Genomic DNA, 477,316 nt, shown 5'->3' with positions numbered 1-477,316 from the left:
CCGAGTTCAATATGCAGTCTCCACCACGATCGGCGGGGATGCGGAGGCGATATACCCCAGGCAGATTTGAGTTTCAGAATGCGATGATGGAATCCGTTTCTTCTCAGTGGCTCTGGGGTGCCTCTATATTGGGCCACGGTCCACCACGTTTGGTCTATAATCTTAGCAGGCGGCTTTTTATTGAAGTCGCCAAAGTGAGGGGGTATTTGGTGCGAATCGAATGCCTAAGCTTCCTGTGTAACACGCCTCAAATTCATAGAGTACACATAGAGAGAATCAGAGAAATAGAACGCAGAACCATGATTAGCTATGTCCTGATCAAAAATTGTCTGGAAAGCCGACCGGTATGATTTGTGGAACGAAAACATTGAGGGCTGATAGGTGAAGTTTAATTAAGCAAGCTTGCTTACATGAGTAAATCATGGGTAATTTAAAGCCTTGCCTTACCTGGACTTGCAGAACGATGCGAGAGGATAGTAAATCAATTCATCCGTTTGCACGATTACTTTTTAAGCCAATTCATGACCATACCGAAGTTCTTCTACACCATGGAAAGACAAACTTTGATCTCGAATAAGTGACTCTACATCACCATATCGTTCCCTATTTCCCCATAATATTTGTATTATAATTTGGAATAACTAGGAAGTACGGTATTATAATACATCAGATGATTACCTCTGAGAATCCCTTAACGGATCCTTATATTAACAATTATATAGTTTTAATTATGTGAAGGGCTACAGCCGAATTGATTCAATTAAGCGGTGCCTGCATGCTGTTTACAATAATCTTAAGGAGGAGAGTTATCTAAGGGGTTCAGAATATTGATGTGTCCCCTGTCACACGTGACGCCGCACGGGCTGAGGCTCGGGCCTCAAAGTGGGTGCAGCCCGTTACAGCTACCACCCGTTAATAGAGATGGTTCTAAGTAAGAAGTGATATAGGACTTAAAATATATAAATAATAGGGAAAATAATCCATACAGATAAGGTAATATATCACGGACCCCGCCTAGATCTCATGGTATAAACTCTGTCACAGATCAGGTGTTACGGAGCAAGCCTCAGCGACCTGCGGGGACAATGACAACCAACCGAACCCGCAGGAAGGGCAACACTTACATAAGTCACGTGCAACCAATGAGAAGTATTACACAGGTGCTTCCCAGGAGCAAGAAACGAACGAAAACGTGTTCCCAGGAACGGAAGAGGAACCGTGCAAAAATATCTTGTATAAGATCATGCTTAGTGAGTATGAGGGTGATTGAGGACACGGTGTTCTCATGACATACATTATCCGGTGTATATGTCCACTTAATGCGGCGGCGTGGAGAGCAGTTCGACCTTGTCTGTACTGGGTGTTTATATCCGCGCCTTTGTCGATAAAGAGTCGTACAGTTTCCGCATGTCCTCTCGATGCGGCTTCAAAGAAATCCATTACCCACTTTGGTTTCTGTATGTTTTCCTTTTTTTCTTCGAGTGAGATCCGTACGAGAGAAATTCCCAGATGGATAAGTGGCAAATAATATTGTATTAAGAAAAGGTCGTAGGATTTGGTTCCGCTGCGATCTGTGCAAAAAGAGAAAATTAAGTAACCTTCACTGCTCGGAGGAAGATATACTATAAATACTACGTGATAACCCCTCATGCGGAATATTATTGACCAGCCATGTTTCCTAGTCAGATTCTGTTGACAACTTGATACTTTGACCGTCGGGGTAAGTTCTATTTTTAGTCCAAGTATAAACACGCAGCATAAGCCGCGAATCAAACATCCAATAATGTCAGCGATCGTGCAACTCGCGGGTTACTTCTCCCACCCCTCTTTTAGAAGACTTGGCGCTTGCAACACCTGGGCGGCACGCATTTGCCGCTCATAATGCAGGTGACAGCAAGCTATCATTTAGACAAGTGACTACCAGAGAAAATCTGGCGTCACAACTTAGTTAATGCCCTTTTCTGGTACATACTGAAGAGCGATAACTAGTTTTTGGGTCCTTTGAATTCTTGTCTCTTAGAAAAAGGCTCGCTGTGTGTGCTAGATCTGCATTCACCTTACTATATCCATCAACACTAGGCTATGTGCAGATGCCAAGAGACCGAGCGTTTCAGGGGGGAGGCTTTGGCCCAATGATACTTAAAGCCAGCTCAGCTGAAAGGGGTCAGTGCAGTGGTCGCCCTAGATAGCATGTTTCTCACCCTGCTCACCCCATTCTCACCCTGTCTATTGCGCACTCACCCTAATCACCCGAGTCGCGCGACGCTAAAGCGGCGCTCACCCCATTCTCACCCGGGCGGCACCCACCGCACTACTTGCTGTAGTTTAGCCACACGCCGGTGAGTTAGTAGTTGGGTGGGTGACCACCAGCGAATCCTCACTGTTGTATGTTTTTGTTTTTGTTTTGTTTGCTTCGGAGTTAGATCAGATCAATCACTCGCACTCTGCGAAAGGTCAAATGTCTGATTTTGTAGGGTTGGTAATATGCCTGAATTGTAAATTGAAGAGTGAGTGGACAACAATAGACAGGGTAATAATTAGGGTGAGAATCCTTCAAATCGAGGTGATAACCGCACAGACCGCTCGGGTTAGATACCGCTTTTCTTTGACTGGCAACTTATGGTAGGGGTCCAGCAGGATACCATAATATATGCCGCCATTTGTCGAAGGAGGGAGGAATCTGCATGTTGTCAATCTGCATGTTGACTTGAGGATTTATTCATGGTGATGTGTTGCTGAGTCCTGACAGAAAGAAGCGTAGACTGGCTAACTATTACAGGATGGATAGAGCAATTATTGGCGCGCACAAACAATTGCACTCACTTAATATCAAGTAAGGTCTTTTCAGCCGAAAAAAGGTCCTATCTGTCAGGTTGTACTCGTTCGATGAAGATAAGCTTGAACTCTAACATAGCCTTGAAATAAATGTGATGCACGAAATGGATATCAAAATTCAAAACACCAAACATGTAAGCCCATACCAAACGGCACATATGACGAGATTCAAAAAAGGGGATATTGGCTTGTCAAAAAATCAGCCCAGAGTTCGGCATTTATTCAGCGATTCAGATAGTACTATAGAGATAGCCTCAGCCATCGCTGACTTCATACCCAGGAATCGGAGAGCCGTAACACAGTTCTCGAGGCGTGCGACACTCGTCTGCAGGGCCTTGCTCTCATGATCAAAGACGAAACGCTGGTACTTCTGCAGCTTTTCTATTTCCTTCAGGTGGAATATTGAAGCTTTGGAAAATGCCCGAACGAGAAGCACCGTCCAGGGCTCAGTCAAAAGTGGACTCTCATTGACGGCAAAGTGAAAGCCCGGCAGTTGGTTTAGACCTATTCCCCCCAATGGTCCAGGGGTCAGGACAGCTGCAAGGTCTGCCATGTCGATTGAGCTTTCTTTCCGGATTTTGGTTACCAGACAGACATCTTCACGCTCTGCCATGTAGTCATCGCAGCCGAGACTGTTCATATCCACGAACTCGATCAGGTCGGCCAGCATGAGGGAGCCTAGATGCCAGGGGATGCTAATACACGGGAACCAGCTCTTGATCCGCGGAGGGACTGAGTCGTAGTGTCTGGTCAGGTCGCGGAATAAAGCCCCGTGCGTCTTCATCCAGTAGCGGTACACGCATATCGTGCGTTGGATAATGTCTTCCACGACTTTGTTGCACTCGGCATTTTTCAAGGCGTTCTGAAGGTATGAGATGTAGCGGAAGAGCAGCACTTTGACAGCTGCTGATCTGGGGAGGGCCCTGATCACGAACTCGTACGGGCAAGGCCAACGCATGGCTAGTGCCTTCTCGGGATCCTCCTGGGCGTAGAGGTCGAGTTCCCACCGGCGGCTAGAGGTCGGGGGTTGAGTGGGATTTCGTACTGTTTCCTGTGCAGCTTCGTGTTGGCATTCGTCATCGGGAACAACGACTGGCCGCTCATTCATGGATGAAGAGACCGTGTCAAACATGATTGCGAGCCAGTACAAGAGGCCAACCGTCTGGGTCTCTTCCGTACTGAACTCTACAGGGACTTGCTCGTCTAGTTTGGTGCCGAGATTGTAAAAGCCTGCCTGGCGCGCTTTGAATCGGTATTTGAGCACGTGGATTTTGCGAGCCCCTCGCTCAATGAATATCGGCGGTTCCCCCTGATCAATGATGCTCATGACCTGTGCCAGCGTTGAAGGCTTCAGGCTTTTGTTCTGATCAGTGTTATGCCTATCCTTTGCGCGCGCATCGAAATAGTTTGACGACGGCTTCTGTATAAGACCGAAAACCAACTCAGCGAAGACCACCCTAAAACACTCCACGTGGGTGACATCTTGGAGCGCCTGGTTTGCACATTCCCAAACAGATCGATGCAGTGTCTGCCCAAATTCGTCGCGCATTCCTTCATCCTCGCACCTATTTACCAGCCAGTGACCATCCCAGCGCCGTCCTCCCTGGGCCCACTGTGTGGCAAATGCCATGATAGAGAGCTCGAGGGCTTTGGAAGCCGCCCGATTTTCCGATGCAGAGAGATGAATCAGCTTTGCCGACCGGGCGGATCGATCGAGCTGTTTAATACGACAGTACATGCGATTTGTCCATGATACGCCCCATTCGGACGGTATTTGTCCTGAACTCGGGCTCTGGTTGATGGAGAGTGGCTCGTGCCGCCTCTGCCGCATCTTGTATGGGCATGTATCTTCTGCCAACCAGCACCCGAGGTTGTTCTCTAGAACATCATGATAAATTCGCAGAAGGCTCTCGGATATGAGTACTCGATTCGAATTTTCCATAGCGAGATGGCCCGCACCAAATAGAGACAGTGTCATGGCAAAGTAGTCTTGTGAGTCGCAGATGTCTTTCCGTTTTTTGTGGCCCCTCCACACTTCGTTTTGGCCTCTCTCCTCCAACACTGAAGATATGGAGAAAGCGGGATTGGGGTTGTAGAAAATCGTTTGGGGGGTATCAGGGATGAAGCTTTGTGAAGTAAAGTCCGAATAGTGAGAATCGTGGGAGGTGGAATTGGCCAGTGCTGAATCCATGAGGCTATCCAAACCATTATATTCGACCTGGTCCGCGTGCTTGTTGTCGGGTACAGCTATGGAGCTCACTTGTCCCGGGTCCCCTGGGTGCGAACAATTATCGTATCCCGCAAGAGCCCCCACGAGGGCTGACTGACTAATGGAATGTGGAGCAACAGGCGCAGACAGCGCGTCCCAATCGACCACGTTATTTTCTGGGAGAGGCGCATGTAAAGGTTCTGTGGGTGAAGTTTGGCAAGGCACCGTACAGCTTGGTATTACTGACACCTCGATCTCATTCTCTGGTGGCTGAATTCGCTGCCTTTTGTCCCGGCGTTGTTCATCATCTAGTCCGATATTTTCTGAGCGCGACAAGCCCTCTTCTGTTTGCCGATCATCTTGGCCCCAGTGAGGGTTCAGACTGCAGGTTTTGCTTGTCCTAATGCAGTACGAGCATGGAGAGGGTATGCCAGAATCTTTGCGGTGGATTCATTTTAGCTAGCTGTTCATATTTGTGGGAACACCGAAGGGATGGATGGGTGGGGAAGAGGGGGTTGTCGAGGGGCTTGAACGCACTCTCAGCTTCGATGAATACGGCCTTGCCGCTATTTAAAATATAGCCATCACAGGCTTTCTTTGCTTTCCTGCACTGTTCGCAGGAGTGATTTTGACGTCTCTTCGCCATGGGTGGACAGGTAGGGTGGGGGTCAAGGAATTAGTTGCAGTAACAGGGCGATTATTTGCGATTAGTTAGGGCGACAAGTGAGATATACCGAGCCGAGTTGGAGGGAGCAGTATGTCAAAGGCAAGGGCCTGTCTCTCAGGAAAACTCCCTCTCAGAACACGGGGCCTAGTCCGTGCACTCCCCCGTTGTGCGGGGGTGGCGCTGTCCCATGGGGTCTCCGAACTCCACCCCGGGAATATGCGATGATCTTATTTGCCGACGGCCGACTGATATCTCTGCCATTTGACGCTTTCATTTACGTTCAATGTGAATGGGCACATGATTCGACAAGAGCCAACATCATCACCTTTCCAAGGTTGTCATTATTTTTAGCTTTTGTCGACTCATAATTAAGATCCGCCTCTTCCGCCGGTTCATTGCCGATGATCTAACGCTCTTTCACCGATTCCGAATTTGGCTTTTCCCCCTATCCCACTATTCACATGACATACATGGTTGCATTGGTAAATCTCGTGGGTAAAGTTAGTGTCGAACACCATGGTGGAATATATGGTTGAACACCGGATACTTTATCCAATACCATTTGAATTCATTCCATACTACTCCGTACATAACTCATTATCCCGACTTAGGCTGAGTTGGCATCCCACTTATAGACGGATACTAACGAGCCGCCATACGGAGTACGGAGTACACGGCCCCCGACCGGCCCCCGGATAGGACCCGAACATTAGTCATCTAACTCCGAGCTCCGAGGGCCGAGCCCCGACAAGTACATACTATGTTGTACAACATACATAACTAACACACTCGACTACTTCCCAGTCTCTTTTTTACTGCCATCCCCTAATCAACCAGGTGTCTTATAATGGCGACTCCCCGCCGTAATGGTCAATTATCATCATGTGAGCCATGTCGCACCTCAAAGTTGCGATGCGATCATACAAGTCCCATCTGTGGACGCTGTGAGCGCCGCGGTCTTCACTGTACCTATCACCCAGCACCATTAACGCAGTCACTCACTGGAACACGCCCTTCCAAAAAACGCCGCGTTGTGTGCGAATCAGATACCCCTAGTAATATCAGTCGACTGCACAATGAGACCGATTTCTGGACTCGGAAAAAAGCATCAGTCTCGGCCCCGGGATTTCTAGGGCAAACTAGTTACTGCGATGCGTTCACGGATACGAGAAATGGACCTCATGACGGATTTCCGTACCTCACAGGCCATGATAACTTTCCAGTTGACCCAAAGCGGATCAATCTCGGTGCCCGGGTCTTAGCGCTTCTAGAGAATCTTCCATTCTATAGGGATGTGGTCTCCGCTCGATTCAAGATATGGAGTGGATGGAGTCTCGGTTGGCCAGTCACGAACATGGTTTTTACTCTCGTTGAGAAGATGTGGAACTCTCCAGAAACCGAGGGTATGAACACCAACCAGCGAGCTTTCTTTTTGTCTAAGAAACTGTTCGAAACGCATAGCCGGGCACTTGATGTGTACCCTTCGATGACCTGGGAAGATTTTCAGTCTGCTGCGGCCGGGAGATGGGAGTTGATTGGGCTGCTCTTTACTCTAACAGGCCTAGCCACGGACTGGGTCCCTCATAGTGACCGCGTCTTCTTACGTCCAAATATGATGGATCCGAAGAGTCTCGCTATAACTGCCACTGCTGTGGGAGACATATGTCTTCAGTTCTGCGATAGCACTGGAATTGTGAATGACATTGTAGCCTGGCTGCTATTGCATCAGGTCACGCTTTTGGCAATAGTCTATGGTGAAAGTGGTTCGTTATCCCATTCTTTTGCCTGCTCGCATTGTCTAACGGGATTTAGACTTTCGACCGTGGAGAAAATTAGGAGAGTTATCGACAACGCTGTTTGCGCTCGGGCTGCATCAGGATTCTAGCAAAAATGCCCCATTCTTTCTTTCTGAGATGCGAAAAAGAACTATGGTTGCGGCGTATTTTATGGACAAAGGACTCGCCACTTTTCTAGGTCGCCCGCCGCTCATCAGCTGGCGCTACTGTGATATTCAAATGCCACTTGACTTGAGCGTCGAAGAAATATTTGCCGATTCAGCTGTTCGTAATGCGGCTATCGCTCGACTGGATGAGGAGACTGGATGGAATTTGGAGTCAAGCTTGATGAAGGGAACGTGGCCTCGAATTTCCTTGATCACTAGCGTTTTCCGTGAGAAGGTCTTGGAACTTTCACTGAGTCGGCAACTCGACAATCTCAGCCAGAGGGTCCAGTACGCCGACAGTTTAATTCCACAGCCAGGGCATTGCTGACATTCTCAGGGAGCTTTCACGCGAATCTCGCCAATTACGACAGGGACTACCGGAATTTCTTCATTGGAAACCTAATATTGACGGGGCACTCATTTCCAAAGTAGAATATGATCTCCTTTTCGAGGTTCACATAGAGTTTCTCTACAACGATTTCCTGCTCTACCGGACCCTCGGCAAACGCACCCAGACACAGCCCGAGGAAGTTCTTGGCATCGCTCGAGAGATACTCAAAACATTGGTCATTATGATTTCCCAGAAGACTCGCTCTAGACAACCCATCAAAGATATTGGACTAAATGTAAGTTGACTCCACCTTCGATTGTGGAAAAAAGCTGGAACGCTGAAACCTCACCAGGTATGCTTACCGGGTCTTCCTTCTGCTGGTGTTCTCTGTGCAGAATTACTGCGCCGAGCCCGATCGCCTGTGACAAACTCTTTTCCGGAGTTTCCTCGTTCAGAAGTCATTCAAAATTTGACCCTTTTCGCGGCATATCTAGACACCATCATTCAGCCCAATGATTCTAACTATATGTACCGTGTCGCCCAGCAGGGCCAAAAGGCAATCCGCCACGTTTTGGACCAAGTTCTCTCCGGCGAAGGTCTCTCCTCTGTCGTAGAAGACACTGAAACTAGTGACAAGTTGGTTGATGATGCCAGCTTGCTTGACAGTATGAATATCGATGATCCTGACTTATTTCTTGGTTGGCTTGATGGGAATATGCAACACATGTCCGACTCTTGGCTAGGATGGGTCAATTTTACATGAACATGTCTAGCCTGTACAATGGAAAGATTCTATGAAACTAATTGCATTGGCATTTCAGCAACTAATGATGTTCATGGGATAACTATACGATTTCATCGAAAATGCGACGACCGTACATCTCATAGTTAAATGAAAATATCCCCTTTAACGACGATCTCGGGTGAGCAATGACCGAGCAATTTCTCCGTCAAATCCCCGCATCCCCAGACTTCCCCATAATCTCCCCCGGTGGGGTTGATGTGGAGTGCGTTTTCTCCAGACTAAGCTGCGAGCCCCCTAGTATGATTCATGGATTCCAAATCTATTCGCGGATCTCAAAATCCGTGTTCAAAGAGGAATGGAACCGCAAGCAGTCCTTGATTCGGGGCATTGATTTCCCGACATATTAGGATCATGTATAAATACAATATTATGGCGATGACTTCGGCAAAAAAATATCAACGACCCCAACGCCCCACATGCGGGCTTCCTTGTTGACAGCCTTCACGGCAGGGGCTACTGCTGCCACGGCGCTACACATCGCAGAAAACCAGACTCACATCACGCTCGCCAATGCTCGCCTCACGGCTGTCCTCCAGAAGAGTGTCGGCCAGATAGTCGATCTCACTCTAGATGGCCAGGACTTGTTGGGCGCTCAGTCGGGATCCACTGGAATAGGGCCCTATCTGGACTGTTACTGTATTCCTTCTGGCTTCTACACAGCCGGTGCCACATCCCCGAGCATGGAGGTAGTCCAGGGCACGGATTCAACTGGAACCAAATATGGAGGCATGATTCTGAGTGACACGTATACTCCGACTGGTCAGCAATTCCAACAGTACTGGTTCCTGCGCGATGGCGAGACTGGTTTGCATATGTTCAGCCGATTGGCCTACCACAATGAGACCACGCCATTTCTTCGCAACTTGCAGGAGTTCCGGACCTTGTTTCGTCCAAATACCGATCTTTGGACGCATTTGACGTCTAGCGAGGTCCAGACCGCACCCCTGCCAGGCAAGGAGGCCATTTCGAAGGAGATTGTTGTTCAAGATGCAACCTGGACATTCAATAACACGCCGAGTGATGCGTACTACACCCAGTTCTCTGAATATTTTACTAAATATACATTCTCAAACCGTATGGTCAATCCCCTATCTTCTACGGTTACTGGTTGACTAAATGGTGTTGTTTTCTTAGAATGGAGAAACAATACTGTTCACGGTCTCTATGCTGACGGCAGCACTTCAAATGGGGCAACATATGGAGCGTGGCTAGTGATGAATACTAAGGTTGGTCATATTGCTCCAATATTCACCAGGTCGAATCCGATCTAACAAATTTATTCTAGGATACATATTATGGTGTAAGCGATATCGAGCACGGTGGAATGCAGCAGCTGATGTCTATTAGGGTCCACTCCATTCCGACTTGACAGTGGACGGTATAGTTTATAACTATATCGTCTCAAACCACCATGGAGAGGGCACGCCGAACATCACAAACGGATTTGATCGAACGTTCGGTCCCCAATTTTATCTTTTCAATGGCGGGAAGGGTTCGGCATCCCTCGAGGAACTGAGATCCGAGGCAGAAGAATTAGCAAATCCTCATTGGAACGCTATGTTCTATGATTCGATTGCGAAGCATGTTATCGGATATGCTCCCTCGAGCCAGCGAGGGAGTGTCAGAGGAACCGTGAAGCTTCCCAAGGGAGCCGTTCGCCCAATTGCCATTCTCACTGTGGACGGCCAATACTTCCAAGATAATAGCGCCGTCCCAAGCTCCTATCAGTACTGGACCGATATCAATCAAGATGGAAGCTTTAGCATTGATCGTGTTAAAGAAGGGAAATACCGACTCACTATTTACGCAGAGGGCATTTTTGGTGATTTTGTACGCGACGGAATCATCATTCGTGCAGGAAGGCAGACTGCACTGCGTGATACTTGGACCCAAGAGTCAGCAGGAACCGAGCTCTGGCGAATTGGGATTCCCGACAAGTCGTCAGGGGAGTTCCGACGCGGCAATGCCAGAGATCCAACCCATCCGCTTCATCCCCCCGAGTATCTTATATATTGGGGAGCCTATGACTGGCGTTCCGATTTCTCCGATGGTGTCAACTACACCATCGGAACTAGCGACCCTGCGACTGATCTCAACTCTGCCCATTGGTCGGTCTTCGGACCAACGGCAAAGGATTCCCACGTCGAGTATGACACGACGTACGACTGGAACATACATTTCAAGCTCGACTCGAAGCAATTGAACAAGCGCAAAACAGCCACATTGACCTTGCAATTAGCGGCCGCAAAGACCGCAGCCGGTAACACGGATGTGTGGAATCCCCTCGAGTCATACAACAATCTGTCACTGGAAAGTTATATCAACAATCAGGCAGATCCTCTGACTCTTGTTGTTGGGTTCAATCAATCCAGCAGCTGTATTGTGCGGTCTGCTGTCAGCTGCTACCAGGTTGGGTCGAAATTGGAGTTCCCGGCGGACTGGTTACATGTCGGTGACAATGTGTTGCGATTGCATTTACCTTTCAATGCAACGGATATAGAGACTGCCGTGCTCCCCGCCACTGTTTATGTGCAATACGATGCTATCCGGCTAGAGATAAAGTAGTATAGCTCTGTCATGAAATGTGTTGCGCTTTCGAAATCAAGTCCTCCCCTTCGAGAATCATTCAGAAGGAAGACACTCCACCCGAAATATATCAAATTAAAGACATTCTATTCTCAATAAAAATAAATATATATAGTTAAAAGCCCCGAGACTGGTGACAAAAGAAAGAGAAATGAATGGCAGGATCCGCGCCCACGAACAGCGGTCCCACAAATTTGAGAACGCTGGCCTGACAAGATCGGATAAAAGAGGCCCTTGATAGGTATTGCAAGTGTACACATATATACTCCGTACTAGTATCCACTAGCCCTTCCCGCAGAGACCGTCACAATTAACAAGTTTGATGGTTCTCGTTGATATGTCCATGGCGAAAAAGGCTGCATGCACTCGATGAAATGCAATTTACAGAAGGCTGCCGAAGCTGACACAAGGGGCGGCGATACCGACGAGGTTGTTGTTCTATTGAAATTAGTGACTCTGTTCCGCTTCTTCGTCTTTGGGGAGTACATACAGCCTCGGAGCTGGAGTTCTGGCAGCAGGCAACGTTCTGCTGGCAGTTCTTCTTGAGGAAGTCGGTCAGGCCAGCAGCGCCAAGGACTACAATAGGGTCAGTCTCATGCTTGAGTTCACTGGCGTAGATGTATCACTTACCAGAGACGGGGATGTTAAGCTGAGAGCAGCCCTGGCCTAGGCCGAGACCCTCGCTGCCAACGGCGCCGAGGACATTGGAGAGGACACCAACGTTATGCTGGGTGATATTCTTATTCTTGTGGATGGTGTTGCAGCAAGACATCTGGGCACCGTTACCACACTGGTTCACTGCGTTCTCGACCTCGTTGTCGGAATGGGAAGCGGCATGGCCCGAGCCAGGCAGGGCCATGGCGGTAGCAGCGAAAAGGAAGGCAGGGACGAAGAACTTCATTTTGACGGTTTTTGGAGAATGTGGAAAATGGTTGAAGAAGGTGGGTAGATTGGGAGAGCTTGAAAGGCTTTGAAGATGAGATAGTTGAATGATGGATAAAAAAACCATCACTGGAAATATCTTTGCTTTTATAGCTTTGCTAGTTCTTCATCTGCTCTCTCGTCTTTTCCCTCAAGCTGATGGGGCAAGAAAGACCCGATGGTCTCCGAGCATCGAAGCTGCAGCGGAGTGGATGCCCCCGTGAATTATTGAGCGAAAAAAGGCTTGGCCAACATGAATTATTGGCTTTCAAGCGATCCATAACCGTGTCCAAGGTTTCCCCTGTCGATCGACGGACCCTGTCGGTATGTTCCTCCGACGGGAAGAGATGCATAGGTGCATATGAAAGTCACCAGAACCCCAAAGTCAGAATTACTCGTTGTGATCTTCGACAATGGGGTAGCGCTATTTGTTCTGTTGCGTGTGACGTCTCGGTTCCTCCGTAGTGGATAGTTGATAAATCCGATCTATCATTTCTCACCACATCGATCTTCTTTCTCTTGTTTCGTGAATTATTGCATTGATGCCCCATTTCTCATGTCTCTATGCTCAACAGTTGAACAGGTCAATTTAGAATCGGTGATTCTCGACTTGAAATCGATAGTCGTATGCGTGGCGTAGGAAGCTCCTGCGTCGTGCATCACGCCCCGCTGTCAGCCACAACAACCACATCTCCATCCCCGGGTCGGTACGGAGTACTCCGTGTGTCGAATTCAGTGATCCTCTCTAGTCTGAAAATTTCCACTGCGGGAAACCGAAAGCCGTGAAGCCCGGAACTCGCCACATACAGCGTAGGGCAAGATATTCTATCTATGTCTATCTAACAAAGAAAAGGTCAAGTTCTAGCCTCGAAAACATCTACGCAGTTCATCAGTATATATGCATGGCGTCGTATACTCATCACAAAAGTTCTCATGTAGCCCCTTTGCTACCACGTAAAAGACTCCTCCACAAATTTGATCGAGCGGTGGCCTTGTCGCATCGCAAGATGTGTCGCGGCGCGCGCTTCATCCGCCATTCTGGGTGGGCCACATACGAGGATCGCAAGGCTATTTCCAGCCGAGGATGCATCGCTGGCCCTGCTCATGATCAGGGATTGAAGGTGGGGTCGACCTGACTGGATATCGAATCCAAAATCGGTAGGATCTTCGGAGGATGCGGTGGAATCACGCGTAGCGTAGAAAGAGGCGCTGAAGTCCTCTCGTTTGAGGGCAGGTTTCAGTTCCCGGCGAGAGACATCTCGTATGAAAGCCGCTTGTTTGGTGGTCCAAACAAGCTCCATGTCTCGCACTCGTGTTTTCTCATTTTCGGGGCTTTCGTCCCAGTCTTGAACAGACCGGCGGAGATGATCTTGAATATAAGGCACAGCCGACGCTATTCCTGTCCCACCGACGATAATCAAGACTGATTCATACCTCCACAAGGGAAAGGTTTCTCCATAGGGGCCTTCAAGAAGAATGGTCGTTTTGCTAGTCTTGGCTGGTGAGCTCAGACATCGCTGGCGCAAGTGTCTGGTCCAACCGTCATACGGGCGGACCCAGAAAGTCAATTTCAACTTCGATAATTTCTCTTGCTTCGACGAGCCATTTTCTGAGCTTTCTGGATAATCTTGATCAGAGGGACCGCCTGCAAGAAGTGGCACATGCGAAACATCAAGCGATCTAGTCGATTTTCCCTCGGATTTTGGCGCCAATGACGTCTGGTCCCCTATTTCGTAAGACCATGCCCCAACGGTGAAAGGATGGCTCTCCCAGCCGGTAAGCCTAAATGGCTGGTATAAGAAGTAGTACTGTCCTGGTGAAGGCTGTAGCGAAGGCGTTCCTAGTGTGACCTCCAATCGCACCACGTCGGCCGTTTCGTCGTAAACCATATGGCTCTCAGAAACTTTCACGAGTCTTTTGTTTGAAAGACTCACGTGAAGGTTACAGTAACACAACCTCACAATTCGAAGGAATCGATCAACGACCCATATAGCTACCGTGGGCCACAGGTACTTCCAGTATTCGTTTCCTTCAAATATAATGGTGTGGCTGCCAATTGTTAGAAATAGATCAGAAATTTCCTCGCGCTGGTGTACTTACTAAAAGCACGCGACAAGGGTGAGAATCGAAAGCACGACATGAGCAATCAAGAAGAGCTCATATGTCGCAATTCGGATCCGATCCAATGAGGTGATCAACAGCAGAATCATCACGAATGTGCCCTAATACAACATGAATTAGAAATCGACCAACTTGAGATCAATCAAATTGGCAGCCTACCAAAATACCCCACAAAACATAGGTCTTCGACATACCCCTCACAGCTTTGCCCGCTGTCGGAATAACTATAAGTATCCTAGCGCGCATTGAAAGCCAAATGGGCAATACTTACTTTGATGGAACATGACAATGTAAAGGACAGAGTGCACTACTGCCTGTATAGTAGCCACCCGGGCCACATGGCGATGGAATATATTGAACGATGCAAAGCTCCACCCGGTGGCCCAAAGAAAAATATTATTTCGTCCGGCAAAGAGCCATAGAAGGGGCAAATTCGCAAATGACATGATCCCAGTGCGGTCTGCAGAATAACGAAGAACCTGGCTTGTGACATCGGGCCAGCTAGACTATCTGTCAACATTGCACATCCCACTTCCACGGGCTAGTACCTACTAGATATTTCCGGGAAAAGTGTGATAGCCCACGACACTCAATACGATGCTAAGCGTCCAGAATCCCACGACTATAAGCGCCTCGACTCTGGTGGAGAATGTGAAGCCTAGCAGGTGTCGACCATGTGATGCTGCTAAAGGCGGTGGGATCATCAGATGAGTCTGGATCCAGTGAAGACCGGTGCCCACCAATGGCATATTGTCCAAGGTCTTCATGAGAGGATACACATTGGATTCGAGTACACGCTCTACACGGCGTTGTCGGCGGTGGAATAACCAATCACTCAAGCGATAGGCCATCCCCAAAGATAGTATACCACCCCAATACGCGTAGCCGATATAACTGATTAGTCAATATATGGATGTCTTGCTTGCCAGCTTGAACAGACTTACCCAAATGCATGATGTGACCAAGTCACAAGTTCCCAAGATTCCTAGGACATCAATAAGCTTTAGGACTAGCATATTTCAAGGTCCAAAGGTCTCACAATCGTTTTGAACATTAGGTTGAAGTAAGACGCAGAAAGAAGGACAGGCGCATTCACTGGTTCGCCTCGGGACAGCTCTTGATAGTCGACAATTCTCATATTCCTTATAGCATCGTCTGTCAGATTTTCGGCGACCGCTTCCCTCGACAGCAGCTCTAGGTTCCCATATTCTTGGCACTGGTTAGCCAGCTGGGCCATGCCTATCGCCAGCTCCTGCTCATTGCAATATATATCGGATGCGGCGTATATCGATGCGACCTTAAGCGGATTCCGGCATTGCGACTCCCAGCTGTGCTTGCCTTGTGAGAGAATGCCAGCAAATGATATGTAGTTGTATGCCGTGTAGACAGCTGTCACACACCGCTCATCCTCTGGATTAGCCCAGCCACCTTGGGCGAGTGCGATTACCAGCCAACAGAGCAACATAATGAGTCCTCAGATAGTCGGCCGGTCTGAGGGTGAGTGAAGGAACGGCTCAAGACGAAAGGCGGAGCACCGGCAGTAAGCCGATAATCGCACTAATCAGGTGGACCCATGTGGATCGGCGAAGTCTCTGAGTCGTTGGACCGTTGGATTTCGTAGGTAGGACCAAACTTCGGAAGAGGTCTGAATAAGAATTGGCTCGGATTCTGACACGGGTTTTCTCAAGAACACTCGAAAGGGAAAAAAAAGGAATCGGGTTGAGTTGTGGACTCGGAATCCCCCTAGTTAGGACAGACCCCTTATCTGATCTGATTGATTAGACAACGCCACGTGACATCATGATTGGATCAGCCCATTTCAGGGTCGAAAATTGAAGTGAACGAGCCAGGTAGATATTTACTACGCTATTGATATCTAAATTTTGTTTTCGGTTATTTGAATAATTCGAATACATTTTTCTCTACTTGTGGCTTGCGGTCATTGTATGAATTTGTACGGAGTACGGAATAAATCTTATGATAATGCTCGTGATATATATGAGGGGTACATGGGTACCTCCAGGGCTACATATGTGTAGTACATACAGAGTCAGAATTTGCAACACCAGCGGAATTTTTTCCGCTAAAGCTTTTGTAGTGGAACTACCTACTCAGTGATTTACATACAAGATTCCGTGCAAAATTCCAGTCAGTTAACTAATGAAAGCTTTTATTGACAAATATGTGAAATCTGGTCATGTGATCTACAACCTTACCTAATCCTAAGGCAAAGTGATGCCTTGCCAGTTGCCGAGAAGAACGCTACGATGCACTCGATATATCCGACCACAATGAACTTAAATGACCACAGACTCGTTAAGAGTCGGAATTCTTTATGCCTTTCAAATATATAACATTAACATTCTTCTTGAACAAACAAAATGTACTTGGGAGCTACAGCAAATCTACAATTATCCGGCAGAACAGCGGGCGGTCGAAAATGATGATGTCACGCAGTTTTTCCCCAGAGGTCCTCTGCAGCTGAATTTCGAGATCCAACGCACAAAGTATACCTGAGCAATTTCAACTGATCGCCTAAATGGGAGGAGGAAGCCAAATTCCAGTATTGAATGGCCAAAAGCCGCCCGCGGATCCAGGGCAGAATGCATACCTTCATGCGGTGGTAGATTTGGGCAGGTAGGCAGATCGAATTCCCCTCTTCGTTCCCTTTTAATGTGCGTGAGGACTGTTCACTGACTCAAAATAATGCAGTAATGGCATCCGTTGTTCCATCTCAGATCTTTCGCCCCCAACAACCCGTGTCATCCCTACTGTACATTTTCATCGGGTCAATGTCTCGCTCTACGAGGCGCAACTGGATCCCGCTTTTGATACCCTCAACGTCCCTGAGCAGCTTGTTCACAAGGCCCGAAAGCAAGGGGGCTTTCCTCTCTACCTGTCCGGGGGAGGATTTCGGGGATGGGGCTATCTTTTGTTATATCTGCACCAGACAAAGGGCCAAAGTTACCCCATCTCGATTATTAATGGGTATTCCGCACCCAAGAAAGACTTTGAGAATACCAAAGCTCTCAAAGAGGTGGCCCGGACAGCACACGAAATCTTCCGGGTCTCGGACCGGCGACGCAGGCAAGTCCCCTCGGTGGCATTCTTAGTCAATACCCTGGCGCAGTCATTGCCGTATGGAATCAAAGAGGCCCATTTTTGCCAAGGTGGAGTTCGGGAAGGAGTGCTGTTCCGTGAGATGCTCCCGGTTGTCCGCCGGCAGGACCCCTTGGAGGTCGCCACGGCCCGTCACGCGCCTTCGTCGGCCCAGGCACTGGCCGCTTTATTGTTGGCGGCCCTTCCTCGACCGTCTGCCAGCCGATCATTCCCACGTTCCATCAGTCTTCACCTTATCCAGGCCTTTGCCAATTCCCTCTATTATCATGCCACAATGGCCAAAGAACTTTCTTCAAGTGCTGCACTGTACAGCACTAGCACTGGGATCCTAGCCTCCACGCATGGTATTCCACATGACCACCGTGCCCTATTGGCACTGATGCTCCAGGAACGTTATGGCGGAGAACTGCCACCCAGAGATATGGATTTGAAGACCCAGCTGCAAGGAATCTTGACACCGGAGGAAGTTTGGTGGACACGTTACCTTGGGAAACTCGGCCTCGTCCTAGCCCAGCTGTACCCAACCGGGCGTGTCGACACCTCTAAGCCTCGAATTGTTCCCTCGGCACGATGGAAGAAGGGACTAGGAAAGAAGGGCAAGAAAGAAGGCCTGGACTTGACAATTGCCATTCAGAAAGTTGCAGATGACCCGTCTCACCTGAGAGAAGAGCTCGAAAATGACGTGCAGAAAATCCAGAAGGTCGGAAAGCGGAAGAATTGGATTGGTGGGCGAGATGGCTGGGGCATCAAAGTGCGTGTCTCAGTGGTAGAAGAGGATTTATTGGTGACTGGAGAAACATAGGCCGTGGAGTTGGCCCATTACGTTCTATATACCGGTATGATGTTGATTTGCATCCCTGCGATTATTGAATTATGCGAGTCCATATGGTGGCCCTATGACACCTCTATGGCTTGAGCGTCATACATCCATTCTTTACGAGTACATCCGTACGGTTCCCAGAAGAGCCACGCCTGGAGGCTGCTATTTTAGTACTCCGTATTAGTGTCTTGTTTGACTTTGTCAACAAGAGGGGTCCTATCACTCCTAACCCGAACTTGTCCACTGAGAAAGGATCCAAATGCTTACACCGTGGAGACCGTAAACCTTGGTTTTATGGGCCAGGGGAACGTGCCTCGGCCGATAAAACCATGCCTGTAAAATGGCACGAGAAGGTTTATAAAAAGTTTGAGTGGGCACTTAAGGTTCCCACAGTGGAAGCTTTTTGTTCTTTCTCAGTCTGGGTGAGTTTGAAAATATGATGTATACCATTGGCTCAATTAACTACTGTATGTAGTACTCTCTATGAATTACATGACGGTCTACAAGTAAGTAAAGCCCAAAGTCTCCGTTAGAGGCGAGAAAATCATGCCCTAATCGGAAAATAACCAAAATGATCTGACCTATAAGATCTAGACACTGACCAAAGCTAAACCAGGTGTCGTTGAGTGTGGGTATTTCCTAACTAGGCAACAACATACTCTGGCTTAGTATTACAGCCCCGCCTGAACTGGAACCTGTCCAATAACACGCTGGACCAGACAGATAATGAAGCTTGTCTCCCTATAGGGCTGAGAACCGTGGGAATACGTACTTTGTGTATTTCTACGGAGTCCGAGGTCGCATCCGAATTACACGTTCTTTCTGCATCTTATCTGATGTTGTCTATTTATCTGATCCTTTTATCTGATCCTTCTTTCTATTCCTTTTTCCTTCATGCCCATCATGGAAGCCAACAAGGACACAGACATTAACCTGCTGGAGAGAGATATCCGGGAAAAGGAAGAAGTCCAGGATGAAAATAATACCGATTCCGGTAAGTCCGCTGTTGCCTGTTGCTGTGTCTTGAGTTTTTCTTTTCATTTTTTTCATTTTCTTTGCGAGATTCTCACACCACTGCAGATATAGATTCACAGACCGAAATCTTGCGGGCTGCTGGTATAGGTATAGCTAAAGATGATCCTACTGAGCCCGTCCTCACCCTACGTATGTGGGTGATAGGAATTGCCTTTTGTGTCATCGTTAGCGGGCTGAACACGCTCTACACGCTCCGTGCACCTTCCTTGACAATCTCGGGCTCGGTGGTCCTCTTGTTAGCTTATCCCCTGGGAAAGCTTTGGGAGAAAATCGTCCCGAACTGGACCGTTCCTCTAGGACGGCTGGCATTTGAGCTCAATCCGGGTCCTTTTAATACAAAGGTAAGTTCTCTGGCAACATCACAGTAATCAGTCTAACAAAGGTTAATCCAGGAACATGTTTTGATCTTCATGATGTCCAACCTCAGTATCTACGTTCGTCTTGGCGCCGATGTTCTGACAGAGCAGCAAATGTTCTACGGCTACAAGGCAGGATGGGGATTCCAAATTCTCATTACTTTCTCCACATTCCTCATCGGGTTCTGTCTGGCTGGTCTATTCCGGGCGATTGTGGTCGTTCCCCATGAGTTGATCTGGCCTGGAGTGCTGGGTGTTACTGCGTTGACCACAACGCTGCATCAAGTCAACCAGCAAAAAGTGCAAGTGACGTAAGTTCCCTGTATTGATTTGTTGTCTCGGTGAATGGAACTGATGGATGGTAGTTACAATACTTGGAAAATGTCTCGCTATGCCTTCTTCGGTATGGCATTTTCTATCTCGTTCTGCTGGTATTGGTTCCCGGACTTTATCTTCCCGGCGCTTAGCTATTTCAGCTTCCCGTGTTGGATCAAGCCTGAGAGCAAAGTAGTCAACCAGATCTTCGGAATGAATTCTGGAATGGGACTGTTGCCGCTTACCTTTGATTGTGAGTATCACAGCTTTTCAGGTCAAATACATGCTGACGGGGCTTAATAGGGAGCCAAATATCTTATGTTGGATCACCCTTGCTCATTCCATCGTGGGCAGTTTTCAACGTTTTCGTTTCCCTGGTGTTCTGGATTTGGATTGTGGCTGTTGCTCTATACTATTCCAATGTGTGGAACACAGGCTATCTGCCTTTCCAAAGCTCTCAAGGTACAACCCATCCTTTCAAGCTCCCGACCAAATCTAACTTGTGCGGACAGTATTCGACAATACCGGGCACATTTATCAAGTCAAAAAGATTGTCAATGCAGCCTCAGGCTACAAGCTCGATGTTAAGAAGTACCTTGCTTATTCCCGGGTATGTTTGCACGTTCTATAAAATCAAAAAACTTGACATCCTGCTAACCTGTGGAACGATTAGGTCTATATGCCAGTTACCTACGCGTTGAACATGTTTGGGCTCTCATTTGCGACCCTGAGCGCTCTTCTTGTCTGGGTTGTCCTTGAGAAGCGTCATGTCATGGCCGATGCTGCTAAAAGGGTGCCTCGGCTAGTCCTGGAGTCTTTTCCCGGTCGCTCTAGAGAGTACAGCGAGGACGAGCGGGGAGACCCAGATGTGCCTTTGTGGTGGTATCTGGTTGCATGCATCTTAGCCTTATTCATGTCGATGTTCGCCGTTGAGTGGTGGAACGTTGAACTGAGATGGTACGGTGTTCTGCTGGCGTGTACTGTGGCACTGATGTTTTATCCTGCGGTGAGTCTACCTGAAGTACCGATTTACACATTGGACACTACTCTGATCAATCTTAGTTGGCTCTGGTCTATGCCACTTCTAACCTCAAGATCAACATCGACATCTTCTGCCGTATCGTGGCCGGTTTCGTCTTTGAGGGCAAAGTCCTGGCCAATATCTGGTTCTTTGACATCGGATACATCACCACCATCAAGGGTCTTTACTTTGCCCAGGATATGAAACTGGCCTACTATTGCCATGCAAGCCCTTTCCTTCCTACTGTAGTTGAATCATGCTAATACCCCGAAGATCCCTCAACGAAAATTGTTCTTGGTTCAATGCGTGGGAATGGTTATCGGCACGCTCTCCTCGCTCGGTGTCCTCAATTGGGCCCTGAATCACATCACTGGCGTCTGCACTAGCGCTGCTGTCAACGGTTTCACTTGTCCTTACAGCAGAACTCACTTCAATACTTCGTTGATCTGGGGTGCAGTGGGTCCTCGTCGTTACTTCTCAAACCAAATTGGCTATTCCGCTTTGCTTTATTTCTTCATCGTCGGTGCCATTTTACCCATTCCCGTCTATTATATGACCCGCCGATACCCCAAGTCACTGTGGAGAAGGGTTCATATTCCCCTGTTCCTTGGTGGGCTCAATTACCTGCCCCCTGCGACCGGAATGAATTATGGCAGCTGGGCCGTTGTCGGACTCACCTTTGGCTGGCTTATTCGGAAGCGTCTGCATAGCTGGTGGAGTAAGTATAATTTTGTGCTGAGCTCTGCCCTGGACTCGTCCGTGGGAATTGCTGGTGTCTTGATTTTCTTGACAATTTTCTTTACCGGAGCCAGTAAACATTTCGAATGGTGGGGAACAGAGGTTTACAAGGTGTGTTTAGCCCCTCTGACGTTCAATTACTTATACTAACTATTAGCAGAACACCTGCGACTGGAAAGGTTGTCCAGATCTTTCTCTACCAAAGGGCCATAAGTTCGGCGTGTAGAATCCTATGTACTAATTTGCCGTCTACCTGAGATGTATCCATGTGTGTTTGCTACTTGCATTCAGAGTATGCCAATGATAGGCTTTTTGTACCTGCTTTTCTTAATCTGATTAATTTTGATCGTGGGAAATCTTTCTTCTTTGGTTGACAAGCAATGATAGAGTAGTCCACTCTTAACAGCTGAACAGACAGCCCAACGAGAAATGAAGTTACAATAAATTAATAAAGCAACCATGACGTAACTAACTAACTAACTAGTGAGGGACAGTCCAATGTAATACAAGAAGGCCTCTTAAGCCCTCCATCAATTATATTAACATCAAGTCTAGAACAAAGATAGAAGCCCAATTAGGACGCCGGCATTCAGCCCTAGTGGATTGGATCTTGACATACTCCGTGCATATTACGCAATAACTAGCTTTTTCATCCAATGCATATATGTACCTGGTACGGAGTACATACAAAGTACTTAGTATACAACAAGACTACTATTTTTGCCTTCCAATTCCCTACTGATTCTCCGTAACATTCATTGAATCTTTCAAGCGGTATTTATGGTATTTTTAGGTGGGTCCCACACGAAGTCGCCGATGTCGGGAATGATTGATTAGATCAGCCCGATTGATTAGATTCCCAAGCCCTAGGTAAAGGTCAGGGTTGCACAACTCGTACAATGGTAAATGATAGATGCTATGCTATGTATTTATGTGAGGTAAATTTTAACGAAGCTGAGCATTAAATAATATTATGTACTGGGTCTTCTAAGCCTACAATATCCGACAGAGATGGTCTAGGCTGTGACCCACTGACTGTTCCTTGTCTTACAAGTTCCAACAGACGAAAAGCGAAAACTAGTTGCAGAATGCCAGGATGTGCCAAGAGTCAGTGCCTCCAATTATGTATTCCCACCAACTCACACGTGTGTCCCGGGCTCGTCGACAACGGGCTCCACTTAGACATCTTCACACTGATTGATAACCCGGGATGGAATTCTGCAGACAAGTTATCTGATCCTGAGTGGGGTCCAGTGCCACGAGGGAGTTTTTTTTTTCTTATTCAACGCCGGTTAGATCCTGACAACCAAGCCTGGGCCATACTACCGTGACGGGAAATTTACCAGACGATCCCCGGGGAGATGACCGAGGAGAGGATTCTACTTGCACCGATGTAGATGTCTTACGAAAAGATTCAGATATCTTATATTTTGCAGACATTCAAATTTCCGGTGTCAGTCCACCCTAAGCAGCAAAATTCTTGTCATGAACTAGATTCTCACAAGGGTAGGCTAGAGGTTGCAGCCTTTTCGAACGATCAATATCGGATTATGTACATGGGAAACATTCCCAGTACCTTGCAGATGCCCTATAGAATGCAAACACATACGCAGTATGTACTTTCGTTATATGCAGGGACCAACTTCGATGTATACATCGACCTACAAGGACCCTCGGAGCTTGCGTATCCTGCCAAGGTTCCAAGGTTCGCTTGAAGACCGAGTGGAGTCTTGTCAGACGCCAAGATGTCGAGCCAACCAAGCATAAAAGCCAAACCCGTGAAATTACCAATACAACAGCTCCGATGTGGAGCCCGGGCTATCTGATGGAATGGAATTAATCGAATTAATGAAATTTATCTTGTGCGAAATTTGTCGCGGTATTGTCGGCTACATCTATAAACCCGCTATGTCCAAGGTTTTTTTTCCTGATTTCCTTTTTCCTCACCTTTCAATCTACCTATCATGGCGGCCCCGAGAAGTGTACAGCGCTTGCAGCAGACGCTGTCGCATGTGCAGCCTCCGACTACTCCGCAGCTGTCTCTGGTCGCAGGCCCGACGGAGCCAGCGCTGCTGGACATTACCTTGGGTGAGCTGCTGACGCTGCAAGCACTGCAGTATGGGCGAATTGAGTGCTTGGTCTTCCCCTGGACCGGTGCCCGATGGACGTACGGCCAGTTGAAAGACGAGACCGATCGTCTGGCTCGGGGAATGTTGGCTTCCGGTATTCAAAAAGGTGACCGCATCGGAATTATGGCGGGCAATTGTGAGCAGTACATCTCGGTGTTCTTTGCGGCCGCGCGAGTTGGGGCTATCTTGGTCGTTTTGAACAACACATACACCCCCTCCGAGCTGTATTACGCTTTGAATCACAGTGGTGGGTGATATCCACTTCCGTATTATTGACTCCATACTAATCTCGGCTGTTTGTTCTGCTTTTATTCAGAATGCCGAATGCTTTTCATGACACCACGCATTGGCCGTCATAATCTCGAGGAAGTCCTTCTCAAACTGGGCCCTAATCCTAAAAAGTCTGCGACCTCGGAATCATTGGAGGAAATCGTTATTATCCGCGAAAGTTACAACAATTTCACCACCTATCACGATGTCATGGAACGTGGTCTATCGCAGGCTGCACATGTGCTCCAGGACCGAGAGGCCGAATTGCGGCCGGACGATGTCTGCAATCTGCAATTCACAAGCGGTTCGACGGGCAGTCCTAAAGCTGCAATGTTGACTCATCAGTACGTGGACCACGTACGACAATTCGTTGTTAAATATAGCTAATCCCCGCGCAGCAACTTGGTTAATAACTCGCGTTTCATCGGTGATCGCATGGACTTCACCTCTTTTGATGTTCTGTGCTGCCCCCCGCCCTTGTTCCACTGCTTCGGGCTGGTCCTGGGCATGCTCGCGGTGGTCACCCATGGCGCAAAAATTGTCTTCCCCAGCGAAACCTTCGACCCCAAGGCGGTTCTGCATGCCATCTCCGACGAGAAATGCACTGCTCTGCATGGTGTCCCCACCATGTTTGAGGCGATCCTTGCCGTTCCCAAGCCCCCGAACTTTGACAGCTCAAACCTCCGCACAGGCATCATTGCTGGGGCCCCAGTCCCGCGGCCACTCATGAAGCGGCTCTTCGCGGAATTGAATATGACTGAATACACTAGTAGCTATGGTACTATCCCTCCCGTTGGCCTGATGATCAAGTGCTAACCAAGTCTAGGTCTCACCGAGGCCTCGCCTACCTGCTTCAATGCTTTCACCACCGACAGCATCCACACAAGATTAACCACCGTCGGAAAGGTTTTGCCCCACGCTCGCGCGAAGATCATCGATGCACAGGGAAACATCGTTCCCGTTGGTCAGCGTGGTGAGCTCTGCATGGCCGGCTACCAGCTCACCAAGGGATACTGGCACAACCCGGAGAAGACGGCAGAGACATTTATAACCGATGCGGAGGGTGTCAAATGGCTCAAGACTGGCGACGAAGCCTCCTTCAATGCCGAAGGGTACTGCACTATTACTGGTCGCTTCAAGGACATCATCATTCGCGGTAAGCTTGCACCCCACCATGGACATTGATCGCGATTTCTAATTATCTAATAGGCGGCGAAAACATATATCCCCTCGAGATCGAAGAACGATTGGCCGCACACCCTTCAATTGAATTGGCCTCTGTGGTTGGCATTGCTGATCCCAAATATGGCGAAGTCGTCGGAGCATTTATCGCAATTGCTTCGGGCGCCGGTCGTCCGACCGACGACGAACTGCGCGCATGGACACGTGAAACTTTGGGTCGACACAAAGCCCCGCAGCATGTGTTTGTATTTGGAGAAGAGGGGGCTTCCAGCACGGTTCCTGTGACAGGGAGCGGCAAAGTTCGCAAGGTGGAGCTACGGGATATGGCGATGGCAGTGCTGGCCCAGCGTCAGAAGACGAATTAAAAAAAAAAGGAAGGAGCACAGATTGTACAGCCCTCGTGTTCGCCCAGTATAGAGACTAGATTTTTTGCAGTAATACCCCGATCCCATTGACAAACGAAACTCGTGCACCTTAAAAAATTGCAACTCCGAAAATCTGTGTTTGAAACAAAAAAATGTAATCAAATGAGGGGCGTATGTTATCAGATTCTATTCTGATTCGCCCCAGCTCAACGCTTGTAACGCCAAGTACATAAACAATGACGAAAAGCGGATCTTGCAGGAAATGCGCTATTTTCTTACGGATTTTCTTCGTTTGTTACGTCGGGTCGAGCACTTCCAGAATCAGATTAGATGCTCATCTTGTCTGATCGACGATCATTGCCATTTTGGGCTGGGTGGCTGTATTGAACCATGGAATTAGGTGTATTTTACTTTACAAGCATTACAGCCACCGGGTCCAACCGTAAACAAACTTCTGGTTCATACAATATTCAACGTTGTGCATGTAATTATGCCGTGATAGAGCTCTCTTCTATCCTAATATTACACGCGAAGATCAATTGATGGAAGGAAACTTAAAATATGCTTTTGCGTGTATCAGCCACCATGTCGGTTCTGCCAAAAAAACTTGGCTTACTAGGGTCTGTGCTGTCGGAGGAATTCAATACAACCGAGGGATGTTTCACCTTCCACGGCTGCCCTCGGATCTGATAATCCGAGCCAAGAGAAAGCCAAGGGAACAACCATGGATGTGCTGTATCCGATGTCGCTTTCAATCTGATAAGATCCGGACCCGCATAATCCGACGATATGACGGTATGTTTTCTTTATTTTTGTTCGAGTACATAGCTCAGTTCCTTGGCTTTTTTTTCTCGATTTCTCTCCTTTACTTTCCTTCTCCTTTTCCGCTGTCTTCTCGGCCTCTTTCTTCGGTTATTGCTCGTCACACCTCTCCTCAGCTCACCATGCCATCCAATGACTTTGTCCGAACTGTATCACGCAACTTCCGAGTGCTTGTGATCGGTGGCTCTTATGGCGGTCTATCTGCTGCATTAACCCTCATTGACCTCTCGCAAGGTCGTCTCCCGCGTTTCAACTGTAATCCCGATGCCAAACCTCCTACACATCGCATCCCAATACAGATAACTGTAGTTGATAAGCGAGATGGCTACTGTAAGCTCCCCAGGATCGACAATTCCCCCGCAATTACACCCCCACTCACATATATGTAGTCCACCTGATCGGATCCCCAAAGGCCCTAGCCTGTGAAAAGTTCGCGCCCGAGGCATGGACTCGTTTCCAAGATATTCCCGGGCTCAAGTGCCCAGAACTCAAATTTATCCAGGGAAGCGTCAGCTCGGTGGATTTCAATGCCAAGGTCGCCCATATTGTCGATGCGGAGACCAACAGTAACCGCACGGAGCCCTATGACTACTTGATTGCAGGCTCCGGGCTGCGTCGGTCTTTCCCCACTGTTCCCCAGTCCTTGCGACGAGATGAGTTCCTCAAAGAAGCCAGGCAGCATATGACGGATGTGAAGGAAGCCCGTGAGGGTGTCGTTATTGTCGGTGGAGGTACGTGTTCTCCCGCGCTCTTTGCTACTTCCACCCGCTAACATGTCTTTCTGGATAGGCGCTGTGGGCGTGGAGATGGCTGCCGAATTGAAAATCCTTAACCCAGACCAGAAGATCACTCTGGTCCACTCTCGGAAGCGCTTGTTATCTTCGGAGGCGTTGCCCGATGAATTTGCCGAGCGCGTAAGTGCTATATTGCGCGATACAGGAGTCGAGGTTATCCTAGGACAACGCGTTATGGAAACGACCGCTGTGGACGGTAAAAATGGGACACGGGCCTGGGATCTCACACTCAGCGATGGCCAGAAACTCAGAACGGGTCATGTTCTAAATGCCGTCTCTCGAAGCGTTCCAACATCGACATATCTGCCGAAAGAGGCATTGAATGAGGAGGGATACATCAAAGTGCACCGATCGTAAGGCTATTCCTCCACCAAGTTGCGCACAAAAATTTCTAATACCTCCGCAGACTACAGTTCTCCGGTGCCGTCCCTAACGCAGAGCATCATTGGGCAGTAGGAGACCTCACTGAGTGGGAAGGCATTAAGCGCTGTGGTGGTGCAATGCATATGGGCCATTACGCGGCGATGAATATCCACCAGCATATGCTGGCAGAGTGCACCGGTGGAAAGCCAGAGTATCAGACCTTGGAGCCGTTCCCGTCTGTGATGGGCCTCGCTCTCGGCAAAACGGCCGTCAGTTATATCCCGAGCGAGGGCACACGCGATGGCGAAGATCTGATGAAGAGCTTGTTTGGCAAGGATATGGGACATACGAGTGCGTCTTTATTACCCCGAAATTTTGAAGTGAAAAGCTGACCCAACTTGCAGTTTGTTGGAACTATATGCGCCTCGGTGAGGCATGCAAGGCGTGACCTAGTAGATCTGGGATGTGCTGCGATTCCTTGTATTTTGATTTTGACCCCAATTTCTTGTATATTTAACTGTTTCAGTCCGGAGAGACAAAAAGCTGAGGGAGACTTGTCGACATTAAGTTCTGACTGCGCTCACGAAGGTGGGCCACTTGAGTCGGATTTTGCGCGAGTTAAGCTCCATAACACTCAATTGATAAGCAGTTGCTAATATTTCACATCGATCTCCTGGGTTTATATAAATTGACAAAGATATATTAGTCAAACCGCGCGATTCCTGTTTTGTGCTTGAAATCAGCTCATCAGCTTAGAAATCCGGTTCCACCTGATTCCGCCCCGCTCTTTAGCTTCATATAAAATGTACCCCTCAATTCTACAATGTACCTCTATCTCACCTCATCACGATCAAAATGGCACCATTCGGCACTATCTACTCTTATCAGCCCAGTCCCCGGGTCATGAAGGTACCAATCTCGACCCCTATCAGCATGTAATCACGCGCTAACAACCCCTGCTAGGCTCTGGCCGCGGCCAACCTGAACGGCCTAGAAGTGGCGGTTCCGGAATTCGCCATGGGCAAGACCAACCGGACCCCGGATTTCCTGTCCAAATTCCCTTTGGGTAAAGTGCCCGCCTTCGAGGGTGCCGACGGAACAACCATATTCGAGTCAGACGCCATCACCCAATACATTGCCGAGAGCGGCCCCGCTGCCGCTCAGCTTACTGGTGCCACCTCCGCCGAGCGCGCTACTATCCGCCAGTGGATCTGCTTTGCGCAGGGTGAGATTTTGGACCCTGTGACGCAGTTGGCGCTGCCGCGTCTCGGTGTCCGGCCCTTCGATGAGAAAGTCGAGGAGACCAACCTCGCGCGTCTAGAACGCTCGCTGGAATGTCTGGAGACTCACCTCAAGGGCCGCACTTGGTTCGCGAGCAAGGAAAAGCTCAGCTTGGCTGATATCACCGTTGCCGCTGCCCTGGTCTGGGGTTTCTCCATGGCTATCGATGCTGAGATGCGCGCAAAGTACCCCTCCGTGGTCGCTTGGTATGAGCGCACTCTCGAGGCTGAGGGCGTCAAGGAAGCCTTTGGTGAAAAGCAATTCATTGAGAAGCGCCAGGGTCCCAAGGCTTAGACTCAACATGATAAATGAGAAATAGCATTAGCGCCCGATCAGGGAAAGAATTAGACATCATATTCGGCTTCACGAAGCACCTCAATCTTATAACGAGTCTTATAATGAAACTACAGAATCATACTAGGCATATCATAAAATCTAGAACGAGTCAAGCGGTCAATCTACCATGACATCACAGACGAGCCATCACGTTGCCCTCGCCTCGTACCGTTCCCATCGCCCGCGCGAGGTTTCGGCTGGCCCAATCGGCGATCCCCATATTAGTGACCATCGGGTTCACACCGCTAGCGCTAGGGAACACGGACGCATCCACGACATACAACCCGTCAGTGCCCCAGACTTGACAATCTGGGTCCACCACACCTAATTTAGGTGACTTACTCATGCGGCAGGTACCCATCTGGTGCGCACTGGCAAACAAACCACGCTCCGGGTTCAAAGGGGACTTCGCACGAAGCTCGGCAATCCAACTCTGCAGAGCCGCATTGTTAATGCCTTCAGGGGCCTCGGGGTCTGAAGTCTCTGGCCGGATGAACGGGGGAAGATCGCGGTAAACAGTATGGAACTCTTTGGCTCCTGAGATATACGCAATCTTGGCGATGCCAATCAGGGTCTCCACCATGTGTTTCCGGTCAAAGGCAGATACCGTGTAATCAATCCGGCAGCGTCCATCGACCGGATCCGGGAAAACACGACCAGTATCGCGTTCTTTGGTTAAGACGATGAAGCTCGTGCTGCGACGCATCTTGGCCGCCCACATCTTGTATTCCAATGAGTCTCGCCAGGGGAAGATGGGAATGACCACGGAAGGCAACATTGCGGCAGTCTCAATCTTCGCACCATGTCCATTTCCATCAAGGTCCTCAAACTCGGTGACAACCGTTGTCAACGCAGAGCCTTCCCAGGGGTGAGTATCCTCATCAAAGACAGCACTAGCCGCAATAACTGTAGAAAAATAAGTGCCTGTAACATGTGCTGTGGAAGAAAGTTCTTACCAGGGTGAAGATGAAGGTTTCGGCCAATCTGAGGGTTCTTCAAACCACTACGCAACAGCAGAAGAGGACTTTGCAATGTGCCAGCTGATACAACTACTTTCTTAGCCTTGATAATCAGCCGACGTTCCACAGCCCCAATACCAGCGAGGCCCAAGTATGAATCCCGTGACTTCCAAGTTCCTTGCACGCCAGAAGCGACCTTTTTGCCTTTGACATTGGTGAATAGCACTTTTTCGGCACGGAATCCCTCGATGAATTTCGCGCCGGCCTGAGCAGCATCCACAAGGAACGACTCCGTTGGGCCTTTCTTCCCACCCGACGCGCATCCTAACGTGCAATACCCACAGTAGTGTTCGCCGTGACCTGTATTTTGGGGAACTGTTTTCACGGCATATCCCAGTTTCCTTGCGCCTTCAATAACCACCTTATTCTGGTAATTATGCTCAACGTGCTCCTCGTTAACACCCATGCGATCACAGACGCGGTCCAAGCTTTTCTGAAAGTCGAGGGAGGTGAAGAAAGGCAGACCAGTATCCGCCCATTGCTTTCGGACATACCCCTGGGTCTGTAAAGCGGCCGACCAATTCACGGTACCACCACCACCCCACGTTGAGCCCGCTAGGACCGCCATCGAGCCATCGTCACTGGAGACAGCGCCCCCGTTCTCGAACATGTTGGTAAATCCCTCATTCGCGCCCATGGGGAACGTGTTGGTCGGATATGAATACGACTTTTCCACCACCAGCACTCGATGGCCCGCTTCGGCGAGGTTCTTTGCAGCCACGCTACCGCCGCAGCCACTTCCCACGATAACGACGTCGGTTTCAATCGTTTCTGGCTGATCCCCAGAAGGAAACTGCAAAAACTCAAACTGGAAACCGTCGACCTGCTCGCCATGAATAGGGATGCTTGGGAACCCCAGAACCGGGCATATGGTTGGGCTGCTGATAACCCAACATTTCTTAACGATGGCGGTGAGTCCTCGGTAGATGGCGCGGAGAGGAGCCAATCGAGAGGTGTCCCATCCACGTAAGACCTTTTCTCGAAATTCAATCGGTTGGTCCTGGATCGGAGTGGTGGAACCCGTCATGACCAGAGAACCAGCACGGGTGTTGAGCGCTGACATGATGAAACCAAACCCATTCCTTCCCACGTCATTCACGTAGTCGCCCAGGAGTCGCTCCACTGCGGCCCGGAATTGCGGATTCGAAGACACATTTTCTTGCAGGTACTGGGTGGCAATGTTTATGGCGTCAGGTCCAGAGATAGCCGTTGACAAGCTCGACACGGCGGAATTCCACTCTGCATTTGAAATCACCCGGTCGTTCGATGACTTGGTAGTTGCTGCAGTGTGGATGGAGGGCACAACTGCGTCGGCCAGCGCATAGAGGGTTTTCCACTGCAACTCCGAGAAGTAAGTGGCCGACGGCGCTGGCGGAAGAGGGACATCCCTCGGGGTGTATGTGGAAACAGCGAGGGTTGGCATGTTGCAAGGACTAGAGCAGACAAAGCTGTCGTAGATCAAGCCCCAGTAGTATAGGATGAATGGTGGGATGAGAATAAGAAAGAGATTTGGGAGCAAGGAGACAGAAGCACCTGGGCACGGTACAGATGTTTATAATACCTAATATACTAGCTCGACGAGGTCCCACTATGACAACAGGTACGTATGCAGAGTCCAACCTGGTTCATCTTTAGCGTGGATAGTCATGGACAAAGTACTCTGTGTGGACTGCTCTTCAGGTAACTTCAGGCGACGGTCAGCCAGCCTCGCGACCACAAAGATAGCAGCATCGGTCGAGTGGAGAAGGACTCCGTAGTGAAGCTTTTGACTCTTGCGGTGGTGGAGTAATTGATTATCTCGACCAGTCAAGACCGTGCATGTCTCCATTTTACCTGACCGTTTCACGGCCTAAGTTTCCTGGAGAGGCAGATCCGCCCCTCTTTCTCGGAAGTCAGGGGCTGATTGGCACGTCTGTGGGGAGAATTGCCGAGTTTCAGCGCCATGTGAGACTCAAGGTGAGCTGAGACTGGAGCCAGCGTGGATAGAAAATTCATGTCCAATTAAATTAGTTTCAATTTCAGCTAAGTTCAAGTTGGCCCAGTGGTATAATTGTAGTGTGTAGTATGTGTGTAGTATGTGTGTAGTGTATGTGTAGTGTGTGTGTAGTGTGTGTGTACCTATGTTGTAGGTAGCTGCTAGTCGTCAGGCAAAATGTAATTTCTCCGCTCCGACCTCGACCCTCTCTCATCAAAAGATGGACAAGCGCACTCCCACTCGCTCTAAATGTAGTCTGCCGAGAGAGAAAGTATTCTCTATCCAAATTGGTTCCGAGACCTTTCGTCTCTCGGGCGCTTCAATTGCTTCTGATGGTAAATGCGCTTGTTCTCCCGTCTAACTGTCTAACTCAAACTGACCCTTCCAACAGCTCCGTCCTACTTTTCACGCTTCTTCGAGCTTCAATTGCTTCAGAATCCAGATGTAGCCAACATCAGGACCCTTTATATCGATCGCGATCCCACGACATTCCACGAGATCGCTAGGCATCTGCAGGGTAGGGTCCATGGACAAATACAACGTGACGGAGGCTGATGGGTGCATCCAGGCTACCATGTCCGGCCGCAAGATGGCGCGCAGTTCGTGAAGCTATTCGCAGATGCGCAATTCTACACATGTGAGCATCTTCTGTCCAGGTACCCTAGAAGTATGCTGACCAACAGTGCCCCGATTGATGTCCCAGCTGTTCGAGTCCGAATGCTTTATTCAAATCGGCGACCGACACTTCCAGATCCCCCGCGATATATTCTCAGGTCCAGGCGATACCCCGAATTTCTTCACTCTCGGATTCGCCGCTTTCTTTGCCTCCCCGTCTGAAGTGTTCCCGGGCCTGGACCGCCAGGGTCTATTGCGACCTCCGGCCATTGTCCCCCCAAGCGTGCCGAATCGATCCGCGGATGTCTTCGACGAGCTCCTGCATCTGCTGCGCGGGTATCCGCTACATATCAGAAACGAGGATCATCGGGCTGCGCTCCTGCGCGACTGTCGTTATTTCCATCTGCGCGGCCTGGAACAGAAGTTGATACCGCATCAGATAACGACGAATCCGTTCAGCCATCGTTTGGAAATCGTCATCCGGCTCGAGGATGTACGGCCGTCTGGGGTTCAGTGTGTCTTGAATACAGTTTCTGGGTCGGGTGGAATGGTCACATACACGCGTCCGTTTATAGACGACAACGCCGCCGATCTGGTGGTTGAGATCGGCGACGAGTCTAGTCTGATTCATCGTGGGACCATGCATGTTGACTTCCTAGGCCTTTCAAAACAAAGAATTGTCAGTTTGTTACAGACAGTGGGCAAGAAATTAAACCTGCCCGATTCACATCCTCCATTGGGCCAAGTTCCACTCAAGGTCCGTGTCGACAGTGAAACTGATCTCACCGTGGATGGAGAACAAGACCCTCATCATTTGATGATATCGAGAGCTAAGCCTGAAGCCGGCGCTGATGGTGTGCCTCCAGCTAAACGCCCACGGGTCGATAATACGGACGATGGGCCCTGGGTTGTTCGGACTGGACAATGGCGCTTGCAAGTGCAGACCGGGCCTACCGGGATATACGAGGTTGTCTTGGTTGCTGTCAAATTGGACATCTATACCAGTTCGCAGGTCCGAAACCGGTCACGGAAATTCCTTTAGTCGTCTGTACGTCTGTTCAAGTCTTAAACTGCATAATACGCCGAGGACTTGGGATGTATGGTAACAGATGCCTTGGGAATGTTTCAGGCTGGGCAAACTTGCATTTATATACTTTTGTCTAATCGGAGAATCCTCCCCATTCTTCGTCGTCGTCCTCCTTTTCATCTTTTTCATCTTCTTCATCTTCGCTCTCGTCCTGTCTATTTTCCTTCGCTGGAACGGCCGCGACAGCACGAGCAGGGTCCCGAATGAACCCAGCGACGAAAAATCCTCCAAGACCTTCTGCGTCACCTTGCCAGGATCGAATGCACGCTTCCAGTGCCTCGTCGGAGAGATCTACCGAGCCCGATGGCCCCGTCTCTCCCTCCGCCGGCCGCTCCTCTCGCACGCCTCGTTTCTTCCATCGACGCAAGCCCTCGGGCTGCTCATCACGTCGCAGGAGACGCCAGCCGCGCTCTTTGGTAACCTGGGAATTCAGAATGCGAGCCACAACACCCTCATTCTCAATCAGGTGAATAGAACAAGTGCTGTACGTCACATGGGTAGCATTCGGGAAACGCAAAGCGTGTTCGACGATCCGCGCTTGGATGCTTGATAGTTTGGTCAGTCGCTCTGGGTCGACCGTGCCATCTGGGATATCATTTTCATCGGTGGGCGCTACCTGCGGTGTTCCAATGGTAACTTTCGACTGGCCATCTGCTTCTTCCTCGTTGTCCACACGCTTCCTTTTCTTTCCATGTGACTTGGGCGCCTTGTAAGGTGCCGCAGCAGGGAGTGTAAACTGAGGGACCTCGTCACGCCCGATGATTCCGCTACCAGAACAACTAGGATCCAACAACAACCCAGTAACCTGCTCAAACTGTTCATCTTCCGGGTCCAGGGCGAGGAAATCCTGACCTTGCAGCACAGTGACCGAGTCAGCCCCAGCCAAGCCAACCATTTTCTGCAGCGTCCTAGAACGGGTGATAGATGCATCCATAGAAAAGATTCTCTGTCTGCTGTTCTTATTCCCCTTTTGCTGCTTCGCCAGAAGCGAAGCCAAGTGCGTAGTCTTGTTCCCCGGCGCAGCACAGCCATCCACCAAGTCGCCCTCCCACGGGTCACTAGGCCCACGGTCACCCAACAATAAATACGCCGGGAAGCAAGAAGCCTTATCCTGAAGAATAATCTCCCCATTCTTGTAAGCCGACGAAGCCGTAAAGTCCGCACCGAACGGCACAGCCACCAAATCCGGAATATTAGGATCAACGAACAACCTCGGCTCCGGCTTCCTACTTTCCAGCTCATCTTCCGGCGCCAATTCCGCAAGACTCTCTACGCGACGATAAGCCTTGAACGTAGTATCCAGCTGCTCTTCAAGCGTCGTGCGGATATTATTAACGCGCACCCAGCGCGGGTAGACGAAATGGCTCGTCCCATCAGCGAGCCGTTTCTCGCGCACGACAACAGCTTTGAATTGCTCGACAGAAGCGCATCCACGACGCACACGCGCCTTCGTAAACTCGGCCTTCAGTCTGGCCTTGTGCCGCTCCACCGTCTGGCGCAGTGTGTGCGTTGCCGGCGCGGCAATGCCCTTCTTCGCGAGGAGGTGGTCATGGACGAGGAGGAGAGCGAGGAGGGGAGTGAGCTGGGGAAATCACTTGGTCAGTCAGTAGGTAGGTATATCTGGTGGTTTTCTTGGTGTCATCTCACCTTGCGCTCTAGTGCGAGAATACCGGATTTGTCGATCACATCTGCTAGCACAGTGTCCCATTTTGCGGCCTCGGTGATCAGTGCGTAGATCTGGGCTGGAGAGGCGCGTAGGTTGCGGGCGCTGTAGACTCGCGACTTGAAGGAGCCGCCTGAGGAGGGTGCGGTCAGGATAGCGACTGCATCGAAGTAGAGGGACATTTGGAATGTGGAATGTTGGTCGGGGAATTAAGGATTTTTGCGATCGTTTTGATATTTGATGTTGTTTGTTCTGTTTGCATTGGATGTATACAGCCCATGGGACTAGATAAGTATACGGCTGTCATGGCTTATTATATTTGCTCTAAGATGTGATAGCTTCGCTACGATAAGAGTATAGTTTCTTCATCTTCAATTATATTCCGATCAAGGAAAGGTAGCGTTCAATGTTCAGTAATCTCGACTAGATCTATATCAGGATCGGCCCTCTACCACGACCTAACACCTCCACACCCCAACTCTCCACCATCATTACCATTGAAGAGTCAAGACCCAATATCCATACCAACACAATGGCACAAACCCCAAAATTCAGCACATCAATACAGCCACCCCCAGGCCCAAACACCAAACTAGTCCTCGACACCAGCACCACCACCACCACAAACCCAAAAGTGTTCAACGACGCAATAACAATCCGCAAAACCGTCTTCATCGACGAGCAACACTGCACCGCATCCACCGAAATAGACAGCGACGACCCCCGCAGCTGGCACTGGGTCCTATACACCGACACGACCAGCACGCCGGTGGGAACAATCCGACTAGTGCCCCCGCCGCAGGTATCGCACGCGCACACCACGGACCCAGAATATTCAGCGGGAGGGGAATACGACTGGACGCACGAGCCCTGTGTTAAGCTGACGCGGGTGGCGGTCGTGCCGGGGTTTCGGGGTCTAGGACTTGGGCGGAGGTTGGTGGAGGTTGCGTTGGTGTGGGCGGCTGGGCATGCGGGGGAGATTGATGAGGCTGTGGCGGGGATTGCGAGGAGGGGGGATTCGGGTTCGGATGCGATAGGTCCGTGGCGGGGGTTGGTACTTGTGCATGCGCAGGTTGATGTCGAGGGGATGTATGCTGGGCTTGGGTTTGTGACGGATGAGTCGATGGGGAGGTGGATGGAGGAGGGGATTGAGCATGTTGGGATGTTTAGGCGGGTGGTTTTGGATAAATAGATCTACGCGATAATATAGTATAGAGAGTAGGCATTGTCTACGAGTTGAGAGAGGTCAAGGTTCAATATCAATATCAATGGATTGGATTGGATTCAACTAGATCGAACTAAATCGAACTAGATATCAACTGGGGAATTGCAAGCGCATTCCCTCAGGCGTCGGATCAGGGTCTAGGAAAGAAGAAACATCAAATGAGATCGCGCCGCAATAAAAAACCGACGGGGTATCCTGATCAACGAGAAGCAAAAAACAGAATCAGAAGTCAAGATCAACCGGCCGCTAAGGACCGATGAGTGTCTGATCAACGCAAGGCAGAAAAAGAAGAAAGCAGAAACATAAACGAAACGGGTCGCTAAGGACCGATGAGAACCTCTAGGCATGATGCATAGTCATAAAATGACTGCAGAAAACAGAAACAAAGCCCAGGGTCCAGGGCTTGTCAGAAACGCCGAGCCATGGTCGCCAATAAGAAAAACAGGTCACGCTGAGCATGACTCGATAAAGTGAAAAGATGATGAAAAGATCAAGGGAAACGCCGAGTTGCAGGTCTAGCCACAGTGACCAAAGACCAAAGGAAACAGGCAATGCGCTTAGAAAGTGCTCCAGTTCCAGTCACGAGGAACGGAGGCGGCGGCGTCGGCCACGTTGGGCTCGCGATTCATGCCCATAGAATCGGGGACGGAGATGCCAGTCTGCTGAGCATCCATGGTGTTCTGGATCTTGTTCAAACGGTCGGAGCGGTTCTCTTCCCAGCGCTGGTGGGCGCTCCAGCACAGGTCGCAGGCGCGCGAGGGGACGCCATCGGGGTGGAAACGGGCATCCTGGTCAAGAGGAACGAGGTGAGGTGTGTGGGAAGCACAGAAGACATGACCGCAGTGACGACAGTGGTGGCGACGTAGGAAGATGCCGAAGGAAGAGCGGCAAGTAGGAGAATCACAGTTGGAAGAGGCAGAGTCAGCCTGGATAAAGTTAGTAAGTTGACCTGTAAGAAAGTGACCAATGACCAATGACCAATGCGATCAAAGGATATATGTGGAATGCGACAAGGGATGAGGCGGTGGACTAAGCACGCCATTTCCGAGAAATGACGATCGCACACGACATTTGCTCAAGAACTGCGCAATCCACACCGAACCCAATCCCTATAAAGGCGCCCAAGGAAGGAAAGATGGAAATATTTTTCTCAGATACTCACTTTCCAGTGTGTACGGGTCGGAAGACCGGTCACCTCACCCAGGTGCTCATTCTTCATCCACTCGTGCTGGGCGCTCTCGCTAATTTCGCTGGACTGGCTCTCCATGGTGGAACGGCGAGTGATCGGCTCCGAGTCCTCGTTCAAGCTGTCGAGAGAGCCATGCACGCTGCGAGGTGGGGTGATAGGAGACGATTTCTGGGGTCGCTCAGTGGGTCGCAGAGCTGCTGGGACATAGAGGGGACCCTTGAGAGGACGCAGCTGGCGCGACTGCAGAGGCAGTTGGTGCAGAGACGCAGTGGACATGCGAGGGGAGGTGGGAGAATTGTTGGAGGGACTGTTGGTGGCGGAGTTGGTTGGCGAGGGCTGACCATAGACCGAGATTTGGTTGATAGCCGGGTTGGTGGTCATAACACGAGTCGCCATAATGAAAAGATGTAAGTGGAGGTTGAGTTGAGTTGTTGAGTTGAGGATGAAGTTGAAGTTGAGATATGGGAAGAGGATGAATGTTAGGTGACGAATTGAAAGGTGGGAGGCGGAATGTTTAAAGTAGAGTTAAAGGGTAATCTCCAGCGCAGCGGCAAAAAGTGCAGATACCGAGGGGCAAAAAGGAGTTGGAATTAATCGAAGGACAATAGACAGAGCCGTTCAGCCGGGGAGGCAAGAAGAAAAGGTTGACTGTAAGTGGCCGAGGCTACTCCGTATTTCTTACGCACAGAGTGGATTCAGTGGAGAAGATGGAGGAACGGGTGAACAGTGACAGTGGCAGGAGAGAGGCCAATAAATAGGGCGAAAGGAGGTGAGGGAGGAGGTGAAGTCGAGTGAGAAGCATCCTCCTCTGCGACATGCTCCTCCATGGAGTACACGAGGACAATGATACTGTTACTTGAGGTACGACATACATGAAAGGTACTTAGCACTCTATACTAGGTACTTTGTGGTACTTCGGGGCGGGTACTACTCACGCGCAGGGGCCAGGTAGCGGCAAGTACTCGTAGCCCGTGTGTCTTTTCCGCGTACTGGGACTCTATTCCTTCTTGTCACGAACTATGTATGTTGTACTTTGTTCTTCCTTGGAATCAGCATCCTCACTACAACCTACACATCCGATCTCCTTTTGACCGCTATTTGTGATTAATCGAATTCAGACCGCTGGATGAAGCCCCAGTGACGGGTTTCCTTTTGCGGTCTCTCCACTTAAGTCCGATGGGTTCATTTCCGATCTACCTGAGGTTCCAAGGTTCGCATAATCATATTGTGTGTAAGACTGTGTTGGTCTCTACTCACTGTTTTCCCTACAGACTGGGAATGATCAATAAACAGATTCAATATCCAATATACATGTAACAACATGTAACTTCACTGCCCTCATCTATCCAAAACTGAAAATTAGGAAAAGAAGAAAACAGGAAAAGGGAAAACGTCGGGATTCCTTAGGTTCGCTAGCGTCGGGCTAACGACACAGCCAATCAGAATTGCCGGGGCGTCTCTTCTTATCATCGACTGCTGATTGGCTGCCATCGCCTCCATCTTCCTATTGGTCTTGTCCGCCAGCGGCTACCGGAGCCGCGGAAGTCATGAGACCGACGGATCCAATCAACTCGTGCGCAATGGAAATTAGGAATTGCCTGCATGTCTGAAAAAAGTAATCGTCCAGAAGACCTCGGGAAGTGTGGACATTGGTAGCTTGCCGAGGTGTTATTACATACTTCAATTAGAGAAGTTGTGAACTGCTTTCAGTAACTACTCTGTACAGAGTAGAGGGATCGCAGCACGCGCTCGTCTAGGGTGTCGTTGACGAAGACGCACACTGCGTCGCAGCCTTGGGCTAGGGGCACGGTCTCCTCGGACAGTGCGAAGGCATGGTATTGGATGGTGCACAGGTCGGGGAAGTGCTGCTCGCGCACCTGGTCGAGATAGGTGCGGTCGTAAGATTTGGCGCTAAAGACGGCGAGCTTCATGATAGCGTATGTGTTGTGATCTTGCCCCGCGGGGTTTGGATGTTGGACTACCATTGCCAAGTCATGACGACATATCGTATGACACCTGCAAGCGGCCGTTTTGGTCAGTCGTAGGTTGTATATCTAGGTTCTTCCCCAGATTTTCCGATTGCAACCCGCATTTGCAGATCTATATTCTGTGTTCAACTGGAGATCGAGATCGGGATTTGATCTGAAGACTACCTATCCACGTGGTAGTGTTCCGGTATGCATCAGCCATAGGGCGGAATAGTCATGCACTACGCCTACGGGATTCGGGCGATCCTGCTCCGCTGCGCGGGATTCAACCACGTCCACCTCGAAACCGCCGAAGAGCTCGGCCTCTTCGTGGCGAATGTCCCGGCCTATTCGCCCGAAGCCGTGGCCGAGTTCGCCGTCGCCCTGATCCAAACCTTAAATCGCAAGACGCACCGCGCCTACAACCGCGTGCGCGAGGGCAATTTCAATATTGAAGGCCTGCTCGGGAATACCCTGCATGGCAAGACCGTGGGGATCGTCGGCGTGGGGCGCATTGGGCTTGCAGCCGCCCGCATCTTTCACGGCTTCGGGTGCCGACTGCTTGCGCACGACCCGTTTGCCGGTGAAGAGTTCCGTCCGTATGGGACGCTAGTCGACCTAGACACCCTGCTGCAGGAGAGCCATATCGTTAGTCTGCACTGCCCGCTCACGGAGGAGACGAAGCATCTTATCAATGAGGAGACGTTGGAGCGCATTAGACCCGGGTCTTTGCTGGTTAATACCTCGCGCGGTGGGCTCATCGATTCCACGGCTGTCATCCAGGCGCTGAAGACGAGGCAGCTGGGCGGGTTGGCGTTGGATGTGTACGAAGCGGAAGGCGAGCTTTTCTATAATGATCACTCTGGGGAGATCATCGACGACGATGTGTTGATGCGTCTGATGACATTCCCTAATGTCTTGATCTGTGGTCATCAGGGGTTCTTCACGCGTGAGGCCCTTGAGGAGATCGCTGAGGTTACACTCGGCAATCTATCGGACCTGGCTGCAGCCCGCTCGTGCAAGAACTCCTTGGTTACGGAGGGACATGTGTTGGTTCCGCTTGACGCGGAGCCGGTGAGACTCTAAAGCCGGAGTATATATAGACATAAGCATGCGTTTATATTTGAAATTTACCAACCAACATATCATTCATCATCGGTATGAAGCTCGTAAACAGGTGTTCGAGAATAGTCGGGTATTAATATATATTCAACCGCGGAGAACACCCACATGTGATCCGTCATATGAAAATACGAGATGCTCAGCCTCGATCAGGTCCTTCTCACATCAATGCTCCTTTATCTGCAGAGCTGAATAATCTATATAATCTATGTATAGCTGGTGAGGCCTGATAATGCGGGGAAGATCAACACGAACAGGTCGATAAGCCACGCAGCAATAAGTTATCGACGGATAGTCGCCGCACTAACTAGATTTCTTCGCATGATAAAATAATCATTGCACAACATAGTAAGATCTGAATCCGATTGATATAATAATCCATATTGCAACGAGATCGAAATACGAACACAAGTTCAGCTAGTCTCGGCCGTTTATCCCTTCTGGGAGATAAACCTGCCTCGGTCCCATCTTGACATCATCCACGTGTGGGCACTTAAACTTGAAAGTCCTGTTTTTTTCTTTCATGACTCGACATTTTTTACTATTTCAACTATACAATATTCATAATATTAACAAATCATGGCCAACAATCAAGGCTGCAAGATCACACTCTATTGGTACGCCCCATCACAAATTCCTCAGAATCATACTAACTAACATAAATCCAGGCTCGAGCAATCCCGAAGCCACCGCATCCTCTGGCTCTTAGAAGAACTGAAACTGGAATATGAACTCAAGACCTTCAAGCGCCGCGCCGACAAGCTCGCTCCGGCCGACCTGAAGGAGGTCCACCCGCTGGGCAAGTCACCTATAGTGACCATCCAAGCACCGGGCGCCGCAAAACCGCTAGTGCTGGCGGAGTCGGGGGCGATCATGGAATACCTCTGTGACCACTTTGGTAGCGCGCGCCCGACGCTAGTACCACAACGCTACACGGCGGGCAGCGAGGGCCAAGTGGGTGGAGAGACCGAGGAGTGGATGCGCTACCGCTACTTCATGCACTACGTGGAGGGCAGCCTGATGCCGTTCTTGGTCATGAGTCTGGTGAACGACAGTAAGTGTTCTTTTTTTTTCTGTTTTTTTTTAGAGCGGTGAACGTGTACAATGTACATTTTCGTTCGTTCTCGCATATGCATGCATGCATGCATGGCGTTGATGGATCATGGCCCCCGATATGTATGTTGTGACTATTATTCGAAGCAGCTGACATTTATTTTCAACAGCTATTCGGAACGCCCCTCCATTCTTTATTCGACCTATCACCGGCATGGTTGCCGCCCAAGTGGATAATCACTTCCTCAACCGCAACATTGATGGTAATCTCGCTTTCCTTGAGGACCAGCTCCGCACGTCTCCTGAGGGTGGCGAGTATATTTGCGGTAAGGAGTTGACGGCTGCTGATATCCTGCTGAGCTTCCCGGTCATTGCTGTCACCGGGAGAGCGCTAAAGGAGCAGAAGAACAAGGATAAATACCCTCTTATTATCCAGTATGCCAAGCGCCTTGAGAACAATGAGGGGTACCAGCGTGCTGTGAAGAAGATCGAGAAGATCGAGGGGAAATTCTCGGCTTCTATGTAATTTGGGTTATGGAAGGGCGCAATGGGTTTTGGAAACTATTAATGTCTCGAGTCTTACATACTTAACTAGTTAATTGTTTATACGCTGTGTCAGTGCATATGGAGGACATTTGGTTGGCGGATCATCTCGGATATCCTCCAAACTTCTGCACGACAGAAATCGATAATGAGAATATTCAACAAGGATGAGAAGAACATTTAGGTGTAGAGACACAATAATATGCATCTTTTCATCTTGAAATGTACAACATCCTAGCTATGAACGAGCTGGGAGAACGAAAGCTGATTACATCATTCAGCTGATTCATCATCATGTGACCTTCAACTTCAATCCTAGAGACGCTTGCAATTGACGATTCCGTGTCTACGCTGCAACGCTATCCGCAACAATGGCTGGCCATAACAAGTGTGAGCTTTACGAATCTCACGAGTCCTGTGACCTGATTTGCTAACAAATGTCCCAGCCGTGATCCTTGACCCGGCCCTCCAGAGATACTATGGTACATACCCCCAACCCAACCCCATCTCCTACGGTCCAGAACCCCGGACGAGCCTCGCGAATTACACTAGCTTAACCATATCCGAGCTACTGGAGCATCTCTCACAACCCCAGCACACCGCGACACGATAAATCTACAATTGAAGATTAACTAACAGCCCCACAGAACTCAATATCAACCGCTACAAGTACTGGCGCTGGACCCCGCGTCAGGCCTGGATCTCATTCGTCTACGCCGGCCTTATCCCCGGCATCCTAGGATACTTCGCCTACAAGACCGATGTATGGAATCCCACATTGTTGGATTGGATTGGATTGGATTACACATTGTGGTCTGATCCCCCCGGAGAGAGAAACACGCGCTAACGATATCGCAGGGCAAGTTCGAGTTCCGTGGCAAGCGCAGAGGAGATTCCATCGCCGAGTGGTAGACATCTAGCAATAATTCAATTCCTGTTTTGTTATCGAAGCCGTACCGAGCTGCGAATGTGACATGGCGCCATATGGAGAACTGAGCTACACACTGAGAGAGAGAAAGGTTGCGGATACTCCGAGTGTGTGGAGAGGGGGTTTTGTTTTGCCCGATGAATTCAACTCTTTTTGTGCCGGTGTCTGTCGTGGGGGCCGTGTACTTTATTACAAGCATATACCGCATGGATTTCTTTTTTGTTGACTTGGTACGGAGTACATGTGCGTGATATTGGGGTTTACTTCCGAGGCACATACGACTCCGGGGTATTCCATGTAGAAGACGGTTATCATTCGTTCAAGTGGCTTTTGTTGCTATCCGGACTTCTAATAGGCGTCTAGACACTAATCTGGAGGTCATATGATGACTGCCTGTCACCCTTAGCTACTCACGGCGATTGAAGAGGCTAAACTCTTCAAAGGATTAATCTCCTGGAGCTATGTTGTTGAAATACTGCAGTATAAAGCTATAATCGCCTTTTTAGCCAGTAGTAGGCACATGTAGTAGATGGTTTTGATTCCATTGGTCTCAAACTAAATAATCATACACAACATGGGTATTTATCGCCCTTTTCACAAGGTTGCCTTTGAGCCAGCTTTCTTTCGCCTCTCAATATGGCGCCCATCCACGACGGCCTCCACGTCCACCTTCAGGCAATCGCTCACCACGATGCCAATCACCTCGAGGCAAATTCGGAGGTCCACCACCACCACCTCCTCCTCCACGAGGACCACCACGACCAGGCCCTCTCGTAAAGCCATTATCCCGGAACGCGCGCATGCCACCTCCACCACCCCCTCTAGGCCCCAGAATCGGACCAGATGCACCATTAAGCGCCGGCGCAACAGACCCATCCTCAAGCGGCGCCAGAATCGCGCATTCAATGTAGTCTCCAACGATGAAACGAGCCTCCTGCAGGGGCCTGTCGGCCTCGGAGCCCTGGAACCGGAGCGGGCCAGGGCGAGGTCGTGCATCCTGCTTATCTTCGTCGTCGTCTGCGCGCAATGGACTATCCCTCGGCCCAACAATCGCACTGCCTAAATCCCGGCTCAGGTATCGGCCTCGCGCATCGGGGCCGCCCATTGCGGCGCCGCGCGCGTCGGGGTAGATCAATCGGAAGCAGAGACGGGTGCCGACAGGCGGGTCGGGGAGTAATGATGGGAGGGCGGAAGTGAGGAGCTGGGAGAGCTCGCGGAGTGTGCATGATTGCCATGTGTAGATCTCCAGGTGTGGTGGGAGCGGCGCTGGAGATGCGACGGGTGATGTTGGGCGGATGGAGTTTGGGCCGCTGACTGGTCCTCCGCGACGAGATGGTGCGGGGATGCTGTAGTCGGATAGGGGGTTGTAGTTGTTCACTCGGTAGAAGAGCTTCAAATGGAAAGGTGCGGTGGTCTGGCGGTTGATTGAGGGTTTTGAGCCCTCTCGCGACGGAGCAGCCATGATGATGGTAGGGCAGTCCGGAGGACGGCGAGAAACAGAAGAGAACGAGATATCCAACCAGTTGAATGTAGATTAAAGCTTGGATAAATGGCCTTGAAGGTAAATGTTCGGTGTATTTTGGTTGAGAGGAGTTGACTGGAAGAAACAAATGCGGCGTCGAAAGCTGCGGGTGACGTGCAAAGCCGAACATTCTTTTCCTGCCTCCACACTCCATCTTCGTCTCTTGACGCAACTCTACTTTATTGTCTCCATTCTTTTAACTGAGCTACAGTCGAATTATTCAGCAGCTCGCTGCATCACCCAACATGGATTTCGCCGCGTTGATGTCCAAGGAGATCTCTAAGGCTAAGGGTAGTGATTCCTCCAAATCATCCGCCAAAGACACTGCAAAAAGCTCCCCAGTACCAGCAAAGAAATACATGCGACGAGGCGATGTCGAAGCTGCCCGCATTCAAGCCTACAAAGAAGAGCAAGAGAGACTTGCACGCGAACGTGAAGAGCGCATGGCGAACAAGCGCAAGCTCGAAGACGAAGAAGCGGATCGAAACCGAGAACGCGAGGAGAAGAAGCGAAGACTAGCCGAGGAGTCCAAGACGAGAAGAGAACAAGAAGAAACAGCCAAAGAACGTGAACGGCGGCGGAGGCTCGGTCTGCCCGAGCTGCCTGAGAACACCCCAGCCGACGGCGACGAAGAGGAAGATATCGAGGAGGAGGAGCTTATTGCAAAATTACGAGAGTTGAATGCGCCAATAAAATTGTTCGGAGAGGACTACCGAGCCCGTCTTCGACGATACCGTCGTCTGGTTCAACGTGCCGCTATTCCCAAGAAGAAGATGACCGATGGACCTATCCCTACCACCCTGGAGCCTGTGCCTGGTGGACAGATGATCATCCCGGCCAAGATCCCGAAAGACCAAGAAGGCCGTCTGTTCCTTTTCCGGCAGTTGGGATCTTACTTCAACATGGTTTTGTCAGAATGGGAATTGGCACTAGCGAAGCGTGACGTTTCTGTGCGGGAAAGTTTCCAGGGAAAGCAAGCATTCAATGCAATGACCCAATCACGCGAGAATATGACACCGTTGTTTCGCCTCTTCGAGAAGGCTGAGCTGGAGGACGGGCTGTTGGAGCCGATCGTTGAGATCGTGCACAAGGCGCAGCAGCGGCGATATGTCGATGCAAATGATGCTTACCTACGAGTGAGCATTGGTAAAGCGTATGTTGATCCCACACTCTGGTAAATTAAGAACTGACACTAACACGTGTATAGAGCATGGCCTATCGGTGTGACCATGGTTGGTATTCACGAGCGATCTGCACGAGAGAAGCTGCATCAAAGTGACCAGCAGGCACACATTCTGAGTGACGAGATTACTCGCAAGTATCTACAGAGTATCAAGCGCTGCTTGAGCTTTGCGCAAGTCCGCTGGCCCCCGGAGGATCAATTGCAGATGATGGGCTAGCCTGTTGAGAATAGTGTCCGAATATACCCATAGCGTTTCGAGATGAAAAAATGTAAATTGCTAGTCCGCAATATTCACTCGCCATCAACTTGAACATCAGATTGCGTCGATCTCTTTCAATAACCCGGAGACCGTGACAACCCGGTACCCTCTGCGATCCAGCTCCGGCAACACCTTCTGTAACATAGGCACCGTCCACTCCCTGCGATCGTGGCAGACAATAATACTGCCTGGCTTGACCATACTTAAAATATGACTTGCGTTCAGTTTCCAAAATGGCACCTGCGGGTCATGCGGATACACATCGCCAAGCACCAGCCGATATCCCAGCTCCTTTACAAGCGTCCTCATCCGGGAGCTGAAAAACCCCGAGCCAGGCCGAAATAGCCACTTCTCAGGTTCTGTATTTCCAGCTGTGACATACGCTTCCCGGATTCCGGCATGGACTGTCCGGATCTGATCTGCCAAGACGTCGTCGCTGAGTGCACGCGATGGCTCATCATACATGGCATGGTTGGCGAGCTCGTTGCCAGCCCGGACGAGATCAGCCAAGACAAATTCGTGTCCTGGGATCTGGGATCCTATCACGAAGAAAGTCGCAGCTGCATTGTGCGATTCCAATAGACGGAGGATTGCAGGTGTGTGTATGGAGGGCGCATCGTCAATCGTTAACGCAACCACTTTTTTGTCTGTGTCTACGCGGAAAAGTACATCCGGCCAGCGCCGTTGACAGTAACGAATGAGTAGACTTGGAGGTTTGTATATGTAATAAAATGGCACGAGGAGGAAGAACGTGGCGAGGATGGCTCGAAGCATCTTTGGCTTCTGTGGAGGATTCATGAAGGTGTGTTGTCCGAGTTCGGGGAGGTCTATCTCTACACCAACTGGACAATTTCGCTATTTTGGGATTGAAGTAGAGTAATCTGCTCATTTTATTGTGCTTTTCGGTTCCTAGAGATAAATGCAAGCGGGCAGATCAATTCATCTCCCTTGACTACGCCTCGTTTACTATTATTATTATGGGACAGGAGACGAAGAAGGAATGGTAAGAGGAAATTGTGAGTAGCAGTAGGCAGGGGTGAGGCCCCTACACCTGGTAGGAGAGCTTTCGTAACCTCTCCATCTGAGCTTTTGTTGGGTTGGTATCTGACGGACCGAAGTCTGACCCACGCCACCAGTGGGATCAGCAGTATCCAAGGTATCCCCCGCTTATCGATCCAGCTGGTACAGATTTTGACAATTTCAGCACGATCCTTTATCTTCCTGGAAGATCTTGTAGGGTAAGACTGCTTCTCCAATGTCTAGCATGTATCGTGCGATAGAGTAAAATCCATCTCAGCGTTCCTCTTTGCGCGAAGAAAACAGTCCAGGAATGGAATTTTCAATGACCCCGAGATCTGATGGCCGCTCGAATTGGGACCTCGAACTGGGGTGATACATATGGCTTGGATGGGCTTGACAGAATCCTTGTCAGCTGTCCACTTTTCAATGGTGATAGTCTTCCTCCCCCTCCGAGCGACTCTTAGTCAATGCGACTTTGGCCTCCTGGTTTGACTCGTTCAGCCAGAATAAAACATCTTGTTTCAATTTAGTCAATGGTTCAGACCATGCTGCTTTCAGGACCACTGTTGGCCATTTTAGGCCTCTTCCAGGTGGGCGACTTGCAGGCTTCCAGCAACAATCTGGGCTCTTCTCCGTTGTGGACCCCTGGACGCCTGCACCCTCCATTCCTATGAGACGACTCCATAGTTGATCGTGGTGAGATTGAAAGCGAGTGTCGCTTATTTAGAGTCAGCTGAGGAGGTGAGTCGGGGTGAGCAGAAGTGGGAGTGAAGTGGGAATGAACTGGGAGTGAGAGGAGTAAATGAGACCATTCAGTGACCAGCTTACGGCAGATTTTTGGGTCCATCGCACTAACCTATGTATAAGCCCCTGGGATCTCGGTGGCCTTAAGCCTCCAGATAGTCATTGCGGAGCGAAGTGACTGATTCCAATTTCCAAGGCCACGTAGGGATCCGGGGACGATGTAATAGGAGCCAACGCCTGCTCGGTAGCCGCACGTCGTCTAGAACGCTCTTTCTTTTTGGCATCTCGGCAGATTAATACTGATAGGTCTCTCGATTGCTAGTGTGCGAGCGAAATAGCTCCAAAGGACGCTAGTGACCGCATCTAGTGCATGTTTTGAAAGCCATAATGATAGAATAAATGAATTTTGATTGGTGCACAAAGAACGCGCTAGCCATATTGGAACTAGTTCATTTATCTGGTCACATGATGAGATATTCAGACGTATCTTGGTCACATGACATACACCTAAGACCTTGTGATTTATTATTGCTCCGCTTCGCTCCGCAATAATACGATTCCTGATGTATGGATTTAAGATATACTTATCTTTCTTGAAGCCTAATATATGTTTGTGAAAATATAGGTCATCGGAAGAATGCAAGCTCGGTTGTCAACTTTTATTGTCAGCGTCTAGGAGCTATATGAGCTCCATGCCAGATATTCTTTGGAAATCCTCGAGATTCCATCATTCATATGGTGCCATCAGAGTATTTCCTAGCACCTTACTGGGGAATTCGTCTTCGCCAAGTGTAGTTGTGTGTGCCCAGGGCTTAAGCCGATTCTCTTCATGAATGGTACTAGCGAAGCACCCACTCCATTTCAGACGAGGGAAATGATTAGAGACATCTCGGATAGTCGAGGGATGAATGAGATTGGCATAAGAGCCAGTGTTGTCTGTTTTCCAACAAGTTAGAGCCAACACTTGTACACTTGTTGGGGCCAGTAAATAGTGCTACGCCATTTTGGTCGCTGTTCAAGGAATAATATGTTATGCCAAAACAATCAACTCTGATAGAGGGTCAACATACCGAAGATTGTTGCCAGCTGAAGCAGTTGACCGAGAGCTGTGATTTTACCCTTCTCGCACAAGTCTTGATGCCGGATGATTGCTTCCACCACGCTCTCTGCCTGATCTTTCGGGGCGACTGCGACCGGGCCTCCTACAAAGGAAGGCTGTAGGTTCTGCAGAACTTCCAGTGCTTTCAGGCCTCCGAAGGTCTCAAAGCTCAATTTAGTGGCCTCCAAGTTAGGTCCGGTTGTTCCGATATCGTGAAGCAGGCAGGCAAGGAAGTATGTTTCATCGGTAAAGGTCCATTTGGGGAATCTGTACCGCTTAATCGCAAGCCCAAAGTGATAAACGCGAAGGGAATGGTTGTATGTCGGCTCAGGAAGATGAGATTTTGCATATTCATTGATTCGCTGGGCGAGGGACGTTGCTGGAGTCGGGACATCGGTCACTGCAATCGATGGGGCTGGTGTTGCTGGAGGATCTGTTGCGAGAAGAGTAGTAGCTGATGATAAAACGGCTGTAAAGCCATAGGCTGAGATTGGGTCATCGGATGGCCACATTTTTGATAGTTGAAGAGAAAGTCGAGTTGGGAAGGATAGCTCTGGTCAATGCCACCTTGGGATTTTTATATTTCGCCTCTCTACGTTCTTAATATTAGGCTAAAAAAGAATCTAAATCACTATAATAATAAGTTGATAAGCAAATCACCCCAGACTATATAGACCTCTTAGGGCTGGTGATGTAACCATGACTCACTTGCCACCAAATTGCTGCCCGGAATCAACTTTGGAGCTCAAGAAGAACATCCATCAATTATTCAGCTATCTTTTTTTTAGATAGTGTGGGATATATGATTTTCATGGGCATCTTCATATATTTTACGGGATAGTTCCTCGACATTCACCTATATACCAAATATTCTTATGTTAATTCGATCATCCAAGTAAATTCATCACTGATATCTAATGCTATTCACTCATATCAAAACATTGAATCGCAACACATTGTAAACTCATACAAAAACTCAAACAACCTCCCCAGCAGCCCGACGAATCGCCGCAGTGACTTCATCAGGCTTGCTGAGGAATGGGCTGTGAGATGCGTCCACAGTCTCTGTCTTAATGTCATATCCACCTGCTGTTCCTTCGACCATTCCCTTTTGAATCTCAATGGGGATAGCAGCATCCTGAAGACAGTACATATAGGTACTTGGCACATCTCTCCACGCGGCATAGGTGCACGGACTGTGCATGGTCTGATAACTGTGAGGCTTGATGTCGGCAAGACAAGTCTCAATCTGGGCGGGAGTAAGGTCGTTGTAGAATGTTCCCACGGGATCGGCAGGATTGACTTGCAACTTGTCGTCGCTGACAACAAACCACGGGAGGTCACTTCCACCGAAGGCACCAATCAGGGAATCTCCTTCCTTGATGATGAAAGAGGAACAGTAGAAAAGATGCGTGACACCTCCGGGAAGACCATTCTTCTCGCGTGTCTTGATGTCTAGGCCTTTGATTGCCTCGCTTCCGGGCAAGCCACCGTAAGAGTGAACAATCAAGACGACCTTTTGGCCGGCATCCACTGCTCGTTCGATCTGGGAGCGAATTTGCGCAACGTCCGCATCGAAGTTCAAGAGATACTCGGATGGGCCAACGGAGGGCAAGTGAACTTTGTCGGTTTTGTAGTTGACTGCTTCAAGGCGTTCCACAACGGGATCATAGTAGTCAGGGCCGTGCCACGCGCCGGGAACGAAGATAAGAGTGGTGGATTCAGCCATGTTTCAAGGAATAGAATGAAGCGAGGGATTTTTGTTAGAAATGAGATGTAGAGAAGTATGGATCAGGGATTAGTAGGGAGTGGAGAGATGTTATATAAGGAAGAAACGGTCTTCTACCCGATTATCGGGAGTAATTCTGTCGGAAGACATTCGGAATAGAGATCTACACTGGGAAATGAGTACAAAATGGCGTCTAAGGCATTTCGACCGGCAACTGAAGGGGGAATACCGTTGGGACCAACCGGTTTCCGTTAGTATGTATGGGGCCATATTTCACATTAAACGAGTGGGCTAATAACAGTGGGGAAAAGGGGGGAAATGAGAAAACCGTTTCATTTTTAATTTGAGTATAACTAGGATAAAGTAAGCCATGGGACAGTACTTCGTAGATCATAGTTAATTTGAAGTATATAGTAGTTGGCTTAGCATATAGAGACAGGGATTGTATATGCAGCCCTAATAGGAAATAGGGTTAGCTGCTGATCGCATCGGATAAGGGGTAACTAGTCCTCATATTCGAGCCTTTACCTTTCTCCAAGGCTTAAACGGTTGGCGTATTATTGTGGTTTCTATTGGAGGATAATAATAAGCCCTGACGGCCTGGATCCTGACGAGGTGCTCAACATTGGGTTTTCTGTTTCATCTCAATCTCAACGCGTGAACGTATCGACTTCTTCTTTTAGCACCTACGCAACTAAGATCACCACTAGTTATCTAGATGGTTTATTGTGGAAAGCCAACTATCCCGCTGTCGCAACGTCGCTTGAAAGAATGAATGCCCACGCCAGAAAAGAAGCCATTCACTAAATTGCCCCACCAGTGCGATGAAGGATCACCATCGTATCCAATGTATGCGAGCTCAAGTGGATTGTCCAGGATATCGAGATCCATAATGCCATTGTACTAATTTTTGCAGGATCAAACAAGTTTCAGCAGCCACGCAAAACGCGCATAGTCGCCACTAGCACCACTAGCACCCCCCACTAACAACGCTCAAAACGTCACCCCACCAATAAACGGTCTCGTTTACCCAGTCCAGAAAGTAGCAAAGGGTCATATCCTCGTGAACTCCATGTCCGGTGATCCCTACGGGAGCCCCATGTTCTATCCGCTGCCTTTGATGAACACTCGGAATTCCCCCTTGATCACCGCGCTGGCCGCAGTGGGATTAGCGGCCGTGTTGAACATACGTTTTTCTCCACAAATGGAGCTCCGAGCTAGGAAAAAGTATACGAACGCACTATCTCAGACCAATTATGCGCTCAGAAATCCTATTCTCCCCAGGAGAGATGATACGAGTATGTTTGAGGGTGCCGAGATGATCCCGCTTGACTAATAGGGGTTCTCTTTTACAGACCGGTGGGCCAAGCAAATGGACGGTGCCAAAATATGATTGAACATCGATGCTCGGAACAATTGACTTGACCAGAGGGGTTGGATTTGTTCACAAACCTGCATAAATTGTATGCTTACCGACCACCCGCGCCAAAGACGCATCGACCACAACAGCCTCGCGCTTGACCACGTCACACGAGGCATGACGCACTGCGCACATGGACACCATCGATAATCTGCTTATTCTTATATAGGAGCCCGCCGAACTTCACCTCGACAATAAGACCATCGGCAATAATTCGCTGTTGATGGAGGCCGGTGCCCCACAATAAGGAATTTTCAAGTGGTTTCATTTCGAGAAGCACTTCATGCATTAGGAGTCGCACCGAGCGAGCATTGTTCCAAACGCCACTTACAGAAAGACTGCGATACACATCATAACTATCGCCACAACGGTGCGGGTGATAGGCTCTCGAAACTTGACTGTTTTATACCCCCACGAGGGAGGTGCAGTAAGTAGTATTGACATGAGGTCCACGTCAAGGATTAGGGCACGGGGATAATCTCCCCGGGCTGCCATCATCAAGGGCTGCGCAAGATTTAGTCCATTGTACCTCGGTAACTCCCAGGAAGCCGGAGTCATAGAAGTGTTCTGTGCTTCGATCTCCTTATTTCCTGAGAATATATAAAAAACCAAGGATATAGCAGCATGCCAAATTTGCTCAGTGAAACAAATGTCCATACTAATAGGTCTACGGAAAGAAAAGTCGGACATGCAGGGAAGTGGAGTCCTTTTTTTATCTGATGGTCTTAGAACAAGTCAAACTCAAACCCCGTTAGATCCCCACTCTTTTACAAATCCCGATCATTAGTTAACTAACTTTCGTTTTCGTATTTTTGATGACAACCACGTGCTTGTACGGTGATTGGCTAAGCTTTCTTAGTCGGGACTCTGCAGGACTCTACAGGTACGGAGTACAAGTTTCAAAAAATACACTAACTGTAAGACCCTGTAAGGCTGTGTATGTTACCGGACCATCATCGTGGTTGAAACCCTAAGCTCCACTTCTGACAGCTCGGATACTAATCCCGCATTCAGGCGTCCACGGAGTATAAGAGGCATGTACGTCGTACGGAGAAGGGGTTTATAATCTGACAGTTCTGGTCTTGTAGGTATGACGACACGATTCTTACTTAGTATCAGCATAAATAGCCTGCCATTTCCACTGCGAATCTCATTGTGTATATACTTTCAACGGCAACATACATTCTGCTCATCATGAAGGCTGATTACTCTTTTCCCACTTGTAGCGAGTTCTTAGCCACGGAATTCGACTATCTCATTGTTGATGGTGGTACTTCTGGACTTGTCCTTGCCAATCGGTTGAGCGAGAATCCGAATGTCGTTGTCGGGGTAATTGAGGCTGGAAAAGCCAAGCTGGACGACGGCAATGTACTCTCCCCGACTGGCATATCGGCCATGTTGCATAACTCGGAGTATGATTGGAAGTTCAAAACAATACCGCAAGTATGTTGGCGTTGTTACGATAACCCTCCCTTTCCCGGGAAGCCTAATCAATTTGAAGTAAGTACATGAGCTGACATATCCCTTGAACCAAACTAGGCGGGGAACAGGGACGAAGTTCATCATCTCCCCCGTGGAAAGTTGCTCGGAAGCTCAAGTGCCGTCAACTTCATGGCCTACGTTCGTCCGTCGGCCTCTGATATCGATTCGTGGGGTGAAGAGAATGCCGGATGGTCATGGAACGACTTAGAGCCCTACTACCTGAAGCACGAAGACCTCCAACACCTACTCAATAGTACAAAAAACTTAGTACACCTGTCTTCAGCTTCTCATGGGCAAGGGGGACCTCTTCGACTCTCTATGCCACCCTCGCCGGTTCCATTCGAGCAATCTCTTTTCACAGGCCTCGAGCACACTTCAGGGATTCCAAGACCTGACGATCCTTACGGTGGCCAGAATCTAGGTGCCTTTGAAAGCCTATCAAACATTGACCGCACCGGCGGGCAAGTGCGCCGCAGCTATTCTGCTTCTGCATATCTGATCCCTGCCCTCGAACGTCCAAACTTAAAAGTCCTGACCGAAGCATCTGTCAGTCGGATTCTTTTCGACGACATTGGCGAGAAAAAAGGGCAAGCGCAGTGGAATTTTGGCACGGTGGCGAGCAGTACAAGGTCAAAGCAAGCCAAGAGATCATCCTATCAGCGAGCACTATCCAAACTCCCCGGATTCTCGAGCTCTCTGGAATTGGAAACCGAGCCATTCTTCTATCCGCCGGCATCGATCCAATCGTCGACCTACCCGCCGTGGGGGAAAACCTACAAGAACACCCCATGACAGCCGCCGTATACGAACTCGTGCCGGATATTGTGACCATGGATTCCTTGTTTCTGGACCAGAATCTTCTTCAGCAACAAACCAAGCTGTTGACAGACACCCAAAACGGACTCCTTGCAGGCTGCATGGGCCTAACAGGGTTCATTCCCTACGCCCCAAGTCCCAAAGACGGCACTCGAGGCCACAGTCGCCGCCGTGGAAGCGCCAGAGAAGGGAGACAAATTCCGAGAAAGCTATCGCAAGCAGATCGTATCCAGCCTACGAGATGCCGACTTCGCAACGATCCAATACTACGGCATTCCCGGCCATTTCAATCTCTCCAACGGCCACTCTAACCAAGGCCTCTTGCTGCCGGGAGCACCGGCAGGTCGCAATGCATGCTACACCATGCTGATCAGCGCCATGTATCCCGCTTCGCGCGGCAGTACGCATATATCACCAAGGGGATCCCTCCACGGGCCACCTGACATCGATCTAGGCATACTCACGCACCAGGCCGACGTTGATGTCTTGGCAGCTGGCTTGGCTTTCGTGGACAAGGTGTTCTCGTCCAAGGATGTGGCTGGCAGTGTGCGGGGACGTGTTGATCCGCCGCCGGCTGTGAACTTGCAGGTCCCTGCTGAGGCTCAGCAGTTTGCCCGTGAGCGGATTATGCCCTTCAATCATATTTTGGGGACGTGCGCAATGGGTCCTGTGGTTGATAATAGACTGCGGGTGAAATCGGTGGAAGGACTGCGGGTGGTCGATGCGAGCGTGTTTCCGTCGCAGATCAGTGGGAACATTATTTCTACTGTGTATGCTATTGCGGAGAAAGCGGCTGATATGATCAAGGAGGATGGACCGAAATTTAGGTGATCGCTAGTACTGTTTACCTTTATTGTCTAACTAAGAATGTCAATATCACTTCAGTAGTTTCATTTGATGTTCTACTGCATCTTTGATTTGGGATTTTGTAGGTTTTATTGTAGTTCGGAAGAGCAAGCAGGGAACAAAATCCTTTAAAAATAAGATAGATAAACAATATATATGCCTTTCTTGGCGTGTCTAGAATTTTACATTTGGGGATCGTGGTGTACATGCAACATATTTCGAAATCCTCATCGTGTGAGATGACTCCACATGCGGGATAATGTCTTCCACCAACCACGTACAACAGACTGGTTCGTGACTGTTGACATTTTGCTGAAGGTATCTTCGCGAGCCAGGTCCAATGTGTTGTCATTCGGGTAGACATGGTGCCCGTCCATGCCGTTCATCACGGAAAGCGAAGATCCATGTAGTTTAGCTGATAACGTGAGACTACTACAGACACTGCGGCTGTCTCGCTCGCCGTCTATCAAATGCCCAGCAGTGTACACGCACCCGCCGTATGAGAATCTGACCAGAGAATCTCCAGTCAGGCTGCCGATGATGTAAACTCCCGATGCGACCTCGAGGTCCTCGATTGCTTTCGCACGGAGGGTCTGGCCGGTGACTACTGGATTCTCTTGATTGCCCTGCCCTAACACTTCACAGCGGAGCTCGGGGTCAAGGTAATCTAGCGTGCCTCGCCGGCCGGCAGCATACACGAGGCCGGCCACGGTCCGAGAGAAGACAGTTCCATCTTGCTGGCGGAATGTGACCGTCGCCAGGTCGCCGTGAACTTTCACGTCCGTCACTTCAACATTAGGGAGACCTTCATAGAGGTCATCCCAATTCCGGCTTTCAAGGAATGGCGTTGAAGTCGCGCGTCGGTACTTTGGCCGCTGGCCTTTACCAGCAGCTTCGGCTGTGAGGGCAGCTCGTTTCATAAGACGGTAGACACCAGCATATTCTGGATATGCTTGCTGATGGCAGGCCCGGAGAGGGGATGGGCGGTCATTGGGCGACCATTTGTATATGTGCAAAATCTTTTGGTCAGGGGAGGCGGAGATGATAGAATCCGCAGCGGAGAAGCCAGATCCAACAACGACTAGCGGGACATTAGGCGAGGACTTGGTCTCAAGTAATGGACGTAAGACCGGCTCTGGTGAGAGGATTTCGGAAAAGATTCCACTTGCCAGGACCAGACGCTTGCAGTGGAGGTTATGAGAACGAACATAAAATCCAGTAGCGGTGCGGGAAATGCCTTTCAATTCTTCGCCACACCGAAAAGCATCATCGATATGCGCAGCCTCCGGATAAGCGGCAAAATAATCCGCAATCTCGCGGCGCGTGGGCCTTGTATATGATGGTAAATCTTTGCCTGTGGTCTTTTTGTGATGGGCGGCAAAGGAGTACCCGGGCAAGGACAGCATTGCCGCATAACTCAATGTCTGGATATCCCAACTCGCGCCCCATGGATCTTCGGTCCATTGGCCTCCAGGCTTCAAGGACTTTCCAAAAACAAGATGTGAGACAGCCTTCTCAGGCTGTGAGTGCCAATCAATATTTGAGATGCAGCCGGGCTCATCTACATCAACACTTGGCCGTACAAGTGTGTCTAGTAAAACGTTCACGGGAAGCGCCTGGGTCGAGTACGATAGGCGCGAGGCGCCAAAATGTGCTGTAAGAGCATTCACATCGGCATTCAAAATATCTGGCGCAGCTTTCAACTTGGCGTCCAATAAATGATCGGGATGTGGAGGATCGGATGAGTAGAAAGGGATATGTCCATGGAGGATGTATGAAAGGATCATGGCCGACGGCCCATTGCCTGGTAAAATCGGTTCAATCAGTTACCATTTCGCAAGGACTCTAACAGCGCGGGGTGGGATGTGGGGCTCAAGCAGAGCAGAAGTCTCGAATGGCCTCAAAATGATTCATCAACTATGATAGACATACCGACGATGATAGTGTCAATCTCCATTGACAGCGATGTATATTGAAAAGTTATGGAGCGTGTGGCATACTGGTATAGACATGCGATAGGGTAAAAAAAAAGGGTAGATCATCCAATCAAAGCAGGGTGAGATCCTCGTCACACTGCCTTCTCACCAGGGATCGACAGCAAGGCCATAGAGGAATGTGACATTTGTATCCCAGGGAATTCAGGAGGGAAAGGTGAACGTCCCTGACAAATTGGCTTCCTATCGTCAGGTCCGCCGATCAATTAAAAGCTGACAAACCCTGGAAAGCGGAGTGTTTGCAAGTGGGGAGAAGAGGAGACTCGGGAAAGTCGACGGTTTTCCATTTGCCACCTTGGAAGACAGACTGAGTTGGGAACCTGGACCCGAGGAGTATGCCGGGGAAGTGTGGCGTCCATCATTATAGCATCATATTTCTTGAAGTTATGGAATTGAACATATTTGAACGTTGGAAACGTTGAAAGTGTTGAATGCACGCTGTTTTACCGCTGTGAGGTACATTGAAATGTCCGATGTAGTTCGGACTGGAACATCCCCAGATCACATTCAGCCCTAAGCCCTAATTCCCCGAAATGGATGAGGCTGCAACGCGGGCCCCTCCGGGGGAACAGAGCGCTTCAACGTCAGAAAACTGACTGCGATGTCATGATTTCTGTTTCTGGTCCCGTTTTTCTATAATTGCAATTGCGCTTGGCCTTGAGCTCCCCATAGGGAACGCGATCATGTATCACCTGGCCAAGTCGCTGTACTTAGCCGCCACGAGCAAAGAAGGTAACTGCTCTCTCCTATCGCATGACCTTTTACGCTGATTATCCTGACCTACTTAGAGTATTCTGTCATCCTGCTTGGACTAGATAACGCCGGCAAAACAACACTCCTCTCCCAGATCAAGGCGCTGTACCAACCCCGCTCCGATGGCGCCCCAGTACCCAACCCCGGAAAAACCGTCCCGACTGTCGGGCAGAATGTCGCAACGATAGCGTTACCGGACATGAATTTAAAGATTTGGGATGTTGGAGGTCAGATCTCGATGCGCGGTCTGTGGCAGAGCTACTATACTAGCTGCCACGCGATCATCTTCGTGGTCGATAGTTCCGACGTTGGTCAAGATCCCGATATCGCGCGACTTGCTCGGCGCGCAAGCTCCGTGGCAGGTCCTGCACGCAATGGCACACGAGGGAACGCAAGCGCCGAGGCCTTCTCAGAGCAAAATGTCGGAATCAACGCGGCCAGCAGTGAATTCGGGCGATTAGACGAGTGTCGACAAGTCCTCGAGTCGGTCTTACAAAGTGCCGATGTGGCTGGTGTTCCTATCTTGGTGTTGGCAAACAAGCAGGACCGTGAGGACTGCGTGGAGGTGGTTCGCATTAAGGAAGGGCTTGTCCGGAAGGTGTTTGAGGGAGAAACAGGAAGCGGCGTCCGTGACAGTCGTGTGCTGCCGGTCAGCGCGCTACTTGGATCTGGTGTCCAGGCGGCTGTAGAGTGGGTACAAAGCCGTGTCAAGTGGAATAAAGAGGGCAGGCCTCCAGTGATGCGTTGATTCAAAGTTGGGGCTGCCGATCATTCTCGTACATGATGTCAAACGCAGGTGCATAATGGCGTTGGTTCTTGATTATTACATTTCTTGCTAATATACCAATGGAGTCTATTCGATGTCAAGTTTGGTTAACTATCAGCCACCAGCCATATCATCTAGGCAGGCGAAACCACCGTAGGAAGGATTTCAGGCATTTTATTTTGCCAAGTAGACATTATGTATGTGGTATTATGGATGAGAATGTGTAAAATGGGTCGTGCAACACGAGAGGACATGAAGAGGGGTGATTAAATGAGGTTATGAGCTGTCCGAGACAAACAGGACAGGCGCAGAACTGAGAGTCGACCAAAAAGATATTGACAGGTCGGTCTTTTCTGCGCTAAGGATTGGGTGGGGGCGAATTCTCAGCGACCACTTCTGGTGCTCTCAGTTTTGCTCGCCGGTTGCTTCTTTGGCCAGCTTCGTGCGATATCAATGTTGGCTCGGGGAAACCACATCTCAAGGAAGACATATATCAAGAAGTCAATCACGACACACAGGCAGAAGAGCTTGCCTGCCCAAACACCACAGCCGTAGTAGCGTTTCAGCCGGTCAATTAACGCAAAGCTGCGAACGCGATCTCCACTCGCCTCCCAGCCCTGGCCTGGATAGTAACCATAAAATTCTTCTGGGCTAATATCGCCAGTAATGCCTTCGTACACGCGCTCAGTCCGGGCGGCTACGTCCCGCCATGAATACATCATCTTCACTTGATCATGAAATCGGTCCGTTCGCACTTTGTTCGAACGCAAAGCAGCAATTGCCTTGCTAGTTGCAAGCACAATATCATCCTCCTCCGGTTTGGCGAAGGTTGTCATATGCTGGGGTAAAACTTCTGGAATGCCTCCAACACGGGTACAGACCACGTAAAGACCACAACTAGCAGCTTCAACAATGACTGTCCCGAATGCTTCTGTCAGACTAGGATGGAGATAAATATCACCTCGTACCATCACGTCTCGGACCTCCTCGTGTCGGACTGAACCTAAAAGTTCGACTTTATCCTGAAGCACATTGCGTTCCAGCATCTGCTCTAGGTCGATCGCTTTAGGTCCTGATCCTGCGATAATGAAGCGAGTGTTGGGATTGGAGGCAAGAATCCGCGGAATAGACGCGATGAGAAGATCAGTGCCCTTATTGTAAAAAAGTCGGGAGATGACCACGATTGTAATCGGATCATCGGGCCCGATTTGTCTCGGGGACATTGGAGCGTCGGCGGGGGAGCTCAGACCCTGATCAGGTGCACGAGTAGTATGAGATAGAGGACAGAAATTCTCCGCCACAACCGCGTTTGGAATGACCGACACCATTAATGGATCCAACGAAGCCCGAAGGACTGTGTTTTCCTTGCTGAAACTTGTCAGTTGAATCATCCAGTGCGTTGGCGAGAGGCTTACCAAGTATGGCTAACACAAATCGCATGATCAACATCACTCAAAGTAAACTTGAGCAATTTGTTGGTGAGGATGGATGCTGCGTCAGCAAATCCGAAGAGAGAATGGTCTGTGAAGACAGTCCGCAGTCCCATAGTACGCGCATGGAGAATAGCTTCTCCACAAAAGCTACTCAAACTGGCATGGCCGTGAACTATGTCAATCTCCTCTCGGATGACGATATTGCGGAATATGGGGAAGAAGGAGAAGACGGTAGGGAATGTCGTTTCACGATAGATGACGAAGAATGGGACGTGGTAAATCTTCAGTCCATTGGTGAGGTAGCGGACTCCGGTGCGTCCTTTGTATGCATGGGTAATAACGATGACTTTGTGTCCTCGATCAATGAGTTTCTGAGAAGCAATTAGAGAGCGCAGGTGGAGCGGCAAGGTAGAGTGCTTACGGATGACAATTGGTATATGTGACTCTCAATTCCACCTAGGAAAGTCAACAATTGTATAAACTACAGGTAAAAGAATGAGGCTTACCTGACTGGGGAAAAAAGAAGTCACTGACCATTCTATCAACATATCAATGTTAGCAAGTAATTGCGACCAGTAGATAGAACAAATACTGACGCGATATTATACGGCATCGTGGCTGTGGTTCTCAGGGTGAGAACAAGAACTCCGAGATATCGAATTTGCTCTTCTTTTCAAATTCCTTTCCATGGCTAAGAGATCTGCTGCTCAAAACACCAGTCCATCCAAGCCAATAAATACAGGAGACCTGGAGACATCTGGAGACATCTGGAAGCTGTCCCGATAAGAAGGGCGGTAGTTGGGGCGGTGATATTATTATGTCTTCTGCCGGCATAAAAGATTCAGAAAAGGAATTTGATCCCCACGAGGTATCCAGCGCAACCCCGACATTGGCAGAATTACAAGAGAATGGCCGGCAAAAATTCGGGACTCGAGTCCTCTAATAAGGTTGATGCGACTCCTAAATCTACTCAGTCTCACAAGCGCAAGAGAGATGCCCATGGCTCTCAGCCTGCAACCACTCCCACGCCAACGAAGAAACACAAGAAACGCGAAGGCTTGCCGATCGCAGAGGTCACAGATGATGGCAGTATCAAGAAGCGCAAACATCTCAAGGATGCGCTTCAAGGATCGAACTCCCCGGAAACGCCCCGGAAAGATACTGCTCTCTCAGACCGCACAAAAGCGACTGTTGCAAACTCGCGCAACGGCGCCAGCGAAACGGCAGAGAAATCGAAAAAGAGCAAGCGGAAAAGCTCTGGAACGGACGACACATTGATGGATGCAGCTGCGTCTGTGGTTACAGGAAATGGCGATGAAGGAGTTGAAGCACCGGAAGCCGAACAACCTAAATCGAAGAACAAGCATTCGGGGATTATGTCAAAGTTCGAGCGCACCAAAAGTGTTTCCAGCGCTAAAGCCAAAAAGGTTGAACCCGAAGCCGTTGTAGATGAGACACCTGCTGTCGAAGCTGTTTACGCACAGGGTCTTGAACAACTACCTCAACCTGAAAACCCGCCCGAGCCCGAGCAGATTCCAACATATTCATCTCTACCCGCTTGGCTGGCTAATCCGTTGCGCAAATCAGCTCAAGAAACAAAGAAATTTTCCGAGCTCGGAATAAAGCCAGACCTTCTCAAAATTCTCGAACAACAGGACTACAAACAAGCCTTTGCTGTGCAGTCTACCGTCATTCCCCTTCTTCTGCAAGGAGAGCAAAACCACCCGGGAGATCTTTGCATCTCTGCGGCGACTGGATCTGGAAAAACACTCTCCTATGTTCTCCCCCTTGTTACCGCTCTGTCACCGAGACCTGCCTCCAGACTTCGAGGATTGATTGTAGTCCCTACACGAGAGTTGGTGAAGCAAGCTCGAGAATCCTGCGAACTATGTGCTTCTGGATCCAGACTTCATATCGGAAGCGCAGTCGGTAACGTAGCTATCAAAGAGGAACAGAAACTCTTGATGCGCGTGGACCAGGTTTACAACCCAGCTATCCAACAGCAACAGCGTGACGGATTGAAAGGAAACGACTGGATGAACTTGAGCCTGGAAGATTGTGTCAGTGAGGCGATTGACTCTGATGCGTCTCTTCCGGGTTACATCCAGCAGTCCGAGCCGAATGTCGACATTCTTATCTGTACTCCGGGTCGTCTGGTTGACCACATTCGCTACACCAAAGGATTCACCCTCAAGCATCTCGAATGGCTGGTGATTGATGAAGCCGATCGTCTCCTGAATGAGAGCTTCCAAGAGTGGGTTGATGTTGTCATGAACTCGCTGAATAGTCGAGAGGCCCCCGAGACCTTTGGGCCTGGTGGGAAGCTTTTGTCTGAACTTGGGCTTTCAATTGACGCCAAGCCTCCTCGAAAGGTGATTCTAAGTGCAACAATGACCCGAGACATTTCCAAACTCAACTCGTTGCGTCTCGCTAACCCCAAGATGATTATAATCGGGTCCGAGGATGCTGCAGACGAACATGACCCGTCTGCTACTCATTCAGATTCTCACTTCGCCCTACCCCCAACTTTGTCTGAATACATTGTTCAAGTTGGCGATGGATCTCTTAAACCTCTTTATCTGTTACGTCTTCTTCTTTCTCACATCGAGATTGGTGGGGGCCGAGCTCCAAGCGTGTCTGATTCATCCGACTCTGACAGCTCTAGTTCAGATGATGATACCAGTTCTGATGATGATACCAGCTCCGATGATGATTCTAGCTCTGATGGACCATCTGATGACGATACTTCATCTTCTGGGTCAGACTCGGACTCGGAGTCTGATTCTTCTGATTCTTCGGACTCATCTGACTCATCTGACTCGGAATCCGATGCTATGGAACTCGTTCCCTCGCCCGCACGTAAGACTGTTCTGATTTTCACCAAGTCATCTGAGTCTGCCTCTCGACTTGCACGTCTCATTTCGCTTCTGCATCCCGCATTGGCCAAGCGTGTGGGAACTATCATTAAGTCTAATAAATCCTCTGCATCTCGCAAGACATTGACGGCTTACCGACAAGGCCGCATCTCAGTGATTGTGGCTACTGATCGTGCCTCTCGTGGTCTTGACCTGGAATCTTTGACTCATGTTATCAATTACGATATCCCGACTAGCATCACTACATACGTCCACCGAGTTGGACGTACTGCCCGCGCTGGCCGGCCAGGATCTGCGTGGACCCTGGTTGCTCACCGCGAGGGCCGCTGGTTTGCCAACGAGATCGCAGCCAGTGTGGACGGCCGGATCACGCGTACCTCGAACATCGATCGTGTCCAGATCAAGGCCGACGCACTGGACTCACTCAAGCCCAAATACGCCAAGGCTTTGGACAAGCTCGAGCAAGAGGTCAAGCGCGGCTAGTCTGGTGTGATGTGTGCTTTCGATTTATTGTATTTTATGAGTGATTACGTGCTGGTCATAGCGGTCATATTCTTGTATCATATCCTGTTCACAAGTTTTGCAGTCTCATGGTTTATCCACCTCCCTCGTCTTACATGTAAATTAAGGTGCTATAGGATGTGCCTTTGCTTTTTTTCTACTTCTATCTACCTCGAACGATGGTGAGAAGGGCAAATTGCTCACTTGGACATCTTTAATTGACGACTAGGAATAAATTAGCAAGCAAGGCAATCATTGACTATCATTCTTCTTCCCCTTCTCGATCAGCGCTTTCTCCTTGGCTGATTCTAGAGTTAAGTAGGTTTTTTCAAGAGCAAGAATACTCTTCAACACTCGTTCACGACTTGCTAGACCACTACTGGACCTGAACTCAGTTCGACCCACAACAAGACACATCAAATTCAGCCGCAATTGCCAACCGACTGGAGACGTCACCTTCTTGAGTTTATCCAGTTCAATGAACAATCCTTCGTCCAATCGTCTTTGCCAAAACCAATCAGGCAAATTCCACCCAAACACCAAAAGCATATTCCCCGTGTTTTTTATATCCTTCAAGGTATGCTTAACAGGACAGACCCACTCGGCGATCAGAATGGCAACTTCCAATGGAATGTTGCTGGACCGGGAAGATATTCGACCTTTTGATTGCCGTAGGCTTTCGACATCTGCGCAATCCAAGGCTTGTTGAACTTTGGGCACTAGTGGATTTTGATAGATATCGCAGCCGTACTCATACTGCAATAGGTCCTGGCGCGGTTGTACAAAATGCACGTTGTTGTCATATAATCTCCACATTGTGTTCTTGCGCCAATGTTTCCGACAGACTTGGACGAGTTTCGCGAGTTTAGCCTCCTTCAGTTTCAGCCCTTCGACTCGGTTGAAGAGCACCCAGCAACTGGCATGGATGATATATCCAACCACTTTCCCTTTGTATTGACTGGGCTGCCTTCCGATGCTTGCACCATAGAATTCAGTAAAATCTCCATTGTCGTATCGGTTAATTCTTTTCCCACCGACTTTATCCGGGTCTGCACCTTTCCTTCCACCGATTCTTGCCATTTCTGGATCATTTGGGGTATAGTAAGGGCTTTCTGCAGAATGTTTGAGTATATTAATGCCCGTCAGACGGTACTTGGTATCGGACTCCTTAATTACTGTCCTAGTTAGAGAATCTGGGAAGATTTGATTGGAAGTCCCTTGAGAACTTACTGACTCGACACAAGCATGACCATATCCGTAGGAAATTGCCGAAGTCTGACTCCTCTACCTCGCGAGATGGTACCATCACATGGTATACTCCCCAACTCTTTTTCCATTGTTGTTTGAGTATTTGATTAGGTTCGTGTGTATCCGCAATCCCAGAACTACCCGTGTATGGGAGTTCCATTCCACATAGAAGACATATTAGCGGTGGATTGACACCCGTAGTACTGGCTATGTGGCGCCGAGGTGCCATGTTGACACTTGAAAGAAGGACGTGAAATAAACAATGAGTGACTAACTTATATTGGAGGTTTTGCTTATAGAATGATGTCATAGTGAATGCTTGACTTACCCTTGTTTCATAACCCAGAGACGGGATCGTGATCTTTTCATTACCTCGACTTATACCATAGAGTTAGCGGTCAGATCATACTAGTGCTCCATTTATAGTGGGTAAAATGGGGGTTGCTATATCAGAGACAATCTCCTCTCAGGAGATCGCAGAATGTAAAGTCCAGTCAGCCCTTAACTCTCTACACACTTTGCTTTGCCATCAGAAGAGGAGAATCACAACTATGGAAATTACCGAACAAGAAACAAGAGAAAAATGACACAATGTACCATGAATTCTGCTATATCTGATACCAACACATAATGTATTCCACGCAAACGCATTTCAGACCCTCAGCTGCTGCCCCTGTCTTTTGAGAAGCGCGGCAACCTCCTGATGACCTCCGATCAAGGCTGCTCGCAGGGGCGTTTTGTAAACACCAGCACGAATGGTGCTGTCAGCACCTCTGTCGAGGAGCATTTGCACTATCTGGCTATCTCCGCGGGAAGCAGCTGCATGTAATGCGCATCCCTGGACTTTGCCACGGCCGTGAATCTCAGCACCGTTTTCGAGTAACACCTTGACTATGTGGCCATTCCCCGTTTTTGCAGCAGCAACTAGTGCTGGACCGAGATAACTTTCCGCGTTGATGTTGGCACCGTTCTCGAGGAGCATGTGCACTATTTGCTGATTTCCGTTCATCGAAGCTGCTACCAGTGCGCTGCTGTGTCCTCCGTTTCCCGCATTCGGGTCGGCACCATTAGCCAGGAGTATTCGTACCACTTGCTCATGCCCGCTGCGACAAGCCGCTATGAGGGCAGTTCCTTCTCGTTGGTTGACATCCGCGTGATGATCGAGCAAGATTTGTACGATATCTTCCTGGCCCTGTAATGCTGCTGATGCCAAAGCGGTTTCACCTTCGTTCCCTTGAGAACTGGGTGTAGCCCCCTTCTCAAGTAAGAAGGTCACAATTTTCCAGTGACCCGCCTCTGACGCAGCAGCGAGGGGTGTACCATGTATCTCACTCTCGGCATTGATATTTGCATTGTTGTTAAGGAGAGTTTCAACGATATTTAGATAGCCCTTGTCACACGCTGCGATGAGTGCGGTTTGGTACCATCCAGTCTGGCCATCAATGTCAACTCCGCGCTCAAGAAGAAGTCTGACAATGTCCTCTTGCCCATACTGGGCAGCAAGTGAAAGTGGGCTGGTGAAATTATCCTGACCTGTTCCGTTTGCATCAGCTCCACAGGAAAGAAGTAACTTGACGACATTCAGGTGGTCTCTTGAAATGGCATATTGCAATGCTGTCCAGCCACCGTTATGACGTACGTCCACGGAGTGCCGGTGTTGAAGAAAGTAGGATACTGCTTCCTCAATTCCACGGTCTGCAGCGAGATGCAGTCCCGTCTTTTCCCTTGGAAAATTCTGGCTCCAATCTTTTGGGATTGAGTGCCTCCTGACATGGAGTGCTTGTTCTGAAGCTTCAACTTTTGACTGATTTTTCAGAAACTTTATCACGTCAGGATGCAGATCTTTGGTTGCTCTTACATGGTCGCCCCAATGGCGTACCGCATAAAAGTAGAATGGATGTGATTGCAAACGCTTCTCAAACGCCGCATCGCTTTCACAAACTCCAGATCCAAATGTGTCGAATGAGATGTAAGTAACGCACAACGTGCTGATATCATTTTCGGCGCTGGGAAATAGTAAATCTTTCTTCCGTTCAAGGTATTCTTGCGTCGTATAATGAACCAGTCGAATTATCCCGCTTTCATTTTCAACAGTAACAAGACCAGCGCACACAGCAAGGATGTCTTCGACTTCCGGCATGTTCTCCTCGTCGACCATAGATTCCCCTTCCTCTATTGCAAGCGCATGCTGGAGCTCCAGTGAAGTAAGTGGTCTTCTTGCACATACAAGCCAGGACAGGGTTTGCATCGCCAAGTCAGTCTGCTCTCCTAACTGCCTCTGAATTCGGCTCATAGCGTTGTCATAGGCCTTGTCGTATGCATATTCATTGAACCCCTTCGACAGCTCTTTCAGAGCGGTTCGGGTAGATTTGGCTGACCTTCTACCGATCAATGACTCGAAATAAAGCTGTGCAAGAAGGAACCTGAAGGTAAATGAGCGATCTGTCTTGAGTAGAGAATCAATTTCATAAAGAACACTCACATTCCCTGTACATGGCATGAGATGACAGTCATGATCTCCTCTTGCAATGCAGTATTTCGGCTCACAAACCCTGGGAGTCGGAACATGTTCCCATCAAGGTACCGTCTAACGTCGTCTTCATGAGCCTGGATCTCCAAAAAGGAACCCCCTTCAAACAAATCATTAATTTCCGTAGGTCTTGACGTGGCGAAGACATGTGCTCCAGGCCCGGCACGAATTTTGTTGAGTTCGTCCAAAACCCTGGTACGGCAAGTGGATTCGCACTCATCGAGGGCATCGATGACAATAAACACATCGGAATACGTGGAAACGACTGAATGCAGAGCTTTCGATATTTCATCGAATCGCGGACGCGTCGATGCGGTTTTGTAGCGCTTGTATAGGTCCTTGACTGTATCCGGAACAGATGTCTTCTTCTGACTTAATTGCTTCAACAGACTTGAAAGCAACTCTTGAGCTGTCTGTTCATCTTGTCGATTGAAGTTGCAATAAATGTAAGCTATTCCGACATCTGGAGTATCCTCAAAGCGCGTAGTCAAATCATCGACAAGGATAGCAGAACAGATGGTCTTTCCCGCACCCGGCATTCCTGGACAAAACAAGGTGCCTCGGCGTGTTCGAAGCCAATGTTTATATTCTTTCGAATCGAGAAGCCATTTCCCAGTTCCCGCTTGTCGTCGACCGAGAAGATCACTCTGCTGTAACGTGTAATCGACGGCAGACAGCCAGTCGAGAATGCAAGACTTTTCATTGCCTTCTTGTCGGTAGTTGAGCTGTTCCAGTGTTTGCTTTGCCGCAGCCATCGTTTGACTATGGATTTCAGATGTTGGTCATACTTAGGTGCGGCAGGTGGGGCAGAAGGGGAGAAGTATATATGATACCTTGATATAGCACTCAAAAATAACTGGAGCAATATCACATTAGACATTAGGCGACCTCGGAGCTCGCTTATGTCCTCCGGCTCCCAGACAATCCTCTTCCAAATACCTCTAGCTTTTTTGTGAATTGATGTGCCACAGTATTCAACGAGTTTATATTTCTCCAGAGCATGTTGAAGCTCGTTCAGCAGGATCACACAGCTGTGACTGATTTCCCGTAGTTGCTCTTGTTGGTGATCATTGGTATCATGGCCCAGTAGTTGAACATCGACATCCTGGAGAATAATTGCCAGCCCCCTGACCCTGTAAGACCGAAATTATCAGTTATTGGCCAACAACCTAGGTGTACAATATCGACGCACTCTCTGGAGATACTGTTGAACTGGCTCGGAGCGCCAACAAAGTCTCTTCGGAGCTTATTAGCCAAAGTAAGAACCGAAATAAAGTCCCCGATGCTCACTCCAAAACTCATTGTGAATATTATTTAGCTTTTGATGTAATATTGTCTAGGAAAATACGTGGGAAATCGTCAGGATTTAAATGTTAGGCTTGTTATTCTTTTACAGCGAACCCCAAGTTCTAGGCCACTTGGTGCTTTTTTCTTTTGGGAGTGGGGGGAGGGGGGAATGTACAGCTGTCTAGCGTTCAGGTTTTTGGATTGGTTGGCTACGAGACATCATCTGAGGCGCTCTTGCATTAGCGTGTGTGGTGAGAAACAGGGAGCCCAATACTGCAGTATACCGTCGGGTTTCAGGTAGAACTACGAGAGAACATTGCAGACAGCCCGAAATCAATTGGCGCTATGCAGATCTCTATAGAACGTCTGCTTTTGAATCATTCATGTCTTGTAAGATTCCTTTCAATCTATAGATCATCACAGATTGCACACGAGAATCCCTGTCTGACTTCTGACAGTGGCTTAGACATACAGTTTTAGTTCCTGTCAAAGTATTTCCTAGGTAAAACTGGACGTGTAATACGATTTTATTGAATATTTCGATTTTATTGAATATTTGTCTCTTCTTCTGGTCTGAGCTTTCTTGACAAACCCACACACAGCATTGAACAGCGCAGGAAAGGCATCGAAAATATCTTACCCCGATATCTTGCCATAAACGTGTTAGTAGTCTAAAGGCTTCTCCTGCGCACAGATGGAAGAATATACATCAAAAACTAGACAAATTTGGTGGCATATTTGGCCAAAAAAAAAGCCCTAGTACTAGTGACAGCAAGGCAACAAATCATATTCTTGACCGCAAATTCAGGCCAATTCAGGCATCAATGCTGACCTCGGCATGGAGTGATATCATTGGGCTTCGGTCTCCGATAACGTCAGGGAACCCCCGCAGTCGGCGAAGCGCCGTTTTTTCTTTTTTTCGCGCTATCGTTTTCATGCTAACAATTTGATCTATTTTCATGTCTTGCCAGGGACTATGAACCAGAGCCCACCCAATGCTCAGCCCGTGTCGGGTCCTTCCATCCCTGGCAACTCGTCTGCTCCGTCATCATTGAGGGGACCTTTGGCTGGAGGCCGCCAGATCACCCGAAATCGCGCGAGCTACAGCTGTCACACGTGTCGGCGTCGGAAGGTCAAATGCGACAAGGTAGATTGATCTGATTGCCATCAATACTGAAGCCCTTGTTCTAAGCTAACATATCTCTTCTAGATACACCCGATATGTGGAAACTGTGTGAAGAACAACACCGAGTGTATATATGATGTGTCATCCCAAAAAGATGACGATGGGCGCGATGGCTCTCCCCAAAACATGCACGGCATTAAACGAAGGAGAGAGATGCCCCGCACATTAGAGGAAGATGTCGACGAGCTCCAATCACTTTACGGACACTTGAAACGGGCAGAGTCGACAGGCGAAAAGCCCGACCCGAGCGCCATTGAATCACGGCTCGATAAGCTCATGTCAATGATTGAGCGCCTCGGAAGGAGCGGTCAAAGACTCGAGGACGTGGAGATACAGGCAACGGCCGTGGAACCCACACAGTTGGATGACTCACGGCCGAGCAATAGTCTGGACGGAAATAAAACATCGCCAAGATCTACCAGTCCACGTCGCATTGCTGCAGAATCGAGCAGCGATGAATTTCCAATCCCATCCGGTCAGGCCACCGATCTGGTAGACCCGGTTGGCAGTTTGAACTTAGGCCATTTGAGCCTAGAGGACGGTGGAAGGTCAAGGTTGGTCAAAATTGCTTCATTTGAGAATACAAATCTTTTTTCTAACCCTAAATAACTAGATATGTTGGCACCACGTATTGGGCTTATATCTCTGGCGAAGTATGCTGCTCACTCGACTCTCCAACTGACAGACAGTTTGACTAACTCGCATCTAGATCAATGAGCTCAATCAATTACTGAGAGACCAAAATAGCTCACATGATCAGTCTACTCCTGAAAAAAAGAATGAAGACATAACAGATTCGCATGCCGATGGTCAACAGCCATGGAGAGAATCAATAGGCAGCTCGACACCTTCGATGGCGCCTAGGTCTCGTTCCTTCCAACAATCTATAATCTTCCCTTCGGGTGACTCCCCCTCGATCAATGAAAAGGTGGTGGAGCCAGAAATGCTTGATCACATGCCAACGAGACGGCAAAGCCATATTCTTTACAAAGGATTTATTTCCGGTGTACACGCTATCAGTCCTATCATTCACCCCCCAACTATCCTCAAGCTCTACAATTCCTTCTGGGACTGGTACGACTACAGCAGCTATTCGGGAGAGTCGTGCCCAAATCCGTCATTCATTCCACTGTTATACGCGATATGGTATGGCGGCTCAGTGACTATTTCGATCCGAGCAATCGAAGCTGAATTTAATGTGTCCTCGCGGTCGGCCCTTTCGACAATCTATACTGAAGAAGTTACTAAATGGCTTACGAAGATCAAATTCCCGCGCAGCCCTTCACTTCAAGGCCTCGCTGCTTATCTTCTTGTACAGACAATTGTCACGAAGGAGGAGGAGCCTTTGACGACTAGTCTCTTTGTTAGTCTTGCGATGAGGGTTGCGCAAACCATGGGCTTGCATCGGGATCCCGCTAAGTTTGGCATAGAGCCATGCGAAGCTGAGTACCGGCGCCGTTTATGGTGGCACATCATCCACATGGACTGTGTCGTTGCGATGTCAAGTGGTCTGCCTCCACTTGTCAATGACGAGAATTATTGGGATGTGTGCGAGACTAGTGAGATGAAAGATACGATGCTAGGTAGCCCCGCTGCAGAGTCCTATATGAAACAGGTTGCTTCGCGAGAGCGGCTGCCTGATAATCCAGATGATCCCACTATTTGCGGCGGACCATCAATGGTCAACGTCTACTATCTGACCGCCAGAGGGAAATATACCATGGCTCGTGTGTACGTTTCAAACCCCTAAAAACCCACCCACTAATCTTTACCAGGCGCTATCCGCCGAATATTGAAAATCCAGCTTGGAATAAAGCCCCTCACCAGGCAGGACATGGAGGAGCTCCGGTCAATACTCCTTGACTTGCAGCTGAGACTGAATTCCATCATCAACAGGATTCCAGAGGGGAAAGATGTTGATAACCTGTCAACGCCAGGTCGAGCGTTCTCTATATCCAAATCCCCCGATGGCCGCTCTTCCGACACAGAGCTTCCAGGCGAAGGTCCCACCGGATGCTCAGAACAATATCACTCACCGGTTCTTATTTGCTTCCATAAATGGGCGAAGATCATTCTTTCTTTATATATTGACAAGGTGCACTTTCTCACTCTTTGTTAGTTTCATATTCAACTAACCTTCCTCTAGGCATTCTGCGTAGCCTATCAGCCTTTCCTGAAGAACGCTCGCAGCCGGATTTGGCCAGCGGCACGCCAAAGGTTTGCACACACCATCGGGAAATGAGTCTATGTGCTAATATTGATAGTGCACTTCGTCATTGCCATGGTTTCATGGAAAAATTCATCCAACTCGCAACGGATCCTGATTTCCAGCCCTTTCATTGGAGCTGGCCTGGGTAAGTTTTTCCGCTAGTATGGTGGCCAGGAATCATGGGCAACTGATATTCATTTTTAGTAATCATCAACCAATGCATGCTACTATGTATGACTCCATTATTAGGTGTTGGTGATGACGCTAATAAGATACAGGATCATGCTTATTGACCTATATGAGCGACCTTACAGCCCTGAAGCACCTAAGTCCCGCGCGTTCATCGACAGCATACTCGCACTTTCTGGCCCGGATGGAGGCGTCGTAGGTGGTGAAGACGGTGTTTCAACACAACGGCCACTAAAGGACGGTGGCCGTGAAGCCTGGGATATGATCCGCCGCCTTCGTCAGAAGGCTTGGCAAAAGGCAGGCCTCAATCCGCGAATGCTCTGGACCGAACAAGACCAGATCCAGGCTGGGGTCGCTTCGCCAGTTGACACTCGCGGGGATTGTCACTCTCCTAGCCCAGATCACTCTCAGGCCGAGTCTCCGGGTTCAGCATCGGCCGGCCATCCCTCAACACACAAATCCAAACCTAGCGATTTCGTCAAAACATTCTACAACCTCACCCGCTCTCACACCTCGGATCCTGTTAACCCGGATGCTACTAAAACCCTTCTACGATACCAATACCAACCACAGGTTAAAGCCTTATCCCCAGTTTCACATTCCCAATTCAACCCTCCCCCCGCCGATAATCCCATACCTCCCCGCATTGGCGCCTCCTCGCCCAATACGGACTCCTTGTTTGGTGCGCCTCCACCGACACAATGTTCTGCATCCACCCCTCCCGCCCCACACATTCAGCATTCAGATGCTGACATTACTGCTGGTGGTGGCATGTCCTTCGTGGATCCTGCGTGTCCTAATGAAATACCTAGAATTCCTACGCCTCCATCGATGGTTGACCCAAACCTCAACTTCGATTGGGACCAGTGGGATGCTGTGTTCGGACAACATCTTCCTGTCGCAGATGACCTGATGGAGCTGGATCCCGTTTCGGGTCTTGATTTAACTACCTCAACATTTCATGGTACTAGCCCCATCAACATGCCTGATTTAGATGCCAATGGTCTTCCACTTCCAGGCTGCCCTCCAGAAGAGGGTTTTCCGCCCTGGAATGGGAAAAATGAGGGTGGTTGGCCGGGATATCCTTAGTATCCATTATTATGAGTGATGAATAATCAAAATATCTGCAAATATATATATCCCTGTAATTATTGGTGTTGCTTTGCATTTTTTCATAAGAGAAGGTTTTTACGGGGGTCTAGCCAACTACATAGTACAAGCAAAAAAATAAGACATGACAGATGATTTCATGAAGCGTAACTCTTGAGGACCCAATGGATCACTAACTCGGGGATACAAAAATGCGAGGGGGTTATTAGAACGGACAGGCCCAGAAAAGGGGAATAAGTAGCCGCTGCGTCTGAACTGTAACTCGCAATTCTTCCAACAAGACGTATTTGTTCGTGTAGGGTGCGTATGTTTTAACTATCGCCTTCTTTGGAATGACAAGAGTGGCTTAGACCTTGACGGCCTTGAGACCGTCAGCCCAGACAGTAGCGTATGGGGTAACACCATCCTCGCGGAAGTCAATCAGGACGTGCCTGGGAACGGTCAGCTTAAGATTTCAAGAAAAAGGTCATAATATGGGGACATACATGGCATCGCCGTCCATAGACTGGCCCATGAGAACATCGTAGTTGTCCCAGTTGGCAAGGATCTTCTTCATAGCGCCGGCGGCCTTGGTCTTCCAGGCCTTCTCAGCGGCTTCAGCGGCTTCAGGAGTGCCAGCCTCAGCGAACTTGGGCGCGGCATTCTTGTGGAGCTTCTTGAGGTAAGCTGAATTAAAGAACGAAAGTCAGTGATTTGCGTGGACCAAGTCAAGACCAAATGGTGAGCATACACTTGATGTGGGTCTTGTAGCTTTCCTTGGAGGGCTTCGCGCCGTCCTCGACCTTGAGCCAGACCAGACGGAACTGGTCCTCGATATCGTGGACCATAGTGGCCTCACCCTCGCCACCTTCCTCATCAGCGTCCTCAGCGGAGGGGTTGGCACCCTCGAGCTGGAAGTCTTCGTTGGCACGCTTCAGGTACTTGCGGCAGTCACACTCCCAAAGGATATCGAATTCCTTGTTGGGGACAAGGTCAAAGGTATCGGCGACGATCTCGTCACCGGAAACGATGTCCTAGTGGATATTGTCAGATGAGATTCACCTGCGAACGAAGAGATCCAAGGATCTGATATTGACAAACATACAGTGTAGATAATCATTTTGGCGGAATTATATGTTAAGAAGACGGAAGAGGTAAGAAAGTAAGGGTAGTACGGGAAGGAAGAAAAACAATTTCAAGGTGGGGGGACGAGGTTTTTCTTTAAAAAAAAAAAAATAGAGCGGGGGACTTTGTGTTTGTTCGGTTTGTACCAAATCGGTATCGGAGAGTCTGGGCCACCGCCACTGGCTCCGTGTTAGCGCAGTATTGGGTACTTCAAGGTACTTCCCAGGCACAATGTCATTCTTGGGGCAACAATGGCTTATATAAATACCGGCAAATTTAGGGATATGGCCAATTCAACGAGAAAAGCCGTCTGAAACAATTAATTTAAATCAATTGAGATTCTTTTTCACTGTAGCAACCAATTTACTTTCTTTCAGGGCTGTCCAGGTCGAAGTATAAAGCTGAGTCAGCATAAGTCTATGCCATACCATACCATACTGTATTTTGCCTCTTTCTATCAGCCATTCTATACAAATACCAATAATATGTGTATCATCCTGGTTTGTCTTGGCTCCGGCTCGCGCCACCCGAATCCGGGCGTCTCCTGATCTGAACGTTTATCTTTTATCTTCTTCGGCCGTTCCTATTCTTTCCTTCATTATCATTATCTGATTCTCTTCGTCTTTTTACATACTTTCTTTTGTATGTAAACGCCAGCTCCGAGAGGTCTCTGACTGATCGGAAATCATTCTTGCGTCGCGCCTACCCGTCAGCATCCGGACTTCGACGTGGTGGGCAGTTGCAGACGTTCACTCTCTTCGTTTGATTTCTGACCTTGGGCCATTTCAATATCCAAGATATTGATTCCGAGATCCTTTTGATCGGCATTCTTGGATATTTGTGCTACAACTCAACACATCGCCATTCTTTCGTCATGGCTATGAACGCATCCGTCGCGTTCGACCTTCCTCCCCTACCAACCTACACTTTGACACCACAAGGACATCTGCTTGCTTTTCTTCCTGACAACATCCTTTCGCTTGTATTGCCCGTCATCGCATACTGGGTCCTGTCTATGATCTATCATTACCTCGATGTTAATGATTACTTCGTCGAATACCGCCTCCACACCCCCGCAGAAGTTCTGAAACGAAACAAAGTGACTCGCTGGGAAGTTGTGCGGGATGTTGTCTTGCAACAGGTGATTCAGACCGTGGCCGGTCTTGCGTTCCTATACTTTGATGCCGAGGAAACTGTTGGCAGAGAGGAATATGATGTCGCCGTGTGGGCGCAGCGATTGCGGATCGCACAAAAGGCTTTCCCGTCATTGTTAGCTCTTGTTGGAGTTGACGCTATCAGTCTTGGAAAATCCGTGTCCCAAAGCGGTTATACTATGTTGGCCGGAGCTCTGGCTGGTGGATCATACCCCGGTGTGACCCAGTCCATAATCCTCGACAACGGAGCCGAGGCTGTGGCGCCCGCGTTCACGAGCTGGGAACTTGCAGTTGCCAGTTTCATATATTGGTACTTTATACCGACCCTCCAGTTCATGCTAGCGATTTCCATTGTGGATACCTGGCAGTATTTCCTCCACCGCGCTATGCATCTGAACCGGTGGCTCTATGGTATGTCTGACGTTTCAAAAGTTGAATGATGATCCCATACTAACCAGCTGTTAGTGACTTTCCACTCCCGCCATCACCGTCTTTACGTTCCTTATGCTTTCGGCGCCCTCTACAACCACCCATTTGAGGGATTCCTCCTGGACACAGCTGGCACTGGTATTGGATTCTTGGTCTCTGGCATGACCACCCGCCAGGCCATGTGGTTCTTTACAATGTCGACTATCAAGACTGTCGACGATCACTGTGGCTACGCCTTCCCGTGGGATCCACTGCAGCATTTTACCTCCAACAACGCCGCCTATCACGACATTCATCACCAAAGCTGGGGTATCAAGACCAACTTCTCCCAGCCGTTCTTCATCTTCTGGGACCGCCTTCTTGGCACTCAGTGGACTGGTGAGGTCAAGCTGCGCTACGAGCGAGCTCGGGAGAACGCCCAGAAGCAGGTGGATCTGGATGCTGCTCAGGCGCTTAATAACACCCCAGCTGTGACTTTGACTGGAGAACGTGAACATGAGCGGGTTGTGGTATCAACTGAGGGACCTGCGGCCCGCACTCGGCTGCGCCGAAAGACTGTTGATAGTCTCAAGGGCCCGAGTCACGGGGTTCCTGGAAGTGTTCTCCACAACTGAAGCCATGATGAAATGAAGCCCGAGAACGTGTTGATTTTTCTACGCACCCCCTAACCCCGTCCCTGGAGCTGCTGGCGGACTCCGCCAGACTGTGGGGCTTTCCGTTATTTTTTGTATATGGGATCAATGGCCCAATGTATTAATACTTCAGAATGCGCCAGTCAATGCTTTGTACATGGTTTGCTCTATGACCTACTGTCAATAATGTTTATTATTTGCCATTTACTTTTTCCTTTGAGTATTCGTTAACTCGGATACATTTGCAAATATTATATTCTCAGAACACCCGACTTGGACCAGATTTGGCATACAATCAAAAAGAAAAACCAGAATGGCATCAAAAGGAAATGACAGGACACAAGAGCACGAGGAACAAAGCACCTATGCGAGATGCGATACAAAGAAAGAAGAGATCAAATCATAGTCGACTGTTCACACAACAGATTCCAAGTGGTCCTCGCTGCTGGGCCACTTTCTGGCATCCTCCAGTCTTCGTCTTCGTCACTCCATTCACTGCCAGTGGAATAGATCGATGGGGAACGACACTGTGATGAGGCACCGCTACCCCCATGCAGTGGACAGTATTGCGTGCTTCGCGAGTAGGGGTTTGCTCCCATACCCTTGTACATCTCAAGAAGTTTGTCGATTTCCTCCATTGTTCCCAAGAATGTGCTTGCGGTGCTCGGTGACGGGGGATTTCCAGGAGGTCCATAAACAGTGCTCCCACTTTGCCTTTCCGTGCTTATTCCTAAGCCTTGGTAACCTTGGTAATTGTCATCGGCGAAATCCAAAAATCTAGTGATGCGTTCCGGGTTCGGGTCTGAGCGTCGATCTAGCTTCGTGTGGTACGATGATCTTACGGCCTTCTGGAATGGCACGACGTCGGGCGATATATTCTGCGCCCTTCAGTGTCAGTGTCAGTACATTAAGATGGCTGGAATGATTCGGTGACATACCTTTCCGTAGGGTGTGATAATGTGATTAGTGGTGGTGGCTGGGGATACTTCTTCCGCGGATCATACTCACTAGCCGGTTGATGGCTATGTGCATCCTTTCCGATATTTTCATTTCTGTCACCCTTGTCGATCTTGTCATGGTCGGTGTGCCTTCGCTGTGGGGGTCTCGAATCCGCATGTGCTGGGTCTTTGGCCCAGGCCTTGCTGCAGGCCTTGCGGGTATCCTTCAAGATGAATGCAAACTGGCTAGATGTGCCATATAGCTCATCAACATCATCAGGGAATAGGTCAATGCAGGTGTCGACGAACTTCATAAGTTTTCGTGGGGCATGGTTCAAACGGGTCTGCGTGCGAGAGAGCAAAGCGATTCGAAGATTGCGTAGCGCATGCTTGTCACTCGCAATCCGAGCCACCATACACCCCTGACAGCAGCTGATCTCATAGTGCCATGCTTGTGAGACAGCCTTGTTTTTCGGGTCAGGTTTCTCCCACATGCCCCGTATAGCCTGCAGCTTCTGCAGGATCAATACATCGAGGGGCTTCAGCAAGTCCGGGTACGCGTCAAACTTGCGGAGGTGGTGACCGACCTCCCTCTGAACAAGATTGAACACATCGGCCATAAGATCTGCATTCAGACCCTGGTGGGCATCGCACAGATGCTTGTTCGTTCTTGACCAGCGATCACGGCGCATGTCCTTCGGCAACTCGCGGATCATACGCTTGACGATCTCACCAGTGTGTCTCGCTCTTGTGTTGTCTATGTGCAGGATCTCTGTTAGCTTTTTAATTTCGTCCCTTCTCAGGTCAGTGACAAACCGGGTATCTCTTTGTCCTGAGAAAGGGGCTCTACGTCTACCGCTTGTGTCTCGTCTGTTTTCGAACCACCCTCCATCTTTTCCCATTGCTTTTGGTTATCACGGTGTTGAAGAAGGGTTGGGTCGTGGTAGCCCTGTGTTAGACTTCAGACGATATATGTCCTAAATAATAAACAATATGAGGAGGTCAGTTTCCAAGTTATATTTGTTTGGAATGGGATATAGTCACTAGACTGTCTTCGTTCACTCCTATCGCAGGTTGTGTACACAGCGCCCTGCTGGGTTGGATAAGGGGCTTGGGGTTGGTTATGATATTCCGTTGGGGGAGGAGAATTTTGTCTTGCGGACGTTTATATACTCCTAATGAAGTAGCTTGTTGTCGATGTGCTTTCATCATAATGTGAGCTCAACTAAACAATGTGTTTTCAGTCCTCAAAGGACAAAGCCTTATTGTAGTGCACTATTGGGGTTAACTTCCGCGATCATCAAAGGCTCCTATTAATCGCTCTACAGCTCAATCACAATGAATTGTACTATTAAAAACCATCAATGGCCTTTGTTCTTTTCGTTCCATTCAATATAGTATATAGATATTAAACTCACCCTGTCTCATTCTCGACTCATTTCTTTCTTCCTTTTCTATCTTATCAATATCTTCTTCTCTATCTCAGACATTTCCACCATGGAAACACCAATCTCGTCTGTTGACTCCTCTCCAGTCACAAAGAAAGCAAAGAAGCGCACCAAGCTCCAAGGAATGTTCAACTATCCAGACGGACGAAACATTCGAGAAAAACACTATCCCGCTGGAAGAAACCAGTGGGTGACTGTCTTCTTCAACTGGGCTGATCACCAACTTGACGACGAAGATTTGATGGACCTTGTGGTGGCTCGCATCGTCGCCCGAGACGGTATCATTTCATCCGAGCCCGTCCATCACGACGTCAAATGGTGCTTGTCCCTGCGTGCCCCAGGATACTGGAATCCGAGCGACATTGAAATTGCTAGTACCGCCAAAGACATTGCACAATGGTATCGAAGTGAGATTCGCCATGCCGGTATGCAGATCAACCGAAGATATCTGTTTCGCCGCAACAATCGTCGAAAAATGCGTCATGGTGTTCGTTAATATCCTCCCTTTCTCATTCTATCATTATCTGATCTATAGCTAACTATCCCTTGACTATAACAGAACATCGACCACGCTGATTGCAAGCGCCTCTCTCAGGTTTGCTTCGCGAAATGACGGAGATCAAGTTTCATCGAAAGAAAGAAATCAAATAATGGTAGCAATAATATCACTGTAATTACTTAATATGAAAGAAACCAAGAAGCCACATTCTAAAAGAGTCCCGTAGGTCAATCAGCCGATGTAAGTCACAAGCTTGTATAGATCTCACGAACACGAGGTTATAGGCAGGCGCTATATCACATGACAAGACAACAAAGCGCCTTTTTCATGTCCACTTTCGTCTCAACGTTACACTTCTTCTCTTGTCAACGTTCCACAATGACATGTCCGGGCAAGGAGGATACCCCGTTGCCCTACACTGCCTCGCCCACCAAGTTACTCCGGAGCGACTTGTCCCTGTTTATTTCGAAGCTATGGGCGCTTCCAGGTATTCTACGACCCCTCAATCTAGGTCACACCCGTGAGCTGGACGAGCTCTATCCGTCGTTACGCAATGCATCTACGGTGTTGACCCATGTGTTTCTCTTGGTTTATCAAGTTGCTTTCCTGCTCTCGCTGCCGATCATGGTTATCTGCATGGTTCCGGGTCTGTGGATCATTGTTTATTCGGCTATTGCTTTCACTGTCAATTATTCCATTGTCATGTTGATGTTGAACAGTTTCCAGCGGGTCCTGGTATCTCAGGTGTCTGTGGTCGAGCGACCAAGTCACGAGCGGGAGCGTTGGGTGTATATAAATGGAATTGCAGCGGGGTAGGAGATATATCTCCATAGTCCTCTATCTTCAGTTGCTAACTCAAATTACCCGTAGGCATCACTGGGTACAGATGAACATTGACCAACTATCATACATCTTTGGTCGGAAAGTGACGGCCGTGCACAATCGCACGTAAGTGACATCTTGGATCTCGAATTTGCAAACACTAATGAAATCTAGCGCTGGCATTATATTTGATCTCATTGAATGTCTGATTCAGCGAGATTTTGCCTACGCTACTGGCGATATACGACGAGCGTATTCCTTGGTCAAGGAAGCTATCTTAGACCCAGAATGTGACAAAGTGGTTCTGCTTCTTCACAGCCAAGGCGGTATTGAAGGGGGCCTTGTCATGGACTGGCTTCTGGATGAACTACCACACAATCTCCTTCATCACTTGGAGGTATACACCTTCGGAAACGCAGCGAATCACTTCAACAACCCGCGATGGACAAAGCTCGCAAGGCCACAAGGGAACACAGCACCTGATCTAACGCCTGAATTTGGTCAATCCATCGGCCACATCGAGCACTACGCTAATGAAGGTGATATCGTGGCTCAGGGAGGAGTGCTCCACTTCGTGGAAATCCCGAATCGATACATGGGCCGGCTGTTCGTGCGCCCGCATTCAGGCCACCTGTTCAACATGCATTACCTCGGCAACATGTTTACACTAGGCCCTGATATGAACGTCCTCGACTCCAATTCATTCATGGATATGGAAGTCGAGCCATGGGCAACCGCTGGTATCAATGGATATGATGGTCCTCCGCGTCGAGTTGGGTCCACGATAGCCCGAGACGAGGCGTTTCTCCCTGTCGCATTGACCGTGCGACGGTCACCGCCGAATGAGTTGGATCGAGTACTGCGCGTCAAGGACTTTAGTCGGCTCTGGCAATATAGAAATGGAGGATGCCCGGACGACAGAGAGACACACACCGCATGATAATGATACCCATGAACATGTCCGTTTTAGCTAGTACATAGATTCGCCGCCCCTTGCATGAGAATATGATATATCGTTCACTGTTACTTCTCGAATGAATGCTGCTAGATCAACCCGCGAGCTGAACTTAGCACTACCAAAGTCCGTACATAGCATAGTTATGTGCAGGTTTAGAACTGATACTCCACCTTCTTTCTTAGTAGCTCTCTTAATAGTTTATCGGCACTTGCTAGTCCATAAAATGTAAGATTCATACAAGAAATATAACTATCAGGTAGATGTTGGACATGATTTGAGGTGGATGTACAATGAGATCAATTCAGATGCAGATCCGTGGTATCAAGGAAGTATCCCTCTCTCGAGTGCATCAAAAATTAGGGGGAAAAAGCAACGCCCATCGCCATACAATGCAATTGGAACACGGAATAAAGGACATGCTAAATCATGCCCTGATCACCTTCCTCTTTTCCTTCTTTTTCTTTTCCGCGCCTGCCCCTGAGGGCTCGCCGCCCATTCCACCCATTCCGCCTAGCCCGCCTAGTCCACCCAACATACTGCTCAGTCCGCCCATTCCGCCCATTTGACTCATCATTTCAGACATGTTGGGCATTCCCTCCATGCCCTGCATCTCGGCCATTGCGTCCTTGAGGGGGTTGTCACTCACACCACCACCGCTGTAGGCAGGCGAATGGATAGGTAGGATCGTCCCGATCTTCCAACCCCGCGGGGCAGCAGGAGCTGCTGGAAGCTTCTCGGGCATGGGCAGGCCACGGATTCGTAGCCGGTAGGGTGATTTTTCGGTAGTAGGGTTAGCCTTCAAGTACTGTGCGACGAGAATATAGAGGTGGTGCTCTAAGCAACAATGTCAGTTCATGTCAACAGAAAGAAGCATTCACTCCATCAAAGGCATCAGCCACGTACTGTTCTTGATCTTCGGGTTGGCTAATTGACCATCCTGGGTCCTAACCTGCGCACGCACACGACCGGGATTCGCCCAATCCTTAGGATGCAGCTTCTCTGGCTCCAAGCCGGCATTCAAGCCAAGCATCTGGACGGCATCGACGATATCTCGCGCAAGAGGGTTTTCCACTGCGAGCTCCGCACCGACTTTGCGGCCCTCGGCGCGCGATCGGGTTTTATCGAAGTACACGGGGTACAAGCACGAGAAGTGTCGGGGAATCTCGCGCTGAGGCTCAGGCGCCGGCATCGATGGCATGGGCATGGGCATCTGTTGTTGTTGTTGGGGTTGAGGTGCAGCCCTCGGGATATTTACGGGTGCGATGATGGCATTTCTGGGAAGGTCCTCGTCAGAGTCGTAAGAAGGGGCGATCTCTTCTGGGTCGGAGTCGGAAACTTCCTCGATTTGGGCGCGACGCGACATTTTGGAAGGTTGGATGTGTTGAATGGGGAAATGTCTGGGGAAGGCCGCGGGAATTGTGGCCAAGTAAGAGGGGCAGAATGCAGTGTGCGGGCGGTGGGACGTGGGGATGTCTGTTCAACGTTCAACTAATTGCACGTCAATATGATTGATAATAGTTAATAATGACCCTAGTTATGTCTTTTGGGATAGTATTTTGGATAGTATTTTGGATCTGTTGGTAAATTCTATTTTATCAATATTTTGCTATGAAATATATGAGCCCCATGCTCTATGCAGTGTCCTATTTATCCAAACCGAACCACGAAGTATAACCCAACGTCAGATATATCTTTCCCAGGTATACCTGGGCATTCCTAATAATGAGTCATTTCCAGACGCCAATCTACAACTAAAGTTTCTCTTCAAACACGATAGACCAGATACACCAGATAGGAAACAGTGAAGTCCGTCCCCGGTCCAATTGAGGGCTCGGCTTTTTCCCTTCGGCATGCCGAACCCACTTAGCCCCGCAGAACAGGGGCATTGCCTCGGGTGAGACCATCGGAGAGAGATCCACAGGTATATATAAGGCTTTTGATCTCCTCGAGCATTCTTCCTTTAAATTACATTTCTCTAAACTTCAATCATGACCGACGGTATGTCAAACGCATGCAATATCTTGGCATATTTCTGACATTATTTCCCAGAAACCAAGGCTAGTGCTATTCTCCACCGGGACACGCGCTTCGTCCCAAAGAAAGCCATTGGTGGCAAGGGGTGCTATGTCTTTCTGGAAGATGGGACCAAATTCCTCGATGCTACAGGTGGCGCGGCTGTATCTTGTCTAGGACACGGTAACGAGCAGGTCACCCAGATGATCAAGGACCAGATGGACCAGATATCTTACTGCCATTCTGCCTTCTTCGGTACCCAAGTGGCCGAGGATCTTGCCAAACTCCTAGTTGACTCTACTGGAGGAAAACTATCCAAGGTCTTTATAACCAGCTCGGGTGAGTCGAGGCAGCCCTTCCAAGAACCCGAAATTCAGTTCACACATACAGTGCTGAGGATATCTAGGGTCTGAGGCTGTCGAGGCTGCACTTAAACTGGCACGCCAATATTTCTTAGAGCTTCCAACTCCCCAACCCGAGCGTACCAAGTTCATTGCGCGTCTTCCATCCTACCACGGCACCACGCTCGGGGCCCTTTCAGTTGGTGGCCATGTTCAGCGTCGGCAGCCGTTTGAACCACTTCTTTCCAAGAATGTATCCCATGTTTCACCGTGCTATGCATACCGTGGGAAGCTGGACGGTGAGTCTGATGCAGACTACGTGGCACGTCTAGCAGCCGAGCTAGAGGCCGAATTCCAACGCGTCGGACCCGAAACTGTGTGCGCATTCATTGCAGAGCCGGTTGTCGGCGCGGTATGACTTCCTATCTTGCACTCTACACCATTTGATCATCCAACTTATACTGATTAGGCTCTCGGATGTGTCCCCGCGGTACCAGGGTACTTTCGTGCCATGAAAGCCGTTTGCGAGAAGCATGGCGCTCTCTTGATCCTTGACGAGATTATGAGCGGCATGGGTCGTTGCGGCACCTTGCATGTCTGGGAGCAAGAAGATGTTGTCCCCGATATCCAGACCATTGCAAAGGGTCTGGGTGGTGGCTATGCGCCGGTGTCGGCCGTCTTGATTGGTGACTCTATTGTGCAGACGATGGACAAAGGCACCGGGCAGTTCCGCCACGGACAGACATATCAAGGCCATCCGGTCTCATGTGCTGCTGCGCTTGCTGTGCAAAAGACTATTCAGGAACAGTCTCTGGTGGATAATGTCCGGGCCATGGGTACTTACCTTGAGACACAGTTGAAGCAGCGATTCGAGAGTCACCCTCATGTGGGAGATATTCGTGGGAAGGGATTGTTCTGGGGTGTAAGTTGCAAGTTCCTGTAGTCGATATTGCACGACCAACAAAGGATACTAACTCTTTTTAGATTGAATTTGTCAAAGACAAGGTCACGAAAGAGCCATTTGACCCCAAGGATCGTCTGTCCTATCGGATCCAGGAGAAGGGTCTACAGCCGGAGTACAGTGTCTCGCTATATGGCTGCTCTGGTACCGTGGATGGAATTAAGGGAGATCATCTTATACTCGCGCCACCTTATATTGTGTCGAAAGAGGAGATTGGTATTATTGTTGACACCTTGGAGAAAGTTCTGCAGGAGGTTTTTGCCTCGCTATGAAGCACTTATATCTACTCTAAGAGTCTACTTTTATATCCTTGGAACGTGCAATGATTTAATCAATCTCATTCTGTTTAAAAAAAACCAACTACCGAAAGAAACACTAAATGACGAAGCAGATGTAGAAAAGTCAAGTCAAATCATGGATGATGGGATATTTCATTATTATACAAGTATGAGAGAGATCAAGCATGAGCCTCAATGGCAGCCGCTTTCTTCCTATCAGCCAGTTCAATCCCCTTTGTCCCGTTGACAGAACCATTAAGCACCGCGTCCTGGTGAATCGAGCTCTCTGCCCACAGACCAGCGACAGTCTCAATGGCCCGCTCGACGACTACACGAATGCGGTCTCGCAAGACAGCATTCGCACATTCAACTTCCAGGTCCTCAAGCCACACACGGGCAATATGCTTGTCCACCCTGATTTCAATACCAGGGACGGGAACACCCATTGTGATAAGACGATCCAGCTCGGCAGCCTCAATATCGGCAATTCGTTCTTCGTTCATCTCGCCATCTTCTTGTGGACCGAGTGCGAGATCTGCCGGGATTCGTGGGCGTTCAATGGGGCCAATGTTATCGCCGCCGAATTGGGCCTCGAGCATCATCAGCATACGAGCAAGCCGCTCTTGAGGTCCAGACTGAGAATGAGGGTTGGGAAGTGAGGGGATTTCCATATCGTCATCGTCGTGGTGATGATGGTGGTGCTTGTCTTTAGCCGATTCTATAACCGTAGTTAGCACAAGTAAAAGAGGTGGAAAAGGACAGAGATTCATACGCTTTACGGAGGCCGGGCTGCTTTCGACTGTGAGCAAAACAGCCATAACTGCATCTGCGACTCCGTCGTTCATCATATTACCCTCCCATTCTAACTCAACTTCGCGGGTGCGGGAGTGATGGCGAAGATACACACATCCCATGACAAGGAATGTCTGTGTCTCATCCGATGGGATCTCCTCGTCGGCATCTTCTTGCTTTGGAGTGCCGTCGCTAGCCATGTCGTTCTTGCCGTTAGCCTCGGTCTTCTTGCTGTTTCCAATTTCCTCAATGGCCCCAAAAGTTCCCTCGAGGGCCCATCGGATCAAATCCATGCTCGCAGAGCTGAGAGTGATATGCTGTTTGCAAGTAATAGTTGTGGTTGTCAAGCCCGCGTACTCCTGTAGGTCGTCAGGGGCCATCAACGACAGGTTGAACCCATTTTGAACTAGGACTCCAGCCATTAGCTGGGGATCATCATTCTCCGATGGAGGCGCAAGCTCTGCGAGCCTGCCGACGACTTTGGCAATCTTGTCTTTTTTGAAAGGGATGCGAACTTCATCGCAATTTGCTGGGGTGTAGACTTTGACTTTGACGATTTTATCTGCGTTAAGGCTGAGCAGTTTCGACTTCAGCCTCATCATCTGATGTTTTTCGCCGTGAACGAGGATCTTGAGTGGGTCAGTAAATTTTCAAATAGACTGGGTGGATGTCACACTTACCACAACTGGTGCTCCTACTTCCTCAATGAAAGTACGATTTTCGACGCCATCAACGTGGGCTGCAAAGCTGACCTCGTCAACAGTGCAACGGCGAGGGATCATGACTTTTTGATCCTCATCATTCACTCCGGGAACACGACCACGACCATGCCCAGTGGAAACCTTGGACATGACAGCCGGGATTTGATCGGGTTCATTGAGCAATCCCTTAGCCATGGTTCCTTCAACACTGTAACCGGTCATGACAACGCCGTTACGATCACTGGGTGCCCATCTTTCCAGCAGCTCACGACTTGTTCCGGTCTGCAACATACCGGGGGAGGCAAGCATGACACATCCTCCAACATCATCGAAACGCTCCAAACTGCGAAGACTTCGAACGAATCGGAAATCCCATGGTCCGACACTGACGCTCTTATTGCCACTCGCCTCAGCCTCGGCCATGCGCTGCCGGAAGAGTCGTTTTATATTATCGTTCATAGCACCAATATATGTTTGGTACACGACCATGCATCGTCTTGCCATGTTTCCGATGTAGTAGATAGGAAATTTCTGGAGTTCTGGGTGGGTTTCCCAATATTCATCAAGGATAAGAAGCAGCTCTTGGGCACGCCCGAGAGCGAAAACTGGCATCAGAACTCGACCTCCGCGGTTGAGAACACTCGTAATTGACTTCATCAAGGCGGCCTCGCGTTCTAATCGAGGTGGATTAGAGGAAATACCGAATGTAGATTCTGTGATGAGAACATCGATCTTCGTGCCACTAGGAACCGCGGCGGGAATCAAGTGTCTGTCTTCCTCGCGAGAGTAGTCTACCGGTCGATTAGCAATTGACATATAATGCTGTAGATGACCAAGGTGTAATAAAGCAAACTCACCTCCTGTAAACAAAGTCACAAGCCCTGCAATATCAATTTTAAACATGGCAGCCCCGAGAACATGCCCAGCGGGATACGGGGTAATACGGATGCCATTGATCGTATGTGTTGTGTAGAAGTCGATGGTTTCAATCATAGGAAGTGTTGACAAGTGATCACGCTCGGTATATAACGTAGTGCGTTGATCGGAGGAAGAGGATGTGTTGCTGACTCGGACATTGTCTTGAATGAGCCATTTGTAGATTGCTCGGGTTGCTGGAGTCATGAAGACTCTCCCTTTGAAGTTTGTCTTGCTGAGAACATATGGGAGGGCGGAAGAATGGTCGACGTGGAAACTATACAGATCAGACCGTTAGTCAACTGCGATAGCCATGAACAAACGCGCCGGGAGAGCACTCGAATTCGAGACTCAAGAGGGTACAGTGATACAAGAAATATATGCATGACAATGTATTGTATTGGGCTTCTCATATATATGCAGGGGAATGTGTCCTTCCGTTGCAGCAGGTGCCAGGTGCCTCATGGTAAGTGCAGAATGATGCCCGGTCGTGCTTGCCATGATTCCATATATGTAAAACAAAAAAGAGATGCACGTACTGGCTGATTAGAAGAACATCCACTGTGCTCAGATCGAATTCATCAAAGAAAGGGAGTGCAGAGAAGCCTTCTTTCGCCGGGTGCATACCGGCATCAAGCTACAGAAGCAAAGGAGATCAGTATCTGCGAGTTCATTCTCCTTGTCCCAGCTGAGGCTTACCATCACTGTCTTGCCCTTATATTGCACAATGTGGCAACTCCGTCCAACTTCATTGCCGCCGCCGAGACAGTAGAATGCCAGTTCGTCTGATGGGTCAACGGGCTCATCGTCACCAGCCATTCCCATTGCTGCAGCTTTGCGTTTGGACGTCATGGTGTTAGAGGTGTTAGAGATTAATTGGGCAAGGTGTCAGTAGGTTGAACGATTTCTTAATATGAGTTTAAGAAGTCTAGTTGAATGGGACTAGCACCCGCGCGTCGCACGATCAAGCCTAGGATCTCAATAAGAGCTCAGCGCAACACCCATAACTTGCGTAAAAGGCTATGATGAATGGAGCAGCTCCGGGTATTGAAGCAGGTGTCAATATACTTATGAGGACTATGTGTGATTCAATAGAAGATTGATCTTTTGCGACCTAGACACCCGCAGATTCAGAGAGCTTAGTCAAACTTAGTCACGTGTGTCGCAATCCGCGATCCGCGGAGCAGAGTTCGACCACCTAGAAAGCTCCTTACCACGTCACGCATCACTGTCTCCCCGATTACTGCTAGATTCGCGCGCGAGCCAACAATTCTAACATTCACGTGTCGTACATATGGTTTGAATTCAGTATTGAGATGGTCAAAGGTGGTGGCTGGTGGTGCGAGCAATCCGCTCAGTTTAACGGCCACGCGTGGACCTCCATTCATTCGCAAGGCTACAACGGCTCGGCGCAATAGCCTCTGTTCATTTCAAATCCCATCAATCGACAATCGACAATCGCCATGGCCCAAGCTCGGCATCCACAGCAGCAGGCACCCCCGCCGCCACAGTTTTCTTCTCAACCTTTCTCCCCGCCTGTCTCGTCCCCATCTCCCAACTCGGCAGCATCTCCCCTGAATGGTGCTGTACCCCCTCCATCCAAGCGACCTCGCCTCTCTCCTCTGCCGCCTTCTCAAAATCAGTCTCCCTATGGTTCTCCGAGCTTCAACGCGGTGCAGCTACCACCCAATCCATCTCCCATGAACGGAACGCCGATGAATATGAGCATGAATATGAACATGTCTGCAACATCTGCTCCCGCTCCTCCCGGGACCATGGGTCCTCCGTCTCGCCCGGTGGACAAAACAACAGATGCTGCTGAACTGACAGATGTCCTAGCATCATCTGGAATTGATGTGAGGGAAGAGGAAGCATTTCTCACACAGAGCTTTTCAGGGCAGAATGCGCAGGCGCAGGCTCCCCATCGTGGATCACAGTCTCAATACCCGCCATCTATCAATACCTCCTTCACTTCTCAAGGCTCTACCCCGGGAACCCCTTCGACTAGCTTCGGTGATTTGCCTCATATCAAACCGGCGACCACACACGACTCTTTCACGGGCTCATCTCAGGCACATGTCCCCTTCAAAGATCCCAACGAACCGACTCGCGAGGACACTATCGCAGCAAGGCGAACACAGTATCATATCCAAGAACCGTTCTTGATCACAAAACTCCTCGAACAGAAGCTCCAGAAACGAGGCTTTGACCTTGGTGTTCGAATCCCCTCGGAGGGCCTTTTTCACCCTGTACCTGGCCGACCACAGCCGATTGAAGTTACTGGTCCGGATGGCTCTTCTGTGGTGCGCACTGGTCAGACAATTCTCAACCAGGAAGGTGCTCCTCTTGTGGACATACTGAATCTTCTATCTATTTCTACCGAAGAAAGATTCAGGGGTGTCATCGACTACGCCTCGACTCTTGCTCGAAGTCGCCGAGCACATTCTCATGGCCTAGTTCCCATTGAGTGGAAAGATGTCGCGAAACCCCCTGGGCAGGCTACGGGGAGCACTCAAACCCCCGTGAAACGTATGGTTTCGCTTATCATATCCACTAAACTGACTTGGTACTAATTACTTGACAGGTCCTCATGCTAGCGTTGAATCGCCCAGTGCAAAGCCAAATGCGGCAAGATACAGAGCATTCATACACCGGGAGAGTTCGCAAGAGGAAAAACGCGCAGCCAAGCGTGCTAAACGCAACAGCAATGCCATTCTTGATGAGGCTGGTCGAGCCGAGTCTGTCGATCCAGGATCTGCGCCCTCGACGCCCCTCAGCGAAAGGGCGCCTAGTTTCGATAAAAAGTCAATTAGCAAAAAAGAAGCGAAGAAAATGCAGGATTCCAAAGCAACCGAGGCCCAACAGCATGCACAGTCTGTGGCGACGGCACGCATGGCTTTGTCCGGGGGTGGCCGCAGTATGTTCGGCGCCAAAAAGTCATACTCATGGTTGAAGCCCGGTGGTAAATCCGGTGGGTTCTCGTCTCCCTCGCGTCCAACTCCTTCCACGCCCACCGCCGGTCCTGAAAAGTCCGGTGGCGGTGAATCCACACCCAGCCAGGCTCAGCGTCGCCTCGGAATATGGCGTGAAGATCAAGAGAAGGGGATGGGTATTCAGGTCAGAGACCTTCTGTTTATGTTGGAGGCGGATGGACGGGCGACCAGGCATGTGCAGAGAGGCTACCTGAAGGATCCCAGAGAGGATCGCGATCGAAACTGACTGGGTCATAAATGTTTGTAATCTTATTTTCTTATGCCCCTAATTTTTGTTGGCCCATGGGAGCCCTGTGGCTCCGGGCATCAGGAGTTCTTGCATTCTCTGCGTGTGTATGATGGCGTTGGTTTATGGGGGTTTTCAGGTTGTCAGGCCATGATCTTTAATTCCACTCAACTACAGGTTGAGCATACATCTTGAGAGGATAGAGGAACCAGGGCCTTTTTCATACCTCAGTAAATTACTCTCGTCGCTCTTGGATAGTTTCCTCTAGCGCAAGGCAATAAATGAGACTTGCTTTGGATCATATTAATTCTCTACTATCATATTCTATGTGTCTGGTTCTCCCGATTATAAACATCCAAGTGAAGATCGCTATTTAAATCTTGTAGTTCTCACAGCCACACGCTAGTCAGTCAATATAGCTAGTTAACTAGGTGCATATCAAATTACTAAATTTGGTTGGCGTTAAAGATGTCCAGTTTAGGCAATTTAGAGCCGAGGCAGTCAAAGGTACGGAGAGTACCCTGCCAATCATTGGATATCAATTCATAGATATGTTGTCTGTTATTAGCATTGGTGTCTACCTAGGCTGTTTGGATTGCCTCACTTTTGAGATATCTCTTACTTGGGAACTTAAACCAGTAACTGTAACCTAGGTAAATGACAAGGCAACCTGTACATAGATATATAAGGTCTCATTTCCTATAGTCTCTATACAACCCCTTCTTCCCGATCGATTTTTTCCACTCTTATATGAAACCATTAGCCCATCGAAGACTAACTCATTAGCGTCTAGTTCTAATATGCCTGTACGCAATTGGCTTGCGTATTTCCCGATTTAGATGCTGACTCAGTGGGAATGTCAGGTGGTAACTATACGGGCGATTTCCTGGATCTCCTAGGGGCTGTAATGTTTGATATACTCTTCGATACTGGTATTCTTGACCGCAGGTGTTCACCGCGCCTTGTGGATTGGATTCGGCTAAGCCAGGGCTTGGACGCGATGCTCCATTTCCGGTGGCGGGCCCTGGGGGGGCCCCTCAAGGCCCATCTAGGACTTTAGATCCTTTTAATTACATTCATGGCTGTATTGGAATGAGAAGGTAATATCCGCCTTTCTCCTTAGAGGCGCATGGGCCTCTGGGTTGAGGTTTTTCCATGTATACTATAGGGAATAGGCCGAATATCGTATAACACAGGTATTTAACGATCGAGAAACTTAATCAAGAAGTAAAAAGAACAAGATCATCATAAATTAGCCCGAATTAACTGTATTCCAGGCGGCGAGTGTAATTCTATAGAAGATAATACGAATTAAGAGGAGCAAAATCCCAAATCTCAAATCTCAAATCCCAAGTTGATCGGCAACGGGTCCCAACTCTCCGACTCTTCCATCATCACTGACCTTTGCCTCCAGGCCCTTCCCTCCCCACCTCGTTTACCACAGATGTCGCCAAGTTCCCCAATGCTCTTTGCTTCACCTCCTTGTCTTGAAATTGTCGAGGAAATGCAACGAATTTGAAACTGTCTTTCCCATCCTCCCACCGCCTCAGCCCGTCATCTTCACGTCTCCAGAGATCTCCCTCCGGACACGCTTGTCAACTCCAATCTCTGTTGGTTTGGTTCTTCTCTGGCTGGCTAGTCCTGCCTTGAGATCCTCGTATCCACCCAGGAAGCCTGACGCGCGACATCAACTAGCGGTCACAAATTAGACCAGTCTTCTCTCCACAACCTTCATACCGTTCGTGTGACGGGATACCTTCGTGCACAATGTCCACTCCGTCTACTGCCACTGCAACGCATCCTTCTCATCATCAGGCTTACGGATATCCTCACCATCCTTCGTACCAACCGAATACCTCGTACCCGACTTCGACCACGGCCGCAGGGACTCGCCTTGCGAACCCTTACGCTATTTCCGTCCCCTCCCCGACAACGACCACCCTTCCCTACACCCAACCGCCGAGAATTCTCCCCGCGACAACAACTCCGTCTGCTATGACCAATCAGAGTGGTTCCAGTGTGGCTCCCTCTGTTGGAGGTCGGAGAAAGAAACCAGATTGGACCGAGTTCTACAAGAATGGACTTCCTAAGGAAGTCATTGTGATCGATGACAGTCCTGGTCCAGAGCCATCCAATGGTGCCGCCGCGCCTCCTGCAAATACTTCTGCCAGACCACCTCCTGCGGCTGCTCAGCCCGCTGGGAAGAGGCGGCGAACGGGGATTGAAACCGCCTATGACCTGGGCCACTATGACCGCCCGTCATTCTCAATCAATCCCCAACATTACGGCGAGGAATCCTCTGCCACGTCCTTATCGACCGATCGAACCGCATCTTTACACACAACAGCTCCAACTTCGCTTGGTTCGCAGGGCAGTTCGGGGGCGAGCAATGGTGTATACTATGAGGATGGCTCTGTCGGTCAAAAGCGGAAACGCGCTACTCGGAAATCGACTCGCGACGAGCAGAAGCGACGAGAGTTGGAGACCGCAGGCGATGCTTTCCTGAGTTATGTCCCACCTCCGAAGCCGCCAATCAAGGCAAAGGATGTTCCTGTGCCAGTCGTTCGCGATGTGAGTGTTTTATCTACCGTGTCTTTCGTGCAGGTCCACTGACAGAATTTGCTCGATCAGTACACCAGTTCCCAGATCAAGAAGTTTGACGATGACGATGGCCATTACATTGTCACACCCGACACGCCATTGACAGATCGATGTAAGTAAAAGTATCTCTGGCATCTTGTCGACCATGCTAACCTTTCTCGAGATTCTGTGATCAAACTTCTAGGTCAAGGTACATTCGGCAAAGTAGTCGAAGCCTATGACAAGCAGCGCAAGGCTCGCTGTGCAGTCAAAATCATACGCTCGATCCAAAAGTATCGTGACGCATCTCGAATCGAGCTGCGAGTCCTGTCAACTCTGGCTTCGAACGACAAAAGCAACCGCAACAAATGCATCCACCTTCGGGACTGCTTCGACTTCCGGAATCACATTTGCATTGTCACCGATCTACTAGGACAAAGCGTGTTTGATTTCCTCAAGGGGAATGGCTTTGTGCCATTCCCGAGCAGTCAGATCCAGCAGTTTGCCCGGCAGCTGTTCACAAGTGTTGCCTGTATGTTCTCCAACACTTCTATATCTGCATTTCAGACCACTGACCTATTAGTCCTTCATGACCTAAACCTTATCCATACCGACCTCAAACCCGAAAACATCCTCCTCGTCAGCAACGCCTACCAAACCTTCACTTACAACCGCACTATCCCATCATCTTCCCACGCCACAGCCCGCAACGCCCGACAGCGCCGCGTTCTCCTCGATGGTGAAATCCGACTTATCGACTTCGGTTCGGCCACCTTCGATGACGAATACCACTCATCTGTCGTCTCTACCCGTCACTATCGGGCTCCTGAAATCATATTGAACCTGGGTTGGAGCTTCCCATGTGATATCTGGAGTATTGGGTGTATCCTGGTGGAATTCTTCACCGGAGATGCCCTGTTCCAGACACATGACAACCTTGAACACCTGGCGATGATGGAATCCGTCATTGGCAATCGAATCGACACTGCTTTGGTGAAGAAAGTCATGGCGGGCCGAGGTGGTAGTATCAACTCTGCTGCTAAGTAAATAGCCCCGCCCCTTCAATATTTTTGTGATAGGGACTAACTTTGCCAGGTATTTCAATCGAAACAAGATCGACTATCCCAACGCTGAAACGACCCGAGCCTCGCGGAAGTATGTCCGCGCGATGAAGTCTTTGACAGTAAGTGTCCCCCATATCTACCTGTGGGGCTTTCTTTTGACTGATTTCGTCTATAGGAGTTCATCCCTACCAACACGCCATTCAACCGTTCATTCTTGGATTTGCTGCAACAAATCTTTGTATACGATCCCAAGAGCCGGATCACTGCAAAGGAGGCATTGAAGCACCCGTGGTTCAAGGAGACACTCGTCGACGATGGCACAGAGGCTTACCGGATCGGCCAAGGATTGCATCGCCAAGCACGCACTTAGGCCTCAATCCACGCAGCTACAGTAGCCAATATTCGGCTTATTCAACGGCATCAGAAGGGAATGCACCGGCGTGAACAGGATCCAGCTACGAATGGAAGGCTCATATCTTGAGGGTAATCTTTTTCTCTATCGCGAATGGGACGGAATGGTGTTTGCACTTCGGAAAATCATGATCACGATGCTTTCTTTCTTCTCTTTATTATTTTATTTTCGGTCCCTGGGGGGGTTCCCTTCAATACCTGCAGGTGTCACCTCATGCAGGCGTCGGCTGCCTTCGTGACACCACATGGCAGGGGTATTGAACCCTTGGCCCTTGAGCAACCGGAATCGCTGCATTTATCCTTGAGGGACCTATCCTCTGCTACGATCCGGGTTTACTTTATTTGCTTTATCTATCTTTCTATCCATTCTTAAAGGCGCCGGTTACATGTTATTCTGCTTTTCCCGTCCTGTTTATGGAATCCGGCTTCGGGAGCCCTGGGAGGGTCTAGGCTGAGTCCGGATGATTATACCATTTGATTGTTTGTGGCGTCTATTTGTTAACCGTATGGTGTGTGTATATATGTGTTTCTTTCGTTTCAATTTTCTAATTCTTCTCAGATCTGTATATGACTGCCTTTCGTCTCGGTTTCTTATACATCGGAGGATAACCCGAGCCATGTGCGCCAGGGGTTCTACATGATGACAAGCTCACTTGTCAATTGACATTGCCAGTTTAGGGCAAATATGAATTACGAATACTTGACTCCATCAATGAAACTGCAGATCCATATATGGCGTGCGTGAATTGGCCGATCACTAGATCAACATCCGGGGAACTCCACCAATTCCCCTCTATCCAACAACTCACCACCATGGACTCCCAATGGCAAGCAGAAAAGCTGACAATCCCCAAATTCCACGAACAACTCCGTAAAGACCCCTCCAATGGCCCAAAGCTAGTAAAAAAATACCTCTCAGCAATCACCCAGCACAACGGGACCCTCAAAGCCCTCATCAGCATAAACAGCACAGCCCTAGAAACCGCCCTCCAAAAAACCACCACAACACTCACCCTCAACCAAACCAACAAACCCTTCCCAGCACTCCACAGCATCCCCCTAATCCTAAAAGACAACTACAGCACAACCGACCAACCAACAAGCGCCGGCGTACTCGCCCTGCAAACCCTGCAAACAACCACCGACAGCGCCGTCGTCGCGCACCTCCGCGCCGCAGGCGCAATAATCCTCGCCAAAGCCAACCTCCACGAATTCGCCCTCCAAGGAATAACCCGCTCCTCGCTCGGCGGGCAAACCCTGAACCCGCACGACACGACCCGCACCCCGGGCGGATCCTCTGGCGGGACCGCCGCGGCGCTAGCGGCGGGCTTCGGGCTCGTCGGGTGCGGGACCGACACGATGAACTCGCTGCGCTCGCCGGCGTCCGCGTGTGGGGTTGTGGGGTTTAGGCCTTCGACGGGGAGGGTCTCGTGTGTGGGGATTGTGCCTGTTTCGCGGACGCAGGATGCGGCGGGGCCGATGGGGGGGTGTGTTGGGGATGTGAGGATTCTGTATGGGGTTATGAAGGGGCCGGATGGGGATAGTATATCCTCTTTGGGGGTAGGTGAAGGGTTACCTCGGAGGGGGGTCGACAGGTTCGGATTGGAGTCTTGGAGGCTTATTTCCAGCCTGAAATCTGTACAGATGAATCGGAATCGGAAGCGGAGTATATCGTCGAGAACGAGATCGTGCAGGATGTTATCCGGTCGAGTTTGGATTCGATACAGGAACAAGATGCGGATATCACCTTCGTGCCTATCGCCCCGTCCAGTCATCCGGATTGGAGTCCTGAAACACTGCTCGCGAAGGGCGATACACAGGCTTTCGAGTTCAAGCACTACCTCGACGAGCTCCTGCAGTCGCCGCTGGTTTCGTCGACACCGCACCGATCACTGGAATCCATTGCGCAGAGCGGCGAGTTCGATCCTCATGCCGTGACGCATGTTTTCTCTGCGGCATTGGAGGATCCCGAGACGTTTTCACTGACGAGCGAGGCGTACCGAAGTCGACTGGAGTATATTGCTGCTCTCAAAGAGTCTGTGGCGGAATGTTTTGATAGATATGATATCGACGCGCTGGTGTATCCGCACCAGAGACGGCTTCCTGTGAAGATTGGTGCGAAGAAGCAGTCTGGGCGGAATGGGGTTTTGGCTGCGTTGACGGGGAGGCCTGCTATTTGTATTCCCGGTAGGTGATTCTACGTATTCGGTGTTTGGTATTGGACTAATATAGGAAATACAGCTGGGCGGAGCCCTAAGACTGCGTCTGCTGTGCTTGGCGTTCCTGTTGGGTTGGAGCTGATGGGCCGGCGTTGGGGAGATGATGAATTGCTTGATATTGCGGAGCGAATTGAAGGGATTATTAAGGGTAGAGTGGTGCCTGTTATTCATTGAATGTCTATATGGACAACAGTAATGACATTTATAAACGGGAAACAGGTATATATATTTTCTGACCTATGCAAGGATATGTGATATGCACGCTGCGAAACACCAAAGATCAAAACTTACATTCCGCGATTGAACTCCACCATGCCTAGGTCACCACCACGACCGTGGAACTCCTCCTCAAGGCTGTTAACATTGATAGCCTGGCGAGCCGGGAACGCAGCGAGCGCAAGCGGCAGCGCGAAGAGCGAAGTACCCAGAATCAGCGCCAAGTTAATAGGCAGAACCATGCGGGGACGGGCACGCAGCCAGTCCGTCTTCTCGAGACGAACGAGGATAAGCGGCGGTAGGACCATGATAGGCGTAGCGTTCAGGACACGGGAGATGGCCGTCTCGCCGACGGCAAGGGTAGCCGCCTTCTTGCTCTTGCCGATGCTCTGAACTGGCTCTGCGTGCTCACCGAGCTCGCGCTTGGCACGTTCAGCCTCTGAAAGGACAGGGTAGATGTCAATGCCGTGGCGGATCTCATTGCCGCGCATGAGGAAGACGTTCAGGGCGGAGGCGGAGGCGACAGCGGCGAAGGGGACGAGGCGGGAGAGAATGAGGCGGGTATTTGGGGAGATGCTCTTGAGACGGGGGACGAGGGCGTTCAGACCGACTGCGACGGAGCAGGAGGCTGAGACGGCCAGGAGGTATGACTTGCCAATTTGCGACATGGAGAGGGGGGTAGATTTGTTGGCGTTTGCGTTGTTGACGGCGACATTGAGGGATTGGTTACCGATTTGCCAGAGAACGGTTCCGGTTGTCTATATTGTCAGTACATTGTTCATATGTTGCATATGCAGAGGTGCTCACCTTCAATCCTGGGGTCAGCATGCCTGCTGTGACGACCAAGTTCGAGAGCACGTAGCACGACATGCGGAAAGGCAAGAAGACGGGCATTCCAGTATCTGATCGGTCGCGAGTTAGCCAATGGCTATTACTTGACATTGAACGAGCCCATACCAGGGTGCAATGTCGCATCAACGATCTTCTTCGCCGACCACAACTCCGGTGTCATGACCGGGATGCGGTTCTGCTTGTAAGAAGCAATGAGGTTCTTGGCGTTTTCAAGCCCGGCGGACGAAACAAACATGGTGCTAACATAATTGACATGATCAGTATACGCTGGGGATCTCTCAATGCCACTAATCTCTTCTCTTTGAACTTACCGAGGATCAGAAAGGTCGGCGGCATGGCGCACGCGACCCCAATAGGTCTTCAGATCATATGGCGACGCAGGCAGGTCCCGACTGCCAGGGAGAGAGGCAGACATTGGAGCGAGTGAGCGGCGAAGCACGAATGACTGGAATGAGACCAAAGAGTGTGAATGGCGCGCAAAAAAAGAAAGAGCGCAATATGACTCCGCGCGGAGAAAAGTGCTTTTTGATAAAAAGGCGGTGAGCCGATAAGTGAGAATTGACCAATCAGACTGTAGCCCGATCTATACAATTCACCGGCCCGGGGTACCTGATAGGGCTTTTTGTAAAGGGTCTACTGTAAACACGGTGAGGTTCAGTCAACTAGGAGGCCAAGAGGAGTAAAATTGAGAAACTGACTGAGAAAGAGGGATCGATGGGCTTTTATGAAATTAAATAAGTCGGGCCTTCTTGGGGTTAGACCCCGGGCCGGCTCCTCTCCCGAGACCGGTTAGCTACTCCGATATGCGGGGGGTGGTTATGCAGGCTACAAATAATACAAAATGTGCGGAGAAGTATAGAAATGATTCTATTCTGATTTCGTCCAGGGTTGTGAGGGAATAGTACATAGGTATCATGAGGGTAATGGGGTTCGGGCGATTATGAAATGGGGCAGGGTGGCCCGGCTAATGCAGAGTTTAAGAGAGCCCGATTGGGGAAAGAACACAGAAGAAATCAAAAGGCACCGGTCTTTCCAAGACATATATGCAATCCAAGATGGCAGTCAACGCACCGGGTTTACCGGAAGCGGAATGACTTGTGGGCCAAGGGAGAGGGAGGGGCTTGGACCGTGGGAACATAAGTTGTTCGGGCACGGTGTTGTCGGGATGGTGTTTGAGCACAAAAGACGCAGACATAGACGGAGGGCAGGTTTGCACGCTCCAATCCAACGCATCTGGTATGCAGCCAATGTGTACACGATTCACTGGGAAAGTTAGTACAATCGACTTTGAAATCAAGGCCGATAGAGGAACTCACCATTGAATCATGAGATGGCCACCATTATCCATCGAGCGGCAGACACATCGTGTACCGTTACTGGGGTTGCTGTGACGCTCTGTGCCTGGGGTTGCAAGATCAGGGTCGGTCAAAGTCGTGGGAGAAGCATTGTGGCGGGGATGTATGTCAAAATCACTGCCAAGGCGGGGTGGTGATGAGCGGAGATGAGTAAAGGTGTGTGATGACCGCGAAAGTCGGTTACCAAACGCGTTCGTGGATCTTGGTCCCCGGCCGCGTTCTTTGAGGACCTGTCGGAGCGCAGATTGAGCATCACCACTTTCATCATCCTCTCCGGGTAACAAGTCTGATGCCACGCTACCCCGAGTATATGTCGAGTCCGAGTGCAGCAGAGACGAATGCCGTTTGGGTGTCCGCTTAATATCAGGAGATCCACGATACGTTGCTCGCCCGCCTCCCATAGAAGAGCCAGCCCAGGGTGACATCCGACCCGAGTGTGATGAGCCGACGGTGGAAGCATAGGAGCCCTTTGAAAGAGGCCGGGAGCCCGAATCACTCCGGGATAGTGGACGCCTTGAGATATCATAAAGTGAAAATGACGACTGAGCGCGATGCAACACGGGATATTCCGAGAACTCAGCTGAATCAGATTCACTCTCGGTTGCAGAGCCATCCAGATCAATCCCAGTCAGGGGATCGGTCAGCCCTGTGGGGGCCTCACTGAGGGGCTCCATTTCAGCCTTTGCACGGCCATCTCGACCGATGCGAAGCACTACAGACGACGAGCGCGGTAAGGAGCCGGTGGCTGTCGTACTAGATCGTGTCAAGGGGGCTGGACGCGTGGACTTTACTGGAGACGAACGCCCTTTACTTGGGCTCTTTCGGATTCCGTTGGTGGATGCCATGAAACCCCCGGCCTGACTGTGCGGCCGGGATGAACTAGACAGGCCATGGTGGGTCGCACTGCGGGTTAGAGCTGGTCGTATTCCCCTCGGTGTGTAGTCGTCATCCTCCTCCTCGCTCTCGCCCGGGAAAACCGTGAAAGGATCGGATCGGTGGCCATTGGGTGCCTGTGCTCGGATAAGCTCCTCCCGCCTGGACTCTTCTGCCTGGTGGTGATAGGGCTGTCGAAGGCCACGAAGAGACCGTGTCTCTGGTGTAAGTTGAGGACCTCCGAATCTCCGAGCTGGGGAACTCAGAAACAGAGCTGGATCCTCAGCCTTGGTGACCGGGAGCCGGGGAGAGGTAGAGAATGGCTCAGGAAATAGGGCAGCATCAGTGGGTGGTGCTGACATTCCAAAACCGTTGCCAAAGTCGGGAGCATCAACTGAACCAATGGTTGGTAATTGGGGGATGTGTTGTGGGTAAACGGAAGTCTGACGAGCATTGAGATTATTCCCGTTGCTGGGCAAAGGAACCTCATTCGTATTGTCTAGATCATGATCCCAGAACAGTCGTTGCTGTGGGAAGAAAGGCGAGCCAGTGGGATCCAATGAAGCCAGCTGAAACAAATCGGGCGAGGATTGGAGGTTGCCAAACATCCGAGGAGATGCTCCAAGAAGACGACTGGGTGTTTCCAAATGACCTCCCATGCCCGGCGTTTCTCCTTGTGTCTGTCCATCGGGGTGATCCAACTCGGGGACTTTTCGTCTAGATGCACTTGTCGGCGGCGGGGTTTGCATCGAGGCTGCTGACTTGGCCGATCCCGTTGTCCGAGGGTAATCCTCGCCCATACTCGGCAGAGGCTTCACCGGGCGAATCCGTCTGGCCGTATCGGTCTGGTCCGAGGACCTCCCCCTGTAACCAGTAGTCTCCCCATTGTGACCTTTCAGTGAATTCGAGCCTAGACCAAACTTCTGCGGCGTGCGGAGGAGCTCCGGGCTGGAAGCATAAGGATCGGAGGTATCCCAAGTCACCCGGGGGTCAAAAAAGCTGGATTCGAGTTTCGGGGTGTGAAACGAGTCGAAGGTATTCGGAGTCCTCGTCGGAGTTTGAGGTTCACCGTTGGCATAGCTGAAGCTAAACATAAATGAATCCATGAGCGGTTTTGTCACATAGGCATACAGTACAGAATTGTAAAAATAAAAAGAATAGAGGACTACAATGTGATACCCCCACAAGGGGGTGTCATCAAGGGAGAATGCATACCTGTGGACAGGGTGATCCCAACTCATGTCAGCAACACAGACCCAGTAACCATTGAAGATCAAGCTGCCAGGCAACCTTAATTGATTGAGAATGACAGGAATTGGGGACAGCAAATAGGATCATTGGAGTTAATTCATATTGTGTGTTGGGTAGGTCGGCAAAGAGTAAGGGAAATGATATCGGAAGGAGAGTCGGAGGGGAGCGAAGGTGTTTTTTGGGATTTGCTCTGTTTGTCGGATTCCTTTTTTTTTTTTTCAGGGAAGAAATTTCGTTTTTCCTTTTATTCCTTTTTCTTCTTTTCTTTTTCTTTCTTTACGTGGAGACTCGAATTTATTAAATTTTTTCATTAGAATCCACTGATCCACAGCTTCGATGTTCCATTCGAAGTCCAGGGAGTATGGAATACAATGTATGTTGTGCTTCATGCAGGAACAAAAGAATGTGAATCATCTCATATATCATGTTCATACATCCAGCGCCTTGGAAGGTCAAAGTCAGACTCTCCCCTTGCCGATCTCGACCTATAATAGCAAGCCTGGGCGAGATTGAGCCGTCGGGGATGCCGGTCCAGCTCTGTTTAGGATCAAAGACCAATCTCACCAATGACGACATGTAAGATGTGGAGACTCCGGATATGATACATATCTTTGTACTTTCTATGGGGTCGATATTGGAGCTTAGAGCTTCATAGCTTTAGAATATCAGAATACCAGAATGTAATATTGGGATATCCCACTTTGAGAACCACCTCATGGATGAAAGGGGGAGGTCCGACGTGTTCAAGGGTGAATTAGGGTTTGGAGAGCTAAACCCCCTAGCAAACCTTCCTGGTATCTCTTTGTGCCCGAAGATTATATCAGCTACTCCATGTTCTTCCCTATACTCAGACTGGCTTTGACTCTTGTTGTCTATATTGTATACTCCGTACTCCGTACACTCGGACGGTGAATTGCCCAAAAGAGCTTAGCGTGCCTGTTCTGGTTTAGCGCGTCCCTGCGTATTACTATCACAGTGCGTGGTTCCAAAGTACAACATATGTTATTGTCTTTTCAGATATCTTTTCAGATGGCTTTTCAGCTGTCTTTTTTCCCTCCTCATTTTTATAGCTAGAGGATTTAAATGTATATCACTTTTGACTATACTTTTATTGAGCGGGCTCATTATATTCGGAGCTACAACTTCCTAATTAGGCTTAGTAGCTAACTCTCTTTCATCAGTCTTTCATCATTCAAGTCTTTGTGTCTCTACAATATCACCCTTTCTTTCTTATCATTCACTATGGCTTCATCTATTGACCCGCAGGATCGGGCTCGTCCAAGAGACAAGTACAAGGAAGCAGTGGTATCCCTTATCCATGAGCTCAAGTCTCGGTCCAAGCCTACCTACACGTATACTGAGCTCGCTCAGTTCCAAGTGTCCGTCCAATCCATCGACCCGGAAGATCATGAATTCATAGATTCGGAAGCTTGTCTCTTCCAGCCACTTATACAGAAAGAGCTTAAAACATTCAAACTCGATAAAAAAGCACTTTCTGAGGTCGGTTCTCGCTGTATCGACGAATTCGATGATACGTTTTATGACGTGACAGATAGGATTCCTGAGGATTCCCAGATATGGACGAGAGCTGGTCAAATTGTATTCTATCTTGAGGTCTTTGAGTCACAGTCTGACAGGAAGAGGGGGAGATCGACCTCCTCCATACAGGACCTTTCGCATTGGGATAATATCAAGTGAGTCTCTGTAAAGGATATTCCCGGGCGCACGTCTCCTCCGCTCGGCCAAAAGACCATTAAGTCAGAGCGAGAGCTCAGACATGCCCAGGACCAATATATATAGTAGCGCACAAAGTTATCCGTGGCAGTCTCGTTCTATGCTTAATTACCAAGTCGCTAATATAGGTTAACTATTAGGGCCGAAAACTCTTTCACCGATACTCCAACAGGAATGTTATCTGGTATTACAGTTGGACATTCAAAGCCTCAGGATATTCTGAGATGGAATGCCCATTCTATCTGCCAATGGCTTGACGATTTCAAGGATCCGGATCCGAAGACCACTCGCCCTCACGTCAAACTTGTGATTCTTACTGGTACAGAGGCTAAAGAAAATGAACTACTCCATGGCGAGTTAGCATCTATTATAAATACCCTCTACTACCGTCTCGAACAGCCAGAATTCGAGGATACCTCATTCTTCCCAGTCCTTGTCATCTCGCTCTTTGGGCCAAGGCACGGTCGTCTCCTACAGGCTCAATTCGATAATTCCGGCTTACTTGTCCGATCCTCGCCGATCTATAATTTTGTGGACAGTGATGAAAAGATGCAGCTTTTCGTTCGCTACAACAATTGCAAACCCCGAGGCCCAGAAATAGAGCCTGTTCTAGTTGAAGAGCAGTCGTCATCTCCTCGCTTGTCAAGCCTCGCTCTTCGGATCAAGCAAAGAAAATCTTGATCCCCAGAAATGATTTCTGGCTAACCAAGGCGCTTCGATACCACTGTCTCGAGGACTTTAGCCTGGGTGTTGATGAGCGCTACCGGGCGGTAGGATTTAGCTACTTGGTAGTCTTGATCGCCCGCTTTGCGTGATACAACTGTGGTGGACTGTTGGAAGTGGGTGTACGAAGTGTGTGGGATTATGGCCGATGCGAATGTATGCATCGAATAGTGGGGTTTGCAGGGCCGATGGGATCCTGATCAGGTTATGCCACGAGCTTTTGGGCAGCGCATCCTCGCCTGGTGCTTCGCTGGCAGATGCCAAAAGAACGGCTTCCTCAACCTCATGCTCGATAACTCGGTGGAAGAAGATTTGATCCGGTGGGTAATCGTAGTGAGCAATATCTGAGAGATGTGCTGGCGGTGGTGTAGGAATGAAGGCCTAGCGGAAGGCCCGGGCCATCTAAGTCTATACTCATCCTAATTAATTAAACCTCTTGAGGTAAATCTTATTGAGAATTATCCTATCGTCCGCCCTGTAGCCACAATCAGCGTTTTAAAGCGGATACAATTAGATGAGGAGACCACCTGATAGTGTCAACGACATCGGAAAAATTAGGTTATCTTGTCAGGCACCACTTGAATCACTCTAACAATGTCATGGAACCTGGCGGAGAAGCTCACAGTCCCCAATTAATGCATTTCAACTAATATAGGAAGTATAGAGAGACAGAGGAGCGAAGAAAAAAAGGGATTTTGGCTAATAGCACTAAAGTCAATCGCGAGAGATCAAATCGTCCTTGTCAGTCCGGTCTCTAATAGGCCGCCCGCCAAGCGCCAGCGATGAGAAGTACCAAAAACATTGCTTTACTGAAACTCCAGTGCCCTCGTTGTCGATGATGGGTGAGTATTCCATCCGCCACATTCCGTTAACACAGATATATCGTAGGAATACAGTTTCTGTATAGGTGGAATGAAACCCATATGGAACCCTTTTGTCAATCATATATTCGGCTACTTGCCCAATGGTAGCACGCCACAGGCTATCATCCGAACGCCGCGCCGCCAGTCCGTGGTCATCAATCCAGGGGACTTTGAGCTCGCCTACAGCCTTGAGTGTAAAGGGGCGATTGTATCGTACCAGAGCAATATCCGGTGTCTTCCTGTAGGGAATACCAGCCGACTTGAAGTCAGCAAAGCGAATGTTCACGTTCTCCGCTCTGAAGACCGTCCCAAGAACTTGACCCACAGACTGTTGAAACCGTCCACGAAGGCCCATTTCATCGGCGATATATACATCTTCTCGCTTGATATCGCGGGCTTGAATTTCAAGATCAACGACAACCGAGGACCAAGGTTCGCTCGCTTTAGCGCTAACCTCTGACGTGAAGTTCGGCCATTGAGCTAGGTTGCCAATGTAGGCGATATCATGCATTGCGGAGGTTGTGGTCCTATGTGAAGCAATGAAAAGTTCAGGGAGAGGACTCTGGACTGCCTGGCCCGATGTAATCGGTGTTGGGTTCAAAGCCATTATGATGAGTTGATACTGAAAGGGGCTTTTTGTTAGTATACCAATTAAGCTTCACGTGAAATATCCCTGGTAAGACTCACATATGAAGATTAGACAGTTGAGGAAAAATGCGAGTAGAAATAGTATAGGATGGTAGTCTAGAGTGTAAAATAGCTATCAAAACACTTTGTTGGGATGTGGAAGCAATGGAAGGAAAAGGAGGTTCAAAGGCTGATACTAATAGACACTCCTAAACTTGATCAATTCCTTCTAAGTGCTGCCTGATGTATCCTAAACGGGATGCTTCTCATATTGGTTATGGTTACTTACGTCTCTAGAATTCGACAAACGAAAATTGGTACTACCACCTAAAAGAGACACTACAACTATTGTACGGCCCGGATAACTATTTCATTTTCTTCATAGGTAGTTGAAAACTAAACGGCTTATACTTTCTGCAGTCTATCTTGAACGAAATAAAAACTAGCTGCAGAGTGCTGTCGCGATCATATCGTTATAGGTACCACATAATAGCTGCACGTATATGTACCTATACGTGGCAAATGACCACTACAACAATAGAGATCATCCTAATATAGATGCCAAATGCAATTTACGTAATGAGTTCACGTATAACTAACTACTCAATAAGGCGGGGCTAAAGACATTCGGCCTGGTATATTGATAGATTACGAGGATAGTAACGAAATATAGCGATGTGTCTATTACCTGAAGATGGTTTAAAAGATTGATTAGAATAAATCTTCGCGTAGTCATTTGAATCTTCTAGTTCTGACTGAAAGCTAAAAGGAAATTGACATATGGTCGGAATAGGCAAGGACAATGCTAGAAGCCGAGTTAGACGGTTAATAGCAGATGGTTAAATGCCAATAGCAATCAATAGTAATCATCTCGCCGGTGAAGATTGACAGCGAGGCTCGAACTGCACTTAGCCTCCTTCTTGTTGGTCTATGTTCTTTCGAAGCTTATCCATATCCATGTCCACGGGCAGGTACCCTTGGTATCACACAAGACCCCCCTCAACTGGAACCGTACAGCCGCACCCGTACTATCGGCCATTATGCGCGTATGTTGACATCACATGATATGTTCTCCAGGACTGCCAGCTTGTTCCTCTCCCTCTTCTTTTTCCCATGCAATTGCTCTCTCTTCTCCTTGCCTCTCGATACCCTCCCCTACCCCCTCCTTTTCACGCTCACTATGTCCGAAATGGAAGCTCATCCAGTTCTTCCTAAGATGATTGATGAAAAGATCACTATACACTGCCCGGACTCTTTGAATAAACAATACGCTACTCTCTATCCCACTCGCACATGGCTCATAGTGGAAAAGCTGAGTGAGAAACCAACCCCGATTGACCCAGAGGATTTCGACGTTGGTATGGGCCCGGCATATACCGTTGGAAAATATCGTTGTCGCGATATTAAGAATGATGTCTATGCCTTTATGCGTATCTACAAACAGATTCCTCTGGCTGGTACTGAGCTTGACAACTTGGCGGTTCGGAGGAAACAGGCCTGTAAGCCACGCAGACATACGGAGCTAAGTGCCCTGAAGAGTTTTACAGAGAATGGCTGTACTGCTACCCCTAAACTCTTTGGGTATCAAATCGGTAAGCAAGATGAGAACGACCTTGTCCCCGGCGGGTATATCATATACCTTGTATGGGAAAAAGTCCGAGGAGATTCCCTTAGCTCTCAGGAGTTCTGGAGCCTTCCCTATCACCGACGACAAACCATCCGGAAGAACTTCAAAAATGCCTACATGTTTGTTATTCTGCGGCTTCATTATTGTATACACACAGCTAACTAGAATTAGGGAACTTCTGAAGGCTAAGTACAAGCCGCTCCGCTCAACTGCGAGCAACATCATCCTCGACAAAACCACAGGTGATATGTATGTTATATTCCATCTCTTATAATCTCTAATAACATGTTGAGTTCTATCTCTATAATCTCAGGCTAATAATACGCAGCAAAATCTCCGGTTTCAAACGGGCTGTCTACGTCCCCTCGGACACGAAATGGAAAGACTTCAACTTCGTGATGTTTTTCTTGGCCCTGAACTCCTCGCGTGACTATGAGCATATGGCGAAGGATGTCGAATTTGGAAAACATGGCTGGAGGTGGTGAGAAGGAAGGGCAATCCCCATCGCTTCGTCTCGTGCAGTTAACCAACTAGCTCAAAGAAGAATCCATCAAATCTCATGAACGCACACTGTTGGCACGTAATATTTGGAAAGAATGACATCTTTATATTCTCCTGCAATAAGATTATTTTCTTGATTGTCTACAAAGGGTGATTAATCCACACTCATCAATGAAGTTCTTAATGACATCCGGCAAGAAATTGGACAACTCTTCTGCGTTAGTCACTCGGACATCAAGGCACACGATGGCCAGGATAATTATGTGGTCATCGACGAAGTAGGCAATCACATAATTTGTTACCGTCTGCATGATTGTTTATTCTATGACTCTACGGATCGGCGACTATCTGCTGTTGCTTCATTGAATTGTTTGCTAGATAGATTTTGTTTGCAATGTTTGCAAAGGGACAGCTATATCAATAGGCTGCTTCCCACTTTGCAACTTGCTTCTTCTTTCTCTCCATCTTAGTTATTCTGTATTGAATGCATTCTTCTCTCTTAAAAGATCTAACACGTGAAATCCTTTCCCTCTCTAAAACTTAAAGTTTTAGGGCATCAATTGTGATGCAATCAGTTCTCCTCTTTCGTACTCATTGCCCCCAAAATCATCTTTCTGTCTCTACGTTGCAACATTATTACCCTTTCTTCCTTATTGTCCACCATGGCTTCTTCCTTGATTGATCCGCAGGAACGTGCTCACCTAAGAGACAAGTACAAGAAAGCAGTGCGGTCCATCGTCTATGAGCTCCAGTCTCGGTCTAAGCCTACCTATACGCATGCTGAGCTAGCTCAATTCCGAGTCTCTGTCCAGTCCATCGATCCAGAGGATCACACATTCACCGATTCGGAAGCTTGTCTCTTCCAGCCACTTACCCATGAAGAGCTTGAAACATTCAAAATGGATAGAGAAGCACTTCCTGGGGACGAGTATCACTACATCAACGAATTCAAGGACACTTTTCATGATGTTACAGGCGATGTTCCTGAAGATTGCCTCATATGGGAGAGAGCTGGTCAAATTGCCTTCTATATTGAAGTCTTTGAGTCACGGGCTGAGAGGGAGGACGAGAGGGAGGAGGAGGGGGGAGGAAGAGGAAGAGGAAGAGGAAGAGGAAGAGGAAGAGGAAGAGGAAGAGGAAGAGGAAGAGGAAGAGGAAGAGGAAGAGGAAGAGGGGAAGATCCACCTCCTTGATACAGGACCTCTCGCATTGGGATAATATCAAGTGAGTCTCGTTCTATGCTTAATGACTACGTCGCTAACATAGGCTATTAGGGCTGAAAATTCTTTTAACGATACTCCAACAGGAATGTTATGCGGTGTTAAAACTGGACATTCAAAGCCTCGGGATGTTCCGAGATGGACCGCCCATTCTATCCGCCAATGGCTTGACGATTTCAAGGATCCGAAGACCACTCGCCCTCACATCAAACTTGTGACTCTCACTGGTACAAAGGCTAAAGAAAATGAACTACTCCATAGCGAGTTAGCGTCTATTGCAAACACCCTCTACTGCCGTCTCGAACAGCCAGAATTTGAGCATACCTCATTCTTCCCAGTCCTCGTCATCTCACTCTTTGGGCCAAGGCACGGTCGTCTCCTATAGGCGAAGTTCGACAATTCTGGTACCTTACTTGTCCAATCCTCGCCGATCTACAATTTTGTAGATAGCGATGGAAAGATGGAGCTTTTCATTCGCTACAACAATTGCAACCCCCGAGATGGTCTAGAAATAGAGCCTGTTCTGGTTGAAGAGCAGTCGCCATCTCCTCGTGTTCAGCATCAAGCCTCTCCCTCCGGCTTGGACAAAGAAAACCTTGACCCTGAAAAATGATTTCTGGCTGTTAGATTAGAAATGGTTCCCTGGTAATACAAAGATAACGTTAATCCTATTGCGTAATATTGCGAACTTAAAGCGCCCTCCTAATAAGTACTCAATTACGCTAGATCCCTACATGAGCGAGCCTCAATGTTCTAAAGTCCAAGCGTACGATTTCCGTGAAGGTTAGCTGTGAGGAGATCAATCGTAGGCGATCTTCATGTCACTTAGAATGAAAAGCCGGCTCTATAAGGGAGCATATCATTCTTCAAGCAACACTCATAACACCGACCAATCAACGTATCTAGCTAGATCTACCTAGTGTTCCTATACCCAGACACGGACCTCTTTCTGGAGCTGAGCTGTATTGCGCAGCAAGCAATGATCATACTTGGCAAGGCTCTACGGCGGGTATGCTCTCAAGCAATCGACCATTGTAGTGTACCTCCACTCCAACATATCGTTCGCAGTTCGTTCGTTCGGACATTAGGTCGAGAGGATCGAGTCCGTTAGCGAGCATCGTGGGAGAGGGAGGTATTAGTACTGGTGGAGAGAATCTTCACGGTCCTTCCCAAAAGGGAAGGTGAAGGTAATGTCGTGCAAGACGTCAGATAAACTGAAGTTCGTAGATAAGGAAGACGTGTAGTGCTCCTGCCTATGCTGGCTCCTTCCCCCTGTGGCTCTTTCCCTTTCCCTTTCCTTTTTTTCCCTCTTCTCCTATTCTCCTATCATCCTATCATCTTATCATCTTCCTTCTACTCGCCATCGCCATGTCTCAGAAAAGAAAGACTCCCGTAAGTCTCATCTTTATTGATGATCATGTCGTGTGGTCATCCCATGTCCTCACTCAATATGTGAATGAACACTGACAGCCGTGCCAGGCCACTGCTCCCAGTGCTCCCAGCGTCTCCAATGCCCCCAATGCCCCCACCACTGTAAGCACTCAATCTTTGAGATGATTTAATGATGAGGAGATACATTGATGCGTACAGTTCAAAAAAGGGGGAAAGCGTCAGCGCCCCCGAGGAGGGAAAAAGATCAGAGGTTAGTCTCACATTATCATGGCTGAGACCACTCGAGTTGGACAGAAAGCTAACCCATAAATACAGCAATACTTTCGAGGGAGAAAGGTAATAGCTCTGTCTACCATGGCCAATATCAAGAGAATGAGAGGTACTAATAGTACATCTAGCCGCCAAAGAGCTTAAGGACGCCCTCGCTTCTGCTGCTATCACCTGTTCTGCTGCCGGCGCTGGTGAGTATCCCACGACATATTAATGTTGTCTATTCCTATAACTATACCAGAAGCAATACTAATACATTCTAAGGAGAATCCTCCACTGCTCCTCCTGTCGCCTCCCCTTCGACCGACTCCCCTACTGTTGCCTCGCAGGCACCTCCCCCGGCCATCACTACTCCAGTAGTAGATCCTCCTGCCGTGTCCCCCTCCATGCCCAGTAAGCTGTATACCCTCGCACTCTAAATTATGGCCCCTTCCTCCGCTGTTCGCTTAGGAGGAAGCATCTCATCTCCAGTAGAAGATCGACTGCAGGTCTTGCTGAGGAGCAATGCTAATATTCGAATAAAATAGGCACCACTAGTGCAGTAGTCCCCACGGTGGGAGCTGCCTACCGTATCACTCTTGCTTCATTGGTCCCCGGGATGGAATTAACGGACGAGGAAGTAGAAGACCTGTCTGGGTATTTACCCAGTGTTATTACTACCTTCATCCAGGATCGTAGGGTTACCTTGGAGGTACCCTGGGATTTGTGGGCCTAGGCAAAGAAATCAATATTCATTCGTGTGTCCACAATTCACTATTAATACTTATTATAATACGAAGGAACGTCTCCTTCCAGCGAGTGGTAGCATCCGCAGTGGTCCTCAAGCCAGGGAGCATCCTTGATAAACTGCCTAAACCCTAGTAAGTGACCTTGGATCACACTGTGGAATTGTGTGATAGGGAAGGCTCCAGAACTCCAGAACTCCTAAGAGCTAAGAGAATCTCCTCGCACTTTTTCCCATACAAGGTATATGATATACCCGCCGGGGACAAGGTCGTTTTTGTCTTGCTTACCGATTTGATACCCAAAGAGTTTAGGGGTAGCAGTTCAGCCATAATGACAAGGCGATTGACTTTAGTGCTATAGCCAAAGTCCCTTGTTTTTCTCTGCTCCTCTGTCTCTCTATACTTCGTATTTTAGTTGAAATGCACTTATTGGGGACTGTGAGCTTCTCATAGGGATAGACAACATTAATATGTCGTGGGATACTCACCAGTGCCGGCAGCAGAACCAGCGCTCGCAGCAGAGGCGAGGGCGTCCTTGAACTCCTAGGTCCTTGCATCCTCCTCTTCGCTTGCACGGAGAGCGACGGCCAGAGCTAGCCTGGCAAAGTACAAGACGTATGTCTTTTCAGTGATAAGATATGGACCATATAGGCGAAACGAGACTCTCAAGGAGCGCTTTCCCGGATCACCCTGCATGTATTGTCTATACCCGTCCTTGTAAGAGGCGTTGAGCAGGTTCAGCTCAGATCCAGTCTGAGAAAAGAGCGTCACTCTAATTGTTATATCAGTATAGAAACTCAAATACAGCGATATTACTGCATAGGCCTACCTGTCCTTGGGAAGGGATGCGCATTTAACAGGGCTGTAACCATTTCCATGGTATCTTGCCAATAGACATTCGGTTCATGGCTTAACCGCCTTAGAGCTTTCGCTTCGAGGATTGATTGTGCTCGAAAGGTTGACTTCGACTCCAGGAAGCCGTCTACCTGGCATGACAAGCTGAAGGCGTCTGATCTCAGCTCTCCGTTTTCCTTGTCATTCTTGACCTTCTTGAAATCGAATTTTGGAGTGGTAACTTGAGGCCTTACTAAGGCAAGCAAATTCACACTGCTTCATTGGAAGCGCGCGGGAAATAATGTCAGGCCTTCACCTCTCAACGTAAGGGTTTGGCGGGCTTGGGTGATGTAGGAGTGGGGGAACATTCTCCAATGTCGACTGCCCATTTTTCAATAGTGACAGTCTTCCTCCCCCTCCGAGCGACTCTTATGGTCAATGCGACTTTGACCTCCTGGTCTGACTAGTTCAGCCAGAATAAAACATCTTGCTTCAACTTAGTCAATGATCCAGATCACGCTGATTCCAGTCACTATCTACATCAGAGTGCTTCGCGCAGACTGCTTGTAAGAAAATGACAAGTGAAGCATTCACAAGCTCCTCATTCTTGTCATAGGCCCTCTCCTCACTCGTAGGTACCAAGTACGGTAATTGGTTCACCCGTTGCTGTTGGTTGTAATCTCAGAAGCAGAAATTACTCTTCGAATATCTTAGAGCCTGATTTGAACGGGTCTCTGGTGTGGATGCTCGTCCTCAATGTGGCCTCTGCTCTCTTGGCTGCTTTTTTCCATTGCGTGATATCAGAGGGGATCGGGGTCGACTGATTTGGGGGCATTCCCGAAAAATTGGATGCAATGTTGATGCTGTGGGATTGACAGTTGCCACTTGCGAGAACGAGGAGAGAGGATGTTCAGGGGAGAAGCGACGGGGGAATGAGTGGGTTAATATAGAGAGACATAAATGTTTGCTAGGCGGTTCCAGGATTGTTCCCATTCACTGCCATTATTAAAGTACTTATCTCAAAGCAAACACTACCCCAGAGCTGGTACCTAGTAGATCTGAGGTATCACTCACTTATTCCTCACTTGTTCTTCACTTGTTCTTCGCTCTTCCAGCCCACCTTTATAAGGGCAGGTTAGAAGTTAACCTCGATATATCAACTTGCAATAAAGGAATCAAGTTTGTTTTAACTTGAATAGTATTCCAATTAAGAACACAGTCTATGGGATATCAATATTAGAAACAAAGACATTGGTAGCATTAATCAGGAAGATACCATAAAACGCCATGACCTGTACACCCCGGAACACCAGATGTAAACATTAAAATCATATCCTCTCAGCCAAAGAGATACTTCCGCCAGCTCTGTTTCCAAGGCTTCCAAGTCCCCCCAAACCGATGGTTAATACAAGCTTGTTGACTACTGAAGCCCTCGGATCCAGAATGCCGCTGTCCATTACCCCAAGCGTTAACAGGTAGAACACACAGCCCTCCCATTAGCTTGCCAGGCTTAGTCTCCGAACTCTCAACACAGAGCGGCTCTTGAATCCCGTGGAAAGGCGCCCACGTCACACGCTGCACAGACGAAGCCGAGGACGAGAACCCAGCGTCCGCATCCACAGACTGTTGTACTAACCGATGTGTAGATGGCAATGTATCCGACAGCACATCGAGAATAGCATCTGTAAACACGCCGGGGCCGGTGATCTCCATCGTATCCATTTCGTTGAATCTCCTATTCCAGAAATGACCCTCGTCGACTCGCTGCTTCGTATGGGACAACACACGGACGATGATCTCTCTTAGTAGCGGACTAAACCGTTGTGGCGCATAAATTGAGTATTGGATGAAGCCGTAGCGTCGGGCCCAGTGCCAGTCGCGCATCTTCTGCGGCGAAGCGAATGGCTCGTCGATTTCAATTCCGACAACTAGCGACACATTCGCGTTAACCGTGTTGGCTTTGAAGATGGAGTCGCGCAGTGACGGGCATGATTTGATGCTTCGTGCGGGATATATGTCGAGGTCTGCGTAGTAGCCGCCGTAGTACCATAGAATCAAATAGCGGAGGAGATCGCCGCGGTGGACGGAGTGTGGGTATGATTTGTAGAGTCGAGCGATGTCTGGGATGGATTCCAGAGTGTCGAAAATGAATTTGTCAGCCCAGTCGGCTTCTATCAGCTGTAAATTGTAAAGTTAGTCGGTTGACCTGGTATAATCAAGATATGAATTGTCCGTTGTCGGTCTTACTTTGTATTTCCATTCTGAATTCTTTTCCTCGAATTGAATTGAATCGTCGCTTCGCTGGCTGACTCCTGGCAGCATAATCTGCCACAGTGTATGTGTTGCATCCTCATCGTGTCGCATTTCCCTTTCTATCTCTATGGCGCGGAGCGCATTAGAGAGCTTGAGCTCGTATTCATGGTCTGGGTTCGTGCGAAATGTAGACTGGTGAAGATACCGCGGTCGGTCTTCCCCGTACAGCTTCTTGGTGTGGGGATCGAGCTTGGATGTGGGCACAGACTTGAAAAGAATAAATAGAGTTAGAATCGCAGCCACCAGGACATATTTATGCCGGTTTGGAAACCCCAGAAACACGCGATTTCTCATGGTGAGTGGTGAGAGGACTAGCCATGACAAATAAGAGACCGTTGAGGGGTGAATTTTCTTTGGGCTATCAGTCTAAGCCCCCAAATAGACCCCGGGAAGGTCTCATTTCATTGGTTTCGCCTGATTGGTGTAACTGTGATGGACCCGGGAAACTGAGTTTGGAGGGGTTCACTGGTGTTAATTGCGATATTTGGAGAGATTGAGGTAGAGAGGACTTTGTGAAGATATTTGAATGCTTGTCTGTTGTCTGTGATTCCAGATCCATGTCCAATTCTAAGAAAGAGAGAACATTTGCACCGTCGACCTTGTTCCCTGATTGTTTGCATGTGGGGCTGACCGCCCGTGTATGTCTTGGCACTCCCAATCAGGAACTATAAACCGATAAGGCACGAGAGTCCAGAAAAGCTTGGCTACAACATAGTCGTGCTTCTATACATCTAAGCGTCAACGAATTTAATTATTTGGATCATACATTTAGAAAACGCGTGAAGCCAATAACTATTACTATTCTGTTTATTCTTTCATTCTTTCAATTCTTTTAATAGCAAACGGTACTGGTTGAATTGAGAATCCTCGATTCTCCCATCTTCAACTCCCAAAACATGTAAACTCTTCGAGCTTCGAAATCACGTGCCACAAGAGCTTAGAAACAGTACTGTTGAGCTCGCTTAGATGGTCTCTGATCTCTTTGTGACTGTGGTTCGCCTTTATCATCATTTGTACCAACCCATATGCCTTCTCTTCCACAGAGATACCAAGACCTACAATCGTATGTCTGACCTCCAATCAGCAAAATATGAGACAAGCATAAGCTGACAGTATCATTTAGCACTATGGCAAACAACAACGACCAAAGCAGCGCCACGGGTGCGCCCTCAAGACAAGTCGCCAGACAAATCAGGCAAGCCCGAGGGCATTCCACAGGACGACCGGACGCAACAAACGCGAACCACCAAGGTGCCTTATTTCGCAGCCCTATCCGACCTGGCATGGCCAGCAGCCGCTTTGCCACTTTTACAAGTGAAGACCCCTCTGAGCCCGCGCCCGATCCAATGGACATTGATCCAATGGAGATCGACAGCCCTCCTCCCCAACAGGCTCAGCCTGCACCAACCACCACCCTGACTCGCATGAACGAGCAGGCTCAGAACAGTGGCATGCACCGCCACAAGTTCTACCTCTCCATTGGGCCTCGTCCCATGCCAACTCTGGACCTCGACGTGCTGACCGTCGCTCGCGCTGAAGTGACTCGTCTTCGGAGAGCAGGACTGCCAGTTCTGGAGTCCCTGCCTGAGCGATCTGGTCCGCATCTCTACATCCGTATTGATACGGACCAGGCGAGCCGTGATCAGGCACTCGCTCGTGCCGATCTTCGAATGGGTATCATGCAGGACATGATACGGGACGGCTTCGGCTGGTTCTCGGGTCTGCCTTACCGCCACCCGCATTTCGATGTGAAGTTCCTCCGTAGTCCACGCCTCTAGATTGAGGCTGTGTTACTGGGTCTCTGAGACCCATGAGCTGTTCGGGGTGAGAAGTGGGATGGGGGATAGCCAGTTGTGTTGTTCCTTTTTCTTTGTCCCTTCTCCTCTGCGTTCTTACATACAGATAGCCGCAAATAGTATTCTTAGTGATTTTGCTTTCATCCGTAGATCATATAGGCCTCAGATATCTATCTACCGTACCTAGGCCACCGGTCAGGATAGAGTAATCAGTGAATTTCGAGTGATCCCAAACACCATAGTCTCATAGTTTCATAGCCTCTAGAACTCCGCAACAAACTCCAGCAATGCAATTCCCATCCAATCCCACCAAAACAAAATGCAACCCTTATTTATCAACCGGACGCAAAGCCAATGTAGTCTTACTCTGCTCACACCCCTGCCAAGTCCGTTCAACAGCCTGGATAGTAGGCCAGACCTGCTCACGAGCATCCTTCCGACTAACGCCCTCCTCGAGCAACTTCTCATACGGCGTATGGACATGTCGAATATGCGCCTCAACAGCCAATAGCGTCTTTCGATTGTCACTGATCATCCCTGTCCGCCCTACACGCCCCGACCCCTTGAGGAAGGCATGCTCCAGGACGATTTTGAGGGTTTCCTTCGGCATAAGCGGGAATTCGCTCTTCAAGAGTTCCCGTGATTTGGAGAGATCCTTAGCATCACGCACTTGCACGGCGTTGGCGCGTGATTCTTTTGTCGCGGCGGCTGATTCGAGAACTTCTGTGTAGATTTCTTCGGGCACTCGGATTCCCAGAGTTCTTTTGCCCGTGCGGTTCTGGGGCTGTTAGAGGTCCTTTTCTGGGCTTGAAGCTGATCGTTCGAATGAGCACAGCACTTACGTAGACGACGTATACTATTCGCTCGGACTCTTTGGTCTTACTGCGGCAGTGTCGAGTGACGTATACATCACCTTTGGGGACTAGAACGTAGCCATCTGGCAAGGGTACTTGCTCAACAATATTCTGATTCAATGTTTAGCGTGATATCTTTCTATATCAATACGGCTCAAAATTACCTTTTCGAGTGGATCATCGGAGACGGGAATGAGTGCGGCCCATATTTTCTTGGGTTTGCGACGCTTCTTCGTCTCGTTGAGTACTTCGGCAAGCGGTTGGGCCGGCGAGCCTGCGTCTATCGGACGTGCGTGGCCTTCGCGAGTGCGGATACCACGATTCCTCTTTCTCGCCCGTGGTTTGCGTTTGCGAACTTTGGGTTTAGTGGTTGGTGCCATATTGAGTGTTCATGGAGCCAAGGAGGTGGATGAGTTAATGGTTGACACGGTGTTAAGATGCGACCACATCGACTCCATTGAGCGATAGGTTCTGGCAGTACTCAGATCTGATTGTCATTCAATGTTATTTTTGGACCTGAAACACTTGCGGGTCTTTGATACTTCCACGGTTTACGGTCAAAGCAGATCAGAAACGGTGGCTGTGGCACTCTGGGCCGTGGCACTGTGGCTGTGCGAAGCTGAGGTCACTTTGATGCCTGTATAATCAGGCCCTGAATCCCTGACTTCCACCTCAGATTCCGACTGCTTTAGACTCGACACATCTATCGGCCATTATGTGTACAGACAAATGTCACCGTATGTTCACATCACATGATATGCTTTCCAGGGCTGCCTACGGCGATATGGACTCTGCAACTCAGGATCATAGCTTTCTCAAACGCCTATGCCAACAAGTCAAACCCTTTGAACCCAGCTACTCTTCCTATGATGACCTTCAAATGCTTGGAATTCAAGTGTCCCAAGTCGCAATAGTGAATGACTAAATCATCCTATTTGGCCCATGCTTCTTTAGCCCTAAGAAAACGAGAAACCGCCCAGGCTAAGACTAGTTCCAACAGTTCGATGAGATTGTAGAAGATTGCAGACCTCCATTCAAACTACTTTAGGTTTAGCGCTTCTTGGCCAGCCTTTTTTACCGATTATGCTAATCTCATATGTGATATATCATATCATACGCTTGACCAGTCCATTTGCATCTGGTATAGGGCCAATAAATCGGGAACCTACGTGTACTACTTCGTATTAGAAAGCAGTAGGGGTAGGTGCGGCTGTACGGTTCCAGTTGACCGGATCTTATGTGATACCAAGGGTATCTGCCCGTGGACATGGATATGGATAAGCTTAGAAGGGACCTAGAGTAACAAGAAGGAGGCTAAGTACAGTTCTAACATCGCTATCAATCTTCACCAGCGTGATGATCACCATTGAACCATCTGCTGTTAACCGCCTAATTCGGCTTCTAGCATTGTCCTTGCATATTCCAGCCATATCTCAATTATTTTTAGCTTTCAGTCAGAACTAGAAGATTCAAGTGACGACGCATACTTCGTCACTATCCTCACAATCTATCAATATACCAGGCCGAATGTCTTCAGCCCTGCCCCATTGAGTGCAAGTAAACTTATTTCGAAAATTGCATTTGGCATTTGTATTAATATGATCTTCATTGCTGTAGTGGTCATTTATCACATCAGTATAAAGTACATATACGTGCAGCTATTCTGTGGTACCTATAATCGCGACGGAATTCTGCAGCTAGTTCTCGTTTGGGCTCTCTTTAGTTTAAGATAGACTGCGGATAGTATAAGCAAATGAAAAGTGTCCTTAAGTAGTTGGTTCAGTTTTCAACTGCCTATAAAGATGAAACAGTTCTCCGGGTCGTACAATAGTTATAGTATCTCGTTTAGGTGACACAGCCGAGATACTAATGTTCGTTTGTAAACTTCTAGAGACGCAAGTAACCATACCTAATGGCCAATGATATGAAAAGCACCTCATTTAGGATACATCAGGTAACGTTCAGAAGGAATTGACCAGGTTTAGAAGGTCTATAAGTATCAGCTTTTGAACCTCCTTTTCCTTCCATTGCTTCCATATCCCAACAAAGTATTTTGATAGCTCTTTTACACTCTCGACTACCATCCTCTCCTATTTCTACTTGCATTTTTCTTCAACTATCCAATCTATATGTGAGTCTCCCAAGAGTGCTCCACGGAGAGCTTAATTGGTATACTAACAAAAAGCCATTTTTAGTATCAACTCACCATGATGGCTCTGAACCCAACACCGATTACATCACGCCAGGCAGTCCGTGGGAACTTTAAGCTCGCCCACAGCTTTGAGTGTAAAAGGGCGATTGTATCGTACCATCGCCATGTCTGGTGTCTTCCTGTAGGGAATACCAACCGACTTGAAGTCAGTAAAGCGAAGGTTCCCGTCCTCGGCTCTGAATATGCGCCCAGAACCTGGCCCACAGACTATCCCTATTTCAACAGTTTGTGGGTCAAGTTCTTAGGAGCATATGCGGAGCGGAGAACGTGAACCTTCAATTTACGGTATTCCCTACATAAAGACACTGGATATTGCTAAGGTACGCTAAAATTCCCCTTTTACACTCAAGCTGTGGGCGAGCTTAAATTTCCCACAGACTGACAGCGCGCTTTCAGATAATGACCTGTGGCGTAATGTTTTTGTTACTTCGCATCGCCGGCACTTGACGGGTGGCTTATTAGAGACCGGACTGACAAGAACGATTTGATCTCTCGCGATTGACGTTAGTGCTATTAGCCAAAATCTGTTTTTTTTTCTTTGCTTCTCTGTCTCTCTATACTTCGTATTTTAGTTGAAATGCATTCTTTGGGGACTGTGAGCTTCTACGCCAGGTCTCAGGATATTGTTAAAGTAATTCAATTTGATTTCAATTTGGTGCCTGACAAGATCATCACCAAGTATTCTCGCCAAGCCTGCATATGGGACCTATTCCGAATCTTCCACGGACCATATTCTTGCATCCTTATGAAGGAGAAATATTCCTGGGAACCAGGGTTTTGCGCAGGACGGGGACTTGTGGCATAGGGGCTGGGAGTTCGTCTTTCAGGTATCACATATTCATTGTTGTATTTCGCAATCGTCAACCAGATTTCATGGTTGTCTTGCGAGACAAGGAGACATCTATAGAGGTCAGGAAGGACATAAACATTCGAGAGAGTGATTCGGGGTCTCTTACTGGTTAATGGCAGTTTTTCGGACTTGCTCCTCATCGTGCAGTATCCAGGAAACCATCTCAGTGCTCTCCTGCCATAGAAGTTCAGGTCATTCCACGGCAGCTTCTAATGCTGGCTTGACCTCGGTAATGGCAAAAATATCAGGGGTCTCAGTTCCCACTAGACATCCGTCGATGCGCGCAGTCATTTTGTTATCCTTAAACGATGTATGAACTGAGAGTGAATGGAGGACCATTCACACTTCATGTCAGGCAAATGCACCGTCAGAGCCCGCAGGAATAGCAAAAGAGCGTCGTTAACAATTTGCTCGTCTTTTGTATGTCTGATTGGAAGATCAGAATCCCCTGCCGCGGTAATAACGCTCATTGGCACGGCGGTCGATGGGGCGTCGCTTGTTACGCTCGCCCTTGAGGGAGTGACAGTTCTTGCTGCGGAGGGAGTGAGGCTGATCCTGTACGCGAGCAGATCTCCGAACGATAACAGAATCAGACTCGAGGCCTGAGATATTGAGTGCTGATGAAATATGAAATTTTGCACTGCGACTGCAATACCAACTGAAAGACACCTATTCTCGGTCACTGAACACCCCCGAGCCTTGGTTAATACGTTGAGCTCGGGGAGGGTATTCATCATCTCGGAGACCCGGGCCTCTATCCCTGCATCAGCTTTCGGGAAGTGACTGACGTCCTTTAGCAAAACCGAAGAATGGTTATGTGAGCAGGGGAAAAAAGAGAGTTGAAAGATCGAAAAACGTACCTTTTCAGTGACACTGGAGGTGCCAGGGTTATTGATGGATGAAGAAGCAAACCATGGGTTTATATGGTTGTTGGCCCGGGGAGAGGGGAGAGTTGTATTGTTTAAGATCTTTAAGAGGTTAGTTATCCTGGGTTGTGGCTTGATTTGTCAGGCAACTCTTTTTTCAATGGCCCGCTAATTCTGCCAGAGAATTAATAACTCAGAACTCCTCTCCAAGGCTCTTAAGTTTGACTACCTAGCTATATAGTGAAATCTCATAAAATATTTGGAATGCTGTAGTATTAGCATCCTCTTTGGGACTAGCGGACCCAGATGAGAGCCTCACAGATGATGTAATCATCTCCACCAATCATAACCCACAGGTCCCGGATGCATCTGGCCAATCAAATACGGAGTATTGACTTCCCTTTTGAGAACTATCATTCAGTCGCGATGGCAATGGCTTAGGCGGGGTCTGACTCAGTCGACTGGTGAGTAATTGCAGGGCCATGAGCTTGGAACTAGAAGCATGGAAGTGAGTGTTTTGCTAACTGTGCTATTCTGCAAATTAAATATCGGCTCTCCGTATGTGGGAATATATAACTAGCTCCAATTCTGTATCTTAGTTGTAAATACTTGAATGAAGCAAAATACATACAATTACCTTGGAATGGAAGTGAAACCCTATGCATAACCCATGGACCACGAGATAATATACTTTATGTACTCCGTGAGCAAAATCGGCAAACAAAAGTCTAGTACATATACGGATGTACATTCATAGTATTGGTACTTCTCTTCTCTCTTCTCACACTTACACAAATCTAAAACACCCATACATTCAAACCATGGCCTCCAGTGATACTTGGATAAATCCTCTCGTTCGATATCAAATAAATCAGCACTCGGCCAAGCAAGAGATGGAAGAATATCCCGATATTGAGTCAGGGCAGTTTGACGACATTGATGCTAATTTTGGCGCTACCTTGAAGGATACCATCACCGTTCTCGAAACTGACAACTATCGTACTCGCAGAAAGAAAACCGTTTCGATGCTATCAGATATTCATCCTCCACCTCGAATTCCGAGATTTTTGAAGATGCGAGTATACTGGGCAAGATTGCGACATTGGTGACTTGGAATAATGGGATTACAACTCGGGATGTATGGATATTTGGTGGCCGTTACTTTTATACAAAATGCTCATTGTCTGTTTCTTTATTTTTGTGTATTATTAAATTTAGTCTTAATCTGAGTGCGAGTCCATACCGTCGGTGATGTCTGATATCAATTACACTGATTAGTTCTCAGGTGCTCCCTAGACCATAGAGTTGATTACAAGCGTAACAGTATAAACTAATATTCGTAATAAGTCACATTCACTGCTCTGCAGATGGAAAAAGATAAAGGTACAAGACAATATGGTACAACATAGAACAACAGTGGGTATAATACAAGTCTGGTAAAAGAAACCAAGCCGATTCCAGACCCAACAAGGACAAACAAGAAGATAGTAGGCCATGCCATGGAATGGCTCGTAGGGGAAGTGAAATGAGAAGCAAAAACTAACAGTTCAAGCGCCGTACATCCGCACATCCTCCGCGTCAACTTCCTCGCGGCGGCGGAGGAAGGTAGCCTCCTCGAAATCATCCATGTCCATAGTGGGCTGTTCAATCTTGCTGTGTCGCACAGCAAGGATACGGCGACTTTGGCCCAGATTCGGGGACAGGATGGTTCGTCCGCATGAGTTCTCGTTCCAGGATCCGAAGTTGTTGAATGATTCATCAACATCCTTATCGACCAGAATGTCACCATCTAATTCCAAAGCCCGCTTTTGTCCGCCCAAGGCAAATGACACAGCCGAGTCTTGGCTGCTTGATGGGATCGAGTATGCGTCGCCATCGTCGGTAACGAGGAAGTCATCGTGGCTGGACGATTTACCAGTGCCGGAAAAAGGTGACAGCTCAGAGTATCTGCTGCCACGGTAGGGTTGAGCGCGCGGGGTTTGACCGACAGCTGTCGAGAGTGGGGCCTTTCCTTCTGTCTTGGACATATTGGTTCTATAACCGTCTGCGACGGATTTCCGAACCCGCATTCCGACAGACAGAAGAGATGACTGAACTTTGGCAGGCACAACCGGATGGGCAGAGAAGGTTGCTGCGGCGTAATGGTGGTGGTGTGACACCGCAGGTGTATCTGAAGACACTGGTTCCGAGGCGGATGTGAAGAACGTTGTGATAGGAGGTTGGAAGCGTCGGCGCTTTGACAAGTCGCTATTGCTGGGTGGCATTTTGGAAAAGGAATATGAGGTTTTCGATTTCAATATGGGAGTATTCTCAAAATGCCCACGAGTGAGTGACGTAGTGTAGTGGGAAAAGGGAAGAAAAAGAAGAAAGGACGAGGCTGCTCAGGCAACGGGGACGCCACTTAACGCGGTACGCGTTGATCAACGCATAGTACCCCCACTAATATCGCGTCGTGGAACCAATCGAGCACCTTTAATTAATCTTTACTTTATACGATGTACAGTTATGGCTGTCATAAGATAGTATATGCTCTTTATAGTCTATCCTGTGAGCCTCGTGCAATGACAAAAGTAATGTACTGTATATAACAAATCATTATTTTTAAGAAAAACGGACATAAAAGGCCTATCACTGGCCAACGTTTCCTCTCCGTCCGCCTCTCTTGCCACGATCGACATGAGCCCGAAGCACAGCACGGGTCTCCACCAAACTTCTCTTGTTCTTGCTGCGCGCCTTGCCCAGCGTCATGAGGAAGTTCTTCTTGCGAGCCTTTTCCTTGTTGGTAGAACTCTTTCCTTGCTCCACCTTGCGTTCCTTGCGACGAGCCTCCTTACTCATATGCTCAGTCTTGCCCTCCTTGGCGTGGGCAATACGTTCCTCACGAGTGGCCCTGGCGGCAGATAGAGCAGCAAGACCCTCAATCTCACCAGCGGTCAATGGGTCATCGGTATGGCGGGAGGTCCATGGGGCAGCGACGCGGCCCTTGTTGCCCGGAAGAGTGGCTTCGGCTGCGGCCTGAGCACGAAGCTCCGTAAGTTTGGCGAGATCAGCCGGGGTGAGGATGCGGGTGGTGGCCAGTTTCATGAAATCAATGGGGTTTTCGGCTTCTTTTTCGGTGTCCTTCTTGGTCTCTTCGTCCTGTTTGGCCTTCTTTGATGCCGGCTTGCCTTCATCCTCGGAATCACTCAGTACAATGTCAACATCTTCCTCCACATTGATCCATTCTCCGTCGACATCGCTGTCCTCGTCCTCTTCGACGTTCCAGGCTGCCCAGTCGGCCTCGTCGTTCTCCTCTTCGTTATCTTCGGCATCAGATGGAAGACCATTCTCGATGTTCTTCTTGCGACGCTCCTCATCTTTCCACTTAGCCAAGAGTTCCAGACCCTCAATTTCGCCGGCCTCCTGCTGACCGTAACGTCTCTCTGGTCTCTCGCCAGCGCGCAAACTCATCGAGGCCTCCTTGCCACGGTCACGCTTCTTCAGCATCTGCGCACCAACATCACGGTACAGACTGAGGAGACCCTTGGAGGCCATCATGACACCCTTATCCTTACTCTTCTTGTACATGACGAGATCCTGCAACAGGGTCTCATCAATAGCCAAAGGCTGTCTAGCACAAATTTCACGGATGGCATTCAGACCAGCCGTGGCGACTTCACCGGCAGATGCTTCGGACACGAACTCATTTGCAATCTTCTGAATCAGAGGCTCGAGAACATCAGGAGGCACCAGGTCGTGCGAGGCTTGGGCTAGAGATGCCAGGAACGAAGTCACAGAAGGTTGGCGGGGCGTAAGGTACTTTTGGAAGTAAGAGTAGAGCGGCATGATGTGCAACTTGTGCAAGCCGACCAGGCGAGAGACCAGCTGTAGCACCTGAAGCTTTTGCTCCAGATTCAACTTAGACTTGCTGTTCTGGAGATGCTTGAAGAACATGTTATCCGCGAATCCCTGGGGATCGTGAAGCAAATGAAGCGCGGAGAAGTTGAGAGGATTGGGATTTCCCTTCTTGCGCTCCTTGTTCCTGACCGCTTTGATGGCCTTTTCGGCGACACGGGCCTTCTTTCGGGTCTTCTTATTGATGGTAAGTTGATGCTTAACCTGGCCAACACTGACTTCTTCTTCACTGTCTTCGTCCTCTAATTCCTCGCGCTCCTTATCGCCACCGAGGAAGAAACGGACTCCACCGATGATGACCTTCTCATTTTGTGACAAAGCTGCCTCCTTCATGATCTCAACGGCCTTAGCCTCCGTCCAGATTTGACGCTTCCATAGCTCTCTGGTGATCTTGATCGCCCACAGGCCTTTAGCCGATGTGCGGTCTGATGTGACCAAGTTGAATAGAACTGTTTGCATAGTCCGGTTCAACTTGTGGTTAGTGGTCTTTGCATTTGCGGTTCGTAGCTCAGAGAGGATCTTTTGGAAGAGCAGAGCCCGCAGGGTCTTGCTAGGTGTAGAGATGAGGATGGGGAAGAGAGTGTGAAGTAGCCTAGAGTAGTGGTTAGGATCGAAAGTAGGGAAGTAATGAAAGGGTCTTCGCACTTTGCTGAATCTATAAGATCCTTCTTCTTCAAAAGCGCTAAACTTCCAACCAGCTTCTCCCGCAACTCTGTCTCCAACACCAGGTGGTGCTGCATGAGCATATCAATGAGCTGTTGCGGGAAATCCTTACAGATGCCCGGGTAACAGTCGGCCACATGAGAGATGAAGTCAATGAGATCCCGAAGAGAAATCAGACCGGTGTCCGTAGCAGATGTAGGCGCCGCCATGAAAATCTCACGATGGGATTCATATTGGTAATGTTGGGCGCGGAAATCCTCGATATAAGACCTGAAAAGCAAAGCGATAATTAATCCCCGACCGTGTACAAAATAGCATAGGGAACTCTGCATATAACTTACTTAGGATCTCTGCGAATCTTGTGCTGCAAATTGGGCCTGCGAACCGCAAAAAAAAGATGTTAGCATCACGGACTGAAGCCTCTGATCAATTGATCAGGGCGCATCGGGTCAGACATTTACGTACAGGTCAGCCTCGACCTTTTCCAAGGCTCCCAGCTTTCTTTTCACCATTTTGAAGTTGAAAATAAGAATGTGGTGGTTGGGAAGGGTATGTTGGAGGTCCGAAACTTTTTTTCTCCGTATCGATAAGCGATGAAAAATCTCAACCTTGGCAATATCTGATTTGGCTAGAACTATCAAATCATAAACACTAAGACATTGGATCATGTTGATCGTATATTCTTCTACAATCTCTATGCTAGACTTGCTAGATCCATTCAAAAACGAGAATAAAAGAAATTTTTTCTTTTTAGGAAATAGGTCTTTACGACCCAAGGTCTTCATGATCGCATCACAACTACAAAGAAAGCCGTCCGAATGCGTTCCCTTTTAAGATCGTGCTTCCTCCTTGACTGTATCACATTATGTACAGCCTTGCAGATGCATGCGAATCCACTGAATCCCGGTTAAAACCCCGTCCACTCCAGTATACGCAGACAGAGGACCAAACGGAGAACAAATCCAACACAACCCCTTTACCGGTTGCTCTTGGCAACACGCTCGAGCTCATCCTTCTTCTTGATAGCGTAGGAGTTGGAAGAACCCTTGGCGGCGTTGATCAGCTCCTCAGCAAGGCACTCAGCAATGCTCTTGATGTTGCGGAAAGAGGCCTCGCGAGCACCGATGGTGAGCAGAGAGATAGACTGGTTCACGCGACGGAGGGGAGACACATCGACGGCTGGAAGGGAGTTAGTATTTGATACCAGACATGACGAGACAAGACTTTTTCACATACCCTGGCGACGGACGGTACCCTGGCTACCGATACGGGTGGAGTCCTCACGGGGACCGCAGTTGACAATGGCGTCAACGGCAACCTGGAGAGGGTTCTGGTCGGTCATGATGTGAACCTGTAGAATTGAAAATTAGTGTCTGAATTGGATAGTTGAATGGTTGAATTGGTCGGAGTGGCACATACAATCTCGAAAGCGTGGGCGACGATGCGAACGGCCAGAAGCTTCTTTCCGTTGTTGCGGCCGTTCATCATGAGAGAGTTGGTGAGACGCTCGATGATAGGGCACTGAGCCTTGCGGAAACGCTTGGCGGCATAGCGACCGGCAGAGTGGGAGAGGTAGACGGGGGAGCGGATCTGGATGTAGTCGCTGTCATGGCGGGTCAGCACCTCTGTAAACCTGATAGTCGCGCGATTGCCGGTCCTTGTGCGCGCTGTTGATTTCCTGCTGTGTGCGAAAAGAAAACTAGTTCCAAGCCGTGTTGTGTCCCCTCCGATAAAGATTTTCGATATCCCCCTTCCAGTTGCCGAAGTCTTGCCATTCCACCAATTCGACTCGTTCTTTTCTCGCACACAACAGGAATTCACTCGGCGCATAGAGGACCTGATAGAAAGACTCACGTCAGGGAAATATCCCGGATCTCGACATCATCGTAGCTCCACTTGTTGAACAGCTTGATGCTGCCCTGCTCGGCCAGAACCTCCTTGGGCAGGACAGGGAAGGCGGCGACCTCGACGTCCCCGTTGTCGGACATGTTGACTGTGCGGGAGGGGTTCGTGGGAAATTGACCGGGTTGTCGTTTGGTGGTTGAACGTCGATGAGGTTCCGGGTATCCAAGAAAGAAATTGGTGTGCCTCGCTTAGGTTGTGCGGGGGTCATGTGATTAGGGTAGGCTGATAGTGGATATCACCTGATTCATGCCTTGGTGCCTCAGTGCCTGAGGAAGGAAACTTTATGACGGATCCACACCCAAATAATCCCAGCCTTATATTGATCGCACTGACTGTCTACTGATTCTACTGAATACTTTTGGGCTTTGACTCCATATCAAATTTACATCTATTCAATTTAAGCCAAAATCCTCCACTGAATACACAAACCTAGCCCCAAATTGGTGTAACTTGGTGTCTCATTCCCAGTAGTTCCGAGCCTAGACTGGGACACGCGATACACTAAGTCAGAGAGTACCTGAACAGCCACAACTTTCATTGGACCTCTATGCAGTAGGCTTGATGGTATAGATGTAGAATTTTCTCGTCACCTTCTATATATATCTGAGACAACCATGTCTGGGGGTATATATAGTCTCTCCGTCGCATGTCTCAGGCTCTCAGCTCGTCTGACCGCCTTGGCGGGTGACGTTGCGCGGGTGTCTTGCGCGAAGATCAGAGACAGGACGGATTGACTCGCTGATCGACTCACACCCCGGTAAATACAACCTGCGGCTATCAGGGCTGCACTTGGCAAATCCGCCACCCCTCACCTGCGCCCTCGAGACGCTCATTGCGATGAGGTGTTCTTGACTCCGTGCCCCCCATCCCTCCCCCGCGCTTTTGATACGTTTCCCCGAATTGAGGCTTTCCGACCCTCCATCTAAATGGCGGAAGAGTCTCCCGAGATACAGGCCGCTTTGCGGGACCTAGATCGGGAATTGGAGGTATGTACATTTCGTGCACTTGTTGTATGCTTTTTCTTATGTATGATCCATGACAGGAGGGCGATATCACTCAGAAAGGGTAAGCTATCCCTGGCTACAACCAGTATTACAAGCCAATTCTGCCTTGTCATAGATTCGGTTCTTGCGACAGGAGATTTCTGGACCGGCAGATGCATAGGACTGACAACGACAAGATACCAGAAGCGACGTACGATCCTGCTTTCGCAATATTTCGGTCCCAACAAGCCCCTTGATATCAATTCACAGGCCGGTCTTGGCTACGATGCATCCCCAGCCAGCCCTGGAAGGGTCCCGCCGGCCATTCTGAGCGTTCGCCCACCAACTGCCGATTCTTCCCTGCCACACGTCACTTCCCCCATTTACGCAGGCAGTCATGGCTCACAGGGCAGCGGAGCCGTCGGATATGATCAAGGTGCCGGTATACATACACAGGATCAGTCGCATGCATCGCTAGGGTCTCATCGTAGAGAAAGCATGCTCCAAGCTCATGACCGCGCGCCTTCAGGGAGCTCTTACGACTCCCTATTCCTTCCTAAACCCCCAGCCCTAGGGTTACAAGGCCAGGATGGTTCCAGAACCGCAACTTTAATGAGTCAGAACTACGCGTTCAATCCAAATTCTCAGCCCGAATATATGTCTCAGCCCGAGTACCCTCAGGAGTACCCTCAGGAGTACCCTCAGGAGTACGCTCAGGAATATCCTCAGGAGTATACCCCCGCCGAACCTGAGTACGCGGACGAGGGCATGGCATATTACGATCCAGCATCTGGAGCGCCCACGCGACAGTCCACGATGCTTGATTCCCAGCAGGGCTACTTTTCCGACTTTGCGGGGCAACAGCATGATGATTATAGGGATAGCTATGGAGGTGGCTTCCACCGCTATTCTCAGTCCGGGGAAGCCTTTTCGCCAACAGCAAACATGGCCCCGCCATTGATGCCTGCTGGGGCGGAACTTCAGCACGGACCGGCTATTGAGCATCTACTTCCCCTCGAACCTCGAGAGATTCCTTTCTCATTGAACGATCCGCACGACAAAAATGTCCCCATGTCGAACTTTGACAACCTGCCCGCGGTGTTACGGCATCGTGCTCGGGCTCACCCCAAGCAAGCAGCATATTGGGTGCTGGATGCAAAGGGCAAGGAGGTTGCATCGATAACGTGGGAAAAACTGTCTAGTCGCGCCGAGAAAGTTGCTCAGGTTATTCGCGATAAGAGTAATCTATACCGCGGAGATCGTGTCGCTCTCATCTACCGCGAAGCTGAAATTATCGAGTTCGCTGTCGCGCTCTTGGGCTGCTTTATTGCAGGAGTTGTCGCCGTGCCTATCAACAGTCTGGATGATTACACAAGTCTAAATATTGTGCTCACCTCAACGCAGGCACATCTGGCATTGACAACTGAGAATAACCTGAAGAACTTCCAACGCGATATCACAGCGCAGAAACTCAGTTGGCCACGAGGAGTCGAGTGGTGGAAGACGAATGAGTTCGGCAGTTTCCATCCAAAGAAGAAGGACGATACACCTGCGCTGCAGGTCCCCGATCTGGCCTATATTGAGTTTGCGAGGGCCCCGACGGGTGATATGCGTGGTGTTGTGATGAGCCACCGGACTATCATGCATCAAATGGCATGTCTGAGTGCGATCATTTCTACAGTTCCTGTGGAGTCAAGCGCTAGGCAATATAGCACTAAGGGAGAGACCATCATCAGTTACCTCGATCCGAGACAAGGAATTGGTATGATCATGGCCATTCTCTTCACCGTTTACGGTGGCCATACAACCGTTTGGCACGAGGACCGGGCTGTGGAAACACCCGGTTTATATGCCCATCTCATCACCAAATACAAGGCATCAGTCATGGCGACCGATTACTCTGGCTTGAAGATCGCCACCTACAACTACCAGCAAGATCCGATGGCCACAAGACATTTTAAGAAAAACTCGGAGCCTAATTTCAGCAGCGTCAAACTCTGTCTCATCGATACACTTACTCTCGACCCTGAGTTCCATGAAATCCTGGCAGACAGATGGCTTCGGCCAATGAGGAACCCACGGGCTAGAGAAATTGTGGCTCCGATGCTCTGCTTACCAGAGCATGGAGGTATGGTCATTAGTATGCGTGACTGGCTCGGTGGTGAAGAGCGAATGGGATGTTCCTTGACCCATGAAATGGACCCAGCCGGCCGCGATGATTATAAGAAAGAGGACGAGAGCCTTACCAAGTCTGAGACTAAAACGGGCTTCGGAAGCAGTCTTCTGGGTGGTGGATCACGAGTTTCTACGATCAAGCAGAGCCCTAAAAACGAGCTTAGCGAGGTGCTTCTAGACAAAGAGGCATTGAAGAGCAATGAAGTGGTTGTGCTGGCCATGGGCGAGGATGCACGAAAGTATGCCAGCAGTATGCCGCATGCTGTACGCGTTGGCGCTTTCGGCTACCCAATTCCTGACGCAACTCTCGCTGTCGTTGATCCGGAGACCAATCTCCTTTGTACGCCAAATGTTATTGGGGAGATTTGGGTTGATTCACCCTCTCTTTCTGGTGGCTTCTGGGCATTGCCGAAACACACAGAGGCCATATTCCACGCTCGCCCCTACAAATTCGAGGAGCCTAACCCGACCCCGATACTCGTGGAACCTGAATTCCTGCGCACTGGTCTACTTGGATGTGTGATTGAGGGCCGACTTTTCGTGCTTGGTCTCTACGAGGATCGTCTCCGCCAAAAAGTCGAATGGGTTGAGCACGGCCAAGAGATTGTGGAACATCGATACTTCTTCGTTCAACATCTAACAGTTAGCATTCTTAAGAAGGTGCCGAAAATTCATGATTGTACTGCGTTCGATGTGTTTGTTAACGAAGAACATCTTCCTGTGATTATTTTGGAGTCTTACTCGGCCTCAACGGCGCCAACAACTTCCGGCGGTCCGCCAAGGCAGCTCGACTCGGTTCTCCTTGATTCGCTCGCCGACAGGTGTATGGAGGTACTATACCAAGAGCATCATCTACGGGTATACTGTGTTCTACTTACAGCCCCGAACAGTCTGCCGCGCGTTACCAAGAATGGCAGACAAGAAATTGGCAACATGCTCTGTCGCAAAGATTTCGAGTGCGGTATGCTGCAAGCAGTGCATGTCAAGTTTGGAGTTGAACGATCAGTGATGAACTTGCCCGTCGGTGTTGACCCTGAGGGTGGAATCTGGTCCCCTACTGCTCTAGCATCACGACAAGACTTGCTTGCCTACCAGGAAAAGCAATACTCGGGTGTGGATTATCGCGATGTGGTGATGGATGACCGAACTTCCACCCCATTGAACAACTTTAACACAATTGTCGACCTTCTTCAATGGCGAGTCGCTCGCCAAGCTGAAGAATTGGCTTACTGCTCTATCGATGGCCGTGGAAAGGAAGGAAAGGGCGTCACTTGGAAGAAGTTTGACCTCAAAGTTTCTGCGGTGGCGACCTACCTCAAGAACAAGGTGAAGGTACGACCAGGAGATCATCTCGTGCTGATGTACACCCACTCGGAAGAGTACGTCTATGCCGTCCATGCTTGTCTGTGCTTGGGTGCCGTTGTCATCCCGATGGCTCCTATTGATCAAAACCGTCTTTCGGAGGATGCCCCTGCATTCTTGCACGTCATCGGCGACTTCAACATCAAGGCCATCATCGTCAATAACGATGTTGACCATGTCATGAGGCAGAAGCTTGTGTCGCAGCATATCAAGCAGTCCGCCCAGGTTCTTCGCATTGGTGTTCCTGCTATATACAATACCACAAAGCCCTCGAAGCAGTCCCACGGATGTCGCGAGCTCGGCTACACTGTGAAGGATACTTGGCTCCAGGGCAACCAGCCTGCTATGGTCTGGACTTATTGGACCCCAGACCAGCGAAGAATCTCGGTCCAAATTTCCCATGAAACCATAATGGGCATGTGCAAGGTTCAAAAAGAGACCTGCCAAATGACAAGCTCAAGGCCGGTGCTTGGAAGTGTCCGAAGTACCCTGGGTCTCGGATTCCTCCACACCTGTTTGATGGGCATTTACGTCGGTAAGTTTGCTGCTAATCTATGAACATCTCCACCCTAACATATTATTCAGGTGCGCCTACATATCTAGTTTCGCCAGTCGACTTCGCGCAAAACCCATTGACTCTCTTCGTAACACTTGCTCGGTACAAGATCAAGGACACTTACGCCACCAGTCAAATGTTGGATTACGCAATGAGTGCTATGGCTGGAAAAGGCTTCCAGCTTCAAGAACTGAAGAACCTCATGATTTCTGCAGAGGGGCGGCCTAGAACGGATCTCTGTATGTGTCATCACCATCAGAGCCACGAAGAGAAGCTAATCCGATCATACAGATGGAAAGGTACGCCTACATTTCGCCAATGCCAGCTTGGACCGTACCTCGATCAACGTCATTTACTCGCACGTTCTCAACCCGATGGTTACCACACGATCATACATGTGCATTGAGCCGATCGAACTATGGCTCGACTTGCGAAGCCTCCGTCAAGGTCTTATTTACCCAGTAGACCCCGATGTCCACCCTACCGCGCTTTTGCTACAGGATTCGGGCATGGTACCAGTCAACACACAGATTGCGATCGTGAACCCGGAGACCTGCACTCTCTCGCACGTTGGAGAGTACGGTGAGATCTGGGTCCAGTCCGACGCTTGCGCTGAGGGGTTCTACAAATCAAAGCAAGAATTTGATTCCGAGCGGTTGAACGGCAGAGTTGCAGACGGTGACCCCAGCGTGCCTTATGTCCGTACTGGTGATCTTGGTTTCCTTCACACCGTTACTCGGCCGATTGGTCCTGGCGGCCAGCCAGTTGATATGCAAGTCCTCTTCCTCCTCGGCAGCATCGGCGAAACTTTCGAAGTCAACGGACTCAATCACTTCCCTATGGACATTGAAAACTCCGTAGAGAGTTGCCACCGCAATATCGTGAATGGAGGATGGTAAGTAGATGGTAATCTTCTGAGATCTGACCTGGAGGCTAACATTCTCAGTGCTATTTTCCAAGCCGGTGGCTTGGTCGTTGTTGTCGTTGAAGTTACCCGAAAAGCCTATCTAGCCGCCCTGGTCCCCGTCATTGTTGATGTTATCCTCATGGAGCACCAGGTCGTTGCGGATATTGTCGCATTCGTCTCCCACGGCGACTTCCCCCGCTCTCGTCTAGGCGAGAAGCAGCGCGGCAAGGTTCTCGCCTCATGGGTAACCCGGAAGCTGCGAACCATTGCTCAGTTCAGCATTCGCGACCTGGAGGGCGATAGCCCATTTGCGGACATACCTCAGCACCGGATGAGCAGAGTTTCCAAGGCTGGAAGCACAATGGGCACCAGCATCCGACAGTCCACAATGAATCCAGATATCGACGCAAATGTCCCTCGCTCTCTACGTGGGGTGACATTGGAAGAGACCAGTCATCCCGCGGCTACTTATCAGACCGGCCAAGCCGGGTCTGTGCCGTATGAACTGGGGAGTGTTACTGACAATAGTCCGCTTGCCACTCCTATCCCCGGGCCTAGCTCTGCTGTGCCTCACATCAAGGAGCCACAGTCTGCCACGGTCGGAACCGAGTTTGATGATCAACACTACAACACGTTGGATCCCGCCGCGGGTACGTCCGCCGCGGACCGTGATTTCCGGTTCAGTTTTGATATGGCCGACAACCCTGACCAGTCTCAATCGTATGGACACCCTGGCGACGAACGGCCCTCGACGGGACGAGAGCCGCTTCCTAGCCAACAGGAATGGAACCCCAACAGCCCCCAGGCTGCTGGCACACTCCCTGCTGAGACGGCACGTCCAAGCACACAGGACAGTGGGGTCAATGATTGGCCCCAAGAAGCTCTCATGTACCAGTCGGCACTAGGTGCAGAAGACGGGCATGACGTTGGCCGCACAGACAGCGACAATGCTGCACCGCCAAATCGGCAACTACGAGGCTTGAACTTGGATTGAGCCCGTACATTGTACAGATTTGAAATGATATCTTTTTAAAAGGCGGCCGGCGTGTTTGCTTGACAGTTCTGATCTTCTTTTCCCCCTAGCATTGCGTGTTCTTTATCCGGCTTATCCTCAATACCTTAGCTCTATGTTTGTAATTTATACATACCCAGTATATCTTTCTGACGCTTGTAGATCAGTTTTCTGATTTGGTTGATCGTTATCATATGTACTAGACTAAAGGATACGACCCACCCTAACACCATTGATGTGCACAAGCTCGCAATCGCCGATCTTTTTATACTCCGACTGATGGACTTCCCTGTTACTTCCAACCTATCACTGACATGCCGATCATGTACGGAGTACGTTGTACAGCATTACGATTTCTACTCGGATGATCGACAATATGCAATTATATGGAGAAATCACACAACAGCTCCTCGGTCTCTTTACATCTCTTCCATGACGCAGGGCTTGCAGAAGCTAAAGAACTAGGCCGAGGTATATAGTTCCTCCCAGCTCTCAAGCTCAACAATAACGCCAAATTCGCAGCCATGAACGTACTAAGATTGCTGCTCCTGACAACTCTAGCTGTCGCCAAGCAACCTAATATCCTCTTCATTCTAACAGATGATCAGGGTAAATATGTGGGCGGTTTAGAGCATATGCCCAAGTTGCAGGTGGGTCTATTCCTTCCATACAAGCCCTACTTTCTCCCTCCCCAGACTAACACTCTGACAAGGAAACCCTCGTTCAACAAGGAACAAGCTACTCCAAACATTTCTGCTCAATCGCACTATGCTGTCCATCCCGAGCCAACCTCTGGACCGGCCGCATGCCACACAACACGAACGTAACCGACGTCGGACTTCCCTACGGCGGCTATCCAAAAGTAGTCTCAGCAGGCTGGAACGACAACTACCTCCCACTATGGATGCAAGAAGCAGGCTACAACACCTACTACGTAGGCAAGATGTGGAACGCACATACAGAGGAAAACTACAACAATCCGTACGTGCGAGGGTTCAACGGCTCGGACTTCCTCCTAGATCCGTATACATACCGATACTGGTACGCACGAATGACGCGCAACGGCGCAGCACCAGTCAAGTACGACGGGCAGTACTCGACAGACATGATCGCCGAAAAAGCAGAGGGTTTCATCGACGAGGCGGTTAAGCACGAACAGCCGTGGATGCTGACAGTAGCGCCCAACGCGCCGCACTCGAATGGGTCTCATGATTCCACGAGGAACGCGAACTGGTTCGGTGAGCCGGAGTTTGCGCCGCGACATGCGGGTTTGTTTAAGGATGTGCGGGCGCCGCGTGATGAGAGTTTTAATACACTGATTGAGAATGCGGTCAGCTGGGTGCAGAATGTGCCTGAGTTGAATCAGACGAATGTTGATTATATTGATGAGTTCCAGCGGTGTCGGCTGCGGGCTTTGCAGGCTGTTGATGAGATGGTTGGGAGGCTTGTTGAGAGGTTGGAGAAGGTTGGGGAGCTGGATAATACTTATATCTTCTTTTCTACGGATAATGGGTATCATCTGGGTCAGCATCGGATGCAGCCTGGTAAGAACTGTGGTTATGGTGAGTTGGCCTTGATTGTCTGGTGTCTGGGGTGTATAGATATGCTAACTCGTATAGAAACTGATATCAACGTCCCTCTCATCGTCCGAGGCCCTGGTATCGGAAAGAATCAGACTCTGGATGCTATCACTTCTCATACGGATCTAGCTCCTACTTTCTTGAATATAGCTGGTGTTACTCGAAACGGATTGGACGGCAAGACTATCCCTACTACCATTGCTGCCAGCACGGCGGACAATAGGACGGAGCATGTTGCTATTGAGTACTGGGGATTAGTGAGTGACTCACATAGCAAGAGCATATTAACCAACCAGCTAACATCAAGATAGGCTGTACCAGAAGGGATCTACGGGTATGCCAGCGACAAGCTCGACCAGCCACATAACAGCTACCAAAGAAACACATACAAGGGTATCCGACTGGTTGCCGATGACTATAGTCTATACTATGCAGTATGGTGCACAAACGAGAAAGAATTCTTCGATCTGAAGGTAAGCCATCCATCCCCTTCTATCCTACAGGATATTCAACAAGCCCTAACACCCTAAAAAAGAGCGATCCCCATCAGACCGTAAACCTAGGCACATACCCAGCCAAACACCCCAACTATAAGATTGCAAATCGCGAGCTGCCACAAATAATAGCGCGGTTGGACGCACTCATGCTAGTGCTAAAGTCCTGCGAAGGAGACGCATGTCGATACCCCTGGCGCCAGCTACACCCAGCTGGTAAAGTAAACAGTCTTGCTGATGCGCTGGACTCGGGCTTCGATACCTTCTACGCGAATCAGCCGAAGGTCTCGTTCTCGTCTTGTGAGAATGGGTATATTATTTCGGCTGAGGGGCCGCAGACGTTCAATGCTTATGGGGCCAGTGCGAAGAGAGGATGGAGGTTGGATGAGTTGATTGGGTGGTGAGCTCGAATGTCTCTGGTCTTTTATAGCTTGACATGTGTGAAAATGTCGGTTGATATGCATAACTAGCCAATGACCACGAATTTCAACTCTACTATATTCAGCTAAGTCAATGTTACATCTGAAGAGCAATCCTTGAAGAAAATATTGATTCAAATCGTTCATGGTATTCACATTATCGCTATCACTTTTAGTCGGTTGCTTTTCTTAAACTTTTTTTTACATATTTTCAGCCTTTTTTGTCAGCTGCTCGATGTTGACCTTGGCGCTCAGACCGCCGTTAGATGTAACAGCCTCTGGAGTGCTGGTCAACTGCTCGAGGGCTTCGATGTCCTCGTTGGTGAGGGTGTTGGAGCGGATGGGACGGAAAGGAGCAGGAGAGCCAGCCCGGGAGGTGAGGAACTAAACGCATGTTAGTGGTGAGACGTAGACAGATCAAGGAACAAATCTTACCGAGCTGGCAGCGCTAAGCAGCGCAATCAGAGAGGCCTGGACCACATCCTGGTGGATACCAACACCCCACACTTGTTGATTGCTGCCGGCTGCTGTGCACTGAATGTAGGTAGCAGCCTTGGTGTCGCGACCGCGACCAATGGAGTGTTCCTTGTAGTCGCGGACATCGAGATCAATACCGAGGGTAGAAAGAGCGGTAGCTAGGGAGGAGATAGCACCTGGGCCGACACCGGTGATGGCATGCTGAACGTTGTCGATCTCGATAATACCGGTGAAGCGACGCTTAAGGTTCTTGGTGTTAAGGGCCTTGCCGGGCTCAGGAGGAGCAGGGGACTGCGAGCGGTCGGTGGTGATGCTGTAGTCGACAAGGGTGAAGCGAGGGTTTGACTTGAGGTGGTAGGCCTCCTCGAAGAGGTTGACGATCTCGGTAGGCTTCAGCTCCCGGCTGACAGCCTCGGTCTTCTCCTGCACGATCTTGCTGAACTCGACCTGCAGAGCGCGAGGGAGATCCAGCTCCAGGCTGCGCAGGATAATCCAGGCGGCGCCACCCTTGCCACTTTGGGAGTTGACACGGATGACTGCCTCGTAGGTACGGCCGATATCTTGGGGATCCAGGGGGAGGTACGGGACTTCCCACTCGGTTTCCTCGTCGGCGCCCTCGCCATCTTGGCGCAGTTTGAAGCCCTTCTTGATTGCATCTTGGTGACTGGATTCGAAATAGGTTAGCAAAGCGAATAACGTAGGAAAAAGAAAGGACAACGAACCTTCCAGAGAATGCGCACACCACGAGCTGACCACCATATGGTGCACGCTCGTTGACGGGGATCTTGTTGCTCTCCTCTACCACCTTGATGACAGAGTTGATGTCCGAGAAGTCGACATTTGGCGAGACACCTTGTGTGTACAGGTTCAGGGCGAGAGTAACCAGGTCCACGTTTCCGGTACGCTCACCGTTGCCGAACAGAGTACCCTCTACACGATCGGCACCAGCCATCTGTGCCAGTTCAGCCGCGGCAACAGCGCAGCCACGGTCGTTATGCGGGTGGACTGAAACAACAAACTTCTCGCGCTCAGTCATGTTTGTGCAGAAGTACTCGACCTGATCAGCAAAGACGTTGGGGGTGGCCATCTCTACCGTGGCGGGCAGGTTAAAGATGATGGGCTTCTCCTCCGTGGGTCCCCAGGCAGCCTTCACAGCCTGGCAGACCTCCACGGCGTACTCGGGCTCGGTATCGGAGAAAGTCTCGGGGGAGAACTCGAATTGCCAGTCGGTGCCGGCCTGGGAGGGGTCGTCCTTGGTGATGGAGCGGGCGTACTTTGTGCATTTGACAGCCATCTCCAGACTCTGCTTGTGGTCCATGTTGAAGATGATGCGACGGAAACAAGGGCTCGTTGCGAGGTAGATGTGGAGGATAGCCTTTTTGGCGCCCTTCAGGGAATCGACTGTGCGACGGATGAGATCCTCACGGCAGGGAGCCAGGACCTGCAGGGCGACATCGTCGGGTGTGAGACCGGGCTCTTCTACCAGACGGCGGGTAAAGTCGAAGTCCGTTTGGGATGCGGAGGGGAAGGACACTTCGATTTCCTTGTAACCGATATCCACGAGCATCTTGAAGAAACGGTATTTTTGCTCGCCGTCCTATAGATCCAATCCAATCAATATGGGAAACAGCATTGAACAGCACATCATATCATACCATTGGGTCCGGCAGAGACTGGTTGCCATCACGCAGATCAGTTGCCAGCCAGCGAGGAGGCTTGTCGATAATTTTGTTGGGCCATTGGCGATTTGGCAGATTCACCGGCTTGAAAGGCTTGTACTTTTTTGAGGGATCCTTGAGCCTTCAAGAGATTAGTATGTAGAAACACCGAATTGGAGTCATCGCAACATACATCGGCATAGTGTTGGCGGGGCACCGCGGGGGCACAAGTGGATAAGAGACGATAAAAGGTAGGGTGTCGTTATAGCTGAGCCAAGCAGACTCGATATTGATGTGATTAAAAGCAGAAAATGGCTTCCAAAATATGGACACGGGGATTCTTTTATAGCAAAAGAGAAAAGAAGGCCAATTAAGAATGGGGAATATGCTGTGACTCAAATGGGCCCGTCAATGACGCCGAGTTTTTCGGCGCCGACAGCGGAGTCACGTGATGGGTATATTGTCAACCACAGGGCGTGAAGATCTGCAATTGACTTGATGATGAAATTGAAATACCGCTGGTAGATTGCCAATGTCAATTAATGTCATTTATATTCCCGTTACTTTTATTTGACAGTCATATGCAACGAATATCTACATACTGTGCCCGTCTCCATAGAGGCCCGAACATCGGAGTGGTGTCTCCTGAGGCATCCACCCCGCGGATAGCCGCAGGCATTGTTTGGAATTATTGTGTGCTTCAGATGGAATGATGACTTGATTCGGAAAAGATCGGTCTAATATACAATGATAGGGCAAAGATCCAGTCAGACACGCTCAAAATGACAACACATATAGTTATACAACATACAAAGTTACACAAAGTTCTTCTCGAGTTCCACCAATAGCGGATGAACTTCGTCCACACTAAGCTTGACAGCTCGAGGATTCTGCAGCGCATCATCACCGAGTCTGGCTTTGATCAGCGCCTGCAATGTCTGAGCATCTTTATCCGTCTTGCTCTTCATCTGCCCAGTAACATCAACGGAGATGCCACCATCGGCCAGGTCCCGTGGTCCGAGAATGAAGATGAGGTTATACTTCATCTGTTTGGCGCGCTGAATCTTCTTGCCCAGAGTCTGTGCGCTGGTATCGATGTCCACCAAGAATGTAGAGTCGACAGAGGACAGTGGACGGGGCGATTCAGAGCTACCATCATTCAGCAATGCGCGGAAACCAGCGAACTTGGCTGCCGCTTCTTGAGCCCGGCGCACAACAGCATCGTCTTGGTTAACCGTCAAGATAATGGCCTGGCGCGGAGAAAGCCAGAATGGCCAGTGACCACCGTGCTGTTCAATCAGCAACGCCAAAAACCGCTCCAATGAGCCGAAGATGGCGCGGTGGACCATAACTGGTCTTGCAACTCCGGGCGTGGCTGGGTTGTAGTCCGGCTCCTCCTCTGCAACTTGATATTCCAGCTCAAATCGCTGTGGCAGGTTCATGTCCAATTGGATAGTTGACAGCTGGTGGTACTTTCCAGCTTGATCCTGGAGTTGGATGTCGATCTTGGGGCCGTAAAACGCACCATCGCCTTCATTCAGCGCCCATTCGCGTCCGGTGCTATCCAGAGCTTCGCGCAATTGCGTCTCGGCATTATCCCACATCTCCAAAGTCCCAATATAATCCGTTTCGGGTCTGGTTGACAGCACCAATCGATACGGACCGAGTCCAAATGTCTTCATAGCCATATCCACAAATCCCAGCGCCGATGCAATCTCCGATTTGATCTGCTGCGGTCTACAGAACAGATGTCCATCATCCTGATGGAAACGCCTCAGGCGCGTCAAGCCAGTCAGCGACCCGGACACTTCGTTGCGGTGCAGCGGGCTGAAGTCTGCATAGCGCACTGGCATGTCGCGGTAGGAGTGATTCTGCGACTTGAAGAGTAGGCAGTGGCCGGGACAGTTCATTGGCTTCAGTCCGTAGGATTCGTCTTCACCCACTTCGCCCTCTGCCTCACTACTGGCTCCTCGGCCGGTCACCTCATACATATCATCCTTGTAGTTCTGCCAGTGGCCCGATATCTCCCAGAGCGACTTTTTGTAGATGATCGGGGTTAGGACTTCACGGAAGCCATATTGTAGGTACTGGGTGCGGAGGAAGGAGATGAGTTTGTTGACAACATGTGTGCCATTCGGGAGGAATAAGGGAGATCCAGGACTGTAGACTGAAGATGTGAAGAGCTCCTGGGCGGTTCCGATAGCTCGATGGTCGGTGGGAGGTATCGTGGGAGCTTCCGGTTTGTCAGAACACGAGCAATGGCGAATCGCTGTGTATGACAACGGTCGCGATCGTACAAATTGCCATGACAGAGATCGAACGCCAGGCAAGGACGGTCTCAGGCGAAGTAATGAGCGCATGGTTGCTAAAGGTTCAATTCCTCGGCCGCGTTTCTCCGATCTTTCTTCCCCACCGCTTTACGCGTGCGGTCTGATTGAGCCAGTCGCAATCAAAACATTTGTTGAAACACTCCGAGTCATGAGATATTAACTACAGAACTATTAACTATTACACAAAGTGCATGTTTCTTGCTGAAATGTTTACGCCATGTCTACAGAACAGCCTCGTACCCCAGATCGCTCAGCTCTTGGCGAATCCTGGGTGATAGCATCAACTGCTTCTCTGAAGGAAAAAGACCCCACCAAAACTCCAAATCGCCGACGTGACAGCAGCAAAGCGACCAGAAAGACGGCCAACCTGTCAGCAGAGTCGCCCACATCCTCATCCTCATCATGGACTATATCAGGCCCGGAGCTCATCATGCCCTCTATCTGCGAAGCACCTAACTTAGACGGGTCTTGGGTAGAATATGTACGGACTCCGACGCAACAAGGCCCAGAAAGCATGAAAAAACGACGCAAAGTGTCCACGCCGAATGATGTAAAGCAGAAAGAGCAGGATCAGACCACTAAAGCTGGATATGCAGATGCTGGGTTGTCTGCAGAGACGACCCCCACCAAACAAGCAAGCCTAGTCGTGAAATCCAAATCCATCTTTCGTGGCCATAGTGCCCTCGCTCGCAAAGCAATCAACGCAGTCTTGATCGCCTTCATCTTGCATCTGCTAGTTCTCCCCGAGGTAGTCTACCAAGCCAAAGACCTCTGCCGTATCCCAAGCATCAAGACTCTCTACCCCAACAGCTGCATCACCCTCCCTGCATACCAACCACGCAGCGCCTATCCTCCATCCACAACACCTCGAGAGGAGACTCTCGCAACCGCCCAGCGCCAGCTAGAATCCATATTCGACACGGCCCTCGAAACCCTCACACCTCTATCCGCAATCCTCAAACAAAGCGAAAGCATGCTCGCTGACCTAGAATCACAACTGAAAACAACCTTCCCAGACGCCCGCAACGCACTGGATCTCGAATTCACCGGCAGCAACCAAGCCGTCCAAACTGCAGTCTGGGAATTCGACTCTCTCCGCGCCGACCTACGCTCCGCAATCGACAGCCTGCTCGCCTCCCGACCAGCAACCGAAATAAGCGGCACCGCAGCTCTAGACACACGACTCGCGATACAGCTGCGACGACGCGAAGAGTACCTAGACCGACTACGCGCGCAGATCCGCAGCAAAGCAGACTCCCTCAGCACGCGATTCATAACAATAGACGACCATCTCGAAGCGGTGGACGGGATCGTATCACGCGAGGAACGGCGGAGTCCAACATTGCACAATTCCCGATCTGCATCTGACGACAGCAGCAGCGATAGGCTATACTCCGTACTCGATTCGCTCCCGCTGGGACCCTTCGGGGCATATTTGTTCCGGGGGCGATCGTCAGGAGATGCAGATGCCATTGCCAATGCAGATGCATTGACGGAGTCGTCATCGTCTGCCGTGTCCTCCACTGCATCCACCGAACCCACATCTACACCCCGGCCCGCCGCAACTCTTGCCCTGCTCAGGGTCGCGGCCACGCACCATCGTCCCGTTGCTGACTCGGTGTTGCGGTTATCACGCCAGTTAAAGGATGTGCGACGTGCGACTGGGGCTGGGTCCACTTGGTGAATTGAGGTCTCCACGGGGGTTGGGGACCCTGAGGAGAATCTCGGATTTTTGTCAGGGTCCGAAAGTTGATCGAGTTTTCAGTTGAAGGGTTTTCTTCCAGCTGTTGACTACCTTTTTTTTTTTTTCTTCGCACTTTGGGCGTTTTCTATCCGCGAACATGAGATGAGATGAGTTAGACGCAATAACGAGCCACGACGGTATTTTACCATTTACGATTTGTTTTTATTTTTTACGAAGGATGTTGTACCTACCTACTACGATATACGAAGTAAAACATACAATTCACATCCAAACAAATACAATACATCGTACATACATACATACAACATAGTAAATCCGGTAAACCAAACCCAAACCCCTGGAAACGAATGTATCCGATATTGCGCCAACCACGGTTCGGCTATACATCAATACTCAACCAACCAATCCGACTACAGACATCTCGCCTAGGCACAATTCATCACCAGCCAATCCACAATCAGGCCCATTACAATTCAAGTTCAATCAACAGCCTGATCCACGGTTCATGGTGTGCAAATTTTCCCAGGGTCCGGGATTCTGTAGGTGTTCGTCCGCAGTGCCGGATGGCGGATGGCGGTTGGACCATAGTGGAACTCTAAGCCGAGGGAAGCGAGGACTGGTATGCATATGATTGATGCGAATGTGATGCCGGTGTTGGAACGTATATATATAACTTAGCCGAGCACGATGGGATGACAAGTCAAGGGATATATAACAACCAGAAACAAGCGGTGAAAGGTCTAGATTAGATTGTATACAATGGAAAAGATTAAAGTGCTTGAGAAAGTCAATTGACTTGATATTATTGCAGGTTTGCTCGATGGCAAAGTATGTATGACGCTGATAGATACATGATGTCCGCCCAAAGAAAATCGCCAGTTACCGGAAGATGCCAATCAACACATCCGGGCCACCTAACAAATAGGACAGGTTGCAGGCATTTGGGCGCCAAGGACAACGAAAAGGGAAAAAAAAAGGTACAGCCAGAAAAAATTACAATCGCATCCCATCAACCATTACCATACCCGGTCCAGCCAAGTATTCCTCTTTCGAGGCGCGTGTCATTAATGATGCGTCAAAAAATCATAGCGCTCAAAAGGGACATTTACAGCTGGAGCAGGGCGGTCACCAGACCCAGGAGGGACACGGGTCCCAAGTAGGTAGCAGCGACAGAGGCAGCTGCGTTGAAGGTGGGGCTAGCGCTAGCGCTGGCACTGGAGGACGAGCCAGAACCCGAGTGGGAGCTGGAGCTGGGGCTGGAGCTAGAGCTAGAGCCGGAGCCGGAGCCAGAGCCGCTAGAGCCGCTAGGGGAAGCACCAGAGCTGGAGCTGGAGCTGGAACCAGAGCTGCTAGAGCCACTGGGGGAAGCACCGGCAGCACCGGAGCTGGAAGCGGCAGTGGATTCAGCACCGGAGCTGGAAGCAGCAGTCGACTCAGCACCGGAGCTGGAAGCAGCAGTCGACTCAGCAGTCGACTCGGCAGATGAAGAGCTAGAAGCCGCAGTGGACTCAGCAGAGGAGATGGAGGTCCTGGTAGCCAGAGTAGTGGGAGCGCTGGAAGTGCTCTCGGTAGTAGTAGAAGGAGCCTCGGTGGTAGAAGGAGTCTCGGAGGTGGAAGGAGACTCAGTAGTGGAAGCAGCCTCGGAAGAGGAGACGGTGGCAGCATCAGTAGTAGTAGGGCTGCGAGAGCTCACGGCGTTGGACCCGGTGAACTTGATGCTGTCGGAGGAGCCAGATTTGTCGGACCAAGTGTAGGACTCGGCGGGGTTGGCGTTGTTGACAGTGATGCTCTTGATGTACATAGTGTAGGGGCCCTTGGAGTAGTCGGTCAAACCACCAGCCCAGTCAATGGTACCCTGTCCGTTGGTAGGAGCACCACCGGCCCAGATACCAAGGTGAATGTTCATAGGGGTCTGAGGGAAGCGAGCACCACCCTGGGCATCTGCGTAGTTGACAGTGCGGAGACTGGCGCCATCAATCAACCAGGTGATACTCTCCTTGGACCATTGGATGGTGTAGGTGTGGAAAGAGTCCTGAGGAGTGCTGACGGGGACCCAGGTCTCACGATCATAAGTCGAGGTGTCTCCCTTGCCGAAGTAGTTGGTCTCAACGGTGTCAGTCTTTCCGCCCAATGCTTCCTGTATTTCGGTTAGCAATTATTCTGTATGTTGGAAGTAATGATCCGATTTCGATATCACGTACCCAGTCAATCTCATCCTTGTCATCGGATTGCAAAAACGCGGAGCTGACAATGCCTTGGCCAGGAGAAGTCTTCATCTCAATGGACAATTCGCCGTAGAAGAAGTAGAAATCGCTGACGATGGTAGGAGCATCTCCTTCCTTGTTGATAGTGAACTGGGCACCGTTGGCGGTAGTTGGAACTTGTCCGCCACTGATCTTCCACTGGTCAAGGGAGCTAGCCTGGGTGAAGTCGAAGTGAGCGCTGGACGAAGCCAAACCCTTGTTGGCAGGGCATGTTGTCTCCATCGGATTGCAGTCAGAGTAAGTCTGAGCAGAAACGAAAGGTGTAGCCACGGCGAAAGCCGCAGCCGCGAACTTCATGAACGACGGCATTGTATGATATGATACGCGTCAAGAAGTGAGTGTGAGTGAACACGAAAAGAAAGGAAGTCCAGGAAGCGACCCTATTAAATATAAATATCTCGAGCGTGGAAAGTAAGAACCTTGGGAAGGAACGACTGGGACCGCTTTATATATCTATCTCCATATAAAAGTACGGAATATTCCGTATATCAGTAGAAATATATTACACTGCCACACGCTACTAAAAAAAAGGGAGGCGGGAGTGACTGGCAGGACATGATTGGATGAACGGACAAGGCCAGAGAACCACTGAGACAAATAGAAAAGGTCGGACGAGTCTAGTGGACCCCTTTGGGATCTTCCATGAGGGGGAAGTGGAGTACAAAAGACTCATGTCCTTGGGTTTGCGGGTCGTGAGACACGGATGAGGCTGGAAACAACCACGGGTGGCATTGTATTGATACGATACATCCATACATCCATACATGAATAATCCGTACATTTACCGTTCCAGCCGATCACAGCGATCAGATGTTACAGATTGAGCTCGCGTAGTTATGAGCACAAAACAAGTACGGTTGCATCAAGGGTCCATAAAAGAAAATTCAATAGGATAATATACATCATACTATGTACTCCGTATTATGAGACCTTTTCAAAAATAGCTCCACTGACAAAGCCTATTATGGCCTTATCAGGAGGGGCTTCTTTTTTTCATTCATCCCCAGCTTGGATTTTATATTAAAATCCCAACCACGGCATTTATCACATTTATTACTCCGTACATCTATTACATCTATTACCTCCTAACAATCCTATGCTTTAGTATTGGATAGTCTTCTTATATGGATCACCCTAAAACCCCCCAATCCCCCAAATTAACGCCTATCATTACTTATCGCATCCATATGCAATCGTGAAACACGGGCCACCCAACCACTAAGACCACCGTAGTCTACAGTATGAGACCTTTGTCCAAGACATTTCCATTCCGTTTCCGCTTTCGTTGCCTTTTACAATATATAACAATATACTAGTATGTTCTACTAAGTACTGCTCGCGTAAAATTGCCCCAATCCGATACTAATAATAACTATCAAGGCCACGGGTTCACCGTTTTCTATCAGATGACTCAGGAACTAGCGGCCTGTGCCTGAACTAGTACCTGACGGGATTTAGCCATATTGCCTCATTGGTAGAATAGCGATGAATTTATTCTTGTCTCTCAAAAGTTCAAGGGTTCCAGAGTTGAAAGAGTTGAAAGAGTAATTTCATTGTATCCATGCAGTGTCTTTCTCCCTCCTAACCTCCACCTCCTCTCATGCAAGGTCATGCAAGGGGTCATTGGTTTGAGGTTGCCTTTCAGACCCTTAATTATTAGTCATATTTACACAATTGCTAACAAACTCGTCTGCTTGGCTGTGGATTCGCCTTGGCTATGGAGCTAGCATGCAGGAACGTTGGTCAATCTGTCCAATCACCGTCTCAACTCATCTTGCCGAGTAAAATACTCGCTTACAACACACATTATTGATCCATGGCTGGAGACCCCTAAATTAAGATCAAACTTGAGTAAAACGTGGCATTGGAACTCTAGGTAGTAGGTACCTAAACCTTGGAAGAATGTGGTGTCCCCGGAAAAATAACCTCCAGGCGACCATGGATCCCACTTTCTAAAAAAAGAGCCCAACTACCTCAGAACCTTCCATAATTCAACCTCCTCCTAATATCACCGATGCACTGTAGGAAACTCACAGAGTCACCTCAGCAGGTCCAGTCAACTTGATGTCGACCTTCTTTGTAATGCTCTGTCTCTGAGCATCATATTCAACATCGCGACGCTTATTCTTCTGCCCGAGCAGAGTAACAGCCTCAATGACCACATTAGGGTGATACCCGAACCGGCCTAGAATCTTGAGCTTGCCATCCTGGTACTGGAACTGGATCTCCGCGGCACTAGCCGGCTCAATCGACTCGCCATCGTCGAGGTACAGCTCACCCGCCGCGGATCCATCCGCACCAGGCGCAATGAGAATCTCAAAGCCGCGCTTGCGCAGTTCCGTCGTCGTCTTGGCACTCTCCGTACGGAGGGGGATGATGCTCCCGCCACGGATGTGGATCGGGATATCGGTAACCGCGAGATCGGTAATCGTCTTGACGGATCCACCGCCCTGCACCGCAAGACCGGTAAACCAGTCGTAGAACAGGTCCTTGGGGAAATAGGCATCGACCGAGCTGGCGCCTTCGTCCAAGACAGGCGAGACGAGAATCGAATCACCGAAGAAGAACTGCAACTCGTTGCCAAAGGTCTTGCTGTCCTCTGGGTAGACGTAGAAGAGCGGCTGGAGGAACGGGCTACCCGTCAAGGTCTGCTGGTGGAACGAAGTGTAGAGGTAATCGAGCAGACGGTATCTGATATCGATGATCTTCTTCGCGGCCTCGGTGACAACGGGCCAGCGATAGAATTCCTGCGCCAGGTTGCCGAGCGAGTTGTGGTTCCGGTAGAACGGAGAGAAGGCGCCAAGCATGGCCCAGCGCGCGCACAGCTCTTCCGTCGTGTCTCCGCCGAAGCCGCAGACGTCGCTGCCGACCATTGGGACTTGGTAAATCGAGGCGAAGGCTAGCATCTGCGGGATGGACACGCGCAATTTATCCCATTGGCTCAAATTGTCGCCGAGCCTGGGGGAATGGGTTAGCATATGTCTCTGGTACTGGTTTGGGGTTTGGGGTTTGTCTGGTCTTACCAATGGCCGACATGAGAGCCTGCTCCGGCGAAAGTGCTACGTGTGATGATCAAGGGTCGCACCTGGGGTCGACGCTTCAACATTGCCTCGCGGGAAGCCGAGCTCATCACTAGGTTGTTGTTAGAAAGATTATTGATAGTAAACACAGGGGACTCACTAGTTCCATAGAGATTGTGTGTGTCGTACTCGGCGTAACCCTCGCCAGCATGAATGAGATCAGTATCAATGGTCTTGCTGCTAATCGAGCCAGCCTCGTTTGCGATCTGATAAAGCGGGTTAATGAGGTCGCGACCAGACAAGCCGGTCTTTTGTCCCTTTCCACCCTGGCTCCGTTTCTCGTTAACGCTGCGTTTCTCGATGACAACGTCACCTCTCTTCACACGCTGCGACAGAGAAGCCCCAGAGGAGGAAGACCCGGGCTGGAAATCAGCCGGGAAACCGGGGAGATGGCGGGGAGGCGATCGGACTGCCGGAGGCGCAGGGGGTAGGTCGTTATCCTTGGTATACTGTTCTGGGCTCGTGCAGGGGTACGGGCAGAAATTGGAAGCTTCGTTCATGTCGATCCAGAGACCGTCGATGTCGACACCGTCTTTGGGGTTGAAGAATCGCTTGAATTCCGAGTTCCAGTATTTCTGGGTGTCTTCGTTGAACCAGTCTGGGTAGACGGTTGGGCCAGGCCAGACAGCGCCTAGAGATGTTATGTTAGAAGGTGGGAATTGTGTTTCTGTGGGTAAATTTACCTTCGTAGAGTTCGCTACGTTCATCGTCGCGGTACAGGAAGACGCCCTCGTCGTGACCTCGTTTGTAAGCACCATTATCTGGTAACACACACGGTTAGAGTGGAAGTGAGGAGGGAAGTAATTATAACTTACCAGAGGCACTGACGGCCGGATCGACCATGAGAATGTAGTGCTGGTCATTCTTGTGAAGGTACGAAACCAACTCGCGCATCTTCTCGAGAGGGAACCGCTCATCGTCTAGTGTGAACACCTTTCGACCACTCATGTAGTCGATGTCGGTCCACATAGTCTCGAGTGGGATTCCAGCACGGCTGTAGTTGTAAACTGCCTCGGCGACGTCAAAGACATCCTGGTAACCATACCGACAGTTGTGGAACTAGAGAATGTTGATTAGAATACCACTTCAAAACATTCAAAAAAAAAAACCATTATAGGTGGAAATGACATACTCCAAACGTCCAGTAGCTTTGCATAGCAGGAAGGCCAACGACCTCCGAGTACTGCTCGCTCACTTCCTTGGGAGTAGGACCGGCCATGAAGTAGAAGTCAAGGACTCCGCCGATGGTGTTGTACTCGAGGTATTGTTTGCCATCAGCAGTCCTGTCAATCTTGATATCCATTCCATCCGAATTCAAGAAGAACACCCCATGAGTACCATTCTCTCCACGGTGATCAACGTAGACAGGATGAGTACCGTAAAGGTTCGTGTTGGAGGGGATGCCATATGCGTCACGGTTCCAGATCGTGCGAGTATAGTTTGAGGTAGGTAGACGCAGCGAATCACTGTGCTCACCCAGACCATACAGATTTGGATCGGTGGGGAGCCAAGTGCGCAAGTTTAAGTACTGGGACTGGAAGATGATCTTTGTATCAGTAGTGTCGAAGAGAACTTCGTCCCCGCGCAGAACGCGGAATGAGAAAGGGTTCTCTTCGAAGTCGAAGCGAAGAGCGGGCTCCTTTTGGTGACCTTTTGCGCTCGAGGGTCTGGGGAGAACAGATTCTGGAACTTGGTAGACCTCCTCATCGGCATCGTAGATGATGACATGGAGACGGGTTTCTTATAGAATTATGAGTATACATTCACTTGGGAATGATGGAGATGATGGAGAAGCATACCAGTTTGAGCCTCCACGAGGAGCTTTAAGTTTGGAAGATCAGTGCCATAGGTATTGCAGGCATCTCCAGCAAGACCAAGGTCAGCAGTCAATGTCTGGCCCAACTGCTTCACATTGGAAGCCTTGTAGCCAGGACAATGGTCAAGGTTAGATGTCGATCCCAGAACGGCGGCTCCCACGAGGGGAGCCAGGAAAAGCAGTGCGCCTTTCATGTTTAAAATTGGGCGAGCACTGAAGAAGCACAAGATGAGCACAGCAGGATACACTCAAGATGTAGGAGGGACAGTGCACCTTTTAAAGGATGCAGTGGCCGGGATCTGAAGTGAGGGGTGGTGGGGAGTAATGCAACATGAATCAAGGGGATACACGAGAAAACTGTTTGTTTCCCACATGATTAGCTTGAATTGACATATTGCTCTGTTGCATCGTCAAACGTTTGCGCGGGGAGACGGGCAATTATCGGACGGTCCCTCTTGGCTGTGCGCCATCCCCGGGTTTCGGGCCTATACAAGGTACCCTAGCTCCAGTAGCTCCGGATTCACGCTGCAGGGTCCATTTTTATCCCATCTTTGATTGTTGCTGTTATTTCCCCAGTATTAGCCCGGCTTATTGCCGAGAATGACGTCGGGGGACGGTTTGACTTGGTTGACTTGCAAGGTCCCCATCTGTTACATTGACAATTGTGCCTCTACAGTTTCTACCTTCTACATCGACCAACAATTGTGTCAAATAACCATTTCATGGGCTTTCTATTCTACCCAATGGCATCCTCTAGACATCATTCGTGAATATAAAAAGAAAATCGCCAACGCCAACGGCCGCTCTTGACCCCAACCAGAAACCCACTAATGCTCTCAGATACCGCTCATCTTTTTACTCTCTTCGTTCAAAACTTCTCGCCAGCAGTGGCGGCCTTGACATCTTCCTCAGAGCTCATAATCTGCACCTTGATGGCGCCAGTCTTAGGATTAGCAGCGGTCTCAAAGGCCTTGAGAGCGTTCTCAAGAGAGTAGCGGTGAGTAATCAATTTGTGCAAATCGATCACGCCGTTCTGAACCAGTCGGATGGCTCGAGGCCAGGTGTTGCAGTAGCGGTACTGGTACTGCAAGTCAATCTCCTGGGTGCTGAGACGCATGAAGGGAATGGTCATCTCGTTCTTGCCGACACCGATGACAAACACCTTGCCACCGAACTTGACACTCCAGATGGCGGAGCTGACACTGATCTCGACACCAGTGCACTCCAGGGCCAGCGTGGGGCGCAGAGCGTCAGGGCCAGAACCCTGACCATCATTCAAGGCATTGATGATACCGTCAGCACACTCTTCAGCGGACTTGCCAATCTCCACCTTATAAGTGCGCACTTCAGGAGCTAGAGATTTAGCAAAAGCCAAACGGCCCTCGTCAATGTCAGTGATGACAATAGGACAGGCACCAGCAGCGCGTGCACTGAGCAAACTGATCAGGCCGATGGGACCGGCACCAGTGATGAGCAGTGGGTCACCGAGACGCAGGCCGCTGCGCTCGATAGCCGCCAAGGACACACTGAGGGGCTCCAACATAGCACCGTCCTCATATCTCATATCGCCGATCTTGTGACACCAGATGGCAGGGTGGTTGACGTACCGCCGGAGCAGGCCATGGATAGGCGGTGTGGAGAGGAAAGCAACATTCACGCAACCGTTATAGCGGCCGGTCAGACAGGGCTCGCAGGCGTTACAGATAATATTGGGCTCAACGGCAACGCGGTCGCCGACCTTGAGGTGGGTGACATCAGGGGCGACGGCAATGATCTGGCCGGCTGATTCGTGGCCGAGGACATGGTCGCCCTTGACGATCATTGGGCCGATACAACCAGCATGCCAGAAGTGCACATCGGATCCACAAATACCAGTGCTGCGCACCTCAATTGTGACCTCGCCCGCCTTCAGGCCCTTGCCAGAATTGATGTCCGCTACTGTCGGGTTGGATTCGGCGATCCAGAGGTCATGGTTTGGGTTGGTGTAGACACCGATGTTGGTCTTAGTGACGGTTGTTGCGGAAGTCATTGTATAGTGTGGAGAGGGAGAGGGGAGAGGAAGAAAATGGAGAACAAATGCCTAAATGCGAGGAAACAGCCACTTTAATACTCCAACCCGCATCAATGTCCGGTGATCTCATATTGTTCAACCCCACGGTGATACATATGGAGTAGCGAAAAGTGGAGTGGAGGGGCTTTCGATTTAACCGCGCGGGGGTCCAACTGCTTTTTCCGTCTGAATGAGGCAATCCTTGCCCGCTCTCAATCTCGGGCCGAATGTTAATCGGCTATCGGTTAATATTGTGCTGAAGGCTCCCGGTTCTGATTTCCTCCAGGGCTATTTTCTCATGTTATCTTGGTTCGGTTCAGAAATCAACCTGGAGTCCCTCTGGGTCAAGTAAATAATGTGGTCAAGGTGAGAACCCATTGCATCAACAAGAGAGGCAATTCTCCGGCGGAGATGAATTCATTTTTCCGAGACAAACAGTGCAAACCTTTATACAGCCACAGGCAATATCTATTATTTACATCCATGAATGTCTCTCTACTATATATGATGTCTACATGTACAACATGCATAGGCAGATACAATTTGTCTTACCATACTCGATTCTCTGCATGCTTCGTGTTACGCGCCTACCAGGATCTAGCAATCAATTTCTCGGATATATCATAGGCAGTGAGGAGCTGCGTAACAACTCTTCCTATTTCACTACCTACTGGAGGTAGTATTGTGTGAGACAAATTCAACCATAGGCTCATCCTGTGCTATTTTTCATTAGACCGACTACTACGGTTGTCTAGTGGTGTCACAATTGTAAGGTGACGATGAAGAATACAGGAGGCAGCTATGCATGTAGATATCTAACAGATTTATGGATTATGTGCTGTAGCATTATGCATAATCCCCTAGTATATTTGCTCTTTATACTGACACTTCCCTGGGTAGCTTCTATGTTGGTTGGACCGTTCTCTCTGGCTTATAGGTCGCTAGTCGCTTTTTCTTATGGTAAATTCCACTCTAATCTCGCTTTTTTTCTCGATATATCATTTATCTGTTGTCCTTGATGCATTGCTTGCATCGGATTTTGGAAATCTGGACTCAATCTTACTGACTGGTGGAACAATTAGTGCATCTATACTCCATACTAAATATTGCGTTTATATATTTTGGCTCACAATAGCTTCGATGTGCATATGTTTTTGAAAATTAAATCCGCGGAGCATTTATCACACCGTAGAAGCCCATATATTCATCAATCCGTCTAGAAGGAAAAAAATTATCAACTTATTTCTACCATCCGGAGTGTAGTGCCGGTTGTGATTCGACTGGCAAGGCCGGATGTAGGTATGAATGTACAATGCTATAACAAGGTGCTCAGGTTACCATCCACTTTCAGGTTGACACCTTCTAGCAAGATGAGCTTCAATATTTAAAAGTAAATCCATAAATCCTTACATCTCCTCCAAATTTATATTCCAGAAAAGTAGATTGTTTACTTGGGATAAACGGCGACTCACGTGACCCGTAATTCCTGAAGTTCCCGAGCGTCAAATCTTCATCTGGTTCTCCGTTGCGCGATTCTCCAGATCATTAGATCATACTGCCCTCCTATTAGCAACTGCTTCGGGTGTCCTTTGCTTCCCTCCTCTTTTCCACTCATTTCCTCCACAACATTCAAAATGCCCGCCGTCACCCGTGCCGTCCTGCGGCAATCGCAGTTGCTGACCCGGAGAACCGCCGTCAGACACGCCTCTTCCACCTCGGAGGCTGCCACTAAGGCTGGTGAGGCTGCTTCCTCAGCTGCCTCCAAGGCCTCTGCGGGTCTGTCCAAGGTCTCTGCCTCCGCTGGCCCTGCCCTCGCGAATGCCGCTGGTGCCCTGCGCAAGATCGGTGGACCCGCCGGCAAGGTCATCTCTTTCGTCGATTGTAAGGGACACTCCTCTTCTCCCGTCCGGATGGCTACAAAGGAGCGTTGGACATTGGGTACTTATTAAAAGAAAAAAGGCAACGATTGACCGATTGATCCGGTTGGAATCGTGGCGCCCAGTCCCAACCTCCTTGTTGACCTCAATCCGCGGGTTACGTTCGCGAAGGTGCACAACTAACCGTCAATCAATAGCCATGATCCCTCCTACCATCTACTACTCCAAGGTCGGAATTGAGCTCGGCAGACTGGTGTTCCGTGGCCAGAACATGGCTCCTCCGTAAGTCGGACCCCGTACTCGATTCTTTACTCCCGACCTAACAATTCCTCCTAGCAACCTGGCCACCTTCCAGTCCTACTTCCAGCCTTTCATCACCAACCCTGCCGCCCTCAAGACCCTCCCCTCCCCATCGTCTATCATCGCCTCTATCCGCAACGCCAGCCCCAAGCAGCTCGCCCTCGTCGGTGTCACTGCCGCTGAGGTCATTGGCTTCTTCACTGTTGGCGAGATGATCGGTCGGATGAACATTATTGGTTACCGTGGCGAGCCTGCGCACGCGCACTAAATGGATGTTGATAGATGAGAATCGTCCTTTCCTTTCTTTCATATGTTAATCGTCCCGCGCTGTGTATGATAGACGATGGAATTTAAACTGTTGTCTGAGATAGACCTTGTTATTGCAATTCATTCCTGTGCTATTTGTGCTCTAAAAGCTACTGTAATCTAAAGGTTCATTGACTTCGGCTATCCTTATTCTTCCCACATCTCTCTGTAATCATGATCCGGATCCCCTAGGTATGAATATAGTCCTGATATCATATATCTCTTACGTTCAGACACTTCATCTGTGGTTTATCCTCTCGTTATTTTCCTCGGCGGCGGCGATATATAACGCGCAACGCTGATTGGTCCGGGAGGAAAGTCGGCGGACCACTTTTTTTTCTTTTCAGAATATCATCGACATTTTCGACTCAACCACAAAAGATATGGATGCGTTCAGATTGTTGACCAGGTCAACAAAATTAAAGCCCACCTCCTCGGCTGCGGACTCTCGTCTGCCGTCCACCGGGAAAGCAGCTAACCCGCAGCTCTTCCGGACGGCGGAGACCGACAAGCTCGAGTCTGCCAAGAATGGCAAAAAAAGAAAGAGAGGCGCTGCTGTCCAACAGGATGAGGAAGATGTCCCTGAACTCGACTTTTTCAGTTCAAACAAGCGCCCTGCAGCTAGTGTGACGGAAACCGCTGCTGCGACCGAGGACGATGAGAAAGTGTCTGCTCAGGATGCCGCATCCGATGACGACGATTCCATGGATGAAGTGGAGCGTCGCACTATCTTGAACTCACACAAGATCAAGGTTACAGACATGCGCGACTTGCAAGAGATCCAAGTCCAGCCTACGTCTACCAAAGAGTCCAAGAAAAAGAAGAAGAAGTCAAAGAAAGAAGAGGCGCCGACTCTCAGTAAGAAGGAGCAGAAGCGTGCCAGACGCTTGTTCCCGGAGCCCCTGCTTAACTTCAAGGAACTTCGGTCCAAATACAAGATCTCCTCGCGGCTTGCAGAGAATGTTGCCGAGCAAGGGTTTACCGTACCTACAGAGGTACAGCTTGGAAGCCTTCCGTTGCTTCTTGGAGAGTCTTCTGAGCCAGATCTTCTGGTCGTTGCTCCCACCGGCAGCGGCAAGACGTTGTCATTCTTGATCCCTGTGATCAACAAAATTGTTCGACACCACCACTCAAACCCGGACGAGCATGGTATTTTGTCTGTAGTTGTGGCGCCCACCAGGGAGCTTGCAAGTCAGATCGTCAACGAGGGCCGCAAGCTAGTGGCTGGAACTGGCGTGAAGATCACGCTTATGAGAAAGGGTATGCGTGTTGGAGATAATGGTGATGGGAATGTTCTTGACGAAAACAGCGAAGAATCATCCGGGTCGGAAGATGAAGGTGCCGAAAGCAAGCCAGCAAAGGAGCGAGCCAACATCCCGGTCACCAAGAGTGATATTCTCGTCACTACACCTCTAATGTTGGTCAATGCTCTATCTGCGAATCGGACGACCACCGTGGCAACATTGCCTCTAGTGCGGAGTCTGGTTATGGACGAAGCCGATGTTCTTTTAGACCCATTGTTCCGGGAACAGACACTCGATATCTGGAAAGCATGCTCACATCCCGACCTGCGTGTCGGCCTTTGGTCAGCTACCATGGGATCCAACATCGAGGATCTCACCAAGTCGACCATCAAAGAGCGACTGGAAGATATGGGACAGAAGCCAAGCGAGCCACATCCACTACTTCGTCTGGTTGTAGGATTGAAAGACTCTGCAATCCCCAACATCGACCACAAACTTGTGTACGCAGCAACAGAACAGGGTAAACTGATGGGACTTCGCCAACTTCTTCGCCCGGCTGCAGCCTCAGCCTCAGATATCCGCCTCCGCCCTCCCTTCCTCATTTTCACACAGACCATTCCTCGTGCGGTGGCTCTGCACTCCGAACTCAAATACGATATCCCCGCGGAAGCAGGTGGATCCTCACGTATTGCGGTTCTTCATTCCGATCTTTCAGATGGCCAACGGTCCGATATCATGCGCGACTTCCGCAAAGGCGAGATCTGGATTTTGGTTACAACGGATCTGCTGGCCCGCGGCGTCGACTTCCGCGGTATCAATGGCGTGGTCAACTACGATATCCCCAACTCAGCCGCTGTCTACGTTCACCGCGTGGGGCGAACCGGCCGCGCTGGTCGCGAGGGCGGTATCGCTGTCACCTACTACACCAAGGAAGACATTCCCTACGTGAAGAGCATTGCCAACATCATCGACGTCAGCGAGAAACTACGCGGCGGCGAAGAGGGCGAGAAGTCCATCCAGAAATGGCTGCTTGACGCTCTGCCGAATCTGAGCAAGAACAGCAAGAAGGATATGAAGAGGCATGGTGTCAAGGCGCGCCAGGCCCCAAGATTGACCGATAAGGAGGACGATGGAAAGGGCGCCCGTGGTATGAGAATTAGTACCAAGAGTGGCTTTGAACGTCGCATGGAGAATAACAAAAGGGGTGCTATCGCGGCCAGTCGCAACAGGAAAGCTGCCGCAGCGGCTAGTGGCAACGTCAGCGACACTGGTAGCTGGGCTGGACTGGATGATTAAATGTTCAATTTTTCTCTGTACACTAAAATATTCCAAGGTTACTACCGTGGTATTCCCATAATCATGATCGAATCATAAATGCATTAAGTCATCTCATCAAGTATATACACAAAAAAGTCCGTCTCAATCATAACGTTTGTCCTGCTCCCAATCCATCTACTTCTGGCTCTGACCATTCCCCTGACCCTGGGGGGCTGCAGCCTGAGCAGCAGCAGCAGCAGGAGGTGGCGGCGGCGGCGGCTTCTCCTCAACAACCTTCCTCACCAATTTGACAGGCACAAAAGCACAATCCAACAGTCCCTGCTCCTCCAGAACGCGCGCAAGCTCATCGCCATCCCGATCATAATGAAGCGCCCATTCTCCCTCCTCCTCTTCAACCGCAATGAAAGCATTCTGCTTCTTTTCGAGCAAAATGTACTTCTCATTCTTACACCAGTCCCACGGCTCGACCAGCTGCTCCACGCTCTGCGACCGATTCCCGTACCGCAACTCGTACGTTTCCTTATCTGCGTAGATCCAGTTAAGAAGGGGCGGGTTGTCCTGGACGTAAGTTGGCAGGCCGAGGCCACGCTCGCGCTTGAGATATTTCAATTCTTCCGGTTCTGGGTACTCGATATAGAAGGCCAGGGCTGTGAAAGCTGGCGGGGATCGTTTGGAGGGATCTGGGTCGGCGAGATAGACCTGCGGGGGTAAAAGTGTTAGTTTATATAGTCTTCAATTTGACTTTACTTACCTTCTCGTCTCTTACAACAACAGTCATGCCGTTTAATTCGCGGTCATCATCTGTGTCGCCATCGCATTCTGCTAGAATGTTGAACTTCACCATGCGACGGGCATCTTCTTTGCGCTGGTTTGCTTTGCGCTGCTCGCTAGAAGCGAGGGAGACACCTGTCACCGTTGGGATGGAGGTAAGGGCTAGAAGTCCAATCATTGCGCAGATGTTTGGTGGTATATGCGATTATATCGCAATTTACGTCGTTAGATCTGGCCGGCTATCAATAGCAGCTTGATATATCAGATTTCAGGAATTCGCAGCTGTTGTAGCGGTTTGGTCTGGAGCCTGGACTATGCTCTGTTGTCGCATTAGCATGACTTGCTTGATTTGAATGACGCTAGGCTATTGACTGACCATACGGGGGTAGAGAATAGCTGTTCTCTGTGAATGGATATAGAAATAAGCCATTCTTCTTGTTAGTCTTATGAAATCTTAGAAACACAGATCAAGGTAGAAATCCACTGGACATGAGATGGTGCCCCCGACGTCATCGCCACGTGATGACCAGCTCCTCTTTGACCAACGACCAACGATGTTCCTGGTTCATCAAGTTGATTCTACTGAAAAAAATGAAACGAGAATTCGTTTTCAAGGTTTGCATTGCTCAATAACCAATGTCTATGTATATAGGAATCCCTATTTCTAATATATCGTGTATCGTCTATTATCGTCATTTCGTTTGGTCACCATTCCCAATATGACCTGGTAGTACCACTATACCTTTTCACTCCATCCCCAAATCGACCACCAGCATTTAACGGCCAGTGCACCTCCATCCGCACTCTCCCAGTCATCGTAACCGACCTCCTCACCCTCCTCAACCACAGCCAGGCCCAACTCGCCCATCCGCTGCCGGAACTCATTCACCTGCGGCAGATATGCATCTCGTAGCGGCATCTCCACCACGACTCGCGCATCAAGCGCACGGCTAAGCCAGGGCTTGATGGTGTCCACCAACCATTTAGGATGGTTGGGCGAGTACAATGGATCCGCCGCGAGAATCACATCAAACTGCTCTTCCGCAGTTGGAAGGGGCGACGGTGTGACAGACCAGTCAAGCAAGCCGGTGGTTACAGTCGCCCCGGTTCTGTTGAGGAGTTCTACGTTCAAGGCAGCGTTGTGGGCGAGGTTTGGGACAATTTCGGGCAAGTCGGTGAGGTGAACGGTGGCAGACTCGCCTTGCAGAGCAGCGAAGGAAAGCCCGACCAAGCCCGTTCCGGCACCGAGTTCGAGTGCCCGCAGAGGTTTCTGGGGTTTCAATGTGGAGGGGGTAGCCGACGAGGTGACAAGTGCTGGCGGCGATCCAAGATTGTGAAGCCGGCGTGAGAGAAGATACGAAGATACCCAAGTCTTCATACCGAGGTTATCCGCAGTTAGTGACGGTTCGTGGAGGGTCAGTGTGTATTCTTCGCCGGAGGAGGTGGGCACGGTGAATATTCGAGACATTGCCGGCATAGCTGGGGATGAATGAGTCACGGTCAGCGGGATAACATGATACAGATGGATAGATCGCCTGGTTACCGGTTCGGCCAGACCGTTCACTTAGTCGTGCAGCGGCCGCATCCCAGATTGCTCCCCGGAGTTCATCGTTGTCGAGCCATGCTAGTGGACTGGCGATGATGGATGTGAGATACCGAGTCACCCCGGCAGGCTGGACTACAGGGCCTTTGACGACATCGGCGGTCGTGCCAAATGTGCGTGGCTGCAAGCTCAACAGAGCCAAAGCTTTCACGAGATCAGTTCCCGAGGGCTTCTCGTAGACTTGCGGGAGGTCAAGCACTGCGCTTATCAGTTCCATTATCTTTTGTGGACCAGATGAACGAGAGGGGCTGATTGTGAACTAACCATGTAGAGGCTCATCTGTAGCACTGATCATGGTGATAACTGTATGTTCTCTAGGTGTTGCTGTCGAGGAATGAAAATCAACAAATTGACCTCACAGCCAGGAGAACCCTACGAAATTGTGGCGGAGAAAAAAGAAAATATTCCCAAAGAGGAAAGGCTGGCGCTGCCGTTCCGCGGGTTGACTGCCGCCCGAATTATAAGGCATCAAGGTATCAACAGAAGAACAGGAATGACATGAAGATTGCTGTGAGTGAGAAACAGTTGATATCGGATGAGAAAGAGAGTGGATTAGTCCAAACACCGCATACCTTGAAGCTAGATGCTCTTCGAGACATAGTAGATGCCCGTAATCGCTGTACTTATACAAGGACACTCAATCAAAAACAAGCCAGAGTGGGTATATTAAGCTAGCAAAACCAATGATCATGTCAATACTTCAAAACGCAATGGTATCTCTACCGTCCATATGAACACCTTGCCGGAGCACCAAGTAAATGATCACCCAAATCAGTTCAACGTAGCCTTGAAGCCCTGATAAGCCTGTTCAATATCAAATGCAAGTTCACGCGCTTGGTCCTCGCTCAATTCCTCAGTAGCTCGCATTTGATTCAACGCGATCAACCACTGAATGATCTTGCCACGGTCTTCGAAATCGGTATCTGTTACCTTGTTCACAGACTGAATCACCTCCGATAAAAGCGGATGTAGTGCATCCTTCGATACCATGTTAAGTTTCAATGCATCGAGGAAGGTGATGAAGTTTTCGGTTGCTGCCAGAATAAGACTACCCGAGGCACCGCCAGCCTGTCCTGTGGCTGTTGCACCCATACTGGGGGTCGGTCCACCGTGAGAAGCTTGTTCAACTGTGGCTGGAAGACCAATGCGCAATCGCTCTGTGGCTCGTGGGCATTCTAGCTATATTGTCGACCTGTGTCAGAGATGCTTGGGGTTTGCGGGGTAAAATGAAGAGCACTCACCCCCCAGGTCCGTTTGAAGGTTTCCAGATCCACGAACTCCCGCGATACTGTCTCATCTCCAATACTGGACTTGTATTGCTTCAGTAGCCGTGTGCACGTCTCGGTATATTCTGCCTCGGTGACCACATCCTTGATGTATGCTTTCTCGAGTCCATCGAGGGTGACAATGATGCTGTATATTTCGGCTAGTGATTCGTATAAGTCACGCTCGACTGCACTGGATGCTAGTTTGACTTCCTAAGAAAGTGGCATTAGTCAATATAACTACCAATGCGGAGACAAGGACCCATACTTCATCGAGGTTGATTGTGGCCGACCGGGCGGGATTGGGTGTGTAGCTGTAGGGGGTCGGCGCATAAGAAAGTGGGCGCTGTGAGTACATTTTTGATAAATTCTCTCTATGTACAATAACCGTAAGTCGTCAGTCGTCAATCGTAATTGAAGGAAGGTTGTTGTCTTGTAGATTGTCTGGATGTTATCGCCCGATGCCAAAGGCGGTCTGAAAGGTGGACCCGCCGATTTTCTCCCCAATTTTTTTTTGACCAGCCATTTTCCGACCAAGCTACACTTGCAGACTCTTTCTGCATTAATCTCTCAAAATGGTTGGAGGCAAAAAATCGACCAAGAAGTTCGTGCAGAACCGTCTGCCGGATGTCCTTGAGCGACGCAAAGCGCATGCCAAGATCAAGCAGAGACACCAACTGAACGACAAGCGCAAGGAAAAAAGTGCTGCTCGCCGCGCCGAAGCCGAAGCCGCTGCAGAGAAGAACCCGGAGGAATTGAAGAAGGAAAATGCCTTCTCCGAAATGAACGTCGACGATTTCTTCGCTGGTGGCTTCGATATTCCCGAAGAGAAGGGAAAGAAGGCGAGCAAGAAGGATACCACCCCCAAGATTGGCAAGCGCAAGCGCTCAGAAGACAAAGCACAGGCAGACGCTGAGGCGTCCGAGGGCGAGAGTGACAATGACGACGCAGACAGTGTCGATGCTTACGACGAGCACAAAGACCAGCTGGAGTCATTGAAGGACAAGGACCCCGAGTTCTATAAATATCTTAAGGAAAACGATTCTGAACTGCTCGATTTCGGTGACCAAGGCGATCTTTCAGAGGTTGACGCTCTGAGCGAAAGCGAAGAACCTGAAGACGAGGAACCGGCCAAGAAGAAGAAGAAGAAGTCGAAGAAGGAAGAAGAGGAGCCCGAGGATGAGACCTTGACTATTGAGATGGTCAAGAAGTGGCAGAAGTTGATGGAGGAGCAAAACTCGATCCGAGCTATGCGCCAGGCTGTGCTCGCATTCCGTGCGGCCGCCTATGTCAATGACCCCGATGCCCCCGAGCAAAAATACACCATCTCCGACAAGAACGTGTACCACCAGGTTCTTATCACGGCCCTCAACACCATCCCCAAGGTCCTGGCCCATCATCTCCCCGTCAAGGAGAGTGCTTCTGGCAAGATCAGGGTCTCATTGGATTCCAAGAAATTTAAGACCCTCACACCTCTGATCAAATCGCACACTGCTTCAGTTCACCAGCTTCTGATTAACTTGTCGGATGCATCGACACTCAAGTTGACCCTCGCGTCAATTGAGCCTATGCTGCCTTACCTTCTTCAGTTCCGCAAGGTGCTGAAGACACTCGTCAAGATTGTCGTCGGGATTTGGTCTGATGTGTCCACGGCCGACGCCACCCGTATCACAGGTTTCCTGATTCTCCGCCGCCTTATGGTTCTAGGAGATGCTGGTATCAGGGAGAGTGTGCTCAAGGCCACCTACGAGGGTGTTGTCAAGGGCAGCCGCAACACTACGGTGCACACTCTGGCAGGCGTGAACTTGATGAAGAACTCCGCAGCCGAAATCTGGGGCATTGACCAGAACGTCTCATACACAGCAGGATTCTCCTTCATCCGCCAGCTTGCTATGCACTTGCGCAAGAGCATTACCCACACCTCCAAGGAGTCCTACAAGACCATCTACAACTGGCAATACGTGCACTCACTGGACTTCTGGTCTCGTGTGCTTTCACAGCACTGCGATGGCCTTGTCGAGGCCCAAATCGGCAAGCAGTCCGCTCTGCGCCCCCTTATCTACCCCGTCGTGCAAATCACCCTGGGCGCCATGCGCCTCATCCCCACCGCCACGTACTTCCCCCTGCGCTTCCAATTGACGCGCTCCCTGCTCCGCATCTCCCGTGCCACAGGCACCTATATCCCGCTCTCAGCTTCCCTTCTCGAGGTTCTGACCTCAGCGGAGATGCGCAAGCCCGCCAAGTCCAGCACGCTCAAGCCCCTGGACTTCAACACAGCGATCCGCGCGCCTAAATCCTACCTGCGCTCGCGCATTTACCAGGACGGCATCGGTGAGCAGGTCACGGAACTCCTTTCCGAGTTCTTCGTCCTGTGGTCCAAGCACATTGCGTTCCCGGAACTGTCCGTGCCCGTCATTGTCTCACTCAAGCGCTGGCTGAAGCAGGTCTCTGCCCGCAGCGGTGGAAACAAGAACGCCAAGGTCAACCAGATGATCTTGCTGCTCGTGCAGAAGGTCGAGGCCAATGCCCGCTGGATCGAGGAGCGCCGTCTGAACGTCTCGTATGCTCCCCGCAACCGCTCTAGCGTCGAGTCTTTCCTCAAGGATGTTGACTGGGAGACTACTCCTGTCGGTGCGTTCGTTAAGACGCAGCGTAGGCTGCGTGATGAGCGTGCTGCTGTCCTCGAAGAAGGTCGTATTGAGGAAGAGAAGCGGAGACAGGAGGCGAAGAAGAACGATGCAGATGATGAGGATATGGGCGGTGTTGCTGGCAGTGATGATGGCAGCGAGGATGAGGGTGAGGAGGAATTGGAGAGCGAGGAGGAAGCCGAGATCGAGAGTGAAGATGAAGATGAAGACGAGATGGAGATGGAGGACGAGTAGATCGTCTAATTTTTTGTTAATTTGTATATCTCCTTGTCCATGTCCCCGATGTCCATCTACTTCACACGGTTATTGCATATGTCTACTTTGTTTACCAGGATACACCATGGGTAGCTACTCAGTCCTATAAAAGAATTATTTATCTTCAAAATGTCATATCATCATGGGTCTCATAAATCCACGCACCGTGGAAACAGTCTAAACAATAAAATGGCCAAACAAAAGGGGGTATATTGAAAATCACCATCTAAACAGACCCAACAGGTCCATTCTCCTGGGCCCAGACCCTAGACCTATCCCTCCGCATAGCAGCATCTTCCTCCTCCGCCCAAGCCAAAGACTCACTAGGCAACATAATAGCCTTATCAATAGCCACGGGCAAACCCCGATGCCGACCACGCAAAGCCACAGCAGCAAGAATCAACTTGCTAATCGTATGCCAGGCACCACAGAACGAGTAATTCTTCCCGGGGAACCCAAGGCTCACACCGACACAGCCGTACGCAGAGACAACCTCGAAGATGATATTGAAGGTGGAGAACGCCACGGGCTGGTTGTTGTAGTGGTCTGATTCGGCGATGGCGATGAAGAACACCGCCAGCGCGATCCACCACAGGTCATGGCTGAGCTGGGAACGCAGCTGTTGGTGCAGGAAGTAGCCGCGCGATGTCTCGGACGGGCCCGGGCGGCCGAGGTGCTGTCGGATTAGGTCCATTACTACGTTGCTGCGGCTTGTGTTCGCCGGTGAGTCGGGGGATTCGTCGTGTGCGTAGATTCCTAGCGAGCGTTCTTCGTAGACGTTTGTGTTGCTGAGTGGGTGTTAGATTGTGGTTTCTATGTGGGTTGGGTTCGGGGGTACTTGCCGTATTGTGAGTGTTACTGGGTACGCGGAGACGTACTGAGTGAGATGTTAGTTTGGGATTGGTGTATGGGTGTGATACTAGTAGGTCTTACCATCATGAGTACTAGAGGTTGTTAGCATGATATTACAGACGGACGAGATTGAAAGCACTTACCATATAGAACCAAGAGACCCTGGCGAAGATCGGCAATGGTTACGACGTAGAATCCACCAGCGCGCACCGCTTTACTCGAGATAATTTGTTAGCTGGTTCAGATATGACGCTGTTGCTGATATTGATTGACAAACCTAGGGCTTGGAATAGTCCATCCAACACACGGTACTCGGTAGGAAGAGTCTCAATGTCCTTGTTTCCAATGGACAGTAGCTCAAATGCTGCCCAGTCGACACCGTTCAGAATGATAATCGTACCGAGCAGATACCACGTATGGCGAGCAGGGAAGAGATTCGTATAGACCTGCTTCATGATAAGTCTATATTCTGCAAGCTATTAGAGTAATTCAATGACTGACCCTTCGAGGATGCTCTAGGATGAAATCAAGGGTTATGCGCCACGACTGCCACATCGGCCGATCCGGAAGCATGACCCTCATGGTCCAGATAATGAACCGCAGGAAACATGGGAAGAGGGTATTTCCAGCTAGGATCAGAAATCCCATTGTGAGAAGTGGGTAAGCCCTGGAGAAGATCAGCAACTTTGAATATTGACACGAGCGGTCTAGAGCACCTACCTCAACTGCAAAGCAGTCATATTCGCGTCCAGGAGCGACATGCCACTGTTCACGAAAGCGGAAACAGCAAAGAAAGCACCCGTCCAGAAAGGTGAGAGGCCGTTCGTGCGCGTCACGGTGGGATCATTAGCTTCCAGCCAGCCACCGACACCGACCATGCCGAATATAATAAACAAGATGAAGTAAAGGAACACGACCACAGACAGAAACGAGACGGCCTTGTACTCGACACCGCCTAGTTCCTCACGCTCGGCAGGAGTGAGATCGTGGAACTGGGAGTTGCGGGACACAAGTCCCTTGGAGGCTATGTACTTCTGTGTACCGCGGAGGATTCCCTTGAGGCCAGACACCGAGTCCTTCATGACCAAGGGTACATTAGGCGCTGCGTCGCGCGGGTGGTTATTCAGATCCGGTCTCGCCCCGATGCCAGCCATAGGGAAGACTCGGTGGTGATGATGACGGGGTGTGCCGCCGACGGTTATCTGGTCGTCGTCCACCCATATCTGCTCATTACGGGATGATGACTCTCCCGGAATCGTTTGGACCAGCACGGTTGTCTTTGGGCGTGGTTTACAGCCGTGTCCTTCGATGCTCTCGTCGAGGAGATCAACTCCGGTGCTTGCATGGGCGGGATCTCGGTCCCTGACCTGTAGTTCAACTACTGAGGGGTTACGAGTAGATCGCTCTCTTTCCCGCTCATCGGAGACACCCTTGAACTTCGCCTCGAAGGCCCTCTTACGTACTAGAAGTACAGTGAGGGAGATGAGAATGGCATGGCCCAGGATAAGCAAAGTGAACAAAACTGCTTGTTGGAAGCTGTTCAGAGTCGACAGATCCACCTGGTCAGGTTATTAGCCTCGGCGAAATATAGCCATGAGATTCAGTCCATACCGTATTCAGTCCGGCACCCGTCATAGCACTAACGCACATGAAAATCGAATCCACATAGGCAACGCTGCGCCATGGCGTCGATGTCAGGTAGAAAATGATACTGGCTATGATGCATGTCGCAATGAAATATGAATAGTGTAGCGTCAAGAAATTCAAGGGCGGGAGCACTGCCATTATGGCGCTCCCGGTTTTCCTCCGCCACTTGCGAACTGTATAAAGTGGTTAGTTGAATTTGATGCAAGTGACCCAGGCGCACATACGGATCAACAATGCATGCATTCTAGTTCGGCGACAAAATTCGACAGGCTCGTCGATAAAGCACAGCCTGTGTTTTTGTGCTGAACTCGTTGCCGCTGAGGCGTTGTCGATGTAATGATGAAACGAAGGGGGTTTTATTTTTTTGCAGGGTTTTCAAATACACCCACACAACCCCAGCGGTCTCGGATTGGGACGAAAAGCCTCCAACAGACGAATTTCTAAGAATTCTCATATGTTTGAAGGGAAAAAAGGAAAATTGCAAAACCTCGACTGCAAGGCTAAGCCGATTTGAGTGATGTGGGCTCGAAAATGTCTTGGGCCATGAGCCATGGCCACGTAGAGGAATGCAGAAAGGAGAAACGATTGCTACAGTTGTATATCGCCAATCATATACAGACCATTGGCTGTGAAAGAAAAAATAGAAATGAAAATACGGTGAAGCCCAGGAGAATTTAAACGGCCCATAGGGCTGATCCGCGGGTATAGATAGGCTCAAGGGGTATTAGGGCTATTGCAATATGGAGAAGAGATAGAACATCCACTTTAATTAAAGAGAGAGTCTATACTACAAAGCAATCAAGTACCTACCAAATACTCTACACCAACTATACAAGTCTATTCCCGTACCCAATGCCCACTCTTCCCACCCTGTTTCTCCAACAATCGGACAGAATCAATAACCATCCCCTTATCCACAGCCTTGAGCATATCATAAACCGTCAAAGCCGCACCCATAGTAGCCGTCATAGCCTCCATTTCCACGCCTGTGCGACCGAAGCAGCTGACCGACGCCACGACATGCATGGCGCCGTGATCCCTGTCTCCCGCAGGCCCAACGAGTTCCACGCTGACCTCGACTCCGGTGATACCAATGCCAGGATGGCAAAGGGGCACAATATCGGGCGTTCTTTTGGCGGCCATGATACCCGCGATCCGGGCGACGCTGAAGACGTCGCCTTTGTGCGTGGTTTGGCCTTCGCGGAGGATTTCCCAGGGTCGGGCGTTTGAGAAGGAGACGGTGCAGGCGGCTGTGGCGACGCGCTTTGTTTCGGGCTTTTCGGTGATCTGTGTCATGTGTACGGTCTTGGATGGTGTAAGGTGAGGGAGGTCGGTGTCTGAGGTGGTGGGTAGAGAGGGAGATGGGCGAGAAGTACAGTCTGTGGTCTCTGGCTTAGAGCGCCTGGAGTGGTAGAGACGACTTTGGGAAGATGTAGGGAGATGCGAAAGTACATGTACTGGTATGGAAGACCAAGAGTGACACCCTGACCTCCATAGCGGTTTATTATCTAGTTCATCTATCAGCTTAATGATTCAAACAATGTCCAAACACATCAATTGCATGTATACATGGTATCAAAATATCGCCAATTCCATGAGATCCAAAAGAAATGTTCATATGGATGATCTACAAGTCGTAAAGCGTTTCCAATCATCAAGAAAAAAAAACAAAAGGCTACCCACCAATCAAGATCATAGGACGGTTCTTCATATCCTTAAGTTGTGCCATGCCGGCGTGTTTCGCCTTCTTTCGTTTCACTGCCATGCCGATGATGTCGAGAATCTCACGTTCTCGTTCATTCACCAAGCCGCCTTCGTCGCTAAGGCGTGCTGCGTTTTGTACTGTTTCCAACAGCTGCAGGTTGTTCATTGCATCCACGTCAATCGGGCTCCCACCATTCTCCTTACGAATGATATCCCGCAAGGAGACTTCAGAGTTACCGAACAGACAGACTTTGAGATTCCCGTCGCTAGTAATGCGTAACCTATTGCAGGTACCACAGAAATTGTGTGTCATGCTCGTGATAAATCCCACGCGGCCCTCGAAGCCAGGAACACGGTATGTCTTACTCGTGTCATTCTTGTGGTCGGCCACTTTTTCGAACGTTGAATACTTCTCCCGGATAACAGCCAGCATCTCCTGATATGAGAACATCTTTTCCTGGTTCCATTTGTTTCCGCCGAAAGGCATGTACTCGATGAAGCGCACTTCAACCGGCTTCTCGCGGCCCAGTTCCACGAACGGAAGGATCTCTCGGTCGTTCATTCCCCTCATAACAACACAATTGATCTTCAGCTTGATCCCCGCACCGACCTTATTCATTTCCAGAATGCGGTCGATGCTCTTCATCACAGCATCGAATCCCTTGCGTCTCGTCATGATCTGGAACTGGAATGGATCCAGCGTGTCAAGGCTGAGGTTGACTCCCGTCAGCCCAGCCTCCACCATTGAGTCCAATTTTCGATGTAATGAGATCCCGTTGGTTGTTAGACACAGTTCCCGAAGCCCATTTTGTCGCAGCTTGCCAATGTCCTGCATCAATGGCACGATGTCTTTGCGGACCGTCGGTTCCCCGCCGGTTAATCGGATCTTGGTCACGCCTTGTGAGACGAATAGCGAGGACAAGTATAGGATCTCCGGGGATGTGAGTAGTTTTGTAGAGGGCGAGAGGTCTATGCCTTCCTCGGGCATGCAATACAGACACCGAAGATTGCACCGTTCCGTGACGCTAATGCGGAGATAGTCATGTTGCCGATTGAAGGTATCGGTGAGGAATTCGGAGAAGGGCTTCGTGGATTTGAATTTTGACGGTTTGGAGGGTTCAGTTGCGGGATGCGGAGGAGGCAATTCAGGGACGACGGTGGCGTTAGGTCTTGATGCGGCGCGAGTGCTCTGAAGTCGAGTCTGTATGCCCCACTGACGGGCAACCCTAGGGCAAGACAAGATCCGCTTGCACAAGCCAGCCATGAGGAAGTTCTTTCAAGGGGTAAAATGGTGCATGTTGGGGCAAATATATATGCAATGAGATACTCCGCGGAGGAATGAGGGGAATGTCTCTTATCGCACATGCCTCTCGGCGGGCTCCGTGCTGAGTCATGATATCATATCTTCACCCGCGGAAGAATAATTGGTCATGGAGGCACGACATCAGCCATTTAGTTAGTTAACTAACTAAACTATAGTCGCTAACAACTTCTGTACCCTCTTCACCAGGCTCTTTTCGAACTGCTCCACCCCATTCTTCTGTTCGTTCATCTTGCCTTGTTTAATCACATAGATCGACCGGCGCCTCGGCGTTTCTTCGGTCTCTTCCTCCTCCAGCCCTTCGAAATCTTCATCAAGCTTGTGCTCGGTATCTCGCTTGCCCTCAATTACAGATCGAACGAGGAAACGATCGTGTGAAATTAGTAGCACGGCGCCATTGAAGGAGGAGAGAGCCGTAGCTAATGCAGTGACAGTGTGGAAATCCAGATGTGTGGTGATTTCATCAAGAATCAGAAGTTGTGGTGCACTCCAGACGATTCGAGCTAATGCAAGGCGGACCTAAATTGACGATATTATTAGCTTGCTTCAATGTTCCACATTGATCTTTCATGTTTCACATACCAGTTGTCCACCTGACAGCTTGGCCACAGGGACATCAGATGCAATACGACCTGCTAACCCCATTGAAGACAGTAGACCTCTGATAGCGCCCTCGTTCAGCGATCCTTCAGTCTCAATCGTCAACAAACCCAGCGCAGTTAAGCTAGGCTCCCCTCGGCCGCGTTCTTGCAGCTCTTCAACGGAGTGTTGGCTATAGTAGCCAACTTTCAACCGGGAGTGAGTCGACACCTTGCCCTTGGAAGGAGACACCTGTCCCGTCAAAACACGGAGCAGCGTTGTTTTCCCCGATCCATTGAGACCCAGAATTCCGACACGATCACCCAGGTGAACAACCAAGTTCACGTCATCTAGGATGACGCGGTCGGTTTTCTTGTACTGGAAGACAATACCCTCAAGCGATACCAGCGGCCCAGGGAACCGCAACTCCGTCGCATCGGGCAAGCTCATAGTCGCGCCCTTTTCATCTGTCGGAACGTCGATCTCAGCCCGATTGTGGAGATGCCATCCGACTAGATCTCGGTTCAGCTTGAAACGTCCCCCGTTTGCGCTGACTTGAAGACCCATCCGATCATCGACCTTTTTCTGCCGCGACTTGGCTTGTCGCAGCTTATTTTCGTCATTGGTCTTCTTTCCAATTTTCATATTCTCCCGGATACTAGCTTCCATATGCGCAACCTGCCGTTCTTGAGCCTCCTTCATGCGCCCCAGGTAGAGCTTCTGTTCCTCGAAATCTTGCTCGTATGCAGACAGGTTCCCTCGGAAATATGTCAATTTCTGATCTCGCAGAATGACAATCTCCTCGCAGACAGCATTGATGAAATCTCTGTCGTGTGAAACCAAGACGATGGTTGTTTCTGATGTGTCGCGGAGTTGTTTCAGGTAATTCTCCAGCCACACTACTCCTAGCAGATCGAGGAAGTTGGTCGGCTCATCTAGGATCATGATGTCGGGGTCTTGGACCAGAACGCTGGCTAGCATACATCGCATACGCCAACCACCCGAGAGCGTAGAGACTTTTTCTTCTCGAATCCGTCTTCTTTGAAGCCGAGACCAAGGAGAACGCGACGGGCTTGTTGCTTCATATCGGCAAGTTTCATCTTGTTTCATGTTAGCGGAGCAGGTGAATGGTCATCCTACGAAGACTTACGTCTTCGATTTGAGACTGTAAATTTTGTAGTGTCTCGACGGCAGCTTGGGTATCCGACTGGACTATTTCCGCATCGATAGCGGCTACATCCTGGGCCAACCTGGAAGAAGTTAGATATAGTCTCTAGCGCGACTGAATGCAACTTACATCTCCGATGCAGTCTCGAGCTTCCCCTCGGCAGCCTTCAGGTCTTTTCTTGCTTGTAGACCCCGAGCACCGCTTTTCAGGCTTGCGTTCTTGTGTGCCAGAAAGAGATGCTTTTCTGCTTTCTGGTGCCGGATCTTGCGGATCGCCCGGACGGGTTGCATTGGATCTTCAGTCTCAAAACTCTTCGATAGAACTTTCAAAAGTCAGTCAAGTACAACCCCAATTGAATAGGCATACTGACATTCTGCCATCCGAACAGCCTCGTTCCTACTTTCATCGCTGCTGAGAACGGCTTCCAAAACAGTTTTGTCCTGATTATGGTCTTCGCCGAATGTGACGTCATCCTGCTGGTCTGTTTGCTGCAAAATAGCCATGCGAGTCGCATGCGGGATGCCAGGAATGAGTTTCTCGGCCATTGCCCGGAGCAGCGCTGGTACCATCAGTATACTGAGATTTGTAGAGAGTACTTGCGGAGGTCTGTCTCACTTGACTTCCCAGTTCCGTTGCGACCTAGTAACCCATAGTGAACGCCTGCCTTGAGTCGTAGGTGCGCGTCTGATATGAGCTCTCTCCCTGCAGCCTTGACCTTTGATTTTCCTTTGGGCTTTGGCTTTGAGGCATCTTCGGTGGATTCAGGTGCAGATGATGTGACTATGATGTTAAGTCCATCCACATCGATCTGTCAATAGAACATATTTGAACGTTAATAGTCATCTGGGTCATTGTTGTGGCTACCCATACCTCCTGCGAAGGATTATCATCTAGCAGATGAAATCGTGTCTGCTTGCACGTGGCCAGAATTGTGGGAGCCGATGTCATGGCTTCAGCAGACGGGTTAGGGTTCTTGGTATTCGAGTGGTTTTCGCCAGGTCCAAGTGTTGGATATCTGAAGTAGTTGCCGAAGTTCGGGCGGGGGTTCATATAAGACAACTACATGTATGTAGTAGCAATGGCGGCCACGCTCAAGCCCCTATGCAGAATCAAAATGCGCCACTATGATCACATTGAACTTCTCATTGATCGAGTCATCGAATCGAATACGAACGACTCTGATGCTACTTGACGGCCATTATGGGGTCGGGGACCGAAAGAGGAATGGTTCGGTGCCTAAGGCAATTTATATTCCTTGGCGTCGCTCTTTGCATCATTGTGCTGTATTTTGCTATATGAGTTATTCAGTAAATCATGGGAGGTCGTACATATATGTACTTACGTATATATGGTCTCAATGGGGGTGATAGTTCTTAAATTTTGTGTGTTGTTATGGTTAAGTCAACCAAACTAGAAATATATATTGGGGAACAACGGTACAACAACATAAGAAATCTAAACAAGTTGAGTGAAAGTCGCTGGGGAAGTTTTTCTTTTTCTTCAATCTGTAGGTATCTGACAAGACATAGTCTTTAATTTTCTAGATAGAAATTCTAAATAGAAGTTCTAGAGAGGATGCAGTACGTCTGATAGACGCCGGGAACTAAATTGTCGAGGGCTAACCCTACTCTCTCGTCCAAATGCCAGTAACACGAAAAGTAAAAGTCCATAACGACACGTAAATGTGCTCAATTCCGCTTCATATTTTCTGCTCCATATCACAGAGGACCGGGTAGGACCAGGTCAAGTTCTCAATACCCAAACAAACAAAGTCTAGACTGATCGATCAAGATCTCCAGTCGAGCATCGGAGTGACAGAACCAAATTCTACTCATTGTCCACAATAAGCTTCACCAGATCTAGACCTAATTTCTGCATCTCCACCAAATCGTTCAACAGTCTCGAACAAACCCAGACTCATTTCAAATCTGAGCGGGTCTGGAATGGAATGAGTCGTCAGACAACCAGAAAAGGGACCCGTTGGCAGGGTACATAGTGTAGGGTCTTGAGGGTTGAAGGGCCGGGAGATCAGGGTGCAGGAGGCGTCAGACAACCTGACAATGGGTAGAAGGAAGAGAAATAGTCTAGACCGTGATTGCATTAGCGGAGGTAGCATACGTGTGTACCCGAACCATGCCACGAGAATCAATCATATGAACGGTCAGGCAAATATCATGTTGGTAAGGGAGTAATTGCCGGATGTGGAGGCAGATCGAGCCAATGGCCTAGATCCACTGCCCGAGACTCAAAACAGTTTGATGAAGGATCCGCACAAAGAGGCGTTCTTGCAGAGACTTCAAAAATTGTAAATACTTACTAGTTCGACTCAAAAATCAGTGATCACCGTTTATGTATCGGCATGATCGACCCTAGTGAAATGCCGTGCCTGAGAAAATTTCCAATATCTATTTTTAATAAGGAACAAGCTACTGCTAGTGGCTGTTCAGGCACGGAGGCGCATAACTAGCTCAGCCTCTTTGCACGCGGTCACTCTAAGCGGCTGGATCAATGGTAATCTGAAACAGCCCTACCTATGTTGTGTGTAGTACGGAGTGCCATAGATCGAGATGATCTCTGTTCACCACCAGAGCGGGCTGCCGAAGAGTCGAGGCTCAGGGGAAAGTTGATTCTTCGGTAGGATAAAACAAAAAGGGGCAATAACGAGCTATTCCACGGTGTGTTGTTTCGCCTGGTTAAGGTTCAGGGGCAATCCAAAGAGGCAACTTGATAGAAACCTTGGAAATGGAGGAATATTCTACGGAGTCAACCTCGGAATTCGTGGATAATAATTTATGAGCAGGGCCTCGGGCATCCTTCGGGGATCGACAGGCAGAGATTTAGTGTTTAATAGGGTCGGACAAGCTAGCCGCATTAGGAACAGCTCATCTCCTCACGTGCACGGATCACCGAGCTTGAATGGCCGTTCGATCTCCTTTAGGACCTTCTCGCCGACCCGCTCCGACTCTAGAAAGCTTATTGTGATTCTCAAACGGGGCAGGAGAGGGCCGGACTCCCACTTTACGTCTTTGACTGGTTCACACCGGTCTAGCCGGCACTTAGGGCTCGGCTCAATTGGCCGTGTATGTTCCGGCGAGACGCCAGCATACGTACATCCTGGGTTTGAAACAAGGGATTCTTGTCAATACATGGGAATATGGAAGGCGCACCCTGGATCATAATCTGCGCATATGGGTACATCTCCGTACACAATGTACATTGTCAGTATTATTATGGGTCAGGGGTCATGTACTCTGGATATTGTGTGTTATACAAAGTGTACAAAGTATTCTTTCTGTACATATTTTCCAGAGTGAGCCCACCGCTTGGCGCACCCGGTGCCACTCGAAATAATCGGCTCAGCCCCGAACGCCGCTAGCTGTGATAGTCACCGTTAGTCTGAACAAGCCTAGTAGGTTTTTGTCTTTGAAGATCGAAGTTTCAGGACCTAAAAATACTAGTATATGCTCGCGCATCTCTAGCTGATCCAAGCCAACATGAAGTCAACAGGAATGTACAGTTTACTAAAGCGGACAATCTTCGATAAACAGCCCATGGCATAGCCACCTGCGTCATGACAGGGACAAAAAGGTACAGTTACAATACCATACGCTGTAGTAACTCCGAGCTTGGCAAGTTTCTCCCGACGGCCAATGGGATCGGATGGTTCCTGCCCTGAGATTGGCCCACTTGGAAGGTTTGACCGGCAAAAGAATTAACAGGGGGTTACTGTGACTATTGAATGTCTAGTAGGCTATCAAATAAGGCTCAAAATACAGTCTTTCAAGCAATTGATTGCTCATTAGTAGATAGTAGCTGGAGTATACATCTGTATGTTACATATAGATCTGAAAATAGTGAAAACATTCCCGGGATACGGTACGGTAAACAAACCCCGTCAAGTGGCAATTGGGCCAATCACGGGGCTGCATTCCTGAGGCCCCCGCTTACTAAGAAAGGACGCGCAAGCCCCTGTTGCTATTCCGGAACACTTTTGTCCTTTTCCCCATTTCACTCCCAGGTTCACTATCCATCTAGATCCAAATCCATATTTCTTTAGACCTTCGTTTTTCGGATCCTCTTTATCTTTATATTCTCCCTCTTTTTTATCTCTCGTTCAACCTATCTCAGTTATACCCCCCTATACCCCATATCTCACCCCATATCTTACGCCTTATTTACGCCTACCCCCCCCCCTACACAGACGAGGGACACTTATCTAGATCACCATGGCGACTCTCGCAGACCATCCTATGCAACCAGTGGCCAACTACGACCAGGATCTCGACTCATTCATCAACTTTGATCAACTCACCTACACATCTGATCCCTCTCGCTCAAAGGTTATGGTCAGCCAACCATCGGTCGCAAGTACAGAGTTCAGCGCCAGTGACGCCCGCAGTGCCAGCTTCGCCTCAAGTGGCCAGTCTCCCCTAGCATTCCAGGCCCCAAGCCACCAATACGACGAACACAGACAACAGACTGGTCTCCCACCAGGTGCTTTGTCCATGTCTTACAGCCAGGTCCCGATGGGCTTCAACAACGGTCAAGTATTTCCCGTGAACGCTGAAGTGTATGCTGGTCATCACATGAAGCGCGAGGACGCCCAATTCGACTTCAACACCGCACCGGGCCGGAACCCATCGGAGATGGAGATTGATCCCGAAACTATGAACCCTTCGCCATACTTCTACCCCGCAAACCCTGGGAACAAGAGCCAATATGTCGATCCCAACGCTCTCGGAGGCCATGAGCTGGCTCAGGCTGGTCCGTCCACACAAGTCGGTCGTATGTACCCTGGCATGCATCAGCAGCAGGCTGCGATGGCCAAGGCACAGCAACAAAAGCAAATTGAGATGGTCCGTCCTCAGATACAGCAGCGTCCAGATCAAGTGGGCCATGCTATGCCTCAGGTCCGCGGTCCCCGTAACCCCGACCCCGTCGTCGAGGAGCGTATCTCTCGTCTACTTCAACAGATGCGACAGAATGCCATGGCCAATGGCGAGGGCTCCCCCAGCCCTTCCAATGGTATGCCGCAGATGGCCAAGGCCCGGAAGGACGAGGCCGATATGGATGAAGACGAGCGTCTTCTCGCTAGCGAAGAGGGCAAAAAGCTCAGCAGCAAGGAGCGCCGCCAGTTGCGGAACAAGGTTTCCGCTCGCGCTTTCCGATCTCGCCGCAAGGGTATCACTTCCTGAACACTTGAATACGTATATAAGGTTCTTTTTGCTAACATCTCGCCCAGAATACATTGGTCAACTCGAAAGCGAGGTGGCCGCTAGAACCAACGAGGCACACGAAATCCGCCTCCAGAACCGCGCTCTTTACGAAGAAAATGCCCGCCTGAACGACTTGGCCCGCATGCTCCTGGGATCTCCCCACTTCTCCAACTTCCTGAACGACATGGGTGACACCTTGCCCGCTCAACCTCAACAGCAATCTCAACAACCCCAGCAACAGCAACAAGTTCAGCAGGCTGCACCCAACATGCAGGCTATGCCTAAGGACTCGAACGCCAACCGCGGCCAAGAGTTCCAGATGCAGCAGAACCCCCAGCCCAACATGGTCATGGTTTCAAACCAGGGTATGGACCACTCCAGCATGGGCATGAACAACGCCGGCTGGAACTCAGGAATCGACATGAACTACGGTAACACTCCCGTATTTGCTGTCATGGAGGTTCCCGAGGGCCCGGCCCTCGATGTCGAAGCTCTGTCCGGAAAATCTTCTTCTTCCTTCAGCCTCCCCGAGAGCTCTAAGAATGAGGCTCCTGTTGTCGAGCGTTCTGCTAGCGACTCATTCAGCCAGTCTGACATTGGTGTTGTCAACCCTGATGTTGAGATTGATGAGTCCGATCCTGCCTTTGCTCTCTTTGTTGATTCTCCTGCACCCGCTGCCGACATCACATTCGAAGGTGTTTCGACCGAGAAGAATGCTCAGTTCCAACTCGTCATTGACAGCTCTGAAGTCAGCGATTCGGCCAAGAGAACCTTCAACGCCCTTTGCAACAGCATTGACGCTGCCTTTGAGCGTGTCTCAGCTGTTACGTCCCACCTTCAGTGATTCCCCATTAGCGTCCTGCCTTTTCGGCCTTCTTTTCTTTGTATATGTGAGCCCTATTCTCTTTCTCGCCATTGTCATTGCCTTGTGACTATACACCTACGGTGAAACCTCCTGCCATATTTTGCGAATCATGGGAGGGAGTTTTTATTTCCTTTGTTTGTCCTGGGGGAGTTTCAAGGCGCCTGTCTCTTACTATATCGTGTATCTCCCACGAGGGACCTTCTTGATGGAATTTTGGAGCTTACTTTACTGGCGTACCTAAAGAATTTGTGGAGTAAAAGCCCAACTCTTGATATTTACGGCCATATGATTGTCTTATTTATTGCATAGCCTGTATACTTGTAGTAGTTTAGCCAAATAGAATGCGTGTCACTTTGTCAAAAAGGTATGCGTTGGAAGTTCCAACCCGGTACATAACCAGAACATGTAAATTGAATATCAGGTACTTTTTAATAGTACAAGTATTTCTTAAATGCACATTTCCACTTTCAACATAGCTTAGCTATTTATTGTGCTATTTATTTGAAAAAATACTCCATGGCGGTCCAGATGGATTTTCTGCCCGGCCATGCGAAAAATCGACCGTCACTTTTTTCTCTTAACGTTGGGATCCACCAATTCCCTACTCCTTGACATTACTACACATGCGCGCCTTTTATCATAAATTTCTATTTCGATACCCCTCATTCTAGCCAAGTTGGCTTCCTCTTGCGTGCGCGGTGTCCTGTCAACCGCGACCACTCGCGCAGTCGCCTGGCGCGCATTCTCTCGAACCTCAATTTCGCCATTCACCCTACGATCGTATCGCAGCGCTAGAAGCCGTGACTCACCAAACCCCGGTGACTCGAAGCCGAGCTCCAGTAGCCCTATCCCTTTTCCTAAATCATTGGAGCAATTAGCGGAAAAAAAGAAATTGCAAGAGCAAGCCTCGCCGCTTCGGATCAGACAACCTGCAATCAAAACGAACGCATACTTTCTTCAAGCCCCGGCCTTGAACAGACGACGGCCCGATAACGACGACTACTTGATTTGTGAACCATCCAAACTCGAACTCGTTCCGTTGCCTCCACCTGTAGGAGGAATTGCCCCGATGAAATTCTTCTACCAGGTCATCACGACCCCAACGGCCGATACCCCCGGCACGGCCGTTTGCCTCAACTTCCCAGACAAGCGATACTTCTTCGGCCAGGTATCAGAAGGCACACAGCGTGCATGCACAGAGCGCGGGATCAAGCTCTCTCTTCTCACCGATGTCTTTGTCACTGGACGGACGGAATGGGCCAACACAGGCGGTTTGATTGGGATTGTTCTGACCCTTGCTGATACGGTGGCATCTTCCATGGCGGCCATTGAGGACGAACAAAGAAAGAAGGCTGCCCGCAGGGCGGAACGGGAGGCCGAAGAAAATATAAAATCTAAGCCCCGTGCACCCCAAAATGGTAGGACCCCTGCCCCTCAAAATGGTAGGACCCCTGCCCCTGCCCTTGTGGAGCGGGACGGCGAGACGGTCTCGCAGCGAGGTAACCTGACCATTCATGGTGCTGCGAATCTTACACATACACTGGCTACGTCTCGACGGTTTGTTTTCCGAAAGGGCATGCCGGTGTATTTGAAAGAATATGACTCGGAGACCCTCGCTAAGCAAATGCCTATTGGCGCCGAGGATCCCTTTGAGAAGCCCTCATGGTCCGACAGTAACATCAAAGTCTGGGCCCTGCCTATTAAACCTCACCCATCGGCGCGTTCTCCAGTTACGCAGCCGCTGTCACAGAGTCCACGAAAGCGGAGCTTGGACGAGTTCCAGGAATCTGAACAGACCGAAGATCATATGGACCAGCGTACTAAGAACTTGATGGTGACACAGTCTATCGTGCAGGATATGTTTAACTCAACGTGGAAGATGGACGCCCTCCATGAAACTCCATTGGCTGAGGTCAAGATGCCGGCCGCTATATTCATTCGCAACCCGGAAACTAAGGACCTTGAACAATACAAAGGTCCGGTGCCGGGTGGCTCAGATGAGCTTCCGGACATTAAGGTGCTCGTTCGAAAGCCCTGGCCCGGTGCTACTATCGAGAGTCTCCCAAACACTTCTCCCTCGAAAGAGGCTGTCTGCTATATCGTGCGAAACCACGATATCCGCGGAAAGTTCGATCCGAAGAAGGCCCGAGAATTGAACGTCGAGAAGGGTTCTAAGTACGCGGCTTTGACGAAGGGCGAGAGCGTTCAATCCCTGGATGGCAAGACTATCACCCCAGATATGGTCTTGGGACAGACGCGAGCAGGAAAAGGCGTTGCCATCATGGAATTGCCATCGTCTGATTACGTCGAGGACCTTGTCAACCGGCCCGAATGGAAGTCACCAGCCGTGACGACCGAGTTGCAGGCCTTCATCTGGATTCTTGGGCCAGGTGTGGCTGAGAATCCTAAATTCCAGGAATTCGTTGCCAGCATGTCCCACTGCAAGCACACCGTGTCGAGCACAGACCACTGCCCGAACTACCTGGCATTGACCTGCTCCGCCAGCTCAACTGTTCGCCTCGCCCGTCTGAAAAGCGATAGCTATGCGGTTCCTGTTCACGACAATGTGACCCTTCCCCAACCCGGCTCTCCTAATGCCAATTCACAATCTGCAATTGCTGCTCGCCAGAATTCTCCACTGCAGCCTCTTGAACCCGGTTTCATCATCAACATGGAGCCCAATTTCGGGTTCAACAGTGAGGATGTGATGACCCGCTTCAACCCAGCGAATGTATTGAATAGCATCCCGCGTTCTGTCACACAAAGAATGGAGGTTATTAGCAGCCGCGTGGCTAAACCTGCTTTCCAGAAAAAGTTGCACGAGCAACGGACACAATGGCCTGGAGCGAATGCAGAAATTATCGCGCTGGGTACTGGTTCTTCTGTTCCATCTAAATACCGAAATGTCTCTGCCACACTGCTAAAGGTGCCTGGATATGGCTACTATCTGCTTGACTGTGGTGAAAATACTCTTGGTCAACTGAAGCGAGTTTTCGAGCCCGAAGAACTTCGTGAAGTGCTTCAGAACCTGCGAATGATCTGGATCAGCCACTTGCACGCTGATCACCACCTAGGAACGGTATCTGTGATCAAGGCCTGGCACGCAGAGAACTTTAAGAATGGATTTGGCTCTGCTGCTAGACGTGAAAACGACATTGCTAAGATCCTCCAGGAGAAACGGCTGGCTGTTGTGTCTGATGATGCAATGATATCCTGGTTGGAAGAATATTCACAGGTCGAGGACTTCGGGTTCGACAAGTTGCTTACTCTTTCCGCGCATCCTGAAGTACAAGGTTCTAAAATCACCACCGAGTTCTCACACCAACTACCTAATCGTCATCGTCTTCATGTTGATTTCACGGACGAATCCTCCCCCATCACTCCTCTTCTCAAGTCTGCCACCGGCCTTACAGACATACTCACTTGCCGTGTCAAACACTGCAAGGGTGCGCTCGCCGTCTCCCTTGTCTTCTCAAATGGATTCAAGGTTTCCTACTCCGGTGACTGCAGGCCATCGGATAAATTTGCCGCCATTGGACAGGGTTCAACCGTGCTCATCCACGAGGCCACCTTCCAACCCGACATGGTCGGATCGGCTAGGGCCAAGCGGCACTCGACCTCCTCCGAGGCAATCGAAATTGGCCGCCGCATGCAAGCACGCGCTGTCCTGCTCACTCATTTCAGCCAACGCTACCAGAAGATAGCCTTTGTAGAGAAGCAAAATTCAGGCAATTTCCCAAACAACCGGGATGCAGCTGCAAAGGAGCCCGCAGATGCGGATATCCCATTCGACGACCCTCAGGATGAACCAGCGGGCAACGACGCCTCAATGTCCGACGACATCAACATGGCGACATCAAGCCAAAGGCTCGGCGTCTATACCGGCCCCGTCGCGGGAGCGATGGACTTCATGCGTATCAAGGTCGGGGACTTCGCCCTTGCGCAGGCATATGCGCCAGCGTTGGAGAAGCTGGTCGAGCTCTTGGAGCGAGCGGCGAACGAGGAATCCGAGCGCGTGAAACAGATGCGCCAGGAAGAGGAGAATGCCCGCAAGGCGAAGAATAATAAGAAGTTGGCTAAGCAAATGGCTACTGCTACGGCTGCGGCAGCTGCAGCTGCATTAACTGAGACTAGCGATGTCCCGGCGGTGCCCACTCGATCTGTCTGGAGTGCCAGTGAAAGCGAGGAGGGGTGGGAGACGAGTGACTACGAGGAATGTTGTTCCTAATTGTACTTTTATACCATGTCAAATATGCATAGCTTGGAAGAGTTTTCTTCAGCTCGGAGATTACTAGTCCGAGGCGAGTTTGCTTCGGCGAACTTGCCGAGATGCGGAGACCATATGTCGGGTCTTATATCCTTAGGAGCTTGCCAGCTTTTCCTAGCCTTCCCCATGTTTAGAGGCTTATGAATATAAAGAGAACAAATCTCCGCACTTATGCTTCTATTTTCTATATAATAAATGCACAGAGTATAATTCAATGAACGTCAACATGGATGGCTTATCGGTATAGCCTACTCCAACAGCTAGTCCCTCACCGCCTTCATTGGGGGCCGTTGCTTTCCTGACTTAAATTTATTTTATAGATTCTTAGATCTCTCTGGATATCTCTCTTCCAATTGATTCGAGATGACCACCCTCATTCCTCGTGAGCCCTATACTCAGGATGAGCTCGCTCGCCTGTACCCACCAGCCCTGAAGCTGCAGCTGGTGCAAGTGGTACGTGTTTTGGTCCCCACATTGACAAACATAGCTAACTACTACAGTTCCTCCGTCATGGTGAGATATACATTTACAATGTTGCCCCTGAGAGCATCTCTAACCGATCCTAGGTGAACGGACACCTGTCTCGTCTCGATTCTCAAACGTATGCCGCAATTGCCTACCCCAAATCCGTTCTCCGACGGTCTCCGCTAACACATCCCAAAGACAGGCCTAAGCCCATGTATGCTAATTTCCTAATACCGATATCGGCGGAGTACATGCTGACAGTTACCCCGACAAGACTGGCCGTATTGCGGTGTCGCAAGACGCATGGTGCAGATGGCATCGAGCAGCAAAGACCTCTCGGAATGGAATGGGTTCCAATGGCGCCGGAAAATGGAGTCGTTCGGCAGTAATGACCAGTCGGTGATTACTGCAGGACCGGGAGGACCCGTCGAAGCGATGTGGTAAGTTCCTGGAGCTATGGTCTGCATGTGGAGTAAAGCTAAATTGTCCGATCTGAAGCTTGCACGGCGAGCTCACAGACAAGGGTCGTGAAACGACATATGCGCTCGGACAACGGCTGCGTCGTTTATACGTGGACCAGCTCGGGTTTATGCCTCAGATCAAGGCCGATTCCGAGGATATGTATCTGCGCGCCACGCCGATCCCCCGTGCGCTGGAGTCGCTCCAGGAGGCCTTTTGGGGCATGTACCCGGCTAGCGCGCGCACGCTTGACTTCCCACCGCCGGTGATTGTGGCCCGTCAGGTCAATGAGGAGACACTCTTCCCCAACGAGGGGAATTGTAGGCGATTCCGACAGCTGTCACGGCTTTTCGCTGACCGCGCCGCTACACGATGTATGGGCTTATCAGTGGGATATGAAGATAAGGATCACGGCTAATGATTTGAATGCAGGGAACGACTCGGAACAAATGGCGTACTTAAACAGCCTCTGGTCAAAGTATATGCCCGAAGAATCGCCTAAGGTTGCTGTCGATGCCCACCCTCGTCTTTCCGGAATCATGGACACCATCAACGCAACCGATGCCCATGGCCCAGCCACTAAGCTCCCATCCGAGTTCTACGATAAGAAGGGTCGTGCTGTCGTTGACCGAATTGCGGTTGAGGAGTGGTTTGCTGGCTACGGCGAGAGCAGCGAGTACCGCAAGCTGGGCATTGGTGCTCTCATGGGTGATGTGGTTGACCGCATGGTCAGCACCGCCGTGGAGGGTGGTTGGCGCAGTGAAACCGCTGCGTCCGGGTCAGGCAAGGCGGAAACCGGCAAGGCTATCAAGTTTGCTATGAGCGGCTGCCACGACACCACCTTGGCAGCCATCCTGTCCAGTATTGGCGGATTCCAAAATCAGTCATGGCCTCCATTCACTTCCTCTGTTGCAGTTGAGCTCTTCTCTCAAGCGCCCAGCTCCGATTACATCGCTGGCATCGTGCTCGAGGAGTTCTCCAACCCACCCGTCGCAAACAAGAAGCCTGGTGTCCTCTCCCAGTTGCTCGGTAAGTCCGCACCGAAGCTACCCACCCCCTCCGATACTGCACGCGCACCTCTCGAATCCCTCCCCGAAAGCGCTCGCGAGTCTCTCCAGAAGCACTATGTCCGTATTCGCTACAATGATCAGCCCGTCCTTATCCCCGGCTGTGCTGCTAAGCCTGAGAACCACTTGCCTGGCGATGAGACATTCTGCACTTTGGATGCCTTCAAGGCAATTGTCGATAAGTTCACGCCAAAGGATTGGCAAAGCGAGTGCACGGTGGACCTTGGCGCAGGACTCCACGGTCCAGACGATCGTCATAAGGCCCCGGCTGGCTTCTAGACATTCTATAGACTGTAATTGCTGTTGTGTTTGATTACAGATATAATTATTTTCCCGTGTATCTTATAATGTTCAATGTGTTTGTGATAGTACAGGAAGTAGAGAGCTAGAGGCGCAACATATCAGCTACAATATCAGCTGCTCTTCGCCTTGGCCTCCTGATCTGCTCTGATTGCCTTCAGCTTCATCGCAGCAATCTTCATCAACATCCAGCGCGGTAAATACTCAAACGACAAGCCCTGCAACCAATGCCAGAAATAAGCCCATACAATCTCTTGCCCACACCCAACCCGATCCAAGCCGGCAGCAGCCAGCACTCTCGCCTCAGGAACAAACAAGCTACTCTTCACATCATACCCAGCAGTTTTGACCTCGGCAACCCGCAGCCCCATAACCTCAACCTCCTTCCCTTCAGCGGCGAACTCCGCGCGCAGCGACTTCGTAAACGAATCCACAAATCCCTTCGTGGAGCTATAGGCACTGATATACGGCAATCCAAACGCCGCAACAGAAGAAACATTCATAACAAGACCTGGCGCATTCTCTTCCAGCTGTTCCGCCAGCACACGGGTAATCTGAATAGCGAAGGTCGCATTCCGCGAAACGGTCGCCTGCACATCCTCAAAGGTATACTCCTTAAGGAGCGTAGAGGGTCTCGTCTCACCACCGACATTATTAATAAGAACAGTCAACTTGCCAGGGTCACCCCGGGAACCGATAGTCGCATTACTGCTATGGATAATATCGCGCACCTCCGCGTCAACATCGTCAATATCGGGAGTCAGATTCTGCGCATCGCGCACGAGAACAGCAACAGAGACTGCGGGGAACAGCGCCTGTAGTTCGCGGCGGCGACGGTCGAGTTTCTCCGCGTTCCGGCCGTGTAGGATGACGTTGAAGCCGCGCGCGCAGAGCTCCTGACTGAAGCCAAACCCTATTCCGTCTGTGGCGCCGGTGACGAGGGCCCAGTTTGTTTTTGTGGAGTTGTAGCGTTTGCAGAGCGTGCTGGGGAGGAGGAAGTTTGTTGCTTGGCGGGTTAGGGAGAAGGCGGCTTTTCCTAGGGTGAAGAGGCCTAGGTAGGCCAGGGGTTTGGTGTAGATTCCCAGGTCGGTCATTTTGGAGAGGAGGAATGGAGATGATGGATGTTATTTTCTATTCTGTCAGTGTGATTCTCCTTTTATACGTTCTTCGACGTCAACTTCGCATTCTCAGATCGGCGATTTGGCTGTTATCGGCCCGCGCATTGAGCCGATCGCCGATTTCGATTTGGAGAAGGTTGGAGATCTGAGTGTGTCATATCTGAAGCATTAATTGATATTAAGAATCATATTGGGGAAAATAATTCAAGCTTTATACTGTCAATATCCTTTAATGTGGGCTATTTAGAGACTCAAATATGTCGTTCTAGCTCTATCCTAGTTAGCTCGTTTAGCCCTACTCCGTACATCCACCATCGATAGTTCAAAACGAGCACTCAGCCCAGAAACCAGCAAAAGACCAATCACAGATGCCCTAATACTGTCTTTTCAAAACGAATCTCGTCAAATGGGGACCGTGAAAGTCAGCGGCGCCAGCCAGGTACCTTGCGGGCGATTCACGCTGGCCACTTAAAACACAGCAATTATCATTGCCATTTGAAATCATACGCTTCATTGGTTGAGATATAGCTCCACTGGTATACTTCAACCTTGGAGGACATGTATTGACAATTGTACGATATCGAAAATGCAACCGACAGTGGGAGAGGGTGAGGAACTTGGAGACGGTGCCGTGGGAAAGGAGATGCTATATAATGTGATACCGTAGAACTTCCAGAGACTCAGTTGATTTTTCCTTCTCTTTCTTCTTTCTTGCTTTGTATACATAGCCATAAAAGTCTACTCACCACTATGGTCATCAATTCTGGAACAGATTCGGTCTCCTACAATGTCCCAGCTCCTCTGGAGGAAAAGCCCAAGACACGGCAGATGCCCGTGACCTTGCTTTCGGGATTCCTGGTATGAAACACAGCAGTTGTATGAACGTTGACTCATGTCCATGGACACTGACACCCATGTGTAGGGAAGCGGCAAGACAACACTCCTCAAACACATCCTCAAGTCCCCTGACCATGGGTTAAGGATTGCTGTCATCGTCAACGACATGAGCCAGTGAGTTCCACATCGAACGAAGAACATAGGGATTGAGCTAATTGCTTCGTTCCATTAGGCTGAACATCGACGCTACCCTCATCCAAAACCATAAAGTCTCCCAAACCACTGAGAAGCTTATTCGACTTCAAAACGGATGCATCTGCTGCACTCTGCGGGGAGACTTGCTGGCTGAACTGGCAGCTCTGACCAAGCGAAATGAGGTTGACTATGTCATCATTGAGTCGACCGGCATTAGCGAGCCTATGCAAGTGGCTGAGACTTTCACGTCGGAGTTCAGCTCGGCCATGCTGGAAGCCGAAGATCAGATTGCGAATGATGATGAGGAAGCAAAGAAGATCCTGAATGAAATGTATTGTTTCGTCACCACATCCCCGCTTATGATGGGCTTGCTGACATGTCTTGACACAGTGTGAACCTAGGTGGCTTGCACACAATGGCTCGGTTAGACACTACCGTCACTGTCATTGATGCCTTCAACTTGCTTTCCAGCTTCGACACAGCAGAGTTCCTCTCTGACCGCTATGGGAGGGAAGAGATTGTCCCCGAGGATGAGCGCACTATATCTGATCTGATGGTGGATCAGATTGAGTTCGCCGATGTGTTGATTCTCAATAAGGTCGAGACAGTTGACCAAGCAACCCGCGATAAGCTCATGCATTTGCTCAAGCTACTGAACCCAGTCGCAAAGATCCTCGAGTCAAACTACTCTCAAATAGACGTCCGGGAAATCATCAACACAAACAAATTTGATTTCGTCCGTGCTGCTTCTGGTCCTGGGTGGCTGCAGAGTCTGCACGAAATGACGATACAGACAACAGGCAATGGCGAGCGGTTGGCACCAAAGCCAGAGACCTTGGAGTAAGTTTGCCAGTTCTTTATTCATGAATCATTTACTGATCGATTATAGGTACGGTATCAACAACTTCGTCTACACTGCCCGTCGACCCTTCCATTCACGACGCCTCTTTGCTCTTCTTCATGACAAGTTCATCATTCTCCAGAACAATGAAGTCGAAGAAGAAGAAGGCGACGAGGAAGACGGGGAGGAAGAAGAGGAAGAAGATGCAATGGATACAGACTCCGACTCCGGGTCAGTGGAAGACTTTGACCAGCCTGATCCAGCGGTCATTATGAGCAATAAGCGTAACCACCCGGCCTTTGGTCCAGTTCTCCGCTCCAAGGGCTTCTTCTGGCTCACAACCAGACCCTGGCAATTTGGAGAATGGAGCCAAGCAGGTGGTATGCTGACTCTTGGATGCGGTGGGCCTTGGTTTACTGAACTCCCCGATGAGGCTTGGCCAGAAGACAAGGATGTACGGGAATCCATCCAAAATGATTTCCAAGGTGCCTGGGGTGATCGTCGCCAGGAAATAGTGTTCATTGGTGAAGGCATTGACACTGTCAAGATCACTGCTCTGCTGGATGAGTGTCTGCTAGATGATAAGGATATGAAGAAGTGGGAGAAGGTGATGAAGAACAAGAAAATGAGCAGAGACGAGAAGACAGATAAGTTAGCAAAGATGTGGGAAGATGGTTGGGAGGAATGGCCTGCATTTGAGGTCCAGGAAGAGGAAGAGGAAGAAGAAGAGCAGGAGCCGGAGCAGGGCAAGCATCGCATCAGCGAGTATCTGGGTCAGAAAAAAGGGACTAAACATGCTCATGGACACAACCACCGGATGGTTGCCGCATGATGTCGTGGTTGATGATTGTTGATGATAAAAAAGTGATTTCTGTTCAATTCTATCAATGTATTTAAGCATAAAATATCATTTTCAAAGAAGCCCATCATTTCTAGCCTTGACCAAGCGTAATAAATGAGGTTAGAGGCGTGTACTTGGTACTCCGTACCTTTCACAGTTATGAAGTTGGTTGTGGCTTGTGGCAGAATAGTACAGGCGGTAAGTGACAGATTAGAACTGATAAGATAGAAGCTCAGAGATAACGATCCGCTGAATGTCGGTTCTGCTCTTCCTCTTCCCCCATCTCTTCCTTACACAATCTCATGAGTACTCCTTTGAATCAATTCAAGCCTTACTTTTTTTCAAAATAAACTCTTCTAGCTCCCTTACCGCGCTGATTTGAGTGTTGCACATCGGTGCCAGATCGCGCTACGCCTTGCTTCGGAGCTTCGAGCTACTCCAACCCCCGCACTCCTCAAACGGCATAACGGTTACTCAACGATCGCTCCAGCCGACCCTCCCGCCGTGAATTGAACTTCCCAACCTTGGGAAGATGATACAGGTCTGACTGCAGATATCCGACTCCGTACCACCATCCCAGTCAACAACTGGGATCCTTGCGGCATTCCCGGGCGAGATTCGCACATGCAGATGTCAACAGTCGGTCTTTGCCGTTAAATTGAGCTCGACTAGCCCCTTTTACCATTCTTCTTTGTGATCACAGAGGAGATTCGACCTTGTGTTGGTCTGATTATCCCTGCCTAATACAAATAAATTGCGCCGTAAGTACACCCAATCAATTCTGAATGCATATCCCAGATGCTAACATACCATATCCAGATATCTGTCTTCAATGGAGGTAAGAAACTCTTTCCGCCCAAAGCACATCCCCTCGCACCATATTCCCTATAATACCTCGAACCCCGGCTAGGTCATCCGGCGAAGCTCGGCTAGTTACCGCGTCCCGCTGCATCCATGCACGGGCCGTTGTGAGACAGCTGCTTGGTCCCGGACCCTTGGGCTATTTCCGGAAGAATCACTAGAGACCTGTCTATGCAGCCAAACGCGCCCTGAAATAGGCAAGGCACGGATTTCCAAATTTGGAGCGTCTGTCACGGTTCCTGTTATAATGGGCCCGTTGCAAGATAGTCCCATTTTGTCTCCGTCCTCAGCCTCGGGCTTTTCCTTGTTATTCCAAGGATACTAGCCTGGTTGGGTTCGCTGACTGCCCAATGCCCTTTTCCTTTCCAACATGTGATGCGTTGATTTATTCCACCCTGCCCCTAATCATGAATCTCCCGTCCCTATAACCATAAGCTTTCTCTTGCTTCCACATTCTCCCAAAATGTATACCCCTTTTGTTTGATTAAATGTCCGACTCACCGGCAGCCCGCGTGAGCCGGCCTCATGGTCCTTTTATAGGACGTGAGCTCAATTTTTGGAAGCGACGGCGTGAAATTCCATTGCCCAAGACTGAAGCTGAGCTAAGCCTTCTGGATATTTTACAGGGAAGCAGACAAGTGGCTGCGCCAACTCAGGCCAAATCGGCCTCTGTGCCTAACACCAAAGGCCCTGATGTTAAACCTCGTCTTCTTCTAATGGGACTCCGACGGCAAGTCTTCTCTGCTAGCTTTCGCACAACTGAGATACTAACTGTGTACTAGGAGTGGTAAGTCATCTATTGCTAGTGTGGTATTCCATAAGATGCCGCCAAATGAGACACTCTTCTTGGAGTCGACTACCCGGATTCAGAAGGACTCGATTCAGTAAGTTCGAAAGAATAGACGTGCTTGATGTGCTTTCCGCTGACCTGGAGTTTGCAGCTCTTTCATGGACTTCCAAGTCTGGGATTTCCCAGGTCAGCTCGAATACTTTGAGTCCGCTTTTGACCTCGAAGATATCTTCGGCAGTCTGGGCGCCCTGGTTTGGGTGATCGACGCACAAGATGACTACCTGGACTCAGTGGCACGGCTCAACCGAACCATATTGACCGTTCAGCAGTTCTATCCCGGGATCAACATCGAAGTCTTCATCCACAAGGTCGATGGACTGTCAGACGAGTACCGCACCGACACGTTCCAGGACATTGTGCAGCGCATCTCCGATGAGCTCAGTGACGCTGGATACGAGAATGCGCCCGTGCACTACTACCTGACCTCTATCTACGATTACTCGGTCTTCGAAGCCTTCAGCAAAGTGATCCAGAAGCTGATCCCCAACTTATCTACACTTGAGAACCTCATCAACACCCTCGCCAACAATTGTGGGTTTGAAAAGACATACCTCTTCGATGTTCTGAGTAAGATTTATATCGCCTCCGACACTCGACCTGTTGACATGGCTTGCTATGAGATGTGCTCTGATTATATTGACGTGATTGTCGACATCTCAGAGTTGTACTCTTGGGATCACCCAGTTCGTAAACGATTGGGCGACCAGATCCAAGAAGCAGAAAGCCATGTGGTGTTGCATGATCAGACTATGATCCATTTGATGGAGATGAACAAGTATGTCTCTCAAAGTGTATCTTTATTGTCTATACTGACTTTATTCTACAGATACCTCTGTCTAGTCTCGGTGATTCGCAATCCCGAAGCCAAGGACAAGCGAGGTCTGATTGACATGAACTGCCGTACTTTCCAAGACGCCCTGAACGAAGTCTTCTCGCGTAGCTGGGAAGAAGGGTCTACGGCCCAAGAAGGGGAATCTGCAGCTGTAAGCAAATGATGGAAAATAAATCGAGGCAAACTTGACGTTCGAACCAAAAAGCCGGGTGTAATTTTCGGTTGCGATATGAATTCAAGCCTCTTGTATCTTTAGCGACGAATGCAGCTTGCGAAATAAAACATATTCGATCAAAACCAAACCAAATCCTGTAAATGTGAAGTTGTGGATAAGTCGAAGTCCGACCGACAGCTGGTCGAATGTTAGAATGGGACCGCTAATTTTTAGCGCCTCTTGGCCCAGAGGAACATGTATTAATCCGAATTCCGAGAGCTCGGCGAATGTCAGACATCAGCGAATGTCGGGATTCTTTTAGGGGTTATAATACCCTAGTACAGAAGAAGATAGGATTTAGTGGTAAAGATAATACTGTAAATAATGATCACGGGGTCTTTATGAACGTCTATTATAAGCTATGAAGACATCCTAGTGTAAAGAGAGATCTCGACATTCGCTAAGACCCCTCTGAGCAGATAGATGGTCGAAACGCGGATTAACACGGATTAATATATTTTCCTTCACGCTAAATTAGCGGTCCCATTCTAACATTCGATCAGCTGTATGCCCAGTCGAAGTCCACTCGGAGCTGGGCACTTGCCTCGGGTTTTGTCAGCCAAGTCCTCCACCTGTGCAACTCCAATGACAACAATCCAAATGGTCATTGTCTGATCTTACAACTCCTCAACTCAAATTCAGGAGAGATGACAGAACTCCGCCAGCGACCAACAGCCACGTCAAAGTCCAGCAATGGGCCCGACAAAGAGCCGACCTCCGGACAGCACTCCATAAACGACGAAGCCAGCCAGGACCACGGCATAAGCCTGCTGGACATACTCCGCGTGATTGTGACCCTACTCGTCGCCTGCGGTGGTCTCTCATATTATGTGACTTCCTCCGAGTCCGTGCTGTGGGGGTACAGACCATGGTATACACGGTGGCCGGTGGTGAAGCAGTGGGTGGTATGCGAAATCCCGGTCCTCAGTTTACAAAAAATGAAAAAGTCACGTCGATTCAAGCTAACACATCCATTTCAACAATAAAGCAAGGCCCTGTTATCCTGAGACCAAGTCAACTATCCCTCTACAACGGCACGGACACCAGTCTCCCCCTGTACGTCGCGGTGAACGGGACCGTCTTCGACGTCTCGGAAAATCGCATGATCTACGGACCCGGTGGGAGCTACAACTTCTTTGCGGGGCGGGACGCAACGCGCGCTTTTGTCACGGGCTGCTTTAAAGAAGATCTTACGAACGACTTGCGCGGTGTCGAGATTATGTTCATGCCGGTTGAGGATGTCGAGAATGAGGCTGTGACTTCTGCGCAGAGGAAAATCCGTCGCGAGAAGGAGTTACGGGCTGCTAGAGCGCGGGTTGAGGAGACTGTCAAGAGGTGGACTGGATTCTTTGCGAATCATGCAAAGTATTTTGAGGCTGGGAGGGTGGTTGATGATGGAGGTGTTGATGGAGAGCCGTTGCCGCTGTGTGAGAGCGCGCAGCAGCAGCGACCGAAGAGGAGTGCGATGGTGGAAGAGTCGTAGGATTACTGTTTTTGCTGGGTCGGTGTAGATAGTGCAAATTGTAGGTGGTAGAGGCCGAAAGAAGTCTACGGAATATGACGCATGTCCTTTTCATGAAGTTTTGTAGATTTTTTGATTCAGTTCGCACTACCTGACATATATCAGGAGTGCGAATGTTCCACACCCTTCAAGAGTCAGACGTTAATCCACTATGCATCATGCCCAGCCGGGCTTCCCAAGGTAAATGATATCATTCGTAGCAAGGAAAAGAAAACCGCGAGAAAAGACGAGAGACGAGACGTTTACTCGGCGGTGACGGCACGGGCTATTGAAGAAGATCATCAGCATTGGAATTTCGAGGGATAAGGGGTGTTGAGGAACGCACTGTAGATGCTCAGGCTGGAGTGACCAACGACCTTCTTGATCTGGCCGTTAGCCTCAAGGTCAGCGAGAGCCTGGCGGGCAAGGCTGCCGTTGATCTTGAGACGATCGACAAGGGTGGCGACAGTGATCAGACGGTAGGACTGGACATCCTTCTGAAGCTTGTCGTTGGTGGCCTTGTCGAGAACGACAGCGTGCTGGGCCTTGTCCTTGACTGTAGGGCGAAAGACATGTCAGTAAATGTTGCTTCTTGGTGCTATTGCGTATCCCCAGCTCGTCCAACGATTTCGTTCGTGTCTTGTGGGAACTCGGCGGAAATCGTCACGATCGCATGGTTGGTGATTGCGTACCCTTGCCCTTGGACCACTTCTTCTTTTGCTTCTTGCCTCCTGTTGCTGCGGGCGCCTGTTCGTCACATTTCGATTAGTATTCTGTCTTCCGAGTTGTATATTGGGATGCTGGGGAACTCACCATTTTGTCGGATGAGGTGGATGTTCAAAGGAAGAGGGCGACGTCCAGAAGCCGCTCAAGTGCGAAAAGGCAGTGGGGTGTGACTGAGGTGAGCCCTAAGCCCTTGATCGGTTAGTGTGCATGTTGTCATTGGCTGACGTGTTTGATTACATAATGTGGCTGGATAACCAGTTCCTGCCTGAGGTGTCTCTTATACCAACCGCATATCATTTTGGGTGCACCTACTCCGTAGACTCTAGAGAAGACACTCTTGTCTAGGAACAAAGGAAAAAAGATTCTATGTGATTTCAAACTGTCCTCGTTTCCAACATCAACATCAACAATAATGCGTGACAACAGTCTTTGAAGTCATCGTGCATTACTATACATCGAACACCACAACCTCGAAGCTAACTAATAAATAAAGCATGAAATCCCTTCTTGAAAAGCTTCTGTCGGTGCTCATATAGACCGTCTTTGCTCAAACCCTGGAGAAATTCATAAATATCAAAAAATTCGTCTTCATCCTCTCCATCCATGTCCGCTTCAATACCACCATGTCCCACGTCCTCTGTCTCATTCGGTGAACTGTGATCGCCTGTCGAATGCTCTTTGGAAGAACCCGGATTTTCGCTGTCTTTGTTGTTGCTATTCTTATCCACTTGCTTCATGACTTCGAGAAGGATCTTTTCGGTAATACCTAGGCTAAACATCGGGCCTCAGAGAAGGGAATTTCGGGTCACTTTGGCATTCTCGCTTTCTGGTCGCAGATCTGAGATACATTGCGCATAGACATTTTGATAGAACTTCAGTGTGTCCGGTGAGTCTTCCCAAACATTTTTCTCGTCATGAATCCCTGTTCCATCTCTTCACTCCATATATATACACTCGGATCCCAGTCGCGCATCAGCCATAGTGTATAAGACTCATTCCCTATACTCGGCGAACTGGTATGCGCACCGTGCCAATCGAGGATTGCCCGCACAGAACCATCTTCCGAGACAAGGAAGTTGAAAATATTGGGGTTTGGATGTGACAAAACGAAGGATTTTCCACCATTTGGCTCTGGAGTCCAGTCGACAAACATCCGAAGAAGCTTCAGCAACCCCTTTCGATGCTCAACCTCCTCGTTCCCCCATCTGTCCAGATGAGAAGTACAACCCTCTTTGAGACCCGAGAATGGGTCGTTGTTCACGGGTACAACACCTATAAGGCAATCTTGGTCGTCAAATCACAGGGGCCTATCTTCGTTGAAAGTGTATTTTCCAAGCTGGATATACGCTGCAGCAATATCCGGCAGACAGCGTGTACGCCGAGCCTGTACAACTTCTTTCGGAGATTCCCGGTCATGCCAGACTTCGTCCAAAGGCCGAGCGTCGATGAACTCCATGAGAATGAAGGGAACTTTGAGCTTGTTTGTGCATGTATTGTTGTATGAAATGACCTCGGGGATTGGTATGGTTGTCTCACGCCGCAGCATGATCATCGTAAATGCTTCCGAGCGAAGGGTCTCGGCATCGTCTTTGTCAAATTGGTCAGGGGTTCCGATAGCTGGGACTTTGAGGATCCAGCTAACTCCGTCGGCAAACTTCACCCTATAGCAAATGTGCTCCCCTATGAAAGTAGGAGACTCAACCTCAACGTTAGGAATTTTCTTCTTATCGTTTGAAAGAGTCTTCGCGCGAATCGTTGTCATGTATTCACGAATACGCTTCGCTTTCACTCTTTCCAATACTGCTTCGAATGGATCTATGTCGATGGAATCCGAGTCATCATCCTCCTCCTCATCAGAATCTTCATTTTCACACCGTCGCTTCAGTGTGATATGATCCACGATTGATGATGAGAATGAAACAACTGCCTTGGCAATTCCCCGAATGCGTTTGGAAAGCCGTGAAAGATGATCCATAATCACCGCTGTTAGACGCTATCAGGAAATCTTCAGTACATGTAGATTATAGCATCAACAAATAAAAGTAGCTTTATTTGGAATTGGTGGCGGATTAATATCCAAGTCGAAGTCGAGTGATGCGAAATAGGCCGAGTGAAGCCAGGCATTATATAAGGGATTTGCTTGTCGAATATTATCCTTTTTACATGCCACATACTATTGATATAGAAGCAAGAGTTGAAGGCCAATAATGAGTCTGGTGAAAGACATTGGTGGTTTTTGTTTTCAATGAATGTGTTCCAATAATAGATTGGGAATTGCTTCATTGACAACAAGAATAGCAGTATCAAAGCCCGCAATTTCTGAACAGAGTCGTTTCATGTAGTGAGGCCATTCTCTTCGACTCATATTTCCTTTCGAGAATTCTTTGTACTCAAATATTGCGCAGATATATGTCCAAGGACTCGGATTCCTTTGTTCACACCTGCTTATCCTTACCTAGTGCTTCTCTAGCTCTGTCTCTTTATCTCTTAATGTTCATATCTGCTTTTATAATTTCTATAGCTTTCTTTCAGACTTCTAATAGTCCAAGCCTCGCAGGATGATGTGGCTCCTACGTCGAATCCTCTGCTCGATACGTTCCACCCATAGCTAAATGACGCAGCCTATGATGGTACCTTAATTCAGAGCACGAGATATATGGGATTGGACTATAAAATTTTGGCGCCGTTTCAGGCGAGGATGAACTACTTCCAGTCAATATTCAAACAACAAAACGAATAAATTAAACTGCAAATTCGGGCTCGTGGCCCAAACGAAATTCCGCCAAAGGCACTTTCCATGCCCTCAACCTTTCGTCATCAAATATAGCATAACCCCAGCGCCATACAGATTTAGGCGCACAATCGACATCAATAGCTTCTTCAAAAGTTTGTCCCAGTGTCTCAGGTAGCACATGCACCTGTTTCCATTCGAGGTTAGGTTGCTCGATAGATGGCAAAGTCGACCAAAGCTGCTCATAATCTTGAACTGCGTGCCGATCTGCAGGATAAAGAAAAGGAACCATCATATCTTCCGTCACATACATGTTAGGGAAGGAGCTAAGCAGGTCTTCCATTCCATTGGAAATCACCATATCACGCTGAATCAGGGGCGTCCCGTGAAGAAGGCGGTAGACAAACTCTGGTCCCATTGAAGCTATCGAATTCGAAAATTCCCAAAGGAGCTCGACATGTGCGAGTTTGCTCACCCTACTCCATGGAGGCCGCACATCCCGAGGGAGGGATTCGAAATATGGATACGTCAAATAATCTTTGGTCATATGCTTCTCGACAAGGCTATGGAGACCGGCAGAGATTCCCTTGTAAATATCGTCTGAACATTGTCGTGAAGAATGCCCATAGACAGCCTATTTCTTGTAATTCCCAAAAAGGCATACTCCCAAAGAACAAGCGATATGCCACGTCATGGAGATGAAAGTCTCTTGTGAGACTACCACCCCAACAATTGTGTTTTAATCCATCGGAACTCGGCTGTTCATCCTCACCAAAAATATTGGAGTAAATTTGCAGTCGACACAAAGCCCTAAGAAACCGGTGCTTTTCGGTGTAAGACATCTGAATGGGGATAATTGAGTTCTCCCATTGATCGTGTGATATCCATGGGGGCCGCGGTGCTTTCGTCTCATACTCTTTTTAAAAAAAGTGGAACACCTTGTGAAGATAAAATAGGTTGAAGATTTCTTCTAGATTGCTGGGCTGATCTATCCAAATCAATGTACTCAGCCCAAGGTTACTGATATCTTCTTTGCGACGCCAGGTGCCTAACATGGCAATTGCTTCGTGTCTGTAATAACATATATGCAGACCACGAGACCGCGTAGCAGCAACTGCATCTCCTAGAAGCAGTCCCCATTGATCCTTGACGATGCGACAGAGAGCTTTTTGTCCCACCGTAACGTAGGCTTGGTGAACAATCGGCGATGAAAGAATGAAGGACTTTAGAGAAGCCAGATCGGGTATTTCAAGCAAAAGAAGAATGAGCAGCTCCGTTGGGAGCCCTTCTAGTGTCGATTTGGCCTTAGGAAGAAAAGTCAGCATCAAATTTTTCAGTATTGGAGCTTGCACTTTACCATAACGACTGTGATATGATAAATTTCCGATGTTACGAAAAAAAGGAGGAAAAGGGAAACTGTGGGGTCTTACGTAAGGCTTCTGCCCGCGCAAAACAAGGCAAAGCGGCTTCACAATGTATTCTTAGCCAACAGCTGAGGTTACAATCGATTATGTTTCAAAAGGCTATGGTGGAAATTCACTTGAGGCCAATCAATCTAATTCTGGGGCGGTATGTATTGTGGTGAGAGCCGCTAGCCATGAATATCAATTATGCTTTCGATTCGTGTATGCTCGGACTTATCTATTTACAGTGAATCTCGATTTTAATGAAAGGGGCTTTCACTGTATTACCCTGGTGTTTATCTTGAGGTTATTTTCCAATATCACCCCTGTCCTCTTGCATACATGCCTACCATGTTGTAGGGCTAATGTCAGAGTGAAACAACCACAATCTTGCATGTTCGCCAAATACTCCCCATTTATTACCATCAGTTGCCCAAATATGGGCGCGTAAATCATCATCTGAAACTTCCAGTGGTTTGTGCTTTTTCAAGTTGGTCGGGGTCCTAGCGAGGAGTATGGCCTGAGCATCTGGCGAGCTCCCTATATAGTCCTATATTATACCCCAGAAGAAATGTATTATTCTCATGCTTATTCAATATAAGTATTGGCTAGAGATATTTTGCTTTGACTCATATTCTGTGATTATGGGTTTTCTCGGTGGAAAGCTGCGCTCGAAACCTCAAAGGAAGCTCTCTGAGCCTACATACTAAATTCCCGAATACGCTCAGCAGCCAGTTGCACGAAATCTTGCGCAGCATAAACCGAGCCCATATTACGCAGGGGCATAGGGGCCAGGGTTACTTTCGGATTTAATGCATACATTGGTGCCTTAATGCCTTAATTTGGTATGGCAGAAAAATCAAGATACTGAAGAGGGGACCCCTGAGGGGCACCGACAGCCCTGTCTGCGAAACAGGTGTGAGAGCAGAGTCGTCACTGGGAGTAGTATGGTGCTAGAGAGGAGAACACCATGGGGTGACTACTGAGAATGGAAGTGGAAAGGTGTCTGCGTTGCTATCTAGTTATGCCTTGGGAGTGCTTTTATGTCACATAGCCGCTTAGTCATCCTGCTCTGGAAACCCCACTACAATACCTGAATTACAATTACGGAGACCTAGCCATATGAATATGAAGCTATTTCTGCCATGCAAATCTATATATCGTATCATTCTTGGGCGGTTTAGACCTGAATTCAGAGGTAATAGCGATCTAATCAATTATATATATCTCTTAAGAGAAAATAATATATATAGATTCCTAAATGAAGGTAGATCAGGAGGAGAGGAAAGGAAAAGGAAGAGAGGAAAGGAAAAGGAAGAGAGGAAAAGGAAGAGACGAAAGGGGGATTAGTCCTGGTAGATAGCGCGTAGGAGTAGGTATTACCTTAGTAATAGATATTTACCTTAATAAGTTAGTAAGGGTTCGTCTGGTGTACTAGTTATTCTATACCGAAAGCCTTATAATATACTGTATCCTAGGGCCTAAAAGTGGTTAGGTTGAAGGCCACCATCAGGCCAAATACAGGCCAAATACAGGCACCAAGGCCGCAATGCATTGCATTAAATCCGAAAGTAACCCTATGCCCCTGCGTACCCATATGGTCCCCACTTCCAGAAGGCACCACAGCAAGAAGAGATACATAATCGAAGGGGAAACGGAGATTTCCCTCGGGCCACCTTGATCCCCGAGACCGTGCCCATTCGTTTTACTAACTTAGGCAGCAGCATGCATACTCTGACCCTTTGAGACTAGAACAGAAGCGTAGTCAAATCAGATGCATGCTGAGCACGAAAAATATCACACCGCAGGTGACATCAAGGATATGGAACCCCTAGTCCTTCAACACAGTCGACATTCACATTGCATATCAACTGTGATTGGGACCTAAGGTTAAGTTCAACCCAGCCGATCACCAAAGGATCAAGACTGGAGTTGCGGCTGCTCAAGCACGTGGGCCAGAGAGGCCCAAAAGCCGAGATAGCAAGAATCTCTGTCTCTTAGCTCTAACATGTGATATTAGATGGGGGGCAGCAGAGCCTGGTTGACAGAGTTATTTCTATATATGTAACCATTATCCTTTCGTTGGCGAAGAAAGAGCAAAATAGCTGTTCATTCTATGTAGTAGACGAAGATCGTCGGGCAGGTTCTGATGCTATGAAGCTTGTGTATGACAATCGTATGCCTATATTTCACTCAACTTACATGTAGTTTCCATCAATTTATTTGCCATAATTGTTCTTACTGGACTGTAACATATGTGTATATATCCATCGAGATATATACAAATTTATATGGAGATAACTACATATCTACGATGGGGATGAGATAACGCAAGACGGTTATAGTTTCAGCACAAGGCAATACTCTCAACAAAGGCAAAACCTTCAACAAAGGCAATACCCTCAACATAACGACAGAAGACAGGAAGATCAAAGAAAAATCAAAAACCAAATAGATAGCTGCAGACCATAAATAGTGCAAAGCAGTAAGACGGCCGAGTCAAAAAATGAAACATGCCGTCTCTGCCCATCAAGAGTCCAAAAAGAGTAGCTTCACTTTTTGACATACTCCTCGGCAATTTGTTCCGTAACATGCTTCCGCTTGTTGATACTAGATTGGCCGGCAGAATTCGGCATGATGCGCTCGGGAGCACTGATGAAGGTTTGGTTCTGCTCCGGCGTGAAGGTTTCGCCTCGCTTTTCTGCAGACTCTCTGCCCTTCTTATCCAGATCGGCTGCCTGCTCGGCCGAGATATCCAGCTGATAGCGTGCTGAGGTGCTATTGGTATTGCTAGTCATTGCGATTGAACTGCAAGTTATTGTTAGACAATCATAGAATACGACACAAAAGAGGGCCCTTGAAGGGAATAAGAAGAACTCACATCAAGTATCCAAGGCAGGGAAGATGACAAGGCTTTTAGGCTTGAGTAAAATGAGATAGAGTATTGGTATTGCAGATATCCAGCGGAGTAAAAGACTCGAGGAAGGCAGGCGCTCACTTGAATCTGATCACAGAAAGGTGAGTTGCCACCCATTTATACCTGACAGAAGTAATAATTGAGTAATGTATAGAGAATGAGATAATATTTCTCCTTGAAACTAGATTACCTCAACATGCAAGCTAGACAATGGCAAGCAACCAATCCGATATGGACTTGAGGCTATACAGGACGTGGTATATCAATGAGGATCGAACTATTGGTGGAACAGTATAAGCCGGGCAAGTATATAGTCAGCCCAACGCGAGGCCTCGGAGCCCTCTGCGCTTACGACATAATTAAAACAGCGCCAGATGCGCCGATGATGCTAATGGAAACATACCCCTGCACTGGCCCGCCGTGCCTAGACCGCAAATGAGTGTGGGTGACTCACTGATATTGATTCACGTATATGTTTGTGGCCTCTTTACTGGCTAAATCCAGGAAGTCTTCGAAACAAATCCAAAATCATGGGATGGATTACTGGCTCAGACCGCGGCGCTGCGGCGGGGGAAAGGCATTGCTGTCACGCTCGGAGGTTCTACACGGGCAAAACCACGCAAATTTCATGCCTTGTGATGTATATGATGGCTTGATATGTTTCAGAGATAGTCATGAGGACTGATATAATTTGTGATGTTAAGACTGCGCAGTACTGCGCAGATTACGTGGAGAAATATCATGTGCGTTGGTAGCCAACAAAATGGGAAGCCAAGTTTGTGATATGAATGAACGCGCAACTGTTCACCTAAATCGATGTAGTATATGGTGCAGACTCTAAAAGTGGAGCCTTTATTATCTTATACGGAGTATAGACAAACGACGTATTACACGATATAGATGTACTACTACCTATATGTATGTGCATATACACACCTTCATCACACCTGGCCCACAAAGCCAATAAGACGGTTATTCATAACTAACTAGTTGATAACTAACCAACACTCTGGTTGACCAAGCGTCTCAAGAAGTGATGTGTCTCATCCACGAGGGATCATCGAAGGTCATGTGATTATACCTTTTATGCCCAATTCTGCCCCTATTCAAGCTCCATTTCCACTCTTCTCCTCTGTCTTCTCCTCTGAACCTCATCGTGCAATATCTCTCATTCATTCTTGAAAAGCCAACATGCAACCACACATGTCTTACGATGATGTTGCCTGGGAGAAAAGCGAGGAAATAACTGATACTTGGGTTCTCCAGTTTTTCGACCCCAACATCGCAAGACCGGTCGGAGACTTTCTACTTAAAAATCATGAGCCAGATTACCCACTTCGGTTTTCTCTCTTGGGAAAGGGTACATACAATATTGCATTTTGGATGTCGTACAAAACAGGTGTTGCCGCCACCATACGCTTTCCCCTACCCGGTGCGGCTATGTTTCTCGAGGAAAAGCTTCGGAACGAGGTTGCCATTATGCGATACCTTCATGATGCGACTTCAATCCCGGTGCCATTCATTCTCCACTGCGGTTCTAAGAAAGAGTCTCCCTTGGAGTTGGGCCCTTTCATTATCATGGAATATGTCGAACATGACACGAATATGTACGACCTTCTCAATATCCCAAATTACCCACCTGCGGAAAGGGGAAGGCTTAACCCCGATATCAATGAGGACACTCTTCAAGCATTATATGGGGAGCTAGCTGGCGTTCTTTTGCAACTTTCAAAAGTACACTTCCCTCGGATCGGATCATTGAGTCGGGTTGACGACTTTACATGGGAAGTGGTGAGTCGTCCTTTATCAATGAATTCAAACGAACTCGTTAGACTAGGGTCCCTACCTCAGTCAGAATTACCAAGCTACGAGACAATATTTACCTCAGCATCTTCGTACTTCGAAGCCCTGGCGGAACTTCACATTGCCAATCTCATCCATCAAAGAAACGACGCAATCGAGTCTGCAGATGATTGCCGACGCAAGTTCGTTGGTAGATACCTCTTCCGCAAGCTAGCCCGCGAGGGTAAGCTCACCAAGCGATGGGTAGCATTCGATACAGGCCCGTTCAAAATATGGTGTGATGATTTCCGACCAACTAATGTTCTTGTCAACAATGACTCTAAAGTGACCGGCGTCGTGGATTGGGAGTTCACATACGCGGCTCCGGTGGAGTTTTCCTACGCGCCACCTTGGTGGCTTCTTATTGAAACACCGGAGTACTGGCCTCAAGGTCTTGAGGACTGGACAAACGTGTTCGATCGCCGGCTCCAGACATTTTTGAAGGCGATGATCGATCGTGAAAACGCTACCGCTACGAAAGAAGAAGATCGACTCTCCGGTCCAATGCGAGAAAGTTGGGAGAGTGGTGACTTTTGGATTGCATATGCCGCGAGGACCACCCGTGCCATCGATGTGATATATTGGGAAAAGATCGATCAGCGCTTCTTTGGACCGGCGGACAATGTCGAGGATGCGTGGAGGCAGAGACTTGATCTCTTAAGTGACACGGAGAAAGATGAGATGGAACTACTTGTGGCAAAAAAGGTTAAAGAGATGGAAAGCAGAGTTCTGGCTTGGGATCCAGATGAGTATACGCTGTCCCATATAGACATCGCGAAGACTCATGCTGCGAAGAAAAAGCTCGAGAAGGAGAAGGAGGAGGGAGAGAAAGATATCCCCAAGTCAGAGGACAACAAGGTTGAAGTTCAGGCCATTGAAACAAGGCCAAGTGACCTTGATGTTGAGCAGATAGCTGAGAAATTGGAAGAACTCTCAGCTTAGTGATTATGATAGTTAGTATCTTGGTAAATAGTGGAGTTTGGAGTTTGGTGCTTTGAATAGTTTAAAGGACTCTCATCTGTCTCTTAGCAATACAGAAATTACGATCTTTTTCAGGATTCATCATAGTTCCCTCCTCTCCCACTCCTTTGGTTTCTCTCATTGGCTCAATTTGGTCTGTATAGAGAGCTGATTTTTGACTGACATCAGACTTCTTCTGAGCACATGTCCTTTCCGAACCTAGTACGAGGGTTTTTAGGGAATACTTAATCATCGGTTTAAAATCCGTCGCCTGGCGTGTTTAATTCAAAGAACTCATAATTGCTTCTCCTGTCCTTTCTGTTTCTCTAGGGATGACTCTGGTATCACTGGTAGGTTGACACGATCCCGAAGAAACCCCAAAATATCTTCAATCTCGTCCTCAACACGGTACCAATGCCCTAGCCCTTGATATTCCTTCCATGTCACATCCATGCCTAGGCCATCTGACAGCATACGAGACATCTTTTCACCAAGACGCGCAGAGACTTTAGGATCTTGTGCGCCATGGCCCAGAAAGACAGGAGTGTGGAGGTGACACAAACTTGTTGAATCACCGTCTTCCGATGACTGGATATTCTTCGGAATCATAGGAAGAGCAAGGATGTCACGAACGTGGTTGATAGCCTGGATGACCAACGGAGCTTCTTCCTCGTCCTCCTCGAATGGATTGAAGTCACCACACGGTGAGCTGTCTTCCTTGAGCCCCTTGAAGGGATTGGAGTCATCGTGTACTGGGCTGCTCTCCTCCAATGCATTGTCGCTGAAGTCTTGTTCGGAATATACATCTGCTTCTGACTCTTCATCACTTTCACTTTCCTCGGATGAGTCGTCTTCCGATTGCATCTCCTGATGATTGTCTTCCGCCGATACTAGGCTTGCATCGGATCGGAGAATCTCGCATAGTTGCTGCTCAAATGGCAGCCATCCACTCATCCCAATAAATGCGCCGAGTGTATTTCCTTCACTAGTGTCGGGCCAGCCACCTAAAAGCGCGAAGATACCCGCAGCACAGCCTTGACTCAACCCCCATATGATGATCTTTGAATGACTTGCCTCGCCTAAAATCCGTGCCTCTTCGGTGACTAAGCCGCGAATGAACTCAGCAGTCTCAGAGAGCCCATCCACCTGAAGGTCTGTTCTGTGTCCGGGGTCTTCAAGGGAGTAGTTATCGTACCACTGATGAATTGGGATCTTCTTGAGTATAGCTGACCTCCGCTTGCGGGCAGTGGGAAAGACAAATTTTACTGTAGGAAGTCGGCCTTGTAGGCTTGCCGACACAAGGAGCTCACGACCAAAGCGCTCAGCGTTACTACCTCTTCCATGAAGCGAGATGATAGTATGTGTGTGCTCTCCACTCAGTGGCTGGACAACCAATGGGGTGGGATACGGTTTTCGAGACATTAAGCTTATATTGACAAGGAGAAATACGGAAGACCACACGGCGCTCGATAGTTACGTATTCAATTAACAAGGGGAGGTCCAAGCCCTGGTGGGCCCGGGCGGTGGGGATTTAATACCTGAATTACCATTACGCGAAGAACACTAAGCACGGTCCACCGGGTCTCTGTGGCTCCCGAGCCGCCGCCCATCCATGGGTGGGTCCACGGTTGCGGCTCTACCAAGTCTCACATCCTTGGAAGGTTGGAACGTTTCGCATTCCATGCAGGAAAATTTACTCCATACGAGCCATGCAACTAAAATAGGACTTTTGGTTTTTGCTCTTTTCATTTTCAAATTCTTTTCTTTCGGTAATTGATTACATATTTCCGTTCATTTTTGCCCGTTTTTCTTTTGCTTTTAGTGAGGTTCTGTTTCTACTCTGACTCCGCGAGGTATATTGTTTCTGACTGAGATATGCATTTACTTACATTCGGGATTCTCCCACAATCAAAATATTCCCAATTTTCTTTGTCGGTAGATAGACTAAATCTTGAAGCGAGTTTTGAGAAGTCGTCACCAGACAACCTGTTGCATATGTAACATGACAGCATGCTCGAGATAAAATGGTTTCAGTACAGTGTCCACAATGTCATCCTCGATCCAACGACTTTGCCAGTCCGGGTGATACATAGCCTTGATATATTCCCAGTACTCAGGATAAAATCCGGCCATCTCCCAATCGAGTATTCCAACAACCCGCTCACCACTGATAATGATGTTTCGCGGAGAAAAGTCCGCGTGGGTGAGCACTGTTGTATGGGATGGCATGGCTCGAATGAGTTTTGCAACATGCTTAATCCAAGAGTTCGTCGTCTGGTTGATGGTCATTGCCCGGACCAACCCTTCATTGAATTCGTTCTCCGTTTTATATGGGCCAAACCCACCCTGTTCGGCACAAAAGACAGGATCCTCACAAGCTGAGCCATCAATAGAGCCGATAAAATCGCCTTCAATTGATCGTAGCTCGGACATGAACTTTTGCAATTCCGAGATAATCTTTTGGCGTCGTGTGTCATCCATATCCTCAATAACATCGCGAAGAACCTCCCCTTCAATGTACTCCATAACAATGACCCCACGGCCAATGGTTTCATCGACATAAGCGTTATAAACCTCTGGAACCGGAATGGAAGTTTTAGAGCGGATGAACCTCATAGCTTCTGCCTCAGCGAGGCGGCTTGGGTCGCATAATTTCACTACCGTCGTGTTATCCACACGAAAGACATGGATCATGGTATCTTCCACGAGACGGTTTGAGTCGGTCAAGTCTGATGGTGATATTCTGCGATCCATGGTATCACAAAAGGGAGGCTTCGTGGCCAAATGAATTAAAGACCAAAGATCGCGTCAAGGAACACTTTCCCGTTCGTTTTTCGACGCTGAAACCACTCCTAGTCTGGCCCCTAGCAATGGCCCCTAGCGAATGTTACTCTAACGAATCTTAGGGCCTGATATATACCGCTGCAATGAACAATAGACGCTCTGTTTGTCCTTATGATCCTTTGGCGCCCGGTTAAATAGTCTTATGTAATCCCTTATGTCACATGATACGTCACGTGAGAAATTACCTAACATATGTCTGGGCAACATCTCAACTACCACTACGGAGTACTCCGTACATACTAACATACTATCAGATATTTCATGTATATGTACATAGTTATGAAGGTTCTGAAACCGTGCATCGGGCCGAATGCGTAATATACAACGCCATCCATCATCCACCACCCAGCCATTTATCCAGATCTAGTCCATCTGCGCAAACACTTCCAGAGCCTCATGTAACCTTCCAAATACACCGCCATGCCATCCCTTCAACGCTTCCCACTCCTCCACCGGCAACATACCTCGACTCATGCGCAACCACCCCCCGACAATGAAATCCGCATAGTTTGCCTTGCCCCCCATCAGGAACGGCCCACTCGCATCATTCGTATACAACTTCGCAAGTCCACCCAAAGTCTCCTCAAAGGACCTCAACAACTCCTCCCTCTCCTCCCCACCAAGCGCTAAAGCCTCCCACGGCACACCCATCCTCTTCGAGAACATAGCCTTGCACTCCTCCGCAACAGCGGGATCAAAAGGCATGCCAGGCACCATCAGGCGCGCATGCGCACTAAACACAGCATCGACATTCGTATTAAATTTCGCGTATGCAGCAACAGGCCCCTCCGCGACCTGCGCCTCTGCAATCGGCGCGTAAAGCCCCAAATCCCGCCCAAAGACGAACTCCAGTGTCTGCACCGGGAACAAGTCTCCCGCCCCCGACGATGGGTATTGTTCCTGTAGGTATATCGCGATTTCGAAGGAGTCGCCCACTATGCGCCCGGTGGCTGGGTCGGAGAGAACAGGTAGGGTTTGGTAGGGGGATCCGTCGGCAAATTTGCGTGAGGCGGGAATGTTGAGAGCGCCGCGGACGGAGCTGATGGCGAGTAGGGGTATCCAGGTTGTTTTGTAGGGGACATTTTTGAAGTTCAGGGCGTAGCGGCTTTTCCAGGGATTTGGGGAGCAGGAGGATTTTGTGACAGGAGGTGCGAGGGCGATGTCATAGAAGGTCATTGGGGCCGTGGGGGGTGACATGGTTGAGGTTGAGGTTGTGAGTGTCACGGCGCCCAGAATTTTCACGAGGAATTGGAGTTCAAGGGGTTGGAGTGTATTACACCATGGGAATCGGATTGGAGTTTCCAAGCTTGGTTTGGGCTGTTAATTGATCCCTGGAAGTCGAGATCTATATATGTCGATTGGTGTGGAGGCCCCGGGGGCGGGGCTGGATGAGTCTTCATGACTCATCCACGATGTGGGGACTGGTGGGCCCGCATGTGGCTCATAGTTACATGTACGGAGTAATAATGTGTATGGAGATGTTGGAACCGAGTCTCAACTTGTAGGCAAAAATAGTGGCAAATATAGGGTTGTCAGGCACCACCGGATTGTAGTTTTGGCTCTAAGTAACATCCTTGCGGAATTATGTAGAGATATGCCCTTCTCCCTCGGCAGGTTCCACGACGACAGCAAGTAGCCATAGTGAGGTTATTCACACTTCCTAAATAGGAAATTCTCTGGATTGACAGGAGGTGAGTTACTGCAACGGCGTATTGCTGTTGATCGAGTGAGCCTCTGCGAAATATCCTTTTATTTGAGTACTCTGCTTTTTCTTAATGCTCGGAAAATTTTACCAATTAGATTTACAAGCTAAGATATATGATGAGTAGTCACATGTATGCGCAAGTCAATCTGCGCAGGGTTGGAAAGCTGACCCGGCACCCTATAGCAATATACCCCTCCGACTTTTAACAATGCCTCGCTTAAGCCTCGCAAAAATTACCTGGTAAGATCACAAGGAAACAAAAAAACAGCGGAACGGCTGATAGAGCTGACTGGTGCAAAAACTTTCGAGGTTGAAGCTATCCTGCACATCCGAGACAGCCAGCCGACACAGCCGGCTTCCTATACCAGCAAGCAACATTAGATAAACCGTAAAAGATTCAACCCTAGCGAGCGGCTGGCTGTTCAACATCGTCTCGCTCTCTTGTATTATGTCAGAACGAACCATTCGATTGTTTTTTGGAGACTCACTTGTCTTCATTGCGGGTCCAAAGTCCTGCCAAGTCGCCAACCGGCAAAACGCATGGGAACCCTATGGACCCAAACAATTGAACAATCAACAGGTAAAACCCGAGTAAACTAGAAACAAAGAGTGAAGCTCCAGCACCCTGGAAGAAAGATCGAGTCAGAATTCAGTCAAAATAGCAGAGACATAATGGGAATGATACTCACTTTCACACACCGATCACCAACAGACGCATTCCCTTGGCCTAGTTCCCAATAGGCCGCAGACAGTAGAAGGAAAACCAGCAGCAGGGTGAGGAAAATGAGTGTGTATACCACATTGATACGTGTTGCACAAATCATGAAGATGAACATCAGAACCGCCATAGTTATGAATAGGAATGCTGGTTTCGTCAGAGCTATTCATCAAATTTGAGAGTCTTGGTTGCCCTTACCATAGGTATTCATAAAGCTTTCGCTGGCTAGCCCGGCAGCTGTATCGGTGGTTGACGAAGAGTAGGGGGCTATGAAACGTGAGCAAACTCATAACTTGAGGGTAGAATGATATATCTGAACAAACTGACCGGCTGCATTGAAAGCTGGAATCATCGTGGCTGCAAACGCAAACCAAAACCCGCCTTGGTGAAATATCAGCAACATGAACGAGTGAGTGAGGCTTGTATCATGAGATAGGAAGACCCACCAATAGTGCCAAACACAACGCAGGGGAATGTATTTCCGATGATGAACTCAAGAATACTCGTAATGAGCAACAACAGACCACCAAGGAAAATGATAGGTCCACTGTTCAGTTCAATTAGATGGGGCTCTCTCGATCCATTGGTTTTCTCACATGAAAGCAATTCCATTCCCACTGGCTCCTCTCCAGCCCATCAAGCAGCATGAAACGGGTGTGGTGGTAATGACAAAACCTCCTAGTGCTCTGGATGTTGAATCAAGTCAGATACAATTGCCGTGCGTAGAAGATAGTATTCAGAGACTCACAATGGTGTCGGATTTCCAACCTTCTTCGCTAGTGATGATTGGCGAACCGTCATAGGACTCAAATAAAGCCTTTCAAATTGTTCAGCTGACAGAGTCACTGATGTTGGGACTGTAGTGAGAGCATTTTGTGTGTTCTCCCTGTTTTGGAAAGTGGCCTTCGACTCGCCATTTTGACTGGCGTAGCTGTCCATTCTGTTCTCGCTGGGTTGTGACATGGCTCTCTCTGGTTTCTTCAAAGAGTAGAAGAGTATACTATAGCAGGTAATGAGAATGAAAGCTCTGAAAGATAAGCCTCGTTGTTATTAAATTGCGGGGACTGTGGAACCTTTAACCTTTCCCCGGACTTTGTAGCTGACGTGCACCACGGGGTAATTGATCTTCACTCATTTCACTGTAAAACAGGGGGAGTGGAGAGTACAGTCATGCTCCTTTCCACCGCGTCCAATCAGACGGTTAATGTGGGATGTCTCGATTTTCAGCAAGGCCGGATGAGTCCAGAACAGGGAGTGAGCACAATAACCGATGAAAATAGACAGGGGGTCAACCAATGGAGTGTATCGATGTGCTATGTCCCGTATGCAGCAGGGTTTTAACTTTGATGATCGCTACCTTCGCTGAATCCAAGTTGCCACATAAACTCTGTGCCAAATAAACTCTTCCATCCGGGGGTTGACTCCACAAATATAACAAGGAGTTTGCTAGTCTTTTTGCGGGGAATGCAGATCAGATGATCCAAAAAGTATGTTGGTGGCTTTGAAACTTGGAAATCATCGCCAATTGCCAAGACCTGACGCGTTGAGTTCGGGGCCATGCGGTTCCGAAATGGCCATGCGGAGCCGCACAACTGAAATTACGATCGGCGCATTTCTTGCTGATTTACCCCGCATTATTTTGAACTGAAGGACGGCCCCGATATCCCCATCTGGTGAAGGGGGCTAAACCATTGTGAGAACTATGTTGTAGGATGGCCAAACATGCGGAGCCGCTCAGAATGACGTTTCAAATTTCTTATGGCAGTCGATGAACGTAGTCTTGATAAACACCTTGGTGGCCATATATTGCGAGGACCCTTGGTGTTAGTAACCTTCATGAAGAACCTTTTATCGAGGTATATATAAAGCCTGATTCCAAGTTCGTCGCATCGACAAACGTGACACTATCTTATCTCCCTCCCCTGAAGATCCCACACTACACAAATTGAAGATGACTAGTCTGAACATGGCATCTCGCACTGAATTCGAGATCCCGCGCCCCCGCAGAAAGGCTAGAAGATCTTGCTTGTATTGCCAAAAGGCCCATAAAACATGCGGTAAGCTCAGGGATACCCCGCCTTGTGGTCTCGAACAAGTGTAGTTCGAGAAGAATAAACTGACAAAGGCGGTAGGAAATGAACGCCCTTGTGGGCAATGCGTGAAGCGCAAGATGCCGTCGCAATGTGTTGATGGACATCGCAAACCGCCTAAATACCTCAATGGAGGTACGAAGAAAGCATCCAAGGCTAGCTCGTGTCGCGGTGTTACTTCCCTGCAGCAAACCCAGCATCAACAAGAGAATATTTCGAATACTACAATTTATGAGTCAGTCTAGCTTTACTTCAGCACTATTGCATCCTTATTAATATGGGGTATAGCAACGAGATAACTAGACAACAAGTCAACGATGAGAGACATATCCCAGACAACAGAAGCGACCCATTTGAAGAAGTCTTTGATGAAGTCATTGACTCAACCTTTTTCGACGAACAATCGAGTTTCAAATTCGGAAATCAGGCTTGTGGCGGAACTATCTTTAAAGGAAATGACAATTTCATGCCCTTCTTCTCAGATGCGGAATATTCGACGTCGTCAGAGAGGTCATCCAGCGTATCCGAAGATAGTGAAGTGGGGACGCCATACCTCGCTCTGGATGACAGCTTCGGAACCAGCTTGGCAAAGATACATATGTATGCAAAAGAGGAGCCATATTCCGGATTTGCTATCAGCAGTGGCTGGTCAAGCACATTCTTTCCCCACGGGATCGAAGAAGAACCCCATGGTTGCTGACTAGCGCAACCAAAATATACGCAAATTGGTTCTGCTAATTTTATGACTGGAAGAGAAAGAGAGATGGGCCCTGTGTGTTGGATTCTCGGAGATTTGCCCTTTCTGGGACTTTCCCCCTCGCCATCCTCTTTTTTTCGTGTACAACATTGAAATTTCGAAATATGATTATACCAATACTATTCATGATGACCATAATGGCCAAGATTGCAAGGTGTCGATTTAGTCAAAAGATTTTAGATGTATCTCTTGCGATGCCTTGAGGGTTAAGCGCCAATTCTGTTGGATATTTGCCACTGACCGTCTGCATATTTTCATATTTTCGGGCCAGAATAGTCCCGACGTCATTTGTGATCCCGAGATCTCCCTGGAAACGGACAAAAAGGATTTCGGTGAGAATCATCCATCCAATCGCAGTAGCTACCCGTGCGGCTCCGCATGGCGGGCCGTGCGTGATCCCCGCAAACCTTCCCCGCATTGCCTCTCCTGCATTTCAAGTTCTTGGATCATACACACTGAACCCCAATCAGTCTACGCCTTGCAGTATTCCGGGTGGTCTGTCATCGTTGACACATTCCGGTAGCCCGGTCTAATTGCCTCAGATGGTAGGAAACATGAGAATCGATGCGACAGGTCCTGCCCCGCCTTTTGCTACCCCGGACATCCCCACCCGACATGTTTAGCTATAAAGCTCCAACTGAGGCCCAGCAAACAATCATCAACTCACCAAAGAATCAATCTTCTACACACTTATAACTCATTCCAAACTTTCCATCTCATCAATATGTCCATCCCCGAGACACAATGGGCGCAGGTCGCCGAGAAGATCGGAGGGCCACTTGTCCTCAAACAGATCCCCGTTCCTAAGCCCGGTCCTGATCAGATTCTGGTCAAGATTCGCTACTCTGGCGTTTGCCACACCGATTACCATGCGATGATGGGCCACTGGCCCATCCCAGTCAAGATGCCTCTGGTCGGTGGCCACGAAGGAGCTGGAGTGGTCGTGGCCAAGGGTGAACTTGTGAACACCTTTGAGATCGGTGACCACGCTGGAATTAAGTGGATCAACAGCTCGTGTGCCGAGTGTGAATTCTGCAGACAATCTGATACCCCTCTGTGCGCTCACGCGCAACTTTCTGGATACACTGTCGATGGTACCTTCCAGCAATACGCCATCGGAAAGGCCGCCAATGCTGCTAAGATCCCCAAGGGTGTCCCTCTTGATGCAGCAGCTCCAGTGCTCTGCGCTGGTATCACTGTTTATAAGGGCTTGAAGGAATCCGGCGTTCGTCCTGGCCAAACAGTTGCTATTGTTGGAGCAGGCGGTGGCCTCGGGTCACTTGCACAGCAGTACGCAAAGGCCATGGGTCTTAGAGTGGTTGCTATTGACGGAGGCGAGGAGAAGCGAGAGATGTGTGAGAAGCTTGGCACAGAGGTATGATCGTGAATCTCTGTACCCTGACATTCTATGGAAGCTAACAAAAATCCAAAACAGACTTATGTCGACTTTACCAAGTCCAAGGATCTTGTTGCTGATGTGAAAGCGGCAACTCCCGATGGTCTTGGTGCTCATGCCGTTATCTTGTTGGCTGTCTCGGAGAAGCCTTTCCAACAAGCCTCAGAATACGTTCGCTCCCGAGGCACAATTGTTGCGATCGGATTGCCCCCAGATGCATTCCTCAAGGCCCCAGTGATTAGTACTGTCGTTCGTATGATCACTATTAAGGGAAGCTACGTTGGAAATCAACAAGATGGTGTTGAAGCTCTCGACTTCTTCGCCCGAGGCTTGATTAAGGCTCCATTCAAGCTGGCGCCTCTGAAGGATCTCCCCAAGATCTTCGAGCTTATGGGTATGTCACACACTGTCACACACTGTTATTTGTATGGACTTGAAGCTAACTCGAAACAGAACAAGGCAAGATCGCCGGCCGCTATGTGCTTGAGATGCCGGAGTAAATAATGATTGGTTAATCGTGCTCTAGGCACAGATTATGGACTAGGAGTATGCTGTATATAGGAGTGGAGACTTAGGTGTGGATTTCTGGGATTTATAAATTGAGATACTGAATTTGAATGACGTTCAACGGTTGATACACTTGTCATATTATTCGCTGATGTTGGGTTTGGCTTCTAGAGCTATGTCTTGCATTTGACTAGTCTCCACACAACCTCGGGAACCACGAGCTTATTATCAAGTTTATTACCGAACGGTGACGCCCCAGCCGTGGACCGAGCGGTTGCGGACAAAATAGAGTACCTGCCTTGTGTTGCATGAATGACTATCAGTGATAGACGACCAATTTACACTTTGTACGAGCCCCCTAAATTGAAAATTTATTTGATATAGTAGCATGATACCAGTAATAAATGCAAATGCACCGTCTACTCAAATAAGATGTTAAACTTGTGTTATTGTCTAGGTGGGAATAGCTGGAAATAATTGATCTTACCAAAAAATGATCATTTCGGGACCGCAGTATTCCACACCGAGAGCTTCATCACAGGACCAAAAGACGGGGTTGCTTCATTTCCCGCTTCCAACACCCGACGAATAATAGCGGTCCGGACGAAAGGAAGTGCCAATCACAGCCAAAAAGGGAGGCAGGGGGTTTGCTACCCCACAATTAGCGAAAAACATCGGACCGGCCTTTATCGATTGCAGTGCTTTCCCCGCGCTCCCCCACCCCGATCATTTTCGCCACCCGGGTCCTTTCCAGCAGCTATATAAGGGTGCCCATGGTTCTTCACAATTCTCACACACATCCCACATCTCACATACTGTTCAATCTATACCACCGACCGACTCATCTTTTCAATCATGGCACTTTTCCAATCGATTAAGACCCCCGTGCTCACATATGAGCAACCTTTGGGACTGTAAGTTCAACAAACCTTAATGATCCTGGGCAAGAATCTGACAAAACCATAAGATTCATCAACAATGAATTTATCAAGGGTGTGGACGGCAGAACCTTCGAGACAATCAACCCTCACAACGAGAAGCCTATTGTCGCCGTGCACGAAGGCGCAGAGGAAGATGTCAATATTGCCGTGAAAGCTGCTCGCGCCGCACTGGACGGAGAGTGGAAAACAATCACGTCGTCTGAACGTGGTCGTCTCCTTCTTCGTCTTGCAGACTTCCTAGAACGCGACATCGAGACATTGGCCGCTATTGAAGCACTTGATAACGGCAAGTCAATGACAATGGCCAAAGGGGATGTAAATAACTCTGCTGGGTGCCTGCGGTACTATGGTGGCTGGTCCGATAAGATTTACGGCCAAACAATCGACACTGATAGCAACAGCTTGACCTACACGCGCCACGAGCCAGTGGGTGTCTGTGGCCAAATCATTCCATGGAACTTCCCGCTCTTGATGTTCGCTTGGAAGATTGGCCCTGCTCTGGCCACCGGAAATACAATTGTTATCAAGACAGCGGAGCAAACTCCCCTTTCAGCGCTCTATGTCGCGAAGCTTATCAAGGAAGCCGGATTCCCCCCTGGAGTGGTCAATGTTATTTCAGGATTTGGAAGAACTGCTGGTGCAGCAATCGCCTCTCACATGGATATTGACAAGGTTGCTTTCACTGGATCGACTCTGGTCGGACGTCACATCATGAAGGCAGCAGCCGATAGTAACTTGAAGAAAGTCACTCTCGAGCTCGGCGGCAAGTCGCCGAACATCATTCTCCCAGATGCGAACTTGGAGGATGCAATCGAATGGGTCAATCTGGGTATCTTCTTCAACCATGGACAGTGCTGTTGTGCAGGCTCTCGCATTCTTGTTCACGAAGACATTTATCACAAGTTCCTAGAGCTTTTCAAGAAGCGAACAGAGCAGAACAAGGTCGGAGATCCGTTCCATTCCGAGACCTTCCAGGGACCGCAAGTCTCGCAGCTCCAATACGACCGGATCATGGGTTATATTAAGGATGGAAAGGGTGCTGGCGCCACTGTTGTCACTGGTGGCGATCGTCATGGCAGCGAAGGATACTACATTCAACCCACAATCTTTGCTGATGTCGACGAGAACATGACGATTGTCAAAGAAGAGATCTTTGGACCCGTGTGCACGGTGCAGAAATTCTCCACCGAGGAGGAGGCTATCAGAGTGGCCAATTCCACAAACTACGGTAAGCACTCCGAGATGTCACATTCCATTTGACTTCCATGATCTGACTAACGGATAAAAATAGGCTTGGCCGCAGCTGTCCACACCACAAACATTAACACTGCCATCAGAGTGTCCAACGCTGTCAAGGCTGGGTGAGTTAATTGAAAAGCAAAGCTAGTCTTTGAGCTTCATGAATTTGCTAACATATCTTGCAATAGAACCGTCTGGGTTAACAACTACAACACCCTTCACTACCAAATGCCATTCGGTGGTTTCAAGGAGTCAGGTATCGGCAGAGAGCTGGGATCATACGCCCTGGAGAACTACACGGAGGTGAAGACAGTCCGTGTTCACCTCCAAAAGTCGTGAGCTTCAGATCGCTGGGAAGATTTTCAATAGCTGTTTGGTTCCAATTTGTAAATACCATAGAAAATCAACTCTACATATTGAGTATTGAGTGCAATGTGCAGAAGTCATTCTTGGACGTAGCTATCGTAAAACTTCTCGTAGACAGTGCCCAGTCAGCCAAGCATATCAATCGATTACATCATCAATTGATTGGAGAACTGGTTCATCAGACTAAAATAAGGATAAATTGAGCGGGCATTCTGTGGGGAAATCTTACCCCTTAATGTAAAATCACAACAACCACGCTGCCTACCCGTTCAATTGGTCGATCACATTGAAGATCAATCACCCCGTGATATTTAGTAACTGCGGGCGAGCCCGTGACCACATCCCGTGACGGTGGGCTTATACGATTGGCTCGGTCTCGGTGAGACAATTCGCCGATCGGCGTCATCGCAAGAATGCGCCACCTCCTGCGCTGTAACCTGAGGTCAACCAGTGCTGTGAAAGCCTTGGATTCTTTACACGTCAGACCCAGATGTTTTTATTACCTGGCACACCAGATATTATCTACTTGAAGCATTCTATACTCGAGCAATGTCCAATTACAGTTCCTCTGGACCGAAGATGACTCGTGTCGAGCCGTGGACGGATACAAGCCCTAGCTCCCCCACTTTTACCTTTTACCCCACTTAAACTCACTCCGCACTCTGCAAAGTTCACGTGTTCCCCCAGGAATTATGAAATATCTTGGTCTGGAGGCCCCTTTCGTACTTCTTCCGCATATCGGGGCCACCCATCTACCTTCTTTCCGGTACATATAATTCACCAATAATACATGCAATAGCTTAGCATGGAAGACTCCCGTCGGCGTCAGCTTCATAGCTGTGATCCATGTCGCAAGGGCAAAAGAGGCTGCGACGCACCTGTTTGTTAACATGTTTCTGTGTCATCCACGGCGGTCGCTAACTTTTATACTTAGAAAGACCGCCAAAAGAGCACATTCAGTACTTGCTCAAACTGCACACGATGGAAAAAGGAGTGCACATTCAACTGGATCTCCTCAAAGCGCGTGGACTCGAGAGGGAGTCGAAAACGAATCAAAACCAACACCACAAAAGCATCTGTCGTAGGCTCTCATGACGAAGCTCTTGAGGAGATACTGCGCTCTGCGCAAACGAATCCCGCCGATCTTGGAGAATTGCCTGAATTGCTTGGATCCCCTGAAACCTCGGATTACGCCTCGTCCTCATCATCGTCGCACCCGGAAAATCACTTTCTGGAGTCATTCCAAACCCAAAATTCAAGCGACGACCAGCCGCAATTATTTCCATGGACGATGAACATCCCATATGATTTGCAAATTAATAACTCAAGGCCGAATGGATCCCCAGACTCCGCGGAATCAGACGCCCTTTTGGATTTGGCACCAAGTTCTGTCGACAGCACATACAGCTTATTGCCACAACAGGAATATACACCCACTTCTGATCTTATATCAACGGTTTCAACGTGGAAACCGAGTCGACAGAAACATCCATCTGAGTCTGCGTCTGACCGAAGCTCAGACACACCACCGCAATGGAACTTTTGCATCGCGTCCGAAAATACAGCTAAGCAAAGCGCTCGGGCGACAATGTCACGCAACCTAGTCCGCATATACCACGACAGCATGGAGAATGCTTTGTCGTGTTGGCTGACCGAGCACAACTGTCCTTACAGCGACTCGATCAGTCAAGTGGTTCCCGATCGAGGCATGAAAGAATGGGGACCGAACTGGTCAAACAGGATGTGTATTCGGGTCTGTCAGTTGGATCGAGTATCCTCCTCAATACGTGGCAGAGCGTTAAGTGCGGAAGAAGATACAAAGGCGGCTCGGGCGCTTCATCTAGCGATTATGTCATTTGCATCGCAGTGGGCTCAACATGCGCAGAAGGGCACCAGTGCATCGGTCCCCTCGACAATCGACAATGATGAGAGGTCGATCCGACAGAAAGTCTGGAACGAAGCACGTCACGCTTTGGAGCATTCGAGCAGTATTCCGTCTTTTCGCATCGCCTTCGCGAACATAATTTTCTCTTTGACACAAAGTCCGCTGGACAAAGGACAGGAAACAAGCTTGGGGGAGCTTTTGGAGAATGATCGCGCGCCAATATTTTTGGAATCTGCCAACCGGCAAATTTTCACTTTCCGGCACAAGTTCACGAGACTGCAGCGGGAGGCTGCTCCTAAAATGAGAGGGCTTGGGAGGGGCCCGATAGACCAGACAACGGCGAATGTGCTGGGAATACCACAACCGTCGGAGCCTCCACTCGATCCACTCCTGACTAGTCATGAACACCGCACTACGCTAGATCTGATGTTTTGGCTAGGTGTTATGTTTGATACCCTGAGTGCTGCAATGTATCAGCGCCCTTTAGTAGTGTCGGATGAGGATAGTCAAATTTCAACAACCTCGCCAATAGCCGAACCCAGAGACCAGATTAATTTCGATCCCTGGAATATTCCAAGCAATGCCCGCGGGAAAGAAGACGTCTGGGGAGATTTATTTCTTCGGTCTTCAATACAACGTCAGGGATCGAGCCAAATCCAGCCGAGGTGGCCATGCTCCTACGAAGAAGCCGCATCCATACTCTCAGAGGCGACTCCTGTCAAAGTGCTCCTCTACCGTCGGGTGACACAACTTCAAACCATGGTTTACCGAGGCGCAAGTCCCGAGCATATTGAAAATATCATCCAGGAGACCCTCCTGGTCTGCCAACACTGGGATTCCACATACCAGAGTTTCATGGTTGATTGCGTCACCAACCATGAACTGCTTCCGTCTCGCATACAGTCGTGGTATGTCATCCTCGACGGCCACTGGCACCTCGCCACGATGCTTTTGGCAGACGTGCTAGAGAGCATTGATAAATGCAAGCTCGGCTCTGATCTTGCACGTGAGGCTCGGCAAACTACACACTTGGTTGCTACGCTTAGAATGAATAATGCGTTGGCAGTTGGTGGACTTGCCCGGGCTTCAATACAAGGGCAGGAATCGTTCATGAACCATCATTTCCATGATTCTCTCAGTGAAGTTGCCTTCCTAGTCGAACCGTGGACGGCCGTGCTAGTTCATTGTTTTGCCAAGGCGGGATATATCTTGGTAGAGAACTTGGATGTTCCCACAGATCAGAATATGTATACTGAGTGCTTCCGGCAGAATTGTGAGTTTTTGATCCGTGCGCTTCAGTACCTCGGAAGAAAGTCCGATATGGCTTTTTTGGTGGCTCGGAGTTTGTTGAGGTCTTTGGAATCAAAGCTTGCCTAATCATCATGAGGATCGATTAGCCACTATGTTCTATATGAAAGATAATGCTATAATAACAGTAACCAAGTTTAATGATCTTTTGATTCATGAATATGTAACTAACCAAGTTTAATGATCTTTTGATTCATGAATATGTAACTAAACAATAATATGAAACTAAAGGCTAAATACAACCGATGGTATATATTGAGCGTATTCATACTAACACCAACAACCAGGTGGCGCTAGTTGTGTACGCAAGGTGAGTTACTCGTTCCTAGAGGACTATTTTCATCGCCAATGATCTATCCAGATGTCTCTACTCCTCCATCAATCAGAAATTGCGGAGAGAAGTCGACATTGTGCTCAAGACCGTTGGTGAGACATGGTCAAAGCATCAAAGAAAGCTTTTCATTACTTTTGATATTATCATGACTGCATCGCATCATTCATCGACCGGGATAAACCTCAACATCAACTTCCGTCCGCGCGGCAGCGAGATGAAAGCGTGGTCCTGCTCGATGCCTTTATCGTCGACAATAGACGTCGTATAATTTGAATATACAGCCGCCATGACCAATTTGATTTCTGCATCATTAGTGTGTTCTCCGAAACCCATACTTGGGAGGCATACCTTGCAATGCGAAATTACTCCCTAGACACATGCGTCCACCGCTCCCGAATGCCCAGAACAGCCGCCTCATGTCATGAATCTTGTCTCCTGCGTCGATCCACCGTTGGGGTAGCCATTCCAGCGGGCGCGGGTAGACCTCACTGATGCGATGGAGGGAGTAGGCTGTTGAGCTGACCCTCACGCCGCCCGGGATGCTGTCGTATCCGTGCAGAGAAGTTCCCTTTTCTGTGGCAGGGGTCACGCGGGGGAGTTGTGCTGGGGCTGGGGAGTGAAGGCGGAGAGTCTCGCGGACGATAGCGTCCAGCAGAGGGAGAGCGTCGATCGCGGAAGGAGCGGGGAGGGGTTTCTCTCCTTCTGTGGCTGGGTATTGGAGGGACGGACCTAAGGTAAGAAGTTCCTTTCGCAGCTCGGCCTGAACCTCTGGATGCTGCGACAGCTCCCACATCATGTACGTGAAGGTGATGCCTGATGTTTCGTGGCCTGCAATTAGGTGGTCCAACAGTTCGGACGCAACTACTAGGTTCAGCGGACGCGAATCGTATTCTTTCTGGTTCAACAGGCTCTGGCGCAGTTGGTCGTAGACGACTGGGCTCGTGGATGGCAGCTTCTCCTCATCGTCGAAGACGTCCTGCTTTTTAGATGCTTCCACCCCCGCGCATAACCCTAAGCACCACCCCTCAATGAACCCCATAAACCGATCGTCTCGACTCAAATACTTGAACCGCTCATACTCTTCCAACCATAGCTTCCACTCGGGAATATCAAACAAATACCTCGTCCCATGTCTCAATCCAAACAGGAAAGAGGAGGTAAAGTCCATTCCAACAGCCTGGAAGAGGGGCAGCACATTCACCACCTCTCCACCCTCCCCCACCTTCTTGAGAATAGGCATCAATCGTTCCCAAAGCACAACTTTTGAGATCGCCCGCAGATCACTAGATTCCTGGAGATATGACTTGGAGTATATCTTGCTCAGCATGCGCTTTTGGTGCGCGTGCGGCGCATTGTGGACCATGCCGACCAAATTTTCGGTGTTGAAGTTGACGAAGACATCGTTGTAGAATGGATGTTTCTCGAAGGCGCCGGTATATATTATTTTCAGACCCTGGAGAGAATTGATGCTCAGCTCGTTTGGGCCGAGACGGACAATGGGGCCGTGCTTTTGGTGTAGGGCGTAGATGGTGAGGACTTCCGTGCTTGTGCTGCGCTTGCGGTCAATCCAGCCGCTGGAGATGGGTGACGTGAAGTGAGCATTGGGGATGGAAGAAAGTGGAGAGAGGAAATAGGGCTTTATAACATGGTAGTATATGAAGTAGGAGGTGAGGATGAGCAGGGCGAGGGGTATGAGGGGGGTCATAGTGAGAGTGATGGCAAAGAGGAAGAAGACAAAATGCCAATCAGACAACGGGGTTTTCAATCTACAGTCAGTCCCAATCATGCTTCCTTCTCATGCAAGGAGTCTTGTCCCGCCAAAGCAAGGTGTACTGAGTGGAGCTAATCATTGATTTTGCAGTTGATTGATTCGAAAGGAAGCTATCTCCGAAATACTCCGCACTATATCTGTGGGAAGAGATTCTCGAGTCTGGGCGTGTTGATCAAGTTGAGATTCCGAGTACGGAAGTTCTCCGTACAACAATGCCCGATTTAAATTTTACCGAGGGGAGCGTGCGCAGGGGCTCGGCCCCCGGGCCCCGGAGAGTGGAGCCGGCGAACCAGTAGATCGGCACCACCCACACACAGTCAAGACTCAAACCCCGTTGATTTAAATTCCAAGGTTGTCTAGTAAAGTAAGGTATTTTTTATTAATTCTTTACAAGATACGAGATATTACTGGTTGGTATTTAAATAAAGAAAGAGTGAATGTTGACAATATAGCAGATCACGTGGGTAGTGAGCCCTATTCCAAAAGTTCACATTTCTGGGCCTAGGCCTTCGTGCCTTATTATAAGCTAATTAATTCTGGCCAGCAAGATTGTAAATACAGCACAACATACGAAGTGCTGATTTCGATATTAAGGGGGTTTAAATCGACAGGGTTGAAGTGTACAACCCTGCAAGTCGACACAATTTTCAACCCCACTCCTGGCGTGGCAATAACAAATACGGAGTACAACAGACTCCGTACAGTGGAGCTACAATCAACACGAAGTATCTCTAGTTCACACTACGCTGTAACCATGCTACAATTTACCAAATTCCAATGCCTTTTCCAGCACCTGGATTCTATTGGAGGCGAGCTGCTCCACTATGAGACAGATGTACCCGGCCAATTCCACGAGGGGCGGAGAATATTCTAATGCTTGACACCTTGCTTTCATACAAAGTACCGACGTGATCTACCATACCCCTGTCCTTTGCATTGATCCTTCATTGTCTCTGCTGTGTACATGTCAATATGCCCTGGGACAAAGACACCTCAACAGTCACCATGGCTCTGGCCGACGAAGCCCCGTCCAGAGGCCATGTCGCCCCCAGATGGCGCGGTACCCAGGCCGACCAGGCCGATATGAGCGCTCTAGGAAAAGAGCAAGTCTTGCGAGTATGTTTCCTATTATTCTGGTTAACGCATCTTCGCTGACCCTATAGCGTAACTTCCGATACATCTCCATTGTAGGATTTGGCTGCACGCTGATCGCCACGTGGGAGGTTGTTTTGACGTATGCCATCCACACTTACTAATCGATTCAATGACTGACTGTATAGGCTGCTTGCGCAAGGCCTTACCGATGGTGGAACTGCCGGTCTGATCTGGGGGTACCTCATCGTCGCTGCTGGGTTCCTTCTGGTGTTCCTGAGTCTGGCCGAGATGGCATCCATGTGAGTCTACCCGTTGAGATCTTGTCTCGTATCCATTCTAACCCCCCAGGGCGCCCACCTCCGGCGGACAATACCATTGGGTATCGGAGTTCGCCCCTCCTAGCTGCCAGAAATTCCTCAGCTACATCACCGGTAAGTTCTTCTACACCACTTCTGCTCAACTAAACTAATTATGTAGGCTGGCTATGTGCTACAGGCTGGCAATGCGCCATTGTAGCGATCGCCTATTTGGCTGGAACTATCATCCAAGGCCTGATAGTGCTGAATCATCCGGATTATGAAGGCCAGCGGTGGCACGGCACCCTGCTGGTTATCGCCATCACCTTGTTTTCGATCATATTCAACACATTCTTGGCCAAGCGGCTGCCATTCGTGGAGGTGTTGATTCTAATTCTGCATATGTGCGGCCTGTTCGCGATCATAATTCCGCTGTGGGTCCTTGGCCCTCGCCGCAGCGCGAAGCAGGTGTTTACCGAATTCAACAACGGCGGAGATTGGAACAGCGCGGGAACTGCAACGCTCGTTGGATTCTCGACTACAATCACCGCGCTGATTGGATATGATTGTGCAGTGCACATGTGTACGTCTATCTCTCGAATTGATGAACTTCGCTAATATTGTACAGCGGAGGAGATCAAAGATGCGTCTGAAACCCTGCCAAAGGCGATGATCACCTCTGTCTGCATCAATGCCGCCTCCGGCTTCCTGATGCTGGTGACTGTCTGCTTCACACTAGGTGACATTGACGACATCCTGGCCAGCCCAACAGGATATCCGTTCATGCAGGTGTTCTATAACGCGACAGAGAGTCTGCCGGGAACGAACACCATGACCGCCATTCTAGTGCTGACTCTAACGGCGAGCACAATTACAGAGGTCGCAACGGCATCGCGACAGTTGTGGTCTTTCGCGCGTGATCGCGGCCTTCCTTTCTCCGATTTCTTCGGCTATGTATGTTTTACTCTCTTTCTACAGGTTTGAACATACTAACAGCACCAGGTAAACCCCGGCTGGAATATCCCCTTGAATTCCGTGATGGTCTCGCTAGTAGTGACAGTCCTCTTGTCACTCATCAATATCGGCTCCACAACCGCACTGCTCGCCATTGTGACCCTGACCATTGGTGCAATGATGTCCTCATATATCATAACAATTGCATGCGTGCTCCTCAAGCGTATCAGAGGAGAGCCTCTCCCACCGCACAAATGGACGCTTGGCCGGTTCGGCATGGCAATTAATATCGGGGCGTTGTGCTTCCTCTGCCCGGTTTTCGTGTTCGCGTTCTTCCCGCTCACTTCGACGGTGGAACCAGAAACTATGAACTGGTGCGCAGTGATGTACGGTGGGATTCTTATCGTCGCGGTGGTTTATTATGTGTTGCGGGGACGGCACCACTATATCCCGCCCGTGGCGCTGGTGAAGCGAGAGATGTAGGCTCTACCAACTTGAATAACTGTTACATTAGAGGGAGGAAAAGTGATTAGATAGGGTAATAACTAGAGATACAACATAGGTACATTCTGGGATGATAAAGCGGATTCTTCGCTGCAACGTCGTAGATTTGAGAGCACAGTGGGAATACGCCATATCGGTGGTTGGGCAACACGACATCCCAAACTCTGGATATATTATTAGGAGAGAAAGTTAATCAAGGGTCAATAAAGACTGGATCAAAGGTTATTCATACTTCGTAGAAAAGTTAGTTTCACAAATTATGCCGTCTTTTCCCGCCATCTATTAGAAAACCAAATCAAGAAAAGAGACTACTAAAAAGACTACTAAAAAGACTACTATGGAGATAGCTAGATCAGGCCGTTCTTAGCGACAGCAGCCGCAAACGCGGCCGACCTCGGGACTAGTTATGTATTCTTGTGTTACGATAAAGAGAAGGAAAAGGAAGGGCTTGGCAGCCTCGTGCCTCATGAATATGAAACAAGCGTGCAAGATAGTATGCTTTAGTTGCATAGCACGATCCAACTAGGATCTTTAGCTCGTAATTAGCGTAGTATTTTTTTCCACTTTTTTTACAAACTCAAATCAATTTCATATTTTAACAGCACAGCCCTCAAGTATCAGTTTAATAGATAGTCACCAACTGCCTACAACATAGTGTCTAGCTGGCATATATGGATTAGCGAGTTCAGAGGGCTGTACGGAGCACAATTGACGAGAGGAATCGGGGGAATTCCGGGTTCATTTATCAGGGAATATTCTGGAAAAGTGGGTGTTTGGGACGCGCATTTCTATGGCCTGATCCTTTGTGTTACAACGTATGTTTTAATTTGTAGTGAATATTCTAAAAAGGTCGTGAGCATAAGCTCGATGCGTTTTTTAATTTATTCCATATTTTAAGGTGGGGGCACTTTAAGCGGAAAGGTTCCAAGGTTTCGGCCCCCATTCAGCCCCATATCGCCGAACTCTGTTCCGAGTATGTTCGTAGTCTCCGAGCCCGTCCGGTTCGAAATGACGAATTATTTAATTTATTAGTTGTTAACGTGGCGGAGCGCCAGCTCGGTCGAGATATCTTAAGCGGAAAGCTTTCGGCCCCCATACGACACTATCTACACACATCGGCTGGCTGGCTGATAAATCAACCCAATCAAACTTAATCTATGTTACGTTCGATCGGTTTCTAGCTCGGGACTCGAAAAGATCGACTAACTTAATCGAGAAGACAATGTTTTGTATCACCTCTACAGCGCTACATTCTCTACTCCGTACTGGGCCCCTATTATGATTAGGGTTTTGTAGAATTCTAGTTTCTTAATGATGTTATGATGCCGAGTCTTGAGCTCAAGTGTTTCGAGCCTACCCGAGTTACTAGCCCCAAGGTTACTATCCTTGCTAGGTCCCTCCACTTAAGTTGCCTGAGCTGTGTGGCCACCATCGACGGAGTCAACATCATGGTCGCTGATTATCGTCCTTTCGTATTTCTTTTCAGACGATACCCTCGCTGAAATTTTTTAAGCCCAAAGACGTGCCACAATGGCCATCAAAGTGCCCCCCGGCCAGTCACCGCCTTTCGAGACAATAGACGACAAGCATCATGCCGGTATTATTATCATCACCGCCGCCATATGCCTAGTGATTTCGCTGGTTTGTCTGCTGATCCGGGTGTATGTGCGGACATTCCTCAATCCACCGTGGGGATCAGACGATATCATCCTCTTGGGAGCGACGGTACGCATGGAAAGAAATTGGCATAATCCGTAAATGGGGCTAACGGGAATAGATATCCGCAATTATTGAGTCAATAGTCATCTTCCACGCCGCGAGCATCGGCTTTGGGACGGACATATTGCTACTCACCGAGAAGGCCGTTGATCGCATACAAAATGTTTGCATTACCCAATGTCCCATTCAAATGTATACACTAACAGCATAGTCCCTCCTCGCCGCCGACATCCTCTACCTCATAACCCTGTACCTCTCCAAATGCTGTATCATTGCCATCTACTTGCGCTTGACGCCCCGCAAGCGCCATAAGAGTATTCTCTGGGCGACGTTCGGGCTTAGCACAGTGGGGATTATAGTGTCGATACTGCTTATCGCAGTGAACTGCGAGGGGAACAAGCCGTGGGTTATACCTGGCGAGCAATGCCATAACCTGGTATGTCTACGTGAAAAACCACCGCGAACGGAATATACAGACGTAGAATCGGATATACTAACGATGACAAGTTCCCCCGCTGGCAAGCAATCACCGCGCTCGACATTTTGACCGAACTATTACTTTTTGCCTTCTGTATCACCCTAATCTGGGGTCTGCAGATGCAACTCACATATAAAATCGTGATTATGGTGTCCTTCGCGGCGAGACTACCGTACGTCCCTCTTTACTTCCCGCAACCTAATATATGAAACTAACACAAATTCAAACGATAGATTAATAATATTCTCCGCCATTCATCTCGCCAAACTGAAGGAATACACAATCGTGAAAAACCCCACCTTCACCGCAATCAGCCACACAGTCTTCACCCAGCTCCATCTCAACTACGCCCTGATAGCATGCACGGTATTCTGTCTGCGCCCCTTTATGAACGCTCTCAGTACCAACTACGGCACAGCCGGCGACTCAAACCTTGGTAGTAGCAGCGGCGGCTATGAATACGGTTCTGGGTCCAGGAGACGTGTAAATACAGACCCCTACGCTTCTGGGCGGTCGCGGGATTACGAGATGGGCAATGTAAAGGGAAGACCCGCCCGCCAGGTGAGTGGCTTGTTCAAGGAGAGGCCGCACTTGGGCGATGGGACGGAGAATAGGACGGTCGTTTGTGAGGCTTCAGGGCCGTCGCACTCTGTGGAGGGGAGGTCCGAGGAGGACAGGAGCAGTGAGCGTAGTGGCAGTGATGTGAGTACGAGGATGATTATTCGGAAGGATGTTGAGTATACTGTTTCTGTGGAACGTTAATAGATCTTTTCTTTTGTTTTGATGAAAATATGTCTTCCAACCCCATGTATATATAGTACCAAGGACTACAGCAAAAGTAGATAGTTCAACATTGATAGAATTCTGTAACTATATCCGACGTTGAGCAGTTGTGAGGTTAAGATTTAATTTATAGAATTACATAGCCAACGAAAAGTCCCCAAGGGAATCCTGCCAAGCAGTAGGGAAATAAAACAAATTGAGCCCCGGAAAGTCCCACTCGGAGACAAACTGCTCGGGGACAAACCATTGGAGATCCGCTTGGGCATCAAACAATTCCCAGAACGGCGACGTATCCGTGGGCCCATCTGAGCTGGGTTGCTGTGCTTCCATCAATGCACGCCCGTACTTTTCAATACTGACCTTCAAGATCTGGAGATAAATATTCCCAGCGCCGGACTGAGTTCCACTAGCTCCAGCTTTACTCAGCTCATCGACGAGTCGGTTACCTTGTTCCAGCAGCTCCTGATGCTCCTCATCGCGCTCAGGGATCAGACGGGATAATTTGAGAAGCAATAGGAAGGAGAACGCGCACTTGGCCCAGACAAAATCCATTGCATATTTCAGTTTGGCGAGGTAGAAGTCTGGATCGGCAATTATGAGGCGAAGATGGCGGCGTGCACTTGCTTTGGCTGTGAGGAGGATCGTTCTTTCCGTGGCGGACATGGCACTTTAAGTTTGTGTTAACACAGATGGAGGCACATGATCCAGAGTAGTACTCACGCTACGTTCTCAACACCCATGGATCGTAATGCTTTGCAGTTAAGCATCATTTCGGTCCAGCATTTTTGCACTCGAAGGGCGACTAGTAGCGACGGCTTCTCTTCGGCGGCGGCGACACAACCTTCTTCGAATTGTTAGAAAGTTTCAGCGCATTATTCCATCTGATGTTATACCGATAATGCGTAGCCAGTCACTGCCAGGGGTTAGCGGGTTTTTTAGGATACGATAAAACTGGAAAACTTACTCGAACCACAAATCTAGCTCGATTTTCATATCATGCACGTAATCCGCGATACCTTGCCCATCGAGCGATGTGTTTCCTCCTAGGGCATCACCGACATTGGCTATAGAAGGTAAATTAGTCATTGCATCTAAATCCACCGAAAGGTCATACCTCTGAGAATATTTAACTAAGAAAGATTAATACTTCTTCAAGTCTGTTTTAGATACCCCACATACCTCAACCTGAGAGAACAACCGTAAATCCAAAATAGTCGACCATGGATGGCTAAGTAAAATCCGACAGCGGCGGGAGTTCCCCTTTAGCCGAATGCCAGGTGGCTTTCCTCCATCAAGTCGGAATCTATATTGCATACCATTAGCCTGATAACCCATAAAAAGAAGTCAAGCTCATCTTACATATGCTCGAGAACCAAAAGCCCGAACCACGTCCGAGCATTCCACATAAGAGCTCTCTCCTCTTTAAACATCTGATGTGGCAAGGCATAAGCCATATCTTCGTTCTGAAGAGCAAGCCGCCGGGTCAATTCATCAAATGCCTCATCCAATTCCAAATCCAGGGCCATGCGAGTGGCGAAGGATAAGATTAGTGAGCGTTCTGCAGAATAACAAGCAACTACGAGCATTGCTTGGATTGATTCTCGGCAGTTTAATTGTTTGTTCTGGATTATGACGTTGATGCATTTCTTGAGTTCGGCGTGGAGAACGTCGGACATTGAACCACCCCCAGATCCTGGAAGAAACTGTTTAGTACAATAGTACTGTACAAAATTATACCAGGGGAGGGCATTCACTAGTCTCGACCATGCAGCCAATGGTACAAATTGCGTTGAGAAGGATACTACTTCGAGCTCGGACCGAGTCGAAAGTGTCGTATTGAGGGTCGAAGATCGGGATATACCTGTCCTGTATAATTCACGAAACATGAGGATTTGAAGTATGGCAATAAGGGTTGATACATACACATCCTGCAAAGAAGCTGGAATTTCTCGAGTCAGTAAAACATAATTAATCCCCGAATAACTCTCGGATCATACATACGTATTGAAGTATGACACAGCACATTCAAGCGTGATGAGGCCTTTATCAATAAAGTCCGCAATAGGCTCATCTCGAATCTCAAACCCAGACCGTTTTCTTTTGGGTGGTCTAGTAATTATCTGACTGCGCGCGTAGGGAGGCTGAGTCGATGTCTCATTTGGAGAGAGCGTTTGTATGGTCCCCGACATAGACCTTTGGTATTGGTGGCAATTTGTATACCTAGCGGAACCAGTGACAGGTATATGTGGGAATAAACCTTCGGGGTGATCCTGTGAATGAGGAAAACGAGAGCCACAAGCGCTCTCGCGAGGCACATCCTGTTGCCTATCACAGAGGTGGCTTGGGGAGTGTGTTAGTTGGGACTTTGGGGTGGGCTGTGAACGGCTCTGTTGAAACAACTCGCGCATCTGATCTAGCTGTTTTCGGAGATATTGAACCTCGGACTCGACGCCTTCGATCCGCCTGGATGATGTTAGTCTTGGTTGATAACACCATAGGACACTTCGTACTCTGAGACGGGGTCTTTCGGTATTTCGAAGAACACGCATTGCTTTTCTAATTTTTGACACCTGATTTATCAGGATAAGCTTTAGGCTTCATGTAAATCTGGAATATAACCACCTTGTACATGGCCTCTCTCCGTCGCATTTTACCTTGAAAGGATCAGTCAAAACCCCACAATATGCAGGCTCGGGAGTCCTGGGCACTGACCTTCGATTGTCGACAAGCACTGCAGGCTTTCTATGCACCAAAAACGCCATGCATTGTTAGGCCTCGTCCGCTGTTGTGGGGTCCTAATCTGAATAGCGACGTACCGGAATGCGTTTTTTCCCCGTTGGCGCTGGAATAAGGTGCAAGGATTCATCCTCAATCACCGTACTGTACGGGCTACATTCAGACTGGTCAGCCATGTAGAGTCAGCCGTCTTCTGCTCGCACTGATGATTGTCGGGGTTGACGGGAAGGGGAAAACCTGGAGAAACGCGGGGTTCGGGTTTTTCTCCGAGCCGGCTATACAATCAACCAGGTCCCACGAAATAGTTCAGCAAAGGAAAAGCTATAATTTAAGGAGACTTTGGTGATTCTTGCTTATGACTGTAATTATAAACATATTATATTCCAATTTACATTTAATCAATACAAAGGTGCTATATCAAATAATGCGAAATTAGATGTTCCCACTATAACACAGACTAATTAAACTTGCCACCTTAGAAGACATAGACAAAGTCCTCATTTTGCAAGTCAGTGAGATCTTTCCAGGCATTGTCATTTGCTGCTTGTTGAGGCAAATCCTCCTTGGCATCGTCGGAGACAGCTTGGATGGCTTGCATCGACTGGTCTACAATCTTAGCGTCCTTGCCGAGAGCCACACGTCTCTTCTCATGCTGCTTGTTCAGGAAGTACAGATATGTGGTGTTTGCCCTAATAATTCGTAATTAGAAAGAATATAGATCACTCGAAGTTGGGTAAAACCTACCCGGTGAGACCTATCAAGACACAAAACATCGCGAGACTGGGCGTGCGTTAGATATGTGACGCTCAAAAACTTGTGCGTTGATAAACTTACTTAGAAAGCAGACCACGACGATAAAGCGGTGCTTCATTTGTGGTATATAGGTTCGGTCCAAGGACCTAGGTAAGAAATATGTCAGCACGAAAACCCGATGTGACGGCTTAGAGTGTTACATACATTACCAGCGCACTGCCCGACATACAGGATAGCGGTTGTAACCTTCTTTTTTGTTTCTCCGGCTGTGTTTCCTGCAGACCAAGAGTATATTAAAGGTGCTAGAGATGGTTAGCTGGGCTTAAATCCCGGAATGAGGTAAACGCTTACTGATGGCTGGGTACACAGAAATCTAGATGAAATCGATTAGCTTCATTCCACAGTGATGTTTCGTTTCAATTCAACACTTACAATATAGTATCCTGCAAGTAGAGGCCCTTTGTGGGCATTGTCATGCGTAATCTGTAACAGCATCACACAACCCGCGATGGGTGGGAGACAGAGCAATGCCAAGACTGGACTCTTCATTTTCCAAATGGTTGCTAGCCAAGCTCCTCCCATTGTGGCGACAAGCTGCACTGCACCGAAGGGAATGTTGAAAAGCATAGTATCATATTGGCTGAGGCCAAAGGATTTGATAATCAAGGGCCCGAAAGTAGTGATGCCGCCACTTGGAACACTGATGATTGGTTAGCAATTTTAGTGCAGTGATTTGTACGATTTGAGCTAACTCACGAAATAGAGAACATTAACGCAAACCAGAACCATGACTTGGGATCGAGGATTGCTTCTTTTGCGTGGTCCCATTTCCACTCTTGGCTCTCAACACCCTGTTGATTCATTCGTTGTCTTTCAATAGATAGAAGTTTGTCCTCCTCTCCGAGGAACTTGGCGGACACGGGGGAATCGGGCATGAAAACACTAAGCAAGATTATCTTAGTATAATACGGCGAAAAGGGGAACACGGTCAAAACGTACAGAACAACAGCAGAGAACCCAACCGTAACTAGGCCGAAAAAGAGGAAGATGATCTAGTCGGTGTTAGATGTTAATACCTCGACAGGCAATTCTGTATTATAGCTCACCTGGTAAGGCGCAAATATAGAGGAATTGATGTGACCTAGTCCAAAGGCAATCAAGCTTCCAAACTTTCCTTCAGCGTTAATATAAGTGTCACGAGGACAACATGGGAGGGAACTCACCATATTCACGATTCCGTTCATCGCATACCACGAACTCAATCTCACAGGCTGCTCACGACGCCGGTACCACATTTGAGTGACTGCAATAAACGCGGGTGCTGATAAAGCTCATCGTTAGTAGGGATGGCTAGGTATTATCAGGAGACAACGAACCAATTCCAGCTTCAAAGATACCAAGGAAGATTCGGCAAGCAAGCAGCTCTCCAAAAGTTGTAGCTGCAGTCATGCATGTTAAAGCAATGCCCCATAGCAGGCAGGACACGGCCAGAAACTTTCCTAGGGGCACTTTAACCAGAACATAGGCAACCAGGGGTTGGAACACCAGCTGCGCCAGATAGATCGAACCCCCCAGCCAAGAGTATTGCTGGCCATGGAGATGGGCTTTCTCAACGATTCCGAACACCGAGGCGTACGAGATGGTCGACTTATCGAGTTGCTGAAGGAAGTAGATTCCAAGGAGAATGGGAAGCACACGCAAATCGATCTTTCGAAGAACTTTGGCGTTGTTCTCAGGGGTTAGGATGGTTGAGTGCCCTGCCTCTTCAATAAGTTGCAAAGCATGATCTCCTTTGGGCTGACTTCCTGTGCCATTATTTTGAGGAGGCACAGCTTGTGACAGCTCGGGGTCAATGGTCTCCACGAACTCCTCCCGCTGGTTCTTTGCCTGTGAAGTTGACTCCTGCGACATAGCTAATCACTCGCAGAGACACGGTGGGAAATGATAAAAGACCAAGTAGGTATAAAAAGACAATGAATCAAGCTGAATAGGGGAAGACAAAATACGTAAACCTTAGATATATGTAGTACAGCCTGTATGCACAACCCCGTGGGGAAGGAACTATATTACATTCCCCGGAGAAGAGAGCCAAACCCGAAGTGTCACACCACGTACAACATAGTTTTCTGCCTTTTTAGCCCTTGGCATAGTTGGCGATAAAACTTTGTATAGTCCACGCGGTCAGTTGACCTGGAGAGAAACGGCAAGACACGATACACGCGGCCGACGTCGGGATGTATTATCCAATCACTTCCCTGAGGCAAATTCTATGGGAGGGGCGATGGAGGAATAGGAGTCATGAGAAGTGCCGAAAATCGTTAATATCGGGTTTCGGTGCGCAAAGCCGAGAGAAAAACTAATGTGGGGCCTCTCCGGACGTTCTTTGTGGGGGAAATGCGGAGGTTTACGGCAAAATTAATCCCGGAACCTGCCCTTCCTTTCCCTCTCAACCGTCGCGTCTCCGCTTCTCGGGGATTATCTCCGATTTCCGATTCTACACAGCTACAATGCATCATTCGTACCACCGTGGGGTACATGAAACGATGGGACTGAGGGGAGCTCGACTAGCATTCAAATACACCACTATGTCAGGGCATATCCTGGTATTCTCTCCAGTTCCTCTGAATCAATTGCATTGTCTTTCACATTCATCATGCCTCAAAGAGAAGTCTGCCCCAAGGGCTATTCGCAAGTGCCCCAAGCCACTGATCAAGAAGCTTCCGTCCACCTCCGAAGCAGCACAAAGAGCAAGAGTGCTTTCGATTTCACCTTTGAGGCTATCCGTCCCAATCTATTCCGAGCCACTTTCGCCTCCACAGAGCACCCTATCCCTCCCTATCCGAGTGTCACCAAGCCCGAGATCAACCTCCAGGGCGCCAATGTCTTCACCAAGGAGGGTCCCTCCTCCAAAACAATCGATGTCGCCGGCGTCACTGCTTCCATAGACTGGGAATACACCCCTGTGGTCAAACTGTCATGGACCGGCTCCGAAAAGCCTCTGCACAAGGATTTGCCGCTGCGATCATACATTGTAGACGGCGAGGGTGTCGCCAACTATTCAGTTCATGACCGCGAATGCCTCCATGTCGGACTCGGCGAGAAGGCAGCTCCCATGGATTTGACTGGTCGTCAATTCCAACTATCGGCCACCGACTCTTTTGGATATGATGTGTACAATACGGATCCCCTCTACAAGCACATCCCGCTTCTGATCAAGGCTTCTGCAGAGGGATGTGTGGCCATCTTCTCGACCACCCATAGCCGCGGTCTGTGGTCTGTGGGAGCCGAGATCGATGGGCTCTGGGGACACTTCAAGGTGTACCGCCAGGACCATGGTGGTATTGAGCAATACTACATTGTTGGCAAGACCATCAAGGATGTTGTCCGCTCGTATGCCGAGTTGGTTGGCTTCCCCATTCTGGTCCCCCGCTGGGCCTACGGCTATATCTCCGGTGGCTACAAGTACACCATGCTAGATGAGCCGCAGAAGGCTCATTTGGCCCTTCTGGAGTTTGCGGAGAAGCTTAAGCAGCATGGAATTCCCTGCTCGGCTCACCAGATGAGTTCGGGCTATTCCATTGCTGAGACCGAGCCCAAGGTTCGCAATGTCTTTACATGGAACCGAGAACGCTTCCCGGATCCCCAGGACTGGATTGCCAAGATGCACCAGTACGGTATCCGACTTCTCACCAACATCAAGCCTTTCCTGCTGGCTTCTCACCCCGACTTCCAAAAGCTCGTTGATGCCGGTGGCTTCTTTAAGGATGCCGAAAACCAGCCTGGATACATGCGTCTGTGGAGTGCTGGCGGTGCCACCGGTGGCGACGGTGCCCACATAGACTTCACCTCAGCGGAGGCCTTCAAGTGGTGGTACGACGGTGTCCAGAGCCTCCAAAAGGTTGGCATTGACGGTATGTGGAACGACAACAACGAATACACCCTACCCGACGATGATTGGACCATGTCCCTCAATGAGCCCACTGTCGCCGATGCCGCAGCGAAAAACGTCAAGAACTCCGTCGGTCTCTGGGGTCGTGCCCTCCACACCGAGTTGATGGGCAAATCTTCCCACGATGCCCTGCAGGACATGGAGCCCAAGCTGCGTCCCTTCGTCCTGACCCGCAGCGCCACCGCTGGAACCCTCCGTTACGCCGCATCCTCCTGGAGCGGCGACAACGTCACAAGCTGGGAAAACATGAAGGGTGCCAACGCCCTGTCTCTAAACGCCGGCATGTCCCTTCTCCAATGCGAAGGACACGACATCGGTGGATTCGAAGGCCCCCAGCCCTCCCCGGAGCTCCTCCTCCGCTGGATTCAAATAGGCTGCCACGCTCCCCGCTTCGCAATCAACTGCTTCAAGACTTCTCCCAAGGACTCTGACGTCGGCGATGTCATCGAGCCCTTTATGTACCCTGAGATCACACCTCAGGTCCGCGCCACCATCAAGCGTCGTTATGAAATGCTGCCCTACATCTACTCTCTCGGTCTGGAGAGCCACAAATTCGCAACACCGCCACAGCGCTGGACCGGTTGGGGTTACGAGTCTGATCCCGAGGTGTGGACAAAAGCACTCAAGTCAGGCGAAGAACAGTTCTGGTTCGGTGAGACCGTGCTCGTTGGTGGCGTCTACAAAGCCGGTGTCGATGTCGCGAACGTCTACCTGCCCCGAAAGTCCGGCAGCGTCTTTGACTATGGCTACGTCAACATGAACGCTCCGTACCAGTACCTCGCATCTGGACAGTGGACCGAGATCTCGTCGGAATGGCAGAAGAGCATTCCCCTCATTGCCCGTGTCGGCGGTGCCATCCCTGTCGGCAAGAGCGTGCACACCCGTGTTCCTGGCGATGAGACCGCTGCATCAGTGGCCGTCCAAGATGTCGACGATTACCGTGGTGTGGAAGTGTTCCCGCCCAAGGGAACTTCGCACGGTACTGTCTTTGCTACCACTTGGTATGAAGATGATGGTATCTCCGTCCAACCCGGCACTGCTGCATACACGATTACCTACAGCTCAACCGAGGAGAAGGTACTTGTTAAGTTTGAGCGTGACGAGGCTGGCTTTACTCCTGCTTGGAAGGATTTGGATATTGTTCTACATAATGGGGATCAGCGCCGTGTTGTCTCCAGCACTGGCGATGAGATTGTACTCAAGGGTACAGACTCACGTGGTCGTGTTGTGTATACTCTCAAGGCTTAGGTGTTTGGGTTTTGTATATAGATAGGTTGTCCCAGGCCCGTGGATATAGACTTACATTTGGGATATACCAGGTTAGATTGAGGATCGATGAATTTACGTGAATTTCTAATGTTTTCGATGAGTATTCTGGCATGACAGGGCTCAGCTCTCGCCAAATTTATAAGACCCACAAGTGAATTTGATTATGGCTCAGGCTCAGTAACAATTAGCATTGCTGAAAGCTAGAGGAGAGGAAAAACGAAGGGGCATAGCGCGCAGGGTCGGTCGTTTTCGCCTGATTGAGGCTTTAATGCCTGATAGTTGGCCTGAACTAGGCATCGCTTTACGTAAATTATTCCGGGACGGAATAACCAGGCCCGACGACCCCATGAACATGAAGCTTTTGGCGCCAAGAGATATATATTGATACGTCGATGACCACTATATGGCACGGTGGCAATTGTAATTCCTCTGGCATCCCAGGAATCTATCGCTCTACTGGCCACTATTCAACACGTTGGTGATCTGGTCCAATTCCGATTCCCACGGAATATCCGGCTCCTTCTCATCCTCAAACGGATCAGCATTCAACGCAGTCACGTCCACATGCACATCATCCCCGAGTGTCATTTTACCACGTCCGACCAGCGTGCACAATTCATCCAGTAACCCAGGTCCATTGGCGGTAGCCAGCTTGGGGTCAACGTACACCTTTACCTTGAAGGTTTGACCCCTTCGGAAGAAGAATCCCTTGCTATTGATCGCGGGGTCATTGTTATCCAGCGGGAAGGGGTGCATCGTTTCCTCGCGGTAATCGGTTAACGCCAAGATGAGACCTTCTCCCTCTCCGAGGCGAGGCGCCACTTTGTCATGGAGCTCCTTGTCCAGCTGGATGTTACTAGATGAAAGATTGATGTTCGGCGCTTGGAGGAGCATGTGCGTGATATGGTGTTGTTCTTTCGACCCGAAGAGATAAAACGGCATGAAGTTACGGGGGTAATGATCGTCTCGGAAATTGGAGTTGAGTCCACGACTTTTCACCACTCGGCTCATCGTCACGTTGCATCGGATCGAGTGCGAGTAGTATCCTGCCTCAACGAGGCCGATCTCACCCTCGATTTGTGGACGAGAGTGGGTGGGGTCCTCGATTTGAAGCATTAAGTTTTCGAGATGAATCGGATCATTCGACGCGAATCCGATGTCTTCACAGGGGAATTTTTCTCGCAGTGCGATGTATTGACTTTTGACATCTTTCTGTAGTTCCACCGCCAAGATGATCTGTTGACGCTGGGTTGCGCGGTGGAATTTTGTCTGGAACTCCAGGAACACTTCATCTGTTCCTCGCAATAGGAACTCGATGGTATTTGCCGTGGGACTATTTCGCGGGCGGCATGAGTTCTTGACTTCATCAATAATGGTCTCCTCCAGTTTCTCCATCAGCTGGTGAATGAAGCCACGTTCTGTCGGAAACGGACTCATTACAACGTTGCGCAGAACCCAGAGATCTTGTGCACAGGGCTCGAGGTGCAGTCGTTTCATGAAGTTCTGCGCACATTTGCCATATAATGCAGGCTCGAATTGCGTGGAGGTCAAGAAGAGGGGGATTTTACTGGGGTCTTTGTCACTCCTTGTGATCGATAGTCGGTTGACTACTCGTCTCATCAGGTAATTCGCTTCCTCAAGGTCGGTGTTGATGGTCCCATCGGCATGGTACCAGTTTAGGGCGAATGCGTTGATGTTGAGATCTGAGCCGATTTCCCGGAGCCATTTCATCGCCCGGGGGTTGCTGCTGACTTGGGCGTTATCTTTCGTCAGAACATGTTCCCAAATAAGTTGACGCCGGTGGTCTGCTTCTTCTGACAAGATGTCGTATCCCTCTTGCTCGATCGGCAGTCTGTTGAATGGAACGATGACATAGTAGGATTTGCCCTCCTCCTTGGGTTGCTTTAGGTGCATAGCTGCATAGAAGGCCGATAGCTATCAGGGGTTAGAAAGCAGATGGTAATACAGACAGGAAGGGGAATCCTACCCGTGCACTGGTGAAGGCTGCTTCACCCAACAGCATCCCGTATCCTCTTGGATCCAATCCGATAGTCTGATTGGAGAGCCACGCGGCCATCGCAGCAGCACCAGGCTTACTTCCCTCAACACCATATACGCCGATATTTTCCATTGATCCCTGAGTGAGGTATGGACTAGTCCAGGTAACCAAGAATCGCATGCGACCGTCCCGATAGCAGAGACTGCCCGCAGGGTAGGGGATATAACCCGCCTTGTGTGGATCAACCGTAATAGAGTCTGCCTCTTTGAGTGCAATCATATGCTTGACGGTATCGGGTTTCAGAGTCAACGAAGGAACGTTGATGACGGCGTTGTCTCCATCCTTCCTCTTCGTTGGTCTTCCCGGGGCCATATAAAATCGCGGAATCATGCTGGCAAAGTATCCGCCCCAGGCTGCATCGGCGTGCACCAGGAATGACAGCCCCTTGTCTTGAAATCGACGTCTCATTGCCAAAATGTCATACAACGGATCCACTTCACCTTCTTCCGTGGATCCGATGATGGCCACTACGGCGTATACAGCTTGACGCTCGGTCACACATCGATCGAGCTCTCGCTCCAGCGCTTCGATGGAGATATGCCCGTCCATGTCTAGCTCCACACCCTGCATATTGGCTGAACCAATTCCGGCAATCGCTAGGGATTTATCAGTGACTGGTCACTCTAGGGGAGAAAAATGAAGAATTACCTCCGCCTTTGGGCCACGAGTAGTGTCTCGTCTGGGCCAGGAAGTACTTGGTGGGCTTGGTAATGTTGAATTCGCGCTCCAAAACATCCTTCCCTGTGGTTTGAATGCTGAACGGTGTCAAGGAATTCTCTAGGAACTTGGACGTGATACCATATTGCTGATACAGAGCATCTCCCATACCCAAGATGACCTCCGATCGAAGATTCAAAAGTTCCCAGTTCCCTAGATCCCTGAAAAGCTTCTCCTCTCCCACGCAAGTGGTGACGTAGAAGCTATCAGCAATGAAGCCAAGGCTACCTTCCTTCATGGCTTGGTAGAGAGAGAGGGGGTAGAACTTCAGATTCCGAGCTGCACATTGGTCAATCCCCGAGTCTCTGGCATCACAATGAATAGGTATGCTTACCAACCCAGATCGATTCCAAATTAGCCACGGTTCCATCGCAAGTGATATGGCCCCAGGACAGCGGCATTTCCAATTGCTTAGGATCGGTATTGTATCCAAACATATCGCATAGCTGCTTTCCAGCCCGGAGCTCGATGACGGTCGTGAACGGACTAGCCTCCACGGTGACATTGTTGGGATTGTAGATCATTGTCATAAAATACCCCAGTAGCCCCGGCATGGTCATGTCCGTACACATGTGACCCTCATATCGAGGATGCCAAAATGGAATTGAATGTTTTCCCAAGAGCGAGACAGCTTTCTTGACTGCTTCATGGAAATTTTGGGTGATTTGTTGGAACTCCGGAGAGGTCCGAACATCCTCGGTGATAAAGACCTGTTGTTGTCAGTTTCTATGCCCGTCTTTCATCTGCATTGTGCTATTATGGGGTGTTGGAACACACATCATCATCGGGTTGGTAATCAGAACGTGTCTTTTCGATTTGATCTAGGATCGCTGTAATGTTGGCTCGGAAGTTGCCCATATTTTCGGATTTAGGTCCGATGAAGTACGAGCTGATGACATTGTGGGGATTGATTTCTTTGCGTAGTTCATTCATATTGGTGTTTTCCTTGTGTCTTTCTTCTTTTTTCGAGATGTCTGTCAGACCATCAACTCGTCAGGGGATAACCAGATACTTATACCACTCTTCCTTTTCATAACTGGCGATTCTAGCTCTACCCCTCTCACTAATGGATAAAGCTTCCCTCCTCTCAGGCCAATTGCTTTCATCAGCAGCGACCCACACTATACATGTAAGTCGCTTTGCCTCTGGACTCTACGGATAAGGAATCGATCAGCCTTCTAATGGAGTCGGAACCACACTGATGATCCCGGTTTGCCCGAGACAAACTGCGACCTACGTAAACAACGAATGAAAGTATGATAGGTCATACAGCAAGTCATGCACAGTCACGTCAAAGTGGAAGATATTTTTGAATCTCCCGCTCGAGCCGGTCCGTTCCGTGCGGTATGAACTACTGTGGAGTAGATGTATCGCCACGACCTTGTGTCTCGGCTGGATATGTAGAGTGTAGAATTTGTGGCTGGGCTGAAGACTAGCGCACTAAAATGCAGATCATGTCGATCAAGCCGCTTACTTATAAAGATCTACTTCGTCATAGACAATGTAGACCGTCGTCAGCCTCCAGTACTCCACAGTACAGGTCATGCATTATGCACTATGTCAATAAGTCCAATACAAAATATCTTCATCTGCGTAAAAGGTGGTACATATCCGGTTTCTACGCATGGGTGGGGAACAACTTGGGCACTTTTACATAATATATAGACGCTGCGTTACATGAATCTGCATGTTTTGCCCGCTATCATTTGCCTCGAAGTACGGCATCGCGCTGTGGCCCAGCTACTGCTCGACGCACGCACTGATAGCGACTTGGGATCTTCAACTAGTCGAAAAACGTGCCAAATAACTAGCTACCCAGAACATCATCACCAATTAGAAAAAAGGTAGGGAGGATGCAGAGATGAGGATACTAGACTAGAACAAAGGGTTAAGATATGAAAGGAAAGATAGAGTGCACTCCATCGATCGAAGCCATTGTTATTGCAATGAAAACATGCGAATTTTATATTTCCTATCTAACCAGATCTGCAAGTTGGCTCGAGTCAATCCGCTACCACCTCCAATGTTGACATAAAAGACCTGGGAATCATAGGAATAGGTAAAGAAGATTTTATTCTTGAAAGAATATGTATCTCTAACATGCGTTTCGTCACTCATAAAAACCCCTACTTTAGAGCCGAGGCTAGATAGGCGCGGCAGGCGGCCAGCTTGGAAGTATCACAAAAAAATCATAATCGTTCGGAAACCTCACATCATCCATCGCAAAGTTCCAGGCCTTTGCAACCCGATTAGCTGGCTGATATCTTGACCGGGTTTCCAATTCCAAGGTAATCTCGTCACAGTTTCGAAAATGGAGCATAAATTCGTCCTGGCTCTCCACTTCGAATTTCATGTCCTTCAAGCGGGGCATACGTCGTGCCGCATAGCCGAGCGATATGAGAAGCCGATGAAAATGCTCTTCAGTCCGTAATTTCGGATATTTCCATCCCGCTTCGACATCGCATATCTCGTCTTCCCAGTCTTCAATATTATCAATTTCGGCCTGGTCCTCCGGCGTGTTATGGTAAGTCCATTCTCCTAATTTAGTGATTTGTTGTTAGGAACCTTGGACACACTCCACGTTTTGTCTTTCTCTCTTTCTTCTTACAAAAGAGACAGATTTCTTACCTGAAGGAAGCCAGGCTGGCACAAATTCAATCTCCAATATCTTCAGATAAGGCCAGTTCAAGTGCAAAAAGCCTAGTTCAGCTGGCCTCCTTCATCTAAGGGACACAAAAAGTCAAACAGAATAGAAGTACGTTTCAATTTTAACTCCTGAAGGTGAACGCTGAGATCTCGCAGATTGAGGCTCACACCATCAATACCAGAGGGGATGAGATTTAGTGCAGGCATAGACGGCTTCCATGGGCCGTCGCTCTCCCCCTCATAGTCTAGCACCCTTAGGCTCCTTGGAAGGGAACCCAAAAGAGAAGATAGCGCTATATAGATATTAGTGAAATATGCTTAGAGTTGAAGAGATCTATAGTCAAAAGAGTACAACTTACCTGCACGACGTGCCTGTATATACTCCAAGTGATCTGGACGGACCCACTCGTCGAGATTGAGCTCTAGATCAGTGATTGTAGGACAGAACTGAAGTATGGTTTGCACTGCTCCGGTCCAGATTTGATGATGCTGGTCCCAGGAGGGATCGTGATTCGGGAAAGAGAGCTTTTCGATGCACGGAACGGATGCTAGATCTGGAATATCGTCGAGAAATCGCGCCCGATATGGGGATATCGAATATATGGCTCCTTTCTTATAATCCCAGCGGATAATCACCAGCGATATCCCAGTGCTGAGTATATGGTTCCGGTGCAGGGCTATGTTGACGTCCTCGGAGAGATAGATGCAATTTGAGGCGGACATTCTGGTCCCATGAGTGAAGCTCTTGGAAAAGACCAACCATAGCTGTCTGAAAGGCTAGATCATTGGCCTTTCTGATAGGGTTCTCTATACAGTAGCTTTGAGAGAATATCCTATCTCTTTGCGTGTGGTCCAGTCCAAGAGTTCGTAGGGGACGATGATATTGTAATGAAGGTTTCGGATCCAGCTTTGCGGTATAGCGCGATCGCCGGATGTGAGCTTTCGGAAATTTGCGAGAGAAATTCCACGTTGCCCCTCTTCTTTGTACTCAGCATCACTGTAAACAGCTAGACTAGAGTAGATGAGGGGCTGAAAAACCGCCTGCCATGAGCGACAGACAGAAATGCATGGAACTAGAGAGGTCCCATTATTTTGTAGAAGTGTTGCGATCTGGCATAACAGTTCCGGGGGTAGAATTACCATCATTATGCTGCTGGGGTGTCTTGGCAGAGCATAAAACCGCGGAGTTGATTAGATCAGGCCACCAGTACAGAGTACAGAGTACACACATGAAAGAAAAAAGAGGAAGAAGAAAGTTTGAATTAGAAAAAGCAAGTTGTACGTATAATCAAACGCTTGGTATCAGCTAACTGTCATTAATTACCGGTCGCATTTAATCAATTGGAAACGATCCACCATCTTACATTAAAATTAAATTATCTCTATCATTCGTGGTGCTAGAATTAATCTAAATTGCTTCATGCCCTGAAAAAATGGATGGCGCCAAAAGCTTCATTTTCATGGGGTCATCGGGCCTGGTTATTCCGTGCCGACTGTAAATAGATGCCTAAAAGCGGTCGAAATCGAGGCCTGACTTTTCAGGCATTAAGGCCACAATATGGTAAAAACGCGCTATGCCCCTTCGGTTACACTTCCCAGGGCAATTCCCGTTTCCACATCCACCCCAGGTTCACCCGCTTGACCACCTAATCTTCCAAAAGTGGATTTCAATTCATTCCGACTAATGTTCGAAATGCTGCCGACCCAACTCTTCCGTCTCCATAGTCAATTCCTCCACTAATAGAGAGCTCAAGAAACCCAATGCTCCAAAAGCGGCCAGTTCATACCAGATTGTCTGCATGGCGTCCTTGTATGCACCTCGAATGAGGTCCCGCAGATCAGGAGAGATGTCGGCTGTTCGCAAATAGGGTATAAAGCTTACGGCCTCACTAGGGTCTTTCAACAATGCCCAAGAAGCAGGTAAATCGATGCCGCTAATCCTGTTGGCGAGAACACTGCTGAATGTAGTGGCACCAACTGCAAGACCAATAAGGGCACCGAATAGCCTGAACGCGACCATTATTCCCATTGCGAGACCCTGGTCATCGGGTGCAGCGCTGGCTTGCATTGGGATGGGAGGGACGCTGAAGATTGTGCCAATGCCGATCCCCGCAATCACCTGGAAGCCAGCAGTCATGGCTACTGAGGAAGATTGGTCCCACAGTGAGAGGATACCACAGCCAACGGCGAGGAAAACCCATCCAGCCCAAATCTCCCATATGTATCTCCGAAAGAAGTCAACGGCGAAGGCCGCGATTCCGGTAAAGACAAAGACCACACAGCAGAATGGCAGGATCGAGATAGAAGATTTCAACGGTGATTCGAGGTAGACCGCTTGGAAAAACAATGGAAGATATTGCAGAAGAGTATAAAGCACAAAGCCATGGATGAAACTTCCAAGCAGAGACATTTGTGCCGTTCTGGAGCGGAAGATACGGTAGGGGAAGACAGCGTCAGTCTGATAACCCTCGTAAAATGCAAATCCCACCAAAATCAAAACACCAATGATCAGCGGAACGATTGTTCGCCAGGATCCCCAAGGGTACATATTCCCCGCCCAACTCAGCGGTAGGGCGAGAAGAACACAGCCGGCCGTAAATAGTAGCATTCCAAGCCAGTCAATACGGCCAAGCTGGGAGCGAAGGGACTGGTCGATTGGTCTTAGGCGCATAAAGAAAATAGCCAGAAAGAGGGCAATGCCGACTATAGGCAGATTAATCCAGCCGATCCATCTCCACGTAACAAACTCACTGAAGACTGCACCGAGAATAGGACCCGCGATGCACCCTGTCGCCATTGGAAGCGACAGTAATCCAATATACACAGCCCTCTCTTGCAGAGTAGTGATATCGGCGACAATGACCTCACTTAGGACGTCGAGTCCACCTCCGCCCAGTCCTTGTAGAACACGTCCCACAATCAGAACTGCCATGTTTTTCGCGACGGCAAAGACAATCGATCCAATACCGAAAAGGGCAAAAGCCGCGTAAAGAGGGATCTTACGACCGCAGATATCTGAGAAACTGGTATAAATGGGCTGGATAACCACGACTGCTACTGTGAAGGAGATGTTGGCCCAAAACGCGGTCAAAGTCGTGCCGGAAAGTTCATTGGTGATGGCCTATAGAGAGGAAGGGTTAGGTGAACTCAATGGTCGTTTGAATTGAAGGACTTGTTATCGAATTACCGGGATTGCAACGGCCAACGTGGTAGCATCCAGGGACACCAAGAAGACCATCAATAGCAATGCTATAAATGCAAGATAGAATGACAGGGGCTTTGGCTTCCGGCTCCGTTGCCCTGTTTCGGGGTCGGTTGGCGGTAACATGTCTGATACATCTTTTTTCTCCGTACAGTCGCATTCAGATTGGGACTGAGATTGTGCTAGACACTGGGACTGGGACGGAGCTTTGAGATCTCCTAACGATGACTGGTCGGAGCATTCTTTCGTGTTTGGTGGTGCGGCTTCTATTGGTGAGGACATTCTTTGGATATTTTGGAATAAATTGAAGATTGATACTCGAATTTCTCCCTTTGAGAGAAAAAGGCTACGAATGTACACATAGTCAAGGGCTGTTCGAAGTGATTGATAATGAGGTGGATTTGTAATCAATCTCCAGGGGTGTCTCCCGTTGTTACATCCACCAATTCACGCGATAAGAAATGGCGCGATATAATCCTTGTCGTTATGTATTGCTGCGTTATCTCCCCGCAAGCAGCCAGATGGGGTCCAAACAAAGAAAAAGAGTTTGGGTGGGTAAAGTGGACTTCTAAAGAAACCTCCCGAGGTCGGGAGATCGACAAAGTCCGCTTTATCGTCGCTTGATTCAAAATATACTCTCTCTTTAAATTCAGGGCTGGACGACTGAGTATGCCCTCCTAAAAAATCGAAATGCAGCCACACTTGACCCCCAGCTTGCACATTGCTGAATAGGGCTTCTCCGACATACCTCCGGTAGCTCCGACGCCTCGTTCATTAGTGCGAAAGGCATCCAATGAGAACTTTTCTTTCCCTTGTATATTTGGCTCATTGTACATGCATGATTGACTTTCACAATCTGTGGTAATTCTGGCCCCCGGAAAAAAAAGTACCATGGTAATTCGATTTGCCCCCGGTAATCTGCTGGCAATTCCACAGCACAGTATGGCGTATGGTTATCCTACGTGCTTTTTTTGGCTTCACAATAGCTATCAAGATACTTTCAAGATCGAATCTACACAGTTGTTCACGAAATGGGCCTCAATGATCATGCTGGTAAGTCTTGGGATATATATGTACCTTCCTTCTGCAGCGCATTCTGCACAAAGAGATTTCAAACTTACGTGGGGTCTTTAGCCTGCTGCCAATGTAGACACAGAAAGATACACTGCAGCCGGGAACGTCCACAGTGTTTGAACTGTTCCAGGCTAGGGTATCGTTGTGAATGGTCAGAAAAAGGGAAGAAACCTAATCAGACGAAGAAACTGTGAGTTGTTGATCGGAACGCCATATCGATGTGCTGGTATCAAACCCGTGGTCCCAAGAAAAATTCTAAATGCTCTCTAGATTGAATGAAATTACCGATCTACGCAGCCGAGTTGAAACCTTGGAAACACTTGTAGCCACGATGCATGGCTCGCTGAATGCTCCTATTATTCCTGCAAAAGCAGTGGCTGTCTTCGACACCGATAGCAACTCTGGACCCTCGGATTGCGAGAAAACGGAGTTGAACGGATATGGAAACAATCTACTTGGACAGGAACATACACGGTGGAACTTTGAGACCCCATTAAAGCACCAGAGGTCGGAACTAGGGAGCTCTTCGGACCTGCATGGTAGTAATTTGGGTGCTTTTACCCCAGTCGAGCAGCATCAACAAGGTATCTATACACGGTCCCACGAGGTGTCATGTCTCCCTCCTGAACTGGCACACGCCCAGCCAGTGCTTAGACATGAACCAATACCCATTGGCTCTTGAAGAGCAAGCACACTACTATACGGGTCTTTCTCAAAGCAGCTGGTATGAAACTGCGTGACATAGATACAAAATACATTGAGCACCACAAACGTTCTGCGGGTCTTGCTGGATTAATAGATGAGTTCAAGGGTCGAAAATCTTGTAGAATTTGATTTACGAATGAATGAGTCTAAATAAAGAGCAATTTACAAGTTTCTCGTTACTGGATGAACAATATAGGGAATTGGTAATATGCCCCCCTTAAAATGACCCCCCACCCGAGTTGTATTTTGCTTATTAAGCCCTCTGTCGTCAGGTCCCGACTCCCGAGGTGGCCTTGTTTTCTTCAGGGAGAAAATCTCGGAGCCTTCGTGTCAGGTAGAATCCCAAAGTAGAGAAGATAGGCTATGCACCACACACAGAATGAAAAGGGGTTTACAGGATGCTGTTGCATGAGGATACAAGGATGTCTACTACGGTCTGTAGGATCCCTATCCTTGCTAGCTGACCTCCTCGGATGGTTGGTGTTGTTGTGTCGCTCTCCTCCTATTGATCTGAATGACGAGATTCGCTTTTTTGAAATGATACGTGTTAGGCCTCTGCCCTAGAAAAGATATATCAACTGTACCCTTTCGCAAGATGTCCATAAATTTCCTGGGGCTTTGCATATTGCCAATCATCTTGGCAAGTCGAGTGATTAAAATAAGAATTCAGGAACACAAACTGGAATCCGTCAAGGAAAGGCCGGACATATGCTCCTACATCTACGAATCACTGGGCGTGACTGCCACCTTCCAGGCTTGCTCGGACAGGTCATATTCTCAATGACGATCACTCGATTTGAAGACAGTAGCGAAGGAAAGGCTTATAATCCATGATAGCATTGATGGACTTTGCCAAATTGGCATTTGGTCCCAACAGGCTTCCGAGCTTGCTTTTCATCGCCTATGTTGCGTTGCATCCATCATTTCTATAGAAATGTTGTAATACAGGCGTCACCGTTCTGTATCCCATGACTATATATGTGAACAGTAACATTTCAACCAACTAATGTAATTCACAAGCGAGTGGCCACCTTAAAGAAACATAGTAAATGCGATAAATTAGAACCTGATATCTCAATAACGGTGGTATATGAGGGGTTTTCCTAATAGCTTGGTACCTTTTAGGTGATATCTAACCTCTTTAGTAAGTTTAGACCAGTTTTATAACCCAGTGATTGTGATATATATATTTCAAGATATTTTTCAAGTGAGACGATAGCCATACTCATTTTGACTTTATGAATAACGAAAACATCGGCTTTCTACTTGTAGGCTCCTAGTTTGTACGAAAATGTGACCGAGCATGGTGCTAGCCTCGATTCAGCTAAGTGGATGAGAGACGAGCAAGGATAAAGTCTTTCTCCTGCATGAGAATGCCCCAAAGTCTAGGGCCAATAGTGCAAGCATACCATACGTGCTATAGCACTACATTTCGGAGGGCCCAGATTCACCGCGGTAAGGGGGAATTTGAAAGGGGAGAGTGAAGAGTGGCTTGCGCAATTTTGAGCATATGCGTGATTGTATCAAAATTTTCGTTCCGGGTCAATGAAACCTGTGAAATTAATGTTCACCACTTGAAATTGGTTTCGTGGTTTAGAAGCGCTCAGGCAAAACATTGGTTTAGCAGAAAATTTGGCTTAGTATCCAACAGCAAGACTTGTAGAGCGGTCGAGGTGGTGATAGATTAGGCAGCAATGCTTGAAGAAAACAAGCATTTACAGGTAGCGAATGAGAAGCAGAAGTAAATCACCGACGGTCAACTAAGCAAGCCCCTTTTGCGTTACCCATACGTTCGTCCCATCATAGGTAATTGCGTCAAACTGTGTACGTATAAGCTCGTCGATCTCCCGCCCCACCATGAATCTCTGGACCTTGATTGGCTAACCGGAAGCAGATGGTCCTACAAAACAATGCAGAAAAAGCCATGTCGATCTTTCTGGGCGATCATTGCGTAATAAGCGGAAATTCGGAAATTCGGCAATTCTAAATTTGGTCGACCCTAATTCGATTTCAATGGAGCCGGGCCTGTGGGGAAGCATTTGGATCTCAACATCTGTCAGCCATGTCAACATACTCACCGTCTCCATCTATGGAAATAAGGCTCAGGGGCTTCCGAATAATATAGCAAGCAACGTAGCCTTTCTCATGGATCTGCTGCAAACTTCATACAAACTAAGCGGTAAAAGCGCTATGGTTTTCGGATACATTGAGCTACGAAGAACCACAAACTCAATGTGGTATGTGAAATGACAAGTTCGATGGAGTACTGAGGAGTGAAGCGTGGCTGGGGTTTGCGGAGGCCGCGTGTACGTGGGGAACACATTATCTCAGCCCTGGAGAAAGCTCTTCGATTGTCCAATAAAGCTTGAATAAAATGGATGATGTAAAATTCTTAAAAATAGGCGCATTAGCTAGGGATCAGCCATGTTGTGCTCCATAGTTGCCTCATTCTTTCTCTTAGGGCTTCGGGGAGCCTACCCGACGGTGATCATCCTCGATCTCAAACCTCAACTTAGAACATCGACCAGTAATGAGATTAACATTACTCCGTATTGATTCAGAGACACTCTATGTTCTTAATTCTCTGTTATGAAAAGCTTCCATGTTCACTATGGCCTCGTAGAGTAATTCTATATGTACTCTGTATACACCGTATAATACTAGGGCCTGAGGTCTGTTATATCCCTTCTTTGGACCCCATAAAAGGAGGCCGTATAAAGCTCTAGAGACAAATTACGGATCTCAAGATCCAAGTCTAACCAGAAGTAGTTGCAGCCTAGTCCAAGCTACTGCAGTATTCGCTTTTGGCTTTTTTAATAATAATATTCCAGACCAGCCCTTGACGACCATGACGCGTCAATCCGATCGTTATTCCTTCCTCTAATGTCGTGACAAGGTTGAGCTCAGTCAAAACATCAAGGGGGTTCTCTCGAGTTGAAAGGTATAAAGAGGCGGTCCTGGACACTGTCTTCCACTCATCATCACTCTCATCCAAACACTTCCAAACACTTTCAAACCAAAGACACTTTCAATCCTTTCTTTCTACAACAAATCTCCAACTGCCAAAATGAAGGTCACCTCTATTCTCGCTACTCTGATGGCCGCTGGCCTCGTTGCCGGTGCTCCTCCTAATGAGCGTATGTACACCAGCACATGTAACCCATTCCTAGGCTGAGAGTTTTATTAACACTATTTCCAGGCCCTACCGATGTCCAGGGCAACCCCCTCCCGGAGCCCACTGCAGCTGAAGTTGCTCTGCCCCCGGCTCATGGCGACAATGACAATGACAAGAGGGACCAGCTTGCTCCTCCTCCTAAGGATGGCAAGCACCCCAAGGATGCCAAGCACCCCAAGGACATCAAGGACAGCGGCAAGCGGGACCAGGTCCCCCCCTCCTCCTAAGGATGGCAAGCACCCCAAGGACATCAAGGACAGCGGAAAGCGGGACCAGGTCCCCCCTCCTCCTAAGGATGGCAAGCACCCCAAGGATGCCAAGCACCCCAAGGACATCAAGGACAGCGGCAAGCGGGACCAGGTCCCCCCTCCTCCTAAGGATGGCAAGCACCCCAAGGACATCAAGGACAGCGGAAAGCGGGACCAGGTCCCCCCTCCCCCCAAGGATGGCAAGCACCCCAAGGATGTCAAAGATGGCAAGCCCGCCCCCCAGGGTAACTAAATCTATCTTCGATAGATTTGCAAATTCCTCAAAGTGAATGTTTGTTCTTGATCTAGATCGAAGAACAAGTTTACATTTGAGCAAAGGTGTGTTTTTGGTTTTTGACAACTCAGTGTATCGCAATAATTATTCTCTTCTATGCATGTATCTAACTCCATACACTCTTTTGTTTGCTAAAAAAAAGCTCCCTTTTTCTTATTCGTAGCTGGATCTCGCCAAATGGGGACCCCCATAGGACCAGACCTTTTCCTATTTCCCGTTCTCATGATCTGACGGTAATTCTTTTCACCTTTTCTCCCATGAGATTCCTATCGATAGATTCCGAATATAGTATATTATTATGGCCTAACAACATATTTTTGTCTTCTATCGAGGTTCATGTAATGTGATCCACGGAGGTGGAAGTTCTTTTACACAGGAGAAACTGACTCATTTCCCTCTAAGCTTCGTGGGAAGTTTTATCTCTATTGCCGATATATTCCAGTGACTATTAATTTGTTCTGAATATATATCTTGGCGGCATGTACACTAAGCCACGCTAGTCTATATTGGGTTATTATGTAAATAAAACACACAGACCCGTGGACGGGCTTTAATCTCATTGTCTCTGTCTTTTTTCTTATGCTTCAAGTCTAAAATAATGACCACGAAATCTTCCGACAAGATATTCCCAATCACAACCTTTATTTCAGACCTACCGACCAACCTTATTCTGCAACCCCTCCCATCATCATCCGAAAATGGCCCTGTCAGTGGACGTTTGATCATTGTAGGCGATGTCCACGGGATGAGAAAGTCCCTTGAGGCACTCTTAGACAAAGTCGATTTCGACAAACACAAGGGAGATCATCTGATACTAGTTGGCGACCTAGTCAATAAAGGCCCCGATAGTCCTGGTGTTGTTGATCTGGCCATGAAGCTTGGCGCTAGCGCCGTGAGAGGCAACCACGAGAATGCAGTTCTTAATGCGGCTGCGGAGATCAAGATCAACGCCACAAGGGATACTCTACTGCACTCCAGGGGCGATCCGGTCGTACCTGAAAATCCCGAAGCGGAGCTACCCGGAAATAATATCCGAGATTTCGAGATCGCCGACAAATGCGTACCTGCCACATCGCACAGTACGGCCTCGGTACTTTCGACGCGTCAGCTCGACTGGCTTGCCACTTTGCCATTGATATTACGCGTCAAGCTACCTCATGTCCTAACATCCTGCTTCGGTGACACTCTAATTGTCGTACATGCTGGCCTCGTTCCTGGCATCCCACTTGAAGACCAGGATCCACACGCTGTAATGCATATGCGGAGCCTTATCCGTAAATCAGGTGACGAGGATGTATTCGTACCGGCTGAAATTCCCGGAGAAGAAAGCTGGGTTATGGAATGGAACCGGTGCCATGATAGGCTAGCATCCAAGACTATGGTGATATTCGGGCATGATGCAAAGCGCCAGTTGCAGCTAAGCAGGTATGCAATTGGACTGGACTCGGCGTGTTTATACGGCCATCAATTAAGTGCGGTTGTAATTGGGGCTTCTGACGGGAGGTTTGAGCATCATGTTGTTCAAGTCGAATGTGCTGATGTGCCTATCATTCCAACAGTCTCTGTGAAGTAAGGCGACAAGACTGCAGTTATAGAATCCAATAAAATTTAGCTAATCTGAGGTAGCATCTTATGTATGCCCGGCGCTATATGATAGAATTTTTGGGGCTATCATTTGTCTGAACGGACTAGTACTAGTTTACTTATCGAAACGAAATATGCTATAAATAATATCTATTTTTGAACAGCATCTACTCTGATTTCCATCTCTCTTCACGACGTCACGCAACCAAAATACGAACTATGTCAGGCCCATTCGAGGCTCCGGATTGAAATTCAGATATTAATTGATGCCAGCCTCTATCTACCGTTCATCCGTTGACAACTACTCCCCCGTTGGGATGCAGACTCTGCCCAGAGATAAAGCTACTATCCTGGCTCGCAAGGAAAACGAAACATGTGGCAACCTCACTGGGTTGTCCTGGGCGACCCATCGGTGTGCCGCTGAACTCCTCCTCTGCGGCGGTAGTCATAGTTGCTGGAATAAGAGGTGTCCAGACTATACCCAGATTAGCTGTTGCGGAAATATTTCTGTGAGCGAATCGATTTACCTGGCCCAGGACACACACAATTCACCCGAATGCCGTTTTTGACTTGCTGGTTGGATAAACCCCTAGTGAAAGCGACGATTGCGCCCTTGGTTGACGTGTAGTCGAGTAGATCAGGGCGACCAATGTAGTGGTTAACCGATGCACAGTTGATTATGGTCGAGCCGCTTTTCAGATGAGGAATTGTATATTTGGAAAGATAGAAGACAGGGTGGATATTGGTGTCGAAAGTGGTTTCCCATTGAGATCTGTGAACGTATGTTAATAAAATGCACTTAGTGATATAAGACAGAAGACACATGCTCTTCTAGATCCTTGATATCGTCGATCATCGTTTGAGTCCCAGCGTTGTTAACCAGGATGTCGATACCACCTAAGCTTTTGAGGGCTGTGTCAACCACTGCTTGGCAATTCTTCTTATCCCGAAGGTCAGTGGGGTAGCAATAACAGCTTTGCCCGATTTCCTCTACTCGTTTTTTAGTCTCTTGTGCGTCTCTTTCTTCCTCGGGAAGGTAAGTGATTAGACTCGAGGCTCCCTCCATAGCGAATAGAATAGCAACTGCACGACCGATGCCTGAATCACCACCTGTGATAATGGCTTTTTTTCCGGCAAGCTTCCCCGCGGCTTTGTAGGTCTGATACCCGCCATCCTCGGTTGGAAGTTGGCTTGAAGTGGGATTTGGGTCTTCCATCTCAGCCTGTAAGCCGGGCTTTTTGTGGTGCTCAATAGGGATTTGGTGACCTGAATTTTTTGTTAAGCCTGAAACAATGAGACAGAATTGTAAATGAGCTTACCCTTTTGGAATTGAGATTGAGGGCCCCGAGAGGGCTTTTCCACTTCCTGTTGCATGCTGGAAATTCGTGTTTCACGTGTTGTTTTAGGTCGCAAGAGTATTAATGTCCCAGTGATCAAGAGGTGGGAGGTGGAGAGAAAATAGATCAAATTGGAGGTCAGATTGGCGGCTGAGTTTATAAAATAGAGTATGAAATTTCGATCCGGTCAATGTGACGTTTATTCATGCCAGGAAACCGGAAAATATTGAATATTCGTTCTAAAACTGCCCTCCCTTTCGAATCCTGCTCCGAATCCTGTTCCCAAGGCTCGATGATGTAAGAACCCCGACAGTGATACCTAAGTACTGAAGAGATGGTCAAGCGCGTTTATAATGTCTCTGTCGCTTATGTCGTAAAATCATTAGGATTCGTTCTGTAATTCTTATTCAATTACTTTGTCATAAAAAACCAATCGGTATATGGTTCGATATGTACACAAGCGTAGAAAGCAAAGCTAAATCCAGGAGTATGACAGGATCATCATTCTGACTGATAATGACCGGACTAGGGAGGGGAATCAAGTTTCAAACATCACTATTCCGGAGTTCTGATACAGTTATATTGTATGAATCTTGGCATAATGTGAGATCCTGTTTATACCAACAACATGGATGACGGAAGATCAACGTAATGGATCGCATAAACATGGTATTTCCCCACAAATAATTAAGGTCTATCGAGACTCACTAATCCTAAAATTGAAAACGAAAATAAAATCGCGATAGTCAAATATCTATTCAACTACGAAGGGGCAGAGCGGCCAAGGGTCAAATGCCTGACTTTTCAGGTTTGATGCCTGAATATGCCTGAATTATAGACTAGTTCAAAAATGAAGCTATTCCCACCATGCAAATTTCCGTATGTACCCGTTCTGTGCGGTCGGAGTCGGGTCTCAACACCCACCGATGATTTGTATGGTCTGGAGGCCCACAATCAACTTCTCTAAGCTTAATGTTATAATACAATACCAATTCCCCCCGGATATATCGCACATATAAAAGAATAATCTGGAAGAAGGTTATATAGAACCTTATATGGTAGCGGAGCTCTAGCTTATCCGAGATCAAATTAGTATGCCATCGACTAGTCAACACCATGGATCTGGAATCCATATTAGGTAGCGGCTGGTAACGGGATGCCTTTTTAAACCATAAAAATCTTCCTCTTCAAAAAATTCCTCCCTTCTTCCCGACATCAAATCTTACTATACAAAAATTGTTCAATCATCCTCCAAAATGTCCGACCTATCTTTGCAAGGTCAAGAATTGAAGAAAGTCCCCTACCACGACCACCCTCCACAATACGACTCATACCAACCAGATCTACTCACCTCGGTTATTGAAAACGAGTATAATGTGAAGATACTAATCGAACGGCTAGGGAAGCTATACAAGGAGTTGACTTTCTTCGCAGATAATATTCCCGACCAACCTAGTCACCCACAGACTGCGGAGCTTTCCCTAGGGATGGCTCGACTATTTACAGAGGGGACAGCGATAGGTACAGAATTGGCAAATCTTTATAAGGAACGCACCGACCAAAACACCGAACTCTACATTGCCATATCAAGGCTCACTCGGAGTGAGTTTGATCGAGCCTATGCTTCCTTGAGGCGGGATCCCAATCGGCAGATGCGAGACAAGCTGGCTCAGGACCCCAATAACCCTGGTGACTTCATTGATACAGACCATGGATACAATTCTCAACGCTCTCGGCAAACCAAGCAAGTAGAGGGAGCTGGAAATTGCACAGTTGATGACCGGTTCTTCGAGCTCTCGGCAAAGGGGGATAAGCCCAATGACAAACTTGGCCAAAGCCTTGGATCCCATGATATGGTCAATGTTTCAAGTACGACTAATGATGCTCCTGCGCAACCACCCACGAGCTTTTGGAGGAGAATTTTGAATGGCTTAGCTCGGCCTGTTAAAGTGAAATGAAGGTCTCCGGAGTGATCAATTTATGATGAGACTGCTGAATGTTGGTGTTTATCTTGCTTTATAACAACTTGAACGACCACGTGAAATCTGGGTTACGTTTGTTTGCTTACTTTGAATTTTTGATACTATCCTTATTTGAACACTTCTACGAAGCTCACCCTTGAAGAGAACAGTGATGACCAAATTAGCTAGTCGTATAATCAATTAACTAGCCTATGATGAGGATATCCCTTTCTGTCTTCTCACGACAAATCTTACGACATACTGAAGACTTACCAAGAGAAAACCGCCAATACAATTAGCAAATGTCACCATAAGGTGAGAGGAAGTATTACATTTCGCCAGCACCATTGATGAGCTGAATCTTCTGGCTAATTGCGGAGCGAAGGGTAGCAATTAAATCATAACCTCGTGTGTGCATGTCACGTGACCAGGTCTTTTCTCCTAGTGGTTTTTATGCGGTGAAGAAGTAGTCGGCTAACTTAGAATAACCTAACCGGCAGAAAAAATAGACTACCATACTTGCAGAATGAACCATCATTATCTTCCCCAGAGCTTCTACAGTCACACTTTACGTAGCATTAGAAGTTAGAATCAGTCGTTTTGCTCTGCAACGACTATCGGGCGGCCGCAGGCCGTCCAGATCCCTCGTAAAGTTCTCGAGGCAGCCCCGTTCAGTATGCTCCTTTTCATATCGGCCTCCTTCAGCTTTGCAGTAGCAAAGGCCCTGACATCTTCACTATTATGGCGCGCAGCAACACGCAGCTTAGTTGCATCTTCCAGGAGGCCCTCCTGCGTTATCGTCGTCAAAATGTCCATATGGAAATACCACGGTTTTTGAGAGTTGAGACTACGTAAAACCACGCTTCCGTTTAATTTTTGACCCGGTCTCAATCACGAGTCTCATCGTTGTTCTACAATGATCCCCAGCCGCCAGTGCGTCATAACTCATCTTGCCCGCATTAAATTTCACAATAAATGTACTTTGTACAAGTAACAGCAAAGCACTAACACCTTGATGTTTGTACAGCGCTACGAAGCAGCCACAATCAAATTTGTTTTTCGTCTCTAAATCACTCTCCCCAAAGGCTCCATCGGAAGTTGAGTTACTTAGGCTGTTGCAGGTCCCAAAATAGTCCCGGAAGGGCTTTCCTTTCTTCTCAAAAAAGCAAGAGCAAAGTTAGAGAAAAGTAACAGAAAAGAATCTTGATATCTCAATTGGTGGATATAAGATAGTGACATCAAACTAGAAAGCTTCTTAATCTCAATTGATGAATACAAGGTAAAGCCTCCCTAAAAGCTAGTGAGATACGCTGGAAGAGATAGCCAGGCAAGATGAAATTGAACGACCACTTCCTTATTACTTTCTTCGCCTGGATGATTGAACTTTGATTGGTTGATCGGCTTGCTTTCATAGAAAAGGAAACTACAAACGTACTCTAGGTAATTACCACAACGTAGTTCAGATTCAGCAGGCACGGACCTGCTGCGTAGAGTGTAGATTTTGTTCCCCCTCTCCCCCCTCTGATGTTATTCAAGTCAACAACAATCTAAAGATGATGGCCAATATAACCGTCCAGTGGCCTTATGGCCCTACCTTAACAACCACCTCCAGCCCTACCCCCACCTCCATCCCTACCCCCACCGCACACACCAACGCCGCCATCGAGAACATGGGCCGACTCCCAGCGGGCCTTTGGGCCCTAATATTCCTCGTGCTCGCCATTGTGAGCATCGCTAGCTTCTTCTTCTTCCAGCAGCAGAAGAAGAAGAAGGAGAGCGAGGAAAAGAAAAAGCCCAAGGTGGCCGAAGAGTCCCGGCTGGTTGGAGGACTCCCGGATGAAGATTCCCGGGTGATTGGAGAGTCCCGGTAAGTTAAAGTTCATACTTCCCCTAGAAAATCATCTGGAGGGTCTTTAAGCACATTGGCTAACACCTCGTGGCATAGGGACCTCCAAACGGCTCTCACCATGAACTGGCTCCGTGAGAGAGAAGGTAAGTCGCAGCTAAAGAGCCTTATCATTGCCTCTATGGCCCAGTGCCAAACGGCTAACAGTTGTGGATCATAAAGGCGGGAGCACTCCCATCCCAATTCTATTGGAGGCTCTCGACCCGGGCGTCCCTCGGCCATCCTCAGCCGACCTGGAGTGCGGCCCTGTCAGATTCATCCTCCCTCCCGCGGGCACCTCAATCCCGCGACCTGCAACTCCTCCCCCGGTCATCGTGGTGGCTCCCTCGGTGACGGCAGCGGCACCTCCGACCATCCCACCAGCCAAAACTGAGCTGACCCCCTCAAACATCTCGGCAAAAAACCCATTGTCGTGATGGTCCCTAAAAGCCCTCGTAGGTATCACCGGTAAGGCGCCGTTGCAAAGTAGTGCGGGGGATTTCGAAACGGCGCGCTACCTGACGAATTGAAGAAATTTCTTGATTCTTAAAAGCCTGGATAGCTAGTAAGATCCTACCCTCTTGCTCTGTTGAATCTCTAGAGCTTCGGGACCGAATTGGTGGTATGGTGGGTGGTTGAATTGACTAGGTACTAATTCCTGGACGCGTTTTGGATGGGTGGCCCACTCGCTAGTAGTGGCCCACTCGCTTGTGAAATACGTTAGTTAACTAATTACTAATGACGGAAAAACGGTGGTAAGGCGAGTGTATATGTGGCAGAAAAATCTCAATAAATTCTCTAACTCTCTAAAAATGACAATAGTCCTAAAACATGACAATCTGGTGGACAACTTAGTAATCAAAACAAACAAAACAAAATGAAAGGATGTTTTTCGGGCGAAAAACCACTGAGTTGGTTTTTCTGCAGAAAACCAGCCTGGTCAGTCACGTGACCCAACTGTATCAGGGATGAAAAATGACAGTATTCATCCTAGATTCTGACAACTAACTTGTTAGAGATGAATCAAGGAGTCTACGGATGAAATGTAGACACTCTGGAAAGTTCTCATGAATTGCGTGAAGAGAGAAAAGGAAACTACCTATCTGCTGGGACTAAAATAGTTGTTGGGAGCGGAGAGAGGTCACATGACTTCGAACATAACTATCTCTAGCGAGCTTGTAGAAATTGCTATTTCCGTTCCTGCTAAAGATAAGCATTCATTTGTTACCGGGTTCAACTTTGTCTATAGGACAAATTCACTAAGCATACATTTTAGCTATCAAACCCCTCAAAAGCAGATTAAGATTAATCTTCACGGTCGGCTATTGATAGGCTTCAAAGTTATCTCAAGTGCTCGGCTCTACGTCTAATATTTCGCCAAGATTATGGAATATGTTATAGTTTGTTTGATTAGAAAGCCGAATACAATTTGCAAATTAGTACTACTTACCCTAAGCGGACAGATAAAAGCCTTTGCTGGGTATTTCGATATAAGTTAAATATTGATGTGCTGTTTCAATTCATATACGCGGCTTACTGACTCAATTTAGCATTGCAGGATGGTGAGGCTCGAAGTAGGTTTATTGCATCTAGGATAACTAATAATAGTATCTTAGAGGCCGCGATGCCTGTTGGTTCGTCGTTGTCTTCGTCCAATTTGTTGAGTTCGCCCTACTAGTCTATAGTTCGAATTAATTAGAAGCCAGGGCCTTTGCTCTTCCTTCTTTAGCTATCTTGATTTGCTCTCTTCTTTGACGTTCCGTTTTATGCTCTTCATTTTCATCACCCGTGAACTCAACGTTACTCAACACAAGTGCATTCATTAACTAAGCAAAAAAGCGATAGTTATAGAGATACTCTATCACACAGACTCGGCGCGGGATAAAGAACCTCGTGGCGAGGCCACGTACATGCGTAAAAAGGTATCCCAAAGGGAACGTTCTGCCTTGAAAAAGTTATAGATCGGAGTGATTCTCAAGGTAAGTTTTTCGCATCTCTTTTCGAAGACTGCTTCAGTGATTCGCATTCTGTGATCAGGATAAGCTGTGAAAAGCAAAACCTTCGCTAAATTAGTATTCTTAAAAGACAGAATATGCGATATATCAGTGCTACTCACCGGGAATAATGTTTCATCCTCAAACCCCGTCTGATAGACCCGATTGTATATTGCGGTCAAAATAGCTCTCATCTCAATTCTCGAAAACCCTATTTCCTGACCAGGCGTATAGAGGTATATCAGCACGCGGAGGTGAGGGGGTAACGTTGCTAGTCTTTCGGACTCCTGGGGTCGAAGGCATGGCGTTGACCATTCAAATATCCTAGCTAGCCATTGACATTCATCAATAACACTCAGACTATCATCAAGTCCATTTATGATACCGAAGTATGGATTGATAATTCTATATGAATATGATGAGTACAGTCTTCTATTTCTTTCGTCAGAGAATGCATACGAAACTTACTCCACTGGACCCCAGGCATGCACCCTATCTTCAGATAGATTCGCCATTGAGGATAAAACAGACAAAGCTTTGGTAGGCCATCTCGTTCTAGGGCTGCAGCCTAGATACATATCTTCAGTTCCCATCGGTATCTTCGGACCGAAGGTAGAATGAGGCCGGAAGGGGCCTTCATTAGACAACAACATATCTGCACTTGGGAGGCAAATGATTGTTATCCCAAAGTGGCTCAGCTCATCTCTAGAGAAAAAGTGTTTCTCAAGCTGGCTGAAATGAACCATCATCTTACAAAGCTTAGCGCTGCGCTCTGTTCTCAACTCTTCCCATTCTATCAGATCCTTTGTATCTTCCATAGCCGTCTCGGGTGTCATCTTGGCCGCATTTTGTAGTTTAAGAGACATGTTGGCGAAATTAAGAGGAAATTTAAACTTGTTTGACTCGCCATTTGGTGTGTTTTTATACTTGAATGAATGGCGATGTAATAATGACATATGCATGAGCGATATTACGAAATAACAGGCCAATTCCTTTATAGTTAACACTGACCTGTCAAGTCCAATGGCAGGCAATATTCTGATTGGTTAGCTTAGGCCATGAGGCACGTCGAGATGGCAGAGAAGCCACTCTGTATAACCAAAGAGGAAATATCACGACACAGAGTTCCTTGGAGAATAAAAGGTCCTCTTAAAGGCCTGAATCGATATAAGCAACCCGTCCGTGTAGTCTTGACTCTAACTCTTTGAAGGCCATGGTAGAGCCTATTGAGTCGTACGACTCTCCAGCAAGATACTATTGCTTTGTTGGATATCCATTTACCTCGGGAGTGGGTAGCTGAAACGCCCTATCTCTGTAAATGCTAGCTAGTCCACCGTAGGTATTTTCTGTTACGATCGCAACGTTTGCTTGTTTGTTTCTTTGCTTGTTTGTTATTGCTAAGCGAGAGTTGGTTGTTTGCATTGTTTACAAAGTGGCCAGCTATAAGAACTGGCTGTCTCCCACTTTGCAACTTGCTTCTTCTTTCTCCCCTCATCTTATTATTCTGAATTTAATGCACTCTTTGTTTAAAAAGACCTGGCACGTCACATTTTCTTACATTTGCATCTATCTATTTTCATTTCTTTGTCTGTGATTCCTGCATACTCCCTGTTCTCGTCGAGATCACTTGTATGTATTGTCAGGTTAGGTCTCTCGTTGGCAAGTACCATCAGCACAGGCAGGTCTATGCAACCACCTATATGACGACGATAATATAGATGGAGTCATCGAGCAGGATAATAATGGTCTCGCTCGTACAGCGGCGCTGGGGCGCGTAGCTATCTCTATACGGCAGGTCGATAGATAAAATAGTATGTCTCATTTGCTATCTTGAGTCAATTATTGATCTTACAGGGGCTTATCGAGATGATACAGCACTAGGTGCCATATATCAGTCAGGCGTACAAGGTGCATGAACTAGATGAGATTGCCGAGCGAGCGCCTTGTTGATTGACACCGATAACCCTAGGTAAAATGTAGTCATCAAATCAACTTAACTATAGCGAGCCTATCTAATCCTACAGCTTGATGATACTATTTACTCCTGTTGAGCTCGCTGTTCTTGCAAGCCTACCTAGGTAATGGATCTAGTTAGTTAGTTAAAACGCTATGTAGTAAGAGGGAGGTTGCCCTTTTAAAAATAGCAGGCTAATGGAGGATTAGATGAGGATATGTATGGATAATAGATTGTGGTGTTTGAATACTTGAATCGCTTCATCTCTGCTATTGCTTCGCTGATAGTGATCCTTACCCCCTTGTGTCACTCCTCTTCTTACTCTTATGGAGGTCTGATAGGCTTACTGCGGTGTTTATGCTTAGTGTTTTTGATAATCCGAGCGCATTCACTGCAATTTATCTCCGCCTATGTGAATATTTTTAGATTTTCGTTGACCTATACGCCCGATCTCTATGTTATCTAGATCACTACATTAGATAGTTAATTTCTCTTATCCACAACTCCCTCTTCGTCTCGTATCTTCAGTGCTCTGAGCACAATCTTCTATCTACACGTTCCTTCTATCGTGTTTTATACATCTTTCGCGTGTATCTAATGGCGATTCATGACGCCGGCGAGGATAAACCGATGGAAATGAATGAGTGGAACCAGTAAAGAAGATAAATATACGATGGGGGTGGGGATGGGGATGGAAGCAAGCAAGATAGAGAGAGTGGGGATAGATGAAGAAGAGAGAGGGATACGAGAGCCAGAAAGCAAGAAGGATGCGGCGCGTATGACCGAAGGGGATGGCATCCACGTGAGCCATACCTCGTGAGATGCCATTAATATCTGTAACCGAATTTTCTCCTATTGTGGACGGAATTCTTTTCTCATTTAGAAACTTTCCTCCAAGTTTATGTTACGTGTCGAATCAATGCACAAAGAAAGAGTACATTCCAACGAATACGAAGCGTAGAGAAGGAAAGGAAAAGAAACAAGACGCAGGGCTACGGCAGGGGTCTTATACCGCTACGGGCAAAGCCCTATTCTCGCTTACTCGTTCAGGAAGGAACGACTTCCTTCGGGAGGGAAGGAACAACTGACTCGCCCTCCTAATCGGGAAGGAACGAACTGTGACGTGCCAGGCCTTGCAAAGAAGAGTTCATTTAATTCAAGATAACTAAGATAGGGGAGAAAGAAGAAGCAAGTTGTAAAGTGTGAAGCAGCTAGTTGATATAGCTGTCCCCTTTGCAAACAATGCAAACTTCGAATCATCTCGCTAAACTATCTAGCAAACAATCTGGGTAATGCAAACAAGCAAACAGTAAGCGAGCAAGCAAACGAGCGAGCAAGCAAGCAAACGAGCGAGCAAGCAAACATGAAGCATATGATAGCGACCCATGTGGATCGTGACACGAACCCCAATCGTGACAGTTTACTCGGTTAGACCGTCTTTCTCCCCGATTCACACATCTGATTCTCCCATCCCCCTTCAGGTCGCCATATTACTTTTTCTCGGTATCTTCCAAACCCTTGCTTGTTTTGGATTCACTGCTGACCATATTCAGATCATCATGAGTTTACCAGAGGATTCTCAGCAGTGGCAAGACACAGTACTTGCTGTTTGTGGAAATAGCTTGCCCCCAACGCCAGATCAGATTACATGGACCGGGGGCTCCCACATAACAGAGACACAGTTCTTGGCCCTGAGATGCTATTGGCCCAATCATATGATCCCGCAGAGCTCCATCGACTCTTATGAGGCACGAAGACTGGAAACCTACAGACAATTCAGCTCAGCTCGGCAGTGGCTAGGTGCATATCCCCCATTTGGCGGATATCTCAACCACATCAGAAACAACCAGCGCACGAAACCCTGGAATATTGGAGATTCCGACACAGATGCCTATGGGCTAGGAATTATGGAGATTCCACGCAGAACGCAGGAGATTATTCGTGCCGCAGTGCGAGATAACCAACCATTTGACGAGCAAATGATCATTGCTAGTCTTGTCTCATTCCTCCAGTCAATTGCAGTTCGGAACCCACAAGTTCGCTACGATTGGTCTTCCCATAGAAGACATATCCAAGCCCAATTCGCACAATCCCAGCTTAACTTATTCGTGGATGGTGCCCTAGTGAACCCTGCTACCAATGAAATCAAAGCACTTTTGGAGGCTAAGAGAGACTCCGGAAACAAGAAGCAGGTATCATGGCAGATATCAGCGGAAATTGCGGCCTTTATATCAAGACTTCGAGGGACCCGCCAAAAAGTCCGGTCTTTGTCTTGAGCCAACGTGGCATTCAGATTCTTGTGATGGCTGCATACTTTGACGCAAAGTATGCTAATTACATCCGAAATTCCGGCCCTGTCACAAGTCAAATGACTAACGGCTTCATGCGGATAATGACATTTGGACCTTGGAGAATCGATCGGGGTAATGAGATGCAGAATTTCGCGGAAATTGCTTTGGCTATTACTATTCGTGACTAGTGACGCAAAGCGGAAACTCGTTAGCTACATATTAAACATTTGAACTTGCGTTACGCGTTATTGCTTAGCGGATCGATTTATTAGCGTATAACGTACTAGCTTAGCTATCGGAAGAGCTAATCACCGTTAAAGAAACATTTAAATATATCATCGTGCAGAAGTCAACTGAGCCTAATCGATTATAAACGAAGTCCGCTAGTAACTATACCGGGCGGGTTCATGTATCGAATCACGCACGGCGAGGTAAAAGGACACATGACGCTAAACTAGAAGGGTAATAGACTAAACCCAAACACGGTCTACATTAGTCATCCGCCACTGATCCACTTTGTCGCTGGTTCATATAGCCAATAATATATCTTCCTTCATCCAATATCCGATATGGTGTAAGTCGAGGTGACAACGGAAATGCCATGATTTCATGTGGTTTTAAGCATTAAAATCGTGGTCTTTCCATATAGCACGGTCCAGGAGTTGGGACCAAAATCTTTTTAGTCCCATGGGACTTGTCGAGGTCTACTCTTATACTATTAGTAGAATTCGAAGTCTGTCTTTAATTATTTATAATAGTTTGTAATTCAGGGTCTTCTTTCTTGATTCTAATTTGTAGTTCAGGCTAATACTAGAGATATAAACAGTAGTATCTATGTCTACACAGCATTTCAGCTAATAAAATTAAAGAGAGCAAAACATGATGTTAGACTCGGCAAAACAATCATAGAAAAGAAGGAACTTTGTGTCCTTTATACGAAAACACTAAGCTAGAGAAGGAAGAAGAAGAAGAGAAGAAAGGAAGAGCAGTGAGAGAAGTATAGCAGCTGCAGCTGCAGCTGCACCTGCACTATGTGTCCCTCTGCCCTACCCTACACCTGACCTTGCACATGTCAGACGTTCCTGACAATGGGCGGTGGGCTGGGCTGGCTATGGATAAAATAGCCCAAAGCCCATTGACAGTTGGGCTCTGGGCCTATATTCTAGGACCAACCTAGCCCATTGAAGAGTTCTAGTCTTATCCCCCCTTCATGTTTGCTTTCTTCGTCAGAACGACCTCTGAAGTATTTCAAAGATGATGGGCGTTGCCTCGTCACAGTGGCCAGAATTCTCTCTCTCTTCTTCGATTTGGTTGATCAGATGCTCTAATCAGACATGGTATTTTCCACGTCGGTTGTCGTGAGTGGGAGTGAGCCCGTACTCAGAATCTAGAAGTAGTATGTATATACGGTATATCTAGCTCTCACTCTCCTGGTTCTCGGTACTCTCAATCAAGTCCTCGACATTCAAGCTTAAAACATGCTTTGTTTTAGACATACTTTCGTCTCATCGCATAGTTCCCGGTCGTATGAAGACTTGATATCAGACTTGAGGTGCAATCTGAGAACACAGAGAGCACCTGCCCTCTTAGTCTCTCTTGCTAGTCCTCTTTCTTAATCTGTTTCCTAATCCCTTTCCTGTCATCCCTCCTATCCTCCTCTTTATCATACGTCTTGTTTTGCTTCTTCCTCGTTAACTTCTCTGTTAATTCACAAACTCAATCCAATGGGTCACATTGATAGTTCCATCAAGGAAGGGACATCATACATGGAGTGAGAAAGAAGAACTCGCTACCGTGGACACATTCACATGTCCCTAGTTCCCAAACAGCTACGACGGCAGAACATCATGCCAGTCATTATCTCCTTTGAGGCCGTGCGGAAAGCACTCCTCCCGCTACTTCAAAGTCTGAATTACACCAAAACAAGTGCTCTGCACAGCCTGCGTTTCACAGGCAGACTGGATGTCTGGAAAAATTTGAGCGAAGCTGTTGAGGAAGTTGATCACGCTCAGCATAGGAGCGCCCGGACAATCGATTTGAAACTTGCAAATCGCCAGATTCACGAGGAGCGCGTTGAATGCGGCAACGAGGCCACTGTACAAGGCCGCATCCTGCACTCAGTCGGCCAATTACTAGGCCACATACTCCCAGCATAGGGCCTCAACATGCAATTTGGGGACTTTCGAACAATCCCCTCCACTTACAATAATGAGCCCGACTTCATCATGAAGAGCGACAACAGTCTGCTTTGCGTAGCGGAAGTAAAGACTTGGTGGGTGGCAGACCACGAAATCACATTCGCCATGGAAAATGAGAACCTTTTCCGAAAAAACCGTCGCACAGGCAATACAATATGTGCAGCATTCGAGTTGCCAATATGGCTGTTTGACCAACGGCCGGAGAAATGTCTTCGACGTCCTGCTGTGTACTGACAATGGCTGCTCCTTCGAGCTTGGCGATGATGACCCAGGTATGGCCGGGTAAGGCAGGGCCCTCCTTGGCTTGCTCGTGTGTATCGGTGGTGATCTTGGTGCCTTTATAGATGATAAGGAAACGAGGGTTATCGATCTGCATTGCCACCGGCAGCCTAGGTAGAGAAGAGGAGGAGTGTGAAGATTAGATAGCAGCAGTCCAAGAAAACCTTGGAAGTGAATAAGAAATGAAAGATTGACACTTCGTTCCTTATAATCTGGATCTATGAAGAGTACCTGCCTCGTATGTATCCCAGCACCTGCCTTGTTTACATCCCACCCTCTGTTCTTCTTCCTTTCTCTATCTCTCTCCCACCCTCACACAACCTCTGGACTTAGACCATCTGCAATCTCTCTAAGCTTATGCTACTGCCACTAGCCTTCTGTCCCCACAATCTTTCATCCAGCGCCGGTACTCCTGGATGCACGGATATCTCTGTTTTATCACACTGCCCGTTCTCGTCGGATCTGTTCCTCTCTGAGGTTCAGTTTTCCTCTTTTCGCCCTCCTGTTAGATCCTTTCCTCCTTGAGGTTCGGTCCTTTCTCTTCGTTCCCGTTGGATCTGTTCCTCTTTGAGGTTCGGTTTATTTGGTATAGTTCTCTGAAGCCTGGTCTTGTGGGCTTGGTTTACTAACAAATGATTCAGAAATGGCCTCCCGCGCCCACGTCCCAGATTTGTTCCGCCACCCATTGGGGGGAGACTGGCCTAAGGTCCTGCATGATCAATTAAAAAGACCCCGAGAATGCAGTATCAGTGTTGGAAACAGCCATGATTACATCACTGCGAGGCTGAGAATCCGTCCAGATTCACAGTCTCCATGGCTCGACGTCCAAATTGGCCCCATGCACATCGCCATCCCAGCCACGCGGGCAGACATGAGATTAGTTCTAAAGGGCTCCTCGAATCAGCAGGATACCTTCATCGAAGGACACGAAAGGTCCCTACCCACAAGACGATACGGTTATCAAACCTGCTTCTTTGAGGTGGACCCATCAATTGGCCCTATATTCGCTGGTCCGTCTTGGCTGTTGGACGATAAGCAACTCGCTATACTTCGCAAAATCCAGGCTATTAATTGGTCTCATGCGAACGTCAATATCTGGATGGAGTTCCCAAATGAATGCTTTGGGGTATTCCGACAAATCCAGCGACACATGAATGAGTTGGTGAAGCTTGTTCGACAGGCACTTCCCGCCGAGGGAGAGACGCCTTGGACTTGGTATGCCCAGCGCAATCCTTTGCCGGATGCAGAAGAGGCACCACGGCGCCCGAAGATGCCATGGCTTTTTGATCAAAAGGAAACCGCGGAATACCATATCTGGGAGACAGCGGTGGACTTTTTTCTGGATGATATGGATCGCCGTTCGCGACTGCTGGAGGCCGCATTTGTGGAAAAGCACTTCATATGGTCCACCTACAATGACGTCTTTTGCAAGGGCAAGAAGCACGAGGTTATCTTCGAGCAATCTGGGCCGAAAGAGGCGTACTGGAAACTCCATATTTGGATGAACGCCGAACCCAAGCCAGCGCCCCCTGACGGCATTCGCGCGAGCTATGAAGTCGATTTGGCGGATCTGGGTAATCCCAAATACCCAGGGGTATATAAGGGTGATGGAATCTGCATCCTCTCAACCCATGCAGATTTTGCCATCCTCACTCGTGCGCCCTTCGAAGCCGAGTTGGACGGGCAGACTCGAAAGCTGATGGCCACCCTGAAGCTCAATCTGAAGTCGACCCAACTGCAGATCGATGCCCTCGACATGGCCTCAAGGGTGGTAGCCTTCGGTGACGATCCTAAGCACCAGGACGAAAAGGGCTACTCATTCCGACGGACCATTTTGGCACACGGAACCGAGTTGGCCACAGACGACCCTTTGGCCTTCTGGTTAAATGCCCAGAAGATTTCGACTTTGCCTGATGAGGAGAAACAAAGGCGGGTCGACTATATCTGGGAAAAGTTCCCATTGGATGAGTCGCAAACCACGGCCGTGCAGAGGTCGGTGTTCGATGTCTCTGCTGGGATTCACTTGGTCAAAGGCCCACCTGGCAGCGGCAAGACCCGAACCACCGTGGTCATCCTCTTGATGCTAGCCAGCCTGAATCTTCCGGTCCTTATCTGTGCGGGCTCAAACCAAGCCGTCGATACCCTCTTAATCGCCTACCAAGACGCCCTTCACAGAGATGAAAGGCTTTGGAAATGGTGTGGGAGGTACTGCCGGTTCCGGACCCCGTACTATCAGATGGCATCTCTGCGCCGGGCAAGCCAGCGCCGACCAATTGAGACGAGAACTATTCAGCCATCCTTGTCTGAAAAGGCTCTCGAAGCTTGCCAGATCGAATCTTTGGTGGTCCAGGAAGCCAAAGATCACTGCGAACAGCATCGGCAAGCCCAAGAGTTTCTGGATTCTCTGGACAAGGATCGGGCGCAGGGGTTGACCAAAGAGGAGGCCCTCCATCTTCAGCGCAACTACGAGCATGTGCTCTGCAGGGTTCTGAAAAGGATGAAGGTTGTCGCCGTCATGCTAAACGCGTCGGGGGACCTTCATCTACAAGGCGTTTTCCACCCATACGCCATGCTGTGTGACGAGGCCAGCCAATCCTTGGAGAGCGATACCATGATCGCGTTGACAGGCTATCTCTCCTTGCGGTCGATCACCTTAATCGGTGATCCTGACCAGCTCCCCCCGACGGTGGTCTCATCGAATGAGAACGAGGGCGGCAACTTTTACGCCCGATCCCTGATGTCCAGATTGGTCAGCTGCTACCCCCTTACGTTGCTGAACGTCAACTACCGATGCCACCCTGAAATTCTCGATTGGCCCGCGAAGGCGATCTATAAGAGCACGATCACTGCTAGTGGTGAGAACGCCAAGGCCGAACGTGTGGGTAATGTATGGGATGCATTCACCCGTTCCCTCCACCATTTCCGGGTCAGTGGGCTTGTTGGGAAGCGGCGTCTTTTCATTGATGCCGACGGCGTCGCGGAACAGCCAAAAGGATCCACATCCTGGCGCAACGATGCCCATATCAATGTTGTGATGACATTGCTCAAGGCATTGTATGCGAAGACATGCCCGGCCGGTCGCATCACTCCCGCCGACGTGATGTTGATCTGCCCCTACAAGGAGCAGGTGAAACGAGTCATTGAGCGCTTCGCCAACGAGGGGGTGGAATACGGCCGTTGTGTGACGGTGGACGGCTCTCAAGGCCAAGAGTCGAATGTGGTGATTTTTATGTTCACCAAACCGCGCACCGCGGAGCTCACTGGACTGGGCTTCTTGTCTAGTTACCAGCGGTTGAACGTGGCCATGACGCGCGCCAAGAAGCTGATGATCGCAGTCGTCAACATGCGCATCTGGAACGAGAGGTTTGTCGCGATTGCAAAGTCGCGCAACACCAGATTCTTGGCCGGCCTTCTCCAGCATGCGGTCGATAAGCGCGACGTTTTGAGGTGGGAAGGCCCGTCAACGGTCCACAGGCCCTTCGAATCTGCCGGCCCCCCCCCTCAACCCAGCGCCGCGACTCGCCCAGCCCGCCCCCAGGCAGCCTCCGCGCCCGGCTCAAGCCGCCCCCGCCCCCACACAGCCCCCACGGCCCCCTCAAGGTGGCCCTGCCTCCAAACAACCTCCCCGGCGCGGCCAAGCTGGTCCTGCCTCCAGACAGCCTCCGCAGCGCCCACCAAGTGGCCCTGCTTCCCGTCTCGCTTCACGGCCCCCCACAGCCGCCCCGGGCCCCCGCACAACTTCATCCCCCCAGAAGAAAGCCCCGGTAGCCCGCGAAACGCCCTCCCCGCGCAAGAGCGTGAGGCCAACTGCGAATGATGACCTGGCCAAGATCACTTCAAAGCTTAAGGACGCGTTTCTGTCCGATTCTGAGCAGCAGGCCAGGAAGAGGGATCGGGATCGACGGCGCGCGGAGGCCCAAGCGGCTTTGGCAGCGATCGCGGCAGAGGAGGAGGAAGAGGAGTAGTATGTGGACTGCGGGGAGCAGTAGGCAGAAGAGAGATAGTCACCCCAATAGGGCTTTCTAGGTTTTAACATGAATTGAAGCATTGGTTGTCAGTTTCTGTCCTCGTCATTGTTTGCAGAGAGAAACCCTATTTTATTTACTTCGACCCAGATGAAATACCGAACCCGCGGTTCAGACCTGAGGCAAACAAGGTACAGTTTTTGTCGTTGCTTTTGGCGTCTCGTGTTCCAATTTTAGTGACATATTCAAGGAAACTCGGCAAACAGGGTTGGGAACTGGGAGCTGAACCTAGTATCCAGATAGTATCCAGATAGTATCCAGATAGTATCCAGATAGTATCCAGCGAGGCTCAACATCTCACCTTACGGAGGTTTGACTACATATGTAGTATTTCAAACCTGATTGGAGTTGATACTTTGGAATCTACGGATCCTAGAATTCAACGGGCGATAGCAGCCGTTATTCATTTCTTACGAACGGGCGCTGGAAAAAACATTATCGGCCTAAACCGCAGATCAGAACTGTTGAAACCCTTGCAACAGAATTCAGGGCACCACAAAGCCGAAACATCTGGAGCCCCCAAGCCCATGTTCAGAGCGTCCGAAGCCGCTCGATGATGGCCTTCATCTGCTCGATGTCCTCCTCCGTTTGGACCGGGTTGGAGGTCGAAATTAGTGAGCTAACCCTTCCGGCCATATCCGCTGCGTTCGGTCCCTGCATGAGGTCTCGCAAGGCCTCCAATTTGTCAAATTCCGCCTTCGATCGGACTTCAAGGCGGGCCAAGATCTGTTGGAGTTCCACCAATGCGATGTTCCGTTCCGTCGCCAACAACGCGCTGTGAATTGAGATGCCAAGTCGCGAGCCCAGGGAAGATGTAGAGGAACGTCCTCGTCGGTTACCTTTTTGTGGCATCTCGCCTCCGAGAGGGGGCTGGTAGAACGTGCATCGACAATCTTTACAGTTCCACTGACATTTTCCACATGCCGTCACTATTCTGTCCTCGGCGTCCATGTACCGGATACAGTGAGCCGATGGCCCGTGACGCTTCAGACAGGACTGGCATTCATGGGGGAGATAAGGTGCCGACGATCTGTACCAAGACCGACTCAAGGTTCGAGGATTCAGAACTGATCCTCTCGTCCAACCGTTTACCCGTATAATTGGTCGTGGAACGTTGCATAGGCTCGTGGAGATTGTCTGCATTCTTGAGGAATTTGACCGCGTCGTTTTGAGGAGTTGACCGGTCCGTGCCACCTTCCAGGGAAGCTGCTTTGCGTATGTTGCCCATACACCAGGCTCCATGAGTTATGCTCCGGCTTCGGCAGATAGGACATTCATCGGCGCGCCAACAGTGTAGTGTCCGGCCATTTCGGCAGGGGAACCTTGAAACTTGTATCGTATTAGCCATTGGCCCGTTTGTCAAGGGTTATCTGGATAGTCACTATGAATCTTATGCGGGTGCCAGTATCCGATCGCAATTGACTATGTCTTGACTCGCGGGCGGGGATGATGCCGATATGGCTATGATAGGAGAACTCTTGGAGCGGTGAGAGAGATATGTAGAAGGTTAGATTCCTACAAACGATCGAGATCTAGCTAAATAGCTAGGTGAAGCCTGATAAACCAGGCATCGGCATGTGCCCATCACAACAAGAACCAAAGACCAAAAGGCCAATAGACTTTGCAGGATAAGAGAGGTTGGCGACGAATTATTGATGAAAAACCAACGGAGAATGGATGAAAAGCTGCGGATGGGATGGTGAAGGATGCTAGGAGACAAGAGGGGAAGAGAAGAGAGGAAATGTGACGGAAGTTCTGAAATGATCAAGGTTGCTAGGAGATCTGTCATAGTAATTCAGGTATTTTAATTTCCTGCCGGTCTAAAATTGGTAAGAGCTAGTCCTAATTAGGCGATAAAACCATTAAAATCAGGCATCCGACTGTTGGCCCGCTATACACCTTCGTAAGTTGGACTTGAAAGCTAGGGAACGAGGTATAGAGTATTCTAAGGTTGCAGTATCCGCTTCACTATATATGCGATAAAAATATATTTCTCGATACGCTGTAAATTATATTGTGAATAAACAGGTAGATTATAAAACTCAAGCCACAGAGACTAATCCATCACATGTGTATACTTTGCATCAGCGCCAGGCTAGGCATCATCCACACTATGCATCAGTCACATATGCAGGGGTTTCCGTGACTGGGCAACGAAGTAAGCTGGCAGCGGAGCACGTTTTGTGCGGTTGCAGGAATAGTCGTTATCTATGGATATCCGCCTGCGTGATTAGTGAGCACGACCTGAGTGCTAACCGTGCACAGCCGAAATGTTCAAGCTGAAATATACCCTTGTTTTGGCCTCCAACAAGCAATATTCCGCGGCAAAGCAGTTTTCATAATGCCGGAAGAATTGGAGGAGGGATGGACGGTATCGCATTTGCAATCTGGGCCTATGAGCTCGTACTATGAGGAGATCACGAAATTAGGGGCTAGCCGTTCGTGCCGCAATGTTTGCGGACTTAGCATCCTCTGGCTCGCGGCTAGGGCAGTTCGATTGGTCAAATAAGCCACGTTATATTTCGGTCATAGCGTAAACAAAGCAGGCGCTATCACTCAACCATAGCAAGGCCCTATCAGACCATTCTTTGTATTTTACGGTTCGTAGACCCTCTCGCGTAGGTGACTATATAAAGAGAGCGGGAGGCACATCGATAACGGATTACGAACGACCGACGGACAGTTGATTATATAGCGACTGAAAACTCGGGGGCTAACGCCAGGGCCTCTGGGAAAGCACCTAATCAGGCGACATTCCCTAGAAAATAAAAAGATAAATGGACCACTTGCAGTATAGGAATGAGATTCGGTTTCTCAAATAGAGGAGATAGAAATCAAGTCCGACGATTCATTATATACAAATATTTTGCCAATGTACTGCGAACATGACAAGGGTACGCCGGGATAAATGGTGAGCGTTAGAGCTCAACGAAAACTGAAACGAACAAACCAAGATGAGTACGACATGGGCCTCATTAAGTTTATCATTTGGTCATTGGGCCTCGAGAAACCTTATTTGTCGCACAATGCATATTTCCTGTTGCATTCGAATGAAATGAACAAGATTCGGGTCGGATTCTGGCATCCCCAGCAGTCGCCCAACGTCTGAATTCACTCTGGTCTATGGCAGATATAGCCAAGCTCTCGTAGAATGGAATGTGTGTTATTTCTTAGCTAATACCAATACCCGCAACTCAGAGGTCCTCTAGGGAAGTCGTGAGGGTCCATATATGGTGTTTAAAACTGTAAATGAATTGGCCTGAGAAAAAAAGCATGACGAGCGAATAAATTCGAAGAATTCGATCACCTTCGATGATCCTTGATTTTCGTGCATATTTTCGCTTATAGTTTTCCTTGGTTGCTGGTGTCTTTGTGAAGCTGTTGTCTTTAAGCAAGCTAATATGTGTCTTTAAAAAGCTACAACTAGTTCGGGAGATGACTCGAAGCCCACCCAATGTTGACTGCATATCCCAGCGGCGTAGGTAAGATGTCAGAAGAGTACGTATATTTATCTGAAGCAGAATCATTTCTAGAACCTCTGGTATTTTCAAGGCTGGAGGAGTCAAGGTCGACGTAGTAAAAGCCTTCCTAGCCGCTGATCTCGTGGTCGGTGCCATTTCGCGATACAGGACGATATTATCAATAGATGATCGGGAACTGTAGGAGAGCTCTGAGGGGCAACTGCATTAAGGCGATATCTAGGCGCTATCGGCAGCAGACCTCACTAGCGATGACCGTAATAATGGAAAAGTGCTTCCACAATCATAAAAAACTTGCTGCCGAACGTTTTGGCCCGAAGTTCAGTCTTGCGACGCTTTTATAGAAGAATATAGTTAAGGCGACTGCGCTTGCTTACACAGAAGCCAATTACAGCCGATTGATATCAGCGGAGCTTAGGAGCTCAGTGATCCGGATCAATAGCAGAAATGCCTCACCTGCAGAGCACGGACGAAGACGAGGAGAAAGGAAAAGCGGGCGGGCGAAATACAGCGAAAAGTTGAAGGGGCGGTAGGGAGGACTTTATAGAACCACGCACGACAACGACAACGCAGAGGGCCCTATAACACTAGACCGAAAAGACCAGCACTAGGTCTAATAACGTAATTTGTGGAAAGAATTTCAATCATCCGATATGGTGTAGTGGCTAACATCGCCGTCTCTCACACGGCAGCCGGGGGTTCGATTCCCCCTATCGGAGTTTTACTTTTGATTTTGTTATATGTTTTTTAACTTGTCGACTTGTTAGCCGTTAGCCGGAGTAAATCATATGCTTCATTTTTCGCCCATTGCTTAGACGACAAGGTATTGCACCATGACCAAGTGAAACAGCTAGATAGTGCAAATAGTTATTTAGTTCCTTTCAGGGCAAGGTCCTCTATTTGTCTAGCGATTGACCAGGCTCTATAACCTCAGAATCCCCATGTTTATGCTATGTCTTGGTATAACAAAGTCGCGACCTTGGTATTATCCTATGTTCTGTTTGATCACAGATCTAAGTGACGGCACCGAATGTGAGTTCTATACTATCAAGTCCGATAACCAGTTCATTCCAGTGATTAGAGGCACTTGACTTATTGAGAGCCCCTTTTCCTCTCGAATACACACTCATTCTCAATCATGACAAACTTTTGCTGCTCACCGAGTTCAACACCTCAAATTCAACAGCACCGTCAAGGGTAGACAAATATCCAATAACATGTTGTTCTGGTGAGCTGAACCAGAACGGCGAGTTTGGATTTGTCCCTGCAACCCATCTCACATCATATTTTCCACTCTCGTTCCTCTGGATAGGAACCCGGGCAATCAATGGATGACCGCTTGGAGACCACCATCGAATAGCAGGCAATGTATTCGTAATAGTGTTAATCAAGAGTTGTGGTGTCGAAGGGTGCCATACAATTTGTCGAACGGGTTGTTCATGAACGAGAGCTGATACAAGTGTCGGGGTGCCCTCTAGTGACCAAATCCAAACGACATTCTGCCGTGCAGTGTCAACAGTCGCAAGGAGATGGCCGTCTGGGCTGAAGGTCATTGTCAAGACGCCCCGTGGTGGCCCTGCCGACTCGGGGCTCATGCTCAATGCAGATGAGCAGGATGCCTCGGCATATTCAGCGTCCCCTGCGGCACTGGTGTATCGCTCACGCCAGATATTGAGACATTGCTGGTCAGTTTGGAAGACATGAGAGAGTGTTGTTGCGGAGGAGAACTGCCACAATAGGATTAGCAATAATGCCGCACATATTTGGAAAACAACTTACTGTGCGAGTCCGGAGTAAGTCAATATTCCCATTGACCTTTCCCACGGCCAATATTCCAGAAACGCCCTTATTGGGAGCCGGGCTCCATTCAATCTGTTTTACTCCGAGATCGAAGGAATCGTCCACCCCAGATGGTCCGGAATACGTTCTGAAAAGCTGACCGTCCGCTGTGAATACCAGTACCTTTGTGCCTGCACTAGCGATATCCCAGATGGCAATCCATTTCCCATCGGGGCTCCATTTCAACCCTTGCGCATCAATGGTTGAAAGCACGGTCCTGTTGACGAGCTCGTAGGACCGGGGCTCGTGGACGGTCAGTAGATCTGAAGTCTCCGGTTTTAACAGAATGGCGAGGTGCCTAGTTTTTGGGCGATAACCAAAACCGAGGTGATGGGCGAATTTTGGTGTTTTAATGACTGAGCTGCGCCCGGTCTCTAATGAATGGACACTGAGTTTAGTGTTCCACGCATGAAACACCAGAACTTCATTCTCATCAGCGCCAAAATCAACAGCTAATGAGCTCGGTTCGATGTTTTCAATCTCGGCCAATATTTCAAGGGGGGTGAACTGCCAGACCGAGATTCTGTTGTCGTTTGCAGACAGGAGTCGTCGAGAGACAACCTCATCATCTGATGTTCGAGAACTTTCCACGTTGAAGTATTTAAGTGATTTAAGTGGAATCTCTTTGATCCTTGCGATCTGCACTTCCTTATTTTCCGAAGCTACATCAGAGTGAACAATCAGGCCCTTTCCACTCACGTGGGCGGCATATAGTCCATCTTCAGACAAGCAGAGATTTAGAGGACCTAGCACACTGTCAGAGTTACTTGGACAGAAGATTATGTGGACTATGGACTTACCTCCTGATCCTGTTGACGCGTCCATTGTTGGCAGGCGAGAGATCAGAACAGTGAGCGATCAAGAAAGAACTATGTCAAGTTCCGGGTATCAACACACTCGCTTCACAATATTAATTCCCTTTCACACAGCATCGCATATATGCATCAAAAAATGTATATTTTTCGGCTCCCGTTCTCACTAAAAGACTTCGAGACTTCCTTGGTTAGTCTCTGGCTGGCGCCGGGGTAACTAGTTATTCATATCAGATTATGTAATCCACAAGCGAGTCCGATCTTGAAGGGATCACCTAGGCAGTTGAGGTTGATCAGGTTGCTTGTGAGGCGTATGAGAAGGAAAGGAATATGCCAAGGTACTGTCGAAAACATCAAATGTAAAGTCAATTTCCCCAGTGACACCACAAGCTCAACGCTTTCGCAGCTTCCAATCGCCCCCCGCGACGATAAGATAAGCCGGGAAATAGTAATTCCGGCTGAGATACGGCGCTTTTCGCAAAAGTTGTTTCTCCATTGTGATGCGACTGGAGGCGATCGTTGACCATAACCACATTTTCCTCCTTCCAGGCGTCAACATAGGTATCTTCAAGCCTTTCAACTCTTTGGTGGGCCGATTTTCTCGACATTTTTCCCAGTCCAATCTCTCAAAAATGGCCTCCGAAACAAGCCCACCAAAGAGCATTGAGCAGCCCTCTGCGGCTGCGCGTGAGCCTAAGGAGAAGCTCTTTGGAAGAAAGTTTTATGAAAGCATTGGCAGCCCAAAATATGTTGTTGCTCCAATGGTCGACAGATCCGAATTCGTGAGTCCGCCTTCCAAGTAACAACATCTGCAGACCGACGTTAATGCTTCCCAAAGGCGTGGCGCATGCTTACTCGATCATTCATGCCACCAAACGACCCGAAACCGTTACTCGCATACACCCCAATGTTTCACGCACGTCTTTTCGGCGAACAAGAGAACGTCCGGGCCAAACATTTCCAACCTACCCGCAAAGTCGTCGGAGAGAACAAGGATGAATTGTTTCTTGACGGAAATCCCGCAATTGACCGGCCACTTTTCGTTCAATTTTGCACAAACAACCCAGATGAGTTCTTGGAGGCTGCCCGTCATGTGGCACCTCATTGCGACGCCGTGGACTTGAACCTTGGCTGCCCGCAGGGTATCGCGAAAAAGGGACACTACGGAGCTTTCCTCCAGGAGGACTGGGACTTGATCTATAAGCTTGTGCATCGGTTGCACACTGAACTCCCGATTCCTGTCACGGTGAAATTCCGTATCCAGGAGACTAAGGAGAAGACCTTGGAGTATGCTAAGATGATTCTCTCCGCTGGGGCCAGCATCATCACTGTGCATGGACGCAGACGGGAACAAAAGGGTCACAATACAGGAGTCGCAGACTGGAGCTATATCCGCTATTTACGAGACAATCTACCAGCGGATACGGTAATTTTTGCCAATGGAAACATTCTTAACTACGGTGACATCGAAACCTGTCTCGAGGCGACCGGTGCCGACGCTGTGATGAGCGCCGAAGGAAATCTATCAGACCCGTCCATATTCAGCAAGCCACCCCCAGCCGGCACTGAAGGGAGAGAATACTGGCGCGGGCGGGATGGAAAGGGCGGTTACCGAGTTGACGCCGTGCTGCGAAGATACCTTGATATCATCTATAAATACGTTCTCGAACAGCCGGTTCCAGAAAGGAAGCCACTTTATCTTCCATCCGACCCAGTTGATGAGTTTGCAGAAACCAATGATGCCGAAAATAACGGCCACGAGGAGGGCCCGCTCAAGAAAAAGCAAAAGCGGAGCAAGGCCGAGAAGGGCAAGAAGTGTCACTCTGCCAGCCTCGGTTTCATGCAGGGTCATCTCTTCCAAGTCTTGCGGCCAATGGTTGGAACCCATACCAACGTTCGGGATGCTCTTGCGACATCGAAACCAGGCGACATGGCCGCTTTTGAGCACACCTTGGCCCTCCTCGAGGAGGCCATTAAAGGTGGACTTCAGGAGTACGAAGCCTCTCCCGAGAAGTTTGAAGCACAACCCGATGAGACTTTGAAGGGATCTAAAGCAGTGATTGCGGAGTACGGAAGGCCTTGGTGGATCTGTCAGCCCCATGTCCGTCCTCTGCCCGAAGAAGCATTTGAAAGTGGAGCGATGCGTGAAAAGGGCACAAAGCCTCCCGTTAAGAATGAAAACGTAGAGAAGAATACGCCCAAAGAGACTGATACTCCCTCTGAGGGCACCATCACGCCAGCCGAGGCTGCTGCTATCACTGCCACCAACATTACGCCTGATCCTCTCGTGAGCGGATAGGAATGTGAATATTTGATGCAGTAGCCTTTCTGCGTCTTCTCTTACCCTCGGCTACCATGACCAGTGTAAGTGTATAGAGACTTCCAATGTTCGTTTCAGAGCCTTGTTTGCATAGCGTTGTCATTATGTTTAGAAGAACATTGAATTCATATAAAGATCTTTGGTTTCAAGTTCAATCCATGAAAAATATAACTAGTTAACTCTTTTTCCGTGTATAACTTCGGTGATATTCGGGTCTCAAGATGTCTGGGTAATGATGTACAGTATAATGATCTATTGACGTGGCCGACAATCTTTCGTTTAAGGAAAGTGCTCATAGGTGGTGTCTCTCTCTCTTTCGTCTCTTCTCTTCGCAGTTTCATACCGCGCTCTACCTGCTTGCTCTGCAAACGACTCACTTTCTCAACATTGTTTCCAACTTCGCCAACCAATCTCCCCAACGAGATTGTCTTTCCTGTCTCTCACTCCCCTTCTGAGGTGCACAGCGCAGCGACCCTCTAGAAAAATGGAATCGTCCCCACAGTGTGTCCGTAAGTCTGCGTCGGGCTTTTCATTTTGATTCTCCAATCCAACCAATTCCCAGCGTGGCCGGTCGCGGATCCTGCTTTGACACAGGAACTCTTGGACTTGTTGCAGCAAGGCATGCAATACAAGCAGGTCAAAAAAGGCGCAAATGAAGGTATGTCTGTTCACAATTCACAATACTTTGAGCTAACTATGGAGCTAATGCCTGCCTGCCTGTCTAGTCACGAAGTCCCTGAGTCGAGGCACATCTGAAATAGTCGTTCTCGCCGCCGACACCGATCCTCTCGCGATATTGATGCATGTCCCTGTGCTTTGCGAAGACAAGAACGTCCCGTACGTTTTTCTGCCTAACAAGCACGCTCTTGGTCGAGCATGCGGCGTGACCCGGCCGATTATCGCGGCTACCATCACCTCGAACGATGCTGGTGACCTAGCTCCACAGATCGAACACCTTAGAGCCAAGGTGGAGCGACTTGCAATCTAATAGACTGTTGAAACGGATAAAGCTGGGTGGTTCTCTGGCTGGTGGGTACTGAGATACTTTTGGATTTTGCTTTGAGGCTCGCATCAAGGCTACTGCCCTAGCTCCCTGAGCGATCTCCGGCTTTTCTTTTCTTGCCTATTGCCATTTCAAAGGCATAGTATTCAATGCAATTATCCATCAATTATCCGTGGTAACTCCACTTTTTCGAGATTAACCCGTAAAGCATATTTTGTTATGATAGACTGTCGAACAGAGATATCCGGAGCCCGTATATCGCAGTGCATGGCGATTACTAGGGATACAGCGCGTAGTCTGGATACCGAGTCGTTCTATAAAATGATATTACGGACTTTGTTATTATAATTTCATCACGATGCTCTGTTCTAAATGCATAGACTAGCCGCCATATGGTGCTGATTGGGTATTGTTTTGTTTCGTTGGCGAATTCCGAGCACACCCATTGATCAAGCAATCGGTACAATATAGTTATTTCGATATCATTGGAGGAACGGAGCAGAAGCTCTCGTTGATAATGCAAAAGCACCTGCAATAAGCAAGAGGAAAAGCTGGCTGTGGCTCGGTGGTGTTCATAGCTAGTGGTTGGAATTGACTGCTTGTGTTTACATGTATGTCTGTATGCGGTTTCGGTGAATGTGCGTAGCTCTTTCCTTAATCTTGAAAAGCTACTGCATCCCAAAAGCTCGGTGAAGGCAGGTGGTAACTGCAGCAAGTAAAGACTATGTGAAGTGAGGGAAAAGGAAGGCACAACTGGGAATGAGGTGAGAATGGCAAGTACTGCGGTCAAAATGAGTATTTGGCGCTGCAAGCTTGTTGTATTATCAAATAATCACCATTATACACATCCACAAAGTCGGACATTGTATAGATACATGCTTATTGGATATATCATCTTTTGGCCGTGAGTTTGAGCATCAGACTACAATGTGAGCTTCTACTGACATGGAGGTGAAGGCAATCCACTGTACCCCCGGGCCTCCCAGCTTCCCGCTGCATATACTCCAGTAAGCTCATCACTTCGCAGGTGCAGTATGTGGCAACAGAATGGATGTGCTAAATGTATTCAGAGGCCCTGCCCAGCTGCCTTTGCCCCGTAACTTCGAAACATGCCGAAGTGCACCCCCATCCCTGCACCACTACGAGAGGCACTCATCGAGTGCTTCCGAGCAGCCACCCGCCTAGTCCGTCCTGAACTTCGTCGTCAACTCATTCTAGTTGGCGGCGCTGCCAGCATTGCCCACGACTCTGTATTCTATACAGAGGATGTGGATGTTGCTGCACCGAGCGATGTCATTCATGACATCGCTAAGAGAGTGATGGACGGTGCCCCCAACTTTTCTCTCGAGCCCGACGGCAAGATTGCGTTTGATGATAGTCAAGGAATACGCGTCCGAATCGACATTATCGAAATCGGAGACGCCATCGAACGCATCCACGTGGCAGAGCCCTTTTTCGAGGGCTCTGTTGCGTCCATGTCGGACTTGCTGAGATTGAGGGCCGTGACGGTGGTTGAACGTGGGAGTGATGGTGAGGTTGCAGACTTTCGATGGCTGTTGTCGGAGTTGGTAAAGGCAGGGAAAATCCTTCCAGGGCTCAATGTAGAAGAGCTAGAGTATATGCGCGGAGCTGGGAGACGTCTAGGGGTTGTGGATTGCCTATTATTATACTCATTATTACAGGAGGAGGACGGGAGGTCGATTATTTTGTAAATGTATTCTTAGATGGAGCAATTGCCCTTGGGCTAGTAAAAATTACTTACCATGCGATGACATTAACCATATACCTAGCACAAATTGTGAATAGAACATGACAAGAACCAAGAACACTGCCTAATTCATTACTACAAGCGCGACGGTAAGTTTAGGTTCTCACGCCGCTGCTGGAAGCTCGAGCTCGACAAGCCACGGTGGCTGTATCGAAGGATCTTCGTAGCCCTCAATCGCGGCGTTGATAAAAAGTGTTTCAGAGCCCCGTTTCAGTGGATTGTGATCCTCAGAGCAATTACTTGTAGTAGAGCACTCTGTGGGGTTCCCTTTACCCTTGATGGTAGAGAGTCGGGATAGGAGGACTGACTTTTCGTTGTCGATATCAGTCAAGTGAGAAGGCTCTAGGCTAACTTTCTGACGCCATCGAACAATCTTGGCACCCCATCCTTCGTGGATATGACCAAAACAATGCATCAGGGGTCGAGGTTGGGCTCGAGCTATAGCCTTGAAAAGATGTGGGCAGCCGGCACGCTGGCCAGAGTGTGTGTAATCCATAATTCCCTTTGGCGGCCCATGTGTCATCACGACATCGACATTCTCAATTCGAAAGTCATGTCCGCGCTCGGGGTGATATTGAAACCCCCAATCCCCAAGTGATGGGGTGTATGGGCTGGCATAAACATTCAATAGAGCACCATTTTGTAAGCGAAAGGAATGGATACCTTCATCTAGAAAAGTGATACCTGTTTCTTTCTCGAATAACCCTCGAGCTTCTTCATAGTTGCCGTAGACTTTTTGAACTAGTTGAGGATCTAAGGGTTGGGCTTCCGCGACCTTTTTCTGGAACATTGGAGTGTCCAGAGTGAAGTCATGATTACCGGCGATCACAAGTTTAAGCGGGGCGTTCACGGCTTGGAGGAAACGGATCGAAGCTTTGTACTCATCGATTTTCGATTCGGTAGTGAGATCTCCGCAGTGAATTGCGACATCCGCATAATGGCGCGAGACAAAGTTTGGTGGAGTATCAAGCCCATGTGTGTCGGAAAAAACCAGGAATCTAGTTTTCACATTCGCTGATGCAGTCTCTGACATCTTCGACTGATATGAAATAGCGTTTCCTTCGTGGTAAAGCAGATGCCAAGTGGGTGTAGGTGATAGGGAAAGAGAAGGGTTACACAACCTTTACACAATCCCTGCTAAACTACTTTAGGCCTTCAACCAGCTTATGTAAATTACTATAGTAACAGTATTCTCAATACTGATCACATGACTTGCAACTGTACCATTCAGAGATCACCTGATCTGCCATCTCCCGAGATCTCCACATGTTCTTGTACGATGTTACTGTACATTAGGGCTGTTAAGTTCGCTTGAAAATTAAAAATATCATTTCAATTTCAATTTCAACGCTAAAATATCGTTTCATTTCAAAATGGGTGTATGCCTCAGGCGTAGACCCACTCTTAGTAATCCACCAATTAGATACCTTGAATTTTCAGAGAGCCAATAAGATTATCATAGCTTACTCTAAGCCTAATTAGGCCGAATACAGGCTCTTACCTATACCGCCTAGTATTCTTCTTAGACCACGTAGAGTGCTATAGCATAGGTCAAAAATATATTTCTGGTAATCTAGGTAAGAAAATGCTCCCTGTAACCCCTACATCTAGCCACCCTGTCCTACTTTAGGCACTCTTATACGAGGCCGAACTATATGCCGACGATGTCTAATTATCCTACCCTATATCTCTGGAAGACTTATTGTGAGACCCCTAGGTATAGAATGCCTAAGGGAATGCTGTATATAATAGAGGATCGGGAAATAGAGATAGTGATATACATAGGGTATATTGGAACTAATAGCTGCCTCTCTAAAGAAGCAGTATGTAAGGATAATATATAGGTTTATGGGTTATATGACCTAAGGAGGCTATATAGGTAGTATATATTACTCCTACCTAGTCCATAGTCCCCTATATACCTAGGATAGGTACTCTACGCCCTATAATAGGGCTTATACCTTAGGTATTAGCCTTCTTAGTACTAGGGTCCTAATAATATCCCCCTCCTTATAATATATAGTCCCTATAGGCTTAGAATAGGAGAAGAATAAAGGAGTAGCTTAGTCTATTAAAACCTATATATCTAAAAAACCTTATAGTAAGGGTAAAAAGGTATATAGGGAAAGGTATCTAGCCTTAATACTCTAAAAATATAAAAAATAATATAATAGAAGTATAAATAGAGGGTATAGTATATATAATAAGGTCTATATATAGTATGGTTATATAACTGCGCTAAGAAATCAGGTAACTATAGTCTCTAATACCTATAAACTTAGGTATCTTATATATATAAGGTTTAGCTAAGTAGTTATTTACTAGTAAGAGAATATAGTTAGGATAAAGGGAGATACTATACCTATATATACCTAGGGTATACCCCTAGTATCTTCTTCTCTTTTTTAATCTCTTATCTTACTTAATCTATAAGTATACCTAGTTTATTTTTTTATTAAAATTCTATTAATTTAATAGTACTTCTATTAGGATAAAGCTATTCTAATTAGGATACTACTATTAGTTAGTAAATATAGTAGATATATTTAAATTTAGTAGTATTATATTCTATATAGTATACTAAGAAATTTTAATATTATATCTACCCCTTCCTTATAGGAAATGGCCTTATTTTTAGGTTTATATACTAACTATATTTATAGAATAATAATAGTATATTATTATCCTATACTACCTTCCTCTAAGGAGGATAAAACTCTATATCTATAGGTATAGTACTATTATATATTAGGCTACTAGTCTATAACTCTACTATCTTATCTAATAACCCCTAAGCCTATTAAAGAACTACTACCTTACTAATAGTACTTTTTCTAACTATAAAGCTACCTAAACTATAAGTATAAGACCCTTATAGGTTATACTAAATATACTTACTATACTTTAGTAAAGTATAGTTATATCCCTATAAGTTAGCTATATTATTATAGGGAGGAATCTATTATTAATAATAATATAGCTTCTTATTAAGGTTTAGCCTACTACCTATACTACTCTTAATATATTACCTATATCTACTTATATACCCTAAGTATATATTATTAAGTAGAGTATTAAGTACTTAACCTATATAGCTAATAAGGCTAAAAAGGCTACTACTATTATAGAAGCTATAGAGATTATAGTAGTTACTAAAGTTATTATAGCCTTAGAAGTTATAAAAAATATAGGGAATATCTCTAAAGTTAAAGAATTCTTTAATATCCCTATTAGTTTAGTAGAGGAAAGTATAGTTTCTAATATAGGTATACCTAATAATACTTTATTTATCCCTATAAACTTAGTCCCTACCTCTTAGAATACCCTAATTATAGAATCTATTTTATTACTCTATAGTATTTTTAATACTATCCTATTAGTATTTAAGTTTAGTTAGGTATACTAACCTTACCTATACCTATATATAAATCCTATTAAGTATAGGGAGTATAATACTAATTTTTAATTTATAATTAAAGCTTCTTATATTTTAAGTATATATTTTTAGTCCTTATCTTTTTTAGTATCTTTATAGCTATATTTAACCTAGCCTTATAGTTATTAAGGGCCTTAGTCTCTTTAACTATAGACTACGGTTCCTAGGTTACTTCGATATTATTATAACTATACTATTTAACTAAGTAGGACTTATTCTTCTTACCTTAATAGGATAGGATATATTTAATCTTATATTCTACCTAATTATTAATTTTAATTAGTTTAGGAGTATTATTATTAGTTAGAGTATTACTATATATTAGAATATGGTAGAACTAGGCACAATGCTTTATAATGCACTCTCGAGGGGTTAAATGCATAGTATTTAAATAGATAAACAACTAGGTAGTCAAGTGTTAGGTCAAGGATAAGATCAAAGTATATATCATGGGATGAAATAGTCAATTTGTCTAACTAACATTCAGTACAATTTTTGGGGCTTTCTTATAGTAATCAAACATTGCGGATAACTCGGTAAATCAAAGATCAGATGATTTATAACTTCTCTTCAGATAAATCATGACTTTCTTCAGACATAATAAAGTAAGCAATCAATGACATCATCAATTACATCATTAAAACAGGAATACATATATTCTAACACACCCCTTCAGATTTTGACCTTAGTCAAAAGCTATAAATATAGGATAAAATAGGAAAGAAAGAATAGATTAAATATTATCGAATTCGGTTACCCGATTAGGTAATTATCTTAAATTCAGCTGATTTAAGAATTTAAGGTATTTTTGTGATAAAAGGTATTTTATCAATCTATTAGTAATCATGGTATTTATTAGAATCTATTAGAGATATATATCTCTATTTCTTACCTTTTCTTATAACTAATATTTATTAATATCTATATAACGCAGTTTTATCTAATATAGCGAATTAGATTTCGTTATTAGATTAATTGTTTACTTATTATTATATAATAGTATTAGATTATATTAGGTATTAAATTCAATTAAATTAAGTAGTCTTTTTATCTAAAGAAGGTATTTAGCTACTTTAGAGAGTATAACTAATTTAGTTTTAGTTATTAATATTATAATAACTCACTGTTTTCTTACTAACTAATTAATTAGACTACTAAATAGGGTAAAAATAAAGCCTTATAAGCTTTTTTGTCTAATATTATTAGTAAAGCTTATATCTAAAGCTACTCGAAAGATATATTATAGATTATATAACCTATTAAATTTAATAGAATAATATCTTATCCTATAAAGGTATAAGATTATTTACTCTATAGCGATTATATAACTTCTTTCTAGCTTTATTAGCTATTAAGAAAGTATCTAATATATAAAAGTAATATTAGGTCGGGTTATAATTATAGTAAAACCAATTAATCCTACTAATAATTAGTAGTACTATATTAGCTATAGATAAGCTTTATAATTAGATAATAATATATTAGGTAATATATAAATAAGATTTTTACTAGGAAGTAGTATTTTTAGTAGCTTCCTATTAGTTAGATAGAATCGGTAGGAGATCTTCTTAATATATATATCTTAGTTTAACCAGATTTTTCGTTTTATCTAGTCTCTAATTATATATATACTAATGAATTAGGTTAATTCGCTACAGTCTTTTATCTTAAAGCTTTAATAAAGATGATTTCTAATAAATTCGGCATATTTTTAGTATTTTAGAAGGTATATACTAAGAAGATTATTAATAAAGATTATTAATATAACCTTTCTATCTAAAAAAAGGTATAGGTCTTTAGGGATAGGATAAAAGCCTATCTTAATAAGCTTTAATTTAATCGTTTCTTCCTATAAACGTAGCGAGATTTATAAGCTATAAAGAGCTTAGTTTAGTTATAAAATATACCCTTATTATCGGTAACCTAGTAGAAACTAGTAGTATAGATAGGGTAAAAGGGAACTATTAAGAAATATATTTACTACATCTATTTAAAAGGTTTCTAGATTAAATACAGCTGCTATTACTAGTAATATATATAGGGTATATACTACTAGGGTTATAGCCCTAATATCTTCTTTATCTTTAATAATCTAAAGGTCGCTATAAATATAAATATAAGCTTTAAACTATATTAAAAAGCCGTTTTCATCTGATTTATATTTAAATACCTATTAGATTAGAAGAATTTAATACCTAGGGCAGGCATTCTATGATATATTTCTATATTCGTCTAAATATAATTGTATTATATGATCGTTTTTCTTAGGTATCTAAGTATTTATCTTATTCAGCTTATTATATTTAACTTATATTATATAGTACCATTCAGCTTTATAGATATAAACTTATACTTCTAACTAGTTATCTAGTTCTTTTAGTAAACTGTTAACTAGTATCTTCTTTAGTTAAGAGAGTAATACCGTTAAAAACGCGTGTAAATAGCTTAGAATCAAATTTGTCTGATATTTCTTATTAGGTGATTCTTTATCGTTATCGTTTAGTAAGAATGGTTGTTTTAGAGATATATAATTATCTCTATTAAAGTTAGAATTATCAATGAATACTATTAGACTATTATTATATAGTTAATTGTTACTTTCTAATAGTATAATAGGCTGATCTCTAAGGATTTCGTCTAGTTCGCTCTTATCTAGTATTACTAGCTAATTGCTAAGGATTTCGTCTAGTTCTACTTCTTCTACCTTAGGCTATTTGGATACCTTAGTTATTAATTAATATTGGAATAATATGTGTTCCTGTTTTAATGATATAATTGATGATGTCATTGATTGCTTGCTTTGTTACATCTGAAGAGAAGTCATGATTCATCTGAAGAGAGTCATGATTCATCTGAAGAGAAGTCATGAATCATCTGATCTTTGATTTACCGAGTTATCCACAATGTTTGATTGCTATAAGAAAGCCCCAAATTGTACTAAATGTTAGTTAGACAAATTGACTATTTCATCCCATGATATACACTTTGATCTCATCTTTGACCTGACCCTTGACCGCCTAGCTGTTTATCTGTTTAAACACTACACATTTAACCCCTCGAGAGTGCATTACAAAGCATTGTGCCTAGTTCTGCCACACTCCAACAGTTATGAGCCCGGCCTGACCCTTTCATCTGAAGCCAACATCAACTATCTATCTGATCTAATCTTATCTTATCCAATCTTCTTCCATCTGATTTTGCCACCATGACAGAAGTGAAATCCCCAGTTACACTTAGTCAGCAATCTAATTAGCTAGTCTGGTATATACATATCAGATCAATTGCCGTTAGTTACCGACTATAGGATTACGTTAATCCAGAAGAAACAATGACCTAACCGATACCAACTAAACCCATTCGTCCTGTCTTTACCAAGACATTTACAAACAATAAGATAATATTTACTTTGACCAATCATCAACTTTCTCTCTAGTAAGAATTGAGACAAGAATACGAGATTGATTACAAGCGATTTAAGACAATTAATAATAGGGCTCGAGCCCTATTCCATACTATTATTAGATTAATTTCAATCAATAACAGACGACTAATTAGTAATACCACAGCTAGTCGAGATACTTTATCTATACTATATAACATCTACGTACTAACAAATAAATCATAAAAACATCACGTGATACGCCAATGGCATACTTTACAGTAAGGACCATCACGTAATCAATCGATCGAGAAGTGGCTTATAAATTAGGAGAATATCTACACAGAAGTATCCTAAATAGAAATCGCCGAAGCTACAGGATCACATGCTTTATACGACTTTCTTAAAGCTATGGGATCATTATCCCTACATTTCACAGAGTATTAGACCAATCATTTTATAACAATCAAAGAATCAGGTAGAATATTACCTGATTTCTATTCACTAATTAAAAAATACCGCAATTCCATTTGTCTAAACCCGCCAAAGATCGTAACAAAGGTTATATATACTACCTTCTAAGGAAATAACCAAAGCAGTAAAGACCAAAGCGGTAAAAACCAGTAGAAAGATCAGACGAAACCGATACGTGATCTCCAATACCTTTACTAAGAAGACCTAAAGTAAGGAAACTATATATTTAACGACTACCGCTATATCAATCCTAAGAAGAGACCAAATGATTAGAAAGTATCACCTAACGCAGAAGAACAGTTCGAAAAAGCCTATTAACATAAAGGCTTTAATCACATATATCAAAATACCCTAAAAAAGTATACTTCAGATAACAAAAAGAACAAAATAATAATGATAACAATACAATTTAGTAGCTATACCACTATACAAATAATACAGACATTATATGACAATCTCTTACGTGATCTCTGGGTATTCGACACAGGATCTAACACCTATCTATATAATAATATAAGCAAGTTTATCGATTATATACCGAATTCATCCCATATTTCTATCAGAGATACAATCACAAAAATTGACAGTTTTAGGACCATTTTGGTAGAACCCACTAAGTCACCTAATCAAACTGTATTTAAATTAACAAATGTAGTATATTCCCTAGGTTTTCATCTTAACTTAATATCAGCCAGTTTAGTAGAGAAAGCAGGTATATAGTACAATAGACGAAAAAGCTGCCTTAAAAACGACAAAGGAAGCCTTATTTATAAGGTTAAGAAGGATTCTAACCTAATTTTCGTCCAATAGTACTAAGATTCTATCAATCACCTAATAACATCAAAGATCGATAATCAGATTAATGATTCATCTGATCTTATTGATCATATGACTATACTCAACGTCTCATATACAACACAGTCAGCTAATCCTCATATAGTAAGCGGGTCATATGATCTATGGCATACCCGTTTAGGCCATCCTAACATACAAGTACTCAACCATCTCGAAAAAGCAGCTAAAAACGTCAAAATTAATAAGAATTCAACCCTTTCTTCTTATAAAACATACCTGATTTCTAAGGCAAAAAGACAGATATCCTATCAACCAATCATAATAGGAGAAAACCTATTTAAAGCTATTTATTAGGACTTGATTCATATGATAGAAACATATAATCACTACAGATATATCTCTCATCTAATCGATCCTATAACTAAATACTAGATTTCGTCTAATCTCAGTCGTAAAGATCAGGTAACAGACGCAGTTTAGATGAAATTTACTCTTATTGATACCTAATTCGATATTAGACCAAAGGTTTTACATTATAACAGAGATAGGAATTTACTCCCATTCCTCACTAAATGTAAAGAAAAAGGAATCAAAGTTCACGTGACCCTACCTTATCAACCTAAGCAAAATAGCTATACCGAGAGGTCAGGTACTTTAATCTCAATTATAGCATATACCATACTTATTAATACCAATTTACCTATATATTTATAGCCTAAGGCAGTCAATACTACTGTTTATATCTAGAATAGGCTCCCTAATAAGTAGCTAAACTAGATATCCCCCTAATAAGCGCTAGTTAGCTAAATGGCAATACCCCCAGTTTATATGGCGATAATCCTATCTTTATCAAATATTAAGATTTACAGCTATAAGGCGTACATTCGAATCCTATTAATACCACGCTTATTTAAAATAAGCGCACGTATACAGATCGGCTATCTTATCGGATATGATACGTCTAATATATGGTATATTTAGATACCCCAATCCAGGAAGATTATATATATATATGACGTTATCTTCGACGAAATAAGCTTCTATACCCTGGAATGGGAGATCAATGTTCCAGTGGTAAATGAGACTAATAAAGTGATCTTAATACTGATTCAGTCTGAATTCAACCAACTAATTGATGAAATTGAGGTTGCTAAAGAGATCGACATACCAGATAAAACATACAAAGAAGAAGCAGAACTAGACGAAATCCTTAGCGATCAGCCAGCAATACCAGATAAGAGTAAACCAGACAAAATCCTTGGAGATCAGCCTATTATACCATCAGAAAGCAACGATCAACCATGTGACGACGGTTTGATGGTATTCATTAACAATTCCAACATCAATAGAGATGATTACACATCTCTAAAACAACCATTCTCACCAAACGACAACAACGAAGAATTACCTGATAAGAAACATCGGACGAACCTGATTCTAAGCTATTTACGCGCGTTTTTAACAGCATTACTCTCTTAACTAAAGAAGATACCGGTTAACAGTTTACCAAAAGAACCAGATAATTGGTCAGAAGTACAAGTTCATACCCATAAAGCTAAATGGTATCATACAATATAAGTTGAATACAATAAGCTAAATGAGATAAATGCTTAGATACCTAAGAAAACTAATCATATGACGCAACTACATTTAGACGAATGTAGAGATACATCTCAGAATGCCTACCCTAGGCATCAAATTCTTCTAATCCAATAGGTATTTAAATATAAATCAGACAAAAACGGCTTTTTAACACAATTTAAAGCTCGTATTTATGTTTATAGCGACCTTTAGATCATTAAAGATAAAGAAGACGTTAGGGCTATAACCCTAGCAGCCTATACCCTATATACATTACTAGTAATAGCAGCTGTATTTAATCTAGAAACCTTCTAAATAGATACAGTGAATACATTTCTTAATAGTTCCCTTTCACCCTATCTATACTACCAGTTTCCACTAGGTTACCGACAATAAGGGTATATTTTACGACTAAACTAAGCTCTTTATAGCTTACGAATCTCGCTATATTTATAAGAAGAAACGATTAAATTAAAGCTTATTAAGATAGGCTTTCATCCCATTCCTAAAGACCCATGCCTTTTCTCAGATAGAAAGGTTATATTAATGATCTTTATTAACAATCTTCTTGGTATATACCTTATAAAATACTAAAAATATGCCGAATTCGTTAGAAATTGTCTTTATTAGAGCTTTAAGATAAAAGACTGTGGCGAATTAACCTAATTCATCGGCATACACATGATCAGAGACTAGACAAAATGAAAAATCTAGTTGAACTAAGATATATATATTAAGAAGATCTCCCATCGATTCTATCTAACTAATAGGAAGCCGCTAAAGATACCACTTCCTAGTGAAAATCTTATTTATATATCATATAATACATTATTATCTAATTATAAAGCTCATCTACAGCTAATCCAGTACTACCAATTATTAGTAGGATCAATTGGTTTTACTATAATTATGATATAACCTAATATTGCTTTCGTATATCAGATGCTTTCTTAATGGCTAATAAAGCCAGAAAGAAGTCATGTAATCGCTATAGAGCAAACAATCTCATACCTTTATAGGATAAGATATCATTCTATTAAATTTAATAGGTCATATGATCTAGAATATATCTTTTAAGCAGCTTTAGATATAAGCTTTACTAATAATATTAGACGAAAAAGCTCGTAAGGCTTTATTTTCACCCTATTTAGTAGTCTAATTAATTGGTTAGTAAGAAAATAGCGAGTTATTACAATATTAATAACAGAAGCTGAATTAGTTATACTTTCTAAAGTAGCTAAATACCTTCTTTAGATAAAAAGACTACTCAATTCAATTAAATTCAATACCCAGTATGATCTAATACTATCATATGATAATAAGCAAACAATTAATCTAATAATAAAATCCAATTCGCCATATCAGACGAAACTGTATCATATAGATATTAACAAACATTAGTTATAAGAAAAGGTAAGAAATAGAGATATATATCTCTAATAGATTCTAACAAACACTATGATTACCGATAGATTAATAAAATACCTTTCATCGCAAAAATACCTTAAATTCTTGAATCAGCTGAATTTGAGACGATTACCTAATCGGGTAACTAAATTCGATAATATTTGATCTATTCTTTCTTTCCTGTTTTATCCCATGTTTACAGCTTTTAACTAAGGTCAAAATCTGAAGGGATATGTTGGAATAATATGTATTCCTGTTTTAATGATATAATTGATGATATCATTGATTGCTTGCTTTGTTACATCTAAAGAGAAGTCATGATTCATCTAAAGAGAGTCATGATTCATCTGAAGAGAAGTCATGAATCATCTGATCTTTGATTTACCGAGTTATCTACAATGTTTGATTGCTATAAGAAAGCCCCAAATTGTACTGAATGTTAGTTAGACAAATTGACTATTTCATCCCATAATATACACTTTGATCTCATCTTTGACCTGACCCTTGACCGCCTAGCTGTTTATCTGTTTAAACACTACGCATTTGACCCCTCGAGAGTGCATTACAAAGCATTGTGCCTAGTTCTGCCACACTCCAACAATTAATCTTCTACTTCTTTATTATATATTTTATCTAGTATATCGATTTCCTTAGTAACCTTAATTTTATTAATTAGTTGGTCGAATTTAGACTAAATCAGTATTAAGATTACTTTATTAGTCTTATTTACTACTAGAATATTATTCTCCTATTCTAGGGTATAGAAGCTTATTTTATCGAAGACAATGTTATATATATATATAATCTTCCTAGATTAGGGTATCTAAATATACCATATATTAGATATATTATATCTAACGAGATAGCTAATCTATATATATACGCTTATTTTAAATAAGTGTGGTATTAATAGGATTCGAATGTACGCCTTATAACTATAAATCTTGATATTTAATAAAGATAGGATTATTATTATATAAACTAGGGGTATTGCTATTTAGCTAACTAGCGCTTATTAGAGAGATATCTAGTTTAGCTGCTTATTAGGGAGCCTATTCTAGATATAAACGGTAGTATTAACTGCCTTAGGCTATAAATATATAGGTAAATTAGTATTAATAAGTATAGTATACGCTATAATTAAGATCAAAGTACCTAACCTCTTAGTATAGCTATTTTACTTAGGTTAATAAGGTAGGGTTATATAAACTTTAATTCCTTTTTCTTTATATTCTATAAGGAATAGGAGTAAATTCCTATCTCTATTATAATACAAAACCTTTAGTCTAATATTAAATTAGGTATTAATAAGAGTAAATTTCATCTAAACTATATCTATTACCTAATCTTTGCGACTAAGATTAGATAAAATCTAGTATTTAGTTATAGGATCGATCAGATAAGAGATATATCTATAGTAATTATATACTTCTATTATATAAATTAAGTCCTAATAAATAGCTTTAAATAGGTTTTCTCCTATTATAATTAGTTAATAGGATATCTGTCTTTTTACCTTAGAAATCAGGTATATTTCATAAGAAGAAAGGGTTAAATTCTTATTAATTTTAATATTTTTAGCTACTTTTTTAAGATAGTCGAGTACTTATATATTAGGATGGCCTAAATAGGCATACTATAGATTATATAACCTACTTACTATATAAGGATTAGCTGACCGCGTTATATATAAGACGTTTAGTATAGTTATATAGTTAATAAGATCAGATAAATCAATTATATTAATCTAATTATCGATCTTTAATAGGTAATTGAGGGAATCTTAGTACTATTAGATAAAAATTAGGTTAGAATCCTTCTTAACCTTATAAATAAGGCTTCCTTTATCATTTTTAAGGTAGCTTTTTTATCTATTATACTATATACCTACTTTCTCTACTAAACTAGCTGATATTAAGTTAAGATAAAAACCTAGGGAATATACTATATTTATCAATTTAAATATAGTTTAATCAGGTAACTCAGTAGGTTCTACTAAAATAGTCCTAAAACCGTCAATTTTTGTGATTATATCTCTAATAGAAATATAGGATAAATTCGGTATATAATCGATAAACTTACTTATATTATTATATAGATAGGTATTAGATCCTATATCAAATACCTAAAGATCATATAAGAGATTATTATATGATATCTATATTATTTATATAGTAGTATAGCTACTAAATTGTATTATTATCATTATTATTTTATTCTTTTTATTATCTAAAGTATGCTTTTTTAGGGCATTTTGATATATATAATTAAAGCCTTTATATTAATAGGCTTTTTCGAAGTATTCTTCTATATTAGGTAATACTTTCTAATTATTTGGTCTCTTCTTAGGATTGATATAGCGGCAGTTATTAAATATATGGTTTCCTTGCTTTAGGTCTTCTTAGTAAGGGTATTAGAGATTATATATTAGTTTTATCTAATCTTTCTACTGGTTTTTTCTACTTTAGTCTTTACCGCTTTAGTCTTTACCGCTTTATTTATTTCCTTAGAAGGTAGTATATATAACCTTTATTATAATCTTTAGTAGGTTTAGATAAATAGAATCGCAGTATTTTTTAATTAGTAAATAGAAATCAGGTAATATTCTACCTAATTCTTTGATTATTATAAAATGATTAGTCTAATACTTAGTAAAATGTAGGGATAATAATCCTATAGCTTTAAGAAAGTTATATAAAGTATATAATCCTATAGCTTCGGCGATTTCTATTTAGGATGCTTCTATATAGATATTCTCCTAATTTATAAGCTACTTCTCGATCGATCGATTATATAATAGTCCTTACTATAAAGTATACTATTGGTATATTATATAACGTTTTTGTAATTTATTTATTAGTATATAGATATTATATAGTTAGACTTCTCCAAAGCCCAACCCGAGCCCGAAATTTGGGCCCATAGCCCGACCCGCACAGGCTTCGGGCCCAACCTCCCTAGGCCCAGCCCAGCCCGAAGCCCGCGCAGGTCAGGCCTAAAAGCCCATGAATAGCCCATTTAGCCCGAATTTACATAATATAGAGGTCTTAGCGCTCATAAGTCAGATTATATAAGATTAATAAATTACAGTTTTTTATTACTATTTTAGTCTAGTCATATTCTAATAAAAAACATACTAATTCGTCCACAAACGTCAAAAATAAAGCCATTCCCAGATCACCTTACCAATTCATCTAGTCTTCCTACAATATACCAATTCATCCACAAATATCAAAAATAAAGCCATTCCCAAATCACCTTACCAATTCATCTAGTCTTCCCATAACATGCCGATTCGTCTATAAACGTTAAAAATAAAGCCATTCCTAGATCACCTTACCAATTCATCTAGTCTTCCCACAACATGCCGATTCATCTATAAACATCAAAAATAAAGCTATTCCCAGATCACCTTACTAATTCATCTAGTCTTCCCACAATATACCGATTCGTCTATAAATATCAAAAATAAAGCCATTCCCAGATCACCTTACCAATTTATCTAGTCTTCCCGCAATATACCGATTCGTCTATAAACGTCAAAAATAAAGCCATTCCCAGATCACCTTACCAATTCATCTAGTCTTCCTATAATATACCGATTTATCCATAAACATTAAAAATAAAGCTATTCCCAGATCACCTCACTAATTCATCTAGTCTTCCCACAATATACCGATTTATCTACAAATATCAAAAATAAAGCCATTCCCAGATCACCTCACCAATTCATCCTATCTATATATAAATATAAATTCATCCTATCTGTATACAAATACAAATTCATCCCATCTATATATAAATACTATATATAAATACAAATTTATCTAATCAATTCAACTACTACTAATAATTAAGATAATTTAATTCTAAAAACAGTATTTAAATACTAGATAGTAGAGAGTATCTAATTAATTAAATATAACCTCAATTTATTACTAGTTATAGTATAATTATATAAAGGAGTTAGGACCAAAGCCTATAGATTATTAGTATAAAAACTCTACAGCCCAGCGAAATACCGTATAAACCTATAATTAAATTTCAGATAAAACCAATTAATCAGACCAATTAAGCAAATAAATTAATTAGACATATTAGTAAGGCAACCTCAGAATAGCTTCATTTTTAACGTTTATAGATAAATTTATATATTTATAGCTCCTAGGCCTAAAGCCTAAGAACGGCCTACCTTAGCCTAAATTTATCTAGAGTATATATCTTAGCGCCTAGAAGCCTACTTACTAAGTAGAATAGTATATAGTTATTTTAGTTTCCTAATTAAATAACAGCCTTTTATATCCTAGTAGCCTTAAAATTTTAGTTTTTATTTATAAAATAATTTTTAATATAGTTAGCCACTTATTATTTCTAGAAAAAAAAAAAATAAGGCCGATTTAGTGATACTTTATAGATAGGCTAGTCTCTATATAGAAATATATATTTAATTGTACTAGTATATATATATTTAAATAATATTTAGTACCCCTAACTACTATAAATAATTAAGATTAATTATAATTTATTAAGGATCTCTACATTTTATTAATAAAGAGGCTAGAATTAAAGGAAAATCAGTATTTAATTATATATATCTAGGACTAGGACTCTATATTATAGTACAGCTAGTAATATAGGTATACTAGGTATATTATAGTGAATTATAATACCTATATAACCGAATCCTTTAACCTAAATACTAATAAAAGACTATTAGGAGAATTAAGAGATATCTAATCCTATAATATAATTTAAAAATAGTACCTAAAAGAAGAGGGAGGCCTAGTAAGGCTAAGAAGGTATCTCAATCCTATTAAGTATATACCTTTCGAAATTAAACTTCTTTTATTTTTTTCTATTCTTAATAGTATATATTTTAGATTAGGAGTATATTCTTTATTCTATATAGCTACCTACTAATTTTAAAGGGCTAATATACATTTCCTTATATAAAGGGCTAATATACATTTCTTTATATATCCTATTCTATAGTTAGCTATAGTATATAGTCTAATCTATATACTATATATAGTTATCTTAGGATAAAAGGGTATATAGGCGCTATTATAGAGATTATAAATTATATTTAAAATTCTTTAGACTATAGCCTACTTATAATCAATTCTAGAGAATATAAACTAATATAGAGACTAGTATATAGACTAATATAAAGACTAGTATATAGGCTAATATAGAGACTAGTATATAGACTAATACTAAGACTAGTATATAGACTCTATTATCGATAGAGGAGGTACTCTAGGTACTATAGTAGAGGGAGGGGGCTAAGGCCTATAGGCTAGTAGTTAAGGCTCTTAAAAGCCTAATTAAGAGGAAAGAGTTAACTAAGTATTAGATTTATATACTTCTAGATTATATTACTAAGTAAGAGCTATAGAAGGGATAGGAAGACTATACTAATTTTTAATAATAGTAGATTAATATAATTAAGGTCTAGTAGTATATTTAAAAGAATTAGTAGTATATCGATAAAGTATACTAAAAGGCGACTATACTATAGGGTATATAAGATACTAAGGCCTTCTTTAGATATATTATATTAAAGTCGATAGCTAAGCTAGCTAGTAAATTAATTATAGTAAAAATAAACTACTAGGATATAAGGCTTACTATTAATAATAAGGTTACCTAACGCGTTTCTTCCTTTAGGAATAGGGTCTAGAAGAATTATAAGTATATTAAGCTAATTAATATATAGTAGGCCTACTCTAGGCTATATAGTAAGTCGATAACCCTACTCTATATAAAGGATCTCTAAGATTATAGTCTTTAGATTAATACTAATAGGTTCTATTATATAGCTAGGAGTAGAAGGGATTTTAAAGAGATCGGTAATATATCGATTAGTAGGTATAGTAGCTAGCAGCCTAGGTAGCTAATACTACCGCTAAGTACCCTAGGATTCGATATAAGTAAGGTTTAATAGGAAGGGGGAGGGGGTAGGTAGGATAGGCCCTTAGCTATTCTACTAAGTAATAATACTATAGCCACCCTACTAAGTAATAATACTATAGCTATCCTACTAAGTAATAATACTATAGTAGTAGTAATAATAAGCCAGCCTACTAATAGGACGTATAGCTACTATACGGTAGAGATAATAATAGATAAGTATATAATAATTATAAAAGATAGTATATAGAAGGAGAGGGAGGCCCTAGTTACCTTTAGGAAAATTATAAAACTAGTTAATAGAGAGTTTAGTACCGGTTATATCTATTTCAAATATACTAAAGGGATTATTAATATACTAGGTATATAAGGCGGTAGTAAGAGCCCTTAAGAGTTAGTAGAACGAATCTAATTCAGTTACTACTATCTTAATTAATAGAATAAGTTTCGGAGGAAGTTCTCTAACTAGTTTATACTAGGCCTAGATCCTAGAAACCTAAAGGAAATATATAGTATCTATAAATTTAATCTAAAACCTATACTCCCGGTAGTCGTATTATTTGATACTATATACTAGCTTTTATTTAAGAGTATTTATAGAAGGGTTATATCTAGATACTAATTTCGGCCTAATATTATCTATACCTAAATAACTATAGATAATAGTATAGTACTACTACAGCTACTTAGGTAGCTAAAGGAGGACTTTAATAGTACCTACCCTAGTAGAATTCTATTACTAATCTACTAAGAATTCGATATATATAAGTACTATTTTAGTAAGTATTATAGGTACCGCCTCGGCTAGCTATAGAGTATATAGTATAGCCTAGTATAGTAACTAATCTAATAGGACCTAGTATACTATACCTATTATATCTTCTTTTAGCTAGACTACTAATAGAAATTAATTATATTTCTATACTATATAAAGAGTATACTATCTAGTAAGAGAATATCGTTCTAATATATTAATATTAATATTAGGGAGTATATAGCTACTAGTAGAGGTAGTAATATCCTATAGGGATTAGTCTCCCTTAATAATAAAGATAATAGTAATTATACCGTTATTCTACTAGGGATATAATACTATATTACTTCTTAGTAGGGCGACCTATAAATTCGCGCAGAGGACCTAGAAAACCTATCTAGCCGAAAGCCATTTAAGGTCCTTAATAGCTTTATCTATAGGATTACCCTAAAGATATAGCGACTAGAGGATATAGCTTAATACTAAATAAACTAGAAAAAGTAAGTCTATAAGATAGGCAATATCTACCTATCCCTTCCTACCCTTCCCTATAGTTTAATAGGACTAGTAACTAGATAGAGGAGGACTATCTTACTATAGTTTATAGGTATTAGGGATAACTACTTAATACTCGATATACCTAAGTCTAGTTCCTAGGAGGAGGTATCGGCTATATACAGAGACCTCCTTAATACCGCTAGGACGCCCTCTAGACTAATAAGCCGGTAATATATATATATCCTATATACCTTCCCTACTACTACCTACTTCTATACTATCTCTACTATTTTAGAATACCTAGTAGGGCAGTCTAAGTAGATAATACTAGCTATTATAAAGGACCTTAATATACTCTTCGGGCTTAATAAGGCTACTATAGTAATATATATTTAGAATTAGAGGTAAGAGGTATAGCTAGAGTATACTTACCTATTTAAGCTAACTATTAAGGCTAAAAAGGACGCCTATAAGAAGAACTTATTCTTTTAGAGATATAAGAGGGGCCTTCTCAATAATAGCGATACTAGTAGTAGTAATACTAATAGCAGTAATACTAGTAATAGTAATACTAATAGTAGTAATATTAATAGTAGTAATACTAATAGTAGTAATAGTAATAATAATAATAATAATAGTAGTAATAATTAGCCTAACGATAACATCGGCGTTAATATTAAGATAGGTAAGGGGGGGGGAGGAGGGTAGTAAGGCTAATAGAGAATTTAAGGAAGTTAATAATTAAGGCTATATTAGCAAATTTCAATAGGTACTAGATATATCACTAGATATATCTTTTTTTTTATAGATAAATATAACTATAATAATTTCTTTTATAATAATACTTCTACCTTACCGCGGCTACTTATAGTTTTTTCGCCTAAAAAACTAATTACTAGTTTTTTAGGCGAAAAAAACTCTTAGTCTAAGAAGTACTTCGCTACTACTACTTAAAGTTTTTCAGGTAAAAAACTAGTTACTAGTTTTTCGGGCGAAAAACCCTTAGTCTAAGAAGTACTTCGCTACTACCACTTAAAGTTTTTTAGGCAAAAAACTAGTTACTAGTTTTTTAGGCAAAAAACCCTTAGTCTAAGAAGTAGTTTACTTTTATACTTCTACTTCACTACTACTACTTATAGGTTTTTTACCTAAAAAACTAGTTACTGGTTTTTTAGGTAAAAAACTCTTAGCCCTAAAAGTAGTATATATTCTTATAATTTCTACTAACTATATATTTATAGTATAGTAGACCCACTATCTATAGGATCTATCTAGGCGAGGTTTTTTCTTAGGCTATATAGCTATATAGCCGTATTTAATTTAGGCTATTACCTAATTAGATAATCTTCGACCCTCCTTAGTACCTACCTACCTAGTAGAGAATAGGCTAAGCTCCTATCACAGAAGACTATACTTCCTATTTATATATATCCTACTTTATATATATCCTACCCCTATCTCTATACTCTATACTACTACCCCTATTATATATAGTACTAGGCGTAATACCTAGAAGTACTTATTCTAATAGAGATATAGATCTAGCCTATAGCCTAGGCTATATTCCCTCCTTCCCTTAGGCTTCCTAGGCAGAGTCTACTTAAATTCTATCCTCTTTTCTTCTACTATCTAGTAGCTAAGCTATACCCTCCGATACCGACTTCTTATATCCCCTAAGCTACTAAGAACCCCTACCCTACCTTACCTATATTAGGCCTAATTAGAGAAAGGCCTTTATCCTCTATAAAAAGATAGTATATATAGAGTAGGTTAAGTAGTAGCTATAAACTAACTATAGGTAGAGGTTTAAGGACTAGATATACTAGGATTTAACTTATAATATTCCTATCTAGTATAAGTTTAGCTAGATAGCCTACTCTAGGGATAGGATACTAAAGGTCTAGTATAAGGCCTACTATAGCCTTTTAGAATACCTAAACTCCCTATCTTCTACTAAGGGTAGCTATAATAGTATATTAATAATAATAAGGCACTCTAAAATATAGGCCTACCGGAAGGCCTAGGAGGGAAGGAGGAGAGGAAGGGAAGTAATAGCCTAATTTCTTTAAAGTATAGTATATTACTAGGGCCTATATTCCTATCTTAAAAACTTACTTATATACCTAGACCTAGATTTCTAGGCCTAAGATACTCCCTTTTTATAAGACCTCTAGTAGGAAAGTCTTCTCTAATTTATTATAGGATACTAAGTTCTATTTTATATAGTTAAAAGCCTAGTATTTTAGAAGCTCTTCTAAGTTACCTACTCTATACTATCCCTCCTAAAGGTACCCTCTACTAATACTATTCGCCGCTACCTATAAAAGGCTATTAGATAAGGCCTATCTATAGTACTCTATATACTACTAAAAGATATAAAAATCTCGGTCGCCTTAGATTACTAGACTTCTCTATATAACTAGGTATTTATAGTAATTACTAGCTACTTTATCGATAATAGCTAGGTATACTAGGAGGTTTTACTTAGGTTTAAGCTACTTTATAGGCTATATATAGGGAAATATCTAAGTACTATCCTTCTTAAAATACTAGATAAGTACTAGATTAAAGACTAGATATTCAGAATTATAACTAATAATATATCTAATAATATAACCCTAGTTAAGGCCGTTTAAATAGTACTCCCTAGTAGTATATAGATATTCCGAGTACCCTACCTTACCTATATTATCTAACTTTCTCTAGGTTAGTTCCTTAGTTACTTAAAGGTAATACCTAAAAATTAGTTCCTTAAGATAAAGTAGGACTAAGAGAAATCATAGCTAATAAGGAAAAATAGTAGGTATAGGATACAGAAGATCTTATATATACTAAATAAGGTCCACTTCCTAGCTATCTATATCTATACCAGTCCCTAATACTAGGATACCTTTCTTAGAGACTAGGAGGAGGGGTAGAAACTTATTCTAATTTAGAATATATTAACCTAGTAGAACTTAATATTCTTAATACTTTAGTAGGTAAAGAGATTATACTACTTCTTTTATAAGTTCTATTCTAAGTTTCACTATACTAAGATATAACTTAGTAATAAAGAGTAATATTAAATTAACTACCTTCTATAAATCACTCGGCCTTTCTATAACTTTATAATAGAACTCTTAAAGATAAAGGATATAACTACCTATCTTATCTTTAAGCTTTATAATACCCTCTTTAACCACTTCGACCAAGTAGCTACCCTACTTTAGCGGAAGTATATTTTATAGAAGTTAGAGATACTTAAGATACTTAAAGCTAATCGCAAAAAGCTTAAAGAGTACTATATATAGATAACCGGCCTTTAGGGAAATATTTATATAGTTAGGATAATACTAGCCCCTAATAGTTAATCTTAATTCTTCTAGATATAATAATAGGAGGCCTACTAGTACTATAAGTATAGGAAGGCCTTCTAAGAAATACTAGCCCTCTACTAAGAATATCTAATAGTAAATAGGAGATTAGCTAAAATACTAGCTACTAGGCCAGGTACCTCTTAGCTAACCAATCTCCTAAAAGGAGGCTAGAAATCGGTAAAGCCAACTAGTAATAAGCTAACCTAGTACCTTAACAGTAGTATATATATAACCTAGTTATATCTATTATTATACTAACCCCCCGCTATTAGATATAGTTAATATTAAGCCTTTATAGTTTTAGTAGGAGAATAAATCTTATTTCCCTATAATTATATTACTTACCTATAATATTCTCTCAATTCTAGTAACTAGTACTAGTATTAAGCGGCTCTTTAATACTATATAAGATATTTACTATTATTACCGCAGTTATATAAAGTCTAAAACCATTAAGGACCTTATACTATATCACTATATAACTAGATTTAGTATTTAAGAAGCTAAGATATAGGATCTCTAGTAGTACTTTAATTCTACAGAGATTAAGGCTATAAAGGAGGAGACTAATAGCCCTATTAATAATACCACTAAGCTTAATCTAATTAATAATAATAAGGAGGGTAAAATTCGTAGAGGTAGTAGTAATAGTAATAGTAATAGTAATAGTAGTAGTAACAATAATAGTAATAGTAGTAATAGTAATAGTAATAGTAATAGTAGTAGTAATAGTAATAGTAGTAATAGTAATAGTAATAATAGTAGTAGTAATAGTAATAGTAATAGTAGTAATAGTAGTAGTAGTAGTGATAGTAATAGTAATAGTAGTAGTAGTAACAGTAATAGTAGTAGTAAGAGGGATAGGGGCTAGGACAGAGATAGAATTAGTAGTATAGAGATAGATAAGCTAGTATTACTAGATATAGATATACTATTCTAGGCCTCTTAGAGAAAGTATAAGAGTAGGGTAGATAATAATTTCCAGCTATACTAGGAAAATACATTAAGTTTACTTTCTCCTGAAAATTTTACTAAAAATTTTGCCGAGTCCTATAATAATTATAATATATATTATTACAGGTAAGGATACATTACTTATATATCTATACAGTAGGGGCCTATTTATCTTATTTACCTTAGATTTAGGCCCAAACGGGGGCCCGAAAGCCCGCGCGGGCCCATAGGCTAGGCCCGTGACCCGACTATAGGCCAAGAAGTTAGGCCTATAGCCCAACCCAGCCACAGGCTAGGTCAGGTCGGGTCGGGTCAAAACAGGCTTTAGAGAAGTCTATATATAGTATAGATAAAGTATCTTAACTAGCTGTGGTATTACTAATTAGTCGTCTATTATTAATTAAGATTAATCTAATAATAGTATAGAATAGGGCTTGAGTCCTATTATTAATTATCTTAAATTGTTTATAATCAATCTTATATTCTCGTCTTAATTCTTACTAGAGAGAAAGTTGATAATTAGTTAAAGTAAATATTAATTTATTGTTTACAAATGTCTCGGTAAAGATAGGACGAATAGGTTTAGTTAGTATCAGTTAGGTCATTGTTTCTTCTAGATTAATATAATCCTATAGTTAGTAACTAACGGTAATTGATCTGATATATATATACTAGACTAGCTAATTAGATTACTAACTAAGTATAACTGGGGATTTTACTTCCGTTATAGTGGTAAAATTAGATAGAAGAAGATTAGATAAGATAAGATCAGATCAGATAGATAGTTGATATTAGCTTTAGATAAAAGGGTCAGGCCGGGCTTATAACTATTAGAATGTGGTAGAACTAGGTATAATACTTTGTAATATACTCTCGAGGGGTTAAATGTATAGTATTTAAACAGATAAACAACTAGGCGGTTAAGTGTCAGGTTAAGGATAAGATCAAAGTATATATTATGGGATGAAATAGTCAATTTGTCTAACTAACATTTAGTACAATTTTTAGGGCTTTCTTATAGCAATCAAATATCGCGGATAACTCAGTAAATCAAAGATCAGATGATTCATGACTTCTCTTCAGATGAATCATGACTTTCTTCAGACGTAATAAAGTAAGCAATCAATGATATCATCAATTACATCATTAAAACAGGAATACATATATTCCAACACTATAATATAATTCTAATACTAATATATAGTATATTAGATATAGTAATCTAAAACAGGGGGATAGATATAGCTTATATACTTATATATTAACCTTCTTAAGAATTAGAAATAGACCTAGTATTTTATAATCTAGTTTCTTACTTAGCCTACCTATTTCTATATTCTTACTCTTAAGATATACCTAATTACTAACCTTAAAGGATTTATCTATATAGTATTTATCTATATAGTGCTTTATTAACTCTTTTACCTTAGTAAGTCGCTCTTTTATAAAGCCCCTTATTTCTTAGATTTCCTATACCCTCTATATAGTATCTATATAGTATTCCTTAGGGTACTCTTTAATACTATCTTAAATAGATAGGTTATAACCTATTAATACTTTATATAGTAACTTTCTAATTATACTATAAGTTATTATATTATATATAAATACCGCGATAGGTAGCTAGTATACCTAGTTATCTTACTCCTAGTTAATATATAACTAAAGGAAATATTCTAATACCTAATTTTAGCGTTTAGTCTAGCTATTAGTTTATAGGTAGAATATAGTAGATAACTAGCGCTTAACTATAAGGAGAAAATAGAAGGTTAACTAGAACTAGCTAGTAAATAGGCTACCCCTATTACTTACTAGGTTCTCTAGTATACTAAAGATCGGAATTATATATTTATATAATAAATCTACTAACTTAGGTATATTAATTTCTTTTATATAAGGAAGATAAAGGATATACTTTATAAATATATCTACTAAGATAAGTACTATATTATATACCTTACTATTCTATTATAATAAAGGTATTCTAGTAATAAAATCTATACTAAGCTACTTACTAGGTCTCTTAAATACCAGTAGTAGCTATAATAATCTATATAGCTTATATCTATAAACCGAATTATATTAATAACTTATATAATTATATATATACTCCCTTATATCCTTTATAATTCTATACTAATAGAACTTATACTAGATAGCTTTAAGGGTATATTTATTAGTATAATAGCCTCCCTAGGGGTTATTATAGTATATCTTTATAATTTTATATAAGATTATAGTCTCTCTTAGGATATAAATATAGTTATTAAACCTAAGTAGCCTATCTAATATTAATCCCTAGGGTATATTACTTAGCTTTTATTTACTAATACTATCTTCCTCTATTTTTATATAGATATCCTATAATATTAGATTATAATCCTATATTATATAGAGTAGTTCTACTATAGAGTTCTTTAGTATTAGTATATATACTATTTTACCTTAAAAAGCTCTTATAGCTATTAGGTATAGTATTAGGGGGTCTAGAATTCCTATATTACTAGTAGTATAATACTTATCTATAATACTTATATTATAGGTTTTATATATTATATTATTATAGTCCTCTACTATACTATATAGATAATTAGATTTAGGTATTAATATTATATTAGTTATCTTTATAGAGATATATAATTTTAGGTCTAGTATTACTATAACCCTATATATTAAGGTAGATTATAACCTTTATATTACTTCTTTATTATTATTAAGACTCTTTTATAACTTTTCCTAAAGAGTAAGTAAAAGCGAGTTTTCTAAGAACTTTCCCTCCTTAGATATATAGTCTAGTTAGTAACTAAGTATATTAGTAGGATTTAAGGTTCTTAAGTAGTATTTAATAATAAAGTTAAATATAATAAGCTTCTCTACCTATTTTACCTAATACCTAGTTAACTCCTTTATAGTTATAAAGTATTATAGGTTAGTATAATTAGATAGTACTAATATAGGGAATTTACTACCCTTAAGATAGTATCTCTAATACTTAAATAACTTAATAATTATAAGTAATTCTAAATTATATATTTTATAGTATATTTTAGTATTAATTATCTTTCTAGACTAGAAAGTAATTAGGTACTAGTAACCCTTAGAATCTAGCTATATAGTAATTACTACTATAGTAAATCCTAAAGTATCTAGCTTAATTTATATAGGCTTCTTTAGGTTAAAGTAGAATAATATAGGTATATTTAAGAAGTATTTCTTTATTTCTTTAAAAGCTACCCTTACTTTAGATATAAAGATAAAGCCTTACTTTTAATAATTTATACCCTTCTTCTTTAGAGTACCCTTTATTAACTTAGATAGGGATATAATAATATATAAATAATTCTTAATAAATTACTAGTAAAAATTACTAAAGCTAATAAATTATTATATATTATATAAGTATTATAGTTCTAGCTATTCTAAGATAGTATAAATCCTCTCTAGCTCTATAAATATACCCTTAGGTATAATAAGGAAGCTAAGGAAAGCTACTAACTTTATATAGAAGGTATATTTCGATATTTTTATATATAACTTATATATATATAGTCTATCTAGTACCTTATATATATTATATATATACTACTCCTTAGTTTATAAATAAATAAGGATATTATTAAGATATATAATATAGTAAATATTAAGTAGATTACTTAATACTCTATTAATATATAACTAGAATATTATAGGTATATTTACTAATCTAAATAGTATAACTATATACTTAAAATAACTATATTAGGTCTAGAATATAGTTTTCTATTTATTACCCTTATAAATTTAGATATAATAATATATATCTTTTAAATTAAGCTATATAAAGATCTTTATACTAGATAGCTAATCTATAGTCTTACTAATTAGTAGTAGAGGATACTAATTCTTAAGAGTTAATATATTAAGTCCCTAGTAATCTATATATAGATATAACCCTCTATCCTTCTTTAATATAAATAAAATAGGTATACCTACTAAGCTCTATAATAGCCTAATCTAGCCCTTCTTAATATATTCTTTAATATAATCTTAAAGTACTATAAGTTCTATCTTAGAAAAGGGGTAGATTAGCTTATAGGGAATTTATTTACCTACTTCTATCTTAATAGTATAGTTATATTTATTACTCTTTAGTAACTTCTCTATCTCTTTAGGATTAAAGATATTAGCCTAGTCTAAATATTAGATAGATAAAGCTTTTTCTATACCCTATACTATAGTAAAGAGTAGGATAGGCTTACCTTTTATAATTAGATAAGGATATACTATAAGTATAAGGGCCCTATAGAGGATCTCTTATATAAAGGCTACTATAGTTATCTTTTTAATCTTCTTACTAGATAGGTAATAATACTATACCTAGTTTTTCTAATTAATATTAGGATTAATAGATTTTAGCTAGTTATAGCTAATAATTATATTATAACCTATTATCTTAACTACTTTATAGGAGAGTATATAGTTATATACTATATTCCTATTATCTTATAGCTTACTATTTAGCTTATAAGAGTTATAGGAGTAGATTATATAACTATCTATAGCTATAATAGGTTTTAGGGGGCCTATATCTATATATAAAAGGTACTATTTAACCTAGTTCTAACTAATAAAGGTTTTCTTAGCCCTACTATCTATTAGTATCTATATAGTTTACTCCTTATTATTAGTTTTAATACTAATTTTATAAGTAAAAGTAAGTTCTAATTTTTACTTAATATTATTAAGCCCTAATACTATTAATACTATAAGTACTAGGATACTTAGTTTTTTAACTATAAATCTCCCTTAGTCTCTTTATAGGTATTTATATAATAACCTAGTTTTCTATACTTAAAGTAGCTACTATAAGAGATACTATTAGGATTTATTTTTTATTTATTATATTTATACTTCTTATTAGGTTTTTCGCCCTATTTATCCTTACCTTTATTTTTAGACTTATCTTTATATTTCTTTATACCTAATATAAATAAGGTATAAGAGCTAAGACTAGTATCTAAGCTTAGATCTATTTTAGTAGTATTATTCTTACTATTATTAGTACTTTTCTCTTTCTATATATAAAGTAATTTTTATTAGTTAGGGATTTAGCTTTCTACTATAGAAAGGTATCTAATATATACTTTATATATTTCTAGTTTAATAGGCTATTTTAATAACTTAGTATAAATAGTATTAATTACTTTAGCCTAGAGGTACTTCTTTTAGTACTATTAACTATATAAGTACTTTAGGTAATAATAAATAGTATTAAGCTATATTATAAATATTTATATAGATTAATATTACTTCTACTATAGAATACTATACTCTAATATACTATCTTAGTAGATATTTTAAAGATTATTTATAAGATATAGGTAGAAGTCCTAGAAGTCTTACTAGATAGTAGGCTCTTTAAATATCTTTATATAAGACTACTAATTATTATTCCTCTAGTTATCTAATTATTTAACTATAGCTTCTACCTTATATAGGCTGAAATTATACTATTACTAGTACTTATTAAAGTATAACTAAAGTTAGTTAATAAAGGTATAGTATTCCTAGGTTATATTTCTATAAAATAGTTTAATATTTATAGGCTCTCTTAGTATATAAATATAGTATTTTTCGATAACCTATAGTATAATATAGTTATTTATACTTATTAGAATAGGAGGCTTCGCTTACTCTAGGATTTCTAATTTTATAAAGAGGTTTTAGTATTCCTCTCTTACCTTAGCTTCTTTAATATATTTCCTTAATTAATTAAGTATTAATAGGGATAGGTTTATAAGGTATTATATTAGTATTAGATCTAGTAGTATAGTAGTTTCCTATATTAACTCTAAGGTATCTATAAGAGAATGGTTTATAGTAGGGAGAAGGGTTTAATTAGTCGAAGCCTATTTATTAGACTATAGTATTATAGGAAGTCCCTATAACTATATATTATAAGGGTTTAATATAGTATAAATAAGAGGTAGTCTCTATTAAGTAATCTAAGTATTTAAGAGCTATTAGAACTATAAGACCCCTAGGTATAGAATACCTAAGGGAATACTATATATAATAGAGGATTGGGAAATAGAGATAGTAATATATATAGGGTATATTAGAACTAATAGCTACCTCTCTAAAGAAGTAGTATATAAGGATAATATATAGGTTTATAGGTTATATAACCTAAGGAGGCTGTATAGGTAGTATATATTACTCCTACCTAGTCTATAGTCCCCTATATACCTAGGATAGGTGCTCTACTATAAGACCCCTAGGTATAGAATGCCTAAGGGAATACTGTATATAATAGAGGATTGGGAAATAGAGATAGTAATATATATAGGGTATATTAGAACTAATAGCTACTTCTCTAAAGAAGTAGTATATAAGGATATTAAAAGTATTATAAGTATGAGTTAGAATACTATATATAACCAGATAATTTAAAGGAAGGTATCTAAAAGTATAAAGTATATAATTAGAATAAAAGTTACTCTTAAAGTCTATAAGCTATATATATTATAGACTTTTATATATAAAAGGGGATAATCTCACTTCTCTTAGGTATAGTTCTAATAATATTAGAAATATATAATAACAATTAATTAGGGTAGGGTTAGTATTAGGGAATAGGCTAGAAAGATACTTTTCTAGCTAAGGATATAGCCTACCTAATAATATTATTAAAACCTAAGCCTTAGTAGTTAGAAAACTAGGTATAGATTTTAATATATCCCCTTAATAAAAGTTATTAGGTATTAGAGTATATTATAGTATATAATATAAGTATAGTAATACTAAAGGGAAGGATAATTATTAAAGAAAAGAAAGGTAGTCTAATACTTATTAATTTTTATATTAGTAGTAGTCCTATAGTCTATTAGATTAGGGTTATTTTAAATAAATTAAATATTAAGATCTAGATATATATAAATAAAAGGAAGTATTAACTAGATATAAAAATATAAAAATATAAATATAATAAGGTTATAAGGGTTAGAAAATATAAGTTATATATATAGATTCTAAGATACTTACTTTCTTACTAATAAATAGAAGTAGAAATAGAAGGTATTATATCCCTATTTTATAGAGGGTATAACCCTAGTTATTTAATAAACTATTAAAATTATAGTCCTACTAGCGGCTTAATAAGGCTATTAATAATATTATTAATACCTTTAATATAGGGGATATAGATCTTACTATATACTATCTATTCTCTTACCTAATATTAGTATATCTTAATATATTTAGACCTACTATTTTCCTTTAGTATAATAGCTATTAAGATAGTAGATTAGCTATTACTATATAATAGTATAGGAACTAAGGATATAGAGGAAGTAGAGAGAGCTTCTCTAGAGAAAGAATTAATACCTAGATTATTAAGTAAGCGCTTTAGCTATAGAGCTTCTATAGCTATAAATAAGATTACTATATATTTAACCTTAGTAGTAGACTTTATAGTACTAGTTTACTAGGTTAATTTCTATATAACTAGTATATTAGTAAAGAAGAAGATATAGCTAGTATAGCTCTTACTTCTATCTTCGCCCCTATATAAAGTATCTATATATCCCTAAAGTCCTATCCTATTATATATTCCTTCTTACCCTATAATACTATATATAAGTTTATATTATAAGATAGCGCTAGTATATATAATAAGCCTAGCTATAAGAGCTTTATAGCTAGGATTAGGGTTTATAAGGAATTATATAAGGATAGAATAATAGTAGATAATATCTAGTTAAGTTATAGTATTAGTATAGTTCTTAGAACTAATAGTTAACTAATAGGACTTAATAGTCTTTATAGAAGCTTATAAAGTAGGTCTCTATAGGATTATTAAATTTAATAGTAGTATAATTAGTTTATATCTACTATTTTTACCTATAAATAGTTTTAAAAACCTATTAATATAGGTTTTCTAAGAGATAGAGAGGGTACTAGCTTCTTAATAGTATACTACTTTTATTAAAAGGTAGTAGTAAAGTAGGCTAAAGTCTATAATTAACTATTTTATAGAAATAGCTTATTTTATTTAATTAATAAGATCTTATAGAGATATAGTAATTAGTATATTATCGATATATATAAAGATATAGATAATATTTACTCCCTAATTATAATAGATATAAAGATAAGGATTAGAAGGGGATTATTTAAATCTAAGGGTAAGTAAGAAATTGCCTAGTATATTAAACTAGTTATTAGTAGACTATTTTAAACTATATAGGCTATACTTAAGCTAGTATACTTATCCCTTTATCTTATCTTTAAAACTAGGTAGTAGTTCTATATAAATAGTCTCTATAAGTAGTATATTAAGGTATACTAGGTTAATATTAATATAGGTAGTATATAAATACTAAATTATAATAATACTAAGGAGGATATAAAGTATAATATAGCTATTAGTACTAGTAAATGTCTTATTATAATTAAGATTCTTAACTTACTAGAAGCTATATACTACCTAGTAAGCTTTAAACTTTAGAGGATTACTATTAGTATTAATCTTTAGTTTAAAAACCTATTTACTAGTTAGGATATATATTATATATAAAGCTAGGACTAACTCCTAGATACCTATTATAGTAAGCTAATCTATCTTAGCTTTTATAGCTCTATACTACTATAGCTAGAGTAGTAAAGCCTTTACCTAACTTAGGCTCTTTAGATTAAGTAGCTAATAGGGATCGATTAATTCTATAAATAGAAGTAGTAGGAGAGGTACTATACCTAGGGGTACTAGTATAATAGTAAATTAGTTTAATACTAATATATATAGTATATTTATATAGTATACTAGTTATTAGACTCTTATTCTTATATTATAAGTACTTAAATAGGATATAATTATTCTAATCTAGTAAAGAGTAATATTAGGTACTAGTATAGAATCTAGATTATAGCCTATATCTTTAGAAGTATAATCTTTATTATTAGAAGACTTACTTATAGATCCTTCTAAGAATAATAATTAATTAGATAGTTTATCTATAGTAGAAGCTTCTTTACCTAATATATAATAGAGGAAGGGCTATACCTATATTACTAGTAGTTTAGTTATAGGGGTTAGTAGATCTAGATTATTATATAGATCTTAAAGGTTCCCTTTATTAAAAATAATATCTTAGTAAATAATAATTATTCTATCTAGGTACTAGATCTTATATTAGCTTCTATAGTAGCTAATATACTTAATTAATCTACTAAGTACTATATAAGGTTATAAATACTTACTTATAGGAATAGATCTAATTTCTTCTAATATTCTTATAATATATACTTTATAACCTAGGATCTAGAGAAATAAGAGGTCTAGTTTCTTATTAAAATAGATTTTATATAGTAATATTATTAGGAAACTAGTATATTTATACCTATTATAGATAGTAAGGTTCCTTATTATTATAATTATCTATATAATATCTAGCTATAGTAAGGTAGGAAGCTTAGTATTATTAAGGATTACTTAAGTATATTCTTAGAGAAGGTATATAATTTATTTAATTTTACTATTCTACTTATAGGTATATAGAATAGAATAGTAGAATTTAATCTTAGTTTCTTAGGCCTAATATATAAGATAGTAGCTTTAAAATTTATCCCTATAGTCTAATTAGAATATAGTAAGGTTTATCCTATTCCTTAGTAGTAGGGTACTAATTATAGATATAGTAGCTTCCTATTCCTATTAGTATTAGTTAACTATATAACTAAGATATTATTCTACTTAGCTTTTATATTATAGGAACTATATATTACCCTATCTATTCTAATTATCGATATCTAGTATCTAGTATTTATCCCTATTCCTATTATAGGATAGTTTACCGCTACTACCTAGATCTATATATACTAAATTACCTATCTTATTAGAGTGGTTTAATACTAGATCCTAGTATAGCTTTATTACTACCTTTATAATTATATAGTTTATATAGGCTTATTTTAGGACTATAAGGCCTATTATATCTATCCTATCTACTACCCTTACTATTTATATAACTATCCCTATACCTATATAGTATAACTAATAATACTATATATTAATATTAATCTTCTTACTAAGTTAGAACTTAGCTTCTTTATTATTTATAATAGGAAGGGTCTTAGAGGAAGGAAGGGTTTTAGAGAAAGGAAGGCTTTCAGAAGTATACTATATAGGGGCTATATAGAGAGAGGTCTTAGTAGTAGATTTTATAGATACTACTATTAATCTTCTAATATATTTTATACTAGCCTATCTATAGGAGGATTAAATAGTAGAATTTATATCTAAATCTAGTATCTTTTTAAATAGAATTTCGATAGTAAACCTTACTTTTAGTCTAGTTAATAGTAGATTAGGTTAAATTAATAAATTTAGTATTAGAATTAATAACTAAGTAAGATCTAAGATTAATAGAGGAGTAGTAATATAGGGTTTAGGATTAAGAGGTATAGAAAGAAGAAGAAGCTAAGGGCTAGGGAAAGTAGCTATTTTTATAGACCTAGCTATTTACTTACTAATATCTTACTTTACTACTAACTATATAGCTAGTACCTACTTTACCTTTACTATTAGTATATAATCTTATATATAATAGTAGGTATTAGCTATATATATATCTAGCTTCCCCCTTAGGTATATATAGATCTTTCTTACCTTTAATAACTATACTATTCCTATCCTATATCCTTTAATAAGTATTATCCTATCTAGCTTTATTAGTAGTAAATCGTTCTTATTATATATTACTAAGATACCTTTATTAGTAAGCTTATACTAAGAGATTAAATTAATACTAAGACTAGGGAGATATATAGTATTCTTAAGGATTAGATTTTAACCCTATTTAGTTCTATTATTAACTTATAGTTTAATACTACTTTTTAGCCTATTAATCTACTCTATTTATAAGGCTATCTTAATAGTAAAAGTTTACTCTATTATAGTACTAGGAATAAAATACTAATCTAAGTATATTATATAGTTATCTAAACCTATATTATATATCTATATCTTTATATCTAGTAGTTAAGACTATATATAGAATACTTAGATTAATATATTAACTACTAGATTAGATTCTTAGTATTAGGCAGCCTACTTAGTAGCCTTATAGGTAGCTGGCTTAGTAGCTATCTTAGTAGTCTTACTATACTTAATACTAGTATACTTCTTTAAACGCTTACTTACTAGCTATATAGCTAGGCTGTTAGCTAGAACTATATATAAAACCTAGGTAGAAAATACCTCTATTACTCTAATATTAGATAATAAAGCTTTCTTTAGTTTATCTCTTTCTTTCTTATAGTAGTCTACTTCTAGGTAATTAGTTAATTTATAATAACTATATAGTTTATTACTTATATTATATTAACTAATTTTACCTTTCCTACTATACCCCCTACTTATAGAGTATTCCCTTAGGGCTAGTACTAGTAACTAGCTAATTATATATATTAATATTAACTATTAATTAACTAGTTAGAGAGTTTCTACCCTCTTTAATTAGCTATATAGATTATTAAAGTAGTAATAGTCTATAGGATTAGTTATTTTCGCTAATAAAGCTTTATAGCTTATTAGCTAAAGGTACTATTTAGGGCCCTTAATATAACTTAGTAGCTTAAGATACTTTTTAATCTTAGCTATATACTCTATAGTAAGCTTAGGATCTTTCTATAGTAGTATTTTCTTATCTTAATTAGTTTTAAAATTAGTAATTAAGGTACTTATAGACTAAGTCTTAGTATAAGATATCTTCTTAATAGTATATATTACTTTCTAAGCTATATATAGCTTATTAGTTTTATATTACTCTATTAATAAAGTCTATATCTTCTCTAGTTCTAATTCTTTAGACTAGGATATTATCTTATTAATTTTAGGGCTTATATTTTATATTAGGAGTAATTATATATTAACTTTTAGTACTTTAAGATTATACTATTATTTATAATTAGCTAATAGAGAGCCTATAGAGCTATTAATAATCTAGAGGAAGAGATTCTAGTCTAATATCTAGGTAATATTTACTACCTAGTTCTTAAAATTAGACTTACCTATAAGTAGTATAGCTAGCTTATTAAAGGTCTTCTTTTATCTACTTTTTAATATTTAATTATAGAAAGAAAGGTATTTAAGTATACTCGCTATTACTTACTTAGTACTTTATAGAATAGTTTATTAATATATAAAATTTAATATACTCTACTCTCTTTATCCTCTTAGTTAATTAGAGGGTAGCTTATTTAGAGGATTATAGAATATTAGTACTTAGTTAGGTACTATAGCCTATACTAGATCTAGGATTCTTCCTAGGGCTTTATAGGCTAAAGATACTAGGATATATATCCCTAAAAGGGGTATACTTTATACTACTCTTAGTAGAATAGTTAGGTCTCTCTTAATAGACTAAGAGATTCTACTAGTAGTATAGGTAGTAGTCCTATTTTTAATATAATCTAGGTAATCTATAATATATTAAAGAAATATATTAGTAGGATTATTACTAATCTAGGTTAACTCTAGATTAGTATTTAATTATACTATAGGATTATACTAATCTTAGCTATAGCTATAGCTTTAATTAGTATCCTTAAATCTAGTAGTTACTTTACTATCTAATTCTTTATCGTCCTCCTAAGCCTAGGGTAGGGGAGGTATACCTACCTAGTAGCTAGGTAGTATAGAACTACTTTATATATTTACTATTTTATAATTTTAAAGTAAGGATAAAAAGAAAGTATATTTAAGATAAGATCTCTTTAGTTACTTAGGGGATAAGTAGTAGGATTAATTAATTATAATAAACTAAATTGATATATAGAATCCGGCTAGTTAAACTATACTAAGCTTATAACCTATTAAAAGTATTATAAGTATAAGTTAGAATACTATATATAACCAGATAATTTAAAGGAAGGTATCTAAAAGTATAAAGTATATAATTAGAATAAAAGTTACTCTTAAAGTCTATAAGCTATATATATTATAGACTTTTATATATAAAAGGGGATAATCTTGCTTCTCTTAGGTATAGTTCTAATAATATTAGAAATATATAATAACAATCAATTGGGATAGGGTTAGTATTAGGGAATAGGCTAGAAAGATGCTTTTCCGGCCGAGGATACAGCCTGCCTGATAATATCATTAAAACCTAAGCCTTAGCAGTTAGAAAACCAGGTATGGATTTTAATAAAGGATAATATATAGGTTTATGGGTTATATGACCTAAGGAGGCTATATAGGTAGTATATATTACTCCTACCTAGTCCATAGTCCCCTATATACCTAGGATAGGTACTCTACGCCCTATAATAGGGCTTATACCTTAGGTATCAGCCTTCTTAGTACTAGGGTCCTAATAATATCCCCCTCCTTATAGTATATAGTCCCTATAGGCTTAGATAGAAGAAGAATAAAGGAGTAGCTTAGTCTATTAAAACCTATATATCTAAAAAACCTTATAGTAAGGGCAAAAAGGTATATAGGGAAAGATATCTAGCCTTAATACTCTAAAAATATAAAAAATAATATAATAGAAGTATGAATAGAGGGGTAGTATATATAATAAGGTCTATATATAGTATGGTTATATAACTACGCTAAGAAATTAGGTAGCTATAGTCTCTAATAAATATAGTATATTGGTTAGCCTATAAACTTAGGTATCTTATATATATAAGGTATAGCTAAGCAGTTGTTTACTAGTAAGAGAATATAGTTAGGATAAAGGGAGATACTATACCTATATATACCTAGGGTATACCCCTAGTATCTTCTTCTCTTCTTTAACCTCTTATCTTACTTAATCTATAAGTATACCTAGTTCATTTTTTTATTAAAATTCTATTAATTTAATAGTATTTCTATTAGGATAAAGCTATTCTAGTTAGGGTACTACTTATTAAAATCCATACCTAGTTTTCTAACCGCTAAGGCTTAGGTTTCAATGATATTATTAGGTAGGCTGTATCCTTAGCCGGAAAAGCATCTTTCCGGCCCGTTCCCTAATACCAACCCTATCCCAATTGATTATTATTATACGTTTCTAATATTATTAGAACTATATCTAAGAGAAGCGAGATTATCCCCTTTTATATATAAAAGTCTATAATATATATAGCTTATAGACTTTGAGAGTAACTTTTATTCTAATTATATACTTTATACTTTTAGATACCTTCCTTTAAATTATCTAGTTATATATAGTATTCTAACTTATACTTATAATACTTTTAATAGGTTATAAGCCTAGTATAGTTTAACTAGCTGGATTCTATATATTAATTTAGTTTATTATAATTAATTAATCCTACTGCTTACCTCTTAAGTAACTAGAGAGATCTTATCTTAAATATACTTTCTTTCTATCCTTACTTTAAAATCATAAAATAGTAAATATATAAAGTAGTTCTATACTACCTAGCTACTAGGTAGATATACCTCCCCTACCCTAGGCTTAGGAGGATAATAAAGAATTAGATAGCGAAGTAACTACTAGATTTAAGGATATTAATTAAAGCTATAGCTATAGCTAAGATTAGTATAATCCTATAATATAATTAAATATTAATCTAGAGTCGATCTAGATTAGTAATAATCCTACTAATATATTTCTTTAATATATCTAAGATTACCTAGATTATATTAAAAATAGGACTACTACCTATACTATTAGTAGAATCTCCTAGTCTATTAAGAGAGACCTAACTATTCTACTAAGAGTAATATAAAGTATACCCCTTTTAAGGATATATACCTTAGTATCTTTAGCCTATAAAGCCTTAGGAAGAACCCTAGATCTAGTATAGGCTATAGTACCTAACTAAGTACTAACGTTCTATAATCCTCTAAATAAACTACCCTCCGACTAATTAAGAGAGTAAAGAGAGTAGAATATATTAAATTTTATATACTAATAAACTATTCTATAAAGTACTAAGTAAGTAATAGTAAGTATACTTAAATACCTTTCTTTCTATAATTAAATATTAAAAAGTAGATAAAAGAAAACCTTTAATAAGCTAGCTATACTACTTATAGGTAAGTCTAATTTTAAGAACTAGATAGTAAATATTACCTAGATATTAGACTAGAATCTCTTCCTCTAGATTATTAATAGCTCTATAAGCTCCCTATTAGCTAATTATAAATAATAGTATAATCTTAAAGTACTAAAAGTTAATATATAATTACTCCTAATATAAAATATAAGCCCTAAAATTAATAAGGTAATACCCTAGTCTAAAGAACTAAAACTAGAGAAGATATAGACTTTATTAATAGAGTAATATAAAACTAATAAGCTATATATAGCTTAGGAAGCGGTATATACTATTAAGAAGATATCTTATACTAAGACTTAGTCTATAAGTACCTTAATCGCTAATTTTAAAACTAATTAAGATAAGAAAATACTACTATAAAAAGATCCTAAGCTTACTATAGAGTATATAGCTAAGATTAAAAAATATCTTAAGCTACTAAGTTATATTAAGGGCCCTAAATAGTACCTTTAACTAATAAGCTATAAAGCTTTATTAGTAAAAATAATTAATCCTATAGACTACTATTACTTTAATAATCTATATAGTTAGTTAGAGAGAGTAGAAGCTTTCTAACTAGCTAATCGATAGTTAATATTAATATATATAACTAGTTAGTTACTAGTACTAGTCCTAAGGGAATATTCTATAAATAGGGGGTATAGTAAGAAAGGTAAAACTAGCTAATATAATATAAGTAATAAACTATATAGTTATTATAAATTAACTAATTATCTAGAAGTAGACTACTATAAGAAGGAAAGAGATAAACTAAAGAAAGCTTTATTATCTAATACTAGAGTAATAGAGGTATTTTCTACCTAGGTTTTATATATAGTTCTAGCTAATAGCCTAGCTATATAGCTAGTAAGTAAGTACTTAAAGAAGTATATTAATATTAAGTATAATAAGATTACTAAGATAGCTACTAAGCCGGCTACCTATAAGGCTACTAAATAGGCTACTTAATACTAAGAATCTAACCTAGTGGTTAATATACTAATCTAAGTATTTTATATATAGTCTTAACTACTAGATATAAAGATATAGATATATAATATAGGTTTAGATAACTATATAATATACTTAGATTAGTATTTTATTCCTAGTACTATAATAGAGTAAACCTTTACTATTAAGATAGCCTTATAAATAGAGTAGATTAATAGGCTAAGAGGTAGTATTAAACTATAAGTTAATAATAGAACTAAATAGGGTCGAAATCTAATCCTTAAGAATACTATATATCTCCCTAGTCTTAGCGTTAATTTAATCTCTTAGTATAAGCTTACTAATAAAGGTATCTTAGTAATATATAATAAGAATAATTTACTACTAATAAAGCTAGATAGGATAATACTTACTAAAGGATATAGGGTAGGAATAGTATGGTTATTAAAGGTAAGAAAGATCTATATATACCTAAGGGAAAAGCTAGATATATATATAACTAATACCTACCGTTATATATAAGATTATATACTAATAGTAAAGGTAAAGTAGGTACTAGCTATATAGTTAGTAGTAAAGTAAGATATTAGTAAGTAAATAGTTAGATCTATAAAAATAGCTACTTTCCCTAGCCTTTAGCTTCTTCTTCCTTCTATATCTCTTAATCCTAAACCCTATATTACTACTCCTTTACTAATCTTAGATCTCACTTAGTTATTAATTCTAATACTAAATTTATTAATTTAACCTAATCTACTATTAATTAGACTAAAAGTAAGGTTTACTATCGAAATTCTATTTAAAAAGATACTAGATTTAGATATAAATTCTACTATTTAATCCTCTTATAGATAGGCTAGTATAGAATATACTAGAAGATTAATAGTAGTATCTATAAAATCTACTACTAAGACCTCCCTTTATATAGCCCCTATATAGTATACCTCTAAAAGCCTTCCTCCCTCTAAAACCCTTCCTTCCTCTAAGACCCTTCCTACTATAAATAATAAAGAAGCTAAGTTCTAACTTAGTAAGAAGATTAATATTAATATATAGTATTATTAGTTATACTATATAGGTATAGGGACGGTTATATAAATAGTAAGAGTAGTAGATAGGATAGATATAATAGGCCTTATAGTCCTAAAATAAGCCTATATAAACTATATAATTATAAAGGTAATAATAAAGCTATATTAGGATCTAGTACTAAACTACTCTAATAAGGTAGGTAATCTAATATATATAGATCTAGGTAGTAGTAGTAAACTACCCTATAGTAGGAATAGGGATAAATACTAGATACTAGATATTAATAATTAGAGTAGATAGGGTAATATATAGTTCCTATAATATAAAAGCTAAGTAGAATAATATCTTAGCTATATAGTTAATTAATACTAATAGGAATAGGAAGCTATTATATCTATAGTTAATACCCTACTACTAAGGAATAGGATAAACCTTACTATATTCTAATTAGACTATAGGGATAAATTTTAAAGCTACTATCTTATATACTAGGCCTAGGAAGCTAAGATTAAACTCTACTATTCTACTCTATATACCTATAAGTAGAATAGTAAAATCGAATAAATTATATACCTTCTCTAGGAATATACTTAAGTAATCCTTAATAATATTAAGCTTCCTACCTTACTATAGCTAGATATTATATAGATAATTATAATAGTAAGGAACCTTACTATTTATAATAGGTATAAATATACTAGTTTCTTAGTAATATTACTATATAAAATCTATTTTAATAGGAAACTAGACCTCTTATTTCTTTAGATCCTAGGTTATAAAGTATATACTATAAGAATATTAGAAGAAATTAGATCTATCCCTATAAGTAAGTATTTATAACCTTATATAGTACTTAATAGATTAATTAGGTATACTAGCTACTATAGGAGCTAATATAAGATCTAGTACTTAGATAGAATAATTATTATTTACTAAGATATTATTTTTAATAAAGGGGGACCCTTAGGATCTATATAATAATCTAGATCTACTAATCCCTATAACTAAACTATTAATAATATAGATATAGCCCTTCCTCTACTATATATTAGGTAAAGAAGCTTCTATTATAGATAAACTATCTAACTAATTATTATTCTTAGAAAGATCTATAAGTAAGTCTTCTAATAATAAAGATTATACTCTTAAAGATATAGGCTATAATTTAGATCCTATATTAGTATCTAATATTACTCTTTACTAGATTAGAATAATTATATCTTATTTAAGTATTTATAATATAAGAATAAGAGTCTAATAACTAATATACTATATAAATATACTATATATATTAGTACTAAGCTAATTTACTACTATACTAATATCCCTAGGTATAGTACCTTTCCTACTACTTCTATTTATAGAATTAATCGATCCCTATTAGCTATTTAATCTAAAGAGCCTAAGTTAGGTAAAGGCCTTACCGCTCTAGCTATAGTAGTATAGAGCTATAAAAGCTAAGATAGATTAGCTTACTATAATAGGTATCTAGGAGTTAGTCCTAGCTTTATATATAATATATACCCTAACTAATAAATAGGTTTTTAAACTAAAGATTAATACTAATAGTAATCCTCTAAAGTTTAAAGCTTACTAGGTAGTATATAGCTTCTAGTAAGTTAAGAATCTTAACTATAATAAGATATTTACTAGTACTAGTAGCTATATTATACTCTATATCCTCCTTAATATTATTATAATTTAGTATTTATATACTACCTATATTAATATTAACCTAGTATACCTTAATATACTACTTATAAAGACTATTTATATAGAACTACTACCTAGTTTTAAAGATAAGATAAAGGGATAAGTATATTAGCTTAAGTATAGCCTATATAGTTTAAAACAGTCTACTAATAACTAGTTTAATATACTAGGTAATTTCTTACTTATCCTTAGATTTAAATAATCTCCTTCTAATCTTTATCTTTATATCTACTATAATTAGGGAGCGAATATTATCTATATCTTTATATATATCAATAATATACTAATTACTATATCTCTATAAGATCTTATTAATTAAATAAAATAAGCTATTTCTATAAAATAGTTAATTATAGACTTCGGCCTACTTTACTACTACCTTTTAATAAAAGTAGTATATTACTAAGAAGCTAGTACCCTCTCTATCTCCTAGAAAACCTATATTAATAGGTTTTTAAAACTATTTATAGGTAAAAATAGTAGATATAAACTAATTATATTACTACTAAATTTAATAATCTTATAGAGACCTACTTTATAAACTTCTATAAAGACTATTAAGTCCTATTAGTTAACTATTAATTCTAAGAATTATACTAATACTATAACTTAATTAGATATTATCTACTATTATTCTATCCTTATATAATTCCTTATAAACCCTAATTCTAGCTATAAAGCTCTTATAGCTAGGTTTATTATATATACTAGCGCTACTTTATAATATAAACTTATATATAGTACTATAGGATAAAGAGGAATATATAATAGGATAGGACTTTAGGGATATATAGATACTTTATATAGGGATAAAGATAGAAGTAAGAGCTATACTAGCTATATCTTCTTCTTTACTAGTATACTAGTTATATAGAAATTAACCTAGTAAACTAGTACTATAAAGTCTACTACTAAGGCTAAATATATAGTAATCTTATTTATAGCTATAGAAGCTCTATAGCTAAAGTACTTACTTAATAATTTAGATATTAATTCTTCTTTTAGAGAAGCTCTCTCTACTTCCTCTATATCCTTAGCTCCTATACTATTATATAGTAATAGCTAATCTACTATCTTAATAGCTACTATACTAAAGGAAAATAGTAGGTCTAAATATATTAAGATATACTAGTATTAGATAAGAGAATAAATAATATATAGTAAGATCTATATCCCTTATATTAAAGGTATTAATAATATTACTAATAGCCTTACTAAGCTACTAATAGGACTATAATTTTAATAGTTTATTAAATAACTAGGTTTATACCCTCTATAAGATAGGGGTATAATACCTTCTACTTCTACTTCTACTTATTAGTAAGAAAGTAAGTATCTTAGAATCTATATATATAACTTATATTTTCTAACCCTTATAACCCTATTATATTTATATTTTTATATTTTTATATCTAGTTAATACTTCCTTTTATTTATATATATCTAGATCTTAATATTTAACTTATTTAAAATAACCCTAATCTAATAGACTATAGGACTACTACTAATATAAAAATTAATAAGTATTAGACTACCTTTCTTTTCTTTAATAATTATCCTTCCCTTTAGTATTACTATACTTATACTATATACTATAATATACTCTAATATCTAATAACTTTTATTAAGGGAGTATATTAAAATCTATACCTAGTTTTCTAACTACTAAAGCTTAGGTTTTAATAATATTATTAGGTAGGCTATATCCTTAGCTAGAAAAGTATCTTTCCAGCCTATTCCCTAATACTAACCCTACCCTAATTAATTATTATTATATATTTCTAATATTATTAGAATTATACCTAAGAGAAGCGAGATTATCCCCTTTTATATATAAAAGTCTATAATATATATAGCTTATAGACTTTAAGAGTAACTTTTATTCTAATTATATACTTTATACTTTTAGATACCTTCCTTCAAATTATCTGGTTATATATAGTATTCCAACTTATACTTGTAATACTTTTAATACTACTATTAGTTAGTAAATATAGTAGATATATTTAAATTTAGTAGTATTATATTCTATATAGTATACCGAGAAATTTTAATATTATATCTACCCCTTCCTTATAGGAAACGGCCTTATTTTCAGGTTTATATATTAACTATATTTATAGAATAGTAATAGTATATTATTATCCTATACTACCCTCCTCTAAGGAGGATAAAACTTTATATCTATAGGTATAGCACTATTATATATTAGGCTACTAGCCTATAACTCTACTACCTTATCTAGTAACCCCTAAGCCTATTAAAGAACTACTACCTTACTAGTAGTACTTTTTCTAGCTATAAAGCTACCTAAACTATAAGTATAAAACCCTTATAGGTTATACTAAATATACTTACTATACTTTAGTAAAGTATAATTATATTCCTATAAGTTAGCTATATTATTATAGGGAGGAATTTATTACTAATAATAATATAGCTTCCTATTAAGGTTTAGCCTACTACCTATACCGCTCTTAATATATTACCTATATCTACTTATATATCCTAAGTATATATTATTAAGCAGAGTATTAAGCGCTTAACCTATATAGCTAATAAGGCTAAAAAGGCCGCTACTATTATAGAAGCTATAGAGGTTATAGTAGTTACTAAAATTATTATAGTCCTAGAAGTTATAAAAAATATAAGGAATATCTCTAAAGTTAAAGAATTCTTTAATACCTTTATTAATTTAGTAGAGGAAAGTATAGTTCTTAATATAGGTATACCTAGTAATACTTTATTTACCTTTATAAACTTAGTCCCTATCTCTTAGGATATCCTAATTATAGAGTCTATTTTATTACTCTATAGTATTTTTAATACTATCCTATTAGTATTCGAGTCTAGTTAGGTATACTAACCTTACCTATATCTATATATAAATCCTATTAAGTATAGGGAGTATAGTACTAATTTTTAATTTATAATTAAAGCTTCTTATATTTCGAGTATATATTTTTAGTCCTTATCTTTTTTAGTATCTTTATAGCTATATTTAACCTAGCCTTATAGTTATTAAAGGCCTTAGTCTCTTTAACTATAGACTGCAGTTCCTAGGTTACTTCGATATTATTATAGCTATACTACTTAACTAAGTAGGACTTATTCTTTTTACCTTAATAGGATAGGATATATTCAATCTTATACTCTACCTAATTATTAATCTTAATTAATTTAGGAGTATTATTATTAGTCGGAGTATTACTATAATATAATTCTAATACTAATATATAGTATATTAGGTATAGTAATCTAAAACGGAGGGATAGATATAGCTTATATACTTATATACCGACCTTCTTAAGAATTAGAAATAGACCTAGTATTTTATAATCTAGTTTCTCGCTTAGCCTACCTATTTCTATATTCTTACTCTTAAGATATACCTAATTACTAACCTTAAAGGATTTATCTATATAGTATTTATCTATATAGTACTTTATCGACTCTTTTACCTTAGTAAGTCGCTCTTTTATAAAGCCCCTTATTTCTTAGATTTCCTATACCCTCTATATAGTATCTATATAATACTCCTTAGGGTACTCTTTAATACTATCTTAGATAGATAGGTTATAACCTATTAATACTTTATATAGTAACTTTCCAGTTATACTATAAGTTATTATATTATATATAAATACCGCAATAGGTAGTTAGTATACCTAATTGTCTTACTCCTAGTTAATATATAACTAAAGGAAATACTCTAATACCTGATTTTAGCATTTAGTCTAGCTATCGGTTTATAGGTAGAACGTAGTAGATAACTAGCGCTTAACTATAAGGAGAAAATAGAAGGTTGACTAGAACTAGCTATGACGTGCTAGGTCGATCAATGAAGAAAGAGTGCATATATAACAGAAGAGTGTATTCCGACGAAGATAACTAAGATAAGGAAGGAAGAAAGAAGAAGTAAGTTGCAAAGTAGGAGGCAGCTAGTTAATATGCTAGCCACTGACCGCTTTACAATAATGCCAATAATAAACAAGTAAACAAACAAATAAACATAAACATGCCAATTGTAACATATCCCCTGCGCAAAATTCCATCTAGTCCCTAGATGCTAGACTAGCAATAGCAGCATTATAATCAAAATCATCTTCGTCACTAGCTTCGAGAGCAGCTAGGTCTGGGTTAATTGAACCGATAGCAAGGTCTATACAGTTGCCGTTATTATTGTTAGAATTAGTATGCGAAGAATTTGTTACATTTGAATGAGTGGACGAGAAAGAATAACCAGCTAGTTATTAGACAATTTTGATAAATTCCGGGTAAGTATATAGAAGATTCAGTTATTAAGAAAGGCGACTGTAAAGTGAATTATTAAGGCCTTTATAGAAAGCGGAGATCTTTATAATATTAGGCTAGTCTTGACCTTTAGCTTCGTAGAGAACTCTCTTAAACTTAGTAATATAAGTAGGGATCGAATCGGTATCCTGCTTAATTGAAAGGAGACAATCTTCGGCTTCTTAAGTCTTATTAGGATTATCGTAAGTGTGACGGAGTTAATCGAGAATTGTATTGAAATTGTGTATACTAGAATCACGTGTGATAGCGAGCTAGGGTAGGACTATTACCTAAACTTAGCTTATAAGGTTGAGATAGACGTAATAGAATTGGGCTATTGAATCTCCGATTGCTGATCTGTCGATAGTGAGTTTGGCACGAATAGCGGCGTCCTATATATCGTATTTAACTGACTGACTAGTAAACTTCTCTGGATCTGGAAGCGAAGACTTTGGATATCTTGCTTAGGGAGCAGGTGGTTATTAAAACTGCGCTTGTTGAAGTATCTGTTGAAGATCTCGGATTTTGCCGCGAAGTGTCTCGATTGTGGTGGTGAATTCTGCGCTAAGTTCGGTATGGAGTTCGGCGCGAAGTTGTTATTAAGGATCTATTTTAACGAGGATTGAGGGAAGGGAGCGAGGTTGAAAAATTGCACTGGAACCGTGGCCTAGGCGTGGTAGAAAGGAGAAGAAAAAAGTTGGGGTTCTGGGTAGGAGGGTCCGAAAAAGTCTCTCGCGCACGGCTTACTTAATCGTCCTAGAGCAGTCTAGTCTCTAGCTCGTAACCTGAGGTCTGCCGCGTCACCGGACTATCTAAAAGAGAAAAGATGCTTTGACCGAGAATGTACTCGCAATGAGACTTCTGTACGGTGTGCGAAAGTATGCCACTACTTGCCACAGGACTGCGTAGCAAGGATCTTAGTTATTATGTGACGTGCCAGGTTGATCAATGAAGAAAGAGTGCATATATAACAGAAGAGTGTATTCCGACGAAGATAACTAAGATAAGGAAGGAAGAAAGAAGAAGCAAGTTGCAAAGTGGGAGGCAGCTAGTTAATATGCTAGCCGCTGACCGCTTTATAATAATGCCAATAACAAACAAGCAAACAAACAAATAAACATAAACATGCCAATCGTAACACTAGCTAGTAAATAGGCTACCCCTATCGCTTACTAGGTTCTCTAGTATACTAAAGATCGGAATCATACATTCATATAACAAATCTATTAACTCGGGTATATCAATTTCTTTTATATAAGGAAGATAAAGGGTATACTTCGTAAATATATCTACTAAGATAAGTACTATATTATATACCTTACCGTTCTACTATAATAGAGGTATTCTAGTAATAAAATCTATATTAAGCTATTTACTAGGCCTCTTAGGTACTAGTAGTAGCTATAATAATCTATATAGCTTATACTTATAAACCGAATTACGTTAATAACTTATATAGTTATATATATATTCCCTTATATCCTTTATAATTCTATACTAATAGAACTTATACTAGATAGCTTCGAGGGTATATTTACTAGTATAATAGTCTCCCTAGGGGTTATTATAGTATATCTTTATAATTTTATATAAGATTATAGTCTTTCTTAGGATATAAATATAGTTATTAAACCTAAGTAGCCTATCTAGTATTAATCCTTAGGATATATTACTTAACTTTTATTTACTAATACTATCCTCCTCTATTTTTATATAGATATCCTATAATATTAGATTATAATCCTATATTATATAGAGTAATTTTACTATAGAGTTCTTTAGTATTAGTATATATACTATTTTACCTTAAAAAGCTTTTATAGCTATTAGGTATAGTACTAGGGGGTCTAGAATTCCTATATTACTAGTAGTATAATACTTATCTATAATACTTATATTATAGGTTTTATATACTATATTATTATAATCCTCTACTATATTATATAGATAATTAGATTTAGGTACTAATATTATATTAGCTACCCTTATAAAGATATATAATTTTAGGTCTAGTATTACTATAACCTTATATATTAGGGTAGATTATAACCTTTATACTACTTATTTATTATTATTAAGACTCTTTTATAGCTTTTCCTAAAGAGTAGGTAAAAGTAAGTTCTCTAAGAACTCTCTCTCCTTAGGTATATAGTCTAGTTAGTAACTAGGTATATTAATAGGATTTAAGGTTCTTAAGTAATACTTAATAATAAAGTTAAATATAGTAAGCTTCTCTACCTACCTTACCTAATACCTAATTAACTCTTTTATAGTTATAAAGTATTATAGGTTAATATAATTAGATAGTACTAATATAGGGAATTTACTACCCTTAAGATAATATCTCTAATACTTAAATAACTTAATAATTATAAGTAGTTCTAAATTATATATTTTATAGTATATTTTAATACTAATTATCTTTTTAGACTAGAAAGTAATTAGGTACTAGTAACCCTTAGAATCTAGCTATATAATAATTATTACTATAGTAAATCCTAAAGTATCTAGCTTAATTTATATAGGCTTCTCTAGGTTAAAGTAGAATAATATAGGTATACTTAAGAAGTATTTCTTTATTTTTTTGAAAGCTATCCTTACTTTAGGTATAAAGATAAAGCCTTACTTTTAATAATTTATACCCTTCTTCTTTAGAATACCCTTTATTAACTTAGATAGGGATATAGCGATATATAAGTAATTCTTAATAAATTACTAGTAAAAATTACTAAAGCTAATAAATTATTATATATTATATAAGTATTATAGTTCTAGCTATTCTAAGATAGTATAAATCCTCTCTAGCTCTATAGATATACCCTTAGATATAATAAGAAAGCTAAGGAAAGCTACTAACTTTATATAGAAGGTATATTTCGATATTTTTATATATAACTTATATATATATAGTCTATCTAGTACCTTATATATATTATATATATACTACTCCTTAGTTTATAAATAAATAAGGATATTATCGAGCTATATAATATAGTAGATATTAAGTAGATCGCTTAATACTCTATTAATATATAACTAGAATATTATAGGTATATTTACTAATCTAAATAGTATAATTATATACTTAAAATAACTATATTAGGTCTAGAATATAGTTTTCTATTTATTATCCTTATAAATTCGGATATAATAATATATATCTTTTAAATTAAGCTATATAAAGATCTTTATACTAGATAGCTAATCTATAGTCTTACTAATTAGTAGTAGAGGATACTAATTCTTAAGAGTTAATATATTAAGTCCCTAGTAATCTATATATAGATATAACCCTCTATCCTTCTTTAGTATAAATAAAATAAGTATACCTACTAGGCTCTATAATAGCCTAATCTAGCCCTTCTTAATATATTCTTTAATATAATCTTAAAATACTATAAGTTCTATCTTAAAAAGGGGATAGATTAACTTATAGGGAATTTATTTACCTACTTCTATCTTAATAGTATAGTTATACTTATTATTCTCTAGTAACTTCCCTATCTCTTTAAGATTAAAGATATCGGCCTAGTCTAAATATTAGATAGATAAAGCTTTCTCTATACCCTATACTATAGTAAAGAGTAGGATAGGCTTACCTTTTATAATTAGATAAGGATATATTATAAGTATAAGGGCCCTATAGAGGATCTCTTATATAAAGACTACTATAGTTATCTTTTTAATCTTCTTATTAGATAGGTAATAATACTATACCTAGTTTTTCTAATTAATATTAGGATTAATAGATTTTAGCTAGTTATAGCTAATAATTATATTATAATCTATTATTTTAATTACTTTATAGGAGAGTATATAGTTATATACTATATCCTTACTATCTTATAGCTTACTATTTAGCTTATAGGAACTATAGGAATAGACTATATAACTATCTATAGTTATAATAGGTTTTAGGGAGCCTATATCTATATATAGAAGGTACTATTTAACCTAGTTCTAACTAATAAAGGTTTTCTTAGCCCTACTATCTATTAGTATCTATATAGTTTACTCCCTATTATTAGTTTTAATACTAACTTTATAAGTAAAAGTAAGTTCTAATTCTTACTTAATACTATTAAGCCCTAATACTACTAATACTATAAGTACTAGGATACTTAGTTTTTTAACTATAAATCCCCCTTAGTCTCTTTATAGGTATTTATATAATAACCTAGTTTTTTATACTTAAAGTAGCTATTATAAGAGATACTATTAGGATTTATTTTTTATTTATTATACTTATATTTCTTATCGGGTTTTTTACCCTACTTATCCTTACCTTTATTTTTAGACTTATCCTTATATTTCTTTATACCTAATATAAATAAGGTATAAGAGCTAAGACTAGTATCTAAGCTTAGATCTATTTTAATAATATTATTCTTATTATTATTAGTACTTTTCTCTTTCTATATATAAAGTAATTTTTATTAGTTAGGGATTTAGCTTTCTACTATAAAAAGGTATCTAATATATACTTTATATATTTCTAGCTTAATAGGCTATTTTAATAACTTAATATAAATAGTATCGATTACTTTAGCCTAGAGGTATTCCTTCTAATACTATTAACTATATAGGTACTTTAGTTAATAATAGATAGTATTAAGCTATATTATAAATATTTATATAGATTAATATTACTTCTACTATAGAGTACTATACTCTAGTATATTATCTTAATAGATATTCTAAGGATTATTTATAAGATATAGGTAGAAGTCCTAGAAGTCTTACTAGATAGTAGGCTCTTTAAATATCTTTATATAAGACTACTAATTATTATTCCTTTAATTATCTAATTATTTAACTATAGTCTCTACCTTATATAGGCCGAAATTATACTATTACTAGTACTTATTAAAGTATAATTAAAGTTAGTTAATAAAGGTATAGTATTCCTAGGTTATATTTCTATAGAATAGTTTAATATTTATAGGCTCTCTTAGTATATAAATATAGTATTTTTCGATAACCTATAGTATAATATAGTTATTTATACTTATTAGAGTAGGAGGCTTCGCTTACTCTAGGATTTCTAATTCTATAAGGAGGTTTTAGTATTCCTCTCTTACCTTAGCTTCTTTAATATATTTCCTTAGTTAATTAAGTATTAATAGAGATAGGTTTATAGGGTATTATATTAGTATTAGATCTAGTAGTATAGTAGTTTCTTATATTAACTCTAAGGTATCTATAAGAGGATAGTTTATAGTAGGAGAAAGGGTTTAATTAGTTAGAACCTATTTATTAGGCTATAGTATTATAGGAAGTCCCTACGACTATATATTATAAGGGTTCAATATAATATAAATAAGGGATAGTCTCTATTAGGTAATCTAAGTATTTAAGAGCTATTAGAACTATAAGACCCCTAGGTATAGAATACCTAAGGGAATACTATATATAATAGAGGATTAGGAAATAGAGATAGTAATATATATAGGGTATATTAGAACTAATAGCTACTTCTCTAAAGAAGTAGTATATAAGGATAATATATAGGTTTATAGGTTATATAACCTAAGGAGGCTGTATAGGTAGTATATATTACTCCTACCTAGTCTACAGTCCCCTATATACCTAGGATAGGTACTCTATGCCCTATAATAGGGCTTATACCTCAGGTATCAGCCTTCTTAGTACTAGGGTCCTGATATCTACGCCCTATAATAGGGCTTATACCTTAGGTATTATCACGATTGGCACATATAGAACTCGTACCTTCCCGTTTAGGATCGTACTGTTAGTCGTTTGCGCAGGCAATCGTACCTTCCTTCATGGCTAAGCGAGGATAGGGCTTTGCCCCCAAAGGGGTATAAGGACCTATTTATTATTTTACATTTTATTTTCTTTTCCTTTCTTCTTTATACTTGATATTTAATTAGTAATATACTTCTTTTATTAAAGAGAACCTAATATATAATATAATATCAAGTATCACCCTAAACCCAAACTTTCGAAGCCGTACAACTACACAGACAATTATTACAATTAGTCCTAGTCCGGTTTTACCCTACCTATCCTAAAACTAATCAGAATAGGACTAGCTATAGTTCCACTATAATAGATTGCCGCAATCGGTAAGAGAAAATAACCTATAGTACCAGATTATCTTATAGAAGAAGCTGTAAACCTTAAAACCCTAACTCCTACTAGAATATAGGACCTAATTAAAAGTATTAAATACAATAGCCCTAAGGAGGGTCCTTCAACTCCTTCTATCCGAGAGATTATATATATAATTCCTAGTAAGGAATAATTTATTAAGCTAGCTAATTAGTTCTAAATAGTTAAAGATAATAACCAGATAATATAAGATAAAATCTAAATCCTGATTACAGAAAATAGAAAGTCCAAGGAAGCTATTAAATAAATTATAGAGGAATATAATCGATTCTATATAGAAAGGGATTGCCTTATAATAGAATATAACCAAGCTATAGAAAAACGCGATAAGGCTACTACTTATAGAGATATTACTATATATAAGTATAATAACCTTACCTACTACCTCGTTCTTACTCAGAGCGAAATAAACTAGGCCTAAAGTAATATACCGATTATAGGAGTTACCGGCTAGAAATCTATAAAGATACCTAATATACTAATACTAAAGGATAGAAAGGAAGTCCGTTTCGAAATATAGGAAACGGTTATTAAATAGAAACTCGAAGTAAATACCGATTACTACCTACTACTAGTTTACTAGAAGCTATATATATAAAGCTGATATAAAGGTAAAGTATAGCTGTATATTACCCTATAAATAAGTATAACCTCTAATAACCTATATATCGACGTAGAAGATATTATTATCTACCTCTATACTATCTTTATAAACCCAAATTATTATATAGAAGTATATATAGCCTACTATAAACTTAAGATAAAACCTAAGGAAGATTTTACTAACTTCTTAGCTGAATTTATATAACTTATAGAGGAAGCCGTAGTCATTAAAGAAAACTGTAAGTATAACCTATATTCAAAACTTCTATATCTATTATAGAGCTAAGTTATATAGGCTATTAATCAGGAAACAGTTCCTTTCGATACCTTTACCCAGAGTTATCAGAGTATATCCTATAAGATTAGTCTCTAATAGGAAGCAAAGGGTACCGCATATACTTATATAATAACTATATTTAGAAGTAGAGCTAGAACTACTACTAACCAGTCTAGTTTTATACTATATATAAAGTATAAAGGGACTACCTTATTATCTAACCTATTAGCTATAGAGCGAGAGACTCTTATAAAAGAGGGTCGATACTTCTACTATAAGGAGAAGGAGTATATAACATTCGAATACCTAAAGAAAAAGGCGAATATAGCCGTAAGCGCCATTACTATAACTAACCAGACCTACAGCTAATCGTATATAACTAAACTCAAAGAATTAGAGGATAATATAGACCTAGGAAAAGTAATAGCCTAGGAGAAGTCTTAATCCTAGGTAGGAAATAAGTATCGCTATATATACTAGATCTATATAAGCTTTTAGGAGGTCTATAAGATAGTTTAGTATTTAATATAAGATTAACTTATAATAGATATTCCTTTATAATCTTAGCGCTAGTAGATACTAGAGTAGATAGCTTAATATTTATTAATATAGAACTAGTTATACTACTTAGTAAGAAATTTGGATTATATACCTATAAGCTAGACCGCGAGTATCTAGTTAGAGGATTCGATAGTAAATTATCCTAACTAATTATATATACTATTATCCTTATACTAAGTATAGATAACTAGATCTAATAGTAGATTCCTATACTAGTAGTAGATCTAGGTAGATATAATATAATTATTAGATATATATAGTTCGCTAAGAATAATATCCTCCTTAACTACCGATAGTATTATATAATCTAGCTAGATAAGAACACCCTTTTCAACGAGGTAGTAGGCTAGTTAGCTATACTAGTACCTATAATAATCCTTAAACAGCCTATATAAATCAAGCCGGATTACTAGAAGGATATAGAATAACGCAATTATCTCTTTAAGAAATAAGTCTTAAGTAATCTACGGTAGGACCTAAAGACTCAGAAGCCATACCCTATCGTAAGGGAGTATTAATATAGATACTAGTAAGTCAAAGAGTATCGTAAGATATTATAAAACCTAAATAATAAAATCGAACTAGTACCTCTCCGAATAGAGGTACTAGAGGAAGAAACAAAGGAAGTTCTCCTACTAATAGATATTAGTATTATTAGTTAGGTAGGATTTAATCGTTTATAAATATAAATGGTTATCGATAAAGATATTAAAGTCTTCTAGACCTTACTCTATAAAATCGATTAGATTATTAATATTAAATCTACAATTATAAAGGATATAGAACTCAACGAGATTAAACAAACCCTTCTAAAGGAATACTATAATCTTACAGAAGTATTTGTCGACCAGAAATGACATACTTCCGTACGTTCCTTACATCTAGTGGTATATTAGTAGTCAGCAGCCATATATAGCGATTATATAAACATATACCAAGATAGATCTCGGAGGAGAACCCTCCTTTTTACAATTACACTCATTTTACCCTTTGGTCCAGTATCCTACTACTCATACCATACAAAACAGCCTCTCTTTTGTTTAACAGTTATAAGCCTAGTTTACTAGTATATCAATTGCAATTGAATACTACCGCAGTCTGCTCTATAAGCTACTATATCCCTAAGCATAGAAGTACTTTTACTTATCTAGCACTTCCTATCTATCCTCTACCAACTTGTATAAGAAAGCTGTAGAAAACGAGATATCATTCCTTTACGACAATCCTAGCAGGATCACCGAATAGGTCTCAAGTATACCTAGAGTATATATTATTCTAAGGAACTTAACCTAATAGTAAACCTGGTTTATATAGATAGAGATAATTACCGAAAACCTCAATATTTAGGATTATATTAACCTAAATATCAGCGAAGAAAAGCGGCCTACCCTACCTATAAAGCCAATTCGACTAAATAAAAATAATAAAAAGTATAATTATAATATAATAAGTCGATTAATAATAAACGGCTAACTCAACTATAATAATAATCGGAAAGACTATAATAATAATCTATCTAAGTATAAGACGATTAAACTAATACTCGATAAGGTCTCTAAGAGAATAAGGAATATACTCACTATTAAGATCTAGAATCTAATAGTTAAAGTATAGGAGACTAGTAAGCTACTAGCTACCCTACAATCACATTTCTCTTACGTAGATATAAAGCAGGTCCAGATTATTAGGAGACAGTAGATAGTTATAGTGATAATACTAATTAAAGATATAGTAATTAATAGCTAGTTAATAAAATTAGAGAATCTCTATATAGAATATACAGCTATAAAAGTAAGCTTTATAACTAATAACTAAAATATAATCTACGATTTCTTAATAGTACTTAATTCTATTAAGCCTTAATTCTATTACTATTAGTACCAGAAGGTCTTTAAATAAAACGGAAAGTATATATTTACTAGTATAGTGAATATATACTGTTTGGAACAGTTACTCTTTAACTAGAAGAAATTATTAAAGCTAAAGGTACTATAGGCTGCTTTTATAACTCTTAGGGGTTAGGGGGAAGCTAAAAAACCAGTGACTATAACTATAACGACCACTATAACCATAAAGGGAAAGAAGATATTAATATCTCTCCCAGCTTATATATATAGAGAAAACCACTACTTCGGCATATATCTATACCTAGTTAAGGTAGTATACCTACCTAGTTAGAAACCTAATCCTAATATTTAAAAGAATATATAAGGAAAGGTCGATAAGTTATCTAGAAAAGTAAAGGACTATATAAACCGACTTCTAGCTAAACTAGTGGAAGAGGAAAATATAGACTAAGTATACTTCGCGGAAGTAGATCTAAATAATAAAGACTACTTAATAGCTATCGAAGACACTACTTTCCTAACGAACTCATAATCTATCCTATAGGATTATTAGCTAATTGATTTAGCAACTAGCCGATATATTATAAATAACCGAGGCCTCTTTATTAAATTCTATAAAAAGATAGGAGAGCTAAAGGTCGGTAATATATTTACTAAAGTCTATAGTACCAGCAAAGTCTAGATTAAAACCATCGGCTATTATAGCCGACCTATTAATCTAATATTAAACGATATTAAGTACTCTCCTAGCTTCTACTATAATCTTATCTTAGTAGTACTAATTAAATAGAGGGAGTATAAAGTAGATTTTAACGATCTAACCATTATATATAAAGATATAGGCCGGACCTTTATAAAAATAGAAGAGATTAGGAACTTCTTTATACTCCTACGTACCGACTTTATATTTCTAGTAGTATTTATAATAACCTCTTTTAATATAACTTAATATTCAGTACAGCTACTAGTCTTAAAAGTAATAGCAGAGAGATAGTACTAGCGATTTAGCTATATATTTAGCGAGTATATAGAACGGCTTACTAAAATGGTCGAGGGTATTTAGATTATAAAACCCTTATATATAAATACTAAGAGTGCCGCAAATAACCTAGAGTTATATAAAATGTACTAGCTTAGCAGAATACTGAAGTAAGTCTCTTATTATATTTAAGGCACAAATTTTGGACTACTTGGTTAGATATATTTTGATCTTATTATACTCCCTAAAGTATATAATAGTAATAAGTAGATCTCTTACTTTTATATTAATAGTATCTAATACCACTAGGCCTTAATATATAAGAAGAAGAGCAGTTACTAATAGGTAATTATCGAATTTATCTCATAAATATAAATATGGTTTAATTTACTAATTCGTATTTTCTATTCTAATAATAAAGGATTAATTAATTAAAAGATAATAGACTTTATAAAAGAAAACAGGATTATTACCTAATAGACCGTGGTTAGTATACTAGAATAAAACAGTTTCGCCGAGTGATCTAGGGGGGTGATTATTACTAGAGTATAGTTACTTCTTTAAGAATCGAAGCTTCTAAAGAACCTCTAGCTAGAAGTAGTATAAGCTACTATCTATATTATTAATAGATTACTAACGAAGTTAAACTTAGGAAAGTAGATTATACCTTAGTAAGAATTCCACTAATAAGGAATAGGTACCTTTATTCTAATTAACCTATTAAATCTAAAGGTTTATAGGTACTATACCTATATTAGGATCTAAGGAATTCCTTTATTAGACAAAATATATAACTAAGCGGAGATTAGATATCTTATAGGATTTCGCGTAAGTAATATCTAGAAGGTCTAGTTCCTATATATAAATAGCTATAAGTATATTTAGGACACTACCTTTAATAAGAATCTTAACTTTGCGAACCACCCTACAGAACCACTAAGAATCTAGATTATAGACTTTACTAAAGTATTTAATAAAGATAAACTAGATATAGAACTAGAGCAAGTAATTCGCTAGGTTAGTATAATACTAATAATCTAGAACGAAATATAAAATAGAGAAGAAGAAGAAGCGACTGTAATAATAGAGGAAATTTCTTTATTATAAGAAGTAGGGTCTATCTAACTAATAGAAGACTAGTATATTTTCGCCTAAAAAACAGGTAGCCTAGTTTTCGCCTAAAAAATAGGTAGCTCTAATAACTATAGAAATCTAAACCCCCCCCTAGGGAGACCTATAAAGTAAGTATATAACGCTATTACTAATACTAAGTATATCCTCTCTTCCTCTACTTCTATAAAGCCTAGCCGATCTTCTACTCCTACTAAGTAAGTAAGTCTCCCCTTTAATAATACTATTAGGATCACTATATCCTACCTAAGAGGAATTAACGATACTATAGGGAATACTACCCCTAGTAGTAGTTATACCCTTAACAGCAGTACTATATCTACTAGTTATACTATTAATAGCAGTACTATATTTACTAGTTACTCTTAACCAACTATTCTAAGTCTAAATTCAGGTACTAAGAGAATACGAACGTTAATATAGACTTATAATTAAAAAACTAATATATAGACTAGTCTACCATAGCTAAGACCAGTATACAGTTATATAGTAAGCAGCTATATAGTAAGCAGTCTCCTAATAACAATCGTCTCCCCTTCTATAAATACTAGGAAGCTTCCTATAATAATAGTATAGAAGAACTATTTATAGAGATATCATCCTATCGAATATTATTCACAGAAAATATAAGCGGAAACCATATAAAGATTACGATATAGTAAGTTATCTTATATATAATACTAAAGATAACTATATAGCAGTACTCGCTACATTCGCAACTATACTATCCTTAGGATACCTAGAACCATAGCGCTACTAAGATAACCTCCCTCCCGAACTATAGATATAGAAGGATATACTTAACCACCTATTTTATAAAGGCTTTCTCGCTATAGTAGGACTAGAAGTCTAATCGATTAAGTAACATAGAACCTTCGAAGTTAAACCTCAACCTAGAGACTAGGTAATTTAGGTACTACTGTTAACCTAGGTCTTTATATATAAATATAATAGTAACAGCTTTCTTATAAAATTAAAAGTAAGGATCTATATTTATAGTGACTTATAGAATATTAATTCTAACGAAAAGTGTATAGCTATACTAGCGGCCCATATAGTATAAGCAGTCTTTACACTTATTATAGCATTTAATCTCAGTATAATCTAGATAGATACTATAAATATATTCCTAAATAGCGATCTTAACGATATAGTCTATACCTAAATACTAGAAGGATTTTAAAGTAGTAGTATATTATAGAGGCTTTATAAAGCACTCTATAGACTCAGAAAGTTACCTAGACTATAGTAAAGGGAAGTAACCTAGGTACTCGAAAAGCTAGGATTTATCTTTATTCTAGAAGATCCTTATCTCTTTACCTATAATAGAATGATTATCTTCTTCTATATTAATAATATTATTATTATTTACTACTAATCTTAGCTCTAGGAAGTACTTCAGCTTAAAGAAGAACTAAAACAGCACTAGGAGCTTTATGAGATAGGGGAAGTAAGCTAGTTTCTTAGAATCTATATTCTCTAAGATACTACAAATTATAAACTATAGTTATACTAGGATTCTTATATCTTATTAATAGTAACTAAGTATAGACTTACTAGTAGTCGTAAGTATAAAACCCCACTTCCTATAAATAAAATAACCAAGTTCTTAGGGATTACAATAAAAGAGTAGATCTATAAGTATTAATAAAAGCTCGGCTTAGCCCTTTATCTAATAGTTATAACTCGTCCTAATATAGTAAAGGTAGCAAATTATCTTACTAAATTCCTAGTTAACCTAGGACCTAAGTATCGCGAGGCAGTTAATTGCTTAATCTAATATCTGTATAATATACAATATATAGCTCTTAAGTACTACCTATTATATAAATAACTAGTACTTTACTTCTCTAATAATATATCATTCGGCAACCATTCCAACCAGAAAAGCTTAGAAGGCTTCCTTTATAAACTATTCGGCGCAGTAATAGATTAGAAGGCTAGTAAGTAACGTACAGTCATAATATTAATAACTAAGGCTAAGCTTCTTACTATCTCTAAGGCTAGAAAGTTAGTAATATAGTAGGAACGGCTACTCTATACAGTCAATCTTAACTACTAGACTAATCTCGTTATTAATTATAATAACTAATAGATAGTTAATTTACTTACCTACAAATAACCACAATTGTAAACTAAGCTTTACTATATCGATATCTATAACTATTAGCTATACTAAGAGGTTAATACTAGCTATATCTCGATCTAGTAGGTAGCTACTACTAATATATAGGCAGATAGGCTTACTAAGTTACTACTAGCACAGTCTTACAAAAAGTTTGTTTAGTCCTTAGGATTAGTGGATATCTAGGATCTAGTAGATAGATAGATAGCTTAACGATAGATAAGACGAATTTAGGAGCTATAACATGGCTTCTAGGGGGGTATATCGACTAGAAATAATATACTTCTGTACATTCCTTATATCTAGTAGTATATTAGTAGTTAGCAGCCACATATAGCAATTATATAAATATATACCAAGATAGATCTCGGAGGAGAACCCTCCTTTTCACAATTATACTCATTTTACCCTTTGGTCCAGTATCCTACTGCTCATACCATATAAAACAGCCTCTCTTTTATTCAACAGTATTCTCTAAGAAGAAGTCTAACGAACTACTACCATATTACCTAGGGGTAGACCATAAAATCATCCTTAAAGCAGAGGTACAACTAGGATACTGCCTACTCTATAAATTATCATTAGATAAACTAAAGGCTATAAAACAATATATCCTCGATAACCTTAAAAAAGGATTTATTATACCTAGTTTAGCTCTATATACCTTACCAATCTTAATAGCCAAGAAGCCAGGCAGCAGTCTACATTTCTATATAGACTTCTGAAGATTAAATACAATTATAAGGAAAGATTATTACCTATTACCCCTTATTAATAAAGTACTCTAACGAATAAGTAAAGCGAAGTTCTTTATAAAACTCGATATCTATCAAGGTTTCTACTATATTAGATTAATACCGGCTACAGAAGATCTTACAATATTCTATACCCGATATAGATCGTTTAAGTATAAAGTAACTCCATTTAGTCTTATAAATGGTCTAGTAACGTTCTAGCGATTTATAAATATAGTACTCAGAGACTATATAGATAACTATACAGTTATATTTATAGATAATATTATAATCTATAGTAAGATACTCGAAGAATATAAGAAGTATATCAGGGAAGTCCTTAAACAGTTATAAAAGGTAGGATTATAGGTTATACTATCTAAGTATGAATTCTCTATATAGAAAACCAAGTTCTTAGGATTCATTATAAGTACTAAGGGTATCGCGGTAGATCTAGAGAAGATCGCAGTTATTAAGAACTAGAAGATACTATTAATAATTAAGGGAATATAGTCCTTCTTAGGATTCTATAACTTCTATCGATAATTTATTAAGGATTATAGTTTCCTTTTAAAACTATTATACCGTTTTATATAGTATGATATAGTATATAAATAGTTACTAGACTATAAGTAAGTATTTATATAACTAAAGTATAAGTTAATAACTATACCTATCCTACAGTATTATAATCTAGATCTCTAGACCTATATAGAGATAGATACCTTAAATAGAGTCATTAGTACTATCCTCTTATAATACTATAAGGCTGACAATTTTTAGTATCCTATTACCTTCTTCTTAAAGACTATATAACCTATAGAGCTAAATTACAAAATTAGGGATAAGGAACTCCTTATAATCATTTGTATACTCTAGGAATAGCGCCTAGAACTTAAAGGACTCTCTTATATAGAACGTTTCGAGATCCTTATAGATTATCAATCTCTCGAATACTTTATAACAGTATAATAGATAAATTAATAATAAGTATAGTAGAGTAAGTTCCTCTTATAGTTCCACTTTATAATTAAATACCATCCTAGGAAACGGAATATTATCGCAGATATCCTTTTAAGAAAGGAAAGTCCCTATATAAATATTAGTCGATACCTTATATTACTTCCTAAGGAATATTTTAGAGAAAAAACGGAACTAGTACCAGAAATCGAGGTATCTCCCTTATAGATAGAACCTATATAAGATACTAAGGTTCCCCCTCTACTAGTTAAGACTATATAGGACCTAGATATAACTAAATAAGTCTAGTTAGTAAACCGCTAGAACCTAGAGCTAGAAGTATTCTAATAGATTATAAGAGATTAAATAGATCCCCGTTAGGTAGTATAAGACGAATTACTACTATTTAAAGATTATCTAGAAGTACCTAATAAAGGGGATCTTTAAGTATAGTTACTCGATAAGATATACCGATAACCACTAACTATATACCCTAGTATCGAGAAACTTAAGAAACTTATCGCAACTAGATACTATTAGCTAGGATAGGTTACAGATATAAAGCGATATATAGATAACTATCTGGTATATAAATATACGAAGACCTAGAGAGATTATACGCCTAGTCTCCTATACCTACTACCGATTCCTAAATAACTATAGTAATATCTATTAATAGATTTCTGTTCCTTCCTAAAGGATAGATATAGCTATAACGCAGTATTCGTTATTATTAACTAACTGAGTAAAAGACCGATATCAATCCCCTATCACAAAGATACTAATATAAAGCAGATAGCGCATCTATTTATAGATAACGTTATACAGATCACAGGAATCCCTAAAACTATCGTATTAGACTGAGGAGGACAGTTTATCTCTAAGTTCTAGATAGAGTTCTATAGAATCCTAGGGATTAAGCAGAAACTATCTACTATATACCACCTATAGACAGACAGCTAGAGCGAAATTGTAAATCAGTTCATAGCGCAGCGATTAAGACTGTATATTAAATATAACTAGGACAACTGGTTAGAATACCTACCGATAGTAGATTTTATAGCATTAATTCTTCTATAGGACATAATAAAGAGGTCCCCTTTCTTCGTTAAACAGGGTTATGAATAGACTTCTCTAAAGCCCATTTTGACCTAACCTGACCTAACCCGGCCTATGGCCAGGTCGGGCTATAGGCCTGACTTCTCGGCCTATGGTTGGGTCATAGGCCTAGCCTATAGGCCTATATAGGCTTTCGGGCCCCCGTTTAGGCCTAAATCTAAGGTAAATAAGATAAATAGGCCCCTACTATATAGATATATAAGTAATATATCCTTACCTATAATAATATATATTATAATTATTACAGGACTTAGCAAAATTTTTAGTAAAATTTTCAGAAGAAAGTAAACTTAATACATTTTCCTAGTATAGCTAGAAATCATTATCTACCCTACTCTTATACTTTCTCTAAGAGGCCTAGAATAGTATATCTATATCTAGTAATACTAGCTTATCTATCTCTATACTACTAATTCTATCTCTATCCTAGCCCCCGTCCCCCCTACTACCGCTATTACTATCGCTACTACTACTATTACTATCACTATTACTACTACTACCACTATTACTACTATTACTATCACTATTACTACCACTATTATTACTATCACTATCACTACTATCACTATCACCGCTACTATCACTATCACTATTACTATTACTACTATTACTATTACTATTACCACTACTATCACTATCACTATCACTATTACTACCACTCCTATAAATTTTACCCTCCTTATTATCACTAATTAGATCAAGCTTAGCAGTATTATTAATAGGGCCATCGGTCTCCTCCCTTACAGCCTTAATCTCTATAGAATTAAAGTACTACTAAAGATCCTATATCTTAGCTTCCTAAATACTAAATCTAGTTATATAGTGATATAGTATAAGGTCCTTAATGGTTTTAGACTTTATATAACTATAGTAATAATAGCAAATATCTCGTATAGTATTAAAGAGCTGCTTAATACCAATACCGGTTACTAGAATTAAGAGAATATTGCAGGTAAGTAATATAATCATAGGGAAATAAGATTTATTCTCCCGCTAAAACTATAAAGGCTTAATATTAACTATATCTAATAGTAGGGGGTTAGTATAGTAATAGATATAACTAGGTTATATATATACCGCTATTAAGGTACTAGATCAGCTTATTACTAGCTGGCTTTACCGATTTCTAGCCTCCTTTTAAGAGATTAGTTAGCTAAAAGGTACCCAGCCTAGTAGCTAGTATTTTAGCTAATCTCCTATTTACTATTAGATATTCTTAGTAGAGGGCTAGTATTTCTTAGAAGGCCTTCCTATACTCACAGTACTAGTAGGCCTCCTATTATTATATCTAGAAGAATTAAGATCGACTATTAGGGGCTAGTATTATCCTAACTATATAAATATTTCCCTAAAGGCCGGTTATCTATATATAGTACTCTTTAAGCTTTTTATAACTAGCCTTAAGTACCTTAAGTATCTCTAACTTCTATAGAATATACTTCTACTAAAGTAGGGTAGCTACCTAGTCGAAGTGGTTAAAGAGGGTATTATAAAGCTTAAAGATAAGATAGGTAGTTATATCCTTTATCTTTAAGAGTTCTATTATAAAGTTATAGAAAGGCTGAGTGATTTATAGAAGGTAGTTAATTTAATACCACTCCTTATTATTAAGTTATATCTTAGTATAGTAAAACTTAGAATAGAACTTATAAAAGAAGCGGTATAATCTCTTTACCTGCTAAAGTATTAAGAATATTAAGTTTTACTAGGTTAATATATCCTAAATCAGAATAAGTTTCTACCCCTCCTCCTAGTCCCTAAGAAAGGTATCCTAGCGCTAGGGGCTAGTATAGATATAGATAGCTAGGAAGCGGACCTTATTTAGTATATATAAGATCTTCTATATCCTATACCTACTATTTTTCCTTACTAGCTGTGATTTCTCCTAGTCCTACTTTATCTTAAGGAACTAATTTTTAGGTATTACCTTTAAGTAACTAAGGAGCTAACCCAGAGAAAGTTAGATAATATAGGTAAGGTAGGGTACTTAGAATATCTATATACCACTAAGGAGTACTATCTAAGTAGCCTTAACTAGGGTTATATTATTAGATATATTATTAATTATAATTCTAAATACCTAGTCTTTAATCTAGTACTTATCTAGTATTTTAAAAAGGACAGTACTTAGATATTTCCCTATATATAGTCTATAAAGTAGCTTAAACCTAAGCAAAACCTCCTAATATACCTAGCTACTATCAATAAAGTAGCCAGTAATTACTATAAATACCTAGTTATATAGAGAAGTCTAGTAATCTAAGGTAACTAAGATTTTTATATCCTTTAGTAGTATATAGAATACTATAGATAGGCCCTATCTAATAGCCTTTTATAGATAGCGGCGAATAGTATTAGTAGAGGGTACCTTTAGAAGGGATAGTATAGAGTAGGCGACCTAGAAAAGCTTCTAAAATACTAGGCTTTTAACTATATAAAATAGAACTTAGTATCCTATAATAAATTAGAGAAGACTCTCCTACTAGAGGTCTTATAAAAAGGGAGTATCTTAGGCCTAGAAATCTAGGTCTAGGTATATAAGTAAGTTTTTAAGATAGGAATATAGGCCCTAGTAATATACTATACTTTAAAGAAATTAGGCTATTACTCCCCTTCCTCTCCTCCCTCCCTCCTAGGCCTTCTAATAGGCCTATATTTTAGAGTACCTTATTATTATTAATATACTATTATAGCTACCCTTAGTAGAAGATAGGAAGTTCAGGTATTCTAAAAGGCTATAGTAGACCTTATACTAGACCTTCGGTATCCTATCCCTAAAGTAGGCTACCTAGTTAAACTCGCGCTAGATAGGAGTATTATAAGTTAAATCCTAGTATATCTAGTCCTTAAACCTCTACCTATAGTTAGTTTATAGCTACTACTTAACCTACTCTATATATACTATCTTTTTATAGAGGATAAAGGCCTTTCTCTGATTAGGCCTAACGTAGGTAAGGTAGGGTAGGGATTCTTAGTAGCTTAGGGGATATAGGAAGTTGGTATTAGAGGGCGTGGCCTAGCTACTAGATAATAGAAGAAAAGAGGATAGAATTTAAGTAGACTCTGCCTAAGAAGCCTAAGGGAAGGAGGGAATATAGCCTAGGCTATAGGCCGGATCTATATCCCTATTAGAATAAATACTTCTAGGTATTATACCTAGTACTATATATAATAGGGATAGTAGTATAGAGTATAGAGATAGGGATAGGATATATATAAAGTAGGATATATATAAATAGGAAGTATAGTCTTTTATAATAGGAGCTTAGCCTATTCTCTATTAGGTAAATAGACGCCGAGGAGGGTTAAAGATTATCTAATTAGGTAATAGCCTAAATTAAATATAGCTATATAGCTATATAGCCTAAGAAAAAACCTTGCCTAGATAGATCCTATAGACAGCGGGTCTACTATACTATAAATATATAGTTAGTAGAAATTATAAGAATATATACTACTTTTAGGGCTAAGAGTTTTTTACCTAAAAAACTAGTAATTAGTTTTTTAGGTAAAAAACCTATAAGTAGTAGTAGCGAAGTAGAAGTATAAAAGTAAACTACTTCTTAGACTAAGGGTTTTTTACCTAAAAAACTAGTAACTAGTTTTTCGCCTAAAAAACTTTGAGTAGTAGTAGTAAAGTACTTCTTAGACTAAGGGTTTTTCGCCTAAAAAACTAGTAACTAGTTTTTTACCTAAAAAACTTTAAGTAGCAGTAGCGAAGTACTTCTTAGACTAAGAGTTTTTTTCGCCTAAAAAACTGGTAACTAGTTTTTTAGGTAAAAAAACTATAAGTAGCCGCGGTAAGGTAGAAGTATCATTATAAAAGAAATTATTATAGTTATATTTATCTATAAAAAAAAAGATATATCTAGTAATATATCTAGTACCTATTAAAATTTACTAATATAGCCTTAATTATTAACCTCCTTAAATTCTCTATTAGCCTTATTACCCTCCTCCCCCCCCCTTACCTATCTTAATATTAATACTAATATTATCGTTAGGCCAATTATTGCTACTATTATTATTATTATTGTTACTATTACTACTATTAGTATCACTACTATTAGTATTACCGCTATTAGTATCACCGCTACCAGTATTACCACTATTAGTATTATTACTACTAATATTACTATTATTAAGAAGGCCCCTCTTATATCTCTAAAAGAATAAGTTCTTCCTATAGGCATCCTTTTCAGCCTTAATAGTTAGCTTAAATAAGTAAGTATACTCTAGCTATACCTCTTACCTCTAATTCTAAATATATATTACTACAGCAGCCTTATTAAGCCTAAAGAGTATATTAAGGTCCTTTATAGTAGCTAGCGTTATCTACTTAGACCACCCTACTAGGTATTCTAAAATAGTAGAGGTAGTATAGAAGTAGGTAGTAGTAGGGAAGGTATATAGGATATATATATATTACTAGCTTATTAGTCTAGAGGGTATCCTAGCAGTATTAAGGAGGTCTCTATATATAGCTAATACCTCCTCCTAGGAACTAGACTTAGGTATATCGAGTATTAAGTAGTTATCCCTAATACCTATAAACCATAGTAAGACAGTCCTCCTCTATCTAGTTACTAGTCCTATTAAGCTATAGGGAAGGGTAGGAAGGGATAGGTAGATATCGCCTACCTTATAGACTTACTTTTTCTAATTCATTTAATACTAAGCTATATCCTCTAGTCACTATATCTTTAGGGTAATCCTATAGATAAAGCTATTAGGGACCTTAAATAACTTTTAGCTAGATAGGTTTTCTAGGTCCTCTATATAAATTTATAGGTTACCCTACTAAGAAGTAATATAGTATTATATCCCTAGTAGAATAATAGTATAATTACCGTTATCTTTATTATTAAGGGAGACTAATCCCTATAGGATATTACTACCTCTACTAATAGCTATATACTCCCTAATATTAATATTAATATATTAGAACGATATTCTCTTACTAGATAGTGTACTCTTTATATAGTATAGAAATATAATTAATTTCTATTAGTAGTCTGGCTAAAAGAAGATATAATAGGTATAGTATACTAGGTCCTATTAGATCAGTTACTATACTAGGCTATACTATATACTCTATAGCTAGCTAAGGTAGCGCCTATAACGCTTACTAAAATAGTACTTATATATATCGAATTCTTAGTAGATTAGTAATAGAATTCTACTAGGGTAGGTACTATTAAAGTCCTCCTTTAGCTACCTAAGTAGCTATAGTAGTACTATACTACTATCTATAGTTATTTAGGTATAGATAACATTAGGCTAAAATTAGTATCTAGGTATAACCCTTCTATAAATACTCTTAAATAAAAGCTAGTATATAGTATCAAATAACGCGACTACTAGGAATATAGGTTTTAGATTAAATTTATAGATACTATATATTTCCTTTAGATTTCTAGGATCTAGGCCTAGTATAAACTAGCTAAAGAACTTCCTCTAAAACTTATCCTATTAACCAAAATAGTAGTAACTAAATTAGATTCATTCTACTAACTCCTAAGGGCTCTTACTACTACCTTATATATCTAGTATATTAATAATCCCTTTAGTATATTTAAAATAGATATAACTAGTACTAAACTCTCTATCGACTAGTTTTACAATTTTCCTAAAGGTAACTAAGGCCTCCCTCTCCTTCTATATACTATCTTTCGTAATTATTATATACTTATCTATTATTATCTCTACTATATAGTAGCTATATATCCTATTAGTAGGCTAGCTTATCATTACTACTACTATAGTATTATTACTTAGTAGGGTAGCTATAGTATTATTACTTAGTAGGGTAGCTATAGTATTATTACTTAATAGAATAGCTAGGGGCCTATCCTACTTATCCCCTCCCCCTTCCTATTAAACCTTACTTATATCGAATCCTAGGATACTTAGCGGTAGTACTAGCTACCTAGGCTACTAGCTACTATATCTACTAATTAATATATTACCGACCTCTTTAAGATCCCTTCTACTCCTAGCTATATAATAGAACCTATTAGTATTAATCTAAAGACTATAATCTTAGAGATCCTTTATATAGAGTAGGGTTATCGACTTACTATATAGCCTAGAGTAGGCCTACTATATATCAATCGGCTTAATATACTTACAATTCTTCTAGACCCTACTCCTAGAAGAAGAAATATATTAGGTAACCTTATTATTAATAGTAAGCCTTATATCCTAGTAGTTTATTTTTACTATAATCAATTTACTAGCTAACTCAGCTATCGACTTTAATATAATATATCTAAAGAAGGCCTTAGTGTCTTATATACCCTATAGCGTAGTTACCTTTTAGCGTACTTTATTAATATACTACTAATTCTTTTAAATACACTACTAGACCTTAATTATACTAATCTACTATTATTAAAAATTAGTATAGTCTTCCTATCCCTTCTATAGCTCCTACTTAGTAATATAATCTAGAAGTATATAAATCTAATACTTAGTTAACTCTTTCCTCTTAATTAGGCTCTTAAGAGCCTCGACTACTAGCCTATAGGCCTTAGCCCCCTCCCTCTACTATAGTACCTAGAGTACCTCCTCTATTAATAATAGAGTCTATATACTAGTCTTAGTATTAGTCTATATACTAGTCTCTATATTAGCCTATATACTAGTCTCCGTATTAGTCTATATACTGGTCTCTGTATTAGTTTATATTCTCTAGAATTGATTATAAGTAGGCTGTGGCCTAAAGAATTTTAAATATAATTTATAATCTCTATAGTAGTACCTATACGCCCTTTTATCCTAAGATAACTATATATAGTATATAGATTAGACTATATACTATAGCTAACTATAGAATAGGATATATAAAGAAATATATATTAGCCCTTTATATAAGGAAATACATATTAGCCCTTTAAAATTAATAGGTAGCTATATAGAATAAAGAATATACTCCTAATCTAAAATATATACTATTAAGAATAGAAAAAAATAAAAGAAGTTTAATTTCGAAAGGCATATACTTAATAGGATTAAGATACCTTCTTAGCCTTACTAGGCCTCCCTCTTCTTTTAGGTACTATTTTTAAATTATATTATAGGATTAGATATCTCTTAATTCCCCTAATAGTCTTTTATTAGTATTTAGGTTAAAGGATTCGGTTATATAGGTATTATAATTCACTACAATACGCCTAGTATACCTATATTACTAGCTATACTATAATATAGAGTCCTAGTCCTAGATATATATAATTAAATACTGATTTTCCTTTAATTCTAGCCTCTTTATTAATAAAATATAGAGATCCTTAATAAATTATAATTAATCTTAATTATTTATAGTAGTTAGGGGTACTAAATATTATTTAAATATATATATACTAGTATAATTAAATATATATTTCTATATAGAGACCAGCCTATCTATAAAGTATCACTAAATCGGCCTAATTTTTTTTTTTTTCTAGAAATAATAAGTGGCTAGCTATATTAAAAATTATTTTATAAATAAAAACTAAAATTTCAAGGCCACTAGGATATAAAAGGCTGTTATTCAATTAGGAAACTAAAATAACTATATACTATTCTACTTAGTAAACAGGCTTCTAGGCGCTAAGATACATACTCTAGATAAATTCGGGCTAAGGCGGGCCATTCTCAGGCTTTAGGCCTAGGAGCTATAAATATACAAATTTATCTATAAATGTTAAAAATAAAGCTATTCCGAGGTTACCTTACTAATACATCTAATTAATTTATTTGCTTAATTAGTCTGATCAATTGGTTTTATCTAAAATTTAATTATAGGTTTATGCGGTATTTCGCTAGGCTGCAGAGTTTTCATACTAACAATCTGTAGGCTTTAGTCCCAACTCCTTCATATAATTATACTACAACTAGTAATAAATTAAGGTTACATTTAATTAATTAGATACTCTCTACTATCTAGCATTTAAATACTGTTTTTAGAATTAAATTATCTTAATTATTAGTGGTAGTTAAATTAATCAGACAAATTTGCATTTATATATAGTATTTATATACAGATAGGATGAATTTACATTTATATACAGATGGGATAAATTTGTATTTATATACAGATGGGATGAATTGGTAAGGTGATCTAGGAATAGCTTTATTTTTAACATTTATAGACAAATCGGTATATTACGGGAAGACCAGATAAATTAGTAAGGTGATCTAGGAATGGCTTTATTTTTAACGTTTATAGACAAATCGGTATATTATAGGAAGACTAGATAAATTAGTAAGGTAATCTAGGAATGGCTTTATTTTTGATATTTATAGACAAATCGGCATATTATAGGAAGACTAGATAAATTGGTAAGGTAATCTAGGAATGGCTTTATTTTTAACGTTTATAGACGAATCGGCATATTACAGGAAGACTAGATGAATTAGTAAGGTAATCTAGGAATGGCTTCATTTTTAACGTTTATAGACAAATCGGCATATTACGGGAAGACCAGATAAATTAGTGAGGTGATCTAGGAATAGCTTTATTTTTAACGTTTATAGATAAATCGGCATATTACAGGAAGACTAGATGAATTAGTAAGGTGATCTAGGAATGGCTTCATTTTTAACATTTATAGACGAATCGGCATATTACAGGAAGACCAGATAAATTAGTAAGGTGATCTAGGAATAGCTTCATTTTTGACGTTTATAGATAAATTAGTATGTTTTTTATTAGAATATAACCAGACTAAAACAGCAATAAAAAACTGTAATTTATTAATCTTATATAATCTGACTTATAAGCGCTAAGACCTCTATATTATACAAATTCGGGCTAAACGGGCTATTCACAGGCTTTTAGGCCCAACCCGCGCGGGCTTCGGGCCGGGCCGGGCCTAGGGAGGTTAGGCCCGAAGCCCATACAGGTCGGGCCACAGGCCCAAATTTCGGGCTCGGGTCAGGCTTTAGAGAAGTCTAGTTATGAACCAGCAATATCTTTCGACTGGAATTATACAGGACTGATATATAACAAATAAGAAGCGGCTAATCGACTCTCGAAGTTATAATAAATCTAGGAAGATATATATAAATAAATTGCGAAGTTATAGGAACTATAAATACAGTAGGCCAACTGTTATTATTATAAAGAGGACTTCGACGTTAGCGACCTAGTCTTTATTACTACGAAAGATTGGCTATAGGACTGTCCGAGTCGAAAACTCTCCTATATAACTAGTAGACCCTATAAGATTATCGAAAAGGTTAGGAATATATATAAGTTAGAACTACTACAGTCAATTAACATCTACCTAGTGTTTAACCTAAGTAAGCTGCGGAAGGCAGTGAGTATAGAACCACTCGTAGGATAATATACAGATCCGCTACCTCTGATATAGGTAGGATAGACTGATAAGTAGGAAGTTGAAAAGATCCTAGATATAAGAAAGTATTATAGGAAGCTGCAGTACTGTATACAGTGGTTAGGATACAACCTAGATCCTATATAGTACCCGGCCGGCAACTTTAAGAATACTCCGGAGATGATTAAGGAATTCTACAATGCCTATCTAGCAAAGCCCGGACCGCCGATACATCTATAAGAATAGATCGAGGCCGCGCGGGATGATCGAATATTAGACGACCATGTGGATGACAAGAAGCCAGCATTTAGGGACTAAATGTATTCTCGCCCAGGGGTTATATCACGATTGGCACGTATAGAACTCGTACCTTCCCGTTTGGGATCGTACCGTTGGTCGTTTGCGCAGGCAATCGTACCTTCCTTCATGGCTAAGCGAGGATAGGGCTTTGCCCCCGAAGGGGTATAAGGACCCGTTTGTTGTTTTACGTTTTGTTTTCTTTTCCTTTCTTCTTCATACTTGATATTTGATTAGCAATGCACTTCTTTTGTTGAAGAGAACCTGGCACGTAACAGGTATCAGCCTTCTTAGTACTAGGGTCCTGATACTTATAGTCAAAGAGTCGCTCTGAGTACTACCATCGCTAGTACTACTATCGCCAGTACTACTATCACCAGTACTACTACCGCCAGTACCATCGGTACTACCGGTAGGACTATAGGGACTATTATTATTATTATTACTCTAGTCGTTACTCTTACTATCTTAATGGTTTAGCGGGTTTATAAAGGGACTGTATCGCTGCGCGTGAGGACCAGCCTCTGAATAATCTATAGGGCGGTGTATATAGTAGAATTTCCTTCCCTATTGTTACCTAAAGTAGGTATTATGGCTAGTAATACCTTTAAGTTAGTCATAGAACTAGCCTACTAAGGTATAGTCACCTCTACAGCCAGGCTTAAGCGCGAAACGCAGTCGATACCATTACCTCGAAATCACCAGGCGTATAATCGCATTCTTACCCGCCACGATTCTACTATATTCCCTTCGGCCTATTATTAGCAGCTCGAAGCACCTAGTATAGAAGGTCCGGAAATATCGATACATAGCGGATGGGTTATCGTATACCATACCATATATCAATTCACATCGCTATTGCCGGTAACAACTAGGCAGATACCCCAGTTAACTTTGTTCCATTTAAGCATTGGGTTCGGCGGTCTATTACCAGAAAGAAGGGCAAGCCTAAGCTCTCTAGATAAGACTTCAGGCAGACGTTGTCCTGTTTCTAGGCGGAGTTGGTAGGCGGCTGGCTTCTAACCTGGGTTGGGGTCTCGTACTAGGCCTATATATGTTTAGCATATGTTAGGAAGATGTAAGGTTTTTGACTTACCATAGGCGTATCCCCATACTAGATGAGGGTTATGTAACTAAAAATTTACTGCCAGTTTTTCTGCCTATATTACAAAACATTACCAATATATTACTAGCGCCTTGGCGTGAAACAATTGAAAATATATTTTTAATTTTCATGAAAATTAAAAATATGTTTTCAATTCAAGATTTTGAAATTCAATTTAACAGCCCTACTGTACATACTACAATGTACATACCAGATAGCGGATCCAAAATACGGGTCCCCGGCCCGCGGCGGCCCTTGTGGGTCCCGCGTTACAATCGGCCCTCAGGGGCGGAGACTGAAATTGACTGGTGAGATGCAACATCCAAAAAGACGATTGATTTGCTTCCTAGCAAGACAGAGGTGCATCTGCATGTATCGTGTATGTTCCAATTATCTCGCAACTTACTCAGTTTAAGGGGTGGAGAGGAGGTCATATCGCGTGGATATATATATTTGGATGTCGTAGAAAAAGTTCGCAGATAGCTAAGATGGCTAAAACGTCTTGGCATCCAACTTAAAAGGTGTATGGTCCTCTGTTAGTTACTTTGGGTGGTAAAGGACCCTCGTCGATGCAGTCAGACTCAACCTAAGGCTCTCATAACTAACAAATCCGACGCCAGAGGTTACAAAATACCCGGGGAGCCTTGCAGTCAAATGAGTCTTTGAGACAGCAGAATAGATGATATGTCTAATTAGGACTAAAATCTACAACATAGTGCTCTGGTCTGGGTGCTTCTTTATCGCAATGTCGTAATTTGAAACGCGAAAGTTGTCATCGCCAAGGCCCTGTCGCCCCTTCAATGGCAACAGTTTCCAAAATGTTGTACTTACCTTTTCCAAACCTTTCAAATTGAATTTTCATAGCCACTTGGTGGCTTTCTTTTATTTCGATAAACCATGCGTATAGAGAATCATGACAGGGAGAACGAGAACGCCCCGCTGTTGGAGCCCAGCTTCACTCCGTCACCTGTCCAGAAACCGCGCCTTGCGACTTTTCTCTTATCCTTATGTATCTCCTTCTTGTCGGGAGGAAGTGCCATGATTCAAGTTCCATTGACCCAGCTGATGGAAGACAACTTGTGCGACTGATATTTGAGTGAAACCGGGCGGCAGGGTCCCTTCACTAACAGAGCAATTTGCAAGGACGATGGGATTCAATCTAAGCTTGCATATCTGAACGCTTTACTCGGAGTGATAGAGTCCGTGACCAGTATGTCAATCATAATGACTGGTCCCTCGACAGAAAGTCCCAGTGAGCTCACGTGTCATAATAGGTCTCATTGTTGCATTCCCATACAGTGCGCTGGCTGATAGGTGAGTTCCATAAAATATCTCGAGAAGACAGCGATTGGATCGTTAAATAATTATAGGCTTGGTCGCAAACCGATTATCTATCTATCAACCACGGGATCCGTGCTTTATGTTGCTTGGGTTCTGGCTATTCTGAAATTCCCCAATCTCTTGCCGATAGAATACATCCTCTTGGGCCCACTTCTCACGGTTGTTGGCGGTGGAAGCACTGTTATTAACGCCTGCATCTATTCCCTGGCTTCGGATCTGGTACCTGACACAGATATGTACGTTGCGTTTGATAGAAAGTAGTCTGAAGTACACTGACATTCATCAATCTAGAACAATATCTTATTTCATGATGGCCTTTGGAAGTTTGGCTGGGGCTTCGGTTGGCCCGGCGATATCTTCCAAACTGATAGAGCAATATTCACCCTGGTTCCCTACGCTGGCAGGCTCTTTGATTGTTCCCGCCAGTATGGGCTTGTTGGTTGTGCTCCCCGAGACGATCACACCGAGAGATCAGTCTTCTGGGAGAGCAGCCTCATTGGGGAAGCTTTCACCTCGCGCGCTCAAGACATTCTTTAACCAGTCCTGGGCCGATCTCAAAACATCATGCCAGAGTATTCGCTCCTTCTCAATTCTTCTGATTTTGATCACCAATCTCAGAGTATATCCCGAGAGTGTGGCATATGGATCCTTGCTCGTGCAATATGTGAGCAAGCGATTTGACTGGACTTTCGCAGACGCTGGCTATCTCCTCGCAGCTCGTGGGATTGGCCAGATGCTCATTTTACTTGTCTTATTCCCTGGGATATCAAAGCTACTTTCAAAATACTTGCGGCCAGCTGTCAAGGACCTGATTCTTGGACGCGCCTCGGCTTGCTTGGTGATTTTTGGGAGTCTTCTTACGGGGGCTCCGCGCATTGGCCTTGTGATTTTCGGATTAATACTTCAAACATCAGGCGCGGGCTTGAATGCGATATGTCGATCAATAGCTATGAGCTACATGGGAGCACATGATAAGTCGAAGATGAATGCGATGATTGGGATCTTTGAAACATTCGGGTCTATGTTTGCCGGGTCGACATTGGCATGGCTTTTTTCGCAGGGTATGAAGCTCAGAGGGATTTGGTTTGGGCTCCCATACTATGGCTTGGCCGCATTTTCTGAGCTCTGTCTGGCTGGATTATTCTTTCTAGGGCCTTCCCAGCATCAAGACCTCAATGATATAGATGAACCCCAGCCTTCAACTGCATCTGATCTGGATTAAGACCTCCCTACTACCTAGTTTGACAGAAGCAATTGATAGCACGGTGTTTGGGGATATTTGTTCTCATCCTTGAGTATTTATTGATCAATTTAATTTCCACTATGTTATCTGTCCTTCGGTGTCCCCGAAGATACTCCGTACACGATGGGATAGCGCCTTTATCCTATGTAAATCCAAGTCTCCTGGTCATGGATCGGCAATATTAACCAACGATGGTTATGCCCCGGTGGCATACTTAGTCGCCCGTAAATGAGACAGCGAACTCCATTCTATAGCTTTCCGCGGTTCAAGAATCGCACAGGGAGATCAACATGCCTAGCCCGCAGATATTCCGCCACATTCTTTCCCAGGAAATCGACGGTGGTGGTCACACCAACGCCCCGGTCCAGTAGGTTGCGAAACAGGAAATGCACGGCATGAAGACGAGGTAGCTCGAAGCGCTCAATCTCCAAGTTCGTGTTCTCGCGGGCAGTCTCTCCTAACAGCTCTTGCACCTTATCAACAGACAGCAACGCCTGCAGCCATTCGTATTCGTCACTGTGACGCACCCAGAAGCCGCAGTTAGCGTCGGTACCCTTATCTCCAGAGCGTGCATGAACGATCCAGCCTAGCGGGCCGCGACTCGTCGGCCCAAAGTCTCGGGCAAGGTCGACGGGTCTGTCGGTGTGCGCGATCGGCTGCGAGGGTTGGCGTGATGGATATATCCTAGTGTTTGCCGGAGGCGAAATATCGAGGGTCTGCGCAGATGCCGTCGGCTTCCAGGGCATATGAACGCGGTGTTGGACTGCTGATTGTGGCAGCAAGGTGACATAGTACTCGAAAATGGCACGTGGGAATCCCTGACGCATATCTAAGTGAAAGGTAGCACCAGGATAGCCCTGCATGATGTTATCGGTGATATGTTTGAGGAAGCGTGTCGGTGCAAGGTCCTCTGCATGTCGTGCCTGTGCGACGATGCGCAACGGCACGGTAGCGCGGTTCTGGTTGGGTGGGTCGGAGAGGGAAGAGCCCAGTAAATCGAAATTGAGTGACGTATATCTGTTCGAATAGGGTGACAATAATTGGCGGACTTGTGCCTCCAGCATGCGAGCTTTGGCTTCGATATCCAGACCGGTTAGAAACCACCATACCTCTGCCTGGAACCCTCCTCGCGCAGTGATGCCAACCTTGGTGGTGGGCGGAGGAGGGCCGCAATGGACCCCATGAACAGCGACACGATTGACGCCGCACTGCGAAAAGCGTATACCATCGAGGACCGCAGTGACATCAGAGTTGTAGTACCAAGGTCCTTGTATCTCATAGAGCAATTGGGATGTGCAAGTATCGACGGTTACCGCACCACCGGTGGCATGCGCCTGCTTGGTGATCACAACGTCACCTTCGGCAGATATCTCGGCGATGGGATATCCGATATTGGTCCAGCCATTCCCGTCTGCGTATTCTAGGGCTTTGAAGCCTGTGAAATTGCCACCGCAGACATAATTGCTACACTCAATCAGATGGCCTGCCACGAACGCATTCGCCAGTTTGTCAAGCTCGTCACGCTGCCAGCCATGATACCAGTAAGCAGCTCCGATGACAGGTGAAGCATCCGAGACCCGCCCACATAATACAATGTCCGCACCACCTGTGAGCGCAGCCGCGATTCCGAGGCCGCCAAGATAGCACTGGGCATATATTGGCTCGAATGGCCAATCTGCCAATCGATCGCCTGTGTAGACGTTGCGAAATTCAGACCCGGAAGCCAATTCCTTCTGGACGGTAGATAGTACTTCATCTCCGGAAACCCATGCAACCTGCACACCCAAATCAGCAATTGTTGGTCAATTTTGGGTAAGGCGCTGACTGACCTTCAAGTCCAGATTCTTTGCCTCAACCATACGCAGCACCACCTCGTAGAGACCCTTCGTGTCAGTCACTCCAGCATTGACCGCGAGCTTTATTCCATACTTGGCCAGATCATCCAGAGCCGGCTCAAGTGCTTCTAGGAAGGAGGGCTCGTAGGCCGGGGCTGTTGGTACTCGGGAAGTCATCTGGTCCACACGCCGACCGGCAGCAGTGGCCATGTTGAACTCGCTCATGAAATCAGCAATGATGACATCGATAGGATCGGTCGGGTGGTGACGTGCAAAATCAGCAATAGCTTGCCGCCGGTCTGAGGCAGAGCCCGAGGCACCTAACAGGTTAGCTGGAGTACATCATGAGTGCAAGTAAACTAACCTGCAATGCGAACGGGTCGACCCTTGTATGCCATTGTGCGTTAACCAGTATTGTCTTGTTTCCTTGAACACAGAGGTAGAATAATATATGATGCAATAGAGGATTGAGCTTATGTTTTCTTCCTCGCGTCGCTTGTGTTGCACCGAGGTGGTTGTGTCCCTCGGCTGGGAATGCGGGGTTGATAGAATAAATGACAAAGAAATCTATGTCGTCTCTGGTGTTTGACGAAGTTGTTTGACGAAGTAAGGGGGAAATCTGAGTCATATTCTGCCCCCCAAAAGTGATCTCGTTCGGTCATTGGCTTATTGAAGCCTCTGGGTCTGAGTGGTAGGGACAAGAGCCCAAGTCCCATGCGATATAAGCTAATTACCGTGTTGAGACTAGCGTGTTGGTATACTTCATCTCATCTCCAAAGGTCACAACTTCAAGTACTGCCTCTTGTTGATTGATTATGATTTATTGTATCGTCTGACATTTGAGAACCATATTTTGAGGATATCATTGAAGGATTGAAGGCAACAACGCTGATGGTAACGCTCGAGTGATTCTTGATAACTCCATACATGCATAAAGGAAACATCCATGGCGGCAAATCGCAAATTATTTACGACGCCTCGAGTTGGTCGGCATTTCTTCAAAGGCGTCATCGTCATCGTCATCGTCATCAATACCATCGCTGATGACACTCATGTTACGGGTGGAGCGGCTAGGTCGTGATGACTGAGGTGCGCTGGCCTGGGAAGCGGAGAAGTTGAGCGTAGACTGAGCTGTCTTACCACGCGCAGGGGCTCGCCGAGAAGCAGTCCCGCCAACGGTAACCGATGACGGAGCTGGCGAGGCAGCAGCATGTCCACCGCGACGCTGGGTCGTAGTTTTCGCAGGGGCAGCTTTCCGTGGCTTCGCGGTAGTAGTAGATCGAGGCTGCTTAACGAACAGTGCCTGCGAATCATCATCATCATCATCGGAAATGACATCGGCTATAACATCGTCGTCATCATCATCCAGCATAATCACGTCTGATTCTTCGTCTGAGACGGCTTGCTTTCTGCGACCCTTCGTGGTCGTTTTTTCTGGAATAACTTTGGCCTTGGTGGTTCGCGCACTGGCCGCTGCACCTCGACCACGACCCCTACCACGACCCCGAGTAGAAGCCGCGGCACGACCACGAGCGGGCACTGTCCCATCTTCTCCAGCCTCTTCCTCTGCTGGATCCCCACCTTCGTTGTCAGAATGAATAAGTGCACCAGGCTGATCTTCCCACACGCCATCAAACTCGGAATCCCAACCATCTGGCTTGGGCTTGAAGCGCTTCTTTCCGCGAGTTCGCTTCTTCACGCCCTTTGAAAACATGCTTTCCATCTGACTGCGATATTTCTCCATAGCAGTCACTAGCGAGCTTTGTTCTCTCTCCTCGTCATCCATATCGTCCTCCTCACGATCTAAGGCCAACAGGTGTTTGACCTGGCTCTCGAGGGATTCATTGACGAACATCTCCATTGCATGCTTATCATCCTTGTCAATGAATTGGGCAACAGCATCTCCGAAAGAATTCTGCGGCAGGATACTTAATGACTGTGATGAGAGGAACTCGCGCACTAGCTGTTCGACTTGCACAGTGTCAAGAGCTGACAGATGAGAAACGGTAGATTCATCAACGGATTTATCATCCTTGCGCGAAGTAGAAGCAGCTTTTTTCTTGCGGTAGAATTGCACCACATCGTTCACGTTAGCGACCTTACCAATGAAGCGGTTGGAGAATCGCTGTGGGTTTTCACAATCGTAGCTACCTCCTTCAGGCGTAGAAGTTTCCACGCGGAGGCGAACGAGAGGAAGCGGAGCTTCCGGTGTGCCATCCTCATCCTCAACGATGCGATCCCCTTGCATCTCCAGCCATTCTGCATTGGCTTCTTCAATCAGCTCTTCGACAATGGACATTAGGAACCGAGTTACTTCTGTGCGGTTGTTCTCCTTGCGCGCAAGCTTTTGGGCTCCTTTTTCTTCGGATAATATAATTTCCCGCATCACAAATGGTCGCACCGTCTTCAATCGGATAGGTTCGTTTTTAAATTCTCGGCCCGTTATGCTCAAAATCGAGACTTGCTTTGGAACAGCCTCCCCTGGTACCAAGGATGTTGCGACAGAGGATCCTGGTTGCATAACATGAAATTTAGTCTCTGGATTGAGCCTAGGATCAATCAGGCATTCGTGTTCGTGCCCCCAGACGACCAAATCAAGAAATTCGGGAAGAAAGTTCTCTGGTAGGTAACTAGTTTCTGTATGGGCATGATGGTTCTGATGCACAGACATCAAATTGAACCAGTCACTTTTCTGCACAGACGGTTGGAAGAATTTAACCTTGCCATCGCGAAAGGTACGGAACAGTCGCTCGTCTCGAACGTTACTCATTCCGTACAGCGCAAGCTTTGTCCGGCCTTTCTGTAGCAAGACAGGCTTGATTTGGATGTTATCTGACTCCGGAGTCCGGCCGTAGTAGTTGAGAAGGCCGGACACTTGCAGTAAATCTAGTGCGGCCAGATGACCCTCTCCCGAGGGGTCGTCGTGATTCCCGTGGATGGAGAAGATAGGAATCGCCACGTTGATATCCAGGTCCTCGTAGTTGACATGATTGAACGCCCCCTGGAAATTCTCACTTGCATCGCTGAGCATCTCCAGCTCACACGGCTTGTCTCCGAAACAGTTCATGCGAATCGACCGCATGACCTGGTACATGGATTTTCGCGACGGCTTATTCTCATGGAACAAGTCTCCAGCCAGGAGAACCATATCAACGTCCCGTTCCTTGGCCAAACACATTATTTCGTGGAAGCTCTTCCAGCTGTCGTCCCCACGGATGGGATCTCGCTCGTTGTAACCGACATGATTATCGGTGGAGATGAGAATTCGAATAGTTTCAGCCTCTGTACGGAGATCAGTAAGCTGAATATAGATTCAGTATCGAGAATGTCTTACCATTTGCTCCAGGCATCTTAAGTCGACCGAATTCACGTGTCTCACCCAGCTCTGGCGTTTATGTGGGGTACTGGGGTTCGTGCGGCACCAGAAGGAAATAACTCGAAAAGATACGGTGGATCAATGAGCTATTCCAGGGGAATCATATCAACTTCACAACCAAGTTGTACTGAGAGAGTTGATGATACCTGAGGGCTCGCTGGTTTGGCTTCTGTCGCGTCGTCACGTGCTGAGCGCGTCTTGGGTAGTGGCCATTCAGTATAAATATTCCTGAGAAGGTAAAGGGAAAATATGTGAAAGTTTTTTTATAAAGATTATGACAATAATTAATAAGATAGTATTACAATCAAAGTAGAATAATAGCTTTTCTTCTCCATCTCGCATAGCTCAAGTAATATCCAAAGTCGAACAGAGCCGCATATCGCATACCGACGCTTTTATTGCCAGCAGAAAATTGGATAATTTGCGACTGATATCAAAAGACACCGGAAAGGACACTAGAAGAGACACAACAAACACAATCAAAAGCCATTCATTGGAAATGACATTAGAAAATTCATTCAAACAGATCTTGAACTAATTTGACATTTAGATTATCCACGTCCTATACCGCCAACAGAGGTCATATAAGCAGCTGACTATTCTACTTCTATATAAATGACAAATCCACTACAAATAAGCTCTGACTACGGAGTAATTGACTACTACTAGTTAGTTATCCATCTAACTAGTTATAGAAAATCTCCTCAGTCAGACACAACATAACAATTGAAGTATAGGAATTACTCGGAAAAAGGCGGAGAAGAAGGCGGTGAAGTGTAAAAGCCAATAGGACGTTGCGGTCGCTACGCATCTGCATAATGTGCGGCGGGATGGCCACTTCGCCTCGCCTTCGGCATCTTTGCTTCTCTCCCATCCTTTCTCTTCAACATCGCTTCGCTTTCATATAACTCCTTTTCGTCCCGCATTTCCTAACTCGACTGACCCAGGCTTTCTCGCTGGCTCGGTCGCTACCACTTCACCTTTCCGTCAAGACCTTTTTATGCAACCAGAGCCTACTGCCGTGTCTCAACATACGCCTCCCGTTGACTCATACCCAGTCATTATTAGTCCCACCCAGCATGGACATGACCTCGATGAAGCTCAACCTCAAGTCTCTGATTTCCTCGAGCGAGAGGAGATCAGAGACTATACGGACGTCCCGAGCATGTCGACACAAGACGCGTCCTTGAAAGAGGCCGACGGTCGCCATGCCCCGCCCTCGGCCGATCGAGTGAGCCAGCATGAAAATGCTCGCATTCCACCCGGACAAGCAGAAAATGCTGGATCTTGCTTAGTGGCTTCTATTGAACAATCGCAAACATCTTTAGAAACATTTCCAAATGGTGGGTGTCCTGCAAACCTGCTGCGCAATTATTACTGATAACCGTAATCTCCACAGAGGTTCTCACCCATATTCTCTCGCATCTACCACCCCAATCCTTGTCCGCCATCACATTGGTGTCCCGTCGATTTCATGCGCTGGTGACCACTCCTCACGCTTGGAGGATCGCCTTCTCGCGATTCTTCCCCGGACCCCATGCCGTTGAGGATGGTCAGCGTAATACCGATGCGGTAGACCTACAGTCGGACAGGCGATTATTCGCAAGGCTAACCGCGCTAGCCTCCTGGCGAAGCGAATACATCTTGCGTACTCGCTTGATGCACTCGTTAGCCAGAGGCAAACCGGCGCAGTTCAACCCGTCCAAGAAGCATGGAACTGTACACACGGCGAGTGCTCGCCATGGTAGTGCCATAGCTACGTATACATCGCAGCTACTCTTTCCGATCAGTCATATACATGCCTCTTTCAGGCCGGACAACAACCCCCTCTTCGTCCATGGAGCCGCAGAGCAAGGGATTGCGTCAGCTAGTGACCCATCGACCGTAAAAGTCGGCACCTGGGGTGTCACCGACCACCAAATGTTCCGCCACTTTGCCGATCTGTTTCCTGGTGAAGCGCAATACGGCCTCGGATCGGGTGATATGGTCGGTGTGCCTAACTCGATGGACGTCAGTCAACCATATGGCATGATCTATGGTGAGGGCTGTCCCCAGGGGCGTAGCTATTTCATCTCAAAAACGGAGCAGCATGGTCGTTTCGTGGGAGCTTCGAATTTGGGTTCTCACCCACCACTCGGCATACCTGCCGTGAACATGATCACACATGCCGTCTGTTCAGTGTGGATTGCCAAATCCCCTCAGATCCTCAAGATGACTCAGGGGCTGGTGGGGATGGTGTCTGGATCGTCTTCAGGCGTGTTGACCGCTTATTCTATAGGCCCTCATCCAACTTACGAAAGACGATATGACCCAGGTCAAGTGACTGCTAGATGGGTCCTGTGCCCTGGTGTTCCTATCATTTCCATTGCAGTGGACGATCACTATTCAGCCCAGCGCCATTCAGGAAAACGAATTTGGGCTGTTGCTCTCAATGCCCTAGGGGAAATATTCTACCTCACAGAACTTCCTCGAGCACCTGAGATCCCACTCACAGCCAAACTCAACGTCGAGCAGCTTGACGAGGTGGCTTGGAAGACTGGTAGAAGTGTGCATTGGGAGATGGTTGAAGCAAGCAGACGTGTGGCACGCCCAGACCCCTTCAATCCTGAGTTGGTCGATGGAAGCTACAGTCCGCGATCATCGTCGGATTCCATGGGTCTCAATGAGCACCAGGTTGCCGCTGAAACGAAGGAGATTGAAAATTTCTTTTCTTTGAAACCCAAACACTTCCGCAAGGTCTGCGAAAGCTGGGATATGCAACGCGATCTTAAGGTGGACTTTGCTGGCGATGACGGGTGCGGGGCAGGCGAGTCAATCATTATCATCGCTACCGGCTCGGGCGATGATACAAAAGCGTCGATCCGGCGGTTCATGCGCACTGCTCCTAGGCCTGTCATTGGCTCATCGGCCATGCCAGGACCCCTATCGGGTACAGTGGAAGCTCCACCGTCACTTTTCGGAGGCCCAGTGGACATATCAAGCCCGACTACCACCAGCAGTTTTCCATCCTCTCGGTCCTCAGGGCTTACGGGATCGCCTTCGACCAACTTCACGTGGCGTCTGTCGGATTTTGTTTTTGATGATCGCAAGTCTACGGAGGTGAGCAGTAGTGCGTTGGATACGTCCGCTTTCGCGACTCTCACAGCCGAAGAGGATCCTCTTCTGGCCATGTCTAGGAGCTCTATTTCGTCTGCCACATCCTCCCCAATGCTACCACATATGGATCTGCCGCGGTCGGGCCTAGAAATTCCCGGCCAACGCGCTCGATACCTAGCTGTTGGAACTCGCACTGGGATGGTTTTTGTTTGGGATATCCGAGCCCCGGCGGCCAAGTCTGGGGAGATAATCAACTCCATCTCCACATTGCGCACAATCCAAACCGACTCCCCCCAGGTATCTTCCTTGGCCATCACATCGTTGTACCTTGTTCATGGCGGTAATGATGGCCTCGTGCAAGCCTGGGATCCATTAGCATCGTCTACCAAGCCAATCCGAACGATCAACTCGCGTTTTTCAACACGAGCCCGCCGTCGGCTTGTGCAGGCTGAGTCGTCTTTCTTAGGTGTTGGAAACAATTACTATGCCGCAGGCGCTATCTGCCTTGATACAGACCCAACTGTTCTGCGTGGAATGGTCTCACTTGGCACCCACTTGCGATACTGGTCTTACAGCTCTTCCGAGGCTGATCAATACAAAAGCAGCAAGCGACGCCTTCGCCACTTAATGCGTGGAAGCAACGGGGCTGGCGAAGGCCAGCGCTTCAACAACAGTGGTCGGGGTGCAATCGAGGACTTTATCCACGACGAACGCGTGGATATGGAGCGTCAAAGGATTGCCGACGAGAAAGAACGAGCACATCTGAGTGCGCGTTTCGGAATTGATCTTCTTGGTCCGGATATCGACGAGGAACAGCTTTTGTTGTATGCCCAACTTCTGAGCGAGGAAGCCTGCTCTGGCGATGCGGCGAAACCTAGAGACAGCGCCGCGGTCTCCAGCTCGGCCACGAGCGCTTCATTCGACACTGCTGGTCCTAGTTCATTTGGCCCTGGCGGGATTTCATCCTCTTCGTCTCCTTATCAAGATCCCGCGGACGATGATGTTGACGATGAACTTGCCGAAGCAATTCGCCTTAGCCTGCTTGATGAGCAACAAACATCGTCTATCCCTATCAAGTATGCCAAGGGAGTACGCCCACCTCGACAGCCATCCCCTGGAGCAGAGGAGCCGGAGAGCAGTAGACAGCAAGAGATGGATGATTTAGAGTTTGCGATTCAGCTCAGCTTGGCTGAGGGCAAGAGTCGCGAGGATGGTGAGAAGGAGTGGGAAGAATTCCCATCCCTCACACAAGGGCCAACGCCTGTCTCATCGTCATCCAAGGACAAAGGGAAAGCGAGGGCCATTTAGAATCAATCTTGAGTTATGTTGCATTTAATTTCAATTTTTGTGTTTTGTGTTATTGCTTAATATTTTCAAGTCTTGCATTTGTATCAATCGAGATATTCCGACTCATGTTATGGTACTGACCAAGCCGAGTTTTAAGGTAAGTAGTCTTAGCCAGTGAAACCCTCCTGTCTCTTTTCTATAGAAGAAAACCTAGTGAAGCGCAAAATGACGAGGCACGCTGCAAACTCATTCCTTAATTTGCCAGCAACGATCCAAACGGAATTGCCAAGATCCTGAAGCGAGCCTTGAGGAGCAGGGCTGAAGGCTTCGATCAATGGGCGGCTATTAGAGCTACGATATATGACGACCCTTCTTCTAAGCTGTGATGTTGATAAAATGTGGGATAAATAACAATGTTAATGACAACTGCACTAGCAGAAAGTGGAAGGATTTTTTGCTATGATGCATTTTGTCTCTAACTCCTTCCCAATGTACATGCGATGGCTTGTTGCTGAAAGTTTGAAGACACGAAAGAAAAAGCAAAGACACGAATCATTCCGAAGGAATCATGTAAAAAATAACAACTGAATCACAAGAAAGCTGGGCAAAGAATAAAATAGGATAAGCCATACAGAAAATAGATCCTCGAGACCGATAGCAGCCTCTTGGTCATGTCGTCTGAACTGTGAAACCCAAGAATGAAATAATTACAAATCATCAAGGCAATTACAGAAGGGATGCAAGCAGTATGAAGAAGCCTCCTGCACCACCGAGGGCAAGTGAGGGAGCGCCATTAGGAGAGGCGCCATTGGTGGCGGTGGAAGTACCGGAGCTAGAGGAAGAATCGGAGGTACTGGAAGCCGAGGAAGAAGATGGGGTGTTGGCACCGCTCTTCACCTCAAACTTGACATTGGTAATCTCTTTGCCGGTGTAGTCATACACCTTCTGGGGAATGGTGGTGGCGGAGACCGAAACCAACTTGCCAACGGGGGCATCGGGCAGGCCGTTCTTAATGTAGTCCGAGACCTTGGAAGGGACCTCGGGCAAATCCCAGGCGTTGTAAAAGGACTTGCGCTGGATAAGTGAGGTACTGCACGTCTCGGCCTTAACACTGGTTTGTGTGGCGTTGCTTGACATGATGCGGTCAATATCCAGCTTGTTGAGCTGTTTCTGGAAGTTGTCATAGTCGATAAGAGTGGTCACGGTCTTGGAGTCGTTGATCTTGACCAGGCCGTACAGATTGCTCTCCTGGGTCCATTCATAAACGAGACCACCAGAGAAAGCCTGGGTCATCTCCACGCCGTAGAGGGCCTGGACTTCGGTGAAGATACGGGGCTTGACATCGTTACAGCCGTACTCGGAGAAGAAAACGGGGATAGTGGCGTTGGTGAAGTCCTCGGTTAGGACATCGAAGCCGCTGGTCTTGTAGGAGGAGTCACCGCACCAAGAGTAGGAGTTGAGGCCGAAGAAGTCGGCACGGGAAGAGGTCGAATTCTTGAGATCACACTCGAAGTAGTGAATAGTGTCCATCAAGATGTTACGAATATCGGCAGCGGAGTATCCAACGGGGATGGCGCGCTTAGAGTTCTTGGCGATGTAGTCCTTCATATCACGAACGATGGCACGGACATACTTGGGAGCCATGTAAGTGGCATCCTCATTAATCACCTCGTTGCCAGCGAAGAAGCCCAGGACGTTGTCGTAGTTCTTGAAGCCCTCGATAACACCGAATACCTGCTTGTAGTAGATGGCACTGTAGGTGGTCCAAGGGGCACTGCGGTCTAGATAACCACCGGGCAGGGGGTTGCTGACATCGAGAATCATGTAGATACCGGCAGCGTTGAAGATGGACGCGCACTTGTCGTGGTTGAGAGAGGGTTCCAGGTTGTACACACGGATGGTGTTGACCTATGGAGATAAGTTGCTGTCCGGCAAGGAAGACGGGGTCCAGACTTACACCCAGGCGCTGCATGAGGGCAGCATCGCGCAGGCAGACATCTGCATCGCTCAGAGGATCAAGCTTCGTAGTGAAACCAGATTCACCACCGGGCTGGTAACTATTGAGGGGTCAGCCACTGTAGAATGTGCGGGGTAAGAAACAGGCAAGAAAAAGGCAAGGAAGTCTTACTCAACACCGATAATCTGGAAACGATCCTTGGTCTTGGAGTCAACAAAGTCCTTGCCGCTGACTTCGAGTGGATTCAAAGCAGCCGCGGCGCTAGCGAGCGCACACACGGATGCGAAGAGACGAGTGTAAGACTAAGTAAGAAGTCAGCTTTTGGTCATAATAGAGTTGCGACAGGTACATACGATCATTGTGAAATCAAGTGGGTATAGAAAATCAATAAAATAGAGAGGGAATGACTTGAGGCGGGGGATATACGAGATGATATGTGATAACGAGGGACAGCGCAACGGCGCGAAATGGGGAAGGAACGACTGAAATCAAAGGAAAGAGGAAGAAAGGGAATCAAAGGAGTTAAATGGCTTTTGAGGTAATTTTAATCTACTCTGTAGAGCTACCCAATTGATCGTCAGTGTCAATTTTGTGGAGAATCGCAGTCCCTGAACAAATAATAGGGGTCTTGGGGGGTCTTGGAGGGTCTTGGGAGAGCCTTGGAGGTTTCACATCTTCGTTTCACTATATCCAGTATATTGCTGTGCAGTCCTCTATGATAGTAGTAGCATACTATTAATTACATTCATGTATTCCAAGCGATTAAATGTCCATTTCTATTTTCTTTCCCGTTTCCCTTCCTTTTCCTCCGAAGACGAATTGGTGGGCCAAGTCTGGCCAAGAATCCCACTCAGGGCCAAGATGTCCTTTAATAGTGATTGCTTGGACCACCTCTGGGCAATCTGGGCTGTATTGAAATGCCAAACTCAGGGGTATGGGCACGGAAATAAGTCTCGATGCTGTAATTTATAAAGTTAGTGGTGAGATTATGCCCAAATGTGGTTAATTAATCCGCAGTTATTTAACTAGTTAGTTAGTTAGTTGGTTGGTTAGTTAGTTAGTTAGTTAGTTAGGGCTTGGAAATAGTGGCCTTGTCTTTCAGGTGTCCGATGCCACCTGCCTAAATTGGAATATCTACTTCATACATAACCTCTTATTCACTCTTCCTTTAGATACTACTCTCACTCTATGTATCCTCTCCCACTATGACCGTTTCCAACTGGAACAATTCAAAGTTAAAAAGTCTTGGAATCAACGTATGTCTTGGCAATAGATAGCGGACAGAAAGCCCCCTTGGCTCCGGACCTCCTATCCAACCAGTCTCTCTCTGACCTCTACTCTGTACTACTCGTACTCATCCATTCGCTTAGCTTCCTCTTCTTCTTCCTGCTTCTAATTCACATCCACATATCAACTGGGGACTAGAAATTGCACAAGATGTCAATACTTACCTGTGGAAATTCCTCGTCTTACATAGCCGCTGTGGTGTGCACAAAATGGAAGAACCATAAAATATCTTCTTATTTTTTAATATACGCAATACTCACGGCCATATTACTGTAAGCTTATCTTTCTATGATTGATGTTGGAAGGTTTTGTGAGGTTGTTACGGAGTAATTCTAACAATTGACCAGTCTATAGATGTCTTCCTTAAAGAAAATAAAAATAGATATACTTCAGAGGGAAGAAGCCAAAAGAAAGAGGTAGCTTTAGATTGGTGGTATCTCTTCTGCTCCATCCAATTGGAATGTTTGGCAATGGATCGCCATCAATCCGTCCAACTTACATAGTAGCCTTCATCCACACCTCTTTGTCCGCTTCCCCCACGGATGTTGGGCAACGAACGTACTAGTTCTCCGCGATATAAATTATGTCATACAAATTTGAGAATTCCATCTGTCTAAAATACAAGTTGTTGAGGGGTCAGGTCCAGTTGTCTATTCGATGTTGTCGTCGGTGCCAGTCTTGGGGCCAGCAGATTGACCACCATCAAGTGCGATAAGCTCGGCGAGAATTTCGAGGGTTTCCCTGGGAACGGTCTTGTCGTAAATTCCGATCAAGTCCTGAGTAATTACAGTAGTTAGAATGATGAAGAAGACGATGAATGCAATATGTGACATCGGCAATGGCTTGTACTTACCTGAGGCTGGGGGTAGACCTTCAATGCTTTCCAGAAGGCAATAGCTGCTTCGACTTGGGAGCCTGGATATGTAGTTAGCGACCTGTTGATTCCGGTTGCGACTTGTAATCGATATCTCCATCCCATCATTCGGGATCGAGATAGAATGAGAAAATGGATTCGATTTACCTTCCGAAGCACAAAGAGATTCGCCCAATGCGACTTGGCTCATAAAGAAGCTTTCTTTCTCTTCGAGATCTGTTGGAAGTTCACCGTTCCTCTTCACTTGTTCGAGCGCATTCTTGAGCTCTGCGGCCCTGGCTGCGGCGCCGGCCTCGGCTTCCTGTTTCGCGGTTTGTGCGACCTTCTTGTTGTTCTTCTTCAGCGATTTGCGGAAGTTCGGATCGCTTTGACGCTTGTAATCGAAATAAACGGCGTAGGCTGGTACAAAGGGTTAATAATTGAAAAACGCGGCGAGACGAATGCTACATACCGAGAACTCCCGTCAGAAGTGTGCCGGCGACGATGGCGGTGTTTCGGAAAGCCATAGCGAAGATGTGGGATGATATCTAATTAAACGTATCGGATTTTCTCAGCCTGGCAATGTATGGGACTTTGAGAGGCGATAGTGGTTGAGTGGTAGTTGGGTGATAAAAATGTTTCAAGGATGTCCAGATGTCCGGAGCCCATGGATTATATAATCATACCCACAGCCCGAGCGTCATCCCCTTGACCTCCCGAGACGACTCCATTCCTTGATTATTGCTGCATTGCTAAGTGAAATCACCATGGAAGGCCGAGGATTGACTCTGAGGAGCAAGACTCGTCGGCAGCGCCCTCAGATCAGTGCTCCTAAGCCCATATCCGGTCCTCTACCTCCCAATACCAGGTCTCCCGATGCAGGCCCATCCGCAATCCCCACACGTGAGCGGGCACCTCAGAACGATGCGACCTCGGATTTAGTGAAACGGCGATACTCGAGTCGATTCAATGGCGCACCTGAATCTGATGGCAATGTTCCTCCTGTTCCGGCACTTCCAAATCAGATGCCCGGAGGACATAGCGGATTAGCACCGGCATCTATTCCGAGACTACCATCACCATCGGACCCGAATTCACCAGCACCGAAAGTCGACCTCAATGCTCTACGAGATCCCAGTCTTCCAGTCGATCGATGTTAGAGCTCCCTGGCCGCCGCTGTGTGCTTATTCAAGCTAACCAGGAGTTTCCGATATTAGATGTGGCCAGTCTTCTCGCCAACGCGTCCGAGGAAGACATCCAAAAGTATCAAGAAAGCCTACGCAAAGTCAAAAACCGAACATCCACCGATCTACAGCAAAATGTCTATCAGAATCGCACACAATTTATCAAAATCAGTAAAGAGGCGGAGAAGCTCAAGGATGAAATGCGGACCCTCCGTACCCTCATGGCGGAACTAACAACGGCGCTCGGACAAACAAGCGTAGGAAACTCACCTAATCCCATGTCACCGATGGAGGAGTCTTTCCCCAAACGAAATGCGAATCGGAGCTCGGTCGCCAACCTTGAGAACATGTGGAGCGTACAGCTGCAAACGTTGTGGAAGACAGTGGAAGGGTCGCAAAAGTGGCTTCCAGCTGCACCAGGACGGCACATTGTCCTGGAAACAGGTAATTGGGTTGAGCTGGACTCAGCCACATGGAAACCAAAACGGCCCGTTCACATTGTGTTATTGAACGATTACCTGCTCGTGGCTGCGAAGAAGCGTAAGCGGGTCGACCAAAGCAACCCCAACCACCGAGGACCTGTTCCGACGAGGCTAGTGGCAGAAGATTGCTGGCTTCTTAATGATGTTGATATGATTGATCTTGGGGCCAATTTGGGAACAGGGCAAGCGCGCGAAGAGGCTTTGGAGCGGGGCATTGGAAGATCGATCAGCATCCGCGTGGGTAACAAGCCCTTTACATATCGCCATGACGACGTTGGATCGAAACAGGAACTACTGGCAACATTCCGCAAAACAGTCGAGGACCTACGTCGAACCATGCGCTCGGAAACCGAAGCGGCCAGCAAGCCCTTCGAAGCATACGGATATCTGGCTGGTCGGCACCTTTCCCATTCGCAAAAGCCCGAGTCTTTTGACCTCTCTGATACCCCAAGAGACAAACCTGATCTGCGCATTGATGTGGACGGGAAACAGCAGAACCTCCGCTGGGTTGAAGGGCAGGTGGACGAGCTTGATATAGATATTGCGCTCCAGCGATTCGAGGCGTCTGTGTACAGCATCGAGCGACTAAGGAAAATGGCCAAGGGTCTCAAGGGCAACAGCATTGCACAAGACGTCATCAATTTCAAGGTCGATGGGCGAGCGACTCGGCTTGCTGGCATTCTCTCCCGGGCACTGGTCGACAAACACTCATTCCCGGTGGCTACCAAGACTCACGTCACCTGGTTGACTCGGTTAGGGTTTGAAGACCAGGCACGTGAGACCTATCTGAAGGCACGTTCGGACGTGATTGGCCAACGCATCCGGTATGTTCTTCGTCCTCTATCGCAAAACCTTATATCTACATACTAACTTCTTTTCCTAGGGCCTGTATCTTTGAAGGTGATCTACCTCTTTACATCTTCCAGATCTCCTATGTCTATTTTACCCTGATCAAGAACACGATCGGTATCTATCAACAATGCTTCCCTGTGGTAATGAGCAGCTCTTGCATTCGTTGGGCTAAGCATCACCTGGACGGGTTCAATGCTCTGCTCAGCCGGCAGCTTAGCAGCGTTCAACGCGGCACATCGGTCTGGCAGAAATGCCTCGACATTGTGCACGACCATGCCGCTCTCTTGGTAGAAGTGGGTGTCGATTTCACAGACTTGGTGGCTCGTGGGCTGGAAGAGAATGGCGAAGGATCGTTTGACGGGTCTCGCACCGTCCAACCGGGCGAACTGGCACAGGCACCATCCGCGGTAGCCATACTTTAGTTTATTAATGTAATAGCGAATGTCGAATTAGCGACCTCGGTTTGAAATTTGTTTTGAAATTATGTTTACACAAAACAAATTATTATCTTGTCCACCCTAATACCGAGGCAGACGGAGATAAAATGCTGTCCCCGGCTGCTCCAAAGACTCTTCGTGATTCACTCTCCTAATGTCTTATTCATCCTGCGATCACGTCGATCGTGGCGCTCTGCCGACGATACCTACTAGCACACTCGCATTAATTAAGGGTTTCATGACCTATTCAGAAATTAGAGATGCCGAGGCATCCACCTGGTATGGACCTACTGCCAGAGGTCCTACATGAGGCGATATTGAGTTATATTCTATAGGACACCTTGGAAGGCTCATTTACACATTGCGGACCAGGAAATCTCGAACAGCATCTCAAAGCTATCCTCACGCAAGGTCTGAATGAGGAGTAATGTTTACGAAGAATGGTAGAAAACTTGCTACTAACTTAGAACAGTCTCTTTCGTGGCAAGGGGGCTTCAAATACACGGTAGATGTATTCCTAGGCTTCCAAAAGTATATTGTTCAAAATAGACATAGTGCCGCCGGACTTGCCATTAGCAGATCTTGGCGCATGTAAATAGCAAACCATGTGTTTCCATGGTTCTTGTTTCGCCGATTGAGATGTAACTAATGTGCGATATTCTTTGCGCTTTGTAGGAGGAAGAGCCACAATGACAAAATGCCGATGATCAAAACAATGATGATTGGCGGCAGAACCTGAACACCACTCCTTTGGGCAATAGCACCCACTGCAAACGGCAGTATCGCAGCTCCAGCTCCTCCAATGGCTGAAGCGAAGCCGACGGCGCTCACGTGTAAAGCCCGGGGAAGGATCCTGGTGGCGACTACAATCGCAGCAGGGAAAAATGGACCTAAGAAAAATCCGAGGACTGTGACGGCCACTGCTGAAACTGAGAACACGGGCACGAGCCAGAGAATGAAACCGCAGAGAATTGAAAGCAGGGAATAGACCTGCGTAATTATTAGTAAGTATGAAAGCTTCGTAACACGCTTGGAAGATATCAAGTCAAGGAATCAAACCGAAAGATTGAAGGAAAGATGAATTTGGTGTAATATACCACAACACAGGGGACCTCACAATGACGGCAAACTCCTCCGTTAGCAGCGGAGTGACGAAGCCAAGAACCATTCTGCCACAACTGATTCCAAGCCAGAACCCTGTGGCAGTCATACCACTGGCGAATGGCTCCCCGCCTCTTACTTCTCTCATATAAGTAACAATCCATCCACCTAGCGCGACTTCAACCCCCATATAACCAAGAAAGAAAAAGGAACAGATCCAAGTTATGCGTGCATATGGGGGTTGAGCGATGGCTCGACTCATATTCCCATCTTGGTGCTCTTCGGTATGATTGGCAGCCCGGAAAGCAGCTGCGGTTGAGTCTCGAAATACTCCCAGGCAGAAGGCCAGTTCAATTATTGCGCAAGCAGTCTGCTGATCAGTTACCAACATTTCTTCTTCAAGGCCGAAAGACATACCATAAGATAGTAGAAGTAAAACCATGGCAAGTTAGCCTTGGTCACAAGTAACGTTGCTGCAAGTGGACTTAGAACAGCCCCAAATCCATATAGCCCGTGCATAATCCCGAGTATTTGATTTGCGTTGGTCATACTGGCGACCCAGGCGTTGTACCCTGAATCTGCCAAGCCATTTCCAAAGCCCTGAAGGACAAAAAGAGCGACTAGAGCGGGGTATGGAGGATGTAAAGATACAAAGAGATGGCCGATGAAATGGTTACTGGCGGAAATCCAGGCAACACCACGACGACCTAGCTTAGTGTGAATTGTGTCGTTTAGAACTGCAGCAAGTACATAGCCACAAACAGGTGACAGGAAAAGAAATGAAGCCACTGTATGGGAGATGCTGTAGTATGATTCGAACTGTTCTTTTCATTAGAGTGTTCATAAGGACGAGTTTAGACCGGTACTTACATATGGTAATAGAGGCTTTTGCATGTTAGCAATATCGCATTTCGATTCTTCGCGAAGTACTTACGCCATATGCTGCATCATTTGCCCCCATCATCAAGAAAGCCAAAAATATAGCCAATATTTTTGATATATTAGCTCGAGGCTGCTTCGATCGGTCGAGTTCAGGTGATGTGTGGGTGGTATCACCCAAGGAGCGTTGCTGTAAGTCATTTTGCAGTAACGGGCTATTGACAGTGGCCATATTGCCAGCTCTTTCAGACACAAGGTCCTGTGAAGGATCAATTCCCCTTACATCTTTAAGTAGCTGGTGGGCTATGAACCGAGATCGGAGTGGAATATCCTATGACCGATAATGCCAAGACCTCGGGGCGGGGGACCGTGAGCATAATTATATAATCATCCGGGTGCCGTCCAAAGTGGACATGGCGTTTTCTCCGCAATCGGCTAAATACAGCCCTGGGGGATTCCCTATGTCCCTCAAATTCTTCGACTTTACCCTTCCAGGTTATTAGACTTATATTGAATGATTTATCTTTAGAGTCAAAGTGTCCAAGAATCAAATTAATTATGCCCATCCCTTCGCTACCCCTCTTTGCTGCAGCGGAGCAACATGCACGACAAGATCCCGACAAGATCGCGGTCGTTGATGCTACCAAACGACAATCCTTCACGTTCGTTCAATTACTAGCTGATGCAGCAGCATTGAGGAAGCACATAATTGAGCAATTGGGATTGACGGACGATTTGGAAGAACGACGCATTGCCTTCTTGGTCCCCAATGGATATGACTACGTTGCGACACAGTGGGCCGTGTGGGCGGCGGGAGGTGTCTGCGTTCCACTTTGTAGGTGAAGGCGATGGCAGCAATGCGTAACATCTTTTATTCAATGCTAACATTCGCTAGGCACAAGTCACCCAGTGAAGGAACTGTTATACACCATCGGTGATTCGGACCCCTCATTGATTATCGTGCATCCGGAGTTCGAGAAAGTTGCACCGTTGCTACGCGAAGGATGCACCACCGATATACCCTTTATGGGACTAGAGCCATTCTCTCGAAATGAGGCCCCGACCTTACCATCTTTCTCCCCGCCGTTTGAGCTCACTCGACGCGCCCTGATGATCTATACCTCTGGAACCACATCAAACCCCAAGGGCTGCGTGACAACACACGAGAATATCACTTTCCAAGCGAGCTGTCTGGTCAAGGCCTGGGAGTACTCTCCCTCAGACAGTCTCATTCACGTGCTGCCACTCCACCACGTCCACGGTATCGTCAATGGCCTGGCTGCCAGTTTCCTGAGTGGTACCACAGTGGAGATGCATCCAAAGTTTGATCCAAAGGTGATCTGGGAGCGGTGGCAGGACGCTGGCTCCTCAACCTTGTTCATGGCTGTGCCGACCATTTACTCCCGTCTGAATGACTACTTCGATGCTCATATCCGCGGCACGGAACAAGAAGATGCCGCGCGGGCTGGAGCTCGTGCTCTACGACTAGTCGTCAGTGGATCTGCGGCCCTGCCTACCCCCATCAAAGAGAAATTCGCGGAAATCACTGGCCAGGTTCTATTGGAGCGATATGGAATGACCGAAATTGGCATGGCTATTAGCTGTGGGCTGGAGATTGAAAAACGAATCGATGGCAGTGTGGGGTGGCCATTGCCTGGCGTCGAGGTGCGACTGACCGAGAAAGAAACCGGTCGCATTGTGGACGAAGTGGATGAGGACGGCATGATCGAGATCAAGGGCGGTAATGTCTTCTACGAATACTGGCGGAAGCCGGAAGCGACGGCCTCGGAATTCACAGCGGATGGATGGTTCAAGACCGGCGATGTCGCTAAACGCGATTCAAGCGGTGCATACTTCATTCAAGGCCGTGCTTCTGTCGACTTGATCAAATCCGGTGGATATAAGATTTCGGCGTTGGAAGTTGAGCGCAAGATGTTGGCCATTCACGCAATTCAAGAAGTTGCTATAGTCGGATTGGCCGACCAGGAATGGGGGCAACGAGTTGCTGCAGTTGTCAAGTTCCGAGAAGGGGTACGTTTTCGTTATGCCCATGCAGGGGCAACTGTTCGCTTTGCATAACTAACAGTGACATAGTCTACACCACTGGATCTTCCTACTCTACGCGCTGCGCTCAAGAATGAGATGGCTCCTTATAAAATCCCAACTGTTTTGAAGGTTGTGGATGGGATCGAGCGCAATGCCATGGGCAAGGTCAATAAGAAGGTCATTGTACAGAAGTACTGGCCGGATAAGGCATGAGCTGAAGGATGAAGGGTAAGACATGGCCAGGTGTGTCAATTAGCGAACATACATTCTGGGAGTAACACTATAGACTGAACATAGACATGAGAAATACAAGGGTCGAACTAAACAGTATAGTACATTTTATCTGCCTTCTTTGAGGTAGTTTCTTACAGTATGGAGTATTCTGATCGTCATTTCAACCTCCTGATAAATTTCCATAGATTTATAGTAAGTTGGAATAAGAACAGATAGCCGCTTATACGACCTCTATATTTCACGGTGTAACATAGGACTCGTAGAATACGCTATTCATGCATCTTGCCGATCTTCACATGAAATCAGCTCTCGTCATTCCAACCCCAATGTTGCTCATTCTCTTTTGATATCACCTATATCGGTGACCTTATTCGCTGCCTCTATGGAAGAATGTTTTATTGGCGGGGTAATGGATGGTGTGCTAAATGTTATATATTTCTCCAATCCCCCTCTCTTCATATATGATAGCCTTAATCCAAGCCTCAATTCAAGACTGAGTCCCCCGTGATTTACTATGGCTACTTCAGAAAAGGACGATCTGCGCACTGGCGCCGAGATGGACGCCAGCGATTCTCCAAGTATCAAGGGCATCAACGAGAAGGCCTTGTTACGGAAATTGGACTATCGTCTTTTGCCACCCCTCACATTACTCTATTTACTCTCCTTTTTGGATCGCAGCAATGTGGGAAATGCCCGTCTAGAAGGAATGACGACCGACATCAAAATGTGTACGTTTTGTGTGTCTTCATATTGATCCGAGGATTAACTGGAATATAGCAGGAGACCAGTACCTTACAGGCCTGACTCTGTACTTTATCGGCTATGTTATTTTTGAGATTCCTTGCAATGTGAGTAATGCCTGTGAATATAAATGTCCTGTACAAAGACTAACCGCTACATTCAGATCATCTTGAAGAAAACCACCCCGAGAATATGGCTTCCGACTCTCACTCTGGTCTGGGGAGTAGTAGCTACACTTCTAGGAGTAGTACAGAATTACTCTGGATATCTGTCTTCGCGATTCTTCCTGGGTGTTGCAGAGAGCGGATTGTTCCCCGGTGTGGTGTTTTACCTGTCCATGTGGTATAAGCGGAACGAGCAACATTATCGCGTGGCTCTGTTTTTCAGCTCTGCCTCGATGGCAGGTGCCTTTGGTGGTATCCTGGCTTGGGTTGGTTTTCTTCTCCTGGTAGATAACCAAGCTAATGGGTTTCTAGGCAATCTCTCACATGAAAGGTGTAGGAAACTTGAATGGTTGGAGGTGGATCTTCATTTTGGTGCGTCCCGATCAACTAAACCATTCTTTTATGCACACTCATAGCTGACAATCAATTCAGGAAGGACTGTTGACCATTGTCGCTTCGATAATCGCCTATTTCTGGGTATACAACTACCCATCAACAGCCGAGTTTCTATCAAAAGAAGAACGGGAGTTCATCCAATTACGTCTGAAGAACGACAGCGATGCCACTCGGGATGAGGAATTCACCTGGTCGGCAGTACAGGATGCATTCAAAGACCCCAAGGTCTGGCTGTATGGGCTCGGATTCCACACAATGTCCTTGCCACTGTATACTTTATCACTTTTCCTTCCGACCATCATCAAAGAACTCGGATACTCAGCCGCCAAGGCGCAGCTACTGTCCGTTCCACCGTACGCAGTGTCGTTCTTCTCAACCATTGGTGTTGCGATTGCTTCTGAGAAGACTCGCAGTCGCGCCCCGTTTATTATGGGATCATCTGCCGTTGGATGTATCGGATACATTCTCCTGCTGTCACAGCACCGGGCTGGCGTGTCTTACGTTGGAACTATCTTCGCTGCGGCAGGCATTTACCCAGCTGTGGCTATTGTGCTGTCCTGGCCCGCCAATAATGTGTCTGGCCAGACTAAGCGTTGCATTGCCAACGCCATGCAGATCTCAATTGGGAATCTGGGTGCGGTCCTTGGAACACAGCTTTACCGCACTGAGAGTGCCCCGCGGTACTTCCTGGGTCATGGATTTGCCTTGGGATATCTAGGTGCCAACATTGTGGTTGTTGGGATCCTATGGCACGTTCTCCGACGGGAAAATGCTGAAAAGGAGCGTCTGAGGGAAGTCCAGGGACTGAGCCCGTTGATGGGAGACGTGGGTGATGCGGAGGGAGAGTTCCAAGGGGATAAGGATCCTCGCTGGGTGTTCCAAACTTGAAAAAAAGTTCGGGCTCAGATGAATTAATGAAGTATATTGTCAGAGTGGGTATATAAAATGCAAAAAAGACGCCAAGTCCCAAAAGAATCCCCGAAATCCCCGAAATGACCCCGAAAGAACCCCAAATGACCCCAAAAAGGAAAACACGACACACACAACACACATAACGCATAACACACATATGACACATATCACATAACATACACACATAGAAATAGAGACATACACTGAACGGGACCGTCAAATGAAACGGAGATTCATCTAATCTATACAGCGATTTATCGCGCTGATTACGGAGTATCGAAAAACATAACTTTTCAAACAACAAGGAAAACAAAACGTCTCACGTAAATCCATGGCGCTTTTGGGATCCTCCTTTCCCACATAATTAGAATGGCAAAAGAGTATCATATTCATGGCGCCAAGACGAGAGCAAGGAGAGCCATGCGGCAGTAGAGGCCGTAGCGCATCTATAATGCAATTAGTTTATTGTTCAAAGACAGCAAGGGAAATTCAGAAACATACCTGGCGGAAGTAAGCAGCCCGCTGGTCGAAGTCGACTTCCTCAGAGATCTCGGCGTTGCGAGGGAGGGGATGCATGACAACCATGTGGCTCTTGGCGTGCTTGAGCAGAGCGTTGTCAATGATAAAGGTGTTCTTGAGACGCTCGTACTCAAGAATGTCGACGAAGCGCTCCTTCTGCACACGGGTGGAGTACAGGATGTCGGAGCTGGCGACAATCTCAGGAGTGAGCTCCTCAGACTCGAGGACCAACTGGCCGGAAGCAACGATCTGCTGGCGGACATCGTCGGGGAGAGCGAGAGCCTTGGGGGCAACAAGCTGGATGCGGACATCGTAGAACTGGAGCAGCTTGATGAGGGAGTGCACGGGGCGGCCGTACTTGAGATCACCAGTGAAGGTGATGGTCAAGCCGGTGACAGTGCCCAACTCCTCGCGGATGGTGAACAAGTCTAGGAAGGCCTGGGTGGGGTGCTCAAGGGCACCGTTTCCACCGTTGATGACGGGGACCTGGGAGTATTTGGCCGCGATCTCGGTGCTGGTCGAGTCAGGGTGGCGCAGAACAACAGCGTCACCGTAGCAGCCGAGAGTGCGGATGGTGTCCTGGAGAGACTCGCCCTTCTGGGTAGAAGAGTGCTGAGTGGAGATGGCAATGGTACGTCCACCGAGGCGCTGCATGGCGGCGTCGAAAGAGGCCGAGGTGCGCGTGGAGGGCTCGTAGAAGAGGGTGGTCAAAACACGGCCCTTCAGGAGGTCAAGAACACCGTGGCGCTGGACTCCAAGACGCATCTCCTGAGCGACGGTGAACAGCAAGTGCAAGTCGGCGCGAGAGAACTGGTTCACAGACAGTATGTGCTTTCCCCGGAAAGCAGATCGGGAGAGCATATCAGCCAGCGAGGGTGAGATCTGCGAGGAGGCGACGTAAAGAGGAGGACCAAGTTCGCCGACAGCGCTGGACAGGGCCCGGAAGCGGCGGCCAGGAGTACCACCGATAGACCCGTGTTTGTCAAGGGAACTCTCCGGGCGAACCATGGGGGTCACGGGCTTCAGCACAGGCGAGGTAGGGACGATACGGTGAGTGGACATGTCGGTACCCTTGATGGCATCCTTGGTGATCTCGCCATCGAGGCAGGTGGTCTTGCCCTGGAAAACAACACGCTGAACGGAGCCACGCAACGTCTTGCCGTTGAACGGAGACCAGGCTTGGGGATTCTGGAAAACGTAGGGGCGGTCAACCTCGACCTCGAGCGAGCTATCGGCCTGGTCGTGCAGCTCGAAGATCTTCTTGGGGTTCTCATAGAGACGAGCGGTGATGTCCTCAATGGTCAGGCGGCCCTCGGCGACAGCGGTGAACAGCAGAGGAATAGCCTCAGCGATGCCGGACTCGGGAGTAGCCTGCTTGCCAGCAAGCTGGAAGGGAATGCTGCCAATAGAGAAGATATCGATGGTGCTCATATGGTCCCATAGAGCCTGCTGGTCCTCGGCGGTGGGCAGGAAGCTGCAGGTCGGGAAATCCTCGCGGGAGAGGAAAAGGCAGTAGATAGCAACATCGCAGGTCACCTTCAGGCCCTTCTCCTTGCTCAGAGCAATAAGGCTGATATCCTCCTTGGAGGTAACACTCATGACGTGAATGTTACGGCTGTGGAGGCTGGCCAACAACAGAATCGAGGCGAGATCATTGCTCTTGGCATCAGTGATCAGGGGCTTGCTTGAGGGCCAGGAGCTGAAGTGGTTGGTGACAGTGGCCACCTTGTTGATGTTACCCGACAGGTGGTTGAAGGGTACGAAGAGAGAGCCAACCTCACCAGTCATCTGGATGATCTGGTCTGAGTTGGTGGCAGTGGCAGCAACAGAGATGTTGAAGTCGCAGAGCGACTTGCCCAGAGCGTTCTGCTGGACAATCTTGAGGTCGCGGGCCGATGTGACCGAGCTGTGAACACCGACCGGCATCACACGGATCATGCTGAAACCACCTGAAATCGAAGCCTTGGAAACAGCTTCGAAGTCCTTGGAACCAATGGAGACAAGGTTCGGGACGAACGCAGCAATGTTGATCAAACCGGGGAGGACCACAGTGCGGTGGCTAGTCTGGTAGTCGGCGGGGATGATGTTCAGAGGGAAGTGGCGAGCAATAGCCTCGATCAAGATCTTCGCATTCTTCACGTTGGTGACCAGAGGAGTCTGGTAGTCAACAGCCATACGACGAGTACGGTAACCCTTGGACATGTAGTTGGCAGGGCGGCGGAAGCGGTTGTTGGACGGCAAGTTGATGTACAGATCGATGAGGTTGTTGGACAAGTGCTGGGTGAGAGAGTACTCAGACTTCATCTGCTCCTCCTCGTGGTCCGGAAGATGCTCAAGGTACTTGACAGGCACGCCGTTCTCCTTGAGGAAATCAGCGGTACCAGCAGTGGCGAACAGGTTGTAATCAAGATTGTGGAGCTTCTTGATCGAGGGTAGCATCTCAAGCTTCTCCTTGTAGGAACCAATGGAGAACAGAATGTTGCGGCGGGGAAGACGGAATCCAGTGGACAAGAGAGCCTTCAGGTAGGCCTCGTACTTGTCACGACCGAACGAGGCAACCTCACCAGTAGAGGCCATCTCGACACCCAGGACGGGGTCGGCACCGGACAGACGTGAGAACGAGAACTGGGGGACCTTGACACCGACGTAGTCCTTAGGAATTGACACAGGGGGGTACTCCTGGAATGGAATTCCCATCATGGCCTTGGTGGCCATCTCGATCAGGTCAACACCCATGACCTTGGACACGAAGGGGAACGATCGCGAGGCACGAACGTTACACTCAATGACCTTGATGTCATTATCCTTGGCAATGAACTGAATGTTGTAAGGGCCAGTAACGTTCAGAGCATTACCGATCTTCCGGGTAGCCTCCTCAATGCGACGCACGGTCTCCGGGCTCAAATCCTGGGGAGGTAGGATCAGAGTAGCGTCACCAGAGTGAACACCAGCGTTTTCAACGTGCTCGGAGATGAAGTGGCCAACCATAACACCGTTACGGGCAACAGCGTCCATCTCAATCTCCTTGGCGTTTTCGATATACTTAGTGATAACCACAGGGTGCTCACGCGAAACATCGACAGCCTGGTTCAAATAGCTGGCCAGATCGTGCTCGGAATACACAGTGTTCATGGCAGCACCAGAGAGCACGTATGAAGGACGGACCAGCACGGGGTAGCCGACCTTGTCACAGAAATCGCGGGCCTCGTCAATGCTAGTCAGCTCCTTCCAAGCGGGCTGATCAACCTCGATACGATCCAACATGCGGGAGAACTTGTAACGGTTCTCAGCACCATCAATCATCTCGGGGGAAGTACCCAGGATGTTGACATTGAGGCGGTGAAGAGGCAGAGCGATGTTGTTCGGGGTCTGACCACCCATGGACATGATCACACCGCTGGAAGTCTCCAGCTGGTAGATGTCCAGAACAGTCTCCAAGTTGATGTTCTCGAAGTAAAGGCGGTCGGCCTCATCGTAATCGGTACTAACGGTCTCCGGGTTGTAGTTGACCATGATAGTCTTGTAGCCCTGCTCGCGGAGCGTACGAATGGTACGCACGGAACACCAATCGAATTCGACAGAGGAACCGATACGGTAGACACCAGAACCCAGAACCATGATACCGTGATCGTCGAAGGTCAGGTCATGCTGAGAAGCATTATAGGTGAGGTATAGGTAGTTGGTCACGGCTGGGAACTCGGCGGCAACAGTATCAATCTGCTTGACGATAGGTGTGATACCAGCCTCAACACGCATGCGGCGCACAGCAAGCTCGTTGGAGTCCAAGAAGTTGGCGAGCTGGCGATCGGAGAAACCAAGCTGCTTGGCCTGGCGGATCATAGGCACAGGCACAGTGGTAGCATTGAAGGTGGACATGGACTTGCCGAAGTCGCTGAGGCCCTTGAGTCGGCTGAGGAACCACTTGTCAATGTTGGTGAGTTTCCAGATGTCATCAACAGTGTAACCCGCGGCCATGGCATTGGCAATGGCAAACAGACGCTGGTCGGAGGGAGTCTGGAGCTCGCCCTTGATGGACATGAGGGCATCGGACTCATTGAAACCAACGTTGTGGAAATCAACCGAGCGAATAGCCTTCTGAATAGCTTCCTCGAAGGTTCGGCCAATGCTCATAACTTCACCGACACTCTTCATGGAAGAACCAAGCTGAGTAGACACACGGGTGAACTTCTTCAGATCCCAACGAGGAATCTTAACCACGCAGTAGTCGAGCGATGGCTCGAAGCAGGCGCAAGTGGACTGTGTGACCGAGTTCTTAATCTCATTCAGGGGGATACCAAGACCCAACTTGGCAGCAATGAAAGCAAGAGGGTATCCGGTAGCCTTAGAGGCCAGGGCGGAGGATCGAGACAGACGAGCGTTGACTTCAATGATACAGTACTCCCTCGAGAAGGGGTTGAGGGCATACTGAATGTTACATTCACCGACAACGCCGAGGTGACGAATGACGTTGACTGCGGTGGTTCGTAGCATGTTGTAGTCTTCGTCTGAGAGGGTCTGGGAAGGAGCAACGACAATGGAGTCACCAGTGTGAATACCAAGGGGATCGAAGTTCTCCATGTTGCAGACAGTGATGCAGTTGTCCTGGGCATCACGAACAACCTCGTACTCAATCTCCTTCCAGCCCTTCATACTGCGCTCAATCAGCACCTGGGGGCTGACGGCCAAAGCCTTAGTGCAGAGCTCCTTCAGCTGATCCATGTCCTCCGCGAAACCACTGCCAAGTCCACCAAGAGCGTAGGCGGCACGAACAATGACGGGGAAACCAATGTCCTCGACCACACGCAGGGACTCCTCGAGGGTGGAAGCAGAGGCAGACTTGGCGCACTTCTCGTTGATGGAATCCATGCTGCGAGCAAACAGCTCACGATCCTCGGTAGTGATGATAGTATCAATAGGGGTACCGAGGACCTTGACGCCGAGTTCTTCGAACTCGTCCTTAAGCTGGATACCCACGGAAAGGGCAGTCTGGCCACCGAAAGTGACGTAGATGGCATCAGGACGCTCGTGCTTGATCACCTTGCGGACGAACTCGGCGTTGACGGGCAGGAAGTAAACCTTGTCAGCCAGACCCTTGGAGGTCTGAATGGTGGCAATATTGGGGTTGATCAAAATGGTGTAGATACCCTCTTCCTTCAAAGCCTTGATGGCTTGACTGCCAGAGTAATCGAACTCTCCAGCCTGACCAATGCTGAGACCACCGGAACCAAGAACCAGAACCTTCTTGACCGAGACTTTGGGGGCGGCCAGGAGATTATCGGCCTTGGTGCCACCGGGGAAGGAGACAGGCATGTTGAGAGCCTCGGGGGAGTCAATGGTAGACTGGATGGTGTTGATGAACACATCAAACAGGTACTCGGTATCCCGGGGGCCGGGTGTGCTCTCGGGGTGGAATTGAACACTGAAGAAGGGACGGCTGGTGTGACGAATACCCTCGTTGCTGCCGTCATTGGCGTTGACGAACAGCTCTTCCCATCCGTTATGAAGGCTGCTGGCATCCACAGCAAAACCATGGTTCTGGGAAGTAATGTGGCACTTGCCAGAGAGCATGCTTGTGCAGGGGATGTTGTGACCACGGTTACCGAACTTCATCTTGGTAGTCTGAGCGCCGACAGCACGAGCAATCAACTGGTGACCCAGACAGATACCGAAGACGGGAGTACGAGCATCCTCGAACATCTTGGTCAGGTTCTTAATGGTAACAGTAAGGGTCGCGGGATCACCAGGACCGTTGGACACGAAGAGACCGTCGAAGTCCTTTCCAGCAAGGGTGGGGAAATCATAGTCCCATGGCACAACCAGAACCTCGACACCGCGGGCAAGCAAACAACGCAGCTGGTTGTACTTCATACCGACATCCAAGCAAAGGACGCGGACTCCACGGCCCGAGGGGTGTTTGAGGGCGACATCGGCGGGGGGTGTGAATAGGCGAGGTTCGCGAATCGAGACTGTAAGGAAAAAAAATGATGTCAGAAAACCTTTACTTTTTCATGTAGAAGCTTGGTAGATCACTCACCCTCAGCGACGAGGTTCTTTGTGTTGGGATCCACCCATTCAGTCTCCTCGAAGTGTGACTTCCAGTCGACACCGCTAGTAGCAGCAACATCGGGAGGGGAGCCAGACTTTTGCAGCAACATGCGACCCAGCATGCTACCGGTCTCACGAAGGCGCTTGGTCAAAGCACGAGTGTCGACACCGTGCATAGCCGGAATGCCCTCGGACTTGAGCCAATCACCCAGGGAGGACTTGGCCAAGAAGTGCGAGTAATCCTCACCGGCGTAGGATGCCACCACCAAGGCCGAAATGTGAATCTGACTGGACTCGAAGTGCTTGGGCAAGTCCTTCAGGAGCTCACACATCTCATCGTGCGAAGGGACACCGTAGTTACCCACGAGCGGGAAAGTGATGACCAGGATCTGGCCACGGTATGAAGGGTCGGTGATAGACTCGGGATAACCGACCATACCAGTCTGGAAGACCAATTCACCCGAGGCACTCTTTTCAGCACCAAAGTTGTAACCTTGGTAGACAGTACCATCTGCGAGTTCGAGGGCGACCAACCGGTCTGAGCCACCCCGAATTGGGATGGAGGCCGGCTTGATCACTCCACTGACGGAATCCATGTTGGACTGGGCCTCTGGGTATCCGACTACACTACCCAGGTGTGGGCTGGTAGGCAGAGTTGGATCCTCAAGGGAATTGGGAGACATCGTAATTGGTGTGAGGGAACAAGTCCTCTCGGGGACGATCTAGTGCGATCTCGTGCGAGCAGGTCACTCTAGTTCATCTGTGAAATTTTGTTTGTTTGGCTTGCAAGGAAAGAAAGGACCGCAGAAGGGAGTATAGATATATAAAGAAGGAAAGACAAGAAACTGTTTGCTGCAACCAGCTGTGGAGGAGGAAGAGAGAAAAAGCAAGTTCGGCAGAAAATATTTTCATGCAAAAAGCTTTTTCTGGCCCCACTCTTTTTCTGCTTTCGGACAATCCATTTCACCGCAGAGATTTTCCGCTGCTCTGATTTCTATAGAGACTATTAGGATATTGTATTACTCCTGTTTCATGGCATACAGTTCAATTGAGAAGTTTGGGGGATTCATGATTCTCTATACATGCACGCGTTACTGCATATGATGCAATGCACGGGCAGTGGGCCGATAACGATATCGTATATTGGGGCAGTCGGGTATTCACATGTTTACGGAGTATACGGAGCAAAATAACCTTAGATATATATAAGAAAACTTGCTGTCTCGTCTCAAATATGTGTAGTACAATGCTGGTCATCCCTTCTATGTTACATGTGTGGCGAGTATTTCTGACCTGTCGAATTCTGTTGCATCTGTATATGCAGGCTCTGGATGTACATCCTCTGCATATTCTTGAAACAAGATTACGGCCAAGATAATAAGCGATCTCCCTTAAAGGTGATGGCTAATATAATATTGCACAGTCTAAAGATTAAAGATTTAAAGATTTAAAGATCTAAGATCTAAGATCTAAGATCTATGTATGAAAGGGTAAACACCGAAGAACAAATAAGCTTACAAGCAGTGAACCGGGGTATCAGCACAATGACGTGGGGGGTTGGCCATAGTAAGAACTTAGATTTCCCTCTAACACCAAAAGGTACATACGATATCTTTGGAGTTAGTCCCGCTTTCACCTGGGCTTGAGCAAACCTTCACCTTCTTACTTTAGTTTCCTGCCCTTTTCCCTCTTTGGGTTTCTCGCGCGCTCTACCCCGGAATGCTCTAGCATCCTACAACCTCCCAACAAACAACTTCGGTTATGCTGATTTAGATCTTGAAGTCTCCTCGCCATGTTCGCCTCGCTGCTGCGTCCAAAGCGCCAGCGCGGGCAGGTCGAGCAGTCCCCATTCTCAACCCCCTCCCCGTGGTTTCGCTCCGCACACAACAACTCGCGACGCGTCCCCCGAGCCGATGAAAGCAGCGATGATGCGCCAGAGCTGCATGAAATCGATGAAGAAGATATGGACCAGGACTGGGAGGAAGGGGAAGAGGAAGAGGACGGACCACTCGAGTCTACACCTCTACTGCCTATGTTCTCTGCGTCGCATTTGGGTACGGAGATCCTTGGGGTACGGTGTATACGGACAATTGACCAACATGATTAGATGCGCTGCCTGTTTACAACATCACCCACGCCATTCGTCCTTTGATCGCCTCACGCTGCGAAACCACCCTCACATGGGACCAACTACGCTCGCCGCAGGTCTCCCAGTTCCTGATTAAGCCGATCCTGCAGAAAATCATGTCGACCCACTTTTCGCGCGCGACCCTCTATGCATTGATGGCCAACTGTCTGCAATTCGAGAGAGAAATACACCTAAGTCCGGGGAATAGCGGGGCAAATCAGACACGGGCAATGGTCAGTGAACTGTTAGCGATAAAGCTATTGCGGGAATACTCGACCCGCGAATTGATCGATGCGCTGTCCTACGAGTTCTATCCACTTCAGGGCCAGGATCAATCCACAATATTAGTCACTGGCCCTCATCGGAAACGGGTGGTTGCGGCCCGTGTCTCATGCTTAGAGGTTGCTATCCGCGCGCAGGCCAAGCGGTTCTTGGCCCATCCTGTCGTGGTGCAACAATTGGAGGCTATCTGGGCGGGGACGGTTGTCTTTCACTCCGCCGCCGACAGTCTCCATCGCTCTATGAGCATGAAACAAGGTGGAAGCCTGGATTATAGGGCAACAATGGATCCCAATGATGATAATACAACCGAGTCCAGCAATAAGATACTTCGGCGGTCAGTGACGATCTACAACCCCCGGGACGCATCTTTGTTCAAACTATCGCGGCTGAGAGTGCCGCGCTATCGGCAGTTTCTTTCCACCCTATCCTTTGCAGTACTCTTGGGACTATTCCTGGCGGTTTTGGAACAGCGCAGCCGCAGGATCACATCTCTTGAAATCTTATTCTGGTTTTGGAGTGCCGGATTCATGCTTGATGAAGTTGTTGGGTTCAATGAGCAAGGCTTTAGTCTTTATCTGATGAGCTTCTGGAATCTGTTCGACGTCGGGATTTTGCTATTGCTCTTCGCATATTATTGCTTGAGGATATACGGCACATTCCTGACCTACCCTAGAAGTGAATACATCGCCGATCAAGCCGTACGTTTTTATGTTTACCAGGGTGCTTTTATCGGCACATGCTAATCCATTTCAGTTCGATGTTCTTACAGCTACAGCTCCCTTGCTGTTCCCGAGGTTGTTTTCCATATTGGATCATTATCGCTACTTCTCCCAACTCCTCATTGCTTTCCGAATCATGGCCTCAGATCTGATTGCCGTCTTCGTACTCATCGTCATTTCTTGCTCTGGCTTTTTTGTCTCTTTCTTGTACTTTGGAGACAACAAGGACCCCAAAGTGGTGGCTTATGGTTTGTTCCAGATGCTGATGGGATTTACGCCAACCGCATGGGCAATGTGGGATGAATACAACTTTTTAGGGAGAACAATCCTGACGGTTTTCCTGTTCATCTGTCATTTCGTCGTCGTCACTATCTTGATCACGGTTCTAACCAATTCTTTCATGAGAATTGTCCAGAACGCAAATGAAGAACATCAGTTCTTGTTCGCTGTCAATACTATCTCGATGGTCAAGTCCGATGCTTTGTTTTCTTATGTGGCACCGACAAACATCATTGCCTGGCTAGTGACACCATTCCGGTCCCTAATGCCGTTTCGTGACTTCATTCGGCTCAATCGGACCATTATCAAGATAACCCACTTACCGATATTATTCACAATTTGCCTCTATGAGAAGACCATTCTCAGTTCTCGAGTCGTCCAGCTGATGGATCTAATTGAACCTACCTCACAAAATGAAACACCAGCTCATATCCAGCAGCCACGTCGATTCCGTGGTTTCAGCACCAGTGCATCGGTTCTCAGACGGGAGCCATCTGTGGCAACATACCAGAAGGATCGGGCGTTGGAGGAAGTGTTTCGACGCCCATATCGTGGCGATCGAATGCGAGGGCCACCGAGCACTGTGCATGAACGCCAGACCAATAACGTCATCAAAGACTGGATGCAGGAGATCGGCTCTGGACCAGTTAATGGACCCGATGATGTGGACTCGCTAGTTGCGGACCGTCATGGGATGCACCGGCAACGATTCAAATTTCCATTCCGCGCTAGGTTATCTAACCCACCTCGAGATTTCACCGAAACGACCCGATCAGTCGCTTCGAATCCTGAGGACCGAACAAGCTGCGCAGCCAGCCCAGTCATCCGCTCTCGGCGCACAAGACCCTCTATCTCGCCCACTCAGAAACGACAACTCTCCCTTCATACAGACATGGAGGGTGATGACGAACTTACCAGCAACGATGGTGACTCAAATGATAACAAGCAATCGGCTCTAGGGTCTACGGGTGAGACAGCTGACTCGGTTGAAGGTGCGGAGAGGCCGTCGCCCAAGTTCTACAGCTCTCGCCCATCTACCGCAAGAATGATGTCGCGCCGCAACAGCCCTACACGTCGCATCAGACATACACGGAATGCTTCTGGGGTCACTATGTTGTACAATCCAGTTGGATCTCCAGATGAAGAGACCGAAGGCCGGGTCACACCTACACGGCCGGATACGGATTCCTCCGATGGAGAATCACTCCCTTTTGCCTCTACCTCATTAGATCAGGGTACCATGAAGCGTCACGACATATCTCGTGCTCGGAACCCTCCGATTGGACTACATATGTCCGTTCCCGATGTGGATTACCTAACTAATCGGTCCACGGGCACCCGACCTCGATCATCCCTTCTCTACGATCTGGGATCTGATCTAGGCGACAACAAGGCCGTGGCGAGTGGCTTTTCCGGTGCCCTTCCATCAAGTTTCCAGACCCAACTAGGATTTGCCCCACCCGTTCGTCGTGAACCCCCAACCCAAACCCAAGACATGCTCAGCAAGTTGGTTCTAGCTCGCATGAACAACATCGAAGAAGGGTTCCGTGAGGTGATTAAAGAATTCAAAGATCTCCGCCGCAGCGAGTCTAGCCGCAGCCCAAGCCGACCGGACGAGTCCCGGGGGGCTACGCGTGAAAAGAAGAAGCGTGACAAGAAAGACTCGAAGAAGAAAAGTGTCGCTTCACCTGCAAGCCGGGCTGATAGTGGTGGAGACCCATTCACAGGAAATGAGCCTGGTGATGATACCCTGCCGTCTTCCTAACCGTTCAGTACATGCTATCCTTTGGTGCTAGCACCGTGTAAAAATTCCTGTAAATTGATTCGGCGGTTCTTCTGCTTTCTAGATATCTATTTTTGACCTGGCGCGTTGGCTTTTTGATTTGCGGATACCAGATACCATCTCATTCGGGGTACATAACGGCTTCGACGTTCAATATTCATCAATCCATACATGAAATCTTCAATATTCCAACATTTCCAGCCAATCCAATGCTCTATTTCCTAGTATGCTTCATGCTTCCAGGCAACATTTCCCCTTAAAATTTTGGCCTGGACAATGGGTATTCCTTTCGAGGCGGGTGGGCAGTGCGTCTAAATTTATCGCCTTGATCTGTTTGTTCAGACTCGGCACCCCGGTACGTCGCTACCTCTTTGCTCGTATTGAGCGTGCCTGGCTGGGGAGCTAGGAAGCGGAACATCAGAGCTGTACCACCAATGACGCCAAAGACACTTAGCAGGGCGATGCTGCGACCTCTAATTATATTCTGTGTCAGTATAGAACATCTACTCCCAGGGCAGATACTGACTTCATCGGTCTCCGACCTTGATAGACGGCTTCTGACATGCTAGTCATGATTGAGGTTATAAATGAGGTTGTTTTGGATAGTAATGTTGTTTCGGGAGATTCAATTGCTTAACAGGAGAATCAAATCCGCGCTGGATATATATCGAAAAAGGATAATGACAATGCCATGACCACATGGTGATTAATGGTGTCCGCCACTTCGGATCTTCCCGAGGTCATCTTAGACAGCTCTCTCTTCTTCTTCTTCTTCTTCTTCTTTACTTTTACCAAAATCTTAGTGTACTAGTCAGTGTGGAACATTAGCAAGGCTTAGATATTTGCATTTACATGGAACTGTGTCCCTTGTATGTAATTATACATCAATTCTTTAGGGCTATTCTTGTATCAGTGATACGTGCGTAGAAAGCATTGAAGATATAAAGCAAATAAGTACCCGGTAATGCACGAGATAGTATATGGTGTACTCTATATATATCTACTATAGATGAGATGATAGATGATCGATATAGGTACTCCGTACTCCGTACATGTAGGTACTAGTGGTATACCAAATAGAGCAACTGTAGGAGTACGAAGTGTTCAGCTTACAATCACCTCATCTGCCACAAGAGCGAATGATCCCACGTGTTTTAAGTCTTGTTCTCGTCCCGTGTGTATTATCCATAGCCACCTTCAGAGCTTATACATCACTAACAGAAGATGAGTTTGAACATGAGGAAGTGAAGATCCTCTTTACTTGGAATTCTACTGCAATAAGACCAATAGAAGATTGTATACAAAACACTTCGGTTGTGACTATCAGTTGCAAGCCTAGATGTATTAGATGAACAACTCTGCCTGACATCTAAGAATCTCATCCCATATAAAAGACACCAACAAGTTACAACTCCAGAGCTGTAACCGGTGGTCCGCTGCCGCTGACTCAGCGTCTTTGCGCACCTGGGCACGTAGGCAGGCGGCCTCCGGACCTTGCAAACGATTTAGGTCCTATATCTGAGTATCACAAGCGCTTGAAAACTGTAGCTCTTCCATCGCTTCGAATTACTCCTCTTTCTACTACGGGCCCTATATATTTGAGGTCACGGCACTGACATCATATCACTATGGCCTCATCCTCCAAGACGAGCTCTTTGCTCTAGTAAGTCTTGCTGTCTGTCATTTGAGCAGTCAAAGAAAATATTTCCAGACTAACACTGTAATCAACTTCAGCTCATGCATCGCCTATCGCACTACCATTCTGGCTGAGCACTCCTCGCCGGGTAGTTCAACGAGTGCCGCCTCATCACTAGCCTCAATCATCCTCCCAAAGATCACGCACGACAAGCCACAAAAGCTCACCTTCACCCATGAACGACTTTTCGTCCATTACATTGCCGACTCGCCAACAGGCAACCAATCCGGCGATGGCAACATTGCGGAGCCCAACTCCCACGCTCCCCTGAGCTTCCTGGTAGTTGCATCGGCAGAGCAAGGCCGCCGCATCCCATTCGCCTACCTGCTAGAAATGAAGCGCAAGTTCTTAACCACCTACGATCCATCCACAACCGAGTTCGCCACACTGCCCGCCTACGGCTGCGCTGCCTTCAACAATGAACTGCGCTCTCTCCTACAATCCTACAACACCGCCCCGCCAGCAGACTCCCTCGCGTCCGCCCGGCGCGAAATCGATAGCGTCCGCGATATTATGACCGAGAATATCGAGCGGGTCCTGGAGCGCGGCGAGCGCATTGATCTGCTGGTTGACAAGACGGATCGGCTTGGCGGAAGTGCGCATGACTTCCGGATTCGTAGCCGGGGACTGCGGAGGCGGATGTGGTGGAAGAATACCAAGTTGATGATTATGATTGTGGTTGTCATTATCTTCTTGCTATATCTGTTCATTGGTATGGGGTGTGGACTACCTGCATGGGGGAAGTGTGTTGGACACTAGCGCATTCTAGGGTGGCTAGTCGAACATTTCAGCGAGCGTGCTTTTTTCAAATATCCAGTCTCTAGGTTGCTTCGGTTTCCGACTTTCTCATGAGACCACGATGCGAGGGTCATCTGCTTTTCTGCTTTTTCTGAGTTTGCTCCGTTTTTACTGCTTGGACTATTTTCCTACTCGAGCTTGTATATTACAGCTATCTGATTTGTACTCATTATGATATTGAAGTTTGCATATATTTTTTACAGGACTTGAGTGGTGGTGACTTGTGTGTCTAGCTAGTAGGTTTGGTATGTCTCCTCTTGTCTAGGCTTGGGCTGTTGTAAATGATGAATTTCTTGTTTGTTTGTATGTATAGAAGTGACCGTTTATGCAATATATGAAGATCTCATGGGCTGATTAGTTGTCTGGTTGGGTTTTGGCACTGATTCTACTGAGCATGGCGACAATATATACATCGGATCTGGCTCCCGATATGTATCCATAAGTCAAATAAACAAAATTTTCATCGAGTGTTAAAATTTCGGTGCGCCCACTACTAGGAGCTTTATTGTCTAACCATACGCACTCAAAAATGGTCGTTTTCTTTCTCCATAGCCACTGCAATCTGCCGCTCTTGACGATACACAGCCAGCATCATACCATCCATGCGGGGTTCCTATCCACAGGTACATACGTATCAAATGATAAATGACGAAGGCAAATGTTAGAAAATTGAAGAGGAAACATTGAGACAAGTAAATCAATTGATTGATTGAAAATATCCACTATCTCCATTATCCCCCGCACCGAAGATACGATTCCTACAGTTTACAGCATATAACCCAACTTGGAGTAGGATATGTACCTCACCTTCAAACCCACTTCGTCCTGGCCCGAAGGCATCAGAGTGAGTCTGCAGGTGAGACAGAAGCTACCAGCTTCCCAGTAGCCCTGTGAATAGTTTACGCCAAGTGTTTACCTCTTCAACCATGGGATCCGTTCTAAAAGGACGGGATTGACGAGGAGATATATCAGGCGATACCTCTCGTTTCCAATAGAGAGGAACAGAGATGGAAGCGAGTGGAGACAGGTCTCTACAAAATCGAGCAAGGAAAAGCATGCTAGAACGGACGAGCTGCAAACTGGACAAGGAACGTAATGACCTGAAGATTGAGCTGTAGCATTCGACGGAGGTTCCTATGTGCGCGGGAGACGAAGGAAGAAGAACGCCGGCTGCGCAAAGTGAATTGCCTTGCGAGCACCGACTCCGGATAGAAGAAAAAGGAAATTTTTTGTTCATTTTTCATTCATCGCAATGCACCTGGTTTCAGAAACTTTACCCTGATCATAGCAGGCTGGAAACTCCGTTTCTCAGAGTCCTTCAAGTGAACCCGCGCCGTCAACCGCCATTGCAACATGAACCTATACCCCACACGTAAGAAATCCCTTAAGTCGACTTGCTTTTGACAGCCTCACGACCCTTGGCGATGCGCTCAATGATCTGCTCACGGTCCTTGTCGAGGTGCAGCTTGGTGATGACAACCTTGGAGGGGTGGAGGGGAATGGGAACGCTCTGGCCGTTGCTCTTGTCGCGAACGATCTAAAACCGCAGTAAGTATCTACCGCAATAACTGTGATGTAAATTCGAATCGTACCTTCTCGACGAAGATGGAGAACTTGAGACGGTAGACGTTGGTGATCTTTCCCTCACGTCCCTTCTGCGAACCTCTGGCAACAACTGCATATAATAGTTAGTTTCGAGATCTCGAGATTATTCCCAGATTATATCAATGAAACTCACCGACTTCGTCGTCCTTGCGGATGGGAATGGAGCGGATCTATCACAGAACACTGGTTAGAATCGTCGCGTATTGTACCAAGCTGGCGCCTGTATCGTCCGTAGTTTCCAATTCCAAAAACTCGACCCGAACAGACCCAGATTCGATTTGGAGGTTCATGTGGTACATACTCCGTACTTCTCCTTGAGTTCCTTGGAGACGGGGGCGCTGAGGATGACACGGCGCTCGCTGGAGGGAGCCTGGAAGTGTGCCTTGCGAGACTTGCTCCGCGAAGAGGCGATACCTGGAGACACCATCAGTATTGAAAGTTGAAGATTGGCGAAAATTCGTATTGATAGGGGTTTCGGGCAGTGGTAAATCAAATCGGCGCAAGGCGAGATGCGAGAGAGTACGCACCGTGGGTTCGGACAGCCATCTTAAAGGTCGTGAGTGGGAAATGAACGGGTGTCGTTGGCGTTGGGTCGAAGAGAGGATCTTTTCTGGTGTAGCCGAATATTCCAAGTTGGAGCCCCGGGATTGTGTGCTTACTAATTTCCCGCTAAGCCCTCTCAGGGCTTGCGACTAGACACCTGACCCCTCAGGCCCAAAAGACCCGTGATACGATTGGCTGATGGCAGGATCCACCTCCGACGCGCTTCTCAATGTAACTCGACAACATCTGCGCCAGAGCTCTTTGGCCGCGCTTTTTCAGCACAGTGGGAAGTTTCCTTCCTTGATTCTTCAGTTTCTCATTTTGCGTTTGTTATTCTTTTTGAGTCTATCTGTTATACCCGCCTTTCCCCTGTCCGGCCACGATCCAACCCTCCATGCGCAACGGATTCCAATCAAGCCTTCTCTTTGCTCGGTCCGACAACATCCCAGCCATGCGATTATAGCTGCTAGGCAGCCTCGGTACAATTTGAAATGGTTCACGGAGGCATGGACGGATATGATTGGCTCCAGCATTTTCTTCCAGCCGATACTCAAACCGGCCACGACCCCAGTTCTGACAATGAGACTCATGAAACACATCCGGCATTTCACGATGCGGAGGAGGTGGCTAAAGCGGCCGTTATGCACCAGCAGGCACAGAAGACATATATGTTAATGAGGTCAACCTATCCTAATCATGCCTCGAATCCCTCTCAGGCGTACTCGCAAGCCTCGGGTGAACAGTATGGAGGAAATGAACACCAACGAAATAGCAATATTCAATCCAAAAATGCTCCTTATGGCCCCTCTGAATACCAAACAGATCGCTCTCGCAATATAACTCAACGGCCAAATCCCTTCTCTCTGTCCCAACAAGACTTGGATGCTCTGGCACGTCAGGATGCATATCGCCGCGGCCAAAGTCCTGTCGGGCCCCCGCAGAGACCTTCTAACTCCAGAGTAAGCTCCTCAGAGGCCCATCAAAGCGCCCATAGGGTCCGCGACACTACAAGATCGACAGCCTCTACACAGAGAACGAGCTAACCCATGGCACAGGCTGTGTCCACATCACGAAGCCCGTATCAGGGCTACTCGGCAACCCCAAATCAGAATTCCCAGATGTCGATGCAGCGGTACATGACACAAGGAATGGCAGCACAAGTTCAAAGAACGTCCGCATCGCAAAGTCCTTCTTACACCCACTCTACAATTCCACCCCACAATACTCAGCGATCACCTCATTCCACTACGGACATCCCTCCAGTTCAAAGGACACATACACCTGTGGCACGGTCCCAATCACCTAAAAGACCGTATCAGAGCTACTCTACCACCCCTGCCCAGGACACCCAACAAGTATATATTTTAGCTGCAGCTCAAAGACCTTGGCCAGGGCCCCCAGCTCAAAGGACACATGTACCGGTAACAAGGCCTCGAGAATCGCAGAGTCCATATGAAAGCCATTCCACGATCCCCCAGAATGCTCAAGGATCATCTCACCAGAATGCGCCGCGAAGCTCCTACTCGATGGGTGCTGAGGTCGACACCGCTTTGGTCTCACCGAAGGGATTCAAAACCTCAGCGGCACGCAGCACGATTGAATCTCGCCATTCGATCACACCAGCCACGAGCACTCGGGAGGCTTCCAATCTGCCAGCACAGGGTCCGTCTACAAATTCCGCGAGGTCAAACCCAATTTCGCCTTTACCCCCATTTCGCAATCAAGATCATGTGCAATCAGCCGTACCAACAGCGCCTGATAGGGTTCGCAGCCCCGCAACATTCCAGCCTGTCTCAACCCGCAGTCCTTCTGTTTCTTTTGTCTCTTCTGCCCATACACAGGCATCAAACCAGACAAACCAGCAGCCTCCGATCTCCCAACAAAACGAACAGAGCACGCCAGTGGTATCCCCAGCCTCTGTGTCATTCACTCCCCCTGTGGCCTCTCATACGGGGCGCAACTCTTCGTATACTTCAGGTCCTCGACGAGGTACATTTTCTGACTCGACCGTGGCACAGCAGCCTACTGCTGGGAATACGCAGTCGCGGGGTCACCCACTGCCGATACCACCGCCCCATCAGCAAAAACGGTGGGCTCCATCCCAAGATCATTCTCATGGTTCTATACCACCCGCGAAGATGCGACGGTTGGACAATGGTGGAAGTCAAACAATGACTCCCCGAAACGACCCATCTGCAGGTAGCTCGGTACCAGGGACCCAAGTTCCTATGGTACATGCTCGGCCTCGAGGCCTTGACAAGAATCGTGACCACGTAGTCCAGCCGATAAGACAGAGCGATTTACTGCGAAAGCAATCCTATAATCCCGCCACTATCGCGCGGGATATACTGGTTTCTGCAGGAAAGCACCCGACGGAAAAGCCTCTAAATCATCGTCTTGAAGCGCTACGCCTTCATCTTACCAAAGCCGACATAATCGCAGACCTGGCGACGATTCGTTGGGACCTGGTGGACGTCAAGCCTCAAGTCGGTCGCATGCCTCCGGTCTCTGCACTCCAAATGCCACCTCTACCACCTCCTCATTCCCCACCACTTCCCACTGATTCTCAACCACTTCCCACTCATTCCCGACCACTTCCTACTCATTCTCGACCACTTCCTCATCCTCAACCACCGCAAATGCCACCTCTTCGACCACCTCATCCTCAACCGCTGCAAGCAGATCAGCAATTACTCCCGCGTGCTACATCAAATCACGTGATTGCACGTGACCACGCATCGCTGCCGTCGCGTGACACACCGCCAAACCGTCAAGTCGCAACGCCGGAAAGTATCGACGCGCGCGCTCCTGGGGGTTGGGGTACTTTGTCTTTCCAAGCTCCGACGAATCATTCTTCACATAAATTTTCTTCCAACTTCCCTTCTGGACTTCCGAGAATTGACCCCGTGCCTGCGTCGCCGAATTTCTCGTCTCGCAAATCCGTCCCATTCCCAACCCCCCGTCGCCGCAACCGCAACCGCAACCACCACCACAACAGCGACCACTCTCGACCACAAAGAGTGCAGCTCCACCAAAATCCCCGCCGCCGCAACCGCAGCTACCACCACAACAGCGACCACCCTTGACCACAAAGAGTGCAGCTCCACCAAAATCCCCACCGGCCAGAAAACAAGCGACCCCCCAATCTATAACGCAGCCTACACCTCAAGGGCAGACTGTCAAGAGCCAGTCAGACTCTAATCGGACTGTCAAATCCCCAGAGGCAAGGCGTCTTTCGCAGCCACAAGTTGTTATCCCTCTATCACCCAAGATGGCACCGAAGAGAAGACCAGGGCGACCTCCCAGGAGCGTGGCGAACAATGTTGAAGTTGCTATCCCCCGTGAACAGCCCGTGCATTATCAAATATTCCCATGCAAGTGGGAGGAATGCATTGCAGAACTTCACAACCTTGACTCAGTCCGGGCCCACATTGTGAAAGTTCACATCCCACACTCTCTTGTGTGCAAATGGGAAGACTGTGACAATAAGACACCAATGGCTGCAGCCGATATGTTTAGGCATTTGTCGAGCGAGCACATTTCCAAAATGGCTTGGGCGCTTGGAGATGGACCAAAAGTACCAGTAACTGGTGAGAATCACAACTTGCTTGCGCTTGATGCTCCTCCATGGGGCTGATCCACACACGATTTTTTTGATCTGAAGAAAATGTCTAATCGGCTAAATTCTCTAGCGGAAATTCAATCGAATCACCCTTCAGTTATGGGTGACCGGAGTGCCCGCAAAGGGACCATGATCTTGCCAGTGGAACAGATCGCAGTCGAGGCCTTTAGCAAGGTCCATGGGAAATCGACGATTAAGACCAAGGCGCAAGCCCTGCTCGAAGCTGGCCGACACTGGAAACAGCAGATTGGGCCTGAGATGGACTGGAGTGACCGTCGTCTGTCGACACCGGCGCGGCAGAATAATGTACACTGTGGGGAGATGGCATTTATTGCGGATGATTGATGCATCCGATCGGCTTTTGTGATACCTTTGTTTTCCCTTTTTCCTCGGTTCATTGCATAGCGACTGGCTTGCATGTGAATTGGCATTGAAAGTTGAAAGCATATAATAATATGCTACCTTGCTATAACAGGGCTTGAAATATTTGCACCTAGATGACACCTTAAAGAGCTTCTGCTTTATCTAGATCTAGACCGTGAATTTCATAGGGACCCACGCATTCCAAATTACTCGAATGGAAGTAATGAATAAAGCCATGAGATTTGCAAAGACTGCCTTTCTCTCCAATTGATTGGACTGTCGTGTACAATTGGCTTGTGCCTGACCCGCTGGTAAAAGTAAAATCAAACGATGTAGGCACTGGTATCTTGGTTCTCTCCCCGAGTCGTAAATCGGATTCAATTCCCCTTCCCTGAAGCCGACACCCTGTCCGTGGAAACCACTGGCACAGTATCCTCAGCCTTAATCTGGCTTGCTGATTCGGCAGACTCTGGTTCCTCCTCACTGGAATTGACATCGAGGAAGTGGTATAGGACAATCATCATCATGGCGCAGGAGCCAAGGAAGATGGCGAGGCGGTAGAGGTCGTCGTCGGAGATCATTGTGAAAGGATGTTACAGAGGACGCAGGTGGAATCAAGAGACAGAACGACAGTCGGGCGACAAAGCGTTAAGAGATGGGCGATATAATCGGAGAAGCCACGTCGGCTAGTAGTTCAAGTGACGCTACACAGTGTGTGTGATTGTGGTGGTCGCAAAAGCAGGAATTGGGATTTGCTCTCTTTGATGAATTGAGAGGATTGAAAGGACGAGGAGAAGACACGAAGAGAGGAGAGTTAAGCAGAGGGAGATGGGAGTATGTAGTTGACAAGGTCGGATGTAGGTGAAAGAGAGAGCTATGGTAATGTAAGGAGGTATACGCATTACGGTGTAATGTATTTCCTCCATAGTAAAACGCTTATATTTTTTAGTACTTTTGTCTTTTTATTACAATAGGTACTTCTCTTCCTCTGTAGGGAATATCCTTGTAGAACCTCTCTAGGAATATACACGCGCTCTTCCTAGGAGAGAGAGAATGGCCTGCCCCCTAGCGTATGGCGAAATTACCACTCCCCGGGAACATGAGAACATTCGAACTTCTTCAATCTCCCCCTCTTCTCTTCCCCTCTATTCCATCGGTGCCAGTCAATTCTACTTCGCTTGAGACATTTCCTATATGCGTCGTTAATTCACGATGACCGAATTGCAGGCTCCTACTGGGTCCAAATCGGGTCCCGCATTACTGGCCTGTCTTCAATGTCGTCACAAACACCTCAAATGCGATGGCAGGACTCCCGTCTGCAGTCGATGTGAACTGGCCCGATCCCATTGCGAATATACCAAGTCTCGGAGAGGCTACAAGGGCCCGTCGAAAAAGCGCCGCGCTAACTCGCCGGATTATTTGCGCATGGATCCCAACCCGGTAGGCATGCTCGATGTCCCCGTAGATTGGGCCTCGCAGGCTGGCTTCACTTATGCGCCGACCTTACCGTTGCCCTCCTCCGAATCGACTAGTCCTGGACTGCACGGTTTCTCGACGCCAATGGTTCCATCCGCTCGCCCAACCAGCGGACCGCTGACACCGGATTCTTCCTCTGCTGTCGGCGGGGATGGCTACCTGCTCGATATCTACTATAATTATTTCCACGCCGCTCATCCAATCCTGCCGCCCCACCGGCTCCTATATCGCTCCATGTTCCCCGTATATCTGGAGCAGGTGATGAAGTTCATCGGTGCACACTTCACCCCGGCCGCCTCGAGTGACACGTACCGGCATATGGTTGTCGCAATGGTCCAGGAACAAAATGTGTCGGTGGAGAAGGTGCAGGCGCTGCTTCTTCTGGCGATTGTGCTTCACTCAGACAATGAGCGCGCCGAGGCCGGCGTTTGCCTAGCCGCTGCAGTAGATACAGCCTTTGAGATTGGCATGCATCAAGCGACGTTTGCCATCGTTGTAAGCAATGGGGATCCAATCCGCGCCGAGTCTCTGCGGCGCACCTGGTGGGAGCTCTTCGTAATCGAGGGTCTCATGACTGCCCTTGGCGTGCAGCGCGAGTACCGGACCAACCAAGTACCGCTCGAGGTCCCACTTCCTTGCGAGGAGCGGATCTACCATGACGCCCTACCACCGCCACCGTCTCCGACTATTGCACAGTTTGACGCGCGCGTGTTCGCGGAAGAAGAACGTGACTTTTCTTCATACTGTTATCGTATTGAAGCCATACGGATTCTCGGTCGCGTGGTGGCGATGCAGGATATGACCGAAGGCCAGCAGGACCATGTAGAAGCCCTTGATGCCCGTATTGGTAGTTGGAGCCATCACTTGCCAGAGTCCAAGCTAGAGCTCTTGCGACCCGATGGAAGCGTGGATGAGATCATGTTCCAGGCAACCATGATGTTAAACGGCGCAGCCATCTACCTCAACTTCCCGCGCTCTGATCTTCTTTCGTCCCCCGCCGTTGCCGCGGAAGTAATCTGTGGCCACCATGGCCCGGTCAATGTCCCTGCGTTCTCGCACAACGAGCACGCCATGAAGGCCGCGAAGGCCGCCCGAGAGTTGTCCCGCCTTGCGGCCTTCCGTCTGCCCGTTGTCAAGCACACCCCATTCTTCATCTGTGCGCTTACTCTGAGCTCCATTGTCCAACTGGCCACCTGCTCTGTCAAAGCCGGTCAAATGCCAGACCCCAGCCGCGACCGTCTGGCGTTGACGATCGGTGTCTTCAAGTCATTGGCTCGCACCTGGGCCATTTCCCAGTCGATTATGCGGCAGATCAAGGCCGTTGCACGGGATGTCATGGATTTGGGACTGCGTCCGACGATGGACTCGCTGGATCTGACCACGGTGTTAGATAACAGTCAATTCTGGGTGGATCAGAGTCCGAGCTGAGGAAAGAAGATATGACTACCTCCGTTCTTTCCGATTCGACCTTTCACACCGTCTCCGATATTCGCGACTTCGACACTCGTTGAACCAAGTCAAAAGCGTGCCCGGGCCCAGCGTGCTCACCGGCCTTTGACCTTTCATCAAAGGGCTGGTGTGTTCACCGCCTCCACCAACCCCCTTGCAGGACTCTGGCCCTCCTCTGGCCCTCCTTAGGGCTACAGACCCAAGTTCGGAGTATACAACATACTAATGGTATAAATCTGTATCCGATTCCTGTCCGCTTCTTGACTGGTACCGGGAGGGAAATGGGTTTCCACCGGTACCCGACCTTACATATCGAACAACAACAGCCTTATTCATTGAAATATAGAGTACATAGGAGATATCAATGCCAGAAATTACATCCTCCTTCGAGTCCAGAAACCAAGCAGACTACTTGTATTCACGTAGAAACTTCAACCGCTTAATAGCAAGAGAGAAATCCTCCTCGGTAGTGACCGTAGTCGCACGTCTACCACCAGGAATGCCATCCATCATTTCCTTAGCCTGCTTCAACTCGGAATTCAGAACTTCTTTGAGATTGAAGTGCTCATGTTCAATGCTACGAGCGTGCAGCGTACCTAAATTAGTAACCTGATCAGCAACGATGATCAACAAGGTAGAGCGCATAACATGTCTCACGATCGACTTTGGCAAGGTGTTTATTGGCTTGGACGATTGCACCCCAGAGAGCACAGGCTTCTGCTATTTTTCCAAAGGCCTCGTTGCGGATCCAGCCCAGAAGACCGTTGAGAAGGTCGGCTTCTGATGATTTGTTAGTTGTTAGTTCTCGTGGGCTGGAGGGTTCAAGGAAAATAAATAGAGAGATATGACTATGTACCTCTGAACTCCCTGGATAGCCGGTAGAGAGTCGGGATTTCGGCTGACATGCGCTCGTAATTCATTTTGTCGAGATGATAGGTCAAAGACACGAGAGAAAGATGTGTGTTATCAAAGGGGATGGACAAGAGAGAAAGGTGTTATATAGATGCTAGTGCGGCAACAGATAGAGTCATTGACTCTTTGAATTATCTGGTCAAGTCTACCTTTCAGAGGAAGCAGGCTTTGAATTTTGAACAAAGCGTACAAGTTGAAGCATACAAGATCTATTTCGAGAACAAAGAATGTGGCTACAGGATATTCTCCCGATTTAGGCTTTCACTGCAACGCCCAGCTATTTAACTTTCTAGAGCCTTGGAAATATGTGACGACAAAGAAAATTATTCCTATCAGACTGGCTGTTGAGATAGACCAAGGAAGAACAAAGAGAAGGGCCGCCTCCGCAGAAGAGAAATTGAAGCAAGATAGAAAAAAGGGAACGAATTCTCTCTTCTTTACACTCGTTCGATATCTTCCAACCCTTCTTCCTAGTGTCTTTGATTGAAATGGCCGCTGAAAATATTCCTCCGGATTTCGTGAATCGCATGGAAAAGGTTCCAGCGCCATATCAGGGTGAACAACAATATGGCTACAGCAAAGACGGTATGTTAACATGAAACCCGGCTTCACTCAAAGACAATAAGCTGACAGATATTGGTAGGACTATCTTGCGCAATGATTGCCTGGATGCTGGACATTGATGTCAGAGCAGCCACCAAGAAGCGCGAGCTGCAACGGACATATCAGAGAATGTGCCTTTACATCAAGCATATGGAGCGTACGTTTGTCAGAATCCTGAAACGCTAGATAGTCAATACTGATATCAGTACATAGGTCTCATGGACCAAGCCAACATCAAATACGACGCCTACAGCGGCGCGGAAGACGGTCGGAGAATAAAAGTAGCCAGAGAGACCTTCAAGCCGCAGTTGAAGGCCAGGTTCATGACAACAGCACCGTATCCAATCACAGCTCCTATCAGCACTGACGGAGAGCTCTGCAGAAGTGTATCCGATGCACAGACCTTTGAATACAAGCTTCACCAGTTGGAGATCCTTCGGTATATGGAGAGGGCCGATGAACCGGCATTGACTGACTTCGAGGGGACTACGAGGAAGCCCAGACCTGAGACAGGCTAACTGAGTGGCCATTTGAGCAGAGCTTTGATGATTTTCGGTTGGATTAGTTGGAATGATTTGGTCAATGCTTCCCTTCGTGGTGCTTGGGTTTGTCGTTTAACTGCAGTATCGGCTGTTTTCACATGGAGGTTAGTTTCTTTGCGAAAATGGAAGAAATGATTCAAAACATAGCAAGTAAATTAGCATTTGTCGTTTGATACGAAGCAATAAGCTTGTCCCTTGTATGATTTCGATTCCGCTTAGGATCGGAACTTGTAAGAGAAATCAACAGCCCTAGAGTAAGCCATGTTAGACACTTCAGGGTTGCAGAAAGATTCATAATGCACAAGAACAATGCCGATTGAAAAAGACTTCGATTTCATTCAAACAGGTCTAAAGGTGCTGCCGCCCAAGTGTAAAATCCAGGGGTATCTCGAATGCTGGGTTGATGGTGTATGAGACAGGCAACAAGAACATCGCGGGCTATGTCAACAAGTGCTTTCACAAAACCGAGAAATAATGAGGGAAATAGCGCCAGGCAATGAGAACAAAAAAGGACAGAAAAGCCAAAACTCCTTGCCTTATGCTCAGGTGGTATCGGCGTTACGCGAAAATGCAGGGGCAAATGAATGAAAGGCCATGACGGGAAATTCCGCATCAGGCAAGTGTCTAGGTGCTTGCGCCGCTGCTTAATTCGCGCATTTCTTGCAGGGCAACAGCACGACGTGCGACGACATCTTCGCGGCGGACGACATTGCGCAGTGCTTCGCTAGCTTGAATCAGGCCGTCGATACTGATCGCGTGGTTAGTCATTTGGTGGTTGATGTATGTGTAGAGTGCCGCCGGCGTCGAGCAGGTTGTTAACAACTGCGGCTCGTTGAGCTTGAGCAGTGCAAGAGCAACTTGGAAAAGGAATGTGCTTCCGCCTCCGCTGCCAGAGGCACCACTTTCGGCAACCTTGGCACTCTTGTCATTGCTCTCCTTAGTACCAGAGGCAATAGGCCCGGAGCCGTTGATTGTGCTGGTCACATTGAGACATAGAACCACGTCCCATACGCGATACAGCGCCTCCGCGGAGAGACAGTCTGTGAAGACAGAGAGGAACCATTGGAAGGTGAGTGCCTCTAGTTCAATGCCCAGTTCCTCCAAGTGGGCAGAGAGTCTGGGAAGTAGTTCTGAGATGTACTGGCGCAAGACTACCTGATCGGCACGGGAGGCAAGCAAGCCATGGTCGTAGTAGTGGTGGGGCAAAATGATCTCAATCATCGAGGTCAGAATCCAAAACGCATCCTCGGCAGTCGGCATGATGAGCAGCAAAGACCCTGCGATTAGGTTCATGCCCTGACAGTAGCCTACTTCTGGGTTACGGCGCGAGTATGCAAGCAGAACCTCTTTCAACTTGCCGACACCAGGCCCTTTGCGGAAGAAGACATTATCGGTAAGAGTGCGGCGTATATCCATGTCAATTTGTGCGACGACGGAAGGGTCAGGGTCCGATCCGCCAACGCCATGCACAAGGTCATCATAGTAGCCAGGAATTCGCATTGCCGAAGCCCCGCTGCATTCCGACCAAATTTTGGCGCGAAGAGCAACCGGGATGCCGCCGAGTACGAGCAGCCGGAATTCTCGCCACTTCGCTCGGCCAACCTTGCCTTTGTTACCCAGATTTGCGATGCCTACAACTTCGCCGTCGGCGAGCGAGACTTCTGGCGTGTCAACGGCAGCAAGAGATCGATCGGAAGTTGCGGCAGCGGCTGCTGCTTCGCCCTCTTTTCGGCGTTCAGCGCGCACTTTGCGAAGGAACTCGTTCCATCTCACGGTTCGATCACGTTGCAGTGTATCGTGGAGATCAGTCAACTGTTCCAACAACAGTTTTACAGGTTCCATCTCTGCAACAGTAAATCTGGCGGCTGTGTCTTTGAGCTGATCCGATGACAGGCCAGCGAATTCGGGGCTGTCGGCCGTGATAGCCGATGTAGACGCCGATGGTTGTGCGCTAGACCCGACGGCCAACGCCCCGTCTTTGTCATAGGAAACAGACGAGCTATGAGAGCGACTCTCTCCTGCAGTGGTCAAGGAGACAATCGTACCTGCGCAGGGCGTGTCGGACAATAGCTCTGTGGGACGGGACGGCATCTTCAGATAGTCCTGCCAGCGACGGATGGCAATACCTCCGCTTTCAGGGTCATCTGGTGAATCAGGCAGAGAACGCGAGGCCTCAGAAGCGTCCTGCCGAAGTTTGGTGATCTCGGGATCATCCTCATGATCTGACGTATCAGTTCGAAGATGACCGAGAGTTTCGGTTATACTCAAACTGCGATTGCCGCTCTTGATAGTATTCGCTTCTCTCTGGCGCTTCTTCCTATGTTGATCATAGATGAAACCGAACCGGTCGGTGAGAAACTCACCCGATTGGGAATTGTTGTAAATAGGCGTGAGCGTCGGAGGCTTCGACTCCATGGGCAGAATGGCGTCCATCTCGACGGGTCCAAGATTTGTGGAGGCTCTATCCGTAGTCTCCGACGTCGTGCCCTGAGACACGCTGCCAGCTGCATTCCGTCGCAATGCAGGAGTGTTCATTTTGCTCTGGACGCTCGATCCACTGGCAGATCGTCCAGTAGTAGCCATACTGACATTGCTGTTAATCCTCTTCAGTGCGGCCACTGCCGACATTGAGCCCTTAGAATTGGCAGAAAATGTAGACGAAGTACTTTTGTCTCTGTCGGGCCTTCTGAGTTGAGGTTTATTGTGGATAGACTCAGTATCACTTGCATCTTTGCTCGACTGGGTATTGCCAGCAAATAACTTAACAGTCCAAGAGCCGAGAGATCGTGAAGATTTGCGAGAATGAATGCTTACATCGTCGCCATTTACAGACGTGCTAGCAATGCGCTTCGCCGGTCCGTTTCGTGCCGGGCCGTCTGGAGGTTGAAATAGCTGCTCATCAAGCGCTTTGCGTCGCATTGCAGGATTGCTGGGCACCCGAAGACGCTCAGTCTCTTCTTCTCCAACTTCACCAACATCACTCATAACGCTACTGGCGCGACTGGTTTTCCGGCTAGTATTGGTCGAGCCAAAAAGGTACTCCTGCCAGCCCCGAATCGAGCTTTGACGCTTCCCACTGTCAGTGACTCCGCTGCCTCGATCGTTGTCTGATCGCTGGGCGCGAATCGTGGCCTGGGCTTCTGCCGAGTCACCATGAGGCCGAGAGCCAACGGTGTCTTCCATAGCTTGAGACATCAGTCCATTCAGGCTGGAATAGGCTTGGCCAGCATGATCACTGCTATGAGTACTTTCTGCGTCCGAGACACGATCACCGGGCGGATTCTCCAACTGATAGAGACGACGTTCAATATCTTGGTTGGACACAGACACGTCTCGGAGCATTCTCTTCAACTCTCGCTCCCTCGCATCGGCGCGTTGGCGGAGGGCCGAGATCTCAGCATCCCGTTGAGCCAGATCGCGAGCGAACTGCCTCACCATCTTCACGGCGCCTGTTCCAGCAACCAGCCGCTCGATATGCGCATCATCGGCCAAATGCAGGGCGCCTGGGATATCGTGTGTCGAGACGGAATCGGCGAAGAGGGCAGATCGGCCTGATTTGAGCCCGGTCATCAGATTTTCTAGCGTAGCCTTCCGCCCACGGTTAGTCACGTCTCCATTTGATTCCGCTCTGTTTTCGTCGGAGAACAAGGTATTCGAAAGGCCACGGGCGAGGATTGGAGATTTGTCTGGTGGTGAGAGCGAGGGGAACGAGGTCAAATCGGTCGTTGTGTGGGAGGAGCCCGAATGGCGCTTTTGCATTTTAGCACGAGCTATCTTAGCATTTCTACTTCTGCTCGAGGCGCTTGACGCTTGGGACGATGAACGCCGCTGGGAGTGGGTGTCGGAATCCGCCATGACTCAACAACCGGGCAATGGCGTGAACGGTAGAATCGTGGATTAATGGCTTCATGAAGGCTTTTCTTAGAGCTTTCGGTGATGGGTGAATTGCAAACGGTGTCCGGGCTAACAAGACAAATAATCAAGTAGCTTATGTAGCTTTTGATACTTGGCTGGTCTTGCCGTGCGTGCTTGGCGATCCTTGCTGTAGTGATCCGCGGATGGAATGAAGGGAGATCGACCGGATGTTCAGGGGCAGGTATGCATTTCAACCCTAGATACCCTATTTTAGAACAACAAAAGCATGAGGAAACAAAGAGCACAGATTTGCGTTGTTTGGAAACCCACAAAGACAGCTTTGATACCCTACGGCACATGACGTGACCTGACGAGTGTCATGTGATTCAATGCTTATATCCATTTACACGTGATCGTGTTGCCATATTGGTTGCTATGCACTGCTGTACTGTTGGAGCCTCGGCTCTCCGCATAACCGACATAGTGGGGAAAGCTGCTAAGCTGTTATAACTACGAGGGTACCGCAATTGAAGCGGTCCTTCTAGCACGTTCAATTCATTTTTCTTATTGTCAGCCTTCTAGGATCTTCAAAGCTTAATAAATATGTCTGATACAGCAAAGCAACGTCTTCAAGCCCTGAGCAAGCAGCTCGTTGAAGGTATTCCCTCCGAGGGCACGTTTGAGGATATCCCCAAGATCCGCCATGTTGCCTCTGATTCAGCAGGACCGTAAGTATCCTTAAAGCTTATAGCTCTATTATCGCTCAATCGGCTTCTTGCATTGTATGTATTGCAAGATCAGACATAGCTAACGAATCTACAGTCGCGTCAAGGACAAGGTAGTAATCGTGACCGGTAAGTAACACACATTTACTCCCAAGGCCATTCGAAAAACATACCAATAAAAACCCAGGCGCAAACTCTCCCAATGGCATCGGCCGCGCCAGCGCGCACCAATTCGCCAACAACGGCGCCAAAGCAGTCTACATCTGCGACTTCAGCGACACGCACCTAGCAACGCACAAACGGGAAATGGAAACCCTGTACCCAAACGTAGACGTGCACGTGCGGACCTTCGACGCAGCAGACGAAAAAGCCGTGATAGCAGTCATCGACGAAGCAGTCAGCAAATACGGCCGACTAGACATCTTCTTCGCGAACGCCGGCGTAATAGGCCAACCGAAGCTGTTCACCGAGATCGACGGTGCGGGATTCCTAAACACGATGCGCGTAAACGCTCTCGGGTACGTACATTTACATGCACATCCTTCCCTTCCCTTCCCAGATACACAAGGGTAGCAAACGAGATTCTCCCCGATGCAAACGAATATGAATCTAACTAACTGCGACAAACAGCGTCTTCCTGGCAGCCAAACACGCAGCCCCGGCAATGAAGATAACATCAGCCTCGAAGCCGTACCCAGGCGGCTCGATCATCGGCACGGCCTCTGTAGCAGGTCTGCGCTCAAACGCCGGTTCGACTGACTACTCCGCTTCGAAGGCTGCTGTTGTGTCGATCGCGCAGACGGTCTCGTATCAGCTCTCTGGAACGGGTATTCGCATTAATGCGATCTGTCCCGGACTGATTGAGACTGGGATGACGCAGACGGTGTTTGACCGGGCGCGGGAGCGCGGCACAGAGCGCAAGGTCGGGCAGTTGAACCCTTTGCAGCGGGGTGCTGTTGCTGATGAGGTTGCGCGTGTCGCGCTGTTCCTTGGTAGTGATGAGAGTAGCTATGTTAATGGACAGGCTTGGGCGGTTTGTGGCGGGTTGAGTGCTGGTCATCCTTTTGTGCCGGGGAAGTTGGCTTGAAATAGGTCCTAGGCATTGGGTTTGCATTCGAGTGATGTATATAGTTCATGATTAACATATGAATCCACGGGTGGTTCTATAAGATAAGCCTTCTCGAAGTGGCTGGGCTACAATAGATGTAAGTTGAGGCAATTTCGAAAAGTTAAATTCACAGAATCCATTTTAGAGGACAGGGAGCTATATAGACCCTGGTAGATCGGATCAATCCAGATCAAGGATTGTAGATGAAAAGGAAATATCATCCGCAGGCAGTGCGGATGGTGGTGCAAAGTGGAGGGCTCTCTGGAGATGAGGGCAAATCAAACACATCAAGCCGTTCCATCCCAGACGGCACGACATGTGGTGAATAAACAATCCTCGGGGAAGAACGGGGTAAAAAGGAAAAAACAAAGAGAGGAAAAAAATAAGAAGTCCCAGGAAGGCAAAAATGACCATAAATTATTGGACAAGAAAAACACGTAGATGATCGAGTGGATATAATGAAGAAATCGACACGACGAGAAATGAGGTATACGCCAGACAACCAAAGCGTATGTGCGTATTCAGGATACAGCAGAGATGAAGTAAAAGAAACCGGGTGGAAGGCCTCGCCAGACAGAAGGACAACAAGGAATTGACAGAGAAGAGAAGGGAAAAACAAAACAAGGTCGTCTCAGTCATCTAACCTGAAAAGCTGGTCGAGAATTTAAATCACCCGTGTGGCAGTGGGCCGCATGAGATCCTCGCTATTCTGCTTGGACAGAGTGCCGCGCTCAGTCAGCTGGTCGTCAACGTTCTCAGTCTCGTGAGCGTGCTCATCATCATCCTCAACGATCCGGGTCGGGAAATCGCTAGGGCCATACTGCCCACTTGACCGCTCGGGGAAAGTCGAGTTGCTGATCATGGACATAGACGTGCTGGAGCGGTTGTGGACTAGATCCGGGGTCGGGGGGATGCTGGAGTGACGGTTGTCCGGGTGGAGATAGCTGTTGTCGGTATCGCTGATCTCGCTAGGGGCGCGGATGGAGCGGCTCTCCATGTTGTCATATTCGGAGCCACGACGGTCGTTCTGGTGGAGATTGGAAGAGGTCTCGGCTTCTTGCTCGTCCTCGGCGTCCTGGGCCAGGTGCAGGCCCTCGACGGCAGCGGCACACTGGTCGCTGATGCTGCGGATGATATCTGCGATGGCATCGGTCTTATCGCGCAGGTAGCGGTCTGCGACATCTGTGATGCTGAGACGTGCAAGGCTCTTGTGTTCCTTGCCGATGTTCAGCAAATGCTGCTCTAGCTCGGGCTTCATATCATTTACCGGAGTACTGCGACCATTGACCTCCTTAGCCGACTTGACGGAATGCTTCGATTCAGCGACTGACACATTATCCTTGATCTCCTCGGGGGCGTCCTCGTAGCCTAATTCGACTATTTCAGCGATCTCCGACCTGCTACTAATGGAGCGAACGATGTGCTCCATGTGGTGGCTCTGACCATTGATAAGGCTGCGCAGGTGGATGACAACGCGCTGGGCATCTTCGCGTTCGCGGGTGAGGGTCGAATTAGCGTGCGAGAGGGCAGAGATCTCCTTCTGGTTGCGCTTGCGCTCACGCTCGAGCTCTTCGGCAATCTCCTGCTGAAGGACCAGTGCTTCGAGAGCATCGTCCCGCTGCTTCTCAGTACCAGACAAGCGCAGAGTGAGGCGAACCACATCATCCCTCTGTTGATCAATAAGAGCAGTGAGGCGACGGCTCTCGCGCTTGTGAGTTTCGATCTTGACCTTGAGCTCCGAAGTCTCCTTGGTGAGCTGCTCAGCAAAGGCCTGGAACTTGAGGAACTGCTGCTTCCAGGTCTCGAGCTCTTCGACCAAGAAGTTGTTGCGCTTAGTAACCTTGCTGAGTTCGGTGTCCATTCTGCCCTTGAGGTTGATGAAGTCTTGCCAAGCTTCCATGGCATCCCGAGAGTACTGATTGCGCTCACGGACAATTTCGTTGAGGTGACGCATGGAAACCTTGGTCATGAGGGGTTTCTTGACGGAGCCACCAAAGATAGCCTTCATGCCGGTGTTGCGGCCCTGATAAATAAATTGTTAGTTTGATTTGTGGTTAGTGACAATTGAGAGATGATTGAACGTACCAGCTTCTCGCATACATGGTCCATGACGCCCATGACAGCATCCTGGTTCCACCATTGGGGGTCTTCAATGCTTTCGACCTCTCCTCTCATGACGATGATCTGGCCAGCCGGAATGAGCTTGCCGCCAGCGTAGGCAGTGCGCAGGTGAGGGGGCACACCGGAAGGCGAGACATCACCATTTAGGGATTGGGTCATGCGGTTGATAAACTTGGTGCGTTGGCCCTGGTTCAACACACTAGGCGGGCTGGAGGTGAGGACAAAGTTGCGATCGAGGTCGACCACGAGGGCATCAGACGGGGCGTTGAATAGAGTCCGGCACTCGGCAGTGATACCCAAAATGTAGGGACCGGGCTCCTGGACCAGCTCCTTGACATGGCGGGCGTGAACCACGGGCACGTACAGACCACTCCACTCATAGACGCGAACGCAGTAGCGAATGGTTTCCGCAGCGACCGTCAGCATGGCCGCATAGTGGCTGACAAAGATGATGCGGCGGGTAGGCGACACCGCAGCCTCAATCACGCCGACAATGTTAGGGATCGACAGACAAGTGAACAATGGCCACATGGCAAAGTTTTGGAAGCCAGTGGGCGACGAGGGGAACTGATAGCAGAGGGCATAGTCCTTCATATCAATGCGGACCAAATCATTGAGACGTGGGGCGGGGAAGCTGAGGATGCGGGAGACCTCCTCGGCGTGGAACAGATTGGTGGCCTTGTTCCAGTGGATCCACATGCCACGGAGATAGTCACCTAGCAGATCGTAGAGGGGATACCGGGAGAGGAAGCTCAAGCAGTAAGGAATCCAGTAGGTTTCATCGGGATTATCATAGAAGTCCGGCTCCGTCTTCTTGCGTAGCTCGCGGATAGTCTCCGCGCGCTTCTCATCGGCACGGGACCAAACGCGCAGCGCAATACCGTACAGAGTGTGAGAAGAGTCTTGTTGCAATACAAAGGCGTGGTGTGCACAGTGAGGCTGGCTCTTGCCGGTGCAAATCTCCACGTCATGAGGGAAGCATGCTCGCATGGCCGCGTGTAGGGCTCGTGCGATCTCATTGTCCTGCTCTAATCGAGGGCTGCTTCCCAGAATCTCCGGCAGCCAGAATTGACCGACGGCTCCCTTCATGTGGCCAATCTTGCCCTGTTCGGGGACAGGCGCTTTGACCCATTGTGATGGTTCGCGCCCGACACCACAGACCATGTAAGCATGAGTGAGTGTTTTCGGTGTCCGCTGGGCGGGCTTGATACTAAGTGAGGATGGGATAGGTTGGGTGATGCGCGAGTGCAACGATGATGTGCGGCTAGGAACGACCAGCGAATTTTCCCCTTCGCCGCGTGTAACGGGCCGATCCCGAGTGGATGGCCGGACCAAAGATCCATGATCTCGCAGAGAATGGACCATTGTGGTAGATTTATGTATCGGGTGAGTATGTCGAGTCGAAGAGTATGTCGAGTTGTAGAGTCCGGGGTTGGGATTCCTTGAGATATAGGACTGTATGAATTGGGGGGGAAGCACTGCTGGAGTGCAGTTCGAAATGAGGGTTTACCCAAGACCAAGGAAAGTTGGGGAGATGTTTTAGAGAGTGTGAGAAGCCCGGGTGAAACTTCAATAATACTCAAGACTCGAGAACACACCCGCCATATGGATACAACTTATGCAGTTGAAAGACAGAACCCAAGAAAGAAGAGGGTTTAGGGGGAGGGACAAATAGGAGAAGAAGAATCGAGGGAGTTATAGACTAGGACGAAAGTGGTTCTCTCCACTTTAATTCCGTACGGTATTTGGATTACAGGGTGTGTATTTCTGTGTTTCATCTTTTCTTTTTCTTTTCTTTTCGTCAGTGAGATAATCATATTATTAGATCAAAGAGATGGAAATGATACATCCAACACCGTTGGTAACGGTAGGTTTTATCTTTCTGATCTATTCGTTTCACCTCAAACTTTGATACTCGGAGTTATCCAAGTATCTGCGCCATATGTACCTTCCCTGGTATAAGAGTTCTGAGTGGAATCTCACTGTTGGATCCCCCTGTTATCTTAGGCCATGAGATTCTGGCCATCCGGAGGTGAGTACTTACACAAGTCCACCCTCTGAAACCATTGATGCTCACTCCTATCAGGACATCGAAAAGAGTAGGTGAAGCATTATCTACATATGCAGTGCAACCATATATATGCAAAGTTCCTGCGAGCAGCTAGGAGATTCCAACCACTTCACCACTTCCTTCAATCCCTCCTATGTCGATCATCTGAGTTCATCCGATTTCATCAGAGGCCGAATTCAAGATCGTGAGCCATGGATATCCCGACAAGCTACCCGTCTGAGCTGTGAACAATCTACATGATTGGCCAGTTCCCCTGTTCCCTCTCCACTCCCATCTCCATCTCCTCGATCTTCCTTGGTTGGCCTCACCCCCTGAATGATTCTAATGTTGATTATATAACATTGGCCCATTAGGAAACGAGAAACAGACACAACCTACAATATATATCCAGATATACAGATACATCTCCCATCACATCTCCCTTTCCCATTTCCTCGTTTCCCCTCACCAAAACTCTACTGACTCGTGCTAACCCATTAAAGCGGGAAAGCTAAGCTACTAAGCCTACCGAGCTGCTTAGTCTGGCAGTTTCAGCGGAGATCTCATTTCCCGGATGAGCCCCTCACGCACGACTTTGCAGGGTTCTGGATCCATGTGGTAAGGAACGGCCCCGTACGGAGCAGTAGTCCGTACATGTATGTACGTGGTAACGGTAGAGATCTGGCGAGAACTCGAGATCGCATATGGGAAGACCGCATGGACCATTGGATTAGGGTCACTGGCGAACACCCTTATTCTATATCGAGTAGGAGTACTCTATAGTATGTTTTACATTACCCAGTGTATAAATAGTTATAAACTCGGAGTGTGCTTTTGCCCGAGATTATAGAGTAAGCTCTTTGTTCCAAGCTTCTGGTAAATTTGCAGTCTTATTTTATCTCTCCCGGATTATTCGTCCGAGGTTATTTATGCCTGTATTTATCAGCATTCTAATTGTAGATAGTTAGCCGATGGGTGTCTCTACTCCGTAGGACTACAGTTTAGTTACTGCGCACAATGAGCATTTATAAACAGACCTCATGCAAGCTTAATATAGCGCTTATTCCCTAGTCCTTTCACACCGTGCAATAATAAATCTCCTGGAATTCCATCCGCAGCCTTTCCAGAATCCCCTCTCTCCTTACTCTAAGCCTTATTAGGGTCTCCTGTCTGTCGATCCACAAGCCGATCCACCAGCGTTTTCATGTTTCGCAACGACCCACAGCACAGCTCTCCCCAGCAAAATTTGAGTACCAATAGGCATCGTACCCGGTACCTTAGTTCATGCAGCTGGAACCCGCGTGGGCCGAAGTATCCGGTACGCTCTGCCCAGGTACCAGGTATCCGGTGGCAAGAGGGTTTAATCTTGAGAATGGAGCTTGGGACATAAATGGAAGTTCTACATCTTGATGAGGATATTGCACAATATAGAAACTGTGGGCCAGCTAGCTTCACGGGTTTAACTATTTCGTTATTATCCGTGATAGGGGTCGAAGTGCGGAGTAGCAGCCATTAATATATATTTCGCTATCTATTTCCCATGTCTGTTCGCGAAAGATATCTATAAAAAGACGCCGGATGTACGGAATCATGCCTAAAATACAATCGAGCATATGCCATATATGGAGTCTAATTCCAGATACTATTCAATTCCATATCGTACATCGGAAGCATACAACATAAGGTCTAAGAAAATATATACACCATACCAGCCCGGTCGACGCTCACAACCATACCATACGGCACACGCAAGACCGCCACATCTTGAATAATATCCAGATGGCTCTTCAGCAACATCTGCTGCTGCAGGCTGATGACGGTACTGCGTGGCGGCCTCGGACTGGCCCCCTTCCTAGCATCTCGAGAACTGCCAGTGCTCGGCGAAGTGGGAAGGTGCTCGGTGGTGACCAGGAGACTGGGGCCGGGCTGGGACTGCTCATAGTATGGCTTGCCACTGGCATTACCATCTGAGACAGCGTCTAGCCCACTGACTATGGAGGACAGATCCGGTCGAGCCAAATCCCAGAATCGGATCTTCCGGTCGCATCCCGCGGAGATGATGTATCCACATTTCGTGTTGGTGTCCTTGTCGTCGACAGGGGCATTGAGGCCGACCGCAAACGCCAAGATGCCAAGTCGATCGCCGGCTATATTATTCGAGGATGGGGTGCCTGGTTCAGTGCTTGCAAAGCGACTCAGCATCCCTTCTGGCCGGTCGCCATCCACCCGCCACGCTTCGTAATCGCTCGGCACGACAGCCGTCGGGTAGACATGAGCGGCGCGGGGAGGATGATGAGCTCCATTGGGGCCATTATTGCCGACGCCCAGTGGGGTGGCTTGGCAAACCTCGCGACAGCGGAACTTCTCGATATCCCACACAGTGATCTCATTGCCGTGGCTGCCGCTGCTGGATACGCAGACCCAGCGTCCGCGGGCCTTGACGGGGTGTAGTTGGATCCGGTTAATAGTACCCCAGCCTGGAAGGCCCCAGGCCTTCAGCCGCACGCGGAAACGGAGATCCCACAGGTCGAGAATCCCATGGGTTGTGCCGACCAGTAGCCAGTGATGTCTGCGGTCGCAACAGAACGTAGTTAGAGTGCCGTGGTGAACTGGATTTTCTAGTGTGTAGATCGGAAGCATGGTTTTCATGTCCAACGCAATAATGCGACAAGTATTCGTCGCAATGATCAAGGTGGACTGCCCTTCGTCACGGAAGTGTTCCACCCAGACTGCGTATTCGGGGGACCCGTCTTCGGCTATGGGCAGCTGATATTCGCGAACGATTTGAAGCTTGCCATATCGGACGGCTGTCTTACTGACTTTCTGATAGTCGACTCGAACGGCATGAACGCTGCCATCGGTGGCCGCACTGATAAAAGTGTAGGTATTCTCAACAAAGGTCAAAGCCTTCACGCGCGAGCCTGTGGCATGACGGTGAGTTTGACGCGATCGAGGAGTCAAGTTTCTTTCAAGACGAGTTGTGTCCCAAATCTTCACCGTGCTATCGTCGGATGCAGTAACGAAGAAGGAGTGATCTGGTGCTACCACGACACGATTGATTGGCGCACTGTGCTCGCCAAAGGTCGCGACTAGATTCCCTTCGGGCTTCCAGATCTTACTTGGTTCTTGATCAGTGGCGCCGTGAATCGGTTGCCGGGTGTCAAGTTCTTTCACATATGGCCCTAGGTCAAATAGATCCGTCGGGTAGTTTTCCTCAAAGACGTTGTCTAGCAGCCGCAGAACCGCAGGGTCGTTGCCCCCATACGAATGGTGTGCACGATATTTCTGCGTCAGTTTTTGCTCGGGTGGAAGCAATGGTGTCAATGGTTGGGGTGTGTCTCCTCTGTGAATCGGTGCATCTACCTTTCCAAAGGCGTTTGCGGAGCTTGTACCGGTTTCAGCGTAGGCTTTGGCAGAGTTCCGACTCAACAAACTCATCGCGCTAGGCTTTTTATGTACACGATAGGATAGACTTCTAGTGTCTAGGTTGGTTGGTGTCAACGAGCCGTCTTGTCCAGGGCTCGGTCGGCGACTGGAAACCATCTGATCATTATCAATGTTCGGAGGGGACAGTGGACGAGACGCAGGCCCTCCGCCAGGCGATGATGTCACTGGAGACGATGATAATGAAGAAGTATCATTTCCGTCCAAGATAGGAACAAGCGAGGAACGTCTTGTCTCTTTCGAAAGTTGGCTTTTCGACCGCAAGTGCCTGCGTTGAGCAATGGGCATTCGCTCGATGGTTGTAGAAGCGTCAAGCAAAGCATCCGCAATTGTTCTCGGCCTTGGTTCCTCGGAGGTGCCGTCGCTCGCATCTGAGTGGCTTGGTCGCGGCTGATCTTTAATTTCCTTATCAAAGAACACAGTCTGGGGCTTGACTCCATTTTGTGTTAAACTGACAATGTCATTCGAGGGTGGGGTTGAATGAACATCACTTTCTCTCGATTGCCGCAATGAAACCCTCCAAATGTAGTCTTTGAGTGCGAGAAGCTTGAATTCATCCTCAGGGCCCATCCCAACATTTCGCAACCGACTAAGCCATTGCTCGTCCTCGTCATTTCTTGATTGGGCGGCCATATTAAAGGAGGGATTCCGTTGACCCACCCGGGGACTGAATGATCCAGGCTCAGACAAGCTGAACATGCCATCGCGACTTAGAGACTTCCAGAAAACACCTCTTTCTGATTTGGAAGCCCAGTGGAAGGCCATTTCATACACACTTCTGGACATTGGCCGTTTGAGTGCATCGAGCATTTGGGTATCGGAAATCACAACGATTTTGATCTTGAGGAAAGGCCGGATAATGGGTGTCAGGATGGAATGAATATCCGCTATTGATAAAAATTTGGCGGAATTAACCACAAACTTGACTGCTGCCTCCCGAATCCAGACGTTCGGATGCCCCAAAAATCCAACAGTGGTGTGTAGGAGATCCCACGTTGTTGATCGCTGGAATAAGCCCAAGTCAGCCATGGTTGCCAGAGATCGAATTACCCTTTCAACAACAAATTCCTCGGGCTCGGTCATGGACTGAACCATCAGCGGCAATATGTATAGCTCCAAATTCAGGCTCCCCACGTAGGCAGCCACACCGATGACTGCCTCGAAAAAGGCGCATTTCAAAATCCAGTCTGGATCGTTCAAGTAGGTGTTCAAATGGCTAAGAACAACCTCATTTGCTCTGAGATTGCCGAAAAAAACACAAAGGCTGGAAACAGACCCTAGAAACGCTCGCCGAACTGATGCATCCGTGTCTGTCAACAGCATTTTTGTGTGAACCTCGAAGTACTCCAGAAGATCGACCCGCGCCACGTCATAGAGATTGTGATAAGTCGCATCCTCAGTCCATCGGGGCTCAAAGCCGACCGGGATCAACGCAGCCAAACGGGTATCGGAACGTAATGCTTGGATCATGTCCAAAAACCTCAAGGATGACTGGGCCAAAGACGCAATACATGAGGCATATGCCGCACGCACCATGGCACTTGATTTGCTGTTGGAGGTAGCAACGAACGGCTGGAGCCTTGGAAATATGTATTCGGAGAACAGATAGGCATTTACTGGAGAAACCACCTGGACCATTTTCAGTAATTGGGTCAAGGTGCGGACCGCAGCGACCTTGACAGTATCGGTTCGATCAGATAGTAAGACCATGATATATGGAAGAATGCGATCCAATTTAGCTTCATCTGACAGCCTTTCTGCAAATGCAAGAAGAATATCGCAGGCCTTGATCCGAGCCGATGCCTTCGCTGTATTTCGCAAGTTGGATACCACAAGTGTTAGGAAAATCAGAGCACCCTCGTCGGGCTGTGACTGCGGTGCTGAAAGTTGGCTTTCACCCTTGGGCGGATCAAGCCTCACAGGAAGGGTGTTGCCTGTCAATTTAGTGACTGGGACACTAGATAGAGCACCAACGCCACGGGTATTAGAACCGAGGAAGTAAGACACTTTATCAAAGTCTAGGTAAATTCGCTCAATGCGTTCGTCTGCCTCCCTTCGGTGGGCTGATTCTGCATCCACATCTGTCCGCCCGGAAGAAGGATCGGTCATGAGGGACATGTATTGGTGGAGAAAACTGTAGAAGTATTCCGGAAAGGCCTTGCCCTTCCAGAAATTCAGATATTCATCCGCCGAGTACCGGGACTCTGGCTCAAGCTGGATCATATGCAGGATCAACTCCCGAATGTCCGGATCATCGATTTTTGCTAGTTGACTGTGTTCTGGGCTGTATTCCCCTTTGCGATACTTGTACATTTGACTCAAGTTGAAGATCGGCGATTCAAGAAAGAGCTCCGCAATGACACAGCCAGCACTGAAGATATCCATTGCCCAGTTGACGCCGCTTTCACTTGGCTCCTCCCCGGCAACAGAGAACCGCTCGGGGGCTAAGTAACAGGTTCGCCTCCCGGAGATGTCGAAGAAGAAAGAGAAATCTGCTGGATTATCCTCGGGAAGGAATGTCGGTTTGAAAGATGACGAGAAATCAGAAAGATATAGCCAGTTCCAAGATGTGACTAAAACATTTTCAGTCTTGATATCACCATGGTAGACATCCAATGAATGGCAATCTCGAAGAGCACACAACAGCTGAAAGGCAATCCACTTTTTCTCAATATGCTCTAGAAAAGGCCGTGTGCTATATATCTATGTTAGGCTTCTTCGCTAGTACACCTTCGACAAACATACCTCATTCGATCGTAGAGAGAGCTGTGAATGTACTGGCGCACAAGGTATCCACTCGTGGCAGTCTCAACAATCCTCTGGTAGCTCAGCGCATTTGGCACATCCGCCAATAACTTTCGTTCTCCTGAAGTGAACATGGACATTAGAAGCTTGAGATGGTAAAAAGGATCTAAACATACTTGTAATGTTTTTGATATATGGCTCCAGTTGCATGGTTGGGAACGGTTTCATGATAATCTTGATGAACACCAGACCATTTGGTTGCCTTGCGCGAATGCTTTTCATAAACCTGCCACCCCCCATCGACTTCTCATACACCATGTCAGATAATTCAGGCACATCGATCCCCGCCGAACCCGCGGACAGGGTTGTGAGGGAGTAGCCTTGTCCCATGGTGTCGACTGCCCATCATCTCCCGTTGGAGATTTGATGGTATTTATTCAAAGTCAGAGATTGATTAAATCCGATGGAGATGATTGGGGAGAACTATGCGATAAGGAAAGTCGAGTTGAAGCCGATGAAGTCACTGGACGTGTCGACACGTGCACAAGGCGGTCAGCAAGATGTTGTTGGCAACTTTCAACTCGTCAGCTTTTCCTCTTACAATTTTTCTGTTTCATATTAAAATTGCCGATTATTATATCTTAAACTGACAGAGGTCATTGCTACGGTGTTATTTGTGGTCAATTGAACTCCCCGCTGATCAAAAAACATGGATCTTCCATCGATACCTCGGTCTTGATACCTGCAGTTCTGCCCTATCCCTAAGGGGAGATACACTAGGTCCAAAAAAAGGAGAACAAAAACAAACAGCCAATTTTATTGAAAGGAAAGCCTGGAGTCATTCTCCAGATGGATAAAATCATGGATCATACGGAAATTCCGGTGATCGAAATTGATGAGCCGCTCTTCGATGTTCTTCCTAAACTGTTCAAGTGAGCCCTGTCCGTGTTTTTGATTGAGCTGGATTAACCAAGCCCCCTGTAGCTTCATCAGCATGGCTGTGGGTGATATGGCTTACACGTTTGAGCAAATGCTGTACGGATCCCAAGGACACCGTCTTAGACAACTGGTCCATGCTTTAGCAGATGATACTCACAATCCTTATATCATTGTGGCATTGATGTAAGTTCAGCACAAGACGACACTAGGATTGGACTGGTTGATTAACAGATCCAGGATTTTGAAATGGGACTTCACCACCGCCACCGAGGATGACTGGGGACTTAATGAGAGCCGTGGTGCAGCCTGCGAATTTGTTGCCTGGCAATTCCTGTGTCACCTGAACCAGCGCGAGACGATTGAGTTTCTGCTAGAAGAGCTACCAATACCGCGGCGCGGTTCGACAAATTCCATTAATTCCGAAGCAGGTAGCCCTGCCCTGGCATCTATCCAGGGTAGGCGAGCGGAAAGTGAGACCACTCCTCTCTTGCCAAAGTCCTCTTCTTTTTATCGTCTTTTTAGCAGCAGGAGGGTAACAGAGACTCGGCTATCTGGAGCTTCACAAGATACATACCAAGAGGAAACCTATGCTGCTCAGAGATATTCCCGGTTTTTTGGATTGAATGCACTGGAGATTGCAACAATTGCCAATGCAAAGACATTTCTGAGCCAAAAAGTTGTTCAAAAAGTGGTCGATGGTATTTGGAAGGGTGAAATCGTTTTCTGGGGTTCTCTGACGGTCAATTCAACCAAGAAACCTCATATTTTCAACGCAAGGTCAGACCCGACACGGAATAGTCTCGCAGCGATACTGACGATTCTTTCATCAGAACGGCTGATCCGTATTCACGCCTGAGAGTCCCTCTGTATCGGAAAATCTTTGAAGCAGCATTCTTCATGTCTTTCCTCTTTCTCTACTACGCAGTCCTAATAGAGAGGAGACAAGATGCTGTTGGCGTCTTCGAGGCAGTGATGTATGTGTGGATCGTCGCTTTTGCGTATGACGAATTGAGTGGGATCATTGATGCCGGAGTCATTTTCTACCAAATGGACTTCTGGAGCCTCTGGAACGTGAGCATAATTGGTGTTGGGATCGCATTTGTCGTAACGAGTGAGTCACCGAATGCCCAATCTGCCTTACGGCTCGTTGGCAGGTCATCTGTGTTGATGGTGCGACTGATGAGAACGCCACAGGGGTCATCGGGCTAACGAAGGGCGACAACGACATTATTGAGCTCTCATTCGATATTCTTTCCTTGGAGGCTCTGTTTCTTGTACCAAGGCATGGCTACTCGTGGAATATGCATTTGCGCGACAAGGCTGACACGGAATGAGCAGGATCTGTTCGCTTGTGAGCTTGAATTCATACTTCGGCAGTCTCGTAGGTGGATCCTGCATGGAGCATCACCATTTCTAAAACAAGATTGACTGATATGAATAGATACCGGTGTTGAAAGAGATGGTGCGATTTTCCCCCAACCCCTCGCTCAGGCTTTGCGACCCAAGGCTGATTGACAATCTGTTTCAGACGAAAGCATTCTTCAGGTTTTTCCCCGTGGTGGTAGTATTGTATATTGGTAAGTGTGGCAAAGCATTCCGCCCTACAAAGTGAAGCATGTCGGAGCCGAATAAAATGCTGAATCCCCTACAGGTTTCTTGACCACATTCACAATGCTTGCCCGTGACCGCTTGTCTCTCAGTACAATGTCACATTTGTTAGTGAAAGTGTTCTTTGGGTACGGTGAAGGAACCCCTGTCGTGACCGCTCTTTTATTTTTTGGCTGACCACTTGAGGCAGATCGAGTGTTCTTGGATTAGTGGGTTCCCACGTTCCTTTCCCTCTTTAGGATGTGCACTGACAGTGGCTGAATTTATTGGATGACAGGACACCGCGTCTGAAGTAAGTCTGCGCACCAGGCGGCTGTTCTGCAGCCCAAACCGCATTATTCCGGAATATTGGCGGAATGGTTGGCTGTCGTGTTAAGTTGAAATGCACGCTAACTTTTTTTTAGATCTCCCCCATCTTCGGCTATGGCTTGATGTAGGTTCCCTTGGTTTTTTTGGCTTTTATTGCGCCACGTTGAAAAAAGTCGCATGTGCTTTTGATCACGTTCCGATATGCAAGTGACCCTATCTTTTTGGGGCGCCCTGAGCACACGCGATCTACAACTTCCACGCAGATACTGATGGGAATGGCTTCTAGGCTTACTTTCGCCTTGATGACCAATACACTCATTCTTTCATCTTTGATTAGTTTGATGAGCATGAGCCTCGAAGGGGTAAGTAATAACGGTCTACTAGGTATATTGTGTGGCTGATTAATTTCTCTATTTGTGATAGGTGATGCGCCATGCTCGAGAAGAATACCTTTTTCAGTAAGTATACAAACATCCCTGCTGGTCCGAAATTTGGCACTGCCCCATGGAAAATTCCATTTTGACTGACAAGCCAATCAGGTTGGCCATTTATGTGCTAGAAAGCAGCAACTCTCGGCGACTGACATACTTCATGCCACCCCTGGTCAGTTAGCGTCTGATCGTTGAAACTTGAATCTTTCTTTGTATCTTCTGGAATATTTCCAAGCTAATACTCGGCAGAATCTTATTCCCCTCCTCTGTATCCGCCCCATGCGGCTTTTTCTCTCTGCCGGAACGGTTCGTCGCGTACGCATAGTCCTGCTTCGAGCCACCCACCTCCCGTTTGTTGCGTTGATATGGGCATACGAGTCTAAATGGCGACATTCAAAACGAACCACCATCCAACTACCCCCAATGTCGGCACGCGGTCAAGGAACTTCTGAACCAACTGAGTCAAGGTGCCGGGACCCACACCACCCCTCCGTAGTTGAAACAAATCGCCTAGGCCCTGGAAAAGCACCTAGTGTGGATCAACAAGCCGTGCGCGAGCTAGACATGGGGCAGGTCGGGCAAGTACCGCAGCTTGCGGACCTGATCGACACGATAGAGCGACTACGAACTCAAGTGGAGGCTATTGCCCAGCAAAAGTGACCATTACACAATTTTCTGGGCACAGAATACGGCTCCGCACTGTGATTTGGCTCTGTGGAGTCGAGTTCGAAAAGAAAGGCGCGTAGAGGGGTCACTGCCCTAGCGCTTAGAGCCACGCACGCCCCTGCGCCGGACTGAGCGCTAGTCGGCGTCCGTTCGGTTTAGTGGCAGAGCCACCTTGACAACTCCAAAAAAGCCGTTCGATATTGTGAACAACCACATCGATGACGGCCTAATCGAAACAGGCTTGGTGCTTTTTTTTCGGAGTTCGCTTTTTTTTCTCCTATTTTCCTTTTTCCTTTTTTTTTTTTGGGCTTCCCCCCTGCGTTTCAAGATTGGTCCTCCTTTTCCAATCAATCTCATATTTGATCCACAAGAGGGGGGGAAGCGAGTAAATAGATCACGGCCATGATATCTCATAGAGAGCTACAGTTTGTCCGGGGGCGCGTCAATTACCGGTGGAGTCAATGTGGAGTTTCCGCGCTATGGTATACATGAAGCCAAAGGGATCGAGCGGTTCGGAAGGGCTGGCCCGCATACGACGGAGGTCACGATAATTAGTTCTGCTCATGAATTGTTGATCAACTCCATCACCCGATTCCGGACTTCGTCAGAAAATACTACATTCCCCACCGTCTCAGGGCTGTGCTCTTGGTCGACAGGCCCCTCGACCAATGCACCTCGCCAAGCCGATCCAGAGACTCGGGCTCTGCTGCTGTTTCTGTATGGCTACTCCCTGCATGGGACACGTCTCGGTTGGGCAGACCAGCCCAACGGTGGTCAAATGGATGGTTAGCCTTTCCCAGACAAACCCAAGAGCCGCCGTTATGCACCGTCATATCTCTTATGTACCTTAGTAGTTCTTACAGGGTATTACGATCTCTAAAATTGGCCGAAACTAGGCTGCAAATGCATTGATTTGCCCTAGGTGGCTATGACATAGTCTATCTTGATCTCCGGAGCTAACCCTCTGTGAGTGCACATATGCCAGACCTGACTGCCATCTCGTCCGGATTACCCTTACCCCCCGGCCGTTAATGCCCCCACCCGATTTTCTCTTCCACCGCAATTACAGACCCTTTCTTCTCCAAATCTGCCTTGTCTATTACGGTGTCAGGTCGTTGAATCTTCAGCATTTGTCGGTGTCGATGCGGCGCAAGTTCTTCTCCAATGAATTCACACCCTATCCACCACCCTCCTCTCAGCCACCGATGTATGCCACCACTGTCAATCACCAACAGCGAAGCTGTTGACTCCAGAGCCTTTACTATATATACTTGCATTGATCACCCTTTATTTACTCTGATATAGACTAGCCCTCCGGTTGGTTATTTGATGGGAATACACTTCTTATTTTTTTTTATCTCGGCTTCTCTCTACACCATGAATCGGAATTTAGTTCAGCGCACCTCAATTACATCCCCGCGAAGAGAGGAGATACAGTCTTGCGAAGCATCCTCGATATACTCGTCTCCTGTTTCGACCTCGTCCCAGGGAGGTGTTTCCCCTATTGGTCTGGGGATTTCCCGCTGCGACATCGACAATGGATTCGGTCAACTGAGGGCCTTCCCTACGTCAACACTGCCATCGCAACTGATTCCTGGAGCGCCAAATCCCACCTTCGCATTATCCTATGACGACTATGCCGGAGCATGCTATCCATCAGTTTACGACGGACTCGTCAACAGTGCTTCGGAGACTTCACTGGGGTTCTACAGCCCCACGACGATGAGCGCGTCTCCCAGCTACAACTCTGGCATGGAGATTGCCTCTGGCCAGAATGTCTTCGCGGGCCAAATGACCGATATGTGGATGCACACACCTTGCTCGGGACCGACAACGCCATCGGATGTGGTCACTGTACCGAACGGAGCAGGACAATGGGGCCAGAGTGTGTATTCGGACGTGTGTATGCCCTCTGCGATGCCCCTATTGTCCGTCAACGACATGTCCTACCTTGGGGCGATGGGAGAGGAGATGGGATACGACGGGTCTGGAATCAACACTGGTCAAGTCTTGCAACCCCAAGCATCTATCGAAGGATTCTCCGACGGTGCCATGGAACCGAGCGCAATAGAGCGCTGCTCGTCAAATGACAGGCTAGTATCTGCCAGTGGCCTGGAATGTCCCATTTGTGGCGCAAAATTCACGCGACGCTCCAACTGCAAGGAGCACCAAAAGCTGCACAACCCTGAATGGAGGCACAACCATCCTTGCGATGAGTGCCACAAGAGTTTTGGCCGGAGCTCGGATCTCAAAAGACACATGAACACCGTGAGTAGGGAGGCTAAATGGAATCAAGCATAGACACTAACGAGGTCTCTAGGTTCATCTCGGGCTTCGGAAGTACTGCTGTGACTCTTGCGACCGGCGTTTCAGTCGTCAGGATAGTCTGGCCAGGTAAGAAGCCAGAATATTTATCCTTGAATGTATACTCGTGGGACTAATATGAGCAATAGACATGATTGTGCGGAGAAGCAGCGCAACGCTGCGAAGTTTACCGGCCACGTTGATCCTTCGCTCACGCCCAAGCAACGCCAACGAGTGCCGAATCACCGCCGCTCAGCTAGCTAGTAGCTCGGACAGCTGATCCCATGTCTGCATGTTAAATGAATATCGGGATATATCGTCTTTGGCTATGGTTCTTGGATTGCATGGTTTTGCCATTCTGGGATCTGCTAGTCAGAGCTACTCAAGTTTGCTTTTCTTTACTGGGCTTCATGAATGCGAGACTCCTATGAGGATTCATATATCTCACATGGCATGAAGCCCCATTTCCTTGGCGTTGTTGGATTGCTATACGATGCATTTGGTTGGAATTCTGGATTATTGTACTGCAGGTGGTCTTTTTTGCTTATCGCATTGTTTAATACATTTCAATTGACTAAATTGACTATACTACTATTTGATATATTACCCCGTACATATTTCCCATGTTCGAATGTGATATCATTTGCATGCGCATGAGCTGGCGCGCGGGTAACAAGGAATATCTCATCACTTCTAGCTCAAGATCTGCATGGTCTGTAGCAGGGATGCTGAAGATCAGAGTCTTGGAAGTCTTTGAAGTTGACCAGTACAACATACATATTGTGTATGAATGCAGGTTCGGACCAACGACTCGTACGAGACCCAAAAGGACATTGTTCTGCGTGGAAATTGGACTTATTTCCACGAGCAGAGAATTTCACCGAGGAATTATTCCCAGGGATCGCCTCCGACTCAAAAACTACCCCCTTCCCCCTCTTCGACTCTTCGAGGCCCGTTGGGATCTCGACTCTTGCCGCGCTCCACCTAAGAACGCCGACTCACACGCTAAGATTAAGAGGGATCGTCGACATTCAGACGATCTTTGAAGGAAGACTGTGAAACAACTCTAACTGTCTTAGTGTTTTCAAAAGCGCTCTTGCTCCGTTCTCTAAATTCGCAAGTGCCGACAAAAAAAGCGCAAATCCCCAGGTGAAGTACCGCGTTGTGTCTCACTTCTAGCCCTGACCTCCTGCAATTTATTAATCCTTGCTCACACGGGAAAATAGAGTGGGAATCCGACGTTCCTAAACAAATAGTCATTATTATTGTCCAGAATCCTCTCTCTCACCCCGCTATCTCCGCTAAGTGGAGTCCAAACGACAATTGACCATTTGGAATTGTGCCTCCGGTGCAGCCGCGCAGGAGACATCGCGTCTGTTCGCCTATTTAGAAAATGGTCCGTGATCATAAACTACATCAGAATGCCTAATATAGCAGAGTCAGGTACCGATGCTTGCCCCTGAGATTCGCGAGTGGGCCCGGAAAATCCAGGAGTCATATATCTCTTCCACGATAGGCTCTCCGAGGTGAGGCGTTTGTACTTATTACCCTATCGGCAATCATTTTCCTGTTTGCTCCGGGTGGGATTGTATGCAGTAAAGTAAAAAAAGTACGTTGATACATTGATTAGGGAGATATATGCCGTATAACATAGCTAATAAGAAGCTGTCTCGCAATATTCTCAGGACATTCGATTTGCAGATCCCTATGATTCCCCATCGGAGCTATGGCCCCAAGCTAGAGAAAAAAGCTGGAAAAAAGAAAAGAGGAACAGTCCAAGCTCGATATTATTGCCCAAAAGGAATCAACGCCGATCTCTACGGGTTCCTCCGTATCCGCAATGAACTAGGGGCCAGGAATAGCCAGAATAGCCAGGAATAGGAACAAAAGAATCCTTGTCCCACCGTCTCATTTTGTGATGGAGCTCTCAATTTCAAAAGGGCTATCATAATTTTGGAATTTGTACTTCAGACTACGTCCATCCCCTTCACTAGTTCGCAACGCCACTAACACCACTCCGTACTTTCAACGGCTTTGAAATCGGCACCCCACGGGTGGCTAGCCTGAGCTATCGATTTATTCGTATAATCTACCCCTGAGTTTAGATTCGGATATTCGGAAATCCTGGCTATCTTTCTAGATTGCGATAATGCTCTCATCGATGGAGTATGGAGGATTGACGACATGCAGGGACAATCCAATTATCAGTCAGATCGGTAAGCGTTATCCGAAGTCGACAATGTATGGTTGAACCACCGGGCTTTGTGTCAAGATCCTAAGAAGACTGGAGATCTGATTGGTTGATCTTGGATATTGACATGGGTATTCGATCATATCACACGCTACTACGACTCATCACACGGTCTTGTAGCTGAGATTGTTGGTTTATACTCCGTCGGAGTTCGGAGTACATGCTAAATTCTAAATAAGGGGTCTGATAGATGTCAGACGCCTGTGGAAAATGTTTGGGAAAGTAAAATAACATATGCTTAACGCTTGACTTATCAATATTTAGCTTTATCATTGTATATGGACTACTCTCCAAGTCGACAATAGAAAAAAACCAGTCTCTGTTACATTTCTCTAGAATTTTCGATTGATTTAGGGAATTTATACATACTTTTTACCCTTGAGTCTATCTGTCTATTCTCCATTTGGTATATCCATCCCAGGAAGCATGAATCGACAACATCAATATCTTAAGACTTGATAGCCTTCGTCTCAATATCGGTCGTTTCTGCAAGGTCCGACAAGTTATCTTCCGTCTCCTCTGCCTCGTGAGTCTGGCTCCTATATACCACATCAGTTAGCAATAGCACGAGCCTAAAAGCATAATATACTTTCAAGATACTTACCCTTTTCTCAATTTCTCTCTTTTGTGAAGGAACCGAACACCAAAAGTACCGATAATCAAGATAACAGACAGAACGGTGACCGTAATGAAGCCCTTGCGGTATTCCGGCGCATCGACCTGCTGCCAAACGACAAGAGGCAGCCATGCTTGGAAAACATACGCCATTTCGTTCATGCTTCCGATAACCAAAGATCGCTCTTCGTTATCGTCAGAGCATATCTCATGGGCCCAGCTGTGGTAATTGTGTTAGGAAATTTGCACTTTCATAGCCTCGGAATTTATGACTTACGCCATTAACAGACCACTGAGTCCGTATCCAGCTCCGCTGATAATGTAGCATGTCCATTTCCATCCCAACGGAATGTTCCACACTGCGAGTGAGACGTAACTTATAATGTTGACGCACTGGGATAGTGTTAGATTTTTATATCATTTCCTTATGCGGTGTTATACTCACAGCACCGAAGATGATCGGGGGCCAACGTTTGCCGTTTAGGACAGTATCCGATATCCACGCATAAGCGAGGGTTGTCACGACTTGAATGGCTGGAGTGGTGGTTGGTAGCGAGTTGATCTGGCTGACTGAATATACGGGATCTTTTGAGTCTTTGAGGAACTGTTGGAAGATAGGCTGACTTCCAGCAGCACCATTGTTGAAACATCTAACATAGGTCAGTCAGTCATTTCGTTGTAGATGAATTAGTTATTCAACTCACATATAAAGCAATGTCAGAAGATAAATGTGCCACGACGTAAAGATTTTCTTCAGCTTTGACTTTGTGTATGGCTGTCTGTTCTGTCTTCCTTCTAATTTCATTCGCGTTTGAGCGAGAGTGACCTCCTACTTTGATGTTAATATCTGCATCAAATGCGAAGGTTTGAATAGCAAACTTGCCTCTTTACTCAAATACCATGGATTGGAGATCTCAGGCACATCGGGAAGGATAAAGAATCCACTAATAGCCACGGGCAGAGAAATAACCCCATCGATAATAAATAACCTTGATGATAGTTAGTATATGGCCAAATACCGAGACTCTGCCAGTTTTCGTACCATTGCCAGCCCTTGAAGCCTCCTCGTCCTCCGAGGTGGAAGACTGCGTCCATCAGATAACCAGAAAACATACTGGCAATTCCGCTGCTCGTGTGAAATATGCATGACCGTTTTGCCAACTCGTCTTTCCGGTACCAGGAGCCAATTATATACTGCATTCCGGGATAGAAGGTACTCTCAGCGATACCTATAGTGGTGCAATGTTAATAACCCACTAATAAAGTAAGTGCTTGAAGTTATGTTGCATACCAACGAAAAATCTAAGAACATAGAAATGAGTAGGAGTGTTACACCGCGACAACGACATTGTAAGAACCGTCCAAAGAAGCTGTTGGGAAGTAAGTATATAGCTTTCGCAGAAATAGAACCAGAACCTCTTACCTCCATAGCCGGAATCCAATATCGCGGCTTGATGCGAGTTAGGAGTATATTGCTGGGAATTTCTCCGATGACGTAGCCGATAGTCCAGCATGTCTGCATGTAGTTGAGTTCATTGCCGTACATGCCCAAATCTTCCTTCCTATGAGCTGTCAATATCAAACTGTCGAGATTGGATCAATATGGTACCATACATTCCAGAGACAAATGCATTGTTGATATTGATTTGATCCAGATACTTGATGAAGTATCCTATAACTGTTAGCATTTTCCAAGAGAAATAGTTTCATGAAACTTACCCAAAGATGCAAAGGTTAAAATGGCCGAATCCAATTTGAAAAGCAAGCGACGCTCCTGTGGTGACTTGTCAAATGTGTCCCAAATGTAGCTGACCCATTTGCGCTTGGGTTCTTTCTGAACTATCTGTGTTGCCGGATCGACAACAGCTTCAGTAGGGGATTTTAGCGACATGGTGATGCCGTGGCAATGAGAAAAAAGATTGGATTGGAGACATCGGAACGTTCTTATAGCGCAGAAAAACTACCAAGTCTAACAAGCGATTAATATCAAGGTCTTACTAACTTGACAAGGCCAGCCTACCTAGTTAGTGATCGTCTTGTCAAAGCTTGTGTCAGCATAGAATGGAGCCATATCGGGGCCATTTTTGAAGCCGAGTGAATCATGCTTCAAGATTTATACTCCGCATCAAGCGGACAATTTTCACGTCGAATGAAGGGGCGACTTGTTCGCGCAATTCATGCAAGTTTGTTCAACATCATCCGTGCGAGATGTCCAGTCTTGGGACTTGGCCGACTTGGGGAATGATTTGTGGTGATGATGTTGTCATCCCAAGCTAGAAACTCGCCATCGCCCCTGCACATCTCGCCATATATTTCATATTTCCGAACCGACGTATCGAAACACGTTATATTTTATCTAAGCTTTATTAGTGACATGCGCTCGTACAGCCGAATCTCCGTTGGCATCAACAATGATGTCGGGGACGTGGGTCGTTCTTATCAGGCTCGGTCTGGGTGCTCGTGGCCTTGCCTGTGCCTGAGAGCCCGACTCCGGAACCTTAAGGTTATCGTAAGCCTAGTGGCAGGAATTTGCGGTGACCTTGTCATATGCGGCTTTGGGGTTGAATTAGAACTGGGAGACATTGAGGGACGTGCTTGCCCCGGGTGAGAGACCCGCAAAGGCAGGCGCGGGCCCATTCCTGCCTTAGCGTTAAGATCGTGGGGTTCATGGTGCCAAGATGAGGTTCGTTTGGGGCCATTTTTTGAAGCGGATATGTGACATCGCATGCTAAAGGGGAAAGAACATCTACGGATGGATTGGGTTGTCGGTAGAGGGAGGAAGAGAGGGAGGGAAGGAGCAAGATCGCACCTGTCTTGATACGTTACAATAAAGAAACCACGAAGATCCCTGCTCTGAATGTCCTTTCAATATCTATCTTCTGATACGTCACGCAGTAACCCCCACCTCCAATGGGCTTTTGAGAATATCTGCACGAGGAAGCTTCCCTGCCAGAATCAACTTAAGTCTCTCGGTCAAAGCCTCTCTCTCTGTAATCCAGCTCTCAGTATGACCCTCGATCAAAGGCAAACCACGCTCAGCTCTTCCAGTATTAACCCATTTGATCAATTCCTCGACATAAGGTTGCTCCTTGTCCTTGAGTGAATGGAAGCTCCGTCCGAGTCCCTTCTCTTTAACCCGATTCTCATACTCTGCCCGAAGACTAGCAGTAGATGGAAGCTGCGCAGCTCCAGACAGGAAGGCTGTCACGGCGATAGCTTGGAACTCAAATAGAGAGAAAGTCGCGGTGTAGAACGGAATGCCGACAAACGCCAGCGTGGGATCTGGGATGTAGAAGATGTCTTGATGCAAGTTGTGGACTTGAGTGCCGTCTGTGACGAGCACGGTATCATTTGCCTCGGCCGCAGATGAAGTGTAGTCGTTATATTCGTCGAGGAATGGAAGTGCCATTTGGTATCCTGTGCAAAGAATGATTGTATCTATATCTTGCAAGGTCTCCCCAGATTTGAGATGTACGGTTAAGGGCAAGTGCTCAGTGTTTGCGGATGTTGACGTAGAAGGTTCAAATGCTTCGACCTCGGCGATTCTCGAGGCGTTTTCTGGAAGTGCACTCTCGGGGAGATCGAAGGCACCATTTCGAGTGCTTTGATACACGTGGTGTGCGGTTCCACTGATTTCAGTGGCTATGTCGAGAGAAGAAACACCTCCACCGAGCAAAAGTACATTCTGTAATTGAGTCAGTTCAGTACCACTCAATACTAGAATGCAATCACTCCTACCTTTCCTTTGAATCCTTCCGATCTTCGGAAAGACTTTGAATGGAAGATCCTCTCTGGCCATTGGGCTTTTGCCTCTGGTAGACCCCGGATATTCGGGATGAGAGGCGTATGGTAATGACCCGAGGCAACAATCACCGAGTCAAACGTCTATGATCCGGTCAGAACCACTTCTGAAAATGAAAATCTTATAGGGATGATAACTTACTGCAGACTCCTCCTTCTCGGCGGGATCTTGGCCTTCGCTCAAAGTGCTCCAGTGAACCGTCCATTTCGGTCCATCCTTATGGACGTGAGTCACTCGGGCGCCAAACTTGGTTATATCATCCACACCGGCCTTCTTCGACGTGTCTTGGATGTATTCCTTGAGCACATTATGCTTCACAAAAGGAGCAGTTCCTTCTGGCCATGCGTTGAGTTTGGTCCGTAGTAAGGGAGTAGAGACATTATTGGTGAGACTTTCGTAACAAGGCCTGGTAAATAGTGAGCACGACTGCTATAAGAAAAAGAAACATAAATCCAAAACCTACCCCGGAGGTGCATGAAGCAAGACCTTTCTTTCATTCCCTTCCCTCTCATCCTTCACATATTCCTGTGAAGCGGACGGTCTTGGCGATGGGTACTGGGCTTCAATCGGAGTACGCTTATCATAAATCCTACAATGCTTTAGTCCATATTCCAGCTCGAATAGACAATTCACCATCTTACCAAACTCCACCAGTTGCATTGTTCCTCTCAAACACCGTCACCTGAATTCCAGCAGCCAGAAGATGCCCAGCAGTGACCACTCCACTGATACCAGCCCCAATAACAGCAACTCGAACGGACTCACTCATGATTATGAAGCGAAAAGAAAAACAAAGAGATAATTTGCCTATTCGCGTCTACGTGGATTGTTCGCGCACTTATGGGCTCTCCAAACGACAACATGGGCTGATCTATCGCAATGCTTCCCGGAACAAACGGCAGCGAGTTAGATGTTAGAGATACTCGTGATTTTGATATTGGATTGTGACATCGGAGCTTCCCCGCTTGCATTAAGTACACATAGCAGTATAGATTGGACAATTTACAAATCCTAAAAGAGGGGTATGAGGATGGCAGCCGGAGATAACTAGAAGTGACATGCGTGGCCCGCAAAAGACGTGATGGTTGATGACGATGATGTGCTCAAACCCCAGTTGTACAACGTTGATCAATAAGCAAGTCGACATTTCTAAACAGAGTATATAGCACTGCATATAGGCTTGATATTAGGACTCATAGGATTTATACTATTCCAAACATTATCTATCATCATGGCTCCCGCTCCAATTGATGCACGCATCGTCGACGTCGTAGTGCCCAAGAAGGACACTCTCGGTCTTCCTGTGTCTGCACGAGAACGCCTAGAAAAGGCTGGGATTGATCTCAGTGACGGCTACCCGTACCGGCCATCTCGTCCTCTCTATATCGACGATGTTTACAACGTGCGGAACTATGATCGCGTCCATGTAGACCCCGGCAGCCGAGCCGATCCCGAGAAGAAAGCACTTCTATCCGCAGCCAAGGAAGTGATTGACTTGACTAGGCACATTGGAACTGAAATCGTGGGGTTGCAGCTGAAGGATTTGACAGACCAGCAGAAGGATGAGCTAGGCTTATTGATTGCCGAACGAAGTGTTGTCTTCTTCCGGGACCAGGATATTACTCCTCAGCAACAGAAGGAACTAGGAGAGTGGTTCGGAGAGATTGAGGTTCATGTATGTTTTTTCCAACCCAGCGAATCCATGTGCCAATCACCAACTGTGTTTCTTTTAGCCGCAAGTTCCTCAAGTCCCTGGCCTCCCCGGCGTTAGTGTTATGTGGCCAGCATTGCAGGCAACAGAGAGACCAGCGAGCTTCCGTCAACCGGGAGGAGCTTCTCGCTGGCATAGCGATCTCGTACACGAGAGACAGCCCGCCGGAGTGACCCATCTCCACAACGACACAGTGCCGACAGTCGGGGGTGACACCCTCTGGGCGAGTGGATACGCCGCATATGAGAAGCTGTCGCCATTATTCCGCACGTTTATCGACGGAAGGACTGCCATCTACCGCTCAGCTCACCCATATCTCGATCGTAAGAACCCGGAAGCAGGGCCTCAATATGTGGAGCGCGAGCACCCTATTGTCCGTGTTCACCCAGCTACAGGCTGGAAGGCACTGTGGGTGAACCGGGCGATGACAGACCGAATCGTTGGGCTTGACAAGGCCGAAAGTGATGTGATTCTGGGATACCTATACGACGTTTATGAGAAGAACCCTGATATCCAGGTTCGGTTTAAATGGAGTCCACACACGAGTGCATTGTGGGATAACCGGTTAGTCAATACTCTGAAACTTTTTGGATTTGAAGCTTATTTTTCAATAGCATCACGATCCATAACGCAAGCTGGGATTATGAGGGATCCCAGCCTAGACACGGGACACGGGTGACTTCGCTCGCGGAGAAGCCTGTGTTTGACCCGAATGCGCCAACTCGGCGTGAGAAGTTGGGCCTTTTGGGGCCAGAGGAAGTTGCAGAATTGGAGAAGTTGACTAGTCTCCTTGAACTGAAGTGATCAAGGCTATCTTGATGCCCATGATAGCTTGGTGTGAACTGATGCTTTTGGCCTTCGCACACAGATAGGTCTAGCCTTGAATGCAATTTCTGATCTTTATATAGTCACTTTGTGTAAGCCATAGATTGTCCTTGGTAGAATGTTGTCTGGAATCCCAAGTTCCCCCGGCCAACAACCTTGCGGATGGGCAAATTTGCCGATCATTGCCGCCTTTGACCCAAGACCGCATTTCCTCCGATTTCTTTCTTTGGGATTTTCATTCTTTCTTTCAGCTTTGTTTTTCAGCCTTACTTTTCAGTCAAAATGAGCGCAACCATGACAATCACAAGTCCGCCTGAGATCACGGCGGACAATGTCGCCACTCTCTTTCCTGAGGTCGATACATCCCTCGCCCGTGAGGTCCTCCCGATAAGCCAAACAAACACTGCGCGCGGCAGCGAACTAGAGGGATACGATGAAGAGCAGGTCCGCTTGATGGACGAGGTCTGCATTGTTTTGGATAACAATGACCGGCCAATTGGAAGCGCCAGCAAGAAGATCTGTATGTTTCGCATCCTATAATCACCCACAAATGTACAGATGGCGGGGTAGTGGACACAACATGGCAAGATAAAACACTAACAGTTGCATCTGCATAGGCCATTTAATGACCAACATCGACAAGGGTCTCCTTCATCGCGCCTTCTCGGTTTTCCTTTTCGACTCCAATAAGCGTCTTTTGCTCCAACAACGCGCCACCGAGAAGATCACCTTCCCCGATATGTGGACCAACACTTGCTGCTCACACCCCCTTGGCATTCCCGGCGAGACTGGAGCTGAGCTCGATGCTGCCGTGCTGGGTGTGAAGCGTGCTGCGCAGCGCAAGCTGGACCACGAATTGGGCATTAAGGCAGAGCAAGTACCCCTGGACAAATTTGAATTCTTCACCCGAATTCACTACAAGGCCCCCAGCGATGGAAAGTGGGGTGAGCACGAGGGTATGTTACATGCAGTATAGATCTGATTCGATGGAAATCCTGACATTTTGCTAGTGGACTATATCCTCTTCATCCAGGCCGATGTCGATCTGGATCCCAGCCCCAACGAGGTCCGAGACACCACCTACGTCTCAGCTGATGAGCTTAAGGCAATGTTCGAACAGCCCGGTTTGACATTTACCCCCTGGTTCAAGCTTATCTGCAACTCCATGCTCTTCGAGTGGTGGAGCCACCTTGGTACACCAGCCCTGGAGAAGTACAAGAATGAGCAGGAAATCCGTCGGATGTAAATGTCCCGACGTATAGTCTATCGTATAATTTGGTTCCATTTCGGTCTGTGCGCTGTTTCTTTTGTCATTTGCATTCCCTGGAGCAAACCCGCCTCCTTTACGAGATTCATGGAAATATACCTCTGCACACAAGACGCTTCTCGCGACATAATTATCTGATCTTTGGCCTCTCTGTTTATTTTAGGAGGAAATTACAATATATTCAACGCTTGGTTCTGAGATTTTTCGAGTTTTCTTTGAGCATTACCACAGTAGTCTCTGAGACCTGATCTGGACATTAAATACAATAATACCATAATGAATGTAGAAAGCAACCAAAATGCCCAAGAATACCAACGCCAGCGCTAATAGAATAAATCAACGAATCCGACCCCAGAATGGCCATTACCGCGCTGGATCCGTGGACAAAAACAGAATGCAACTGCCCAGAATGACCGTCCCAACGACCGTAAAGACAACCTGCGTTTTCCAACCACTCTGCACCAAAGCCGCCTTGCGCGCGTACTTCCTGACCGTGCGCGAGTAATTCGCAAACCCATTAGCCAAACAGGTCAAGCTCAAAATCCAAAAGATGATCCCGAGCGGTAAGGCCATGCGTCTCTCTAGGCCGGTGGGTTGATCGCGGAAATGAAAGGAGATGATGATGGCCATGGACACGATCGCCAGGTACATGGACAGACGGAGCCATGAAAGGAAAGTGCGCTCGTTGGCGCAGTGGTCGCGGGCGTCGGAAGAGCTGTTTTCGAATAGGAGTGCGCCGAGGTAAGGGCGTGAGAGGAAGATGTGGTGTTGGGACTCGATGTGTCTTTAGAATTGTCAACCGGACTGGCCTGTCACTACGGGAGAATGTGGGGTGGGGCGTGTGTAAATCATGGCAATCATGGCTTTCATGGAGCATGCCAGGGTTTAATTTGAAGTACAGGGTCATGTAAGGGACCAAGCCATTGTTCTGCTCTCCAGCCTTTTCGCGCTCGTCTGGTGATTCCTTGGACAGTTTGGGACTTACTCTTCCACGAGGACCGGCTTCGAATTTACCGGGTTGACCAAAGGGTTGAAGCGAGCACGACCAACCCCGACTTGTGTCACCATTAGTGACATGGTGAGAGGGTTGATACGCGCTCGGTCATCCCCGAAGTCTGGAGAAAACCCGGGGACAGGGTCAAAAGCCGGTCATGTGATAGCCTATACTGTTTTGGGAATGATGTCACAGTCGTTTCTGATTGCTCATCTGTTATGTTGTACGGATTATGCTGTACGGAGTACGGAGTATGGATGTACGATCAGGTCTAAGGATCGACAGCCCCAGCGTTCACACATTACTAAGACGATCGTGGTCAGGTTCTTGTTATGCAGATCTATGCTCGTTCTTTATGGTAATATCACTTCGGTTATATACATAGCGACGCGATTGTTGAAACGGCCGAGATCTCATCCTTACAGAGATGCCTTTACCGCTAACTAAGCCATGCGAGTTCATGTCCGGTACAACATAGTGGGGGTGGCCATATCAAGTGAAATCACGGCGACACTGCCCGCATCGAGCTTCCCACTGAGTGCTAGCGGGGTTAATTAAGAAGCGATTATGTTTTAGTTAGCGTCGTCTTCGGGCACTGAATTGAGTAAAGAAGAACCTTGAATGTGATAGTGACAGCCAATCACACGCTGAATTGTCCTTCCCCCGGCGGTTGACTCACATCCCTTACTGAAATGTTATCTGCATTATCATCTCGGGGGCTGTTTCGGTAAATTACACGATATACAAAGTGTTTGCACCTGGACCAGTCGTATTGCTGGTATTACAAATACATCTCCGCATCCAGCTTTAGACCCGTCTTTTTCTCTGCAGGCTTTTTACCTTCGATATCTCCAAAGCTCCAAGGATCTAGAGTCTCAACCCGAGATAGCTGAATTGTCTGGCTGTAAATAATGCGGTGGCCGTAAAACACCCATAGACTCGTCTCTCACATCTTATCATGGCCCGCAACATCCGCTCGGTGGATTCCGCCGAGTATCAAAGCCCATTTGGTCGGTCCTTCACATCCAGCTCGCCCATTGCCGCCTCAGCAATTGCACGCGACCTCGCAGACTACAGCGAGGAGGATCGAACACCCACCGATGAAGATTCCGACACTTCAACAGCCCGCCGGATCGGCAGCTATACCAGCACCAACCCCCGCTCTTTAGCCGGTTCATATCGCCGCCCGAGTTATGTCACATCTGTCAGCCATGCGACTGTGGTCCCTTGGGCGGGGGAACAGCAAGCCATTTCTCAAAGCGAGCGCGATCAAGTCATCGGAGAGGAACGGCAGCTACTGAGTGACAACAATATTATCGGCCAAGGATCTCGGTCTCGACGGCCAAGTGGAGCTTCTCGACGCTCGAGAAGCAGTAATACCGAGTCGGACGCGGCAAGCGAAATCACTGCTCTTCTAAGAGAGCGGACTTCCGATGCCGAGGACAGTGGATTGGACTCGGAGGAGATTGACCGGAAATGGGGAGAGGCCGTCGCAGCCGGTTTGATCCAGACGACATGGCAGCGCGAAGCAAAGGTCATTATGAAATACTCTTTGCCGCTCATGGTCACTTTCTTACTGCAGTATTCTTTGACTGTGGCTAGTATCTTTACCATTGGCCATCTGGGGAAGGAAGAGCTTGGAGCTGTCAGTCTGGCGAGTATGACTGTGACAATTACTGGAAATGCGGTGTACTCGGGTCTGTCAACTAGTTTGGATACCCTCTGTGCGCAGGCCTACGGCTCTGGAAAGAGGCAGTTGGTGGGTCTGCAGATGCTGCGTATGGTGTACTTCCTTTGGCTTATCACCATTCCGATCATGTTTCTCTGGTATTTCTCTGAGCATATCCTTGCCAAGATTGTGCCAGAGAAGGAGGTCGCCCAGATGGCGGGTCTGTATTTGAAGGTTGCTCTCTTGGGCACCCCGGGATTCGCTCTCTTCGAGAGTGGCAAGCGATATCTCCAGGCCCAAGGTGTATTTTCTGCCTCCCTATATGTCCTCATTTTCTGCGCGCCACTGAATGCGTTCATGAACTGGTTCTTCGTCTGGGTAGGTACTTTCCAGTCTGTTGCGAGGACAATACTGACTTGTATAAAAGAAACTTCAATGGGGCTTCATTGGGGCGCCAATCGCCGTCGTAATAACCGAAAATATCCTCCCGCTTTGCCTGTTCATCTATGTTTATTTCTTCGTGGGATCCGAGTGTTGGTGCGGATTCACCAGACGAGCATTCCAGAACTGGGGCCCAATGATCCGTCTCGCCCTCCCAGGGCTGATCATGGTCGAGGCAGAGTGTCTGGCATTTGAAATTCTGACGCTGGCATCAAGCTACCTCGGCACATCCGCACTCGCAGCGCAGTCTATTCTTGCAACAATCTCCAGCATTACATGGCAGATTCCGTTCCCCCTCTCTATTGCGGGTAGCACGCGGATAGCAAATCTGATTGGGGCTACCTTGGTCGATGCCGCAAAGACCTCTGCGAAAGTGAGCTTCTTCGGAGCAGCCATCGTTGGCGTGTTCAACATGGTCCTTCTCTCGACTTTGCGGTCGTATATCCCCAGGTTGTTCAGCTCCGATCCCGAAGTCGTCGAAATTGTAGCGCAGGTGCTTCCGCTCTGCGCAGCCTTCCAGCTTTTCGACGCTCTCTCGGCAAACTGCAACGGTATTCTCCGTGGTCTGGGTCGCCAGGAGGTGGGCGGCTATATCCAACTCTTTTGTTACTATGTCATTGCCATGCCACTTAGTATGGGAACGACCTTTGCTTTGGGTTGGGGTGTTATGGGCTTGTGGACTGGGGTTGCGCTTGCACTTGGCCTTGTTTCCCTCATCGAGGCCACCTTTATCAGCCGAGCTAATTGGAATCGCTCGGTCGAGGAAGCTATCAAGAGGAATGAGTTGACTTAACTTCACCCTTGGTATATGAGAAGCATGCACACGACTTGATATGCAGTTCATGACGAAAATGGTCAAATCTTCCAGCATATGTTCTTTGTATCTCGTTCTGCATTAGCGTCGGCTTCAAGTGATTTATGTTCCAATCTTGTTTTAACCCCAGCCTGTCGTCAATTTTGCTACATGTTCCGACTCTATCAAGTGTTATACAAGACAAATCATAATATCATTGGAGTCTGAATGTGACTTTTAACGAATAATACAGACACAACCACTCATCCCTAGTATTCCAGAATAGCCCACGTCTGCTCATCCATAGTAGAGAAGATCACACCAGCCCCAAGCAACTCCTCACCAGCCCTACCCACTTCAGACGCAGGCATGTTCAATTTAGAAGCAATGACCTGCATGTGTAGGCCCGTATCGTCCTGAGGCTCCGTCTTGAGCAGGTTATAAATCTTCTTCGCAACCAACGACATCGAAGCAAGAGCCTTGTTCTGCCCAGCACCATAGTCATCCGCACCACCCATAACAGCATCAACACCGCCAGCATTGGCACCAGCAGCAGCACCACCACCACCAGGCGGGCCGCGAGTGAAGAACAAATGCACAGCCGTAGCCTCGAGCAGATGGGTATGCAGCTCATTAATATCCGACAAGGGCCGAACAGAATGAGCGCCAATGTACCGCTTGTTACCAAAGGACTTGATAGAACCAAAGACCCGTGCGTGACCGTTCAGCTCGACCTCAGTCTTTCCATCGGCGGGTGCCTTGCCATCGTCGGTGTCCATAGAGTCTGCGGTGGCTGAGTCAACCCATTTCTTCACTTCGACCTCGCCCGTGCCGTCGTCGATCTTGTATGTGACGTTTGTGCTCTGCGAGCTGATGTTGCGTATTTGGCCCATGAGGAGGACATTGGCGACGTCGGCGCCGTCGATTTGGAATGGGGCTTCGGGGAAGGGCTGCGAGGCGTCGAGGACTTGCTTCGCTGTCACGGGCCGAAGGGTTTTGTTGTCTCGGTCACCGGTCTGCGTTGGATATCAGTTGGTATTGTAAAGACAGGTCTAGATCATGTGTATACCTTGCCTCCCGCGGGACTGTTCGCCTCGCCTGGCATGAATCCTCCACCCCCGCCGAATGAGGAGCTATAACTGTTGTAATTGCCGTCTGACAATATTGTTAGATATGGCTAGATCAATGGATTGAATTGAGAGTAGTACATACCCATGGTGTGTGTGAGATTGTGAAGGGGAAAGGTCAAGGTACAGCCGTCTCTTCGACACCATTTTACTTAATTGGGAGCGTGTCGCACGCGTCGCGGGGATCGTGTTTTGCCATTTCAGACCGCCTCCCAAATTGGATCTACTTAAAGTCGTCTGCTCTCAACTTCAATAGATGCTATTTTTACTTTTGTCGTAATTTATTGCTCTTAAAATGCCACAATTTGATTTGGAAAGTGACTTTTACCTTGAAATTTTCAAAAGGACATGTCCAATGTGTATTCATCCAGCTGGGTTGCACATCGAGTAGCTGCTAGAGATTCCGAACCACAATTTAGGTACATATTGGGTACATATTAGATGCATAGTACAATCTTGTCTCCATAAATCTTTGAAACTCCAAATAGACAATGTTTCTATGACCATATTCAGCGCAAATTGTATAGATTATGTTTGTTTAGTTTGCATGCGGGTGATGGTTGATCCGGTGTTCACCGCCTACGATTCTCTCAACTTTTTTTTTTGCGACAGAAAGACAGCGAGATAAGCGACTCGACTTTTCTTCAGGTGTCTGAAGTTTGAGCAGTCGAGGATTTGTTTGCGTGATACATTATTTGATCACTGCCAATCCTTCTGTGTTTCATATTCCCCGGCCATTGAAGAGCCAAACGGTCTAACGCTTATCACTGCATTTCCATATCAGTCGAAACTTCACAGCATACCGCAACAATGGCTCCCCGTGCTGCCTCACCCGCAGAATCGGAGGTCGAGTTCGACATCACGAAATCCCTTTTTGAACATGACAGCGATTCCGATGACGGCGCAAAGCCACCCCCCAAGAAAAAGCCCCAGAAGCCCGATACCCACCAAGATCTTGACTTTTTAAACGAAGACGACGGCGATGCGACTTTTATTGCGAACTCGCAGGCGTCCGCCAACCGAAAGGGCGCAAACCTCAAGGGCCGTACTGTGAAGAAGGGAGGTGGTTTCCAGGCAATGGGTCTCAGCATGAGTCTGCTGAAAGCGATCACCCGCAAAGGATTTTCCGTGCCTACCCCGATTCAGCGAAAGACTATTCCCATGATCATGGACGAGAAGGATGTGGTTGGTATGGCTCGAACTGGTTCCGGAAAGACTGCCTCGTTTGTTATTCCTATGATCGAGAAGTTGAAGAGCCATAGCACATCGTTCGGTGCACGTGCTCTCATCATGTCCCCATCCCGTGAATTAGCTCTGCAAACCATGAAGGTCGTTAAGGAGATGGGCAAGGGAACGAATCTGACATCGGTGCTTCTCATTGGTGGTGACAGTCTGGAAGATCAGTTCGGCATGATGGCCAACAACCCCGATATCATCATCGCAACACCCGGTCGATTCCTGCACTTGAAGGTCGAAATGGACATGGATCTTTCTAGCATCAAGTATGTTGTCTTTGATGAAGCCGACAGACTGTTCGAAATGGGTTTCGCCGCACAGTTGACCGAGATTTTGCACGGCCTGCCCACGAACCGCCAGACTCTTCTCTTTTCCGCTACATTGCCCAAGTCACTTGTCGAATTTGCTCGCGCTGGTCTCCAGGAGCCAAGTCTAATTCGTCTGGACATCGAGAACAAAGTTTCTCCGGATCTACAAAATGCCTTCTTTGCTGTGAAGTCGGCAGATAAAGAAGGTGCCCTACTACATATTTTGCACAACATTATCAAGATGCCTACCGGTGAGACATATATTGGCGGAAGATTACGCCAAGAAGCCGAGAACCCGACAAGGAAGCGTAAGAGATCGGATGTCCGTCTCCCGAGCGGCTTCAAGGAGTCACCTACCGAGCACTCAACTATTGTATTCGCTGCAACCAAGCACCACGTCGACTACCTCTATTCTCTTCTCACCGAAGCAGGGTTTGCTACCTCTTACGCCTACGGTTCCCTAGATCAGACTGCTCGTAATCACCATGTTCAAAACTTCCGATCCGGCATCTCAAATATCCTAGTCGTCACCGATGTGGCCGCCAGAGGTATTGATATTCCTGTTCTTGCCAACGTCATCAACTACGATTTCCCCTCACAGCCCAAGATCTTCATTCACCGTGTCGGTCGTACTGCTCGTGCAGGCCAAAAGGGTTGGAGTTACAGTCTTGTTCGCGACAAAGATGCCCCGTATCTTCTGGATCTTCAGCTGTTCTTGGGACGCAGGTTGGTCCTCGGTCGTCAGTATGGCACCGAAGTCAACTTTGCAGAGGATGTCGTCGTGGGAACGCTGCCGAGAGAGGCAATCTCTCGCACTTGCGAATGGGTACAGAAGGTGCTCGATGATGATATAGATATTTACGGACAAAAGGGAGTGTCTCAAAAGGGAGAGAAGCTGTATCTGCGCACCCGCAACTCGGCTTCTGCCGAGAGTGCCAAACGGGCCAAGGAAGTTGTGTCTTCTGATCACTGGGCTGAGATTCACCCGCTCTTCAATGATGCAACCACTGAGAGGGAAGTAGAGCGAGAGAGCATGCTGGCCCGCATTGGTGGTTACCGCCCACATGAAACGATTTTCGAGGCGAACAACCGACGAGGCGGCAAAGTGGCTGACAACGAGGCCGTTGACACCATTCGCCGACTCCGCACTAGTGTCGAGAACAAGAGAAAGCGAGCGGATGCCAAAGCAGAGGCCGAGTTGGCAGCCCTTGGAATGCCCACTCCTGGTCCGGATGGTCAAGTAGAGGACGAGGATATCCCCGAGAAAGCCGGCGAGAACATGTCAGACGCATCCGACGATGACCTCGAAGTCACTTTCTCTGCGTACAACTCCAAGCCCAAGCAAGGCGAGAAGAAAGACGCAGCAGCAGCATTCCAGAACCCGGATTATTTCATGGGCTACACACCTCAGCACAACGACATGGCCGAAGATAAGGCCTACGGTGTGCACTCGGGTACCAACTCGAACTTTGCCAGCGACTCCCGCAACGCGACCATGGACCTCAACGGCGACGAAGGCAAGCGCGGGTTCGGCGAAGCGCGTTCCATCATGCGCTGGGACAAGCGACACAAGAAGTACGTTGCCCGCCAGAACGACGAGGACGGTTCCAAGGGCAGCCGACTCGTGCGCGGTGAGAGTGGAGCCAAGATCGCCGCCAGTTTCCGCAGCGGTCGCTTCCAGGCCTGGAAGAAGGGCAAGCGCGTTGATCGGATGCCTCGTGTTGGCGAGGCCGAGACGCCTAATATGAACAACGTCAACTCGCGCATGAGCAGTGGCCGATTCCGACACAGCCAGGACCGGGCGCCTAAGCGGGCCGATCCTCTGCGTGGCGACTACGACAAGATGAAGAAGAAGAACGATGCGGCGCGCGAACGCCAGCACGATAAGCTTGGTGGAGCGGCATACGGCGGAAAGAGCGAACTTCGGTCTACGGAGGATATTCGCAAGGCGCGGAAGCAGGTGCAACAGCGTCGCGATAAGAATGCTCGGCCGTCAAAGAGACGATAGGGGATTACAGAGGGGGGGAAAAGTTTACTGTAGAATAGATGTCTATATTGCAGAGATACCACAATTTGTGTTTCGGAGATTTTATTCAGTCCGATGTGCAAAGTATGAATCCGGAATTTAGGAACCGCCCAGCTTAGCACATGGAAGAAGCTGTGTAGCCTAGACTCCAATGGAGTATCCGAAGATCGATTGGAAATGTGACTGACTCGACATTGGAACTCGGCCAGGCCATCACGTTTAAACTGTAGATCAATATGGGCCGTGATGGAGGAAGATGTGATATCAGCTCAATCACACGCTTTGATCACCGTTAGAGGTTAGAGGATGTCCATCGATGCCCTGATCTGGATTGGCGGCACGTCAAGTTAATTAAGTATATGAAACTATAGAAACTATAGACATTGTCTCGAGTTTTAGACGTTGCACTAGGAGAATTCTCCCAAGTTCCGAATAATCTCCGTACTAACCGGAACTATTTAACGCTAAAAACCAAAGATTCGGCGATTTTTGATCTGATCAGGAATTTAGATTAAAAGAATTAAATAGTTCTAGTGATGAGCTCCACTCGTCAAATTAATAGAGTCTGGTCTGGACTTTGGGCACATCGGCGGCTACAACACTATGCTGGGAGAGGTAGGAGTTATAGTATAAACTGCACAAATAACAGACGAATAGGATTATGATTGGTAGTAGAAAAGATTCACAAAGCAACCAACCGTATAATTGTCTAGACTATTTAATATCCTGCATGAACGGGGTGACAGACCCCTTGCTGCTCCGCGTGCCGCATGTTCCACACCCCTTTTCCCTTGATCGGATCCTGCCGAGTTTATATATACATGAACTAGTGATATGATCACACCCCTCTATGCTATATTATAACACTATAGAGTAGGTATATCGATACAGCGAATAGGAGTAGACTAGCTATTCACTAGGCTCTGAATATACCACACACTCCCTTCCCATGACGTGAGATCCAAGGAATCCTGCAGTTCCAAAGCCAGGGATGGTGATCGGCATGCGCACGCGCAGAGGCAAAGGACAATGTGATCGAATGTGATCGCCCGGCTGCAGCCACATCGCTGTTGGGGTCCCCGGAAAAATAAAGACACCGAGTCCTTTTCCAGATATTCTCCTTGGAGCTCTTGGGACCATTTAAGACCTTTCAAGACCCTCTGCTTCTTATCGTTCCTCAATATCACTCCAACGATTCCAATACAAAGTCCGAGTCTAAGCGCAGAGAAAAAAAGCGAGAAAAACGCCCCCCCAACTGTGGGTATCACAGGAAACTGATTATTGCGAGACTCGGTATCACACCCGCAAACTATTTCCAGAAAATCCCCAAAAAGAAAAAAGGAGAAAAAGGAGAGAAAAGGGGACATTTACGGTGCCTGCAGTTGTCCGACTCGACCACGGTCAAAACCCTGTGAGACCTTTCCATCTCTGATCTGCGATTGTAACAGTAACCCCTAGACGGAGCATAAAAGGATCGACTCGGTCATACAATGATTTACCCGGGTGGATCGGAGAATAAGGGGATTTATCAATGTTTAAAAGGGTTCAAGGGTTTTAGGAGCATTTAAAGGGTTTAAGTGGGAGATCATCGAACTGCCGGGCGATGTTGTGGAGTCGAAATACTCAGATTGGCCAGATTCAGGGCGATTAATTCGCTAGGAGAGAAGGAAGAGGATATTTAAATTAAATATCCAAGACACAAAGTCTAAGGCGAAAGAACTCCGATTGACCTTATAATTGCCCAAAGGAGATGTAAAGGTCAAGGTGACCTCCCGATTGCAACCCTAAGACCACCAGCGACAATTGAATGAGGTTACTATCCTCCTATCCGACTATCCTACTATCTTAGATCCAATCTAGAATAAAATTAAATGCGTAAAATACGGAGTACATGTCCTCCCGTACTCGGAATGCGCATAGTCCACGCCGAGGTCGACTATTGGCAATGGCTGCGGGCACCGACGTCGATCCGTCAATCTTCCACCTTGCTTAGCCCTGATTGGTATACACTGCCACCCCTCTCCGAACGGAAAAATGGAAAAAACGAGGGAAAAGAAAAGGGAAAAGAACTATCCGTTGACTAGTGGCATTCAATCCCTTCCCTTTACCCGCTCGGGGAGGGGGGGGAGTGGCACTGACAGCGTTCTGTCAAATGCACGCCCTCAATGTCCTAGATAGGGGAGGGGGAGGGGGGAGGGGGGAGAGGAGGCAATCTATTCTTTATTCTCTTTTTTCAGTATCGAATGTATCTAATACCAGGCCTCCAAGGAAAGGAGTCTAAGGAGGGGCACCCGTTAAATCCATTATTCTCCAATGATCTACCATGACGAAGATCAAATCTATCAGCTACTAGCGCCTGCATGGACCACTACTCTTTCCTACACTGCTTATTGTGTGATAGTTCAGCGGTTCGTTTGGACTATCGAACGCCTTGGGAACATTCAAGTGGGGGTGTACTTTTTTATTCCCCTACTTTGGGCGACCTCGCACCACTTTCGGTCATATACTTCACCGTTTTCTCCCCTTTACACAAAAATACCCTCGAGGAACGTGGAACGTGTGATCAAGAGGTAAGGCGTGGGGTGGGGACTTTGACATTTTACTGCACCTTGATCCTAGCTCAATGATCGACCGCCATCCTGCAATAAGTCGCCCTAGGGAAGACATGCGTATGAGTAACCCTGTGCCCTGCTGTCATCTAGAAATCTCCCCATCGATGCAGTCTATTTTCTGACTCCTCCAATAGCGGATCGATCCACCTTGATTATAAGCTTGGGTCCTCGGACGGCATTGGAAGAACTTTGATGACCTCTGGCTCTTTTCTATTCTCCCTACACCGCGCTTTCTGTTTCGCTAGTTACTCCCAGATCTATTACTCAGACATGCTGTCTCAAAGAACCGCGCAATTCAGCGGTCTCTGCTTGTGAAATTGAACCAAGATATACTTCGGAATCCAGCAAGACCGAGAACGGAAAAAAGGAAAAACAAAAACAAAGCCGAAAGAAGCATTTGCCCCGTGGGCCCTTTCCCTTTCCTGCCTGACATCCGATGCACTCACTCGTGCTTCACCCCCCGAGCCTCACTATATCCCAATTCGGACAGCCCCGATTCAACCAGGGCCCAGAGCGGCTGCCGTTGAATCGATCTTGGACCCCCAATGCTCGAGGGTGCAGCCCCCGGGCTCCGATACCCCACCAATCTATGTCTGGATCTCCTCCAGCAAAACCCTCGGAGCTATCCGCAGAGATCCAGCCTCGGGGATATCCTCCCTCTCCCGGATTCACGGAGCGGTCTGCTGTGCCGGCATTGGAGCTATCGCAAATACCGGTTAATGAGCCACTGTCACGGGGATATAACGAACAGGGACCGGTTTATGCTGGATCTCCATTACTAGCAGGAGCACCAACATTGGACCCAACGCATCCCACAGGTCGATCACTGGCACAGAAATCAACCCGACGTACAAAGGCCCATGTGGCATCGGCTTGTGTCAATTGCAAGAAAAAGCACCTTGGATGTGACCCGGCTCGTCCATGCCGAAGATGTGTGCTTGCCGGAAAAGCTGTGAGTATTAATAAATTCCCGAGTGGAATTGTAACTAACGAGCAGGAAAAAGTCAACATGTGTGGACGTCACGCACAAAAAGCGAGGACGGCCCCCGTTAAAAGCAGAGGATTCATCTGTCAGGTCATACACCACGCACTTGGATAACCCGGCTATTCCAGCGGAGGCTCAGCCAACTATGCCCCCGCGGCGGACCGCTATGCATCGGGCCACTTCTTCACGGGAACTGCGTCCCATGACGGATCTACAGGGATTGGGGGATGTCGGCTCAGGCATACGGACACCACATCGGTGGTCCGCTTCGGTATTTCCTCTCACGCGGCCTATGGACCTCTCACCCACGGTCCCGGGTATGATTCGACGCCCGTTCTCTTCATCTGGACCGCCATCTTATTCGGTACCGACGCATTCACACGTACCTTCGCCGTATATGCCAATGGCAGGGTTTAATCCGGTCTTAAAAGTCAACACTATGTCTGGTGGCATGGATCGACGATTCCAAACATACGGTGTCCCAGCATTACCACCACCAACATCACCTCCTCAACATCAGCCACCACCAGTCGGTATGCCATTTCTACCGTATACTGAGACGCCTGGCAATCCTATCCGCCCAACGGCAAATGATTCACGAGTATCACTGTCACCTCGGGACCCATATACCGTTGAATCCCCAGTCCGGCTCCCCCCAATCCACCAGGCCACAGCTGGGCCACCCCCTCCCCACCATGTCCATCGCCTGAGCGACCCGTACCCAATGAATTGGACTCTCCCAGGCCGAGAAGAGCCCCTTTATGACCCCCGTGCTCTACCTCTCCACAGATCTGCAGGCCCGGTCTTCAACTACCCCCTCCCCCACCAACGCTCCTCCTCCATAACAAGCGCAACTATGGATCCCATACCCCGCCACCTTGGCCCAGTGGAACTGCCATCCCCGATCCAGATAGCATCTGGCCACTCGCCTTCTCTGACGAGGGCCGAACCACCCAGCACCGAAGCTGAAGGTCACGACAACAGACCGATCAAACGGCGCAAGATGGCTCTGGATGACATGGTCAACGGCTGATTATGGCACCACTGCTCCCATCCCATCTGAAACCTGATACTGATACCAATCGGAGGCTGGAGTTCCTCCTTGTACTGTATAATCATACTTTGAATCCCCTGTAGCAGGGTCTACAGGGACTAATCATTGCGCCATTTGGTCATTTCCGGTGCGAGCACCGAGAAAACAACCCTTGGACAAATCATTTCCTTGGTCTAATCTCATTTCCCACGTTTTTATTTTGTTTCCTAGATGCTGGACATGAAAAAGTACACGATCTCATTTCCCGGTGTTGTTTTCCTTTTTGTTTCCTTTGTTCCTATGTTTATGTGCCCGAATATCCCATCCGCATTGTTTTCTGATTTTGCTTCAACCGCATCTATCATATCCCATCTCATGACAGCTTTCTCGGATTAGCTTGTCTCTACTCTGCTGGACAAAATGGGAGCTGGGCTGGTTGAGGGTTTCTTTTGTCTGCGATATCATTTGTCTTTTTTTTTTATTGTCTCTTTTGTCATCTCTCGCATCTCATTTGTCTTATCTTCTCTGACTGATTCCCCTTCTCGCGAGTACCCCCTACAGTTGATGCGCGATTTTTTGTCTCCAATATATCATGGCACGGCGTTTCGCGGCGAACATGGGGGTGGTCTTGCATTGGTTTTTGTTCGATTTATTTTTTGCTTTATGGGTATATGGAATGTCATTGTCAACTTTATGTGCGCTGTACTTCATAGTCTGTATATATATACGTGTAACAACTAAAGATCACTTATCTGTTTAGTCTTGGACCTGGTGTAGATGATTGTTTTATGTGGTGGAGGTGGTTCATAGGGCTGATTACATGTTAACTCATTGTGCAGAATGTATAGTTATTCAGATCAGAAGATTAATCTACCACTAACTCTTCTCTCTTCATTGCACAGAGACAAAATAGAATTCTAATTGATATCAAGATGAAAATAAAAAAAATATCAAAAAATGCACTAAGAGGGAATCGAACCCCCGGCACAACATAACTTAGTAGTCGAATGATTACTTGGAAGTGTTATATGTTACCACTACACCATTAGTGCTGCTTATGATAACTGATCACTTTAAGAAAATATAGCGTAGTATTTCTAATTCCCATGTAGCAACTATACATGTGTTTAGTATGTGATGTGATACTTTTCGATAGTCTAAAATAACTTTCTACCGTGAATGACGTGCTGAATGACGGTTAAGAACTAATTAAAATAGAGTCCCTAAAGTTGTGGTTATTTGTGGTCGGAAATAATTATCTAGGAGTCATTCTTACTGTTGGTCAAGACAAATATATATTGAAGAACCAGGCGATACAAGAAAAGCCCCGACAAGAGATCAAAGCTTTCGGCATAAGCGACGCCTTCACCGCGGATCGGCGGTATATCCGACCGCAATACTAATGGCGTTTTCCTGTCTCTTATCCAACGATGATCAAACTTCCCAACTGTCGACCTACTGTACCAATGGTACCTTTGCCTGCTCGATCCCCTTGCAAATATCCACCTGCGAGTAAAGACCAAGTCCAACAAGCATCAGCAACAAGTTTGGAATCATCGGAAAGCGCAAATTATGCGTCCGATCCTGGATAATACCCATTTCCAGGGGATTGACCCACCCAGTCGCGAGATCCAAGGTGATCCCCAGACCGAAAAACTGCGCTTCCGAGTTCTCCGGAATCATGGAAGAGTAGATTGCACGGTTATACGCCCGAAGCGCACTACTGGTCGACATGAACAGGACCTGCTCAATCCAGAACTCGACCTGGTGCTTATAACCAATTGTAACATGGTTGCTGATTCCGATGCAGCCCCACAGCACACAAAGAATATTTACCACGAGGAAGGCATATGCGTATGATTTCACGGGGAGCCGAAGTCGCTCGTGGAGATACATGAGGCTCAAGCTGCCTGTGCAGGCAAAGATCACGCTGGTAAAGGACCAGACTGAGTAGACCCCGGAACTGCGGGAAAATCCAGTGACCTGGAGGAAGAGCGCGCCGATGAGCTGCAGGTGATTGAATAGCCGGTGCTCCATAGGACCCAGCCGATGCAGAACTTGAATGCTTCTGAGTAGTGCGTTACGATCCTCAGCAGTTTCAGCCAGTTTTTGAAGGCGATCAGCAATGGGAATTTGTTTTTCGTGCGGTCAAGCTCTTTGCCGGGCACTGATGGGAGAAGGCACTGGCCAAGGAAGGCAAACAGGACTGAGAAAGTCAGCTATCGAGGGTTCATAATCTAGAATCAAGTGCACCTTACTTGTGATGCAGCCTGCAATTGTAATGGCTAGAAGGTAGTTGAAGTACCCAACCTGCACATAAGATCCCCGCCCATACACAAGAATGACACCGATGATCAGGGCAGTCAAGCCACCGACATTGCCCGAAACCAAAGCTAGAACACTAATAGAGCCTCCTTTGTTCCACGTCGCTCTCTCCTCCTGGCCTCCCGCTACAAGGGAGTCACGGAACCAGCCCGTCGATCTCATAAAGATCGGGATGTATGACCACTCGATCACAGTATAAACGCCTCCGATCGTCGTTAAGAAGCAATATAGCACAGACAGGGCGGTCAGATGGCTATAAGTCTGACCGGCGAGTCCTGCAAAAGGCAAAGCCAATGCCCCAAACAGAAATATCGAGGCCATCATCATCGCCTTGCGGTAATCTGGAGGTATCTGGATCAGCGCTGAACATCTATGGTGTCAATTCGCTCTACGCACCGGCATAGTCTGCTAAGCCGGCCGTGAGAATCGATACTATGCCTTCCATGGAGCGACTGCTTGCTCGAAGGTACAATCTTTCTTCTCGTCAGCAAAAGTCACTCCGCAATCCAATGCCATGATACTCACGTATAGCTGTTATAGTCAATCTCCCCTCCACCGAATTTCACTAGACAACTGATGTTTGTTCCACGGCGTGAGCATGGCTTGTTAGATCCGGCCTGGTGGCCCAAGAGATTGGCTGCCGAGAGGATGGCCGCAGTCACATAATTCGAAACCATGGAAGATGTTGGGCCAGTCTAGAATTGGGCGAATGCATTATTGTCAGCATGTCGATCTCGCTCAAGCAGATGTCAATCCGAAGTAAGCATCCGTCCCCGCATACCGAGTAGCATAGCACCAAGAATCCCCACAGTGCTTTCTTCGAGTTAAAGGCAGCCTTGGAGTTGGCTTGCTCCAGATCGCGTTCTGTGGCCCGTAGCCCTTGCTTGTCCACGTCTTCCTCGTCTCTAGAGACGTGTTCTTCGACAGAATCCCGCACTTCGGTCATAGTGTAATTGGGAATCACACCGCTGGCGCACAAAAAATCCAAAAAATCCGACGGGAAAGACGCATTCAAGAAGAAAGGTAGCAGAGATGGAAAGGCGACGAAGAAAATAGGAAAACAAGAGAGACAGCATTTTTAAATCCCGTGTAGCTTCAATATGGAGTGGATAAGAGCGTAATTGTGCAATATAATAAACGCTTTTGATTCCATTTGGAGTGAGCTAGTTTGAGCACTTTTCCTATATTGAAGTCAATTTGGGGGTCATCCTTGGCATTTATCAGTCTCAAGTGGTTACTGCTTGTCTCCTCTCTCGGCCAATCAGATTTGCCATATTCAGTGTGTTCGAGTATCTTGATCTTGAAACGGCCATGCCCGGCACCATGCTTCTCTCTCCGCTGGATTATGGGCCATATGATCCAAGAACTGTTCCTTCACCATCTCCAATTTGACCTTCGCCTGCGCATACTCCTCATGGCTTACCCAGCCTTGCCAACCATTCTCTGCACCGCCTAGGGCCTCTAGAACATCTTCCATGAGCTGCACACCTTCTTCCCACTTCTGTTGATCTACCTTTTGTTGCACGATATCATCATCAGTAAAGGTGATCGGGCACGGTGTTCCATCTGCGCCAACTGTTGTGCTCCACTGTTCAACAAGTTGAATCAATTGGCCCTTGATAATTGTTTCACCGTCGTTCAAAACCTGGGATATGAGTGAAATAATCTGGGATCCAAGTACGTTGGAATACTGAAGCGCTCTGAAAACATCCTTATTCTGTCGTCCAGATTGAATTTCATAAAGTTTGTATAATAATTGTTGAGTTCGTAAGCCTTTGGCTTTGGCTTTCTCTTCAGCGCTCAATGTCTGGAAATTGTCTGGAAGAGAAGGAAGACAAAGACCTTCATCTGGCTTTGGCCCATTGAAATCCAGGAATGCGGGTGTAATCACTTGTTGGCACAATGGAGCGACATGTACGCTTTGCCAGTCAATGACAGCAAGAATCTTGGAAGGATTATTTGGATCCACAAAGATATTATCCGCATGGAGGTCGGTATGCCAGAGAACAGGCTTTGTCACGGTCGCGTCCTTCGGAACTATAAAGGATGCAATTTTGCGGAAATCAGAGATAACATCGAGTTTTGCTTGAGCCGTAGGCTGATATGACCCGGGCGCGCCAAAAATCCCCTCTGGTCTGGGGAATCGGCTAAGGTGTTTGATACACTCTTCTTCGCGACTCGCCATCAAATGGACATAGTCAATCATTGTATTCCCTAGAAGAACCCACGTCAGACAAAGGCATTGGTGTTCAAGAGGTAGAAAAACGCACATGGTCCTTTGTAAGACTCGATCGCACTTCGTCCATCTTCCAGGAACCTGCGATCCGTTGTCGGCCCGATCGCAAACCTAGGGAATGCAGTTGACAAACATCCATCTTTGGAGTCTGCTAGATCATTTTCATAGTAAATGCTACCAATCCGGTCAAAACTATGAGCAATAAGGGAGCGTTCAAAGTCAATGATACTTTGGATCAACTCCCGCTTCTGGTCGGTGCTCATTGTTGCCCACTGTGTGCTTAATAAGACACCATTTGCCTTCTCCATGATGATATACTCAGCACCGACAGCATTATCCTCTGCGCTATTATTCCAGGCATGAACCTTGGGCACTGGGATCCCTGCGATGGTACTTGCCTGCCCAGACTTATTATGAAGGACCATAACAATGGGGTCATTGAACTTACAAATTCCATGGTGGCGACTTCACTCGCAGTTGTGTAAAAGCGGGGGCCAGCATTCGGATTTGTAACCTTGGCGACGAGTTGATGTCCGCTCTCCGTGGTGAGAAGGAATGCTTTGCTGTAGTTTCCCTCGGGGAGCTTTTCCACTTTCGTGCAGACATGGGGGCCGGAATCCAGGCTCTGCATGGCAACTTTCACGAGTTCATCAAAATTGAAGTTCACGCGCCTTTCAGCTAGCTGTTGAGTCTCGTTGAACAGCCAGCGACCCGCGGTATAAACGTGGAACTCCGGCTTGTCCCAACTCTGGCCTAAATACATAATCTCATTCAGCATAAGCCAAGCTTACCAGACTGAAAACCCGTGGAGACCATGTCTGACCTTGAATTGAGGTGGTAAAAGAAACCCGTGGATTTGAGGACCAAGATCGGTGCATTCTGGGGGAATTTAAAATCCGGGCGCGCAAAATGAATCGGGTAAAGCCTGAAATTGCGGAAGAAAACACTCCTCGCTTAGTTGCAGTTGACATGGCTCAAGGCTTGGAGGTTGCAACTCGAAGTTGGTGCTGTGTTGATTCGGAACCCCGTGATCGGCACGGAATTTCTAGGTCCCGAGATACCTAACCAGGCACGTATCGGATGGAATATTGACGAGACGGCAAGACCACATAGACACAGATGAGACACGCAGTACAGAAGTACAGGGTATTGTTTGTACAAAGAGAGGAAATGTGTGGAGTGGCAAGCAACAAGGCAACAAAGACCCACACTCTATCCATGGATAACAGGAAAGCTTAAAAAAGCCAATTTTGGCAAAGTGAGGGAGGTTAGTATTTGTAAATAAGAAAATTAGATCAATAGGAATCAGAAAGAACATTTTTTTTTTGGAAAAACAACGATTCGGTCTTATTGGAAAGCACCGTGATGAAGGTGATATGTTGAAAAAATACCATCAACTTGGATAAAATACTGAAAATAATACTGAAAATACTTGAAAATACTGGCAGGCACACATTTCCTTAAAGAAACAAATCGGACGGGTTTTCCCAACAAGTTCCGACAGTATGGCCGAGTGGTTAAGGCGCTAGACTTGAATCCTAATTTGAGAAATCTAGTTCTTTCGAGATCCAGGGTTCAAATCCCTGTGCTGTCGAATATCTTTTTTTACGTTTTATTTTTTTCTCTCTCATTGAGTCTAAAATAAATATTGCCTGTTTCCAAAATTTTGGTTGCATTTATCAATTGGTGGTTTATTTCCGTAATATTTCTTGGCTATCTGATCGAGACATGGAATACGATCGTTCCACTATTGATAGTTCTATCTCGGGATTTTGATTCGATCGTGTCTCAATCAATGTTGTCGAATCATTCCCATTCCGTGAGAGCATCCTCCCTTCACTGTGCATACTCAGTGTTTTTGTATGCCTCCGTGAGCTATTTTGCCTAGCTCTATATCCTGCTCCGGAGTCTGACTCTCCGATACGTGAGTGGTAAGAGGCAGACTTTTTGAAGGGCCCGATTGCTAGTTTGTATAAAAAGGGGAGATTCGCGCAAGCAATCCCACAAAGTACTTCGTATATAGACAGAATTCCGAGCGGAACACCAGCCCCTAATTCTGTTATCAGCTCTGTGGATACTGAATCAGGACATTTTATTCGACGTACAAGTGAAGTCTGACGACCCTTGTGAGACCACAACTGTTAAGCGAGCAAGAGTAACGCCGCAGGTGCTAAACAGGTCAGAAGAATCCCAGTCGGCGGAGATCATAACTTACAATAGACCAATGGCAAAAACACCTGCGATCTCCAATTTTCGCTTTCGATTGACGTGCAGTCCGAAGATAATCGGTAGGGGAAGAAGAAATACCCATATGTCGCTGACCAGGTTCGTGATGTTGGTGAAGTAGGAGAATGCCACCAGATTTATACAGGTCCCCTTAACATCCGAATCCCAGCTTCTCTCAATGGGGATACACTGTAGCCCTAGGCCGATCTCCATGGCTGCGAGCCAGCAAAAAATAAAGACTGCGGTGCCAATGATCACTCGGCGAAAAACAACCGTGCTAAAAATGCGATAGTAAAGCCCAAGAATCGAAAGCTTAATGCTTGCAATAGCCCAGTCGTAGAAATGGCTGAAGATATAGTCGCCCTATTCAGAATGTTCAGTATGTGAATTAACATGGTGAATTTGTTGAAATCACCCGTAAGAAACCTTGGACTTCATGGGTACTGAGAGTAGCTTGATGTCTCCCAAAGCCGTATGGTGGACCTATACGTAGTAAAGTTCAATCTGGGTCAGCCTTACCCTTGCAAGAATTCAATATATATCTTGGCATAAGAACCTACCATACACCAAGCCACTTATACACAGTCCAACTGATATTGCCTACAGCAGTATTAGAAAATTGAATATCTCAACAACAACATGATCCGGAAAGAAAAGTTGGTTCAGACCGTGGACAAAGTAATCATATAATCATCAAAGCTCAAAGGATCTTTGGATGAAGGTCGTAGTACCACGAAAAGCCGGAGCCCAGTAAACAAAATCATGAATGGAATGGGAACTGAATAGCATATAGTCACGGTGGTGACCCGCGACGCGCTCAAATCGACTTCCTCCGCCATTACGGGGAGAGTGAAGGATTCTAAAAAATCCCCGACCGTTGAGCGATATATTAGTTGCTCCATTGCTTAGAGGCCGACTCCTTATTTTGGCCCCCATTGCCCCATTGCTGCTCCCGTGTTCTGCACATTTGAACATCGTATATTGCTTGTGGATACGGATGGATCAATCAGAACGGTTTGCAATCGCTTAGTAGCGGCCTGGATGATATGCTAAGCTCGACACTAACAACACAACCATTCAGGATACGCATAGTATATTATATACCCCTTTAAATAGTGGAGTCAATAAACAACGGGACATTCGGGCTGATCCGCTCGCTTCCAGGAATGTTACATGGCCCGTGGATTCCCGAGGTCGCTTAGGGCTGTCAGTCCTGCAGGAGGTGTACATAAGGAGCTCGTATTCACCAATCACTATCGTCTCATAAAAATACCACCCGTCCCGTCTCTTTTCCTCTCCAATCATCCGATTCCAACGGTGGAGATTCAGTTATGGGTTTCGCTGTCGGAATAAGCAGCCTTGTTTTTCTGGCTCTCACCACTGCCCCGGCTGGTTTGGGTACTCCGGTCCAAACTTCGAGCCCGGTGGTTGATTTAGACTACGCCACCTACCAGGGGTACTATGACAACACCTATGACCTCAATGTCTTCAAAGGGTAAGAACATACCGAATCAGGCTTGACGAGCGTGTTTTTTTATTTACTTATTATCTAAAGAATTCGATATGCGGCCCCTCCTGTTGGAAAGCTGCGATGGCAACCGCCACAGGCCCCTGCAGTGAACAAGACTTCTATTCAGTCTGCCACCGAACAGCCTCCACTCTGCCCACAGTCCGGTGCTGCACAGCTTCCAGAATTATATGGCTTCGGCTCAGCCCTGGGCAATGAGGACTGCTTGTTCTTGAATTTGTATGCTCCGCCCGGGGCCAAAGATCTCCCTGTTCTCCTTTGGATTCGTAAGTCTACGCACAAGTCAAAAATAAAAAGATTTGACCGAAAGAACATGTTCTAAGCACCAATAGATGGTGGTGGATATGGGCTTTTCGGGGCCGAATACGACCCCAGTGAATGGATCGCCACAAACGAAAACGGGTTTATTGCAGTTATGATTCAGTATAGACTGGGTGCCTTTGGCTTTTTGTCCTCGGAAGGCGTGCACAAGTATGGCAAGGCCAATGCAGGTCTGCTTGATATGCGTTTCGCACTCGAATGGGTCCAGGAGAATATCGAAAAGTTCGGCGGTAATGCATCCCGCGTCACAATTGCCGGCGAGTCTTCTGGAGCAGGCTCGGTGCTGCTGCAATCAATCGCTTATGGTGGTCGCGAGGACCACTTGTTCAATAATGTAAAGTTACAGCGCCATGAAATCCGAGACAGTCTGGCTAACTTGCATAGGTTATTGCCGCCAGCCCTTATACCACTGACTTGCACCAGTACGATGGTAAAGTGCCGACAGGTCACTATCAGGATTTTGCCGCACGAGCAGGGTGTTACAATGGGGCCAATGTATCCGAGGCAGCCGTATTTGACTGCCTTGTCAATGCCGACACCGATACTTTGCAATACGCTAGTGCAAATGTCTCCATTTCAGGAGCATGGGGTACCTGGGCCTTCCTGCCTGTGGTTGATGGCGATTTCATTCAGGAACTTCCATCCAAGCAATTATACACGAAGAAAGTGAGCGGCAAGCGCGTTTTATCTGGAGTAAGTCCATTGATCATACCAACACATAAGTCCGTTTAAGCTAACTCCTCCAGAACAATGCCAATGAAGGCGTTCCGCTTAGCCCACCATTTGTGAACACCACTGCCAGCTTCCTGAGTTACGTCAAGTCTACTTTCCCATTGTTCTCCCGCAGTGACTATTCCCGCCTGTTGGATATCTACGGGTTCCGAATCAGCTCTCCCCAAGACACTGCCCCCCGATACGATACACTAGGCGACCATGGCCAGAACGCTCTGAACCAATCAGAAATGGCAACCGGTCTTCAGCAAACAGTCTTCGACATCTATGCCGAATCAGCCTTCGACTGCCCCTCTTACTGGCTTGCGGATGCTTTCGCTGGAAACAATACCAAGGAGAGTTGGAAATATCAATACTCCGTGACCCCCGGGTACCACGGGGCAGATCTGTCCGCATACTTCTCCGTTGGAGCGACTACGCCTACTCCTGGTATGATCCATGCATTCCAGAAGATTTGGGGCAATTTCATCATCAATGACACCCCAGTCATCTCCATTGTCGATGCAAAGGGTGGTGCAGACAATTCTACCGTGCCTGAGGGTGCGAACGGAGATATCTCCTGGCCAAGGTGGAATAGCAACTCTCCTGTGTTGATGAACCTGAACACCACGGGTGGAACAACGGTCTATGAGAAAGTTACTGATAATCTCTCTTACTGGATTCGGCAAGGACCTGGAGTCACGAATGAGTTCAGCTTGGCAGATGCGTCGAAGTGGGAAGGCGGCCGTGGTAAGCGCTGTGAGTTCTGGAGAAGTGTTGGCCCACGCGTGCCAGCATAAGCCATTTGGTCCTTCTTTTGATTGAAATTAGGCTGTAAATATTCATTTGAATATCCCAGGCTTGAAGTACAAGCATTTTGTATATTAATATTGCACATATGACTTTTCGTATAGATTTTCTAGAAGGGAAATATATGAACGACGTCATAGTTCGCGGCTGGTCATTCTAAATAGATATTTACAGGGATGTAAAAAGACGCACGAGAAAGCATGAATTCATTCTGTTCAATATCCATCAACCAAGCTGGGAAATCGGAACCTTCGACCACCAAAATTCCGTCTGTTCTTTTGCCCAATCATCCGCGACACATTTCGCAGGAGGAGCAACATTACCTCCGATCAACTCCTCATTCCCCTCTCCAAAGATCAAAACTTGTGTATCCGCCGGCTGGAAGGGCTTCCACTCCGGTCTTTGTCCATATCGACCAGACACGGCATTAGGATCACCGGTTGTAATGAAACTAGTCAAGTAGGCATGAAGTGTGCCAGAAAGCTCTTTCTGGGATTCTGAAATTCCCGTGATAGCACTGTTAAAGGTCTCATAGTACATATTATCGGCATGATTTGCTCGACCGACGACCGTCCTAGGTAGCGCCCAGTGATAAAGGTAAACGGGAACACCTTCCGATGACGCAAATTGTGCTGTCTGGCGGACCGGTGCCACATAAGCATAGTGTCCGTAGGCAGCTTCAATCCGTTTATATTGAGGTCCGAGGCCCTCGCCCCGTCTGTCTTCAATATAGGGTGATGTGGGATCAACGGCGGGGTCAGGATAGAGCTTCTCGATTGTGTCGAGATCAGACGACGAGAGCTCCGGCAGAAGACTGTGCCAGAACTCGCGGAACTGGGAGGCGTCTGACATTTTCTTGTCGACGTACATTGTTCCCTCGTTGCTGTTGAACCCGGTCATGATGGGTACTTTATTCCAGACTTTTGACTCCCATGCCTCGAGGGGCTTGCGAGGGATAATGTCCCCATCAATCACGGGCTGGAACGCCCACCGCAGGGAAGGGTTGTACTTGTCGAAAACAGCCGTTTGGGCATTTGTAACAGTCAGGCTGGGGAGTGAACGTAGGAATGGAAAGATTTCAGCATCGGCTAGACCGGGTGGGCAACCGACTTCTTGGAGGAAGTCTGTAAACTGGTCCTCGTGGACCTTGGCGTTATATGGGCGAACAGCACGGGAAGTTGGTGCTCCAGACTCGATAATAACACGATGGAACAATGGTGATTTGTGCTCGTCGTAATTAAGGAGGTGGTGGCCAATCTAGATTTTGGTTAGAATAAATATTTCAGAAATCAGCAATTGGGAGATTCACTGAATGCGCGCCCGCAGAAAGACCACACAAAGTGACGTTGGCAGGATCACCGCCAAAACTGGCGATGTTCTCTTGGACCCATTGCAATAAAAGCACCTGATCACGCAATCCGAGATTCAGCAACCCCTCCTTCTGCGACAAACTTGAAGGCAGGAATCCAAGAGCTCCAATGCGATAACCAAAGCTCACGGCAACGAAGGGGTGTTCCGACCACGCCACCATGGACGCAGTATTGTGCATAGTTGCCGCTCCTCGATTGAAAGCACCGCCGTGGATATAGACCGCGACAGGGAGCTTGCGCCCATCATTGTTGCCGGCCGGTCGAAATATGTTCGCCGTCAAGCAGTCTTCACTCTGTACGAGCTTCGGTCCTCCAGAGAGAAGTGCCTTTCCAGGAGCCGCGGGGCCATATTTGGACGCATCAATGGTATCTGATGAGCTCGGAACTTTGATTGCTGGTCTGAAGCGTCGATCGCCTACAGGAGGGAGGGCATACGGGACTCCCAAGAAGGCGTCGACGGGTTGGGGGAAGGTGTCTTTGAGTTGGGTCCCTATTACGTGGCCTTGCGCCAAGGTGACAGAGGGGGACTTGGCATCAGCAGTCATGATGTATCACGGTTCAATGGTAAATCAACGAAGAGAAATCCCGAGAGATAAGAGCTGGGGTCGGCAGCAAGATATAGCACCGCGGGCGTGGTCGCTATCTCTCCGGGATTCAAAAGTAGCGCCGAAGTCATACCGTGTGGGGGCTATCTTGGTGGAGCCGAAGGTAAATACGTATAGCATCGTGGGGATCGCCGGTCGAAAGTAGCTAAGTTATACCGTGCGGGGGAAAACCCCAAAGATAACGGAAAATTATGACCGAAGGATTCGAGGGATATATATGGCTCCCTGATATCTTTTTGTTTACCATTACTCATTACTCATTGAATTGCGAGCATGGAGATCGACAAGAAATCACCCGCGGACACGATTGACGAGAAAGATGTGCAAATTGGCACTATAACGGATCTCGATGAAGGAGAGGTCTTCCTCCGCCAACATGGATTCAACCAAGAGGCCATCCAGGCACTCCTGGATGACGAGCCACGCAACAAGGCATTGGTCCGCAAAGTAGATCTTGTTTTGTTACCTTTACTTTCTGGAACGTATATGCTTCAGTATATCGACAAATCAGCACTCGCCTACTCTGCCGTATTCGACCTTCTCTCTTCGACACATATGTCAAGCAACCAATACAGCTGGCTCGCCAGTATCTTTTATTTTGCATATCTCGTCGCCGAATACCCATGGAATATCCTGGCACAGAAAACAAAGCTTGCCAAAGTCGTCTCTGGGAACATTATTGCCTGGGGAGCCATGCTCATGATTACTGCCGCCTGCTCCTCCTTCACTGGAATGGCTATCTGCCGCTTTCTTCTGGGAGTCTTCGAAGCCCCCATCACCCCATGCTTTATGATGATGATCGGAATGTGGTACACACGTGCTCAGCAACCGTTCCGTGCCGGTGTCTTCTACAGCTGCAACGGACTGGGAGCTATGGTAGGTGGCATTCTCACATATGGAATTGGACAAATCGACACCATTGCTGTATGGAGAGCGATTTACCTCATTCTGGGCGGCATTACCCTCGTCTGGGGAGTCGTGATGCTCCTCTTCCTCCCGGATGACGTTATCTCATCGAAGCGTTTCACCCTGGACGAAAAGGCCCTCCTCATTGGCCGCGGTCGACTCGGCCAGACCGGTATCATCAATCACCAGATCAAATGGCATCAAATCCGTGAAGCTTTCATTGATCCACAAGTTTGGATCTTGTTCTTCTTCACTCTTCTGAACGAGGTCGTAAATGGTGGGATCGCGAGCTTCGGAAAACTAATTATCAGGGGGTTGACCAATGACTCGGCCACTGCTATCGCTTTGGGTATTCCCTTTGGAGGATTCCAGATCTTCTACGTCCTAGGAGGAACATATCTTGCATCTCGAATCAAAAACTTCCGAACTGTCATCATGTTCATTTACTTGATGCCGACTGTCATCGGCGCCAGTCTCCTATGGAAGCTGGACCATCAGACATACAAGGTCGGCGTGTTGTGTGGTTATTATATCATTGGTGCTTACGTCTGCTCTTTGGTACTGGCTTTGCAGATGCCGGCGACAAACCTGGGTGGTTATACAAAACGTACAACCAGTATTGCCTTCGTTTTCTTTGCGTACTGCGCTGGCAATATCATTGGACCCCACGCGTTTCTCGCAAAGGAAGCGCCCGTATACCAGACCGGAGTCAAGCTCATCCTGGCATGCTCGTCTGCGCAAGCTGCTTTGGCTGTTTTGCTGCGGTTTGTGCTGGCTCGCAGAAACAAGCTGCGAGATGCTGCTGCTTCTGCTGTGGGCCATATCGAGTCATCTGTCGACCAGAGTGCTGGGGCAGATCTAACTGATTTCGAGGTTAGTGACTGCATATCATTGTTCCTTTCTGCGATCTTTTCACTAACCAGTTAACAGAACCCAAACTTCCGATACGTTCTTTGAAATATAGCTTTCAGATCATTGCTTCTAATTATACGCTGTCGTGTTATAAATATTCCCGCTTTAGTTATCCCTAGGCTGTTACGTAGGGATCGTAGGACGGTGCTGAACGACTGTTGCCGAGTAGGCGAATTGAGACCCAATGCCACAGCACTCACCAAATGTAATTTTGCCATCGTTTAATACATCGGGTCTGCCTAGGTCTATACAACCAAATCCGATATGGCGTTGAACAGATTTCTTCAAGACGTTTTCTTCGCATCCCCATTTATCCCGACCGTGCTCACCCTCTTGGCCTCCGCGAAAACCCTCCCACAAGCTCTCACACTATGGGCAATGAGCACTAAAACCATTAGCACAGTTCACTGACCAACTCTGAAGAAACGACAAAATGAAAAGACCACTTACAAATCGGAATAACAATCCAAAACCCATTCAATAGCACAAAATACCCATAAAAGTAATATCCCTCGGGCCTGGAGTACTCAACCCCATACACCAGAAAGTCAAACGCACAGGTCCCGTAGTACAGTACATCCCCGTACAGCTGTCCAGTGGAGATGATAATCTGCAGCGGGTGTCGGAAGGGATTCTCCGTGACGATGAAAGACGCAAGGACGAATGATAACGGGCCCCAGAACCAGGCGGTAACGGACTCCATGGACATGACGAAGGCGTGCGAAGTGAGATACCGCGAATCAGACATGGAGTATTCTTTCCATAGTTGCGCGAGGAGTTGCTGGGAGCCCGGAAGGGTGGCGAAGTTTAGGGCATAGTAGCCTTCGAGGATGAGGTGGATAGAGCCGCCTGGTTGTTTGTTAGTACTGGGTGTGCATAGACGGGGAAGGGAAGACATACATAGGGTAAACCAAAGAACAATAGAGAGTTCAGCGATCGTAATGTGAGGGTTTTTATTTGTCGCGATAGTTTTGGCGGCTGTTAAGATGATTATGCAGGTGACAGCGAACCAGCGTTAGGGTGCTCCATTCGTTATGGACGTAGCTGGGGATTTCTACGCCAACAGGGTAGTAAGAGTGGAGAGGGGTCATGATGGGCTTTCACGAATGAGATGAAAGATGAAGTGTATTTGCAAGGACTTCTGATTTGGATAGATATACAATATAGGGGGGATATGGCTCATAAGCGATGGTGATACGATCCGGAACAAGACATCGTCGGGTTCCGTGTACGGCGGCCGAAATGGGCCAACTACTCGGCTTTGATTGTATGGGGAGTTTGAAAAGGTCAAGCTCATAATGAGACACAGCTGGAATTGGAAAAGACACTGTGGAAAATCATCATATCGTACGGAGTACGGATACTCTGCGGTGACGGCGAATTACCAATTTTGGTTTAGCGTGCCTCTTTGGGTCTAGCTCCCTCCACGTGACTGACATCGCTGTGCGTGTCTCTATAAAGTCGCCTTCATCGCCCCGACTGTTGTTCGCCGAATGTTTCGCCTGTTACGGCCCCTTTCTTGCCATCTGCGTCCTGTGTGCATCCTGCCAGTGAGGTATTTTTGCCATTAATCTAGCTCGCCGAGCCCTACTGCCCCCTCGGTTACTAGCGCGAACTGACCAGTCCTTTGCCCTCGTTCAACCTCTTAAGCGCTCTGTATGTAGCTTTGCCTTACCTATCCCCTTTTCTACGCGTAGAATCGCCGAATATACTCGATATAAGGTATTTTTGCCTTTAGTCTGCCACGCTGAACCACGCCTCTGCCTCATGGATATATCAGCTGGCCGGTGTGAGACCCCTAGGTATGGAATGCCTAAGGGAATGCTGTATATAATGGAGGATCGGGAAATAGAGATAGTGATATACATAGGGTATATTGGAACTAATAGCTGCTTCTCCAAAGAAGCAGTATACGAGGATAATATATAGGTTTATAGGTCATATGACCTAAGGAGTAGACTTCTCCAAAGCCCGACCCGAGCCCGAAATTTGGGCCCGTGGCCCGACCCGCACGGGCTTCGGGCCCAACCTCCCTAGGCCCGGCCCGGCCCGAAGCCCGCGCGGGTCGGGCCTAAAAGCCCGTGAATAGCCCGTTTAGCCCGAATTTATATAATATAGAGGTCTTGGCGCTCATAAGTCAGATTATATAAGATTAATAAATTACAGTTTTTTATTGCTGTTTTAGTCTGGTCATATTCTAATAAAAAACATACTAATTCGTCCATAAACGTCAAAAATGAAGCCATTCCCAGATCACCTCACCAATTCATCTGGTCTTCCCGCAATATACCGATTTGTCTATAAATATTAAAAATAAAGCCATTCCCAGATCACCTCACTAATTCATCTGGTCTTCCCGCAACATACCGATTCGTCCACAAACGTTAAAAATAAAGCCATTCCCAGATCACCTTACCAATTCATCTAGTCTTCCCGCAATATACCGATTCGTCTATAAACGTCAAAAATGAAGCCATTCCTAGATCACCTTACCAATTTATCTAGTCTTCCTGTAACATGCCGATTCGTCTATAAATGTCAAAAATGAAGCCATTCCTAGATCACCTTACTAATTTATCTAGTCTTCCCGCAATATGCCGATTCGTCTATAAACGTCAAAAATAAAGCCATTCCCAGATTACCTCACCAATTCATCTAGTCTTCCCGCAATATACCGATTCGTCTATAAACGTCAAAAATAAAGCCATTCCCAGATCACCTTACTAATTCATCTAGTCTTCCTATAATATACCGATTCGTCTATAAATGTCAAAAATGAAGCTATTCCCAGATTACCTTACCAATTCATCCTATCTATATATAAATGCAAATTCATCCTATCTATATACAAATATAAATTCATCCTATCTATATATAAATGCTATATATAAATGTAAATTTATCTAATCAATTCAACCACTACTAATAATTGAGATAATTTAATTCTAAAAATAGTATTTAAATGCTAGATAGTAGAGAGTATCTAATTAATTAAATGCAACCTCAATTTATTACTAGTTATGGTATAATTATATAAAGGAGTTAGGACTAAAGCCTATAGATTATTAGTATAAAAACTCTACAGCCCAGCGAAATACTATATAAACCTATAATTAAATTTCAGATAAAACCAATTAATCAGACTAATTAAGTAAATAAATTAATTAGATATATTAGTAAGGTAACCTCGGAATAGCTTTATTTTTAATATTTATAGATAAATTCGTATATTTATAGCTCCTAGGCCTAAAGCCTAAGAACAGCCCGCCTTAGCCTAAATTTATCTAGAATATATATCTTAGCGCCTAGAAGCCTACTTACTAAGTAGAATAGTATATAGTTATTTTAGTTTCCTAATTAAATAACAGCCTTTTATATCCTAGTAGCCTTAAAATTTTAGTTTTTATTTATAAAATAATTTTTAATATAGCTAGCCACTTATTATTTCTAGAAAAAAAAAAAAATAGGCCGATTTAGTGATACTTTATAGATAGGCTAGTCTCTATATAGAAATATATATTTAATTATACTAGTATATATACATTTAAATAATATTTAGTACCCCTAACTACTATAAATAATTAAGATTAATTATAATTTATTAAGGATCTCTACATTTTATTAATAAAGAGGCTAGAATTAAAGGAAAATCAGTATTCAATTATATATATCTAGGACTAGGACTCTATATTATAGTACAGCTAGTAATATAGGTATACTAGGTATATTATAGTGAATTGTAATACCTATATAACCGAATCCTTTAATCTAAATACTAATAAAAGACTATTAGGGGAATTAAGAGATATCTAATCCTATAATATAATTTAAAAATAGTACCTAAAAGAAGAGGGAGGCCTAATAAGGCTAAGAAGGTATCTTAATCCTATTAAGTATATACCTTTCGAAATTAAACTTCTTTTATTTTTTTCTATTCTTAATAATATATATTTTAGATTAGGAGTATATTCTTTACTCTATATAGCTACCTACTAATTTTAAAGGGCTAATATACATTTCCTTATATAAAGGGCTAATATATATTTCTTTATATATCCTATTCTATAGTTAGCTATAGTATATAGTCTAATCTATATACTATATATAGTTATCTTAGGATAAAAGGGTATATAGGCGCTACCACAGAGATCATAAATTATATTTAAAATTCTTTAGGCTATAGCCTACTTACAATTAATTCCAGAGAATATAAACTAATATAGAGACTAGTATATAGACTAATACAGAGACTAGTATATAGGCTAATATAGAGACTAGTATATAGACTAATACTAAGACTAGTATATAGACTCTATTATCGATAGAGGAGGTACTCTAGGTACTATAGTAGAGGGAGGGGGCTAAGGCCTATAGGCTAGCAGTTAAGGCTCTTAAGAGCCTAATTAAGAGGAAAGAGTTAACTAAGTATTAGATTTATATACTTCTAGATTATATTACTAAGTAAGAGCTATAGAAGGGATAGGAAGACTATACTGATTTTTAATAATAGTAGATTAGTATAATTAAGGTCTAGTAGTATATTTAAAAGAATTAGTAGTATATCGATAAAGTACGCTAAAAGGCGACTATACTATAGGGTATATAAGATACTAAGGCCTTCTTTAGATATATTATATCAAAGTTAATAGCTAAGCTAGCTAATAAATTAATCATAGTAAAAATAAACTACTAGGATATAAGGCTTACTATTAATAATAAGGTTACCTAACACGTTTCTTCCTCTAGGAGTAGAATCCAGAAGAATCATAAATATATTAAGCTAATTAATATATAATAGGCCTACTCTAGGCTATATAGCAAATCGATAACCCCACTCTATATAAAGGATCTCCGAGATTATAGTCTTTAGATTAATACTAATAGATTCTATTATACAGCTAGGAGTAGAAGGAATCTTAAAGAAATTAGTAATATATCGATTAGTAGATATAGTAGCCAGTAGCCTAGGTAGCTAGTACTACTACTAAATACCCTAGGATTTAATATAAGTAAGGTTTAATAGGAAGAGAGAGGGGGTAGATAGGATAGGCCCCTAGCCATTCTACTAAGTAATAATACTATAGCCACCCTACTAAGTAATAATACTATAGCTACCCTACTAAGCAATAATACTATAGCAGTAGTAATAATAAGCCAGCCTACTAATAGGATATATAGCTACTATATAACAGAGATAATAATAGATAAGTATATAATAATTATAAAAGATAGTATATAGAAGGAGAGGGAGGCCCTAGTTACCTTTAGGAAAATTGCGAAACTAGTTAATAGAGAGTTCGGTACCAGTTATATCTATTTTAAATATACTAAAGGGATTATTAATATACTAGGTATATAAGGCAGTAGTAAGAGCCCTTAGGAGTTAGTAGAACGAATCCAATTTAGTTACTACCATCTTAGTCAATAGGATAAGTTTCAGAAGAAGTTCTCTAGCTAGTTTATACTAGGCCCAGATCCTAGAAACCTAAAGGAAATATATGGTATCTACGAATTTAATCCAAAACCTATATTCTATCGACCAGAAATGACGCACTTCTATACGTTCCTTATATCTAGTGGTATATTAGTAGTCAGCAGCCACGTGTAGCGATTATATAAACACATACCAAGATAGATCTCGGAGGAGAACCCTCCTTTTCACAATTACACTCATTTTACCCTTTGGTCTAGTATCCTACTGCTTATACCATATAAAACAGCCTCTCTTTTATTCAATAGTTATAAGCCCAGTTCACTAGTATATCAATTGCAATTAAATACTACTACGGTCTGCTCCATAAGCTACTGTATCCCTAAGCATAGAAGTACTTTTGCTTACCTAGTACTTCCTATCTATCCTCTACCAACTCGCATAAGAAAGCTGTAGAAAACGAGATATTATTCCTTTATAATAATCCTAGCGGGATCACTAAATAGGTCTCGAGTATACCTAGAGTATATATTATTCTAAGGAACTTAACCTAATAGCGAACCTGGTTTATATAGGTAGAGATAATTGCCGAAAACCTCAATATTTAGGATTATATTAACCTAAATATTAGTAAAGAAAAGCGGCCTACCCTACCTATAAAGCTAATTCGACTAAATAAAAATAATAAAAAGTATAATCGTAATATAATAAGTCGATTAATAATAAACGGCTAACTCGACTATAATAATAATTAGAAAGACTACGATAATAATCTATCTAAGTATAAGACGATTAAACTAGCACTCGATAAGATCTCCGAGAGAATAAGGAATATACTCACTATTAAGATCCAGAATCTAATAGTCGAAGTATAGGAGACTAGTAAGCTACTAGCTACCCTATAATTACATTTCTCTTATATAGATATAAAGTAGGTCTAGATTATCAGGAGATAGTAGATAGTCATAGTAATAATACTAATCAAAGATACAGCAATTAACAGCTAGTTAATAAAATTAGAGAATCTCTATATAGAATATACGGCTACAAAAGTAAGCTTTATAACCAATAACTAAAATATAATCTACAATTTCTTAATAGTACTTAATTCTATTAAGCCTTAATTCTATTACTATTAGTACTAGAAGGTCTTTAAATAAAACGGAAAGCATATATTTACTAGTATAATAAATATATACTATTCAGAACAGTCGCTCTTTAACCAAAAGAAGTCATTAAAGCTAAAGGTACTATAGGCTACTTTTATAACTCTTAGGGGTTAGGGGAAAGCTAAAAAACTAGCGACTATAACTATAACGACTACTATAACTATAAAGGGAAAGAAGATATTAATATCTCTCCTAGCTTACGTATATAGAGAAAACCACTACTTCAGTATATATCTATACCTAGTTAAGGCAGTATACCTACCTAGTTAGAAACCTAATCCTAATATTTAAAAGAATATATAAGGAAAGGTCGATAAGTTATCTAGAAAAGTAAAGGACTATATAAACTAACTTCTAGCTAAACTAGCGGAAGAGGAAAATATAGACTAAACGTACTTCGCAGAAGTAGATCTAAATAATAAAGACTACTTAATAGCTATCGAAGACACTACTTTCCTAATAAACTTATAATCTACCCTATAGGATTATTAGCTAATTGATTTAGTAACTAGCCGATATATTACAAATAACTGAGGCCTCTTTATTAAATTCTATAAAAAGATAGAAGAGCTAAAGGTCGGTAATACATTTACTAAAGTCTATAGTACTAGCAAAGTCTAGATCAAAACTATCGGCTATTACAGCCGACCTATTAATCTAATATTAAATAATATCAAGTACTCTCCTAGCTTCTACTATAATCTTATCTTAGTGGTATTAATTAAACAGAGGGGGTATAAAGTAGATTTCAATAATCTAACTATTATATATAAAGATATAGGCCAGACCTTTATAAAAATAGAAGAGATTAGGAACTTCTTTATACTCCTATATACTAACTTTACATTTCCAGTAGTATTTATAATAACCTCTTTTAATATAACTTAACGTTTAGTATAGCTACTAGTCTTAAAAGTAATAGTAGAGAGATAGTACCGGCGACTTAGCCATATATTTAGCGAGTATATAGAACGGCTTACTAAAATGGTTAAGGGTATTTAGATCATAAAACCCTTATATATAAATACCGAGAGCGCTATAAATAACCTAGAGTTATATAAAATATACTAGCTTAGTAGAATACCGAAGTAAGTCTCTTATTATATTTAAGGTATAAATTTCGGACTACTTAGTTAGATATATTTCAATCTTATTATACTCCCTAAAGTATATAATAGTAACAAGTAGATCTCTTACTTCTATATTAATAGTATCCAATACCACTAGGCCTTAATATATAAGAAGAAGAGTAGTTACTAACAGGTAATTATTAAATTCATCTTATAAATATAAACGTAGTTCAATTTACTAATTCGTGTTTTCTATTCTAATAATAAAGGATTAATTAATTAAAAGATAATAGACTTTATAAAAGAAAACAGGATTATTACCTAATAGACTATGGTCAGTATACTAGAATAAAATAGTTTTACTAAGCGATCTAGGGGGGTAATTATTACTAGAGTACAGTTACTTCTTTAAGAATCGAAGCTTCTAAAGAACCTCTAGCTAGAAGTAGTATAAGCTACTATCTATATTATCAATAGATTGCTAATAAAGTTAAACTTAGGAAAGTAGATTATACCTTAGTAAGAATTCTACTAATAAGGAATAGGTACCTTTATTCTAATTAACCTATCAAATCTAAAGGTTTATAGGTACTATACCTATATTAGGATCTAAGGAATTCCTTTATTAGATAAAATATATAACTAAGCGGAGATTAGGTATCTTATAGGATTTCGTATAAGTAATATCTAGAAGGTCTGGTTCCTATATACAAATAGCTGTAAGTATATTCAGGATACTACCTTCGATAAGAATCTTAACTTTATAAACTACCCCATAGAACCACTAAGAATCCGGATTATAGACTTTACTAAAGTACTTGATAAAGACGAATTAGATATAGAACTAGAGCAAGTAATTCGCTAGGTTAATATAATACTAATAATCCAGAACAAAATATAAAATAGAGAAGAAGAAGAAGCAACTGTAATAACAGAGGAAATTTCTTTATTATAAGAAGCAGGGTCTATCTAACTAATAGAAGACCAGTATATTTTCGCCCGAAAAATAGGTAGCCCAGTTTTCGCCTAAAAAACAGGTAGCTCTAATAACTATAGAAATCTAAACCCTCCCTAGGGAGACCTATAAAGTAAGTATATAACACCATTACTAATACCGAGTATATCCTCTCTTCCTCTACTTCTATAAAGCCCAACCAATCTTCTACTCCTACTAAGTAAGTAAGTCTCCCCTTCAATAATACCGTTAGGATTACTATATCCTACCTAAGAGGAATTAACGATACTATAGGGAATACCACCCCTAGCGGTAGTTATACCCTTAATAGTAGTACCATATCTACCAGTCATACTATTAATAGTAGTACTATATTTACCGGTCACTCCTAACCGACTATTCTAAGTCTAAATTTAGGTACTAAGAGAATGTGAACATTAATATAGACTTACAATTAAAAAACTAATATATAGACTAGTCTACTATAGCCAAGACTAGTATACAGTTATATAGTAAGTAGCCATATAGTAAGCAGTCTCCTAATAATAATCGTCTCCCCTTCTATAAATACTAGGAAGCTTCCTATAATAATAGTATAGAAGAACTATTTATAGAGATATTACCCTATTAAACATTATTCACAGAAAATATAAGTAGAAACTATATAAAGATTATAATATAGTAAGTTATCTTATATATAATACTGAAGATAACCATATAGCAGTACTCACTATATTCACAACTGTACTATCCTTAGGATACCTAGAACCATAGCGCTACTGAGATAACCTCCTTCCTAAACTATAGATATAGAAGGATATACTTAACCACCTATTTTATAAAGGCTTCCTTACTATAGTAGGACTAGAAGTCTAATCGATTAAGTAATATAGAACCTTTAAAGTTAAACCTTAACCTAGAGACCAGGCAATTTAGGTACTACTATTAACCTAGGTCTTTATATATAAATATAATAGTAATAGCTTTCTTATAAAATTAAAAGTAAGGATCTATATTTATAGCGACTTATAGAATATCAATTCTAATAAAAAGCGCGTAGCTATACTAGTAGCCTATATAGTATAAGTAGTCTTTATACTCATTATAGCATTTAATCTCAGTATAATCTAGATAGATACTATAAATATATTCCTAAATAGCGATCTTAACGATATAATCTATACCTAAATGCCAGAAGGATTTCGAAGTAGTAGTATATTATAGAGGCTTTATAAAGCACTCTATAGACTTAGAAAGTTACCTAGACTATAGTAAAGGGAAGTAACCCAGGTACTTAAAAAGCTAGGATTTATCTTTATTCTAGAAGATCCTTATCTCTTTACCTATAATAGAATGATCATCTTCTTCTATATTAATAATATTATTATTATTTACTACTAATCTTAGCTCTAGGAAGCACTTCAGCTTAAAGAAGAACTAAAATAATACTAGGAGCTTTGTGAGATAGGGGAAGTAAGCTAGTTTCTTAGAATCCGTATTCTCTAAGATACCACAAATTATAAACTATAGTTATACCAGGATTCTTATATCTTATTAATAGTAACTAAGTATAGACTTACTAGTAGTTATAAGTATAAAACCCTACTTCCTATAAACAAAATGACTAAGTTCTTAGGGATTGCGATAAAGGAGTAGATCTATAAGTATTAATAAAAGCTTAGCTTAGCCCTTTATCTAATAGTTATAACTCGTCCTAATATAGTAAAGGTAGCAAATTATCTCACTAAATTCCTAGTTAACCTAGGACCTAAGTATCGTAAGGTAGTTAATCACTTAATCTAATATCTATATAATATATAATATATAGCTCTTAAGTACCACCTATTATACAAATAACCAGTACTTCACTTCTCTAGTAATATATTATTCGGTAACCATTCTAACTAGAAAAGCTTAGAAGGCTTCCTTTATAAACTATTTAGTATAGCAATAGATTAGAAGGCTAGTAAGTAATATATAGTTATAATATTAATAACTAAGGCTAAGCTTCTTACTATCTCTAAGGCCAGAAAGTTAGTAATATAGTAGGAACGGCTACTCTATACAGTTAATCTTAACTACTAGACCAATCTTATTATTAATTGTAATAACTAATAGACAGTTAATTTACTTACCTACGAATAACCACAATTGTAAACTAAGCTTCGCTATATCGATATCTATAACCATTAGCTATACTAAGAGGTTAATACCGGCTATATCTTAATCTAGTAGGTAGCTACTGCTAATATACAGGTAGATAGGCTCACCAAGTTACTACTAGTATAGTCCTACAAAAAGTTTATTCAGTCCTTAGGATTAGTGGATATCTAGGATCTAGTAGATAGACAGATAGCTTGATAATAGACGAGACGAATTCAGGAGCTATAATATAGCTTCTAGGGGGGTATATCGACCAGAAATGACGCACTTCCGTATGTTCCTTATATCTGGTAGTATATTAGTAGTTAGCAGCCACGTATAGCGATTATATAAACATATACTAAGATAGATCTCGGAGGAGAACCCTCCTTTTCACAATTACACTCATTTTACCCTTTGGTCCAGTATCCTACTGCTCATACCATACAAAACAGCCTCTCTTTTATTCAACATATTCCTAGTAGTCACATCATTTAATACCATATACTAGCTTTCATTTAAGAGCATTTATAGAAGGGTTATACCTAGATACTAATTTCAGCCTAATATTATCTATACCTAAATAACTACAGACAGTAGTATAGTACTACTACAACTACTTAGGTAGCTAAAGGAGGACTTTAATAGTACCTACCCTAGTAGAATTCTATTACTAATCTACTAAGAATTCGATATATATAAGCACTATTTCAGTAAGTATTATAGGCACTACCTCGGCTAGCTGTAGAGTATATAGTATAGCCTAGTATAGTAACTGATCTAATAGGACCTAGTATACTATACCTATTATATCTTCTTTCGGCTAGACTACTAATAGAAATTAATTGCATTTCTATACTATATAAAGAGTATACTACCTAGTAAGAGAATATCGTTCTAATATATTAATATTAATATTAGGGAGTATATAGCTACTAGTAGGGGTAGTAATATCCTATAGGGATTAGTCTCCCTTAATAATAAAGATAATAGTAATTATACTATTATTCTACTAGGGATATAACGCTATATTACTTCTTAGTAAGGTAACCTACAAATTCGCGTAGAGGACCTAGAAAACCTATCTAGCCGAAAGCTATTTAAGGTCCCTAATAGCTTTATTTATAGGATTACCCTAAAGATATAATAACTAGAGGATATAGCTTAGTACTAAATAAACTAGAAAAAGTAAGTCTATAAGGTAGGTAATATCTACCTATCCCTTCCTACCCTTCCCTATAGCTTAATAGGACTAGTAACTAAATAGAGGAGGACTGTCTTACTATAGTTTATAGGTATTAGGGATAACTACTTAATACTTAATATACCTAAGTCTAGTTCCTAGGAAGAAGTATTAGCTATATATAGAGACCTCCTTAATACCGCTAGGATACCCTCTAGACTAATAAGCCAGTAATATATATATATCCTATATACCTTTCCTACTACTACCTACTTCTATACTACCTCTACTATTTCAGAATACCTAATAAGGTGGTCTAAGTAGATAATACTAGCTACTATAAAGGACCTTAATATACTCTTTAGGCTTAATAAGGCCGCTATAGTAATATATATTTAGAATTAGAGGTAAGAGGTATAGCTAGAGTATACTTACCTATTTAAGCTAACTGTTAAGGCTAAAAAAGATACCTATAGGAAGAACTTATTCTTTTAGAGATATAAGAGGGGCCTTCTTAATAATAGTAATACCGGTAGTAGTAATACTAATAGTAATAATACTAGTGGTAGTAATACTAATAGCGGTAATATTAATAGTAGTAATACTAATAGTAGTAATAGCGATAATAATAATAATAATAGTAGTAATAATTAGCCTAACGATAATATCGGTATTAATATTAAGATAGGTAAGGGGAGAGAGGAGGGCAGTAAAGCTAATAGAGAATTTAAGGAGGTTAATAATTAAGGCTATATTAGTAAATTTCAATAGGTACTAGATATATCACTAGATATATCTTTTTTTTTATAGATAAATATAACTATAATAATTTCTTTTATAATAATACTTCTACCTTACCACAGCTACTTATAGTTTTTTTACCTAAAAAACTAGTTACTAGTTTTTTAGGTAAAAAAAACTCTTAGTCTAAGAAGTACTTCGCTATTACTACTTAAAGTTTTTTAGGTAAAAAACTAATTACTAGTTTTTTAGGCGAAAAACCCTTAGTCTAAGAAGTACTTTACTATTACTACTTAAAGTTTTTCGGGTAAAAAACTAGTTACTAGTTTTTTAGGCAAAAAACCCTTAGTCTAAGAAGTAGTTTACTTTTATACTTCTACTTTACTACTACTACTTATAGGTTTTTCGCCTAAAAAACTAGTTACTGGTTTTTTAGGTAAAAAACTCTTAGCCCTAAAAGTAGTATATATTCTTATAATTTCCGCTAACTATATATTTATAGTATAGTAGACCTACTGTCTATAGGATCTATCTAGGTAAGGTTTTTTCTTAGGCTGTATAGCTATATAGCTGTATTTAATTTAGGCTATTACCTAATTAGATAATCTTCGACCCTCCTCAGTACCTATCTACCTAGTAGAGAATAGGCTAAGCTCCTATTATAGAAGACTATACTTCCTATTTATATATATCCTACTTTATATATATCCTATCCCTATCTCTATACTCTATACTACTACCCCT

General features: G+C 45.5%; 170 protein-coding genes across 170 annotated transcripts; 82 read left to right on the top strand and 88 right to left on the bottom strand.

The window, feature by feature from the left end:
• Nucleotides 1-3,034: 3,034 nt before the first annotated feature.
• On the bottom strand, nt 3,035-5,690 carry N7518_002725 (uncharacterized protein; the record flags this gene model as incomplete). The annotated part of the gene is made up of 2 exons (XM_057183653.1): nt 3,035-5,444; nt 5,530-5,690. 2 exons carry the CDS (start codon nt 5,688-5,690, stop codon nt 3,035-3,037), a joined length of 2,571 nt encoding a protein of 856 aa, XP_057045103.1.
• An 868-nt stretch (nt 5,691-6,558) lies between these two features.
• Nucleotides 6,559-8,747, top strand: N7518_002724 (uncharacterized protein; the record flags this gene model as incomplete). Its single annotated transcript, XM_057183652.1, has 4 exons — nt 6,559-7,474; nt 7,524-7,941; nt 7,991-8,279; nt 8,337-8,747. 4 exons carry the CDS (start codon nt 6,559-6,561, stop codon nt 8,745-8,747), a joined length of 2,034 nt encoding a protein of 677 aa, XP_057045102.1.
• A 458-nt stretch (nt 8,748-9,205) lies between these two features.
• Nucleotides 9,206-11,354, top strand: rglB (polysaccharide lyase family 4 protein; the record flags this gene model as incomplete). Its single annotated transcript, XM_057183651.1, has 4 exons — nt 9,206-9,863; nt 9,924-10,015; nt 10,075-10,089; nt 10,137-11,354. The coding sequence occupies 4 exons, from the start codon at nt 9,206-9,208 to the stop codon at nt 11,352-11,354; spliced, it is 1,983 nt and encodes a 660-aa protein (XP_057045101.1).
• Nucleotides 11,355-11,756: 402 nt separating this feature from the next.
• N7518_002722 (hydrophobin family protein) lies at nt 11,757-12,276 on the bottom strand (the record flags this gene model as incomplete). Its single annotated transcript, XM_057183650.1, has 3 exons — nt 11,757-11,813; nt 11,866-11,951; nt 12,006-12,276. 3 exons carry the CDS (start codon nt 12,274-12,276, stop codon nt 11,757-11,759), a joined length of 414 nt encoding a protein of 137 aa, XP_057045100.1.
• Nucleotides 12,277-13,243: 967 nt separating this feature from the next.
• On the bottom strand, nt 13,244-15,882 carry N7518_002721 (ferric reductase family protein; the record flags this gene model as incomplete). Its single annotated transcript, XM_057183649.1, has 7 exons — nt 13,244-14,345; nt 14,397-14,518; nt 14,577-14,641; nt 14,689-14,918; nt 14,970-15,311; nt 15,362-15,402; nt 15,457-15,882. The coding sequence occupies 7 exons, from the start codon at nt 15,880-15,882 to the stop codon at nt 13,244-13,246; spliced, it is 2,328 nt and encodes a 775-aa protein (XP_057045099.1).
• A 1,074-nt stretch (nt 15,883-16,956) lies between these two features.
• N7518_002720 (putative transcription regulator (RTG2)) lies at nt 16,957-18,339 on the top strand (the record flags this gene model as incomplete). Its single annotated transcript, XM_057183648.1, has 2 exons — nt 16,957-17,054; nt 17,130-18,339. The coding sequence occupies 2 exons, from the start codon at nt 16,957-16,959 to the stop codon at nt 18,337-18,339; spliced, it is 1,308 nt and encodes a 435-aa protein (XP_057045098.1).
• Nucleotides 18,340-19,260: 921 nt separating this feature from the next.
• On the top strand, nt 19,261-22,048 carry N7518_002719 (uncharacterized protein; the record flags this gene model as incomplete). Its single annotated transcript, XM_057183647.1, has 10 exons — nt 19,261-19,351; nt 19,438-19,733; nt 19,785-20,059; nt 20,114-20,316; nt 20,367-20,525; nt 20,576-20,673; nt 20,737-21,069; nt 21,126-21,308; nt 21,358-21,933; nt 21,983-22,048. 10 exons carry the CDS (start codon nt 19,261-19,263, stop codon nt 22,046-22,048), a joined length of 2,280 nt encoding a protein of 759 aa, XP_057045097.1.
• A 1,738-nt stretch (nt 22,049-23,786) lies between these two features.
• On the top strand, nt 23,787-25,768 carry sidI (putative long-chain-fatty-acid-CoA ligase; the record flags this gene model as incomplete). Its single annotated transcript, XM_057183646.1, has 5 exons — nt 23,787-24,198; nt 24,268-24,565; nt 24,620-24,999; nt 25,048-25,377; nt 25,431-25,768. The coding sequence occupies 5 exons, from the start codon at nt 23,787-23,789 to the stop codon at nt 25,766-25,768; spliced, it is 1,758 nt and encodes a 585-aa protein (XP_057045096.1).
• Nucleotides 25,769-26,712: 944 nt separating this feature from the next.
• N7518_002717 (putative pyridine nucleotide-disulfide oxidoreductase AMID-like) lies at nt 26,713-28,195 on the top strand (the record flags this gene model as incomplete). The annotated part of the gene is made up of 5 exons (XM_057183645.1): nt 26,713-26,920; nt 26,980-27,321; nt 27,380-27,737; nt 27,791-28,098; nt 28,152-28,195. 5 exons carry the CDS (start codon nt 26,713-26,715, stop codon nt 28,193-28,195), a joined length of 1,260 nt encoding a protein of 419 aa, XP_057045095.1.
• Nucleotides 28,196-28,602: 407 nt separating this feature from the next.
• Nucleotides 28,603-29,322, top strand: N7518_002716 (glutathione S-transferase family protein; the record flags this gene model as incomplete). The annotated part of the gene is made up of 2 exons (XM_057183644.1): nt 28,603-28,656; nt 28,711-29,322. 2 exons carry the CDS (start codon nt 28,603-28,605, stop codon nt 29,320-29,322), a joined length of 666 nt encoding a protein of 221 aa, XP_057045094.1.
• Nucleotides 29,323-29,497: 175 nt separating this feature from the next.
• N7518_002715 (GMC family oxidoreductase) lies at nt 29,498-31,806 on the bottom strand (the record flags this gene model as incomplete). Its single annotated transcript, XM_057183643.1, has 2 exons — nt 29,498-30,270; nt 30,321-31,806. 2 exons carry the CDS (start codon nt 31,804-31,806, stop codon nt 29,498-29,500), a joined length of 2,259 nt encoding a protein of 752 aa, XP_057045093.1.
• Nucleotides 31,807-31,971: 165 nt separating this feature from the next.
• On the bottom strand, nt 31,972-32,211 carry N7518_002714 (uncharacterized protein; the record flags this gene model as incomplete). The annotated part of the gene is made up of 1 exon (XM_057183642.1): nt 31,972-32,211. The coding sequence occupies one exon, from the start codon at nt 32,209-32,211 to the stop codon at nt 31,972-31,974; it is 240 nt and encodes a 79-aa protein (XP_057045092.1).
• A 367-nt stretch (nt 32,212-32,578) lies between these two features.
• N7518_002713 (uncharacterized protein) lies at nt 32,579-34,015 on the top strand (the record flags this gene model as incomplete). The annotated part of the gene is made up of 4 exons (XM_057183641.1): nt 32,579-32,693; nt 32,750-32,875; nt 32,927-32,995; nt 33,042-34,015. 4 exons carry the CDS (start codon nt 32,579-32,581, stop codon nt 34,013-34,015), a joined length of 1,284 nt encoding a protein of 427 aa, XP_057045091.1.
• Nucleotides 34,016-34,133: 118 nt separating this feature from the next.
• N7518_002712 (rRNA (cytosine-C5-)-methyltransferase RCM1) lies at nt 34,134-35,905 on the bottom strand (the record flags this gene model as incomplete). The annotated part of the gene is made up of 2 exons (XM_057183640.1): nt 34,134-35,642; nt 35,708-35,905. The coding sequence occupies 2 exons, from the start codon at nt 35,903-35,905 to the stop codon at nt 34,134-34,136; spliced, it is 1,707 nt and encodes a 568-aa protein (XP_057045090.1).
• Nucleotides 35,906-36,255: 350 nt separating this feature from the next.
• N7518_002711 (GNAT family N-acetyltransferase) lies at nt 36,256-36,915 on the top strand (the record flags this gene model as incomplete). The annotated part of the gene is made up of 1 exon (XM_057183639.1): nt 36,256-36,915. The coding sequence occupies one exon, from the start codon at nt 36,256-36,258 to the stop codon at nt 36,913-36,915; it is 660 nt and encodes a 219-aa protein (XP_057045089.1).
• Nucleotides 36,916-37,505: 590 nt separating this feature from the next.
• Nucleotides 37,506-38,533, bottom strand: N7518_002710 (FYVE zinc finger domain-containing protein; the record flags this gene model as incomplete). Its single annotated transcript, XM_057183638.1, has 2 exons — nt 37,506-37,874; nt 38,111-38,533. The coding sequence occupies 2 exons, from the start codon at nt 38,531-38,533 to the stop codon at nt 37,506-37,508; spliced, it is 792 nt and encodes a 263-aa protein (XP_057045088.1).
• Nucleotides 38,534-39,843: 1,310 nt separating this feature from the next.
• Nucleotides 39,844-40,068, bottom strand: N7518_002709 (uncharacterized protein; the record flags this gene model as incomplete). Its single annotated transcript, XM_057183637.1, has 1 exon — nt 39,844-40,068. The coding sequence occupies one exon, from the start codon at nt 40,066-40,068 to the stop codon at nt 39,844-39,846; it is 225 nt and encodes a 74-aa protein (XP_057045087.1).
• Nucleotides 40,069-40,341: 273 nt separating this feature from the next.
• On the top strand, nt 40,342-41,190 carry N7518_002708 (2-hydroxyacid dehydrogenase; the record flags this gene model as incomplete). Its single annotated transcript, XM_057183636.1, has 1 exon — nt 40,342-41,190. The coding sequence occupies one exon, from the start codon at nt 40,342-40,344 to the stop codon at nt 41,188-41,190; it is 849 nt and encodes a 282-aa protein (XP_057045086.1).
• A 615-nt stretch (nt 41,191-41,805) lies between these two features.
• On the top strand, nt 41,806-42,805 carry N7518_002707 (glutathione S-transferase; the record flags this gene model as incomplete). Its single annotated transcript, XM_057183635.1, has 3 exons — nt 41,806-41,843; nt 41,895-42,280; nt 42,450-42,805. 3 exons carry the CDS (start codon nt 41,806-41,808, stop codon nt 42,803-42,805), a joined length of 780 nt encoding a protein of 259 aa, XP_057045085.1.
• A 388-nt stretch (nt 42,806-43,193) lies between these two features.
• On the top strand, nt 43,194-43,734 carry N7518_002706 (uncharacterized protein; the record flags this gene model as incomplete). The annotated part of the gene is made up of 4 exons (XM_057183634.1): nt 43,194-43,212; nt 43,269-43,304; nt 43,470-43,585; nt 43,681-43,734. 4 exons carry the CDS (start codon nt 43,194-43,196, stop codon nt 43,732-43,734), a joined length of 225 nt encoding a protein of 74 aa, XP_057045084.1.
• Nucleotides 43,735-44,381: 647 nt separating this feature from the next.
• On the bottom strand, nt 44,382-45,212 carry N7518_002705 (SAP18 family protein; the record flags this gene model as incomplete). The annotated part of the gene is made up of 1 exon (XM_057183633.1): nt 44,382-45,212. The coding sequence occupies one exon, from the start codon at nt 45,210-45,212 to the stop codon at nt 44,382-44,384; it is 831 nt and encodes a 276-aa protein (XP_057045083.1).
• A 305-nt stretch (nt 45,213-45,517) lies between these two features.
• On the top strand, nt 45,518-46,672 carry N7518_002704 (mRNA splicing protein PRP18; the record flags this gene model as incomplete). The annotated part of the gene is made up of 2 exons (XM_057183632.1): nt 45,518-46,425; nt 46,480-46,672. 2 exons carry the CDS (start codon nt 45,518-45,520, stop codon nt 46,670-46,672), a joined length of 1,101 nt encoding a protein of 366 aa, XP_057045082.1.
• Nucleotides 46,673-46,768: 96 nt separating this feature from the next.
• Nucleotides 46,769-47,488, bottom strand: N7518_002703 (chitin deacetylase CDA4; the record flags this gene model as incomplete). The annotated part of the gene is made up of 1 exon (XM_057183631.1): nt 46,769-47,488. One exon carries the CDS (start codon nt 47,486-47,488, stop codon nt 46,769-46,771), a length of 720 nt encoding a protein of 239 aa, XP_057045081.1.
• Nucleotides 47,489-48,157: 669 nt separating this feature from the next.
• On the bottom strand, nt 48,158-48,400 carry N7518_002702 (uncharacterized protein; the record flags this gene model as incomplete). Its single annotated transcript, XM_057183630.1, has 1 exon — nt 48,158-48,400. One exon carries the CDS (start codon nt 48,398-48,400, stop codon nt 48,158-48,160), a length of 243 nt encoding a protein of 80 aa, XP_057045080.1.
• Nucleotides 48,401-49,205: 805 nt separating this feature from the next.
• Nucleotides 49,206-50,089, bottom strand: N7518_002701 (putative urea hydro-lyase/cyanamide hydratase; the record flags this gene model as incomplete). Its single annotated transcript, XM_057183629.1, has 2 exons — nt 49,206-49,414; nt 49,549-50,089. 2 exons carry the CDS (start codon nt 50,087-50,089, stop codon nt 49,206-49,208), a joined length of 750 nt encoding a protein of 249 aa, XP_057045079.1.
• Nucleotides 50,090-50,553: 464 nt separating this feature from the next.
• On the bottom strand, nt 50,554-51,306 carry N7518_002700 (alpha/beta hydrolase; the record flags this gene model as incomplete). The annotated part of the gene is made up of 1 exon (XM_057183628.1): nt 50,554-51,306. One exon carries the CDS (start codon nt 51,304-51,306, stop codon nt 50,554-50,556), a length of 753 nt encoding a protein of 250 aa, XP_057045078.1.
• Nucleotides 51,307-53,920: 2,614 nt separating this feature from the next.
• On the top strand, nt 53,921-55,855 carry N7518_002699 (GMC family oxidoreductase; the record flags this gene model as incomplete). Its single annotated transcript, XM_057183627.1, has 4 exons — nt 53,921-54,169; nt 54,266-54,754; nt 54,832-55,032; nt 55,139-55,855. 4 exons carry the CDS (start codon nt 53,921-53,923, stop codon nt 55,853-55,855), a joined length of 1,656 nt encoding a protein of 551 aa, XP_057045077.1.
• A 242-nt stretch (nt 55,856-56,097) lies between these two features.
• On the bottom strand, nt 56,098-57,827 carry N7518_002698 (uncharacterized protein; the record flags this gene model as incomplete). Its single annotated transcript, XM_057183626.1, has 2 exons — nt 56,098-57,674; nt 57,803-57,827. 2 exons carry the CDS (start codon nt 57,825-57,827, stop codon nt 56,098-56,100), a joined length of 1,602 nt encoding a protein of 533 aa, XP_057045076.1.
• A 647-nt stretch (nt 57,828-58,474) lies between these two features.
• N7518_002697 (ADP-ribosylation factor family protein) lies at nt 58,475-59,365 on the top strand (the record flags this gene model as incomplete). Its single annotated transcript, XM_057183625.1, has 2 exons — nt 58,475-58,596; nt 58,653-59,365. The coding sequence occupies exons 1-2, from the start codon at nt 58,548-58,550 to the stop codon at nt 59,363-59,365; spliced, it is 762 nt and encodes a 253-aa protein (XP_057045075.1). The 5' UTR covers nt 58,475-58,547.
• A 401-nt stretch (nt 59,366-59,766) lies between these two features.
• Nucleotides 59,767-61,429, bottom strand: N7518_002696 (phosphatidylinositol N-acetylglucosaminyltransferase subunit A/GPI3; the record flags this gene model as incomplete). The annotated part of the gene is made up of 5 exons (XM_057183624.1): nt 59,767-60,751; nt 60,799-61,187; nt 61,238-61,272; nt 61,323-61,354; nt 61,413-61,429. 5 exons carry the CDS (start codon nt 61,427-61,429, stop codon nt 59,767-59,769), a joined length of 1,458 nt encoding a protein of 485 aa, XP_057045074.1.
• A 295-nt stretch (nt 61,430-61,724) lies between these two features.
• Nucleotides 61,725-64,175, top strand: N7518_002695 (putative ATP-dependent RNA helicase DBP6; the record flags this gene model as incomplete). The annotated part of the gene is made up of 1 exon (XM_057183623.1): nt 61,725-64,175. The coding sequence occupies one exon, from the start codon at nt 61,725-61,727 to the stop codon at nt 64,173-64,175; it is 2,451 nt and encodes an 816-aa protein (XP_057045073.1).
• A 270-nt stretch (nt 64,176-64,445) lies between these two features.
• N7518_002694 (uncharacterized protein) lies at nt 64,446-65,670 on the bottom strand (the record flags this gene model as incomplete). The annotated part of the gene is made up of 2 exons (XM_057183622.1): nt 64,446-65,368; nt 65,424-65,670. 2 exons carry the CDS (start codon nt 65,668-65,670, stop codon nt 64,446-64,448), a joined length of 1,170 nt encoding a protein of 389 aa, XP_057045072.1.
• Nucleotides 65,671-66,093: 423 nt separating this feature from the next.
• N7518_002693 (ankyrin repeat domain-containing protein) lies at nt 66,094-68,726 on the bottom strand (the record flags this gene model as incomplete). Its single annotated transcript, XM_057183621.1, has 2 exons — nt 66,094-67,864; nt 67,924-68,726. The coding sequence occupies 2 exons, from the start codon at nt 68,724-68,726 to the stop codon at nt 66,094-66,096; spliced, it is 2,574 nt and encodes an 857-aa protein (XP_057045071.1).
• Nucleotides 68,727-70,234: 1,508 nt separating this feature from the next.
• On the top strand, nt 70,235-73,931 carry N7518_002692 (putative C6 transcription factor; the record flags this gene model as incomplete). The annotated part of the gene is made up of 9 exons (XM_057183620.1): nt 70,235-70,405; nt 70,469-70,998; nt 71,058-71,097; nt 71,154-72,171; nt 72,220-72,539; nt 72,591-72,661; nt 72,709-72,798; nt 72,858-72,884; nt 72,932-73,931. 9 exons carry the CDS (start codon nt 70,235-70,237, stop codon nt 73,929-73,931), a joined length of 3,267 nt encoding a protein of 1,088 aa, XP_057045070.1.
• Nucleotides 73,932-74,298: 367 nt separating this feature from the next.
• Nucleotides 74,299-75,090, bottom strand: N7518_002691 (translationally-controlled tumor protein; the record flags this gene model as incomplete). The annotated part of the gene is made up of 4 exons (XM_057183619.1): nt 75,037-75,090; nt 74,683-74,965; nt 74,438-74,618; nt 74,299-74,383 (listed from the first exon to the last, which is right to left on the bottom strand). Exons 1-4 carry the CDS (start codon nt 75,049-75,051, stop codon nt 74,299-74,301), a joined length of 564 nt encoding a protein of 187 aa, XP_057045069.1. The 5' UTR covers nt 75,052-75,090.
• Nucleotides 75,091-75,930: 840 nt separating this feature from the next.
• On the top strand, nt 75,931-77,253 carry sur2 (sphingosine hydroxylase; the record flags this gene model as incomplete). The annotated part of the gene is made up of 2 exons (XM_057183618.1): nt 75,931-76,621; nt 76,676-77,253. The coding sequence occupies 2 exons, from the start codon at nt 75,931-75,933 to the stop codon at nt 77,251-77,253; spliced, it is 1,269 nt and encodes a 422-aa protein (XP_057045068.1).
• Nucleotides 77,254-77,666: 413 nt separating this feature from the next.
• Nucleotides 77,667-79,101, bottom strand: N7518_002689 (uncharacterized protein; the record flags this gene model as incomplete). The annotated part of the gene is made up of 3 exons (XM_057183617.1): nt 77,667-78,156; nt 78,210-78,966; nt 79,026-79,101. The coding sequence occupies 3 exons, from the start codon at nt 79,099-79,101 to the stop codon at nt 77,667-77,669; spliced, it is 1,323 nt and encodes a 440-aa protein (XP_057045067.1).
• A 605-nt stretch (nt 79,102-79,706) lies between these two features.
• Nucleotides 79,707-80,270, top strand: N7518_002688 (uncharacterized protein; the record flags this gene model as incomplete). The annotated part of the gene is made up of 2 exons (XM_057183616.1): nt 79,707-80,144; nt 80,217-80,270. The coding sequence occupies 2 exons, from the start codon at nt 79,707-79,709 to the stop codon at nt 80,268-80,270; spliced, it is 492 nt and encodes a 163-aa protein (XP_057045066.1).
• Nucleotides 80,271-80,534: 264 nt separating this feature from the next.
• N7518_002687 (uncharacterized protein) lies at nt 80,535-81,918 on the top strand (the record flags this gene model as incomplete). The annotated part of the gene is made up of 3 exons (XM_057183615.1): nt 80,535-80,968; nt 81,027-81,104; nt 81,153-81,918. The coding sequence occupies 3 exons, from the start codon at nt 80,535-80,537 to the stop codon at nt 81,916-81,918; spliced, it is 1,278 nt and encodes a 425-aa protein (XP_057045065.1).
• Nucleotides 81,919-82,360: 442 nt separating this feature from the next.
• On the bottom strand, nt 82,361-83,299 carry N7518_002686 (RNA-binding signal recognition particle subunit SEC65; the record flags this gene model as incomplete). The annotated part of the gene is made up of 2 exons (XM_057183614.1): nt 82,361-82,770; nt 82,840-83,299. 2 exons carry the CDS (start codon nt 83,297-83,299, stop codon nt 82,361-82,363), a joined length of 870 nt encoding a protein of 289 aa, XP_057045064.1.
• A 625-nt stretch (nt 83,300-83,924) lies between these two features.
• N7518_002685 (aminotransferase, class III) lies at nt 83,925-85,523 on the top strand (the record flags this gene model as incomplete). The annotated part of the gene is made up of 5 exons (XM_057183613.1): nt 83,925-83,934; nt 83,986-84,288; nt 84,356-84,702; nt 84,760-85,212; nt 85,275-85,523. 5 exons carry the CDS (start codon nt 83,925-83,927, stop codon nt 85,521-85,523), a joined length of 1,362 nt encoding a protein of 453 aa, XP_057045063.1.
• A 185-nt stretch (nt 85,524-85,708) lies between these two features.
• On the bottom strand, nt 85,709-88,789 carry ysh1 (cleavage polyadenylation factor subunit YSH1; the record flags this gene model as incomplete). The annotated part of the gene is made up of 6 exons (XM_057183612.1): nt 85,709-86,247; nt 86,302-86,950; nt 87,002-87,813; nt 87,880-88,214; nt 88,477-88,574; nt 88,637-88,789. 6 exons carry the CDS (start codon nt 88,787-88,789, stop codon nt 85,709-85,711), a joined length of 2,586 nt encoding a protein of 861 aa, XP_057045062.1.
• Nucleotides 88,790-89,400: 611 nt separating this feature from the next.
• Nucleotides 89,401-91,156, top strand: N7518_002683 (uncharacterized protein; the record flags this gene model as incomplete). The annotated part of the gene is made up of 2 exons (XM_057183611.1): nt 89,401-90,466; nt 90,522-91,156. The coding sequence occupies 2 exons, from the start codon at nt 89,401-89,403 to the stop codon at nt 91,154-91,156; spliced, it is 1,701 nt and encodes a 566-aa protein (XP_057045061.1).
• A 1,767-nt stretch (nt 91,157-92,923) lies between these two features.
• N7518_002682 (putative protein kinase (Lkh1)) lies at nt 92,924-95,170 on the top strand (the record flags this gene model as incomplete). The annotated part of the gene is made up of 6 exons (XM_057183610.1): nt 92,924-93,727; nt 93,788-93,869; nt 93,921-94,268; nt 94,320-94,779; nt 94,832-94,919; nt 94,976-95,170. The coding sequence occupies 6 exons, from the start codon at nt 92,924-92,926 to the stop codon at nt 95,168-95,170; spliced, it is 1,977 nt and encodes a 658-aa protein (XP_057045060.1).
• An 854-nt stretch (nt 95,171-96,024) lies between these two features.
• N7518_002681 (amidase) lies at nt 96,025-97,604 on the top strand (the record flags this gene model as incomplete). The annotated part of the gene is made up of 3 exons (XM_057183609.1): nt 96,025-96,771; nt 96,840-97,398; nt 97,453-97,604. 3 exons carry the CDS (start codon nt 96,025-96,027, stop codon nt 97,602-97,604), a joined length of 1,458 nt encoding a protein of 485 aa, XP_057045059.1.
• Nucleotides 97,605-97,717: 113 nt separating this feature from the next.
• Nucleotides 97,718-98,913, bottom strand: N7518_002680 (sideroflexin family transporter; the record flags this gene model as incomplete). The annotated part of the gene is made up of 4 exons (XM_057183608.1): nt 97,718-98,404; nt 98,454-98,548; nt 98,604-98,737; nt 98,810-98,913. The coding sequence occupies 4 exons, from the start codon at nt 98,911-98,913 to the stop codon at nt 97,718-97,720; spliced, it is 1,020 nt and encodes a 339-aa protein (XP_057045058.1).
• Nucleotides 98,914-99,574: 661 nt separating this feature from the next.
• N7518_002679 (PHD finger domain protein) lies at nt 99,575-101,832 on the bottom strand (the record flags this gene model as incomplete). Its single annotated transcript, XM_057183607.1, has 2 exons — nt 99,575-99,761; nt 99,815-101,832. The coding sequence occupies 2 exons, from the start codon at nt 101,830-101,832 to the stop codon at nt 99,575-99,577; spliced, it is 2,205 nt and encodes a 734-aa protein (XP_057045057.1).
• A 1,387-nt stretch (nt 101,833-103,219) lies between these two features.
• Nucleotides 103,220-104,392, top strand: N7518_002678 (uncharacterized protein; the record flags this gene model as incomplete). The annotated part of the gene is made up of 2 exons (XM_057183606.1): nt 103,220-103,671; nt 103,852-104,392. The coding sequence occupies 2 exons, from the start codon at nt 103,220-103,222 to the stop codon at nt 104,390-104,392; spliced, it is 993 nt and encodes a 330-aa protein (XP_057045056.1).
• Nucleotides 104,393-105,148: 756 nt separating this feature from the next.
• Nucleotides 105,149-105,904, bottom strand: N7518_002677 (uncharacterized protein; the record flags this gene model as incomplete). The annotated part of the gene is made up of 1 exon (XM_057183605.1): nt 105,149-105,904. One exon carries the CDS (start codon nt 105,902-105,904, stop codon nt 105,149-105,151), a length of 756 nt encoding a protein of 251 aa, XP_057045055.1.
• A 1,200-nt stretch (nt 105,905-107,104) lies between these two features.
• On the top strand, nt 107,105-108,036 carry N7518_002676 (uncharacterized protein; the record flags this gene model as incomplete). Its single annotated transcript, XM_057183604.1, has 3 exons — nt 107,105-107,670; nt 107,723-107,800; nt 107,880-108,036. 3 exons carry the CDS (start codon nt 107,105-107,107, stop codon nt 108,034-108,036), a joined length of 801 nt encoding a protein of 266 aa, XP_057045054.1.
• A 678-nt stretch (nt 108,037-108,714) lies between these two features.
• Nucleotides 108,715-109,885, top strand: N7518_002675 (uncharacterized protein; the record flags this gene model as incomplete). The annotated part of the gene is made up of 3 exons (XM_057183603.1): nt 108,715-109,089; nt 109,319-109,609; nt 109,658-109,885. The coding sequence occupies 3 exons, from the start codon at nt 108,715-108,717 to the stop codon at nt 109,883-109,885; spliced, it is 894 nt and encodes a 297-aa protein (XP_057045053.1).
• A 755-nt stretch (nt 109,886-110,640) lies between these two features.
• Nucleotides 110,641-111,649, top strand: N7518_002674 (uncharacterized protein; the record flags this gene model as incomplete). The annotated part of the gene is made up of 7 exons (XM_057183602.1): nt 110,641-110,664; nt 110,752-110,805; nt 110,863-110,914; nt 110,980-111,000; nt 111,063-111,125; nt 111,199-111,327; nt 111,462-111,649. The coding sequence occupies 7 exons, from the start codon at nt 110,641-110,643 to the stop codon at nt 111,647-111,649; spliced, it is 531 nt and encodes a 176-aa protein (XP_057045052.1).
• Nucleotides 111,650-112,202: 553 nt separating this feature from the next.
• Nucleotides 112,203-112,882, bottom strand: N7518_002673 (uncharacterized protein; the record flags this gene model as incomplete). Its single annotated transcript, XM_057183601.1, has 3 exons — nt 112,203-112,429; nt 112,489-112,746; nt 112,810-112,882. The coding sequence occupies 3 exons, from the start codon at nt 112,880-112,882 to the stop codon at nt 112,203-112,205; spliced, it is 558 nt and encodes a 185-aa protein (XP_057045051.1).
• Nucleotides 112,883-112,994: 112 nt separating this feature from the next.
• Nucleotides 112,995-113,328, bottom strand: N7518_002672 (uncharacterized protein; the record flags this gene model as incomplete). The annotated part of the gene is made up of 2 exons (XM_057183600.1): nt 112,995-113,121; nt 113,192-113,328. 2 exons carry the CDS (start codon nt 113,326-113,328, stop codon nt 112,995-112,997), a joined length of 264 nt encoding a protein of 87 aa, XP_057045050.1.
• Nucleotides 113,329-113,831: 503 nt separating this feature from the next.
• On the bottom strand, nt 113,832-115,100 carry N7518_002671 (CAZyme family GT32; the record flags this gene model as incomplete). The annotated part of the gene is made up of 2 exons (XM_057183599.1): nt 113,832-114,671; nt 114,741-115,100. The coding sequence occupies 2 exons, from the start codon at nt 115,098-115,100 to the stop codon at nt 113,832-113,834; spliced, it is 1,200 nt and encodes a 399-aa protein (XP_057045049.1).
• An 833-nt stretch (nt 115,101-115,933) lies between these two features.
• Nucleotides 115,934-116,584, top strand: N7518_002670 (uncharacterized protein; the record flags this gene model as incomplete). The annotated part of the gene is made up of 1 exon (XM_057183598.1): nt 115,934-116,584. One exon carries the CDS (start codon nt 115,934-115,936, stop codon nt 116,582-116,584), a length of 651 nt encoding a protein of 216 aa, XP_057045048.1.
• A 346-nt stretch (nt 116,585-116,930) lies between these two features.
• N7518_002669 (DUF2293 domain-containing protein) lies at nt 116,931-117,836 on the bottom strand (the record flags this gene model as incomplete). Its single annotated transcript, XM_057183597.1, has 3 exons — nt 116,931-117,380; nt 117,445-117,567; nt 117,621-117,836. The coding sequence occupies 3 exons, from the start codon at nt 117,834-117,836 to the stop codon at nt 116,931-116,933; spliced, it is 789 nt and encodes a 262-aa protein (XP_057045047.1).
• Nucleotides 117,837-119,666: 1,830 nt separating this feature from the next.
• Nucleotides 119,667-119,939, top strand: N7518_002668 (uncharacterized protein; the record flags this gene model as incomplete). The annotated part of the gene is made up of 1 exon (XM_057183596.1): nt 119,667-119,939. One exon carries the CDS (start codon nt 119,667-119,669, stop codon nt 119,937-119,939), a length of 273 nt encoding a protein of 90 aa, XP_057045046.1.
• A 365-nt stretch (nt 119,940-120,304) lies between these two features.
• N7518_002667 (uncharacterized protein) lies at nt 120,305-120,809 on the bottom strand (the record flags this gene model as incomplete). Its single annotated transcript, XM_057183595.1, has 3 exons — nt 120,305-120,569; nt 120,625-120,692; nt 120,720-120,809. The coding sequence occupies 3 exons, from the start codon at nt 120,807-120,809 to the stop codon at nt 120,305-120,307; spliced, it is 423 nt and encodes a 140-aa protein (XP_057045045.1).
• A 2,122-nt stretch (nt 120,810-122,931) lies between these two features.
• On the bottom strand, nt 122,932-123,648 carry N7518_002666 (uncharacterized protein; the record flags this gene model as incomplete). The annotated part of the gene is made up of 1 exon (XM_057183594.1): nt 122,932-123,648. One exon carries the CDS (start codon nt 123,646-123,648, stop codon nt 122,932-122,934), a length of 717 nt encoding a protein of 238 aa, XP_057045044.1.
• Nucleotides 123,649-124,012: 364 nt separating this feature from the next.
• N7518_002665 (SDA1 family protein) lies at nt 124,013-126,453 on the bottom strand (the record flags this gene model as incomplete). Its single annotated transcript, XM_057183593.1, has 4 exons — nt 124,013-125,870; nt 125,924-126,211; nt 126,283-126,318; nt 126,407-126,453. 4 exons carry the CDS (start codon nt 126,451-126,453, stop codon nt 124,013-124,015), a joined length of 2,229 nt encoding a protein of 742 aa, XP_057045043.1.
• A 464-nt stretch (nt 126,454-126,917) lies between these two features.
• On the bottom strand, nt 126,918-127,929 carry N7518_002664 (40S ribosomal protein uS7; the record flags this gene model as incomplete). The annotated part of the gene is made up of 4 exons (XM_057183592.1): nt 126,918-127,120; nt 127,178-127,292; nt 127,361-127,544; nt 127,796-127,929. The coding sequence occupies 4 exons, from the start codon at nt 127,927-127,929 to the stop codon at nt 126,918-126,920; spliced, it is 636 nt and encodes a 211-aa protein (XP_057045042.1).
• An 843-nt stretch (nt 127,930-128,772) lies between these two features.
• Nucleotides 128,773-134,823, top strand: N7518_002663 (putative AMP binding domain protein; the record flags this gene model as incomplete). The annotated part of the gene is made up of 6 exons (XM_057183591.1): nt 128,773-128,832; nt 128,889-128,911; nt 129,027-132,901; nt 132,952-133,161; nt 133,214-133,817; nt 133,869-134,823. 6 exons carry the CDS (start codon nt 128,773-128,775, stop codon nt 134,821-134,823), a joined length of 5,727 nt encoding a protein of 1,908 aa, XP_057045041.1.
• A 542-nt stretch (nt 134,824-135,365) lies between these two features.
• On the top strand, nt 135,366-137,319 carry N7518_002662 (sulfatase family protein; the record flags this gene model as incomplete). The annotated part of the gene is made up of 5 exons (XM_057183590.1): nt 135,366-135,491; nt 135,554-136,403; nt 136,461-136,678; nt 136,733-136,894; nt 136,957-137,319. The coding sequence occupies 5 exons, from the start codon at nt 135,366-135,368 to the stop codon at nt 137,317-137,319; spliced, it is 1,719 nt and encodes a 572-aa protein (XP_057045040.1).
• A 216-nt stretch (nt 137,320-137,535) lies between these two features.
• N7518_002661 (2-isopropylmalate synthase) lies at nt 137,536-139,670 on the bottom strand (the record flags this gene model as incomplete). Its single annotated transcript, XM_057183589.1, has 5 exons — nt 137,536-137,718; nt 137,770-138,475; nt 138,534-139,408; nt 139,467-139,611; nt 139,663-139,670. The coding sequence occupies 5 exons, from the start codon at nt 139,668-139,670 to the stop codon at nt 137,536-137,538; spliced, it is 1,917 nt and encodes a 638-aa protein (XP_057045039.1).
• A 614-nt stretch (nt 139,671-140,284) lies between these two features.
• On the bottom strand, nt 140,285-141,829 carry N7518_002660 (threonine--tRNA ligase MST1; the record flags this gene model as incomplete). The annotated part of the gene is made up of 1 exon (XM_057183588.1): nt 140,285-141,829. One exon carries the CDS (start codon nt 141,827-141,829, stop codon nt 140,285-140,287), a length of 1,545 nt encoding a protein of 514 aa, XP_057045038.1.
• A 187-nt stretch (nt 141,830-142,016) lies between these two features.
• On the top strand, nt 142,017-143,483 carry N7518_002659 (uncharacterized protein; the record flags this gene model as incomplete). The annotated part of the gene is made up of 1 exon (XM_057183587.1): nt 142,017-143,483. One exon carries the CDS (start codon nt 142,017-142,019, stop codon nt 143,481-143,483), a length of 1,467 nt encoding a protein of 488 aa, XP_057045037.1.
• A 1,126-nt stretch (nt 143,484-144,609) lies between these two features.
• N7518_002658 (glycoside hydrolase family 16 protein) lies at nt 144,610-146,077 on the bottom strand (the record flags this gene model as incomplete). The annotated part of the gene is made up of 3 exons (XM_057183586.1): nt 144,610-144,683; nt 144,876-145,641; nt 145,706-146,077. 3 exons carry the CDS (start codon nt 146,075-146,077, stop codon nt 144,610-144,612), a joined length of 1,212 nt encoding a protein of 403 aa, XP_057045036.1.
• A 1,721-nt stretch (nt 146,078-147,798) lies between these two features.
• Nucleotides 147,799-150,858, bottom strand: agdC (putative alpha-glucosidase; the record flags this gene model as incomplete). Its single annotated transcript, XM_057183585.1, has 6 exons — nt 147,799-148,726; nt 148,792-149,479; nt 149,532-149,609; nt 149,664-149,907; nt 149,981-150,588; nt 150,648-150,858. The coding sequence occupies 6 exons, from the start codon at nt 150,856-150,858 to the stop codon at nt 147,799-147,801; spliced, it is 2,757 nt and encodes a 918-aa protein (XP_057045035.1).
• A 674-nt stretch (nt 150,859-151,532) lies between these two features.
• Nucleotides 151,533-152,693, bottom strand: N7518_002656 (NAD(P)-dependent alcohol dehydrogenase; the record flags this gene model as incomplete). Its single annotated transcript, XM_057183584.1, has 1 exon — nt 151,533-152,693. The coding sequence occupies one exon, from the start codon at nt 152,691-152,693 to the stop codon at nt 151,533-151,535; it is 1,161 nt and encodes a 386-aa protein (XP_057045034.1).
• A 1,655-nt stretch (nt 152,694-154,348) lies between these two features.
• On the top strand, nt 154,349-155,159 carry N7518_002655 (F1F0 ATP synthase subunit g; the record flags this gene model as incomplete). Its single annotated transcript, XM_057183583.1, has 3 exons — nt 154,349-154,595; nt 154,789-154,873; nt 154,928-155,159. The coding sequence occupies 3 exons, from the start codon at nt 154,349-154,351 to the stop codon at nt 155,157-155,159; spliced, it is 564 nt and encodes a 187-aa protein (XP_057045033.1).
• A 421-nt stretch (nt 155,160-155,580) lies between these two features.
• Nucleotides 155,581-157,737, top strand: rok1 (RNA-dependent ATPase ROK1; the record flags this gene model as incomplete). The annotated part of the gene is made up of 1 exon (XM_057183582.1): nt 155,581-157,737. The coding sequence occupies one exon, from the start codon at nt 155,581-155,583 to the stop codon at nt 157,735-157,737; it is 2,157 nt and encodes a 718-aa protein (XP_057045032.1).
• A 156-nt stretch (nt 157,738-157,893) lies between these two features.
• On the bottom strand, nt 157,894-158,668 carry N7518_002653 (uncharacterized protein; the record flags this gene model as incomplete). Its single annotated transcript, XM_057183581.1, has 2 exons — nt 157,894-158,418; nt 158,471-158,668. 2 exons carry the CDS (start codon nt 158,666-158,668, stop codon nt 157,894-157,896), a joined length of 723 nt encoding a protein of 240 aa, XP_057045031.1.
• Nucleotides 158,669-159,226: 558 nt separating this feature from the next.
• On the bottom strand, nt 159,227-160,388 carry N7518_002652 (S-adenosylmethionine-dependent methyltransferase; the record flags this gene model as incomplete). Its single annotated transcript, XM_057183580.1, has 3 exons — nt 159,227-159,969; nt 160,034-160,291; nt 160,358-160,388. 3 exons carry the CDS (start codon nt 160,386-160,388, stop codon nt 159,227-159,229), a joined length of 1,032 nt encoding a protein of 343 aa, XP_057045030.1.
• Nucleotides 160,389-160,864: 476 nt separating this feature from the next.
• Nucleotides 160,865-161,716, bottom strand: N7518_002651 (ESCRT-I subunit protein VPS28; the record flags this gene model as incomplete). The annotated part of the gene is made up of 3 exons (XM_057183579.1): nt 160,865-161,272; nt 161,335-161,571; nt 161,627-161,716. 3 exons carry the CDS (start codon nt 161,714-161,716, stop codon nt 160,865-160,867), a joined length of 735 nt encoding a protein of 244 aa, XP_057045029.1.
• Nucleotides 161,717-161,933: 217 nt separating this feature from the next.
• Nucleotides 161,934-164,240, top strand: N7518_002650 (mRNA-binding ribosome synthesis protein NOC2; the record flags this gene model as incomplete). Its single annotated transcript, XM_057183578.1, has 1 exon — nt 161,934-164,240. The coding sequence occupies one exon, from the start codon at nt 161,934-161,936 to the stop codon at nt 164,238-164,240; it is 2,307 nt and encodes a 768-aa protein (XP_057045028.1).
• A 247-nt stretch (nt 164,241-164,487) lies between these two features.
• Nucleotides 164,488-167,003, bottom strand: N7518_002649 (uncharacterized protein; the record flags this gene model as incomplete). The annotated part of the gene is made up of 9 exons (XM_057183577.1): nt 164,488-165,049; nt 165,104-165,138; nt 165,195-165,205; nt 165,257-165,325; nt 165,391-165,559; nt 165,615-165,780; nt 165,834-166,672; nt 166,725-166,933; nt 166,985-167,003. The coding sequence occupies 9 exons, from the start codon at nt 167,001-167,003 to the stop codon at nt 164,488-164,490; spliced, it is 2,079 nt and encodes a 692-aa protein (XP_057045027.1).
• Nucleotides 167,004-167,597: 594 nt separating this feature from the next.
• Nucleotides 167,598-168,056, bottom strand: N7518_002648 (uncharacterized protein; the record flags this gene model as incomplete). The annotated part of the gene is made up of 1 exon (XM_057183576.1): nt 167,598-168,056. One exon carries the CDS (start codon nt 168,054-168,056, stop codon nt 167,598-167,600), a length of 459 nt encoding a protein of 152 aa, XP_057045026.1.
• Nucleotides 168,057-168,435: 379 nt separating this feature from the next.
• Nucleotides 168,436-169,728, bottom strand: N7518_002647 (uncharacterized protein; the record flags this gene model as incomplete). Its single annotated transcript, XM_057183575.1, has 1 exon — nt 168,436-169,728. One exon carries the CDS (start codon nt 169,726-169,728, stop codon nt 168,436-168,438), a length of 1,293 nt encoding a protein of 430 aa, XP_057045025.1.
• Nucleotides 169,729-169,932: 204 nt separating this feature from the next.
• On the bottom strand, nt 169,933-171,309 carry N7518_002646 (uncharacterized protein; the record flags this gene model as incomplete). Its single annotated transcript, XM_057183574.1, has 2 exons — nt 169,933-170,304; nt 170,368-171,309. The coding sequence occupies 2 exons, from the start codon at nt 171,307-171,309 to the stop codon at nt 169,933-169,935; spliced, it is 1,314 nt and encodes a 437-aa protein (XP_057045024.1).
• A 29-nt stretch (nt 171,310-171,338) lies between these two features.
• N7518_002645 (uncharacterized protein) lies at nt 171,339-172,582 on the bottom strand (the record flags this gene model as incomplete). Its single annotated transcript, XM_057183573.1, has 6 exons — nt 171,339-171,464; nt 171,515-171,614; nt 171,662-171,854; nt 171,933-172,091; nt 172,148-172,340; nt 172,403-172,582. 6 exons carry the CDS (start codon nt 172,580-172,582, stop codon nt 171,339-171,341), a joined length of 951 nt encoding a protein of 316 aa, XP_057045023.1.
• Nucleotides 172,583-175,758: 3,176 nt separating this feature from the next.
• N7518_002644 (bZIP transcription factor) lies at nt 175,759-177,592 on the top strand (the record flags this gene model as incomplete). The annotated part of the gene is made up of 2 exons (XM_057183572.1): nt 175,759-176,713; nt 176,775-177,592. 2 exons carry the CDS (start codon nt 175,759-175,761, stop codon nt 177,590-177,592), a joined length of 1,773 nt encoding a protein of 590 aa, XP_057045022.1.
• A 1,090-nt stretch (nt 177,593-178,682) lies between these two features.
• N7518_002643 (ribonuclease Z) lies at nt 178,683-181,841 on the top strand (the record flags this gene model as incomplete). Its single annotated transcript, XM_057183571.1, has 1 exon — nt 178,683-181,841. One exon carries the CDS (start codon nt 178,683-178,685, stop codon nt 181,839-181,841), a length of 3,159 nt encoding a protein of 1,052 aa, XP_057045021.1.
• Nucleotides 181,842-182,243: 402 nt separating this feature from the next.
• N7518_002642 (putative acid phosphatase) lies at nt 182,244-184,150 on the top strand (the record flags this gene model as incomplete). The annotated part of the gene is made up of 7 exons (XM_057183570.1): nt 182,244-182,333; nt 182,381-182,393; nt 182,447-182,481; nt 182,544-182,559; nt 182,620-182,785; nt 182,844-183,178; nt 183,237-184,150. The coding sequence occupies 7 exons, from the start codon at nt 182,244-182,246 to the stop codon at nt 184,148-184,150; spliced, it is 1,569 nt and encodes a 522-aa protein (XP_057045020.1).
• Nucleotides 184,151-184,284: 134 nt separating this feature from the next.
• Nucleotides 184,285-185,265, bottom strand: N7518_002641 (putative short chain dehydrogenase/reductase; the record flags this gene model as incomplete). The annotated part of the gene is made up of 1 exon (XM_057183569.1): nt 184,285-185,265. The coding sequence occupies one exon, from the start codon at nt 185,263-185,265 to the stop codon at nt 184,285-184,287; it is 981 nt and encodes a 326-aa protein (XP_057045019.1).
• Nucleotides 185,266-186,039: 774 nt separating this feature from the next.
• N7518_002640 (uncharacterized protein) lies at nt 186,040-187,994 on the top strand (the record flags this gene model as incomplete). The annotated part of the gene is made up of 5 exons (XM_057183568.1): nt 186,040-186,147; nt 186,212-186,300; nt 186,359-186,652; nt 186,712-187,161; nt 187,211-187,994. The coding sequence occupies 5 exons, from the start codon at nt 186,040-186,042 to the stop codon at nt 187,992-187,994; spliced, it is 1,725 nt and encodes a 574-aa protein (XP_057045018.1).
• A 168-nt stretch (nt 187,995-188,162) lies between these two features.
• Nucleotides 188,163-188,516, top strand: N7518_002639 (uncharacterized protein; the record flags this gene model as incomplete). Its single annotated transcript, XM_057183567.1, has 2 exons — nt 188,163-188,201; nt 188,364-188,516. The coding sequence occupies 2 exons, from the start codon at nt 188,163-188,165 to the stop codon at nt 188,514-188,516; spliced, it is 192 nt and encodes a 63-aa protein (XP_057045017.1).
• A 1,170-nt stretch (nt 188,517-189,686) lies between these two features.
• N7518_002638 (GTR/RAG family Ras-related GTP-binding protein) lies at nt 189,687-190,709 on the top strand (the record flags this gene model as incomplete). The annotated part of the gene is made up of 3 exons (XM_057183566.1): nt 189,687-189,748; nt 189,806-190,489; nt 190,541-190,709. The coding sequence occupies 3 exons, from the start codon at nt 189,687-189,689 to the stop codon at nt 190,707-190,709; spliced, it is 915 nt and encodes a 304-aa protein (XP_057045016.1).
• A 919-nt stretch (nt 190,710-191,628) lies between these two features.
• On the top strand, nt 191,629-192,243 carry N7518_002637 (putative heme/steroid binding domain protein; the record flags this gene model as incomplete). Its single annotated transcript, XM_057183565.1, has 1 exon — nt 191,629-192,243. The coding sequence occupies one exon, from the start codon at nt 191,629-191,631 to the stop codon at nt 192,241-192,243; it is 615 nt and encodes a 204-aa protein (XP_057045015.1).
• Nucleotides 192,244-192,367: 124 nt separating this feature from the next.
• On the bottom strand, nt 192,368-193,127 carry N7518_002636 (40S ribosomal protein eS25). The gene is made up of 4 exons (XM_057183564.1): nt 193,075-193,127; nt 192,954-193,008; nt 192,608-192,817; nt 192,368-192,547 (listed from the first exon to the last, which is right to left on the bottom strand). The coding sequence occupies exons 1-4, from the start codon at nt 193,075-193,077 to the stop codon at nt 192,525-192,527; spliced, it is 291 nt and encodes a 96-aa protein (XP_057045014.1). The 5' UTR covers nt 193,078-193,127; the 3' UTR covers nt 192,368-192,524.
• Nucleotides 193,128-193,463: 336 nt separating this feature from the next.
• N7518_002635 (uncharacterized protein) lies at nt 193,464-193,766 on the bottom strand (the record flags this gene model as incomplete). The annotated part of the gene is made up of 1 exon (XM_057183563.1): nt 193,464-193,766. The coding sequence occupies one exon, from the start codon at nt 193,764-193,766 to the stop codon at nt 193,464-193,466; it is 303 nt and encodes a 100-aa protein (XP_057045013.1).
• Nucleotides 193,767-194,284: 518 nt separating this feature from the next.
• N7518_002634 (uncharacterized protein) lies at nt 194,285-194,962 on the bottom strand (the record flags this gene model as incomplete). Its single annotated transcript, XM_057183562.1, has 1 exon — nt 194,285-194,962. One exon carries the CDS (start codon nt 194,960-194,962, stop codon nt 194,285-194,287), a length of 678 nt encoding a protein of 225 aa, XP_057045012.1.
• Nucleotides 194,963-195,728: 766 nt separating this feature from the next.
• Nucleotides 195,729-196,136, bottom strand: N7518_002633 (uncharacterized protein; the record flags this gene model as incomplete). Its single annotated transcript, XM_057183561.1, has 1 exon — nt 195,729-196,136. The coding sequence occupies one exon, from the start codon at nt 196,134-196,136 to the stop codon at nt 195,729-195,731; it is 408 nt and encodes a 135-aa protein (XP_057045011.1).
• Nucleotides 196,137-199,673: 3,537 nt separating this feature from the next.
• N7518_002632 (uncharacterized protein) lies at nt 199,674-199,919 on the bottom strand (the record flags this gene model as incomplete). The annotated part of the gene is made up of 1 exon (XM_057183560.1): nt 199,674-199,919. The coding sequence occupies one exon, from the start codon at nt 199,917-199,919 to the stop codon at nt 199,674-199,676; it is 246 nt and encodes an 81-aa protein (XP_057045010.1).
• A 1,310-nt stretch (nt 199,920-201,229) lies between these two features.
• On the top strand, nt 201,230-202,822 carry N7518_002631 (phosphotransferase family protein; the record flags this gene model as incomplete). Its single annotated transcript, XM_057183559.1, has 1 exon — nt 201,230-202,822. The coding sequence occupies one exon, from the start codon at nt 201,230-201,232 to the stop codon at nt 202,820-202,822; it is 1,593 nt and encodes a 530-aa protein (XP_057045009.1).
• A 312-nt stretch (nt 202,823-203,134) lies between these two features.
• Nucleotides 203,135-204,262, bottom strand: N7518_002630 (alpha/beta hydrolase; the record flags this gene model as incomplete). The annotated part of the gene is made up of 1 exon (XM_057183558.1): nt 203,135-204,262. One exon carries the CDS (start codon nt 204,260-204,262, stop codon nt 203,135-203,137), a length of 1,128 nt encoding a protein of 375 aa, XP_057045008.1.
• A 552-nt stretch (nt 204,263-204,814) lies between these two features.
• Nucleotides 204,815-205,594, bottom strand: N7518_002629 (aminoglycoside phosphotransferase family protein; the record flags this gene model as incomplete). The annotated part of the gene is made up of 1 exon (XM_057183557.1): nt 204,815-205,594. One exon carries the CDS (start codon nt 205,592-205,594, stop codon nt 204,815-204,817), a length of 780 nt encoding a protein of 259 aa, XP_057045007.1.
• A 453-nt stretch (nt 205,595-206,047) lies between these two features.
• N7518_002628 (glutathione S-transferase family protein) lies at nt 206,048-206,881 on the bottom strand (the record flags this gene model as incomplete). The annotated part of the gene is made up of 1 exon (XM_057183556.1): nt 206,048-206,881. The coding sequence occupies one exon, from the start codon at nt 206,879-206,881 to the stop codon at nt 206,048-206,050; it is 834 nt and encodes a 277-aa protein (XP_057045006.1).
• Nucleotides 206,882-207,792: 911 nt separating this feature from the next.
• On the bottom strand, nt 207,793-209,046 carry N7518_002627 (uncharacterized protein; the record flags this gene model as incomplete). Its single annotated transcript, XM_057183555.1, has 8 exons — nt 207,793-207,829; nt 207,878-208,014; nt 208,079-208,254; nt 208,306-208,374; nt 208,435-208,488; nt 208,554-208,654; nt 208,704-208,793; nt 208,856-209,046. 8 exons carry the CDS (start codon nt 209,044-209,046, stop codon nt 207,793-207,795), a joined length of 855 nt encoding a protein of 284 aa, XP_057045005.1.
• A 1,231-nt stretch (nt 209,047-210,277) lies between these two features.
• On the top strand, nt 210,278-210,897 carry N7518_002626 (uncharacterized protein; the record flags this gene model as incomplete). Its single annotated transcript, XM_057183554.1, has 2 exons — nt 210,278-210,432; nt 210,486-210,897. 2 exons carry the CDS (start codon nt 210,278-210,280, stop codon nt 210,895-210,897), a joined length of 567 nt encoding a protein of 188 aa, XP_057045004.1.
• Nucleotides 210,898-211,678: 781 nt separating this feature from the next.
• Nucleotides 211,679-212,850, top strand: N7518_002625 (zinc-dependent alcohol dehydrogenase; the record flags this gene model as incomplete). The annotated part of the gene is made up of 3 exons (XM_057183553.1): nt 211,679-212,329; nt 212,390-212,744; nt 212,804-212,850. The coding sequence occupies 3 exons, from the start codon at nt 211,679-211,681 to the stop codon at nt 212,848-212,850; spliced, it is 1,053 nt and encodes a 350-aa protein (XP_057045003.1).
• An 862-nt stretch (nt 212,851-213,712) lies between these two features.
• On the top strand, nt 213,713-215,376 carry N7518_002624 (aldehyde dehydrogenase family protein; the record flags this gene model as incomplete). The annotated part of the gene is made up of 4 exons (XM_057183552.1): nt 213,713-213,771; nt 213,825-215,026; nt 215,090-215,159; nt 215,226-215,376. The coding sequence occupies 4 exons, from the start codon at nt 213,713-213,715 to the stop codon at nt 215,374-215,376; spliced, it is 1,482 nt and encodes a 493-aa protein (XP_057045002.1).
• An 832-nt stretch (nt 215,377-216,208) lies between these two features.
• Nucleotides 216,209-218,665, top strand: N7518_002623 (Zn(II)2Cys6 transcription factor domain-containing protein; the record flags this gene model as incomplete). The annotated part of the gene is made up of 2 exons (XM_057183551.1): nt 216,209-216,283; nt 216,338-218,665. The coding sequence occupies 2 exons, from the start codon at nt 216,209-216,211 to the stop codon at nt 218,663-218,665; spliced, it is 2,403 nt and encodes an 800-aa protein (XP_057045001.1).
• A 424-nt stretch (nt 218,666-219,089) lies between these two features.
• On the bottom strand, nt 219,090-220,635 carry N7518_002622 (cytochrome P450; the record flags this gene model as incomplete). The annotated part of the gene is made up of 2 exons (XM_057183550.1): nt 219,090-219,232; nt 219,279-220,635. The coding sequence occupies 2 exons, from the start codon at nt 220,633-220,635 to the stop codon at nt 219,090-219,092; spliced, it is 1,500 nt and encodes a 499-aa protein (XP_057045000.1).
• A 1,038-nt stretch (nt 220,636-221,673) lies between these two features.
• N7518_002621 (uncharacterized protein) lies at nt 221,674-223,529 on the top strand (the record flags this gene model as incomplete). The annotated part of the gene is made up of 7 exons (XM_057183549.1): nt 221,674-221,817; nt 221,865-221,935; nt 221,982-222,095; nt 222,145-222,227; nt 222,274-222,675; nt 222,721-223,046; nt 223,095-223,529. The coding sequence occupies 7 exons, from the start codon at nt 221,674-221,676 to the stop codon at nt 223,527-223,529; spliced, it is 1,575 nt and encodes a 524-aa protein (XP_057044999.1).
• A 1,551-nt stretch (nt 223,530-225,080) lies between these two features.
• Nucleotides 225,081-226,509, top strand: N7518_002620 (uncharacterized protein; the record flags this gene model as incomplete). Its single annotated transcript, XM_057183548.1, has 5 exons — nt 225,081-225,275; nt 225,328-225,432; nt 225,481-225,705; nt 225,777-225,919; nt 225,981-226,509. The coding sequence occupies 5 exons, from the start codon at nt 225,081-225,083 to the stop codon at nt 226,507-226,509; spliced, it is 1,197 nt and encodes a 398-aa protein (XP_057044998.1).
• Nucleotides 226,510-226,665: 156 nt separating this feature from the next.
• Nucleotides 226,666-229,079, bottom strand: N7518_002619 (uncharacterized protein; the record flags this gene model as incomplete). Its single annotated transcript, XM_057183547.1, has 8 exons — nt 226,666-227,197; nt 227,251-227,371; nt 227,424-227,443; nt 227,495-227,646; nt 227,710-227,833; nt 227,890-228,223; nt 228,285-228,391; nt 228,532-229,079. 8 exons carry the CDS (start codon nt 229,077-229,079, stop codon nt 226,666-226,668), a joined length of 1,938 nt encoding a protein of 645 aa, XP_057044997.1.
• Nucleotides 229,080-229,086: 7 nt separating this feature from the next.
• On the bottom strand, nt 229,087-229,442 carry N7518_002618 (transcriptional regulator family TF; the record flags this gene model as incomplete). Its single annotated transcript, XM_057183546.1, is given in 3 exon segments — nt 229,087-229,184; nt 229,243-229,330; nt 229,347-229,442. The coding sequence occupies 3 exon segments, from the start codon at nt 229,440-229,442 to the stop codon at nt 229,087-229,089; spliced, it is 282 nt and encodes a 93-aa protein (XP_057044996.1).
• Nucleotides 229,443-229,741: 299 nt separating this feature from the next.
• N7518_002617 (uncharacterized protein) lies at nt 229,742-231,930 on the bottom strand (the record flags this gene model as incomplete). Its single annotated transcript, XM_057183545.1, has 11 exons — nt 229,742-229,955; nt 230,011-230,046; nt 230,101-230,165; nt 230,224-230,321; nt 230,371-230,392; nt 230,452-230,719; nt 230,776-230,961; nt 231,019-231,071; nt 231,126-231,188; nt 231,243-231,340; nt 231,396-231,930. 11 exons carry the CDS (start codon nt 231,928-231,930, stop codon nt 229,742-229,744), a joined length of 1,638 nt encoding a protein of 545 aa, XP_057044995.1.
• Nucleotides 231,931-232,672: 742 nt separating this feature from the next.
• Nucleotides 232,673-235,216, top strand: N7518_002616 (putative alpha-glucosidase; the record flags this gene model as incomplete). Its single annotated transcript, XM_057183544.1, has 1 exon — nt 232,673-235,216. One exon carries the CDS (start codon nt 232,673-232,675, stop codon nt 235,214-235,216), a length of 2,544 nt encoding a protein of 847 aa, XP_057044994.1.
• A 474-nt stretch (nt 235,217-235,690) lies between these two features.
• Nucleotides 235,691-238,946, bottom strand: N7518_002615 (pyridoxal phosphate-dependent decarboxylase family protein; the record flags this gene model as incomplete). The annotated part of the gene is made up of 5 exons (XM_057183543.1): nt 235,691-237,172; nt 237,225-237,892; nt 237,945-238,292; nt 238,348-238,723; nt 238,791-238,946. The coding sequence occupies 5 exons, from the start codon at nt 238,944-238,946 to the stop codon at nt 235,691-235,693; spliced, it is 3,030 nt and encodes a 1,009-aa protein (XP_057044993.1).
• A 1,210-nt stretch (nt 238,947-240,156) lies between these two features.
• Nucleotides 240,157-241,382, bottom strand: N7518_002614 (uncharacterized protein; the record flags this gene model as incomplete). The annotated part of the gene is made up of 4 exons (XM_057183542.1): nt 240,157-240,551; nt 240,642-240,730; nt 240,760-240,952; nt 241,019-241,382. 4 exons carry the CDS (start codon nt 241,380-241,382, stop codon nt 240,157-240,159), a joined length of 1,041 nt encoding a protein of 346 aa, XP_057044992.1.
• Nucleotides 241,383-242,340: 958 nt separating this feature from the next.
• N7518_002613 (MFS-type transporter sphD) lies at nt 242,341-243,987 on the bottom strand (the record flags this gene model as incomplete). The annotated part of the gene is made up of 2 exons (XM_057183541.1): nt 242,341-243,780; nt 243,847-243,987. 2 exons carry the CDS (start codon nt 243,985-243,987, stop codon nt 242,341-242,343), a joined length of 1,581 nt encoding a protein of 526 aa, XP_057044991.1.
• A 1,279-nt stretch (nt 243,988-245,266) lies between these two features.
• Nucleotides 245,267-245,617, top strand: N7518_002612 (uncharacterized protein; the record flags this gene model as incomplete). Its single annotated transcript, XM_057183540.1, has 1 exon — nt 245,267-245,617. The coding sequence occupies one exon, from the start codon at nt 245,267-245,269 to the stop codon at nt 245,615-245,617; it is 351 nt and encodes a 116-aa protein (XP_057044990.1).
• A 3,090-nt stretch (nt 245,618-248,707) lies between these two features.
• N7518_002611 (uncharacterized protein) lies at nt 248,708-249,316 on the top strand (the record flags this gene model as incomplete). The annotated part of the gene is made up of 3 exons (XM_057183539.1): nt 248,708-248,777; nt 248,840-249,024; nt 249,071-249,316. 3 exons carry the CDS (start codon nt 248,708-248,710, stop codon nt 249,314-249,316), a joined length of 501 nt encoding a protein of 166 aa, XP_057044989.1.
• Nucleotides 249,317-249,956: 640 nt separating this feature from the next.
• On the top strand, nt 249,957-250,931 carry N7518_002610 (metallophosphoesterase family protein; the record flags this gene model as incomplete). The annotated part of the gene is made up of 1 exon (XM_057183538.1): nt 249,957-250,931. The coding sequence occupies one exon, from the start codon at nt 249,957-249,959 to the stop codon at nt 250,929-250,931; it is 975 nt and encodes a 324-aa protein (XP_057044988.1).
• A 298-nt stretch (nt 250,932-251,229) lies between these two features.
• N7518_002609 (uncharacterized protein) lies at nt 251,230-252,316 on the bottom strand (the record flags this gene model as incomplete). Its single annotated transcript, XM_057183537.1, has 4 exons — nt 251,230-251,417; nt 251,470-251,714; nt 251,764-252,208; nt 252,262-252,316. 4 exons carry the CDS (start codon nt 252,314-252,316, stop codon nt 251,230-251,232), a joined length of 933 nt encoding a protein of 310 aa, XP_057044987.1.
• Nucleotides 252,317-253,535: 1,219 nt separating this feature from the next.
• Nucleotides 253,536-254,237, top strand: N7518_002608 (uncharacterized protein; the record flags this gene model as incomplete). Its single annotated transcript, XM_057183536.1, has 1 exon — nt 253,536-254,237. The coding sequence occupies one exon, from the start codon at nt 253,536-253,538 to the stop codon at nt 254,235-254,237; it is 702 nt and encodes a 233-aa protein (XP_057044986.1).
• Nucleotides 254,238-255,910: 1,673 nt separating this feature from the next.
• N7518_002607 (uncharacterized protein) lies at nt 255,911-256,562 on the top strand (the record flags this gene model as incomplete). Its single annotated transcript, XM_057183535.1, has 3 exons — nt 255,911-256,107; nt 256,186-256,232; nt 256,294-256,562. The coding sequence occupies 3 exons, from the start codon at nt 255,911-255,913 to the stop codon at nt 256,560-256,562; spliced, it is 513 nt and encodes a 170-aa protein (XP_057044985.1).
• A 1,575-nt stretch (nt 256,563-258,137) lies between these two features.
• Nucleotides 258,138-258,985, bottom strand: N7518_002606 (uncharacterized protein; the record flags this gene model as incomplete). Its single annotated transcript, XM_057183534.1, has 3 exons — nt 258,138-258,152; nt 258,242-258,524; nt 258,588-258,985. The coding sequence occupies 3 exons, from the start codon at nt 258,983-258,985 to the stop codon at nt 258,138-258,140; spliced, it is 696 nt and encodes a 231-aa protein (XP_057044984.1).
• A 2,647-nt stretch (nt 258,986-261,632) lies between these two features.
• On the top strand, nt 261,633-262,349 carry N7518_002605 (uncharacterized protein; the record flags this gene model as incomplete). Its single annotated transcript, XM_057183533.1, has 1 exon — nt 261,633-262,349. One exon carries the CDS (start codon nt 261,633-261,635, stop codon nt 262,347-262,349), a length of 717 nt encoding a protein of 238 aa, XP_057044983.1.
• Nucleotides 262,350-264,172: 1,823 nt separating this feature from the next.
• On the top strand, nt 264,173-264,796 carry N7518_002604 (uncharacterized protein; the record flags this gene model as incomplete). The annotated part of the gene is made up of 2 exons (XM_057183532.1): nt 264,173-264,484; nt 264,521-264,796. 2 exons carry the CDS (start codon nt 264,173-264,175, stop codon nt 264,794-264,796), a joined length of 588 nt encoding a protein of 195 aa, XP_057044982.1.
• A 688-nt stretch (nt 264,797-265,484) lies between these two features.
• N7518_002603 (uncharacterized protein) lies at nt 265,485-268,806 on the top strand (the record flags this gene model as incomplete). Its single annotated transcript, XM_057183531.1, has 2 exons — nt 265,485-268,441; nt 268,497-268,806. 2 exons carry the CDS (start codon nt 265,485-265,487, stop codon nt 268,804-268,806), a joined length of 3,267 nt encoding a protein of 1,088 aa, XP_057044981.1.
• A 591-nt stretch (nt 268,807-269,397) lies between these two features.
• N7518_002602 (uncharacterized protein) lies at nt 269,398-269,718 on the bottom strand (the record flags this gene model as incomplete). Its single annotated transcript, XM_057183530.1, has 1 exon — nt 269,398-269,718. The coding sequence occupies one exon, from the start codon at nt 269,716-269,718 to the stop codon at nt 269,398-269,400; it is 321 nt and encodes a 106-aa protein (XP_057044980.1).
• Nucleotides 269,719-273,481: 3,763 nt separating this feature from the next.
• Nucleotides 273,482-275,009, bottom strand: N7518_002601 (WD40 repeat domain-containing protein; the record flags this gene model as incomplete). Its single annotated transcript, XM_057183529.1, has 3 exons — nt 273,482-274,072; nt 274,125-274,930; nt 274,985-275,009. The coding sequence occupies 3 exons, from the start codon at nt 275,007-275,009 to the stop codon at nt 273,482-273,484; spliced, it is 1,422 nt and encodes a 473-aa protein (XP_057044979.1).
• Nucleotides 275,010-275,496: 487 nt separating this feature from the next.
• Nucleotides 275,497-277,295, top strand: N7518_002600 (tRNA-dihydrouridine synthase family protein; the record flags this gene model as incomplete). The annotated part of the gene is made up of 2 exons (XM_057183528.1): nt 275,497-275,778; nt 275,835-277,295. 2 exons carry the CDS (start codon nt 275,497-275,499, stop codon nt 277,293-277,295), a joined length of 1,743 nt encoding a protein of 580 aa, XP_057044978.1.
• A 505-nt stretch (nt 277,296-277,800) lies between these two features.
• N7518_002599 (uncharacterized protein) lies at nt 277,801-278,304 on the top strand (the record flags this gene model as incomplete). The annotated part of the gene is made up of 3 exons (XM_057183527.1): nt 277,801-277,825; nt 277,879-277,974; nt 278,042-278,304. The coding sequence occupies 3 exons, from the start codon at nt 277,801-277,803 to the stop codon at nt 278,302-278,304; spliced, it is 384 nt and encodes a 127-aa protein (XP_057044977.1).
• Nucleotides 278,305-279,428: 1,124 nt separating this feature from the next.
• N7518_002598 (uncharacterized protein) lies at nt 279,429-280,031 on the top strand (the record flags this gene model as incomplete). The annotated part of the gene is made up of 1 exon (XM_057183526.1): nt 279,429-280,031. The coding sequence occupies one exon, from the start codon at nt 279,429-279,431 to the stop codon at nt 280,029-280,031; it is 603 nt and encodes a 200-aa protein (XP_057044976.1).
• Nucleotides 280,032-280,190: 159 nt separating this feature from the next.
• N7518_002597 (metallophosphatase domain-containing protein) lies at nt 280,191-281,120 on the bottom strand (the record flags this gene model as incomplete). The annotated part of the gene is made up of 1 exon (XM_057183525.1): nt 280,191-281,120. The coding sequence occupies one exon, from the start codon at nt 281,118-281,120 to the stop codon at nt 280,191-280,193; it is 930 nt and encodes a 309-aa protein (XP_057044975.1).
• A 72,641-nt stretch (nt 281,121-353,761) lies between these two features.
• Nucleotides 353,762-355,427, top strand: N7518_002596 (uncharacterized protein; the record flags this gene model as incomplete). The annotated part of the gene is made up of 5 exons (XM_057183524.1): nt 353,762-353,943; nt 353,995-354,074; nt 354,139-354,178; nt 354,235-354,441; nt 354,497-355,427. 5 exons carry the CDS (start codon nt 353,762-353,764, stop codon nt 355,425-355,427), a joined length of 1,440 nt encoding a protein of 479 aa, XP_057044974.1.
• Nucleotides 355,428-355,696: 269 nt separating this feature from the next.
• N7518_002595 (acyclic terpene utilization AtuA family protein) lies at nt 355,697-357,681 on the bottom strand (the record flags this gene model as incomplete). Its single annotated transcript, XM_057183523.1, has 3 exons — nt 355,697-357,223; nt 357,278-357,603; nt 357,648-357,681. 3 exons carry the CDS (start codon nt 357,679-357,681, stop codon nt 355,697-355,699), a joined length of 1,887 nt encoding a protein of 628 aa, XP_057044973.1.
• Nucleotides 357,682-358,247: 566 nt separating this feature from the next.
• On the bottom strand, nt 358,248-360,633 carry N7518_002594 (MRX complex nuclease subunit; the record flags this gene model as incomplete). The annotated part of the gene is made up of 2 exons (XM_057183522.1): nt 358,248-360,565; nt 360,618-360,633. The coding sequence occupies 2 exons, from the start codon at nt 360,631-360,633 to the stop codon at nt 358,248-358,250; spliced, it is 2,334 nt and encodes a 777-aa protein (XP_057044972.1).
• Nucleotides 360,634-361,659: 1,026 nt separating this feature from the next.
• N7518_002593 (F-box and WD domain protein) lies at nt 361,660-365,063 on the top strand (the record flags this gene model as incomplete). Its single annotated transcript, XM_057183521.1, has 2 exons — nt 361,660-362,002; nt 362,059-365,063. 2 exons carry the CDS (start codon nt 361,660-361,662, stop codon nt 365,061-365,063), a joined length of 3,348 nt encoding a protein of 1,115 aa, XP_057044971.1.
• A 705-nt stretch (nt 365,064-365,768) lies between these two features.
• Nucleotides 365,769-367,358, bottom strand: gel2 (1,3-beta-glucanosyltransferase gel2; the record flags this gene model as incomplete). The annotated part of the gene is made up of 4 exons (XM_057183520.1): nt 365,769-366,950; nt 367,000-367,099; nt 367,171-367,301; nt 367,353-367,358. 4 exons carry the CDS (start codon nt 367,356-367,358, stop codon nt 365,769-365,771), a joined length of 1,419 nt encoding a protein of 472 aa, XP_057044970.1.
• A 1,578-nt stretch (nt 367,359-368,936) lies between these two features.
• N7518_002591 (TOM complex receptor protein TOM20) lies at nt 368,937-369,666 on the bottom strand (the record flags this gene model as incomplete). Its single annotated transcript, XM_057183519.1, has 4 exons — nt 368,937-369,062; nt 369,140-369,201; nt 369,308-369,559; nt 369,612-369,666. 4 exons carry the CDS (start codon nt 369,664-369,666, stop codon nt 368,937-368,939), a joined length of 495 nt encoding a protein of 164 aa, XP_057044969.1.
• A 240-nt stretch (nt 369,667-369,906) lies between these two features.
• Nucleotides 369,907-372,079, top strand: N7518_002590 (exocyst subunit EXO84; the record flags this gene model as incomplete). The annotated part of the gene is made up of 3 exons (XM_057183518.1): nt 369,907-370,294; nt 370,357-371,629; nt 371,689-372,079. The coding sequence occupies 3 exons, from the start codon at nt 369,907-369,909 to the stop codon at nt 372,077-372,079; spliced, it is 2,052 nt and encodes a 683-aa protein (XP_057044968.1).
• A 660-nt stretch (nt 372,080-372,739) lies between these two features.
• N7518_002589 (MFS transporter) lies at nt 372,740-374,306 on the bottom strand (the record flags this gene model as incomplete). The annotated part of the gene is made up of 4 exons (XM_057183517.1): nt 372,740-373,084; nt 373,212-373,565; nt 373,613-374,014; nt 374,130-374,306. 4 exons carry the CDS (start codon nt 374,304-374,306, stop codon nt 372,740-372,742), a joined length of 1,278 nt encoding a protein of 425 aa, XP_057044967.1.
• Nucleotides 374,307-374,632: 326 nt separating this feature from the next.
• N7518_002588 (acyl-CoA synthetase) lies at nt 374,633-376,333 on the top strand (the record flags this gene model as incomplete). The annotated part of the gene is made up of 3 exons (XM_057183516.1): nt 374,633-374,909; nt 374,970-376,105; nt 376,169-376,333. 3 exons carry the CDS (start codon nt 374,633-374,635, stop codon nt 376,331-376,333), a joined length of 1,578 nt encoding a protein of 525 aa, XP_057044966.1.
• Nucleotides 376,334-376,868: 535 nt separating this feature from the next.
• N7518_002587 (uncharacterized protein) lies at nt 376,869-378,543 on the top strand (the record flags this gene model as incomplete). Its single annotated transcript, XM_057183515.1, has 5 exons — nt 376,869-377,082; nt 377,132-377,202; nt 377,259-377,525; nt 377,572-377,631; nt 377,692-378,543. 5 exons carry the CDS (start codon nt 376,869-376,871, stop codon nt 378,541-378,543), a joined length of 1,464 nt encoding a protein of 487 aa, XP_057044965.1.
• Nucleotides 378,544-378,956: 413 nt separating this feature from the next.
• N7518_002586 (bifunctional carbamoylphosphate synthetase/aspartate transcarbamylase) lies at nt 378,957-385,814 on the bottom strand (the record flags this gene model as incomplete). The annotated part of the gene is made up of 3 exons (XM_057183514.1): nt 378,957-379,013; nt 379,069-385,052; nt 385,121-385,814. 3 exons carry the CDS (start codon nt 385,812-385,814, stop codon nt 378,957-378,959), a joined length of 6,735 nt encoding a protein of 2,244 aa, XP_057044964.1.
• Nucleotides 385,815-386,923: 1,109 nt separating this feature from the next.
• On the top strand, nt 386,924-390,304 carry N7518_002585 (ion transporter; the record flags this gene model as incomplete). Its single annotated transcript, XM_057183513.1, has 3 exons — nt 386,924-387,185; nt 387,239-388,239; nt 388,295-390,304. 3 exons carry the CDS (start codon nt 386,924-386,926, stop codon nt 390,302-390,304), a joined length of 3,273 nt encoding a protein of 1,090 aa, XP_057044963.1.
• Nucleotides 390,305-390,578: 274 nt separating this feature from the next.
• On the bottom strand, nt 390,579-390,895 carry N7518_002584 (uncharacterized protein; the record flags this gene model as incomplete). The annotated part of the gene is made up of 2 exons (XM_057183512.1): nt 390,579-390,795; nt 390,849-390,895. 2 exons carry the CDS (start codon nt 390,893-390,895, stop codon nt 390,579-390,581), a joined length of 264 nt encoding a protein of 87 aa, XP_057044962.1.
• A 1,055-nt stretch (nt 390,896-391,950) lies between these two features.
• On the top strand, nt 391,951-392,777 carry N7518_002583 (synaptobrevin family protein; the record flags this gene model as incomplete). Its single annotated transcript, XM_057183511.1, has 2 exons — nt 391,951-391,985; nt 392,057-392,777. 2 exons carry the CDS (start codon nt 391,951-391,953, stop codon nt 392,775-392,777), a joined length of 756 nt encoding a protein of 251 aa, XP_057044961.1.
• A 1,423-nt stretch (nt 392,778-394,200) lies between these two features.
• On the bottom strand, nt 394,201-394,967 carry N7518_002582 (60S ribosomal protein uL24; the record flags this gene model as incomplete). Its single annotated transcript, XM_057183510.1, has 5 exons — nt 394,201-394,353; nt 394,409-394,491; nt 394,555-394,591; nt 394,723-394,835; nt 394,949-394,967. The coding sequence occupies 5 exons, from the start codon at nt 394,965-394,967 to the stop codon at nt 394,201-394,203; spliced, it is 405 nt and encodes a 134-aa protein (XP_057044960.1).
• A 488-nt stretch (nt 394,968-395,455) lies between these two features.
• Nucleotides 395,456-398,931, top strand: N7518_002581 (putative C2H2 finger domain protein; the record flags this gene model as incomplete). Its single annotated transcript, XM_057183509.1, has 5 exons — nt 395,456-395,923; nt 395,977-396,096; nt 396,443-397,784; nt 397,991-398,554; nt 398,657-398,931. The coding sequence occupies 5 exons, from the start codon at nt 395,456-395,458 to the stop codon at nt 398,929-398,931; spliced, it is 2,769 nt and encodes a 922-aa protein (XP_057044959.1).
• Nucleotides 398,932-399,326: 395 nt separating this feature from the next.
• N7518_002580 (dolichyl-diphosphooligosaccharide--protein glycosyltransferase subunit 4) lies at nt 399,327-399,530 on the bottom strand (the record flags this gene model as incomplete). Its single annotated transcript, XM_057183508.1, has 1 exon — nt 399,327-399,530. One exon carries the CDS (start codon nt 399,528-399,530, stop codon nt 399,327-399,329), a length of 204 nt encoding a protein of 67 aa, XP_057044958.1.
• Nucleotides 399,531-400,161: 631 nt separating this feature from the next.
• Nucleotides 400,162-401,853, top strand: N7518_002579 (Zn(II)2Cys6 transcription factor; the record flags this gene model as incomplete). The annotated part of the gene is made up of 1 exon (XM_057183507.1): nt 400,162-401,853. One exon carries the CDS (start codon nt 400,162-400,164, stop codon nt 401,851-401,853), a length of 1,692 nt encoding a protein of 563 aa, XP_057044957.1.
• A 429-nt stretch (nt 401,854-402,282) lies between these two features.
• On the bottom strand, nt 402,283-402,794 carry N7518_002578 (uncharacterized protein; the record flags this gene model as incomplete). Its single annotated transcript, XM_057183506.1, has 3 exons — nt 402,283-402,470; nt 402,532-402,654; nt 402,731-402,794. 3 exons carry the CDS (start codon nt 402,792-402,794, stop codon nt 402,283-402,285), a joined length of 375 nt encoding a protein of 124 aa, XP_057044956.1.
• A 480-nt stretch (nt 402,795-403,274) lies between these two features.
• N7518_002577 (uncharacterized protein) lies at nt 403,275-403,907 on the top strand (the record flags this gene model as incomplete). Its single annotated transcript, XM_057183505.1, has 3 exons — nt 403,275-403,371; nt 403,430-403,546; nt 403,603-403,907. The coding sequence occupies 3 exons, from the start codon at nt 403,275-403,277 to the stop codon at nt 403,905-403,907; spliced, it is 519 nt and encodes a 172-aa protein (XP_057044955.1).
• A 648-nt stretch (nt 403,908-404,555) lies between these two features.
• Nucleotides 404,556-407,690, bottom strand: N7518_002576 (TBC domain-containing protein; the record flags this gene model as incomplete). The annotated part of the gene is made up of 1 exon (XM_057183504.1): nt 404,556-407,690. One exon carries the CDS (start codon nt 407,688-407,690, stop codon nt 404,556-404,558), a length of 3,135 nt encoding a protein of 1,044 aa, XP_057044954.1.
• Nucleotides 407,691-408,389: 699 nt separating this feature from the next.
• On the top strand, nt 408,390-409,598 carry N7518_002575 (SDR family NAD(P)-dependent oxidoreductase; the record flags this gene model as incomplete). The annotated part of the gene is made up of 4 exons (XM_057183503.1): nt 408,390-408,514; nt 408,609-408,640; nt 408,699-409,029; nt 409,142-409,598. 4 exons carry the CDS (start codon nt 408,390-408,392, stop codon nt 409,596-409,598), a joined length of 945 nt encoding a protein of 314 aa, XP_057044953.1.
• Nucleotides 409,599-410,283: 685 nt separating this feature from the next.
• On the bottom strand, nt 410,284-413,105 carry N7518_002574 (DENN (AEX-3) domain protein; the record flags this gene model as incomplete). Its single annotated transcript, XM_057183502.1, has 2 exons — nt 410,284-411,642; nt 411,705-413,105. The coding sequence occupies 2 exons, from the start codon at nt 413,103-413,105 to the stop codon at nt 410,284-410,286; spliced, it is 2,760 nt and encodes a 919-aa protein (XP_057044952.1).
• A 2,371-nt stretch (nt 413,106-415,476) lies between these two features.
• Nucleotides 415,477-420,369, bottom strand: N7518_002573 (ubiquitin-binding serine/threonine protein kinase VPS15; the record flags this gene model as incomplete). The annotated part of the gene is made up of 3 exons (XM_057183501.1): nt 415,477-419,929; nt 419,980-420,100; nt 420,156-420,369. The coding sequence occupies 3 exons, from the start codon at nt 420,367-420,369 to the stop codon at nt 415,477-415,479; spliced, it is 4,788 nt and encodes a 1,595-aa protein (XP_057044951.1).
• Nucleotides 420,370-420,828: 459 nt separating this feature from the next.
• Nucleotides 420,829-423,926, top strand: N7518_002572 (uncharacterized protein; the record flags this gene model as incomplete). The annotated part of the gene is made up of 11 exons (XM_057183500.1): nt 420,829-420,911; nt 420,964-421,101; nt 421,156-421,695; nt 421,749-422,029; nt 422,113-422,192; nt 422,804-422,818; nt 422,931-422,959; nt 423,122-423,197; nt 423,259-423,293; nt 423,375-423,438; nt 423,516-423,926. 11 exons carry the CDS (start codon nt 420,829-420,831, stop codon nt 423,924-423,926), a joined length of 1,752 nt encoding a protein of 583 aa, XP_057044950.1.
• A 1,383-nt stretch (nt 423,927-425,309) lies between these two features.
• On the top strand, nt 425,310-426,500 carry N7518_002571 (uncharacterized protein; the record flags this gene model as incomplete). Its single annotated transcript, XM_057183499.1, has 3 exons — nt 425,310-426,200; nt 426,253-426,326; nt 426,386-426,500. The coding sequence occupies 3 exons, from the start codon at nt 425,310-425,312 to the stop codon at nt 426,498-426,500; spliced, it is 1,080 nt and encodes a 359-aa protein (XP_057044949.1).
• Nucleotides 426,501-428,935: 2,435 nt separating this feature from the next.
• N7518_002570 (putative MFS transporter Liz1/Seo1) lies at nt 428,936-430,993 on the bottom strand (the record flags this gene model as incomplete). The annotated part of the gene is made up of 11 exons (XM_057183498.1): nt 428,936-429,026; nt 429,092-429,322; nt 429,380-429,495; nt 429,548-429,752; nt 429,807-429,931; nt 429,986-430,091; nt 430,145-430,331; nt 430,394-430,472; nt 430,526-430,664; nt 430,717-430,774; nt 430,822-430,993. 11 exons carry the CDS (start codon nt 430,991-430,993, stop codon nt 428,936-428,938), a joined length of 1,509 nt encoding a protein of 502 aa, XP_057044948.1.
• Nucleotides 430,994-431,989: 996 nt separating this feature from the next.
• On the bottom strand, nt 431,990-433,673 carry N7518_002569 (putative FAD dependent oxidoreductase; the record flags this gene model as incomplete). The annotated part of the gene is made up of 5 exons (XM_057183497.1): nt 431,990-432,787; nt 432,841-432,987; nt 433,046-433,310; nt 433,368-433,493; nt 433,546-433,673. The coding sequence occupies 5 exons, from the start codon at nt 433,671-433,673 to the stop codon at nt 431,990-431,992; spliced, it is 1,464 nt and encodes a 487-aa protein (XP_057044947.1).
• Nucleotides 433,674-434,135: 462 nt separating this feature from the next.
• Nucleotides 434,136-435,419, top strand: N7518_002568 (TauD/TfdA dioxygenase family protein; the record flags this gene model as incomplete). The annotated part of the gene is made up of 3 exons (XM_057183496.1): nt 434,136-434,579; nt 434,638-435,179; nt 435,230-435,419. The coding sequence occupies 3 exons, from the start codon at nt 434,136-434,138 to the stop codon at nt 435,417-435,419; spliced, it is 1,176 nt and encodes a 391-aa protein (XP_057044946.1).
• A 303-nt stretch (nt 435,420-435,722) lies between these two features.
• On the top strand, nt 435,723-436,686 carry idi1 (isopentenyl-diphosphate delta-isomerase IDI1; the record flags this gene model as incomplete). Its single annotated transcript, XM_057183495.1, has 3 exons — nt 435,723-435,960; nt 436,058-436,396; nt 436,451-436,686. The coding sequence occupies 3 exons, from the start codon at nt 435,723-435,725 to the stop codon at nt 436,684-436,686; spliced, it is 813 nt and encodes a 270-aa protein (XP_057044945.1).
• A 384-nt stretch (nt 436,687-437,070) lies between these two features.
• N7518_002566 (DUF202 domain-containing protein) lies at nt 437,071-437,775 on the bottom strand (the record flags this gene model as incomplete). Its single annotated transcript, XM_057183494.1, has 2 exons — nt 437,071-437,491; nt 437,693-437,775. The coding sequence occupies 2 exons, from the start codon at nt 437,773-437,775 to the stop codon at nt 437,071-437,073; spliced, it is 504 nt and encodes a 167-aa protein (XP_057044944.1).
• Nucleotides 437,776-438,659: 884 nt separating this feature from the next.
• Nucleotides 438,660-440,604, top strand: N7518_002565 (MATE family efflux transporter; the record flags this gene model as incomplete). Its single annotated transcript, XM_057183493.1, has 2 exons — nt 438,660-439,748; nt 439,798-440,604. 2 exons carry the CDS (start codon nt 438,660-438,662, stop codon nt 440,602-440,604), a joined length of 1,896 nt encoding a protein of 631 aa, XP_057044943.1.
• Nucleotides 440,605-440,873: 269 nt separating this feature from the next.
• N7518_002564 (uncharacterized protein) lies at nt 440,874-441,820 on the bottom strand (the record flags this gene model as incomplete). The annotated part of the gene is made up of 3 exons (XM_057183492.1): nt 440,874-441,620; nt 441,674-441,759; nt 441,817-441,820. The coding sequence occupies 3 exons, from the start codon at nt 441,818-441,820 to the stop codon at nt 440,874-440,876; spliced, it is 837 nt and encodes a 278-aa protein (XP_057044942.1).
• A 721-nt stretch (nt 441,821-442,541) lies between these two features.
• N7518_002563 (ATP-dependent RNA helicase DBP10) lies at nt 442,542-445,283 on the top strand (the record flags this gene model as incomplete). Its single annotated transcript, XM_057183491.1, has 1 exon — nt 442,542-445,283. The coding sequence occupies one exon, from the start codon at nt 442,542-442,544 to the stop codon at nt 445,281-445,283; it is 2,742 nt and encodes a 913-aa protein (XP_057044941.1).
• Nucleotides 445,284-448,502: 3,219 nt separating this feature from the next.
• Nucleotides 448,503-449,931, top strand: sclB (uncharacterized protein; the record flags this gene model as incomplete). Its single annotated transcript, XM_057183490.1, has 2 exons — nt 448,503-448,865; nt 448,918-449,931. 2 exons carry the CDS (start codon nt 448,503-448,505, stop codon nt 449,929-449,931), a joined length of 1,377 nt encoding a protein of 458 aa, XP_057044940.1.
• Nucleotides 449,932-451,386: 1,455 nt separating this feature from the next.
• On the bottom strand, nt 451,387-453,202 carry N7518_002561 (uncharacterized protein; the record flags this gene model as incomplete). The annotated part of the gene is made up of 6 exons (XM_057183489.1): nt 451,387-451,938; nt 452,016-452,137; nt 452,190-452,597; nt 452,653-452,729; nt 452,782-452,951; nt 453,038-453,202. 6 exons carry the CDS (start codon nt 453,200-453,202, stop codon nt 451,387-451,389), a joined length of 1,494 nt encoding a protein of 497 aa, XP_057044939.1.
• Nucleotides 453,203-453,532: 330 nt separating this feature from the next.
• N7518_002560 (phosphotransferase family protein) lies at nt 453,533-455,255 on the bottom strand (the record flags this gene model as incomplete). The annotated part of the gene is made up of 3 exons (XM_057183488.1): nt 453,533-454,470; nt 454,527-454,890; nt 454,941-455,255. 3 exons carry the CDS (start codon nt 455,253-455,255, stop codon nt 453,533-453,535), a joined length of 1,617 nt encoding a protein of 538 aa, XP_057044938.1.
• A 2,794-nt stretch (nt 455,256-458,049) lies between these two features.
• Nucleotides 458,050-460,078, top strand: N7518_002559 (putative carboxylesterase; the record flags this gene model as incomplete). Its single annotated transcript, XM_057183487.1, has 5 exons — nt 458,050-458,213; nt 458,274-458,512; nt 458,579-458,901; nt 458,952-459,260; nt 459,314-460,078. 5 exons carry the CDS (start codon nt 458,050-458,052, stop codon nt 460,076-460,078), a joined length of 1,800 nt encoding a protein of 599 aa, XP_057044937.1.
• Nucleotides 460,079-460,313: 235 nt separating this feature from the next.
• Nucleotides 460,314-462,003, bottom strand: N7518_002558 (putative extracellular lipase; the record flags this gene model as incomplete). The annotated part of the gene is made up of 2 exons (XM_057183486.1): nt 460,314-461,345; nt 461,398-462,003. 2 exons carry the CDS (start codon nt 462,001-462,003, stop codon nt 460,314-460,316), a joined length of 1,638 nt encoding a protein of 545 aa, XP_057044936.1.
• Nucleotides 462,004-462,336: 333 nt separating this feature from the next.
• On the top strand, nt 462,337-463,926 carry N7518_002557 (putative MFS transporter; the record flags this gene model as incomplete). The annotated part of the gene is made up of 2 exons (XM_057183485.1): nt 462,337-463,842; nt 463,900-463,926. 2 exons carry the CDS (start codon nt 462,337-462,339, stop codon nt 463,924-463,926), a joined length of 1,533 nt encoding a protein of 510 aa, XP_057044935.1.
• A 239-nt stretch (nt 463,927-464,165) lies between these two features.
• On the bottom strand, nt 464,166-464,972 carry N7518_002556 (EXPERA domain-containing protein; the record flags this gene model as incomplete). Its single annotated transcript, XM_057183484.1, has 4 exons — nt 464,166-464,266; nt 464,332-464,730; nt 464,782-464,859; nt 464,885-464,972. 4 exons carry the CDS (start codon nt 464,970-464,972, stop codon nt 464,166-464,168), a joined length of 666 nt encoding a protein of 221 aa, XP_057044934.1.
• Between the last annotated feature and the right edge of the window lie 12,344 nt (nt 464,973-477,316).

This window comes from Penicillium psychrosexuale (genome assembly GCF_028828465.1).
Source record: "Penicillium psychrosexuale strain IBT 29551 chromosome Unknown utg000002l, whole genome shotgun sequence".
Lineage (NCBI taxonomy): Eukaryota > Fungi > Ascomycota > Eurotiomycetes > Eurotiales > Aspergillaceae > Penicillium > Penicillium psychrosexuale.
Note: the sequence above shows the minus strand (reverse complement) of the source record. Positions and strands in the feature narration are given on the sequence as shown.

What these genes read in the sequence shown, in the direction of transcription:
- N7518_002636 (XM_057183564.1), bottom strand. An exon ending in GAAGTGGTCCAAGGGCAAGG is followed by an intron (nt 192,818 to 192,953) that starts GTACGCAATCAC and finishes TTCGCCCTACAG; the next exon opens with TCAAGGACAAGGCCCAGCAC. An exon ending in CTCCAGCCTGAGCATCTACA is followed by an intron (nt 192,548 to 192,607) that starts GTGCGTTCCTCA and finishes CTTCTTCAATAG; the next exon opens with CCCGTGCCGTCACCGCCGAG.